We start from the raw sequence: 475,239 nt of genomic DNA, 5'->3' as shown, positions 1-475,239 counted from the left end.
CTTTAAAAATTGAGATAATTGCAGATTCACATGTAGTTGTAGGAAATAATTCAGAGAGATCTCATGTACATTTTACCCACTTTGTCCCAATGGTAACATCTTGCAAAATGTTAATATAATATAATATTACAGGGACTTCCCTGGTGGCACAGTGGATAAGAATCTGCCTGCCAATGCAGGGGACACGGGTTCGATCCCTGGTCCAGGAAGATCCCACGTGCCGCAGAGCAACTAAGCCCGGGCGCCACAACTACTGAGCTTGTGCTCTAGAGCCTACGAGCCACTACTACTGAGCCCACAGGCCACATCTACTGAAGCCCATGTGCCTAGAGCCCATGCTCTGCAGCAAGAGAAGCCACTACAAAGAAGACCCAATGCAGCGAAAAATAAATAGAATTAAATATTTTTTTTAAATTCAATATTAAAACCAGGATTTTTTCCACTTTTTTCAGTGGTAAAATATACATAATATGTATCCTTTTAACCACAATTCTGCAACATTAAGTACATTCACATTATTGTACAACCAACAACCATCACCACCATCTGTTTCTGGAACATTTTTATCATCCCAGACAAAAACTCTGTACCCATTAAATAATAACTCCCCTTCCCCCCCTCATCCCCTGGTCCCTGGTAATTATCATTCTACTTTCTGTCTTTATAAATTTGCCTCATATAAGTGGAATCACACAAAATTTGTCCTTTTGTGACTGCTTATTTCAGTTAGCATAATGTTTTCAAGGTTCATCCATATGATAGCAATATATCAGAATATCGTTTCTTTTTAAGGCTGAATAATATTCCATTGTATGGATATACCACATTCATTTATTCATCTGTTGATGGACATTTGAGTGGTTTCCTCCTTTTGGCTATTGTGAAAAGTGTTGGTCTGAACACAGGTGTACAAGTATCTGTTTGAGTCTCCACTTTCAACACAACCAGGATAGAACTTCCCTGGTGGCTCAGTGATTAAGAATCCACCTGCCAATGCAGGGGACACGGATTCGATCCCCAGACCGGGAAGATCCCACGTGCTGCGGAGCAACTAAGCCCATGCGCCACAACTACTGAGCCTGTGCTCTAGAACCCATAAGCCACAACTACTGAGCCCACATCCTGCGACTACTGAAGCCCGCACGCCTAGAGCCCGTGTTCTGCAACAAGAGAAGCCACCGCAATGAGAAGCCTGTGCACCACAACGAAGAGTAGCCCCTGCTCGCTGCAACTAGAGAAAGCCCACACACAGCAACGAAGACCCAATGCAGCCAAAATTTTTAAAAATTTTAAAAATAAAAAAGAATACAACCAGCATATTGACCTTAACAAAATGCACTGCTCTTTTTCAGATATCCCCAGTTTTACTTGTACTCATGTGTGTGTATTAAGTTCTGTACAGTTTGTCATATGTGTAGGTTTGTGTATCCTCCACCAAGGTCAAGGTACAGAACAGTTCCAATACCACAAGGATCCTTCAAGTTATCTTTTCAGAATCACACCTACATCCCTCTCCACCTCCAACCTCACCCATCTCTACTGGCTGCAATTTAGTAGCAAAAGGAAAAAAGTAGTAAATCTGACCTTCATTTCCAAAATTTTGTCATTGCAAAAATGTTATATAATGTAATAGTAAAACATGTAAACTTTTCAGATTGACTTTTTTCACGTAGCATGATTTCCTGGAGATTCATCCAAGTTACTGTGTGTATCAGTAGTTTGTTCCTTTCACTGCTAAGTAGTAATTCGTGGTTTGTACCGCAGTTTGTCTTACCATTGTCCTGTTGAATGGCATCTAGGCTAATTCTAGTTTTTGGCTATTAGACATAAAGCTGCTATAAACATTCATATACAGGTTTTTGTATGAACACAAGTTTTAATTTCTCTGGGATAAATGTATACCATAGTATATGGTATGAGTACCATAGTATATTCTATGGTATGGATGTCCCGTAGTTTGGTTAACCATTCACCCATTGAAGGATGGTATGGGTTGTTTCCAGTTTGGGCTATCATGAATAAAACTGCTCTAAATATTTGTGTACAGATTTTCGTGTGAACATGAGTCATCATTTCTCGGGGGGAAAAAAAAAGCCCAGGCGTGCAGTTGCTGAATCCTATGGGAGTTGCAGCTTTAATTTTATTTTTTTAAGATTTTTTTGATGTAGACCATTTTTTAAGTCTTTATTGAATTTGTACAATATTGCTTCTGCTTTATGGGGTTTTTTATGTTTGTTTGTTGTTCTGGCCGTGAGGCATGTGAGATCCCAGCTCCCCGACCAGGGATCGAACCCACATCCCCTGCATTGGAAGGCAAAGTCTTAACCACTGGACCGCCAGGGAAGTTCCTGCATCTTTAATTTTTAAAGAAATTTCCAAACTATCTCCAGAGTGGCTGTACCATTTTACATTCCCACCAGCAACATATCAGTGATCAACCTAGTTTCTCCACATCCTCACCAACATTTTGTATTGGGACTATTTTTTTTTTTTTTTTTTTGGGACTATTTTTTATCTTAGCTATTCTGATAGTCGTGTAGTGATATCTTGTTGTGATTTAATTTGCATTTTCCGAATGGCTAATGACACTGAACATCTTTTCATATATTTGTTTGCTATCTGTACATCCTGTTTGGTGAAATGTGTGTTCATGACTTTTGCCCATTTCTTTTTTGTTTGGTGTTTTGTTTTGGATTGGTTTTTTTGACCACGCCGTGAGGCTTGGGGGATCTCAGTTCCCCGACCAGGGATTGAACCCGGGCCACAGCAGTGAAAGCACTGAATCCTAACCACCACACCACCAGGGAACTCCCTGCCCATTTCTAATTGGATTGTTTGGGTTTTCACTCTTGAGTTTTAAGAGATTTCCCTATTTCTGGATACCGGTCTTTTGTCAGATATGTGGTTTGCAAATATTTTCTCTGAACCTTTAGCTTGTCTCTTCATTCTCTTAACAGGGTCCTTCACAGAGCAAAAGTTTTTAATTTTGATGAGGACCAATTCATCATTTTTCCCTTTATAAATCATGCTTTTGTAAGTGTCAAGTCTAACGAATCTTTGTCTGGTTCTAGATCCTGAAGATTTTCTCCAATTTTTTTTTTTTTTTTTTTTTTTTGGCCTCGCCAAGTGGCTGGCAGATCTTCGTTCCCCAACCAGGAATGGAAACCAAGCCACGGCAGTGAAAGCGCTGAGTCCTAACCACTGGACCACCAGGGAATTCCCTCTCCTACTTTTTATCTAAAAGTTTTACAGTTTTAAATTTACATTTAAGTCTGTGATCCATTTTGAGCAGATTGGGTTTCATGTAATTTCACCGTACGCATGCAGGGTTTAGTATTCAGCAACAACTCCAGATCCGAGGGGACTACTGTGCAGATTTCTGGAGCTCTGGCTCATGTAGACACTCTGCCCAGAGACCTCTGCTCTTAACCGTTACACACACTGCCTCTTCTGTAAGGTAGAGGTTGTGGAGGGTGTTGATCAGTCATTAATCAGTTATACTCACCGAGTTCCTAACTATAGGGAAGGCCCCACAAAAGATGCAAAGAGGAAGACAGGATGCTGTCTTAGTCAGGTTTCTCCAGAGAAACAGAACCAATGAAAATATAGATGATAGATATAGATAGATAGATAGATAGATGATAGATAGATAATAAGGAACTGGGTCATGTGAGGATAGAGGCCAAGAATCTCTAGATTTGCAAGCTGGAGAGCCAATGGCATATATAATCCCAGTCCGAGTCTGAAGGCCTGAGAAACAGGTGGGCCGGTGGTGTAAGTTCTAGTCCAACCCAAGTCTGAAGACAGGAGAAGACCAGTGTCCCAGTTCAAAAGCAGTCCTCAGGGAGAGAGAATTCTCCCTTACTCAGCCTTTTGTTCTCTTCGGGTCTTCAACTGGTTGGATGATACACCATTAGGGAGGGAAATCAGACTTACTTAGTCTACTGATTAAAATTTTTTTTTTTTTTTTTCGGTACGCGGGCCTCTCACTGTTGTGGCCCCTCCCGTTGTGGAGCGCAGGCTCCCGACACGCCGGCCCAGCGGCCATGGCTCACGGGCCCAGCCGCTCCGCGGCATGTGGGATCTTCCCGGACCGGGGCACGAACCCGTGTCCCCTGCATCGGCAGGCAGACTCTCAACCACTGCGCCACCAGGGAAGCCCTGATTAAAATATTAATCTCCTCCAAAAACACCCTCACAGACATACCCAGAATGTTTGACCAAATTACTGGGCACCCCATGGCCCAGTCAAACTGACACAAAAAACGAAACCATCACAGCATCCTACCTCAGCCCCACCCCACAGCCACCACCACGTGAGTCCAAGATAGCGACTGCAAACCTGTGTAAACCCTAGAGGTCAAGGATGGTGACCATACCTCGAGCAACCAGACTGCACAGCGAGCGACAAACCCCAGTGCAGTTCCCTCTTCTCTGACACGTCATTCACCCCCCTACCCGCACCCACATCTCTCCTGTTCCTCCAGCCTCCTCAATCAACGAGGAGCCAGGAGATTGGCTGCCTCCCCCTATCCTGGTTTCCTAAGCTTTGGCTCAAGTTTTTAACTCAACGTGGGGATACATCATATCCCAGATCAGGTCTGGATGTGAGAACCTGCCCCAGTTTTCTCTGAGTCCTGAAGTTGCAGACTTTGGAGTTGGAAACCCCATGACAATTTAAGGTCTGAATCTTCTTGGCAGAAAAGAAAGGCTGCAGGGCATGGCAGGGAGAAGACTCTGAAGGAGGTAAGTGGGGGGATAAAGGAGCTAGCAGCTGGCAAGTAGAAGAGACTGGGAGCTGGAACGGTCTAGAGGTAATAGATTGGTCACCCTCAAGTGGAATCCAGCCCATAGAAATGTATGTTTAGATTACAAATATTTTCAAAAAATTTTAGCCTAGTATTCAAAAAGCGTATGTTGCATACATCTTCCAGCATCCTTGACAAGTCAGAGGACATGATGACAGTGGACCCACATTTCCACATGACAGTTGTCTGGAATTCTGTAAGCATTGCCCTCTTCAGACAGAGTTTATGACCTTTGTTTTGCTACAGTCCACCACTCCCTATTACCGTACCCACCCACCCCCAGCTGAGGCTTGGCATCTTTTGTCATTCAGTGCTGAGCTGGTACTATTTTTCACTTTTTTTTTGGCTGCACTTACGGTGACATGCGGAACTTCCCCGACCAGGGATCAAACCCGTGCCCCCTGCAGTGGAAGCACAGAGTCTTAACCACTAAATCACCAGGGAAGTCCAGAGCTGGCACTATTTTTCTCATTCCCAACCTGTCTCATGGTTCATCTTACCTGCCTGGCCTCCTTGGACACCTAAACTTTTAACCACTTAGCTAGTCTGAGCCCTTCCTTTAACAGAAGAAACAAGATCAGAGACAGGACATGATCTGGTGACAATGTCAAATGGATCGGTGGCAGAACAAGGACCAGAATTCCAGTGCCCCTTTCTTCTGAGGATCTCTTTGACCTGAATCTTCAATGCATGTCCCTGTGGCAGTGCCTGGAAGGTCTTTTTCTCTGAGGCACTCAGTGGGAAACTGAGGCCGAGGTAGGCATCAGAACTCCCTTCGTCCCATTAGGTCAACCACTGGCCATGGGACTCAAGAACGAAAAGGACAAGGGTCTGATTGTTTGTGCAGGGTGAGAGAAGGTGGAGGCAGGGGGCAGTCACGTGATCTAGACATGAATGCCCAAGTGGCAGGAAGTGTCTGAAATCAGAGCTAACTTGGGAGGCACAGAACTCGGGGTGTCTGGAAGGGAGTCAGAGGAGTTGTGGGACTCAGGCCAGGAGGGGAGCAAATGGCCATACTGTGGTCACCCAGACCCTTCCACCAGAGGTGGCCACTTCTGCCTTTGGAAAGTGTTTCACAACGCTCAGTGTGTGTGAGGACAGCCCAGCTCAGCTGAGGATGGGTAAGAGGGTGTGGACTCACACACTCACCAGCACCCAGAGAGGAAGCATAGCCAGAAGGGCTGCCCAGCACATCACTTGTGCAGAGTGCCTAAGTCTGCGGTCCTCATGACAGGTGAGTGGCCCCCTCCAGGGACAGAGCCTGAATGGGGGTGGGGGGGGAGTCAGGGGAGCAAGGACACTGGCCTGAGGCTGGGTTCTTCACATCCCCAAGGGCAGAGTGCCCCCTTGCCTCATCTCTGTGGATCTGGAACCCCTGGAGCCTCCTTGGCTGCTGCAGGTGGCAGGGATGAGGCCAAAGGGCACACACGGTGGGGCCAGCTTTCCCTCCTCAGAACCCATGTCCCTCTCCACATCCTCCATGACGAGAGAGACCTGGGTCTGGGAATCTCTGCACTCACATGGAAGGAGGGTAATCATGAAGGCCCCGCTTCTCACACATCTTCTGTAATGTTTGGTCCGGGGTGGAGGCGGTGGGCCCAAGATGGGAGTCAAGGCCTCCTGTTCAGTTGGGCCTTCATTTCTCCACTTTGCCAAGAGGAGGTGTGGGAAGAGGACAGATGGCTTTAATCCTGGGCCACCAGAAACAGGCACGTCACTCACCAAGGCTCATGGGGCCCCTTGCAGGTGACACAGGCCCCCCAAAGCTCAGCAGGACCAGATATGGCTCCATCTCCAGTCCACCCAACCCAGGGTTACAGCAAGAGCCTCCCGGAGGGACCTATCTGAGCAAGAAGATCCCCATCCCAGATGCAGAACCGGTGAGAATGCTGGAAACTTCCTGGGGTCTTTCGGGATGGACAAGACCACATGGGATCTCACAGGGGGAGGGGGGTCCCTTCCAGCTCTGAGCAGCCGTGATGGACAACGCCAACCGCTGTCTCCCTGCTTCTGTCCCCAGTGCTTAGCTGGGGCACTTGATATTTGTCTAAAAGTTATCAAGTGGCTTTCTAGATGCATCTCAGCTTTCCTAGGAAGGGAAAGGGACCTGGGGTGAATTCCAGTTGGAGCCTCAAGGATTTGTTGTAACATTTAAGGAAAGGATGCAGACAAGGGCATCGGGAGACGTGGAGCCTGCCGGCTGGCTTCTGAGAGACTATCACCCTGCATTCCCAGAAGCTTTAGCAGATGCCCAGGCTGCTGGGCAACCCCCGGAATGGGGGTGGGGAGACCCTAGGCTCAGCGGACTCCAGAGAGGAGGCCCTATGGTCTGAGAAGGGACTAGGCAGGGAGGCCTGACCCAGGAAAGCTCCCCTCTGGGCTCTGAGGATCTGCTGACTCAGGGCCTGCCCGAGGCAGGCTGGTCAAGTGTAGACCACAGAAGCTGACCGATCCAGAAAGCTGATCTGCCGTGACTCAGCAAACCCCGAGTTCCTCCCACCCCCGTGCTCCACTACCCCCCACCCCAGGGTGGCAGCTCCAGGAATGGGGAATGGAGGGCAGGGCTGGCCAGCCTGGGCCCATGAGCCCAGAGGGGCTCACCTGGGGGCTGGCCATGGCCCGCGGCCCCCAAGCCTGTGTCCAAGACCCCTCATTCCACTTCCCTCCACAGGGCGCGTTTAGCCTGCGGAAGTTGTGGGCCTTCACGGGGCCCGGTTTCCTTATGAGCATTGCTTTCCTGGACCCAGGAAACATCGAGTCGGATCTTCAGGCTGGGGCTGTGGCTGGATTCAAAGTGATTGAGTTGGGGCATGGTGGGGAGGGGGTGACCAGGCTAAGTGGGTGGAGACCCCCAGCTTGCCACGTTTCCCCAGAGTGGCCTTCATGGCCAGTGTTCCTGGGAACAGGTGTTAAGTTCAAATGGACCACAAAAGGGTCCCCAAAGCAGCCCTGCGGGAGTGCGGGGGTGTCTTCTAGCTCCATCTCCCCAACTCACTCCCCAGAGGGTGTCCTTGGTTAGAGGGTCCCAGCAGCTCAGGGCTTATCAGACTGGTCCCTCTGGCTGACGGCCTCTCCCTGGCTTCTCACAGCTGCTCTGGGTACTGCTGTGGGCCACCGTGTTGGGCTTGCTCTGCCAGCGACTTGCTGCCCGGCTGGGCGTGGTGACAGGCAAGGACTTGGGCGAAGTCTGTCATCTCTACTACCCTAAGGTGAGCTTGGTGCACCTGGACAGGAAGCACCTGAAGAGGTGACTTGCCCGAGGTGAAAAACAGGTGGGCATTGGCTCGGGATAATCATTGGCTGGGGTGGGCACCGGGGACTTGGCCGTCAGTGTCCACGCAGGCCAACAGAAATCACGCCGCTAGATATTTCAAAGGTATCTAATGCAGGGATGCAGTCACAAAGGTGTTGAAAGAGCTGGAGGAGCAAGGGAAGGAGGTGTTACCCAGAGATCAGAAAGCTGCTGGACAGGAGCCCAGGGGCCATCATTCGCACCCAAGCTTCTAGAAACATTGCCACCACTGCTGACTGGAGCCCATGTTGCCTGGTGCCCTTGCTGGTGCCAGCTCCAGAAGGGGGCGGTAAAAATGATGTCTCCCTGCCTTTCCATTTCCTTTAACTATTTCCTACTGTTGACCTAAAACAAATAGACTGCTAGATACTTCTCCAACAAAGATGGGTTTATTCAGGATCAGCAGAGAATCATAACTGGGGAGTCTGAAGCCATGGGGAGCCACGTGCAAGTCTCCGCACAGCAAAGGAAGGAGAACACTTTTATGGAGGGGAAAGGGAATTTGGGAGGCCGATAGTAAACAAAGAGTCCATGGCTTTTCAGTGGCTGAGTCCTTGCCGGGAATGAAGAGGAGTCTTTCTTCTTCCTGTTGGGCTCTGCTATCTTTGCAGGGCGTGGGAGCTTCCCCTTCTCATCTCCCGACTCTATTTAATTGAGGCTTCTGTTGATTAATTTTACACCATGAAAACCTAACTGGAAGCCCGCTGGCAAGGCAGACTTGCAAATGTAGTTTGCAGGCTTCCAGCCCAGGAGTACAGAGCCGGGTACAGAAAGGTCAGTCAGTGTAGGTCTGAGACAACAGACAAATAATTGGTCCAGCCTTAATGACGGGATTACCTCCCCCTAGGTGCCCCGCACCCTTCTCTGGCTGACCATCGAGCTAGCCATCGTGGGCTCAGACATGCAGGAAGTCATCGGCACAGCTATTGCATTCAATCTGCTCTCAGCTGGACGGTACTCTGGAGGGGCCCCAGCTCCTCAGTCCAGGGCTGGGAACAGCGGCTTCTTCCTCCCCAGGCCTTCTATTTCCATGCATCTATTTCATCCTCCAGTCACCTCTGACCCAGAGCTATTGCCCAATTTGCCAGATGGGGAAGTGGAGACCCAGATATGTAAAGTGACTTGTCTCAAATCACACAGATGTCAGTCACCATGCAGCCTTCAGGACTGCAGCCCCAAGCTCCCTACCACGCTGGTCCGCCACACAGCTTGGCCCTTCCTAGCGTGTATGTGCCATTTTCCCGTCTCTAGCACACTCCCACTCCCCTCTCCCTTAGCTGTCTGGGGCCACTTGAGTGCCTGCTCCCAGGAAGCCACATTCTACAGTCTCCAGCCCTGAGGAGGGAGTTCCAGACTCCTGGACCGGGCGGGGCTGACGCAGGCCACTCTGGTTTCAGAATCCCACTCTGGGGTGGTGTCCTCATCACCATCGTGGACACATTCTTCTTCCTCTTCCTCGATAACTACGGTGGGTGTGCTTCTCATCCCATAGGGGACTTGGCGAGGGGGGGCACTGGCAATGAATGTAGGAGCTGACGCTCTGCTGAATCGGGAGAAGTGCTCCTAGCAGCCTCGATCTGACTGTATGGCCTTGAGCAAGTTACTTAGACTTCTGTTTCTTCATCTGTAACACGTGGATAACAGCACAGGGGCCCCAGGGCTGTGGTGAGGCTCCACTGAGCACTATATGTTAAGCGCTTGGCACAGTGCCTGGAACGAATCGCTCAGGATACCAGTCATTAATAATTGTTTATGTTATCATTTTGGTTGTTTGGTTTTTTTGGTTCTGCCCCTTTGTTCTCCCCCTAGGGTTGCGGAAGCTGGAAGCCTTTTTTGGATTTCTTATTACCATTATGGCCTTGACCTTCGGCTATGAGGTGGGAAGCCGTACCAGTACCACGTCCCCACACCAAGGCCACCCCACTCTGCCCCATGCAGAACCTGAGGGGAGCGGGGAGCGGACCTTAGCCATGCTGCCTAGTGGCCAGGGTTGGGGTGGAGGGTGAGAATGGCTGCTCAGGGGTGGGGTGGAGCCTGACCGAGGCTCCTCTCCACAGTACGTGGTGGCACGTCCTGCTCAGGGAGCACTTCTTCGGGACCTGTTCCTGCCTTCGTGCCCTGGCTGCGGCCAGCCCGAGCTGCTGCAGGCCGTGGGCATCATTGGCGCCATCATCATGCCCCACAACATCTACCTGCACTCGGCCCTGGTCAAGGTGAGCAGACTGGAGGGGAGGGAGACATGCTCTCTCCCTAAGGGCCACACCGGCTCCGCCCCCAAGGCTGGAGCCCCGCCCCTTTGGCTCCCAACTCTGTGAATTTAGGAGGGAAGTGAATCACTCTTTATTCAATATGTAATAATAGAGGGTCTACTGTGTGCTGGGAGCTGGAGGTCAGTGATGAAGAGACAGATAAGTCCTCTGCCTTCTTAGAGCATGCATTCTAGCAGGAGAGACAGACCATGGGCAAGTAAACAATAAAGGAAAGAAATGGATTGTGAAAGGTGCTCTGAAGGAAACAAAACAGAGAAGTATGATGGAGAATGACTGAGGAGGGGGCTCCTTTAGAAAAGGAGTCAGCAAAGGCCTTTGAAACATGAAGGATGGGAAGGAAGACCAGGGGAGAAGAGATTCTAAGCAGAGGGACTGGCAAGTGCAAAGGCCCTGAGGCAGAAACAAAGGCCTATTCCAGACGGCCATGTAGGGGGCTTTAGAAAGAACTGGGGTTTGGGGGGAACATAGGTAGAGGTGTGAGGGTAGAGAATGTTGGGATGACTCAGGGACTTCGGTGCTTCCCTCCCTTTGACTTTCATAGTCTCGAGAGATAGACCGGACCCGCAGGGCAGACATCCGAGAAGCCAACATGTACTTCCTGATTGAAGCCGCCATCGCACTGTCTGTCTCCTTCTTCATCAACCTCTTTGTTGTGGCTGTCTTTGGGCAAGCCTTCTACCAGCAAACCAACCAGGCTGCGGTAAGGCACACCCCATACCCACGTGCCCTTCAGGCTTTGCTGGGGACTCCAAAGAGGGCAGCTAAGCCCTTCGAGTCTCTGTCCTGTACTCCAGGCACTGGTAGGGGAGGGAGTCTGCGACCCTGGCCTCTGGCTGGGAGCCCCTTCCCCACCCCACTGGGGAGACACGCCACACGTAGGCTTGCCGTGGTCAGCCCCACGCCAGGGGCTACAAGGCACAGACGTCCAGGGGAGGTGACTGGGGGGAGGAGCTGAGTCTTGGAGGATCCAGCATTCCAGCTGCACCTTGAAGGATGGGCAGGATTTGCCCAGCAAACTGCAGGAAGGGCATTCTGGGAGGGGGCTGCCTGCCTAAGCACAAGCGTGGGGTCAGGAATATGCAGACAGGCAATTTCTTTCCTTGAGTTTCTAGTGATAATCTTCATTATTAGTAGATAAACTGTCATTCATTCAGCAAAGCTTTATTGAGCATTTATGTATCAGCCAGTGTCTTAGGCCCTAGGGATACAGCAGCCAACGATACAGAGACCTTGCCCTCTTGCAGATTAAATTCGGAGGCAGTGAGCAAACAGGAAACAAATCAACCAATCAGTTGATCGATTTCAAAGGAAAATATGAACGATGTTGTGAAGGAAATAAAGGGGGTGATGAAACATAATTGGGGGTGTGGTGAGGGAGGGACTACTACATTAGGCCAGGTGGTCAGGAGAGGCCTCTTGGAGGAGGTGACAGTTGAGCAGGCTCTGAAAGCGAAGGAGCTGGCCAGCTCCTCCCTGGCTCTCTGGGATCTGGGACTCTGCCTGTCTCAGTTTTTGAATGAGTCTCTGTCCCAAGGCTCTAACAACTGCTAGCCAGTGTTGGGCGCTTACTGAACGCTGACGGGGTGGGGTGGGGATGGGACAGACTGGCCAAGCCTCCGGGGACATGGGCACTGCCACTGCCTTGCTGTGTGACCTTGTGAGGTCATAGCCCTCCCTGTGTCTCTGCTCCTTAGCATAAGGAGAGAGGTCTAAATAGGATGGCAAACCATAGTCACACATTGCCTTCGAGACCAGCCGAGTCACAGAGCTGTGGGAAGTGGGTCCCATGTAAGGGAGAAGGGCCTGTGGGGCAGCCTGAGTCCCTGCCGGCCAATTGTCTCTCTGTGGTAATGCCAGCTCTTACAATCCAAGAGCAGCTGGAAACCAGGGTCTCATGTTAAATCTTCTCAATTGTAAATGTCAACCAATTCACACTAAAAGAAAAAAAAATGTGTTAGTCACACAAAATATGTCTGGCTGGATTCAGCCCGCGGGCCACTAGTGTTCAATCCTTGGCCAAGGCTTGGAGGTCTCATTTTCCAACATTGAGTGTGCACTTCACATTTCCTTCCTACTGCCCGGTGCCCGCAGTTCAACGTCTGTGCTAACAGCAGCCTCCACGACTACGCCAAGATCTTCCCCATGAACAACCTTACAGTGGCGGTGGACATTTACCAAGGAGTAAGCGCGAGGCAGGGCGGGTATGGAAGGGCTCGCTCGATCCAGCGGGGCTCCTCGCCACGACCACCTCAGAGGTAGAGTCTGCGTGAGAAGGGGCGGACCCATGGCTCTGACCACAGCCCTCCCTCCAGGGCGTGATCCTGGGCTGCCTCTTTGGCCCCGCAGCCCTCTACATCTGGGCGGTGGGTCTGCTGGCCGCCGGGCAGAGCTCCACCATGACCGGCACCTACGCGGGACAGTTTGTGATGGAGGTGGGGCTGGGGCGGGCCGGGGCGGGCAGGGGACTGAGGGCAAGGCACACTACTCGGGGCTCGGATATCCCCCTCCTTGATCCTTAAGGCAGCCCAACGGGTGCCCTTATAAGCCCCATTTTACAGATGAGAAAACTGAGATTCAGCGAGATGAGGCCCGAAACTGCAAACCCAGAACTAATAGAAGCCTTTTCTCTAACACGGTTTAGTCTTCAGCAATCAGCTGTGGGAGGGGAACACCCCCTAAAGGAGGGGAACCCCCCCTAATATCCCCCCATCTATCCCCTCACCACCAACTATGGACAGAGCTGCCCCCATTTCAAAGATGGAGAAACAGAGTGTTCCTCCAGGCATGAGATGGGCTGAGGGAGGATAGAGGGTCCCTCCCTTGGAACACAGTCCTGCACCCCGACACCAAGGTGCCCACCCCCCCCTGCCAGGGCTTCCTGAAGCTGCGGTGGTCACGCTTCGCCCGAGTCCTGCTCACTCGCTCCTGCGCCATCCTGCCCACCATGCTCGTGGCAGTCTTCAGGGACCTGCGGGACCTGTCAGGCCTCAACGACCTGCTCAACGTGCTACAGAGCCTGCTGGTGAGCCTGCGGGCCCTATCACCTCCTCCCGCTGTGGAGCCAGACAGGAACCACAGCAATCCCCCTACAGAGCCTCCCCTGCGACCCAGGCGCTATTCTAAACACACCTTATCTACAAGCCTCCTGTACTCTCCACAGCCACCCCAGGGGGTAGGAACCACCACTATCCCCATTTTGCAGATGGGAAAACTGATGCATGCAGTTAAGTGACCAGTGGCACAGCTGGGATACAAGCTCAGGCAGCCTGGGGCCAGAGCCCCCAAACACTCTCTCCTGCTTTCGAGCCCCTACAACCTTGGAAGGCATAGAGGTGGAGAAATTGAGGCTCAGAGAGGTTAGGAGACTTTCCCAAGGGTGCACAGTGAGGCAGAGGGTGACTGGAGCCCCGGCCTGCTCCTCCCCTCCTTACTGTCTTCTAAGGGCAGGGTCCCTCAGCCCCTCCTCCTGGTTCTCCGCAGCTTCCCTTCGCTGTGCTGCCCATCCTCACGTTCACCAGCATGCCCACCCTGATGCAGGAGTTTACCAATGGCCTGTGAGTACTCCCCAACCCCAGCACTGGACTTACATTACCACCCTTGACCCTCACAGCCACCAAGAGGTAGGAATTCCCATTATTCCCACTACCCAGATGAGGTCAGAGAGGTTAAGAAACTTGCCGAAGGTCATACAGCTAGCTAGCAAGTGGAGGAGCCAGGACTGGAATCCTGGGCCAGGGGCTGTTTCTAGAGCTTGAGCTCCTCCCCCTCACCTCAGACTCTGCTTTTGCCAAATCCTGCCAGTGTGGTGCCTGGAGGGCCCAGGAGGCAGAAGTTGGCCAGGGGTCTGCTCCAGGGCCCACAGCCCTGGGAAGCTGGCTTTGTGTATCCACCCCCCACCTTAGCTCCAGGCTGGCTGTGGGCACTGGAGGAGATGCAGCCAATCCTGAGCCTCCCTCTCGTCCCCAAGGGTGAGCAAGGCCTTCACTTCTTCCATCATGGTGCTCATCTGTGCCATCAACCTCTACTTTGTGGTCAGCTACTTGCCCAGCCTACCCCACCCTGCCTACTTCAGCCTTGTGGCACTGCTGGCTGCAGTCTACCTGGGCCTCACCACCTACCTGGTACTGTTGGGTCCGCGGGCGCCTTGGGGATGGGGGAGGCAAGGAGAAGAGACAACAGATGGAGGGCTTAGTGGGGGGATGCACTGGGGCTTCCCCAAAGGTCTTGTCCTCTCTCCTACTCATGGTCACCCCTCCTCCAGACCTGGACCTGTCTCATCACCCATGGGGCCACCCTTCTGGCCCACGGTTCCCACCAACACTTTCTGTATGGGCTTCCTGAAGAGGATCAGGAGAAGACCTCTGGATGAGCTCCCACCCAGGGCATGGCCGAGGGTGTAACGAGTGGGGCAGACTGGCCTGCTGGACCAGTGGGGGTCGGGGGCCGTGTGTGGAGGCAGCAAGATGGAGTTCTGGAAGCAGGCCAACCCTGGTTCCCCTGGTTCCGTAGGGACCTGCTGTCTCCTAGTTTGGACAAGTGATTAACCTCCGGATCTCAGTGTTCTCAACTACAAAATGGGGACACCAACCTTGCAGCGGAGGTAAATAAAGCACTTTAACACAGAGCCTGGCACTTGAGACTTAAAAAAAAAAAAATCATTCCTGAAGTATTTACTGAGCACCTATAGGAGTAACCTGACAGACCAACCCAATTGGGGATGGGACACAGGCTCCAAACTGGTACTTTAATAATAGAGTCTGAAAACGATAAATAAATGCTAATTCACTTCTTATCCAAAAGAGCAGGAAAATGGAAACAGGAAAGCACAAAATCCCTGAACCATCAAGAATAGTTCCCCTCCCCGAAGGTCTGCCTCGCTCCCACTCTCCCTGGAGTGGCCTCAGCCTTTCTGTTCCACCTGAAACCCCTTTTCCAGGCAGGAAAACAGAAGCGCGGTTCTCCCCTCTTAGCGCGCCAAGTCCTAAGGAACCCAAGAGTCGGTGCCTCTGAGGCCCAATTCCTTTGCCATCTCCCCAGGGTACCAGGCGGCCGGGACTCCCACGCCGCGCAGTTAACGCTCCCTGGGCGTTGACTCCCAGCTCCCCCTAGGGACAGGGACGATCCCGAGCGCCGGTACTCCCCGCCTCCAAAGAGGAGGAGGCTGTCACTCGGGCTTCGCGCCCGGGGGCCTCGGAATCCGCCCAGGCGGGAAGGTGGGGTGAGCTCTGTGGGCGGGGAACCCCCCTCGGCCGCTGGGAGCGGCCCGGCGCCCTTTCGCCCCTTGAAGGGGCTGCACTTTACAGACGCTCCCTGGGCTGTTTCTAGGCTCCCCCAAGTCCCTCCTGCCTCTTCCCGTCCCTCGGACCCCAGCCCCTGAGCTGTGGCGAGCGTCGGCGATGAGGGGCCGCCAGCCCTTTCCCCTAGATTGAGCTTGAAGTGGGCGCTGTGCCTGGAAGCACCGCCGATTTCCCGGGGATGCGGCGGGGCAGGCAGCTGGGCTCCGCGCTCTGGTTGAGGCGCTTGTTTATGAGAAGAATTTCCTCTTTCTTAAAAGGGCAACGAAACAAGTGGGGCCCTCTAAGAGGGACGGGATGGGACAGGTCTGGCTCACCCGAGCAACGGTGGAGAGGTACGTGGGCTAGTACGCCGCCCAACCTCCTTCTCCCGGCTTGTCCCTGGAGAAGATGGGGCCCCTGCGAACTGAAAGGGAGGATGAATGGGGGCCAGGTAGCGGAGAAACGGGAGACCCCTTTTTTGCTTCCCTGAGGTGCCCCCAGCTGTACCCCCTGCCCACCCCTCTGGTCAATTCTGTAGGCATTAGTTGGGCGCCAGCCCCGTGCTAGACCTGGGGAAGGGAGGCACAGTCTCGAATTAAAGATGTCAGCTCGCTAGGAGCTCACACTGGGTTGGGGGGAACCTAAGTAAATGACAACAAAACACTGACGATCCGAAGTGTGCGTCAGGCACACCTGCAACCGATGAGGCAAGGCCCGCAGAAGATAAACTCCTGGACAATATTTTGAAAGCTGAATAGACATAGGGAGAGCAATCAAGGGAGAGATGAGCATGCCGGGAGTTGGGGTGGGGGGGGGTCAGTGTATGCAAAAGCTAGAGACTTGCAACCTTGTTGGGAGTTCCCCAGAAGAACGGGCAGGCTGGTCATACCAATAGGCAAGTCTGGAGCTTAGAACTTGGGATAAAGGAAGGTGAGGAGGGGAGGGGACCAAAGGGCCAGCTAAGGGTTGCTCTGGGCCTGGGTAAGGCGTTAGCGATGAAGTCAGGCCAAGGTCAGTCATATCCAGACAGGGACGCCTCCAGCCCAAAAGGGCTGCTCCTTCCCCAGTAGCTCTGGTCCTCCCAGCCCCCAGGTTCAGATCTAACTAGATGCTTCTTCAGCCCCTCAGGCTGGGAGTGGCCTAACACCTTTACTCTCCCCAGAAGCTTCCACCCACAACTCCATCCCCACAGACACCCCAGGGCCGGCACTGCACAGGCGTCCTGACTCACTCCGCATCCACCCCGCTCTGTCGGAATGTGCACCACGGTGTGTCTCGGAGCCTGGGAGGAGGGCATCCGGCCTTTCTGCTCGGCATTCCCCCTACCCACTTGCCTGGGTTGGACCCTTACCAACCCTATTTGGCAGAGAAGGAAGCTGAGGTGCTGGATGAACAAGACACTTGTCCGTAATTGCCAGACCGACCCCGGCTGAGTCCTAGTGTTTCTCGACTCACAGTCCCCATGACCTTATCCGTCCTGGGGCGCAAACCTATGAAACAGATAAAAATAAACTATGCGGGTACGGCGACCCCCCCACCTGCTGTAGTAGAGAGGGTAGAGGGAGAGCAGCTGGGTGTGGACTCCCCTCTTTCCTGAGGAAACCCAAAGAACCCGCCCCACCTTACAGAACGCTTCCACTACCAACTCTGTCCCCACAGACCCCAGACCCCCACACTGCACGGGCGTCTGGGCTCACTCCGCATCCACTCCGCCCCGGCGGAAAGTGCACCAATAAGCGTGAGAAGAGGGCAGGTCTCGCTGGGAGGAGACCCGCACCAGCGAAGGCTCGGAGGAGACGATGGAGGGTGAAGGGGGGGGGTCGGAGTAAGAGGTGAAGGGAATAGCGACGGGAGGGGGGCAGCAGTGCTGCCCAGTGCCCTATGCCCAGTGCCCTATCCCCGCGTTAGCTCCCCTGACCCTCAGTGGCACAGTCGGCCAGGTTCCAGCCTTCACAGAGGGAAAGACGAAGGGAGTGGAAAGCGAGCCGCCCTGCTCAGGCCAGGGGCGAGGTCCGGGGTTCACTCAGCCCTCCGCCGCACATTTCCTTTTGGGGTCGGCGCCGGCTGAGCATCCGGAGAGAACGCCGAGGCCCCGCCCCGGGGCCGTACAGAAGGGGAGGGGGCTCGGCGAGGCGACAGGAATCCAACCTCTGCCCCCGCCGGAGGGCGGGTCGAGTCGCTAGCTCGTCGGGACTCAGTTTCTTTATCTGTAAAATGGGTTAAAAAACGGATTGTTCTGAGAAGTAAATGAGATGAGAGGCGCAGCCAAAGCGGGACCCAGACTAAGCGCTCGCCGCAAGTTGGCTATTATCGTGATTAAATACAATGATGGCAGCCGGCCGGCGGCGTAGTAAGATGTTCCGGAAAAACCCGAACGAACTTTTTGGCTAACCCAATAGCAGAAGGGGGGGTCGTGGAGTCCACAGGATTCACAGCCTCCGACCACCTCCTCCCGCCCTGCTGCCCAGCCCCGAAGCTGGCGCGCCTTTGGGCGAGCGCCGCTCCCCTCGCGGGGCCTCCCGCTCCCCGGCTCCCCGCCTCCGCCCGGCCTGGAGGACGTGCGCCGCGTAAGCAGCCTGCGGCCGGACGGGACTGGACGCGCCCGCCCCGCCCCGCCCCGCCCGGCGGGGGAAGGAAATGTTGAGGCGTGTTTGTCAAGGCTTGGCGTTATGAATATTTTTAAAACGTGAACACAAAATAGTAACGGCAAATGGAAGGAACTTCATAAAAAAAACGACTCGCAAACCTCACCGCGCATCACACGGGAGTTTCCCTCGTGAAGAATCTGCGTGGAAACGCGGGCCCCGCGCCCGCCGGTGTGTCTGCACAGACCCAGGTGGAGCGGGTGTTCAAGGTCCTCCAGTTGACGGTGTGGTCCCCACGGTTGGGCATTGAGCCCAAAGGGATGGGGGCCCCACTGTGTGTAGCCGCCGCTTGGTTTTCCCCCCTGCCCAACAGTCACATCGTGGCCGGCGTAGGGAGTAGGGGAGGGGCCTAGAAAAGCCTCTCGGAGGGGGTGTCATTTCTTCGAGGTCGGTGGGATTTGGCTGTGAGAAGTCGAAGGAGGCGCATTCCAGGCCGGGAGAACAGCAGGTACAAAGGCCCTGAGGCGTGGAGGCGCTAGGCTTCTGGCGAGAAAGCCAGGTGGCTGGAGTGGACGTTGCGGGGCGCCAGGTGAGGCGGTTGGGAGAGGTCGGCAGGAGGCATCCCGGGGCAGACAGTTGGAATTTCCACGCCCTACAACTCCGGGTTTAGGGGAAGGGGCCCGAGACTGCGGTAGGTGGTGACAGTCTTGGTCCGGTTAAGAGCCTAATTGTGTGGATGTGCGCAGACGTTTGAAGGTAGCAAAGAGTCTTTGCACGCTCACGACTTCCCTGCGAGATGGCCCCTAGACCGCCGGAGAGACCCATTTTACAGACTAGACGGTGTTACCCTATTTCCCAGATGAGGAAACCGAGAAGCTGACAGCCCCCGACCCTCGGAATGTGCAGAGGTGGAGCCGCGCCGCCCTCGGGGCACTCCCGGGCGTGGGCGCTCCGGGTGGGCCCTGTCCCCTGGCCGCCCAGCGCCGGAGAATGGTGGGCCGAGTGCCGGCCCTGCCACGCAGCCGCAGAGGCTCGGCCCCGCAGGGGGGCGGGCGGCAGGAAGGGAGGCGACGCCCCCTGGAGTGCGGCAGGAACCCGGCCGGGCCCGCCTCCTAGCCCGCCAAGCCGCGCCGGCCCCAGAAGTGATGAAAGCCCCGGCCAAGTCCAGGTCACGCCGAAACCGTTGCCCTTTTAAGGGGGAGCCTTGAAACGGCGCCCGGGTTCCATGTTTGCATCCGCCTCGCGGGGAGGAAACTCCATGTTGTAACAAAGTTTCCTCCGCGCCCCCTCCCTCCCCCTCCCCCTTAGAACCTGGCTCCCCTCCCCTCCGAAGCTCGCGGGGATCCCTCCCTCCCACCCCTCCCCTCCCCCCCGCGCCCCGATTCCGGCCCGAGCCGGGGGGGAGGCCGGGCGCCCGGGCCAGAGTCCGGCCGGAGCGGAGCGCGCCCGGCCCCATGGACAGCTCGGCCGTCATTACTCAGATCAGCAAGGAGGAAGCGCGGAGCCCGCTACGGAGCAAAGGTACTGGGGCGCGCGGAGGGACCCGCAATCCGGGCGCTGCGGGGAGGAGGAGGGGGCCGCGACCCTCCCCAGGGCAGCCGCCGCTGCCGCCCCAGGCTCCCGACTCGGCGGGGCCCGAAGCTTCCAACCGGAGGGGGAGCTGGTTGAGAGTTTGAACTCGCAGAGGCTCAGAGACGCGGGGCGGGGCCTGCCCCCTTTTGAGCGCTCCTGTCTGCTCGAGGTGGGGAAACTGAGGCAGGGGTAGAGAAGGGGCGCCCTCCGGGTTTCCCGGACTGGCTGTGCGCGATGCCCGAGAGTCGCCCCCTCCCCCCCATTGGCGCCAGTGGGGCTGGGAGATGGGGGGGTTGAAGAGGGCGCCTTCAGGCCACCAGCTGAGACTCCGCCCCCTCGGGGCCGCGGTCTGGTCGGGTCGAGGGAGGGGGCGCAGAGGTGACATCGGGCTGGGGAGGGTTGGAAGGATCTCCCGCTACCACACAGCCACGTTCTTCACAAACTTTCGCGTCACTCGTGGAGGCGCCGAGCCTCTCGGAGACGCAGAGAGGGACAACCGCTTTTAAGGATCGCCAGCGCGCCCGCGGGGAGACCCGCGTCGGACCGGGAACTCGGAGCCCCGGCTGCAGGCCGGTGGGCGCCGGGTCTGTGCGCACACGCACCGACTCGAGATGCCGCCGGCCTCGGCCGGGCACCCCGGGGCTTGACGGGTCTGGGCAGGGGGTCTGCCCTTCCTTGTCCCGGTGTTGACTTAAGAGGCTAGGAAGTCCCTCCAGGTCTTCGCACCTGTGGCCTGGGCCTAGCTCAGCCCGGGCCGGGTGGAGGGGATGTTGGAGGGCGGGCCGTCTATCAGCGGGACCTAAGTTGGAGGTCCGGGCGGGGGCGGAGGAGGAGGGGCCAGCAGATGGCGGCAGGACACTGGCCCCAGGCCCCCACCCCCTGTCTCTGGGCCCAGCCTCAGGGAGGACTTTGCACCTCTGGAGGCGGAGAGGATGGAAGGAGGGGAAGGAGAGCAGGAGTGGGCCCCAGGGCCCCAGGCCTCAACCCTCTCTGGCAGGGGCCCTACTGAATAGGGGCTGCTCAGGTACAGGGTGTGTCAGGAGGTGCCCCCAGTGGGCTGATCTCCCAGCAGCGACGGAGGCTGTTAGGAAGAGAAAACACCTTCAGTCCCCGCCTCAAGCCAGCCCACTCCCTAATGTGGGTAACTTTGTACCCACACTAGAAGGACTTGTGGGGAGCGGAGGGGTGGCCTGGAGCCAAGACTGTCTGGATGCCACTTTCGTGTGTGTCCCTCAATGAAGGCAGCACGGCCAGAGCCTCTCAGCCCAGGGGTTCGTGCCTGGGCACACGTGCCCACCTCTGCAGGCCAGTCAGCATGCCTTCCCCCACCTTGGGCCTCCCTGCTTCAGGTGACCAGAAGTCTGCGGCTTCTCAGAAGCCCCGGAGTCGGGGCCTCCTCCACTCACTGTTCTGCTGTGTCTGCCGGGATGATGGGGAGGCCCTGCCTGCCCACAGTGGGGCGCCCCTGCTCGTGGAGGAGAACGGTGCTGTCCCCAAGGTGTGTGATGGCCAGGAGGGCGCTGCAGGGGAACCTGGGCTCAGCCCTCAGGGGGTTTAGGGGGAGGGGGCTCTTCATGACCTGCTCGTAGGCCCTGGAAGGAGGGTGGAGCCCCCCTGTCCCCCCACCAAGCCCTCCACCCTCCCAGGCCTTCCCAGCCCTGAATGCCCCAAGACTGCCTCCCAAGGGAGGGCCCCCCAACCATGGGAATTCTGAATTTCCCCTTCAGAAGTGGAAGCTTTCCTCTGCCTTGGTTTCCCAGGTCAGGAAGTGAAGCCCAGAGAGCCAGGCGGCCTACCCCAGGCTCCAGAGTTGGCAGGGGCAAAGCTGGGAAGGGGTTGGTCTCTCCCACTGTCCTTGTGGCTCGCCAGGTAGAGGGCTGGGGGAGGGAAGACATGTGGAGGAGAAATGACTGGGGCTTGAGAGAGGTGCCCGCAGCCAGCCCCGCCCATCCCCACAGCACACCCCAGTCCAGTACCTGCTCCCCGAGGCCAAGGCCCAGGACTCGGACAAGATCTGCGTAGTCATCGACCTGGACGAGACCCTGGTGCACAGCTCCTTCAAGGTGGGCCCTGCCCAGCAGCCCTCAGCCCCGGGTCTCTAAGGGAGTCTGCCCAGGCCTGGGAGGCGGTCTCGGCGGGCCTCGCCCCAGCTCCAGCAGCTCTTTTTCCCCCTCACAGCCAGTGAACAATGCCGACTTCATCATCCCTGTGGAGATTGATGGGGTGGTCCACCAGGTGAGGGGCTGGGTGTGGGGGGAGGTGGTAGGCTTGGTATCTGTCTTCCAGACCCCAGGCTCTTCCCACCAATCCTGAGAGTCCCAGATGGGACTCTGATAGATGTGGAATGTCAGAGGCCCAGAGAGGGTGTGAGACTTGCCTAAGGTCACACGGACCCTCAGGGACTTGGCCCGACTCCAAGGCCTGCAGGGAGTCGGGGTCCTCTTCGGTGCCCCCTCGCCCCACCCTGCCCGGGACCCAGTTCAAGTAATTCAGGATAGGTTGTGTGCTGTCCAGCCTGTTCTCCATTACTTGGCTCGGGGGCCGGTGCTCTGCAGCTCTGGGGTGAGGGGGTTGCCCCCAGGCCCCTACATCTGGCTGAGGCCACGGTGGAGGAAGGGGCTGGGAATTAGTGATTCCCTTTGAGGCAGGGCCCAAAACCAGGAGTTGGAGGTTCATTTTGATACTCTTCTGGATGGGTGGGTGTCTTCCCCAGTGGTGGTTGCACCGGCTGGCTGAGTGGAGCCCGCAGGCCATGGGACCAGCCTCCCTCCTGTGCCTCCTCCACGCACTCCCTCCCAGCCCCCAGCTGCCCCGCCCCACCCAGGCCTGTGGGCCAGCAGTCCCCTCACTGGCCCACCCCCCAGGTCTATGTGCTGAAGCGGCCCCACGTCGACGAGTTCCTGCAGCGGATGGGTGAGCTCTTCGAATGTGTGCTGTTCACCGCCAGCCTTGCCAAGGTGAGCCCTCCACGCTCCGAAGGCCTCCTGGGGCATCTCTGCTTCCTATCTGCCTCCAGCGCACGACCTCTGGGCAGTGACCTCTGGGTCGCTCTTGGCCCTGGATGACCCACCTCCTGCCCCCCAGTACGCAGACCCAGTAGCTGACCTGCTGGACAAGTGGGGGGCCTTCCGGGCGCGGCTGTTTCGTGAGTCATGCGTCTTCCACCGGGGGAACTACGTGAAGGACCTGAGCCGGCTGGGCCGAGACCTTCGGCGGGTGCTCATCCTGGACAACTCACCCGCCTCCTATGTCTTCCATCCAGATAACGCCGTAAGTGCCGGGCAGGGTGGGGATGGGGGCCCCTGCTGGGATCTGGTGCCCTCCCGTTCCTCCCTCTTTCCTCAGTGACCCATGCCTGCTGCCCACCCGCCTGGTCCACGCACTGCTGCTCCCTGTTCTGTGTTAGTCACTCAGCCCATTCTGCCTGCAGATACAGGGCACCTGCCATGGGCTCGGGTCCCTGCTGGACGCTGGAGCAGTTTCCATTTTTCATACCGCCAGTCGTGAGCTGTTAGTGGAACACGGAAATAATTTAGTGGGTCTTAGTTGGGATTTTAAAAAAAAATGAAATAGAACTGAAAATATCAGAGTGCTTAGCACACGGTAAGGTTAAGTATGGTCCCGTAGAACCTCTGCTCTGACCTGTGTGTAAATGTGACTCACTGGGGCTGCCGTCAGAATGTCTGAAGACTGGGTAAGGGGCTTCCAGGAGGTGCCCGTCGAGCAGTGGGTGCTCAGGACTGATCTGCACATCCTGTGCTCAGGGCCGCCTGCCCCCCTCACCGCCCTACACCCATCTGCTTAGGTACCGGTGGCCTCGTGGTTTGACAACATGAGTGACACAGAGCTCCACGACCTCCTGCCCTTCTTCGAGCAGCTCAGCCGTGTGGATGACGTGTACTCAGTGCTCAGGCAGCCTCGGCCCGGCAGCTAGTGAGGTGCCATGGGGCCAGGACCTGCCCCTGACCGCACCTTCACCCCTCACACGCGGACTCTTCCTAAAGAAAACTCAGCGCCACGGGGAAGTGGGCGTCTCCCCCGCCAGCCCGGCCAGGCTGTGCAGGGGGCGGCAGGCTGCACCGAGGGCGACGAGTCCTGGGTCCCTGTGTCAGTGCCTTAGAACCTCCTCCTTCCTGGGGGGACCTGTGGGGCCCTGCGTGCCGCCTCCCTCCTTTCTCTCTCTCCTTTCTCTCTCTCTCTCTCTTTCTCTCTCTCTCTCTCTCTCTCTCTCTCTCTCTCTCTCTCTCTCTCTCTCTCTTTCTGCATGGCCATGTTTCTCTGCTGCCAAATTGGGTCCCTCGGGCCCTTCCAGTTCTGCCTGGGGGAGGGGCAGAGTTTTGCCCCCAGCCTGGGAACAGTGGACACCAAGTGCCTTGCATAGAGCCCTCTTCTCGGCCCAATTTTCCCAGGGCCACGATCTGGGTCAGCTCTGCCTGGAACAGCCATCAGGTTGCAGCCATCTAGGCTGGTGGCAGAGGACCCAGTCTCCCCACCGCCTACCTTGGGACTGCTATAGCCTCCACCAATCTCTGCCTAGCAGGGCGGGGAGGGTAGAAGGTCTGTTACCACTTGTGAAGGGAGCAGGGTTCTGTCCTTCAAGACCCTAGAATCCAGCTTCTCCGGGCTCATCAGCACCTGAGGGCTGCTTCCCACATGGCCCAGGCTCCAGCCTCTCACCTTGGCCCTGACCACCCCGAGGCCCTGGGGTTCGGTGCCCCAGCTCCAAGTGTGGAGGCATAGGCAGGATCCCTTTGCGGTGCCATATAAATATGTATATGTGTATATAGATTTTTAGGGGAAGGGGAGAGGGAAGGGTTGGGATGGAGACACCCCTCCCTCACCCCTTTCCTGGACCCATAAACTGGGGGGAGGAGGGAAAGGATTTCTACATTTTTTAAACTGCTATTTTCTGAATGAAACGGGCTGGGCCAAAGGGCCCCAGGCCCTGTCCCTTGTCCCTCACACCCTTTTCAGCTCCGTTTATTCATACATTCAAAAAACATTTGTTGAGCACCTTTTCTGTGCCCAGCGCTATGCTAGGCCCACCACGGCGTGTGCGTGTGTGGGTCTCTACACCACCTAAGGGGTGCCTCCCCCACCCACCCCATACTTCACCGGTGCCTTTAGGGGATCTGTAGGAGGTGGGACCCTTCTTGCGGAGTTTGGGGGGCTCCAGGAAGCCTGGCCAAGCTGTCCCCCTCCCCTGTGCCAACCCACCCCTGCAGCCCTCTGCCTCGCGCCCTGCTGGCTGGGGGCAGCTCCCAGGATGTGCTGCCTTCCAGCTCTGAGTCCTTTGTCTGGAACCCCTCCCCCAAATGCTGGGTCTGGAGGTCAAGGCCTTGGGCTCTCCCCAGGGCCTGTCGGTTAAGGGGACCCACATACCAGTGCCAAGGGGGATGTCAGGTGGAGATGTCGTTACCCTTCCGCCCCCCCCCCCCCCCAGAGAGCTGGGGGTGGGAGGGAGGACAAGGTTGGTCTGAATCAGGTGACCTTCCCATCTAAGTGCCTTCTCTGTAACGGAGAGCCCCAAAGTGATGAGAACTAAAGAGAAAGCCAGACCCCCCTATCCTGACTCTGTGGTTATTGCCGGGGGGGGGGGGGGGGGGGGGGGGGGCGTGGATGTGCGGAGAGTCCCTTGAAGCCACACCTCGCTTCAGCAAACCCTTAGGAGCGACTGCAGTAGTAGTGGAGGGAAGGGCTGCCCTAAGCCCCCTGGGGCTTCAATGAAAGTGCGAGCTTTGAATGGATCTGAGTGCATCCGGCTGTGCTATTTAATTCTACCTCTTGGCCTCAGTTATCTAATCTGCAAAATGGAGACAGGCCCTCTACAGAATTGATTAAACGCCTGCACAGGGAGGACTCAGTATTATTAGCTCTAAAGCAAGCTGAAATGCGTCCCTAGGAGAGGCCCCTGGAAGGTATTCGGAGACGGGAGGGGTGTGATCTCCGCTCTGGAGCGGAGGGGAGGGGCTCATGAGGCCCCAGAGTGGGGAGGTGGGGTGCGGGACGAGTTAGGGGGAAGCCAAGTTCAGCTCCAAACGGAAGAACTTAGAACGCGGTTGATCCAGGCCGCGTGCGGGCGACCGAGGCGTCGCGGGCTGAGCCGCGCCGCCAGACGTGCTGGCAGGCTGAGGCGTCTGGGGAGGATGGGTGGGGTCGCGGGCTCGGTCTCGTTCACCTCCGCACCCACTCCGACCGCGGCCTCTCACTACCCGCCGGCCGCACCCTCGCACGAGCCTCTGGCCCACTTCCTGCCTCCGCCCCTCCGGCCCTGGCAGCACTTCCTTTGCAAAACTGGGCAGCCCCAGGCCCTGGCAGGAAGTGCCTTCCCGGCCCGCCCTCTCCTGCTTCCCACGGTGGCCGCTAGAGGCCTCTCTCCTCGCGGACGCCCGGGGTCCCCAGCCCCGGGCCTCAGCTGCTCGCCCTCTGGGCGCACACACCCAGCCCTCTCCCCTACCCCGCCCGTGGCTGGAAAGATGAGGGCGGGCTTCATTCCCCCCTTTCCCGGGAGTGGGTAGCTTCTGGCTCCATCCCGCCCGCCCGAACAAACCCACTGGGGGGAAGGAAGGTCTGCCCCTCCCAAAGGTTGATCCCTGTTCCCGCAGCTCCACCTCCCCTACCCCTCCCACCCCCTCACACCCTTACCTTACCTTGTGGATCCCGCCTCAAGGCTGCCTGCTGGTGGCCCAGATGCTGATCTGCCCCCCAAGTCTCTGAGGGGATCTGCAGTGTGATACTGCCCCCTCCCCGCTGCTTTTCCCTGGCAGGAAAGTGTCACGAAGCATCCACCTGGGAAGAGAAGCCGCAGTACCCTCGCTCAGTGCCATCAGCTCCAGTTCCAGTCTGAGCGGAAGCCCCGGAGCCCTTGGCAGGGTGAATACAGAGTCCTCCCTGCCTCTGCCCTGACCCTGCTTGGGGTCCTGCACTATTTCCTGCTCTTCATGCAAACACTAGTCCCTCCAGATTTGCATCCCACCAGAGAGTCGCCACAGCTCCCAACTTTGAACGAGACCACAGCCAGCTTTCCCCCGTCCCGCACCCCACACACTTCACCCACAGAGTTCAACACAGCTGCGTGTATCAGAGCTTACTTTGTACCAGGCACAGTGCCATCACTAGGCTGTGCCGCCGCTCTCAAGGAACTCACACCTTAGTGTGGAGAAAGACACCTGAACGGCCTGTCCAACACTGAAAGGCTGCAAATGCAGTGCAAGAGATAACACGGAGGGCAGGGGGCACAGGGGACACCTAGCCCCTCTGCGGCGGCCATGGGGGGGACTGGAAATCCTTCCCGCGGGAGTGAGGCTCAGAGGATTTGGGAAGGAGACGAGGTTCGGGTGAAGGTGGTCTGTGCGTGGAGGTACACCAGGAAAGGAAGCCAGAGCTTCAGATGGGCCACAGTAGGGAGCGTGGGAAGTGACAATTTTGGAATTGCACACAGTGGGGGAAGGATAGGAAATGACGCCGCAGAAAGCGGGAGCGAGGTATCGCAGATCTGTAGGCAGACCGAGGGAGTGGCCTTTGCATTGCGGGCAGTGGGTGCCATTGAGGGACACTGGGGGACACTGAACAAGAGAGGGGCCGACTCAAACCTGGCAGCTGCGCGTTGAAAGCTAAATCAGGGGTATGGGGACATAAGACTCTCCCTGAGGGGAGACCACAGCCGTGGTTCTGAAGACAGACGATGAAGACCTGAACTGAAGCTGAGGCAGAATGAAGAGAGAAGGACGAAGCGATGGATGTGACACAGGAGATGAACTTGGCAGGAAGCTGTGGCTTGTTGGCTCTGGGAGCATGGGTGGAGGGGAGGGAAGAAGGCAACCTGACTTCTGGCTTTGGAAACTTCAGCTGTGAGAATGTCTCTCACTGAGCCTGCTGTGGGGCTCAGTTATTCACTATTTGCTTGTTACGCACACAGAGAACAGAAGGAACAGGCAGCATTTTTTGCACTTTTAGGAATTTATGTGGTAGGTAAAATGTATATGCATATAACTTTGTATGCATATGTGTATTAATTTCATCCTTGTTGGTAATAGCAAAGCACTTGAAATAACTTCAGTGTCCAAAAATAAGGGACTAGTTAAATAAATGCCGCTGTATCTATAGCAGAGAATACTATATAGTGATGAAAAACAATGAGGTGAAACTATCCAAGCAGATATAGAATGATCGCCAAGGTAAACCAGTCAATGAAACAAAGCAAGATTCATAGCAATGGTGATGGTGTTTTCCCACTAACGAGAAATATAAAAGTAGACACAAATATACGTGTATAATTTTGTATACTTCCATAGGGTACACAAGAAATGGGAATTGTGGCTAATTGTGGGGAGCAGAGCTGGGGGACTGGGTGGGAGTCATTTAAGATGGGAGGGACACGTTTTATTATATATCTTTATATTTTGAATTATTTTACCAGGTACATTTATTAGTTTTTAAAAATCAAAATCGATTTAAATTAAAAACAGCTTTCTAAATATATTATCAAAGATAGAAATCACAAATTCCATTTCTTTCCTTCAAACAGTCATTGCATGCCTGCTCTGTACCAGGCACTAGGGTACAGCAGTGAGCAAAACAGACACTGTGGGAAAAACAGACATTAACAAAGTAATTACAAAATAATATCACAAAAGGAGAGGTAGAAAGTGGTAAATAATCTGAAACTTTTGTTCTGCCAGTGCCTGGAGATGACTTCTAATTGCCCCAAGATTACCCTAATATGACCTCTAATTGTAAGGAGGAAATGTGCCTTTAAGGTGGCAATATCTGGCAATCACCACCGTAATCAAGGGATCAGACTTCGCCATCACTCATGCTGAGACAACTTGACGTTATATACCTCCTGATGCCAGACAGTGTGAAGTACACAGCAACACTTTTGACCACGCTGCACAAAGTGTGGTCCACCGAATGGAACATCAGCACCATCTGGGAGCTTGATAGTAATGCAGAGTCTCAGGCCCCACTCCAGACCTATAGAATCAGAATCCGCACTTCAAATAGATTCCCCAGTGATTCTTAAGATGTTACAGTTGGAGAAACACTGTCCTTTTTCACATATTCTTGAAAAACTTGTTTAACCAGGACCTACCAAGCCTGTAGAGGTACTTTCAGTTTGTGGGAAATACAGGAGGAAGAGAAACAAATTTAAAAATACACAAAGAGGGGCTTCCCTGATGGCGCAGCGGTTGAGAATCCGCCTGCCAATGCAGGGGACATGGGTTCGAGCCCTGGTCTGGGAAGATCCCACATGCCGCGGAGCAACTAAGCCCGTGCGCCACAACTACTGAGCCCACATGCCACAACTACTGAAGTCTGCGCACCTAGAGCCCATGCTCCGCAACAAGGGAAGCCCGCGCACCGCAATGAAGACCCAACACAGCCAAAAATTAATTAATTAATTAATTAAATAAAATTTTTAAAAAATACACAAAGAAAGACAAATCCCAGTGTGAACACTACAAGACACTGCCCTTGACTCAGGTAAGCCCATGTCATAGAAAAAAGTAGCAGGAATCTTCTAGATTAAAAGATACTGAAGAGACATAACAATCAAAGGAAATGCATGATCTTGATTTGATCAAGAATCAATGAAACCAGGTGTTACAGTCCTCCTGTGGACAACTGGAGAAATCTGATTATGTATTTCATGGAAGATGATATTAGAAATAATTGTTAATGTTCTCAGTTGCAAAAATCGTATTACAATTATGAAGGAGATTGTTCTACTTCTTAAGAGATGTACGACAAATATTTTGAGCTGAAGTATAATAATATCTCCAACTTCCAAATATATCTATATAGCAAATGTTAATTCTTGAGTCCATGGGTGTTTATTATTATACTACCATACTATTATTTCTACTTTTCTATATGTTTGACATTTATCAAAATTAAGAAATTGGAAATAATTTTTAAAAACATATGTTCTCCTGACTTCCCTTGTGGTCCAGTGGTTGAGATTCCATGCCTGCACTGCAGGGAGTGGAGTTCAATCCCCGGTTCAATCCTTGGTCGGGGAACTAAGATCCCGCATGCCAAAAAAAAAAAAGTTCTACCCCAAAATTCTAAGGCTAAGTTAAAAGGCAAGCAATAAATTAGAGAAAACTATACCATAAATTGCAAGCAGGTTACCAACCTTAATACATTAAATATATAAACAACTCCAACAAATCAGTTAAAAATCCACAGAAGACATAACCTGTATATACATATTTAAGCTGTATCACTCGGCCTGCGGGATCTTAGTTCCCTGACCAGGGATTGAACCTGGCCCCAGCAGTGGAATCACCAAGTCCCAACCACTGGACCGCCGGGGAGTTCCCCAATAAATATATTATTTAATGGTCTATCTCACTGGTAATCAAAGAAATATAAATCGACACAAAGACAATTTTCTTTTGGACATTCAAACTGACAGAAATTTTCTTAAAAGCTGGAGTCCAGTACTGGGCAAACAGGCAAATGCCTGTAGTGCTGGTGCGACTATAAATTAATGCGATTTTTCTGGAAGGCAACTCGCCTGTTCACATCTTCAACCCAGCAATCCCACTTTTAGGAGTTTATCCTAAATAAATAATAATGGATACAATCTATTGGCAAAGATTTAGGAATAAGAATACTTATCACAGCATTCTTAGTAGTATCAAGTAATTGGATATAATTCGAAAGTCCAATGATGAGCTATTGCTTACATAAGCTATGCTATCTATCTAATGGGTTATCATGAGACAATTAAAGTGACACTGCCAATTAGCATGTAACATGTCACAGTAAAAAGGATATATATGAAGACCGATAGATGATAGATAGATATTATATACATATAGTACACACACAGCATATGTACTGGGCAATAACTTGAAAGAAATACTCCAAAATAAATTACCCAGACTTATCTCTGTAGTGGAATTATAAATGAGTTTTTCTTTTCCTTTTTGCCTGTCTGTATAATTGAGTGAACATATACTTTTTATTCACGCAAAAATGTGTTTTGTTGTGTTTTTCTGTGGTACAAGGGTCTCTCACTGTTGTGGCCTCTCCCGTTCCGGAGCACAGGCTCCGCTCTGGACGCGCGGAGCACAGGCTCCGGACGCGCAGGCTCAGCCGCCACGGCTCACGGGCCCAGCCGCTCCGCGGCATGTGGGATCTTCTCGGACTGGGGCACGAACCCGTGTCCCCTGCATCGGCAGGCGGACGCTCAACCAGTGCGTCACCAGGGAAGCCCTGTTTTTTAGAAACAAAATAGCACCTGCAGTGTGTTTATTCCTCTTATCAAACTGTGCGTGAGCTCACACACACACCTGCACTGGAAAAGAAAACTAAAGGAGAAAGCAGGGACACGAGGGGAGGGTGAGAAGCAGCATGGGTGGGGGGGGGGTGGCCAGGGCCAGTGAACAGTGTGCACACAAATGTACATTTGGTCTCTAGAACTCTTGGGAAGGTGTGGTCAGAGGAAGCAGCTGCCCTCACCCAGCCCACTTCCACGCACCCTCCTAAGGACCACAGTTCAGAGGTGACAGGAGAACTTCTGCAGCAGTGGAGGTTGGAGGCAGCTGCCCAGGGTGCTGAGTAGGTGGCAACACCGACCTTTGAGTGAGACCTGCTTCCTGAGGGGGCTGCGCTCCTTTCCCCTTCTGAGTGAGAAGCCCCCCAGGATCAGGTTCAGAAATGGAAGCTGTGGCTCCTGGGAGAGAGCAGCAGAGCAGAGTCCAAAGGCAACGGTTTATGGCGGCTCATAAAAACTCCAGGTGGAGCCAGCGCGTCTGAAGAGGGAGGCAAGAAGAGCACTGTGCCCCTCTGAGCGCGCGACCTCTAGGGGAGCCAGTGTCCCATATGTCCTGCAAGGGCCCTAAGTCTGAACACCTGGCCCTGAATCCCTGGGTCCAGGGCTCCTCCACCCCAGGGCCACTCCCCCAGGGAAGGAGGGAGGACGGCAGTGCCGGCTCCTCTGGGTGGAAGGGAGGAAGTGTCCAGGTGCCCCTGTCTTTCCTGGCAGATGCTGTCCACCTGCATCCCATCCTGCCTGGGCCCTGGGCAGAAACGCATCCCATCCCTGGGCACCTGCTCAGGAGCCAAGGGTGGGGCACCTTGGCTCTGGGCGTCAGGCGGTCGCTGGGCTCCTGGCTCCCAGGGACCTGGCGGGCACCTGCCTCCCCACCCCCTCACCCATCCTCTCTCTCTCTCTCTCTCTCTCTCTCTCTCTCTCTCTCTCTCTCTCTCTGTCTTCCCTTATATGGTGAAGGCAGTTCCTGGGGTGTGTGGGGGGGAAGGGACAAAGGTCGCTCTCCTGCAACCAGCCTGCCACAGCTCCCTGAGGTCTCCCAGGTGGCAGCTGCCTCCTCCAGACAGGTAAGGCCACCCTGTGGGGACACACGGGACCACAGGTGGTGGGAGAGGACAGAATGGGGTCCCCTGCTCCTGGCGGGTAGCCTGGGGCCTCCTGCAGCTCCTTGGCGCGGGTGTGAGGGAGGCTTCGTTCCCTGGAGAGTCTGGGAAGGGCAGGGAGCCCAGTGTGGCTTCCGGGGCCTCCAAGGGAAGAATTGTGCAGCTTCACCCCAGACAACTGCTCTTTCCGATCCCCACTTGCCTCCAGTCCCCACCCCACCTCAGGTGTCACCCATCCCCGCCCGACTGCCCTGGACTGAGGAGTATCTGGGGACTTCTAGATGTAAAACCCTCCAGTCCTGGGCAAACCGGGACTAGCTGGTCACCCTGACCTCACGCTCCCCCTAACCCCCGCGCCCACTGTCTCTTTGCTCATTTCTTCCTCATCTGAAACGGTTTCTTTCTCCGTGTCCCCATTCCCTTGACACTCCTGGGCCCTCAGGGCTCTCGTCTCCTGGATACTAGGGTGTGAACAACAGCCATCAGGGATTGAATGGGCAAAGGCAGAGAGGCGGCAGGGGACTGGGGGCAACAGGACCCTGGGCCCTGGTCCAGGCTCAGCCACCCTCGCATGCACCTCTGCCCCATCTCTCCTCCACCAGGACCCGTCCCGTTAGCCTCACCAGGCACTGTGGCTCCATTCAGCTAAAATGGGGTGGGGGGAGGTGGGAGCCAAGTCCAGGTCAGGATCTTGGGATGTACTGACCACCTGCTTCCCAGGAAGCCTGTTCAGGCTCAGGGAGAGGCAGAGTGAGCAGGCTGGGGGCTGGGATATGTCCACTTCCTCTGCTCTCACGGGCCTAACAAAGCAGGAGGGTGTCCTTTGTTTGGGAACTGCCACATCTCTGTCCCGCTGAGAACTGCATGACTAAGAATGAAGATCAGTGACAGCACTCTGGGGCTCTCTGGAGCCCCAACTCTGAGGACAACAAGGCAGCAGTTACTAAAGGAAAGATGGGACCTGGGGGCAGCAGGAGCCCTAACTCCCTCCACGGTCCCAAGAAGGGCCATCCCTTCTATTCTGCGGTTCAGTCTTTCAGCTTCAAGAGTATTTATTGAGCACCTACTATGTGCTAGGATCTGGGGGCTACAGACAAATGTGTCTAGGTCCTTGACCTTGGGGACCTCAGACTTATAAACAGATCCTCTCGTCATCATGTGGTCAGGGGTCCAAGAGAGGCATCCGGCCAGGATGCCTTGGAGTCCCTGAGGAGGGCTCTAGTCTAGCTTGAGGATTCCGGGAAGGTATCTTGGAAGAAATGAGATCTAAATTGAGTCAAGAAGAGCATGTGAGTGTTGGCCAAGTGAAGACAGGTGGCGAGGGCACTGGAAAAGAAAACTAAAGGAGGGACATGAGGGGAGGGTGAGAAGCAGCATGGGTGGGTGGGGGGTGGCCAGGGCCAGTGGACAGTGTGGTGTTACTAGAAGCAGAGAGAGGTGGGGGGGTGTTGAGGGCAGACTGGAGAGGCGTTCAGGTGGACAGAAGGGCCAGAGAGGGAGGGGTCCAGGCTGCTGCACCAATGGATGGCTTTGGGGTCTGGGAGTGTTGGTGCCCTTCCTCGAGGTGGGGACAGAGGAGAGAGGGGACCAGGAGTGAGGGGGGAGCCAGTGAATTCAAGCTGAGAGAGAAGACATCACATATCCAAACCCAGGGCTGTGCTGTCGGCATTGGGGCAGCATGGGACCCATATTCCTCCCAGCAGTTCAGGAGAGACTGGAGGCTGGGGAGGACCAGGGGGGCGGGCCAGAGGCATCTGCCCTGACCAACGTCGACAGGGCAGGAGCAGTTGGCAGGTGCCCTTGGAGCATGAGTCCCCCTCTCGGAGCTGCCCTCCCCAGAATGCCCTTCCTCACCCCTTCCCTACCCCTTCCCTGTTCAAGCTGCTGGAGGTCCCCAGTCCTGATTTTTCTCTAGGGAGGGAGAGCCCCAGCTTTTTCAAGCCCCTGCTTGCCAGAGTCTCCACTGCTTTGACGGACAAGAAGAGCCTCATCTTGTCTACCCTCTATTCCTCTTGCTGTTTCCTCCTAGACTCAGAGCATGTCTCTGTGGGACTTTAAATATTTATTTATTTAGTTGCACCGGGTCTTGGTTGAAGCAGGCGGGCTCCTTAGTTGTGGCTCCCGGGCTCCTTAGTTGTGGCACGTGAACTCTTAGTTGCGGCATGCATGTGGAATCTAGCTCCCTGACCAGGGATCTAACCCAGGCCCCCTGCATTGGGAGCACGGAGTCCTATCCATTGCACCACCAGGGAAGTCCCCCTGGTGGGACTTTAGAGATCACCTAGTTGTCGACCACCCACCTCATAGATGAAGAAACACAGCCATGTCTGTACAGCTAGTGAGGGTCAGTCTGTTTTGGTGAAAATAGGGATGTTGACGAAGGTGGTGATTGAAATAAAACAGAAAACATTTTCCTCCTTTGTACCCAAATTGGTTCAACTGAACCAGGAGTCCTGGGAGCCCTGGGGTCTCTGTGGGTTGAGAAATACCTCATGGAAGAGGCCCTGGCCGACAGGAACATCAGACAGGACCCAGGCACAAGGGCTCCTACATGTGCAGTGCTGGCTGTTGGCAGGTGGCCCTGATCTGTTGGAGGGGGTGCTAATCAAAGGCTGGGCAGGGAGACCTTGCCCCCAGATTCCACAATGCCAAGGAGAGGGGGTCACCCTTCAGGACTTGGAAGAGGGAGTCTACCAGCAGTAAAAGACCAGGTCATTTTTCCAAGGGGTGACTCAGACTCCAGGTGCAAGGAGAGATTAGATAGATTCCAGCTGTCAGTGCACGGAGGTGGGGGCCACATGACCTTTCATTTATATTCACTGATTCAAGAAGCATTCATGGAGGGCAACTCCATGCAGGACTGGGTGGTAGGTTCGGTGGGGAATGGGGTGGCCTCCAGCCTGGGAGGGAGGGGCAGGAAACCAGGGACAAAAATAACCGGGGACAAGTGGCTCTACTCCTTAGCTCATCAGTATCACTGGGGAGTTTTAAAAGCACCTATGCCCCGCCTCCCAAAAGGCAGAAAATAAAGTACCCAAGACTGGGCCCCACCCAGGCCTAATTAAATTAGAATCCCTGGGGATATGGATACATCCTAAGCATCGGAGCATCAGTGTTGTTTAAAATCTCCCTAGGGAGAACGGAGCGAGAAGCGTGCTTCTCAGGGACGAGACTGGCTTGCCAGCGCACTGATTCTTCTGAACTAACTAAGATTTGCAGTGCAGGGGGCGAACGTCCCGGTGTTTTTTGTTGTTGTTGTTTAGGTTCTAATTTGTCCCCTCTCCGGTCCTGATTACTGTACTCAGCAGATTTAGATGGCGTGGACTTGAAATAAAGCACCTTTGTGTTTAAAAAAAAAAAGCTCCCTAGGTGATTCTGATAAGCAGCTGGAGTGGAGAACACAGCTACAGGTCAAAGGAATAGAGCCACAACAGGTACCATAAAAGGAGACTGGGAGAGATTTCTTGCTGCTCAGTGGGTGGTTCACATTGGAAGGATTCACTCATTCATTCATCCATCCATCCACTCAATCACTTTAACCCACACGCCCAACCAACCACCCGACTACCCGCCCATTCATCCGTCTGCCCACGCACCCGCTCGGCAAAGTGTCAGCGGTGCTACATGCTGGTGACACAGTACCGAACAAACAGACACGGTCCCGCCCCATTTCGTGTGGGCTACCGGAACGGTAACTGCGGGGTGTCTGGAGCTAGCAAGAAACAGGAAGCTGCTGCATACACTTTTCTTTTCTTGTGGTAAAATACACAGAACATAAGATTTACCATTTTAACCACTTTAAAACATACAATTCAGTGACATTCAACACATTCACGGTGCTGCGCAACCGCTACCACTATCTAGTTCCGGAATGTTTTCATCATCCCAAATGGAAACTCCACGCCCACTAGGAGTCGCTCCCCATTCCTCCCTTCCTCCCAGCCCCTGACAACCACCAATCGCTCGCTGTCTCTATGGATTTGCCTGTTCTGGACATTTCATATAAATTCAATCATACAGAACCTGGCCTTTTGTGTCTGACTTTTTTCACTGGGCCTAAAGTATTCAAGGTTCATCCACGCTGTAGTGTGTATCATTTTTTTTCAGCTGAATACCATTCCATTGTGTGGATAGACCACCTTTTGTTGATCTGTTCATATGGACATTTGGATTGTTTCCACCTTTTGGCTATTGTGAATAGAGCAGCTGTGAATTTCATGTACAGGTTTTTTTTTGAACACCTGTTTTTTTCAGTTCTTTTGGGTGCGTACTGTTTGGGGCTAGATCAAGAAGGAAGGCCTTGATTGCCAGGCTAAGGAGTGGGGGGAGACTTTTTGCAGCAGGCGACGCGGGCAGGTATTTAAACAAGAATGACAAGATCAGAGCTGGGTGAGAAGGCTGGAGGATGGGCCCCTGGCCAGTCAGGGCCCAGGGTGGGAAACCTCCCCCAGGTCCCTGAGCCCTGGCCTTGGGGCACTGTCGGGCTGGGCTGGAAGAGAGGCACTGAAACCGACGCAAGCCCAGGCCTTCTTTTTTTTTTTTTTAATATTTATTTATTTATTTTTGGCTGCGTTGGATCTTCGTTGTGGTGCGTTGGCTTCTCCTCGCGGTGGCTTCTCTTGTTGCAGAGCACGGGCTCTAGGCACATGGGCTTCAGTAGTTGTGGCTCATGGGCTTAGTTGCTCCGCAGTATGTGGGATCTTCCCAGACCAGAACTTGAACCCGTGTGCCCAGCACTGGCAGGCGAATTCTTAACCACTGCGCCACCAGGGAAGCCCCCATGTCCTCTTCTTACTCTGACACCACTTCTCCCCAGGCTCATCCGCCATGACCAAACTGAGCACCCAGGTCAAAGGCTCCCTCAACGTCACCACGCCCGGGGTGAAGATATGGAGGATAGAGGTGAGGACCTGCCTGGGCACAAAGGGGGCTCTGCAGGACTGGGATGGACCAAGGGAAGGGAGAGCCCTGGGATTACTGACTGTCCTCCATCCTGCCCTGCTGGCATGCGAGCTGCTGGTGCCTGTCCCCATGTGCCATCCCCACCCCCTCCTCAGGCATCCGGCACATCCTCTTGCTCCTTTTCCTCCCCACCCTCCTCACATCCATTCACCTTGTCAGTTTCCTCATGCCCTCTTCCTCCTGGCCTTCCTTTCCTAACTCTCCATTTGGTTAAGGGAGGCAGGGAAGCTGGGGGTCCTCGGTGGTTGACCCTCTGACCTCCCTTCCCTCCCTAGGCCATGCAGATGGTGCCTGTTCCTTCCAGCACCTTCGGCAGCTTCTTCGATGGTGACTGCTACGTAGTCCTGGCTGTGAGTGGGGGATGGGCAGGGGAGGGGGCCGAGCAGAGAGCAAAGCTCACAGTAGCAACACAGAGGAAATTTGAGGCTGGGGGCAATGGGAACTGCCGCCTAACTTCACCCCAGGACAGCGTTCACTGGGTGTTCCCAGCCTAGAGGTAGCTCTGCAGGGTCAGAGATGTAAGAGGCTCTCCCTGCCCTTGGGCTGTGAGCTCCCAGCTGGGGTGACCATCTGTGGATTTACAGTCTTGGGGGATCTTCTGAACTGGTGGGATGTCACCCTACCTTGAGCCCATGTTCCCAAAATCCGTAGTCAACTTCATTTCACCTTCTCGGTTTCTTCCACATCCTGTATTGTTAACGCATTTGTACTTTTCCTTATATTGATTCACTTTTAAAATTTAAATCCATTTATTTAAAAACTTAATATCATTATCATGAATGGAACACAGTGTCCCGTGTCACAAACAGAAAGTAGCTATAAAATATTTCCATAATCAGGGACTTCCCTGTCGGTCCAGTGGTTAAGACTCTGCGCTTTCACTGCAGGGGGCGTGGGTTCGATCCCTGATCTGGGAACTAAGATCCTGCATGCCCGGTGGTGTGGCCAAAAAAAAAAAATTCCATAATCATTTCATATATACATTTCATTGTATACCACGCAATCACCTATCAGACCTCTGATGGCCTGTGCACATCACTTTGGGAAATGCTGTAGTCCAACCAAGTTATTTCCAAGGTGAGATGAGGAAGGCCCGGGTCGGGGAAGCCACTTGCCCCATGTCTCAGAGAGTCTGACAGAACTGGGGCCACGATGCAGGGCTGCTGACCACCAGTCCCATGAACTTCCCCCATGCCAAGCTCCCCTGTGGCCCAGGCCCCAAGAGCTTGTGAAGCAGGGAGGCACGGAGAGGGCTGTGGGAGCCCAGGGCCTCAGGTACACTGGATATGCCCTCTCCCTAGATCCACAAGACAGGCAGCAACCTGTCCTATGACATTCATTACTGGATCGGCCAGGACTCGTCCCAGGATGAGCAAGGGGCAGCTGCCATCTACACCACACAGATGGATGACTTTCTGAAGGGCCGGGCTGTCCAGCACCGCGAGGTCCAGGGCAACGAGAGCGAGACCTTCCGAGGCTACTTCAAGCAGGGCATTGTGTACGGAGGGGCGCGCTACAGGCTTGGGAATGGAATCAGGGCTGGGGAGGGACACCAAGGCTGGGGGGCAGACCTGGGGCTGGAAAGGGAGACTGAGGCTGTGTGGGGAGCCCATGAGAGAAACTTTTGTTCACCTTCCTAATCTTCCACCCCCATTTCTGCTGCTTCCCTGTCCTTGGTCTTCATCTCTCTGAGTGTGTCATTGGCTGCCCCGGAGGCCATTCTGAAATTCTGTAACTCTGCATACCATGAATTTTTGTAAATCAACCCCTATTTGAATGTCCTGGAGAGCTCAGCACTAAAGGAGGCCCTCCAGGGCATCATATCAAGTCTCCCCACTGGCCAATGAGCATATGACTGCTCCTTCTTTCTCTGAAGAATTCTTTCACACTAAAATCCAGATTTCCAGCTTTTCTTGAAAAATCTGAAGTTCTGAACTCCCGGCTTTTCCCATGGAAACACACAGTCAGGAGCCAAGTTGCTACTGACCTGTAGGATAGGCCAGGATTTCTCCAGTTAGCCAGTCCCCACCCTTCCCTTTTGTCTTGCTCTCCTTCTTTCTACACTCACAGCAGCAGTCCACTCCTTTGAGCACTTGAGGTGGTACCTCTCCTGGCTTAAGTCTGCTTGGGCTGCCATAGCAAGATACAAAAAATACAAAAACCAAAAAATAGACTGGGTGGCTTAAACAAAAGAAATTAGTTTTCTCACAGTTCTAGAAGTTGGAAAGTCCAAGATGAAGGTGTCGGCTGATTTGATTGCTGGTGAGGGCTCTCTCCCTGGTTTGCAGATGGCCACCCTCTCACTGTGTCCTCACATGATAGAGTGTGAGCAAGCTCTCTAGTGTCACTTCTTATAAGGGCACTAATCCAATCATGAGGTTCCCACCCTTATGACTTCACCTAGACCTCATCTAATCTATTACATCCCAAAGGCTCTGTCTCCAAATACCGTCACATCGAGGGCTAGGGCTTCAACATACGAGTTGGGAGGGGACACAATTCAGTCCATAGCATCTCCCCTCTTTCCTTCACTTCAGTCCCCTGTCCTTAGAGTCCTATCTGGTCCTTCCACATTACCACATTACCATGCACCCATCTTCGCAGGGCTCTCAACAGGGCAAAGACTAGGGTGAGGTGAGCGAGGCATCTAGGGTACAAACTCCAAAGAGGCACTCACTGCCAGGGTCATGCAAATTGAGGCAATAGACCGATCTTGCATGACCCTGAGAGTGAGTGCCTCCTTGGAGTCTGTGCCCGAGGTGCCTCCTGCACCTCCCTAGTCCCAGCCCCAGCCCTCAAATGTCCCCTGTGGCAACCAGGGACCCAAGATCTGGGAGGACGGAGACTGATCACACCTCCCAGCCCACTCCCTTGGGTCAGTTCACCCCTCTTCACAGGATCCGGAAAGGGGGTGTGGCTTCTGGCATGAAACAAGTGGAGACCAACTCCTATGACATCCAGCGGCTGCTACATGTCAAGGGCAAGAGGAATGTGGTGGCCAGAGAGGTGGGCATCAACCAGGGCCCTGGGCGTGGCCTCCTCCCCCTGCTCCCAGCCTGGGTGGAAAGCAGAGGCTGAGGAGGGGTGAGGGGCAGAGAAGGGGTGGGGAAGAGATGATGGGGGATGGGGGTGATGGATGGGGTCTGAGTGGGGTCTGCACCTGCCCCATGGCTCTCCAGGTGGAGATGTCCTGGAAGAGTTTCAACTGTGGGGATGTTTTCCTCCTGGACCTCGGGAAGCTTATCATCCAGTGGAACGGGCCAGAGAGTAACCGCATGGAGAGACTCAGGGTAACCCTGCTGGTGCACCACCCCTCCCCACAAATCCCACCCTGCCCCGACCTGCTCCTGCACCCAGCACCCAGCCTCCCTCCCAGTCAAACTTGCCAGACCGCTGCCACACCCCAAGCAGCCCCCATTTCCCCAGGCATCTCTCCCCTGACTGTCCAGGTTACTGTGTTTGAAGGTGGATCTGAGTCTTCACGTGTATGGGGAGAGCTATGCATGTTGGAGTTCGCGTGTTTGTACCCTGACTGACCCACTCAGGCCTAATGAGTCCCTGCTGTGTGGCAGACCCTGTGCCAAGCATTGGGCATCTGGTGGTGAATGAAATGGGCAGCACCCTGCCCTGGCTCTGGCCTCCAGCTGGCTGTCCAGTGGAGAAGACAGACATGGGGGGCAATATTGGAGAAGTGAGGGGTGGGGAGTGTGGCGCTGGGGTCTCTGAGAGTTCTAAGAAGGCTTCTAGAGGGAGGCAGGAGAGAAGTGGCTGGCAGGGAACCTCCTAGCTCAGCCAGAGCACAAAATGAGGGCTTTGGGGGGCTTGGAGCAGAGGATGGTTGGGTCTCATAGGACATGTTATGTGGTCAGATGTCTGTGTCAGAGGGTTGAGTTTTGTTCTGAGTGTCCGGAAGGCCGTTGAAGGTCACCCTGACTATTTATTTTTTTGCGGTACACGGGCCTCTCACTGTTGTGGCTTCTCCCGTTGCGGAGCACAGGCTCCGGACGCACAGGCCCAGCGGCCATGGCTCACGGGCTCAGGCGCTCCGCGGCATGTGGGATCCTCCCGGACCGGGGCACGAACCCATGTCCCCTGCATCGGCAGGCAGACTCTCAACCACTGCGCCACCAGAGAAGCCCCACCCTGACTTTTGAGAAGCGAGAGGGGGTGGAGGGTTTGAGGGCACACAGGGAGCCCCTCTGGCTGTCTGGCTGAGGAGCACAGCTGGGAAGGTGGAATCACGGGACTTGCGTGTCAGATTGGGGGTGACGAGAGGGGGCGAGGCAGACGTCAAAGGATGTGCTTTCTGTGGGGATGGATGGAGTCCCACTTCCTGAGATGGGAAGATCAAGAAGCAACAGAGTTGGGGAGAAAATCAAGAGTTCGGTTTGGGACATCTTAAAATGGGGCTATCATGGGAGTTGGAGAAATAGGATGAAAACAGAGGGCTGGGCAGGAGACAGATATGGACCTGAGTGCAGAAGCCTTGGGACTGGGAGAGAGGGCCTGGTGGGGAGTGGAGAGAGAAGGGGACCTGGGTGGAAAGGCCAGTAACTGAGTAGTAGACGTTGGGCAGAGGAGGGTAAGCCAGCCCTGTGTGTGAGTGTGTGTTTGGACATCTGTGTGAACACGTGAGAGACTGCTGTGTGTGTGTGTGTGAGTGTGGATGTTTCGGCATATGTGTGAGTGCATACATGAGCCTGTGTGTGTGTGTGTGTGTGTGTGTGTGTGTGTGCACGGCTTTGGGGCAAAGAGACTGGGACTGTGATCTTCAGGGCTCACCTCTCATGCAAAACTGTGAAGTAAAATCACAAATTTCAAACAATGTCAAAAACGAAGGTCCCAGCAAGTCCCCTCCAGACCCTCTCCTGCCCAAGAGGAAACCTGCTCTTCCTGGGGTTTTTGCCTGGTTTCCTCACATGCACCTAAAAAGCCTGGTCCCCCATCAAAAGGGAAGGGCCGGGCAGGTGCCTCCCCCTTGGGGCTGCTGTAGGGGGCTGGGCTCTCCAGGTGTGGTTTGGGGTGGCAGACACTGCCCTGTCCCCTGCCCCCCGCCAGCCTTCACGGGTCCCGGGGCCTCCCTGCAGGGCATGACCCTGGCCAAGGAGATCCGAGACCAGGAGCGGGGTGGACGCACCTACGTGGGCATAGTGGACGGGGAGGATGAGAAGGCCTCGCCGCAGTTGATGGAGATCATGAACCACGTGCTGGGCCAGCGGAAGGAGCTGAAGGCCGCCATGCCTGACGCGGTGGTGGAGCCGGCACTCAAGGCCGCCCTCAAGTTGTACCAGTGAGTGCCCGGCTGCCTCTGGGCTCCTCTTGACCCTGGGGGACTTCCTTGGGGAGGATTCCCCAGGCGAGGGCCCGGGACCCCCCTTGTCTATGCCGCACTTTTGTCCTGCAGTGTGTCTGACTCAGGGGGAAACGTGGTGGTTAGAGAAGTCGCCACATGGCCGCTCACGCAGGACCTGCTCAGTCACGAGGTGAGAGGGTCTGGAGGCCGCCCCCAGACCCAACTCCCATCACCCCCCTGCCTGCCGCCTGCCCACTCTCCCCCAAGTAGGAGAGGCGCCAGGGGCCTGGGGCGACTGTGGAGGAGGGGGTGGCGTGTGAGGGAAGGTGACCTCGTGTGCCTGCCGCTCCCCCAGCCCAGCACCGAGGGCGCCCTCAGGCTCTCACCCTGCGTCCTTCTCTCCCGCCTCCAGGACTGTTACATCTTGGACCAGGGGGGTCTGAAGGTCTACGTGTGGAAGGGGAAGAATTGCAATGCCCAGCAGAAGAGGGAAGCCATGAGCCAGGCACTGGTGGGCCTGGGCGTCAGGGAGGAGAACTTGGAGGAGAAGGCAGAGAAGCCGACTCCAGCAGGGAGAGGGCAGCGGGGTCAGGGCCATGCACAGCCCCAGGCAGAGGCCAGGGAAGGCTCCGAGCCTGATTTATCTCCAGGGGGTGTGGGTATCTGCTTTGCAGCCATCTTGGCGGGTCTCTGCACGCTGCATAGCCAACCACCCGGCAACCTGGGGGTCTCTGCCGAATGCGGGCTCCCACCTCCAGCTTGGCTGGGACAAGGGAGGGAGAAATGAAGGCTGGCCTTCCTACAGGTGGGGGTTGGGTCAGCATGGGGCTGAGGCCAAGTCAGAGTTTGGGGTCCCTGTAGGAGTTAGAGTCAGTAATTCTAACTGGCTTGGGGTCAGTGCTGGATTGGGGGTGGGGTTCAAGGTTGGAGATGGAGGCTGGGATCAGGTTTGGGTCAGATTTGACCTTGGGGTTGGGGTCAGAAGTGGGTTTTGAGGTTAGTAGTGGATTCAGGGTTGAGGTCAGAGCTAGGTTGGAGGTGGTGCCGAGTTTGGAGTCTGGTTTGGCCTTGGGGTGGGGGTCAGAGCAGGGTTAGGTTTGGGGTCAGCTTGGGACTGTGGTAAGATTCTGGTTTGGGCTTGGGACTGGGGTAGATTAGTGGTTGGGTCTGGTTGGGGTTAGAGCCAGGCTTTGGCTTTCACTAGGGGGTGGGGACTGGGGGAGGGACACAGGCCCAGCCACCTCCTTCTCTTCCCAGAACTTTATCAAAGCGAAGCAGTACCCACCAAGCACGCAGGTGGTGGTGCAGAATGATGGGGCCGAGTCAGCCGTCTTTCAGCAGCTCTTCCAGAAGTGGACAGTGCCCAACCGGGCCTCAGGCCTGGGCAAAACCCATGCCGTGGGATCCGTGGGTGAGGGTTGGCCCGAGGCAGGGTGGGACCAGAAGCCGGGCGCGGGGCCCAGAGAGCACAGACCTGTCTCCTGCCCTCCTTCCTGAACACGCCTCTTGCATGTGCACTTTCACCCTGGCTCTGGACGCCCCAGGCGGGGTGGGGACACAAAGGGACTTGGAGAAACTCAAGGGTTGTCACAAAAAGGGAGCTGAGAACAGCCTGACTTTCATTTGGAGTGGGGTTGGGTCTCCCTGGAACCCAGAAAACTTTAGTCTCCCAGACAATATTTGCTGAGGGCAAGCTCCATGCCAGGCACCTGGGGGAGGAGAAAAGGGTTTTCCTTTCTCTGGCTGCTCTGGGAGGCCCCAGTGAAGCATGAGCCTTACTGGAGGGAGATATGGTTCTGTGTTATAACTCTGCCACTCTCTAGCTGCATGACCTTGGGTCAGCTACTGAATCTCTCTAGCCTCAGTTTCCTCATCTGTAAAATGGGTCTAAGAATTGTAGCTTCTGCTCAGGGCTGTTGTGAGAACCTGGGGGAACTCAGATGGTGACACTGGGTATCGTGATTCCCCCTCACTCCAGCTAGGGTGGATCAGGTGAAGTTTGATGCCACGTCCATGCACGTCCAGCCTCAGGTGGCTGCCCAGCAGAAGATGGTCGACGATGGGAGTGGGGAGGTGCAGGTATGGTGAGGGAGGAGGGTGGCCCGGGATGGGTGGGGTGGGGTTGGCAGAGCCTGTCCTGGACCTCACACTAGCCTGGTACCCGCCCCAGGTATGGCGCATTGAGGACCTAGAGCTGGTGCCTGTGGATTCCAAGTGGCTCGGCCACTTCTATGGGGGCGACTGCTACCTGCTGCTCTACACCTACCTCATTGGCGAGAAGAAGCACTACCTGCTCTACATCTGGCAGGTCAAGCCCCACCCCACCCTGTCCAGAGCATAGCCAGCTCAGCTCCCCCTCCACTATACCCAGGCCAAGTGGCCATTGCGCTTGAATTGAATATCTCTGGTGATGGGGATTTTCACCCCTTTTCTATCTTGGAACTGCTTTGGCTGTGAGATCCCACTGACACTGAGTATCCCCACTCACAACCCTTTCCCCTTTTGATTCTCTGAGTCTCTCTTCCAACTCCTATTCCCTTTATCTGCTCTGACTGTGGGTTTCTATGTCCAGATGTGAGGGAGCAGGGAGAATGCTTGGGTGCTGGGGTTGAGTGGTGTGGTAGCCATAGTGTTTCCCTGAGAAAGGTGCAGTAAGCGGGAGAGGACGTTTGGGGTCAAGGCGGGTCAAGGGTGGACTGGGGCTGGAAAGAGATTAAGTGTGGGGCTGGGATCAGAACTGAGGTCTGGGTCAGGTGGGGATTTCAGCTGTGTCCGGGGTGGGGCTTGGTGGGGAAGACAGTTGGTTTTGGGGCCGGGCAGACTTGGGGATGGAGTTGTGGCTAAGGCTGGGGACGGAGTCAGAATTGGGGGCTGTCCTCATCCTACCCTTTCCATCCTGCTCACCCCCAGGGCAGCCAGGCCAGCCAGGATGAAATCACAGCCTCGGCCTATCAAGCGGTCATTCTGGACCAGCAGTACAACAATGAACCAGTCCAGATCCTGGTCCCGATGGGCAAGGAATCACCTCACCTCATGTCCATCTTCAAAGGACGCATGGTGGTCTACCAGGTGTGGCTGCTGGACCGGGGTGCCTGGCAGTACCGGCAGCTGAGGAGGGGTGGGCCTCCAGGAGATGGGGAAGGGGACGTGTGGTGGGAGCGGGGCTAGGGTGAAGCCCATTCTCCCTAGGAGAGGACTGTTTGAGGCTCCATCATCTATGTGGAATGGTAATAGAAACAGCAATTCAGTATTTTTAAAAATCCGTTTGATAAACACTTAGCACATAACATACAAGTACTGTTTCTCTCTACACCCCTACTCCTTGGGCCCTCTCCATGAAAAAAGAAGTTACTGTGGCTGGATCTGCCTAACGATGGACCCATCTTAAATGCACTGGCGCCTTCTGACATAATGAAATAGCCGTCTCTTGCATTCCTTTAAGCAATAATTTGGTTATTGAGCACTTACTAAGCATACAGCCCTCTGCAAAGCACCAAGGGGGAGAAAAATGCCATGCTAATGCTGTTTACCATCTTGCTGGGCAACCAGTGAACCAACAGGCCAAGGCACTGTGTGCTTAAATGCCAGAAATATGTTGCATTCAAAGGCAAGCACGCATACAGTAATCAGGGAATAAGCATAGAGTCCATGATGGAAAGGGGGTTTGGAGGAGGTCTTGACACTGGGGTCAGAGTTGAAGAGTTCAGCAGAGGTAAGACGAGGGCATGCGATGCAGGGGCACAGCCAGGACAAAGGCCCAGAGGAAGGGCGCCGTGGGGAACAGTGAGAAACTGGCCAAGCTACATGGAGGGTTTGGAGAGAGCTGAGAGTGACTCTGGAAAGGAAGTCTCCACCTTCAACATCAAGGGCTGCGCTGAAAGCTGGGCTGTAGTCTGTAAGCCGGATGAAGGTTTCAGGCAGGGAAGCACCTGTGACCAAAGCAATGTTTTGGAAAGACTATAGTCTGGTGATGGGGTAGAGGACCAGGAGGGGCAGCAGACCCACCCAACCTCTGTCGCCCCTCTAATCCCCCATCACCTTTACTAAGTTACTCCTGCCCCTCTCTCCCTGCAGGGAGGCACCTCTCGGGCTAACAGCGTGGAGCCTGTGCCCTCCACACGGCTGTTCCAGGTCCGGGGGGCCAGCATCAACAATACCAAGGCCTTTGAGGTCCCAGCCCGGGCCGCCTCCCTCAACTCCAATGACGTCTTCATCCTCAAGACCCAGTCTTGCTGCTACCTGTGGTGTGGGAAGGTGTGTGCAGGGTCCAGCGGCCTCCCCCTCCCCGCGTGCGTCTTGGCAGTCCCCCAGCCTCAGAGCAGCCTCCCCGTGTGGGTCAGGGCAGGGGCCTCTTGCCGGGTAGGCCCCGCTCTCAGGTCTCCCTGATGCCTCTAGCCCTGCCTCGCTCCTTCGCGGCGCTGGGTCTGGCCATCCTGATTCTCTGCCTCTGTGTCCGAGTAGGTCTCTCTCATTCCGTTTGTCTCTGGACACCCATGTCTGTCCCCGTGTTGCTCTGTCTTAATGCCTTGGGCTCTTTCACTCTCCCCGTGCCTGTAGCTGCCTCCGCATTTATCTCTGTCAGGAGGACTCAGTCTCTTGGAGACTTCCTCCTGCCCAGTAGGAGTGCAGACTCTCTTGTCTCCTCTGCCATCCTTTGGAGCATCAAGGACAGAGGAGAGGTTGGGAGAACTGCCCCTGCCTGGGCCGTGTGCGTGGGCCCCTGATCCAGGAGAACCTCCCAGACCTGGGAGCTCTGGGCCAGTGAATGTGGTGGGAGGAGGGGGAGGCGTGGCACTGGAGATGGGCTCCCCCAGCACAGCCGACCCCCCCTTTTCCCAGGGCTGTAGTGGGGACGAGCGGGAAATGGCCAAGATGGTTGCTGACACCATCTCCCGGACCGAGAAACAAGTGGTGGTGGAAGGGCAGGAGCCGGCCAACTTCTGGATGGCCCTGGGCGGGAAGGCCCCCTATGCCAGCACCAAGAGGTAACTCCCAGGTCCCTCGACCGCCAGCTCACTTTGCAAGGCTGGAGAGCCTCCCGGCATCTCCACCCGCATGGCCCAGAGCCTGCAGCAGGTACGGATTGAGAACTCTGTGTGCCAGGCTCTCAGGGCTACCAGGTGAGTAAGGGGCAGCCCAGGCCCTTGGAGCCTCTCAGGCACTGGGGCTGTGTCTGTGCTGCTTACCATGGAATGTCGGGGGCCTGGTGGGGGTATTTCCACAGCCATAGGAGGCAGCTCAAAGAGAGGGGCAGGGCTATAGGTGTGCCCTTTGGGAAGAAGATGCCAGGGTCCCAGCAGCTCCTGTCCTTCCATGCTGCCACAGGACCCAGATGCTGAGGAACACAAGCTGTAAACTCTCTTTTTCTAAAGAAGGTCCATGATCCACTATTCCCCAGTTCAAAAGCAAAAGGGCATGTACTACAGTAGCAGCAGGAGGAATAGAGGGAAGATATCAGGAAGAACTTCCTAACAGAACTATAGAAGAGCCACTGAAATGTATGTCCTGGAAGATTGGTGTGAATTTCTCCCTTGGAGAGCTCCTGGACTCTTGGGAGGACGCGGGAACTTTTGTGTGATCAGAAGAAAGAGCCTTTTCCTAGGCGACAGGCTTTCCAACGTGATCTCCTCTCCACCTTGCAGGCTGCAGGAGGAAACCCTGGTCATCACTCCTCGGCTCTTTGAATGTTCCAACAAGACCGGGCGCTTCCTGGCCACAGAGATCCCTGACTTCAATCAGGATGACTTGGAAGAGGATGATGTGTTCCTGCTAGATGTCTGGGACCAGGTAGGTTTGAGGCCTGGGGACCTCCCTTCCCACCACCTCAGTCCCCAGAGCCAAGAAATAGTGGCTTTAGGGATGGGTAAGGTTTGACATTTTCTTGGCTCCCAGATACGTTCTCCCTGGGAGTGGTGTTATGAGCCCAAGAAAGAAGAAGGCAAGTAGAGAGGAACATGCCTAGAGGGACTGCAGGGCAGGATGTATTCTTCTCCCAAAGTCCAGTTCATTTCATGAGGCAAAGGAGTGTTTTTGAGGGTCTTAGGCTCTGGAGAGGCTGGGAGTCACACATCTGCAGAATATCTAAGTAGAGGGCATCTGTCCAACCTCCATTTTCAAGGCCTGATGAGGCCTGCCCAAGGCCAGGGGCCACTTCTGGACATCTGAGCCTGGGGGAGCCGAGGGAGGACAGGAAGGACTGACTCTGGGATGCTCCACAGGTCTTTTTCTGGATTGGAAAGAATGCCAATGAGGCCGAGAAGAAAGCTGCAGCCACCACGGTGCAGGAATACCTCAAGACCCACCCCAGCGGCCGGGACCCGGAGACCCTCATCATTGTGGTGAAGCAAGGACACGAGCCCCCCACATTCACGGGCTGGTTCCTGGCTTGGGATCCCTTCAAGTGGAGTGTGAGTGTCCCCAGCCCACCTGCTCCTTCCAGCCCAGTGCATCCTTCATGGCACATCGAGGGCAGGGTGGACTCCTGGCTTTTCTGTTCATTGTGATGGACGACCTGTGATATATCTGTCAAGGGGTTTGAGGAGACTTAGAATAAACAGTAAGGCTGCAGCAAGACCATTAAGGCCCCTGGTGAGGGAGAAGAAAGGAAATCTATCAAAAACCTAGGCTAATGACAGTGTCTTGCTTGTGCACTGGATTTAGCTGAAAGCTCTTGGACATTATTGGTAAGAGCTGTACTGATTATTTAAATGTAAATTAATTAAAATTTGCATTTAAATTGATTTCTTTAAAATTAAAGAATTGATTTCTCACTAAATTAATGAATTAAAGAATTAAAATTAAGGAACTGACTTCTCACTAGTCACATGTGGCTGGTGGGTACCATATTGGACAGCACAGAAAAAGAACATTTCCATCATCATTGCAGAAACGTCTATGGCACAGCATTGGTGGGTCCTCTGAACATGTCAGTTCTAAAGGAAAGTGTCTAAAGACGGATGTCTCCTGGCACTAAATTCTAAGGAAAATGGGTCCTATACGTGGTCCTTAGCTGAGGGACAGTGAATCAGATTTCCACAGGATTTCCTAAACTGGTCTCAGATAGAAGCAGCGGGCAGCTCCTCAAAACGGAACCCTAGTGAATGTTCTCTGAAGGACGGAGGAAGGCTAAGGTAGAATGAATGTTGGCCTGGTGGCTTTGGGTACTTGAAATTGACACAACAGATGAGATTAGGGAAACAAAGCTTAGATTAATTTCCTCAAATGTGTTTAAACAAATTCAGTGTTTGATGAGCTAAGTTTAGTCTTGATGATGGATTCAAACAAATCCCAAGGCGGCATACCTAGACGCCAGAACTTCTCAAATCCAGGTCAGTGTCCCAAGTCAACTCTGGCAGGTCTTCCCCCACCTCAGGTCTGTGTGGCGTCTCTCTCAGACTCATTCATTCACTCACTCAATCGTTTATTCATTCACTCATTCATTCAGTCAGCAGAACTGGAGCTCATAATGCGCCATGCTTGCTGCCAGGCCCTGGGGATGTGGAGATGGGGTTCCCCATGGAGCCAAGGTCCCCTTTACTCCCTTCACTCCTCCACGGTAGGGTCCCCTCCAGGCTCTGAGAGGAGCCCCTCCGGGGTTCTCCAGGACCCCTCAGTCCCCCAGAGCCTACACAGTGTGGGCAGGGGTCTCAAGACTGTGTGCGGCTGCTTAGACCCCGAGGGTGGGGTCCCCATGTTGGGCCAAGCAGGGCAAATAGCCCCCTGCCCCAGCCTGTTACCCGTCAGCCCTTCGTGCTCATCCTTACCATCCAACCGCCTTTTTCAGGGACGTCCTCCAGCCTCCCCCTGAGCTCCCTCATCTCCTTCTCACCCCCGGGCCCTAGGCCAGTCTTCTTTCAAAGCCTGAAGGAAAATGTTCTTCCGTCTCCTCTGCTGAGACCCAGGTCTAATTTGTTACTTACTTTACATGCAGAACGCCAAATCCTATGAGGCCCTGAAGGCGGAGCTTGGAAACTCTGGGGACTGGGGCCAGATCACTGCTGTGAGTACGGGGCAGTTGGCGGTGGCCATTGACAATGGTCAGACCCGTGAGAGCTGAGAAAGCTCCATGGAAGATGCCAGGGTCCTCTGCTTCCTTTCCATTGTTCCCTCCCACTTCTCCTAGAAGTTCTTCTTGCTGTTTAACTTCAATGGCTCTAGCTGTTTTGTCTCCTCCATTCCCTAGTGAAATGGTTCCCAAATTTTATCATGCTTAAGAGTCTGGGTGATGGGGAACTAGGGGATGGGGGAAGCTTATTAAAATGCAGATTCCAAGGTCCCACTTCCCGAAATTCTGGTTTGTAGAGTTGGGCTGAGACCCAGTAATATGTGTATTTTTCACAAAGGGCCCAGGTAATTCGAGGCAGGTAGTCCGCAGATCACACTTGGGGAAATAGTGATTTCTCTACTGTCATCACCCTGGGGATCCCTTCTCTGGGTAGAATAAACTTTTCCTTCGATGTTTCAGTTAGTTCACGGAAATGTGTTCCGCCAACAGGCCTAGGATGTGGAAATATGAAATCAAAGACGTTCACAGGCCTGTAGGGGAAACAAGACCACGTAGACTCTGCAGAAGTGTGTCCAGAGCATGAGAGCAATTTCCCAAGCACGCTGGGTTATCAGCAGATAACACGTGTGGCCCCTCAGCCTCACCCACAGGCTGGGAACCCTGTGGCACTCAATAAACCCTTCTTGGTTGACGAATAGTGCAGGCGGGAAAGCATAGATAGATAGGTCAAGGCTAAGTGAATTTACGGATGACGGTTTCACAACAGATAAGAGAAAGAGGGTCATAAATGTCCAAGGTAGACCTCGAACATTAGGGTAGCCATGGAGGAGTTCATAAGTCATAGAACAAAACAGTCATCTTACACCAACTGGCTTTGGCTGAATACAATCCGCCAAGCTTTAGCTCATGGGTCCTGTCCAAAGTGCCATGCTTTTATGAGTGTGTGTGTATGCGTGTGGACAGTGGGAGGCACGGGTCATGGAAGCCTTCTTCTTCTTCTTCTTTTTTTTTTTTTTTTTTTTTGGTACGCGGGCCTCTCACTGTTGTGGCCTCTCCCATTGCGGAGCACAGGCTCCGGACACACAGGCTCAGTGGCCATGGCTCACGGGCCCAGCCGGTCCGCGGCATGTGGGATCTTCCCAGACTAGGGCATGAACCCGCGTCCCCTGCATCGGCAGGTGGACTCTCAACCACTGCACCACCAGGGAAGCCCCCATGGAGGGCCTCTTGAAGGAGGTCCCCTAGGGTCAGTGTTAACTTCAGAGAAAAAGGCAGCCTGGGAGGCAGCCACAAACCAGCTGAACTAACAGTGTTCTCCTTTTCTTCCCTAGGAGCTCACAAACCCTAAACTAGACGTGTTCAACGCTAACATCAATATCAGTTCTGGGCCTCTACCCATCTTTCCCCTGGAGCAGCTGGCGAACAAGCCTGTGGAGGAGCTTCCCGAGGGCGTGGATCCCAGCAGGAGGGAGGTGGGTCAGACTCTGAGAAGGAGGACGAATCTGATTTAGTGAGAGATCTCCTCCTGAAAGGTGAACGGGAATTATTCTGGCAGAGTGGCTTACTCTTGGAGAAGGGAACAGTATACACGAAGCCCAGAAGTAGGAAGTAAACACAGCTCGGGCGAAAGGACGAGGCGGCCAGAGCAGTGGGGTGTGTGGAGCTGGGGAGGGGTGGCTGATAGGGGGGCAGGGGACTGGGCAGTGCCTTCTACTCCAGGCTAGGGGTGGGCAGTGTCCATTCTAAAAGTCAAGGGGAACCATTATGGTGAAGCAGGGGAGTGGCAGTCAGGTTTACGCTTTTCAAAGACCACTCTAGTTGCTCAGTGAAGAATGGACTGGAAGGTGGCCAAAGCAGCGGCCACAAGTCAGGCTGAGAGGTAGACGGGGGCCTGGAATAGATGGTGGCAGGTGGAGATGGGGGTGGGTGGAGGGAAGGATAAGGTTTAGGGAAATATTTCGGAGGGTAAGTCAACGACACTTGGTAACGACCGGATAAAGGTTGTGAGAGGGGAAAGTTGTGTCATTTTCTGAGATAAAAATCCTGGGTCAGACCCAGCTTAGAAGGGGACAGTCATGAGTTTAGTGGCAGCCATGTCGTTTGCAGCACCCAGGAGACATCCTGGTTGAAATACATGTTTGGTGGGCTGGCAATTCAGAGGAGCACCGGGGAGGAGACTCATTGGCACAGGGTCCATCAGGTAGCTGCAGCTGCTGTCTGTGTGGACCACTTGTGGGAGAGAGTTTGGCAAGAAGAGCTTGTTTAAAAAACTCATTTCTGGACTTCCCTGGTGGTCCAGTGGTTAAGACTTTGTGCTTCCACTGCACGGGGCACGAGTTTGATCCCTAGTGGGGGAAGTTCCGCATGCCATGCGGTGAGGCCAAAAAGAAGAAAAAAACAAAACCCACATTTCTAGTGTTCATTCCCACTTCATGAAGGTCTAAAATAGACTGCAAATCTAGCCTGAGAGGGTACTGAGAGAAGAGAAAATTTACTGTGTGTAATAAACCATAAAGAAGTCTTAGAGATAAATTAATGAATCTACAGAAGTAAGATGACTATTTTCTCCAGGAACATCTGTTATGGGTTTGGGCCCAATATATGCATAAGTGTATTGTTTCCAGAACATTGCATCCTGCCCGTCACCTTTAGAACCCTTTTATGCATTCTCTCCCACATCCACCCGTGTGTCCTCACTGTAAAATTGGGATGATCCCAATATCGTATAATATTATATTATTCATAATAATGTTACAAATATTATTATTTGCCCAGCCCCTGGCACATAGGAAGTGCTATATACTTGTAGGCTGTTATTATCATTGTTTGTTCTGCACCTGAGAAAACTCCGACCCAGAGCGGGGAAGTGACTTGCCTAATGTGATGTAACTAGTCAGTAGCAAAGTCAGAGCAAGAATCAGGTCTTCTGAGTCCCACTGTTACTGTCATATCATGTAGCACAGAAAAAGTATTTCTAAAGGGAAGGGCAGCCAACATTATTGAACCAGGTGATTAAAAGGGGGCTAAATATTGACAATATATTTTGTTGGTAAGGCTGTGCAGAAACATATATTATTCTGTTGGTGTGAGGGCAGAATGTTACAACCCCTGTAGAGGGGAATTGTGCAATATCTAACAAAGTTAAATATGCATTTACCTATTTTAAAACATGGAAGCTAAGTAGATCACTAATTTTGAATATAACAAACAGAATCAAGACAACCCTGCCATGGTAGAAGCAGTCTAAAAAGTCTTAGATTCTGGGCTTCCCTGGTGGCGCAGTGGTTGAGAGTCTGCCTGCCGATGCGGGGGACACGGGTTCGTGCCCCGGTCCGGGAAGATCCCACATGCCACAGAGTGGCTGGGCCCGTGAGCCATGGCCGCTGAGCCTGCGCGTCCGGAGCCTGTGCTCCACAACGGGAGAGGCCACAACAGTGAGAGGCCCGTGTACCGCAAAAAAAAAAAAAAAAAGTCTTAGATTCTTTTTAAAAAATCAGTTGCTGCCGATTTCTTTTTTAAATTGTGGGAGTAGTGTGGATTCTTGCTGCAGAGCTGTGGGCTCCATGCCAAGTGGGGAGAGTGGACAAGCTCTCTGGCTGCTCCAGACGTAGAGGCAGCAGCCATAGGGTAATCTGTTTGAGTACCAATGAGTAAACCACAGAGAGGCGGATGTGGGCATGGGCGAGGCCAGTAATCAGCTGGTAGGACCGCAGGGTTCAAGAACAGGACCAGTGGAAAGATACGAGTCCACTGGGATGGGCAGTCCCTGCCCTCTAGCCTGGGGGTCAGAGTCCAAAAGTCTCAACCAAGCTGCGGAGCCAGCTTGGGTGGGACAGAGAGAGGGCACCTAAAGCACTTGCAGACCATCGAGACGGCAGCCACAGCTGTGAGGGACCTTCTTCCAAAACAAGGTGCTCCACTGCCCTGCCTGGGGGAGTGGGGAGGGCTCCCAGGAGCCTTGAGCCAAAAATGCCCAGAGGTGGGATGACAGGTTAGAAAACTGGGGCTTCAGATACACCTGAGCTTGAAATCCATCTACAGGTGTTTACCAAGAAGCTGTTCAGTTCAGGGCTCTCTGAGGGAGTCACAAAAGCATTCTCCAGGGCAATCCTACATAGCAGAACAGCCCGGATTGAAAAGAAACCCGTTGCTCTCACCCCGACTCTGTCCCCTTCTGGTGCCTGGGGGAGCAGAGATGGAGGTGGGAGATGTTCTTTTCTAACAATTTGAATTTGGGGTTCTTACTTGAGTATGCCTTGAGGATACTGGCCAGTTCCCAGAAGTTTCACTACTATATCATGTTTGAACTGGGAGCAGAGGTCATTTCAGTCTTATGGCTGAAGAGAACCAAGGTCTAGAAAGGTGACTCCCAGTCATGATTTTCAAACCAAGAGTGAAAAGGTAGAATTTCGCTGTCTAATCTTCTAGATTATCCACAGGACGAGAGAAGCTGGTACATGTCATTTACCCAAATATTTTGTTTTCCACTCAATAGCTAGGCAAAATTTGACTCTAAATTTGTTTTGTGGCTTTCCTAGCTTCTTTTCTTAGCATCTTTCCCCTCACCTCAGTTGTACCCCTGCTGCTACCTGCCACCATCTCTAAGCAAAACCTGTTCCCACAAAATAATGGCTGATGCATTCACGGTGGAATATAGAAGCCTGGTGAGGTTTAACCAGGAACATGTTGCCTTTTAACTAGGAACAAACCTAGAAGCCAAGAGAGATGAAGATAACTATAACGGTAAAATTCAGTCATCTGTGAGCACAGTGTATACTTTGCCGGTCTGGGAGGGAAAGATGACCTTTACAGGATCCCTGAAATCACTCAGGAAAGGGGGTGAGTGTGGTGCAGTGGAGCATGTATTGGGATCAGATGACCTTAACTTTCTTTCCCCCCCCTTTTTTTATTATGGTGAAATATACATAATATAAAATTTACCATCTTAGCCATTTTTAAGTGTACAGCTCAGTGGCATTAATAAACACATTCACATCATTGTGCAACCATCAACCCTGCCCATCTCCAGAACTTTTTCATCTTCCCAAACTGAAACTCTGCAGCCATTAAACAACTCCCCCATCACCACTCCTCGCCCAGCCCCTGGCACCCACCATTCTGCTTTGTCTCTGTGGGTTTGGCTCCTCTAGGAACTGCATGTGAGTGGGCTCACACAGCATGTGTCTTTATGTGATGGGCTTATTTCACTCAGCACAGTATCCTCAAGGTTCACCCATGTTGTAGCAGGTGTCAGAATTTCCTTCTTTTTTAAGGCTGAATAATGTTCTGTTGTATTTATATACCACTTTTTGCTTATCTATTCATCTGTCAATGAACACTTGGGTTACCTCCACATTTTAGCTATTGGGAATAATGCTGCTATGAACATGGGTGTACAAATCTCTCTTCAAGATCCTGCTTTCAATTCCTTTGGGTTTATACAGAGAAGCAGATTGCTGGGTCATATGGTAATTCTTGAGGCATACCATACCGTTTTCCATAGTGGTTCCCAGCAATGCTCAAGGGTTTCAGTTTCTCTACATTCCTGCCAACACTACCGTTTTGTTTTTGTTTTGTAATAGCCATCCTAGTGACCATGAAGTGGTACCTCATTGCAGTTTTGGTTTTTGTTTCCCTAATGATTAGTGATGTTGAGTGTCTTTGCATGTGCTTATTGGCCATCTGTATGTTGTCTTTGGAGAAATGTCTAATTAAGTCCTTGTCCATTTAAAAAAAAATTTATTTTTGGCTGCATCATCAGAAAATAGTTGCAAGTCATCAGATATATGACTTGCAACTATTTTCTTCCATCTGTGTGTAGTCTTTTTTTTTTCCCCAGGCATGTTTGTTTATTTATTTATTTATTTGCTGCACTGTACGCCATGTGGGATCCTGGTTCCCCAACCAGGGATCGAACCCATGCCCCATGCATTGGGAGTGCAGAGTCTTAACCACTGGACCAGCAGGGAAGTCCCTGTGTGTCGTCTTTTGATGCATAAAATTTAATTTTCATGAAGTCCACTTTTTTTTTCTTTTATTGTCTGTGCCTTTGGAGTCACATCTAAGAAATCACTTCCAAATTCAATGTCATGAAGCTTTTTTTTTTTTTAAATAAATTTAGTTACTGGGCTTCCCTGGTGGCGCAGTGGTTGAGAGTCTGCCTGCCGATGCAGGGGACACGGGTCCGTGCCCCGGTCTCGGAAGATCCCACATGCCGCGGAGCAGCTGGGCCCGTGAGCCATGGCCGCTGAGCCTGCGCATCCGGAGCCTGTGCTCCGCAACGGGAGAGGCCACAACAGTGAGAGGCCCGCGTATCGCAAAAACAAAAAAAATTTATTTATTTTGGCTGCGTTGGGTCTTCGTTGCTGCATGCAGGCTTTCTCTAGTTGCGGCCAGTGGGGGCTATTCTTTGTTGGGGTGCGCGAGCTTCCCATTGTGGTGGCCTCTCCTGTTGTGGAGCACAGGCTCTAGGCGCGTGGGCTTCAGTAGTTGTGGCTCTCGGGCTCAGTAGTTGTGGCACATGGGCTTAGTTGCTCCACGGCATGTGGTATCTTCCTGGACCAGGGCTCGAACCCGTGTCCCCTGCACTGGCAGGCAGATTCTCAACCACCAGAGAAGCCCTCTCCCATTTTTATAGAGAGGAAAACTAAGACCTAGAAAGAGAAGCAACATTTTAACCAAGCTAAGTCAAATGTGGTAATTCTTATTTCAGGGTTAGTGTGAACTTGACCCTGGTCAAAAGAAAAGGAGCTCTATCTGCCTCATGTTGTTACCGTCCTTTTTCATTATGTTCCAAATTCAGGGATCAAATTTCTTGGACCTCAAAATGCCACCTCCCCGCTTCCCATCCCTTTCCTGGCTCTCACATTGACTGTTTTTGCTCATTTGATTTCTGTACACACCTATATGACTCAACAAGTCGAACTCTGGCAAGAATGTGACCCTTGCCCTCTGGTTCCTCTCCTCTTCTAGAAGCACCTGTCTGTTGAGGATTTCACCAAGGCCTTGGGGATGACTCCTGCTGCCTTCTCTGCTCTGCCTCGATGGAAACAACAAAACCTCAAGAAAGAAAAAGGACTATTTTGAGAAGCAAGGGTAGCTGTGGTTTAAAGCAGTGCCCTACCCCGCTTGCAGAGCTTCATTTTGTTATTACTGGTATTAGTCCTATATTAATGGAAGTGAAAATTTACAGTTGTACCTGTGAGCAGCAGTCTGTGGCGATGCCAATTCTGTTTAGTAATCTACCTATTCCTCCAGAAAGATGATTCCTCCATAAGGAGCCTGTGGTGCCAATTTCAGCTCTGAAGGTGGTTGCATTTTTTTTTTTTATCCTGGGTGTTGCATTACTTTTAAACCATCCTGTTCCAGAGCTTTCCCTTCTTAGAAGAGCAGCCCAACACTTCATGGAAGAGCCTTCCCTAGGCTTTTATCGTGACTCATTTTTAATTATGGCAGGTGGGCTTAAGCATTTTGCAGTTTTGTATCTTTCCGAGAGCAATGGCTTTTCCTTTTCACATATACTTTTCTTACTGCCTTCCTAAGGGGACCCATTCTTTGAAAGAGTTGAATGGCCCAGGTGATGGCCCTATTTAGGAGGTTTCACAATACTCACTAACCAGTACCCAGTGAGAGCAACATACCCACTAGGCCTAGGCTTGAGGCCTAACAGCAAGTATGAAATGCAAATGCTATCTCACCCCCCTCTCTGGTACTCTTAATAATAAGGCAAAGGGAGAGCACAGTTAAGGCCCATGCTGGGTTTAAAACTGTTATCCAGAACCTCTGCAAAGCTTCACAGGCTCCTCAGATGAAATCCACCGGAGGCTGGTGCTGACTCAGCCATACCTGGTTTCCCATCTCATTCCCTTTAAGGTGTAACAGTGCGCTTGAAAGTCCAAGTCAGAAGGCCAACAGAAGGTGATTTCCACAACTTCAACAACTGGTTAAGTGTCTGCAAGAATATGTCCTTTTCAGAAATAACAGTTGAACCAACACAAGGTTAATAAAGGCTTTAATTTCACACACAAAAAACTCTATGCATAATTTAAAAAGGAAACAAAAACCGTACAGGGTACAGAGGAACAGTTCTGCTAAAACACAGATAAAGTGCCGCTCCATACAAAACAACATAAAGAATCAGAATCAAAAGTCACTCTGAACACAAAGAAAGAAAATCACCTCACAAATAATGTGGCCAAAGCTGCCAACAAACCTAGTAGTGGCTCAACTAGGCAAAGTGTAGGAAGCTTACTTCTGTTCTCCTCTCCGTAGCATAAATAAACAACACTGACAATAGGCCAGAGAAGATGGGGATGGAAGGAAAAGAGAGGAAGGGAAACCTAAAGACGAGAGGTGTGTACAACCACTGTGTCTCACTCTTCCACCCATTCTGTTCTTGAAACAGACCACTTCAGATGACTGCTCTTCTGTTTTGGCATTGGACCTAACGAACTCCAGTCCTGATGCAGACCCTCATCCACTCTATTCTGACACCAGTGGACACGTCTCTACTTCAAACCTCTGCACTTTAAGTCCAAATTACTGAAATCAACTGCTTGTATTCATACTGGCACATTTTTTATTAAAAACTTCAAAACCTCAGACACATAGCACACATGGAAAGGAAAACACTAATTGTGTGTAAATATGATACAACAAAAGAGACTGCCTGAGGTTTAGTAATCAAAGCATGCCATAAAGAAGTCAGTGGTCGTGGTGAGACACCGCAAAAGAAACCTGTCACGAAACTCTCAAGGCCTAACAAACTATAGTTTTCCAATAAAATAAATATATATATATTTTCAGATGTTAATAAGACATTGATAGAGACAAAATTAGAATTTTGAAGTAATGCACTAGAAAGATATTAGAGGGCAGAAATCTGTTTAGTTTTTGTACACACTTAAAGAGCATTACTCGGTGTAAAGCAAGATGGGGAGGAGGAAAAAGATGTTTCTGTTTTGGGGGGGGACACTTTTATGTGACTTGCATCTAGTACTGGGTGTTGATTTTTCTAAAAATCTCCAGGTATACACAAGATCCACATGTACTTGGAGATCCAGCTCTGTTTCCCTGATTTAAAGCAAAAGGGCAAAAATGGTTGGATGACTAAGAGCATCCACTGTAGTCGATTTAGACAGAGAAGAAAGAGGAAAAAGGGTAATATTTTTATTTGTTTTAATATTATCTCTGTTCAGTAGATCACAAATGAGTTTACAAACTACCTTTTTCTCCTGTATGTTTTCAACGCCCATGCTCTCTCTACACTCAGAATGCTCCACTACATATGAGATACTGCCAAGAATCTCTTTAATTTAGGTGTTTCCGACTATTTTTCATTATACAACTAGCTGTACATGTGTAGAGCTATATTTATAGAGTTACATAATGGTAACTGCAATATGGAAGAATAGGTAAATTCATGAATTCACTTGCTGAGGTTTTAATTCTTAAAGTTTCTCTTTTAGAAGAATTTTACACTTGATCAAGGAGAGAAATCAAGAAATGTCTAGTCTAGTATTTGCCTCCCAGAGTTAATAAACTGATCTTTAAGTATCACTGCATACTTCTTAAAATGTAAACACATTTACATTTGTTATTGAGCCATTAAGTTAGGCCTGAAATTAACAGACCATGGCAAGTAAACAAGTAGCTCTTGGAATCAAAATATAAATAGAAGAATAATTCATGGACTTGCTTCTTATTCTATCCTGCTGAAACAGAACTTCTGAGTCTGTACACATAAATATATTCCCTACAAAACAGAATCTATCTCCTTATAGGCCTAAATTATAGTCAGGGCTTCTAAAGTGATAGCAGCACCTGGCACATGCAACTTTCCAATCCTCTGTAATAATATTAGGTGATAATAATCAACAAGTTTTAGTTTAGCTTTCCCTTCCAAAAAATTCCAATTAAGATCAGTTGTGTGTAGAACTAAGAACTGTCAAGTTCCAATTCAAAGTCATTTAAAGTAACATATTTGGTATTTTCAACAGGAATATTAGTTATTGTGCAAGCTGCCTGGAACTGAAGCTCTCTGTCCCTATCCAACTTGTCCCTTTCGGGCACCAACATGCCAAATGCCCCATTCCCCAATTCTGAGCAAACTGCACAAAAAATATTATCTACTTGTAATTTTTAAATATATACAGTCAGCTCAAAAAAACAACAAACTCCATCAACATGGTCCAGCTGAACTCTCCACGTATAGTCATTAATCCTTCACTGAACCAAAATGAGAAATTAACTCTGTAGTGAAAGGGGTAATAGTTGAAGGAGTGAAGGGAGAGAGGAAGGCTGACCAGGCCAAAACAATGGACAGACATCAAGGAAATATCAAGTCCCAAACTTGCAAGTATATGAGCAGTGACATAATTCATCTACTTTTTTCAACTAATAATTCCTGCCTAAGACATGAAGAGCAAATCAAATTAGGTTCAAGCCAAGTGTACTTCTAAACCATACACACACACACAAGCTATGAAAAGCAAGTCAAACGAGGGTACTTCATGGGCAACCTAGGCTTATGGCATTACATCTATTTGTTTAAATGCCCTAAATGCACCCACTCATGTCAAATCATCCCAATCATTTTTAACAGCATCTCTCAAAAGCTCTCAAATACAGACACAGAGAAGTAATAAACAGCTAAAGAATTTGATTATCACTTCACTCACATATGAGAAAACCAGTTATTTCCAAGAAAAAAATAAAATGGCTCCCCAGCGGAAATAAACAAAAACTTAAAAGCTAGTTTTTTAAACAAGTATTTTCCTCTGCTCTATACTACTCCTGCATATCCTACCACCGTACCACTTTGGAAGGTTCACTACCTTAACAGGTAGGTAAATGGTAGGAGACAAAGCTTTTATCAGTAGTTAAGCAAAAGTGCTGGGGCCATTTACAATTCAAAGATTCAATATTTTAGAATAGGTTACTATGTCAGAACACACCCAAGTTTCAAGAGTAGGGCTGGAGCTCTCTTAAGGCAATCTTCCAGAAAAAATGTTATATCTTCTGTGATGTTGGACTTAAAAATGAAAGAAAATGCTGAAGGTTTCATTTTGCTATACTTAACTCTGTGTGATCCTAATGATTCCAGGGCTCACAAAATTATTTTAGGAACAAAATTCTACTCTCAAACTCATTCTTTATATGGTTTCACAAGCTGCTTAACCAAGCTGGTTATGTCAGCTGAGTGACTAACACAGCACTTAATGTTGAGCCCATTTAACCTCAACTCAAAGCACCTAAAAAGTAAGATAATTATGCACCTTTGTTATTTGTTAGTTCTTGGAATTACTTAAACCAATCATATTTTAATTCTCATCCTGTTTTAAGGGCAAAGCCAGACAGCAAATGGTTATATGTTTAAGCTTTATGCTATAGCTCATGTGCTTAATTTCACCCTTGAAGCAGGGCTTTCAGCTTTAGTGGCCCAGAGTTTCAGCTTTAACACAAGAATACTCCTCCTGACCTCTCTATGTATGGGAGACAGATGCTAGCATTCTTCATATTCTCTAGGTAATCTTGCAGGGGAGCCCCAGTTGGGACAGCATCACTTTCCTACCTCTTAAAGTTTTGGCTGCAGTCTGTTAGGGTAGTGCTTGCTCCATGGAAGAATGACACAGAAGAAAAATAAAAGATTCTATCTTCACCATGGTAATAATATAGATGATATACAATGAAAATACTGTGTGAAGGAACCTCTTTAAAGGAAATACAAAGTGTACAATGAATACCAAATGTGGGAACATAACACATTCCAAAGCACCAACAATCCATTTCTTGGGACTGCATGTAAACAGCAAAAGCATTACGAATCCATGAAATAATTTTTTTAAAAAAGCTCCTCAAGTCAGGTGGCAGAAATGTCCCTCCTTTGTCAGGAGGACAAACTGTCATTAGTGTAACATGGAGAGCTGGCTTTCCAGTGAACTTTACCAATAGGAAACACACATGAAAGATTACAGACGTGAGTGAAACTACTCAAGGAACATAAAAGCTAAATACCAAATGATATGTATATCTTCACACATTTTTCAGGTGAATGGACTCTTTGACAACTTCATTTAGTCTCCAAACTGCTGTGCTATTAATTCTGAGCAGGCATACTCTGGTGGGCTATCCTAACTCTTTAAGGCTCCATTCATTCCACATATATGTGTGTGTATGTGTGTGTGTGTATACATATATATATATTTACAACATGTATTCCTAAGACAAAAGGAAGTGCCACTCTCGTAGGAGAAAAAAAGGATAATCAGCTACAGATGTGAGACCAAAGTTTCCATAAAACAATTAATATGGAGCGTTCCGCAGAATTGCAATTTTCGTCTTTTGGTTTGGCCCTGAGCTGTTTGTTGCTCCCGCATCAAGTAGAGTTCTAAATTTTCCTCGGGCAGAGGAAAGAGAAGTGGGTGGCAGTAAGAGAGAATATGCAGTGCACACTGCCAACCCAGGAGTTTGTTCCTCATGAAGCCTGACGAGTGGTCTTTCCCACTTCCATGCTAAGTGCCTGAGAGGTCTTTTCTGTTTCCAGCAGCTCATCAAAGATCTCCCTTAAAATAAAACAAAAAGTTAAATAGGAAATTCAGTGAACAGAGACAGAGGATAGACAGAAAATAAACATTGATAAAGGCTGCATAATCCCATGATGCCTAAATTTTATTAAATAAGCAGCTCATTCATTTTATTACCATCTTAACCCCATGTGCCGATTCTTAAAAATACTTAGGGAGGAATGGCAATAGCTAGCTTTGGTAGAAATGCTATGTAGTTCCTATCCATATAACTCAGATCTTCTAGCTGATACAATGAGAGACCAAAAAGTTTTATGACAGGACAGCTTCCATCATAAAAAGATCTTAAGTTCTATACCTAGATTCTACTGTGTGAGTTAAGAGAAAAAAATATTTTGGAGATATCAAGACATGAGCCCTAAGCAAAGACAATAAATATCATAAATCTCAACCAATTAACTGATGGGAACATTTTATCCTTAAAGAAAATTAAAAAAAAAGAATTCAAGTGATTTTTAGCCCACGGCTTCAGATCAGGCAAAGTTTCTTACTTGTGCATATAAAAGAAGATGTAACCACTTCGATCTCGATCACTCTGCACAGAAGCCTCTTGGATTTTAGATACCTCTAGGTCATTATAAGTAAACCAAGCCTGCTTCTTAATGTCGTACACATCACTAATGTAATGACCTGAAATAAATAAAATCTTAAAATTAAGGTTATTTATTTTTTTAAAACGTATTGAAGGGGCTTCCCTGGTGGTGCAGTAGTTAAGAATCCTCCTGCCAGTGCAGGGGACACGGGTTCAAGCCCTGGTCTGGGAAGATGCCACATGCTGTGGAGCAACTAAGCCCGTGCACCACAACTACTGAGCCTGTGCTCTACCCGCAAGCCACAACTACTGAACCCGTGTGCCACAACTACTGAAGCTCGCGCACCTAGAGCCCACACTCCACAACAAGAGAAGCCACTGCAATGAGAAGCCCGCGCACCGCACCGAAGAGTAGCCCCTGCTCGCTGCATTAGAGAAAGCCCGTGCACAGCAACGGAGACCCAACACAACCAAAACTAAATAAATAAAATAATAAATAAATTAAAAAATATATATATTGACTTTTTCTCAGGGACAGGAAGCTTCAGAAAGAGAAACAGCCAACCCCATTTCACCTTACTATACCAGGACAACTTTTTTGATAAATATGTTTTGTTTAGGGACATTTGGGTCACAGGTGAATAGAGAAATCAAAACAGTTGTACCTATTAACACAATTCACACTTAGTGTGATCAAATAAAAGATTTCAAAGTTTTTCTTGATGCGTTTAACTTACACCTCACAAAGCTAGGCTCAGAGCAACCCAATGAGGAGTAAATGCTGGCTAGTCCATTTATAAAATGCTGAAATCTTAATGTCCATTTACCTGAAGAAGAAGTGCTACCAATGTGACTGACAACACTGATGAGCCGATAGGAGTGAGGAAGATTTCCTGTCTGGAAAACAAAAGTGGGTATGACTTTCAACTCTTCATCTGAATACAAGCAAAACACGAATTTTAAATTTATTATCAAAGCTGACATGGCAAAGTTTCAATGCGTGGGGGGTTAGACTCAATTAAAAAACCCACTGTTAAAAAAAAAAAAAACAAAAAAACCCAGTGGTCGGTATTGTTCATATCCTTTGACCCAAGAATTCTACTCCCCAAGAATTTATCTTAATAATGCAAAAGAAGGAAACAGTATATATGTATATAATTATTCACTGTAGCATTATCCATAATAATGAAAATTTGGAACTAACAATACGCTCAGTAACAGTTAAATGGTTACTGGTATATCAACTCAGTACAGTATCATTCAGTTATTTAAAGAAAAAATATGTGGGTCAGCAACATGTTAACTTGTTTTTCAAACTTACATGAAAACACATAACTATAGCTCTATAAAATAGATATGTTAATGGCTAAGTACTGAAAAACAGAATGGAAAAAATGAAAAGAGTTGCTGTGTTGCTGTAGGGATTATGGATGAACTTTTACATTTTAAATATTTTTTGAAATGCTATTAAAATATTATTAGCAGAAAAGTAAAACAAAACTGAAAAGTGATATTCATGGACTTCAGGCAGCACTATAAGATATAATTTTGGGAAGAAATATAGCTATAGGTAAGCCAGAGCATTAAAATGTTCAAAAACTTTGATGCTGTAATTTATTTCTGGGAATTTCCTTAAAGAAGAAAATCCTAATATAGAAAACACTACAATCATATACAGTTCCTCTATATTTATTATAATGAAAAAAAAACAACTTAAATGCTCAATGTTAACTAAAAATTAAATAAAATAAATAGCATGTTCATTGATGGAATACAGTATAGCCATTAAAAATAAAATGCTTATAGTCTTTAACAAGTAGGATAAAAACTGTACTTATTCTATGACTTTAAAAGCATACTTGGGGTACTTTGGGGTAGGGATGATAAAAGAATATATCAAATGCTAACAGTAGTTGTGTTAGAATAGTGGGATCCTGGGTAATTAAAATTACAAAAAATTTGGAAAATGGGGAAAAAGCAATTATTTAGAGTAAAAACAGATTTCAAGTGCTCTAGTTAATGTCATCAACAGTTTTTATTGAGTAACAATCAACTATTTTTAGTATTTAACCTTAAAGATAAAATAGTTTCGGTAGAACTGAAGGTGATTTAATATACATACGACTTTGAGAACTATTACTAAGTTATTACCTAACATGCACATAAGGTGATCAGGATGTGTGGTTTTGTTTTTTTCATTTTGTTTTGAATCTTCTGTGTAAGAAATGAGGAGCAAAGGCCAAGAGAAAGTGAAGACCATTTGATGGCTGCCAAAGGGGCAGAAGGGGACCTGCAATGGACACTGACAGTGGGGCTTTTGAAGATAAGGAACAACAGGAGTAGTACTGACCTACTTGACCTACAAAGGGAATATAACATCACCCACCTCAGCATTTCTTTTCAGTTCCTCAGCTTCAGCTTCTGTATACTCCATATCTAAAACATCCTCATTTCCAGAGTCCTCATCAGAGCCCACTGAATCCAGAAAAGAGTTGTTAAACTCTGAAGAACACAAAGACAAAGTCTTGTAAAAGTTCTTGGAAGAGACACAAAGAGATACGATTGGGAAGGTACAAAACAGCTTGAAGTACACATTTTATCATTCTAAGAAACATAAAACATATTATTATTAGGGTTCCAATTCACCCAGCTTACTCTAGGGAATAAAAATTCAGGCACCAGTTATCTGTAAAAGAAATGTTCCCTTTTGTTTTAAATATATTTATATGAAAGGGGATAATACTCTTTTAAGAAAGGAATAAAACTGACAAAAAAATTACAGATAATCCAATTTCACTGAATTCTCTATTATATAAACTATATGTTAGATTTGACACACTTGGTGTATACTACAGGTGCCACCAGCAAACATAAATTATCTGACAGAAGAGAGACCATAAGAAGATCAACATCCTTTCATTTTCTTCAACATTAAATCATACTCTGAAATTTAACAAAAATAATGGAAATCCAACCTTAAACTCCTAAGTTTTACCTAGAATACTAAACAAACAAATTCAAGGTCCAATTTTTCTTTTTAATAATGTGTTTCCACTGGAAGAATCCATCTTTACTAATGGCTTCAAATAAAGAATCCCAGGAGCATCTGTGCATAAATGACTCTTTGTTTTATAGAGTTGTTTAAAAGACATGAACACTTAAGAATGGGAAGAACAGGAAGAGACTACAGTATCAAAATTCTGGACTCTGGAATATAGAGGGGTGACTGACTTAGCAGACCTAAGAAAGTCAAACCTAAGCCAGTAATGGAAAAGTTGAGAACCAATCCAATTTATATTACAGAGTCCTCAAAAGACATACAACTTGGAAATAGCAGGTACCTCTAAAACTGGAGGCTAAGAAGAGGATAAAAATAAGGATTAGGTGGGGCTTCCCTGGTGGTGCGGTGGTTAAGAATCCACCTGCCAATGCAGGGGATATGGGTTCATTCCCTGGTCTGGGAAGATCCCACATGCTGTGGAGCAACTAAGCCTGTGCGCCACAACTACTGAGCCTGCGCTCTAGAGCCCGCGAGCCACAGCTACTGAGCCCACGTGCCTAGAGTCCGTGCTCCGCAAACAAGAGAAGCCACTACTATGAGAAGCCCGCACACTGCAACGAAGAGTAGCCCCTGCTCTCTGCGGCTAGAGAAAGCCCTCGCACAGCAATGAAGACCCAACACAGCCAAAATTAAAAATAAATTAATTAATTAAAAAAAAATAAGCATTAGGTGAAAGCTGTTTGAGTTACAGACTCCTAGATCCACTTCCCCTTACTTCATGCTGCTGGGCAATGACAGAAGTCAGCAGCTTTGCTCTCTGGAGAGTTGGTAAAACAGTCTCTGGATTGGAGGATTCCAGGCACAGGGGAGTACCATACTGAAAACAGGGGAGTAGGTGACAGTGTGCATATTGAAAGATGAATATAACTCCCATCCCCACCCCCAGCCCTATGCCTATACTTGGCTTCTAGAACTCTGGCAGCCACATCTTTTACCTGTAGTCAAGGGCAAGAGACTAGAAAACTTTCTTTAGGAATCTTACCAGCCCAAGGGAAGGCCTAAAATATTAACATCATCCCCCAAACAGTAAATCCCTGTAAAACTCAAAGTTGACAAGTCCTAGCTATTCATATACTCAGAGCTTCCAATCATCTTTTTAGTCCCCTACTCTTCTTCTTTTTTTACATCTTTATTGGCGTATAATTGCTTTACAATGGTGTGTTAGTTTCTGCTAGTCCCCTACTCTTAATCATGAGCCGACAGCCAAGGATTACTAGATAACTGAAAAAAGACTCTAACAAGGAATATAAAGACCATAATAAACACACAGGACAGAGCAATCTGGAGAAAAGAGAATCTATTCAGGGAGATGGAAATGTCAAATAAACAAAAAAATGAACGATATTTAATATCCTCAGAGAGTTGAGATGGTATTACTTCTCTGAAAACCCCCACCCCAAAATGTTATAAAAAAGTAACAATCACAAAAACCAGTTCTTGAAAATTAGAAGTATGATAGAAATAAAATACTAAAAAAAAGTTTGGAGTTGGTGATAATGTCAGAGAAACTTCCCAGGCAGTACAGCAAAATAACAAAAAAATGGAAAACAGAAGAGATGAGAAAATTCAGAGGATCAGACTAAGACGTCTGAATAACAGGAGTTTCAAAAAGTGAAAAGAGAGGAAGTAGAATGAAGGACATCAGTGAAAATTTCTTAGAATTGAAGGACAAAAGTTTCTAGATTAAAATAATCCTCTAAGTGCCCAGCAGAAATGGATGAAACAGACACACATCAAGGCACATCACTGTGAAACTTAATCACAATGGAAACAAAGAGAAGATCCTATAAGCTTTCAGGAAAAAAAGATGTCACATCAGAATAAAGAACAGCTTTAGACTTCTCATACAGCAACCCAGCAAACAAGACTTTTGTCATTGCCCAGCAGCATGAAGGTGGGGGGAAACAATGCTTTTACAATGATTGTAAACCCGGAATTCTATATTCAGACCAACTATCAGTCAAATACTGGGGCAGAATGAAACTTTCAAGTCCTCCAAAAAATCTAAGTCACATCCCCTCTTCTTCAAGAAAACTACTGGGGGGGCTTCCCTGGTGGCGCAGTGGTTGAGAATCTGCCTACTAATGCAGGGGACACCGGTTCGAGCCCTGGTTTGGGAAGATCCCACATGCCGCGGAGCAACTACGCCCGTGAGCCACAACTGCTGAGCCTGCGTATCTGGAGCCTGTGCTCCACGTCAAGAGAGGCCGCGCTAGTGAGAGGCCCGCGCACCGCGATGAAGAGTGGCCCCCACTTGCCACAACTAGAGAAAGCCCTCGCACAGAAACGAAGACCCAACACAGCAAAAATAAATAAATTAATTAATAAACTCCTACCCCCAACATCTTCTTAAAAAAAAAATTAAAATTAAAAAAAAAAAAAAGAAAACTACTGGGGATGCTCTCCATCAAAGCATAAGTACACAAAGGATGAGAAAAGAGTCATACAGGAAATGGGAGATTCAAACAAAAGAGCGAATCAGAGGGAATCCCCTGGAGAATGGTTAGGGAGATCTCAGGATATCTGCGCACGGATGTAGAGGGCAACCAGTCCAGACTGGAACAATATGACTTGAGACAGCCATTCATCACCATCATTGTACCATCTTTTAAATCTGAGGACAGAATGCCTAGGTGAGCCTAGCTTGAATTCTTCTTTGTAACTGTCTCAACCATCTGCCAGTGAAACGCTTGCTCTCTCCACCATGCCCTGGTGTCTAGATCAGCCTAGAACACTCATTTTATACCAGCAAAGTGTTTTGCTTTAATCTATTTCTCACAGCCAGAGAAAGACCAGAGTGATCTTAGAAAATACAGTTAGCTCACTTCCCGTGACTACCTGTCCTGGTAGACTTCCAGCACATGGTCCATAAATTAGTTCTGCCAAATCCCCTGACTATGGTGAACCTTACGCTTTTGAATACTCATTCACGACTTTGCTCACTGGCTTCCCCAGAGTGAGCTCTTGTAAATTCACGGGGAAACTGAAGTCACATTATCTTCTCCTAGCAGTCTTAACAGTGGCAGTATTGCTCTGTCATACAGGTGGATTACAGATAGACTGTCCTTGCTATTTCACTTTTCAAAATTAAAAAAATATATTGTTTAGGGCAGCTGTTCAGTTGATGCCACGTGTCCTGAGCTGGTCTTGGAGGTGCTGCCAGGAGTTACTGGACCCTGTGAAGACCATCCCTGGATCTTGGGTTAAAAATCTGTATTCTAATCTGAACTGTGGGAAGAAGGGATGGTTGGTGATATTCCTACTTGAAGGACATCATGTTTTCCAGACTCACACATGTGCAGACTGTTGCTGTCCTTCACCGTGGAATTCATTCTTCAGTGGCTTCTGCTATTGGGTTGGCCAAAAAGTTTGCAAGATGGTACGGAAAAACTCGAATGAACTTTTTGACCAACCCAATAACATCTGCTGCAATTAAAAACACAGTCCAAGGCCCTCCATCCTCTTATTACATTTTTGAATGGGAATCTAAATATGGTGCCCACAACTACCACCCTTTACCTGTAGCCCTGGAGAGAGGAAAAGGTATTTACATATGGGATGTAGAAGGCAGAAAATATTTTGACTTTCTGAGTGCTTACAGTGCTATCAACCAAGGGCACTGTCATCCAAAGACTGAATGCTTCGAAAAGTCAGGTGGATAAAGTGACCTTAACGTCTAGAGCTTTCTACAACAACATGCCTGGTGAATACAAAGAGTATGTTATTAGGGCTTCCCTGGTGGCACAGTGGTTGAGAATCCGTCTGCCAATGCAGGGGGAAATGGGTTTAAGCCCTGTTCCGGGAAGATCCCATATGCCGTGGAGCAACTAAGCCCATGTGCCACAACTACTGAGCCTGCGCTCTAGAGCCCGCGAGCCACAACTACTGAAGCCTACGTGCCACAACTCTGAGGCCCGTACACCTAGAGCCTGTGCTCCACAACAAGAGAAGCCACCGCAATGAGAAGCCCACGCTCTGCAACAGAGTAGTCCCCGCTCGTTGCAACTGAAGAAAGCCCGAGTCCAGCAACAAAGATCCAACGCAGACAAAAAAAAAAAAAAAAAAAAAAGAGTATGTTACTAAACTTTTGAACTACTACGAAGTTCTTCCTATGATTACAGGAGTGGAGGCTGGAGACAGTGCTTGCAAACTTGCTCGGAGATGGGGATATACTACTGAGAAGGGTATCCCAAAGATTGTTTTTTGCAGCCGGAAACTTTTGGGGTAGAACATTGTCTGCAATCTCCAGGTTCCACACACCCAACCAGTTACAATGGTTTTGGACCATTTATGTCAGGTTTTGAAATCACTCCATATAATGATCTGCCTGTTCTTGAGTGTGCACTTCAGGATCCAAATGTTGTGGCGTTCGTGGTGGAACCAACTCAGGGTGAAACAGGCGTTGTTCTGGATCCAGGCTACCTTGTGGGTGTGCAAGAGCTCTAAACCCAGCACCAGGCTCTGTTTATTGCTGATGAAATACAGACAGGATTGGCCAGAACTGGTAGATGGCTGGCTATTGATCATGAAAATGTCAGACCTGATACAGTTCTTCTAGGAAAGGCACTTTCTGGTGGTTTATACCCTGTATCCACAGTGTTGTATAATGATGAAATAATGTTGACCATTAAACCAGGGGAACATGGTTCTATGTACGGTGGCAATCCACTAGGCTGCCGAGTGTCCATCACAGCCCTTGAGGTTTCGGAAGAAGAAAACCTTGCTGAAAAATGCAGACAAATGGGTATCATCTTGAGAAATGAACGCATGAAGCTACCTTCTGATATTGTAACTGCTGTAAGAGGAAAAGGATTATTAAATGCTATTGTTATTAGAGAAACCAAAGACTGTGATGCTTGGAAGGTATGTCTGTGACTTCGAGATAATGGACTTCTGGACAAGCCAACCCATGGTGATATCATCAGGTTTGCACCTCCGCTTGTGATCAAGGAGGAGGAGATTCTGGAGGCCGTGGACATCATTAACAAGAACATCTTGCCTTTCTGAGGGTGGTGACAGTTTTCAGTGGCGCCTGGTAGCCAGCTGGAGACAGGCCGTCAGTTGACATCCTGTAAAAAGCTCTGCGTTTCTGTGCTTAATGCAGGCATATTCCACTCTCTCGTGGCAAGGGCTTTTAAAAAATATATGTTTTCAGTTCATACATAATAGAATGACACTTATAAATGTGCAGTGTGCTGTGTAACATGACTAAAAGAATGTCCTGGCATCTTATATTCTATTAAGTGGTTTTGTGTGTGTGTGTGCTTTCTAAGGTGAGATGCCTCTCTCTCTATAGAAAGCCTTTTAATCAAGCCCCTCAGCATAATTTATATATGTTTTAATAATTTCCTTGCTGGTACAAATGTTTGTATTTGAAAAAGTTATATGAGGGTATTACACAGAAGACTTGCTTAACCTTATAAAGTTGAATCATAATCACCGAATTTTAGGAAGGATTAATGGTTAAGTTTACATAAAATCTACTAGATTTAAGTAAATTCCATATTGGCCAGCACCAGGATGTACTCTATGAATGTCATTATTTTGAATTAAGAATTAATGTTTAACATTTCCAGATTATGATTTAAGTGTTTGATATAATTTGTAAAAAGTGTTTATTTTCAGTGTTTCTTTAACTTTAAAATAAAGCTCATATTTAAAATGTCAAAGAAGTATTGTTTAGGAATATGAATATGCATGGTAACATTATTATTTTTTAAATGTAAGCTAATGATGAATACAAATTTTAGAACGGTGGTTTCCTTTGGGAGGGAGGGAAGGGAAGGCGTATACAGGTAACTTCTAAGGTTCTATATCTTTACCTGGGAGGTGTTCAAATTTGTTACTGTTATTAAAAATAACAAAAACATTTTATATGCTCTTCTGTGTGTGATACATTTCAGCATATTAAAAAAATGTAATTAATCTCCATACCTTGAAGACTTAACTCCGTAGCTCTTTTGAGGTCATCATCTTCTTTCTGTTCCCAAGCCTCCTAAAGGGATAAGAACAAAACTAAGGTATTTAAAGAAGTATTGATTAAACTTATTTAATGAGGATAAAATCCGCTGCTCTGAAAGTATTTGCTAATGTTTTTTATAATCTTATGGATGTTTGGAACATGACCTCTTGAGGGATGTGGAGAAGTTCTTTACTTTTTCCAACACTGTCTTCCTAAAACAAAAACCTGGGGGTTAAAAAGGCTTAAATGCTATCTTTTCTAGTTAGTGATGCTTAGCTTGCCAACCAAAAGCCATTCAATGTGACATTATGATTAATCCCTTTTCTTCTAACATGTATGAGATACCTGGAACATAGCAGATACTTAGTGAATAGCTCTCTTTTCTTCCCCTGATTTACAGGATTTGCCAAGTTCCTTGGTATAAATACTCCTACCATGGCCAATTTTAAGCTACCAGTGTGACTATGAATGCAGATTTGGGAAGTATGTATAGTGGGCTCTCCTAAGCTGACAGGGAGCTGGCTCTAGCACAGACCCTATGCCTATGACATCAAGATAAACAATATTGGGCTTCCCTGGTGGCACAGTGGTTGGGAGTTCGCCTGCCAAAGCAGGGGACACGGATTCGTGCCCCGGTCTGGGAAGATCCTGCATGCCGTGGAGCGGCTGGGCCCGTGAGCCATGGCCGTTGAGCCTGCACGTCCGGAGCCTGTGCTCCACAACGGGAGAGGCCCCGCGTACCGCAAAAAAAAAAAAAAAAAAAAAAAAAAAGATAAACAATATTTCCGCAACATATTATTCACAGATTTCTATTTTTGTTAAAGAAACCATAAACACGTAAAAGAAGCTTGGTAAATACTAAATGAATGCTGCTGACTGTTGCTTTTCTAATACATACGAGGTTTTCTTAGGAAAAAATTGTACCTCTGAAAATGTCTCAACTAGATGACTCATTATAAAAGGAATAGGAAAATGTTTACCACAAAAAAAAATTTCCCTCTCATTTTCAGAGAAAAGATAACTTACAAAGGATGCATGAGTAAAAAAAAAATTGTTTTATCTCAATTCTAGACTTGTTGTTAAAGTTACTTAAATGTATAAGAAGCTTAGAATGAGCTATTCTGCATTATAGTCCTGGGAGCAATAATACTGTGTTCAAGAAAGTTACAGAGGTGATCTCTAAGAGGAAATATGATTACTTAAATTTATCCAAGTATATAAAGTCTATGCTGAAACAAGAAGGTAAAGGACTCTCTTTTAGTAATTAATAGAATGATGCAGGTATACCAAACTAAAGAAACTTCATCTCATGATACTATCCTCATATCTGAGAAAAATAAGATAGTTTTAAATGGGTCAGCTGACAAGAAAAATATGTCTTTTGTCTAAGAAAAGGAGGGTTGCTGAATTTTTTCTTTTTCTGCACTATAAGGAACTATTGTTAAGAAACCAAACCATGGCCTTTTACACTAAGTTTTCTATAACAAATGATTACTATATGTTATTTGTAAGATAGTTTGACATATACACATCTTGATGACAAGGCAACCAGGGAGGTACTTCTTATAAATATCAATAAAAGGATACAGAACAGGTGGCTCTGAAATAGTTTTAAAGCAGGAGTTCTCAACCTTGGCTGCACATTAGAACCACTGGGGGAAGTTTTTTTTTTTTTTAAAAAAACCCTTATTAAAAAAAAAAAAGAAATCTGGATGCCAGACCACACTCCAGATCAATTACATCAGAATTTCTGAGGGGCACAACAACCCAGGCATCCGTATTTTTTTTAAAGCTCCCTAGATAATATTAATGTGCAGTTTAAATTAAGGCCCAATATTCTAGTGACATTAGATTTCTTAATCTGATATTTGCAAACACTAAAATTGTGCATTCATTCTAGGGAGTCTTGGCAAATTTTTATTACTAACATGTATTGTATAGGATTAGATAACCATCAAAATATCACCTTTTAGTCAGATACCTCAGCTGACTGCAACAGTGCAAATCAACCAGCTTTGGCAAATATAAGCATAAAGAACTAAAAATTGAAGAACAGACAACTACATAAAGAAAAGAGCAGAAAAATGTTAGTCTATGACTAAAATCTAAAAATTCAGACAATATTCCTGAGAATTTTATGTTCAAATAATTCATAGGAAAGGATTCATATTGTGAGAAAATGACCAAAACAAACATTTTGCCTTAAAATATTAATGATAAAATCATCATGGTATATCGGCTGTTTCAACTGCTTGCAAAATAAAGTTGGACTAGGGATGATCTCTAACAACTCGTCTTGCTTTAGTGTGCAATAAATTATAGTAATAGGAGGTAACCAACAAGACATTTTGTTGCATTTAGGTTTTTTGAAAAAAAAAGGACCAATGTTTCTGTTTCAAACCCAAGGCAAAAGCCCCAAACAAGTTTACTTTGTTTTGGTGGCTCAGTGGTTCACCGTATGTAAATCACCTGGAATAATGCCTGACACATAGTGCTTAACAAATGTTTTTTACTATTATTATTGTTCTATTTCTTGGAAAAGATAGGTATGGAGAAAGTAGCAATATAAATATCTCTTACTTGCTCTTGAAGGCTCTGAGCCAATGCCTGCTGAAGTTCTTGTTCCTCCCTTTCACGCTCCATATCATACTGCTGGAGCCAATCAACCTCTCCTTGAGATCCTTCTGGAGTTTTGTTTTCTTTATTCTCATCACAGTCTTTAGTTATCTCGGTAAAACTGGCAGGATCTGAGGAAGCAGAACATAACATAACTGGGATATCCTCTTATAAACTGAACTCTCTGCACTAGAGTGGCATGCACTGTTCAAAGAGTAATGTATCCTAACCTTAGACATACCTGCTTGGGACACACAATCTCACCTTACTACATATCTAGATCAGGGTTTCTCAATCTCAGCACTATTGACATTTTGGGTGGGATAATTTTTTGTTTGGTGCGGGGAGAAGGGCTGCCCTGTACGCTGTATAGTGTTCAGCGATATTCCTGACCCCTACCTACTACATGCCAGTAGCAACCCCACACTCCCCAGTTGTGACAACCAAAAGTGACATTGTCATATGTCTCCTGGGGGACAAAACTGCCCTTGGTTGAGAAACACTGACCTACAGCAATGGTTCTGAAACTTAAGCAATCATCAGAAACACTATGGTTAAGGATGGAGAAGAATAAATAGCCATATTCAAAGGTCATGTCACATGACCAAGTACTAGGAATAAAGTATTGTTTAGGGTAAATGAAGTAAGAATTAGGATAGAATACTTAAGCTAAATACTGAGATTTTCCCATTTATTACACTGTATGTCATATGAGCGTTTTTACATTAATTATCAAATGAGCCTTGAACATATTCTAAATCAAAAGAGCTACATAAAATATATAATAAACATCTCATGTACCATACAAGTATATGACAACATATATGTTTAAAACATTCATTCAAGGAGGTAGGAAAAAATATTAACCTTTTATTTCTTTCTGTTCATTCTCAATTTCTAGATTATGGCTAGCTGGAATAATAATATTATTATTATAAATATTATTATTATTATAAATAATATAGGCATAATTTTGTTCTGGTTATCTGAATTTCATTATTTTTAATATAGGTAAGAGTGGGGAGAAGAGGAAGGAACTTCCTTCCCTCCCTCCCTTCTCAAACACTTTACCAAAGCAAAAATTTTCGTCTTAGTAAGTTAAGGAAGTTCTCATAAAAAGAATTCAACTGGTTAACAAGAACTACCTTTACAGATTTATTTCACATGGATTGTTTTAAAATTACTAAGTGCTCTTTACCTGCCCCAATACTGCACTGTAACCATTTAGATGGCAGATGATTTTCCATAGCACAGACAACTCTGAAGCTTACCACATCTTGGTTTTAGACTCTAAGTCAGCAACTAGTCATCATTTTCTTTTTTTTTTTTTTTTTGCGGTACGTGGGTCCCTCACTGCCGTGGCCCCTCTCGCCGCGGAGCACAGGCTCCGGACGTGCAGGTTCAATGGCCATGTCCCGTGGGCCCAGCCGCTCCGCGGCACGCGGGATCCTCCCGGACCGGGGCACGAACCCGCGTCCCCTGCATCGGCAGGCAGACTCCCAACCACCGCGCCACCAGGGAAGCCCTAGTCATCATTTTTTAATTGAACTGATTTGCTGACTGAGTATTTATCATTGAAACTAATTCTGAATGTTCATTAAAAGAGGAAAAGAAACTCAGGATATTATTAAGTGCAAAAAGCAGTACGATTCCAATTAAAAAAAATTATACTCCTCCATTCTTGGAGAATGTAATTTTCCATAGCCTCCAAGGGGCAGCTCTGAGGCGTATAAGGTCCCACCTGTCCCTCTGGCCTTAGCTTACTGGACCAGGAATGAATACCTGAAAGAATCAACCAATCAGACCACTTCTGGAAATTTGGAACCCTGATATTCAAAGTTATTTGATGTTGAGCGTTTCAAGTGGAAGAAAGATTGGGGAGTTGAGGCTGCTATTTTAGGGCATAAGATGAGCATTATTACTTTTATTATCAAAACATACTCATAAAAAGAAGATGACAGAGGCACAATTTTTCTTAACCAATAATTTTCAGCACTCAATGTACCAATGTACCTCACACAATCCTAGAATTACACTAGCAATTAATCCATGTGATAGAAAACAGATGTAAGAAAGTTTACTTTAAGATGCTAAAAATCAATATACATCTGTCTTCAGGACAAGATTATCAGATGGATACAAAAAAAACATTTCAGATCTAGGAACAAATATGACCATGAAATAAAAAACACAGAGGGGAACCATGTGTTAAAACACTAACATTCTTATACTAAATATATCATCTGCTGCTTCTCCCACCCCAAATGAAAGCTGCTCCTTTCCTACATTCTATATTTCAGTCACTGAGATCACTGTCCACCCAGCTTAGTTGTTATTTTTTTTTTTTTGAAGATAGAAACCTGGGAGTCATTTTGACTTCTCATTTATCCCTTCATATTACATAAATCGTTATTTCCTAATTATCTTTCGAATCCATCAACTGTTTTTCTTTCTTTCTTTTTTAAAAATATTTATTTATTTATTTGGCTGCGCTGGGTCTTAGTTGTGGCACATGGGATCTTTTTTTAGTTGCGGCATGCAGGATCTAGTTTCCTGACCAGGGATCGAACCTGGGCCCCCTGCACTAGGAATGCAGAGTCTTAACCACTGGACCACCAGGGAAGTCCCAACTGTTTTTCTTTTCAATGCCAAAACCTTGGCTTAGGGCACCATTAACTTTTGGTCTGGACTACTGCAATAACTGCCTAACAGGTCTCACAAGATACTTAGGTTCTTCTCTAATTTATGTGCTACACTGCAGCCAGAAATGATCTTTTTCAAATATAAATCTTTATCAAATACTTTTTCGCTTAAAATTATCCAGTAACTTCCTAATGCTTTTGAAATAAAAGTCCAAACTCCTAAACATGGTTTTAGGCCATGTAAAAACTGGAGACTGCATAATTCTCTAGTCTCAACTTTTTGCTTTTCCCCCTCAACACTATGTTCCAGCCATGCAGATCATTCTGAACTTCTGTAGGTCCACTAACTTACCATGGCCTTTCTCATGTCTGGGCCTTTGCATACACTCTTCCCCTCCCTTTGACTAACAGTAAAACCTTACTTAACCAGTATTCCTTCCCCTCCTCAGTTGATTCATGAGACAACCAATCTGATGAGCCCCAAATATTTATTGAGAATCTACTATATGCCAGTCACTGCTAAAGAAGATGGGGATATAGTGATAATTAGGGGAAGATGGCCCTTGCCCTGAAGGCGCTTAAGTGCAAAGCTTCTGAGATGAAAATGAGCTTAGCATGAGGGACACAGAGAGAATGCTAGTATGGCTAAAACAGAAGAGTGAAAGAGGGGGAAAGTAAAGATAGACCATGGTGAGAAGCTTGGATTAAGTGTAATAGGAAATCACAAGTTTTAAGCAGAAGGGTGACCATGTGATTTAAGCTTCAGAAAGATTATGTTGGCTGCTTTGTTCATGAAAGAAGGTCTGTAGTGGGGCAAGAGTGACGGAAGAGACATTAGGAATCAACTGTAGTGGACCAGGTGAGAGATGGAAGGCTAGAGTTACAGCTATGAAGATGTTGATAAATGATTAAATTCAGGATATATTTCGGAGGTAGAGCAGACTAGACTTACTGATGGACTGAATGTAAGGTGTGAAGTAAAAAAATCAAGGGAGACATATTTTTTGGCCTGAGTCAAAAAATGGTAGATGGTAGTACCATTTGCTGATATGGGGCAGGGTTATGGGGGGGCGGGGGGCAGTTAAAAATTAGACAGCCAAATGGACATTTCAAGTAGGCATTTACATGTGTAAGTTTAAAGCTCAGGGGAGAGATCCGGGCTAGGGATATGAATTTGATATCTCATCAGTATGTGAGGTTATGGTAATGTCTGAGATCACTCAGGGAGAGAACTATAGGAAAAAAGACAGCTAAGGACAGTGTCCTGGGAATACTCCAACAGTTAGAGGTCTGATGAGGGAAGCAAAAAACAAAACCATAAACCCCGGAATGAACAGTTGGTTTAGTAGGAAGAAAAAACCATGGCAAGAATAGTTTATAGAAAAAAGTTTATAAAGCTTTAAATGTTAAGGAGGGAGTGATGGATTGTATGAAAATTGCTAATGCAAACTTTATAAAGACCATTTCAGTGGAGTGGTGGGGATGAAAGCCCACTTGGAGAGGGTTGACAAGAGAATGGGAGATGGTAAGAAAGTAGAGGGAATGAGTAAAACAACTCTTTCAAAGGATTTTTCTGGGAAGGGAGCAAAGAAAGGGAGCAGTGGCTAGAGGGAAACACAAGGTCATGAGAGTTTTAAAAAGATGGGTGATATTAAGGCACAGCAGGAATAATTTAGAAGAGGGAAGACCTGATGCAGAAGAGAAAGAGTATCATTTCAAGAGGGAAAGTCTTTAGAAGGCACAAGTAGATGAGATCTTGGATATGAATGGAGGGATTGGCCTTAAATAAGAAGAGGGACACTTCCTCCATAACAAAGGTGAAGGCAGAGTTTTCATCTGACTGCATCTATTTTCTTTGAAAGGTATACAGCTAAGTTATGTGCCTAGAGCATGTGTGGAAGGAGAACTACAGATCTGAGAAAGACATGGAGACCAAGAAAAGAAATTTACTAAGGAACTATAACAGAACTGACTAGTAGCATGTAGTGCCCATGTAAGAGCGTAGTCATGATTTTGAGGAAAGTATAGTCAGCACAGTTTGGGGACTTTTCTCCAGCAATCTTCAGCTGCTTGGGTGTAGGCATGGAATAAGAAGCTGGTTGAACTGGGAGATGGGACTTTGTTAGGCGATTGAGAGAAGAAAACAGAGGAAAGAGATAAAAGTACCAAAATACGGCATACAGGCTGTGGAGGGAAGTGGTGACAAGAGGGAGGTGATGAATAGCAAAAAGTAGAAGACAATGGATTGGAAGTCTTAATGAGATCAAGTAATTGCTGAAATAAGAATATGATATTAGGTGAGCTAGGGGGAGAGAAGGGTTAGAGAAGGATATTTGAAATTAAGATTTCAAAGGTGGTACATTTATTGATGATGACAAAGTCTAGGGAAGTGGTTCTCAAACTTCAGCATGCATCAGAATCAACTGGAATCAAAACACAGAATGCTGAGTCCCACATCCAGAGTTTCTCACTCAGCAGGTGTGCAGTGGGGTCAAGAATGGCATTTCCAGCAAGTTCCTACATGATACTGATGGCCTGGGGACACACTTTGAGAACTACTGGTTTAGGGTATGAGTTTTGGCAGTTATCAAGATGGGGTAGAAGAAAAGTTCTTTGGAAATAAGATTAGGAATTGAGAAACCAGGCTGTTGAAATGGTCATTTATGAGGATGCTGAAAGCCCTAAGAATGCTGATGGGCATGGAGTGACTGGACAGTAAAAGACAGCTACAGACAGAAATAATAGGTGGCAAAGTCTGAAGTCACATACCAAAGGAGCTGGGGTTTTTGTAGGATGAAAGAAGACAAGAAGTTGGAAATGGCAATGAGCAACAAGGAAAAAACCATCTCCAGGCTCTGAAGTTTTAGGGTATGGGGAAAAAAAACCCAGCTTATACTTAAAAGAATAGTAGGACAATCCATAATGGGAGTCTTTCAAAGAAAAATTGGCCTGACTAGAGACTAAAGGGACCTAACAACCAAATGCAGGGGGTAAGCTTTGGGTTCTAGATTTTTTAAAAAGTGTAAAAAATATTTTGGAGATAACTGGGTAAATGTGTATGTGGGCTCTATATTAGAACTATATATGGAATTACTGTTAATATTCTTAGGTATGACAATTGTTATATAGGAAAATTTCCGTGTACTTAGGAGAGTCAGGCTGAAGTATTTTAGGGTGAAGTATTATGATACCTGCAACTTCAAACGGTTCCATTAAGAGTGTGTGTGTGTGTGTGCACGCACGCACGCGCAATCTCTAAAGATGGCCTCCAATGAACCATGCCTACAGGTATTCTAACTGTGTGGTCCACCTCACAGTGAATCTGGGCAGGTCCTGTGAGTGCTTTAACGAAATGTGGTGGAACTGATTCTGTCCCAATTTTGAGCCTATACATTAAGGAGGCCTGGCAGCAGCCTCTTTTGTGCTTTTGGGAGCCCTGACCTATCATGTAAGAAGTTTGGCTACCATGCTGAAGAGGCCATACAGGAAGGGAGAGGCCGTGAGATTACATGAAGAGATGAAAAGCTGAGGAGAAGAGGGGAAGGGAGATGGCCAGGGAGAGGGGACCAGAAGAACAGAGAGGATATCTAGCCAGCTCAGCTGACCCTTCTAACCAACACAACCCATGTGCCAAGGTGAGCCATCTTGGATGTTGTAGTGCAGTTAAACCCCAGCCAACATCACATAGAGCAGAAAAAACTAGCAGCTAAGACCAGTCAATCCACAGTAATGAGATATTAAAATTACTGTTGTTGTAAAGCACTAATTTTGGGGTAACTGCTGCACAACTACACATACACACCGGGGCAGTGTGGAAGGGAGAGAAAAAAATGTGACAAAATGTTAATGAACTAGGTGAAGGGTATAAAAGTGTGTATTGTTTTATTCTTCAATTTCTCTCTGGATTTGAAACTTTCACAATAAAACCTTATGGAGGGTTTGATCACATTTCATCGTTCCTTAGAATTATTATTGATTTTTAAAGTATGACAATGATATGGAGGATAGGTTTTTGTAAAAAGAGTTCTTATCTTTTAGTGATACTGAAATCCTTACTGATGAAATGATTTAGTATCTAGGATTCACTTCCAAGGGCAGTGATTATAAGTTTAGTAAGAGAAGGGGACTTCATAAGGGTACTTGCATCAAGAGGTAAAAAAAGGTGTAAAGAAAAAAGAAAAAAAAGGAAACATCTATATACAAAAATCATCAGCTTTTTGTTTCCAGTTAAATTGAGGAAATACTCTTATTTTACTTGCACATAAACTAATTCAAAACTGAGGAGGCCCTAACAACCCCAAGAATACAGAAAATAATTTTGTGATACACTACTATTCTCTTCATCTCCAAAATCCTAGGCTTGATATACGGAAACACGTTAGCTAGCCACCTAGATACAGATACTAAAGATACAGATACTAAAGATATCAGGAGAAAATATTAGACTTGGCCCCAGGAAAAGGAAGTGAAAATTTTCTACTTAAAAAATCTTAAAATACCCATAGTGCAAGGCAAGGAGGCTCAGCTCTGTTGTTTGAAGTGATAGCTTGAGAAATAACAAAATATGAGTAAAAATTACCACAAAAATAATTTTTATCTGTATAGCACTTTACATAATATGTATATACTATCTAACATTCTACCCACAACTATCTGAAGTATGTCCGGTAGATTCCCCATACAGAGGTAAGAAAACTGAGTATCAAAGAGGTTAAATTACCTATTTAGAAATTTATAACTAGTAGGTGGTATAGCTAAGACTAGACACCCTCTTAGTTCAGTGGTCTTGCCACCATTATGAAGGGATGAACCCAAAGAAGAATGGAGAACTTAAATTATCTATACATTAAAACTTGGTATAAGTTCAGATATACAAAAATGAAGAATTACACAAATTTCTGAGAGCAGTGGTGTGAAAAAAGTGACCAAAAACTGACACTTTTTTTTTTTTTTTTTTTGAGGTACGCGGGCCTCTCACTGTTGTGGCCTCTCCCGTTGCGGAGCACAGGCTTCGGACGCACAGGCTCAGTGGCCACGGCTCACGGGCCCAGCAGCAGCCATGGCTCACGGGCCCAGCCACTCTGCGGCATGTGGGATCTTCCTGGACCGGGGCACGAACCCGTGTCCCCTGCATCGGCAGGCGGACTCTCAACCACTGCGCCACCAGGGAAGCCCTGACACAAACATTTTTTAAATGCACAAGAATACTAACTTTTCTTTTGATGTACACCTAAAGGGACATGGCATACTTTACCACTAGCCTCTGGATACTAACTCACAATATTTGCTTCTCATTTTTTTAAACTGTTAGAAAAAAAAAAAAGCACAAAAATATTAGCTCTGTTATTCAGATCCATCTCACCTCCCATTATGTAGAAGTCATTTGTTACTATAAAGCTTTGGAACACAGTTGTGCCTGTTTAACAGATGTTTATTTTCATTAAACCTACCGGGCTCTGTGACTGTTTTTGGCTTCTCAGTTTCCACAGGGTCTGGATTTTCAGGCATTTCTTGAATATCGTCTTCTGCAAATCCGGTATCAGGGCTGCTGGTTGATTTATCATCATCTTCATGACTGAGAGATGGTGAAGCTTCTCTTTTACTTATCTCTAAAACAGCTGCTAGAAGCTCTTCTTCACTCATTCCGTCAAATCCTGAGTTTTCCAATTCAGACTTACCAGGTTCTAGTCTGCAAGATTTTGAATCCTGAAGAATAGAGCTGCTTTTAGAAGAAACTGGAATGTCTACAAATATAGCAATCTTGGAGTTTAAAGTGATAGGGACTCCCCTGGTGGCACAGTGGTTAAGAATCCACCTGCCAACGCAGGGGACACGTGTTCGAGCCCTGGTCCGGGGAGATCCCACATGCTGCAGATCAACTAAGCCTGTGCAACACAAGTACTGAGCCTGCGCTCTAGAGCCCATGCACCACAACTACTGAAGCCCGCGCGCCTAGAGCCCCGTGCTCCGCAACAAGAGAAGCCACCGCAATGAGAAGCCCACGCACCGCAACAAAGAGTAGCCCCTCCTGGCTGAAACTAGAGAAAGCCCGCGCACAGCAACAAGGAAGGAACGGACGGAGGGAGGGAGGGAAGGAAGGAAGGAAGAAAGAAATCTTGCCATTTGTGACATCACTGAAGGACCCTGAGGGAAATAAGTTACACAAAGACAAATAATGTATGATCTCACTTACATGTGGAATCTAAAAAACAAACAAAAAAACTAAGCTCACAGATACAGAGAACACATTGGTTGTTACCAGAGGTGGGGGCTAGGGAGTGAGTGAAATGGGTGAAGGGGCAAAAAGGTATAAACTTCCAGTTATAAAATAAATAAGTCACAGGGATGTAATGTACAGTATGGTGACTACAGTTAATAATATCATACTGCATACTGAAAGGTGCTAAGAGTACATCTGAAAAATCCTCATTCACAAGAAATGATCCATCCTGTGTATTTATTAAGTTTGCTGATGCTGGTTATGAAAGGCATTTGTTTGGACAGTCAGATATTTTGGTGAGAAATTACTTACCTTTTCCAGGTCTTCCTGCTGCTGTTCACTGCCTGACATTTCACAAAGTCTCTGGCTAAGGGCCACAGAGCGTTTAAGCTCATCTTCACTGTCTGAATCAAGGCATAAAGCCAAGGAATTCTTGGATTTGAAGGTGAAATTCCTGTAATTTAAGAAAAACGAACAAACAAAAAAACCCTATGTAAGTCTGACAAATAAACATTTGTCCTTGTTATTTTTTTGAAGTATAAATATCAATTAAAACAAAAAGCTTTTCCATTATGGAGAATGATTTAACAGAGAAAAAAAGATATATGAAAAGAGGTATATTTAAGAATTACCTTTGCCCTACTCCAAAAGAGCCATGCTTTGAAAATCAGACAACTCTTATGCTATTATATATTATCAGTAAACCAATCACTTTGTGCCTTTTTTCTTTTAATGATCAACTCCAAAGAAGTTTGTTACTGGCTTTATAAAGCAAGTACCTTACTGAATGCATGCAGACATAGCAATGAATACATTTTTGACAAGAGAGTGCATGAGGACTAATTTTTGCTCTTTTAAATTATAATCCATGTACTTTGAAATTAACAGTAACATTCCACTTATCCATTTATATGTAGGTCCAACTTCTGGCAACCTCTACCTTGTAGAACACAGGAACTTAAAAGTAAAAAAAACAAAACAAAAAAAACGCCTCTGAGGAAGGCAGCAGTTTCGAAGCCCATGAACTTTACTCTTCGGGCAGGGACCTTATTTCCCCAGGAAATAGTGTATAAAATAATGTAGCAAGTTCATCAAGAAATGAGAGCTAAGAAATGAGAGAGAATAACCACAAAAAGGGCAATAAAGAACTATAAAGTAATTTAAGTTAAAGGTAAACTGTCTTATAAGAATTAAGAGCCTCTGAGGGCATTATCACATTAAAACACAGTGCAATAACTGATATTTACAATGCCGATTTTAAGTAATTACAACATACTTAAATTATCTGCAGCGTATTTTATTTAATATAAGGAATTCTGTAAGCTTACAGAGATATAACCATCTAAAACGGTTAAAACATTTTAAAGATTACAATTAAAAAGGCAATTTTTATAAGGACAAGCTTCAGTTATATAAAAATTCATTTATTTGGAATATCAAATATTATTCTTCAATGATACCAGATAAGTAAGGTGTTACTGTGTTGTCTTCTAAGTGAGCTGAAAATAAACTAAAGGAAAAAGTGGTAAAGGTCAAAAAGCACAAATTTTCTTTGATGAAGGTTAACATAAATTCATATGCTGTACTAAAAAAAAAAAAATGTAAAATGGAAATTGGAAAATGCAATAATCTAAATGTGAAAACTGTAAATAAACATGTAGAATGATGGCACCAAGAAATAAGAGGCCACAATGGAAATCAGGAGGATTGCATAGCAACGTAGATCAAAGAAAAGAGGCAAGTGGTCAGTGATAAACCCAACCATAGTCTTTGGCTGAGAGCAGCCAGGATATCACTGCACTTCAGTCTGAACACTTGAATAGCCTCCCAATATGTGTTCAAAAAGGGTTAATATAACTTAGAAATAGCCAATTAGCCATCTTAATTCTTCATTTCTGATTTCATGCTCACCAAGCAAAACTGAACATATTGATTTATTTATCCATGTAAATACTTTGCTGAAGAAGGGTGACACCTGGCTACTAATATACCAGGGTCAAATGTGACAAAGGACATTATAGAAGAACCAATGGTATTCTGGTTCATAGCTCAGCCTCTTTTAAGTTTGATCGGCATGACAGGTCTTCTAGGGCCTAATCATCCTTTATTGACCAACTCTCAAATTCTCATAGCAGTAAGACCCTGGAGAACAGATTGACCATGCCAAGTATAATGATGCCCAATGAAACCATCTCTTTCTTGAAGCTATAGTGATTTGGTACATAAAGAGTGCATTCCATTAATAGTTACTATATTCACAGAAGGCAGCTTGCCTGTAGTAAGGAAAAATATTCATCCTGTAAATGCATCACTTGCTCACTTTCTAAGCAGCCAAGTGGTATTGCTCATTTGTATCTTGAGAACGGGCAAGAGTATTCATATCGGTACCATTTCAGATTTCTAGTCAGTTAGTCATCTGGTTTTAATTGCACTGAAAAATAATTAACAGGAGGAAAAGAAAATAGCAATTCCCAAATGTCATTTTATGGTTATATAAGCCCCCCAAAAGCCCTTAAACAACAAAAGTGTCTCTTTTCTAAAAGTACTTTGGGACATCAAATTTTTAGAAAAACTAATTTTAAAGACAAATGACAAAGAAGTCATTTAGAAATGTCTAATCAGGAACTGTGGTTCTAGTCAAATCACAGAGGAGGTATATTAAAAAAAAAAAGTATTTGTTTCCTTCTTGGACAAACTTTTGGTCTTAAGCAAAAAACATTTGTAGAATAGCTACATTCTAATGTGTATTTGTTTTCCTGTCCCCTTTCAGAATAGCTCCAGCTCAGTGTCTAAGACAATAAGTCCCACACTGGCTAGCAACAGGTGAAAAGATATTTTGGAATCTCCATGTGTATATTTGAAGAATGGTGCTTTTTATACCAGTAGGGGTTATTTTAACCCTTCAATCCTTAAAATCCCTCATCATTAGTCAATTTCTAGAGTTGTAGGATGAAAATATTACATACAACAGATGATTTAAGAAGTTTTAAAACAAAATTTTGAGAGAACCATCTGAACTTGATTCAGTGTTAAAAACTTGATACTCACTAAATTACAGTTTAAAGCATATTCAGGAAAATTCCAAAGTACAGTAATGCAGAGCAATTATCATGCAAAAAGAGAAACAATAAGAAAAGGGGAAGGGATAATCTTGGAAATCAGGGTAAGCCAAATCCTTAAAAATACAAATTTTGGGTACACAAGAAATATAACTCACTTTGAAGGTGTAGAAGGGCTGGTGATGCAGGAATTCACCATTTGAGAGGCTTTCAATGGTCTAGAACTATCAGAAAATTAGAAAATATATATGTATACAATTACTATTACTAAAAATATATTTAACTTATTAAATGAATTATTCTGTATTATAGTCCCTTATATATCCTCTTGAAAAGCAAACAATTATAATACTTTTAAACTAACAATAGAGGCCAAAAGAGAAAACAAAATACTTTCTCTAGGCTCTTCCTTATCTAATGATCTAAATAAACAACATTGAAAACGAAGTCAAATACAATATAAAGAGAACTTGGGAAATTCTCTTTGTCTCAGTTCTTTTAAGCAATAAAATAACAATAGCTCTCATTTATTGAGGACTTACTAGATGTCAGGCACTGTAGTAAGAACTCTTGTGTATTACCTCATTTAATGTTCACAACTACCCTGTTATTTTCCCTACAGACAGGTCAAGGAATTTGTTCAAAATCTTAAAGCTATCATATCACTGAGTCAGAGAGCCTGGTTTCAGGCCTGTGATCATTAAACAGCCTTGGCTAATGGTTTGAAAGTACTTCCAGAAAGAATACTAGCTCCACCAGTAGAGGGCAGTTTCCATCAAGCAAAAACATCTATTCTAATGAAAGGCCATAAGAGAAAAATCCAGAAACACTGATTCTCTGGGAACATGTTGTTATTGATTTATTGAGGCCTTTAGTGTAAATGTACATGATGTAGAATATATTTCAATTATTAATCCAAGGGGAATAATTTTTACAAAACTTCATTAATTCATGTTAGCAAATGTTCATTTGCTTTCTGTAATGTCTATTATTCCATGTCAATGAAGAGACCTGGCTCTTCCAGTTACTAACTGTATGAGCTTAAGAAAATCACTTAATTTCCTTGGATCTCCTCTGTAAAATTAAGAAAGACAAAAATCTCTAAAATCCCTTTCACCTCTAAAGCTCTAGAACTTTATGATTATACCAAACTAGTGTTCAAGTATAAAAAAGAACTACAATATATGGCTCCAAAGTAATGCAAGTACGCAGAAGAAAGAGCAACATTTAGAGAAGTCTTAAGGTTTTCCTGGCATTCATGATGATGCAAAATAGAATGTAAAAGTTACTTCTTTTCTCAAGGAAAAATTTCGAGGAGCCATTGAAGTTCTTTGCTCAAACTGGTAATAATACATTTATGAAGACACGATCTATTTTGGGGGTCCCAGCATAATATTTAATGTACTGTTTCTCAAGTTTGCATACTCCAGAGTCAGCAGAGGCATTTGTTAAAAAATATTGATTCCCCAGCCCTATATCAGATTTGCTGAAACAGAACTTCTAAGGAACAAACACAGGAATCAGTATTTTTAGCATTCAAGTGACTCTTATGATCATGCAAATTTGGTTTATATTCCCCAAATGTATCAAACTATCTTCTAGTGATCTAAAAGAGTAAGGAGCACTCCCGGAAAAGGTAATTTATTATGAAAGGCAATTAATATATGTTGAAAGTTTTTGTTTAAGCATTTTATTCAATTACTTAAATCAGGTAAAACTTAGCACAAAGTCCCAAAATAAAGCAAAATAAAAATCTCCTTCTTGGTCTGATTTTACCTGGAGTCATGTTATGTAGTTCAGTCATTCTTTTGATCAGATACTAAAAGCCTTTCTACTTCAAAAGGGAAAGAAATTCTCAAGGACTTACATTGCCATTTGTGCACTCCAACCAAGGTTGAAGGGTGGTTTTGTATTTTCAGTGCAATGAGACGAGAGGGTCAGGTATCTTGGAATGATGACTTGCTGCCCAATCTTGTTGTTAAGTGAGAGAGCAACATTGAAGCTATATCGTTTCAAATGAAGAATGAGGATCCTGAAAAACAGGAGATGATAACATTATTAGTTTATACATAATAGAGGTAGCTCTCTTACAGGTAAGAAGAGATCACTGTAACTAACCATGTTAGACAGCTTTTGATTTAAAGACTACATTAGGCTGAACTAAAGATCTGTCAAAGAACATTTACTGAATACTTGCCACGTGCTAGGCATTGTGCTAGGTACTACGAATAAAAATAAAAATAAAACACAGGCATTGGGTAGATATTAATTGGGAGGTCTCAGTAAAATAATGTTCCTAGAAAAAAAATCAAAACACATCAGACAAGAAAACTAATTTTAGAATACTGGTATTGATAATGGATCAAATCCCTAAATTATTTATTTCAATGTTATATAGTTTACCAAAAAATGGATGTTATATAACGACAAATGGTAATTTAAAGTGTTAAACAGGACCTCCCTGGTGGCGCAGTGGTTAAGAATCGCCTGCTAATGCAGGGGACATGGGTTTGAGCCCTGGTTCGGGAAGATCCCACATGCCGCGGAGCAACTAAGCCCATGCGCCACAACTAATAAGCCTGGGCTCTAGAGCCCACGAGCCACAACTACTGAAGCCTGCGCACCTAGAGCCCGTGCTCCGCAACAAGAGAAGCCACGGCAATGAGAAGCCTGCTCACTGCAACTAGAGAAAGCCTGCACACAGCAATGAAGACCCAACACAGTCAAAAATAAATAAATTTATTAAAATAAATAAATCAAGTGTTAAACAGCCCTTATGTTTGATGGTGAAAATTAATTTTTTTAAGATGACTTTTGACAAGAACTATTCTTATTTCAGTAGCACTTTCTCTAGAGAAAGGTAAGAGAGAAATGAAAAGTTTTCTCCACTTATAAAAAAGTTCTATATGGGCTTCCCTGGTGGCACAGTGGTTGAGAGTCCGCCTGCCGATGCAGGGGACAAGGGTTCGTGCTCCAGTCTGGGAGGATCCCACATGCCGCGGAGCGGCTGTGCCCGTGAGCCATGGCCGCTGAGCCTGCGCGTCCGGAGCCTGTGCTCCGCAATGGGAGAGGCCACAACAGTGAGAGGCCCGCGTACCGCAAAAAAAAAAAAAAAAAAAAAAAGTTCTATAAAATGTACATGCACAACAAATTATAATTGAGTGTTACACATTACTGAATTAAAAATTTACTAGTAAGTCCCCATTATTATTCCAAAGTCTCATCAGCCTCGTTCTCTTGTTGCCATCTTCTTGGGACTCTCAGGTTCCTTCTCTTCTTCAACTTTCCAAATCTTCTTCCTTTCTTATACAAGAGAATTGTAGCTTTCCATTCTCTACCCTCTTCATATCTCAGCTTTGCTGACCTTCTTTACCAATCCATCTGATAAGCCTCACTTATTCAGTAATATTTGTAAGTACTTTAAAGAAGAAAAATTGAAGAGCCAATTAATTTTACCTGGGTAGCCTGTTAAATTTGTGCCTGACAAGAGCACATTTCCCACCACACTTCTCACAGGAATACTCAAGTTCTTCTGCCTGTAAAAAGACAAGAGGGAAAAATAAAGTATAAAGTTGAATTAGCACTGCCCCATTAAATACTATTTTCTCTAGTCATACTAGTTCAGTGGAATGACAACTCCGACCAGTTTAAATTTTGTGTCTAGAATCATAAGCCTTACTAAATTAAGACCTAATCCTCAAAATATAGTTATAATATCATGCCCTGTTTCAGAATTCCTAATTTCCTTTTTTTACCAAGGAAACATCTCAATTTATGACAGTAACTAAACTATAGTAGCAGATTCTCAACCTTTTCCCCATGGATACACAAGAACCACTGCCAAGAGTATATCCAGATTTTAACATTTGGCCATAGCAGAGATAAGATCACCTTCAGGTTAGGCGGAGTTCCTGGTCTGTTAGGTGTAACTCTACCCCTTTCTTATAATGGAACTCAATCTTCTGGTGACAGCCCACTAAGAACAACTGCTCTAAAAGGACCAAAGTTTGGGGTGGATATCATTACCTAGAGAAAACTGAAACAAGAAATCCTTAAAAAATGGGGGTAAAGATACACAGGAAAAGCTTCAAATTCTATGATAATAACAGGAATAGTAAGGAATGACTAAAACAAAAAGAAAAGCAGAATATTTATCCTTGGGTGGAGCTGAATATTCATCATTTCAAGAACAGAGGTCTTTTTTTTTTTTTAAATCTTAGGATGACAACCCTGCCCATTTGCTACAACAAAACAAGAACCACTATTATACAGATGGCAAACTGCCATCAATTATAAGGACTGCTACACAACATGTCCAATTATGCCCCAGAAACTTTCTGAATATCTGTAACAGTATAACACAAATGCAAATATTTATCTATAGCTCTGAATAAACATGACTTGTCCTTTCTGTTTCTAACATGGTACATATAACCTAAGGAGAAGCAAAAAGTATTTTTTTTCATTCCTCAGATCTTAGTATACTAACTTAGATAGTGTCTCCAATTTTGACTCACATTACCCAATTTTAGCATATGTCACTTCATATTATTTGTTTACAAACAAATGCTTCTAAGGTTGTCTAAAACACTTGCTGTTGAGTTAGATGTATAATCTACTTGAGCAATTAATTTTCATCTACAATCAGTTAACAACCATATTTACCAAGCTCCTAAAAAATACTATTTATAAATATTTCTCATTTGTTTCCCCTGCAACTATTTTGTCAAAACTCCGCCTTAAATAAACCAACTTCAAATACAATTATCTATGATATATAAAATTTAGTTATGTGGAAATACCAAAAGATATTATTTACCCTAAAGAAAAGATCAAGGGAATCTTGAATTGAACGAGGAGGGAGTGGCTTTTTCCTTCGAGGAAGGTCAATGGAGAGGTCATTAAACTGTTCTCTTTTGGGAATAATCTCTCCACATCTGTAAAAATAAAAGACAAATATAAGAATTTAGAAGCCTAACTGTGCAATACAAAATAAATACAAATATACTTCAGAAACACTGCTCCCCCACTGAACTTATCAGGTACTGAGAGACCATGACTAGGCATGAGAAATAAACATTTAAAACTTTTCTCATGCTTACTTTAACCCTTATTAAATCCATACAGGTAAAACATCAATTGAAAGTGTTTAAGTACTTTCTTAAAATGCTAAATTAAAAATGTTTATACTTTCCAAAAAACCCCCAAACTTTAAAACACTGAAGTATAATATATATATATAGAAAAGTGAACCAGTCAAAGTTGTATAGCTTGATGAATTATCAGTTAACACACACATGTAATCACCACTCAACTCAAGAAATAGAACACTATGAACTCCCTCCCTATAAGCCCCCTCACATGCCTCTTCCCAATCACTATCCCTTTCTTACTTCCAAAAGATAACTATTATCCTGACTTCCAACACAACAGTTGAGTTTTGGTTTTTTATCCAATCTGCCACTCTATGTCTTCTGATTGGAGCATGCAGTCCATTGACATTTAAGGTAATTATTGATAGATATGTATATATTGCCATTTTAAGCCTTATTTTCCAGTTGATTCTGTTTCTTCTTTGTTCCTTTCTTTTTCTTTTTGTGGCTTGATAATTTCCTTTTATTTTATGCTTGTGTTTTCTTCTTTTTGATTTTTGTGAATCTATTGTGTTTTTGATTTGTGGTCACCCTGCTTTTTGAGTATGTTAACCCCTTCCTATATCTACTTGCTTTATTTATTTATTTATTTATTTTAAAAAATTTATTTTGGCTGTGCCCAGTCTTAGTTGCAGCACACTGGATCTTCATTGCAGCATGTCAACTCTTAGTTGCAGCATGCATGTGGGATCTAGTTCCCCAACCAGGGATCGAACCTGGGCCCCCGGCACTGGGAGTGCAGAGTCTTACCCACTGGACCACCAGGGAAGTCCCTCTACTTGCTTTAGACTGATAGTCATACAGGCTCAAACACATTCTAAAAAATGGAACTGTCAGCCATAAAAAAAGAACGAAATAATGCTATTTGCAGCAACACGGATGCAACTAAAGATTATCATACTAAGTGAAGTAAGTCAGAAAGAGAAAGACAAATACCATATGATATCACTTATATGTGGAATCTAAAATATGACACAAATGAACCTATCTATGAAACAGAAACAGAATGACGGACATAGATAACAGACTGGTGGTTGCCAAGGGGGAGGGGGCTGGGGGGAAGGATAGTGTGGGAGGTTGGGGTTAGCAGATGTAAGCTACTATATATAGAATGGATAAACAAGGTCCCACTGTATACAGCACAGGGGACTACAGTCAATATCCTATGATAAACCATAATGAAAAAGAATATAAAAAAACAATGTATGTATGTATAACTGAATCACTTTGCTGTACAGCAGAAATTAACACAACACTGTAAAATAACTATACTTCAGTAAAAAAATATACAAACAGCTCATACAGCTCAATATCAAAAAAACAAACAACCAATCAAAAAATGGGCAGAAGACCTAAAGAGACATTCCTCCAAAGAAGACACAAAGATGGCCAAAAGGCACATGAAAAGATGCTCAACATCGCTAATTATCAGAGAAATGCAAATCAAAACTACAATGAGGTATCACCTCACACTGGTCAGAATGGCCATCATCAAAAAGTCTACGAATAATAAATGCTGCAGGGGGTGTGGAGAAACAGGAACCCTCCTACACTATTTGTGGGAATGTAAACTGCTGCAGCCAGTATGGAGAACAGTATGCAGGTTCCTTAAAAAACTAAAAATAGGGCTATCATGTGATCTTGTGATCCCACTCCTGGCCATATATCCAGAGAAAACCATAATTCGAAAAGATACACGTACCCCAATGTTCACTGCAGCACTATTTACAATACCCAAGACATGGAAGCAACCTAAGTGTCCCCTGGCAGATGAATAAATAAAGATGTTGGGTATCTATACAATGGAATACTACTCAGCCATTAAAAAAAGAAATAACGCCATTTGCAGCAACGTAGATGGACCTAGGTTTAATCATACCAAGTGAAGTAAGCCAGACAAAAACAAATATCATATGATATCACTTATATGTGGAATCTAGAAGAACAAAAAGGATACAGATGAATTTATTTCCAAAACAGAAAGACTCACAGACACAAAAAACAAACTTATGGTTACCAAAGGGGAAAGGGGTGTGGGGGGAGGGATAAATTAGGAGGCTGGGATTAACATATACACACTACTATGTATAAAAAAGATAACCAACAAGGACCTACTATATAGCACAGGGAACTATACCCAATATTATGTAATAATCTATAAGGAAAAAGAATCTGTAAAAGAATATACACATATAACTGAATCACTATGTTATACACCTGAAACTTACATGATACTGATACTGTAAATAACTATACTTCAATAAAAAATTTTTAAAAAAATAGTTGAGTTTTACCTTTTCTGAACCTTACATAAATGGAACCATACAGAATGTTTTCTTTTAACTAGCTTCTTTTGTTCAACATGATTTTAAGATTCAACCATGCTTGTTGCAAATGGCTATAGCCCATTTTTTCATTGTTGCCTAGTATTAAGCTGTATGAGCATGCCACAATTTTTCCATATTGATGGACATCTGGACTATTTCCAGTTTTTGACTAAATGAACAATGTGTCAAATTGAAAATACTATGTGTTCTCAGTAAACATGTGTAGGCAGCTCTGTTTGGTAGCAGAATTGTTTGGTCATTGGATACATTTTATAGAATTTCAGAAAATGGGCTCAGAGATCAAAACATCATATTCAATTTACCTGGAAGCCAACTTATTTCTTTTACTTAGTTTTAGTTGACTGTTTTTCATTTTGTCTGCATTATCAGCATTTTTAGTAATATTCATTTTCCTGCCCCAGTTCTCTATTGCAACAGTTGAACACTAGGGACTGTAAGAATACATCTGTTCTTCATTAGATAAACATTTATTGAGTGCCTCTCTCCTAGGCAGAATTCTAAGATGACCCTTGCCCTTCCTTGTATAATTCTATCCCCTTTGAGTGTGGGAGGACTGTGATTATGATGAGCTATCACTCCCATGATGATGTTACTTTACATGGCAAAAGGGATTTTGTAGATATAATTAATGTTACTAATCTTAACTGTAGAGTTCATCAAAAAGGAGATTATCTGAATGGTTGAGGCCTTATTACATGAACTCTTTAAATCTGGGTCTAGAGGTCTCAAACAGAGGAAGTCACAGATTAGAAGTCAGAGACATGCACTGCTGGCCTAAAGAAAGCAAATAGCACTGTTGTGAACTTCCTATAGAGGCCACAAGGCAAGAAACAATAGGCAACCTTTAGGAAATGAGTTGCCCCAGCCAACAGCTAACAAAAAAATGGGGACCTTAGTACTACAACTGAAAGGAACTAAATTCTGCTCACAACCTTAATGAGCTTAGAAGGGGACTGACTCCAGCCAACACCTTGATTTCAGCTTTCTGATACCTGAGCAAAGAACTCAGCCATACCCTGCCTAGACTTCTGACCTACAGAACTGAGTTAAGTGGATGTTGTTTTAAGCTGCTAAGTTTGGGACAATTTGTTATGCATCACTGAATATGTCTCCTATATGCTGAAACTGTTCTCGGCACTGGGGTTGTAGCAGAGAACAAACCAAGACAAAAATATGTCCCCTCATGAAGCTTTCATTATACTGGAGAAGAGATACAATAAAAATACATACATAAGTAAAATATATAGTATGCTAGGTAAGTGTTAAAGAAGAAAAAGAAAGTATAGAAGAGGGAAGCAAAAGATGAGAGTAGATGGCTGGAATTTTAGATATGGTAGCAAGAAAATGCCTCACTGAGCAAGTGATTTTTACATAAAGATATGGAGAAGGGAGGGCACTAGCTATGTGATAATATGGGAAAAGAGAAACAGTAAGTGAAAAGGCCGTGAGGTACCAGGATCCTGGCATTTTAAATTTTTATTTATTTATTTATTTATTTATTTGCTGTACGCGGGCCTCTCACTGTTGTGGCCTCTCCCATTGTGGAGCACAGGCTCCGGATGTGCAGGCTCAGCGGCCATGGCTCACGGGCCCAGCCGCTCCGCGGCATGTGGGATCTTCCTGGATCGGGGTACGAACCTGCATCCCCTGCATCGGCAGGCGGACTCTTAACCACTGTGCCACCAGGGAAGCCCTGGCATTTTTTTTAAAAAGCAAGAAGGACTTCCCTGGTGGCACAGTTGTTAAGAATCTGTCTGCCAGCACTATTTACAATAGCCAGGACATGGAAGGAACCTAAATGTCCATCGACAGAAGAACAGATAAAGAAGATGTGGCACATATATACAATGGAATATTACTCAGCCATAAAAAAGAATGAAATAATGCCATTTGCAGCAACATGGATGCACCTAGAGACTGTCATATTGAGTGAAATAAGTCAGACAGAAAAAGACAAATATCATATGATATTGCTTATATGTGGAATCTGAAAAATATGGTACAAATGAAGCTATTTACAAAACAGAAATAGAGTCACATATGCAGAAAACAAACTTATGGTAACCAATGGGGAAAAGTCGGGGGGGATAAGTTGGGAGATTGGGATTTACATATACACACTACTATATAAAACAGATAACTAGTAAGAACCTACTATATAGCACAGGGAACTCTACTCAATACTCTGTAATGACCTGTATGGGAATAGAATCAAAAGAGAGTGGATGTATGTATATGTATAACTGATACACTTTGCTGTATGGCAGAAACTAACAAAACACTGTATATCAACTATACTCTAATAAAAGTTAATTTAAAAAAGAAAAAAAAAGGAATCTGTTTGCCAATGCAGGGGACACGGGTTCAACCCCTGGTCTGGGAAGATCCCACGTGCCATGAAGCAACTAAGCCCGTGTGCCACAACTACTGAGGCTGCGCTCTAGAGCCCACGAGCCACAACTACTGAAGCCCGTGTGCCTAGAGCCTGTACTCCACAACAAGAAGCCACCACAATGAGAAGCCCACACACCACAATGAAGTGTAGCCCCCACTCACCACAACTAGAGAAAGCCCATGCGCAGCCACGAAGACCCAATGCAGCCATAAATAAATAAATAAACAAAAAACAAATAAATAAAAAACAAACAAATAAAGCAAGAAAGCTAGTTTGGTTCGAACAGAATGAGCAAGGGGAAACAGTGATAAGAGATGAAGAGAGTTAACTGGGAGAGAGGGGTTGCTGAAAGGCAAATCTTATGGAGTTTTGTAGATCATAGCAAGAATTTCAGCTTTTATTTTAAGGGTTATGAGCAGAGGACCGACATGAACTAATGTCCATTTTAAATGGATCACTTTGGCTAATGTGTTTAAAATAGACTACAGAGAGACAAGGGCAGAAACACAGTGATCAGTCAGAAGGTATTGCAACAATCCAGTCAAGAGATGATGGTGGTTTGGACCACAGCGGTGTCAGTGGAGGTAGTAAAAAGAGGTCAGATTCTGGTTGTATTTTTAAGGAAAAGCTCAAAGGATTTGCTGACATATGGGATGCAGGGGTGCAAGAGAAAGAAAAGAAAACTTAAGAAATACACCACACTGTTGTACTGATAAACTCTAAGTACTGAACTGTCATTACTGAGATAGGGAAGACTGCAGAAGGAGGTTTTATGGGGGATTATTAAGTACTTAGTTTTAGATGTTTTAAGTTCTTTAAATGGAGAATTCATACAAATTCTTCATATTCAAGAATATATTACTAATATATTGAAATGGCTTATAACCATCGAAAACCAGTCAATCTAAACTATAACAGTTTAAAAAAATTAAGTACATTTGGCAAACAGGTCAAACTAACTTACAGCCAGATGGGACAGAGGCTAAACATGGAAAATTACAATTCAGGGATAAGGTGTATAGAATCTTCCTTCAGCCAGAAACTATTTTATCTTTAAAGAGTTGTCTTAAAGAAAATGACTAATAAAGAAACTAAGGCAAGGCCTTCGAGGAGGTAGTTGTACTGCTGCTGCAGCCCCAGAGAACCTTGTTACCTCCTGGACTTGCCAACTCTTGGGTCACTGTTCAGTCTGGATGCCTGGCATTCAGCTTCATGCTTACACACTGTGAGCCAGGTCACTTCATGCACTGGTACACACACCTCAACTGCACACCCAATATTTGGGTGCTGCATAACTGGAATGGCTGACTGATGCTGTTGGCCCAGTGAAGCAGGCATCACTTTGACATAGCTTTCTTTCTTCCTGTGATGCCTGTGGCCATTTCTACCACAGGCAACAGAAATTTTCCTATCAAAAAAAACTTGGTTGACACCCCACAGTTAAACGAAATATTAACAGTGACAAACTGCTTCTCTCTCTGACTTGAACAAATTTTGTTTGGAAAGTGCATTAGAAGAAACGGAGGGATGGCTATCATACTGTGGGCTCTCTAGCCTTTGCAAGACGATAAACTGTATTACTAAGACCCAGACCTTTTCTTTAAAAAATAATTTATCGGGCTTCCCTGGTGGCGCAGTGGTTGAGAGTCCACCTGCCGATGCAGGGGATACGGGTTCGTGCTGCGGTCCGGGAAGATCCCACATGCCGCGGAGCGGCTGGGCCCGTGAGCGCCATGGCCGCTGAGCCTGCACGTCTGGAGCCTGTGCTCCGCAATGGGAGAGGCCACAACAGTGAGAGGCCCGCGTACCGCAAAAAAAAAAAAAAAAAAAATTTATCCACTAGGGGGAAAAAAAAACACTGAAGAAACCATGAAGATAAAAAATGTCACAGATTAATGATGCAAAACTACTGTCTTGTAGTGTCCATGTGAATGTTCAAAATTCTAGTAAAAAATACTAGTGTCATAGCTGGAAGAGACCTCAGTGAACACTATCATTTTGAGCAGCCTAAGAAAAATAAATAAAGGGGACTTCCCTGGTGGTGCAGTGGTTAAGAATCTGCCTGCCGTGCAGGTGACATGGGTTCGATCCCTGGTCCGGGAAGATCCCACATGCCAGGGGCAACTAAGTCTGTGTGCCACAACTACTCAGCCTGTGCTCTAGAGCCCACGAGCCACAACTACTGAGCCCATGTGCCACAACTACTGAAGCTGGTGCACCTAGAGCCCAAGCTCTGCAACAAGAGAAGCCACTGCAATGAGAAGCCCGCACAGTGCAAGGAAGAGTAGCTCCTGCTCACTGCAACTAGAGAAAGCCCGCGCACAGCAATGAAGACCCAATGCAGCCAAAAAATAAATAAAAATTAAAGAAAAAAGAAAAATAAATAAATATGCAAGACAGAGAATGAAGAGCCATCATATGGCTAAATTTCCTAAAGAAAATTCCAGAATAAATGGAAGAGAAGCAGTGTGTAGAGAATAGTTTTTCTGAGCTGAAAAAAAATCCCAAATCTTCAGATGAAAAAGCCCCATCATGTTAAATGCAAAATGCATGAAAAAGGGTCAATACCTAGATATAAATTAGTGAAACTCTGAATTTCAAAAATTAAGAATATCACAGATTTTCAGGAAGGAAAAGATTATCAACAAAATCAGACTTCTTCTAAGTGTCAGAGTGACAGGATATGATGGGACAGTATATGTAGTATGTTGAGGGGGAAGGCTGTGTCTCACTTAATAATTCTGTATTAAGTCATGTGTGAAAGCCACAGAATTAATTCTCATTTATATGTGGACTCTGAAGAATTCCACTCTCTGAAAAAAAATGTATTCAGAGATGTACCACTGATAAATGGAAGATTAATCAAAATAGAACTTTTTAATGTCAAGTACCTGGTAGAGAGTTCTGATAATGAGTATGGAAATTAACTAAATGTAGAAGGTAAATCTCAATAGTTAATGTAAACATGGTTAAAAAGCACTGCAAAAATTAAAAATAATCCACATTTTAATGTATCTTGTAAAAAGAAAAACCAACCCATTTTTTATAAAAACAATTTGGTTCAACAAAATAAGCAACTAATAGGAGGGAGTCTTTTCAGGGGAAAAAAGACGAGGGCTTCCCTGGTGGTGCAGTAGTTAAGAATTTGCCTGCCAATCCTGGGGACATGGGTTCGAGCCCTGACCTGGGAAGATCCCACACACTGCAGAGCAACTAAGCCCATGCGCCACAACTACTGAGCCTGAGCTCTAGAGCCTGTGAGACACAACTACTGAATTCCGCACGCCTAGAGCCCGTGCTCCGCAACAACAGAAGCCACCGCAGTGAGAAACCTGTGCACCACGATGAAGAGCAGTCCCTGCTCGCCGCAACTAGAGAAAGCCCGCGAGCAGCAACAAAGATCCAACTCAACCAAAAATAAATAAATAAATTAATAATAATAAAAAAAAAGATGAACAAGTATTCTCGAAGAGCTTGATTTTCCACACAGTGATTAAAAGGAAAAAAAACCACACACACAGTAACACACACTCAAAAGGCAGAGCAAAATTAACCATTTAGTCAGCACTAAAGCATTTGACAAACTAAGTTCACTTTAGTTCTCACCCCACCAAGCATTCTTATAGATGATAAAGACACTGAACAAAGATATTTATACTCATGTATCCCCATGACACAGGAATGAAGATAAGAATTAAAACCTAGAAGAGTTGTAGTCACTTGCTGTAAAGAATTAAAAGGGAAAAGAGTTCTCTTAGAGCCTACTTACGCTTTACAGATGATGGAGTGCTGAACTTCAAACTCCAAATTACTAATAACAGGGCAAGTGTATACTCTAGTAGCTGAAATATCTGGTGAATTTTCTTCTCCAGGAACAGGTTCAGTCTTCCAGGTTTTATTTAATTTTTCCATATCCTCTTTCAGCTGGTCTAAGCACTGACTTAAAAATTCATGAGCATCCTAAGAAGGCATAATATCCTTAATAAGGTCAAAACATTTCTTGCCACAACAACAGCTTATTAACACTGTGATCTACGCGAGTAAAGCACTTGCAAGTCAAAAACACGTGTGGAAAAAGGCCAGATTTACTCTAATGATTTTGCGGTACATATTTTGTGGAAACAAAACAAAACGACAAACGACATATTTTATATTCCTAAGTTAGATTAGCATAACTAATAAATGAATCACTCCTTCATTTTTTTTTTTAAAATAGAGTGATTTTTCTAAAATAGCCTTTGTAGCTAAAATAGTCCAAGGTCCTACACTGGCAAACCACATCTATATTATTAATATATGATAAAATACACAGAAGAGTCATACTGAACCTTACCAGAAGTCCTCAGGTTTTCCAACCTGTGATGAACACACATACACAAATCTCATTTTAAAATAAAATTGGGTAACACACTAAAATCATTTCAATTTTCCCTATCTCTAAGGTATTTAAAAACAATTAGACCAGCCTCTTAGATAGCTTCATCCACCAGAGAAAAGACAGCAGAAGCAAGAAGAACTACAATCCTGCAGCCTGTGGAACAAAAACCACATTCACAAAAAGATAGACAAGATGAAAAGGCAGAGGGCTATGTACCAGATGAAAGAACAAGATAAAACCCCAGAAAAACAGCTAAATGAAGTGGAGATAGGCAACCTTCCAGAAAAAGAATTCAGAATAATGACAGTGAAGATGATCCAGGACCTCAGAAAAAGAATGGAGGCAAAGATTGAGAAGATGCAAGAAATGTTTAACAAAGATCTAGAAGAATTAAAGAACAAACAAACAGATGAACAATACAATAAGTGAAATGAAAAATACCCTAGAAGGAATCAATAGCAGAATAACTGAGGCAGAAGAACGGATAAGTGACCTGGAAGACAGAATGGTAGAATTCACTGTTGCGGAACAGAATCAAGAAAAAAGAATGAAAAGAAATGAAGACAGCCTAAGAGACCTCTGGGACAACATTAAACACAACAACATTCACATTATAGGGGTCCAAGAAGGAGAAGAGATAGAGAAAGGATGTGAGAAAATATTTGAAGAGATTATGGTCAAAAACTTCCCTAACATGGGAAAGGAAATAGCCACCTAAGTCCAGGAAGTGTAGACAGTCCCATACAGGATAAACCCAAGGAGAAACACACTGAGACACATAGTAATCAAGCTGGCAAAAATTTAAGACAAAGAAAAATTTCTGAGAGCACCAAGGGAAAAATGACAAATAACATACAAGGGAACTCCCATAAGGTTAACAGCTGATTTCTCAGCAGAAACTCTACAAGCCAGAAGGGAGTGGCATGATATACTTAAAGTGATGAAACGAAAGAACCTATAACCAAGATTACTCTACCCAGCCAGGATCTCATTCAGATTTGATGGAGAAATCAAAAGCTTTACAGACAAGCAAAAGCAAATGCTAAGAGAATTCAGCACCACCAAACCAGCTCTACAACAAATGCTAAAGGAACTTCTCTAAGTGGGAAATACAAGAGAGGAAAAGGACCTACAAAAACAAACCCAAAACAATTAAGAAAGTGGTAATAGGAACATACATATCGATAATTATCTTAAACGTGAATGGATTAAATGCTCCAACCAAAAGACACAGGCTTGCTGAATGTATACAAAAACAAGACACACATATATGCTGTCTACACGAGACCCACTTCAGACCTAGGGACACATACAGACTGAAAGTGAGGGGATGGAAAAAGATATTCCATGCAAATGGAAATCAAAAGAAAGCTGGAGTAGCAATACTCATATCAGATAAAATAGACTTTAAAATAAAGAATGTTACAAGAGACAAGGAAGGACACTACATAATGATCAAGGGATCAATCCAAGAAGAAGATATAACAATTATAAATATATATGCACCCAACATAGGAGCACCTCAATACATAAGGCAACTGCTAACAGCTATAAAAGAGGAAATCAGCAGTAACACAATAATAGTGGGGGAGTTTTAACACCTCACTTACACCAATGGACAGATCATCCAAACAGAAAATTAATAAGGGCCACAAGCTTTAAATGACACAATAGACCAGATAGATTTAATTGATATTTATAGGACATTCCATCCAAAAACAGCAGATTACACTTTCTTCTCAAGTGCGCACAGAACATTCTCCAGGATAGATCACATCTTGGGTCACAAATAAAGCCTCAGTAAATTTAAGACAAGTGAAATCATATCAAGCATCTTTTCTGACCACAACGCTATGAGATTAGAAATCAATTACAGGGGAAAAAACACAAACACATGGAGATTAAACAATACATTACTAAATAACCAAGAGATCACTGAAAAAATCAAAGAGGAAATCAAAAAATACCTAGAGACAAATGACAATGTAAACACGACGATCCAAAACCTACAGGATGTGGCAAAAGCAGTTCTAAGAGGGAAGTTTATAGCTATACAAACCTACCTCAAGAAACAAGAAAAATCTCAAATAAACAATCTAACCTTACACCTAAAGGAACTAGAGAAAGAAGAGCAAACAAAACCCAAAGTTAGCAGAAGGAAAGAAATCATAAAGATCAGAGCAGAAATAAATGAAATAGAAACAAAGAAAACAATAGCAAAGATCAATAAAACTAAAAGCTGGTTCTTTGAGAAGATAAACAAAATTGATAAACCATTAGCCAGACTCATCAAGAAAAAGAGGGAGAGGACTCAAATCAATAAAATTAGAAATGAAAAAGGAGAATTTACAACAGACACTGCAGAAATGCAAAGCATCCTAAGAGACTACTACAAGCAACTCTATGCCAATAAAATGGACAACCTGGAAGAAATGGACAAATTCTTAGAAAGGTATAACCTTCCAAGACTGAACCAGGAAGAAATAGAAAATATGAACAGACCAATCACAAGTAATGAAATTGAAACTGTGATTAAAAATCTTCCAACAAATAAAAGTCCAGGACCAGATGGCTTCGCAGGTGAATTCTATCAAACATTTAGAGAAGAGCTAACACCCATCCTTCTCAAACTCTTCTAAAAAACTGCAGAGGAAGGAACACTCCCAAACTCATTCTATAAGCCCACCATCATCCTGATACCAAAACCAGACAAAGATACTACAAAAAAAGAAAACTGCAGACCAATATCACTGATGAATATAGATACAAAAATTCTCAACAAAATACTAGCAAACAGAAGCCAACAGCACATTAAAAGGATTATATACCATGATCAAGTGGGATTTATCTCAGGGATGCGAGGATTCTTCAATATACGCAAATCAATCAATGTGATACACCATATTAACAAACTGAAGAAGAAAAACCATATGATCATCTCAATAGATGCAGAAAAGCTTCTGACAAAATTTAACACCCATTTATGATAAAAACTCTCCAGAAAGTGGGCATAGAGGGAACCTACCTCAACATAATAAAGGCCAAATTATGACAAACCCGCAGCAAATATCATTCTCAATGGTGAAAAACTGAAAGCGTTTCCTCTAAGATCAGGAACAACACAAGGATATCCACTCTCGCCACTATTATTCAACATAGTTTTGGAAGTCCTAGCCACGGCAATCAGAGAAGAAAAAGAAATAAAAGGAATACAAATTGGAAAAGGAGAAGTAAAACGGTCACTCTTTGCAGATGACATGATACTAGACATAGGGAATCCTAAAGATGCCACCAGAAAACTACTAGAGCTAATCAGTGAATTTGGGAAAGTTGCAGGATACAAACTTAATGCACAGAAATCTCCTGCATTCCTATACACTAATGATGAAAAATCTGAAAGAGAAATTAAGGAAACACTCCCATTTACCACTGCAATAAAAAGTATAAAATACCTAAGAATAGGGCTTCCCTGGTGGCGCAGTGGTTGAGAATCTGCCAGCCAATGCAGGGGACACGGGTTCGAGCCCTGGTCCGGGAAGATCCCACATGCGGCAGAGCAACTAAGCCCATGCGCCGCAACTACTGAGCATGTGCTCTAGAGCCTGTGAGCCACAACTACTGAGACCGCATGCTGCAACTACTGAAGCCCACACTCCTAGAGCCCGTGCTCCACAACGAGAGAAGCCACCACAATAAGAAGCCTGCACACTGCAACAAAGACCCAACACAGCCAAAAATAAATAAATTAAATAAATAAATTAAAAAACAAAACAAAACCTAGGAATAAACCTACCTAGGGAGACCAAAGACCTTTATGTAGAAAACTGTAAGACACTGATGAAAGAAATTAAAGTTGATACCAACAGATGGAGAGACATACCATGTTCTTGGATCAGAAGAATCAATATTGTGAAAATGACCATACTACCCAAAGCAATCTACAGATTCAATGCAATCCCTATCAAATTACCAATGGCATTTTTTACAGAGCTAGAACAAAAAATCTTAAAATGTGTATGGAGACAGAAAAGACCCCAAACAGCTAAAGCAGTCTTGAGGGAAAAAAACGGAGCTGGAGGAATCAGACTCCCTGACTTCAGACTATACTACAAAGCTACAGTAATCAAGACAATATAGTACTGGCACAAAAACAGAAATATAGATCAATGGAACAAGATAGAAAGCCCAGAGATAAACCCACACACCTATGGTCAACTAATCTAGGACAAAGGAGGCAAGGATATACAATGGAGAAAAGACAGTCTCTTCAATAAATGGTGCTGGGAAAACTGGACAGCTACATGTAAAAGAATGAAATTAGAACACTCCCTAACACCATACACAAAAGTAAACTCAAAATGGATTAGAGACCTAAATGTAAGACCGGACACTATAAAGCTCTTAGAGGAAAACATAGGAAGAACACTCTTTGCCATAAATCACAGCAACATCTTTTTTGATCCACCTCCTAGAGTAATGGAAATAAAAACAAAAATAAACAAATGGGACCTAATGAAACTTAAAAGCTTTTGCACAGCAAAGGAAACTGTAAACAAGACGAAAAGACAACCCTCAGAATGGGAGAAAATATTTGCCAACGAATCAACGGACAAAGGATTAATCTCCAAAATATATAAACAGCTCATGCAGCTCAATATTAAAAAAACAAACAACCCAATCCAAAAATGGGCAGAAAACCTAAATAGACATTTCTCCAAAGAAGACATAAAGATGGCCAGGAAGCATATGAAAAGCTGCTCAACATCCCTAATTATTAGAGAAATGCAAATCAAAACTACAATGAGGTACCACCTCACACCAGTTAGAATGGGCAGCATCAGAAAATCTACAAACAACAAATGCTGGAGAGGGTGTGAAGAAAAGGCAACCCTCTTGCACTGTTGGTGGGAATGTAAATTGATACAGCCACTATGGAGAACAGTATGGACGTTCCTTAAAAAACTAAAAATAGAATTACCATACGACCCAGCAATCCCACCACTGGGCATATACCCAGAGAAAACCATAATTGAAAAAGACACAAGCACCCCAATGTTCATTGCAGCACTATTTACAATAGCCAGGTCATGGAAGCAACCTAAATGCCCTTCGACAGACAAATGGATAAAGAAGATGGGGTACATATATACAATGGAATATTACTCAGCCATAAAAAGGAATGAAATTGGGTCATTTGTAGAGATGTGGATGGACCTACAGACTGTCATACAGAGTGAAGTCCAAAAGAGAAAAACAAATATCATATATTAACGCATATATGTGGAACCTAGAAAAATGGTACAAATGAACCAGTTTACAGGGCAGAAATTGAGACACAGATGTAGAGAACAAACATGGACACCAAGCAGGGAAAGTGGCAGGGGGTGGTGGTGCGATGAAATGGGAGATTGGGATTGACATGTATACACTGATGTATATAAAATGGATGACTAATAAGAACCTGCTGTATAAAAAAATAAATAAAAATCAAAAAAAAAAAGAAATAGAAAAAAATAAAAACAATTAGTACTCACATTCTGCATATAACCAGAGAATCTCTCTGCTGTAGCTGAAATGGCATTTTTAACCTTCTTGAGTAAATCTTTTTTCGTCTCTGAATTACAGATATCTTTTTTAACAAGCAAGTGTGCAAAGCGCCTGGTAAAAGAGACAAGTTTAGCAGGTTTTACAAAACACTGGATGGTATTATATTTTAAGGACTGCTAACAATGGCACATAAAATTTTAAGTGTCTAATACTCCATTATTCTATAATAAATAAGGTAAAAAGGTTACTCAGTAAGTACATAACAGTTACCTGATGAGTGCGTTGAGTGGAATTTTCTTCCATGGGATACCTTGCTTGAGCAAGTCATTTGCAAATGACTGGAGTGAAAACAGAGACTGTAAAATAGCATTCATATAGCAGGTATTTCCCAAATTGGAGAAGCTGAAAATGAAGGAAATAGTACTTTTGAAGACAACAGTAGTTCCTGAAGTATGTTCATCTGAGCAGGGGTTCTCCACTATAGCATGCATCAGAATCACCTGGAGGGTTTGTTAAAATACATATTGCTGGGCCCCAACTCCAGAGTTTCTGATTCTGTAGGTCTGGACAGGGAAGGTGCAAAAAATGTGCACTTCTAACAGGATCCCAGTTGATACTGATGCAGTATAACATTAATATAACTTAGTTTCATCTCAAGGAAAATTATACATTTTCAAATGAATGCCAAAAAGGACTGGGGACTTACCCAGAATATATATATGCTTAATGAGTACCGCCAAACATTATTCCAAAGTACATATTTAAAAAAAACTTTTGTTTGGAAATATTCTCAAACTTTCAGAAAAGTTGCACAGAATAATATTCTTTACCTAGATTCACCAATTGTTAACCCTTTTGTACTCTGTGCTTTATCATTTAACACCTCTCTCTATACATTTTTCCTGAACCATCTGAGAACAGGCTGCATAGATCATACCCATTTAGTTCTAAACACTTCAGGGTTTATTTCAAAAGAACGAGAACATTCTCTTATATAACCAGAGTACAGTTACAAGCATTATAAAATTTAATGCTAACATAATACTCTTATCTAATATACCTTCTTTAATCCAATTTTGTCAATTGACCCCATGTTTCTTCACAGCATTTTTTTCTCCCTAAGCACAAGATTCAGTCCAGGATAACATAATGCATTTAGTTTTCATGTCTCTTTAGTTTTCTTCAATCTGGAATAATTCTTACATTTGGACTCAACTCTGTCATGTTGTTATAATTTTACTTATCTATTTGGTGTGTTTTAGAAATATTTCTTTTGGTTTTAAGAAAGGCTTTTTTTTAAGTGGTTATATCTGTATTTGTACTTTTCTATAGTGCTCATAACCCTTGTTTTTTAAGCTTTTTTTTTTTTTTTTTACTATCTAGTCTGTCCATTTTAAATAGTACTCTTCCCTGTAACCAGTAAATAGCCCCTTCCCTGTAACCAGTGCTGCAAACAACCAAGATCCAGACCTATATTCAATATCTAGAAACTTAGTATTTGAATTTCTCTTTCTGAGAGTGATTTTTTTCTGTGCTTCATCTAAGTCTTTTACTCCTATATATTCTTTTTTCATGAAATCTCTTAAGCCTCTTGTCCCTGACTCTCAGCACCCACAGGCTTAAAGTGGTGGGAAACAGGAACACTGCTAGAATCTGCTTTGCTTCTCTACCTAGAAAGCAGTTTAAAGGTGATGGTATTCTTTGTCTCCTAGAATGCTAAAGGTTATATGTGTTTTTCTTTGAACTCCTCATACTTTTTATGTTTTGTGGGGGATTTGTGAGGAATACTGGAATTAGGTAGCCTCCATTATCCTCTAGACTTGGCAGTTTTCTACTCGGTATTTTTGTTTATTTGTTTGTTTTTTAAGGAGTCCTTAGTCCTGGGTATTTAGCTTACTTGAAATACTGCACTCAAATTCCTGCAAGGAGTCTGAAAAAAGGAAAGTTGGGTACAGGTAGTATACAGAAATTAAAGAAACACTGGAGGTAGAGAGGGAGCCTGGAGCACCAAGGGTAACTCAAGGATATCAAAGGACTCAGAAGGATATGAATGACAGAGACCAAAAATACACTATAAAATACACAGGAGGAGGCACTAAGAAGATGGGCCAAGTAAGATCAAGGTAGATAGAAATAAGATATGGATGAAAAATGGTCACAAAATAGGACAGACTAATATAAAAACGTTGTCTGGTAAGGAAGAAGCAAGATAATAATTTGAGGCAGAACAATTAGAGTGAAGAAGAAAGGAAATTAAGAATTAAACTGGAAGGTAAACATTTTAGAAGACAAGGCAAAAAAGAAGAGGCTCAGAGAAGAACAGTTAAGTAGAGAAGAAAGTGAAATGTTTTCACTACAAGTTTTATGTTTTTTTCTGCTAAAATATGAGGCAAATAAACTACTATGGATAAACCAAACTGGCAGACACCAGTCACTCAAGTAAAAAGGTAATCCGAAAGCTGGGGAAAAACAGTAATCTGAGTGAGATTAAAAACAAAAAAGCTGGTAGGTTTTGGGAAAGCAATGTGGTAAGAGCAATCAAAAATTTCAAAGTGCCTCTCTTAGTCTTTACAATTCTATTTCCAAGAATTTTTCCTATAGAAAAGTTCTAACAAATATTAAAAACACATGTGTATATAAATGTTCGTTTTAGCCTGGATTATAATTGGAAAAAAGGGGAATCTAAATGCACACTAACATGGTTAAAGGTTATGTACTAGCATAAGAGGATGCCCATAATTAATGTGGGGTAGAAAGAAATCAGGGAACAGAGAAGTAATATAGCATAGTGATTAAGAATGCAAGTGAACATGGTGATCATTTTGAAATGTACAGAAATATTGAATCACTATGTTGTGCACCAGTACTAACATAGTGTTGTAGGTCACTTATAGTTCAAAAACAAATAAATAAACAAACAAACTCACAGAAAAGATCAAATTTGTGGTTACTGGATATGGGGAGTAGGGGAAGGGGGAACTGGATGAATGTGGTGAAAAGGTACAAACTTCCAGTTATCAGATAAATAATTATAGGAATATAATGTACAACATGATTAATATAATTAACACTGCTATATGTTATATAGGAGAGTTGTTAAGAGAGTAAATCCTAAGAGTTCTCAAGGATTCTTGAGAAAGGAAAAAATATTTTTTCTAGGGAACTCTCCTACACTGTTGGTGGGAATGTAAATTGGTGCAGCCACTGTGAAAAACAGCATGGAGGTTCCTCAGAAAACTAAAAATAGAATTACCATATGATCCAGCAATCCCAATCCTGGGCATATATCCAGACAAAACTATAATTCAAAAAGATACATAAACCCCTATGTTCATAGCAGCAACTATTCACAACAGGCAAGACATGGAAACAAACTAAAATGTCCATCGACAGATAAATGGATAAAGAAGATGTGGTATATATACACAATGGAATATTACTTGGCCATAAAAAAGAATGAAATAATGCCATATGCAGCAACATGGATGCAACTAGGTATTACCATACTAACTGAAGTAAGTCAGAAAGAGAAAGACAAATACCATATGATATCACTTATATGAGGAATCTAAAATATGACACAAATGAACCTATCTATGAAACAGAAACAGAACCACAGACATAGATAACAGACTGCTGGTTGCCAAGGGAAAGGGGGCTGGGGGGAGGGAAAGAGTGGGAGACTGGGGTTAGCAGATGTAAGCTATTATATATAGAATGGATAAACAACAAGGTCCTACTGTATAGCACAGATAACTATATTCAAGAGCCTATGATAGTATGATAGGGCTTCCCTGGTGGCACAGTGATTAAGAATCCACCTGCCAATGCAGGGGACATGGGTTTGAGCCCTGGTCTGGCAAGATCCCACATGCCATGGAGCAACTAAGCCCGTGTGCCACAACTACTGAGCCTGCGCTCTAGAGCCTGCAAGCCACAACTACTGAACCCATGTGCCACAACTACTGAAGCCCGCACGCCTAGAGCCCATGCTCCACATCAAGAAAAGCCACTGCAATGAGAAGCCTGCGCACCTCAACGAAGAGTAGCCCCCCGCTCACAACTAGAGAAAGCCCACGTGCAGCAACGAAGACCCAACACAGCCAAAAATAAATAAATTAAATAAATTAAAAAAAAATAGCCTATGATAAACCATCATGGAAAAGATATTAAAAAAAACAATGTATATATATGTATAACTGAATCAGTTTGCTGTATAGCAGAAATTAACACAACATTGTAAATCAACTACACTTCAATTAAAAAAATATTTTTTTCTTTTGTTTTATATCTATATAAGATGATGGATATTCACTAAACTTATTGTGGTAATCATTTCATGATGTATGTAAGTCAAATCATTATGCTGTACAATTTAAACTTACACAGTGCTGTACATCAATTATATCTCAATAAAATTGTAAGGAAAAAAATACAAGTGCAGTCCAACTGCCTAGATTTACTACTGCTGTACTACAACACCTCAAGTAAGTTAATTAACTTCTCTAAGGCTTAGTTACGTCATCTATAAAAACAGATTTTTTAATACGTCTAGCTCAGAGATCTACTGCGATGATTTAAAGAAAAAAATTCATTTAAATGCTTAGCACAGTCTCTGGCACATAACAAACACTTTAGATAAAGCTGCTATTATTATTATAGTTATTATACCATGGTCTCATTTTTGGGTGTTTAATAATATAAGCATGAAGGGGCTGGGAAGGATATAAATAAAATTAATGTTGAAGTATCTCAGGAGATGACGTGTATGGGACTTAAGAATATGCACTTTCTGCTTTATGACAAATGTTTATATATATATGCATATATATTTTTTCAAAGTTTGAAAATTAGAGGCCACATAATGGACTGAATTTTATGGATGTGATAAATCTTTATAATAAGTGAGCAAATATTTGAGAACTAAATTAATATGACTCCTTTAATCATTTTTTTATACCAAGTAAAACATACTTCAGTTGAATCACTTTATAAAAAGAAAGCAAAATAGAAGAATTTACCTACCCCTGCAGTTGCTGCTGCTGGTGAGAGGAAAGGGGCACTCTTGGTTTGTTCCAGCCAGTGTAATCCTGGTTACACCTCAGTTTTTTAACAGAAAGAGGAGCTGGCTGAGGAAGAAATCCCAAACTTCTTTTGGCAGAGGGAGTTTGGCTTGAAATATTAGTCCTATAAAAAAGAAAAAAAGAAGAAGCATAACAATTTTGAATGTTACTTTTTTCCCCTAGTAGATTCAGAGAAGTCAAGGTCTAGGGGAAAAAAATCCTAAATTTGAGGAAATATCAGTAATAATGATCACCTGGGAGAAAATTTCACAAATGTAAATCAGCAAATCTGTTGATAGGGAGCTGAAGGCTCCCTACTGTACCTACATAACCTATAATCAAAATAATCCAAGTTAATGGCTTGAGAAAAGCCATAAGTTTTACTTCTTTATTCACTTTTACCCACTTAATGACTATCATACATTAGTTTACCTAGTCTTGAAAACATTTAGGCAGTGAACTTTTTCCAGTTAGACAACAAATATTCTTACCCAATCTCCTTGAGAACTTACTCTAATTTATATGCTTAGCAGTGAAAATGGTAGGAGTATTTTCATTTAAAGTTTTCCTAGATAGTGACTGTTTTCCAAAAAGGCTGTACTAATTTATATTTCCATCAGTAGTGAATTTCCCTTTCTTTACATGGTCTCCATTACATTATTATCACTCTAATGAGTGAAACATGATCTCATTGTTATTTTGTTTTATATTTTCCTGATTACTACCAAAGTTGAACATATCAATCTTTTCTTTATGGTTTCAATTTCTGTGTCTTAAGAATCACTCGCTAGGGACGTCCCTGGTGGTGCAGTGGATAAGAATCTGCCTTCCAATACAGGGGACATGGGTTCAAGCCCTGGTCTGTGAAGATCCCACAGGCCGCAGAGCAACTAAGCCCGTGCACCACAACTACTGAGCCTGCAAGCCACAACTACTGAGCCCACGTGCCACAACTACTGAAGCCCGCATGCCTAAAGCCCATGCTCCTCAACAAGAGAAGCCATCGCAATGAGAAGCCTGCACCGCAACTAAGAGTAGCCCCCACTCGCCACAACTAGAGAAAGCCTGCACACAGCAACAAAGACCCATTGCAGCCAAAAATAAATGAATAAATTTTTTTAAAAAAGGAATCATTCTGTAATGTAAGGTCAGAGAAATGTTTTCCTATATTTTCTTTTAAAAGTTTAAAATCTTGTTTTCCCTCCTACTCAGGTCTTCAAGCTGTTTGGACATTTACTTTTTGCATCTTGTAAAGCAGGAATTAGGATTTACTTTTTTATAAGGAAAAACCAAGTGCCCCCAAACAACTTATTGTCTGCCTAGGCCATCTGTTAGCCAGTGTCTGGTTTTTTACTCAAGAAAAAAAAATTGTGAAATAGAATACAGAAAAATATATAAAAATCAAATGTGTAACACTGTGGTACAAGATGTTGATACTGAGGGAAGTTTTATGTGTGAGGGAGGATGGGGGGTATTAGGTACACTTTGCACTTTCTGTTCAATTTTGCTGTGAACCTAAAACTGCTCTAGAAAGAAAAGTTTATTAATTAAAAATCAAGCGTGGAGCTTAACAATATTTTTATAAAGCAAATACATGTAAACAACCATTAATGTCAAAAACCTCCAAGTACCCCTTCCCAGTCACAACCCCATGCCTCTACCCTAAAAGTTACCATTAGCTTTCTATCAGTTTTATTTCTTACTATGTACTCCTACATATTGTAGTTTGGACAATGAAAGGTATATCTGTTTTCATCCTTTTGCTTTCAACCTTTCTCCATCTTTATACTGTAGTAGTCTTTTAAACAGCACATGGATTATTATTCTTCCTTTAAAATCCAGTCTTTCTCTTTAACTGAAATATTTAGTGTATTTATATTTAATGTCATTACTGATTTAGGTTAATAACTCAAAATCTTTGCCTACTAATTCTATCATATGTGTCATTTCTGAGTATTTATTAATTTTTCTCTTCTTATGAGTTATATTTTCCTGTTTGTAAGCTTAGTAATATTTTCTTGGATGTCAGACATTGTGAATTTTATCTTATGGGGTGCTGTGTATTTTTTATTTCTATAAACATTCTCAAATTTTGTTCTGGGATGTGCTGAGGTTACCAGGAAACAGTTTGATCTTTTTCGATCTTGCTTTTAAGGTTTGTCATGTGGGAAAAGAGCAGCAATTCGTCTAGGGATAGTTTTTCCTCACTAATGAGGTAAGACCTTTCTTAGGCATTCAAACTGCTGCTATTAGGAACAGGAACTATGCCTGGCTTTATGTATACTCCAAGTATTATTCCCTTACATCCTTTTGGGTGGTTCTTCCCCTGGCCTTGACTAGTTTCCTCACCTGCATATGCTGCTCAGCACTCAAAATGAATACTCAAGGGGACCCTCTGCAGATCTCTGCAGTTCCTTCTCTGCGCAGCTTTCCCCTCTGGTACTCTGCTCAGTGAATTCTAGCTGCCCTTGGCCTCCCTGGACTCCTAGCTCCAGTTCTTCAACTCAGGAAGAGAACAGGGCTGGCTCTGCATGGTTCCCCCTCCTTGTGTAGCAACCTGGAAACTTTGACTAGGAAGCAAGCTGAGGCAGTCATAAGCTTAATTTGTTTCCCATCTCTCAGGGATCACTGTCCTTCACTGACTCATGTCCGATGTCTCAAGATCCATTGTTTCATACAGTTTGCCCAGGTTCTTAGTTGTTTCATGAAGGAGGGTAATCTGGTCCCTGTTATTCCATCTTGGCCAGAAGTGGAAGTCACCTTTAACTTTTTAATATGTCTATGTTAACTGTGGCCTCCTCTCAAACAAAAAATGAACTTAAAATGTTTTAATTTCCCTGTACTTTTCTCCACCCCTTTATTTCTTCTTATTGTATAATATTTTATTAATTTTTTGTTTTTAATTCTATCATCATCATTTTATAAAAACCATCAAAATGTATTTAGATGCATAGAATAAGCCTGGAAGGATATTAGTAACAGTAGTTGCCTCTTGAAAGAAAATGAACAAGCAGGAGTTAGGAGAGATTTATTTTTCACTGTATGCACCCTGAAACTTTTGAAGTTTCTACCATATGCCCTTATTACTTATACAAAAGAATAAATTTTAAAGGTATTTAATTTTTAAATATGCTTAACATTTTTTTTGCTCACTGATTTTTCTTACTTCTACTCCTTTTGTTCAATATTCTCCTTGCTAAATAAATCCTGTCTTTGTATATCTAAAACCAGCAATTTTTTAGAAGTTGTTTTCATCTTTTTTTTTTTTTTTTTTGCGGTACACGGGCCTCTCACTGTTGTGGCCTTTCCCCTTGCGGAGCACAGGCTCCAGATGCACAGGCTCAGCAGCCATGGCTCACGGGCCCAGCCGCTCCGCGGCATGTGAGATCCTCCCGGATCAGGGCACGAACCCGTGTCCCTTGCATCGGCAGGCGGACTCTTAACCACTGCGCCACCAGGGAAGCCCTGTTTTCATCTTTTGAACTTAATAAACATGTCGTTCTTTTTTCTTTTTTTTTGGCTGCACAGTGCAGCATGCGGAACTTCCCTGACCAGTGATCGAAACTGTGCCCCCTGCATTGGAAGCACGGAGTCCTTCTTTTTTTAATTAATTAATTTAATTATTTTATTTTTGGCTGCCTTGAGTCTTTGTTGCTGCGTGCAGGCTTTTTCTAGTTGTGGCGAGCGGGGGCTACTCTTCGTTGTGGTGCACCAGCTTCTCATTGCGGTGGCTTCTCTTGTGTGGAGCATGGGCTCTAGGCATGTGGGCTTCAGTAGTTGGAAGCAAGGAGTCTTAACCACTGGACCACCAGGGAAGTTCTGTCTGCATTCTTTTTTTTTTTTTGCAGTTCACGGGCCTCTCACTGCTGTGGCCTCTCCCGCTGCGGAGCACAGGCTCCGGACACACAGGCTCAGCGGCCATGGCTCACGGGCCCAACCGCTCCGCGGCATGTGGGATCTTCCCGGACCGGGGCATGAACCCATGTCCCCTGCATCTGCAGGCGGGCTCTCAACCACTGCGCCACCAGGGAAGCCCCTGTCTGCATTCTTGAATTAAAATTTAGCTGGATATGGAATTCCTTGATATTATTACTCCAGTGTCTTCTGTTCCTATTGTTGCTAATGTCAGTTTTCCTTTTATAGACAATATTTTTCTTTCTCTTAGCTTTTAAAATTTCTTTACCCATCATCTTCTACAATGTGGATTTTAAAAAAATATATTGGCTGTTTGGCATTTGTTGAGGCATTTCAATGTGGACTTCCATCATTTTCACCCATTCTTTCTTTGACAAATTCCTTGCCTTTATTCTCCAGTCTTTTTCTTTTTTTTCCAAAATGCTATTAAGACATGGAGGGTAGACCAAGGAGCCCAACATAATTCTCTTAATTTCATTTACATTTACCATCTCCTCTCTGTGCTACATCCCATGATCATGCATTTTTGATGTGTTTAGTAGCTGTATCAGTCTGGACCTCTAACCTGCATAGGACTTTATATCAGGGGTTCAGAATTCTTGCCCCTATGCAGGTAACACTACAGCAGATGCCAATCATTGCAATTCCCAGTTTTGGGTTTGCTCTCTGTTTAGGGAGCATCAGGCAAGCAGCATATTTATGGTTCCAAACTCAGGTAGTTACACAGAAGTGTTGCGCCTTGGTTTACTAGCACAGAGAACAGTTTTAGATACCCAGCTTCACGTAGCTTCATATAAGAAATCAAATTCTAGTCTGGGGTCATGTTCAGATCCCAATCTCATGCTGGTTTTGAAGACCCAGCCCTAAATACTTGACTCCAGTCTGTGTTTTGTAAGTGCTTTATGGCTTCAGCCTTTACTCAGTATTAGTTTGCTCACCAATCTGGAAATTTTCACCTTATCCTTGAGTGCAGCTTTGCATTAAAAGAAATTTTTATTTCCTCAATCATTCCTAGGTGCAATGAATATTCTCATTCTATTATTTTGAGAAGAAATTTGTATTGTATTTAATAAATTACTTGAAAACCAAATTTAGTTCTTTTTTTTTTCAACTTAGCTTCCTTTAAGATTCTTCTAATAAGCAGAAATGTCAAGCTTCCTCTGCCTTAAATTCAAAAAACTTATTTACCACTGCAGTCATAAAGTGCTTGACAGATACCACCCAAGGTTAAATATACCTAAATATACAATATCAAATTCTTTATTTCGCCTTAATCATTTAATACAAATAATCCAGATGTCTTTATCACTTTGAATTAAATTCTAGTAAAAAACAAAATATGACTTAATAGGTCATTACACATCGTATCTATTATACACCATTACCCTCACTTTTTATCATTATCATTGCCCCTCTGAGCAGCATTCCATGATCACACCTCTTTGACAAGTGCTTAGCAGCTGCCTTACACATTCATACCCAATAAACCTCGAAAAATTTAATCTATATCTCTAGAATCAGCAATTAAATTTCTGACTAGCCTTTTCCAGTTAAAGATACCTACTAATGTGAAACTTTTGCTTTTTAAAGAAAATGCCTTAACTTTTGGTAGGTAGCTTAACAAATACACAGGCAACAAAGGCAATTTTAAAATGCCCCAAAGGACAGATCATATGTTCATCACTTGGAACAATGGAAAATACACTGGTCTAGTATCTGATCACACTGCCAGTCATAACCTGTGGCCTCAGTACAAATCTTCCTACACATCAGTTTATTCTTGTGTTGAAAAACATAAAAAATAAGAGTTTGAACTAAAACATTTCTAGAGTAGTTTCTAACTAAAATGTCATGAATCTATAATTCTCATCAATTTTGTTATTTTAAATTAGGGTATTCATTTACAGCACAATGCACAGCCCATCCCATCATTTAATATTCTGAAGAAGAAAGCTCTTCAAGTTCTTCACAAGGCATATAACCAATGCATACCTGTCTAGGTTAGTGCTGCCAGGAGAGTAGTCCTTGGATGCAGCTCTGCTACCATAAAAAGATGATGACTGCAAAGGTAAAAGCCCTAAAAAATGAACAGACACAGGAAACGTTTAATTCCTAAATCAACCATTCAAGTTCATTTAATAATAAAATTATGCATTGGGCCTGTTTATATTTAAATTCTTTTATTCCCCTTCTTTTCATCAAAATAATACATATATACACATGTTAAAAGATCAAACACTGTGGAAAACATTATAACAGGTCATAAAAGAATACTCTCCAGCCCTAAAGCTCCACAAATTTTGCTTCCAATTTCTAACCATGTTTTGAAACTTAGTTTTTCTGATTTCCTCCATAACATTAAATAATGTTTCTATAATTTCTTGATTTATTCATTTTTAAACAATATCAGCTGACTCCCTTTTTGAAAAATTAGAAATAATTTCTTACTTACATCACCCCTACTCTTGTTCTCCTCTCTCCAACCAATTACCAGTCGTGTTATTTATTTATTTTTTGGCCGTGCCACGTGGCTTGCAGGATCTTAGTTCCATGACCAGGGATTGAACCTGGGCCCACAGCAGTAAAAGCACCGAGTCCTAACCACTGGACTGCCAGGGAACTCCCCATCAATTCTGTTATTTTAGTTCTACTGATTAACTTTGCAACTTTAACACACTTAAACTTTCTACATTTTATTCCATGAACCTTTTTATCACTTGACCGTTTACTTCCTTCTCTCTCTCCTCTTCTACATCAACTTTTGTAAGACGTACCTTAACTTCAACAGTATTAAGGATCATTACATCTTTAAGTATTCTGTTTTCTAACTATAGGTTGATTGCAAAAACTTAAAACCAATAAGTGGAGTTTACATAATGTATTATTATTTCAGAGATAAGAATTATATTAGAGATACTTCTTTCTGTAGGAGTCCAATGTTACAACTCTGAACCACTAAAAGGAGACCGTTCCTAGAGTCCTGATCAAATGAATTCTCGTAAACTCCTAAATTATCAAAATCATGCCGTATTTTAGCTTGCTTCAATTTAATTTCAAGTTGAACACAGTATTCAAATCAATACCAGATACTTGAGTTTTTAAGGAGTTTAGAGGATCAGAGAGATATGTTAAGTATAGGAAACACTAATAAAAATTCAGGGACAGTCTAACTTTTAGCTTTTGTAAAAACAAGGAACAAATGAACTTAAACAACTGCTTCAGGCAATAATTTCAAGATCTTCTGGAACTTCTAATAAGTAGCAACACTGATGAACTTTAATTTCAACCGCTTTAACTCCTTGGATTCATTCCATGGTTCAGGTACTTTGACAATGAAATAATTTAATTCTAGGTAGTTAAACAGGGGAAAAGGCAAAGCTTAAATTACTTGCAAGCAAAATAAAAATTCCCTTATAGTTCTAATATTTTAAAAAAATATTTTAGCCAAGTACTAGATACAAATTGGTACCTGATAACTAGTACTGAATTACACAGTATTCCTGAATAATGTAGAGAAATATGCCCCAGTTTAGGTTTCTATTTCTAGTCTAATACAATCCATCATACAATAAATGAGTATCTTATAAAAAGACCAAATACTTACCTGATGTCCTATTCTCTTCTGACTGTTTCAAACTCAGCTGCTTCTCTCTACTGCTGGTTAAATACTTTCTTGAGGGATCTGTCATAGCCTTGTTGTTCCTACAGTTAATAATTTAATTCAAATATATATATGTATGAGAATGCAATTCTTAATTTTAAATAGTTGTCATTAAAAATCTACATTTCAATTGCCAAATTCATTGATTTGCTGGAAGTTAGGTTACAAGGTGTCAAAGCCTTAAGCAAATGAGGATCATAAAAATAAGCTTTCATTACCTAATCAGAAGCCAATTTAATCCATAACCCTGGTAATTAGGCAAAAATGAAGGAGTATTTTCTTTATACAAAAGTCAAGGGCTTCCCTGGTGGCGCAGTGGTTGAGGGTCCGCCTGCCGATGCAGGGGACGCGGGTTCGTGCCCTGGTCCGGGAGGATCCCACGTGCCGCGGAGCGGCTGGGCCTGTGGGCCGTGGCCGCTGAGCCTGAGCGTCCGGCGCGTGTGCTCCGCGACGGGAGAGGCCACGGCAGTGAGAGGCCCGCATATCGGGAAAAAAAAAAAAAAAAAAAAGTCAAACCAGAGACAGCAATATTATATAGGTTTTCTTAGCCGAAAGCAAGGCCAGATGAAATGATTCAGCTACTAAGACCAAAAGAATCAAGAACTAAGCTAAAAAAATTAAAATTAAAAAAAATTTTAAATAAATAAAATTTTTTAAAAAGTAAACTATTCAAGCTTGATACTGAATAGGTTTAAAAAGTAAAACAGGGCTTCCCTGGTGGCGCAGTGGTTGAGAATCTGCCTGCCAATGCAGGGGACACGGGTTCGAGCCCTGGTCTGGGAAGATCCCACATGCCGCCGAGCAACTGGGCCCGTGAGCCACAACTACTGAGACTGCGCGTCTGGAGCTTGTGCTCCACAACAAGAAAGGCCGCGACAGTGAGAGGCCCGCGCACTACGATGAGGAGTGGACCCCCGCTTGACGCAACTAGAGAAAGCCCACGCACAGAAACGAAGACCCAACAGAGTCTAAATAAATAATTAAAAAAAAAAAAAAAAAAAAAAAAGTAAAACAGGACTTCCCTGGTGGCACAGTGGTTAGGAATCTGCCTGCCAACACAGGGCACATGGGTTCGATTCCTGGTCCAGGAAGATCCCACATGCCACAGAGCAACTAAGCCCGTGTGCCACAACTACTGAAGCCCACGTGCCTAGAGCCCGTGCACGCAAGGAAGAGTAGCCCCCGCTCAACGCAACTATAGAAAGCCTGCATGCAGCAACGAAGACCCAACGCAGCCAAAACTAAATAAATACATTTATATATATATATATATATATATATAAGAAAAGTAAAACAAAATCCAAAATGTTCTTATAGTTTATGTAATTTGAAATACTATTTACTAAATGTCAACATTTCAATTCACAGTGATTAAACAATTTTAAGTTCATGAACACAAAATTAAAATTTCTTAAGCCCCCTTTCCCCCCTCTATTATTCCCAAATACCTGGACCTATATTAAGTAGAGTGGGTCCATTCAGAAACATGCTCATGCTTTGATTAAAAGTGCTAATTTTAGGAGAACCATCATGAATAAAGCCTGTAAGCAGACAATGTAGACGCTCCACCCAGATTCCCTCTGGCCCCATTTTTGTGTCCTCTCGTCCACACCAATTTAGGTATTTTTTGTTTGTTTTCAATTTTTTTTTATATTGGAGTATAGTTGATTAACAATGGTGCGTTACTTTCAGGTGTACTGCAAAGTGATTCAGTTATACATATATGCATATCTATTCTTTTTCAAGTTCTTCAATTTAGGGTTGTTTTTTTTTAAAATTTTTTGATAGCCTATACCTAGGGTTCTTCTTCACAGGATTGCCCTCAAGCTACTACAGAGACTTTGCCTGCACTCTCAGAGAGTCACAAGTAAGGTTAGGTGCTAAAGTATAGAAGCTCAGCTCCCCTGCCTTGGATTAGAACAGTTTTAAGGTGAAATTTATATAACAGATTTTTCTCTCTGGGATTAGGATGAATCCTAACCTCTGCATTTTTCTGCTCAGAGATCAGATTTCTGTCTGAGATCACACACATTCTTTGTTTCTTGCACTTCAATATCTTGCTTCCCCCACTCCCTTCCTGGGTATCCCCTGGGAATAATTCCTAAATAAATCACTTGCACACTACCCTCTATTTCAGGGTTTGTTTCTGGGGAACTTGATCTACAACAGTTAGTGCTAGAAGTGGGTCTAGGAAGCATACTGTCTAACGACAGGATTCTGGAATTGGATCGATTGTTTGGCAATGGTAACAGAAATTCCATTCCTGGTGGTAAAATTTTTGGTATCCTATAGTGTTACACCACCAAGATTTTTCATATGTAGTGAACAACCTGGATAAAGTAGAAGAGAATATGGCTCATGCAATCTCTCCAGCATTTGAAAAATGTGGTAGAATGCACAATGGATCGTTAGGGTTATAGAAATGTTCTAAAACTGGATTATGCTGATAGTTGCACAACTCAATAAATTTACCAAAAATACAGAATTATACATTTAAGACAGGTGAATTTTATGGTGTGTAAACTGTACCTCAATAAAGCTGTTTAAAAAATGTCCCAAATTATTCCCTTCCTTGTACCCAAGTCCCCTATTAAGAAATGCAATCTATTTCCCCAACCCTTAATGAGGCTGGCCTTGTGATTTCCTTTTCCCAAACGAATGTGACAGACATAACAGCACATAAGTCCTGATGCTAAGGCTAAAGGCACCCTGCAAATTTCCACTCATTCTCTTGGAACCCTACCACTGCTTTGTGAATAATTCCAGGGTAACCTGCCAGGTGACAAAAGAAAACATGGCCAATCTCCCTCATCACCCCAAGCACTAGACAGCCAATGGCCAGTCATACAAGTAATGCCACCTTGGACCAGCCAACCCTTAGCCAACCTACCAACTGACCATGGATGCATGAGAAAATGAGAGAATCCAGCCACAACTGGCCAAGCCAGACCCAGATAAACAGAACCACTCAAGTGACCACTGACCCGTAAGCGATAATAGTTACTATTTTAAGTATCTTGTTATACAACACTAGATACCTGATACAGTGATATGGGGTAAATAATAATCATAAAGACTGTGAGTCATCAAGGGACTATGCAACCAGAGCAAGCCATCATGAGCTGGGTGCTACCATACCCACAAAGCTGTAAGATCAGGAAGTTACAGCAGTAATCCATCATAAAATGTGAGTGGTATATCCAAGCAAATAGGAATAGATAATGAGAACAGCCCTATGAGCATTCTGGTGACCAGCTGGAAGAAGAGGAAAAAACCTGTGCCTGGTTCATGGATGGATCATCTTCGTACATTGGTACAAGCTGAAAATGAACTGTTGCTGCACTGTAGCCCCACTAAGGGACTGCCCCAGAACACAGGAGGTAAGACAAAATCCTACACTGCGCAGTTTGAGAAATGCACCTCATTAACCACTTTGTGTGGAGAGAAAAGTGGGTCAATGGACCCCTGGATGGTGGCAAATGGTTTGGATGGATAGTCAGGGGCCTGGAAGGAATAAGACTGGAAGATCAGGGAGAAATGATTTATGGAAGAGGTTTATGGATAGTCATATAGAAGTATGTACAGGGCTTCCCTCGTGGCGCAGTGGTTGAGAGTCTGCCTGCCGATGCAGGGGACACGGGTTCGTGCCCTGGTCCGGGAAGACCCCACATGCCACGGAGCGGCTGGGCCCGTGAGCCATGGCCACTGGGCCTCTGCGTCCGGAGCCTCTGCTCCGTGGCGGGAGAGGCCACAGCAGTGAGGGGCCCGAGTACTGCAAAAAAAAAAAAAAAGAAGTATGTACAAAGGGTGAAGATCTGTTTCACATGTTAATGCTCACCAGAGAACTCCACTAAAGACACATTAAGTCTCTTAATGTCTCCACTTAAGAAACAATCATGCAGGGTAACTTGTCCAGGAGATGCCATTCAATTTCTGTACTCAGCCATCCAAGTATTTCTACAAAAGGGCCCATGAATAACAGCCATGGTGGCAGAGATAAAAGCTCTGAATGCACCCTACAATAGGGGCTCCCCTTCAATAAGGCTGGTTTAGCTACTGATGCTGCTGAATGTCCAACTGGTCAGCAGCAGAGGCTGATCCCCAGCCCGTGATTGAGTACTATCCTTTAAGGAAATCAACCAGTCATTTGGTGATAAGTTGATTACATTAGACACCTTCCATCCCAGAAAGAGTAGCAATTAATTCTGGTTGGAATTGGCATATATTTTAGGTTTGCTTTTGCCTTTCCTGCCCACAGTGCCTTGGCTGCACTGCTATCTGAGGACTCATAAGAGTATATGATTTATTAACATGAAATCTCACATAACACCATCCTGGAACGAGAAACCCACTTTATACAAAAGAAAAGGAGGTACAATAAGGGCATATGACCAAAGGCTCCATTGGTCCTACCACATACCATATTACCTCAAATCTGATGGCCAACAGCCTTTAAAGGTGCAGCTTACAGATGATCTCATTAGGAACTGGGTGCCCTTCAAGACACAATATATAGCACAAACCAACAAGCCATTACATTTATAGAGAATACATGGGTCTGCAAACCAAGAAGTAGAAGTAGGAATGCCCCCACTAAATATCACTCTTGAGCTTCTTGTCCCCTCAATTTAGATTCTGTGGGTCTAGAGGTCCTGGTTTCCAGAGTGGGGACTTTTTCAACAGGGGGACAGGAAGAGTCCCATTTAATCTAAAGCTATGGCTGCTACCTACTCATTTGGGGCTTCTCATGCTGGCAGATCAACAGGCAAAGAAAGGAGTTACCATACTGTAACTGACTTTGATTATTATAAGGGGCAGGGTTGCTGCTATATAATGAGGGCAGGAAGAATATGTTTGGAATAAAGGAAATTCACCAGGGAATCCTTAGTGCTCTCATGCTCAGTTTTAACTCTGAATGGGCAATTATAGCAATCATAACCTGAGAAGTACACAGTGACCAGGGGCTCAGCCCCCTCAGAGAAGAAGATCTCAGTCATACCACCAGGCAAACCATTAAGACCAGAAGAAGTGTTAGTGGAAAATGCAGTGAATCTAGAATGGATGGTAGAAGTAGATAATAATATCAGTTATAGCCTCAAGGCTATTTGTAGCAATAAGGACAAAAAGAACTGCAGCTCATCCCACTAACCCTCCTTTCTTTAATATTCTCACCCAGAAATTGAAAAGCATCAATGTGAAGAATCTATAATAAGATGGAATGAACTTAATAGTGATGCTCTATCAGAGCCCCCTCAGATCGCTGTTTATACTTCTCACGCATCTAGACTATTATGTCTTCAACTGCCAGCACGTGCAGTTCTTCAGAAGACTGCCTTTGGGCTATTTCAAATATTTTACGCATCTAGGCAGAGCCAAAAGCCCCAAGGCAGCTGTTAACCAAAAACAGTGCAGTATGGAAATATGAAAGCCCATCTTCCTTATTTCTAGTTGAAAGAAGCCCAGACCTCCTGCTGGATCAAGATGAGGCCCACTCTCTGTGGGACTTTTTTTTTTTTTTTCTGTGGGACTTTTATCTAAGGTGACATCCTTAGTTGGCTTCTTCCCCTTCCCAGTCCTGCTTTCCTTACTCTGTTACTGGTCTCGCCTATGAGTACTTCCTTAATAAGGCGCTTGCAGAAGTATGTTCATCTAGAGCCTGCTTCTAGGAAGTCCAAACTTTAAAAAATTTAATTGTGATGGTATAAAAAGTATTATTAGCCCAGAACAAGGATTAGAAATTTAGGGTTCATCAGACAACTCAAAGTGGAACAACTGAGACTTCCCCAAAGTGTGGTGAATAAGGTGGACTGGCATGCAAAGTCCATTACTACCACCTTTCAGTGTACCTCCCTGTTCTACAGAAGCCAGAAAGCTAAAAAACTACATTTCCAAGTTAGTGTTTAAGATTTAAGGTAAATTACATATACTTGTGCAAGATATGGGAAATGGAAATAGGGAGAGGTCATGTGTTCTGCTACTTCTGGTGGTTAACAACAACGTGAGGGTATCTAGTTTTCCTGTAGAGGATTTCCGCATTTGGCAGTGGCAGCACAGTTCTAGAGATAGATAACAGTTTTCATGCCAGCTTCCAATTCAGCTGTTCACTTCATGACAGCCAGGAGCATCTTTGGTGACCTGATCTGGGGCATGGCTCTCAAAATCATTCCTGAAAGCTTAACCTAGAGTCTACATTTTCAGCTTTCCTAATGATTCTGTAAGCCATTTAATGCTCTCTGTATGGAAATACCTTTGTGTGTAAACTAGCTAGAGTGAATTTTGTTCCCTACAACTGGACTCCAAATACACAAATTTTGTTACTAGAAGTGGGATGCTACCATAACAAACCTATAATATGCAGAACTAGCTCAGTAGGAAGGTAGAAGGTAAGAACACAGATATTACAGACTGGAAAGCTGGTGACTATTGTTATAGTTCAGCAAAATATTTACAGAACTGTTGTCTGTAATGTCTTGGGAGGCAGACCTCAAAGGAAAAGGTTGAGACAATTAAGAACACTGGTCTTTCTTACTGCTTTCAGTGAGGTTCTATTCAGGACAGATAAATCTGGGCAAGAACTAGCCAGCTTGCAATCAAGGATGAAAAGGAATACATTTCTCTGTGCCAATGGCCTAGAATTAAAATTGTGTGGTAACTTGAGACCATATGGGACTAAAAAAATCCAACTGCTTCTAATTCTCAAATTGAGGCAATGATAAGAGGTAACTGGAGGTAGTTTTGTGAAAAACTGATGTTAATATTAGGGAAAACTGTGTGAGGGGTATACAGGTACATTTTATACTATCTTTGCAACTTTCCTGTAAATCTAGAATTATTCCAAAATTTAAAACTTTATTAAAAGAACCAAAATAACAACAAAAATATTGGCCCTAATTCTTTCTCAAGCCTATAAAAGCCTGCTTGTTCTACCTTTAAAGAAACTTCTAGACTTCTAAAGCTTACAGATTTCTAACTTCCAGAACTACACCAGCATGACTTAGGCTACAAAAGCTGAATGGCTCCAAAGAACATAGTCTTCAAAACCCCCTTCAGCTATGGCCTTGAAAGATAACAGACAAAAGAAATCAATCAAAGGGCAAAGCCAGGAGTCCTATGGAGTAAAATGAGCAAGTGTTTCTCCCAGAGGATAGCACAGAGACTGCTCCATGGGCTAATGAAGAACTTATTCCACTGCTTTCACTGTCTTCACAATTTCTGCCTAACAAGATTTTATCTCTGCTATAGACCAATGACTCCTCAGTTTCCTATTCTTATCTTTTCTAAACGGTAACTTTTATTGTGGTTATCCTGTGCCTACTCCAGCAATGTATAATGAATGATATGCGTATGGAGATGAAGTGAGGAATGCAGATTAACCTGCCTCTTAGTTTTTACGTGTCAGACCATGAGGCGCATGGTCCAAGGCACACCTGGACCTTATGGAGAGAACTGCACATAACCCAGAGATCCTGGACTCTGAGCTGGATACAATGACTAAATGAGACATGGAGGTTGTCTCCAGCAGGGTGAAGGTATCCTGGACTCTGAGCTGGATACAATGGAGGTTGTCTCCAGCAGGGTGAAGGTATGAGTACTCTATATACGGGAAGAATGATAAACAGAGGTAATTCTGTGGCTAGAAGAGTAAATATGGCAGACTGTTAGTTGTCCCCAAATAACCATTGTAGTCTTCTGCCATAATAGAATTTGGGCTAGGCATTTCCCAGACCTTCTCATAACTTGATATAACCACATGACTAAGTTCCAGCCAATGTGATATGTACAACAGTGGTGTGTACAATTTTCAGCCTACACAAGAGCAGTATGCCCTCCCTTTGCTCCTTTCCTCCTTCCCAATAGGAATACAGACATGAGAGTGGAGGCTGAAGCTATCCTGGTTCATAAAATGGAAGCTACTTATTAAGAATGGCAGTTCAAGAAGATAGAAGGAACTTGAGTCCATGGTCATTGTAGTTTAAGATACCACACCAGTCTTATCACCTACCTAGATTTTTGTATCTGTTACAGCAACAGAACCAAGAACCCAATTACTATGTAAAGTTTCTTTATCTTTTTCACAACTCCTTTCTGGTGACCCTTTGATCTCGAACACCAGTTAACTGAATAGCAACTGATTTCTGTTAAGGTATTACCTGGCAACTGTGTAATAAGTTTTCTCTCCCAAAAGACAGACAGACAGACAAACAAACAAAACCCACAACCCACCCATTATAAGGAAGAGAACTGTGAGCTGGTGACTATCCTATTACAGGTATGCCCTCTTGTTCAATATAAAAAATAGCTCCAAAAGATTGATGCTCCTTGCCTAGAACCTATGCAAGGTTTTATTTTTTTATTTTATTGGAGTATAATTGCTTTACAATGTTGTGTTAGTTTCTGTTGTACAATGAAGTGAATCAGCTATATGTATACCTATATCCCCTCCCTCTTGGACTTCCCTCCCAGCCCCCCATCCCACCCATCTAGGTCATCACAGAGCACCAAGCTGAGCTCCCTGTGCTGTACAGCAGGTTCCCATCAGCTATCTATTTCACACATGGTAGTGTATTTATGTCAAACCTAATCTCCCAATTCGTCCCACTCTCCCGTTCCCCCACTGTGTCCACATGTCTACCTAAGCTAACTTTTCACATGAATAAGGTAAAAAAAATTTTTTACAGGTAAAGGGAAGAGAGAAGGAAGGGGGTCCATGCTAAAAGAGCAGCCAACAAGAAACACTTATCTAGAGTTCTTCAGCTCTATCCTTCTTCTAAGTGCTACAAATAAAAAAAGCTAGGATGGGAAAAGTGCACGGAAATGACCAAAGCAGTACTAATGGCCAAACCCTCTCCCTATTGAGCCCACAACCTACTGTCACCAAAATACTCTAAATCCTGTTCTTCTATCTTTGGGATTCCCATAAACTGAACACCATCCCAATCTTCTCTAGTGGTTGCAATTACAAATATAAGAAACACTGATCTAGTGCCATAAAAGTTCTTAAAGCGACTTACGACGATGAATCATTTTCTTTAGGGTAATCTTCATTCAGCTCTGAGCCAGATGATAGCATTCTTTTCCTCTTTTCAGTCCTATAGAGAACAGAGAAAAAACGTTATTTTTAAAAAGTTGTAATTCATACTATTAAAAAGTATAAACCAACATACTCAAGAACAAGAACCGTGACTACTGCTATCTAATTCTCTACACCACATTTAAATTAATATACTGTGTATCTGCAAGCTCTATACGTGTCACTAACATAAATCACAAGACAAATACTAATTATCTCCAAAAAACACACTTCACACTTTCTTCTTGTAACTGGAAAAATCTTTTTCTCAAATTATTGGTCTTTCTAAAAGGCCTGAAAAACATTTATAAACAGGCAGAGCTAATGACTAAGAAAGAAAAAAAGTCTTTCATACCTATTTTCTAATAACCCTGATCTAAGAGGTGTGGATGTAGATGTCAAAGAGGGAACTGTCCGGGTAGCAGTTACTCCACTTCCTGCTGCGGCCTTAATCGATCCTCTACCTGGATTACCAAGAACTTTTCGAAATGGAATATCATCTTTAGTTTCCAAACTTCCTCTTTTTGAAGAGACCTATAAGAATAAAGTTTAACACAGCCAGTTCTTCAAATTAATTGGCATACTTTTAGACCGGTGATCCTCATATAGGGAACTTTTAAAAAATACCCACAACTGGAGACCCAACTCCAGAGATTCTAGCCTATCTGGTATGGGGGTGAGGCCCATTCATCAGCACTTTTTTTAAAGCACTCTAGGTGATTCTAATTTATGGTCAGTGTCAGAAATTAAGCTTGACGCATATTTTCCTATAGTATTCTTGTAAACTTACAAATTCCACAGCATTCCTGGAAGCAGAAAGGAATTTGTTTCGAATTACTGATTAAAAAAAAAGGACTCACATACACAAGACAAGGTTCTAGTGACCAGCATGAAAACACATCTTTAGGGAAAAAAATCCAATTTTGATAATTTAAAGTGACATAAATGTGAGAAAAAGGAGCAATAATGACATTTGGTTGCCACAATTTAAATGCCAAGTCATATGTACAGCATATGACTTTTGAGGGGGTTCTAGTTTGGAGAAATGAAACAAATATATATAACAATGGGGAGACTGAAAGTGAAATAGAGCCTACTGGCAGAAGATGAATCAAAGAATCTACCCCCAAAACACATTAAAAACATTCAGAGTTAATGCACACTTTACACATATTAGTTGGGAAACAGTGGTTTTGACCAGCATTCTGCCAGTTAAGTTTTATAACTCTACATTAAGAGCTATGTGATTATCTCTATGGAAAATATTGCCAATTACCTTCTACAGAATTACAATCTTAGAAGAAGAAAGAAAAAAATCTCTGAGGTCATCTGGATGAACGATTTAAAAGTTAAATTTATTTTCAAATGGGTAAATCATTCTCAAGATTCAAAAAAAATAAAAATACTATTATAAAAGCCATATACTGAGAAGTCTCATTATCACCCCAATGCCATTCACCCAGTTCTTCCACTTCCCATCCTCCTACACCTTATAAGTATTCTATTGTTTTTTTATGCAAATGAAAATCAATATTTTATTCTTGTTATACAAACAGTAGCATACTATATGCATACTGTTTTGCATATTTTTCAACCTTTTTTGACCATGACCCCATAGCGAGAAATATTTTACATCACAACATATTACACATACACATAAATAAAACCAGAAGTTTCAGAAACCAATACTTTTCCTTACTATGTATAATACCTTCTCTATTGTTTTCTCCTCTATTCCTTTTTTACTTAATGCTAGTCACAATCCACAAAATTGATTTTATAATCTCACTAATGGGAATCATTATTTGTGGAAGTATATTTGCTTCTGCTAGATGTAATGTTAACATCTGCTAGATGTTAACACTTATAGTTTAAATATTCTAACACGTTAAATTTCTACCTGTAAATGGATCAATCTCCAAGTAATTATAATGAGTGAAAAACCCAGACAAAAAAAATTATACACTGATCCCATTTATATAAAACTCTAGAAAATGCAAAGTAATCTAGAGTGACACAGAGCAATTCACTTGTGGCTTAGGGATAGGGGCCAGACAGGGAGCTAGAGAGAAGGATTACAAAGGGGGATGAAGAAGCTTTTAAGGGTTATAGCTATGTTCACTAGGTTATGGTGATGATTTTTGCGGGTATGTACATAAGTCAAAAATGTATCAAATTGCACACTTTAAATATGTGCAATTTACTGCATATCAATCGTATCTCAATTAAAATGTAAAAAAAACAAAAAACCCCCAACTTGTAAAAGGAAATTAACAAAAATGAAATCTTATTCATTGATTGCTTAGTCCAGTAAATGGTTTAAGTAATCAATCTATCTGCACAGCCAAACAGAATTCATGCTTTTACTTACAGGGGAGCTTCAAAGTTTCTTTTCACACCTGGTTTACCTTTGTTAAGACAAATTAAAAGAGACACAGGACTGCTAAGCTGCAATAGTGCACAGTAAGTCTCATGGCTGGCTGAATATTTATGAAAGAAAAACTGTTTAAAAACCAAACAGGGGCTTCCCTGGTGGCGCAGTGGTTGAAAGTCCACCTGCCGACGCAGGGAACACAGGTTCGTGCCCCGGTCTGGGAAGATCCCACATGCCGCGGAGCAGCTAGGCCCGTGAGCCATGGCCGCTGAGCCTGCGCGTCCGGAGCCTGTGCTCCACAACGGGAGAAGCCACAACAGTGAGAGGCCCGTGTACCGCAAAAAAAAAAAAAGCAAACAGAAGACCCAACAACAGTCTGGTATCATATAGTATAGAGGCAAAGTTCATAATGTAGAACAGACCCAAAACGCATCAAATAATAGCAGCAAACATTTATGGGGTTGTTAGTATACGGTATCACGGGCTAAGCACTTTTACAACATGCATTATCTCATAACAACCCTTAAAATATTATTGCTGTCTTAATTTTACAGATGGGTACTATGGCTCAGGGTACCTTAAGGAACTTCTCCAATGACCTACAGCTAGTAAGTGGCAGCACCAAGTCTCAAACCCACATCTAACTTCAAAGCTATGTTCTTAAAAATTACACTGTGGTAAATTTCAGATATGTGGAAAGTACCCTTGAGACAACGCAAGAATTACTAGACATTACAGTCTAAATTCTACTTCCTGCAACTACGTTATAGAATGTCTATCTAAGATTATCTTTTTTTAAAAAAAAGCTAAAACGATTCAAATAAACATACCTGATTGTCTGAGTAAGAGAGCTGCCTGTTGGTTTCCTTCTGTGAGGTCCTGCTGCCCAGAATAGCTCCAAAACTACCAGAACCCTGAGAAGGTTTCATGGCTGGTGGGAAAAAAAAAAATCTCAAATCACTTACTTTAATAAAGAGATATGTCATTATTATTATTTAATCTTGAGGAAACAGAAACAGGAAAAATAAAAAAAATCAAAGTGCTTATCTGACAGAAATTAATTCTGATATATACAGTAACTAAAATTTAGAACTAGGATCAAGCAAAAAATTAAATAACAATGCAAAAATCTGGAAACATGTATTGATAATAGAAGGGTAAGTTTTTAAATGCAAAAAGAAAATGCTAGACATTCTCCTATATAAATATTTGGTAATTAACACTATAGAAAAGTTAGTCACTGTGTATCTATGGCGTGAACATGGACACTGGATGCTAAGGACATGTGTCAGAACCAGTGACTGATATACTTCCAGTAATGTATATGCCAAAACATTCTCTGTAAGTTCAGCAGACTAAATGGCTTCTATTCTAAAGAAATCAATGCTAGTTTAAAGAACATGCAAAGTAATGTATAAATATGAATTTTTATATACTTTAAAAAGTATTTTGGGTTTCCCTGGTGGTGCAGTGGTTGAGAGTCTGCCTGCTGACGCAGGGGACACGGGTTGGTGCCCTGGTCTGGGAAGATCCCACATGCCGCGGAGCGGCTGGGCCCGTGAGCCATGGCTGCTGAGCCTGCACGTCCGGAGCCTGTGCTCCGCAACAGGAGAGGCCACAACAGTGAGAGGCCCGCGTACCGCAAAAAAAAAAAAAAAAAAAGTATTTTAAGGGAATTCCCTGGCAGTCCAGTGGTGGTTAGGACTCTGTGCTTCCACTGCTGGGGGCTAGGGTTCAATCTCTGGTCGGGGAACTAAGATCCCACAAGCTGTGGCGTGGCCCTTCCCCCCTCCAAAAAAGTATTTTATATTTTAATTTTATTAATTTCTCACTGATGATCATTTGGAATGTTTTAATTTAAAAACATTGCAAATAATGCTGAACATCCTTTTACATATCTTCTTGCACTAATGGAACAACTTTCATAGGATAAAACTCTTTAGAAAGAGAATGTTGGTGTAAAGGATGTACAATTTTAAACTAAATTGATACTATCACTATTCCTCAAAAAAAAAAAATCTCGGGACTTCCCTGGTGGCACTGTGGTTGGGAATCCACCTGCCAATGCGGGGGGAAATGGGCTCAAGCCCTGGTCTGGGAAGATCCCACATACTGCAGAGTAGCTGGGCCCATGTGCCACAACTACTGAGTCTGCACTCTAGAGCCTACAGGCCACAACTATTGAGCCCGAGTGCCAGAACTGCTGAAGCCTGTGCACCTGGAGCCCATGCTCCGCAACGGGAGAGGCCACCGCAATGAGAAGCCCGCGCGCAGCAACGGAGAGTGGCCCCTGCTCACCGCTACTAGGGGGAGCCTGCGCGCAACAAAGACCCAAGGCAGCCAAAAATAAATAAATAAATGTATTAAAAAAAAAAAAATCTCTAAGCTCCTACCAAGTATATGAGAGTATCTTGCCTCCCCTCACACTACTGCCAATGTGACAGTAAGAATCTGAATTTAATTACTGGTGAAGTTGAGAATTTTTTCGTGTTTATGGGCCACCTGTTTTTCTTCCTGAATTTCCTATATGTCCATTTCTCTACTGAATTGTCTTTTTTCTTACTGATTTGGAAAGTCAGTATTTATATATTAGCAATATTAACTCTGTCACTGTGGCTAAAGTTTTCTTCGTTTTTTCTTTTTTCCTTGTCACAGAGATCACTTAAATTTTTTACACAGTCCAAGTTATTAATCTTTTCCTTTATTTATTTTAAAATTTTATTTATTTATTTTTATTTTTGGCTGCGTTGGGTCTTCATTGTTGTGTGCGGGCTTCCCTCTAGTGGCAAGCGGGGGCTACTCTTGGTTGCAGTGCACAGGCTTCTCATTGCAGTGGCTTCTCTTGTTGCGGAGCAAGGGCTCTAGGTGCAAGGGCTTGAGTAGTTGTGGCATGTGGGCTCTAGAGCGCAGGCTCAGTAGTTGTGGCGCACGGGCTTAGTTGCTCCGCGGAATATGGGATCTTCCTGGACCAGGGCTTGAACCCGTGTCCCCTGCATTGGCAGGCGGATTCTCAACCACTGCGCCCCCAGGGAAGCCCTCTTTTCCTTTATTGATTCTGGTTTTATGTCATACTCAGAAAGGTTTTTTCCATCCATATATTATGTTAAAATCCATTCTACCCTTCTAATAATACTTGTATCACCTTTTTTTTTACATTCAAATCTTTGATCAATGTAAAATCTATTTAGGTGAAGGAGTAAGATAAGGATCCAGTTTTATTATCTTCTTAAATGGTTAGCTGGTTGTCCTATTTATAGACAACAATGTTCATCTAATATTAGTCTTTTTCCCATTCATTTCAAACAGCACATATTATACTTTAAATGTTTCATACTTTTCAAAGTATTTTTATATTCATTAGCTTACTCTAGTCTGTAAAGTACATATTATCACTTTTGGGCAGCTAAGGCAACTTAAACCTAAAGATAAAAACAACTTGCCTAAGAGTACAGAGTCCACAGCTAGCCACTCTAAAAGCAGTAATGACTTACTGAGTGCCTATCATGTGCCAGTCATGCTTTACATTAATGAGCTCTAATTTTTTATTAAGCACTGAAATTAAGGTGATAAAACATTCATTTTAGAGATGAGGAAACTGAAACTCAGTTATTAAGGGAGCTGCCCAAAACCACACAGGAAATAACAAGTAGAGCTAGGATTCAAACCCAAACCTGTTTAGGTCCAAAGCTCATGTTTTTCCATTATGCCATGTTGTTCAGACTCAAACTTGGGCCCCAGTCTACTGTGCTTTCCACTCTAATGCGTTTATTTATTTATTTATTTTTAAAATTAATTAATTTAAAAATTTTTGGCTACATTGGGTCTTCGTTGCTGTGCGTGGGCTTTCTCTAGTTGTGGCGAGCAGGGACTACTCTTCACTGCAGTGCGCGGGCTTCTCATCGCAGTGGCTTCTCTTGTTGTGGAGCGTGGGCTCTAGGTGTGTGGGCTTCAGTAGTTGTGGCACGCGGGCTCTAGAGCTCAGGCTCAGTACTTGTGTCGCACAGGCTTAGTTGCTCCGCGGCATGTAGGATCTTCCCAGACCAGGGATAGATCCTGTGTACCCTGCATTGGCAGGCGGATTCGTAACCACTGCACCACCAGGGAAGTCCCCTCTAATGCATTTAGAGACATGCTTTCCTTACACTCATCAATTCTTAAAACAGTGATTCAATTAATATGATGGAATAAAACAAATATAGAAATACAGACATAATCCCTGATATATTCTAAACTTTCAAATGGTACTCAATTCCTTGATTCTAAAATTCAATATTTAGAAGACTGACATAGTTCAGATTTGGTAACATGAACACATAATGAATAGAAACCAAATGGCAAACAACCATAAAAAATTTTTTAAACAAGAAAATAGTGTGTGAAATAGAGGTATTAATTAAATCCAAGCAAGGTAGCATTGCTACATCTTCATTTTTTAAATGTTTTTAATGTGTTATATTTAAGTTAAAAAGCTCAAAAGTTTGTCAACTGTAAAATATCAGTAATAACAAACTACTGATGATGATAAAGCTGGAAACTAACAATAATAGTGGAAAACTCATTTTAAGCAACAGATTATTCCTCATTTTAAGCAACAGATTATTCCTAAAAATTATTCCAGATTATTTCTAAAAATTATTCCAGATGCCTATAAATATATATTTTTAAAAAATCAAAACATTTTAAATGAAAGGGGTTGGAGGAGGTAGGGGAATCTTATCATACTGTGTGATTTTCTATAGTACCTTCTGTTTTCATAGCAAGAATAAAACCTCAGAATAAGTTTCATATAAAAAAGTAAGTATATAAGATTTATGTAACAAGGTAAGTTTTCCCAATTGTAATTTAAATCCTACTGCTTTTCTAGACACACTCTTTCGTGGAATCTTTAGGGTGTTCTACATATAAGATCATGTCATCTGAGAACAAAGATAAATTTACTTCTTCCTTTCCAATTTTATTTCTTTTTCTTGCCTAAGTGCTCTGGCTAGGACTTCCAGTACTATGTTGAATAGAATGGGTAACAGAGGGTATCCTTTCCTGTTCCTGATCTCAGCGGAAAACCTTTCAGTTTTCCATCATCGAACTATCTGCTGTTCATATAAGGCATTTATTATGTTGAGGTAAGGTAGTTTCCTTTAATTCCTACTTTGCTGAGTGTTTCTATCATGAAAGAATGTTAAATTTTATCAGACACTTTTTCTGCATCAAGATGATCATGTGGTTTTTGTCCTCCATTCTGCTAATTTGAAAAATCACATTGATAGATTTTTTCATATCTTGAACTATTCTTGTATTTCAGAAATAAATCCCGCTTGGTCATGGTGTATAATTCTTTTAATGTGCTGTTGAATTAGGCCTACTAGTATTCTGTTGAAAATTTTTGCATCAATATTCATGAGGAATACTGGTCTACTACCTAGTAATATTTTTATAACTGCTAATGTCAGACCCTGGGAGGATTAGTGCTCACCTGCATTAAGTCTGTTTTGATGAACTGCATCTAGAAACAACCTCATTTCCTCTGCATCCTTACTTGGTACTTTATCAATAGACAAGAAGCTGTTATCTTGTAGAGTTAACATTAGGCGGCTTTGTTTTGCTCCACTGGGTCGAAGCACCACATTTTTAATGTTATGACTTAGCTGATCAACACAAAAGGAAAAGTATCATTAAAAACGAATTATAATGAAGCAGAAAAAGTTGTATAATGAATACTAAACTTTATACTTTCTAAGTTACACATTTCTTACTTTTTCCCATATTAATTTAGTTGTGTTTTTTTTCCCCCCAACCAAAAAGAGTTTCCATTTTTGACACAATTTAAATCAAAGATTTCACTTCTAGGAGAGGCAAACACATACTATTAAATTTTTACACAGTAATCCTAACACTCTTGATTTTTTTGGTAGGAAACTGCATATTTTCAAGTACAGTTATAAAGTTATAAAAACTAATAAGTTAATTTACAGAGCCTTGATGGTTATACCATCACCAGTTTAGAAAGCCATATTGGATTAGAGGCTTTTTCTTTCTTTTTTTTTTTTTTTAAACAAAAGCTTATAAAATATCTAGCAAGTGGTTTAAGCAGCTGTAATATAAAAGGATATACTAATCCAGACTGTAATCCTCAAAAGAATTCCACTTCTCAAAAACACATCAACATAAACCTTTACCAGCACTAGAACATTCTTTTTTTCTTTTTTAACTGTCTAAGCAAGGTTCATTTAACTTTCAATCACAAAGATCATAAGTACCCTGGAACTCCCTTAGCTTACTTCTCCCACTCCCCAGAACTGGTTCAATAACTTGTCTTATACTCTTCCAGACTCTGGATATGTGCTATTAAGTGGTAACTTTTGTTTTCTCTTGGTTGAAATTTTTCCAAGACTAAACTAATAAATCTTGCACTTTTTTAATATAAATAATTCCTGCCAACCGGGCATCCTTATTCTCTAACACTCCCCCTCAGCAGGCATATTACAGAGGTTTCTAAAGCTGCCTTTTGCTGAAGAGATAGCCTCTGAACAGCATAAAGAAAGAAGTAATAGCTTTTCACAATTTTTTTAAATTAGGGAGAACTGACCTTTGACAATTTTTAGATAAGAATGAAAAATGAGTATTACCAGCCTTAATTTATTTATTTCAAACTTAAATGACATTTTTTAAGCTTCAAAGTTGGTCTTAAATTCATGTCCTTGAGTAGAAATTCTATCATAAAACACAATAACTAGTTTCAGATGCTTTAACTCCAAAATATTTAAATCAGCAGTTTACCGTGCAAAAAGGAAAAGAGACTGCATAAAACCATTATTTCAGTCAATATGAGAATAATCTTGAACTTTATCATTTCAACAACTGAAAAATCCTAGCTAGTCATACAATTTTAGTTACTACCCATATGGTGAGGCCACTCAGCCTTTTCTCTAAGTCCAGATCTCTGCTGGAGCTCCAGTTTTTTTTACCAAATGCCTAGTAGATACCACTATCTGAATGCCTGACACCGCAGAAAACTCATCTCTCCCAATCCTCATGCCCCAATTCTTCCCCTCTGTCCCCTATCAAAGAGAAGATGAAAGGGACTGCCATCCACTCAAACCTAGGAATCTCCCCAGACTCTTTTCTCTCTCACCCCCCAAATCTAATGAATTAAATCTTCTTGAAATCTCTTCAAATCTACCCTTTCCTCCACTTGCTTCTCCCACTGTCTTTTCCTTCGCTCAGGACTCATTTCTCATCTAAACTCTCACAATAACCTCTTACACGTCCTTATTCTCCCACTAGCTCTTGAAACAAAGTCATCCGCCTAGCTGTCAAATAAATTTAAACTTAAGATTCTTGGCTCCTTAGTATCTAAGTTCCCATTAGTATGACAAACAAGATGCTTCAAGATCTGGTTCCTATCTAGCTCTTCAGCCTCTACTTCTGCCATTCACTCCCTACTGTGCATTTATTTTAAAATAATTTTCTGGTTCCCTGAGTGTTGACTCACACTAGCATGTTTGTCCATTACAGAAATCACCTCCACCTTACCTCCACTGTGTCTGGCAAATTCCTATCTATCCTCTAAATCCTCAGAGCACAAAACACTTCCTTCTTTGTGTTACCTCAGTATCTCTGAGATAATTTTACAGCTGAGAATGTATCTGGTTACTCTTAAGTTTGAGAAGAAAAGTGTCTTATTCAGCTCTGTATTCTTAGCCCTTAGCACAGTACCCACCACGGTAATCTGTAGGTGGTTGACAAATGAATGCTGAATGCAAATTCATCTAGAACTGAGATGAAGGTGTAATCACAGGTAGATTCCTCATGCTTCTAAAGATCTATGTTTGTTTAAGTATTTAAATATTTACTCAGTGCTAATTTGGGATGAGGACTGAAAGACTGAACCTCTATTTGAAAAAAATCTTTCTTTCATTGAGATGGGCAATTAGTAGATATATACACGTGGTAGAAACTAGCGTTTCTATTACCCATGTCACCACCTCCAATCTACTTAAGAATATCTTTGATACATAAAATCATAATCAATGTATTTCCATAGTTTAAAAGCAAAGATAAATAGAAATTTTACTTCAGCTCTGGTTCTCAAGCATAAAGTTTTATAAATTGTTCTTCAAAAGAGTACTTTAGAATGAATATTATACTTTTATATAATCTAATTAACAAATATAGCATTTTTAAGTGCAGAAAAATGTAGGTAAGACATTAAATTCAACTCTTATCAACACAAGTAGTTCTTGGCTGCACAAGACAGAAGTGAAAACAACATAACTATCTTTTGCAGTGAAAAAATAATGAGATCCTTCAAAAGTTAACAGTTAGAAGAAAACAGCTGTAAGGATGACCTTGAATAATCATCCTTGAACGGTCTATACCACAACCTTTGGCAGGATTATTTATGAAGAAGTAATTAAGAAGACACTAATGAGTCTTATTAAAAGCTAACACTAAAAAAAAACGAAATTGAGTTATTTGTAGTGAGGTGGATGGACCTAGAGTCTGTCATACAGAGTGAAAGTAAGTCAGAAAGAGAAAAACAAATACCATATGCTAACACATATATATGGAATCTTAAAAAAAAAAAAATGGTACTGATGAACCTAGCTGCAGGGCAGGAATAAAGACGCAGACATAGTAAATGGACTTGAGGACACAGGGTGGGAGGGTGAAGCTGGGGTGAAGTGAGAGTAAGCATCAACATGTATACACTACCGAATGTAAAATAGTTAGCTAGTGGGAAGCAGCAGCATAGCACAGGGAGATCTGCTCGGTGCTTTGCGATGACCTAGAGGGGTGGGATAGGGAGGATGGGAGGGAGGCTCAAGAGGGAGGGCATATGGGGACATGTGTGTGCATATGGCTGATTCGCTTTGTTGTGCAACAGAAACTAACACAGTATTGTGAAGCAATTATACTCCAAAAGAGATCTATTTAAAAAAATAAAAATAAACTCAATATTGCAAGGATACAACAGTCAGGGAAATTTTTTCTTGACCCGGCTGGTCCAGAACATAATCACCAGTGAGACTTTTTGCAGTCAAATACTGTGGTTGTAAATGTGGATTTTTTCCTCACATAAGAATATTATCTAATCCTTTATAAGATGTTATCAAGTGTATTGTCTCACTATTATTTTGTGTTAGTCAGTTACCTGGGTTAATTACATATTACACAAAATTCACTTCTTTATAGCTGCCTTCCATTTTACTACGTAATGGTATACATCATCTCATCTTACAGCAGTATTAGGAATTCATTTGCTAGCTCTTTCTCTCTAATCCAACCTCTGCACAGTGGAATGGTGCTTAGGACCCTCACCAGAAGATGTGCAGCAGCAAAGTTGAGTTTTGTTTTTGTTGGTATAGTCAGTTAGCTAGTTTATCAATGTTTATTGAGGGCCCACTATACACCCACCACTGTGCTAGGTTCTGGAACTAACCAGAAAGATAAAACCTAGACCTTCAAGGTATTCATCTTCTAGGCCAGACATGGAACAGAAGCCATACTGAGCCAGGGCTCTCTTAGGTGGCCGACACTTAACTGACTAATCTGTGGTCTCCATTCCCTCTGCAAATGTAAAGACAAGGTCCACAACATGCTGCGTGATCACAGCCAGTAGTGGCTACTCTAGCAGGCCTGCACCCTGCCACTCTCACCAGTGGAGTTGTCTGCTCACCAAAAGTCAATCTGTTTGTTCCCAAAGCTATTTATGCTAGTTCTTCCTATCATTGTAATTACACAATTTAATTAAAGTTACTTAAAGTAAAGAAATATGAGTGCAAAAGAGATAAGTTGTTTCTATAAGATCCACGTTGAATGTCTGGGAAAGGCACATTAGAGGTGAGTTACTAAAAATGTACTGTCGACTTAGGTGTGGGAGACCCAACTGCAAAACATCATTAAATCTGGAAAAATCTGATTGCCTCACAAAATGTCTTTAAGATCTCACTCCACTTTAAAGAAACTGAGACAAAATGACTGTGAAACCCTTGGACGTGTGGTGTGGCTTATATGAAAAGTAGGATGCAAAGCACTAATGGGAGGCCCTAAACTCAAAAGACAGGACTTGGCCCTAAATCAAAAACTTGAGGGATGTTTTAAGTTAAAGGCTTAAGGAATGATTCAAAAAAAAAAAAAAAAAGCTAACACTAAATGGTGATGAATTTATCATATATGTTGAGGGGGGAAAAATAACTGAAGTTATCCTAATGTGGTTTTAAACATAGCTTAGATAGATAGTATCCAAACTCAGTTCCTTTCAGCTTCCTCCCACCAGTTTTCTTTTCAATAATGGTGACTACTTCCTACTCTTTATTATACACCATCAACCATTTTGCTGAATAATTTATAATATATATACCTAATAGTATTAGTGTCCTGGAAATAAGAAGCAAGAAATAGTAATCTAGGAGGGCTACCATGATACTTAGTATGGCACAGAACAGCTATTCACTAAAGGATGTGATTGAAGATCTATTCCAAATCAAAAGTTGGTAATACCTGAAATATCCTTGGAATTCCTCCAGTATTGTAGTGAACTACTAGGCTGACTTTATTCTCTTTTTCCACAACTTCAAAGGATCCTTCTTTCCATTTTGTAATCCCAGTCTGCATACTTCGAATTCTGATAGGACCATGTATCTTCAGAGGAGACATACTTTCTTTAAAAATAAATTGCTTCTAGCCAAATTAAAAAGAAAAAAATATACCTTCACCTGACAGATTCTAAGGAAGAAAAATAAAATAAAATAATAAGTTACAATTTACTAGTGATTAAAACAAGAGTTTGAAAGAGAACATTTAATGAACCATCTTATGTCCTTTTCTCCATTTCAATAAACTACCTCTTACTAAGTATCCTCAAAGGCTTTGGTTAGCTGGATGGCACAGGTAAGAAAAACAAATGAAGCAGTCACTGACATTCAGTGACTGAATTTACCCACCTTTTATTTTTTCTGCACATGTTCTCTCCTTTGCCGTGTACCCGTGTCCATCAGTGCCTAAATTTTGCATTTTGTACCATTAACAGCCATACTACTGCCACGAAAGGCAAGACAATCAGGAATACTAAAGATTCCATTCTCAGTGAGTGCCCATGGCAATATGAGCAACTTTTACCTTCCTTCATGATGTTAAAGGATCTTGAATTTCAAATATAAGTAAAAAAAATTTTCAGTCAGCTGACTGCATTTGTTAGAATTGAGTTCCTAGCAAAACATCAAATCATATCACCAAATAATTCTTTCTACCAGTTGGTAGTCTATACATATCCATATGTGAATAAATAATAAATAACTGTGAGAATAATGAGTAATTGAGAGGATAATCAAATTAGTTTAAATGAATAAATAATTGTGAGAATAATCAAATTAGTTTAACCTAAAGAATTATATTACTTCAGAAAATCATTTATTCTCTAGGGAAAACAGCCTAACCAAAAAAAAAAAAAACCCTGTTCCTAAGATCCACCTACCATTTATGCTTAATATTACCATCCTTGGAAAGAATATTTACCAATTTTATCTTTGACAAATATTCAAATTTCCCAAGTGAACTTCTGATACTTACAGAAATGATAGAATGTCTAAGACTCTTCAAACCAGCTTACCAGATGTCAGCAAGTAAATACAATTACAGTAACAGCAAAAAATGTTATCAAATAGTGCGTGTGTTACACACATACACATATATGCAATCATCTAAAATTAAAACAAAACTTATACTGTAGCCTTCAAATCTCTAAAAACATTGCCTTTAATACAGATTCTTGCTTATAATTTAATAAATTAAAAATCATTAAACTTTGCCTCTGCCTAAACAGCTCAACTAGAAAAGCTAAAAGTAGTAGTATAAGTACAAAGGAAAAGCATACTAGATCTAGATATCAAGAGCCAGCTCTGTCACTTACTAATTTGTAACTTACCTTTCCTAACAACTAGTTTTCTCAACTGTAAAACAGGAATATGAAAATGCTATAGTGTTGCAATATTAAATGAAATGACACACATTAAGCACTCAACAGGCAGCAGCTTCAATATGAATGGAATTACTGTCCACTTTCTGAATTTATTCCTTGTCTGCAACACCTCTTTATCCAAAGATCCCAGACAAATAACTTGTTAACAAGGGTCACCAACTCACTGCCTATAGAGGCCAGGTAGGTGACACAAATGATTTAGGCAGGCAGAATATGAAAACTGCTACTCAAATCTAGCCGGTTTTGCCATGTAGAAAGTGAACCTAGCATTGCCAGATCATCTAATTCTTCAAGAAAATGACATCCAAATTTTCTGTCAACTGCCCATTTTAAATTGTGGGCAATGAATTCAAACTTATTTTTTAAAGCCACAAATCAAACAAAACCCACCTGTAGGTAGAATACAGCCTGGAATCCTAGTTCGAGGCCTCTAGGTGCTGTACATCAAACAGCTAAGAATAACTTTAAAGAGAGATAGGAAAACACTTTGAATAGTTAAAGGTATTATGCGTTGTAAGTCCTCTACTATATTACTCACTCATCTCATCAAATTTTTTGAGTGCCTAATTGTGGCCAGATTCAGATAGTATAATTGGCTGGGTGTATGAATCCATCAAAGTAATAGAGGCCACTACTGTTTACAGACCTGTTAATGTGGCATTTTGCTCAAACTAGTAACTACAAAATCTGGGCCAGCAATGTGTTTGTAATGCTTTTTTTTTTACAATTAATAATTTGGTGCTTCATCATTTAGATACAGCCTTGAGATTTTTTCCACTCTGTCTCTCAGCACTGTCAAGAATATGTGGCCCCTCTCCTACTCCAGTTGCCCATGCCAGAAACATGAGTTATCTTTGACTTCTCTCTTGATGATTATTGGTATTGGACTGGAAATGGAAGGTAAGGTTGTCATTTCTACTTCCATATACCTTCCAGAGATCTTTATAGTGAACTTCAGGTCAAATCACATCACTCTCTTCAATATCATTCAACAGCTCCCCAATGCCCTCACAATTAAATCTAGATTCATTAACATGGCATAAACACTCTTCATGATCCAGGCCCTGCTTACCTCTCTATCCCCAACAAACCCTCCAAATCCAGCCATCTGAACTACCTACAATTTCCCTAAAAAAGGCATATGTTCTCAAGCCACTGTACCTTTGCACACACTGCGGTCTACCTCTGCAGGATTTTTACCTACTCTCTCCATCCCCCACCACCCCCCTTTTTTTCTTCTCCTGGCTATAAAATCAAAACTCAATTTAGAAATTATTTTCTCTAAGAAGGCTTTCCTAGCTATCTTTCACTTTTTCTCTCACCCCATAACCACACTGACAGCATTGAATGCTTTTCTCTTCTGTTGTACCCTGTGCTTACCTCTAGTAGAGCATTTACCATATTGTATTATAAACTGTCTATTTACCTCTGTCTCTCTCTAGCTAGACTTTGCTGTTTGAAGACAGGGAATATGTTCTTTAATCTTTGCATCCCCACTAGGACAGTGTCTGGCACACAAGAAACAAACTCATTATTCAAGAATAATGAACAAATCAGCACTATCAACTTTATTCGATTTACTGTTAAAATATACAGCAGCAGATACCAGAACCATAAATCCCTTTTATATGGCTGATATAGGATTATGTTTACTAAGCTCTCTACAAGAGTATCACTCTGCACTGTATACCTCCTCTTCTGAATACTACATATAGGCTTTTTCTATGTGCAACTGTATACCTCCTCTTCTGAATACTACATATAGGCTTTTTCTATGTGCATCTGAATTTCTCCTAAATGCAAAGCTGTCCACATATCTTGTAAAGATTCAATGAGAGAAAAATCATTTATGAAAAACAAGAATATGCAGTTACAGAATGCTAAAACAAAAAACATTAGTAAACTTGCCTAAACTGGGATTCATATAATTTATTGTTCAATGAAGAAACTCCACTTAAAGAAAGAGGTTTATCAAATTACCTCATCTTTCCTTATGTCAGGGTGCCAAATTAAAAGCGAATAACATAAAACCCAATTATCTTAGTGCTTTCCTTAAAGACCAAAACACAAGTAAGGACATTGACCTTGAATTCCTCCAACAAAAACATATTTTTAAAAATTAGATTATTTTTTTTTTTTTTTTTTTGCGGTACGCGGGCCTCTCCCGTTGCGGAGCACAGGCTCCGGACGCGCAGGCCCAGTGGCCATGGCTCACGGGCCCAGCCGCTCCGTGGAATGTGGGATCTTCCCAGACCGGGGCACGAACCCATGTCCCCTGCATCGGCAGGCAGACTCTCAACCACTGCGCCACCAGGGAAGCCCTAAAAATTAGATTATTTAACAAGATTTGGAGGTGAAGATATGAAAGTTCAATAAAAAAACTTTATTGATTACTTCTGTTTCCCTCTATATAATTCTCTCTATATGTAATACATGATTTCTCTAGATATAATTCTCAAACATTTTGATGCAGAGTTTTGGTTTGTATAAAATTTTACATCAGATGTTGAACATTTTCTTAACCATTTCTACTAGCAATCTCTGTTCTACGAGAAAAAATCTAAAAGGTACAGGACATAAAATTGGCAGAATCAATGAGATTTTTTCTTAATGCCTCAAGCTAGTCCATTATCTGCTCTTGCACTAAATGAATTAACTATATTTACTTTTGTACACTGATCATATTATCAGGGTTTGCCCTACCTGGTTAAGAGAAAGAACACTAAGTTTCCTTTATGGTATCTAGCTTGATCCAGTAACAGTTAAACTTTCTATGAACCTAGGACAAAGACAAGGTTTCACTGAACTCTGTAATGCTAATTCACTATCAAAGCAATATTAGGAAAACAAAGTACAAGGAAAACCAATTATTCTTTAAGTACATCCAAAGAGATTCCCCATTCCCTAAATTTCTTCACTATTGTTAAAATTACTGTTCAATTTTGAGCAGTCTATGAAAGCTCAATCAACCACACTGGCAAAAATGTTTCTATACCCTCTACAGTTATTTAAATGCTCATATTTTAGGTACTTCTTTGAAAACATTCTTATCCGGAGGGTATTCTGTGGTTTATGAAAGCATGCTAAAGCACAAAACTCTTACTACAAAATAGAAGAAAACTGTCAATTCTTGCCAGTTTGCATACTCTTGGAAACATATAACCAAAATAAAAACATTACTTACTTTTCAGTGACTTTTACTGAAAAACCCTATGTAATAACAATTCACCTTTATTCTGATCCTTGTGCCAAAGGCAATGCGCTCTTCTTGGGGAACTACTCATATTCTGCAGCTATGCCAGTTCTCCGGGAGCCATCAACTCAGCTAAAGAAAATGTAAGTGTGCCTTTTTTTAAAAAAATTCATTTACAAAATTAAAATTTTTATACAATTTTATACTACAAAATTTTGTTACAAAATTTTATACAACAAAAATTAACCCTTTGACTACTTAAAAACCACAAATTACTTTATAGAAAACATTTAATGCTCAAGATACACATATACACACATACACATAATCAACAGAACTCTAGGGATATATCTGCTGTGGAAAACGAGGGACTCCAGGAGCACGCACCTTCATCAATTTGTGTCTTGTTTAATTTACTCCTGCTACATTTTGAAACTAAGAAGGCAATGAAAAAAAGAATATATCCTTTGTTGACTTTATAAACATTGTTACATAACTGGATGTCTTAAATCTTAAAATACCACTTCCATGATGTGTTGATACAAATTTCAAAAGGTGGGTAAACTTGGCTTTTACTTTTCTTTCAAAACTATCTTCATGGGCTTGTTTCCCAAATTTAGGCCTCTCAAAGCCTCAACTTTCCCTGAAGCTCTACCCAAACATTTCTCACTGCCTTCTTGAATACTGTAACGTCAACTTTAAACTCCTTTGTTCACTTGGTAAAAAAATCATTTATTGAGCTACTCCAATCTGTTGGCACTGTGTTAGGGATACACATGTGAACATGACACAGTCCACGCCCTCTTTAAGAGACTCCCCAGACTTCCCTGCATTTGTCCTTCCACTGTCATTCAGACAAAAAGATCTTAGCATCAGCTTTAACCTCATTCTCATTTATCTAAAACAGTCTTTCCATCACTACTACCCTAATTCAGAAATGCATCACTTTGCCATTCTTCCCACCTAATATTTATTATGCAACATTTACTAAGCACAGTACTAAGCACCATACATGCAATATCTCATAATCATCACAATAATCCTAAAGGATGGGGATTATTAGTATCTCTATTTTACAAATGAGGAAGCTGAGGCTTAGAGAGATCAGGTAATTTATGCATGGTTACAGAGTCAGTAAGAGACAAAACTAAGTCTAGCACCAGAAGCCATGTTTTTAACCACTACCTTATTGCATCCCCAATGATCTGTAGCAACCACTTTCCAGTCTCCATTCTCTCAAGATTTTTCTATCCAATAAATCCTTTACCCTATAATACCCTTTCTAAAGGACTATTCTTTTTTATCTCTTACCAACTAAAGTGTGTCTCCTTAACTTTCTCTCTAAAGGGGGCAGGGGGAGGGTGGAGGGGCCCTGTCTTATTTTCTTTTGTACTCCCAACAAAATAACAGGCACTTAGTAAATGCGAAAATATGTGCTACTGATGCTAATTCCCCTCCCAAACATTAAAAAAAATTTTTTTTATTTTACTGTGGTAAGAATACTTAACATGAGATCTACCCTCTTAACAAACGTTTAAGTGTACAATACAGTATTGTTAACTATAGATACAATGTTGTACAGCTTATCTCTAGAATTTATTCATCTTGCTTAACTGAAACTTTCTCCCAAACATTTTTAACAGCTCATCACTATCTACAAAATAAATCCAAATGCTTCTGTGTTTGGCACTCCTACTTTTAATTTTCAATTTCTCAACATAAATCCCGTTCTACACACACAAATTATTAAACTTTAGTATTTTCTTCCATAACTACCACCAACCACTTACTTAAACATGGAATTTTCCTTTATATATTTTTGGAAACCTCATCTTCACTGGTCTCATAGTTTAACCTGTTGTTAAAATATATAAACACTGCTCTGATTTCTAAGGGCTTTCTTTCCTAAAAAGATCCATAAAACAAATGCACAAAGAGATAAAATTAGTGTGGTCGCTGAAAGTAAAGAGAGAAGTTGACCTAGATAAAGTTTATCTCCAATTCAAAGAGTCTAAAATCTGAATGATTCTATGACATAAGAATGGGTAAAATCATCCAAAGCTGGAAAACCCTTTGGTCTTTTGTGTCCTTTAATTTGTCTGCAGAGTGAAAAAAGATGTTTGTCATCAGATGACAAGAATATCAATAAGCTGGTATTTCCCAAAGACATGATGCTTCTTATAGCAAGCTCCAATTTATTTATTCATTTAACAAATTCTTGAGAAATAGAAATGAAATAGTTCCTAACCCATATTCTAGTAGAAGACACATTTTAAATAATCACACAAGTAAATATATAATTAAAAGTTCTGAAAAATGGTATAAAGTTCGGGCATGATGAAAGATTATAATAGGGTACCTGATTTAAGGACCGGGGTGGGTTTTTAAGCAGAGAAATGATGTGTTACTGCTGAATGGAAAAGTGATGTGGTTTGTTTGGGTCTGGGGAAGAGAGTGAAAGGAGCAAGAATGAAAGAAATTAGGACAACCAGACAGGAGAGTATTGAAGTGATTCGGCTTATAACGACAATTACAACAACAATGAATGCTCACTGGCTATTTACTCTACATCAGGTGCTTACCATGGTTATTTAATTTAATCCTCATAGCAATCCAATAAGGTGATTATTATTGCCACTTTACAGATGAGAATATAGGAAACATTAAGTCCAGGTGAGAGAGGACTGTGGCTTGAACTAGAAAAGTGCTAATGAAAATGTACAGAAATATATTCAAGACCTATAATGAAAGTAAGAATAAACAGAACCTGAAGAGGGTATAGATACATGGGATGAGGGCTTTCAAGTTTCTACACTATGTAAATGGATAAATGGATACACCACTTAATGAAACAGGATACCGGAAGAGAAAGCATTTGCGTATGGAGAGAATTAAGACTGGTTTCAGACATGTTACATTTGAAATTCCTAAGAAAAAAAATCAAGTTGAGATGTCAAGCAGACAGTTAGCTATTTAGATCTTGAGCTGAAAACAAAAGGAACACGCTGGAAATAAAACTTCTCATCAATATACAGGTAGAATTTAAAGCACAGGGTGGAAGGGAAGAGTAAAAGGAGAACAACCTAGGACTGAACACAGATAACCATTTTACTCCATCAAACATCTCTCCCTATGATCATCAATTACTTTGATGTCAACAGGCCTTTCAGTCTTCATTCAACTTTACCTTTCAGCAGAATTCAACATTATTGATAACTTCCTTTACCTTTTCTACAAGACTTGTACTCCTCTATCCGATTACTAAACACCAAGAATCCCTCAGGTGCTCCATCCTAGGTCTTTCTTTTCTAGCACTGTACTCTCTTTAGGTAATTTCATCCACATCCATAGCTTCAATTACTATCAACATGACAAATGACATCTACATATTATATACGTTTACCTATATATCCAGCTCAGAGCTCTCCTCTGAGCTCCAACCCAGTATCCCAACTGCCTACTTGACATCCTCTGATAGCTTTTCCTGTTAGAGACTTGTCAGACACTGCCACCCCAAAAAAGGTATTTACACAGAGCCTAAATTTTGAAAGGATTACAAAACCACTACAGGTCAACTCTTCAGACAGAATTTTGTCGTCAATTATCATTTCCTTTCACGGATCATGACCTAAAACAGGTAAACCTGACAACCAGATCTGATGGCTAGAGATGGGGACCAACCAAAGGCACTAAAAAATATAAATCATGCCTTTTAGTGAGAAAAGGTTAGGAAAGAGAAGGTGAAGAACAGCCAAGAGAGTGAAACAGTATCATATCCCAAGGCCTGATGGACGTGCGGCAACGGAAGTCACCTGAAGAGATAGCAGGCCTCTCTAAGGGACGAGTGGCGGACGACAACAGCCCCTAGCAAAGAGGGGTCAGGTTCGGGTCGCGGAGGGAGCGAGTGACGGTAAAGACCAGGTCAAAGGAGAGGAAAAGCCTGGGGAAAGACCTAAGTGGAGTACCTGTGAGGCCAGAGGGGGCGTCGCGAGGATGGGGTCGGGCTGAGCAGCAGCCGGGCGAACTCCAGAAGAGTGAACGCCAAGTGGGCGGACCGCACGGGGTGGTTGGGCCGGGGGAGCTAGGGGAGCCAGGGTTGGGGCGCCAGGGTAAAAAGGCTCAGTTGAGACGCTCGCCGGGCCCACCTTACCTGTGCCTGCGAGTCCGGAGCCTCGGACAGGCCTGCCGGAAGCACGAAGTCCTCAAGGAGGGGGAGGAGCCGGGGGTTAGGAAGGAAGGGACACCGGGCACGAAAGAGAGGGGCCGCTCGCTCCCCCAGTCAGGGAGAGCGGCTGATGGCGGGAACTGTGACCACACGCAAACACGCACGCACGCACGCACACCCGACGCGAGCAGATGAAGCGCGTGCGCGCCAGTCTGAAAGCTCCGCCCCTTCTACTCCCTCGCCCCGCCCCAGTGCCGAGCGAAGTCTCGCCCCAGCCCTGACCGTAGTACGCATGCGCACTTTCCACTACATTCACTTTCGCCCTCCCACCGTTTCCCTCCTACTCAGCCCAGTTGGGCATGCGCACTACTTGTCCTCCCGGGACTGCCCGGCTTTTCCCGCCCTTCACTGGCCTCCGGAGAAGGGTCAGAGTTCACGCCCTTCTCTGGAGATACCTGCTCCAAGCCGGGGACGCGGGGACTAGTAGGTGGCGGATGTCCTTCCTGTCCTGAAACTTAAGGGACAAAGGACAAACTCTAGAACTGTTAGCTCCAAGAGCTGGGAGGCGGGAAGAGGTTGTGTGGGCGGGGTCAGGGGTGAAAGGTCAGAGGGGCTGCGAAGGGGCGGAGCCAGCCGGAGGCGGATGGCGGCTGTGGCGGCTTATCTGCTTCAGCGTCAGAGGCGCTGAAGCTGGGACGCGGGTCGGGCGTGTCCGGCGGTGGGAGGAGAGCGGCGGCCGCTCCCAACATGCACAGTCTGGCAACGACTGCGGTAAGTGACTGGGCCGCCCAGCCTGGGCCCAGAACGCCTCCTCAGCCCCGCGTTTCGGCCTTCTTTCCTAGCTCCCTGTGTCGGGCTGGGAGTCCTGCTCCTCCTGCCCTCAACCCGCGAAGCCCCGGCCCCCTTCCTCGCCGCGTTTGGCTGTGGCGGAGCCGGCCCCCACTTTCCTCGCCGGCCAGCTCCCGCGGCCTCTGACGCCGCGTAGCGCGTTCTTTTCTGGCCCCGGGGCCTGGTCCCGCGGCTGGAGCGCCTCCCTCGCGGCCCAGACGGGCCATTCATTGATTCATTTCGCTGACCAACAGTTTCAGGGCGCCAGTTCCGTGCTTGGCGTTGGCGGGGGCGAGGGGACTTCCGCAGTCCGCCTGACACTGCCCGTGCTCTTGGAGCTCCCTGCTTAGGCACATCGCGGCGGGGAGGAAATGGCTTCTAGCTCAAACCACTTGCTTCACAGATGCAAAATCCGAGACCTGGAGAAGCAAATAGTTACCATGTCCGACTGACGGTTCTCTGCGCTTAAAACCTTTTTTCACACATCTCATTTTACCAGCGAGATCTTTTACCAAGAAAAACAGATAGTGTAAATTAACCTATGTGAAGTAATCCTGTGGTCTCCCATTGCATTGAGAGAAAATCCAGACTCTTTGCCTTGGCCTACAAGGCCCTCTGAACGTTATGTACCTTACCCAGGTTTTCAGTCTCTTCTGTCACTTGCTCCGCAGGCTCCAGCTACACTGGCCGCCGTTACATCTCTTCTACTTAACGCTTTTCCACTCCAGGTTGCATCTCTTACACACACACACACACACACACACACACACACCCATGTGGGTGTCCGGCTCCTTTTCCCTCAGGTCTCTGTCTAAATCTCCCTAGAGTTGCCGTCCCTGACCGCCCTATTTAAAGTAGTTCTGTAACCCCCCAACTTTTCTCTGTTAGAGTACCCTTCAAAGAATTGATCCCAATTTGTAATTCTTGTATTAATTTACTTGTTTGTTATTTGTCCCCCTTTTGAGGTCAGGGACAGGGATCATGTGGGTCCTGTTTATATGGTTACTCCAGTGCCAAGTCAGTTCCTGGCACCAAGTAAGGGCTGAAATATTTTGCTGAATGACGCCGTATAGATGAGGGAGGTGACTACTGAGAGCAAATAGCCGTAATGAGCAGACAGGATCTTGTGATTCGAGCATATTCTTCTGAATGCCCATCCAACTTTTTCAGTTTAACCAAGGTGAAGTGACTTAAGGAGAGAGTAATATACTTAAGTTGCATTACCAGGCAAAATAACATAAATCCTAAATAGAGGACAAAAGTTGCCTCAACTTTGAAGTCAGAAAGTGAGCTGAGTGTGACTAGGCTATAGACAGCATTGTCATTTCCAGGGCAAGTGGCATCTCTGCCTCCTGGCACCAAGTTTCTAAAGTGTTTGTAACTTTTCACAGAGAGAGGTACCTTTTATATATCTCTTAACTAGGTGACTGCAATTTCCCCAGCTTTTTTGTTTCTTCCAGATTTTACATGTAATATGGGAAGAAGCTAGTCAGAAAATGAGGTTGTTGCTGGTAGGAGGGGGGCAGGTTAAACAAAGGATTCTGCTAAGGTTGGCTTATTCATCTCTCAAAATCTGATTGTCTTCTCTAGGCTTTGATACCAAGCTGCTCTTTCCCCTGTGCCTCCCCAGACTCTACCTATTCAGTTCCTTTTCAGTTGCTCCCTAATACATCTTTTGAACAGATATTAGAGCTGTGGTTCATTACTTAAAAACTCAGTACGTGTTTCTTCAAGTAAATTTATAGTGCCTTACATTTATTTAGAAATTGAGCTTTTGATACTTTTTTTTTTTTTTTTTTTTTTTTTTGGGTACGCGGGCCTCTCACTGTTGTGGCCTCTCCCGCTGCGGAGCACAGGCTCCGGACGCACAGGCCCAGCGGCCATGGCTCACGGGTCCAGCCGCTCCGCGGCATGTGGGATCTTCCCGGACCGCGGCACGAACCCGCGTCCCCTGCATCGGCAGGCGGACTCCCAACCACTGCGCCACCAGGGAAGCCCAAGCTTTTGATACTTTTTAACCTGTTATGCTGTTTGGACTACACAAAAGCTCTGACAAGTTCATTTGTACCACTCATTCACTGGAATATTTGGTTAGTGAATCTGAAGCAAAAAAAAGTTGAGCCACCTCTTTCCCAACCCTTAATGCCTTCCATTAGGCTAAACTGCCTGTGTTATTCTGATCTGGGTAAAGGGACACTAATGGTATATATCCCTCACTAGAAATTGAGGAGTTAATAATACATGCAGCAGTGCCTGCAGTAATCTAAACAGCTTGAGAAGATGCTTACTTTTTGTCTAATGATGAAAATTTGTGTGTATCTTTATTTCTTTTTTTAAATAACAAGTAAATCACTTCAGCTAGGGAGATAGTACTATCAAAGGAGAATGTGATCACATACGAATGCAGGATGTTATTCACTAGATGGAAGAATTGAGATCATTTGGGATGTGTCTTAAATTTTGACTCTTTTCTTTAGTATTTTATTATGCCAGCAATTTGTAGTATAGTGGACTCTTCTCATTCTTTGCAGAATACATCTTAACATCTTCATTATTGCCATCACAGAATGTAATTTCTTTCTCACATCTGCTAAATAGAAACAGAAATACCCCACAGGATTGTTTTAAATAAGAATAAGAGAGTGCTCAGTGGTTGGCTAGGTTCATTCATTGGTTAAAAGACTTGCTGCCAGACTTTAGCCTTGGGACTCTAATTCCTGCCTCAGCAAAGTAACAAATCACCTGTTATGGACCTTGAAGACTGCTTCAGCTTAATAGTACCACAGATCTTCACATACAATGGGTCTTTTGTAATGAATGTTATACTAGTGATCTAAAACAGCCAAACGTAAACCTTTAGGAGGTGCATTGGGTATGCTTCGTTTTTTGTTTTTTTTCCCCACTAATTTCCAGTGGCAATTCTGACATCCTTAAACCCTTGCTTTTTCCTCACTTTCCATGTAACCAGCAGCTGCATTAGTCATTTTATATCTCTTCGCTGAAGCAGTGCTAGACCCCTCCTCTTTGGCAAGTAGAAAGAACATTAAGCACTCTGAAGGATCTAATTCAGACAGCTGTCTCCTATTGAAGATTTAAGCAAATTAACCAACTTTTCTTTGTTTATTCACTTCTATTTTTAAAAAGTTATTTTGAAGAACATTCTGGCCCATATTTTATAAAGATATGAGGATAGTTAAGCTAATTTAGTGTTTCCCTGTGGCACTATTAAGAAAGGTGTTTTCTTGTTATATCATCATTATGTAGACACCCAAAGCCACGTGTTGAGTCATCTCCAGACCAGAAATAATCTCTATTTCAATCTAATTCCATTTTTTATTCACTATCATGTATTCATTGATAAGAAAACCAACAGCTGTTTTGGTCCTCGAACATGAAATTTTATTGATAGATTTGGCCATTTTCTGTTTAAGAGAGCCATCAACAGCAATTTTTTAGTTTACTCAAGGGGGGATCATATTTCTTTCCCATTTATGGGTAAATGTGGATCTTTTCTAAGTTCTAAATATCTTCTTTTCACATTCTGTTAAGATTTTTCAGAAGTGGAAGACCAACTATCAGTACCCTTTGTTAGTGACACTTGGAGTTAACCATTGGTGACTCACTTTGATAAATGTCTTAAGCTTCACTGAAAGAAAAATGTTACTTGAAATACATTTTCCACATACAAACCAATAAACAGGAAGGAGGAGAATGAGTCCCTCCTAGTTGATAGTACAGACATTTTTTAACACATCTGTTGAAAGGACCACTGACTCTAAGTAGGTTATAGCTAAAAGTATATAGTTACATGTAATTGATCTTGTTTTTGACGTTGGAAGTGTTGAGGGTGATAACTAATAGTCCAAATCAGACTTCTCATAAATGACTTTACCTCTGGGTATGTTAATTGAACCCACTATTTACTCAAATCCAACTGTAACAGAATATCAAACTTAAACTTCTGTATTGGGTTCTTAAATAATTTCTTCAACTTGGAGGAATATTTGTGATTTCAGTCCTATAGACAAAGTAGGACTCACTGATTCTAGAGAGTAGACTAGAGTTTAAATGTAATTCTGCCATATACTTGCTTGTGTAAACTTCAGTATATTAAACCTCCCTGAACCTGTTTCCTCTTAGAATTTTGAGAATAATTTGAGGTAATCCACAGTGACTGGCACATAGTATTTCAGTAAACATTGTCTCCTATTAAAAGTTCTTAGAAAAAATCAAACCTAGTCCATAGTAGAGGGCTGTGTGTGGGGTTTTCTGAAAGGAGTATAGAGAATTTGGGGGGGATAATGGAATGTCCAGTAATGTATCTTGATTGTGGTGGTGGTTACTTGGGTATATAGGTTTCTCAAAATTCATTGAAATGTACACTTAAATGGGTGCACTTAAAAGTTGTATGCAAATTGTACCTCAGTAAAATTGATTTTTTTTTTTTTTGCGGTACGCGGGCCTCTCACTGTTGAGGCCTCTCCCGTTGCGGAGCACAGGCTCCCGGACGCGCAGGCTTAGCAGCCGTGGCTCACGGGCCCAGCCGCTCTGCGGCATGTGGGATCTTCCCGGACCGGGGCACGAACCCGCGTCCCCTGCATCGGCAGGCAGACTCTCAACCACTGCGCCACCAGGGAAGCCCAAATTGATTTTTTTGTAGCCAGTTAGATTAGTCTCTCACTTGTAACTAAAGAAAGAAATTTTTGAGATTTTAGAGCTGAGACTTTGATAATTAATTTAGTTCCCTCATATAACCAATGATAAAATGGAGGCTTAGAAAAGTAAATGATTTATTCTAGGTCACACAATGGTAAAAATGGCAAAACTTGTTTTGAAGCCACTTCTAGCTCCCAATCCAGTGTGCATTCCAGTTATGTACTTGTGTAGTTACTTGCAAATCAAGGTCTTTCTTCCTTTTTTTTTTTTGCAGTACGCGGGCCTCTCACCGCTGTGGCCTCTCCCCTTGCGGAGCACAGGCTCCGGACGCGCAGGCTCAACTCTCAAGCACTGCGCCACCAGGGAAGCCCTTTCTTATTATTTTTAATTCTTTTTTGGCTGCACCACACACGGCCTGCAGGATTTTAGTTCCCCGATCCCTGGATCAAACCCGGGCCCCCTGCAGTGGAAGGTCAGAGTCCTAAACACTGGATCACCAAGGAATTCCCAAGGTCTTTCTTATTCTTAAACTTGACAACATGTTCTTAATTTTAGGTCTGTAAAAGGGGTACAGGCAGGATCTATGAGTTCCCTGAAATTATGTATAAATTTTAGGTAAAAATAAGTTATGTGCAAAACAGTTTGAAATTGTGTATTTTTCTAAGGAAAAGATCCAGAGATTTCAATTCAAGAAATGCTACCCTCTGCTTTTGTGGTAGTATCCTGCCGTTATTGTTAATGTGTTTAAGTTAGGTAGTTTCCAAAAGGGAAATCAGATAAATTTGCTTCTCTGCCACTGGACGGTGTGTGCTGGTAGATTGTATCAGCCACAGCCTCAGAAATGTATTAGTAAATTATAAATTTAAAGAATTATAGCAATTGAACTAGGAATCTTTAGAGGTAATCTTTAAATAGAGAATTGGAGGAGGAGGAAGTCTGCCCACCGTTTACTCATAGTTCCATCAGTTGTAAAATGAGGATTATAACCACGGTGCTGTGATCATTCAATGAAACCATGCTTTTTAAAAGTACAATACAGGGACTTCCCTGGTGGCACAGTGGTTAAGAATCCGCCTGCCAGTGCAGAGAATGCAGAGAACACAGGTTTGATCCCTGGTCTGGGAAGATCCCACATGCCGCGGAGCAACTAAGCCCCTGTGCCACAAGTACTGACCCTGCGCTCTGGAGCCGAGCCTGCGTGCCACAACTACTGAAGCCCTTGCACCTAGAGCCCGTGCTCCGCAACGAGAGAAGCCACCACAATGAGAAGCCTGCGCACCACAACAAAGAGTAGCCCCGGCTCGCCGCAACTAGAGAAAGCCTGAGTGCAGCAACAAGCACCAAACACAGCCAATAAATTAATTAATTAATTTTTAAAAATAAATAAATAGGGCTTCCCTGGTGGCACAGTGGTTGAGAGTCCACCTGCTGATGCAGGGGACACAGGTTCGTTCGCCGGTCAGGGAAGATCCCACATGCCGCGGAGCGGCTGGGTCCGTGAGCCATGGCCGCTGAGCCTGCGCGTCTGGAGCCTGTGCTCCGCAACGGGAGAGGCCACAACAGTGAGAGGCCCGCGTACCGCCAAAAAAAAAAATAATAATAATAATAATAAATAAATAAATAAAAGTACAATACAGTTCCCTCTCTTTCCTCATCTACCCCACCCCCTCTTTTACTTCCCACTCCCTTTTAGGAAGGCATCAATTTTCAGATTCTAACATTTTTGGGACAGGTGTGCCTAAATGATCTTTGGGATTCAGAAGGAGAGTCAGATGCATTTGGGGTTTTTATTACCATCAAGATCTAGTAAGATGCTGGAGTTGTGCTTTGGGGCTTTATTCAGGGATGAAGTCCAAAGTATTTTATCAGTCGTCTGGTAATATAAGTTAATATAGAAATCAGTGCGTAATTCAAAATGTAAAAATATGGGAATTCCCTGGCAGTCCAGTGGTTAGGACTCGGCTCTTTCACTGCTGGGGCCCGGGTTCCAAGATCCTTCAAGGCAAGCAGCACGGCCAAAAAAAAAAAGAGCAAAAATACTTCCTTTTTATTCTCCAAAATAACTAACTTTCCTTGTGTGTTATAAAATTACTTGTTGATGTAGGTAGGGAAGGTGTGTGTGTGTGTGTGTGTGTGTGTGTGTGTGTGTGTGTGTGTGTGTGTCTGTTGGTGGTTATCACTAGCTGAATTATGCCCATCTGAGCCATGATTTGACATAGGGAACTATGTCAAACTATTTCACTGACTTTTCCCATTAAAATGATGGTTATTAAGTACCTCATAATCTCAATAAGTAGAGAATTTCTCTTAGTATCAATGATATTGTTCATGGGTGTTGATTGTTTTTCAGATTCTGCTGAACTAACAGCAGTAACATTTTAATTTTTGTCTGAGATTTTTTTTTTTTTTTTGTCTGAGATTTTTATATATTTCCTATCTCTTTTGTCTAGGTCACAGGAAATAGTTTTTTGGAACGTTGTGTTTAGATCAGACCTAATCTTTCAGGCAAGTGAGAAGCAGCATTAGCAAGGCAGTTAAGAGTATGGAATCTGCTGCCAGACTACCTGAATTCAAATCCTAGGCTTTGCCACTTAACTTTTAAATAACTTCTCAGTTTTCTCATCTATGAAATGAGGGTGGTAATGACAAGTATTTATTTAAGACAGTGCCTGACAGAGTAAGCACTATGTATGTGAGCTCTCACTTTTATTTTAAGAAATAATTGTATTCATCCGGTAACGAATAGGTATTCAGTGGGTTTAAACTAACTCCTCCTATTAAATTTGGGGCAAAATTCACCAGGGGTGATGAAAAGGAGGGTCCCTACCTCAGACATTTCCTGGTACCAAACTGCCCTAACTGCCTTCTGGTTGTTAGAGTGGCTGCAGAACTCATCTCTAAGCTTATATCTGAGGGCCACATTACCACCTACCTGACGTCCATAGCTCTCTTAGAACTAAAGTCCAATGGAGGCTGCAGAAGTTGTAGTATTACTGGCAGCAGGTGGTCATGGCCTTAGGGACCCAAGTAGGCACCAGATATTGACCCTCCAGAGTGCCAGCACCGCTCCAGGGGCACGATCTCCTCTGCTGTAGTCAAGCCAGCTCTGGAAACGTCATATGTGGAGATAGGACCTGGTGTTCAGAAGCCACAACATGCTGACTGGTGTCTACCAGTGCAGCCTGGCGTTGTTCACCTAGGGTTCCCCAGGACAGGATAGGGTACAGGGTGCTGGGTACAAGTCACACATTGGCTTTAGAGAGGGTGATGGAGTTTACTGATGGTGGTGTCTGGATGACAGGCCTCTAGGAATGAGTAATGACTAATCAGGATAGACACTATATTGCTGGAGCATTATCTGTGGGGCCCTCTTTAGGATTGTGGGTCATCCAAGAGACTGTGGGCAGGAAACCCAAAGCTAAAATTTTAGCCCTTGTTTCTACTGAGCTTTTAAGGTGATGTAATACTCTAAATGTAAACATATCCTATCTTCTGGTGGGAATTACATTTCCAAAAATAATTTTTAAAGTCAAGGGCCTATCTGTGGCAACATAGAAAAGTCAAGTGCTTGGACCATACTGTTTTTGCTGTTGGGAGCGGAGGGCAGGAAAACTATTCCTTCTGCATCATTTAGGAGCCTATGTTTTCTTGAGGAGCATCACTGATGGGAATTACAAAGCAACTTTTAGCAGATTACTCTGAGGCACTTAAAGAGGACTTAAATTACATGGTATTTTAGTCTGTTTAGCAGAACACCTTATGGTTCATTCTAGCAAGCAAGAGAAATGATAAACGTTAAACTAAAAGCTTCTAATCAAGCTTCCATTTATAGAAGGCAATTGTTCAGCTTGAGTAAACGTGACTACTCCTCAAAGTCCATCTTAGACTTCATTCTGTTCTTCAGCAAACACAGTTTTCCTTTTTGTTCCTCATTTTTATATCTGTGCGATGGGTAGGTCATCATTCTATCACACTAAGGTGTAGTGGGAACATGTGCATAGATTGAGAAGCTGGTGTAATATGGTTCAAGAAAGATTGGAATATGCAACTTTTGTACTTGGGTGAATTGAGCCAGTTAATTCCTCTGAGCATTAGTAGTTTCATCTGTAAGTGTAGATCCCTTTTTTCTGTCTGCCTACCCTATAATTCCTCATGGTTTGGGGGGAAATTAAGTGAGAAAATATTGGGCTAGGGATGGAAATCACCATGAATTTGTTAGGACTTTAGAGCCAGAAATAGCAATGGTTATCATTTTTCTGGTTTCCCATCTTATCTTCCAGATAAGAATAGTTAAGGGACTTAACCAAGGTACAAGCCTGTTTGACAAATGTGAAGAATTATAGAAGTGCTCAAATTTTTTGGAATATTGAGATTCTTTAGCACAATAAAGAAAGCATGTTCTGTTTATATAGTCCCTACACGAGTAAGGAATGAATGAATCTCTGAGGGGTGGAGGTACAATATGTATAAGAATCATTAGAGGGGGGAGTTTTTCCAAATTACGTAGATTTTCTGCTTCATGGAGGGGGATGCTGGAATTACTGGGGAAGGAAGAGCAATGTGGGGGAGGGCTTTTTCTTTCAAAAACCATCATAGGCACATGGTTAAAAAAAAGAGTTTAAACTACATGCAGAAGATTTTATTGTATACAATGACAAGTAGGTCTCCCATATAGATTCCAACCTTAGAGGTAACTACTGTTAACAGTTTCTTATGTGTACTTCTAGAAATGTTTTACATAAATATATAAGAATATATGTGTGTGTTAATGGAAGCGTATATGCTGTTCTGCACCCTTTTTGGGTTTTTTTTTTTCCTTATTTAGTATCAGCACAGTATAGAGCTAACTCTTTTTTAAGGGGCTATGTAGTATTCCATATAAAAATGTACCCCTGTATATTTAACCAGTTCCTTATTGATAGATGTTGATAGACTTCAAGTTTTCTGCTTTTAAAATAGTGCAGCAGTAAATATTCTGGTATATCTTCAGTACAGCCCAAGTAGACCTGTAGGATAAATTTCTAAACATGAAATTATTAAAGAGTGTGTGCCTTTTAGATTTTGATAGATTTAATTCATTTACATCAAGTATATGTATTTAGAAAAGCTCCCCTAGTATTTACAAAAAATATGTTCCCTCCAAAGGCTACTGCAGAGTAAGACTTGATTTGACTCTAATGAAACTCACGTTTACTTTCTTGTTTTCACTTGAAGCCTGTGCCTACTGCACTGGCTCAGGTGGATAGAGAAAAGATCTATCAGTGGATCAATGAGCTGTCCAGTCCTGAGACAAGGGAAAATGCTTTGCTGGAGTTAAGTAAAAAGAGAGAATCTGTTCCTGACCTTGCACCCATGCTGTGGCATTCATTTGGTACTATTGCAGCACTTTTACAGGTGGGTATATATCCATGAGTTGCATGTCATTCCTGTTTATCGCACTTGTATCTCTCTGTCTTTGCCCAAATGATTATGAAAACTTTGGTAGGATGGTTTTTTCTTTTTATTATTTTTTTAAACTTTATTTATTTTTTAATATAAATTTATTTTTGGCTGCGTTGGGTCTTCATTGCTGCGCGGGGGCTTTCTCTAGTTGCGGTGAGCGGGGGCTACTCTTCATTGAAGTGCACAGGCTTCTTACTGCGGTGGCTTCTCGTTGCAGAGCACGGGCTCTAGGCGTGCAGGCTTCAGTAGTTGTGGCATGCAGCCTCAGTAGTTGTGGTGCACGGGCTTAGTTGCTCCGTGGCATGTGGGGTCTTACTGGACCAGGGATCGAACCCATGTCCCCTGCACTGGGCAGGCGGATTCTTAACCACTGCGCCATCAGGGAAGTCCTAAACTTTATTTTTTTAATTAGTTTATTTATTTATTTTGACTGCACTGGGTCTTCATTGCAGCACGTGGGCTTTTTGTTGTGGCATGCGTGCTCTTCTACTCGCGGTGCATGGGCTCTAGAGCATGCAGGCTCAGTAGCTGCAGTGCGCGGGCTTAGTTGCAGTATGTGGGATCTTAGTTCCCCGACCAGGGATCGTACCCGGGCCCCCTGCATTGGGAGCACGGAGCCTTAACCAGTAGACCACCAGGGAAGTCCCAGAATGTATATATATTTTTTAATGTTAGCATTTGTAAGAATCTGTTTTAGAAAAGTCTAAGGTACTTGTTAAAATGCAGATTCTTGGATCCTACCCAAGAGATTTGATATATTTAGTCTAAGATGAAAAATCTATTTTTAACAGGCAGCTCCCCCACACCTAGGTGATTCCAATGTACATGGTGTAAGAGCTACACTTTGAGAAACACAACTTTAGGAGTGCTACAAAATAATATTTACTACATGGTGGGGGGGATGGAAAGGAAGGTATAAGAACTGAAAGGTATATTCTGGGGAAAGAAAATGTTAAGATAAAGGTATAACAGCTGTAGGATTAAAGGTGGGTATTCTTGTACATTGAAGAATAAATAGCTGAAATTTGGTTCTGACCAGAACGGTCATTTGTGGGGAATAAATTGATACGGTATAGTCCTATGAACCAAGATAGAATGATCATCCTTTAAAGTATTGTCCATAATTCCCAATAATTAGATCAATTTTTTTAATCTGTTAAGTAAATTCATATTCTGTCCCTACAACACGTACCCAAGAAACTAATCTTTCTTATAAGAACATTTTCTGTGTAAAAGTTTTACAATTAAGATAAATGGAATTGTGTTCAGCAAATCATTGCCTTTCGGCGGAGAATACATATATTCCCTGCTGTTTGTACATATCCCCACACATATACCCATGTTCTTATCTCCCCCTTTTTGCAGTTGCTACCTGACCAAACAGAGACTTTTTTGTGAGTCACTGTGGTTGATTTACTAACACTTTCTGGCTAGCTATCTCATCACTGCAACTAAAAGTAAGGTGTTGACAAAAGGGGGGATTATAAATATGAGTCCCTCAAGTGAAAGCCTCAACAGGTGATGCAGGATATAGGAGGAAGTATGGTTGACCACAGTTGCCTCCATAGAGATCTTCCTAGAGATATATGTAGAAATGTCTCAGATAGTCTCAGTCAGGTATATTTCTGATGAAAGGATAGGAGTATTGTTTATTTCTTCCCTCTCTTTTAATGGTTCGCTTCTTATAGGATACGTGGAATTAAAGTTGTTTGCTTTCATACCATGGGAATTAAAGTTGTTCCTTGTTCATCTGGTGCTGATTTCCATTTTTAGGAAATTGTAAATATTTATCCATCTATCAACCCACCCACCTTGACAGCACACCAGTCTAACAGAGTTTGCAACGCTCTGGCATTATTGCAATGTGTAGCATCACACCCAGAAACCAGGTAAATACTTTGAATGAGTGTGTGGGTAGAGGTTTGTGTTGAATGTGGTCCTAACTTCTGAATGATGAGAGGAGGGTCATGCAAGTAGGGTGCATGTGTGTGGGTGTGGATCTTTGGGACTCTTCTTTTACTTTTTTTTTTCCTCAAGAATTTCTGGTCTCTAATTCACCAGATTTTAGTGTAGTAACAATATGGTATTGTTTAACATGTTCTTTTATAATTAATTTTTTGCCTTTTCAAATTATGGTAAAATATAAATAATGTAAAATTTATCGTTTGAACCATTTTAAAGTATACAGTTCAGTAGTATTAAATACATTCATAATGTGCCATCATCACCACCATCCATTTCCATAATTCTGTTCATCCTGTAAAACTTAAACTCTATACCCATTAAACAATAACTCCCCATTCCCCTGCCCCCCAGCTCCTGGCAACTACCATTCTACTTTCCGTCTATGATTTTGACTATTCTGAGTACCTCGTTATAAATGGAATCTTATAGTATTTGTCTTTTTGTGATTGGCTTATTTTACTCACCATAATATCCTCAAGGTTCATCCATATTATGGCATATGTCAGAATTTCCTTCCTTTTTAAGTCTGAATAGTATTCCATTGTCTTATTTACTTTTTACCCATTGGTAGCAAGGAACTTTAAAGGATTGGTGGTCACCTCTCAGGAAAGGTCAGGCATACAGCTACTTCTCCCTCCTGAATCCATGGTAGGTGTCACTGTGCCACGCATGAGGCACAGTGCATGGCATTTAGTAGGAGTTCAGTTAGTATTTGGACTCAGTACTTTTTTCTCACATAGTAAGCCAGATTTGGCTTCAGAATCTTTTTTAACACAGGATTTTAGGCAACCTCTGTAATAAATGAGAATTGGCATTCAAATTGAGACACTTTTGCCTTCCTGCTATATCTGACAAATTAAGAAAGGGGAGATTCTGTTCAGGAATCTGCTTTGTGACTTTTATGGCCTTAAAGCACTTAATAGTTATTTTATTAAAGCCTTTCCTCTCTTTGTCAAGTTTTCCTTATAAAATCTGAGTGCTAGGTTGGCACTGACCTTTCGGAACTTTAGAAACATTGCTAAGAAAATTACTTTTAAGTACTTAAAAATGCAAGAGTACTTTCTTAAAATTTTTGGGTGTTGGCTCTCCTGTAAGGTATAATTATAAATTATATAAAGTAATAGACTGATTCCATATTAGTTGCTGAACATATTAGCTGCAGATTGAAATGTTTTTAGGATACTTAGTGTATCTGAAAGCTCTAACCAAAAGAGTATTTAAGCATAACAGATAAACCTTGATAATGGCTGCCTTATTTTGTTGTCTTGGTTTATAAGTTTTTGTCAGCTCCTACCTGTGAATATTACTGTTGACCCATAAACTAGATGAGGTAGGGCATCTAGGAGAATCTCTTGGGCCCTTAAGTGCATTTTATGACCTATTTTTTAAAACTTGCAGTTGGATATTTTATCAGTTTTTAAAGTACTTGGTACTGAATACAGGGAAAATTGTGTGTTCTCTTAACCATTGGTCTAGGCTAGGGTTTTTCAGCCTTGACACTATTGACATTTTGGGCTGGATTAAGTCTTTGCGGTGGGAGGAGGGGGATAAGAGGGGACTGTCCTGTGCATTGTAGGATTAGCAGCATCCTGGCCTCTGCCCAGTGGATGTCAATCCCTTCAGTATGACAACCAAAAATATATCCAGACATTGCCCCTGAGGGGGCAAAATCACCCCAACTGAGAACCACTGGTCTAGACTAATGACCAGTAACAGTCTTTCCTAGAGATGCCTTGGTCAAGCAGTGTTATAGGCCTTACAGAATTAACCACCTGGGAATGTTCAGAATCCTTAGAAATTAACTCTGGGCTCTGAATGTGATTATTTTTTTCTTTTAGGTCAGCATTTCTTGCAGCACACATCCCACTTTTTTTGTACCCCTTTTTGCACACTGTCAGCAAAACGCGTCCCTTTGAGTATCTTCGGCTAACCAGTCTTGGAGTTATTGGTAAGTTATTAGGATCGTTTCGCAAGCCTGGAATCATCATCATTCATAATAGTGGTCTTAGGTGTTTTGTCTGTTCTTTTATAGCTTTTGTTCACCAGTTATTCATTTTTGTCTTCGGGGTTGAGTCTAATAAATTGTTTTTACTAATAAATGAATATCAGAACATTATTGCTCTTACCAAGTACCATTCTGAGTATTGTTAGTAAGGCTATAAGACCCAACATTTGGGATTAAATTCAGTGTGTATGTAGAAATGTTTAATAATTGTAGGGAAAGTAAAGAACAAGAGTGTTAACAAAAAAAGATTATTATTACAGGAGTAAGAATTTGAGTTTGTTTCTTGGTTTGATTTTTCATCTTTGTCACTTCTGAGCTGTTCTCCCATAATTCCAGGGATTTACCTTCTGTTTTAGCTCGTTGAATTTTTGCATGCTCAAATTAATGTTTCCATGTACATTTATTATGGGAGATGTGTCTAAAACGCTATATCAGCTATTTCAGATCTTAGACTCCAGGGTAGGAAAATCTTTAGATTTGTGAAATGTAAATACATTCAAGAAGATTTCTTTCCTAAATTGCCCTTCCGTTTTTCAGTGTCTTTTTCTCATAGTTTTTGCTCGACATACTAACCAAATAATAAGAACATCAGTTATACAAACTTTGTTTTGTTTGGTTATTATTTTTATGTTCAACCTGTGTTCACATCCTTATGTCTATAAACCATGAATCAAGAAGTATAATTTAAAAGTTTGGTATTTCTCAGGAACATTTTATTCTACTTTTAAGAAGTAACTGTTATCTCATACTCCAAATGAATGTTATTGTTTTTTACATCTTCTCCCAAGTGGTACTGTAATTAGAAACTTTTTTCCCAGTATATTCTTTCCAGCTTGTAAGATATAAAAACGTCTCGTGTAGGATTTAAAACATCAACATGATTCCAGCCAAAAGAAAACACTTGTATTCATTATTCTAATTCAAATCATCCTACTTCTGCTGTTTTTTTTACTACTGTGGTTGGATGATGCACTTATGTGGTGTTAGGGTAAATGTTGACTGTGGTGGGGGGTGGAAACAGTACTTGGATAGTATTAAGCCAGTTGTCTACCCTTGCATGTATTTTTAGAAACTCAGTTTCTCCCAAGTCATTGAGAGTACAAGCAGAAGGTGAATGTTTGGGCCTAGACTTTTTCCTGCAGTTTAAGGGTTATCAGACAAGTTTGAATATAAATGAATTGATACATAACATAGATTAGAAAATACTTGAAACTGAGTAAAAGTAAAAATACAACATATCAAAATTTATAGGATGCAGCTTAAAGTAGGGCTTAGAGGGAAATTTGTAGCATTAAATGCTTATACTAGAAAGAAAGAGAGGTCTTCAATCAGTGAGCTAAGCTTTTCTTTAAGAAACTAGAAAAAGGAGCAAATTAAACCAGAGCAAACAGAAGGAAGGAAATAATAAAGACTAGATATCAATGAAAATATGAAAAGAAAATCAATACATAAAATCAGTGAAACCAAAAGCAGGGTTTTTTTGTTTGGTTTTTTGAGATATAATTGACATATAACATTGTATTCGTTTTTGGTATACAACATGATTTGGTATATGTATATATTGCAAAATGATCAGTACAGTAAGTTTAGTTAACATCCATCATCACACCTAGGCAGCATTGTTTTTCCTTGTGATGAGAACTTTTTACGATCTCTCTTTTTAAGATTTCTCTTAGAAGCTTTCAAACATACAATACTGTATTGTTACTGTGGTCACCATGCTGTACATTATACCCCTGGGACTTATTTATCTTATAAATGGACGTTTATACCTTTTAACCACCTTCACCCATTTCATCCACCCCAATTTTTTATTGAAAAAAATTCAATAAAATTAATAAACCTCTATCCAGACAGACTGATAAAAAAAAGAGAAGACACAAGTTACAAATACCATAAATGAAAGGGGGTGCATTATAAAAGACTCTACAGACAATTAAAAAGATAATAAGATAATACTGCTAATAACTCTTTGTCCATGAATTTGACAACCTAGGTGAAATGCACAAATTCTTTGAAAAATATGGTCTGGCAGAGTGCACTCAAAAAAAAAAAGAGATAAGCTGAATAGTTTTTGTAGTTAAAAACCTTCCAACATAGAAAACTCTAGGCCCAGATGGTTTCAACTGGTTAATTCTACCAAAAACTTAAAGAAGAAATAACACAAATTCTGTTAAAAACTTTTCCATAACGTGGAGAGGAGGCTTCTCAACTCTTGGTGAGGGCAGCATTACTCTGATAATAAAAACAGAAAAAGAAGTAAAAAGACTATAGACCAGTATCCCTCATGAACACAGGTGCAGAAATTCTCAACAAAATGGTAACAAATCAAATCCAGCAACATGTAAAAAGGATCATAATGACCATGTGGGTTTTATCCCAGGAAATCATTCTGGTTCAGCTTTCAAAAATCAGCCATTATGATTGACCGTATCCACAGACTAGAGATGAAAAATCATGTGATCTTCTCTGTAGTTTATAAAAACAGCCTTTGACAGAATTCAGTGTCCATTCGTGATAAAAACTCCAGCAAAGCAGGAATAGAGGGGAACTTTCTCAACCTGATAAAGTACAAAAACAAAAACAAAACCCTTCAGTTAAGATCATAGTTAATGTGAAGAACTGAATGTTGTCCCCCTAAGATTGAAAACAAGGCAAGGATGTTCATTCTCACCAGTCTTATTCATTCTCATCCTGGATATCCTTACCGGTGCAATAAGGCAAGAGAAAAAAAATAAAGGACATACAAATTAGAAAGGAAAAAATAAAATATTGGCTACATTTTATAGCTATAAATGGAGTATAATCTTTAAAAATTGTGAATCACTATATTGTATACCTGTAACTTACACAGTATTGTACAGAAACTATACTTCAATAAAAATTTTTTTTAAAAAAAGGAAAAAGAAAACTGTGTTCACATACAACATGATTAACTGCATTGAAAAGTCTTGAAGAATCTACAGAAAAAAGCTACTAGAACTAGTGAGTTTAACAAGGTTGTAAGTTATAGAGTTATTATACAAAAATCAATTACATTTTTGTGTGCTTGCACTAAACAGAGATTGAAATTTCACCAAAACGAGAAAAACTTGGGTGTAAGTCTTACAAAATATGTGCTTAGTCTATAGCTAAAAACTATAAAACAAGGAAAAAAGAAATCAAAACCTAAATAAATGCAGAGATACACCATACTCATCAATTGGTTTATCATTAAGATGTGGTTAAGATGTCATTCTCCCCCAGATGATATATAGATTTAGAGCAATTCTAACAAAATCCCAGTAGGATTTTTTTTATAGAAATTGACAAGGTGATCCTAAAATTTTATCTGGAAAGACAAATGAAATAGAATATGCATCTTTTAAAAAGAAGGATAAAGTTGGAAGACATATACTACCCGATTTCCAGACCTACTGGAAAACTACAGAGTCAAGACAGTGTGGTATTGGAGAAAAGATAGACTTGTAGAGCAGAATGGAGAGTACAGAGATAGACCCACACAATTATGGTCAATTGGATTTTTGACAAAGCTGCAAAGAGAATTTAGTGAAGAAAGGATAGTCTTTTTCAGTAAATTGTGCTGGACAATTGGATATCCATATGCAAAGCAATGAACCATGACCTATACCTTGTACTCTATACAAAATTAACAAAATGGATTTTAGACCTATATGTAAAAAATCTAAATGAGATAATAATCTGCCATCTGCAGCAGGCCATGTTAGTAAATTATGGTATGTGCTGTTTAGAGATGTAGCATTTGTAGATTGTCAGTTCTGGTTAAAGTAAATGATATTACTCTCTCCTGAAGTGATTGACTTTAGTTATTACAGGTCCAGTTAACTAAGGCCTTTCATATAAAAGCTAGTGATGCGTTGGGCAGCTCAGGGAACAGTCATTTGTTTAATGGGACTCTGCCTCCCTATATGCAGAATGGAGAGGATATCAGTGAACTGTGTCTGACACCCGGTCAGTGGTGTAAGTTTAGAAACCAACAGAATAATAGAATTGGGATGAATTTTAGAAGTCATTGGTCCAACTCTTATAAAGAAACAGAGGCTTGCAAAGGGAAGGTAACTTTGTCAAACTTAGGTAAACTAGTTGTGGAACCAGAATTGGAATCCAGGTGTGTGTGTTTCTTGTTTAGGTATGCCCTACAGTGTTTGTGCTCTTTGGGAAAAGAGGGGCAATTGAATAACCAGGAAGTAATGTTTGTTTATACCTGTTGTGACTTAAGTAGGATTCAGACTGACATCGTTTCTTTGCTACCTGGGAATGTGCTTTAGTACTGATGTAGAATTCTTTTCTCTTACCTAAGGTATATGGAGAAGAGATGGTGATATTATTGTATGAATGCCTACCAAGAGTGATAGAAAAATTATTTAGATAGCTAAACAGATGCTAACTATATGACAGACCAAACTTGGTACCTGATCTTTTAGTGTTGACTGATAACAGTCAACCTGTGCTTTTCTTCCTTTTTTTTTGTTTTAATAAACCACAGTTTGTGTTGTATGTTAAGTTCCACAACTAGCTGGATGAACAATTTTAGTTGGAAACCCTGACTGTGAAATAATTTTGTTTGTCCATATTTTCTTTAGGGGCCCTGGTGAAAACAGATGAGCAGGAAGTAATCAACTTTTTACTGACAACAGAAATTATCCCTTTGTGTTTGCGCATTATGGAATCTGGAAGTGAACTTTCTAAAACGGTGTGTGTTTTTCTCTTAATTAGATTCTATATTGTTGACTCTTGGGCTCCTTCTTCATGGTTATCATTTTCTGCCTCTCTTCAGGTTTTTTGAAACTTTCATGAATGTTTTTTCTCTTTTAAATAAAAATTGTTATATAATGATGATTTTAAAACCCAGACCCGTCAGAAGAATATCATGTTAAAACACTAAATTTCTCCCTTTCATCTGAACCCACTTCTCACTACACAGGTGTATTATTCCAGACATTTTTTTATGCATAATCAAGTGTATATATACTTGAGCTTCTCCCTACTTTGCACTTTAACCGTGGATGATAATGTGACTGGTATAAATTCTTAACCTCTATTTTCCCTCTCAGAACTCCATTGCCATAGCCCTGTTGTCTTCTGGTATTGAATGTTGTAGTGAAATCTTGGGTCAGCCTAATATTTTCCTTTCATTGGTGAACTTGCTTTTTCTGTGTGGTATCTATAAGCTTCTTTTATAATTTTTAAGTTCGTTTGATAATTTTTTTTTTCTTTTGGCTGCGCTGGGTCTTCGTTGCTGTGTGCAGGCTTTCTCTAGTTGTGGCGAGCAGGGGCTATTCTTCGTTGCAGTGTGTGGGCTTCTCATTGTGGTGGCTTCTCGTTGTGGAGCACGGGCTCTAGGTGTGTGGGCTTCAGTAGTTATGGCACGTGGACTCAGTAATTGTGGCTCATGGGCTCTAGAGCACAGGCTCAGTAGTTGTGGCACACAGGCTTAGTTACCCCACAGCATGTGGGATCTTCCCAGACCAGGAATTGAACCTATGTCCCCTGCCTTGGCAGGCGGATTCTTAACCACTGGACCACCAGGGAAGTCCATCATTTGATAATCTTATATCAGATTTTTTTTCTGGAAGAGCCTACTCTTTGTGTCTCTTTTTTGGTTAATTTTATAGTTTTCCCTTTGATTTGTTTTGGCCTCTTGCTTCAGCAACATCAGTTATGCTATATTGTCTATTTTTCAAATATATATTTTTTCCCTCTCTACTTTCTATCTTTAATTTCATATCGTGATTTTTCTCAGGCTACTTTTCCATGTTGCTGACTATTTTTAGCAATATCTTACTTCTGCTTCCAAAGTGTATCTAGTCACATTGACTAGACTAGTCACTCTAATTTTTAATTTGGTAAGTACTTATTGCTGAGTTGGATGTAAGTAGATGTAATGATTTAAATTATTTTTGTTTTGAATACACAATACAAATAAAGTAAAAATTCAAATGCTACTACAAATGGCTATACAAACAAATGGAAGTCTCCTACCATAGCCTCTCAGTTCTTCTCTCCAGTAGTAACCAGTATTACTACTTTCTTGTAGAATCCTTCCAGAAATATTCTGTGTATACATGTAGCAGTTTAATTTTGTATTAATTATTTTCCTCTAGTCTCTGCCTCTCACTTCTCATGTCCTTTCAGCTCTTCTTTGAATTTTTTATGTTCTTTGAATTTTTTAAAATGTTCTTTAAAGTCCACATTCTCTTCAATTTCCTTGAAAATGCAGATAAGTATTACTTGTTACCCCTGTGTAGGGTATGTCTCAATAGAAGTTTCCCTGTGGGCGTCTTTTTATCCAAGATTGCCATTTGTTTAAAAATAATGGATGGAAAGAGAGATGTTATGAGCTGAAGTTGGCAGCTTTTAAGTCAAGTATTTTACCTCTGAATACTTTTCCACCCAGCCTGCCATCTAAGGTGTGTGTGTTAGGGAGGATTTAAACCTCTGTCTTCAATTTTCTACTAACACACAAAGAATAAGTGACATGTGATCTATGTTCATGCTTTTCTTTCTTTCTTTGTTTTTTAAATAAATAAATTTATTTATTTATCTATTTATTTATTTATTTATGGCTGCATTGAGTCTTCATTGCTGTGCACAGGCTTTCTCTAGTTGCGGTGAGCAGGGGCTACCCTTCGTTGCAGTGCACGGGCTTCTCATTGCAGTGGCTCCTCTTGCTGTGGAGTACGGGATCTAGGTGCACAGGCTTCAGTAGTTGTGGCTCATAGGCTCTAGAGCACAGGCTCAGTAGTTGCGTCTCCCGGACTTAGTTGCTCCGCAGCATGTGGGATCTTCCCGGACCAGGGCTCGAACCCGTGTCCCCTGCATTGGCAGGCAGATTCTTAACCACTGCGTCACCAGGGAAGTCCCTATTCATGCTTTTCTTCTCTCATTTGTCCCTTAATTTTATTCCTTTTGTTAATTTCAGTGGCTTTCCGGGACCGGATTGGAATGGTTACAACTGTATTCTGTCATTTTTTATTCACAGTTGCCTATGAATAGGGTTTTTTCAAGTTGGCTTCTTATGGCTGGGACAGAAAAAGATTCATTTCTTCTTTAGTGACATTTCTTCCAGGAGCCCCCATCCTAATGATCCCTCCCCTATTTACATTCCTTGCCCATTACTAGAATTAATTCATCCTTGATGTGTAGATGTTCCCATTGACCTTTACGCTTCAAGTAGAATACTTCTCCTATCCTACGTTTTATGGTTTTATGGTTTGTAGTCACTTCCTGGCAAGTCTTTCTTCTTTTGCTCCATGCAAGCAGACACCTCGTTGTGTTCACTTTTTATGTACGATGCTTAGTCAAACGTCTTGCCATAGTAGACACCCAGTAAAGCAGAGGTTCTCAGTCAGAGCTGTGTGGCATGATCACCTGTGAAGTGTTTTTGTTTCTTTGGGGTTTTTTCTTTTTTTTTTTTTGGCTGTGTTGGGCCTTAGTTGCGGCACACAGACTCTTTCGTTGCAGCGAACGGGCTTTTCTCTAGTTGTGGCACGTGGGCTCAGTAGTGGCAGCACCTGGGGTTAGTTGCCCCGCGGCATGTGGGATCTTAGTTCCCCAACCAGGGATCGAACCCACATCCCCTGCATTGGAAGGTTGATTCTTAACCACTGGACCACCAGAGAAGTCCCTGTGAAGTGTTTTTAAAACATCAAGGTCCAGGTCCCATATCTGACCTACTGAATCGTTCTGCAGGTTGATAAAGTATGGACATTTGTGTTTTTTTTTAAATCCCCCTGGGTGAGTGTATAGTATAAGTTATTTTGGAAAGCTGTTATTTTGGAAAGCTGTTTGGCAGTATCCACTATAAGCATAAACCTACCCTATCACCCAAAGAAAAATGAGCTCTCGGGAATTCCCTGGCGGGCCAGTGGTTAGGACTCCACGCTTTCACTGCCAAGGGCCCAGGTTTGATCTCTGGGCAGAGAACTAAGATCCCACAAGCCACACAGCATGGCAAAAAAAAAAAAAAAGCTCTCATGGGCATCAAAACATATATAGGAGTATTTATAGCATTTTTACTCATGAAGGATAAATTGTAGTATAGTTACAAAATAAACTACACAATAGTTAAGAAGCATGAACTGCTGATACATGCAATGTGGCTGATATTATGTCAAGTGAAAGAAGCCAGCTATATATGAGTTCATACCATATGACTCATATATGTATGTGAAATTCAAGAACGGGCAAGTACAGTCAGTGAGAATAAATCAGAATAGTGATTACCTCTCAGGGAAGGATATTGACTGGGAAAAGGCACAAGGGAATCTTCTGGGGTGCTGGAAATGTTCTGTATTTTATTTTATTTAAAATTTTTATTTTATTTCATTTTTATTGAAATATAGTTGATTTACAATGTTGTGTTAGTTTCGGGTGTACCGCAAAGTGATTCATATATATTTTTTTCTTTTTTTACATTCTCTTCCATTATAGGTTATTACAAGATATTGAGTATAGTTCCCTGTGCTATACAGTTGGTCCTTGTTGGTTATCTATTTTATATTTAATATTGTGTATGTGTTAATCCCAACCTCCTAATGTTCTGTATTTTAATCTGGTTGTGGTTCACAGATGTGTAGGATGTAAAAATTAAGATACACTTAAGATTAGTGCACTTTACATATTTTACTGTGTATATGTTTGTATTAGTTTCTTATTGCTGCTATAACAGATTGCCACAAGCTTGGTGGCTCAAAACACCACAAATTTATTCTCTTACAGTTCTGGAAGCCAGCAACCGTAAATCAGTTTAACCAAGCTAAAGTCAGGGTGCCAGTAAGGGCAACATTCCCTCTGGAAGCTCTAGGAGAGAGTCCCTTTCCTTGACTTTTCCAGCTTTTAGAATTGCATTTCTTGGCTCACTGCCCCCTCTTCCATTTTCAAAGCCAGCAGCGTAGCATGTTCAAATCTCTCTCTGCTTCTGTCACATCACCTTCTCCTCTATTGCCAAATCTCCCTCCACTTTCCTCTTTAAGGACACTTGTGATGATTATATTTAGGGCCCACCTGGATAATCCAAGATGATTAATCTTCCCCTAAGATTCTTAACTTAATCACATCTGTAAAGTCCCTTTTGCCATATAAAGTAGCATCCCCAGGGTTTGGTGATTAGGACCTAGATATCTTTGGGGGCCATTATTTAGCCAACCACAATGTTATACCCCAGTAAAATAGTAAAATAAAACAGTTCGCACAGTTGTTTCTGAAGAGCAGCTGAGGAAGAGAATCATTATAATAATCATTTGACTTGAATTAAACTAGTATTTTTTTAATCCCATCTATGTAAGAATTAATGAGCTTAAAGTGAGTATATTCTTTATTACTGTTGGAACAATTTTCGAAGGGAGGCTTAAAAGTCTTATTTTCTTTAAGATCTTTTAAGAATAAGAAAAGATTTACCTAACTCATTCGGAAGAGATGAGGCATAGCTGAATTGCTAAAATCATCTTGGCCCGTGGAAAAGGGAAGAGGCTCTGTGTTTAACTAGGTTTGATCTCAACTCTGAGTTAGTAGCTTTGTCACTTGGGACCTTAACCTGGCAAGTTATTGATCAACAGTTACACCTGGCACATAGTAGGTGTTCAGTAACAGACAGTCTCTCTGTTTTTAAGACTCTGATAATTACCTACCTTTTATGTAAAATGAGAATAACAATGGTACCTACCTCATAGGTTTATTGTGAAAATAAGATAAGGCATGTTATGGCTTAAGGAAAAATTCCAGCACATACTAAATGTTCGATATGGCAATATTTATTAATTTTTTTGTACTATGCGTGTCTTGTCAAGTAAGTTATATAGAATGCAAGGGTATTTGCTTAGTTTTCTGCTTATGGTTATTCCTGGGAGAAAAGCAGACAGTTGGAAGACAAGTCTGAGCAACGTTTTGGACTCCTTAATTTTGTTTTACTCCAGGTTGCCACATTTATCCTCCAGAAGATCCTCTTAGATGACACTGGTTTGGCTTATATATGTCAGACGTATGAGCGTTTCTCCCATGTTGCCATGATCTTGGTGAGTTCTTTGATTTGCCTTCTTTGTAACTGCTTCTGATCACACAGCTTAGTCGCTTTGCAGTCGACACTGAGCTGCTTCAGTCTCCCAACTAGAAATAACAACTGTGGAATCTTGTATAACTGTTCTTGCAATATCTGCTCTCTGATATCAACTAGGATTATTTTGTGTTTTGTGTGTTTTTTTCCTATCCCACCTTGTTTTGGGGGAAACAGGGTAAGATGGTCCTGCAGCTATCCAAAGAGCCTTCCGCCCGTTTGCTGAAGCATGTAGTAAGATGTTACCTTCGACTCTCAGATAATCCCAGGTAAACATTTATAGGATTTATAGGACTTAAATACTCTGGTGAGTATTTCAGGGGAAATACTCTAGTGAGCAGTTGCCCCATCTCGTGGGGTAGCTCCTATGTCTTTAGGACAGGGAAGGGATAAAACTATATTTAGCTTGTCTGAGACAGACCTTGATTTATTCCTTTTAAAATCTGAAGTGCTGAATTTAAAACTCCATCAGAGTTTTATCTCCGCCCTGGAACTCCGTACCCTACTCTAAAATTCCAGAGAGTTCAGACAGTGAATCTTCTGATACATTACTCCTGTGGTTTGAGCTTTCTGTTGCTACTCCAGGTGGTCAGAAAGAAAAGTATACTTTCAAAGGTCTCTTAAGAAAGGAACAGGCCCAGAGGGCTCTTGAATTATATTTCCAGTTCTCTTCCTGTAAAGTCCTTGAGCTAATTGTTTTATCTCCCTATGTTCGTAATCTTTCTGCCAGAAATCATACATTGTAGATACAAGGCGTTTTAGAAATATTTGACCTTTTGCTTTGTAAATCCATAATTCATGCTGAAAGCCACTTGCTCAGATTCTCCTAAACCACATAATGGGTTGATTTCTGTGTTCTAAGGAATGAGGATAACTTGATTTAATGTGAACTCAGCCTCCTGCCACTGAGGTTATTTAAGCCCTAACTATTTCTTTGACCATTTTGTCTTGTTCTTTAGTGGTTCCTGTTTTCACCAAAGTTTGAAAATATGTTTATTTAAAACTCTCCTTGCACAAAGAAACTAGGCTGAGTACAAAAGCTATAACTTTTTTTAAAAAGCAGCCTTATAAATAGTTAACATTTACCTTTTTGAGTTTTCAGATTCGACTTTTACTGGTCATATTTTAAAGTAAATGAAACATTTAAAAGTTCATCTGATAATAATGTTACCATAGATTTGTTTTTACTGCTCATCTCTTATTAAGGGTTTTAACTATAAAACTGAAGCTGTTTTTGGAAAGACAAATTTATATCAGTTTAAAATTCATTAATTTATCATACTATGAGTGAGGTCATATCCCCTGTTAATGTACTGATTTTGGAATATTTCATTTACTGTATAATCCATATATTTCCAACATGAGTATTATGACAATGTTTACTGTAATAAATCAGAAAGCAGTTTGAATTGAAGTAAATTATTGCACCATTTTATTCCATTTGCTTTGTCACAAAATTCTATATTGGGGCATCATTCTGAAAATGTTTGCAGACAACAGATCCTGGAGCAATCTGAGCCTATGCCTAACATAAGCTTTAAAGAATTTTAATGGCTTCTTAAAGTACCTTGACAGAACCATAGATTCCCAGGATTCTATGTATTTATATCTAAGAAAAGGGCTCTTCCCTGTCCCCCAGATATGGGTTTATTTGTTTGGTCTCCCTGGTCGGTTTGTTTATTTCTGATGTAGGGCACGTGAAGCACTGAGGCAGTGCCTCCCTGACCAGCTGAAGGACACGACCTTCGCCCAGGTGCTAAAAGATGACACCACCACTAAACGCTGGCTTGCACAACTCGTGAAGAACCTGCAAGAGGGCCAGGTCACCGATCCCCGGGGTATCCCCCTGCCCCCTCAGTGATCCTCCCCCGTCCCCTCCCACTACTCCCCCAAGTTGGGGAAGGGAGGGGGAACCTGCGAGGAATACAGCTCAGGTTTTATCGCTGACTGGTAATAGACGACCTCAATGCTGAACTGCACTGGAGAAAAGAGGCACAGTACCCCTGCTGAGGTGTATAAGCTGCCATCAGGCTGCCTTGAGGACCTGGGATCCTTCTGCTACTCCCAGGAAACAGGCTCCTGACACAGTGTTCTGCCACCACAGCCAAGGAGGGTGTCAACACCAGCAAATGCTGTATTTGCAGCATGCCCAAGATGACCGTTCTCCCTCACCTCTACCCAGCCACTGGCAGGGAGGGGAGACAGTGGTGACAGCAGCAGCACTCTAGGCATGGTGAACACCTGGGACCAAGCCATGTGGCGTTTTCTTATTTTGCCTTCCTGGAAGACTCAAGATATGTCTCTTCATCCTCTCTCAGTATTTGTTTACTTTGGTTTTTTGTTTTTAATCTCAGAGAGAGGTGTATTTAGTGGACACAAGCTGTAATATTCAGCAAAACTTTGTCAGTTGGTACTGTTTACAAGTCTGTTAGATGTGTAAGCTCAATAAAAAGTTGGTCTGGGCATTACATCCCCTCTAGCAGGCCAGTAGCTGCATGAGCTGTTGGGAGGAATGGGAGGCAGGGGAAGGATATAAAGCCAAAGGACAGCAGGAACCCACCACCTGTTTCCCTTCCCTTTCCCATTCTTTTACCCCTAGTTCTGGATGCCATAAGGACCTTAACCTTGCTTTTGGCTTTAGCTGCTAGCATTTCCAAATCTCCGTGCTTTTCCCTTCTTCACTTCCCTCCTATTAAACTTAAAACAGACGTCTTAATTCATCAGGCTGTCCTGGAAGGGTATTGTATTGGGGGAGGAGAGGAGATGGTGGACGTCACCTTCAGTTCAAGTCCTCAAAGTTATTTTCTAGATGACTTTTAAAAGGGAGGTGTCTGTGCTTAAGATGATAGGCTACTTGATCCTATTCTTTGCCCTAGTGTGAATCTACAGTTCCATCTGTCTTCATGATTGTACTTGAAGCAGTATTAGCTGAATGAGTTAATTTTATTCAGATTTAAGATAGAGGGCTGGACTCTGCTTCCTCACTTATTCTGTCTTTTTTTTTTTTTTTTTTGACACATTCCCCTTTGGTCTATGGGAATTACAGGGTTGCCACTAAAATATTTTACACTTTTTCATATTGTGTCAGAGAATCCCCCTTCCTGCTCTGGAGCTTTAGGTGACTCTATTCACAATCCAGAGGCTTGAATCTGCAGTGTAAACTGCCATGCTTTCCCCCAGTCCTTCCCCCTGCCATCGCCTGCTTTCTCTGTCTCTAATCCCCATCTGCAGTCAAAGATGGGATTATTAGCCCAACTAGAGAGAGACCAAGTATTTTTGGCCCATATCTCACACGATTGAAGGTGTCCCTGAATACATTTGGGGAGGGTTTATAAGGGGCAGGCTCAGAGAAACCTTGGCAGAGGCAGTTTGCCAACCCAAGGGCTCTTTCAAGCCGACTTTCACAAAGGGAGCCGGCTTGTTAGTTGGCTTCTGTCTCTTTAGAGCCAAGAAAGTAGTAATTAAGTAGCCTAGATGTAGAAAGGGTCGGATAAGCACTTATTCCCCTGCTTTCCAAAATGAAGAGGAGAACCAGGCCAGCTCTCACTAATCTCAAGCCTGAAGAGAAGAGGTCTTGGAGAAATCAGAGAACAGCATGGACTGGATAAATGTCTTGACTCCCTTCAGCCCGTAGTTTTGACCTGGAGAGTCCAGCTAGGGTAATCCTGATTTTTGCCAACCACCTTCCTTCTGAGCCAAAGTTTTCTCATTCCCCCTTCTCTGGGGAAGCAGCTGAGGGCCAGGCCTTGCTCCCTGAAAAATTCTCTTCTGCATCTTTCGGTGCATTGGCCATTGTACTGTGCCAATAGTATCTTAATTCTTGTACCATCTATTCTCAGCTGGCCTTGGACCCCATGTAGGAGTTGCGGGGAGGGGTGGAAATGGGTGTTGTTCCTTGTAGTTGATCCTGATGTCCTGTGTGTATAAAGAGGACCTCTCCCCCGCCCCACATTTTCTGTGTTCCATCCTCACTCCCTCAACAGGATTGAAATAAAACATGCTTCTGTTTTTGTAACAATAATTTTTCTTTTAAACTGGAGATTTTATTTTGTCAATATCGAGGTATCTAGGCACTGTGGTCAGATGATCCTCATCAACCTTGCCTCTACCTCTGTTGAACTACACACACACACTGCCAAGAGGGCAGTGATGGTTCCTTTCTAGATAGGTCCTTTGGGAGAAGATTACTGATGTATAAAAGCTGTTTGCAAGGCTGAGATGGTGCCCTTTTTCGGACAAAGTATCTCTTGCTGGGACAGAACCTCACTCCTGGCTGTAGTAGCTAGAACAGTACTAGTGTGGGAGAGACTTCTATAAATGAAGAGGTAAAGCTTGAAACATTTTATCAAAGACTTTAATATTCATTTCTTTCCAGGGTTCAAGACTTAGAGCACATCTCCAGAGTTGTTTCCATTCCTGTTCCTGGCTCTTAATGGGAGAGAGCCAACCTCTGCTTCCAGCTTCTTTTTTCCAAGGGTTGAGGGCCTTCATTTCAGTGATGGAACAGGGCAAGGAGAGGCATTGGTAGCCTTCAGAGCTTCCTTACTAGCTATATGTATGATTCCCTTGCTCACTATTCCTGCTGCTCAAAGGCTGGGAAAGTATGAGGGGGAGAGGGGGAATACACAAAGTTAATTGCTATCAAAAGTCCAAGGGGGCTTCCCTGGTGGCGCAGTGGTTGAGAGTCCGCCTGCCGATGCAGGGGACACGGGTTTGTGTCCCCGTCTGGGAAGATCCCACATGCCGCGGAGCAGCTGGGCCTGTGAGCCATGGCCGCTGAGCCTGCAGGTCCGGAGCCAGTGTTCCGCAACGGGAGAGGCCACAACAGTGAGAGGCCTGTGTAACGCAAAAAAAAAAAAAAGAAAAAAAAAAAAAAAAAAAAAAAGTCCAAGGAAGGGCTTCCCTAGTGGTGCAGTGGTTGAGAATCTGCCTGCCAATGCAGGAGACACGGGTTCGAGCCCTGGTCTGGGAAGATCCCACATGCCGCGGAGCGACTGGGCCCGTGAGCCACAACTACTGAGCCTGCATGTCTGGAGCCTGTGCTCCGCAATTAGAGAGGCCGCAATAGTGAGAGGCCCGCACACTGCGATGAAGAGTAGCCCCTGCTTGCCACAACTAGAGAAGGCCCTCGCACAGAAATGAAGACCCAACACAGCGCAAAATAAATAAATAAATAAATACTTACTAAAAAAAAAAAAAAAAAAAAAAAACTCTTAAAAAAAAAAAAAGAGTCCAAGGAAAACATTTAAAATAGGAAACCATAGAATGAAATGAGATTTTTCTTTCCAGAATGTTGTGGAATTTAAATTTTTTTAATAATACATTTATTTAAAAACCAGATATAATAGGTAAGTTGAACAACACAATTAAACCTAGCTTAACTGACATAAATAGAACATTGTCACTGAACCAACAGTATACATATTTTTAATAGCACCAAAAGCTTTTACCAAAATTGATCATAGCTGGACCATCAAGTAAGCCTCAGGAAATTTCAAAAATAATTTAAAATAATACAGTGTTCTCTGAACACAGTGGGATTAAGCTAGGGAAAAAACAACAACAACAACAACTGGAAAGTCCCTGTTTATAAAACAGGCAGTAGAGTTCTAAATAACCCACTGGTCACAGAAAAAAAAGCACAACGGAAATAAAAAAAATTAACTGGTAATAAAGATATGCCATATCAAAACCTGTAGTATACAGGTAAAGCACTAAAATATATAACTTTAAACTCACACATTACAAAAGAAAGGCTGAAGTCAGTGATCTAAGTTTTCACATCAAGAAACTGGGAAAGAATAGCAAATTCAAAAGGTAGAAGGAAGAATGCAGAAAAAAAAAAAAGTGAAATAGAAAACATGTACAAGAAGGAAAATCAGTGAAGCCAAAAGTCATTCCCTCAAAAACAGTAAAACTGATAAACCCATAGACTGATCAGGAAAAAAACCTCAACATTAGAAATGAAAAAAGAGGGACTTCCCTGGTGGTCCAGTGGTTAAGAATCTGCCTTCCAATGCAGGGACGCAGGTTCGATCCCTGGTTGGGGAACTAAGATCCCTCATGCTACGGGGCAACTAAGCCCGCATGCCACAACTAGAGAGCCTGCATGCTCTGAAGCCCGTGTGCCACAACTAAGACCTGATGCAGCCAAAAATAAATAAAATCTTTTTTTAATGGAAAAAGGGACATCATTCATATCTTAGAGTCACCAGTATCAGAAACTATAGAAAAGGGGAACAGATCTCAATTCACTTTTTAAAAATATATATATTTATTTATTTGGCTGCACCAGGTCTTAGTTGTGGCACACGGGATCTTTAGTTGGGGCATGCAGGCTCTTAGTTGTGGCATGCGGGATCTAGTTCTCTGGCCAGGGATCAAACCCGGGCCCCCTGCATTGAGAGCATGGAGTCTTAACCACTGGACCACCAGGGAAGTCCCTCAATTCACTTTTGAAGCAGTATAACCCAGCCACCAAAACTATCAAAGATATCACCAGAAAGGAAAAACAGGCGCTAATCTCTCCCGGGAATGTTAATGTAAAACTGCCAGACAAAATAAGCAAGTCAAATCTAGCGATATATAAAAATGATAATAGGTCATATCTAATTTGGGTTTACTGCAAAAATACAAGATTGATTCAACACTTGAAAACTAATGGATTCAATTCACACAATCAACGTATAAGGAGAAAAATCAATCTAGACAGATGCAGGAAAGAACACTATTCAACAGCTATCCATGATTTTTAAAAACTTTGAAAACGAGAAATAGAAGGGTATATCCTTAATCTCATAAAAATCTTACATATGTATGTAGGTAGGTTAATTGATTACACACAAATATATATATGTGTGTGTGTGTAATTACTTTGACCCAAAATAAAATTTAATTATAATTTAAAGTTAAAAGTTTCATATTCATGAAAACAAAAAAAATTTTTTAATAAAATAAAAATCTTAATAAAAACCCTACAGTAAACCTCTCAGTGATAAAATATTGAAATCATTCTCCATGAGATGAGGAATAAGATAAGGATGTCCACTATCACAACTCCGTATACCATTATACTGGTCCCAGCCAGTGTGATTAGTCAAGAAAATAAAAGAAGGGACTTCCCTGGTGGTCCAGTGGTTAAGACTGTGCTCCCAATGCAGGGGGCCTGGGTTCAAACCCTGGTCAGGGCTCTAGCCCGCATGCTGCAACTAAAGATCCCGCATGCCATAACTAAAGATCCCTCATGGTGCAACTAAAGATCCCACATTGCTGCAACTAAAGACCCTGCATGCTGCAACTAAAGATCCCACATGCCATAACTAAAGATCCCTCATGCTGCAACTAAAGATCCCACATTGCTGCAACTAAAGACCCTGCATGCTGCAACTAAAGATCCCGCATGCCATAACTAAAGATCCCTCATGCTGCAACTAAAGATCCCATATTGCTGCAACTAAGAATCCCGCATGCTGCAACTAAAGATCCCGCATGCTGCAACTAAGACCCAGCACAGCCAAATAAATATTTTTTAATTAAAAAAATTTTTTAATTAATAAAAGATTTTTTAAAAATAAGATTATAGATACAATAAATAGAGAATGAAATTTCAAAAATATGTTGTTTATAATAGGATAACAAATAGCTAGAAATATCAATAGATTTATCAAAAGATATGCAGAATCTTTATATTGAAAACAATGAAACATTCTTGAAAGAAAGACTGACAGGTGTGTGGTCAAATCATGTATAGTCAATTCACCAAATATTTTTCTTCCTTGTTATAGGTTAGCTTCTGTCTGTTGGAAGCAAAGGGGAAACTTGCCTATGTTCTCAGCTATTTGGAAATCTCACTGTGAAAGTTGCACAATAACTTAGTTTTATTTCTTGAAATTGTATATAAGATAACATTAGATTTGAGAAGCATTTTTAACCCTGATGAAATTTCAGGGATGACTTTACGATCTGACAATAACATAAATGAATACATTTTGAAAATAAAAAAAATTGAAATGCCTTAAATGTAAAAAAAAAAAAAAAAGACAAAGATTAAGACATATATCGACTCCATGGATTGGAAAATAATATTGTAAGGATGACAGTTCTCTCAAATTGATCTGCTGGTGAAACTCAATTCTAAGTAAAATCCCAACAGGTTTATTTTTGTGAAAATTGACAAGCTGATTCTAAAATTTGCATGGAAATGCAAAGTGCCGAAACAGTCAAGGCAATCTTGAATAAAAATGAAATTGGAGTCCTTCCACACCCAGATATCCTCCTTTAACTTTCAACATTTTAGTACCACCTTTCTGAGATATGGCTTAAAAATAGCATACACTTGTATTTTGTGAATTTTCTGAAAGTTTTACCTCTTACACCCTTTGCATTTACACCCTTTGCATTTTTAGTTCTCACTTCTATCATCTTGTTCTCTGGTTTATTTTATACCTCCTTGTTCCCACTCCCCTTGGTGGTTTTGGTGTTTTTTTGTTTTTGTTTTGGGGTTTTTTGTTTTGTTTTTTTTTTTTTGCTGGAATGGAAGAGTGGCTACATATTCTGTGGTCTTTCGAAGTTATATATCTTGGCTTTTAATTCAGCAGGTGGTCTCATATTGATGATTTTTTAGATGGAATTTAATATTTTGAGTTGCCTTTTTGACCAACAAGAAGGGGGCTTTATTTCAGAAGTTTGAGTAGTTTGGTTGGATGGTCTGGGAAAGAGGTCTCTGAAACCCCAACCTGACTCCTGAGAAGCAGAGAAGTTTAGGGCATCTCCCCTGGGTGTCAGGAGGAGAGTTTAGGCTTGCCTACGCAGCAGTAAGAGAGTATACTGTTTAGATCTCCCTCTTTGCCAGCTGCCCCTTCATTTCAATTTAGGGCTTCTAGGCCTTTCCTGGGCATGGTTCCCAGAAAGTCCCTCTGCTGCTGCTACCCTGATCAGGTTTCTGGATCTGTTAATAATAGACAACAGTGGGGGAAGGGCCAGGATCATTATGGAAATAGGAGCAACTAAACCAGATGGACAGTTCCTATGCACAGGGCCCTGTCTGTCTGCTCCTGTCCTGTGTCTGAGGAGCATTCTGCAGTGAGCATGTCTTCTAAGCCATTCTTTGGAGCCACATTAACCTTGTGAAGGTCTCCAAGTGCCTTTCCCCAAAATCAGAACACATGATCTGGGGTGCTTATGAGAACACTGAAACAGAATGTTTGAGATTCAAACTCTACCAGAAAACCCTGGAGGGGTGATAATACCCCTCACAGAACACCCAGAAGGGAAGGAGGTTGGGCCGCAATTAGGTGAGGCAAATAGTGACTCAGAGAGGCAAACTGTATGTAATCCTGGAATCCAGAAGGGGAGTGGGGAAGGTGAAGGGGAAGTATGGAAAAATAAGGACATGATGATGTTGGAGAAGTGGAAATGGGAGAGTAAGACGAGCATGTGACACAGGACCATTATTAAGTAAAATATGAAATCAGCACAGTTTAAATCTTGATGCCTCCTAATCTTCCTGTTCTCCATGAATGGACTTCCGTCTTCTGCCTCTACTCCCTGCATACTCCTTTTCCTTTACCAAAACCTGCTCGTAGTACAGTAAACTCAACTTAGGTCACGACTCCTCCCTCCTCCCCAAAGTAACCACTATCCTGACATTTATGGTAATCACTCAGGATTTTATTTTAATGGGACTAATGATTTAGCTATAAATAATCACTGATGGTAGACTATTAGGCAGTTGAGGGATGTTTGGAGGAGCCACAAGAGGCAGCTAGATCTCAGCACACTCAAAAATCACACCACGTCGTACAGTTAGTTCCCTCTGTGCCTATGATTAAGAAACACCTCACCAGAAGACGATCCCACAGAACTCCAAGTACAGTGCTGTGCCCTATGCCCGCAGCTCCATACTGTCATCCACTGATCCAGAAAGAACCATACCCTACATTCCTCCCAAGGCAGAGCAAAAGTAGGTCCCAGCTCACAGTACTTGGGCGAGTGTAAGGGACTGGCAGTCTCTGCTGCTGACATGTGAGGCTAGGACATGGCCTAAACTTCCCTGGGCCTTAGTTTCTCACTGTGAAGTATGGGGCCATGATAAAGCCCTTTACAATCCCCTATTCCTCACCTAACTTGGTGCCCTTTCCTCAATCTTGGTTTCTGTTTCTGCTGCCTATTTATACACGCTGTAAGAAGCTCATTACCTTCCTTTCCCAGTTGGGTGTCTTTCCAGCCTTGTGCTCCTCTTTTTGCCCTTGATCCTCAGACACCATGATTCTGCTTCATTTCTACATGTACCATTATAAAAACACATATACGTCCTTGCATATTAGAGGTGCTGAACAAATGGTTGTAGAATGAATGAATATATGAAACAAATTGTTTTCTACATTCACGTATGCATTCCTTCAATATTTAGCAAGTACCTAATATATACGTAGATACCAAGCTATCCCTCTACACAAATCATTCCTCTCCTCCTTTTCTCATCTTCCCCCTTTCCCATTCTATCTTTTTTCCTTTCCCTGAGCCATAGAGTTAGACTGAGTGCCCGGCAAGGCAGGATGCAGAGACACTTCTGCCAGTGGAAACAGACACCATGGAAAGGAGCCAGATGAAATAAGGGCAAAGACAGCTGTACAACACGCAGAGAGAAACCAACCAGAATGGAAAGCAGTGATTCATGGAGCACTGCAACTCGGATACTCCTTGGGTTTCACTCTGAGAGCTACTGCAGGACTGAGGTCAGTGAGGACTGGCATCAAGATGAAGGACAGACAGGCTCCTCCTCCCTGGAGATGTGATGCCCGTCAATCCCTCCCCTTAATCCTCTTCTGCGCACCCCACCCCCACTCCTCCCTCACACTGACCAGTGTCCTGGGCCTTTAAGAGTTGGATGGGCTGGACTGAGGAGAGCGCTCACACCTCTCCCCACCCTACTCTTTCTATCTGACTGTACGTCTGCCAGTGACAGCAGCAAACTGCAGCAGAAGAGGGGAGGAAGCCAGAGAGTGCAAGAGAAGCAAAGGAGAAAAGGAGCCCTCCTGGGTTTCCTCGGCCCACAGCAGAAAGCGTCGCAGATCTCAGACACAGGACTTCTCTCCTGCCCACGGTAAGGGCCTGGAGGCTCAGACCAGCCTCTGCTCCAAGCTCTGGCCTGTCTGAGTCCCTAACTCTGCCCTCCACATGCTTACCCACCCTGACTAAATCATACCCTAGACTCTTTTGCCTGAACAGGCCTACAGGGCTCTGACCTCCTGGTTTTCTCTAGCTTAACCTCTTTGACTTACAGTTTTCCTGCTGGTTGTATCAGTCACCTCTTTATATGAGGACCTCTTAGCTACCCAGGCTACCACTCAGAGGTGAGCCCCACCCTAGTAAGGGAAGAGAGAGAATTGGAGCAGCCATTCTTTAGCACAAATTCAATTACAGATTGTTGAGGATTACCAAATGAGGGCTGGCCAAGACCCATGGGGAGTACAGAAACCCCTGGTAATAGGGAGAGTTGTGAGACTTCCTTGGAAAGAGCCAGGGTTTGAGTTCTATGCCTGGTTCTTAGCCTGCTCAATGACCCAGGGCAGTTTGTTGGTGTGCCAGAGTGCTGTGCTGGGAAGAGCACTTGCTTCTAGTCCTGACTCTGATGTTAACTAGCTCTGTGACTTTGGACCACAACTTCCTGATCTATGATCAGAGGGAGTGGAGGCTTCCCCAGATTTGCTTGTGTATCAGGAGTGCTTGCTAAAGATAAATATTCCTGGACCCCATCCTTGGAAATCTGGATCTGGTAGATTTGAGGTGGAGCTAAGGAATCTCTATTTTAAGACACTTTCCAGGAGATATTGATATAGCCAGGAACTGCTGGATTGATGTGTTATAAAAGAGGAGTCTTCAAGCTCTAACATTCTGAGGGCTATGACCCATTCTGTCCTCTTTATGTGAACCAGGTCTGTCATAATCCTGCTCCAAAGCAAGAGAGTAGACTGATTCTCTTCCTTCCTACCCTCAGAGAGACCATACACACCTTGAATTCCACTATTAGCCATTGGCGCCATTGGCAACTCTGCCAAAGTCCATATCTAGGTGACATGAAGCCACCTGGCAGTTGAGGACCAAATCTTGCTCGGCAGTCCTTGGCTACTTCCCACTTTATTTTGTGTCTCTATTTTCTCATCTGTGTTATAGAGGTAATTATCCATATCCTCAAGGATCTCCACATATGTGCCTAGGAGTAAACAGTTAAGACCCAATCTCTCTTACTCTCAGTCATTATCCCCTGCTCCTTGCCTTTTGCTCTTGCTCCCACTTCCAAATCCTTTTTCCCTCTTCTCCTAACTGCACCTACATCAGTTGTGACCGTACTTCCCATCCTACCTTCAGGCACCAAAGGAAACACCAAGACCTAGAACACCTGGGTTCTAAGTCTCATTCTCTGGGCAGTTTGTTTACTCAATCTCCTAGGATACAGGGGAAAATGAGGCCGAGCAGAGGGATGTGCTACTCAGTATCCGAACCCAAGTGTCCCCCTTCCAGGCTCTCAAACTCCTCACAGTGGAAGAGAACCTGAGCTATTGAGAATTAGAAGAGAAACAAAAGAGGAAGGAGTAATGAAGAGAAGGTATAAGGAGAAGGATGAGAAGAGGAGAGCAAAGAGAGGCTGACTTAAGTGAGCAAACAGGGAGGCAGAGAGAGGTTGAGAAGAGTGAGCTGGGGAGAAAGGAAAAGGAAGGGGTCAAGCAGAGAATGGGGAAAGGAAAGAAAGAAAAGAAGGGCTATTAAGTGTAATACGGTGGGAACAGAAAATGATGGGGAGGAGAGACAAAACACTGATGTCCCTCATTCAGTCTTATCTCTGCTTTAATCTGCTTCCTAGAGAAAGCCCTTTCTAAGGGCAGAGTCTCAGTGAGACCTCTGAGGTGGTCATATAGAGACCTCAGTTCTAGTCCCAGCTCTGCCACTTAATTCATTAGGCGACTGGCAGTTCAGCTAGTCCTCTGTCCCCTTCTCTATAAAATGCAGTCCAGCTCTGACATTCTGTGGCTCCCTGAGTTGAAATTGGCCCTCTAATGGCCACATGTCACCTAGATACAGGTTTAAAATAGTGATTCAGGAGTGGGAGCGGATTGGAAGAGCATGCCGAGCTCTGGGATTGGAAGAGTTTGACAAGAGAGGTTAAAATAATTTTCTAAGGCTGGTTTGAGAGGAGGAGGAGGTAGGGGTGTCCCAGCAAAATAGGGGTGTCCCAGCACTTGGGCTCTGTTCTCAGGCTTCCCATGTTTCAGGACATCATGGTGAGGCTCCCAGACACAGGCATAAGGGAAGGTAATTCTGTCTTCTTCCAGGGCCAAGGCCCACCCATCCCAGAAGTTTAGAAGAGAGATGAGGCAGGATGTTGGCAAGGAGGATTAGGCTTCAGCCCGGGTTACCTCAACCTCCCTTAGAGTCTGAGGACCTAAGACATTTAAGAAAGACCTGTTACTTTTCAGTCTTCATACAGCTTTTGTAAACCTCAGATTCCAAACTGTGCATCCCCACCCAGCAAAGCAGAGATGCTTTTCTGTCTTCTTTTCTTCCTTCTTCAATCAGAGGTTTCTTCTGGTCTCACCCAAGCTTACACATTTGGCATCAGCCAGCAAAACCTTTCCCTGACAGTTGGAACTGTCTCAGGGTTCTTGCTCTCCTGAGAGCTGCCTTGAGATATTTCTTCTGCTTAGGCTCAAACTGATTCTCTGCACATTTCTACTCCTTTGGAAAGCTTTCTCTAGGTCCTGCAGTCAGGAAAGCTGTATTCTCAGTGATCTCCACATTATTCCTGAAGACTTAGTCACCCTGGGTGACTTTATAGTCTCTTCCTACTTAAGGGAGATAGGGCACTAATATGCTGTGTGACCTCAGACAAGTCACATCATATTTCTGGACTTCTGCTCTTTCATTTGTAAAACGTAGGGAGTTGAACTGCATGATGTGTCAATGGAGTACTAACTGAATGATTGGTTTAAGGATTCTTTCAGTTTTTTAGATGTTCACCACTGTCAAAATGTTAAACTTATTAATTAAAAACCACAACATTTTTATTCAAGTGTAGATCCTTTGCTTATACAAGAGCATAGAGCTTTATGTTTCATGGGCTTGGCCAGTTTCAGCATGATTTGGTTAAGAGTTGAGTATATTTCTTCTTGAGGCAGAGCTAGAATCAAAGTGGCCACAAATCAAATCTTCTAGTTCTTTTCAAGGCAAGTTTGTTGTTAGCTATTAGGACAACCTAACCAGTCCTAAATTAGACAGCACATATTTAAAGGTAGGAACTCTTTTTTAGTAGGTAGAGAAAACTTGAAAATGCAGTTCTGAGACTATGTAACTTATCTGGTCCATTAAAACTGTGAGAATTACTTTTATGAAAAGGAGTATAAAATATACTTTATCATGTGAAGGTAGAAGTGGCTTATTTAAGTAGGTGCAGCACCAAGCGTTGTAGAAGAGACAAAAGAAATACTCTGGGGCTTCCCTGGTGGCGCAGTGGTTGAGAGTCCGCCTGCCGATGCGGGGGACACGGGTTCGTGCCCCGGTCCGGGAAGATCCCACATGTCGCAGAGCAGCTGGGCCCATGAGCCATGGCCACTGAGCCTGCGCGTCCGGAGCCTGTGCTCCGCAACGCGAGAGGCCACAACAGTGAGAGGCCCGCGTACCGCAAAAAAAAAAAAAAAAGAAATACTCTGGCTTAGCCCTTCTGGAGCTGGATGACCTACTTGGGAGCATGGGGAGGGCTTCCGGAGGAGGGAGCTGGGACGATTCCACTTGGAGAAGGGAAGGCTAGGATGCAGAGAGAGTCTCGTTTCTGAAAGGGGACAGGCAGCAAGTTAGTGATTCCTAATAATGGGGAACTGAGACGTGTGGTCAGCATTACCTCGTGGATAGCAGGATATTGGGAAGGAAGGGGTATTTGGCAGAAAGCCCTGGTGTGGCCCTGTCGGAGATGGCTGCGGGAAACAGCATAGGCTCTGGAATCAGATATATTTGGGTTTAAATTCCGAGTCCCTGTGAGACTGAGGCAAGTTTCTTAGCCTCTCTAAGCCTCAGAATCACCAAACTCAAATCAGAAGTAAAAAGAGCTACAAACTATGTAGATGAAGTAGCTGACATACAGCGTACAATCAAGAAACACTAGCTTCCTTCTCTTCCTCCGCTGATCTGTTATTCTAAGACCCCGAGATTAACCTAAAGCCTCTTGCTGCTGCTCCTTGCTCCTTTAGGTGACTCTGGCATCAGCTGGTGAAGCAGTGGGTGATGGCATCCCTGCTGCAAGGCCGTGAGTACCCCTGCAGGAGAAGAGGGCTTGGGGAGACAGCCCAGGGACAGGGAGGAGGCTGGACCCCTGTTCAAGAGCTCCTCCTGGGCCCTCCACCCTCCCCGCCGGCTACCCAGTCCCTGCTTCTCCTGGCTCAGGGCTGCCTGTTAATCAAGACCTGCTGCTGATGCAGAAAGGCACGCTGATGCGCAAGGTGAGGTCCAAAAGCTGGAAGAAGCTAAGATACTTCAGACTTCAGGACGATGGCATGACAGTCTGGCATGCCCGGCAGGCCCGAGGCAGGGCCAAGCCCAGCTGTGAGTGATGTGGATAGCTAGGGGCGGGCACATGGGTGGATAGAACCCTGAGGACCCAGCAGCCTGAGAGCAGGGGGAGGGACCAGTGTCCTATGACGTGCCCTTGTGCTGTCCCTTTTGTGTCTGTGTCTGAGCCTGTAAAATGGAAATTATAACAGTACTTGCCTCTTAAGTGTGTTATGAGGATCAAATTGGTTATCGCATGCAAAGACCTTTGAAGAGTCCTGGCACATAATAAAGCTCAGTAAATCATAGATTATATATTATTATACTATTATTATTATTATTATTATTATTATTATTATTATTATTATTAGAGCTTGATCTCAGGCATCAGAATGTTTGGATTAAAGCCCTGGCTCTCCCAATTTCTAGCTGACTGGCTTTGGACAAGTTACTTAACTTAAACTAATATCAGTTTCCTCATCTATAAAATGGGGATTAAACAGTACCTGTCCAGTATGTTACAGAGGCTTAAGAAGTTAATGTATAAATCACCTAGCATGAGGTCTGAAAGCAGGATGCATTTAATAAATGTTAGTCATTATAATGAATACTTCTAAATATCATAAATGTGTCATAATAATGTGCATCCTATTGGCCAAACACTTTATGATCCCTGTAAAAATTTGATCACAGGACACATCTAAGAGAATCTACTTTAGAGACATAACCAAAGCTCACGATCCACACCAGCTCCAGCTGAAGAAGTGGGGGGAAGGATTTCTCTGGCTCCCTCCCAGACATCTGGAAAGAGGAAGCCCTCAAACCTGGACTGGGAGAATTGAATTTGGGCACATCATGCTTTGGTGTAACTGCTTCTACCCTGCAAGTGTGTTTCCACTTGTCAGCCCCGCCAGTCCTCCTGTGATCACCATGTAAACTGGCCATGGAGGGGACCATCCCTTATTTAAGATGAGGGCACTGAGGGGTTATGTCATTTTGGCCCATGTCACGCCGCCAGCTGGTGGCTGGAAGCCAGGTCTTGCCACTCCCAGAACAGGACCCTTGCCATGCTGCCTATGAAAACAGCAATGACTTGTGGCATCCTGAATTCCAAGGGTCTGCATCTCCCTGTACTAAGGCTTTGGGGGTTCCAACCTGTGGAGGCTGGGGTCCCTCCTCCTGTGGCTTCAGAGAAAAGAGGGGAGTACTGGTTCTTGACCCTCGGCTGCTGCAATTTGGCAGACCCTCTTCCTCAGTGCCCGCACTTGCCTCTTCTCCGGCAGTCTCAATATCCGACGTGGACACAGTGCGTGAGGGCCACGAGTCTGAGTTGCTGCGAAACCTGGCAGAGGAGTTCCCCCTGGAGCAGGGCTTCACCATCGTCTTCCATGGCCGCCGCTCCAACTTGGACCTGGTGGCCAACAGTGTTGAGGAGGCCCAGATCTGGATGCAGGGGCTCCAGCTGTTGGTGGACTTTGTCACCAGCATGGACCAACAGGAGCGGCTGGACCAGTATCAGCAGGATGGAGTCAGAGTGGGCTCCACGGGTCACTGAAGGAGCCAGATGCTGAAGGGCTAGGGACCGGTGGGAGGGGGCACAGGGCTAGGTAAGCCCGAGGGTCCAGATGGGGTGGGTAAGGACTGCTCAGCCGAAGTGAGGCTGAGATACTGAGGGAGGAATGGAGGCTTGCGATGGCACAGGCATAGCCAGGCAGAGTTTGGGCAGGAATCAGGGCCCCCAGGATTGGGGGAAGGGACAGTGAGAGGCAAAGGACCAAACTAGGTGCTGATCCTGAGAGCTGAACAGAAGATCCCAGTGACATTAACTACAATAGGGATGGGAAGCAACTCCTTAGAGGGCTTAGTGGGGTCAACTCACTTCAACTTTCCTAGATTGTATTCACCTTCTATGCCAGTTCATTCATTCATTCACCATCTATTAAGCAGAATGTAAGAGGCACTATGCCAGGCTTTAGGAATACAAAGATTAATGAGAATCAGATACTGTTTTTGTCGGTAAAGAAAATAGAATTGTATAAATAATTTAAGTACCTTAGCAGTGTTATGGTACTCTGGATGATATGTGGGTGTCCAAAGGAAGGAGAAATATTTATTTCTAGCTGAGATGGTTCTGAGAAAGCTTCAGGGAGGAAGTAGTATTTGAGCTGAGCCTTGAAAATGAATAGAATTTGAACATGAAGAGAGGCGGAGGGAAAGGTACTCCTGCCTGAGGGAACAGCATGAGTAAAGGCCCAGAGGTGGGAAACTGAAGAGCAGGAGAGAGAGTGGGACATCAGCAAGCAGGGGAGTTGCTGAGTCTGGCTGAGGTACGGGGAGGTCAGTGATGTGTTGAGAAGATGAGGTTGGGGCCAGATCATGGGGGTGAAGGAGGTCTTAACTTCTGTGTTAAGGAATTTGGGCTTCTTTCTGCAGGCAACAGGGAGGTCCCCGCAGGCACCTGAGCCATGCAGGGACAAGGTAGATCGGTGCTCTGGGGAGATTATTCCAGAAACTAATGTGGAAAATGAATTGGCATTGGGGAGAGACTGGTGACAAAGACAGGGGCGCAGATGTCAATGGATGAACGTGCACACACAAACACACACTCAGTGCTTTTGCCTTGACTCAGACCTGGATGGCTGAGTGATTGGTTCCAGCACGGAGACAAAAACCAGGATGGTCGGATGAGTTTCGGAGAAGTCCAGCGGTTACTGCACCTGATGAACGTGGAAATGGACCAAGACCATGCCTTCCAGCTTTTCCAGGTGAGTCTTCTGGGGAAGGAATAGCAGAAGCCAGCCAAGGCCACATTCTCACTTGGCCGGAAGTCCTCTGACCCTCTCAAGGAACACTCATCTGGTTGAATCTCTCCTGTGCACCCTAGCACTATGCCAGGCTCAATGGGAAGTGTGGGCAGGACATGGTTCTTAACCTTCAGTCTTGTTGGAAAGATGACTCATAAACTTATGAAAGGTAAATAACAACATGTTATTACATCAGACCTCAGGGATCTCTCTGCTCTTGGCCAGAATTTCACAAGTGCCTAGTACAGTGGAAAACTCCAACTGGTAGGTGAGTAAATAGGAGGAGGGATCTTCTGATCTTTTAGGGACATGTTGGGGTATTTAACTCCTCTGGTTGAAAATTATCTCCAGTAGCAAATGGTATGGCTGAAATTTTGCTTTTTACTTACTGAAGTGGCTTCTTCTATGAACACTGAATGTCAGGAATTCTGTGGAAGCACGTTTGGCTCCACCAGTAATATTGCCTTTACAGGGCAAGTCAAAGCCAAAAATCTGCTGTTAATAGGGTCTGTCCACTCTCCTCTAAACCCTCTTTTGCAGAGAGCAGATGCATCCCAGTCTGGGACTCTGGAGGGAGAAGAATTTGTAGAGTTTTATAAGTCATTGACTCAGCGTCCTGAGGTGCAGGAACTGTTTGAAAAGTTTTCATCTGATGGGCAGAAGCTGACACTGCTGGAATTTGTGGATTTTCTCCAAGAGGAGCAGAAAGAGGGAGAACGGGCTTCTGACCTTGCTCTAGAACTCATCGACTGCTATGAGCCTTCAGATAGCGGTAAGAGGACAAGGGTGGAGAGGAACCAGACGTGGGGGCCGGATGGGGGACTGTGCTTAGAAAGGTGCAGAGACAAGCAGCCTTCTGCTTAACTAAGGGAAGGCTGAGTCCACCCCTATCCAGGCCCCCTGCCCAATCAGCTTCATCTCATTCAACCACTCTTTCGGAAGGAGAGAGCCATTTCCTGCCCACATAAGACAGGAGTCTCCTCTGTAGTGCTGGATTTCTCAGGAGGAAGAACATTCCATAAGTCCCCTTTCCTCCACCATGCTCATGTTTCTCATCCTTCACTTTCAGGAAGTTCTTCCTGATATCAACATTTGTCCTCAGTGGAAACGGAAAATCCTTGGTCCTCTTGCTATTTTTTTAAAAAATAATTTATTTATTTATTGGCTGCGTTGGGTCCTCGTTGCTGTGCACGGACTTTCTCTAGTTGTGGTGAGTAGGGGCTACTCTTTGTTGTGGTGCGCAGGCTTCTCATTGCAGTGGCTTCTCTTGCTGCGGAGCACAGGCTCTAGGCGCGCGGGCTTCAGTAGTTGTAGCACGCAGGCTCAGTAGTTGTGGCTCGTCGGCTGTAGAGCGCAGGCTCAGTAGTTGTGGCGTGCGCACAGGCTTAGTTGCTCCGCGGCATGTGGGATCTTCCTGGACCAGGGCTCGAACCCATGTCCCCTGCATTGGCAGGCGGATTCTTAACCACTGCACCGTCAGGGTAGCCCGGTCCTCTTGCTTTTGGCCTCTTCTCTAGTGCATGTGATTCCTTTTCCTCCAGCTCCCTTCATGGTTCCTGTTGGCTGTCTCTTTAAATGCTGGCTCTCTATCCTTTCCTGGGCTTTCTCCAAATTCTCCAAGTGGTTCTTGAGTCCTGAGCCCCTGAGCAGGGAAACTAGTCAGTCCCTGGCTGAGGGGGATGATGAGGTGGCCAATCATTTAGCTCTTTACAAGCACAGCTAAAATATGCCCTGTCTGCCCTCAAACCTTTCTCTTTGCCCCTTTACTAGACACCTTCCTACCCTCCATTCCCTGCAGAAAGTGAAGAATTTACATTACTAATATTAAGTGACTTACAAGGCATTTTACATCTCTTACTTCTTTTAGTCCTCACTATATCCTTGTAAATCAAACCCAATAATCTTTATTGGGCCTTTGCTAAGTATCCCATAATGTGCTAATATCTCTACATGTTTTTCCCTTCAAATCCTTCCAACAACCTGAGGAAGTGGGATCTATTATTGTCAGTTGTACAAAAGAGGAAAACTGAGGTTAAGAAAAGTTAAATGACTTGCTCAGAGTCAACAGCTAATGAAAGGAGGAACTGGGATTCAAACGCAGGTCATCTGACTCTTACCTGGTGCCTCTCTTGAGAACAAGGATTAGAGATGGGAGGAATGTGAGCTGGACAGGTGACCCAGGTTTCCTAGGTCTCAACTCCCACTCCCTTTCATTCATTCATTCACTCACTACTTCAGCAAATGCTCACTGAGTACTTGTAACGTGCCAGGACCTATGGTAGGCACCAGAGATACAGTAGTAGGTCAGACAAGTACAGTGCCCTCATGAAACGCAGAGTCAAACAGAGAGCGTTGGAATCGCTGATTCCAGATTCATGTGGGTGCTCAGAGAAGGAAGGGGCTGTAAAGCAATCATTTCAGGAAACTAAATAGAAGAGGAAGTTGGTGGGTTAAGAAATAGGATCCTCTATTTTCGGTTCAGGATCCGGTATACATCATTACATTTATTCTACCTCCCACCACTTTTGGTGTTCCTTCCCCTTGCACTTGACTATCAGATACTACACTCTGGCTGCAGAGTGTGGTATCAGTCAGGAGACGGGGGCTGAAGTCCCCACTATGCTTCTTAGTAACTGAGTAACTCTGGGCAAGAGTCACTTAACCTATTGGAGACTCAGTTTTCTCATTTGTAAAATAATTGGTGATCAAATGAAATAATGTACATGGGGACTTCCCTGGTGGTGTAGTGGCTGGGAATCCATCTGCCAATGCGGGGGACGGGGGTTCGACCCCTGGTCTGGGAGGATCCCACGTGCCGCAGAGCAGCTAGGCCAGTGCGGCACTACTGAGCCTGCACTCTAGAGCCCGTGCTCTGTAGCAAGAGAGGCTACCGCAATGAGAGGCCTGCACACCGCAGCGAGGAGTGGCCCCAGCTCGCCGCAACTGGAGAAAGCCCATGCGCAGCAACAAAGACCCAACGCAGCCAAAAATAAATAAATTTATTTAAAAAAAATAATGTACTGAAAACTACCTAGTAACTATGGACTTACCCTAGCGATTTGAGTTATTACAGTCAAGAATGAAACTTTGTGCCCAACTTCTTGTCGTTTTCCACCATCCTCAGGCCTTGTCAAACCTGGAGTGAGGAAGCTGGGCATGAGAGTCAAGCTGTTCTGTCTCCCCTGCAACAACGTTACCCTCAGTGACACTGTACAATCCAGTGGTATAGAGCGTGGCTCTGACATCTGGCTGCCTGGGTTCAAATCCCAGCTCCTTCACTTATTAGTTATTAGTTATGTGACCCTGGGATAAGTTACCTAACCTCTCAGGGCAGATGATGTTACATCCACCTGCTCGTGTTGGTGAGAGCATTAAGAGAGATGCTGCATGTAACGTCCTTGGCACAGAGCAAGTGCTCAAGAACTGTTAGCCATCATTGTTGTTATTATATGAAGCCCGTGCTGAGGGGGTGAGGGCTCTGGAAGGAGCAACAGGGCCCTGCCCTCAGAGTGTAGTCCAAGGGGATGTTGGACAAACACTCCTCAAAGCACCATATGGGGAATGACGATAGGAAGAAACCCTCAGGCCATACTTGGCAGCAGCTACACAGCCCAGGGAATAAAATACAGGTATCTTGGTCTTGTCACTAACAAGTCTTTGACTTTGATCCTCTCTGAGCCTCAGTTTCCCCATCTATGAAATTAGCCCTTTGGACTGAATACTTTGCTGTCCATTATGGTAACCATGAGCTCCATGTGACTATTTAATTTGCAGTTGGCCCTCTGTATCCACAGATTCCACATTCGTGGATACGGAGGGTCGACTGCACCATGCCATTTTATGTAAGGCACTTGAGCATCCACGGATTTTGGTATCTGCTGTGGGGAAGGGGGAGGTCTTGCAGCCAATCCCCTGTGAATACTGAGGGATGACTGTAACTAAAATCAAAATTTTAACTCAGTTCCTCAGTCGCACAGCTACATTTCAAATACTCAGTAGCTTTATGTATTTAGAGGCTATCATATCGGGCCGTGCAGAATAGAACATTTCCGTCATCGTAGAAAGTTCTATTGGACAGCACTGGACTAGAATGATCTTAATGATTCCCCTTGTAGATTTAATGTTCTCTGAGGGTGGGGGTGATTGAAATGACAGACACTGGATGGGGCAAGTTTGGGATCTGGAGGCTGGAAGTGGACACCATTGGAAAGGCCAGGCCCTGTAGGTGTGCTGGGTGCTGTCACCAGAACTTCTCACTCTAGCTACTCCACACCCTAGGCAAACTGCGGCATGTGCTGAGCATGGATGGCTTCCTCAGCTACCTCTACTCAAAGGACGGAGACATCTTCAATCCGACCTGCCTCCCCATCTACCAGGATATGACTCAGCCCCTGAACCAGTACTACATCAGCAGTTCCCACAACACCTACCTAGTGGGAGACCAGCTTTGTGGCCAGAGCAGCGTAGAGGGATACATACGGTGCAGTGGGGCCGAGGGGTGAAAGGGTCCAGCTCATGAGAAAGGAACATCTGTGGGAAGTTGGGGCTTGCTGTCAGGCGATAACAGGGATTGAAAAGTTGTTGTGGGGGGCTTTGGGGCTGAGGATCCCTGGATACCTGAGAGACATGGAGGAGCTACTGAAGACTGGCGGGAGAGTGGTATGGAAACCCTGTGGGTAAATGGAGCTTCTCTCTCTCTCATAGGCTATGAAACTCTCTTGGAACTCAGAGGTCCTGACAGATTTATTGTGAACAAATAAATAAACTAAATGTTAAATGGGAGGCAGTAGAGAAGAGGAGTTAAAAACATAGGTTCTGGAGTCAGACGATTTGAGATCAAATACTAGCTCCCTCACTTGGGACTATAGGGCTAAATATTTAACCTCTCTATGCCTTAGTTTCCCTATCTGAGAAACAGAGATGATTACAATGCCTATTCTGTCTGGGTTGTTGTGAAGATTAAATGAGGTAATCCATGTGTCAATAGCTAATAAATGGTATCTGCTTTTAATCGTGGATTAGAGCAAATAGTCAAGATATCCTTGTAGTGCCAGCAACTGAACTAGTAGCTTCAAGGGATACATGATGAGTGGAACTTCCCCAGGAAGTCTAGTAGAGAAAATAACTGTAAATTTACCGAGAGTTTGAATAACTCGGGTGTTGTATAACGATTTACAGGCAGAACACCCCAAGGCAGGATGTGATGGCTCGCTAAGGGAGGATTGTGAGTTGGGCTGGGTGGGGGTGGGTGGAGATCAGTGTGAGCTGCAGCCCTGTCCCAGTAGACAGAGAAGGGTCTGTGGAGATGTAGCTTGGTGGAGTCTTGATGGGTAAGTGCCGGTAAGCACTCTTCTCTTCAGGGTGGGGAGAGAGGGTCCCTAGGTGGAAGATCAGACCTTGACCCCTCCTGTCCCTGGGGGGTGGGGTTCTTGCAGGGCCCTGAAGCGAGGATGCCGCTGCGTGGAGGTGGATATATGGGATGGACCTAGCGGGGAACCTATTGTTTACCACGGACACACACTGACCTCTCGCATCCCATTCAAAGATGTTGTGGCCGCCATTGGACAGTATGCCTTCCAGGTAGGAGCCTCAGGATGGAAATACTGATGAGGCAAGAGGATCTGAAGGAAGAGGCTCTGGGTCTGGGGAGGGCGGAGGGATGCAGGGGAGGTTACGTCAAATGGCGTATGTGTAAAAGAGATTTTAACTGTGAAGCATCAGGCAAATATTAAGGGATTATTATGAATAAGTGTTAGATGTGTTACTAGTAGTCATAGAGCTAATTGCTAGAGATTAGTAATTATTACCTCTAACAACTTCTGTCACCCATCTGGGAGAGGGTGGATGAGGAAACAGAGAAAGTAGTGGGTAGAGCTGGGAGACAATAGCAATCTGGAGATGAAAGCCTGAGAGTGTAACATGAACAAATAACTGGGGGAATGGCCTGGCTTTCCCACTCTGAGCCTGAAAACGCAAAGGTCCCAGAGGGACCTGGGTCAGACCTGGCACAGATCTGAGATTTGGGGTCCCAAGAGTGACTTTTAGATGTGGGGTGCCCAGACCCAGGAAGATCTCCTTGAGGCCTGGCATGGGGTTGGAGGACCTTGGCAATCAGGGTGCTCAGTTGAGTTAGTAACTCGGGGGGCCTGAAGAAGCAAGGAGGTTATAGGCCTCAGAACTCTGGCTCCAGCGTGCCCTCCCCTCCCCATCAGACATCAGACTATCCAGTCATCTTGTCCCTGGAGAACCACTGCAGCTGGGAACAGCAGGAGATCATAGCACACCATCTGACAGAGATCCTGGGAAATCAGCTACTGAGCACCACCTTGGATGGGCAGCTTCCCACTCAGCTGCCCTCCCCTGAGGTAGGACCATGCTCCCCCAGCCCAGGCTCTGCCATGGCTCCCCTATTGCCCCACCTTGGCTCCTTCTTCCATGCCCATCTTGTTCCCTTCTTCTCACCCTCAGATGGACCATCTTACTCTTTAATATCCCTGGAGAGAACTTCAATTTTTAAAAAATCTGATTTAGGGAATTCCCTGGTGGCCTAGTGGTTAGGATTCCGGGCTTTCACTGCCGTGGTCCGGGTTTAGTCCCTGGATGGGGAACTGAGATCCTACAAGCCGTGTGGTGCAACCAAAAAAAAAAAAAAAAATTTAATTTAACAGAATTCTAGGTAAAGTTCTCTAAATTTAAAGGCATTTATTTACTTTATTTTTTTAATGGAAAATCTTTTTTTCCTGATAGTTCATAATTATAGCCTAGCCCCCCCACCATAATCTCAGCCTCTCCCATAACAGCTGCCAAAAGATTTTCTAAATGCTTATATAGACATATATGTGTATATATGGTCACATTTTTAAAAACGTGAATGGGATCATCCTTTCCACCCCTTTTATATCTCACATATAATATCAATATATATCATGAATGTCTTTTCATATATATATATTTTCTTTTTTTTTTTTTTTTTGCCGTACGCAGGCCTCTCACTGTTGTGGCCTCTCCCGTTGCGGAGCACAGGCTCCGGACGCGCAGGCTCAGCGGCCATGGCTCACGGGCCCAACCGCTCCGTGGCATGTGGGATCTTCCCAGACCGGGGCACAAACCCGCGTCCCCTGCATCAGCAGGCGGACTCTCAACCACTGTGCCACCAGGGAAGCCCAGGGTTTATAATTTTTATTGATATATAACAAATTTTTAAATGTTAAAGATAATGTTTTGGAAAAATTTTTTTTTTTTGCAGTCTATTTTCCTTTTGTTTTTTGGCCGCGCTGCACGGCTTGCAGGATCTTAGTTCCCAGACCAGGGAATGAACCCCAGCCACAGCAGTGAAATTGCGGAGTCCTAACCAATGGAGCACCAGGGAACTGCCCCTGCAGTCTACTTTTTCTTTTTGTCATTATAACATCTTCAGAGATTTTTCATCTTTATGTAGTCAAATCTGCCAATTATTTTTATGTCTTGTGAGTTTTCATCGCATGTTTTTATTTATTTATTTGCGGGGGGTATGCAGGCCTCTCACTGTTGTGGCCTCTCCCGTTGCGGAGCACAGGCTCCGGACGCGCAGGCTCAGCAGCCACAGCTCACGGGCCCAGCCGCTCCGCGGCATGTGGGATCTTCCCGACCGGGGCACGAACATCGGCAGGCGGACTCTCAACCACTGCGCCACCAAGGAAGCCCCATCTCATGTTTTTAAAGGCTTTACCACCTTAAGGTTATTCAGAAAGATTCTGTATTTTCTTCTAATACTCTTATGTTCTTTATATTTACATGTAAATCTTTAATCTGTGAGGAATCTTCATGTGTCAAATGTGAGGTAGGGGTCTGCATGTATTTTTTTCCTTATGGATAGGGATGTTACAGGTTCGCTTAATAGGAAATCCCTGTTGTATGTATCAAGAAGCCTTCCTGTGGGAACTTCTGACCACTCACTCACTTCCTGTGCCTTTGAGAGCAGCGGGACCTGCATGACCCCCAGGAGGGTTCCAGACGAGATAGGTAGACAGGCCCCCTCATTTTTGTCCCCTAGGAGCTTCGGAGGAAGATCCTTGTGAAGGGAAAGAAGTTAAAAACGCTTGAGGAGGATCTTGAGGAAGAGGAGGAGGAGCCAGAGTCTGAACTGGAGGAGGCTGAGCTGCAGCTGGAGGCCCAGATGGAGTCTGAGCCCCAGGAGTTGAGCCCTCGCAGTAAGGACAAAAAGAAGGTAGGCCAGGAGAGTGGTCTTTCTGCTCTGGCATTTGATCAGGTGGTACCACTAGCTGAGAGCCCGCATGTGAAGAGACTGGAGACAGACAGGGTGGAGGGCCAAGGAGCAAAATGCTCCTTGCCTCCAATGAAAGAGGCATAAGAATGCGTACATAGCATCACTATATAGATTGCCATATATAGGTACATTGCAGTGGCTTTCCAACTTCTTTGGGCTGTGAAATCTTTTTTTTTTAATGAAATCTTATATGGAAGCTCAGTGTACAAAATAGATAAATGCAGAGCCCTCCTGGTTGAAGCACCCCTGTGGCTCTCTCCTGGGTCTCCCAGGTGACTTCTGAGACATCTTTGTACTACTTCCCAGTCTCCTTGAAGGCTAGTTCGAAAACCACTGATGGGTACATGCGTGCATGCGTGCGTGTGTGTGTTATATTGGGTAAGTAGGGCTTACTAGAGTGACTGCTGTGACCTCAACTAAAGTGGGCTTAGTTAGAGAAAGCTTCTTGGAAAAGGTGAGTCTGAAGAGGGATCAGAAATAGCCAGAGGAGGAGCAGGAAGAGGTGGGGAAGGGGCACCACTGGTGGGACCACCGAGATCCTGTGGGGAAGGGGCACCACTTGTGGGACCACCGAGATCCTGCTCTGAAGTCCGCATTTCTCTCTTCTGTGCATTTGCTTGGCTCAGATGACTTCTAGCTTATCCTGTTCTCTCTGGAGCTGTGTTGTCTAACCTGCTCCCATGCCCAGGGATGGAAATGGGAATTCAGGAGAAAAATCTATAGATATTACTCTAGGACTCTCACATCCTTCCAGGTGTGATTTCCATGACCATCTGCATACCTTGACGTATCTGTCTGGGCTCATGTGCATTTTTTTTTTTTTTTCTTTTTTTGCGGTACGCGGGCCTCTCACTGTCGTGACCTCTCCCGTTGCGGAGCACAGGCTACGGACGTGCAGGCTCAGCGGCCATGGCTCACAGGCCCAGCCACTCCGCGGCATGTGGGATCTTCCTGGACTGGGCCACAAACCTGCGTCCCCTGCATCAGCAGGTGGACTCTCAACCACTACGCCACCAGGGAAGCCCTCATGTGCGTTTTGATAAAAAATTACTTATTTGTTTTAAAAGATGAGAGGTAGGGAGTATGACATCTGTTTAATAATAATAATAATAAATTAAAAACCTGTTACTTACAAAGTAATCCTTCAAGCCCAGAGGCTGAAACTGATCCCATCAGTATACATAGACTGCCTTTATTGCCATTCCCATCCTCAGGTTGTGATGTGCCCACTGTTGTGTCCGCCTATGTGTTGTCAGATTATGTCCCAGGCTCCTATTTCCAAGCCTGGGTTCCTTCTCTTTCCAAAGCAGGTGAGGCAGGAGGGAGAATACAATGGGGAGGCAGTGGGCAGAGCCTTAGGTTGGGTGGAGAAGTTCAGATCTTGGCCAGTGGCTTCTTCCCTCTCAGATTGCTAATGGTTCAATTCCATCTTCCTCTCTACTTTCTCCTTTTCCAGAAATCCAAGCCCATCTTATGTCCATCCCTCTCTGCCCTGGTTGTCTACTTGAAGGCTGTCACATTCTACAGCTTCACTCATTCGAGGGAGCACTACCGCTTCTATGAGACATCATCTTTCTCTGAAGCCAAGGCCAAGAGCCTCATCAAGGAGGCTGGTCAGGACCAAGAGGGAGGGACGTGGAAGGAACTGGGATGGGTTAGGGTCAGGTCTGATGGGCAGGCAGATGAGTCCCAAGAGGATGAGGGAGCGAAGGAGGGATGGTGGAGCCAAGGAACTCCTCAGACCGGGTACGGGGATGGGAGTATTAACAGTGGGCTCAAGGCTCTAAGAGTAAGACAGGTGTGGGAGATGGTCTGCATGGAGGAGAGATAGGCACAGCCTTAGGAGATGCTGCAAAGAATGAAGTGGGTGGGCAGGGTCCTTGAGACCAGGGAAGTGGGAGGATCCACCCCACCCACTACCATCTCCCCACCCACACCCTCTTTGCAGGCAATGAGTTTGTGCTGCACAATACCTGGCAGTTAAGCCGCGTATATCCCAGCGGCCTGAGGACAGATTCATCCAACTACAACCCCCAGGAGTTCTGGAATGCAGGCTGCCAGATGGGTGAGGGGGCAGTAGGGACAGGGAAGAGCGAGTGGAAGAGCTACGGGTGGGAAGTCAGTCCCTGGGTGGCAACGGGGCCAGGGAGTGCTCCGAGAGGAGGGCTAGGCTGAGGATGCTCTCCATCGTGTTCTCTGCAGCCCTTTTACACCCAATATGTCTGTCTAGCTCCATGCAAGATGGGCTGGATGGCCCCCACGGTGAATCTTTCCTTTTCTCCCCGGGCCCTCAGTGGCTCTGAATATGCAGACTGCGGGGCTTGAGATGGACCTGTGTGATGGGCTCTTCCGTCAGAATGCTGGCTCCGGCTACGTGCTGAAGCCAGACTTCCTGCGTGACGCCCAGAGTTCCTTCCACCCTGAGAGGCCCATCAGTCCGTTCAAAGCCCAGACCCTCCTAATCCAGGTATAATGGAAAGAGAAACCATTGGGAGAAACTGGGATCACTGGGATAGAAGCCAGGGGGGGTGGTGGGTGGAAGGGGTGAGGGGTGGGTGGCTAGGACTGACAGGAGTGTAATGGGGGAAAAGTTCCTCATGAGGCAGCATGGACTTTGGAGCCAGTTGCCTAGGTTCAAACCCATTTACTAGTTGTGTAACGTTAGGCAAACTCCTTTAACCTTAGTCTCCTCACCTGCAAAACTGGGGTAACAATACTGCCTACCTCTCAGGGCTGTTGTGATTAGTTAATCTGAAGTGCTTACAACAGTGCCTAGGGCATAGTAAGTGCTATAGAAGGGCTGCTGTCATAAAATACCTACTTTCAAACCTTGCTAAATTTCTACTTGGATGCATTTTAAATAGCAGGTGAGGTACTAGAATATATTACCCATGAGAATTAGCTTTGCAAACCCCAAAGCTATAGTGCAAGGTCCTGTGTCTCCCCCGCAAGGGTGTGAGAGCTGGACGGGGGCTGGGCTGAGCAGGAACTAGTGAGGTTCCAGAGCTCTGGTTGCAGGTAATCAGTGGGCAGCAACTACCCAAAGTGGACAAGACCAAGGAGGAGTCCATTGTGGATCCACTGGTAAGAGTGGAGATCTTTGGCATCCGCCAGGACACAACCCGGCAAGAGACCAGCTACGTGGAGAACAATGGTGAGACTGGGCAGTGCTCGGGGAAAGTGGGAGGAGCATGGCTGTTGTTTTCCTACCATCCAGCCCTCCATTAAGCACAGTCCATCACCCCTCCCGCCACCTTCATGGGAGGCAGTGTGGAACCGGACAAAGAATAAGGACTTGGGACATCTTGGGTCTGAAGCCAGGCCTCTCACAAGCTCCAGTGACTAAGCAAACTGCTTACCCACTCAATCTCCTCACTTGTAAAATGCTATGAAAATTAAGCGAGAGAACATGGGGAAAGCAACCCAACATGGTCAACAATGTCTGTTCCTTCATTTCTTCCCTCACTTACCCTCCCCCACTCAGGTTTTAATCCATACTGGGGGCAGACACTGTGCTTCCGGGTCCTGGTACCTGAACTGGCCCTGCTGCGTTTTGTGGTAAAAGACTATGACTGGAAATCCCGAAACGATTTCATTGGTCAGTACACCCTGCCTTGGAACTGCATGCAACAAGGTGAGCCAGTCCTCCCACCCCTGGCCCGCACCCCAGCTCTGGGCTGCCTTCCTAATACTGTCCCCCGCCCCCCTTTCCAGGTTACCGCCATATACACTTGCTCTCCAAGGATGGCATCAGCCTCCATCCAGCCTCCATCTTCGTGCACATCTGCACCCGGGAAGGGCTAGAGGGGGTTGAATCTTAAGGTGGGCACTTCACGGGAAGAGTGGGTACATCGGCTTTAGACGGTAAGAAAGGCCTGGAAGGATGCTCCAGAAAGCAAACAGAGGTGGTGAAAACCAAGCTTTGGACTGTGCATTCCTAGGCACAAAATTACTTCATCCTTCCTGACAAGCAAATCTAGGACCTGATTTTTCACTTTCTTTCTTTTCCCTTTCTTCGTTTTCACCAGCCTTTGGTATCATTCCTGTCCTTACCCTCTGCACACTCTACACTGGAATTCCTTCCTTCCTTCCTCTTGCTATAGGTTCAATACCATACCCAGATCTAGGACTACACTTTCACACCAACTCTGGCTCAAAGGCAGATTGCAACTAGAAATCCAGAGAAGGGCTTGGGGCAGACAAACCCTCAGAGGCACTATCTCCTCCACCTCTAACTTCCTCAAAGTCCAGAGCCAAGGGAATGACAAATCAAGCCCCAAGGGTCCCCAGGCAAAGGCTGGGGAAGGAGATCTGACCCCAAGGCTGTATGACGACTGTCGAGAGAACACTACGCAGCCCTCAGAGTCTCCACTGGACTGCTGCTCCCTAGCCCCTCTGGTATAAATAGAGCTTCTCTCTCAATTTGGCTTGAGTACAGTCTCTCATTGTTGGGCAAGAAGGGGAGATATGAGGGTTGGGGGACATTTGGGATAGGGAAAAGGTGGAAAAATAGGGTTTCCAGGGCCCCCCCTGCACTTACTACAAGTATGGCTTCTAAGGGACAGGGCAAAACGAGGAGACAAAGAGTTATGTGATCCCAGCCCTCCTAAAGAGTATGCCCGGAATAGTCCGGGTTTATGTCTGGTGTCAGCATAATTATTAATAGTACCCTCTTCAATTTTCCCAGTGTGTCCCAGTTTAGATGATTAATTATACAGTCACTGTGAGGCACTGACAGAATCCTGGGTTAGAGATTTACCTTCCCAGTTGTCTGTCTTTCACCCTATCCTTGTGCTTTAACTCTAGTGCAGCAGCTAAGCCAGTCAGGACAGTGCCGAATTAAAGCTGCTTCCACGAGGAGGCTTAGTGGGTGGCAATCCTCCCTCTACAGGTAGACAAAGGGACTCAGAAATAGGGAGCAGGGCAAGGGCTGATTCAGGCTTGAGAACAGAGAGAAGGCAGACCTGGGCGTTTCAGAATCAATCGCTCAGTGAAGATGGAAGGAGACAAAGGAGAGACAGAGGCCTGAGAGGGGGCAGGGCAGACTAAGATGACAGCCTGGCAGTGTTAAGTCAGGGACTTGGACGAGTCTATATAAGCTACTAATCATTTAACCATGCTTTATAGAGCAGTGGGCACAACAGCACATGCGGTTAGATACAACTGTTCTGAGGATGCTGAAAGAAAATAGGACTTGACGTAGTAAGAAGGAAAGAGAAGATGAAATGGGTAAACCACGATCTTATAGCCAGGGATCTGGTGGAGTGATGGTGAAGAGATTAGGAACTCACGGGTTAAAAACACAATGTGCCTCAACAGAAGTCAATCTGTGGTCCAGGTCTCTCTTATATCAACTTCCAAGTACTACAGCCAGAGTCCCAGGAGGGTTCCAGCCTCTCTGACACCCTGAAGCCAAGCCTTTCCTCTGGCCCTGAGCTCCTCAGGCTAGCTCTGGGTCCAGTCTGCACACCTGGGCCCACACCCTCTTCTTGTTGGGAGGTGGGGGAGGCCCTCAGCCCTCAGGTCCAGTGGGGGGAGCAGCAGGAGCAGGGGGGCCGGGATCCTCCAACTGCACGTCATGTAGGTGCACCGTGGGCGTGGTGGGGTCCTTGCCCACGCCTTGGTTTGGGTCAGCCTGGTCAGGGTGGTGCCTGCGCACGTGCTTGACCACCTGAAATTTCTGCTTGGCCTTGTAGCTGCAGAGGCGGCAGAAGAAAGGGTGGCGGTCGGTGTGGGTGAGGGCGTGATGGCGCAGGCCAGCGGCCCAGCGGAAAGCACGGTGGCACACGTTGCACACGTAGGGCTTGGCCTCGCTGTGCTTGCGGAGGTGGGTGCGCAGCAGGAAGCGTGTCTTGAAGGCCTTGCCGCACTGCTCACACATGAAGGCTCGTGCTTCCCGGTGCCGCGTCTCCTGGTGCACGCGCAGTGCGTCGGCCCTGTTCGTGCAGTACTCACACTCGGGACACTGGTATGGCTTCAGTCCTGTAGGACAGGGCAAGGACAGGGAACACATCACCACTGAAGGAGGTGGAACAAGGATCAGTGGACCAGAGGAGTCACTGTGATCCTGGGACATAAGGAACACAAGCAGCAACCTAAGGACCATGTCTTTGGAATGTTCCAATCCTGTCTGACATTGGTGTGTCCTATTCCCAACATAGCCCCTTGTATACAGCGGGTGCTCGATGGATGCCGGTAACTAACTGGACCCCTAAGTAGCCAACTGACAGCAATAAATACTCAAATATGACAGGGTTTCTACATGGGGAACTCCCACCCCTTTTTGGTCATGGAATACTCATGGAACTGGGAATCCATTGAAATGGATCCCTTGTTCAACACAAGAAGTAAAAGAAAATGCTTAAGGGGGAAGTGGGAGAGGCAAAAGAAGGGGTAGAGGCAGAGGGCCTTGAAATGCATCTGGTTAATTCCTTTACTTGGGGGGGGCCATATACAACAATCACAGGCACACCATCATTAACCCTTCTCTGAGAACCTGTGGTTCATGGACTGTACCCAGGAGAAAAAAAAAAAAGACAAGTTAAAACAGGTGAGGGGGGAATCCCTGGTGGCGCAGTGGTTGAGAATCTGCCTGCTAATGCAGGGGACACGGGTTCGAGCCCTGGTCTGGAAGGATCCCACATGCCGCGGAGCAACTAGGCCCGTGAGTCACAACTACTGAGCCTGCACATCTGGAACCTGTGCTCCACAACAAGAGAGGCCACGACAGTAAGAGGCCCGCACACCACAATGAAGAGTGGCCCCCGCTTGCCACAACTAGAGAAAGCCCTTGCACAGAAACGAAGACCCAACACAGCAAAAATAAATACATTAATTAATAAACTCCTACCCCCAACAACTTCTTAAAAAAAAAAAAAAAAAAGCCCACAGTCATCTTGATAATACTGTATGGGGCCTCTGATTCTTTAAAAAAAAACAAAACAAAAAAAAATAGGTGAGGGACTTCCCTGGTGGCACAGTGGTTAAAAATCCCCCTGCCAATGCAGGGGACACAGGTTCAAGCCCTGGTCTGGGAAGATCCCACATGCCGTGGAGCAACTAAGCCCATGCGCCACAACTACTGAGCCTGCGCTCTGGAACCCATAAGCCACAACTTCTGAGCCCACGCCTAGAGCCTGTGCTCCGCAAGACGAGAAGCTACCACAATGAGAAGCCCTCGCACCGCAACGAAGAGTAGCCGCTGCTCGCTGCAACTAGAGAAAGCCTGTGCGCAGCAATAAAGACCCAAATCAGCCAAAATAAATAAATAAATAAACAAACAAACAAACAAATAACAGCTGAACCCTCTACTTTCTCCTCCTCACTCATGATAGTTCCATCCTGTCTCTGTAGGGACCAGGCAGACCTGCTCAGTCACTCATGTTTGAGTTGGAGGTCCTCAACCGGAGGTGGGTGACCTTGTGCCATAAAACCCCACGAAGCTTTCGCAAAGTACACATGTCCAGACTCTCAGGTTCACCTCTGTCCTGATTCTGATAGGCTTTCAGTGGGTTGGGAAGCTATTCTGGCTTTTCAGTCTACCTACTACCCTTGATGTGAATACAGCTGTGCACCCCGAATCTGAGTAAGGACATACACCACCTCAGGGAGGCTGGGTGTGCTAGGGCACAGGGGAACCCCTCAGGCCTGTCAAAACCATGCAGACTCACCTGTGTGCTTGGTCATGTGGTACTTGAGCTGGTTGACCCACTTGCACTTGTAGCCACAGTCAGGGCACAGATACTTCCGCTCCTCCTTGTGAATCCGCATATGGTACTGGAGGAGGGAAGAGCAAAGAGTACACCCAGAAAATGTGTACCCTTTGGTACTCACTGGATGTGGAAATAGAGCAAGCAGGCAGAGAAACTGTTGGCAGATAATCCTGTTCCCTGCACCGATCCTACCCATTCTCCCCCACTGCCAGTCAGGTCTCCAAGGCCAGTCACTCTGACGCAACCCTAACCCATTCGGCCGACCCCAGGTCTGCCCTATCTCACCTCTGCCACTTATCAGCTGTGTCTTTGGGCAACCTTACCCCTAATTCTCAGTTTATTAATCTGGAAAATGGGAAACAGTAAAAGTATATCTCATATTTTTGAAAGGATTAAAATTAGTGTCCGACATACAGTGTAAGTACTCAGTAAATGTCAGCTGTTATCATCTAGGTTATCTACAACCTATTATACGCCTTTATCACATGACAAGCATGTATTGTGGAATTTTATCTCTGTAGCAACCCTATGAAGTATTATCCCCTCTTCACAGATGAGGATCTGAGGTTTGGAGAAGTTAAGGGACTTGACCAAAGTCACAGAGCTAATTTTCAGAAGAGTCAGGATTAAAGAACCCAGGTAGTTTAACTCCGCAGCCTGCATTCCTTCCATTCCCAGACCCCCTAGCCTCTGACCTTACCTTGAGGCGAGAGGGGTCAGCACAGGCATAGGGACAGAGGTGACAGCGGTAGGGCTTTTCCCCAGTGTGGACGCGGCTGTGCCAGGTGATCTTTTGCCGGTTCTTGGTGCTGTAAGCACAGTCAGTGCACTTGTAGAGCCGGGTGCCCCCGTGCCCTTTCACGTGGTGATCTAGCACCAGCTGATGGCGGCACGCAAAGTCACAAAAAGGGCAGCGCAGAGGGGGCTGGCCAGCATCCCCAGCTGAGGACGCCGCTGCTGAAGTCTCCTCGTGCTGTTCCAAGTAGTGCTTCACCAGGCCCACCCGTTCCCGGGCAGCAAAGTCACAGAGCTGGCAGCGGTGGCTGAAATGCTGCTGCCTTCGGTGCTCGTCCAATGCCGGCCGGCTGGGGAAGGCCTCCTGACAGGCCCCACATTCGAGCCGTGGGTGCTGTTTCCGGGTGTGCCCTCGCAGGCTGGCAGGGCTGGGGCACAGCAGCCCACAGCGGGAGCAGTGCAGTGGGCCCTCAGTGGCCTCTGCGGGCGAGCCAGGGACAGGGGGCGTAGGCTCGGGATGCCGGCGCAGAGCATGCTGCTTGAGTGCTGTCTCAGAGCTGAACTGGGCCTCACACTGGGGGCAGGCAAAGGCTGGGGTGCCCTGGTGGCAACTGTTAACGTGGCGAGTGATGTCATGGCGAAGGTAGCCACTATAGTCACAGAGTGGACAGAAGTGGGTGGGTGTTTTGTCGTGTACCCTCAACCGGTGCAAGCGCAGTTTTGAGTTGGTACCAAATGTCTGGGGACAGGAGCTGCAGGGGATGCGGCCAACACCTGTGTGTCGGGACTGGTGAGCCTCTAACCGGTACCGTCTGGTGGTGGAAAAGTCACAGAAAGGACACTGATGTGGCTTCACCCCCTCATGCTTCAGCCGCCGGTGCTGCTGTAGGCACCGGCTCTGTTTACAGGTGAAGCTGCAGTCCCCACACTGAAGAGGGGGCCGGGGGCCATGGGCTGCGGCGGGGTGCCTCCGCTTCTGGTGGAGCCTCAGGGCAGCAGCAGCAGGAGCGGTGAATGGGCAGAGGCCACAGCGCAGCTCTCCAGACTGCTCAAGGGGGCAGCCCCGGGCCTGGTGAGTCCTCAGGGCCCGTTCCTGCTGGCAGCTAAAGGGACACGTCGGGCAGGAGAAGCGAGCCCCCTTCTGCTTTGGAACCAGAGCTGCATCCCCATCACCAGGGCTGCGCTCTGCACTCCCACTGCTCAGGGGAGCAGAGTCCCTGCTGCTCAGCAGGGACACAATAGGCTGGGTCTGGGAGGCGCCTCGCTTTCCTCTCCCGCCACGTCCGCCACGTCCGCCCCGGCAGCCTTCAGCCACGTGAGAGGTAATGGAGGAAAGCCGAGAGCAAAGGAACATGCATGAGTTGCAGTGAAACTTGCCCTGCTCAAAGTGGAACTTCTCAGGGGCCTCTGTGGGCGAGGAGTCTTCTGCAGGAGGGACTGTGGAGCCAGAGAGTGTGGCAACAGGCTCCTCTATGTTTTCTGGCTCCCCAGGAAGCTTGGAAGGAGCATCTTTTGGGAGTGTGATCTCTACTTCTAATGGTGCAGGTGGGGGCTTCCTACCTGCTGCATCCTCTGAGGCCGGCGTGCCCGGGGGCTGAGGATGCAGAGGGATGGGTGAATCTGGTCTGGGCAAGCCCTTGTTCTTTCTGAGGAGAACAGGGCACTTCTTCAGCAGATGGGTGCTAAGGCCACGCTGTTGCTTGAAGCTGGCTCCACACTCAGGGCAGAGGAGGGGCTCTCGGTGGCCCTGGCACCCAGTCCTGGAGTGCAGATTCAGGGCCTTCTCCCGGCGGGTGATGAAAGGGCAGTGTGGGCAGCGGAAAGCCCGCCCCTCTCCCTGTATCACTACCATCTGAACCCGCCCCTCCAGCACCAGCGCCTCTGCCTGTTCTTTGTCCTGCCTCCTTAGGGCCTTGAGTAATGACTCTGATTCAGGGAACTGGGGCAGGGGTGCTGTCTCAGTGGGTGGATTTGCCTTGAAGGTTCCCACCCAGCTGTTAGGGGGCTCCTCTGAGGAAGGGGGATTTATAGGGGGCTCAGAGACTGGCTTTTCCAGAATGGACTCTTCAGCACCTTCAAAGGTAGACAGCTCTGTCAAAGTTCCATCTGGCCCTTCCAGTCTCAGAGGCCCTGAGGGATCCAGGGCCCTGAACTCCACAGGAGCTGTTTCGGTGATCTCCTCAAGGGGCGGGTTGCCCACAGGCTCCAGCTCCACTCCCAGCGCCTCTAGGTGTAGCGTGCAGCCTCCCTCATCTACCTCCGCCGGACTGGGGCTGCCAACTAGGTCATGCCCCTGGGGAACCTCACCGCCGTCCTGTTTCCCAGCACTGTCCTCCTCACTGGTCTCTGGCGGGGCCTGATCCAAGCCGGGGTCCACCACCGTCCCTGGGTCATGGTCCGGCCCCTCAGGCTGGGCAGACAGCTGACTTGAGGGCTCTGAGTCTGGTGGGGGTGTTGGGCACTGCCCGGCTCCCTCTGGCTCCTGGATGGCATGGCGAAGCTGCCAGACCTGGTCCCCGGGCACGTAGCCGTGGGCTTTGCGCTTGTGGAAGAAGAGGGCAGTGTTGCTGAAGGTGCGATAGTCGCAGAGGGCACAGTGGAACTCTCGGAGGCGGGTGTGCTTGCAGTTCTCATGGCTCAGCAGGGCCTGCTTGTGGCGGCTCTGGTAGCTGCAATAGCGGCAGGGGTAGAGTGGGGCGGCCGTGCCGGGGTGGTGCTGGGAAGCCATGTGCTTCTGCAGCTCGTACTTCCGCTTGCAAGCGAAGGCGCACACCTCGCACATCAGGGACTTGCCCTGGTGCCGCAGCTTGTGGCTGCTCAGCTGATCAGCCCGGTGGCAGCGATAGGAGCACTGGTTGCACTGGTATCTGGTGAGGAGGGAAAAATCACCATCATAAATTAATCACAGCAACTACCAGAAACTGTATAAATACCTACTGTGGGCCAAGCTCTGCACTCAGCGTTGTGCGTGCATCATCGAATTTAATCGTCTTAGTGAGGAGACTAAGGTACAGAGGTTAGTAACCTGCCTCGAGTTACAAAGGAAGCGAAGGGCAGATGGTCTAGCTTCAGGGCTTGTGTTCTACCTCCTACTCTACATTGCTTCCTAAAGGGAGGGTATCATGAATCAGTCAACCTCTGTGGACTTCTGAGGAGCTGACATGGCTACAGCCCCACGGGGCAGGTTTCTGTGCCTAGATCCCACTCCCCCACGGAGACGTGAAAGCCACGGAGAAACCCCCTAGCCAGCTGTGCCCACAGGTCAGAGGGGAACTTGCCTGGATTTGGACGTGGCCAGGATTGGAGCCACAGGCGTAGCCCATCTAATTCACCAGGACTGGACTCAGAACTCAAATGACACCTTAGTCTCTGGGCCTCTACTCTGGGTCTACACCCCCTTCCCTGAGCCCAGAGAGCTCACACAGTGCACACTAGGCCACAGGCAGAGGTCAGCTAGAGGCAGCGGAGCCGAGATGACAGGAGCAGAGGGCCGTGCGGAGGAGTCTCTCTGGGGCCAGAAGAGAGATGGGGCCAGAAGCTGACTTTGAGAGGCGGCTAGCTTAGCTCCAGGTCATTGGGTTAGGGAGGGAGGCACGCATGTGCTCATACCTGAGGTCGCCCGCGTGTTTCCGCATGTGCACGCTGAGGTAGTGCTTCCACTTGGTGACGTAGCCGCATTCGGTGCACATGTAATCCTTGGTGTTAGAGTGGGTCAGCATGTGCTTGGACAGGTAGCTCACGTCTCGACACGTGAAGTCACACAGCTCACACTTGTGTGGCTTCTCGCCTGTGGGGATGGGGGTGAGCGGGGAGGGAACACAAGTCAGACACGGACCGAGGGAGCGACAGACCGTCCTCCCCAGCAGGCTCGCCCTGATGCCCAGCAGGAGTGGAAGCTGAGGTGCTATTCGCAAAAGTCAATGCTGCCTCACAGCCCTCTGGGACGACTACTCTTCCACCCTGACACCAAGGAAGGTAGGGGGAAAGTGAAGACCTAGCTTTTCAAAAGTAGCTTCAAAGTCCACTCTGGATTTGTAATACAGCTTATTGGCACTAGTGGCCAACTGCTCCACTTAGCCCAATTCGTTCCAGTTTTGTGGAAGAGGAGGAGAAAAAATTAGGCAATACAACACAGTGGTTAACAACTCTGACTCCGGAGTCCAACACAGTACTAAATATATTAATAGCCGACATTTATACTGTGCTCACTACATGCCAGGCACCTTTCTGAGCACTTTATAAAAATGCCTTCTCTTACTGAATCCTCACAACTGCCCTTTATTACCCCATTTTACTGAGGAAGAAGCTGAGGCACAGAGAAACCATAGAGCTATTAGGCAGTGGTTCAAATCCCAGTTTACTACTGTGTGTCCTCGGGCAGGTCACTTAACCCCTCTAAGTCTCAGTTTCCTGGTCTCCAAAAAGGGGGCAACAAAAATACTGACCTCACATGGCTGATCTGAAGATTAAAGGGCTCAATGACAAGCTGTCCCTGTACGTTGGTCGAGACCTAGCGCTAAGAGGTGAGGCTGGGGCCATGTTCTTTCAGGACCATTCCCTGTTATCCCTGCCCACCCACTCAGCCCCTCTCCTTATGGTGAAAGGCAAGCAACGTGGTGTTCTGGCTCTGCTTCTGATACCAGCTGTGTGATCCTGAAACAAGCCATTTAAATGTTCAGCGTTTCTCATCTTTACCTGCCTTTCTTACAAGATCGTTATTATGGATTAAATGAGATAATATATATGAAAAAACTATAAAGCACTACACAAGCATACCTCAGAGAGATGGTGGGTTCAGTTCCAGACCACCACAATAAAGCAACTATCGCAAGAAAGCGAGTCCCACAAATTTTTTGGTTTCCTAGTACACGTAAAAGTTATATTCACACGTTGCACGGTAGTCTATTAAGTGTGCAATAACATTCTAACAAAACAGTGTACATACCTTAATTAAAAAAATACTTTATTGCTAAAAAATGTTAACTATCACCTGACAATGCAGGGTTGCCACAAACCTTCGACTTAGAATAAAACACAGTATCTGCTAAGAACAATAAAGTGTAATAAAAAAAAGTATGCCTGTATAGATGTGAGGTTTTAGGAAGCCTCAGAAAAATGAGATTTTGTGACTAAAGCCTGTATAGAAATGAACTGTTTAATGGAAACAACAATGGCTTTGCCACAAGCTGCCTAAAAACTGTCCTCCCAAACTAAAGAATCTTTGATGAGATTTTTTAATGTCTTGTCAATCCACCAATGCTTACATAGAGATCACAAATGGGAAGATGCTATAGCAGGAAGCCTGGTTTCGTTTTTACTCAAAGCATCAGTAATGCTGGTAACCAATTAAGAGCCTGAGTTGAAAACCCTGCAACTTTCAGGTCACCAGACGTGATCATGTTTCAGTGTCACGGCTTTCAAGGCTATAATATATATGGATGGCTCAGTTCCCTCACCGGCTATCTCTCACAGCACATCACAAAACTTGAACTGCAAAGGAAGGTATCTGTCCTGGTCTGGGTTTCTTTGCTTTAACAGGCTGGGTGTTGACCCACCCATGCCTGATTAGGGGTGGGCAGAACCTGACAGGGCTTTAAAGGTGAGGCACGGGACTCCCCTGGTGGTCCAGTTAAGACTCTGCACTCCCTGCAGGGGGCCTGGATTCCATCCCTGGTCAGGGAACTAGATCCCGCATCCAGCAACTAAAAGATCTCATATGCCTCAACTAAAAAGATCCCACATGCCGCAAATCCTAGCCCGACCACTTTACTAGCTGAGTGACACTCAAGGCTTATTTGTAAACTGCAAATACTAGATTTATCTGTAGGAACACTAGGTCAGATGAGTCCTACGCAAGGTACGCAAAGCCCTCCGGGTGTCTGGCACACAGTGAACGCTCCCGTTTGCCATCAGCACCACTATTACACGGTTGGAAGGGTGGAAGCCACCTCACCAGTATGCAGCAGCATGTGGCGGATCAGCACCCTCTTGTGGGCGGTAGCAAAGCTGCACTCAGGGCACTGATGGATCTTCTCGTGAGCATGCATCTTGCCCACATGGTCCTGGTAGGCCACCGGGTTGAAGGTGGCAAAGGGGCAGAAGGTGCAGCGCAGCTCTTCACTGCCAGGGTGGCCCTGCTTCTTATGTTTACGGAACAGGTGCTTGTTGGAGCAGGCGAAGTCACAGTGGGGGCAGTGGAAGGCATAGTGGCTTTTGTGGTGGGCCTCCATGGCTTCTGCTGTGGCGAAGAGCATGGGACACGAGTGATGGCGGCACTCCACGGCCCGCACGCCGTGGGTCTCCTTCAGATGCTTTACGAAGGCCTTGCGGTCGGGTGCCGTGTGGCTACAGCCCTCCTGAAAGCAGCGAAGGGGCAGCGGCTCGGCCGCAGCTGCTGCGGTGTGGCTCTTGAGGTGCTCCTTAAGGGCCTGGCTGAGGCGGAACTCCTCCCGGCAGACAGGACAGGCATAGGTATCTGAGTAGAAGTTGGAAATGTCCTCATGCATGCTGGCCATGTGGCGGTTGAGGGCATTCCTCTCCACTGCACTATAGTGGCACAGTGGGCAGCGGTGGGCCTTTTGGCCCAGCTCCCGCAGCAGGTGGGTCTTGAGCTTGCTCTTACTGGTGAAGAACTTTTGGCAGTTGGGGCACTGGAGACTGGGGTCTGGGAAGTGGAGGTGTAGGTGCTCCACCAGATGGGTCCGCTTCTTGAAGCAGCGCTTGCATTCTGGACACATGTGGGTCTTGAAGAGGGACTCGGTGCCAGAAGCCACAGCTCCTGGGAGAGGGAAAGGCAGGGAGGGTTAAGAGTGAGATTCTTCGATAGGTCAGGGGCTGGCCAGTTAATGGGAGAACCACAATTTGCCCAGACAAATTATGCATGCATGCATGGCCTTGTTCCTTTCTTTCTAAGAAACCAAACAATAGCATCTCAAACTTTGTAGCCTCAAAGAAGAGAGAAGTCCTTCAAGTATTTAGAGAAACAAAATCACAAGGACTTCTCTGACCTTGCTGTGACCTTTAAGAAGTGCTTCACCCCGCCACCCACTATTCTTGAGCTTTTATTTAGAAAGGCTCAAAAGAAGAATCTTGATGGAGCATTCTTGTTCTTCCTGTCCTTGACCCGGAGGGGAGGCGGGGTTGGAGGGCTGGCTGGAAGGAAAAGAACCCCAAAGGGAGTGAGCAGAGGGAAGAGAAGGTAAAGTACTCCTACTTCTGAACCCTGGGGGAATAGAGAGTTGATAATACATATAATCAGATCCTTCCTGGTCACCTGACGGGTAAATATGCTCCCTGTGGGATGGGTTTCAAATGCTGTTCTCCTCAGATGGTAAACTGGGAAGCAAGGATTCAGAAAAACAACCTTAGGGGGCTCCATGTCAGACAAGACAGGCCGCCAGTCAAAAACCCCTGGCATCTTCATACTATGAATATCACCCTCCCCCTCCTCACAAAAGAGCTTTCTGCCTGGGGAAAACCAGCCCCGAGAGCAAACTATTTACTCTTACCCTGTGTCACCAGGGTCTGTGCCCATTTATCACTTTCCCACTAGACATGTCAAAGTGGAATGTTAGGAACGGAAGGATCTGAACCAAAACTCAGAAAACCAAACCCCAGAGCCTCAATACCACGCCCCCCACAGTCCGTTCCTCCCCACCACCAAGAGGTTCAAGCCCCATCACATCATTACCCTCCAACTGCTGAGCCCCCTGGCCTTTCTCCAGGGCTTTCTGTGAGTTCTGGCTGCCACTGTCCTCTTCTTCCTCTACGTCCTCCTCTTCAGCTGACTCCTGCCCAGGCAAGGGTGCTCCTACTTCCTCTGAAGGCTCTCCCTCTCCTGGGGACACTCTGAGAGCTGAAGATGCAAAGAGCTTGATGACTAGAGGAGCCAATGCAGGGCTGAGTGCCTGTACTTCTCACCTCCCACCATTTAGCATAAGGGAATCCGGGGTTCTAAGTATATTAATTTACTCCCACACAAGACAGGGATAGGAAGACCAGGAGCTAAGCTGTCAGTGATGCTCCAGTCTGAAGTAAATCAAACCTCAGATAACACCAACCTCGACCCCTTGAAGGCAAGATCTTTGAGGTCACTGCAGTGGGGGGAGGGGGCAGAGAGGTAGAGAATGGGCAGACTAGACTGTACTTCCCTGGCTCAGGTCCCCAGGGTTAATGGCTGGTGGCTCAGTGTGGGCAAACATCCCTGACCTCTAAACTTCTACTGAGAAACCCAACTCAGCAATTCAGGATCACATCCTGTGCTCTCAAATCCATTCCTTCTCTCCCTCAGTTAGAGGCAGCTGCCTCAGTAAGGCAAAGATGTATGACTTTTTCCCAGGAAAGAGGAATCTTCTCTTTGTACCAGAGCACAAATCAGTCTTAGCGAGCCAAATTCTCTCATCAGAACCCTGGCCTCTCCTGGCCTGGTTTCTCTATTTCCTCCTGCTCCTCTGCTCACCCCACACTCTTTCTGAGACCAAGAGGAATAAGAATCATTGAAGCACCACCTCCCTTGAGGGTTTCTTTTTAAAATAACCCCAGCTTCTCCTGCCCAATCCCACTTGCTCTAACAGGGAGTCTACAGGCATTCTACCAATGGCTACAGCCACTGACGGGCAGTTTAGCTTTTGCCCTCAGAAAGTTCTGAAATGGTTCAGAAGAGACATTGGTTAAGTAACTTCAAGGCCACAGTGTAGCTCAAGCCAAACTTCATTCATTGTCATGGACAAAGACTTCCTCTTTGTCCCATATTTTCTGCCTGGTCCGGGGTGTCTAGATGCCTTCCCACGTCAGCCAATAATCCCGTCCTCCTGAGCCACTAACTCCAGATTCTCTTCAATTCAGGCTTACATTCATGGCATTAGTAACAACTGCCTCTGCTACAGACCAATTGCAGCTGCAATCCAGGCAGGATACTGCTGGGTCCTTGGCCTCATACCTGGCAGCAGCTCCTGAGATGGAAGACCCTGAACAGCAGACAGTTCTCCCTGTGTCCCGGCCCCGTGACTCCGCTGATGCTGCCGGAAGAGTTTGATGTTGGAGCCCACGAAGCTGCAGTGGTTGCAGTGGAAAGGGTAATGGGCCTGCCGGTGCAGCTCCATGCCCTGCTGGCTCCCGAAGAGCAGGGGGCAGCCCCGGAAAGAACAGGGCACGGGAAGCGCTCTGTGGGTCTGCCTCAGGTGGTGCTGTAGACCCTTGCGATCTTGAGCAGAGAACACACAGCCAGACTCTGGGCAGGAGAAGGCATCTGGAGTGCCCCGGTGAATCTTGAAGTGGCTCTTCAGGGCCTGGGGCTGGGCAAACTCCTGTCTACACACAGGGCATGGCAGGGGGCTATCTGGTGGGCTCTGGCGCTGCAGAGGGCCAGGGAGAGTGAGGTTGCTGGGGGGCAGCTCTACAGAGCAGGGGGGGCTAGCGAGGCCCTGCACAGGCTGTATAACGGTCTCAGTGCACTGGTGCAGGGACAGCAGAGTGGGCTCTGCGAAGCTCTGCTCACAGCGCTCACAGAAGTACACCTCCACCACCTTTACCAGGACACCTGCAGGCAGAGGACCGACAGAGAAAGGCACAGAATCAGACGGAACAAGACTCAGAGGAGTTACTTACCAGTAGAAAATGTAGGTGAATCTTTTAACATTCATGGAATGGAGGTGGACTTAAGTCTGATTCTACACCTTAAGTCTGATTTTTAAAGCCCCCTAAGGTCAAAGATGGTCTATCTTGCACGTGTGTTTGGATTCCCAGTATCTTGCACAATACTTGGCACAAAGTAGGTACTTCATAAATACTTGTGAAGTGAATATAACACGTATTAACCAAATCCAGAAAGCATTAAGAAAAGGTGATATGTTTTGCCCAAATAAAAACTTAGAAACTTCCAAAAGAAGAAAACGACAATCTGAGGAAAATATCTGCAATATACATGACAAAGCGTTATTTTATATTCTGTGAAGAGATTTTCAAAGGCACAGTAATTCATAAAATGGAGGACATCCTTTCTGAGATGAGCCAGATCACATTCACAAGAATTGCTGCCATTTCTTTTTTTTTTTGATAATTTTTATTTTTTAAATCAATTTATTTATTTATTTTTGCCTGCATTGGGTCTTCGTTGCTGCGCTCGGGCTTTCTCTAGTTGCAGCAAGCGGGGGCCACTCTTTGTTGTGGTATGTGGGCTTCTCATTGTGGTGGCTTCTCTTGTTGCGGAACACAGGCTCCAGGCGCGTGGGCCTCAGTAGTTGTGGCTTGCGGGCTCTACAGCGCAGGCTCAGGAATTGTGGCACATGGGTCTAGTTGCTCCACTTGCTGCCATTTCTTAAGCAACTGGCAGGACCTTGACAAAGAAAGGCTTAGGAAACACTTTTGCTTGGTCCTCCAACTGCCCTATGAGAAGAGGGACCTGGGATGCTGCAAGGTTAAGGCCACCATGCCTGTTAATGGTGGAGCCCAGGTTTGCCCTACATTTATTCTGGTGTTTCTTTTTCTCTTTATTATTTTTTGTTTAAATAAAAATTCAGTGCAACAACAGAACTATATAAAGAATAACCACCTCCCACCCTCACACACATAGTTTGGTCTATATCCTTTCAGACCTTTTGGGGTCATTTTTTGGCAATTTGCTTTTTTTTTTAAGTTTATTTACTTATTTATTTTTGGCTTTGGGTCTTTGTTGCTGTGCGTGGGCTTTCTCTAGTTGCGGTGGGCGGGCTTCTTATTGCAGTGGCTTCTCTTGTTGCAGAGCATGGGTTCTAGGTGCACAGGCTTCAGTAGTTGTGGCTCCCGGACTCTAGAGCGCAGGCTCAGTAGTTGTGGCACACGGGCTTAGTTGCTCCGCAGCACATGGGATCTTCCCAGACCAGGGCTCGAACCTGTGTCCCCTGCAATGGCAGGCGGATTCGTAACCACTGTGCTACCAGGGAAGCCCCGGATATTTGCATTTAAAAAAATTATTTTCACTTGCTATATATCAAGGATATTTTTATCTATGAGTAGGACATTTAGATCTACCTAATTTTTTTGGTCCAGTTCATGGTACTTCAGAGCACGGGTAAATCAAAATGAAATTTTGCTCTTACTAATAGATATCTGGGTTGTTTCCAACCATTACAAATAAAGCTGCCCTACACATCCTTATTCCTGCATCCTTGTGCATGTGTGTGACTCTTTCTATAGGACAGATCCCTAGAAGTGGAACTACTAGGTCAGAGTACATGTCTTTTAAAATTTGTTTCATGGATAAATTGACTTTCAAAAACTTATGCTAATTTATACTCTATAAACTATAAGATAGTGTCTGTTTCCCCCATAGCCTCACCAACACTAGTTTTATAAAAATTGCTTAATTTCTGCCAAAGTTGAGAAACAATAATGGCATCTTATAGTTAAACTGGAATTTGTGTGTTAGTGAGATTAATATACTTACGGTTATTAACTATTTTCATTTCTTCTTTGGTAAATTGCACATAGATTTCTTTTCTCCCTTTCTAAAAAAATACTGTTTCTTTTTCTTATTGTGGAGCTCTTTGAATTTTAAAGATATTAACTCTTTCTTATATATTGCAAATGTTTTTCCAGGTTCCTTTTTAATTTATTTATTATTTCTTTCACCACATCAAAGTTTAGAAATATTATACAATCAAACTAGCTAATCTTTCCCAGTATTCTTTGTACACTACCAAGGAAAAATGGTACAACTGTAGCTGGAAGACGACAGTTACAAAACAGGGAAGTTACCTAAAAATAAGAAGTTGAGATGTAGGAAGATTAAAGGGAGGACTCTTTCTTCTAACGTAAATATAAATTATTCAACTCCCACTCTTAATGGCATGCCTTGGGTGATTTAAGTATGTTATCCGCAAGAAACTAGAGCAGGGAAATACTGCTAGGAAGCCCTGCCAAGCCCTGGGTGGTGGAGAGAGGCTGGGCCTTTTGCCTAATCCCTGGCTACAGTTCCTGGGTGGGAGGGTCAACATGGAGAAAAGAATCCTTGAGGACTATAGGAGTAAGGACTGGGCAGAGGTGTCAGAAAGGTCTTCCCTTCTGGATTACCGCCTAGCAGACGTGAAGCCCTCGCAGGGATAGACTGCCAAGAGCTTGGTACAAGTTGTGCACCACCTCGCCAGACTTCAATCAACATTCACCAACTGCAAATCAAATTACAACATCTCTAAGTATAAAAATAGGATGCTACCTTGTGTCTTCATCATATTTATATACAACGATCAAACACAGCACAGACAAAAACTCAGGGTTGCTTGTCTCACTGGCCTGCTAGCAACTGTGTTGGTACCTGGGGCCTCTCCAGGAGCACCTGGGGACAGGTTTCCAGCTACTGCTTCCACAATGATCTCCATGTTCTCTGTGTCCTCTTCAGTTGCTGTGGTTTCTACCAGCAGGCAGCCTGGGTCAGCAGGCAAAGGTGGAGGGTTCCCAGAAGGACAGGGGCTCTGGACAGGCTCTAGGAGTCCACGGTTAGAGAGAGGTCGGGGGATCAGCAATAGCTCAGGGCACAGTCCATCCATCTCCCCAGTGCTGTTGGCTGGCTGTGAGTCCAACACAGGGTCTGTCATCACCACCAACTTGTGTGCTATGTCCTCTTACGTGCTGATAACCAACCAGAAGAAAAACCAAACAACATATAATTAGATCTCTCACTTTCTTCCCACTTGGTGTGGGTGCACAGCCCAGTGCCTGCCCAATTAGGCATTTACGTGCATGGCAGCATGCCATACGTAATTAATCTAGAAATTTTCTTTTTATGACAATGTTTAGAACAAAAAGCATAAACATGTTAATAGGGATCAAAGTAGGAAAGAGACAAGAAGTTGTAGCCAATATATTAAAGACTGTTTCTTGGAGCTAAGTGATGTTGGACAAATTACTAAGCAATCTGGGTCTCAGTTCTCTTACCTGCAATAAAATTGGGTGGGACCAAGGGATCTCAGAGGTCCCCTCCCCTCTTAACATTTTATGAGCTCACTATTCCTTAGCTCAAAGCCCTTCCTTCATGATCCGGCCCCTGCTGACCTCTCCAGATTCACCTTCTACCTCTCTCCGCAAAAGAGCTCTGATGATTCAACTTGTCATTGATTTGCCATTCCCCAGACTCACCACATTCTCTTCTGCTTCCATAACCTTACACATCCCTCTCTCGGCCTGATGGGCCTTCTCCCCTTTGCCATCTCTCTTGTCTGGCTAACCAACTCCTAACTATCCTTTAAGAATCTACACAAATGTCACTTCCACTAGGATGGCTTCCGGACACCTTTCATCTAAGTTTCTCTCTCTGAGGTCCTAATGGCACATTGTACATAGCTCTGTCAGAAACTGTGTCACACTGCACTGTCATTTACCTATCAGTCTCCCTCCCTAGACTTGGAGCTTTCTGAGTGGAGTTTATTGATGTTATCACTTCACTGAACCACAACAGTCTATACAAGTCAGACAAATAAGGGAATTCTAGTGAAGAACTCCAGACACGGAAATGCATCAAAGCAAATTTAGGCTTCTACTAAGATATCAAATCAGTGATGCCTTACAAGTTAACACACCTGGAGAAATTTCTAACAAATTGACTATGGCCTCACATTGAACACTGGAACACAACTGAGAGATGAATATCAAGTAAATTGCATATCTTGTTATACACGGCTAAAATTAGTCTAAGCTAAATAACTAAGAATTAATAAGAATGACAGTAATCATTTCATGAAATTGAGTCATGGAGGTCGAGTAATGGCCTAGGGCCATTTCCTAGGGCTAGGAAATCAGGTTGCAGCTGAGAATTCGGCAACTCAAAGCCTCAGATCACGGAAATTCGGAAGGTGGCAGGGCAGGGCATTTCCGCCCTCAGAGGATTCTCTGGAAACCACAGCCTCCACTTATCATCGCTGCTCTCGGGAGTCTTCCAGCTCGGGCAGTATACTTGCCTTAGGGGGGAGCCAAGGAGGACGCGGTGTCGTCTAGATTGAGCCGCTGGAAGGCGGAGTGAGGTGGGACATAGGTGGGCACAAGAGAAGAAATGAACTTATCCTCGGGGCACGGGTACTGAGAAAGAGAAAGGACAAATTAAGGCAGAGAGAAGGCCTGGGAAAAGGATGAGATCCAGCCTGGGGACCAAGGCACCCGGTTTCCACTTTCCTGTGGGCTCTGACTCACCGCGTGGCCTTGGACAGATACAGTCCCCTCGCTTCTCGGGGCCTCAGCTTTTCTATCTGTAAAGTGGAGGCGATGACAGACAGCGTCCACATCGTTGGGCGGGAGAGGGAATCACAAGTGCCAGCAAATGAGAAAGCCGTTTTGTAACCTGCAAGGCTTAGGATGGAGCATCGTCATGTTTATGGTCCTAAGGAGAGGCAGCGGGTAACCGGGCGCGGTCTAGGGCAGTGACGCGACCGAGGCACCGGGGCGGCTGATGTGATGCGCCGGGGCCTCGCTCGTCGCCGTGCTCCCTCCAGCACTTATCCCGAGCGCTCCCACCGCCCAGACCCACCCCTCACCCTGGTGCTCGAGAAACTTTTGCCTCCGGCCTGCTCCACCCGCACTCCCTACTAATTCCCGCCCCGCTGCCGCTCGCTTACCTCCCGGCCCTGCGCGGGCGGGAGCCTCACCTCTATGGCCGACCAGCGGCTAGAGTCGCCTCCCGTGACTCCTTTTGTGCGACCGCCTCCGGCCCAGCCGCCTCTAGCACCCGGGCATTTGGAGGCCGCTCTCTCTTCCTCTGTGAGGCTGGCGGAGTACTCTATGGTTCTGTCGATCGTTCCTCACCCCCACACCCCCTCCTGGCCTTGAGGCCCAAAGAGTACCATCGAGAGTTGTGGAGCAGAGTGGCATAGCCTTCTTGGAGGGTGTGGCGGGAAGTAGATGAAACAACTCGGGGGCCGGGCGAAGCGGCGCTTCACTGAAGAGCGAAGGGGTGAAACCATCGAGAGGGAGGGCCAGAGAGTCATGGCGGTAAGGGGCGGGGGAGTGACCGATTATTCCAAACCCTGCTGCTGGAGGCGCGCGCTGGGGTGTAGAGGGCGTTCGGGAGGGGGCTTCTGGGCGACCGACAGGGACCGGGAGGGGGAAGGGCTTTGTCTGTAACCTTCCACGCATACGAATTTTGGAATTCTGGATCCTCTTCTGAGCTTCAGCGGAGGTCACTGCTGTCAGTTCACCAAACTGCGTGCCAGGCGTAGAGCAAAGTGGCAGGGGGGCGGGCGAGGTGTGCTAGAAAACATTTGACCTCCTACCCTTCGGGATCTTACAGTCTAGAATCAGGCCCTGTCACATTTTATTGGGGGTGGAATTCGAGGAAATCTCTTTGGAGAAAGTAGCAGATGGGCGGGGCTTCAACTGGAGAGAATGGAGGAAATAAATTAAAATGGGCATTCCGAGCCAAGAGAACTGCTTGAGCAAGGAAGAAGGAGGTTTGTATATTTGTTCAACAGAGAGTATTAGGAGCTAAGCCATTAAAGGTAGGTGGGCCCCGTATTGTGGAGGCAGAGAAGTTTCTACCTAATTCAGGGACCTGTTGAGAGCCAGTCATTGGAGGTGTTGGAGTAGGGAAAGTAGTGGGATTCAAGCAGATCCTTATGAAGAAAGATCTGGACCCCTGTGTAGCAGTTTGGTGAAGCAGGACGTGGAGACCCATTAAGATGCCACTTCAAGAACTAAAATTAATTTTTTTTTTCTTTGCGGGCCACTATTGTGGCCTCTCTCGCCGCGGAGCACAGGCTCCGGACGCGCAGGCTCAGCGGCCATGGTTCACGGGCCCAGCCGCTCCGCGGCATGTGGGATCTTCCCGGACCGGGGCATGAACCCGTGTCCCCTGCATCGGCAGGCGGACTCTCAACCGCTGCTCCACCAGGGAAGCCCCTAAAATTAATTTTGAAGAGACAATTTAGGTGGGAGGTAATAAAAAGCTAAACAGGACATTAGCATGTAAAGGAGAGGAGAGGATATTTGAAGTACATGACTCATAATAGCAAGGCATGAGGTTACTGACAGGTTGACAGAAGACAGTAGCTTCTTCATCCCCTCCTAACTCTGGCCAGTGGGCCCCTTTCTAACTCAGCTGGTTCCAGGGACCACGAAAATTCTGTCCATCCATTATCCTGATGTGAAGCCGGTTATATGGTTCTCTCAGGTTTAAGGAATCTCCAGACATAGTCGTCTGGCAAGAAACAGGTATGAACAGGATAATGAAAGGCAAAATGGGGCAACTGGCCCAGAGTCCCATCCCTTGCATTCCAACACCAACCCCACCCCACAGAGGGAGGATATTGAAGCACACAGTAATGCTGACCTGTCCTTCCTGCTCCCAGCTTCTGCAGGGGGGGAGGGGTGGGTTGAGGAGGAATTTCAGAGTCCATTTTCTAAACTAATCTTGTGCTTTGTCCCATCTCCACTGCTCCCCACCCCCAGGTCTTGAAAATGCCTTGGGGCCAGTAAGATTCAGTGTTTTCCTTTCAAGATGCCCCTCTCAGACTTTGTTCTGGCCCTGAAGGACAATCCCTACTTTGGGGCTGGATTTGGGCTGGTGGGTGTGGGCACAGCCCTGGCCCTGGCCCGGAAGGGTGCCCAACTGGGTCTGGTGGCATTCCGGCGCCATTACATGATCACACTGGAAGTCCCTGCTCGAGACAGGAGCTATGCCTGGTTGCTTAGCTGGCTCACTCGCCACAGTACCCGAACTCAGCACCTCAGTGTCGAGACTTCGTACCTTCAGCACGAGAGTGGCCGCATCTCCACTAAATTTGAATTTGTCCCCAGCCCTGGAAACCACTTTATCTGGTAAGGTTGGGAACCAGAGAGGGCTCTGAGAGTAGAAAAGGAGAATGAGGGGAGGTGGGTTTGACCCATTCGTTCACCTCATTTTGACCATTCTTATTCAGGTATCAAGGGAAATGGATCCGGGTGCAACGGAGCCGAGAGATGCAGATGATAGACCTGCAGACGGGGACCCCCTGGGAATCTGTCACCTTCACGGCTCTGGGCACTGACCGAAAGGTCTTCTTCAACATCCTGGAGGAAGGTGTGGGATGGCACAGACAGGCTTTATGGGGGCAGGGGGTGGTAGTTGCAGGGATGGGGTCTTCGACATCAAAGGAAGAGAAGCTTGGAGAGGAGGAACAGGAGTCTCTGAGACCATGGGAGCACTGGTGGCTAGGGAAACTGTTTTGGTATATTCTTTTTTTTTTTTTTTTTTTGCTGTACGCGGGCCTCTCACTGTTGTGGCCTCTCCCGTTGCAGAGCACAGGCTCTGGACGCACAGGCCCAGCGGCCATGGCTCACGGGCCCAGCCGCTCTGCGGCATATGGGATCTTCCCGGACCAGGGCACGAACCCGTGTCCCCTGCATCAGCAGGCGGACTCTCAACCACTGCGCCACCAGGGAAGCCCGAGGGAAACTGTTTTGGCAGAGCTCTGCCTAGTAGCATGGCAAAGAGAAATTATTGGCTTTGTCTCATCTCTCCCCTCCCAGCTCGAGAGCTAGCCTTGCAGCAGGAGGAAGGGAAGACAGTGATGTACACAGCCGTGGGCTCTGAATGGCGCCCCTTTGGCTATCCACGCCGCCGCCGGCCACTGAATTCTGTGGTTCTAGAACAGGGTCTGGCTGACCGAATTGTCAGAGACATCCGGGAATTCATCGATAACCCCAAGTGGTACACTGACAGAGGTGAGAAGCAGCTGGGGTCTTCGCTAGGTTGTTTTTGATGTGGTATAAGAACAGGAGGGAACAGGCTGGTCTTTGTGGCCAGATATAAAGCTGTGGGCTAGCGCTTTATATTTGTGGGCAAATATAAAGCTCTAGCCTAATTCCCATAGACAAAGCGGAGAGAAAAGTTGTCTACGGGAATGATTTCTTCCAATGCCAAAGTCATCAGGCCTCCAAGGAGCAGAGTTGGGCATGAATGTGGACATCTGGGGCAGAGTACATGATTCATTTTAGGTCTTGACAATCATCCCGGCTGTATTCTTAGGCATTCCCTACAGACGTGGCTACCTGCTTTATGGGCCCCCTGGTTGTGGAAAGAGCAGTTTTATGTGAGTAGAGTCAAACTTCCCTTAACCCTCAAACTGGAGAGAAACTGGACTGGTGGGGTTGGAAAGGGAAATGAATGTGGGGAACAGGAACCGGGATAAACATGAGACATGTGGAACACTAGCGGGGTATGGTGAAAGGTTTAGGCCTCCGAGACAAAACTAGTACAGTGAGGAACAAGCAGCTGGGCCCAAGGACCAGTTCCCAGGTTGCCCATTACCTGTCATCCCTCCTCCATAGCACAGCCCTGGCTGGGGAACTGCAGCACAGCATCTGCCTGCTGAGCCTCACAGACTCCAGCCTCTCTGATGACCGGCTCAACCACCTGCTGAGCGTGGCACCGCAGCAGAGCCTGGTGCTCCTGGAGGATGTGGATGCTGCCTTTCTCAGTCGAGACCTGGCTGTGGAGAGTAAGTGAGGGAAGTTGACGGAAGGGGGAGTGTTTCTAAATGAGGAACAGTGGAAGAAAGGAGAAATCCAGGGAGCTGATGGGTTAGCAATGAGAGGCCACAAGACGCATTGATAAGTAGGGGGACATGGTAAGTAAGGAGTAGAAGGGGATGCTAATTTTAAGTAGGACTATGATCACTCATGCTTTATCTCTGCCTTCTTCCAGACCCAGTGAAGTACCAAGGTCTAGGTCGTCTCACTTTCAGCGGCCTGCTCAACGCCTTGGATGGCGTGGCTTCCACGGAGGCACGCATCGTGTTCATGACCACCAACTATGTTGACAGGTGAGGAGTGAGGTACTCAAGACTGTGAGGCAAGATTCCACCCCCTCACTATCTTAGGAGGATTAGGAGGTTCAGCGGGACCTTTTTTTTTTTGCGGTATGCGGGCCTCTCACTGCTGTGGCCCCTCCCGCTGCGGAGTACAGGCTCCGGACGTGCAGGCTCAGCGGCCATGGCTCACGGGCTCAGCCGCTCCGCAGCATGTGGGATCTTCCCGGACCGGGGCACGAACCCGCGTCCCCCGCATCGGCAGGCGGACTCCCAACCACTGCGCCACCAGGGAAGCCCTAGTAGGACCATTTTTGGGGGTGCTGGTGGCACTGCTGCTCATGACTCTGCTTTTGCTGCCTTCTTCTCTTAGGCTCGACCCTGCCCTGATACGCCCTGGGCGAGTAGACATGAAGGAGTATGTGGGCCACTGCTCACGCTGGCAGCTGACCCAGATGTTCCAGAGGTTCTATCCAGGGCAAGCAGCTTCCCTGGCCGAGACCTTTGCAGACCATGTCCTTCAAGCTACAACTCAGATCAGCCCTGCCGAGGTGCAGGGCTACTTCATGCTTTATAAAAGTGACCCTGCAGGGGCAATTCACAATGCGGAGTCTCTGAGGAGGTGACAACTGGGCTGTGCCCAGCCCTCTCCTCCTCTAGGAGATCAATAAACACCTGTCATGCTACTGCGTTCTCTGACCTCCCTCCTACCTTCTGGTGTTGGCACTTGAGGAAAAAGCAGGGGCTATAAACACAGATGCCTTCAGGGGCCATCAGGTGTCCACATATGCAAATGCTGGGGGCACAGCCTGCCTTAGACAAAGGGGGCAGAAGAGAGACTGTAGTAAACAGGAAAGTACCATCCTCCACCTCAAGATATTCAAGTATAGACAGATAGATAGATGTGGGTGTATGCACAGTGGGTTGTGGGTCCTGCATATTCTTTTTTTTTTTTTTTTTGCGGTACACGGGCCTCTCACTGCTGTGGCCTCTCCCGTTGGGGAGCACAGGCTCCAGACGCGCAGGCTCAGCGGCCACGGGTCACGGGCCCAGCCGCTCCGCGGCATGTGGGATCCTCCCAGACTGGGGCACGAACCTGTGTCCCCTGCATCAGCAGGCGGACTCTCAACCACTGTGCCACCAGGGAAGCCCATGCGTATTCTTCTTAAATGTTGGCCTCCACTAGTTTTCCTTGGAATCCACTATACTAGCTGAGATGTCAGACTCCTCTTTATCCAGACCCCGATTTCTTGGGAGAACAGACTTCAGAGCAATGTTGTGGCTACTGTGCCATGCTCGTCTTGCTGGGAATTTAGAAAGAGATCCATACTTCACAGGCTAGGCACTACTAAGTAAGGAAAGCCAAACAAGGCCAATCTCTTTATTGTCCCCCCCCACCCCCCACAGTACTGCTAGGAACCATCCTCCGGTTCGAGGCTCACGGTCTCCCTTTGAGGACCAGGCCGGTAGGCTCCCCGACCCCGAGGCAGGTGGTGGTAGGAAGAAGCCGGTGTCCGACCCTTGGAGCGCTCCCAGCGGGCACAGTCGCGAGTCCTGCGGGGCGGGGGACCCTGCCAGTTGCCATGCCCCTTTTCTTGGGGAGGACCTTCAACCCCTTGGTTACGGGACTCTGGCTTTAGGTCCATAGGCTCCTTGAGGGGCCCCTCAGGAGGTGGCAGTTCCTGGGTGTCACTGGTACCTTTGAGGGCATTGCACTCCCCTCCTTTTAGGTGCCTCCGTTCGGCTTGTCTCCAGGGACCTCGACTGGCCCGGGGAGGATCTAGCATAGCTTTCTGGGTCTCGCCCAGCTTTTGCTGATTTGGCCCAGCCCCTGGAATCTCACATGTGTACTGGGAGGCCACAGGCAGAGGAGCTGACAGGGTGGTCTGAGCAGTTGATGAGGTGGACTGTTCTGTGGCAAGGGTACTGGGTGGGTGGGATCCTCCAGAGGCATCTACAGCTGACTCGGGTTCCAAAGGGGCAGGAGGCTAGAAGGAAGTGAGCAGATGCAGTGAAGGGGATGCAGTTCCTCAAAGCAGGGAACCGCAGGCCCCTCACCTAGAATCTGAGCCGACCGCCATCAGCCCTCCCCGGGTAGAACAAAGCTCACCCGAGGGCCACGGCAGAGGGGTGTTGGTAGGAAGGTTGGTGTCATCAGGGGAGGAGTGGGAAACCCTTCCCTCACCTGCTGGAGGCTGATGAAGTACCGGTTACGCTCAGCCTCAAGGTCAATGATGCCCCCCCTCTCCTGCTGTCTCTGGTAGAGCCTCTTGCGCTCTTCTTGCTGGCGCAAGCTCTCTGCATCGGGCTGGTACAGCTCCTGGAGGGAAAGGAGCAGAATGGCACAGAGAGAAGAATCAACAGGAGAAGGCAGACTCGAAACCCCGGCTCTTCTAGGACTGCCTCAGGAGATCTGCTCAAGGTTCTTGGTTTTATCCCTCAGATTGGGCTCCCGAACAGAGTTTTGGACTTCTGCTGGGGGCCATGGCTTCACAGAGAGGGCCCAGGCAGCTTGAGGCCAATTCCAGAGACCACATTCAAAGCAGACAATATTTCATTATTCTTGGCTCAGATCAGCAGCGAGTTGTCTTACCACGGGCTGCTGGGGTTCAGGGGCTGCTTTCAGCGAGGCAAGATCGTACACGAGTGGCTCTCTGCACACCGGGCACTGCACACCAACGGCCTTCTGAAAAGAGAGGTGAAATCGCACCCCTGCTTCCCAGCCTAGGGTGCTTGCCAGCTGCCCAGCCTCATCTGTAGAGGGCTGGGACGGAGGGGCATAGGAATACCTGTTCAGCAGTGAGGGGGAGCAAAGCAGGGGCTGCCTAACTAGAGGTCTGGGAACCCTCTGAAACCGTGTGCAATATGCTTACGTGTATGTATAAGGATGCCCCTTTTTCCCTGGACAAAGGTGAGCTTTCGTTAATCTCAGAGGTACCTATGACCCTGAAAAGGCTAAGGCGGCCCTGGAGCGGAGGGATAGAAGAGGGCATGAGGTCAAGCGAGCAGGGCCAGCAGGTCAACCTGTTTGGTTGTGGCGTGCTGCCATTCCCGTTCCTGCTCCCGCCCCTGGGCCTGCAGCTCCTGCTCCATGTGCTGGATGTACCGAGCCAGGCAGTGGCAGTGGAAGTAGTGGTAACAGGTGGTTTTGGTAAAGGCCTCCTTCTCCTGGAGGGTAAGGCACTGTGTCAGAGCTCGCCCCAAGCCCTCCACTGTCTGTCACAGCCGACCCCCAGGTCCCAAGAGAGTAACCCACCTGGAAACCATAGAGGCAGATGACGCACTGGCCATGGGGGATGTTGTTATCTGTGAGAATTTCCTTCCCTTTCTGAGAGGAGAGAAGATACTGTTCAAATAGGGAGGCAGGAGCCAGAACTGTGAGTGAAGCTTGTTGACTACTCCCAGGAGTGACTGGCGGGCCGTCTCCCACCAAGCCAGTTTGCCTTGTGTCCATGCATTTCTGTCTTGGTGATGCTCCCTCTGCTTGGAATCAATCCTCCTCCCTGCCCACACCCCTCCCCCCAAATCTACCCAGCTTCAAAATCCAATTTAATTGTTTTTCCACTCATTAAGTCACTTTTAACACATCTTGGGGATGAAAATAAAACACCTTTGAGAGAAAAAAAATGTTCAATTAAAACTCACATCTTCTGGGAGGCCTTTCCTGGTTATTCCCCTTTGAATATCACTCCCTCAATGAGCCTGTTCTGGAGTCAGCTTTCAGAAAGAAAGTGAAGGCATGGACACCCCAAACGGACAGAGAATTCAAAAGGCATCAGGTTGAGCTATGAAATGCGCATCTGCACTGTTGTTTAAAGCTAATACTCTGGAATTCCACGAAGTTCAAAGCTGCACCGTGGAGGCCTGACTTAGGAGTGCTACAGTGGTCTATGCCCGGTCTGACTCCAGGCCACCCACCTTCATTCTTTTCTGAACATTTTTCTTAAAAACTCAAAGTAGAGGAGAACAAGACTGTATTTGTGTTTTTGATCTCAAACAACAAAAGTTAGCTGTGTATATTAACTTGTAGCTCTAGGCATAGTTTCATGTGGGTCGTTTCCTTTACTAGGGTAGAAACTCTTTGAGGAAAAGAACCATGACTTTTTCTAGTCAGCTCCAATGACACACTAGCCTTCAAATGTTCATTTATGGCTAGACCCTCCAGGCAAGATCTCTTGCCATTTTCAGTTGCCAATGCCAAGAGAACTTGCATTGGCAATTGAAATGCACTGATAATGAAGCAAGAAAAATTCAAGTTAAAGAGGAAAAAAATTTTTCTGTCACGATGCTGGAATAGGCAACTTGGAGAAGCTATGGAACTGTCTTTGGGGAGATTTTTTGAAACAGAAGAGAGTCTCACCTTTCTGGAGCAGTTTAGGCTTACCTAAACAAGAACTAAATGAATGTCTCTAGACATATTTAAGATTCGAGGCCCATGGCCTCCCTTGAAAGAAACTGCTCTAGCTGGAAGGTAAGGACATTTCCCCAGACTAGCACACCTCTCACCTCGATGAGTTCATAGAGCATGGCAGTACCCAGCCCAGCCTCAGCCATGTGGCTCAGCGCCTGTGAGATCCTGTGGGGAGAGGGCAAAGCAAACATTAGGCCTGCCCCCTTCCCTCACCGGACTGAGCTGTATCCCAAATTTTCCCTGCTCTGACCAGCCCGACTTACTTGTGGATCTGTTCATCTGAGAGTCCTCGGGGGTTACGGATAGAGATCTGTGGCACCTCGTGGGGATACTAGAGAGAGAAAATACCACGCTACTGCTAATGCACTCCACCCCAAGGCCTCTCCCCTTCCTCCCTTTGCTGCCATAAAGTAGAGGCCTCACCTGTGCTGGGACCCGAAGCACCAGAGTGAAGCAGACATACTGTGAATCCTGGTCTTCTGCAGTGGCGGGGTGCAGGGTGATGCAGATCTCCCATGATGATGATCTGCAGGTGGATGAAGTGGAGACCTGGGATGTGACTGGGCAGGGACTTGAGAGCTGGGGAGGATGGGGGTGAGAGAGTAAAGCGGGCAGAGGAAGTGAGCATCAGGCTCTTTCTTTGGGGTGATTAAAGGAATAGACTATCTACATGACAGAAATATTCTCTCAAATCAAGGCCCACAGATACTGCATGGAATCCTCTTACTACCAAGGGGACTCCTGCCCACCTCTAGTTGAATACGTACCTGCCATTTCCTTTGACCACCTGTAGTTCATCCAGATAGATAGACTCTAACACTTCAACTTCAGAGGGAAGGACCCTAGAGAGACAGCGGAGATTGACTTACCATTACAACTCTCCCTATTAAAGCCTACTAAGGCGCATGAAGCCTGGCTTTGTAGAAAAATGGCAATCTGCATGCGTGCATTCTCTTGCTAACCTCCATAAAAATGGGGGAAACGTTTCCTTAATTTGTCAAGTGGCCAGGTAGAAAGCACAGGAATCAGTTTTACAGATCATTTCTGCCAATAGATGAGGAAACAGATTCCCAAGAAGGTGAAAAGACTAGCCCAAATCTCAAGGCTTGAGGCAGGACTGAGACGCAAGCTAGGTTTCCTGACTCCCTGTTTAAGTTTCATTGTACTGTTAGTTGTTCCTTAGTGGCCATCTCTCTGACCCAGAAATATGACATCTATTGATTAGCATTCAGGTTACCAATACCACTCCTGGCTTTCCCTACACCGTTCATGGATCCCAGTGTCTACACACACTGCCAATACCAGTCACTGTAAACCTCCTCAAAGGAGATACCAACCTGAACAGAACAGATCTACATGCTGTAAAGGCTGTGCTGTAGTGGAAGAGCCATCAGCCTTGGAATGAGTAACAGGTACCAATCACTTACCAGCTATGTGATCTGAGTAGTTACTTATATCTGTAAGCCTGAATTACCCTGTCCACCACATATAGATATTACCACCCACTCTCCACAGTTATCATGAGGATGACAGGTGATTTGTTTATGTCAAGTGCCTAATAGTATCTTGGCCATAGTAGCTAGTCTGTGTTCTTTTTTTTTCCTATTTGTATTAACCTTCTCCCTTAAAAGGAAAGAGAGAAGGTTGTAGTTAATATTCAATGTATTTATGATCCCTGCTGTCTGACTGATCTAGATCAACTTGTGCAGGTCAGGATCCAGTGGCCCCTCCACCCACCCGCTCCCCAGTCCAGAACTCTCTTAGGAAGAGATGTCAGTGTCTCTGCCATCCCTCAGAGGACACACATGTTTAGTCACAGAAAGAGCAGTTGTAATGCCACTGAAGATGAGTTATTGGCTTGAGGCCACAGCTTTACCCAGATAATACATGGAAAGATACATATTTGGTTTGCTTTCTTATAGTTATATTGCCCCTTCTTCACCAAGAGCAGGGCTGCCGTAGTGTGACATACATGTGTGTGTGTGTGTGCGTGTGTGTGTATACATGTGTATGTCTATATATAGAGAGTGATTCTCAAAAATTTTTAAAGTCTTTTTAAGTCTTAGGCAGACACCTGAAAATATAAAATAGATAATGTAGGTAACAGTTGGGTACTTCTGGTTGACATGCGCGTTGGAGTCTTAGAGCACTGCAGGCTGGCTGTACAATCATTACGGCCCTCACCAAGGCACAACGTGTCCCCTCAGAATCTTAAATTCCCCTGAATAGGTTGAAAACAGCAAGCCTGCATGGTCTCAAAAAAGGCCAGCACTGGCTGGGCTCCCTGAACCAATGAAACACTGAGGTGGAGCCTCCATCAAGAAGCCCTTCAATACTTCACCCACCCTACCTGTGACTTGGGCCCTGGATGTGAGATATGGAATGGGATGGTGGTAAGATGGTGACAATAAAAAGGGGAGGGCTTCCCTGGTGGCGCAGTGGTTGAGAGTCCGCCTGCCGATGCAGGGGACGCGGGTTCGTGCCCCGGTCCGGGAAGATCCCACATGTCACGAAGCGGCTGGGCCCGTGAGCCATGGCCGCTGAGCCTGCGCGTCCGGAGCCTGTGCTCCGCAACGGGAGAGGCCACAACGGTGAGAGAGGCCCGAGAACCGCAAAGAAAAAAAAGGGGGAGGTGGAACTGTACAATGTCCTAGAACTAAGAACCTAAGGTTTGGAGTCTGACAACCTGGATTCCTAGTCATAACTATGTACCTTTTGGCAGCTCATTTTACCTCTTCAGGCCTCATTTAGTCTCCTCAGGTGCCTACACCTCAGAGTTATTAATGAAAAGGAGGCTTAGGTATGTTACAAATCCATCTTGATCCTCTCAGATCCTTCTCTGAGGTGGATGCCACACCCACTTTTTTTTTTTTACAGCTAAGGACACTGATTCATAGAAGCTAGGTGCCTGGTCAGCATTACACAGCTAACAAAATATGATGTGAACCCACATTTATCTATTTCCAAATCCCAGAGTCCTTCCATGTTCTGGTCCCTTGTGACGAATGCTTGAGAGAAGGACTAGGAGCGCTTTCCGTGAGGTGTAAAGCTTTATTCAGACAACAGCCTCATTAGTGCTGTCGGGAAGGGAGAAGGTTGAGAAAAGCCTCGGAGGAAATAGTCTGATCCGAGGGGAAAGGGGGACGGGAATTGGAGGACATTGGTTCTGGGAAGTAAGAGGGACGGGGAGGGGGGCGAAGATCTGATAAACAGGAATCCCCCGGGACCCTGAGCAAATCCACTTCAGAAGGCGAGAATGGGACGGGGTGAAGCCGGAGGATCGAACCTGATAAGGCGCGGCCCGAACCAGCCAGGTCGGCGCTGATGCGGTCTCCTCCGGGTCAGACCAGTGCCCCTCCACCCACCCGCTCCCCAGTCCAGGACTCTCTTAGGAAGAGATGTAAGCGTCTCTGCCATCCCTCATCCCTCGCCCCGCCCCACGCGCCCGCCGTACGGACCGTCTGCGGCTGCCGCTAGTCCCCCGGACCGGATCCAGGCGGTCCTCCAAAGCCCATGACCCCAAAGTTACCAGTCCTCCTCCCCTGCAGCTGCCGACGCAGACGCCGCCATGTCTTCTGCGGCCCGCAACCGGAACCGGAAACAGCCTCCGGGCAGTCGGAGGCGGAAAGTAAAGCAGGGGAGGGAGAGTAGCTCGCGGCCGTTTCTAGGCAACTTCAGACTCCCGGTCCTTAGATGGTCCTGAGGGCCAAGGGATGGCTGGGAAATGCCCTAGGAAGTGCCTATGGGCGGCCCACCGTCTCTCCCACACCCCTGAACGCCTGTTCCTCCGAACCTCTGACCAGTTCTAGCGAGTAAAATTGGTAACAATGTGAGTCTAAAGAGACCGGCAGTGTGGGGGGGGGGGGTGGGACGATACGTCCCACGATAAGAACGATAAGTCAGGCAAAATACGAAGGCACCCAGAAGGGGCGGGGCTGAAGGCCAGGGCCGGCGTACCTCGGCCTAAAGAGCTTGAAGCTCCTAGGCTTGGGGTAAGAGAGGCGCTCCTGTCCGCTAGGCCGGCGGGCTGAGGGTGTGGGCGGGGGTGCTGAGAAGGTTGTCAGTGGCAGGAACTTTGGGGTGGCTGGAAGGGGCGGGGTCGGTGGGCGAGGCTGGATGGAGGGGGGTGGGGTCGGGTGGGTGAGGCTGGGTGGAGAGGGTGGGGTGAGGGGGAGAGGCTGGGTGAAGGGGGCAGTGGTCGGGTGGGCAAGGCTGGGTGGAGGGGGAAGGGGGACACGGGGTCAGGTGGGAACAAGGTTGGGTTGGGAGACAGGAAGAGAAAAGGAGGGAGGACTACGGAAGGCACTCTGCTCCAAGATCTCATATTTTCATTCTCTACCCTACGTTATTTATGAGGCCTGGATTGTTATGAAAAAAAAGGAAAAGGCAAGGCGGCTAACGTTAACCTTTCTTCCATGCCCGAACCAGGCCTCCCAGATGTGTGGAACTGTCCCTGGAGCTGTAGCCCTTCACCACCATCTCTATCTCCTTCCTTCTGAGGGATCCTGAAATCTCTGTCATGGAAAAGTACCACGTGTTGGAGATGATTGGAGAAGGCTCTTTCGGGAGGGTGTACAAGGGTCGAAGAAAATACAGTGCTCAGGTGGTGAACAAAGAGGGATATCTCTTGGGTGGTATCTGGCCCCAGTGGAGAATGGGGCCAGAATACTGACCTGTATTCGTAGGACACTGATTCCTTCATACTTATGGAATATGAGCTCTGAAATTGGATTACTTGGGTTCAAATCGCAGCTCCACCACTTTCTAGCCTTAGAACTATAGACAAGTTACTCAACCTCTCTATGTCTCAGTTTTCTCATCTATAGAATGAAAATAGAACAGCGTCTTATTGGGGTATGAGGATTAAGTGTGATGTCACACTGAATCACTTAGAGCAGTGCTTGGCACCTAGTAAATAGCAATTATAATTAATATTATTATCTATCATACCATGAAGGAAGGGCTAAACCACCTGAACTCTATCCTTCCCTCTTCATTTTTTCTTCCTTCCCTTTCCCCTAAATCCCTTAAATCTTGAGTTCTTTATCCAGTTCTTTTCCCAGAATCCACCAAAGGGATCTATCTGGCAGAGGCTCTTTCCTCCTAGGGTGAGAGCAGGGGAAACCTGGGTAAGGCCAGGGTACCATGGGGAAAGTCGAGTGGGAGACTAGCAAGTATAGTGAGAATTGCTCAAACAATCTGAAGTCTGAGTTCTGGAGCTTTGAGGCTAATGTTTCAATAGTGTGGTTAGGCCTTGACTCTTGACCTTACCGCTGACAGGTGGTGGCCCTGAAGTTTATTCCAAAATTGGGACGCTCAGAGAAAGAGCTGAGGAATCTGCAACGAGAGATTGAAATCATGCGGGGTCTGCAGCATCCCAATATTGTGCATATGCTTGACAGCTTTGAGACTGACAAAGAGGTGCGCTTTGGTTTGGGGTCACCTCTCGCCAAGAAGAAGGGTCCCAGGAATTTCCCATCTTCAAAATGCATACATGTGGAGCCATTAGTAGCATTGCCTTCTCCCTGCAGGTGGTGGTGGTGACAGACTATGCTGAGGGAGAGCTTTTTCAGATCCTAGAAGATGACGGAAAACTTCCCGAAGAGCAGGTATTCCTGGCTCAAACTTCTTCTACCCATGACCTCTTCTCAGTTTAAGGACTGGTAGCGAGAGCTGAGGGCATTGAGAGTCTCCAGTTTGAAAACTCCCAAGTAAAATATAAGAGTCTAGGTATATGTAGAGGCAGTGTGGTGTGACAGTAAAGTATGTGAACGCTGGAACCCAAATCTCTGAGTACAAAGGTTGGGTCTTCCACTTTGTAGCCGGATCTTCTTGGGCAAGTTACTTTAACTTCTCTTTGTTCGCTTTCCTCATTTTTTTTTTTTTTTATTTCCATTACTCTAGGAGGTGGATCAGAAAAGATCTTAAGGGCTTCCCTGGTGGTGCAGTGGTTGAGAGTCCGCCTGCCGATGCAGGGGACACGGGTTTGTGCCCCAGTCTGGGAGGGTTCCCCCATGCCGCGGAGCGGCTGGGCCCGTGAGCCATGGCCGCTGAGCCTGCACGTCCGGAGCCTGTGCTCCGCAACGGGAGAGGCCACAACAGTGAGAGGCCCATGTACCGCAAAAAAGAGTGTGCTTCCTATGTTTTCCTCTAAGAGTTTTATAGTGTCCAGTCTTACATTTAGTTCTTTTTTTTTTCTTTTTTTCTGTGGTACATGGGCCTCTTACTGTTGTGGCCTCTCCCGTTGCAGAGCAACGGGGTCTTCTGTGTCTCCATACAAATTTTAAGCTTTTTGTTCTAGTTCTGTAAAAAAATGCCATTGGTAACTTGATAGGGATTGCATTGAATCTGTAGATTGCTTTGGGTAGTATAGTCATTTTCACAATATCGATTCTTCCAATCCAAGAACATGGTATATCTCTCCATCTGTTGGTATCATCTTTAATTTCTTTCAACAGTGTCTTATAGTTTTCTGCATACAGGTCTTTGGTCTCCCTAGGTAGGTTTATTCCTAGGTATTTTATTCTTTTTGTTGCAGTGGTAAATGGGAGTGTTTCCTTAATTTCTCTTTCAGATTTTTCATCATTAGTGTATAGGAATGAAAGAGATTTCTGTGCATTAATTTTGTATCCTGCAACTTTACCAAATTCATTGATTAGCTCTAGTAGTTTTCTGGTGACATCTTTAGGATTCTCTATGTATAGTATCATGTCATCTGCAAAGAGTGACAGTTTTACTTCTTCTTTTCCAATTTGTATTCCTTTTATTTCTTTTTCTTCTCTGATTGCCGTGGCTAGGACTTCCAAAACTATGTTGAATAATAGTGGTGAGAGTGGACATCCTTGTCTTGTTCCTGATCTTAGAGGAAATGCTTTCAGTTTTCCACCATTGAGAATGATGTTTGCTGTGGGTTTGTCGTATATGGCCTTTATTATATTGAGGTAGGTTCCCTCTATGCCCACTTTCTGGAGAGTTTTTATCATAAATGGGTGTTAAATTTTGTCATAAGCTTTTCTGCATCTATTGAGATGATCATATGGTTTTTCTTTTTCAGTTTGTTAATATGGTGTATCACATTGATTGATTTGCGTATATTGAAGAATCCTTGCATCCCTGGGATAAATCCCATTTGATCATGGTATATGATCCTTTTAATGTGCTGTTGGATTCTGTTTGCTAGTATTTTGTTGAGGATTTTTGCATCTGTATTCATCAGTGATATTGGTCTGCAATTTTCTTTTTGGAGTATCTTTGTCTGGTTTTGGTATCAGGGTGATGGTGGGCTCATAGAATGTGTTTGGGAGTGTTCCTTCCTCTGCAATTTTTTAGAAGAGTTTGAGAAGGATGGGTGTTAGCTCTTCTCTAAATGTTTGATAGAATTCACCTGTGAAGCCATCTAGTCCTGGACTTTTATTTGTTGGAAGATTTTTAATCACAGTTTCAATTTCATTACTTGTGATTGGTCTGTTCATATTTTTTTATTTCTTCCTGGTTCAGTCTTGGAAGGTTATACCTTTCTAAGAATGTGTCCGTTTCTTCCAGGTTGTCCATTTTATTGGCATAGAGTTGCTTGTAGTAGTCTCTTAGGATGCTTTGTATTTCTGTGGTGTCTGTTGTAACTTCTTTTTCATTTCTAATTTTATTGATTTGAGTCCTCTCCCTCTTTTTCTTGATGAGTCTGGCTAATGGTTTATCAATTTTGCTTATCTTCTCAAGAACCAGCTTTTAGTTTTATTGATCTGTGCTGTTGTTTTCTTTGTTTCTATTTCATTTATTTCTGCTCTGATCTTTATAATTTTTTTCCTTCTGCTAACTTTGCATTTTGTTTGCTCTTCTTTCTCTAGTTCCTTTAGGTGTAAGGTTAGATTGTTTATTTGAGATTTTTCTTGTTTTTGGAGGTAGGCTTGTATTGCTATAAACATCCCTCTTAGAACTGCTTTTGCTGCATCCCATAGGTTTTGGATCGTCATGTTTTCATTATCATTTGTCTCTAGGTATTTTTTGATTTCCTCTTTGATTTTTTCAGTGATCTCTTGGTTATTTAGTAGCGTATTGTTTAGCCTCCATGCGTTTGTGTTTTTTATGGTTTTTTCCCTGTAATTGATTTCTAATCTCATAACGTTGTGGTCTTGATATTATTTCAGTTTTCTTAAATTTACTGAGGCTTGATTTGTGACCCAAGATGTGACTTATCCTGGAGAATGTTCCGTGCACACTTGAGAAGAAAGTGTAATCTGCTATTTTTGGATGGAATGTCCTATAAATATCAATTAAATTTATCTGATCTATTGTGTTATTTAAAACTTGTGTTTCCTTATTAATTTTCTGTTTGGATGATCTGTCCATTGGTTTAAGTGAGGTGTTAAAGTCCCCCACTATTATTGTGTTACTGTCGATTTCCTCTTGTATAGCTGTTAGCAGTTGCCTTATGTATTGAGGTGCTCCTATGTTGGGTGCATATATATTTATAATTGTTATATCTTCTTGGATTGATCCCTTGATCATTACATAGTGTCCTTCCTTGTCTCTTGTAACATTCTTTATTTTAAAGTCTATTTTATCTGGTATGAGTATTGCTACTCCATCTTTCTTTTGATTTCCATTTGCATGGAATATCTTTTTCCATCCCCTCACTTTCAGTCTGTATGTGTCCCTAGGTCTGAAGTGGGTCTCATGTAGACAGCATATATATGCGTCTTGTTTTTGTATCCATTCAGCAAGCCTGTGTCTTTTGGTTGTAGCGTTTATTCCTTTCACGTTTAAAGTAATTATCGATATGTATGTTCCTATGACCATTTTCTTAATTGTTTTGGGTTTGTTTTTGTAGGTCCTTTTCTTCTCTTGTGTTTCCCACTTAGAGAAGTTCCTTTAGCATTTGTTGTAGAGCTGGTTTGGTGGTGCTGAATTCTCTTAGCTTTTGCTTGTCTGTAAAGCTTTTGATTTCTCCATCAAATCTGAATGAGATCCTTGCCGGGTAGAGTAATGTTGGTTGTTGTTCTTCCCTTTCAACACTTTAAGTATACCATGCCACTCCCTTCTGGCTTGTAGAGTTTCTGCTGAGAAATCAACTGTTAACCTTATGGGAGTTCCCTTGTATGTTATTTGTCGTTTTTCCCTTAGTGCCTTCAATAATTTTTCTTTGTCTTTAATATTTACCTATTTGATTACTATGTGTCTCGGCATGTTTCTCCTTGGGTTTATCATGTATGGGACTCTCTGCACTTCCTGGACTTGGGTGGCTATTTCCTTTCCTTTCCCACATTAGGGAAGTTTTCAACTATTATCTCTTCAAATATTTTCTTGGGTCCTTTCTCTCTCTCTTCTCCTTCTTGGACCCCTATAATGTGAATGTTGTTGCATTTAATGTTGTCCCAGAGGTCTCTGAGGCTGTCTTCATTTCTTTTCATTCTTTTTTCTTTATTCTGTTCTGCAGCAGTGAATTCCAGCATTCTGTCTTTCAGGTCACTTATCCGTTCTTCTGCCTCAGTTATTCTGCTATTGATTCCTTCTAGTGTATTTTTCATTTGATTTATTGTGTTGTTCATCTCTTTTGTTTGTTCTTTAATTCTTCTAGATCTTTGTTAAACATTCCTTGCATCTTCTTGATCTTTGCCTCCATTACTTTTCCAAGTTCCTGGATCATCTTCACTATCATTATTCTGAAATCTTTTTCTGAAAAGTTTCCTATCTCCACTTCATTTAGTTGTTTTTCTGGCGTTTTATCTTGTTCCTTCATCTGGTGCATAGCCCTCTGCCTTTTCATCTTGTCTGTCTTTCTGTGAATGTGGTTTTTGTTCCACAGGCTGCAGGATTGTAGTTCTTCTTGCTTCTGCTGTCTGCCCTCACTTTCCTCATTTTAAAATGGAAATAATAATAATGTCTACCTCATAAGGCTATTGTGAAGATTAATGAGTTAATTGCTGTAAAGTGTTTGAAAGTGTGCCTGGCACAAGTGTTCAATATATCTAGCTATTTTTAATGCTGTTGTTATTGTTAGGCACCTCTAGGTAAGAAGGCCCAGTGTGGTGGTACCAGAGAGGCAGGAAGGGATAAGCGTTGTGGTTAAGGCAGGATTCACCACCAAGGCACAGTGGTTAGCCGTAGGGTTTGGTTGAAGACATTCTCCAGCCATATTCATTCTAGGGATTTCTCTGTACTCTAGCAAGTAGGCCCCCTTCAGGACTTCCTGTCACAGCATTCTGTTTCCTTCCAAGCATTCATCATTATTTGTGAGCCATCATCTTATTTGTTTTGTCAGTCTTGTTTGTTTGTCTGGCTACTTCTCTTGAGAGAAGGGACTTTGTCTTATTTAATAACAGCTAATATATATTGAATGCTAAGTGCCAGGCACCATTCTGAGCAATACGTTACTTTACATGCTTTAACTCATTTAAATCCTCACAATGATCCTATGAAATAAGTAGTATCATTATTGTCACCTTATGGGTAGATGATGAATCTGAGAGCCATAAGATAATTTGCATGTGGTCATGCAGTTAGTGAGACTCAATAAATTTTCCTTGAACGAATGAATGAACAAATGAAAGAATGAATGAATAGGGGAGCAAGAACTAAGGAAGGTATCTTGTGAAGCTCTGGAAGAAAGGGAGGGAAGAGAAGATCACATCAGTAGTAGTATTAGGGTGGAGTCTTTGGGCTCATCAGCAGACTCCTTCCGCTGACTTCTCCTTTATTCCTCTCACCTGTTTGACCCCTAGGTTCAGGCCATCGCTGCCCAGTTGGTGTCAGCCCTGTACTATCTGCATTCCCACCGCATCCTCCACCGAGACATGAAGCCTCAGAACATCCTCCTTGCCAAGGGTGGTGGCATAAAGCTCTGTGACTTTGGGTGAGGTGCCTGACCTTCTGTCTCTGTTTCCAGTTCTGCAAGGAGCCTTAGATCATATGCTTGACTTCCTTGGGCCTCATTTTAGAACCTGAGCTGGAGACTGGGATTCCTGCTGGGTCTTGGAAGATGGTCTGTTTGTTCAGGTTGGGGATATCTCACACAGTGACAGGTAGCAGTGACCAGCTCTAGAGTTTATTATTTCTCTATTTCTCTATCTGTCTATCTATCTCACACAGTGACCAGCTCTAGTGTTTATTATTTATTCATTTATCTATCTAATTTTTGGCCCTGCCCCACTGCATGCTGGATCTGAGTTCCCCGACCAGGGATCGAACCTGCGCCCCCTGCAGTGTAAGCACAGAATCTTAACCACTGGACCGCCAGGGAAGTCTCTCTTGTTTTTATTGAATATCTTCTTTTTCCATTTTGATTCCATCATCTACTGCAGATTTGCCCGGGCTATGAGCACCAACACGATGGTGCTGACATCCATTAAAGGCACACCACTCTACATGTCTCCAGAGCTGGTGGAGGAACGACCATACGACCACACCACGGACCTCTGGTCTGTGGGCTGCATACTGTATGAGCTGGCAGTGGGCACTCCTCCTTTCTATACCACGAGCATCTTTCAGCTGGTCAGCCGCATTCTCAAGGACCCTGTGCGCTGGCCCCCCACCATTAGTCCTTGCTTCAAGGTGATGAATACTGAAAGACTGCTTTTGCATCAGAAACCTGTCTCCCTCTGCCCTGTTCCCTTTTCCACAATTTTTTTCCAGAGCTGGGGCTGCACTTTGCAGTTACTTAATTGATGCAGGAGCTGGGGCAAGCTGCCTTGCTTTTGTACTGCAGAGCCTTATTCTGGGAGGGTGATCTAAGGTGTGCCCAACTTGGGAGTAGCAGCCCCTCCTTGGGTCAGGCTGTCCTTTATCAAAATGGAGAGGTAATTTCAAGACACCAGAAACAGATATTGGTCCCTTTACACACTCTCTATTCTACTAATTTCCTATCAGATGCAATGGCCGAATGATTTCCAGATTTGCCAACACAGCTGTCCTCTTCCTGAAAGAATCTTTAGATATCCAAATGGCCATAGCTGATGGGGCTAGCTCACTGATTAGGGGCAGAGGATAGAGATGGTGCCTGTCTTTTGCAGTTAAATCTCAGCAGGCCCGGGTGGGGGTCGGGGGAGGGAGGAAAAGGAATTGACCTTTTTTATTTTTCATCTAGGGCAAGATTTGAGCCTTCAATAAAATTTAAATGCAGCCTTCTCCCAGGGTAAAACCTCATGATAACTTTCCTTTGTTTTATCTAAGATGAAAAGAGACAAGTTTCTCCCCAACCTATTTAGCTGGGGGTGGCCCAAATAATTATCAAAAAGAACCTAAACAAAGGAAGCATAATTGGGTGATATACATAAGATATACATTCTCCCTTAGGGCAGACCTGCATGTATCTCCAGCAAGAGCCAAGGTGTAATAATCACCTTGTTTTAGAACAAGGGTTATAATCTACTAGTACCTTCTATTCCTATTTCAGGCCCAATTGAGGATTTCCCCAAGGATACCTTATAACAGATGTACCCTTTTCAGACAGCCTCCCTGCCCCTCCACCATCTGAAGACTTGCTGAAAGATTTGTTTTTGAGTGCTCCCAAACACATCTTTACACAATGACTTATGCGTGTGAGTGTGCTTTTAACTGTAAGTGCCTTTGTTCCTACCCAGCACAAACCAACCACAGTCAAAGGGAGGGCAAAGTGAGCAGTTTGGGAGCCCCTTGAATGTTCGCTTTCTGAAGATGATTGTGAAGGTGACATCCCTCTCTTTCTCTTCGTTTTTTTTCACTTCTTCACAAAGCTGTTGACATTGAGATTTCTGGTTTTACTTTTGGTGTTCCAAAATGTCCGTGGACAGGAATTGGGGCTCCCCAGAAGGTGAGGCAGTGAGGTTTGTTCATGATTTCAGCCAGGGAAATGAGACCTAAGGATAGGATTAGAGAGCGCGTGATTAAGACCAGCCAGCCTGTTGTAAGAATGCACTCAGGAGTCTTGGTTGACCGATTCTGATGAGTTTGAGAGAGCCTGTGGAGAAGTGAAGGCTGATGGGGTATCCTTTATCTCCACAGAACTTCCTTCAGGGACTGCTCACCAAGGACCCCCGGCAGCGTCTGTCCTGGCCAGACCTGTTACATCACCCCTTTATTGCTGGTCGTGTCACCAGTGAGTCCTTAGGGTTCCCAGGGCTCTTGCACTTCCCTAGTACTCTACCCAATGCAACCCCTGACCCCAACGTCTGGATCCAACATATATTCTATTCCCCACCAGCTTGAATTTTCTCCCTAGCCCTTTGCATGACCCTTGCCACTTCCCTTGTAACCCTAGTCCCTCTTTGCCATTTTGTCAAAAGGGTCTCCTTCCACAGAAGCCTGGAGATGCTGAAGTTGTCTCCGGCCAAATGGAAACAGTGGCGCAGCTCCAGTGTGATCACCTGTCCCCCTCTTCTCTCCTTGCAGTATTAACTGAGTCAGCAGGCCCAGATTTGGGTACCCCATTCACCAGTCGCTTACCCCCAGAACTTCAGGTCCTAAAGGACCAACAGGCGCATCGTCTGGCCCCCAAGGGCAACCGATCTCGCATCTTGCGGCAAGCCTATAAGCACATGGCTGAGGAGGCCAAGCAGAAGGTGTGTGGGGCAGAAGGGCATGTATGACATAGCCAGGCTAGTGACTGGGGGAGTTGGAGAAGGAGGGTGACTTTCTAGGGTTGGGAAAGGGCCACGAATAGGATTCATAGTGCCTTATGACAACTAAGTAGTTCTGACTCAGTGTCTCATTTCCCGCAGAAACACCAGAACACAGGACCTGCCCTCGAGCAAGAGGACAGGACCAGCAAGGTGGCTTCTGGCACAGCCTCTCTGCCCAGACTAAAGGCCACTCCTCAGGAACCAAGCCTCTTGACTGGGGTCTTAGGCTCAGAAATGAAGAGCAGCTGGGCTGAGTGGAGGGCTGGAGAAGCTCCCCCTGCACCTTGGTGAGGAGGGTAGAACCAGGGATTTATAGGATGAGGTCGCTTGCAGATCTTTGGCTCCAGTCAAAGCAAATACAGCATGGTCCCTGTCACTCACTACTGCCTAAATGTAGACAGGGCCCTGGGAGTCTTGAGTCCTGGGTGCCTGAACCCTAATTCCAGGTATTGATACTTTCCTGATTCATCAGGAAATGTGGAAACTTTCCTGTCTCTATGTCTCAGTTGTATTGATTCATTAACTGAAAAGGAAAGAATCATCTCCACGCAAAATTGAAGATTATTTGAGTTGAGACCTACGGGTGAAAACCGCCAAGGTAGCTTTGAGAAGAAGATCCAAAGTGGGAGGGCAGTCAAGGATATGCGTGTAGTGGACCTATCCTGTCCTGGCCAGATCCTAGAAGGAGGTCTCCTCTAGCCAATCCTATATGGCTTATTTTTCATTCCTATCCTGGATGTAGAGGGAGGGACAAGTTCATGAACTCTAAGCCTCACAGGTCTGGAACTCATCTTACTCCCTGCTTCCTCTAGCAGGGAAAACTGGATCACCCAGGATTGTGAGCAAGCATTCCCAGAGCTGAGGCCAGAGGTGGTGGGCCAGCAGAGCCTTGATGCAGTGGACCTAGAAAATGAGGTGAGACCTAGGAGCTCCTCCTGGCCTTATCCCTGCCATGGGATGTTGGGTCTTGGTAGATGTTTTCTAGAACAGTGATTCCCAACCCTCCAAGGAATAGCTCCCTTTGTGTTAAAAATTGCTTTCATATTATTTATAGATTTTAATTGCATAGTATCTGAACATTTAATTATCAAAAATTGGAGTACATAAGTAAAAAGGAAAGTCCCTCTTGAGCCTTATTTCAGTCCCAGAGGTGTCTGTCTCCTTCCTTTTTGTGCTTTTACATATGTTTATATATATGTCCACATAGAATATATAGTTTGGCTGTTTTTACATTACTGAGTTCATACCATATGTATCGTTTTGCCTCATGCATCTCTTACATGATCTGTTCTAGAGATCTTTCTACATCTACTTCAATCTTTTGTTTTTTTAAGGTTTTAACTTTTTATTTTGAAAACATTTCAAACTTAAAGAATAATTGTGAAAATAGAACCAAGAATTCTTAGATACCGTTTCACCTAGATTCACCAATTGTTAAAATTCTGCCACATTTGCTTTATGGTTCTCTTTCTCTATATATGGACACATCATCTTTCTGAATCATTTTAGGGTAAGTGCAGACATGCGCCTTTACTGCCAAATATACTTTAGTGCGCGTTTGCTAGGATCAGGGTGATGCGCTTGCACCACCTCAGTGCAATGGTAGAAGTCAGGAATTTGGCACTTAATCTACAGTTACTTAATCTACAGTCCATATTTAGATTTTGCCAATTGCTCTGGTAATGTTCTTTATAGCAAAAACATGTTTTTCCCCCGTCCACAATCCAATCCAGTGTTAAGCATTGCATTTAGTTGTTATGCTTCATTAGTCTTCTTTAATCTGAAACCGTTCCTACTCTTTCTTTGTCTTTCATGCTTGATAGTTTTTAGGTGCACAGGTCAGTTATTTTGTAGAATGTTCCTCAAATTGATACTTTTGCATAATTAGATTTGAGTCATGCATTTTTGGTGGGCACACTACATAAGTGATGCATTGTCAGTACTACAGTCTTTTTAACAACTTCTTAGTATGTCCTAATATGTATATGCCATGGTTGATTATTCCCTTACTGACTGGCTCTATGATGTTTCCAATTTTTTGTATTATAAACCATGCAGTGGGTATCTTTCTAGGTGTCTCTTTATGCACACCTGCCAGTGTTCTCCAAGAGACTTTTCAAGACCCCTCATTTACTGCCAACTCTACCTTTTTAAACGGGTGGCTGAAAAAAATACATCTGTGCCAAAGGAGTCACTGGCCTTTTGCAGTTACTTCATGATTCCCCAGGTTGGGAGCTACTACCCTTGAACCTGACACACTCCTCCTGACCTCCTTCACTCCCTGATGCCTCAGGAGCCAGACAACGATGATGCTGAGTGGCGGCACCTGCTAGAGACCACTGAGCCTGTGCCCGTCCAACTGAAGGCCCCTCTCACCCTGCTGTGCAATCCCGACTTCTGCCAGCGCATCCAGAGTCAGCTGCATGAGGCTGGAGGGCAGGTAACCAGCAGAAGCATACCATGGATGAAACTGGAGACTGTTTTCACAGATGAGGCATTAAAAAACGTTGATTGACATAAGGAGAAAGAAAGTTTGTCCCTTTCCTATTCTCTTTCACTCCGTCTGTTTAATTCAAGGAGATTTGCCAGCCTCCTTTAGTAATACAGAAAGAGCAGACCTTGGGTTTTTCTTTCTGAAGGGAAAAGTATTCCTCTAGAGCAGGGATCAGCAAACTTTCTGGTGGAACTTTTTTAGGCACTGTTGTCCAAGAGGAAAAAATGAAGGATATCATGTAACTACTTCTTTAATGAGAGAAAACACATTTCCACAAAATTTTTGACAAAATAAAAAATATGTAACAATTTAAGTGTGTAATATTTTCTAATGCAGGTATACTAATGAGAAGAATGAGATTCTTTTTTAGGGGATAACATCTTGCTTAATTGGTGTTCATAATTAGTATTCTCTCCTACAAAGCCTTTCCTTGTGTCTCTGAAATGGTCATCTTCTTTCCTGGGAACTCACCGAAGTATGTTGCGTGCATCTCTCTCTCTTTTCTTTAAAGTTTTTTAAATTTTATTTTATTTATTTATTTAGGCTGCGTCAGGTCTTAGTTGTGTCATGTGGGATCTTTCGTTGCGGCCAGCGAGCTTCTCTCTAGTTGTGGCGTGTGGGCTCCAGGGCGCATGAGCTCTGTAGTTTGCAGCACGTGGGCTCTCTCGTTGAGGCGCACGAACTCAGAAGTTGTGGCACGTGGGCTTAGTTGCCCCGCGGCATGTGGAATCTTTGTTCCCCGACCAGAGATCGCACCCGCATCCCCTGCATTGGAAGGCAGATTCTTTACCACTGGAAAGAAGTCCCTTTTCTTTAAAGTTTTAAAAAATAATTTTTAGTAAATTTACCAAGTTGTGAAATCATCACCATAATTCAGTTTTAGAATATTTTCATCACCCCAATAAGATGATTCTTAACTATTTACAGTTAATTATCATTCCCACTCCTAGTAACAGGAGACTACTTTCTGTCTATTATATTTGTGTTTTCTGAACATTTCATATAAATATGATCATACAATGTATAGTCTTTGTGTCTGACTCCTTTCTCTTAGCATAATTTTTTTTTTTTTTTTTGCGGTACGCGGGCCTCTCACTGTTGTGGCCTCTCCCATTGCGGGACGCACAGGCTCAGCGGCCATGGCCATGCGCCCAGTCGCTCCACGGCATGTGGGATCTTCCCAGACTGGGGCATGAGCCCGTGTCCCCTGCATCGGCAGGCGGACTCTCAACCACTGCGCCACCAGGGAAGTCCTTAGCATAATGTTTTTGAGGTTCATTCATGTTGTAGCGTGTATCGATACTTAATTCCTTTTCATTGCTGATTAATATTCTGCTGTACAGATATATCACATTTTGTTTATCCATTCCACTAATTGATTGAGATTTGGATTGTTTCCAGTTTTTGGCTTTTATGAATAATGCTGCTTTGAACATCCATGAGGAAGCCTTTGTGTGGACATATGTTTTCATTTCTCTTGGGTGTATGCATAGGAGTGGAATTGCTGGGGCATATAGTAAATTTATGTTTAAGATTTTAAGAAACTGCTGGACTATTTATTTTCCAAAGTGGCTGCACCATTTTACATTCTCACCGGCAATGTATGAGGGTCCTCATTTCTCCACCTCCTTGCCAACATGTATTACTGTCTGTCTGTCTGAGTGTAGTCATTTTAGAGAGTGTGAAATAGTATCTCATTGCCATTTTAATTCACATTTTGCTAATGACTAATGTGAGCATCTTCTCATGTGCTTATCAGACATTTGTATTAATATTTCTTCTTTGGTGAAATATCTAATCATTTTTTTGGCTCATTTTTAAGTTGGGTTGTTTTCTACTTGAGTTGTAAGAGTTCTCTGTATCTTCTGGATACAAGACCTTTATCAGATGTATGATTTGCAAATATTTTCTCTCAGTCTCTAATATGTCTTTTTATTCTCATAAGAATGTCTTTTGAAGCACAAAGGTTTTAAATTTTGAAGTCCAGTTACCATTTTTTTCCTTTGTGGATTATGCTTCTGGTGTTGTATCTGAGAAATCTTTTTTAAACCCAAAGTCTTGAAGATTTTCTCCTATGTTTTTTCTAAAAGCTTTCTAGGGCTTCCCTGGTGGCGCAGTGGTTGAGATTCTGCCTGCCGATGCAGGGGATACGGGTTTGTGCCCCGGTCTGGGAAGATCCCACATGCCACGGAGCGGCTGGGCCTGTGAGCCATGGCCGCTGAGCCTGCGCATCCGGAGCCTGTGCTCCGCAACAGGAGAGGCCACAACAGTGAGAGGCCCGTGTAAAAAAAAGGCTTTCTAGACTTTTAGCTCTGACATTTAGGTCTCTGACCCATTATGAGTTGATTGTATATATTGTGAGGTAGGGATATAAGTTCATCTTTTCGCATGTGGTTATGTAATCATCCCAGCACCATTTGTTGAAAAGACTCTCCTTTCGCTCTTGAATTACCTTGGCACCCTGAACCTCTCTTTTGGCCCTTATCTGTCCTCCTTGTGTTGGATAATTTTTCAGTGGGGAAAGAGGTTAACAACTCTGCCTCCAGGGTAAAACTTTCTGAGTTAGAATTCCAGCCAAACTACTGTGTGTGATTATTGACTACTTACTTAACCTATCTAGAAGCTTCAGTCTCCTCGTCTATAAAATGGGTAATTGTATTTACTTTACAATCACTAGGGTTATTGTAAAGATTAAGTGAGTCAATAAGTGAACAGATTCAGAACAGTGAGTAGCATATTGTAAAGCACTTGATGTAAACGTTAGTCTTCTTTTGAAGAATAACCTTTTAAAGAATAACCATTGGGTGGGGGGAGTCATCCAATAAAAGAGCACCTATTAAAAAAAAAAAAAAGAATAACCATTTAAAAATATAATACTGTCCTGTATAAAAATAAGTGGTGGGTAGGATCTGGCCTGCAGGTCATATTTTGTCAACCCCTGATCTAGAGTTGAATAATATTGTTTTGTCTATCTGGAGTTGAGCAACATTGTTTTGTGCCCATTGTTTCTAATTTTCAGAAATGTGTGTGTGTGGTTTCATTTTGTTTTAAGGTGAAGGGCTGGAGAAGGGAGGGAGCAGATAGGAATGTCACTGGGTCTGTGACTGACTGAGGGGAGGTGTTCCCCCCTCCTCCCGGTTTGGTCACCTCTAAGTCAGGTGACCTGGCCATCTATATTCCCCTTTCCTGGTACACTTTCCCTGTTTCTCTGTTCTCCTTTTCTGGGTTTTAGATTCCCAAAGAAAGGAATGAGAACATTTGGTCTGCTTTGTCAACATCTTGGGGACACTTGGTATCTGTGACTCTCCTTCCTTTACCTCTCATAATATCGATTACTGTCTCTTTCCCTTGTGTCACCCAGATCCTGAAAGGCGTGGTGGAGGGCGCTTCCCATATCCTTCCTGTGCTCCGGGTCCTGAGCAGTCTTCTGTCCAGCGGCGGTGGTGACTCTGTTTCCTTGTACTCCTTCTGCCGTGGGGCAGGGCTCCCCCGGCTGCTGCTCAGCCTCCTCCGACACAGCCAGGAGAGCAGCAGTATCCAGCAGGTAAGCGCTGCGCCAGGAGCCTCTCAAGACTTAGCAGAATTTCTTCTCTTTGGATTTCTTTTCTTTGAATTGCCATCTCTATTTGGCCCAACTGCCTTTTCTTTTCTTCTCCTCCTCTCTAGTTAGTAGATCATGAATTGCAAATTCTCATGCCTTCCGAGGCCAGGCAGATAATGTCATCAGTGAAGTAGACTGTGTGTGACTATATGAATCAGTGGGAATGTGAGAAACTGAGATCTCGTGCTCAGTCGGAACAGGGCATCCTCTCCTCAGCGCCACCTCACTGTTGTTAGGGGGGAATATGGGCTCAGTGGTGCCAGATCCTGCAGTTTTCCAAGAAAAGCTAGAAATCCAGATTTTTATGTGCAATTTCCCAATATTTAAAGCACTGTGTTTTTGTTTGTTTGTTTGTTTGCTTTTGCGGTACGCGGGCCTCTCACTGTTGTGGCCTCTCCCGTTGTGGAGCACAGGCTCGGGACGCGCAGGCTCAACAGCCATGGCTCACGGGCCCAGCCGCTCCGTGGCATGTGGGATCTTCCTGGACAGGGGCACGAACCCGTGTCCCCTGCATCGGCAGGCAGACTCTCAACCACTGCGCCACCAGGGAAGCCCAGAGCACTGTGTTTTGAAAGGTAAAATCCTAGGCTTTACAGGCCTGATTTTATAGAGCAGAGTACTGAAATTCAGAGATTAACTAACTCACACACGGGCACTGCCTTGTCAGTGGTCATGGAGATGATAAGCGGGAGAGCTAGGAGTGAGTCTCAGTGTCCACGTCCCTGTGCTGTGTCCCGACGCAGCTGAGCTGGAAGGCCGGAATGCAGAAATGTTTAACGTGGCCAAGGCTCGGTGGCCGGAAGCTGCACTCTGCTGATGAGTGTTAGTCTTGAGAGTTTTTAAGGAATTTAGAAAAGAATTTGAGCTATTTTGAAAAATAGAACCTCCTAAACTCCAAAATGCTGTTCAGGCCCAAACAAGACACATTTTCTGGCTGTTTACAGCCCGTCGGCCGCCACTTTGTTACCTCTGGATCTCCTCTCTCTGTCCAAACACTCTCTTCCCTCTGTCCCTTTCTGTTTGCTCAGGCTGACTGGATATCTGACACACTTTTCCCTTAGTCTTTGTTTCCATCCCCTACATTGCCCTAACTCTCTGTCCTCTTCCCTGGCAGCAACGTTGGTATGGGACCTTCTTACGGGACCTGATGGCTGTGATTCAGGCCTACTTTGCCTGCACCTTCAATCTGGAGAGGAGCCAGACAGGTGACAGGTGGGATGAGAGGCATTTTGCTCTGTTGCTCAGTTTGGCTTCAGTTTCTACCCCCATTTCTTCCCATCCCCTTTAGGAAGAGGCTAAGTAAGGAGAAGCCATGATTTGTGCCAGGTTTAGGGGTCAGCTGAGTGACCTCTTAGAGTCCACCTAGTCCTCTTAAGGACCCCGAGACACCTCCAGGTTTGCGCACGGAATTTCAGGTTCTCAGCGTTAGCAGTCGCACTAAATAGAAGGCTCAGGGTGTGAATAAGCTAGAGAAAATGACAAAGAGGCCTGGAGGTGTGTGCGTGCAACTGTGTGTGTGTGAGGGGAGAGGAGAGAGAGCACTCTGGTGTGTTCCTTTGCAGAGATTCTCCTACCTGCCCTGAACGGACCCATTCACAACATGTGGGCTTTTAGTAGAGAGATGAGAAGAAACCACGGACTCATTTTTTCCTAGCCTACAGGTATTTCAGGAAGCTGCCGACCTCTTTCTGGAGCTCTCGGGGAAACTACTGGCCCAACCAGATGACTCTGAGCAGACTTTGCGGAGGGACAGCCTTATGGTAATCTGCTCCCCCTTCCAGATTTCTGTCTGTGGTTTTCCCTGTGTTTCTCCCATCCTCTTTCTTACAGCTCTGTAGGGTTAGATCGAGGTAATACAACAAATGTTTGTTGAATGCCAGCTGTGTGTCATATGCCATCTGAGTAAGAGAAAGTCCCCATCTTCAAGGGATCAGGGCTAGTCTAATAGGAGAGATGTGATCAAGGACAACAGTGTGAAAAGTGCATTAGAACTTCATGTAAAATGTAGAAGCACCACTGAAGAAGACCAACGCTACTTGGAGGGTCATAGAAGAAATCTTTTTTTTTTTTTGGACCCACCACGCAGTATGTGGGATCTTAGTTCCCTGACCAGGGATTGAACCCGCGCCCCCTGCAGTGGAAGCACGGAGTCTTAACCACTGGACCACCAGGAAAGTCCCTAAGAGTCATAGAAGAAACCTTGAAGGAGGAAATCATCTCTGCTAGGATTTGAAGAATGAATAGAAGTTTGCCAGGTGGATGAGGCAGGAAAGTAGGGAGGACATTCCGGGTAGAAAGAGCAACCTATATTAAAGCCCAGAGGCATTAAGCAGTGTGGCCTATTTTAGGGAACCACAAATAGAAGTATTTCTTCTTGAGTAGACTTACAGATCAGCTAGTATTCCCAACCTTGTTTGTCCTACAGACTAGTAACCTATGTGGGTTCTCTCTCCTGGACTCTGGAGGTGAGGGATGGGAAGGGAGGCTTGAAAGAGAAAATAGTTGAGTTCTGACTGATCTCAGAGGAGACAGAGAGGAACATGTTCAAGGAGGGAAACAATTGCCTGGTCATTGTTCAGACTGGAAACTGGGAGCACAGATTTGGGCTACATTCCTACTTCCAGCTAGCAGCCAGCAGTCCATTCAGTCTCTTCTTTTTTTTTTTTAAAAAAAAAAAAAGAAATTTATTTATTTTTGGCTGCATTGGGTCTTCATTGCTGCGCACGGGCTTTCTCTAGTTGCGGCGAGCGGGGGCTACTCTTCGCTGTGGTACGCAGGCTTCTCATTGCAGTGGCTTCTCTTGTTGTGGAGCACGGGCTCTAGAGCACAGGCTCAGTAGTTGTGGTGCTTGGGCTTAGTTGCTCCCCAGCACGTGGGATCTTCCCGGACCAGGGCTCGAACCCGTGTCCCCTGCATTGGCAGGCAGATTCTTAACCACTGCGCCACCAGGGAAGCCCAGTCTCTTCTCTTCTGACAGCCCATTTTAACATCCCTCACCCTTTACAGTAAGGAAGCTTTTAACATCTAACGTACATTTTGGCCAGTAGTGACTCACATTATTGGTCAGCACTTCTCATATGTCACTGTGCACTGAGTAGCATGGGGAGTTTGGAATAAATTCCCCACCTCTCGAAATTCTGAATCAATAAGACTGGGTTGGGAAGGACCCATGAATCCCCAGGAATTCTTATACTCAGGGTCCACAGATAATACTTTGAGAAACATCATCTAGGGAGCAGCTGATCAGAATAAAAGGATTGACACCTAAAATTGCTGTCCTTGAAATGTGAAGGCAGATATATTGCACTTTCTGTGTGAGGAATCCTTAAGAGTCCATCAGCTGGTCCCCCTGGGTTTCTCTCCTTTCTCAGGTTCTCCGGGCACTCCTGCTCCTTATGCTAAGTCCAGTCAGTTTTCTGATGTGCCTGCTGTTAACCCTGCCTTGTCTCCCTTAGTGCTTTACTGTTCTGTGTGAAGCCATGGATAGAAACAGCTGGACCATCTCCAGAGCTTTCTACTCCAGCCTGATGACCACACAGCGGGCTGTGTTGGATGGGCTCCTTCATGGCTTGACAGTTCCACAGCTCCCTTTCCACAGCCCCCCAGGTAACTGGAATGGGAAGGTAAGGTTCTCTCGACCTATTTGTTGAGTAGGTCCAGCTCTTTCTCCTGCCTACTTGTTGAGTAGGTCCAGCTCTTTCTCCTGCCATTACCTAGAATAGGCCTGGCATTTAGTGAGTGTTAAATAACTACGAACTGAGAGAAAGAATGGGGAATCTTAAACAACCAACGTCTTCCTGCGTTCTTTGCCTTTCTCGCAGGAGCCCCCGAGGTGAGCCAGCCGCTTCGGGAGCAGAGTGAGGATCTGCCTGGAGCCCTCTCCTCGGCACTGGCAGCCTTATGCACTGCTCCTGTGGGGCTACCTGGCTGCTGGGAAGCCAAGGAGCAGGTCTGAGCTACAATTTTTTTGTTCCTGTCCTCCCTGTTGCCAGAGTAGGGGAGGGTGGCCCAGCTTTTCAGAAAGGCAGAAAAACAAGCTTTTATGCCTCCCCTTACTCAGTACTTCCAGAAACAGATGCTCCCACTAGGTTTGAGCCACTTGTAGAACATGATGTAGCCAAAATCCCAGAGCCCTTGGCCAGCTGATTAGAGAGCTCAGTGACAAACTGCCCGTGTGGTGGGGTAGCTGATCTGAAGCCACCAGTGATGCTTCCTCAAGGGTTCAAGATTCAAATTTCCTGCTCCCTTTTGGCTAGCAACACTTTCCTCTGTACCTGCCTGCAGTGGGACTTACCTAGGCCTTGCCTTTTGGTTCTCCACTGGCCATGAAGACTGGGAATGGAATGGGGGCTGAGGTTCCTGGTGAATCTGGGGAAGAGTGGCTAGCAGGGGGTTGAGAGTCCTGATTAGTTGGAGATATGAGAGGAATGGGATTGGAATAATGGGAATGGGATTGAGTCTTCAGGTATGTCTCTACAGATCTCTCGGCATTTGGCAAACCAGCTCACTGAAGACAGCAACCAGCTGAGGTCATGCCTCATCTCTGGCCTACAGCATCCCATCCTGTGCCTACACCTTCTCAAGGTACTGCCTGCCCATTAACTCTTGGCCTTTCAGACTTCTTTTTCACCCCAAGGACTAAGAGAGAGAGAAAGAGACACTGAGAGAAATGAGAGACTCCCCCCTTGGAGGACCCCTTTCTGCTTTTAAAATTGTTCAGCTGAGATGACCCTACTGTCAGCCAGTCCTCAGCAGAACCGAGAAGTGTCCATATCTCACAGTCTTTCAGCAAGAGGCACAAGTGGCCTGAATTTCTCTAATATCCCTAGTTGTGGATACTAGATCTGTCGAGAGGCTAGCCTGCTTTCAGCTGAGCCTTTCAATCTAGGAGCCCAGGGGCTGCTCTGCCTCCCTGACAGACTCCTTCCGACTCCCTTTAGGTTCTCTACTCCTGCTGCCACGTCAGTGAGCCCCTGTGCCGTCTTCTAGGGCAAGAACCCCTGGCCTTGGAGTCACTGTGGAAGTTGGTCCAGGGCAAGGTAGGCCAGCAGCACGAGTGGGCATCTCTTGGGGGCCCCACCATCTCAATCAGAGGAGCCTCTGGTATCTCGGGTTTCCTTTGTAGGTAAAGGTAGTGGATTGGGAAGAGTCTGCTGAAGTGACACTGTACCTCCTCTCCCTTCTCGTCCTTCACCTCCAAGATCTGCCTTCTGGGTGAGTCATAAAGCAGGGTCTCTCCACTGAAATCTTCCACCCACATAGCTCACCCAGACATGGATTGTGGGGAGTGACACCCTACAGCCTGTCCTTAGGAGGGATTGGGACAGAGGGTGTGAGGGTTTCTGTACAAAAGAGACCTAGATTCCCACTGACTTTGTGCCTTGGAGGTGGACATGCAGCCTAGGTGGAGAGTGCCATCCAAGGGAGAGGGCAGGCCACGCAGCAGCCTTGATGTATCTCTTTATTCCAGAATGGAGAAGCTAGGCAGTGAGGTTGCTACTGTCTTTACCCATTCACACGTCGTCTCTCTTGTGGTGAGTTTTCAACCTTCATCTTCCTTCACTTTTCACCCTATCATCCCACCCTTCTGCAAGCAGGAGAGTCATTTCCTAATTTGCAGCTGTTTGTGAGGCATTCTTCTGGACCAGGACAGAGAAATAAATCCTCTCTGCCTGTCCCGAGTACCATTCAGATGCGGACATTCCTCCACCTTGTCTAACTCTCCACAGAGCTCGGCAGCCTGTCTGTTGGGACAGCTTGGTCAGCAAGGGGTGACTTTTGACCTCCAGCCTGTGGAGTGGATTGCAGCTGCCACACATGCCCTGTCTGCCCCTGCGGAGGTGAGCTCTACCAGGGAATGCAGACACGCATTTTTTCGGAGTCAAATAAGATCTGTGTTCAGGGAGAAAGACTGAAATGCCAGCAAGCCTAGAGTAAACTAAGGAGTGCGAGAGAATCAGGGCGTCTTTCCTGTCCTATCCTTCTGCCCTCAGATCCCTCTGAGTCCAGACTGTCAGGGCTTTAGGTTTGTTGTTAACTTGCAGGACCTCTGAAGGGGGAGGGGGAGGCAGCATGTGTGTGTCTGTGTGTCTGTGTGTGTGTGTGTGTGTGTGTGTGTGTGTGTGTGTGTCTCTCTCTCTCTCTCACACTTGCCTCCTGAAGGATCTCCCCTCCAGCCTCTCTCCTCTCCAGTCCATTTTCTTCACTGCCACCAAAGTGAGCTTTCTTAAAGGAAAACCTGCCCATTTGTTCAACCGGTAATTATTTCACACATAAATATAATAGTGAGTACCAGGCACTATTCTCGGCTTCGAGAATACAGCAGTGAAAGGAGAGACACAAAAATCTCACCCATGTGGAGCTTGTGTAAGTCCTCAGTGGCTTCCCACGGTTTCTGGGTTAATGTCCAAATTGGTTAGCAGGCTACTCAAAGCTCATCTGTTCCCTCTGGGCTCTCTAATCCTGCTCCACCAAAGAATTAACATTTCCAAAGTTCACTGTGGTCTCTCACGACCTGCCTTTATGGAAGCTTTGACCTCTCCCTTCCTCATCTCCCTTTTATTTATTTTTTTTTAATTTAATTTATTTATTTAACATCTTTATTGGAGTATAATTGCTTTACAATGGTGTGTTAGTTTCTGCTTTATATCAAAGTGAATCAGTTGTACACATATACATATGTCCCCATATTTCTTCCTTCTTGCATCTCCCTCCCTCCCCCTCATCTCCCTTTTAAACTTTTAATCCCATCAGTTTCCTACCTCCAGGAGGCAGAGTTAGCACTCTCAGCTGTGTCCCGTTCCCTCTCCACAGCCCTCACTCACAGCCTCTCGTGTAGCAAAAGCATCTTCCTAAACCCTAATGGTTTGTCTGCCTGCTCACCCTACTGACTGTGTGTCTTTAGGACAGAGTTAGTCATTGAACGAATAGGCAGGAGCCAAGACTCCTAAGTCCAAAAGAACTCTCCCCACTACACCAGGCTGAAGAAGAACTCCTTCTGCCTGACTTGGAGTTGGGAGCACAGGCCTGTGTGGTCACCTCACCCCTCTCAGATCTGCTCTCTTCCCACCTCTCTCCGACAGGTCCGGCTGACTCCACCGGGTGGCTGTGGATTCTATGATGGCCTCCTCATGCTTCTGCTGCAGCTGCTCACCCAGGTACAGCTGCATCCTAGGACGGATGGGAAGTAAGGAGAGCTGCTTTGGGGAGCCACTGGCCAATAGGAAGGAAGAAGCAACACAGTCACCTCTCCTCTCACACCGCCTGTGATGGCCTTAAATTGGACCCATCTGCTGTCAGTACGGACCCTTTAAGGGGAACCATTCAGCTACATCCCTTGGGATTCAGTGGGAAGAAAGTTGTAATTCCCTGGTTTCCAGTAGACATACACATGGGTTGAGAGGTCAGGGGTTAAGATGTGATAAGCGAGGGAACTGGGACAACAGGGAAATCCTAGGTGGGAAAACAGAAGGAATTATTTCTGGGACTCCTCTTCCTCGTAGGTCAGGGACAAGAGTGAAAAAAGGCGTTTTGACTCCTGTCTTGGACCTCCTCGTTTACCCTCATTCAATTTTGTCTCTAGCAGGGGAAGGGTAATCCAATAAGGGTCATGGCTAGCTCAGAAATGTGGACCGTTCTGTGGCACCGCTTCTCCATGGTGCTGAGGCTCCCTGAGGAGGCATCTGTACAGGAAGAGGAGCTGTCACTGTCCAGTCCACAAAGCCCAGAGCCAGACTGGACGCTGATCTCACCCCAAGGTATCTTTCCAACAGCACGGCCCCTTTTGTCGGGCCAGTGTGTTGATTCCTCTTCAAGAGGAAACAGCCTAGAACTGGGTTAGCCCATGGAGGTGGCTACTGCTGCTGCCGCCTGGGGAGAGGGTGGCAGAGTCTGTGCTGGAGCTGCTCAAGGACAGGGAAGGGACTGAACTGAGGGTAGCCCTGAGAGCCTTGGGGACGCAGGGGCATCCTGACCTCTTGCCTGCTCCACTGGGTCTCCATTCTTGGTGTTTCCAGGCATGGCAGCCCTGCTGAGCCTGGCCATGGCCACCTTTACCCAGGAACCCCAGTTATGCCTGAGCCACCTGTCTCAGCGTGGAAGTATCCTCATGTCCACCCTGAAGCATCTGCTTTCGCCCAGCTTCCTGCATCACCTGACCCAGACGTGAGTTGGAGCTAGAGGAGGGAGACCAGAAAATTCAATGTTGGCTATTGGGGGTAGGAGGAGGGGAAGGCAGGAGAGAAAGAGCTGACAGCTTGAGCTATGAGGCAAGAAATGGGATTACTGAGGTTGGGGAAGGAGAGCTGGACTAGGGAATTTGAGAAGAGTCGGGGGAAGAAAGCTAAAGGTTGGGTGCACCAGACTGAGTATATCCTTCCACTCTCCTCTCCTTAGGCCTCAGGGGCCTGAGTTTCTCCCCGTTGTGGTGCTCTCTGTCTGCCAGCTCCTCTGCTTCCCCTTCGCCCTGGATGTGGATGCTGACCTCCTTGAAGGTGTCTTGGCTGACCTCACAGACTCAGAAGTCACAGCCCACCTGCTGCAGGTACTGGGGAAGCTACCCAGGCAGGAAGGTGGGAGAGGAAGGTGGCCCAACCCTGTGTACTCAAATTCACTTCCCGACAGCTCTCGCAGGCCCCTGCAGGAGTGCAGCACCTGGCTTGGTCTAAGAGTTGAGTGGAGAAAGCATTCGGGCCTGAACAGGGGCATGTGGTTGGAGCTGGGCTGGTGCCTCTTCTCTTCATCAGTCCGATATCTGGATTCACTTGGAACCCAGTGGGGTGGATATCTTAGTCTAGGCCCTGGAGACTCAGCTCCTCAGCTGGGAATCACTTCCTTGGAAATTGTTGGCATTAAGCAGTGAGCGGGTCTCTGAAGCAGAGAGACTAAGTCCTTGCAGAGCAAGGCATGGACTTGGGAAGGACCTGTTCCCCTGGGCTCCACGTTGTGTCTCACGTGCGGTGCTGTGGCTCAGGTCTTCCGGCTTTCTGTGGTATTCTCACCAGAGTTTGGCTTTTCTCTCTCCCAGATTGTGGGCTCCGTCTCAGTATCTTGCTGCAGTGTATTCTCCCTCTCCCTGAGCTCTTTTGCCTGCACCCCTCCCCTTCTCCAGGTCTGCTGCCACCATCTTCCACTGACACAAGCCGAGCTGCCCATCAGTCTGCTCACACACCTGGCTCTCTCTGAGCCCCCCTCTCTCAACCAGTTTGTGAGCACAGTAGCCGCCTGCCCTACAACCACCATCTCATTCCTCTCAGCTGCCCTCCTGGGTGACCAGCCGCTGCTGACCTCTGACCTTCTCTCCCTCCTGGCCCACACTGCTCGGGTACTGTCTCCCAGCCATTTGTCCTTTATCCAGGAACTCCTGGCTGGCCCCGATGAATCCTATCGGCCCCTGCGCAGCCTCCTGGGCCACCCAGAGAATTCTGTGCGGGCCCGTACTTACGGGCTTCTGGGACACTTGCTCCAGCACAGCAGAGCCCTGCGCGGGGCCCTGCAGAGCCAGCTAGGACTGCTCAACCTTTTGCTGCTGGGGCTTGGAGACAAAGACCCTGCTGTGCGGCGTGGTGCCAGCTTTGCTGTGGGCAATGCAGCCTACCAAGCTGGTCCCCTGGGGCCTGCCCTGGCAGCTGCGGTGCCCAGTATGACCCAGCTGCTTGGAGATCCTCAGGCTGGTATCCGGCGCAATGCCGCATCAGCTCTGGGCAACTTGGGGCCTGAGGGTTTGGGGGACGAGCTGTTACGGTGCCAAGTACCCCAGCGGCTCCTAGAGGTGGCGTGTGGAGACCCCCAGCCAAATGTGAAGGAGGCCGCCCTTGTTGCCCTCCGGAGCCTCCAACAGGAGCCCTGCATCCATCAGGTACACCTGAGGGACTTCGGAATCACCATGATGGGGCTGGTTTTCACAACATTTTTCTGAGATAGTCTTTAAGGAATTGGGACATCTAGAAACCCAAGCTGTATCCTTCTCTGGGAGCAGGAAACCCAGAGGCCGTGACTTGGTCATGAGTTTTTCATCTAACATTTCACACCTGGAGAAGGGAGGGGACCTGGAAGAAGGCTCCATTGGGCTAGGAGATGACTGGGATCTCAAGGACCAGTGTTTCTTTCTTCTGGAGGCTGTGCAGGAGGGAGGTGAGGGAAGACTAGACGTTGAGGTATAGAGTGCTTTCATTCTGAGGGCCACGAAGGTGCTAACTATCTTTTTTAGCACTTACCATGTGAAAAGTACCATGCTTAGTATTTTACCTTTATTATCTGGTTTAAGCTTTACTTCTCATTTTGCAGGCAATGAAACTGAGGCACAAAGAATTTAATAACTTGTCCAAGTTACAAAGCTAATATGCAGGATTGGACTTTTGAACTCAAGAGTCTAAGTCCAGAGCCCATGCTCTTTTTTTTTTTCCTTTGGCCGTGCCACACGGCATGTGGGATCTTAGTTTCCTGACCAGGGATTGAACCTGTGGCCCCTGCAGTGAAAGCATGGAGTCTTAACCATTGGACCACCAGGGAAGTTCCTAGAGCCCATGTTTTTAACCTGCTTTACTCTGTTTTTTCTTCTTTCTGTTCAATTTTCAGTATATAAACAGCCCAATGGAAAAATCATACGTCTACCTGTGATAAAGCTAAACCTCCAAATTATAATAGTTCAATGTGGCAGCATCGGGTGGTTCATGCAGAAGAGAGGTTCTGACAGGATGGTTATGATATAAGAGTTTTTTGGCAGTCCGTGTGGGGAAATAATAAAAGGGATTCTTGGTGGTAAGGAGGTCCAGACCCACTGGTCTAGATCCACAGCTGGGAGTCTCACCTTTTGGCTTAGTTTTACTGCTGCATTTATTACCTCTTCCTGGGGACAAGTGCATAGGTCCTTTGGTGCCTTGGTTTCATGGTCTGTAACCAAAGAGAATGGAAATAGACCTCTGGTCCTGGTGATTCCTGTCCCCAAGGTCTGTCTTCTCCCACACAACCTATTTTGAGTCCCCAAGAGCTCATTTTCTTTTTCTTCCTTTTCTAGAGTGGGAATTGCTGGGCCAAATCACAGTCCTCTGCATGTCATGTTCTGTCATCTCTCTCTATCCCACAGGTGCTGGTGTCCCTGGGTGCCCGTGAGAAATTAGCCTTGCTCTCTCTGGGGAATCAGTTACTGCCATGTAGCAGTCGCAGGCTGGCCTCTGCCAAACACTGCAGGAAACTCATTCACCTCTTGAGGCCAACCCACAATACATGACCCCAGATTCCTGGGGTCCAGCCTCCAATGTTCATTGCCCTACTGTTGCCAACCCTTCCTTTTTCTGCTCTACAAGCCACCAACTCAACCAAGAGCTAAAGAGACTGAAAGAGATAAGCTGCCAATCAACCGATTTGGGAACGAGAACCTAGAAGAGACTTATGTATAAAACTCCTTCTTTCCCCCAGATTCAGGATGATTTCAGCCAGTAAACTTCATTGTTGTGGTGCCAGAGGAGATTCCTTTCTTCTCTACATCAGGGGGTCTTTTCTCCAATAATGTGCCTTTAAACCCAAGGGACATGCCTCCTGGACCTTAGGGAGACACCTTCTACCTGAGAGGTCTCTTCCTTTCTGGAGCTCCTGAAATCTTCCCAGCAGGTTCTTGTTTTAGATGCAATGGTCCCAGACAGTGATGAAGACAGAGCCTGCCTCTAGGGGATAGCCTGCTGTGGGGCTAAATGCCATCAGTCCCTGTTATGGAGGGCTCCCCAGCCTGTAGCCCCCATTCCCATCCATTGGTGGGGGTGGGAGTGTACCTTTTCTTTCTTCCTTCCTCCCTCCCTCTTTCCTTCCTTCCTCCCATCCTTCCCTTCCCTTTCCTCCCTTCCTTCCTTCCTTCCTTCCCTCCCTCCCTCTCTCCTTCCTTTTTTCTTTTTTTTTTTTTTAACCCTACTTGGAGCTGCTAGGGTAAAAAGTTGAGAGGTTCAGCTCTTTTAGCTGATGTGTGATGCTGGAAGCACTGGTTTTCTGTTCACAGAAGATCCTGGTTTGGAAGCTTATTTGTATCTTTTCCTGCCTTCCAGCTTCCTCCATCTCAGATGAGCTGCATGTGATCACCTACTTCCAAGCCAGGGCCAGTGGAGCTGAAATAGGAAAGGATAGGTTTAAACAGAGGGGTAAATTGGATTGCTTTCTGATCTCAGGCTTAATGACTAGTTTTAATATTTGGTGGAGTTTCAATGTATAGGGAAGCCCAGCTGCTTTAGAAGGATGGAGATTGTACAGTTTACCAGAAAGGGATGTTTGGCAGGCCCGTTGGTTAGAATCATAATCCATACTGGAAAGCTTAAACCTTCACTCACTGGATAGCTTGCAACCAGCTTCCCAGAGCCCTAATTTCTCCATCTGTAACATAGGGAGACTACTTTTTGTCCTTCCTTAAATTCCACTTGTTTTAGAAATGAAAGATGAGTAAGGTGCCTTTATTTTTATAAAGAATTCATTTAGACCTCATTTTCATTGCCCACTGTCTGTGTTTATATTTTGGCAAAAATAACATTTTTTTCTAGAGACCACCATAATTTCTTCCTATCCAGATTATTTCAGTTCAGTTCAATATATATTTATTTATTTGTTTGTTTTTTAAAGTTGTTTATTGAAGTATAGTTGAATTACAATGTGTTAATTACTGCTGTACAGCAGTGACTCAGTTATACATACATATATACATTCTTTTTCATATTCTTTTCTATCATGGTTTGTCACAGGATATTGAATATAGTTCCCTGTGCTATACAGTAGGACCTTGTTGTTTATCCATTCTATATATATCAGTTTGCATCTACTAATCCCAAATTCCCAATCCAACCCTCTCCCAGGCCCCTCCCCCTTGGCAACCACCAGTCTATTTTCTATAACGTATATTTATTGAGTCCTTTCTATACGCCAGATACTATTCTAGGCACTGGAGGTAAAGCAATGCCTTTTGGTCATAGAGTTTCCATTCTGGTTGGGGAGACAGTGGGCTTATTAAAATGAGTGAATTGCGGACTCCCCTGGTGGCGCAGTGGTTAAGAATCCACCTGCCAATGCAGGGGACATGGATTCGAGCCCTGGTCGGGGAAGATCCCGCATGCTTTGGAGCAACTAAGCCCGTGCGCCACAACTACTGAAGCCTGCACGCCTAGATCCCGTGCTCCACAACAAGAGAAGCCACCGCAATGAGAAGCCCGTGCACCGCAACGAAGAAGTAGCCCCTGCTCGCCGCAACTAGAGAAAGCCTGCGCGCAGCAACGAAGACCCAACCCAGCCAAAAATAAATAAATAAAATATTAAATTACTTAAAGAAAACTTAAAAAAAATAAATTTTTTAGTATGTAGGAATGTGATAAAAGCTCCAGAGAAATACAAAGCAGGAAGGGGGGTGATGAGGAGTGCTGAGCTGGATAGCCAGGGTAGACCTCACTTAGAAGATGACATTTGAACAAAGCAGTGCAGCTCTCTGAGGGAAGACTATGCAGGGAGAATGGTCTTCAAAGGCCATTGGAGTATGGCCATATGGAAGTATGCCTGGAGTGCTTGAGGAGCTATGAGGAGGCCAGTTTGGATGGAAAAAAGAAGGGGGAGAACAGTAGGAAATGAGGACAGGAAGGTAATAGGGACCAGATGTAGGCCTTAAAGACCTTACATTTTACATAGAGTAGGGATCTATTGGAAGTTGGATCAGAGGAGTTCTGAGATCTACCTTATGTTCTAAAAGATTGCTCTTCATTCTTGTATTATGATGGACAGTGAGGAATGGGGGAGGAGGGGAAGTAGTGTGGGCAATTAGGAGGCTATTGTAATAATCCACATGAGAGATAATGGTGTCCTGGACTGGAGTGGTGAAAAGTAGTCAGATTTTGAATGTATTTTGAAGATGGAACAAATAAGTTTTCTTGACTGATTGGATGTGAGAGTGTAACAAAGGAAAGCAGTCAAGGATGACTCCATGGTTTTTGGCCCGAGCAATTGGAAGGATGGAATTGCCATTAACTGAAGTGAGGAAGGCTGTTAGTGGAGTGGTACTGGGTGGGAAAACTCTAGTTCAGTTTTGAACATTAAGTCTATTAGCTGGAAATTTTCAAACATACAAAAAAGTAGAGAGATTAGTTCAGTGAACCCCATCACCACTTCGATAGCTACCATATACTCTTTTTTTTTTTGCGGTACGCGGGCCTCTCACTGTTGTGGCCTCTCCCGTTGCGGAGCACAGGCTCTGGACGCGCAGGCTCAGCAGCCATGGCTCACGGGCTCAGCCGCTCCGCGGCATGTGGGATCTTCCCGGACCGGGGCACGAGCCCATGTCCCCTGCAACGGCAGGCGGACTCTCAACCACTGTGCCACCAGGGAAGCCCTATTCTTTTTTTACTTAAGTATTTTGAAACAAATCCTGGGCAGCATATGTTATCCATGAGTACATCGGAATGTATCTCTGACAAATCAGAAATTTTGTTTTTGTTTTTCACAAAACCACAGTACTTCACTAAGACCTGTCTGATTAACACAAATATGTATACAGTATTGTGTTTTTAAATCCGGATTTTATTTTTCCTAGAAGGTAAACTAGGGGGAATTACCTTGTAAAGGAATTATTTGCCTTTTCCAAATAATTTGTTAAACACTAGCTTGAAATATTTTGCTTATCTGGTATGTAAACAATTTAATGTAGAGAAATTAAATTTACATCCAAACTTTTTAGGCTATTGCATCAAGCAATAATTAATTTTTTTTTTTTTGCGGTACGCGGCCTCTCACTGTTGTGGCCTCTCCTGTTGCGGAGCACAGGCTGCAGACGCACAGGCTCAGTGGCCATGGCTCACGGGCCCAGCCGCTCCGCGGCATGTGGGATCTTCCCGGACCGGGGCACGAACCCGTGTCCCCTGCATCGGCAGGCGGACTCTCAACCACTGCGCCACCAGGGAAGCCCTAAAACCTGTATTTTATTCATATTTCCTTAATTCTTACCTAATTTCCTTTTTCTGTTCCAAGATCTCATTACACGTCATTTAGCTGTCCTTGGGCTCCTCTGGCTCTAACAGTTTCTTAGAAGTTTCTTGTTTTTGATGACCTTGACAATTTTTTTTAACATCTTTATTGGAGTATAATTGCTTTACAGTGTTGTGTTAGTTTCTGCTGTATAACAAAGTGAATCAGCTATATGCATACATATATCCCCTCCCTCTTGCATCTCCCTCCCACCCTCCCTATCCCACCACTCTAGGTAGTCACAAAGCGCCGAGCTGATCTCCCTGTGCTATGCGGCTGCTTCCCGCTAGCTATCTATTTTACATTTGGTAGTGTATATATGTCCATGCCACTCTCTCACTTTGTCCCAGCTTACCCTTCCCCCTCCCCGTGTCCTCAAGTCCATTCTCTACGTCTGCGTCTTTATTCCTGTCCTGCCCCTAGGTTCATCAGAACCTTTTTTTTTGTTTAGATTCCATATATATGTGTTAGCATACGGTATTTGTTTTTCTCTTCTGGCTTACTTCACTCTGTATGACAGACTCTAGGTCCATCCACCTCACTACAGATAACTCAATTTCATTTCTTTTATGGCTGAGTAATATCCCATTGTATATATGTGCCACATCTTCATCCATTCATCTGTTGATGGACACTTAGGTTGCTTCCATGTCCTGGCTATTGTAAATAGTGCTGCAATGAACATTGTGACCTTGACAATTTTGAGAGGTACTGGTCAGGTATTTTGTAGGATGCTCCTCTACTGGAATTTGCCTGGTGTTTCTCATGCCTATACTGGAATTATGGGTTTGGGGGAGGAAGATCACAAAAGTAAAATGCCATTTTCATCATATATCAAGGGCATATACTATCTACATGACCTAGGACTTGGTGTTGACCTTGATCACCTGGCAGAAGTGATGTTTGTCAGATTTTTCTACTGTTACTACTATTGCCCTACTCCGCCTCCCTTTCCATACTGTACTCATTGGAAAGAAGTCGCTCTGCACAGCCCAAACTTGAGGAATGGGGGTTATACTCCCCCTCCTTTAGGGCTGAGTATCTAAATAATTTGGGGGGAATTTTTCTGCATAGAAGATTTGTCTTTTTATCACATTTGTGAATATATTCAACCATTTATTTATATCAGGGACTCATGGATATTTTATACTTTGGGTCATAAACCACTGTTTATTTGATTTTATTGCTCAAATTGTTCGAGCTTTGGTCCTTGGGAGTTCTTTCAGTTAGCTCCTGTGACATACACCCACCAATCTGTTTTTTGTTTGTTTTAGGAACACTTTCTTTCTGGCACTACCAGATGCTTCGGGCTCATTTTGTATATTTCCTGTTCCGGTCTGAGAATCAGCCATTTCTCTAGGGAGCCCTGGTTCCTTGTAATGTAGTGGTATTAGAAACTAAGACCTGGATGCTACCTGTGCTCGTTGCTACTAGGGTGTTTGCTGTCGTATTTTAAAGCAAAAGCAACCCCCTAGCACCATGTTGTTTAATACCTTATAGTGTCTGTAAAAAATAAGGATATCTTCTTAAAAGATGTCAAAATGTCCTGTGGCTGCCAGAAAAAATCACCACAAATTTAGTGACTTAAAACAACAGAAATTCTCTCACAGTTCTGGAAGCCAGAATTCTGAAATCAGGCTGTCTGAAGAACCCCATTCCCTCAGAATGTTCTAAGGAAGAATCCATTCTTGCCTCTTCTACCTTCTGGTAGCCCCAGGCATTCCTCTTCACTCTGATCTGTACCTCCTTGGTCACACTGCCTCTTCCTTTTTTCTGTGTATTCTCTGTGTCTGTCCCAGCTCCCTCTGCCTCACTAGGGACACTTGTTACTGGGTTTAGGGCCCACCCAGATAATCCAGGAAAATTCCTTAATCCTTTCAAGATCATCCTCTCAAAATCCTCACTCACATATTTTGTCATATAAAGTAATATTTACAGGTTCCTGGAATTAACACAAGGATATATTGGGGGGGTCACCATTCAGTAAACTACAATAACTAAAAATATTAATAATGATTTCTTAACATTATCTATGTTCTTAATATTCCCCCATCCATGTTCAGATTTCTCTATTGTCTCAAAAGTATCTTTTTTGTTTTGTTTTGTTTTTTGCAGTAGGCAGGCCTCTCACTATTGTGGCCTTTCCCGTTGCGGAGCACAGGCTCTGGACGTGCAGGCTCAGCGGCCATGGCTCACGGGCCCAGCCGCTCCGCGGCATGTGGGATCTTCCCGGACCGGGGGGGGGGGGGCGGGGGCACAAACTCGCGTCCCCTGCATTGGCAGGCGGACTCTCAACCACTGTGCCACCAGGGAAGCCCAAAAGTATCTTTTTTGCAGTTGGCTGATTTGCATCAGGATCTAAACAAGGTCCACTCATTGATGTAATTATGTCTCTTAAGTCTCTTATGATATAGAACACCTCACTCTTTTTTTATACTCTGAAATTGTCGGAGAAATTAGGTCATTCCTCGATACGTTGGCCTACATTCTGGATTGGTCAAATGGCTTTCTTGTGACGACGTTTCTCTTTATTTCCTGAAAACTGGAAGTTGGAGCCAAGAGTTTGATTAAGATTCAGATTCAAATGATTTTTAGACAAAAATACACTACTTCCTAAGTATTACTGTGTAGTTCAAATTGCATATCATGAGATAATTTATAGCTGCCCCACATTTCATGATCTAAGAGTGATTAAAATATACAAGTGATAGCAAATGTCCTTTCAGTGTAAAAATCCCCCATCAACCCTCTAATGATTTTAGCATTTATCAATGACTGTTGCCTAAATCAAATATTTATTAAGCATCTTTGTTCTGGTCCCGATTATTTTCCTTAGGTTAGTTTCATCTTTTATTGTCCCCTTTATTTCTGTAGCAGACTATTTAGAAAAGTTTTCACCCTCCATCTCTCTTGAGATCTCCAAATCCATTAGGTCTAGGGACATCTGAGACTGAGGGGGTACAATCTGTCTTGCCTGGCGAGATAATTAACTGAGTCAGTGTTTCCTAAAGTTCACACTTGGAGCCCCGGAAGCAGGTGGTTGTAATTGGAGCCTGTTGGGTGGGTGGGGTTAGGGGAAGGTGGGTAGACGGAAGCATGGCGGATCTGGCGATCTATCCTTTCCTGGGGTCAAACTCAAAGGCTTACTGGAAGGAACTACAAGAAAATCCTTTAATAAAGCCTGAGCTCTTTGATTTTAGAGGAGCGAATTAAGGCACGGCCGAAGAAAGAGTCCATAGGGGTTAGGTAGAATCAAGGTATAGCGCCGCCAGGACTTAGCCTTTAACGGATTTAACATTGAGACTACATCTCCCAGAATTCCACTCGACGAGTCCCACCCCTGTTGAAGCGTTGCGTGTGCGCGAGCCGTGTGACCGCCTGCCCTCCCAAACTCCACAATCCCCGAGATTCCGCGCGCCTGCCTCCCTCCCGCTGGGATCGCCCCTTCAGGCCCTCCGTCCGTCCGCTGGGGGCGCGCGCAGTGCGTGGCTGGTGGCAGCGGCGCCGGCGGCTGATAGCGCGGGCCGTGTGGCCGTGCTGGTTGCTAGGGGCGCCTGAGGCCGCCCGCTAGCCCGGAAGGCCAAGGGAGGAAGCAGCCCGGAGCCGGCGCCCAGCCGGGGCGAAGCTGAGTCCGCTGGGTGAGTGTGGCCATGGAGCCAGGAAAACGACCCTCCGCCGCCCCGACTCTCCCGCCCCTCCCTCTGCCCGAGTCCTTTCACGCGGCCCCCAGCCCTCTGGCCGCTCCTGTCCCAGCCCTGCTTCCTGCCCGCCACCTCTCCATCCCCTGGGAGGAGAGGGGGCCGCGTCCTCCCACCCTGCCAGGACTTCGCGCCTCTTCGGAACCCTTCTCCACCCTCCCCCCTCCGCCCCCTTCCCCGCCACGCCCAGTGAACTTAGTCGCCCCGCCTCTGGGTGCCCCGAACCCTGCAGCATCCTCTCACCCTGGGCCTCCGTGCCTCGTCTTTCCCGCTCCGCTGCAGTTTAAATTCTCCCTGCTTGGGTGTAAGCCCAAGCTCCTCTCAGGCCTCACGGCTGAATTTTACATGGATACCCACTTTTTAACTTCCCCATCTTCACTATCTGTAGAGAACTACTTTCTTAAACTAGAGATTCAGACAGCATCCGAGGTGCTGTGGAATTAAATTCTTCATGTATCCATACATCCATTACTTCATTTAATCATTCAACGATTTTTAATAAACATCGACAAATATTTAGTGAGCCAGGGCACTGTGGAAGGCCCGGCGGGGGGGCGGATACAGTGGTGAGCATGGCAGGCGTGTTTTCACAGAGCTTATAGTCTAGGGGAGATTTTAATCAGGTAAACAGCATTTGCCGTATGTGTGGTGTGTGTTCTGATAGAACATTAGAAGGATATTTAACCCAAATTTACTTGGAAAACTATATTATCCCCATTCCCTGGTCTTCACATTCCCAATCTGGATCTAGGAAATGTTTTAATCCTTCCTTCCTTAGGGAGTTATCCCTGCTCTCTCAGTTACTCCAGATCCCATCTTCCTTAACGTCATTACCTGTTGATTTAGCCAGTCAACGAGTAGCTGGGAGACCCTTGGGACAGTGTTCTATCCCATCCTTAATTTCTTGCAATAAATACTGAGGCATTGTTTGCATAAAAACCACTCACTTGGTGCCCGTAAAGTTACCAGCTGCTTATTAATTGGGCTGAATGGAGCATTGAAAAATTATCAAGTGTTTTCTGGGAATAAAGAGGTGAGAGGACATTCCAGATACAAAGTAGCTTTAGTAAAGATACTAAAGTAGCTTTAGTAAAGGCCTGAAAAGAGAACTGGAAACAGTCGGATAGACCTGAGCTGTGTTTGGAGGGAACCAGCCCGGGACAAATAGGAATAGGGAAATTAATAGGGGTTAGATCACAAAGGGCTTTGGATGTTTTGCTGAGGAGTTAGAACTGCATCCTCCAGAGCAGTGGTTTTCAAGCAGGATATTCAGGGGCCTGAGACTTCCAAGGGAAAGACATGCACATATAGTTTTAGAAGAATCAGTTCCCAGATCCTCAGCTTCCAAATGAACGCTTCTAAAACTGACCTTACAAAAAAGGGGTGGAGAGTGTCATATCTCTCACGCTCTCAAATTTTACTATAGCATATTTTTCTGAGTATAAAAACCTCAGGTTGGCAAACGGAATATTTTGGAAATATTAATTTCAGAGGGGCCTTCTTTGGTGTTTGATTAAGTTACCTCAGAAACCTAGAAGGGCTCCAGCGGCCGGCGCTGGGGGATAGCACGCATGCGTCTTCTCTTTGAATGGGTGGCACCCTTATCCTCGCGGCGGCGGCAGGAGCCGTGGCCGTGCTGCTGGCAGTGCGGCTATGGGTAGTGCTGCGTCCCCGCGCCGCTGTGCCCCAGCGGTCTCTCAGCCTCTTGGTGCTGGCTGGGTCCGGTGGGCATACCACTGAGATCCTGAGGCTGCTCGAGAACTTGTCCGATGCCTACTCTCCTAGACATTATATCATTGCTGACACTGATGAAATGAGTGCCCGTAAAATAAATTCTTTTGAAGTAAATCGAGCTGATAGAAACTCCAGTGCTACGTTTCCCGAATACTATATTCACCGCATTCCCAGAAGCCGGGAGGTCCAGCAGTCCTGGCTGTCCACGGTACTCACCACCTTGTACTCTGTGTGGCTCTCCCTTCCCCCTGACTCACCGAGTGAAGCCAGATTTGGTAAGAAAACTGAGCCATATGGGAAAAAATTGACTTGCCCAAAGTCTGAGGGCCACTAAGTGGATCCAAACCCGGAAAGCCTGAGACTGCAGCATCTATACTCTAATCATTGTACTATTCTACCCTTCTGTTCGGGACATAACTATTGAATTCATGAATAAATTTCCTAATAGGATCATACAGATGAGACCACCCAGAAAAAAACAAACAAACAAACAAACAAAAAAACCCTAGAAGTCTTCCTGTCTTCCCATGTGTAATACACACTGCTGTTAGAGTGAAGCTTGTTCCTTGTTGGGATATTCTGAATTCAGAAGAACACAACAGTTGGAGACTTCCCTGGTGGTCCAGTGGTTAAGACTGCACCCTCCCAATGCAGGGGGCCCAAGTTCGATCCCTGGTCAGGGAACTAGATCCTGCATGCTGCAACTAAAAGATCCTGCATGCAGCGATGAAGATCCTGCATGCTGCATCCAAGACCCGGTGCAGTGAAATGAATAAATAAATATTAAAAAAAAAAAGAACACAACAGTTAAATGTGTCTAAAATGTTTTTTGGGACCACAGATTTTTCAAGCTGTATTGGATAGAAGTTGCATAAATTTTTTTAAAAGAGATTTCTTTTAGTTTAGATGTGTTAATCAGATAGTTAAAACTCATTTTATTAAATTGTCATGAAATGTTTATTTCAGTTACAGTTAATCCTTACCTTAGTTCTTTCTATAAAATATTTAGTATTTTCTACCTCCTCTTAACAAAAGGATAAACTTGTTTAAACTTGTGATGAAAAATTTTAGAGTTCAACTTTAAGATGTGCAAGGAATACATGGGTTTAATTTTTTTTTTTTTTTTTGGCTCTACCGCATGGCTTGCAGGATCTCAGTTCCCCAACCAGGGATTGAACCTGGACCATGGCAGTGAAAGTCTGGAATCCTAACCACTAGGCCACCAGGAACTCCCCGCGGAATACATGGTTTTAAAAATTCCTAGGGGAATACATGAGTAAAATCATCAGAAGAGTATATTGCAGGAAGACCACGGAAAGGTAATTAGCGGGAAGGTAACATCAGATTTGTGCTTGAGATTACTACTGTAGTGTCAGTGTGCAGTTTGAATAAGTAAGATTTTAGACTGAAGGCAGGGAGCCAATGAGAAAACTAGAGACCAGACTAGAGAGGATGAGGGCTTTATAGTGGTTGCAGTGAGAGAGAGGGTTTAGAGAGAGATTAACAGTGGTAGAGTGGACAAAACCTGGTGGCAAAGTAGATGTAGGGAGTGGGACAAAGAGCAGTCTGGAATGATTCTTGTTTTCTGACTTCAGTGATTAAGTGGGTGGTGATGCAGGAGGAACTATTAGGAGGAGGGCTTTGAGGAGAAAGATAAAGGAGTTTGGGCATGCTGAATTGAGGTTCCTGCAGCACATCAAGGTAGAAAGGCCTGGGAGGTTGTTCTGTAGGTCTGAGTGATGAAAGAAAGTTGAGAATGTAGGAGATGGTTGAGGCCATGGGATAAAAGAGGTTGCTTTGGGAGAGTTTGTGTTAATAGTTGCAACTGCCATTTATTGAGCACTTACTATGTGCCAGGCCAAATGAGAAGACTGAGCACAGAGGAGCACCAACTTTGAGAGAGTAGGTAGGGGAAAAGGGACGGAAGAAGGGAGACAGAATATTTATAACCAAATCCAAAAATGAATATGTAAATGAAAAATCCCTTGCTGAAAAACTATTTTTTTCTCTGTTTTCTACTATTTTTATTTATTTAAAAATTTTATTCTATTTATTTATTTTTTATACTGCAGGTTCTCAGTAGTTATCCATTTTGTACATATTAGTATATATATGTCAATCCCAATCTCCCAGTTCATCCCACCACCACCGCCCCACTCCCATACCCTGCTTTTCCCCCCTTGGTGTCCACTTTTGTTCTCTACATCTGTGTCTCTATTTCTCCCTTGCAGACTGGTTCATCTGTACCATTTTTCCAGATTGCACATATATGCGTTAATATACGATATTTGTTTTTCTCTTTCTGACTTACTTCACTCTGTATGACAGCCTCTAGGTCCATCCACGTTTCTACAAATGACCCAATTTCATTCCTTTTCATGGCTGAGTAATATTCCATCGTATATATGTATCACATCTTTATCCATTCATCTGTCGATGGGCATTTAGGTTGCTTCCATGACCTGGATATTGTAAATAATGCTGCAGTGAACATTGGGGTGCATGTGTCTTTTTGAATTATGGTTTTCTCTGGGTATATGCCCAGTGGTGGGATTGCTGGGTCGTATGGTAATTCTATTTTTAGTTTTTTAAGGAACGTCCATACTGTTCTCCATAGTGGCTGTATCAATTTACATTCCCACCATCAGTGCAAGAGGGTTCCCTTTTCTCCACACCCTCTCCAGCATTTATTGTTTGTAGATTTTCTGATGGTGCCCATTCTAACTGGTGTGAGGTGATACCTCACTGTAGTTTTGATTTGCATTTCTCTAATAATTAGTGATGTTGAGCATCTTTTCATGTGTTTGTTGGCCATCTGTATGTCTTCTTTGGAGAAATGTCTATGTAGGTCTTCTGCCCATTTTTGGATTGGGTTGTTTGTTTTCTTGAGATTGAGCTGCATGAGCTGCTTGTAAATTTTGGAGATTAATCCTTTGTCAGTTGCTTCATTTGCAAATACTTTCTCCCATTCTGAGGGTTGTCTTTTCATCTTGTTTATGGTTTCCTTTGCTGTGCAAAAGTTTTTGAGCTTCATTAGGTCCCATTTGTTTATTTTTGTTTTTATTTCCATTACTCTAGGAGGTAGATCAAAAAAGATCTTGCTGTGATTTATGTCTAAGAGTGTTCTTCTGAAGTTTTCCTCTAAGAGTTTTATAGTGTCTAGTCTTACATTTAGTTCTTTAATCCATTTTGAGTTTATTTTTGTGTGTGGTGTTATGGAGTGTTCTAATTTCTTTCTTTTACATGTAGTTGTCCAGTTTTCCCAGCACCATTTATTGAAGAGACTGTTTTTTCTCCATTGTATATCCTTGCCTCCTTTGTCATAGATTAGTTGACCATAGGTGTGTGGGTTTATCTCTGGGCTTTCTATACTGTTCTGTTGACCTATATTTCTTTTTTTTGTGCCAGTACCATATTGTCTTGATTACTGTAGCTTTGCAGTATAGTCTGAAGTCAAGGAGTTAGATTCCTCTAGCTCCATTTAAAAAAAATTAATTAATTAATTAATTTTTGGCTGTGTTGGGTCTTCGTTTCTGTGTGAGGGCTTTCTTTAGTTGTGGCAAGTGGGGGCCACTCTTCATCGCGGTGCGTGGGCCTCTCACTATCGCGGCCTCTCTTGTTGCGGAGTACAGGCTCCAGACGCGCAGGCTCAGTGGTTGTGGCTCACGGGCCTAGTTGCTCTGTGGCATGTGGGATCCTCCCAGCCCAGGGCTCGAACCTGTGTCCCGTGCATTAGCAGGCAGATTCTCAACCACTGCACTACCAGGGAAACCCCCTAGCTCCGTTTTTTTCCCTCAAGATTGCTTTGGCTATTTGGGGTCCATACAAATTTAAGATTTTTTGTTATAGTTCTGCAAAAAATGCTGTTGGTAATTTGATAGGGATTGCATTGAATCTGTAGATTGCTTTGGGAAGTACAGTCATTTTCACAATATTGATTCTTCTAATCCAAGAACATAGTATATCTCTCCATCTGTTTGTGTCATCTTTGATTTCTTTCATCAGTGTCTTATAGGTTTCTGCGTACAGGTCTTTTACGTCCTTAGGTAGGTTTATTCCTAGGTTTTTATTCTTTTGTTGCAATGGTGAATGGGATTGTTTCTTTAATTTCTCTTTCTGATCTTTTGTTGTTAGTATATAGGAATGCAAGAGATTTCTGTGCGTAATTTTGTATCCTGCAACTTTACCAAATTCATTGATTAGCTCTAGTAGTTTTTCTAGTGGCATGTTTAGGATTCTCTATGTATAGTATGTCATCTGCAAACAGTGGCAGTTTTACTTCTTTTCCAATTTGTATTTCTTTTATTTCTTTTTCCCTCTCTGATTGCCAAGGCTAGGACTTGCAAAACTATGTTGAATAGTAGTGGTGAGAGTGGACGTCCTTGTCTTGTTCCTGATCTTAGAGGAAATGCTTTCAGTTTTTCACCATTGAGAATGATGTTTGCTGTGGGTTTGTCATATATGGCCTTTATTATGTTGAGGTAGGTTCCCTCTATGCCCACTTTCTGGAGAGTTTTTATCATAAATGGGTGTTGAATTTTGTCAAAAGCTTTTTCTGCATCTATTGAGATGATCATATGGTATTTCTTCTTCAGTTTGTTTATATGCTGTATCCCATTGATTGATTTGCGTATATTGAAGAATCCTTGCATCCCTGGGATAAATCCCATTTGATCATCGTGTATGATCCTTTTAATGTGTTGTTGGATTCTGTTTGCTAGTATTTTGTTGAGGATTTTTGCATCTATGTTCATCAGTGATATTGGTCTGTAGTTTTCTCTTTTTGTGACATCTTTGTCTGGTTTTGGTATCAGGGTGATGGTGGCCTCGTAGAATGAGTTTGGGAGTTTTCCTCCCTCTGCTATATTTTGGAAGAGTTTGAGGACAGGTGTTAGCTCTTCTCTAAGTGTTTGATAGCATTCGCCTGTGAACCCATCTGGTCCTGGCTTTTGTTGGTTGGAAATTTTTTTTTTTTTTTTGTGGTACGCGGGCCTCTCACTGTTGTGGCCTCTCCCGTTGCGGAGCACAGGCTCCGGATGCACAGGCTCAGTGGCCATGGCTCACGGGCTCAGCCGCTCCGCGGCATGCGGGATCTTCCCAGACCGGGGCACGAACCCATGTCCCCTGCATCAGCAGGTGGACTCCCAACCACTGTGCCACCAGGGAAGCCCCTGTTGGAAAATTTTTAATCACAGTTTCAATTTCAGTGCTTGTGATTGGTCTGTTTATATTTTCTACTTCTTCCTGGTTCAGTCTTGGAAGATTGTGCTTTTCTAAGAATTTGTCCGTTTCTTCCACGTTGTCCGTTTTATTTGCATAGAGTTGCTTGTAGTAATCTCTCATGATTCTTTGTGTTTCTGCACTCAGTTGTTACCTCTCCTTTTTCATTTCTAATTCTGTTGATTTGAGTCTTCTCCCTTTTTTTTCTCAATGACTCTGGCTAATGGTTTATCAATTTTGTTTATCTTCTCAAAGAACTAGCTTTTAGTTTTATTGATTTTGGCTATTATTTCCTTCATTTCTTTTTCATTTATTTCTGATCTGATGTTTATGATTTCTTTCCTTCTGCTAACTTTGAGGGTTTTTTGTTCTTTCTCGAATTGCTTTCGGTGTACGGTTAGGTTGTTTATTTGAGATGTTTCTTGAGGTAGGATTGTATTGCTATAAAATTCCCTTTTAGAATTGCTTTTGCTGCATCCCATAGGTTTTGGGTCGTCATGTTTTCATTGTCATTTGTTTCTAGGTTTTTTTTGATTTCCTCTTTGATTTTTTCAGTGATCTCTTGGTTATTTAGTAGTGTATTGCTTAACTTCCACGTGTTTGTATTTTTTACAGGTATTTCCCTGTAATTGTTATCTAGTCTCATAGTGTTGTGATTGGAAAAGATATTTGATACGATTTCAGTTTTCTTAAATTTACCAAGGCTTGATTTGTGACCCAAGATATGATCTATCTTGGAGAATGTTCCATGAGCACTTGAGAAGAAAGTGTACTCTGTTGTTTTTGGATGCAATGTCTTATAAATATCAATTAAGTCCATTTTGTTTATTGTGTCATTTAAAGCTTGTGTTTCCTTATTTATTTTCATTTTGGATGATCTGTCCATTGGTGAAAGTGGGGTGTTAAAGTCCCCACTTGTGTTACTGTCAATTTCCCCTTTTATGGCTGTTAGCATTTGCCTTATGTTTTGAGGTGCTCCTATGCTGGGTGCAAAAATATTTACAATAGTTATGTCTTCTTCTTTGATTGATCCTTTGATCATTATGTAGTGTCCTTCTTTGTCTCTTGTAGTAGTCTTTATTTTAAAGTCTATTTTGTCTGATATTAGAATTGCTACTCCAGCTTTCTTTTGGTTTCCATTTGCATGGAGTATCTTTTTCTATCCCCTCACTTTCAGTCTGTATGTGTCCCTAGGCCTGAAGTGGGTCTCTTGTAGAAAGCATATATACGGGTCTTGTTTTTGTATCCATTCAGCCAGTCTGTGTCTTTTGGTTGGAGCATTTAATCCATTTACATTTAAGGTAATTGTCAATATGTATGCTCCTAATACCATTTTCTTAATTGTTTTATGTTTGTTATCATAGGTCTTTTCCTTCTCTTGTGTTTCCTGCCTAGAGAAGTTCCTTTAGCATTTGTTGTAAAGCTGGTTTGGTGGTGCTGGATTCTCTTAACTTTTGTTTGTCTGTAAAGGTTTTAATTTCTCCATGGAATCTTAATGAGATCCTTGCTGGGTAGAGTAATCTTGTTTGTAGTTTTTTCCCCTTCATCACTTTAAATATGTTCTGCTACTCCCTTCTAGCTTGCAGAGTTTCCGCTGAAAGATCAGCTGTTAACCTTATGGGGATTCCCTTGTATGTTATTTGTTGCTTTTCCCTTGCTGCTTTAATATCTTTTCTTTGTTTTAATTTTTGGTAGTTTGATTAACATGTGTCTTGGCGTGTTTCTCCTTGGATTTATCCTGTATGGGACTCTCTGCACTTCCTGGACTTGATTGAATATTTCCTTTCCCATGTTAGGGAAGTTTTCAACTATAATCTCTTCAGATATTTTCTCAGAGCCTTTTTTTTTCTCTTCTTCTTCTGGTACCCCCATAATTTGAATGTTGGTGCCTTTAATGTTGGCCCAGAGGTCTCTGAGGCTGTCCTCAATTCTTTTCATTCTTTTTTCTTTATTCTGCTCTGTGGTAGTTATTTCCACTTTTTATCTCCAGGTCACTTATCTGTTCTTCTGTCACTAATCTGCCTCAGTTATTCTGCTACTGATTGCTTCTAGAGAATTTTTAATTTCACTTATTGTGTTGTTCATCAGTTTGTTTGCTCTGTAGTTCTGCTAGGCTCTTGTTAAATGTTTCTTGTATTTTCTCCATTCTGTTTTCAAGATTTTGGATCATTTTTACTATCATTACTCTGAATTCTTTTTCAGGTAGACTGCCTATTTCCTCTTCATTTGTTTGGTCTGGTGGGTTTTTTTTTTTTGGTTTTTTTGTTTGTTTGTTTTGTTTCTTTTTGCGGGTACGCGAGCCTCTCACTGTTGTGGCCTCTCCCGTTGCGGAGCACAGGCTCTGGATGCGCAGGCTCAGCAGCCATGGCTCAGGCCTAGCCACTCCACGGCATGTGGGATCTTCCCGGACCGGGGCACGAACCTGTGTCCCCTGCATCGGCAGGCGGACTCTCAACCACTGCGCCACCAGCGAAGGCTGGTCTGGTGGGTTTTTACCTTGCTCCTTCATCAGCTGCATATTTCTCTGTCTTCTCATTTTGCTGAATACACTGTGTTTTTGCAGGCTGCAGGTTTGTAGTTCCCATTGTTTTTGGTGTCTGCCCCCAGTGGGTAAGGTTGGTTTAGCGGCTTGTGTAGGCTTCCTGGTGGAGGGGACTGGTGCCTGTGTTCTGGTGGGTGGGGCTGGATCTTGTCTTTCTGGTGGGTGGGGCTGCATCCAGTGGTGTGTATTGGTGTGTCTGTGAACTTAGTATGATTTTAGGCAGCCTCTGCTAATGGGTGGGGTTGTGTTCCTGTCTTGCTAGTTGTTTGGCATGGAGCATCCAGCACTGGAGCTTGCTGGCCATTGGGTGGAGCTGGGTCTTAGTGTTGAGACAGAGATCTCTGGGAGAGCTCTCGCTGACTGATACTACGTGTGGCTGGGAGGTCTCTGGTGGTCCAATGTCCTGAACTCGGCTCTCCCACCTCAGAGGCTCAGGCCTGACATCAGGCCAGAGCACCAAGACCCTGTCAGCCACACGGCTCGGGAGGAAAAAAAAAGAAAGAAAGAAAAATAAATAAATAAATAAAAATAAAAATAAAATAAAATAAAAATATTTTAAAAATTATTACAATAGGGCTTCCCTGGTGGCGCAGTGGTTGAGAGTCTGCCTGCCGATGCAGGGGACACGGGTTCGTGCCCCGGTCCGGGAAGATCCCACATGCCGCTGAGCGGCTGGACCTGTGAGCCATGGCCACTGAGCCTGTGCATCTGGAGCCTGTGCTCCACAACGGGAGAGGCCACAACAGTGAGAGGCCTGCGTACCACAAAAAGAAAAAAAAAAAATTATTACAATAAAAACGTAATTTAAAAAAAAAGATAGAGCAACCAAACCAATAAACAAATCCACTAAGTGATACAAGTGCTAAAAACTATACTAAGGTAGACATAAAAATCAGAAACAAGTTGATGGCAGATGGCAAACCACAAGTCTCCAGTTGCTCCCAAAGTCCACTGCCTCAATTTTGGGTTGATTCGTTGTCTATTCAGGTATTCCACAGATGCAGGGCACCTCAAGTTGATTGTGAGGATTTAATCCACTGCTTCTGAGGCTGCTGGGAGAAATTTCCCTTTCTCATCTTTGTTTGCACAGCTCTTGGGGTTCAGCTTTGGATTTGGCCCTGCCTCTGTATGTATGTCACCCTCAGGCTTCTGTTCCTACCCAGACAGCACAGAGTTAAAGCAGTGACTGATTAGGGGGCTCTGGCTCACTCATGCTGGGGGGAGGGAGGGGTACGGTAGTTATAATTGGAATGCCGGGTGAGCCTGCAGCGGCAGAGGCCAGCATGATATTGCAGGGGCCTGGCGTGCTGTGTGTTCTCCTGGGAAGTTGTCACTGGATCACGGGACCCTGGCAGTGGTGGGCTGCACAGGCTCCTGGGGGGTTGGGGGTGTGTGTGGATAGTGACGTGTGCTTGCACACAGGATTCTTGGTGGCTGTAGCAGCAGCATTAGCGTTTCATGCCCACCTCTGGTGTCCGAGCTGATGGCCGCGGCTTGTACCCTTCTCTTGAGCTTGTTTAGGTGGTGCTCTGCCTTCTGTGGGCAGACAGGGAAGGAATCCCCTCTCCTTGTGCACCCTGAAACAATGGTCTCTTGCCTCTTAGGCAGGTCCAGACTTTTTCCCGGACTCCCTCCCGGCTAGCCATGGCGCACTAACCCCCTGCAGGCTGTGTTCGCGCAGCCAACCCCAGTTCTCTCCCTGGGGTCTGACCTCCGAAGCCCGAGCCTCAGCTCCCAGGCCTTACCCACCCCGGCGGGTGAGCAGACAAGCGTCTCAGGCTGGTGAGTGCTGGTCGGCACCGGTCCTCTGTGTGGGAATCTCTCCACTTTGCTCTGTGCACCCCTGTTGCTGCGCTCTCCTCCGTGACTCCGAAGCTTCCCCCCCTGCCCACCCCCTGTCTCCACCAGTGAAGGGGCTTCCTAGTGTGTGGAAACTTTTCCTCCTTCACAGCTCCCTCCCAGAGGTGCAGGTCCCATCCCTATTCTTTTGTCTCTGTTTTTCCTTTTGCCCTACCCAGGTACATGAGGATTTTCTTGCCTTTTGGGAAGTCTGAGGTCTTCTGCCAGCATTCAGTAGGTGTTCTGTAGGAGTTGCTCCTCATGTAGATGTATTTTTCATGTATTTGTAGGGATGAAGGTGATCTCCACATCTCACTCCTCCGCCATCTTGAAGGTCCCTCCTAGGTGTTTGTTCTTTAATTCTTCTAGGTCTTTGTTAAACATTTCTTGCATTTTCTCTGTCTTAGCCTCCGTTCTTTTTCCACGGTCCTGGATCATCCTCACTATCATTATTCTGAATTCTTTTTCTGGAAGGTTGCCTATCTCAGCTTCATTTAGTTGTTTTTCTGGAGTTTTATCTTGTTCCTTCATCTGGTACATAGTCCTCTGCCTTTTCATTTTGTCTGTCTTTCTGTGAATGTGGTTTCGTTCCACAGCCTGCAGAATTGTTGTTCTTCCTGCTTCTGCTGTCTGCCCTTTGGTGGATGAAGCTATCTAAGAGGAGGGACTGGTGGTGGGTAGAGCTGACTGTTGCTGTGGTGGGCAGAGCTCAGTAAAACTTTAATCTGCTTCTGTGCTGATGGGTGGGTCCTGATGCACACACTACTTTGTGTGTGCCCTCCAAGAGTGGAGTCTCTGTTTCCCCAAGTCCTGTCAAAGTCCTGCAATCAAATCCCGCTAGCCTTCAAAGTCTGATTCTCTGGAAATTCCTCCTCCCGTTGCCGGACCTCCAGGTTGGGAAGACTGATGTGGGGCTCAGAACCTTCACTCCAGTAGGTGGACTTCTGTGGTATAAGTGTTCTCCAGTTTGTGAGTCACCCACCCAGCAGTTACGGGATTTGATTTTATTGTGATTGCGCCCCTCCTACCGTCTCACTGCAGCTTCTCCTTCGTCTTTGGATGTGGGGTCTTTTTTGCTGAGTCCCAGTGTCTTCCTGTTGATGATTGTTCAGCAGTTAGTTGTGATTCTGGTGCTCTGCGAGAGGGAGTGAGTGCACGTCCTTCTGCTCCACCATCTTGAACCAATCCTGTTTTCTACTGTTTTTAATTCTTCACCCAGCTCTCACCTGCAAAACTTAGATGAACCTTTAACTTCAGGATCTGGTACTCATGATGTGGAGTTGAGTGTAGCTTTCCTGCTAGATTCCTTCTATGACCTTGGAATTGTCTGGTCATAGGCTTCCTGTATTTTAGCATGCAATCAGATGCTTTGATCTGTTAGTGAAATGCAGAGAAAACTTTTCTTTAATGCCCAGAACTTCTCATCCTCTCTTCTGGCAGAACTGGGAAGCCAGACCTGGTATTTTTGGAACAAATACTGAGAGTGCTAATTTCTGTTAGTCCCTGAAATACAAAGGACCTTGCCTTGGGAGCCTCTTGGACATCCTGGACAGGCAGTGCTATTCTAGACCAGAGGTTCTCATTATTTGCAGTTTTTTTAAAAATTAATTTATTTATTTTTGGCTGCTTCAGGTCTTACTTGCAGCCCGCGGGATCTTCACTGAGGCATGCGGGATCTTTCATTGTGGTGCGTGGCGTGTGGGTTTTCTCTTCTCTAGTTGTGGCACGTGGGCTCCAGGGTGTGTGGGCTCTGTAGTTTGCGGCATGTGGGCTCTCTTGTTGAGGTGCGGGAGCTCAGTAGTTGTAGTGTGTGGGTTTAGTTGCCCCACGGCATATGGGATCTTAGTTCCCCGACCAGGGATCGAACCCACGTCCCCTGCATTGGAAGGAGGATTCTTTACCACTGGACCACCAGGAAAGTCCCTCTTATCTGCACTTTTAAAGCTCTTTGGGGTCTTCAGTGTGTTTTTTAATGTGGGATATATATCTACTCCATACTAGAAATTGAAGTATTTATTTATTAATTCATTTAGAAATTATAATAAACCCATTACAAGTAAACATATGTAGCATTTTTAAAAATGGAAAATGTGGTTGTTTCAGAAATATTAGTGAGAAGAGTGGCATTGTTTTTGAGAATCTGGTTGTCTGGCTTAATAGAAGACAGCTGGATTCTCATATTTGTTTCTGCATTCAGTTGGTTCGATATGTTGTTGTGATTGAATGATGAGGAAAATCCAGCCTCACATAGATAATTAGTTGGAAAAGGGAGGGATATTTCTGTGGCCTTTTCAGACAATAGTGGATATTCTTCTTTGGTACTACACAGAAGTTAACAAGGGGTGGTTTTATGCAGTTTAGCTGCAATGGAATCTGAAATGTAATCAGTGAGCTTTTCATACTTTGTTTCATTAGAATCCATTGGTCTGTCTCTGACTTTGACCGGACCTTTTACCCGTGCCTGATTCTTTGACATTGTGTGATAGATATTTAGAAAATACTGGTTCATTGAGTTATGTTGATCTTACAAATGTTGCCACATTTTATTTTACAGTATCAAAAAACAATATCACCACACTCATCAGAAAGATGCTTAAGTATTGGGAAGCTGTCAAGCTCATGGTGGCAGATACAATTTTGCCAAAATTATAATTTTCTCTTGGAAGCTCAAATTTTATCATTGGCAACAAACACTGTCAGCTGTTTTCCCTGAAGCGACAGGCTTACTCTGTTTCATTTCCTAGAGAATGCCTGCCAAGTATCAACGTCTGAATAACCATCACTTTTGTGTCCTTCATTCTTTCAAGTAAACATGATGTTCCACAGAGGAATTTTGCAATTCAAACAAGTGCTTTATTTAGAGACAACCATCATCTTCTATTTTATATGTCCTTCTCATTTTGTAACACAGAATATTAAAAAGATGTACTTGAGGATTGAGATTTCATTTTTATTGCATCATCAAGGACATTCTTAAGTAAAGCTGGCATTTCTTCTTTCACTGTGCAGTGAAGGAGTGTGTGGTGGTGAAGAATCTCGCTTGGTGCCATTGTCTCGACTCCTACTCAGGAACCAGCAGTTTGACCTATTATTGCTCTTGCACCATCAGTGGAAAGGCTGGCACAGTAAAAAAAAGGCAAATCACATCTTAGTTTTGTTATGAAAATAGTTTCAGCTAGTGGAACCCCTGAAAGAGTCTTAGGGTTCCCTCAGGGTCTGGGACCACACTTCGAGGACCACTGCTTTAGAGAGCTCACCTGAGGTTTCTTTCAGAAGCTGCTGAAGGTCAAGGCTTCAGGAGAGCTAGTCACTTAATTATGTTAAGCCTTCAGCTGTTTTCACTTTTTAGTAATTTGCAGATGGCTCTCCCTCAGCTCTAGCTGCTGTAAGCTGTACTTTTTCCTGAGGTTTACTAACTACTCTGACATAACTGTGTTCTACAAGAGCTGCCCTTCTCAACTTGTGCTAGTGACCCTTCCTTCTCATTAGGGTTGGGGTATTGGCCTTCCTTTCTTAACAGGACTTTAAATAAGTTCCATGCTCCTCCAGCTTTCTTTAGGGAGACATAGTTTATGATTTATCTCATAAGAGAAAATGGGTCTGATTCCTATACTCATTCTGTTTGATTTCAGACAAGTCAGTTCTACCTTCTTACATAACTGTTGAGCAACTAAAGTAATTTCATCAGAGATCTTATGACTGTAGACTCTGAACTGTTTCCGATGTCCTGAGTTCCCCTGTGACTGAGGGAAACACTTAGATGGAGGAGGAAGAGGAAACTTCAGATCCCAAGAGCCACATACACTCCTGTAATGTAGGAGAGTGATACAGTCAGTGTGTAATGAATAATTGCTTTCTGTAGAAATAGATACTTTGTCCAAGTTGTTCTGGGCCTGGCCCCTGGTGACTTGATGGTTTGAGACAACAGTCATAGATTTTCTAGCATAGACTGCTCGTCATTCACTCTCACTTAAGGAGGAAACTTGAGGCAAAATGACCCCACAGAGAGTGGAAGGCAGAATGAGATAGACAGCTTCTGAATGCTGTCTAAAGCTGGCCAAGCAGGATGTTGAGATTCCTGAGACTGGATGCTTTAGAAGGAGAGAGGCTGGATCCAGGGATGTCAGGCAGGATGCTACTGCAACAGCCCTGCACTTGGTGAGGGGGGTGAAGGACTAGGAATTGGACTGAGCGGGTCATGCAAATAGAAAGAAAAGGATGTTTGAGGCCATTTTGTTTATCTTCAGAATGTTCAGCAGTTCTTTACCTTCCTTTCTTATCCCTTTAAGGGAAAAAAAAATTGTTTCTTTTTTAACAGCTTTGTGGAGGTATAACTGACATTGAAAATATTCATCACCCTCAAGTCAATTAATTTTTAAACTTTGTTCTAGGGAGCCTTAATATCTCATGACGTTTTGCGGGGAGGCTTGGGTAGCATTGCTGAGGAGGAGGCCAGACTAGGGCAGTGATCTTCCTCCTTCTACTCACATAGCTGTGCATTTATCTGTTACAGAAACACAAGATTTTCCTGTAAAAACCATCATGGAGCTTATGAGGCATATTCATATGAGAAGAGAACAGCGGTAAAAGATAGCCTTTACAAAGTATCCAATTAGAGGAATAAATTACACAACAGATATTCATGGGTAGGATGGAGCTTGAGCTGGACCTGGAAAAGGTAAATAAAATATGATAAGGATTCGGAAGGAAGAGGCTGAGTGGAGTAAGGGCCTGCAGACCGGTTTGAAAGGATTAGTACAAGACCAGAACAGGTCATATAACAGAGTTAAAGGTGGAAGGAAATGGAAATACACCTTAAAAAAAGACTGAAGCCAGACTCAGGCTAAGAAGTCTGGAATTTATTTATTGACTTACATGAGAATCATCTAGAAGCCTTGTTTAAAATACAGATCCCTGGCCCTACCTCAGACCCACTGAATCCTCTCTGAAAGTGGGGCTCAGTAATCTGTACCCCAGGTTATTCTGATGCAGGTCGTTGGTGGGCTACTGGGATATTAGAGAAGGACTCATGGAAAATTTTTGGAAAGGTAACTGATCAAGTAATATTTAAGCAAAGTTAACCTGGAGGTTGCCTGCAGAATGGAATTAGGAAGGGCAGACCCTGGAGACACAAACTTCAGTGTGGAAGCTGTTGCGGCAGTCCAGATCTGGGATGGCAGTTGAAATGAAAGGAGGAGGCATGCTATGAAGAAAGAATCTCTTAAGTTTTGTGACTGGTTTGGCTTTGGAGATTAAGAGAAAGGAAGAAATCAGAAGTGACTTAAGTTTTCCTCTTAGGTGACTGAGAGAAAGAAGTTTCCACTGAAAGAAATTGGAACGTCAAGAGTGCAGAGCTAGGGAATTCCCTGGAGGTCCAGTTTCACTGCCGGGGTCTGGGTTCAGTTCCTGGTTGGGGAACTGAGATGCTGTAAGCCGTAAGGCGCGGCCAAAAAAAAGAGTGCAGAGCTGGTCTGACAAACTGGGCTGAAGTGGTTGGACTTGCCTGTGGAAAAGGTGGAGAAGACAGTTGGCGATGAGGACACAGAGCTTGAGAGAAGTCGGGTCTGAAAAGTGACTCGTCTCCTGCAGGTAATAGTTGAAGTGGTGAGAGCAGGTTGGTTTGATGTGGGAGAGAGGATAAAAGAGAGGAGCTGTGGAGGATTTTGGAGCGGACCTCTGGAGGAAAAGGCACTGTTGAAGCAGTTGGGTGTGGCTGTAGCAGAGTTCCTACACTGAGTAAAGGAGCAGCAACAAGGAGATGCTGGTAGCACCCCAGTGTTCACTGCAGCACTATTTACGATAGCCAAGTTATGGAAGCAACCCAAGTGTCCAGTGATAGATGAATGGACACAGAAGATGTGGTACATATATACAGTGGAATATTACTTGGCCATAAAAAGAGAAATCTTGCCACTTGCAAAAACATGGGTGGGGGACTTCCCTGGTGGTCCAGTGGGTAAGACTCCATGCTCCCAATGCAGGGGGCCCGGGTTCAATCCCTGGTTGGGGAACTAGATCCCACATGCATGCTGCAACTAAGAAGCCCACATGCTGCAACGAAGATCCCGCTGCCACAACTAACACCCAGGGCAGCCTAAATAAATAAATATTTAAAAAAAAAAAACCAGAAAAACCATGGGTAGATCTAGAGGGTATTATGCTAAGTAAGACAAGGAAAAACAAATGCCCTGTGGGAAATGGCCATTGCAGACACATACAAGATCTAGAATCCTGTTAAGTCACAGAGAAGAGAATCCACTTTACTCTGGCACTAGCCCAGCAGGCCACCCACAGCTTCTGAAGAGGGTGGGAGTATATCCTTCGCCATCCTCTTCCTCATTTGGATTAAAAGTGAAGCCAGCTAGATGCCGGTCCACTTGCGTCCAGTGTTCCTATTACCGAGGATTCGTGTGGAGGGATGCAGAGAGGCAGACATTGAGCAGTGTGTGCAGAGAGGAGGGTTCTCTTCACCCAGCCCCGAGTGGGTACCCATGTCTGTGAGGGAAAGTGGGCTTGCCCGCGGTGCAGGTGAGGATGCAATGGTGTGCTCTTGGGCACTTCACCCGCAAAGGGGGCTCAGTATAAACAGTGGAGGAGTGTTTCCAACCTGCCTTTTGTCTTGTACCTGAAGGTTAGGGATAAGTGAGGGAACAGGGCCTAGGTGTGTGTTTCATTTCTATTTAAGAGGCAGCATGGAGTCAAACTCAGGTTTTAATCTAGCCACTCCTTGTTGGTTGTTTAATTATAGAAAAGTTACTTAGCTTTACTGAGTCTTGGATTCATCATCAGCAAATTGAACATAGGGTGTTTGTGAGGATTCAGTGAGCATAGTACCTGGTATTTATTAGGTACCCAAACTAGCATTCATCAGTTCTAGTGTATTTCCCCTTTATTTACTGTGATTTTTTTTCAGTTTATTTATTCAACAGAATATTGAGCACTTATTGTGGGTGAGACCCTATATTGGGGACATCGGGGAGGGACAACATGCTCCTTGCTCCTAGTCAGATGAGTAGTCCATTATTAAAGCTCAGTGTAATACAGACAGTGATGGTGGCGAGCACAGAGATGAGGCATCCTATTTGAACTGGGGAGTCCAGAAAGGCTGCCTGGTGAAAGTGATATTTGAGCTGTTTATTTTTTGCCTGGTGGAAGAGAAGGAAAGCCTTCTAGGGAGCGATACTTGTAGAGACATGAAGGTCTGAGATAGGATGCACGTGACGAGCCACAAGTTGGGTGATATTCAGGGAGCACCAGCCTGAAATCTTGTTTCCTTAGCCCTTTTTGCCATCACTTTGGTGAATCTGTTGTGCTGCGTGAGTGGGGAAAGATGTAGATTCCTGAAAGATGACTACGTGAATTGGGACGCGAATCTGTTGAGTGTACGTGACACACACTCAGGTGTGTGGTCTTAAAAATCACCAGCAGGATTTGACCCTTCCCTTTGTGTGTGCTTCTCTACCATAAGTGCACAGAGTATAACTGTCCCCCGCACAGTATTTCCATAGTTTGGACTTGGTGGAGGTCCATTTTCTCTTACCTTAATTTGCGGTTACTGGCATCATATCTGGTTTTAGCCCTTATGCTGTCTTTTGCCCACTATCATTTTGAATATTGGCAGTGATTTTTTGGTACTCTCCTTGAGAAAGAATCCACATAGGTCAGCCTTTTCAGGAAAAGAGGGTGACATCATGTGGTTTCTGCAGGCTTTTTGTTGGTAGACAACACCAACAGTTCCTGTAGCTGTAGACAGGAATTCTCCTATCAAAATACAAAGTCCTCTTCCCATTGACTGTGTCTCAAATGAAACTTGAGCAAAAAAATTCTCTGCTAATTCCTTCCCTCTAGCCACTCTGAAAACACTTGATGAAGATGCCAGGATTTCATTCAGCATTATCCCAGATGAATGACTTCTTGTAAAAGGGTCTTGTATTATTTTTCCCCTGGATGCTGTCGTGAAAGCAGACCCACCTTTCCCTGCAGGTGTGAAAACTGCAGAATATTTTGTGAATTTGGTTTAGAAAGCAAGAGACCATACTAAACTGACTGTTGGGAACCCAGAACTACAGGCTGGTTCAGAGGTTTTGCTTTAGAGGAAAGATTCAATGAGGAAATGTAAGAGACACGCTCTCCTTCCCCCAAATCAGCTCAAACTGAAGGCTGGGATTTGGAATAAAGAAAGTTTCTCTCCTCTTCTCGCCTCTGTATTCTACTCCCTGACCTTTCCTGTCCCATTGTGGCTGCTGGAAATAAAGTCACCTTAAATATAAAGAATGTTGGTGTCTAGTTCCATCTTGTTTCTTCTCTTTCCCACCAACACGTTGGTTGGAATTTAAGCCTATATAGTTGACAAGACGCTTGAAGAGACGAAATTACTGTCTCAGCTCCAGAATGCACTCCAGAGGTCAGCAGGAGAAATCTCTGCTCTTACCTGAACTTGTCACATTTAACTGTGAAAAGCAGACCACATCAGGGGCAGCTGAGAATTGGTGAGGGAGCAGCAGATGTAAAATATGCTTCTCAAATGATCTTTGACCATTCAGAATTGGTTGATGAGGAGGAAGGTATTAGCTGGTTTCTCTGCCACACCCAGACTTGCCTCATTCCTAGGCACACTCGTGTCAGGTGAGGGAAGGAAGCCACTTGTGTAAAGTTGTGGATGATGAGACAGAAAGGTGATTTTTTTCTTTGGAGAGAGAGGAAGGAGCTCTCTGAGTGAGAGGGTGGGAACATGTGAACAGACTTACACTGGTGGCTCCTTAGTGTCCCAGTCCTTGATGGAGCCAGCTTTGGTTGCATGAGGGCAGCAGGAAGTCCACGGAAAACACCCTAAGGATCTAGTGTTCTTCTCCCAGGGCCCCAATTGATGATCAAGACTGGTTGCCCAAGAAGTGCTGAGGTGGGGCTCTTCCTTGACTGGGCACCACTGTAGCATTGTGTCTGTCCTTCTAGGACTGTAACATTCCCAGTTGTCTCTCTGCCCTTCAGGCTGACGGACCTCAAGGATGCGGCTGCTACTGCTGGAGGTACGAGGCACCTTACCTGAGCTGGGCCATGAGGCCACGTGGCCGTGATGTGGGCTCCTCATGGCCTCAGCAAGAACAGAGCACTACACTATTGGCCGGGGAAACAGCTTTAAGCCGAGTGGGCCCTCAGGCACAGTGCCTACCCCGCCACCTGAGAAACCCTCTGAGGGCAAAGTCTGGGCTCAGGGTCATCAGCAGGTGAAGCCAATCTGGAAGGTGGAGAAGAAGCACGTGGGAACACTTTCAGCAGGGTTGGGCCCAGGCCTCTTGGGTGTCCCACCGCAGCCCGCATACTTCTTTTGCCCCAGCACTTTATGTAGCTCCGGGAGCACGGCTGTCATTGCAGGCCACAGCAACTCCTGTTACCTGCACTCCCTCCCGGACCTGTTCAGCAGCACCCTGCTCTACCGCCACTCCAACTACGGCCACAGACCATACCAGCAGCTGGAGTCTTTCTGCTTGCGTTCAAGCCCGTCAGAAAAAAGACCTTTTTCTCTCCCTCAGAAGAGACTCCCTATCAGACTCACTGCCAATAAGGCCACTTCTTCCAAGGTCTCCCCCATGGCATCCTCATCCACAGAACCATACCTCTCACGGGGAGCGGCTGGGGAAAATCCTTCAGGGAAGAGCCTGGCCTCTGCCATCTCAGGGAAGACCCCGTCTCCACTCTCCTCTTCTTCCTCTTCCTACAAGCCCATGCTAAATAACAACTCCTTCATGCGGCCAAATAGCACTAAAGTGCCTTTATTGCAGGCCACAGAAGGCCTGAAGCCAGTATCCTCACCGAAGGTCCAGCTTGTCTCCTGGCATCATTCAGGGGGCACTGGAGACTGTGCACTCCAGCCTGTTGAGCACAACGTGCCCAAGAGCAGTGGCACTGTCCTAGATGATGACCCTTCCCACAGCACCCTGTCTACCCCCAGTTCCTTAGACGCTTCCACCACCAGTGCTGCCTCTCCCCACTACAACTGGAGTAACTTAGCCATGGGGGCAGAGCCACATCCCTGTGGCCTGGATGGGGACTCTGTTTCCCAGAATCTGACTAGGGAGGTTCGGTTCACTGAGGCTGTGAGGAAGTTGACTGCAAGAGGCTTTGAGAAGAAGCCAAGGCAAGGCTACCATTTTGAACAGTCTTATTTCATGAACCCCAGCTTGCAGTGGGATGTCCTCAACAGGAACAGGTGGTGGAAACCAGCTGTGGTAGGCCAGCAGCTCCCTCCGGAGAATGCTGGAGCAGACAGTAGGGTCCTCCCTGGAGCCTCAGACACCATGGAGCTGGACAGTACAGTCTTCTGTACCAAACACATCAGTATTCACCTCCTTGCCTCACACGCCAGTGGGCTCAGCTGCAGCCCTGCCTGTGGATCTGCGATCGACTCCCCACCTCTTGGAGAAGACAAAACTCCAGCTCTGCCTTCTCCCCCTCAGCCCCTTGGCGTGGCCGAGGTGGCCACCCGCCTCTCTTCCATCCATCTGGGCAAGCTTGGGAGGGAGGAGCCTAAGGAAGCCAGGAAGCTGGACTCATCTGCTAGGGATATTGGGTAAGTCGGAGAAAGTTTTTGGTTCATTTAAAGCAGTAGAATGTATACATGTTTGGTGACACTGACCGTCTGTCTCTGGAGGTTGGTTTTGTTTCTTAACTGCCATAGAAGTTTGGTTTTCACTTTAGAGCAGAGGTCAGCAAGCTACACTTTGCAGGCCAAATCCCACCTTCTGCCTGCTTTTATAAATAAGGTTTTATTGAAATGCAGTCTTACTCCTTCATTTACTACTGTCTGTGGCTGCTTTTTTGTTATAACCGTAGGGTTGAGTAGTTGCGACAGACTGAATGGCCCACAAAACTGAAAATATTTACTGTCTTGTCCTTTAGAAGAAGAGTTTGCTAAGCCTTGCTTTAGGTTATAACCAGGGAAAAATAAGAATTCCAAACATCATGTGTTGTGAACTGTGATTTCTCTACTTAATTCCAAACCAAATCAGGTTCTGAGTCAGTCCTGGTATGACAGCCGTTTCAGAGTTAGGGCATACACATACTTGGCCTCTTCTCTTGTGCCTTGTTACTTCTCTGGAACCGTGGTCCACCAAGGCCTTGTTCTGAGTTCCCAGAGAGAAGTCTAGGGACCTTTGATGTCTATTACCACGCATTGATTGATGGTGTTTTGTATTCAGAATTTTGTTTTTATATGCCATGAGGGACGTCAAAGAAGATGGAAGACATAGTGCCTCTCTGCAGAATAGGGGATGTAGGGTTGAGGAACTATGGCTAGACCTAAGCTCTGAGGACAAGAGGAGTAGTTGTAAGGCCCAGGCAAGGGCCAGCAGATTGGTGACTGGGGAAGAGACAAACATTGGGAGATGATGAAGGAATGAGAATCCAACTGTGACTGCTCTTATGGAGTTGGCTGGGCCGGGGGCATGATTCTTTCTTATAGTTCAGCTACTGACCTCCAGCTAGACCAGGTTGAAGCTGAAGATCTGGAAGAAGAGCTAATAGATGGTTTGGAAGACTGCTGCAATCATGATGAGAATGAAGAGGAGGAGGGTGAGTAGGGGACCCTCTCACCTCCAACTATACATGGGTCACCACCGCTAAGGAAGGGGACTAACAATTGTGTACCAGATCCTTAACTCACTTTGTCACCTACATTCATCATTCGCCTTGGGGGGTCTAAGGGTAGTAGTGGCTTTTGGGGGACTTGCTCTCTAGTCCCCCATCCCCCGAGTCTTGCCTTCTCCCTGCTGCTGTCCAGCTTCGGGGGGGCCATGCAAGGCAGCGGCGGGTGCTTGTGGCTCTGTAAGAAGGCTGAGCCAAGATGTCCAGGGAAGAGCTGCCTGGGCTTGGTGACTTTGTGTGGCAGCCTCTCCTAGCTGGGACTTCTCTGCTTTTCACCCCCAGGAGACTCAGAGTGCTCCTCATGCAGTGCTGTTTCCCCCAGCGAGTCAGTAGCAGTGATCTCTCGGTGAGTGCTGGCTGTGTAGATTGTTGGTAGAGGCCCATTTTCCGTCTCCTTAAGATTATAAAGAGATTAATCACCTAAGGCATTAATTAATGGCCCTGTTAACCGTAACTCATTTTTACCAAATTTTTACATTAGGACTTTCGTTTTTAAACAGGAAACAGTGGAAGGGAACAGAAGCATATTTTATCAGTGGGGCTTAAAGACAGTACCAAGTTTCTTAGGCTGCAGTTTGGTCTTTAGGCTTCAAGAAATTGTTCAGGTAAAAAGCAAATAATTTCAAGAAGTATTTAGAAAATTAATAACTAATGAAGACCCATATTGTTTGAGGTAGATTCTTAGTTAGGCTACCCACTTGAGGGTAATTGCCACCTTGCATTATGAATGTGTCCCACAGGCAGAAACAGTTCTGAGACAGATATACTGCTAATTGGAGCTTTTTGCAATGCTCTTCTGCTCCCTTCAGAGGCTAGTTTTATAAGACTGATGTTGACCTTAGTAATAAGAAATTGAATTTAAAATTCGCTAGCTTTAATCTAGATTATTTTGTTGGCTGCCCTTTGTGGAATCTGAGTGATACCCATCTCTAACTAGGGAACCAAGAAGTCAGTCTCTTAATGTAGACCCTTCTTTTGTAAAACAGATAGTTGTAGAGTGCTGTATAACTGAGATGGGGAGTCTAGGGAGAGGAAGGAATGCAGGACTAAGAGGAAATTACTGTAAATGAGGACATGTCATTGTGCTAAAGAGTTTTAGAACTTGCTTAAGGATCATATAGATCAACTTTCTGGGTAGAAAGTTAACATTCTTCAATATAATCTTCCTTGTTTCCCTCATCATTTCCAACCTTGTCTCAATATGAAGCTCTGTCTTCATTAATTATTATTAGATATTAAAAAGAACCCTCATGGGCTTCCCTGGTGGCACAGTGGTTAAGAGTCCGCCTGCCAGTGCAGAGGACGCGGATTCGAGCCCTGGTCCAGGAAGATCCCACATGCCACAGAGCAAGTAGGCCACAACTACTGAGCCCACGTGCTGCAACTACTGAAGCCCGTGCGCCCTAGAGCCCGTGCTCTGCAACAAGAGAAGCCACAACAATGAGAAGGCCATGCGCCTCAATGAAGAGTAGCCCCCGCTCTCCACAACTAGAGAAAGCCCACGTGCAGCAATGAAGACCCAATGCAGCCAAAAATAAATAAATAAAATAAATTTTTAAAAAAAGAAAAGAAAAAGAACCCTCACAAAGTACTAAACATTAAAGTTTTTTTCTTTTAAAAAATAATTTCTACTGAAAATGTAAAAAAAGCAAAATTTCTATTCTAATTTTAATTAAAATCTGGCCATATGTGTTGAGGCTTGCCTAGCATGTGGAGCACCCAGATTCTGGTTGCTTTCCTTTGTGTCAGTTGTGCCTTAGATGAAGCTGAGAGGAAAAGTTAGCCTCACCTAAGGTTAGTATGGGCGAGGCAGGCTGCATGTCTGCATGTGATGGTGCACATTCACATGGTGCCGCGGCCGTGCTAGCTTTAGAGCCCCAAACTAACAAGGCGGAGAGGGTTGTTCGGAAAGCGGAGAGACAGAATTGGGACTTGCTGTGACGATTAGTAGAAATCCTGTCATAGGTATCCTGAATCTGGTGCATAAATTCTGTTACTTTAAGCCTAACCCATTGTTCTTTCAGAAAAGCAGAACTTCTCCTGGTCATATATACTGGATGTTGACTAAGCACCTCCACTCTCCAGAAGAGAAATATATTTAACATTTAATTGACTTGGAACCCCTTTTCCACACTTAAGGGCGATCTAGGTTTGTCTTCAGGCCTACTTCAAGGCAGCTGAACAGCCCTTTATTTAACCTTTCTGATTTATAAGATAAAATTCACAAAAGGTGTTTGTTAATTATTTGCCCATTAATTAATTTAACTTCTACAAATTATACAGTCTATATGAAGCTTAAAACATGAGTTCAAGCAAATGGAGGTTGATGAATTCTAAACTACTTTGCATTTTGACTAAAATCAGAAATATTTTTGGATTGCAAAATCTTATTTTCTCCCAATTATGAAAGATTTATATATTTATTATAGAAAGTTTTGCAGTCACAGAAAGATCATTGAAAACACTACCTCTGCTTCTCTATTCAGCAGTAGTTTATTACATTTCCTGTTCCATATTTTTTTTCTAAGAATTGTGTAAATTTAGAGATGGTAATCATCAAGTCCAGCCTCTCTTTTTCAGACATGAAAATTGAGGAGAGAAGTTAAGTAACTATTTGCAAGGTCAAGGTTTCTAGCACTGCTAAACCAGAAGCCAGACCCATTGAGGTTAAGTTCAGTACTCTTGAGAGGCAGCTAACAAAGATATTTATTTTTTTAATGAAACTTTTGACACATTTGTAGATTTCTATGCAGTTTTAAGAAATAATACAGAGATTTCCTGAATTCTTTACTCAGTTTCCCCCTGTGGTAACATCCTTTTTTTTATTTTGGCTGCATTGGGTCTTCATTGCTGCCCACGGACTTTCTCTAGTTGCGGTGAGCCGGGCTACTCTTTGTTGAGGTGCATGGGCTTCTCATTGCGGTGGCTTCCCTCGTTGCAGAGCCTGGGCTGTAGGTGCATGGGCTTCAGTAGTTGGGGTGCACAAGCTCAGTAGTTGTGGCTTGCGGGCTCTAGAGCACAGCCTCAGTAGCTGTGGCGCAGGGGCTTAGTTGCTCCGTGGCATGTGGATCTTCCCAGACCAGGGCTCGAACCCGTGTCCCCTGCATTGGCAGGTGGATTCTTAACCACTGTGCCACCAGGGAAGTCCCTCCTGTGTAACATCTTGTAAACTGTAGTACAATTTAGTACAATCAAGACATTAACATTAGTGAAAATGTAAACATTTCCATCACTGCAAGAATCCCTCCTGTTGTCCTGAGAGCACACTTCCTTCCTTCCTCTTCCCATCCCCTTCTTAACCCCTAGCAACTGATAGTTTTGTTATTTCAAGAATGTTATACAAATGGAATGATAGCCATATATAGCCTTTTGAGATTAGCTTTTTTTACTCAGCATATTCTCTGCAAATCCATCCAGGTTGTTGCATGTATCCATAGTTCATTCCTTTATATTGCTGAGTAGTGTTCCATGGTATCAATGGACCACAGTTTGATTAACCAGCCACCTGCTGAAGGATATTTTGTTTGTTTCCAGTTTTTGACTGTTACGAGTAAAGCTGCTCTAAACAACTGTGTACATATTTTTGAGTGAACATAAGTCTTCACGTCTCTGAGATAAATGCCCAGAAGTGTAATTGCTGGGTTCTATGGTAATTGCATGTTTAGTTTCTTTTGTTTGATTTTTTTCTCTTTTGGCCGTGCCACACAGCATGTGGGATCTTAGTACCCTGACCGGGGATTGAACCTGAGCCCCCTGCAGTGGGAGCACAGAGTCTTAACCACTGGACCGCCAGGGAAATCCTGCATGTTTAGTTTTTTAGGAAACTGCCAGAACTGTTTTCCAGAGTGGCTGCACCATTTTGCATTCCTGTCTTGTCTTTGTTTTTAAACATTAACTCATTCTCCTTGATTTTCAACAATCTTAAATTCTGATACTCAGTAAATGAAAAGCCTTTAAAGTAAAATATTTTGGAAATGAGGAATAGAGTTGAATTAATTGGATTTATTTAATTAGGAATTAATATTTAACTTGACCCAATAAAATGCACTAAAAATCTCTAAGGTTTGAAACACTGAAGTGTTTTACATACAGTACCTATTTCTGTCGTGCTGCAAAATAACAAGTAGAGGGCTTCCCTGGTGGCGCAGTGGTTGAGAGTCCGCCTGCTGATGCAGGGGACACGGGTTCGTGCCCCGGTCCGGGAAGATCCCACATGCCATGGAGCGGCTGGGCCCGTGAGCCATGGCCGCTGAGCCTGCGTGTCCGGAGCCTGTGCTCTGCAATGGGAGAGGCCACAACAGTGAGAGGCCCGCATTAAAAAAAAAAAAAAAAAAACAAGTAGAGTGGCTCTTTATAAGCTAAAAATTAATCTTAAAAAATATTTGTGGATCATATAGCTCAGTATAGAGAGTAATAACTACTCTCTCCACTTTCAATGCTGTTTGAAGAAATGGTCTGGGTCTGTCAATAGATAGTTGAGGTTTTCACTATTTTGAGACTCCTTGAGCTAGCCTTGGCCAAGACATTGTTGGAATAACAGTAGGGACCCCATGGCCCACTGCCGCAGATTCCCAGACATGTGTTACTACATTGTTATGTAAAAATCTGATGTTAACGAATCATTTTCAAAACAGAGAAGAGCATTAATCAACCATATATTTTCAGATAAATGTAAAATGAGTTAGGAGTAGCACTACTTCTTTTCTTTCTGTTGCCTTTTCCCCCCTTTTCTTTTTAAAAATCTCTATATCTCTTCTTAGTTCTTTTCTACCTTTTCTGCTTTTCCTCCTTTTTAGTTACCCATATCATTCTTTTTCTCTCCTTGTTATTTCTCTTAGTCTTAGTGTAGTATATTCCTCTACTGTTATCCACTCAAACTCATTACCTGCTCTCTGAGAACCACTCTTTTCAGGAACCTCCTCAGCCTGTGGCTTGTCACAGGAAATTTTGGAGTTGTCTCATAGAATGAAGTATTGGAAAACTTTGTCTTTAGGTGATTTTTAATGGTGTGACTGTGTATAGGTTAGCTGTAGCACCTTATGGATTAATATTTGCAAAATAATTATTGAGCACTTGTTTTTGTAGAATCAAAGTGTAAAAGATAGCGCCCTGGAAGAAATATGTAATAGTAACAGCACTCAGGGCTGTGGCTTTCCCTTTCTCTACCACATTTCTGTTTTTCATCTTAGGAACTGTATGGAGATTCTGACCAAACCCCTTTCCAAAGAGAAAGTTGTCCGACCAGCCCTCATCTACAGTCTCTTTCCCAACGTGCCCCCTACCATCTATTTTGGCACTCCGGATGAGAGAGGTAAACCTGGCCAAGTGTCAGCCCAGAAGAACCCCCAGGAGAAGGATGCTAGCGAAGTTGGGAGGGGGTGGCAATAGGGTGGAAGGGGCTTTCCAGAAAGGCTGTATTGGTGCTTGGTTCCCCGCCTGGCTCACCAGTCTGGTGGGGGATCTTTATCTTGTCCATCCTTTGGCTGACCCTCTCAGCCCCATAATTTCATGATCATTCTTGCCCTCTAACCTTGTGTCTTTCCCCTTTCAACCGCCTCTCCTCTCTGTTTTCCTCATTCCTGTGCCACCTCCTTTCTTCCCCAAAGTGTGCTCCTTTCAAACTCTGATATGGGACAATACTTAGTGACTTGCCTACTCGGGGAAGGCTGAGCGACAGTGCCATCTTTTACCTCTTCTCACCATGACTTTCCTGCTCTTCTCCACACTCTCCCCCCACCTCCCCGCTTTCCCCCAGTGGAGAAACTTCCCTGGGAGCAGAGGAAGCTGCTCCGGTGGAAGATGAGCACAGTGACCCCCAACCTTGTCAAGCAGACCATTGGACGGTCCCACTTCAAAATCAGCAAGAGTGAGTCACTTGCCTTACTTTGAGCCTGTCCTCTGCCCCAACAGATGGGCTTTGGGCAGGAACGGAGCCCTAGATACCTCCTGTTATGTGGGGACCCTGTCCTGAAGTTTCCAACTTCATAGGAGGACATAGGTCTGAAATCCCTCTGGGCTGGAGTCTGTTCCTCAAAATTGCAAGACAGAGGCCCATTGTTCTAGTCCTGACCCCAGGGCCTCATGTAGGACAGCTCCATGGCAACTCTTAGAAAACCGGGGCTGGGAGCTATGCCCAGGCCCAGTGGTATTTCTGGGGCCTCTGAGCCTCTGTCTGTCCCAGGGACTGAGCTGCCAGCAGGACTGACTTCCTGATGTGCCTTCTGTAGGGAATGATGACTGGCTGGGCTGCTGGGGTCACCACATGAAGTCTCCTAGTTTCCGATCCATTCAGGAGCATCAGAAGGTAGGGGCCCTTTCTGAGCCATGCTTCCCCTGGACTCTGGATTGGGCAGGAGGAGGCTGGTATTGGAAGTGGGGGAAGAGGAGGATGACCATGGAGAAGTCAGGAGGGTTCATAGGGGAGTGGAGGAAGTGTAGGAGGCAGGTGCGGGGTGAGCCCCCAGCAGATCACACATGTCTAGTAGTAGTTCAGCTGCGGTGTCTTAGATAGTTGCAGCCTCTAAAAGACACTTTTTCCTCTAGTGTCTTGAGATGCAGTGTCAGTTTTCAGTTTATTATGTTTCTCCTGTAACCGCTGCGCATTGCCTCCATTCCTCCAAGCTGAATATGTGTAAAGAGGACTTTGGTCTCATGCTGGAATGAATAGTCCCTTTTCCCCAGGAAAGCCAGGTAGTTTCCTGTCTTTGTCCTACAGGCATGGAAAAAGACTTAACAGCTTTTTCTTTGCTCTTAAGGTGAATATTATGTCTGTCTTAGGTACTATTTTATGTCGTGAACTGTTGACTCCTAAAGGGCACTCCGTTTTGTTGTGTTTGTGTTTGAATCATTTTTTGGTGAACGCTCGGCAGCTGAATACTTAAGGACCTTTAGACGGTGATAATCAGATGGAACAGGAGCTTTGAATGTTGAAATGGTGTAGTGAATCTTGCTGTCTTCCTTGTGGCCTCACCTGGACTCTCTCTCTCCCTACTCTCACCCTTTGTCCCTTCTGTAGCTAAACCACTTCCCAGGTTCATTCCAGATTGGGCGAAAGGACCGACTGTGGCGGAACCTGTCCCGCATGCAGAGCCGGTTTGGCAAGAAGGAGTTCAGTTTCTTCCCCCAGTCCTTCATCCTGCCCCAGGATGCCAAGCTTCTGCGCAAAGCCTGGGAGAGCAGCAGCCGCCAAAAGTGGATTGTTAAACCAGTGAGTGAATCACGGCAGGTGGCAGGCCGGGGCCTGAGAGTGGGAACAGCAGAGTGTCTGGCCAGGTAAACAGCTCCTCTCCTCTCCCCTTGACCTCTAGCCGGCATCTGCTCGAGGCATTGGCATCCAGGTCATTCACAAGTGGAGTCAGCTCCCCAAGCGAAGACCCCTTCTGGTACAGAGGTGAGCCGGTCTCCAGCTCAGATCCTGCTCCCCGTTGCCCATCTTCTCAGCCTGGAGGTTCCCTTTTCATGATGTTCTTTTGTCCTTTGTCCTCCCAGCCAAAAAACTTCCTCAGCCAGCTGTTTAAAGGTCTTTGTCCTGGAGACCGTTAGCTGGCTTTTGCCATGGCTCAGTTACCTACCAAGCCCTATCTCATCTGTCCTGTACCTGAAGCTGGCCTTTCCCTGTGTAGGTATCTCCACAAACCCTACCTCATCAGCGGCAGCAAGTTCGACCTGCGAATCTATGTTTACGTCACCTCCTATGATCCTCTACGGATTTACCTCTTTTCAGATGGACTCGTCCGCTTTGCCAGTTGCAAGTATGTGGTAGTGGTGAGGCCTCATGCTGACAGCCTTGGGGATTTGCTTTCCCTCCAGGGAGGGAAGCCAGAGGACACCAAACAGGAAAATAACCAATATTTTGGTAGGTTTTGTTAGCAAAGGAGAAGGTAGGGTGCCTTTGGGAAAACCTAGTCTTCCTTTTCTCCTGTGTGTCTCCTGTACTTTTACATCAAACACTTCACTTCTGACACTTCTGGTCCCCAAATGTGTGGGTTTTTTCCCCCACACGAAGCAGTTCTACACAACACCAGGTGAGTGTCCTACAATTGAACTCAATTCTGACACTGTCTACCTGGAGATAGCATCAGATCCCACAGGTTAAGGACTCAGTCTCATCAGGCTGCTCCTCTCTACACCACCTCAGATGCCAGTTGCAAGTTCAGGGTGCCGCATGTGTTTCTGACCAGTTGGTATAAATCAGAGGTTCCCATGACCCCCTCCTTGGGGCTGGGGCTGAGGGGTATCAATTTGATTAATTGGCTAGAGCAGCTCACTCAACTCAGGAAAACAGTTTACTTATGTTTACTGATTTATGAAAGATGGATGTGATAAAGGGTACAGAAGAACAGCCAGATGGAAGAGATGCACAGGGCAGGGTATGTAGGAAGAGGCACGGAGCTTCTATGCCCTCTCTGGGCTGGCTGCTCTTGCAGCACCTCCAGAGGTTTACCCACCCGGAAGCTCTCTGAACCTCATATTTTGGGGACTTTTTTGGAGGCTTCATCACTTAGGCATGATTGATCATTAACTCCATTTTCAGCCCTTCTCCCTTTTTAAGAGAATGGGAGTTGAGTGGGGGGAGTTGAAACTTGCAACTGTCTCATCATGGCTTGGTCTTTCCAGTGACTGTCCCTCATCCAGAAGCCACCCAAGAGCTTACCCAGTGTCGCCTCATTAGAACAGAAGACGCTCCTATCACCCGGGAAATTATAAGAGTTTCAGGAGCTCTGTGTCGGGAACTGGGATCAAAGACCAAATCTGAGAACAAAGATGCTCCTTGTACTCTTACCACTTAGGAATTTACAAAGGTTTTATGAGCTCTGTGCCAGGGGCTGGGGGCAGAGACCAATATGTATATTTGTTATTATAAATCACAGTTATATGTGGAAGGGGCAATAAGGAGGTCCTCTGCTTCACTGAATAGGGACGGTCTTCCTGCAGGACTGAGGTGGGATAAATTGGGAGATGAGTTTATCTGTGGTGTTTGGGAAATCTTACCAGTAGGTGTACTTCTCAGACCCTTGTGCATCTGAAAAGATCTGTCCACTTGTCCTTTGCCTCCTCAGGATGTGGGGAAATGTTTGGACCGTTATCCATCTGCCATCTCACCTCTGCCTTTCCTCTCACTTCCAGGTATTCCCCTTCCATGAAGAGCCTTGGCAACAAGTTCATGCACCTGACCAACTACAGTGTCAATAAAAAGAATGCCGAGTACCAGGCCAATGAAGATGAAACGGCCTGCCAGGGCCACAAATGGTACCCAGACAGTGTCCCCATCAAGTGGAGGTCTAGAGGAGCACAGGGTTCTGGGGTTTGGGGAGGTTTCGGGGGGGTGGTGAGTGGAGGATTAATATAAGACCCAGAGATTATATAAACACTTGGCAATTTAGAATTGGTCTGTTTGCATCCAACTCATTTCTGTCTTAATTCAAAACATCAAAAGAAGATATATGAAGAAGGTACCTTTGGGCCTCTCATTCCTTTTTCTTTCTCTTTTCTTCGTTGCTCATTCATAAACTACAACCCTAAATTCACCCTCCTCCTCTCCTGCCTTACAGGGCACTGAAGGCTTTATGGAGCTACCTGAGCCAGAAGGGAGTCAACAGTGATGCCATCTGGGAGAAGATAAAGGACGTTGTTGTCAAAACGATCATCTCGTGAGTCACACTGCTACCCTGGGTGTGGGGCCTGCCACTGAACCCCCCCTTTTCTTATGGGCCTCCACCCTGCTGTGCTCCAGACTTTTGACCATGCTGTCAAAAGTTCCATTTCTGAGGACAGGGTTTAGGAAGGAATGGATAGACTTAAATTCTGCTCTTCTACTGAACTTCATCCCCAGAAGCTGGCTCCAGATCACAAACATCTCTTGAGAGCTTCTTTTCCTGGGTTGCTTCTGTCCTCCTGTCTCCGAGCCACTCCATTGGCAGGGCAGCTCTAGGTGGAGCCTCTGGGAGGAGCTGAGCTGAGTACTTTCTCCGTCCTGTGACTAGGTCGGAACCCTATGTGACCAGCCTGCTGAAGATGTATGTGCGGCGGCCCTACAGCTGCCACGAGCTCTTCGGTTTCGACATCATGCTCGATGAGAACCTCAAGCCCTGGGTCCTGGAAGTCAACATCTCCCCAAGGTAGGTATTCTCAGGGCACTCACAGTAGAAGCCTTTCTGTGTCCTCAAGATCCTGTTTCTGCTCCAGTCTTGCTGACTTTGGGAAAACCTTTCCTTCACTAGAATATGTGTTTTCCCTTCATGGTCTGTTTACGCATTCCCTTATTCTTTGCCGTTATCTCAGGGTTCTCTGACATTGGAGACAGATTGTTAAAAGTTACTCTTTTAAACTTGATGCCTACTGCATGTTTTTCCCTAGCAAGGTCATGGGTAGGAACCACCCTGTGTGAGGTTATTCACTATCCGTGATGGTGCTCATGAGTTGGGTGTACATGGGGCTGGCACTGACTGGGACTTGGGACTGGAAACAGTTTTGGCATCTGCTTTTACCACTCTTTGCATCCTTTCCCTGAAGCCTCCACTCCAGCTCTCCACTGGACATCAGCATCAAAGGCCAGATGATCCGTGACCTTCTGAACCTGGCGGGCTTTGTTCTGCCCAGCGCAGAGGATATCGCTTCCAGCTCCAGCAGCTCCAGCAGCTCCACCACCAGGTCGGCCTGTGCTTGTCTGCAGCTCGGCTGGCAGCATGAGCAGCCCCATAGGGACTCTGGGAAGGGGTGGTGTCTGGGTGTTCCCTCCTGCTTGGTCTCCCTTACTGCTCGGTCTGCCCCTGCAATCTACTCACACACCACTGCCATGTCAGTGCCCCTAAAAGTATGTTTGATTAATTGCTCCCCTGCCCAGGAATCCCCACAGAGCCTGGGGGATCAGCTTTAAATTCCTCAAGCAGGGGATTCCCTGGCAGTCTAGTGGTTAAGACTCCACGCTTTCACTGCTGAGGGCCTGGGTTCAGTCCCTGGTCGGGGAACTACAATCCCACCAGCCGCGCGGCACAGCCAAAAACAAAAACTTCCTCAAGCAGACATTCAAGGCCCCAGCCTCTTTTTCCCAGGCGCCCCTCCCTTAATTCCTCTTCCCAGCTCCTGTGCTCTGACAAACTGGATCGCTCATAGAACCTCAAGGCTGGAAGAATCCTTAAGGATCAGTTAGTCTAGTCTCCTCTCTGAAATGTTCACTGCTTCTCATTGTTCCCCTGTGGTGTCCCCTCCTCTGCTCATGGGGTTTCTTCCTCCTTCCACTCAGCAAGACCTCCCTGTTTCAACCTCACCCATCCATCAAAGCCTAGCTGAAGGCAGCATCTTCATGAAACCAGCTCAATGTGGGCTCTCTCCTCCACACCCCACAAAGCACTCAGAACCACTCTTGAGGAAAGGGAGCTCAAGTTTTTGGTAACAAAACTTGCTTTCCCCACTGTACCTTGTAGACTTATATTTGGCTCTGTGCTATAGTTATTTGTCATTTGACACATGCCATCCTGTGAGCTTCTTGGAGGCCATCTTTGTGTCTCTCTCAGCAGTAATTGTTGTAATGTGGGTGATGAAACTGAGGTGCAGGGAGGTCAGGGAATTTGTCCAGGATCACATAGCCAGTAGGGCCAAGCTGGACATTTATTATAGTAAGTGTTCACTAAATTAAGCTAAACTGAAATATATACAGTGATTGTTCCATGGTCCTCCTTTTTTTATCATTTAAATACAACTTAAAGAGGGTGCTTTGTACTCTTTTAGTTCTTACATGGTACTTCATCTTTGAGTCTCAGGCTACCGGAATGCAGTGCATTGCAGTCTGATTTACTCAGACAGAAGTAACGAACTTCTGTCCATCCTTCTTTGTCTTCTCTTGAGAAGGGTGTCTTCCTGGGCTGGACCCTCTCTCTACATGTCCTCAGGATGTGAAGCTGCTGACCTTACCCTTTGCCCCCTTTCCACCCTCTGCCTTAGCCTGCCCAGCTCCCCCAGGGACAGATGTCGAATGGCCCCAGAGTACTTCACTGCACAGAAGATGAAGAAAGCCTATTACCTGACCCAGAAAATTCCTGATCAGGTAGGAAATTGCCTTCACCCCAGTGCTAGTAGAAAGCTTCCCTGGTCAAACCTGTGGAGCCCCAAGGCAAGCAGTTTTTCTTCCCTCTAGGGCAGGGTTTCCTACATCCCCTGATGTGCAGGGATTTGTTGGAATGTATGTCATTCCGGAGAGAGTTGATGGCCCTTATCACATGTTCAACAACCACTCCTCTTAATAAAGTGCTGTACCAGCCCACCCTTCTTGTAGAGCTGTAGACCCTTGGGTTTCTTTCCCTGAGGGGCACTGAGCTCCTGGAAGGCTTGACTTTCTCCGAGCAGATGAGGGAGTCAGATGGAAGTGTGGCAGACACAAGGCTGTGGCCAAATCTGGATTCTGATCTTGACTGCATCCAACAAATCGCTTAACCTCTGTGCCCCCTGTCTCCCCTCACCCCAGCCAAGAGTCTCTTCATCCCCCGAATAAGCTCAGCAGACTTGGGAATAGATGAGGCCCAGAGTGGGCCCACCAGACTGCCTCGGTGGTCCTTTGGTCCTGGAGCCTTAGGACCCCAGAGCTGTACTCCCCATCCCCCAGCTTTTTGATTCTCTGCCTCTGGCTTACACTCTTTGTCATACCCTTCTCCCCGCTGTTCCTTGGGCCACAGGACTTCTATTCATCTGTGCTGGATGTCCTGACGCCAGATGATGTTCGGATTCTGGTTGAGATGGAGGATGAGTTTTCTCGCCGTGGTCAATTTGAACGAATTTTTCCTTCTCGAATCTCTTCTCGCTATCTCCGCTTTTTTGAGCAGCCGCGATATTTCAACATTCTCACCACCCAGTGGGAACAGAAGTACCATGGCAACAAGCTCAAAGGTGATGTGTCCTCCCTGCCCACATGCCATGTTTAATGAGAGATTAAATCCCAATAGACCAAGAAGTGGGCCTCTGTGGCAAGAAGAATAGGCCAGTTGGTTCCACCCTCTTAAGTCCCACCCTTGTTAATCTTGTCCTAGGAGTAGATCTGCTTCGGAGTTGGTGCTACAAAGGGTTCCACACAGGAGCCATCTCTGATTCTGCTCCAGTGGTGAGTAGTGCCGTTGGGGTGAAGGGGGACAGTCCTACCTCAGGCCCCTCCCTCTTCCACCTTAAGAGCGCAGCATGAGTTGGGTGTAGGTCCAGACCCTCTCACTTCTTCCCAAGGTTCTGCAGGTCTCTGTGTCTCAGGACCATTCCCTTTCAAGGGAATAATTGCCTCCAGGATTCCCGGGATGCCTTTCTTTCAAGGATCAGATGCTTTGTAGCCTCAGCTTCTTATCTGAATCAAGAGAGGACCAAGACTTCTCCCCATATGGGCCCATTTCTGCAGGGTAGGGAAGGGAAGAGCCCTTTGATCACTCAGAGGTAGAGCTGGGAAAGAGTCCTAAGACCCAGACACTCTCCCCTGACCTCTACCTCACCCTTTGGCCTCATTGCTTCCTTTGCTTTTAGTGGACTCTCCCGACATCAATTCTGACTGTCCCAAAGGATGATGTGACGCTCAATGATTTCTCCAAATCGGAGACTGGCAAGCTGGGGTGAGTGCCGCCTGGGCAAGGGAAGAGTGTTGAGTGTGAATTCGGGGAGTTTTCCTACTCCCTCTCTTCCCAGAGTATGATGAGATCAGCGTCCTCCAGTTGGGGGTTGGTGGGAATATCAGAATATGCAGCCACAGTATCTTCTTCTGGTGGCTCTTGGTTTGCCCAGTAAGCTGAGCTGGAGCACAGACTCATCCGCAAAAGCAGCCACTTGCAGCCATACTGAAATGAATACGGTGAATGCCTGCTCTAGACTCTGAAGGTAGCAGGTCGTGGGTTAAAGTCTCAGCTACACAATGTCTCAGTCATTTCTTCCTCCCTCTGTTCCCTTCAGAAAACATGGCTCCTCCAAGGGAAGCATACCACTCTCTGGAGATGGGACCATGCCCAAGCCCACGAAGACCCAAGCTGGCCTTTCCCCTTTCCCCAGGAAACCCAGTTCCTCAAAGGACAGTGAGGACACCAGCAAAGAGCCCAGCCTCTCCACCCAGACGTTACCCTTGATCAAGTACTCTGGGCAGACTTCGAGGCTTTCTGCCTCCTCCACCTCCCAGTCAGCTGGTGACTCCCTCCTGGCTGCTGTGAGCCTGTGACGGGCCTGCCTCCACCAGCCCCTGCCCAGGCGCACCAGCCTTAGCTACCTCATGGGAACCGGCTGGCCGGCCAGCCTGAGCTCCCACCCCTCCACCTCGCCCCTCCTCAGAGTATTTTTTGAAGTGGTTGAGTTGTAGAGGGGGGTGTCTGGCGGACTGGAGGGGTGGTGGGGAGGGGAACAAGGTGAGGAAGGTTCACTGGCTGGCACCTCATATCTCAGTGGAGAAGCCAATGATGGCCACTCAGCCTTATAAAGCAGGGTTTGGTTTCTACTTTTAGAGAGCCATGTGTGGTTTGTTTTAGGCCTTGGTGCAGTGACTGAGTTATGGCTCAAGAGGAGAAAACAAACTGAACATATTCGGGCCTGAAGTCCCTTGCTCTCTATATAATTGAGGAGGTTCCTCTGAGGGTCCTTATTTCCTCAGGTCTCACCCTCCTGCCTCCCCAACCCCCTGTCCTGAGGAGTCACTTTCAGAAGCCTTCAGACCTCCTCAGTAGATAAGCAGGCAGAGGCCATGACACGCTGAACCCATTTCCCATCGTCCTAGTCTTGGGGGCATCCCCACCTCCAGACCATTTCTCCTTTCGTATACCCACCCAGCCAGTAGCCCTAGGTCTTCCTATTCTGACCTCACATCACTACTTGTTCAACCTTCTAGACTTCTCTCTCATGGATGTTACCCCTTCAGCTCTGGTCTCCCTGTGAGGTGAGAGGCTTTATGAACTTTGTGAATTTCCCATGGCTGCAGTAAAGGAGCCCAGATAATCCCACTTGCTGTTGCCTGTCTGGGTCCATATATCAAAGGACGCAATCCAAGGGGAGGGTGGAAGGAGCTGTGGTTCCCCCTTCACACTCTCTGGTGTTCGGGGTCTGGCTCACAGGTCGCTAGGGCATGCAGACTCTGGTGGCCTGGAGGGCGGGTTTCAGGAGCAGCCACCATTGTAGGATGGGCTTCCAGTCAGGCTCCTGACTAAACCTTGTACTCTGAACTGGATCTACCTCCCCAAGACTCAGTAAACAGTGAGTGTTCAATAAATGTTGACCACGTGAACTGTACGTACGGAGGTCTCACAGGACACAAACACCTAAGCCAGAAGCTCTGCCTCTCTCTCTCCTGGGCCCAGGGGGAAGCCAAGGTGAGAGGGTTTGGATCAGAAAGGTGGTTTTCACTTGAACGATGCTCCTCCTTAACCTGGCACTTCCTGGTTGCTGCTCGCCCCCTCCCCAGCCCTACAATCCCTTTACTTCATTTCATTTTTCTGTCAGCAGGGCCCAACAAGAAGCCAACTGGCTCCTTGACTCAGTTACCCAGGTTTTCCCTTTGGCGCATCAGGCAGGATGCTCTGCTCACGGTCTGACCCCAGGCTTTCTCTGCCTTCATTCTTGAGCTTGGGAGAGATATCCTGCTTTGTGGCTCCAGGAGTTCTGTGGTGAGTTGGGAGGGAGCCCTGGAAAAATCACTGAGAGGCCTGACCGCGTTCAAGGCCACACAGTTGATGTGTGAAGGCCATGTTGACAGTTGTGAAGAAAGCTTGATGGCAAAGTCCTGGGTCACTTCTGTGCAGTGGTAAGGACTTCAAAGTCAGGTCCGTAGGAGAGGTCCTTGACAGTCCTGTTACATCTCTTCTGCTAGACTTGAAGCCAACTCCCTCTTGTTCTGCAAGAGTGGGTGCAGTATTCTAGTGCAAATGTCAAACCTTGTGACGAGGGCAGGAAGCAGCATTCCTAGGAAAATTAGCCACCTGCTTAAGCAGTTTTGTTGTGGCTCATCCTCTGGTGCAGAGGCTTAGGTGTGGAGGCCTGACTGAGCTGTGCCACTCCCTGGGAACCAGCTTCAATACTTTGCCTTCTGAGAATCCCCAGATGGACGGCACAACCATTCCCATCCCCGTAACTGGAGAAGGGACCGCAGCATGATGGGAAGCAGGGGAGTGGGCTGTGGGGAAATTAAATGAGTGATGGAAGTAGAGTGTTCTTAGTAGCTTAAAACATGTTTATACATTTAAAGTTTTCATCACCTTTGAGTATCTGGTATGTGTGTGTGTGTGTGTGTTGCTGGGTTGGAGAAAGGAATGAGGCTAATGTGTCATACTTCCCTTTCAGCCTTGAAAGAAAATGAAATCTTGCTTATTAAGAATACAGCATACATACTTAACAATGCATAGCCACAGTATGAGGTATTCAGCTAAATAAGGAATTTGGGGGAAGTAATGAGATTTTTGGGAAAGTTTAAATTTGAGGGTATAGTAGAGTAGATGTTTGTCAGAACATGTCAGTTTTTCCCTAACTTGATAACGTACCCAGTCCCTGTTTGGAAGAAAGGGGAGCAAGTGCTCCTGAGTCGAGGAATGCAGTGTACAGGGGTATTTCTGAAGCACTGGAGTAAGGATTTGGGGGTGGGGGCCGGGGTGGGGAGCGGAAGGAGGGTGGCTACCATTTCTGTTTACTTGAAATTCACTCAAGCTTGATCAGACGCTAAGGAACTTAGAATGAATACTTAATGGAGAGGTGGCATGGGGATAAGAAAAGAGCGTGAACCTTGGAGTCTGACCTAGGGCTCAAATCAAAGTTCGTTTGTGTAGCCTTGGGCATGTCATCTAACTTTTTAAAGTTTTTAAATAATATGAATGTAATACCTACATTGTAAGGTTGTGAAAATTAAGTAAAACATAGTAAAAGCACTTAGAACATAGGACTTAATGCATGGTTACTCCTTTCTCCATTTGCTATCCAAGCCCTGTTCCTTGATTAGGGAAAGGCAGGCAATAAATGTAAAACCCTTTCCACTAAGGAATGAGGCAGCTATAGAGACATTTTAGAAGTGAAGAAGGCCAGAACAGGGTTTGGCCTGGGTGATAGCTCATCACCCCTACCTTCACTGTATCACCATTATTCATTCTACTGTTTCACACTTTGTTGGGGATTTATTTCTTTAGTTAAATATTTCACAGACAGAATGCAAATTAAAAGTATGTGAATTGGGCTTACTCAGTCCTATTCAGAGAGAAGCTTTGATAAGAAAGGGAGCATAAGGGAGCAGTGGATGCCTGGGGGCTGGAGAGGGGAGGAGCAGGGCACAGAAAATAGAGACCTTGAACTGGAGCCAAAGAACATGCACCAACGTAACAGCTGTGCCGAGGGGACGCTTGTCGTTACAGGCACATTCTTATGATTTGAGGCTATTTAGTTGAGGGTGATTGTGCCTCCTGTGACCCTATCGAAAGGACACACCTTATTGCCCTCTGGGACCATCCAACAGTGGGCCAGTGCAGGAGGTTGATAATCCAGGTGCACAGTCTGCTCCGCTTCCCTCCACAGCTGAATTAGTTACCCAAATAAGGTAGTCACCAAAGGCAGCCGGGGGACCTCCTCTCCTGGCTTCCTCTGGATTTGTCCTAAGACTAAGCTCTGTTTACAGTATGGATTCCCCAACTGCTTTGAAACAGTGATGGTTTTCAGAGGTGTGTAGTTGAAGGAGCTCCATTTCATGCTACTTGAGACTCTAATCCAGCCTCTCGAACAACACTCGGTCATTTAGATCTCCCTGTAGCAGTTTGCGTCCTTGTTAATGTCAGGCTCATTTGACCTGACTGTTCATCAGCTTTGGAGCATTGAGAGCTGCAAGCAGCCTTTATGTTGCTCTTGGCAGATTTCTCATAGGTGAAAGAATATGAGAAGGATCAATAGCAAGGTGGGTGTTTTCTAAAACCCATTTGTGCCTTATTATAATGGACTGAGACACATGGAATGCTACGGACTGTCATGGGGAAATCCAACACAATTTTTAAAAGATAATAATCTCAACTAGTAAAATGAAGAGACCAGAGCTTACCTTGTAGGGTAGTTATGAGGGTTAAGGGGGCGGGGGGGCAGAATATACATAAAGCACCTAGTAAAGTGCCTGATATATAATGCAGACTAAAAAAATAAAAAACAGTTAACACCACCAAAACCATTTTCATAAAGTAACAGTAACACCGTGTAACACAGCATGTTACTATTATAATGGTACTATGATACTATTATAGTAGCATGTTGCTCTTACAAAACTGTGATAAACATGGAACGGCAAACTGGTGATTTAATAAAAGATAATTCATTTAGAAAAATTGAAGCCCTTAACATTAGTTGTCAGAGAAGTGCGGTTAAAACTATAATGAGGGCTTCCCTGGTGGCGCAGTGGTTCAGAGTCCGCCTGCCGATGCAGGGGACACGGGTTTGTGCCCCGGTCTGGGAAGATCCCATATGCCGCGGAGCGGCTGGGCCCGTGAGCCATGGCCGCTGAGCCTGCACGTCTGGAGCCTGTGCTCCCCAAAGGGAGAGGCCACAACAGTGAGAGGCCCGCGTACCGGAAAAAAAAAAAAAAACAACAAAACTATAATGATACAGGCTGAGGAGCCAACGGGGAAAAGCTACCAACTGTGGGATTATGACTGAACCTCTGAATAAGAATCCCAGCAAGACAGAACCACAGGGCAGTCATGGCTAAGCCTCCTTGGCTGGTCCCGCAGTCCCTACTGCAGGCAGGCGGCCAAGTGCTTCCCTCTCTCCCCCGTGAGGCCCATAGCACACGCAGGGCAGGGGCCTGAGCCAAGAGCCTCTAGTTCACAGAAAGGGGGGCTGCCTCCTTGCATGTCACGCAAGGCACATTCCTGGGGAATCTGGTGTTAAACCATTCGTAGACAACCTGCTTCTGGGTCAGGGTTGTGTGCAGCTGAGCAGCTCCCTCACTGCAATCTGTTGAAAGTCAGCCCTCAACATAAGCATTTGGAGAAAAAGAAAAAGAAAAACTACAAGGAGACACCACTTACACAGCAGAATGGCTCAAATGAAAAAGGCTGAAACTGCGAAGTGTCTGCAAACATGGAGCAACTGGAACACATACATTGCTGGTGGGAATGCAAAATGGTACATTGGAAAATAGCTTAGTAGGTTCTTATGAAGTGACATACACTCAACATATGACCCAGCAATTCACTCCTGCTTGCAATTGTTCACAGCAGTTTTATTCATAATAGCAAAACCCTGGAAACAACCCAAATATCCAACAACTAGTGAATGAATAAACAAATTGTGATATATCTGTTCAATACTACTTAGAGGAGGCCAAAAAGAGGAATAAACTGACGCGTGCAACAACATGGATGAATCTCAAGAGCGTTATGCTGAGTGAAAGAAGCCAGAAACAAAAGACTACGTACTTTATGATTCCATTTATATAACATTCTAGAAAAGGCAAACTAGGGACAGAAAGCTTATCAGTGGTTGCTAAGGATTATAGATGACAGAGGGGAGGGACAGTTGAGGGGCAGGTTGGAAATATCCTATACCTTGATCGTGATGGTGGCTATATGACTATGTTTGTTGAAACTCATCAAATTATACACTTAAGATGGATGAATTTTCTTATAAGTAAATAAAGCTGACTTTAAAAAGGCCAAGGAGAGGGCTTCCCCGGTGGCGCAGTGGTTGAGAGTCCGCCTGCCGATGCAGGGGACATGGGTTCGTGCCCCGGTCCAGGAGGATCCCACATGCCGCGGAGCGGCTGGGCCCGTGAGCCATGGCTGCTGAGCCTGCGCGTCCAGAGCCTGTGCTCCGCAACGGGAGAGGCCACAACAGTGAGAGGCCCGCGTACCGCAAAAAAAAATAAGGCCAAGGAGATAACCATTTCATGATGCATATGTATATTAAATGAAAGTACGGTGAGATGACACTAGAATAGTTAACATTTATGTATTTTTTAAAAATATTTATTTGGCTGCGTGAGGTCTTAATTGCAGCAGGCGTGCTCCTTAGTTGCAGCTTGCAGGCTCCTTAGTTGCAGCACATGGGCTTCTTAGTTGTGGCTCCAGGGCTCCTTAGTTTTGGCATGCAAACTTAGTTGTGGCAGGCATGTGGGACCAGGGATAGAACCCGAGCCCTCTGCATTGGGAGCACAGAGTCTTATTCACTGCACCACCAGGGAAGTCCCTAGAATAGTTAAAATTTAAAAGGCAGTCAAGATTTAAGAATCCGCCTGCCGATGCAGGGGACATGGGTTCGAGCCCTGGTCCAGGAAGATCCCACATGCCACGGAGCAACTAAGCCTGTGAGCTTAGTTGCTACTACTGAGCCCGTGAGGCACAACTACTGAAGCCCGTGTGTGTAGAGCCCATGCTCCTCAACAAGAAAAGCTACCGCAGTGAGAAGCCCGCGCACTGCAACAAAACAGTAGCCCCCGCTCACCGCAACTAGAGAAACCCCGGGTGCAGCAACAAAGACCCAACACAGCCAAAAGAAAAGAAAAAGAAATTGTTGCAGCTACCTTTGGAAAAAACAGTGTCCCACATTAGCCATCAGGAAAATGCAAATTCTAAATATACCATATATATCATAATTATTGCAGAGAGCTGCATACTAAGACTGACAATGTCATTATCACAGTATTATCAGTAGCTCATCTGACCTGGGAACACCACTCCTAGGAATATGCTAGTGATGGGGTGAATTGTGTGCCCCCAAATACGTAGGCTGAAGTACTGATCATATTGTGACCGTATTAGGCAATGACATTGCAGATATAACTACTTAAGATGAGGTCATACTGGAGTAGAGTGGGCCTCTATTCCAATATGACTGATATCCTGATGAAAAGGGGAAATTTGGACACAGATATGCACACAGGGAATATGCCATGTGAACATGAGGGCAGAGATTAGGGTGATGCAACGAAGAGTAGCCCCCACTAGCGGCAACTAGAGAAAGCCCATGTGCAGCAACGAAGACCCAATGCAGCCAAAAATAAATAAATACAATAAATTTATATTAAAAAATTAAATTATTATTAAATTTGGTGTGTATATTTCCAATTGTGTGTGTGAGAAAGAGAACCAACTGTTGAAAGGGTTTTGTAATTTGTTTTTGTTTCTTAATGAAATATTATGAGCATTTTAATAAAACTCATGCTCTTTTCACTGAATCATTCTGCCTCTTGTTTCCATAAATTCTTTTGTTTCAGGATAGAGAGCTCATTCAAGTGTCAGATTATAGCAACAACCCCAGCTGCTCCCTTGTAATCGAGTGGCCCTCCCACATTAAGGAAGCAGTGGTTGGAGCATTTCATCTCATTCCCTTTAGGGAAAGACTGACACAGCAGAGAACAAAATAGTTATTTGCTTTGCGAAAGTTGAACTTCAGACAAATGCTGAAATATTTAAAACAAAATATTTGATTACTGAGAGCCAGGATTTTCTGCTCTGAGAGCAGAAGTGTTACCTTAGCTGGTAGAAGGGAAGGCAGCGATGCTGAGGTCTATGGAAAAGAAGGCAGTACAGATCATTCATAATCACTGGGACCCCAGTTCCTGAATTCTGGCTCTGACTTTACTAGCTGTATGACTTGAGAAAATTATTTTAAATCTCTGCCCCACTGTTTTGTAAAATATTAGGATAATAGCATTATTAACTCTCAGAGTTGATGCAGGAATCAAATGAATTAATATTAGAAAAGTGGTCAGAACAGTGCCTGATACATAGCTAGTCCTCAAATGTTAATTCTTCTTCCTTCTCCATTCCCCTTCTTCTCTTCCTCCTCCTCCTCCTCCTTCTAGGCTGATGTGTGTCCCTGATATAGGGGCCTGTGTCCTGCACTTCTCCTCTGCCAATGACTGAGAATCTGAGAACAAAAAAGACCTATATACCTGCTTCCTGGAAGGGAAGTCCCAGACGTTTCCTCATGCCAAGTATGAGGACATCTGAGATATGTAGGCAGATAGGCCTGAGATGACCTCAAAGTTCTCATGAAGCCAGGTAGAAATGAAGATGTTTCAGTTAATGGCAGCATAGGCTAATAGTAGCTGAGGACCAGTTTGGGGCCCTCACATGTGTTAGGCACAATGTAATCCCTCAAAATTAGAACCAACCACAAGGAAAGGAAAGGGCAAGTGCAATACTGCAATTCTGACACTAAACCTGGAGTTAGTGGAGACTACAGTTTAAAGGCATAGTCCCCAACTAGACTGCCCTCACTTCAGATGCCAGCCACAAGTCTGGAGGTCCCCAGGCTACCTGTAGTTTTCACCAACTGACCACAAATTCACATGTTCCTGCAACCCCCTGAGGTTTGATAATTCACTAGAATGATTCACAGAACTCAGGAAAGCTCTATACTTAGAATTACAGTTTTATTATTATGCTTATGAATCAGGACCAGCCAAAAGAAGAGACCTATACCCTAAGTAATAGCCAGGATATAAAGAACAGACAACCAGGAGAAAATACTTGTAATATATGTAACAGAGGTTAATCTGTTAATCTAAGTAGAAAAAGAACTCCAACAAACTAATAAGAAAAGACAGAAAATCCAATAAAAAAGATCAAAGGATATGACTAAGGACTTCATAGGAGAAATAGAAAGGGTCAATTGGCATATTTTTTAAAAAACAGCCCTAAGGGGCTTCCCTGGTGGCGCAGTGGTTGAGAGTCCGCCTGCCGATGCAGGGGACACAGGTTCGTGCCCCGGTCTGGGAAGATCCCACATGCTGCGGAGCGGCTGGGCCCGTGAGCCATGGCCGCTGAGCCTGCGCGTCCGGAGCCTGTGCTCCGCAAAAAAAAAAAAAAAAAAAAAAAACAGCCCTAAGCCTTTATAATATTTAAGGGAATTCACATTAAAATTTCAACATGCTTTTTTCAACTACAGGTGAAAAAAAGTTTATGTAAATATAGAACAAGGTCTGGAAGATTATGCACTAAATTATGAACAGTACTTCACTTGGAAGGAATATAATTGGGGAAGCAAAGCAGAGGTCTTTTAATTTGTTCCCTTATATAAGTGGTGGGATTATGGGTGATTTTTACTTTGGGGTTGTTTTGCTGTATAATTTAATTCCTTGGAAAGCAATGTAAACATAAATTCTCTGTGTTCAGGAGGCTTAGAAGGTTTTTATTTGTTTATTTTAATTTTCAAAATCACAAAAATGTATGAGTTAATTAAACGAAAGAATCAGACCAGTTTTTTAACCTACTCTGAAATCTCAAACCAATTTGTTTATACACACTGTTTGTCCTTGTACTTAATTCATGGGTATCTTCAAATATACATTTTCCCCAACATACTTCTTTCTAGATACCTCCCTCCCCTGAAATAGAAAAGAAAGGGGAAAAAAGAAAAGAAAGAAAAAATAAGGTACTATATGTATGTACAGGTTTAATTGTTTTAATACATTATTATTGCTTTTACTAAATTTTTTGGCCCTGGTAAGGTCCCAAGTGACCAAGTTACTTGATAGCCAGACATCACTTTGAGACACAAGTTTCCAGAAATGTCAAAAGAAGATGTTTTGCTATGTGACTTTTGAATAAGCCACTTAAAAAAACCCTGACATATTGCAAGTACATACTACACAATTCTAAGAGCCAAGAGAGCATGCTGTGAAGTTGTGTCCCTGTCACCTTTGTCCCTGAGGCCACTACAATTACAAGGTTCTTGTGTCTCCTTCCAGAGATATTCTATGCATGTGCAAACACTGGCATAATTTTGTCGTAGCCTACCATACCACTGCTTTGCATATTGCCTTTTTTATTTTATATCTTGGAAATGGTTGTATATCAGTACACATAGAGCTGTATCATTGTCTTTTTAAAGCTGCAAATGATTCCAATGCATGAATTTACTATAATTTATCTCATTAATCCTCTACTGATGGGTTCAGGTTGTTTCCAATATTTTCTTTATCTGTACAAACAATGCTGTAATAAATATCTTTGTATATTTGTGATTTTACGAATGTGCAAGTATATTCGCAGAAAAAAAAATCCCTACAAGTAGAACTGCTGGCTCAAAAGTAAGTGCACTTTAAATTTTGAAAACTCTGCAGCAATTTGTACTTCCTTAAACCATGACTGAGAGTTTGTTTCCCTATACCCTCAAATACATAGTGGTATCAAACTTTTAATCTTTTTCAATCTTATAGGTGAAAAATGGTTTCTGATGTAGTTCTGATTTGTCTTTCATTGCAAGTAAAGTTGAGCATTTTTGCATGGGCTAAAGAGCCATTTATAGTTCCTCTTCCATGAATTATCATTCATTATGGTTTTTTTTAAAAAATTATTTATTTTTGGCTGCTCTGGGTCTTCGCTGCTGCGCACGGGCCCCCTCTAGCTGCAGCGAGTGGGGGCCACTCCTTGCCGCTGTGTGCGGGCTTCTCACTGCAGCGGCCTCTCCTGTGCAGCACTGGCTCTAGGACTTCAGCAGTTGTGGCTCGCGGGCTCTATAGCGCAGGCTCAGCAGTTGTGGCGCACAGGCCTAGCTGCTCCCCTGCATGTGGGATCTTTCCAGATCAGGGATCGAACCCGTGTCCCCTGCATTGGCAGGCGGATTCCCAACCACTGTGCCACCAGGGAAGTCCCACCATTCATTATGTTTAAATTTTTTATTTCATTTCATTTATTTATTTTTAAACTTTCATTCAAGTTATAAAAATAATTTTTGCTATTTAAAGATTCTCTTGTTAGGTAAGAAAAAAATCCAGCTACACGGTATTTATGAGAGATACTTCTAAATCAAAATAATCTAAAATGACTGAAAAATAAGAGGGATGAATAAAAGATGTATCAAACAAATTCATAGGAATAACAATAGTAGGAGTAACAATATTAAAGTCAAACAAACTAAATCCAAAGCAATTTAATATTCTAATATTTCAAATTTATAAAAGGTGCTATATACGAATATATAATAGTCAAGAATATATAGTATATAATAGTCATGAACCTTTATGAACCTAACAGCAGATCTTCAAAATATAAAACCAAAGCTGTTGAAAAGACACAAAAAAATTGACAGATCCACAAATCCGTAATATTTGGGGGATACTTGAACATGGGTCTCTCAGATATTAACAAATCAAGTAGACAAAAATAAGTAAGGCTACAGAGGGTTTAAATAACAAAATTAATAAGTTAATAAACAAAATACATATTTTTCAAAAATACACATGGAATATTCACAAAAATAAACAAGTACTAGACCATCAAAAATGTTTTAGTAATTCTAAAAAGCAGATCATTAAGACTCTGACCACAATGTAATAGCATTATAAATTAATAGCAAAAGAATAGTCCCTTTCAAAACAAAAAACAAAACTACAACTATTTAAATAAAAACACTTTCCTGCATGACTTAGATTAAAAAGAAAATCAAAATGGAAATTACAAACTATTGGCAAATGAGTGACAGTGAAAGAAATTGCGTATTTAATCTTATTGGATATGGCCAAATTAGTATGATGTGAAAATGTGTAGCATTAAGTCCATTCATTAGGAAATAAAATTTCACTAAGCAGTCATTAAAAAAAAAAAGTTAAAAATATAATATATAAAGAAAATGAACCCAGAGGGGGGAAAAAAGCATTAATAAAGGTAAAAGCATAAATTGGATTTCCACTTCTCTTAATACCTGACTCAGTCCTCTCTCAAAGGATAACTTGAAAAGCTGAAGAAAATATGACCAGCATTTACTTGAAGGAATCAGCATAGAGAACAAACAAGGTAATAAAGATCTATCAGACAAGAACCAAGAGAAGACAGAACTCCAGAGGTAAGTTAGGCATTAGGTACCACTTTCCTATTAGTAGCATTTCCCATTTTCAGAAGAGGAAGCTGAGAAGTTGAGTGGTTTAGCCTCACAGGGCTGTGTGAAGAATAGCTGGAGTCCATAATCTCTTATACCCAAACTTTGGGTTGGGACCCAAAAAGATTAAGGACTGGAAATGGACTAGCCTTCTAAAGAACTGCAGTTCAGCTTCAAAGCATCTCATTCCCTGAAACTGAATTATGGTGATTTTGGATTGTGGGTGCCTTTAGGCAACTGTCAGAAATAAAAGTAAATCTTCCACGGGGAAAATGAAATCATTCTAAACTTCAAATTAGTTCCACTAGAAACTTAATGAATACATTTTCTGGTACACAATCAAAAGAAACAAGGCCCAGGAAGAAACATGGCAATATGCACAAAACAACCAGAAATAATGGACAATAGAAATCGTCCCACATAGATTCCATGTATTGGAGTTATTGGTCATAATCCTTAAAACAACTATGCTTACAAAAGTAAAGGGTATAATAAAAAATAACATTGGGCTTCCCTGGTGGAGCAGTGGTTAAAAATCCGGCTGCCAATGCAGGGGACACAGGTTCAAGCCCTGGTCCAGGAAGATCCCACATGCCAGTGGAGCAACTAAGCCCGTGTGCCACAACTACTGAGCCTGAAGCTCTAGAGCCCGTGAGCCACAACTACTGAGCCCATGTGCTGCAACTACTGAAGCCCATGTGCCTAGAGCCAGTGCTCCACAACAAGAGGAGCCACTGCGATGAGAAGCCCGTGCACCACAACGAAGAGTAGCCTCCGCTCGCCGCAAGTAGAGAAAGCCTGTGCACAACAACGAAGACCCAACACAGACAAAAAATAAATTATTTTTTTAAAAAGTTAAGAATTTTGGCATAAAACTAGAAATATTTTAAAAAGGACAGATTTGAAAAAAACTAAAGTTGAAAAACTGAGAAATACAATAATAGAAATTTAAAATTCAGTGGATAGATTTAACATCAGACACAGCTGAATAGAGAATGAGTTAGAAGAGACAAAATGATAGAACAATACAGAAGAGAGGGTAAGAGACAGGGAGGATACAGTCAGAAAGTCTAACATATATATATATAATTTGAAGTCCTAGGAGAGAAGAAAAATAAATGGGGTAAAAGGAATGTTTGAATATCTGAAAACTTCCAAAACTGATGCAAGATATGCAGTCACAGAGTCAAGAAACTCTCTGACCCCTAAGGGGATAAATAAAAAGAAATCCACACCTAGCTACATCAGCTGTCAGTCTAATTGTTGCCCCTTGAACTTAACATGCCTTTTCTGCCTCTGGCTGCCTGTAAATAACCAATTCTTCAAATGGTCTTAGAAAAAGCTTTATCATTCTGCTGGTTCTACCTCTAATGGGTTGAATAAGCTTTGCGCTCGTGTATGAGTCATGTTTTTAACTTTTTGAAACTTGTACTTTGAATATACATATATGAAACAAAGAATTCATGAAATAATACTTTTCCTTCTTGCAAAATTTTCTGTACTATTTTTTTCTTTTCCATCTTATTAAAAGATAGTTTTGGTCACATTCACTAAATCTGGTCTCAACCTGCAGTTTGAGAAATCCTGCCTCAGCAGACCAGGGAGTATGTGGGTGGTGGGGAGGGAGAGGGGTAGAACTGCATTTTTTAAAAACCCTAATATTTAAATTTGTTTGTTTGGCTTCCTCCCTCCAGGAATCAGATGACCCTGGAGACAGGGTCGGGTTTTTTGCTCTTTGCTTTTCTGCACAGGGGGATTTTTTGCTCTTTCCTCGCTCAGCCCTCAGACTCCGGGATCAACACTGGAGGCTATCAGGAAAAGACAGCGGCCGGTTTAATCTCAACAGCCGGTTCCTGGTCCCTCCGGGAAGTGAGGACAGCTGAGACGCTGGCGCTCTGGGATGGCGAACCGGCCTCCCCGTCTTGGAAGGCTCCCGGGCTGCCGAGAACTTTGCCGCACTCCTGCCGGGAATTGAGACCAAGCGAGCTTCAAGTTCTCCTCGAGAGTTCGCGGAAGTGCGAGGTGGGGGAGTCGCGGAAGAGGCGGCCATCGTCAGCGCTCTATGGGTCTCCCGTAAGTCCCCCGTGCATATTCTGCTTTGGCGTTGTCCGGCCCCTCCCCGAGCCTGGAGGCTTACAGTTGGAAAGGGTGACTTCTGCGAGTCCCTTAGGTCCTATTTGGAGGGACTGAAGACCGCAAGGAAAAGTGAGCAGTAAGGGGCCTGGTCAACCTTCGTCCGGCCCGCCCTGCGCTCCCGGTACCCTTGAACCCGCCCCTGCTGTTTTGTCTCTGGGCAAGTTCCAGGCGCTCTGCATTCGCGATCCAAAGGCGTGGCGGCGCGAGCCATGAATCGTATGGGTACGCTGGGCTGCGCCAGGCTGCGGTGGGCGCTGCTGGGGACGCGGGTGGCTCTCCCTGGCCTCGGCTCCCACGGGGCCAGAGCCAAGGCCGCGATCCCCAGCGCCCTCCCTGCGGCCCAGGCAGCCGGGGCTCCCGGAACCGGGCCTGGCGATCGGAGGCTGCGGAGCCTAGAGGAGCTTTCAGGGCCAGGGCGGCTGCGTCTCTTATTCCAGCTGTTGGTGCAAGGCTACGTTCTGCACTTGCACCAGCTCCAGGTAACCGAGCTGGGGGCCTCGCGACCAGGGGATGTGGTGCGCACCCGGACAGAGAAGTTGGGGATGGGGAGACGTTGGACAAAAAGTGAAGGACACGTTTAGCTCGGGACCGAGTGGGGCTGTGGTCATACCTTGGGAATCTGTAGGGGCTATGAACTGAAATGAACAGGTCAAGGGGTGGTATGAAGCAGGAGGGCACTGGACTAGAGGTGATTTGGGAGGCTAGGTTTAAAGTGGACAGAGGTTGAGATTCAGTCTCATCTCCTTGACTCCTCTTTTCACACTGGGTACTCCACCCATTCTAGACTTCTTCCAATTCCTTAAGTCTAGAAAGTCCTTCCCCCACCTTAGGGTCTAGGAGGTTCCCTCTGCCTGAACTGTTGTCTTCACCCTTCTACTTAAACACTTGTTTTTGTCTCTGTGATTTCCCTGGGCTGGGTTAGACACCTGTTAAAGTGCTCCTGTAAAGCACCATCTTCTTTCTCTGTCACTTCCTCTGTGTTATATGTTTTTTAAATTTTATTAATTTTTAATTTATTTATTTTTGGCTGCTCTGGGTCTTCGTTGTTGTACGCAGGCTTTCTGTGGTTGCGGCGAGTGGGGGCTACTCTTCTTTGCGGTGTGCGGGCTTCTCATTGCGGTGGCTTCTCTTGTTGCGGAGCACGGGCTCTAGGCGCGCAGGCTTCAGTAGTTGTGGCTCGTGGGCTTTAGAGCGCAGGCTCAGCAGTTGTGACGCACGGGCTTAGTTGCTCCACGGCACGTGGGAATCTTCCCGAACCAGGGCTCGAACCCCTGTCCCCTGCATTGGCAGGCAGATTCTCAACCACTGTGCCACCAGGGAAGCCCCTGTGTTATATGTTTATAAGTAATATAAACATTTCTTTAATATTGCCCTCTTGCAGGAATGTAAGCCCTGTGAGAGCAGGGGTCCTCCTGTTTGGCCTGTATCTCCAAGCCTGGCACTTGTAGATGTTCAAATATTTGTTGAATCAAAGAAAAGTCCATATATATATATATATATATTTTTTTTTTCGGTACGCGGGCCTCTCACTGTTGTGGCCTCTCCCGTTGCAGAGCACAGGTTCCGGACGTGCAGGCTCAGTGGCCATGGCTCACAGGCCCAGCCGCTCCGCGGCATGTGGGATCTTCCTGGACCGGGGCACGAACCCGTGTCCCCTGCATCGGCAGGAGGACTCTCAACCACTGCGCCACCAGGGAAGCCCGAAAAGTCCATATTTTAATTGTATCCTCAGGCCACATCATTTAAAAATGAAGTGATTGATTATATGATCTAATACAACTATCAAATGCTTTCTTAATAAAATTAATATTTCAAACATTAAAAAAAATAAAGTGGACAGAGGTTGGGAGAGAAGGGAGCTGTCTTGGTAATAGAATAGCACATGCAAGTGTATAAGCTGCCAGATGTTATAGAACCGCTATTTATCTGTGGTGATATCTATGGTGATATCGGCTACCACAGACTTCTTCCAGAGGAAATGGCTTCTGGAGGATTACAGAGGTTTGGCGATTTGCAGGGTAAATTTCCCCTTAATGGAGAAAAAGATGTCATTGCTCAGAGAGTGAAAGCAAAATCATAGACATTAAGGAAAAAGTACATTTTTGTTATTAAGAAATCAATGTCCAGTAAGAAGGTTTTATCCAGTGGAACACTGATATGAGGCAGGGATGGATGGATCGCCCACTGTCAATGGACAGAGACTGGAAAATCCAATGTTGGTTAAGTTGGAGAGGTTTTAGGAAGTGAACCGAAGAGATTCACGTGGAATTTGTCTTTCTGATGACTGTTAACAAATATTAACGCACCCACTCTGCCCTAGGCATTTTTCCAAGAGCTGAGCTTCAGTGAGATGTGGCCAATACCCTCATGGGGCTTAAATGCTTCTTTGGGGAAGAGGGGTAACAAGGGAGTAAACAAATCAGCAAACAGCTAATTTCAGAAAGAAAGCTGAGTGCCCTGGGAGGAGAAGCCAGTCCAGGGCTGGGGAGGGAGTGGGACCTTTGATTCAAGCATGCCATCCAGGCACATGTGTGGTTGTCAGTGATTGACAGGAGTAGACAGGCCTTGGGCTGGGCTGATGAACAGACTGGTCACCAGGTGGCTGTGCTGGGCAGGAGCTGTGGGGACTTGGGATACAACAGGCCTTTGAGGAGGATACTGAAGGCCAGACTAAGGGCCCTGGTTCTTCTGAGGAGCCATGGTGAGCTATTGAGCAGGCATGGGGTGAAGATGGCCTCCAAGGGAGTCTGTCCAGGTTATGGTGTGTACAGTAGGATGGATTGGACAGGAGAGGCAGAGAGGGCCTCGGGTGACAAAGGGTATGGCATTATCTGAGCCACCCCCCAGGGAAAGTTGGGCTGGGAGTTAATGATGAGGGAGAAAATGACTGTGAGGGTTTGAAGGTCCAGACTGAACACAGTTTCTCTGCACCTGCCTGGGCTGCTGCCATCTCCCCTAGGGTCTTCTCTGTTGGGTTCATGTTTCTGAGGCATGGTGGGCAGGTCACTAGGCACTCGGAGATGGTTAAAAAAAAATTATTCCCTGTGTGCTTAGCTCCAAGAAACCAAGTAAGCCAAGAAACCAGAGTCCTGAAAGCTTCCCCTTCTTGATTTAACCTCTAGAAATGTGAGCAGCCCAGCGCCCCAAGGGTGGGGACTAAGGATTTCTCACCATTTTCCAGGGAAAGTTTATTGGGAAGTTTTGCTCAGGACTATGTCTGCAGTGGTAACTACCAAGAAATTCTCGACTGCCCTAGGAAGTGGAGGAGGAAGCAGGAGAAAGCCAGGAGTGTGTGTCCATTTATTTATTTTTCATTTTTAAAAAATATTTATTTATTTATTTGGCTGTGCTGGGTCTTAGCTGCAGCACACAGGATCATGGGATCTTCGTGGGGATCTTCATTGCGGAGTACAGGATCTTTTTAGTTGCGGCATGTGGGCTCTTTTAGTTGTGGCATGTGAGATCTAGTTCCCTGACTAGGGATGGAACCCGGGCCCCCTGCATTGGGAGCACGGAGTCCTAACCATTGGACTACCAGGGAAGTCCCTGTTTGGCCTTTTATTTATTTATTTTTAATTAATTTATTTTTGGCTGCACTGGGTCTTCGTTGCTGCGCTCTGGCTTTCTCTAGTTGTGGCGAGCGGGGGCTACTCTTCGTTGCGGTGTGCGGGCTTCTCATTGTGGTGTCTTTTGTTGTGGAGCACGGGCTCTAGGCCTGTGGGCTTCAGTAGTTGTAGCATGTGGGCTCAGTAGTTGTGGCACATGGGCTTAGTTGCTCTGCGGCACGTGGGATCTTCCCGAACCAGGGCTCGAACCCGTGTCTCCTGCACTGGCAGGAGGATTTTTAACCACTTCGCCTCCAGGGAAGTCCCCCTGTGTGGACTTTTAAAGGAGAGGCCAGACTAGAATTTTGCAGAGCCTCCTGGCTCCAGCCTTTGTATCCCAGAGATCTGGAATCACATGAACCTGGGCTGCTCCATGGGAAATATATTAGCCCTTCCCACTACATGTGGCTGGTGTGAGTTAGTAAACAGCAGAGTGCTGCACATCTATAAAAGCCAGTTAATACCCCTATTGAGAAAGAGGATGCTTCCAGTGACCCACTTTGTATCAGTTCAAATCCATTTGGTTGCCACTCTCACCAGCTTAAACTATAAAGCAGCTTTATTGGTTCCTATAATGGAAAAGTCTAATAGTTGTGTGCCCTTCAGGTATAGTTTGCTCTAGTGATTCACGAGACCATCAAAGCCACAGTTCTGTTCTGCAGTTCTCTTGGCTCTGCTGTCTCACAGAACTTAGTTAACTGGCTTGGATTAATTGCCCATTCCTGAATCCATCATAGTGGCCATAGGTGTACTCTAGCTTAGACTCATGCAGGCTTACTCCTAAAGCTGGGGTTGGGGGCCCTGCCACCTAAACAGGCGCCTGCTGCACAAGGAAGAGGACAGGAAATGATATAAGGGCAGCTGACCATAATGTCTCCTGCACTCTCAGTTGTCCAAAACGGCGTATCACACATAAAATTAATAAAATCAGCTTAGGGAAGCATTGTAGGACTTCAAGGGGTTGGAGTGGGAATTGGGACATGTGAAAGCCTTGCTAGTCCATAAATGCCAGTTCCTTTCTCTTTTCTAACTAAAATAATGACAAGAGTGCTGAGAAAGTGAAATGTGAACATATGTTAAATTTATATGTAAATTTATGTAACAAACTGATATCTTTCAAAGATGTTGACCCTGAGAATGATGAGATCAGCTGTCTATTCTGTAGCTCTCATTGTGGACTACCTGGGTTGGTGACCCCTCCTGTGTCTCCCTAATGCTTCCTGTACATATTTGTCATTTCATGTTTCTTTTTTTTATATATAGTTGCAAAATTTTTTTTCTTGTGATGAGAACTTTTAAGATTTACTCTTCTAGTAACTTCCAAATATACAATACAGTGTTGTTATAGTCACCATGCTGTGCATCACATCCCAGGATGTAATCTTGTAACGCCCACTTATTTATTTTATAACTGGAAGTTTGTACTTTTTGACCACCTTCATGTATTTTGCCCTCCTTTCATGCCCACCTCTGGCAACCACCAATCAGTTCATATGTATGAGTTTTGTTTTGGTTTAATTTTTAGATTCCACATACACATGAGATCATTCAGTATTTGTTTTTCTCTGTCTGACTTATTTCACTTAGCATAATTCCCTCAGGGTCCATCCATGTTGTTGTAAATGGCAGGATTTCCTTCCTTTTTGTAGCTGAATAATATTTCTGGGTGTGTGCGTGCGCGCGTCGCATTTTCTTTATACATTCATCCATTGATGGACGCTTAGGTTGCTTCCATGCTTCCATGCTTCCATGTCTTGGCTATTGTAAATTCTGCTGCAGTGAGCATGGGGGTCCATTTATCTTTTTGAGTTTAGTGTTTTCATTTTCTTTGGATAAATACTCAGAAGTGGGACTGTGGGATCATATGGTAGTGCTATTTTTAATTGTTTAAGAAACCGCCATACTGTTTTCCATAGTAGCTGCACCAATTTACATTCCCACCAACAGTGCGTGAGGGTTCCCTTTTCTCTACATCCTTGCCAACTCTTATTTTTTTGTCTTTTAGCCATTCTAACGGTGCAAGGTGATATCTCATTGCAGTTTTGATTTGCATTTCCCTGGTGACTAGTGATGTTGAGTACCTTTTCATTTACCTGTTGGCCACCTGTATGTTGTCTCTGGAAAAATGTCACATCAGATCCTCTGCCTGTATTTTAATTGGATTTTGTTTGTTTTGCTATTGAGTTATATGAGTTCTTCATATATTTTGGATATTAACCCTTATCAGATATATGACTTACAAATATTTACTCCCATTTGGTAGGTTATCTTTTCATTTTGTTGATGGCCTCCTTTGCTGTGCAGAAGCTATTTAGTTTAATGTAGTCCTGCTTGTTTATTTTTGCTTTTGTTACCTTTGCTTTTGGTGTCAAATTCAAAAAATCATCATCAAGACTGCTGTCAAGGAGCTTACCACCTATGTTTTCTTTTGGGGTTTTTATGGTTTCAGGTCTTAAGTTCAAGTCTAATCCATTTTGAGTTAATTTTTGTGTATGTTGTAAGATAGTAATCCAATTTCATTCTTTTGCATGTGGCTATTCAGTTTTCCCAACACCATTTATTGAAGAGGCTGTCCTTTCTCCATTATATATTCTTTGCTCCCTTGTCATAAATTAATTTACCATGTATGTGTGGGTTTATTTCTGAGCTTTCTATTCTGTTCCACTGATCTATATGTGTGTGTTTATGCCAATAACATATTGTTTAGATTACTATAACTTTGTAGTATAGATTGAAATCAGGAAACATGATGCCTCCAGCTTTGTTCTCCTTCCTCAGGATTGCTTTGGCTATTCAGAGTCATTTGCAGTTCCATACAAATTTTAGGATTGTTTATTTATTTCTGTGAAAAATGCCATTGGAATTTTAGTAGGAATTGCATTGAATCTGTAGATTGCTTTGGGTAGTATGGACATTTTAACAATAGTAATTCTTCCCATCCATGAGCATGGAGTACCTTCCCATTTATTTGTGTCTTTAATTTCTTTCTTCAATGTCATGGTTTTCAGTGTACAGGTCTTTTACCTCTTTGGTTAAATTTATTCCTGGGCATTTTATTCTTTTTGATACAGTCATAAATGGGAGTGTTTTCTTAATTTCTCTTTCTGATAGTTTGTTATTAGTGAATAGAAATAAACTGATTTTTTGATTTTGTATCCTGCAAGTTTACTGAATTCATTTATTAGTTCTAACAGTTGTTTTGGTGGAGTCTTTAGGGTTTTTGATATATAGTATCATGTCATCTGCAGGTAGTGATAGTTTTACCTCTTCTTTTCTGATTTGGATGCTTTTTTTTTTTTTTCCTGGCCTAATTGCTCTGTCTAGGACTTCCGATACTATGTTGAATAAAAGTGGCAAGTGTGGCCATCCTTGTCTTTTTCCTGATCTTACAGGAAAAGCCTTCAGCTTTTCAGCATTGACTATGATGTTAGCTATGGGCTTGTCATATATGTCATATATGGTTCATTCTCTCTATAACCAGTTTTTTTTTAATTAATTAATTAATTTATGGCTGCATTGGGTCTTTGTTGCTGCACACGGGCTTTCTCTAGTTGCAGTGAGCAGGGGCTACTCTTTGTTGCAGTGTGCAGGCTTCTCATTGTGGTGGCTTCTCTTGTTGCGGAGCATGGGCTCTAGGTTCGTGGGCTTCAGTAGTTGTGGCTTGTGGGCTCTAGAGCGCAGGCTCAGTAGTTGTGGCACATGGGCTTAGTTGCTCCACGGCATGTGGGACCTTCCTGGACCAGGGCTCGAACCCATGACCCTTGCATTAGCAGGTGGATTCTTAACCACTGCACCACCAGGGAAGCCCCTATACCCAGTTTTTTTTTTTTTTTTTTTTTTTTTAAATTTATTTATTTTATTTATTTATTTTTGGCTCCGTTGGGTCTTCGTTGCTTGCACACGGCCTTTCTCTAGTTGCGGCAAGCAGGCTTCTTATTACGGTGGCTTCTCTTGTTGCAGAGCACGCGCTCTAGGTGTGTGGCCTTCAGCAGTTGTGGCATGCGGGCTCAGCAGTTGTGGCTCGCAGCTCTAGAGCACAGGCTCAGTAGTTGTGGCGCATGGGCCCAGTTGCTCCACGGCATGTGGGATCTTCCCGGACCAGGGCACGAACCCGTGTCCCCCGCATTGGCAGGCGGACTCTCAACCACTGCGCCACCAGGGAAGCCCTATACCCAGTTTTATGAGAGTTTTTTATCATAAATCGATGTGGAATTTTGTCAAATGCTTCTTCTGCATCTATTGAGATGATCTTATGATTTTTATCCTTCATTTTGTTATATGTTGTATTACATTGATTGATTTGCGGTTGTTGAACCATCCTTTCATCCCTGGAATGAATCCCTCTTGATCATGATGAATGTTTTTTTTGTTTGTTTGTTGTTTTTTATGTATTGTTGAATTTGGTTTGCTAATATTTTATTGAAGAGTTTTTTCATTTATGTTCATCAGGGATATGGGCCTGTATTTTCTTTTCTTGTACTTGTCCTTGTCTGGTTTTAGTATTAGGGAAATTCCAGCCTCATAAAATGGGTTTGGAATTGTCCCCTCCCCTTCTTTTTTTTTTTTTTTTGGAAGAGTTTGAGAAAGTTTAGTATTAATTCTTCTTTAAAATATTTGGTAGAATTCACCAGTGAAGCCATCTGGTCTTTGACTTTTGTTTGTTAGGAGGTTTTGGTGACTGATTCAGTCTTTATACTAATAATTGATCTGCTCAGATTTTCTGTTTCTTCATGCTTCAGTCTTGATACAATGTATGTTTCTAGGGATTTATCCATTTCTTCTAGGTTGTTCAATTTGTTGGCATATAATTGTTCACAATAGTCTCTTGTGATCCTTTGTGTTTCTGTGGTATCAGTTGTAATGTCTCTTCTTTCATTTCCGATTTTATTTACCTGAGTCCTCTTTTTTTCTTGGTGAGTCTAGCTAAAGGTTTGTTTAGCTTTTTAAAAAGCCATCTCTTAGTTTCAGTGATCTTTTCTATTGTCTTTTTAGTCTCTGATTTATTTCTGCTCAGATCTTTTTATTTCCTTCCTTCTACTAACTTTTTAAATTAATTTTTATTGGAGTATAGTTGTTTTACAATGCTGTGTTAGTTTCTGCTGTACAGCAAAGTGAATCAGCTATACATATACATATATCCCCTCCTTTTTGGATTTCCTTCCCATTTAGGTCACCACACAGCACTGAGTAGAGTTCCCTGTGCTAAACAGTATGTTCTCACTAGTTATCTATTTTATACATAGTATCAATAGTGTATATTTGTCAATCCCAATCTCCTAATTCATCCCCCAGCCCTTTCCCCCTTGGTATCCATACTTTTGTTCTCTACCTCTGTGTCCATCTTTCTGCTTTGCAAATAAAATTATCTATACTATTTTTCTAGAGTCCACATATATGCATTAATATACGATATTTGTTTTTCTCTTTCTGACTTACTCCACTCTGTATGACAGACTCTAGGTCCATCCACGTCTCTGCAAATGACCCAATTTCATTCCTTTTTGTGGCTGAGTAATATTCCATTGTATATATGTACCATATCTTCTTTATCCATTCCTCTGTTGATGGGCATTTAGGTTGCTTCCATGTCCTGGCTATTGTAAATAGTGCTGCAATGAACATTGAGGTGCATGTGTCAATTTGAATTATGGTTTTCTCTGGATATATGCCCAGTAGTAGGATTACTGGGTCATATGGTAGTTCTATTTTTAGTTTTTTAAGGAAGCTCCATACTGTTCTCCATAGTGGCTGTATGAATTTACATTCCCACCAACAGTGTAAGAGGGTTCCCTTTTCTCCATACCCTCTCCAGCATTTGTTATTGGTAGATTTTTTGATGATGGCCATTCTGACCAGTGTGAGGCGATACCTCATTGTAGTTTTGATTTGCATTTCTCTAATAATTAGTGATGTTGAGCATCTTTTCATGCTTTTGTTGCCCACCTGTATGTCTTTGGAGAAATGTCTGTTTAGGTCTTCCAGCCATTTTTTTTTTTTTTTTTTTTTGTGGTACGCGGGCCTCTCACTGTTGTGGCCTCTCCCGTTGCAGAGCACAGGCTCCGGACGCGCAGGCTCAGCGGCCACGGCTCACGGGCCCAGCCGCTCCGCGGCATGTGGGATCTTCCCGGACCGGGGCACGAACCCGCGTCCCCTGCAATGGCAGGCGGACTCTCAACCACTGTGCCACCAGGGAAGCCCCCAGCCATTTTTTGATTGAGGTGTTTGTTTTTTTGATATTGAGCTGCATGAGCTGCTTGTTTATTTGGGAGATTAATCCTTTGTCAGTTGCTTCATTTGCAAATATTTTCTCCCATTCTGAGGGTTCTTTTTTTGTCTTATTTATGGTTCCTTCTACTAACTTTGAGGTTAATTTGTCCTCCTTTTTCTAGTTCCTTGAGGTGTAAAGTTAGGTTATTTGAGATCTTTCTCTCTCTCTCTTTCTTTATTTTTTTTAATCTTTCTTATTTCTTAATGTAGGCATTTATTGCTGTGAACTTCCTTCTTGGAACTACTTTTGCTGCTTCCCATAAGTTTTGGCTTTTGCCATTCTTTGCATCCTTTCCCTGAAGCCTCCATTCCCACCCTCCACTGGACATCAGCATCAAAGGCCAGATGATCCGTGACCTTCTGAACCTGGTGGGCTTTGTTCTGCCCAGCACAGAGGATATCGCTTCCAGCTCTAGCAGCTCCAGCAGCTCCACCACCAGGTCAGCCTCCTTGCTTGTCTGCAGCTCAGCTGGCAGCATGAGCAGCCCCATAGGGACTCTGGGAAGGGGTGGTGTCTGGGTGTTCCCTCCTGCTTGGTCTCCCTTACTGCTCGGTCTGCCCTGACAATCTATCCATGCACACTGCCATGTCAGTGCCCCTAAAAGTATGTTTGATTAATTGCTCCCCTGCCCAGGAATCCCCACAGAGCCTGGGGGATCAGCTTTAAATTCCTCAAGCAGATGTTCGAGGCCCCAGCCTCCTTTCCCAGGCACCCCTCACTTTAAGTTTTGCTATGTTGTGTTTTCCATTTTCATTCATCTTTAGTATTTTTTAAAATTTCTCTTTTGACCTAGTGGTTGTTCATTTCCAAGATGGCTTCTTCAATTGCATGTTGGATGCCTGGGCTGGTTTGGCCAGAATGGCTATTTCTTTCACCACATGGCTAACCTGGGCTTCCTCACAGCATGGGGGAATCTTATACCCCATCACATGTTGTTTAATCTCCACATATCTGTGAATTTTCCAGATTTCTTCTTGCAGTTTATTTCTCTTTTTTAAAATTAATTAATTAATTAATTAAATTATTTCTGGCTGCATTGGATCTCTGTTGCTGTGCACGGGCTTTCTCTGGTTGCAGCAAGCAGGGGCTACTCTTCATTGCAGTGCACGGGCTTCTCATTACGGTGGCTTCTCTTGTTGCAGAGCACGGGCTCTAGGTGCACGGGCTTCAGTAGTTGTGGCACGCGGGCTCAGTAGTTGTGGCTCGTGGGCTCTAGAGCGCAGGCTCAGTAGTTGTGGTGCACAGGCTTAGTTGCTCCATGGCATGTGGGATCTTCCCGGACCAGGGCTCAAACCTGTGTCCCCTGCATTGGCGGGTGGATTCTTAACCACTGCGCCACCAGGGAAGTCCTTGCAGTTGATTTCTAGTTTCCTACAATTGTGTGGGAAAAGATGCCTGATTGGATTTCAGTCTTCTTAAATTTATTAAGTTTTGTTTTGTGGCCTAACATTTGATGTATCCTGGAGAATGTTCCATGTGTGCTTGAAAAGAATGTATTCTGTTGCTTTTGGGTACAATATTCTGTATATGTCTGTTAGGTTCATCTGGTTTAATGTGTTATTTAAGGCCAATGTTTCTGTATTGATTTTCTGTGTGGATGATGAAGTGGGGTATTAAAGTCTCCTACTATTATTATATTGTTATCTATTTCTCCCTTTAAGTCTGTCACATATTTAAGGGCACATGTTTCTTACCATTACCTGTTAATATAACTTAGAGATTGGGCTGTGAACCTCTGAGGGCCTATGCTTTTTCCAGCTCTATGTCCCCCAGCACCAGGCACAGTTCTGGGTACAGGGGAGGTTCTTGATAATGTTTGATGAATGAATACATTTCATGTACCAATCAAAGGGCTATGAGTGGTACTGAGCAGTAGCTACATCTAGTGGTAAACTTCTTTGTGAGATTCTTCTCAGCTCCCTGATCTGAGTTGTTTGACATAAGATAGAGTGAAAAAGAGACAGTGAGGGAGGTGGGCAGATTGATCAAGTTGGCCCATCAGGTCTTAGCTTTCTAGGTTCAGAAACTAAATTCTGTCAGTTCATTCAGCATGGGTAGACTATTGGGAACTGACCCATATTGGCCAAACACACAGAAACAAATTGTGGATTGGAGTATTTATTTACAAAAGTTAGCCCTCCCAGGGATCTTATACCCCATCACATAGAAGCCCCCTATTCTAGTTATTCCTGCCTAACAAATTATCCCAAAACATAATGGCTTAAAACAACATTTTGTTATACTCATGATTTTGTGAGTCAGGAATTTGTGCGGTGCACATCAAAAATGGCTTATCTCTGCTTCACAGTGGAGTGGGGCTTTAGTTTGAGTGGCTGAAGATGGCTGGGATGGCTCAAGTGGGGCCATATGTTTAGGCCTCAGGTCTGGTTTTTGGCTGGCTTCCTTAGCTTTTCTCCATGTCACATCTCCTGGGGCTGGAATTTCCAAGATGGCTTCTTCAATTTCATGTTGGATGCCTGGGCTGGTTTGGCCAGAATGGCTATTTCTTTCACCACATGGCTAACCTGAGCTTCCTCACAGCATGGGAGTCTCTGCATAGTCAGACTTCTTACAGGGTCCTGGTTTCCCCCAGAGTGAATATTCCAAGAGACAGAAAGTGGAAGTTGCCAGTTTCTTAAAGCCTGGTTCTGGAAACTGGCATAGCATCATTCCTGCTGTATTCTACACATCAAAACAGTTACAGAGCCCACGCAGATTCTAGAGAAGAAGATGTAGACCTGACCTATTAATGGGAGAGATGTCAAAAAATATGTGGCCTTCTTTAATACACCTAACTTCTTCCTAGAATCCACATACCTAGGGAGAGAAATTAGTAACTACATTAGTGGACCGCTTGGTGTGCAGGGACCCCAGAACTAAAGCAGTAGAATTGTATGGAAAAAAAATTTCATCTAGGCCTTGGAGAAAGAAACCTGGTTGAATGTGCTTCTCTGGTGCCTGTCCATTAGATTAAGTATCTCTCTCTCTTCAGAGATAAATGCTGCCTATTTTTGCTCTTTGGTCCTTCTTCTGGGTTTTGTAATGGCCACTCCCATCCTGTTAACACATTCTTTCTTCAGTTTGGCTAATACCATTGATCAGATGGATTTTCTTTCCCAGTACTTATGTTACCATCAAGCCTTCCAGAGATTATCCTCCAGTTACCTTGACTTGCTTGAGTGTTTTTCAGTCTCATCTGGCAGATGTTCATAGACTGTCCTTGAGACTCTGGTGGAATCTAATGTAGCGCTTTAAAGCCTCAGGGATGGGAAATTTGAAACTAGGTATTAAGGTATAAAGTGTGAGTCATACCAACTTAGCAAATGCACTGCCAGAATTTTTATCTTACAGATAAAATTTGTGGTCCAAGAAATATTACACACTTTTCAAGATAGCAATATTTCTGATTGGGAAACGTTAGAATGACTTACATATCCCAGTAGGGAACTAATTAAATAAATTACAGTACATGCATACAGTGGAATTTTACAAAACCATTAAAAATAAAAGGGGCAGGGCTTCCCTGGTGGCACAGTGGTTGGGAGTCCGCCTGCCGATGCAGGGGACACGGGTTCGTGCCCCGGTCCGGGAGGATCCCACATGCCGCGGAGCGGCTGGGCCCGTGGGCCATGGCTGCTGAGCCTGTGCTTCCGGAGCCTGTGCTCCACAGCGGGAGAGGCCACAGCAGTGAGAGGCCTGCATACCACAAAAAAAAATAATAATAATGATAAATAAATAAAAGGGGCAGATCTATGTGTATTAATATGAATTGCTTGGTAAGAGATGGGAGGAAAGTAAGGTGCAAAACTATATAATATGCCATCATTTGTGGATAAAAAGTATGAGGGGTATATTCGTATATATATATTTGTATGTGCATAAAATATCCCTGGGAGGACACACAAGAAATTGGTAATGATGATTGCCTCTCTGTAGGGATCTATGAGTCTGGAGATGAGAGTTAGGAGGAAGACTTACTTTTTTTTTTTAATACATTTATTTATTTATTTATTTATTTATTTATGGCTGCTTTGGGTCTTCATTGCAGCATGCAGGCTTTCTCTAGTTGTGGTGAGCAGGGTCTACTCTTCGTTGCGGTGCACAGGCTTCTCATTGCGGTGGCTTCTCTTGTTGCAGAGCACGGGCTCTAGCCACGTGGGCTTCAGCAGTTGTGGCTCGCAGGCTCTAGAATGCAGGCTCAGTAGTTGTGGCACATGGGCTTAGTTGCTCTGCGGCATGTGGGATCTTCCTGGACCAGAGCTCAAACCCCTTCATTGGCAGGTGTCCCCTTCATTGGCAGGTGGATTCTTAACCACTGTGCCACCAGGGATATCCCAAGACTTACTTTATATTGAAAGACTGCTATGGACCTCCACCAGAGTTTCCTCTGGCTTCATCCTGCCCAGGCATAGTTCACCATCTTTTGGGTCTTTTTGTATCCTTTGCATTTTAACAGTGTACATATATATTGCATTTTACAATTTTAAAAACAACAACAAAAGAATGGAGAGCAAGAGATAAAGCATGGCTGACCTAGTGCTTCCTGGTCCAGCATAATATTTTGAGATCTTCTGATGGCCTTTCCTCTTATACCCCTGTTTGGCTCTGGGTCCTTACTTTTGATGTCCACTTCTGCATCTGCATCCTCTTTTTAGCTCTGCGTCCATTGCTGGTCATCTCCTCCTTGTTCTTGAATACTCTCATTGTTCCAGTCCAGACCATCCCAGCTTGCAGGCAAAGGTGCACAGCTTACTGAGGTTTGCCTCTGGGTGTGTGAGGAGTGCAGGTTGGGGGTGCTGCTTCTGTTTTCCTAACAGCCTCTCTGAGGGCGTCCCAGGCAAGGCCTTTTCTTGGATTACCCTTAGATCTACCTCTACCCTCAGCCCATTGTTTCTCTCTGGTACAAAATCAGAGGAAAATTCCTACTGTCCACCTATCTGGTACATATCTTTGTAACTTTATGACAGTGCTTCTGTCTTGCATAAAAGCAGACATTTTTATAAATGTTGAAGTAATGGCTGCACACATGCACAAAACAATTTTTTGCAGCTTTGTTTATAAAACCAAAAATTCAGAAACATGTTAAATGCCCATCAGCAGGATAAATAGATTGTGACATATTCATACAATGGAACACTATGCAGTAGTCATAATGAACGCACAAACTTTTTATATCTCAGTATAGAACTTGGCAGGGGGAGGGATAAATTAGAAGTTTGGGATTAACAGATATGCACTACTATATATAAAATGGGTAAACAGCAAGGACCTACTGTGTAGCACAGGGAACTATATTCAGTATCCTGTGATAACCTATATGAGAAAAGAATCTGAGTTATAATACTGAATCACTTTGCTGTACACCAGAAACTAACAGAACAGTGTAAATCAACTATACTTCAATAAAAAAATTAGAACTCAGAACCAAAGTTGAGTATAGAATTATATGTACTGTAGAATACTATTTCCATAAATTAACAACCACATGAAAATAATATGGGCTATCATTGTGATGCAGTAAAATTATATAAATATTGACAGAAAGAGCACATTTCAAATTCAAGATAGTGGTTGCTCTGGGGAGGGAGGGCAAAGGGAAAGATAAGAAGAGGACTTTGAATCTGAAATGTTTTCTTTTCTTTCCTTTTTTTTTTTGTTGATGTATTTTTTTTTAACATCTTTATTGGAGTATAATTGATTTACAATGATGTATTAATTTCTGCATTATAACAAAGTGAATCAGCTATACATATACATATATCCCCATATCCCCTCCCTCTTGCATCTCCCGCCCACCCTCCTTATCCCACCCCTCTAGGTGGTCACAAAGCACTGAGCTGATCCCCCTGTGCTATGCGGCTGCTTCCCACTAGCTATCTATTTTATGAAATGTTTTCATTTTTTAAAAAGATTTGAATCAAATATGACAAATATTAACAGTTCTTAATTCTGGAGGGAGGGTACATAAGTGTACACATTCTGGAGGGAGGGTACACATAAGTGTACATGAGTGTTTATAATGTTATTTTCTTTAATTATCCACATTAAAATCTTCATAATAAAAATACAAGTAATTCTGCTCATCATGAGTTCAAATGGTGCCTCTGGCTTGGTCTGATCTTAGAGAAAAGTATTCAAGACAAGGTTCAGAGCAAGCAGAACTTGGGAATGCTGTTAGTTATTTAGCACCCTCTGTCACTTGGAAATATGAATTCCACTTGTTGAGGGGGTTGGGGCTAAACTCCTCTTGACACTTGGACAGCACTGAGTCATGGCTGTGCCAGCTGGATTCCTCATCACCTTTGACCCTGAATGATGCCTTCTTTCTGGCATTCGTCAGTGTAGGCAAAAGAGAGGCCTGTGCTTGAAGTTACATCTCGCCTTCTGTTTATCCACCTGATGGCTGCCAGCTTTTCGTGCCAGGTTTGTTGACACTGGCAAAACAGTACTTGGTATTTGTGAGTTCACTTTTGTCCTCAGGACTATTTACTTGCTGTTTTAGTGTTGTTTTTCTGTGCTGAGAGCCTTCTTAAGGAACTCACTATCAGTAAACCAAACAACCCTCTAAGTAGGAGAATAAAACATCGCAATGCAGTATCAATTTTTTTGAGGGGAGATTTTAGATGATTATAATGTTTTTTTTTCTTGTAACAACTTTATTGAGATATAATCACATGCCATACAGCTCACCCATTGAACAATTAAGTGGCTTTTAGTATATTCACAGAGTTGTGCAACCATCACCACATCAATTTTAGAATATTTTAATCACCCCAGAAAGAAACCTCATACTCTTTGGCAGGAGCTCCCTGCTCCCCATTCCCTCATCAGTCCCTGGCAATCACTAATCTACTTTCTGTCTCTATGGATTTGCCTGTTATGGACATTTCATATAAATGGACTCATTCAATATGTAATCTATTGTGAAAGGCTTCTTTTATTAGCATGATGCTTTCAAGGTTCATCCATGTTGTACATATGTCAGTACTTTATTCCTTTTTAATGGATGAATAATATTGCATCATAAGGATATACCCCACTTTGTTCATCCATCCATCTGCTGATGATATTTGCATTGTTTCCACTTTTTGGCTCAGTGTTATATTTTGAGTTCTTAAGGTCCACACAACTGTCAAAGATAAGCACAGTTGGGCATTAAAGTGGTGAAAACCGATTCAGGAACTACTGACAGTAGGGGAAAGAGATTATTGCCTTTCCAATTTGTGCAGAGGTGACTGGCGTTTTAAAGGGAGAGTGAGGGAGTGGGGTGTGGGATGGCAGGGGCCTGAAAAGAGTCAGGAAAGTGAAAAATGACAAAAAGCAGGAATTGGGGTGGGGGTTGGTCCATGTGAAACTCATTTGGGTTTGCTAACTGGTGCTTATCTTATCGATAAGCACCCTTCCATGGAGACTGGGAGACAGGGGCTCTATCTTCAGACGATGGCTGGAACAAACAGGACACTCCTTGGCAGCCTTGAGTTTTCTCAAGTAGGCACTTTAAGGAGGGTTTCATCCTAGGGATGAAGGTCACTCTAGGGTTGTGACTTTGAGCTGTTAGAAACTATGTTAGTGTGTTCAAGTCTTTAAAGGCCAATGTTGGTGCAACAAAAAGAATAAAATACCTAGGAATAAACCTACCTAAGGAGACAAAAGACCTGTATGCAGAAAACTATAAGACACTGATGAAAGAAATTAAAGATGATACAAACAGATGGAGAGATATACCATGTTCTTGGATTGGAAGAATCAACATTGTGAAAATGACTCTACTACCCAAAGCAATCTACAGATTCAATGCAATCCCTATCAAACTATCAATGGCATTTTTCACAGAACTAGAACAAAAAATCTCACAATTTGTATGGAAACACAAAAGACCCCAAATAGCCAAAGCAATCTTGAGAAGGAAAAACGGAGCTGGAGGAATCAGGCTCCTGGACTTCAGACTATACTACAAAGCTACAGTAATCAAGACACTATGGTACTGGCACAAAAACAGAAATACAGATCAATGGAACAAGATAGAAAGCCCAGAGATAAACCCATGCACATATGGTCACCTTATTTTTGATAAAGGAGGCAAGGATATACAATGGAGAAAAGACAGTCTCTTCAATAAGTGGTGCTGGGAAAACTGGACAGCTACATGTAAAAGAATGAAATTAGATTACTCCCTAACACCATACACAAAAATAAACTCAAAATGGATTAAAGACCTAAGTGTAAGGCCAACGACACTATAAAAACTCTTAGAGGAAAACGTAGGCAGAACACTCTATGACATAAATCACAGCAAGATCCTTTTTGACCCACCTTCTAGAGAAATGGAAATAAAAACAAACAAATGGGACCTAATGAACTTAAAAGCTTTTGCACGGCAAAGGAAAGCCATAAACAAGACGCAAAAGACAACCCTCAGAATGGGAGAAAATATTTGCAAATGAAGCAACTGACAAAGTATTAATCCCCAAGATTTACAAGCTCAATATCCAAACAACAAACAGCCCAATCCAAAAATGGGCAGAAAACCTAAATAGACATTTCTCCAAAGAAGATATACAGATTGCCAACAAAATACATGAAAGGATGCTCAACATCACTAATCATTAGAGAAATGCAAATCAAAACTACAGTGAGGTATCACTTCGCACCAGTCAGAGTGACCATCATCAAAAAATCTACAAACGGGCTTCCATGGTGGCGCCAGTGGTTGACAGTCCGCCTGCCGATGCAGGGGACGCGGGTTCGTGCCCCGGTCCCGGGAAGATCCCACATGCCGCGGAAGCAGCTGGGCCCGTGAGCCATGGCTGCTGAGCCTGCGCGGCCCGGAGCCTGTGCTCTGCCAACGCGGAGAGGCCACAACAGTGAGAGGCCCACATACCGCAAATAAATAAATAAATAAAAATTAAAAAAAAAAAAAAAAATCTACAAACCATAAATGCTGGAGAGGGTGTGGAGAAAAGGGAACCTCTTGCACTGTTGGTGGGAATGTAAATTGATACAGCCACTATGGAGAACAGTATGGAGGTTCCTTAAAAAACTAAAAATAGAACTACCATATGACCCAGCAATCCCACTACTGGGCACATACCCTGAGAAAACCATAATTCAAAAAGAGTCATGTACCACAATGTTCATTGCAGCTCTATTTACAATAACCAGGACATGGAAGCAACCTAAGTGTCCATCGACAGATGAATGGATAAAGAAGATGTGGCACATATATACAATGGAATATTACTCAGCCATAAAAAGAAACGAAATTGAGTTATTTGTAGTGAGGTTGGATGGACCTAGAGTCTGTCATACAGAGTGAAGTAAGTCAGAAGAGAAAAACAAATACCATATGCTAACACAATATATATGGAATCTAAAAAAAAAAAAAACATTGTTTCTGAAGAACCTCGAGGCAGGAGAGGAATTAAAGACACCAGACGTAGAGAATGGACTTGAAGACACTGGGAGGGGGAAGGGTAAGCTGGGATGAAGTGAGAGAGTGGCATGGACATATATACACTACCAAATGTAAAATAGATAGCTAGTGGGAAGCAGCCGCATAGCAAAGAGAGATCAGCTCGGTGCTTTATGACCAACTAGAGGGATGGGATAGGGAGGGTGGGAGGGAGATGCAAGAGGGAGGAGATTATGGGGATATATGGTATATTTATAGCTGATTCACTTTGTTATAAAGCAGAAACTACACACCATTGTAAAGCAATTATACTCCAATAAAAGATGTTAAAAAAAAAACATGTTCTGAAACTAAGTACAGGACTATAAAACAACAAACAAAAAAATGGCCAATGTTGGGGCTTCGTTGAGAAGACTGCTGAGGAGCCTGACTAGAATTTGGTAAAGGAGAAAAATCTTTATCATAACCTACAGCTGTGTTTCCTAAATTTGTTTAGGTCCCCCACCCTTTGAAAATCTGAAAGCTATGGCACTTCTCTGCAGCAGAAATTTGTGTATATGCACAGCATATTGCATAGGATTTCAGCTCTCCATCCCCTCCACGCCCCAGCCTGTCTGCACACCCAGGTTACCACACCTTGCCCTGGAGGTGGATTAGTGTGTTCTAGGCACTATACCTAGAATTTGGGTAATGGTTGCCCGGAGCTGCTTTGTGTTATCTACCTTAACATTATAGGCTAGCCATCAGAGCACCTCTGGAATCAATTATTAGTAATAATTCCCTTGTTTAACTGATGAGAAGATGTCGAGCTCACACGTACAAGACGAGGCAAGGCTAAGGCCTGACTGATTCAATCAGTAAAGCTATAACAGCCATTTTTAGATTTAGACATTTTATTGCTCCACATAGTGAAAGGATGAGAGAGGCAAAAGGCGCCAGCTCCCTGTGATGCTGTGCCACACCCTCGAAGGACAACCCCGAAACTCTTTCAATCAGTTGACTGTGCTGCGAGTTGCAGGGTACCCTGTTGCTGAGGAGACCCTTCTAGACTGTAGCTAAGGAGTTTTATATTCTGCAGCTCATTTCTGTGTGGGCTTTCTGCCCACCCCTCTGCAAAACCCGGGCAGTGATAAGAAACTGTCTCCTGACAGCCTCCCAGATGAGCTAGGGAGGTGAGTGGGAGGTGGCCTCAGAGCAGCCCCTTCTAGGTTGCAGTGAGGAGGTTTTATATTCTGCAACTCTTTTATAAGGAGGACGGACAGAACGGCCACATGGGTCAGAACCCAGAGGCGAGGGGAAACTGTCCTCAGGGACACAGGGACTTATGCCTATCAGGGGACATAGGAAACATAGGGAGGGAGGTAGCCCCGTGGCAGCTCTGTGTAGACCTCCATTCCTGTGCCGAGAGGATCGAAGGGCATTCAGCCCTGAAGACTCAGGGAAGGCTGGTGTGGACGAAAAATGTCTCCTGCCGTATCAGTTGACACAGGGTGTTGTGGTCATCAAGCCATCGGCCAATGGGGCTGCCCCCAGCGGCCCGCTGTGAGGGAATTCAGGATGGTAAAGAACAGGATACTGGCCCTAGATAGCTAAGGTGCATATCAGAGGAATTATTTCACTGAGCCCAGATTCTTGCATACCTAGGAAAGCACTAAATACATTAACTTGAGATGTCCGGTTCTCTTTAATAACAGTAAGCTTTTGATGTTCCGACTACCTGGTTTTTGTTGCAGACTGCTACGTATCCTGGCTCCTCCCTCACCTCTTTGGAGCTGTCCCTCAGAGGTAGCTGAGAGTCTGCCTCCTGGGCTTAAGTCCTCAGAAAGTTTGCCGAATAAAGCATAATTCTCAGCTTTTAGGTTGTGCATTTTTTTCAGTTGATATCGGGTTTCAAGCCTTGTGTCTGTGGATACATGCAAGGTCAGGAGCATGCCACCACCCAGCTATTACCAACAAAGTGACAGAGCCCGTTTGTGCTGGGTCTGGAACTGGGGACAAAATCTCCTGCCAGGCAGTCCCTGAGTCTCTCAACTGAAACCGCCAGATGTGGATGACTGACTTGAGATAAAAACCCGTGACAACGAGACAGGCACTTTTTTTCCTATAAAAATGACTCTTGTTCTAAAAAAAAAAAAAAAATCACATAAATACGAGTTGCGTGCTAATTATTTGTGATTACATAACACATTTAAGAGAACGTCATTTCAACCTAGTTGAAATAATTTGCAGAAGTAATACGTGTTTACTGGAGAGAAATCAGAAAGACACAAAAAGAAGAAAATCCAAATCTTCCACAATCCCAACACTCTGTACATGTTACAGTGCCTCGCACACATAGCTGTTACTAAGCATTTGTGAAATGAATACATAAATACACACATGCTCTTGGGGGTAGGTAAGCATTGTCCCTGCTTGCTTGTCCTTGGTGAATAGGCTTCCATACTTCCCCCATGTGTCATCCAACATACATATTTTTTAAATGAAGCATATCATATACTCTCTTTTATAACCTGCCTTTTACTAAAAGATAAATATGAACATCTTTCTACAATAGTCACTTCGTTAACAATTTTTAATGTCTGAATAGTGTTCCACTATGGCTATACTAGAATATACTGAAGCTTATTGTTACATATTCAGATTTTTGTATGTATAAAGATTTGATAAATACATCTATCACTAAATATCATGCGCATCCTGAATTAGTTCCCTAAAATAAATCTCTTAAAATGGAATTGTTGTGGTAAATGATTTCGCTCAGGCCTTTGATATGTATCGGCTGCCAAACTGTCCTCCAGAAAAGTTACAAGGGCAACAGTTTTGTGCAATGGAGGGCATTCCCATTTCTAAAAAAAGAGAGACTCTGCCAGTGTGTTCTTCCCAGAGCAAATGAACAAATGAGTAAACACCCCTTAAAGCTTGATCTCTAATCCTGGGTTAGGAGCTGGCAAGGCAAAGGAAAGGTTGGTCTGGTCCTCTTCTTGATCTACAAGAGAGGAAGCATGGAACCACAGAAGAACCAGCTCAGGGGAACCTCCCTCACTCCCTTTCTGTTCTCTCTTTTCTTAGGGGGCCCATCTTTTGTTCACAGCAGGCTTCTTGCTGAGGCTCTGGAGGCTTTAAATATCACAGACTTCTTCTAGGCCTTTTTTTAGGGGAAATTCACAAACTATAATACAATGAACCATTTTATTTAATTTATTTGGCCGCACCTTGTGGCATGCGGGATCTTAGTTCCCTGACCAGGGATCGAACCTGTGCCCCCTACAGTGGAAGCGTGGAGGCCTAACCACTGGACCACCAGGGAGTTCCCTCAGTGAAGCATTTTAAAGTGCACAATTCAGCAGCACTTAGTGTATTATTAATGTTATAAAACTACTACTTCTCTCTAGTTTCAAAACTTTTTCAATACCCCAGAAAAACACCCTGTCATTAGTTACTCCTCATTCCCCTCTCCTGTCACCCCTTGGTAATCATTAATCTGCTTTCCATCTTTATGGATCTGCCTATTCAATATATCATATAAATGGAATCATACAATATATGACCTTTTGTGTCTGGCTTCTTTCACTTACTGTATGTTTTCAAGGTTCATCCAAGTTTTAGTGTGTATCACACTTTGTTCTTTTTATGGCTGAATACTATTCCATTGTATGCATATACCACAATTTGCTTATCCATTTATCAGTTGATGCCATTTGGGTTCTTTCCACCTTTTGACAACTGTGAGTAATGCTGCTCTAAACATTCCTGTGCAAGTCTCTGTGTGGCATATGTTTTCATTTCTTTTGGGTATATACCTAGGAGTGGAATTGCTGGATCATATGGTAATTCTGTGTTTAACTTTTTGGGAACTTGACAAATGGTTTTCCACAACAGCTGCAACATTTCTGCTTTCCCATCAGCAATGCCCAAGGGTTTCAATTTCTTCACACAGGTTGTTTCTCGCCAACAAGTTGTTATTTTCAGTTTTTTGGATTTAAGTCATCCTAGTGGGTGTGAAATGCTATCTTATTGTACTTTTGATTTTCATTCCTTAGTGACCAATGATGTTGAGCATCTTTTCATGCCCATACTGGCTATTTATATATCTTCTTTGGAGAAATGTCAAATCATTTGATCATTTGAAAATTGGATTGTCTTCTTGTTGAGTTTTTAAAGAGTTCTTTATATACTCTGGATATTAAACCCTCATCAGATGTATGATTTGCTAATATTTTCTTTCATTGTGTAGATTGTCTATTCACATTCTTTTTTTTTAACATCTTTATTGGAGTATAATTGCTTTACAATGGTGTGTTAGTTTCTGCTTTATAACAAAGTGAATCAGTTATACATATACCTATATTCCCATATCTCTTCCCTCTTGCATCTCCCTCCCTCCCACCCTCCCTATCCCACCCCTCTAGGTGGTCACAAACCACCTAGCTGATCTCCCTGTGCTATGTGGCTGCTTCCCACTAGCTATCTATTTTACGTTTGGTAGTGTATATATGTCCATGCCACTCTCTCACTTTGTCACAGCTTACCCTTCCCCCTCCCCATAACCTCAAGTCCATGCTCTAGTAGGTCTGTGTCTTTATTCCTGTCTTACCCCTAGGTACTTCATGACCTTTTTTTTTTCTTAGATTCCATATATATGTGTTAGCATATGGTACTTGTTTTTCTCTTTCTGACTTACTTCACTCTGTATGACAGACTCTAGGTCCATCCACCTCACTACAAATAACTCAATTTTGTTTCTTTTTATGGCTGAGTAATATTCCATTGTGTATATGTACCACGTCTTCTTTATCCATTCATCTGTTGATGGACACTTAGGTTGCTTCCATGTCCTGGCTATTGTAAATAGAGCTGCAATGAACATTGTGGTACATGACTCTTTTTGAATTATGGTTTTCTCAGGGTATATGCCCAGTAGTGGGATTGCTGGGTCGTATATGGTAGTTCTATTTGTAGTTTTTTAAGGAACCTCCATACTGTTCTCCATAGTGGCTGTATCAGTTTACATTCCCACCAACAGTGCAAGAGGGTTCCCTTTTCTCCACACCTTCTCCAGCATTTATTGTTTCTAGATTTTTTGATGATGGCCATTCTGACCTGTGTGAGATGATATCTCATTGTAGTTTTGATTTGCATTTCTCTAATGATTAATGATGTTGAGCATCATTTCATGTGTTTGTTGGCAATCTGTATATCTTCTTTGGAGAAATGTCTATTTAGGTCTTTATTCACATTCTTGATAATGTCCTTTGATGTGCAAAAGTTTTAAATTTTTATGAAGTCCAATTTTTCTTTTATTGCTCACACATTACTGTTCAAATCTAAGAATCCCATTGCCAAATCCAAGGTCATGAAGATTTACCCCTATGTATATTTTTAAATTTTTTATTTTTTAAATAAATTTATGTATTTTATTTATTTATTTTTAGCTGCGTTGGGTCTCGGTTGCTGTGTGCAGGCTTTCTCTAGTTGCCGCGAGTGGGGGCTACTCTTTGTTGCGGTGCATGGGCTTCTCATTGCAGTGGCTTCTCTTGTTGCAGAGCACGGGCTCTAGGCACATGGGCTTCAGTAGTTGTGGTATGTGAGCTCAGTAGTTGTGGCTCGCAGGCTCTAGAGCACAGGCTCGGTAGTTGTAGCACATGGGCCCAGCCGCTCCGCGGCATGTGGGATCCTCCCGGACTGGGGCACGAACCCGTGTCCCCTGCATTGGCAGGCGGACTCTCAACCACTGCGCCACCAGGGAAGCCCAGTATTTTATTCTTTTGGTTGCTATGTATTAGTCTACTCTGGCTGCCATAACAAAATGCCATAAACTGGGTGTCTTAAACAGTAAAAATTTACTTTCTTGCAGTTCTGGAAGCTGGAAGTTCAAGATAAGGGTGTCAGCATGGTTGGTTTCTGGTGAGAGCCCTTTTGTAATAGGGGTAGAGTGAGCACACGCTCATTAGTGTGAGACCCTTAGCATGGGGGTTAGAAGTCAAGCTCCACCAACAGGAAGCCTTGCAGTGGTCCTCGTAGCAGTGATTGCAGTGAGAGGCAGATTGTGGCCTTCTCCCCAGGGCCCTCCAGGCCCTCCAGCCTCAGGGCTGGTGGGTGAGCTGAGGGTCCTGGAGACAGGCTGAGGCCTATGTCCTGCAGAGCCAGAGCCAACAGCCACCCACTGGCTGGGCCCAGGCCTTGAAGCAGCAGTGAACCTCTCCACCATCCCCACCTCTGTGACCTAATGGCAGTGGCAGTCTCCATGGGTCGCAGTCCGTGGAGGCCTCGCAACTGGAGTATATGGACACTGCCATTAAGGTAACAGCTTCAACCAGCTTCAGTTTCTCCGTTCAAGTTTCAAAAATTGGTAGAGCTTAGATCAGTTGTCTACCCCTAGGAGGTGGCCAGATGTCAGGGTTAAGTTGCAATGACATGGCACATCATTATTTCCAGTCCACCTCTGTGGTTGGGGCTATTCTCAAAGAAGGGCAACTGTTGTGAGCTGGGAACTAACCTAACTGGTATTTGTTGCAACATGTATTCTTATTGATCCTATACAAATGAATCTTTCCAGTTTAAATGAAAAGCCTGAGGGCCGGCTGGGTCCTGGGCACCTGGCTCCCTCAGTGACGATGGCTGGGCAGGGTCTGGGGACCTGGCTCTGAGGGTGCTGCCAGTTGAGATCTGCCTCTTTATTTGGGCCTGGGCACTAGCGGGAGGACCCAGACTGGGTTCTGGACAAACATTCCCAGGTAGGGTAACTGGCCTGCGCAGGGGCCCCCTCCCCTTAGCCAGGGCCTGGACCTCAGAGGGTGAAAGTTGAGCCTTGGGACCTTGCACTTTCTTGTCAGAACAGAGAATAATATTTGTTTCAGTGGAGGTTTACAGGAACATTGTGACTTGACCTCAAGAACAGAGGATCTGACACCAAGAAGTCTGCAACAATTAACTATGCCCCTTCCTCACCTTTCCTATAAAAGGGCTTCACTAAAAGCTTTCAGGGAGTTTGGGATTTTTAGGGCATGAGCCACCCATCTCCTTGCGTGACCCTGCAATAAACATTCCTCTGCTCCAAACTCCAATGTTTTGGTATTGTTTGGCCTCACTGTGAATTGGGCACACAAACTTGGGTTTGGTAGCAATTTTCCTGGCTTGCAGACAGCCACCTTAAATGGTCTTTCCTTGTGTGTGTATGCTTGTGTGTGCACACACATGCACACACACACAGAGAACTCTCTAATATCTCTTTATGAGGATACTAATCCTATTGGATCAGGGCCCCACTCTTTTTTTTTGAATTTTATTTATTTTTTTATACAGCAGGTTCTTATTAGTTATCCATTTTATACATACTAGTGTATATATGTCAATTCCAATCTCCCAGTTCATCACACCACCGCCCCCACCACCACCACTTTCCACCATTGGTGTCCATACATTTGTTCTCTACATCTGTTTCACTATTTCTGCCCTGCAAACTGGTTCATCTGTACCACTTTTCTAGGTTCCACATATATGCGTTAATATACGACATTTGTTTTTCTCTTTCTGACTTACTTCACTCTGTATGACAGTTTCTAGATCAATCCACGTCTCTACAAATAACCCAAATGCATTCCTTTTTATGGCTGAGTAATATTCCATTGTATATATGTACCACATCTTCTTTATCCATTCGTCTGTGGATGGGCATTTAGGTTGCTTCCATGGCCTGGCTATTGTAAATAGTGCTGCAATGTGTCTTTTTGAATTATGGTTTTCTCTGGATATATGACCAGTAGTGGGATTGCTGGGTCATATGGTAATTCTATTTTAGTTTTTTAAGGTACCTCCATACTGTTCTCTATAGTGGCTGTATCAATTTACATTCCCATCAACAGTGCAAGATGCTTCCCTTTTCTCCACACCCTCTCTAGCATTTGTTGTTTGTAGAGTTTCTGATGATGCCATTCTAACTGGTGTGATGTGATACCTCATTGTAGTTTTGATTTGCATTTCTCTAACAATTAGTGATGTTGAGCAGCTTTTCATGTGCTTCTTGGCCATCTGTATATCTTCTTTGGAGAAATATCTCTTGAGGTCTTCTTCCCATTTTTGATTGGGTTCTTTGTTTTTTTAATATTGAGCTGCATGAGCTGTTTATATATTTTGGAGATTAATCCTTTGTCCGTTGATTCATTTGCAAATATTTTCTCCCATTCTGAGGGTTGTCTTTTCGTCTTGTTTGTAGTTTCCTTTGCTTTGCAAAAGCTTTAAAGTTCCATTAGGTCCCATTTGATTATTTTTGTTTTTATTTCCATTACTCTAGGAGGTGGATCAAAAAAGATCTTGCTGTGATTTACGTCAAAGAGTGTTCTTCCTATGTTTTCCTCTAAGAGTTTTATAGTATTCAGTCTTAAATTTAGGTCTCTAATCCACTTTTTTTCTTTTTAATAAATTTATTTATTTATTTATTTGTGGCTGTGTTCCGTCTTCGTTGCTGTGCATGAGCTTTCTTTAGTTGTGGTGAGCGGGGGCTACTCTTCGTTGTGGTGCACGGGCTTCTCATTGTCGTGGCTTCCCTTGTTGCGGAGCACGAGCTCTAGGTATGCGGGCTTCAGTAGTTGTGGCACATGGGCTCAGTAGTTGTGGCTTGCGGGCTCTAGAGCTCAGGCTCAGTAATTGTGGCGCACGGGCTTAGTTGCTCCACGGCATGTGGGATCTTCCTGGACCAGGGCTCGAACCCGTGTCCCCTGCATTGGCAGGTGGATTCTTAACCACTGCACCACCAGGGAAGCTCTCTAATCCATTTTGAGTATATTTTTGTGTATGGTGTTAGGGAGTGTTCTAATTTCATTCTTTTACATGTAGCTGTCCAGTTTTCCCAGCACCACTTATTGAAGAGACTGTCTTTTCTCCATTGTATATCCTTGCCTCCTTTGTTATAGATTAGTTGCCCATAGGTACGTGGGTTTATCTCTGGACTTTCTATCCTGTTCCATTGATCTATATTTCTGTTTTTGTGCCAGTACCATATTGTCTTGATTACTGTAGCTTTGTAGTATAGTCTGAAGTCAGGGAGTCTGATTCCTCCAGCTCCGTTTTTTTTTCCCTCAAGACTGCTTTGGCTATTTGGGGTCTTTTGTGTCTCCATATAAATTTTAAGATTTTTGTTCTAGTTCTGTAAAAAATGCTATTGGTAATTTGATAGGGATTGTATTGAATCTGTAGATTGCTTTGGGTAGTATAGTCATTTTCACAATATTGATTCTTCCAATACAAGAACAGGTTATATCTCTCCATCTGTTGGTATCATCTTTAATTTCTTTCAACAGTGTCTTATAGTTTTCTGCATACAGGTCTTTGGTCTCCCTAGGTAGGTTTATTCCTAGGTTTTTTATTCTTTTTGTTGCAGTGGTAAATGGGAGTGTTTACTTAATTTCTCCTTCAGATTTTTCATCATTAGTGTATAGGAATGAAAGAGATTTCTGTGCATTAATTTTGTATCCTGCAACTTTACCAAATTCATTGATTAGCTCCAGTAGTTTTCTGGTGGCATATTTAGGATTCTCTATGTCTAGTATCATGTCATCTGCAAAGAGTGACAGTTTTACTTCTTCTTTTCCAATTTGTATTCCTTTTATTTCTTTTTCTTCTCTGATTGCCATGGCTAGGACTTCCAAAACTATGTTGAATAATAGTGGTGAGAGTGGACATCCCTGTCTTGTTCCTGATCTTAGAGGAAATGCTTTCAGTTTTTCACCATTGAGAATGATGTTTGCTGTGGGTTTGTCATATATGGCCTTTATTATGTTGAGGTAGGTTCCCTCTATGCCCACTTTCTGGAGAGTTTTTATCATAAATGGGTGTTGAATTTGTCAAAAACTTTTTCTGCATCTATTGAGCTGATCATATGGTTTTTCTTCTTCAATTTGTTAAAATGGTGTATCACATTGATTGATTTGCGTATATTGAGGAATCCTTGCATCCCTGGGATAAATCCCACTTGGTCATGATGTATGATCCTTTTAATGTGTTGTTGGATTTTGTTTGCTAGTATTTTGTTGAGGATTTTTGCATCAATATTCATCAGTGATATTGGTCTGTAATTTTCTTTTTTTGTAGAATCTTTGTCTGGTTTTGGTATCAGAGTGATGGTGGCCTTATAGAATGTGTTTGGGAGTGTTCCTTCCTCTGCAATTTTTTGGAAGAGTTTGAGAAGGATGGGTGTTAGCTCTTCTCTAAATGTTTGATAGAATTCACCTGTGAAGGTATCTGGTCCTGGACTTTCGTTTGTTGCAAGATTTTTAATCACAGTTTCAATTTCATTACTTGTGATTGATCTGTTCATATTTTCTATTTCTTCCTGGTTCAGTCTTGGAAGGTTATGCTTTTCTAAGAATTTGTCCATTTCTTCCAGGTTGTCCATTTTATTTGCATAGAGTTGCTTGTAGTAATCTCTCATGGTTCTTTGTGTTTCTGTACTGTCAGTTGTTACTTCTCCTTCTTCATTTCTAATTCTGTTGATTTGAGTCTTCTCCCTTTTTTACTTAATGAGTCTGGGTAGTGCTTTATCAATTTTGTTTATCTTCTCAAAGAACCATCTTTTAGTTTTATTGATCTTTGCTATTGTTTCTTTCATTTCTTTTTCATTTATTTCTGCTCTGATATTTATGATTTCTTTCCTTCTACTAACTTTGGGTTTTGTTTGTTCTTCTTTCTCTAGTTCCCTTAGATGTAAGGTTAGATTGTTTATTTGAGATTTTTCTTGTTTTTGTGGTAGACTTGTATTGCTATAAACTTCCTTCTTAGAACTGCTTTTGCTGCATACCATAGGTTTTGGATCATCGTGTTTTCATTGTCATTTGTCTCTAGGTATTTTTTGATTTCCTCTTTGATTTCTTCAGTGATCTCTTGGTTATTTAGTAACATGTTGTTTAGCCTCCATGTGTTTGTGTTGTTTATGGTTTTTTTCCCTGTAATTGATTTCTAATGTCATAGTGTTGTGGTCAGAAAAGATGCTTGATATGATTTCAATTTTCTTAAATTTGCTGTGGCTTGATTTGTGATCCAAGATGTGATCTATCCTGCAGAATATTCTGTTTGCACCTGAGAAGAAAGTGTAATCTGCTGTTTTTGGATGGAATGTCCTATAAATATCAATTAAATCTATCTGGTCTATTGTGTCATTTAAAGCTTGTGTTTCCTTATTAATTTTCTGTATGGATGATCTGGCCATTGGTGAATGTGAGGTGTTAAATTCCCCCACTATTATTGTGTTACTGTTGATTCCCTCTTGTATAGCTGTTAGCAGTTGCCTTATGTATTGAGGTGCTCCTATGTTGGGTGCATATATATTTATAATTGTTATATCTTCTTCTTGGATTGATCCCTTGATCATTATGTAGTGTCCTTCCTTGTCTCTTGTAACATTTTTTATTTTAAAGTCTATTTTATCTGATATGAGTGTTCCTACTCCAACTTTATTTTGATTTCCATTTGCATGGAATATCTTTTTCCATCCCCTCACTTTCAGTCTGTATGTGTCCCTAGGTCTGAAGTGGGTGTCTTGTAGACAGCATATATATGGGTATTGTTTCTGTAACCATTCAGTGAGCCTGTGTCTTTTGGTTGGAGCATTTAATCCATTCAAGTTTAAGGTAATTATCGATACGGTAATTACTATTACCATTTTCTTAATTGTTATGGGTTTGTTTTTGTAGGTCCTTTTCTTCTTTTGTGTTTCCCACTTAGAGAAGTTCCTTTAGCATTTGTTGTAGAGCTGGTTTGGTGGTGCGGAATTCTCTTAGCTTTTGCTTGTCTGTAAAGCTTTTGATTTCTCCGTTGAATCTGAATGAGATCCTTGCCGGGTACAGTAATCTTGGTTTTAGGTTCTTCCCTTTCATCACTTGAAATATATCATGCCAGTCCCTTCTGGCTTGTAGAGTTTCTGCTGAGAAATCAGCTGTTAACCTTATGGAAGTTCCCTTGTATGTTATTTGTAGTTTTTCCCTTGTTGCTTTCAGTAATTTTTCTTTGTCTTTAATTTTTGTCAATTTTTGATTACTATGTGTCTCGGCATGTTTCTCTTCGGGTTTATCCTGCCAGGGACTGTCTGCACTTCCTGGTCTTGGGTGGCTATTTCCTTTCCCATGTTAGGGAAGTTTTCGACTATAATCTCTTCAAATATTTTCTTGGGGCCTTTCTCTCTCTCTTCTCCTCCTGTGACCCCTATAATGCAAATGTTGTTGCATTTAATGTTGTCCCAGGGGTCTCTTAGGCTGTCTTTATTTCTTCTCATTCTTTTTTCTTTATTCTGTTCTGCAGCAGTGAATTCTACCATTCTGTCTTCCAGGTCACTTATCCGTTCTTCTGCCTCAGTTATTCTGCTATTGATTCCTTCTAGTGTATTTTTCATTTCAGTTATTGTATTGTTCATCTCTGTTTGTTTGTTCTTTAATTCTTGTAGGTCTTTGTTAAACATTTCTTGCATCTTCTTGATCTTTGCCTCCATTCTTTTTCTGAGGTCCTGTATCATCTTCACTATTATTATTCTGAATTCTTTTTCTGGAAGGTTGCCTATCTCCACTTCATTTAGCTGTTTTTCTGGGGTTTTGTTTTGTTTCTTCATCTGGTACATAGCCCTCTGCCTTTTCATCTTGTCTGTCTCTCTGTGAATGTGCTTTTTGTTCCACAGGCTGCAGGATTGTTGTTCTTCTTGCTTCTGCTGTCTGCCCTCTGGTGGATGAGGCTGTCTAAGAGGCTTGTGCAAGTTTCCTGATGGGAGGGGCTGGTGGTGGGTAGAGCTGGGTGTGGCTCTGGTGGGCAGAGCTCAGTAAAACTTTAATCTGCTTGTGTGCTGATGGGTGGGACTGTGTTCCTTCCCTGTTGGTTGTTTGGCCTGAGGCGACCCAGCACTGGAGCCTACATGCTCTTTGGTGGGGCGAATGGTGGACTCCGGGAGGGCCCACTCCAAGGAGTCCTTCCCAGAACTTCTGCTGCCAGTGTCCTTGTCCTCAGGGTGAGCCACAGCCACCCACCCCCACCCCCCACCTCTGGAGGAGACCCTCCAACCCTAGCAGGTAGGTATGGTTCAGTTTCCTATGGGGCCACTGCTCCTTCCCGTGGGTGTCAATGCACACACTACTTTGTGTGTGCCCTCCAAGAGTGGAGTCTCTGTTTCCCCAAGTCCTGTCAAAGTCCTGCAATCAAATCCCGCTAGCCTTCAAAGTCTGATTCTCTGGAAATTCCTCCTCCCGTTGCCGGACCTCCAGGTTGGGAAGACTGACGTGGGGCTCAGAACCTTCACTCCAGTGGGTGGACTTCTGTGGTATAAGTGTTCTCCAGTTTGTGAGTCACCCACCCAGCAGTTACGGGATTTGATTTTATTGTGATTGCGCCCCTCCTACCGTCTCACTGTGGCTTCTTCTTTGTCTTTGGATGTGGGGTCTTTTTTGCTGAGTTCCAGTGTCTTCCTGTTGATGATTGTTCAGCAGTTAGTTGTGATACTGGTGCTCTCGCAAGAGGGAGTGAGTGCACGTCCTTCTGCTCCACCATCTTGAACCAATCTCCCCAGGGCCCCACTCTTATTTAATCTTAATTACTTTCTTAGATGCTTCCTCTCTAAATACAGCCACACTGAAGGTTAGGGCTTCAACACATGAATTTGGGGGAGATGCAACATTCAGGCCATAAAAGATGCTATTGTAATTGTATATTAGAACTATTCTCTTAATTTCCTTTTGAGATTTTCCTTCAGCCTTTTAAAATTAATGCCTACCCCAGTGGAGCCACTGTTACCAGTTTCCTATGTATCCTCTTCCCTGCTTCTTTTCTGTCTCTGTCTCATAATCTTTGTATTATCTGCAACTTGTTTTTCTTCCACTTGATTCACTGGCAATTGCTAAATATTTATTGAGTGTCTCTAATGTGTTTAGCAGTGTGTTAAGCAGTATGGGAAGTATAAAGAAGTACGACAAGGTTCCTGCCCTTAAAGATTTTCAATCTAGTTGAAGAGACAAGATATGTACAAAATAATTAGGGAATAGTTTATAAGCATATGTAATCAAGTTCTCGGCTGTGTGGCTTATGCCCTAGGATGTAAATAAACTGTCTAAGTGTAGGTCACAGCAGTATCCCCAGCCCCAAGATCAGTATAGGAGGAATAGAATATGAGCTCAATAAATGCATGTTGGATGAATTTAACACTGTCGGTCTTTGGAATCTCACCTGGCAGAGGCTAGCCCTCCCATTCATCTTGGAAGATGATCCCTAGGGAACTCTGTTCTGCAAAGGGGCACTTAGCACCTATCTGAAAACCTTGGGGCTCTCTAACTGGTTCAGGTTACAGCCTAGTGGTAGGCTCACAGACATAAAACACATTTCTCAGCAAGTGCTCTGGTGTCTTTCTAAAATAAGTTCTTACATAAATAGATCCTTGTTAAGTTCCACCAAGTAAACTGAGGAGTATGAAGGAAGAGGGAAGAAAGCATGGCCTAGGCATGGGGGGAAATGTCCCAGAAACTTCCAAACTGACAGCCAGGAAGTGGTGCCAGAGGCTTTGGGTTCCAGGCAAGAAGCTGGTGCCCAAGGAAAGGTTATGGATCTAGTCCTTTAAAACGTGTTTCTTTTCCCCGATTCCAAGATCAAGGTAGAAAACTTGAAAAACAAATCACAGTGTAAAGAAGAAAGTAAACTCTCTGTAAACCATGACTCAGAGATAACCATTGTTTGCATCATTATAAATACATTGCATGTAATTTTACATGAGCTTAACAGAAGGAAAAGAAACCAAACTTAAGATAAATATTTCTTCAAAGTGAGATATTATTTCTTAAAAGGAGTCTTCTAAGATTAAAGAATTCAGAGACATTTTAAGAAGTTGGGGTTATTACAGAAGTTCTCAAGCTGGGGTGATTTTGCCCCCATCCCCCAGGACATTTTGGCAATGTCTAGAGACGTTTTTGGTTGTCACAGCTTGGTGTGGGGTTGCTGCTGGGGTACAGTCTAGGGGTGCTGCTAAACATTCTACAAAACACAGGACAGTCTGCCACAGCAAAGAATCATCCAGCCCCAGATGTCAGCAGTGCCATGAGAAACCCTGGGTTACAGCAGTGTTGTGCTGGGTTTAAGCAGCACATTTAAAAAAAATATTTATTTGTTTATTATTTATTTATTTTGGCTGCATCGGGTCTTAGTTGCGGCATGCGGACTTCTTAGTTGTGGCATGAGAACTCTTAGTTGCAGCATGCATGCGGGATCTAGTTCCCTGACTTAGGGATCAAACCCCAGGCCCCCTGCATTGGGAGCGCAGAGTCTTACCCACTGGACCGCCAGGGAAGTCCCTTAAGCAGTACATATTTTTAAAGAGCCTAAGTTTGTTTTCAGTTAGTAAGGGATAGTCAGCTTTCTCGGGGATCAGTGGAGTAAGCAGTTGTGAGCATGGCCTCCAGCCAGGTGGTCTGAGTTTGAACTCTGACTCTGCCACTTACTGGCAAAGTGACCTCGGGCAACCTCTTTGGGCCTCAGTTTCCTCATCTGCAAAACTGTGGTAATGTTACACCTACCTCATGCAGCTGTAGTGAGGGCTGAATGAGCTAGTATAAGCAAAGTGCTTGGAACAGTGTCTAGTTTATGCTAAGCTCCACAGAAATATTATTATTATTATATTAATATCTTAAACCAAACTAGAAACACAACTTAAGCTTACTTTTAGGTTAATTCGCCTAAGGAATTTAGTAGAGAAAAATAGACACATAAGTATTATTTTCTAATGGAACCCTTAAGAAAAATAAACAAAATGAGTGCAGTGAGGGGTCACTTATAAATCTAAGTACATGAATTCAGAGGTTCAGCAAGTCTTTCCTGCTTTCTGGAATTACTTGATCAATGCTAGGTGACTTATTGCTTCAGAAAACACTTTTTTCCCCCTTTAGATTAAAAAGTTTGAATACATTCTCATAGTTCAAAACTCAAAACAATATACCAATAAAATGTCACACAGTCTCACTCTCACTGCTGTCCTCCCCACTCTCCCATAGGTAACCACTTTAATTCATTTCTGGTGTATCAGTCCAGTGTTTCTCTACGAAAGCAAATGCAAATGCTATGTATTCTTATTTAGCTCCCCACGTTTTTCCATTCAACAGTCTATCTTGGCTATCTAGCAATCTTTCCATATTACAATCTTTCCTTCCATTTTAGCACACAAGGAGCTGCTTCATCCTCTTTTAAGGTGATGCAGTATTCCATTATGAAGATGACCCACACTTTGCTTATAAATGTTTTGTAATTATTAATAAATATTAACAAATTGTCCTCCATGTAGGGTTGTGTCATGTTAGACTCCCACTGGCAATGTCTGAATACGCTTATTTTCCTCCAGGTATCACAGTCGTTTTCAGACAATTAACCATTCAAAATTGTACCACACTGGCAGGTATTACTGGGAGGTAGAAGTGGGAAACAAGGCTAAATGGACGTTGGGGGTTTGTCAAGGCTGTCTTCCTGGGAACAAGGAGAATCAGCCATTAGTTCAGGGTGGATTCTGGGCAATTGGGTAATATACGAAGGGCAATCAGGTTGCACTGGTCCTGGGAGAACCCTGTATTTAATGCTGACAGTAAGACCCAGTAAAATTGTTGTTTTTATGGACTATCAGTTCTATAATTTGAATAATAGATCTCTTCTCCATCATTTTTTTTTTTTCTCCATCATTTTAATGTTTCTTTTATAGAAGACTTTTGGCCTAATTTCGATACTGAAACAGATCTAATCCTCTTAACACTTATTCAGTAAAAAGATTAAGTACTTGGGCTTCCCTGGTGGCGCAGTGGTTGAGAGTCCGCCTGCTGATGCAGGGGACACGGTTTCGTGCCCCGGTCCGAGAGGATCCCACATGCCGCGGAGCGGCTGGGCCCGTGAGCCATGGCCGCTGAGCCTGCACGTCCGGAGCCTGTGCTCCGCAACGGGAGAGGCCACAACAGTGAGAGGCCCGCGTACCGCACAAAAAAAAAAAAAAGATGAAGTACTTGGGAGACCACTATGCTTCATTTTCTTTCAGTTTGTAGGTATAACTTAGCCAGTAAATTTAATCTTAGTATTTCTGGATTCTTTTTAAGTTTTACCCCCACCAAAACCCAAAATACATTATTTTCTCCCTTATTTTCAACAACTATAAAAACATCATTGCAATGTCAATTTCATAGATGCTATGGGTCTCAACTGTCAAGTGCTGTAGAAATTCTAAGATAAAATATTTGAGAATTGCATTCCTTAACATAGCTAATAAAAATTTTTTATTAAAAAAATTCATACCACATAGTTTACTTCATATTTACATCTTGACTTTCTCATTCAGCTTCTGTTTTTCCTGGAGTTTCTAATTGTGTTTCTTTTTTCTTGTTGGTTACACGAGATATTTATCTTTGTCTCCTTGACAGCAAGCTGCAGGAGATTTAAATGCTTCTATGAAGGAGTCGTAGACATTCTACTATACCTCATTAAAGGGCTCAGTTTCCCTAAAACCCTGGACCCCAAATATCTATACCTCAACATACCCCAGTTTGCCAGGTATCCCATTTTTCCAAAATTTCGTTCCTCCAAGACCTCAGTTCTGCCAGTTCCACCAGTTCCACCAGATACTCATTGCTCTCAATATTCTAACTTCTGTGTAACCTTTTTTTTTTTCCAGTGTTCTCCTTTCGAGACTACAGGCCATCCCAGCACCTACCTCCTACACAATGTGCTTTTGCCCAGCTCACTTGCTCTGGTGTGGCCATAAGACACTCCCTTATCCTGCTTCCTCTCCAGGAAGTGCCTGCCTAGCTAGGCCATGGTTATTCAGCTTTGGTTGAACTCCACAGGTGCTGAACAAGGCCAAGTATGGTCCGATATGGATAAACCGCTTAGGGCCTCAGATCCATGTGAACCTGGCCAGTGCCCCACTCCTGGAGCAAGTGATGCGCCAAGAGGGCAAGTACCCAGTACGGAACGACATGGAACTATGGAGGGAGCACCGGGACCAGCAGGGCCTGACCTATGGGCCCTTCACCACGTGAGCTGGGGCCTGGGGGACTGGAACAGGCCCCCAGGGGGGCCAGGCCCAAGGACAGTGGCACTGGGCAGCCAGTGGATAATGGGCAGGGTAGTATCTTCCTGTGTCCTCTGAGCCTGAAACTCGTCTAGAAAGTGGTGGTTGGGTTGGGCTGAAGCCCATGGACCATTCATTGGCTTTTCCACTAATGTATCGTATGACTGTGAACAAATGAATAATTTCCCCTTCCTTGGGCTTATGTTTCTCATGTGTAAAATGGGAAGCTTGGATTAGAGTATCTCCAAGATATCTCTAAGAACTTTCAAGCTCCGTTATTCTATATTATGGTTGAAAACATACCAACTCAAATCATAATGGGACATATTTACTTGTAGTTGAAAAAAACATTATCACCATACTAGTTGGGAGGGCCCAATTTAATTAAAAATATTTTCCAAGTTATGTATTATATGCTTGTTGTTGGTTATAACTTTCATGGATGCTTTCCACTCACAGAGATAGATGTAGGTTTTAGCCTTAAAGTTATACCTAGAAAAGTTAAGATTATTCTGGCAGTGACAAACTGAAAGATGGGCTGAGTGTATTATATATGCATATATCAATTAAGGTAAAAAATTGAGAATCATTGGTGATTCTCAGTGCCACGGCTTGTAATTGGATATATTACAGGCTTCTTTTTACTATAGTGTGTTAAAAGAGCTCCAAAAACAATGAATGGCTTTTGATTTTCCCTAGTTGCTTGATATCCATGTTTTTTAAAGTCATTTTTTAAGGGATTAAAGTTGATCCTGGTGGTGGAAGTAGTAGCAGTAACACTGATGATAACTAAGTATGTGTTTATAACATGCCAGGCATCAGGCTAGTCTCTTTACATTTATTATTTCATCTTATCTTCACAACAAACTCATGAAGTAGATAGTATTATTATCCCCATTTTATAGATGAAGAAACTGAGGCCTAGAAGGGTTTTTGCACCACTTGCCAGAAGTGACACAACTAGTGAGTAGTGGAATAGATCTCTCTGATTCTGGAATGCAAGGACCTACTGCCATGACATGTTTGGGAAGGAAACGGACTGGTTGGAAGGTTCATTTTATCTGTCTTTGATGCTTATACATTCATTCTGTCATTGCATGTCTTTCTTTCTTTATTCCTGGTTCCTTCACAGGTGGGTGGTTTCAGAGCTTAATTTCTGGGCCCTTTTTTCAAGGTTCTGGGAAGAGAATAGAGAATGTTCTTCAAGAACTCTTTAACCTGATGTCTGACCCTGAGGGCAAGATTTGTGTCTCAGGTATGCTCTACAGTATTTGAGACCCAAATCTTGCCAAGGGAGTAAATCCTGGAAGTTAATTTTTTATGGTGACGGATGGTAACTAGTCTTATTGTGGTGATCATCTCGCAATGTATACAGATATAATGTTATATGTCAATTATACCTCAATAATAATAATAAAAAACATTTGGGTCTCACAGGTTTTCACAGGTCAGGCCATCATTGGACTTGATTGTTCAGATTTAGAACTGGGGCTAAACATGATATATACCCCTTTGTGATCTATTTATAACTGTTTACCCTAAAGCCAGTTTCCTAAATATGTTATACCATATATGTCTTTAAAAGCTATTTTGCTAACCTGTGATAACCTTTTTTGTTTTAACATATATACTTTTTAAATCTCATTTTTTGAGTGACTGTCGTTTCCCCAAGAAATATTTTAACAACCACAGAAAGTTTCAGATTTAAGTCCTGCAAATCCTACTGTTGGGAGAGTTTTACTCTTGGAGAAGCACCTAAAACCTGAAGTTCCAATAAATAGGTCTATTCTGGTTTTTATTTCCTTTCCAACAACACTTTTAGTCTATCTTTTTTTTTCATAAATTTATTTTATTTTATTTATTTTTGGCTGCGTTGAGTCTTTGTTGCTGCGTGCGGGCTTTCTCTAGTTGCAGCGAGCGGGGGCTACCCTTTGTTGCGGTGCGCAGGCTTCTCATTGTGGTGGCTTCTCTTGTCGTGGAGCACGGGCTCTAGGCTCGCGGGCTCAGTAGTTGTGGCACTCGGGCTTAGCTGCTCCACGGCATGTGGGATCTTCCCAGACCAGAGATCTAACCCGTGTCCCCTGCATTGGCAGGTGGATTCTTAACCAGTGCGCCACCGGGGAAGTCCCTAGTTTATCTTTTTGCAGGTTTTCCCCAACATAATAAAGAAAACTCCTGGGGTTTGAGGTTCATTTATTTATTTATTTAGCTTGTTTTTTGAGGTTCATTTAAATAAAAATATATTTTAAAAATTTATTGAAGTGCAGTTGACTTATACTTCAAAATAAAAAACCTGAATATTGCCTTCAGACTTTTTAAACGTTTTCCTTTTTAAAATACCTTATTGGTTTTTAAAATTCAAAAGTAATACTTATTGGAAAAATTCCATCCCATCCTCCTAAGTAATTCTCATCAGTAATTTGGTGTGTATTCTTCTTCCCTCCTTTGTGCTGAAACATGCAGATATGCATGTGGATATGTAGGATTTCCTCTCTTCCTCTTAAAATTGTACCATATTATACTTATTACTCTGCAGCTGGCTTTTTAAAAATTGACCCATACCCAGCTTGCTTAGGAAAGGTAACAGGTTTGGGGGACAGCTGAGGGTGGCAGCAGCCCCTGAATATTAAGCTCCTGTTTGGGAAGCATGTTTCCACCCACACGAACATCCCTGCCTAACCGGGGTGAGACCCAGCCACCTACTGGATGGCTATGGCAAGAGAGCCTGGAGATCAGCTTGGTAGCTCTCTCTGTCCCCTTGGCCTACGGAGCTAAGGTCCAGAATCTGAGCACCCCAAGAACCCTCATTTGCTCCTCCTTTATTCCTCATCCTCCACACAGAGGGACTGGAACCACCGTAGCTCCATAGCTCATTTCACATACAGAAGATTCTGGAGTTGTATCATCCTAAGATAATCACAGTAAACATTCATTAAGCATTCACCATTTGCCAGGCACTGATCTAAGCACGTTAATTATCCTGCTAAGATAGGCACTCTTATTATTCCCATTTTACAGAAGGGGAAACCGAGGCACAGAGGATTTAAGTCACCTGCCTAAGGTCACTCAGCCAGTCATCATCCGACCTGTGATTTGACCCTAGACAGACTGATTCCAGATGCCCACCGTAACTACTTCCTTTATGCTGTTAGTGAGATTCTGAAGTTTTGTGATTCAAAGATTCTGTTATCTGAAAGTTTGTGATTCTTTAATTCTAGGTCTAGGAGTCTGAGATTTTCCTCGAGTCCATAGGGGTCTCAGGGTGGGAAGATACCATCTAATCCAATCCCCACCAGATACTTACCTTGGTGTCTCTCCTCCATTCTCTACAGGCAAGGACAGCAGTGGTACCGGCTCCGCCAGGCTCTGAACCAGCGGTTGCTGAAGCCGGCTGAGGCTGCGCTCTACACAGATGCTCTGAATGAGGTGATTGAGGACTTCATGACTCGACTGAACCAGCAGCGGGCAGAGAGCGCCTCGGGGGACCATGTGCCCGACATCGCTCACAATTTCTACTTCTTTGCCCTGGAAGGTACCCTTGTGGGGAGAGGGGCTGGGTGGGCGTGTGTCGGGTAGGTTGTGCTCTCCTTCTCGAAGCCCCCTGGACTCTGTGTGCCGTGGCCCTGCCTCCTGTGACGGCCCCTGTGCACCGCCAGCTGTTTGCTACGTCCTGTTTGAGAAACGTATTGGCTGCCTGGAGCGCTCCATCCCCCAGGACACCAAGACCTTCGTCAGATCTGTCGGGCTCATGTTCCAGAACTCGCTGTACGCCACCTTCCTCCCCAAGTGGACTCGTTCCCTGCTGCCCTTCTGGAGGCGGTATCTGGATGGCTGGAACACCATCTTCTCTTTTGGTGAGGAGTCCAGGGAGAGAAGTTGGGGCGTGGGTCCCAGGGCCTGTGCGGTAACAGCCCCCTCAGGACCCTCTCCCGGGATCTTCTCTCTTGGTCGTTGGGAGAGCATGACTTTTGACCTCATCCTCCCCTGTTCTCCGTTGTCCCCACAGGGAAGAAGCTGATTGATCAGAAATTAGAGGAGATAGAGGCCCAACTTCAGACAGGGGGCCCAGAGAAGGCCCAGATATCTGGTTACCTGCACTTCCTGCTGACCAGTGGACAGCTCAGTCCTCGTGACGCTGAGGGCAGCCTGCCCGAGCTGCTCATGGCTGGAGTAGACACGGTGCGTGAGAGGGGCAGGCGAGGAGACCAGGGCCTCCCAGCTCCCATCCTGAGCCAATTCCCTACTCTACCCCACCTGAGCCTGACCTCCATCAGATACCCGCTTCTCTCTCCGTAACGTGGATGTAGAGCTGGAAGGAAAACAGGGTGGTCATTCAGCCTGGTGGAGGCGGGCAGGGAGTGGTCCTTGTGTAAAAGGGATCCCCTCACGCCCTGGAGCCTCTGTCAGACAGCTGGGAAGTTTCATGTCACATCTAACCCACTCCCTCGTGCTGTCAGCTAAGCCCAGAGTTGAAGAGCTTGCCCGCAGCACCTTCTTAGTGGGACCTCTTTCCTGTCCTTTCGTCACGTTGGATTTCTCTGTCACAGTCTTCTCTGCTGTTACAGAGCAGTTCTCCATCACATTGGTCCTTAGCCCACTGTGAAGTCACGTGGAGCGTGGAGGGAGAGCCCCATGAATCCCTGAGTCTAAGCCTGCCACACTCGTGGCAACTTAATTTTTCTCCCACATTTTGCACGCATGCACTCACACACCCTCCCACCACCTTAACTGGCCTCTTTCTTAGAGATCTTTCCTCACTTCATCTCTTACTCTACCTCCCAGACGTCCAACACGCTGACGTGGGCCCTGTACCATCTTTCAAAGAACCCAGAGATCCAGGCAGCCCTGCATGAAGAAGTGGTGGGCATGGTACCCGCCGGGCAGGTGCCCCAGTACAAGGACTTTGCCCACATGCCCCTGCTCAAAGCTGTGCTTAAGGAGACGCTGCGGTAGGATGCTGTCCCCGGGAGCAAGGACTCAGAGACAGGACTGGGGGTGGGGGCTGGTAGGCTGTGGCCTGGGCCAGGGATGAGATGGGAAGAGGGTCCCGGGGGACCAGAGGGGTGTGGCCGGGGGGGTGGGCACTCTGCCCCTCCTTGGATCCAGAGGCAGATCTGCACGTTCTTTTACCTGCAGTCTCTATCCTGTGGTCCCCGTGAACTCCCGGGTCATCGTGGACAAGGAAATTGAAGTTGGTGGCTTCCTCTTCCCCAAGAACGTGAGTAGGGCTGGAGAGCCAGGGTTCCCAGGGGGACCCTGCAGCCCTCTGCTGATGTGCCACCCATTCTTTGTCTGCAGACCCAGTTTGTGTTCTGCCACTACGTGGTGTCCCGGGACCCTCGCATCTTCCCTGAGCCGGACAGCTTCGAGCCCCAACGTTGGCTGAGGAAGAGCCAGCCTGATGCCCTCAGGGCCCAACACCCATTCGGCTCTGTGCCCTTTGGTTACGGGGTCCGGGCCTGCCTGGGCCGCAGGATTGCAGAGCTGGAGATGCAGCTGCTGCTGACAAGGGTGAACGGGGAGAGACAGGAGGGCCGCGCGGGCCACGGGTGCTGAAGGAGGCGGGAGGCACGGGGTGGGAGCGTGCGGAGGAGGGCGGTGGATGGAGGCCACAGACTCTAATCGCCCGTGCGCCTTTTACTTCCCAGCTGATCCAGCAGTACGAGGTGGCCCTGGCCCCTGAGACGGGGGAGGTGACCAGTGTGGCTCGAATCGTGCTCGTTCCCAATAAGAAGGTGGGCCTGCGCTTCCTGCAGAGACAGAGCTGAGCCTCCTTCCCACACTCCCTGGCACATGAAGAAGGAGAGGAAGGGGCTGCCAGGTGCCAGAGGTTGGAGAAACTCAGTGTAGTTCCTGTAGGACCCTGAGCTTTTGCCACTTTCATCATTTTGAGCATCTCCCTCTCAGATAAAAAGCCGCCTCCGTGGCACGTCGCTAACCTCGGGGAAAATATAGAATAAAGGGGCTTTTATTCATAATTGGAGACCTTTGTGATTCTTTCTGACCACCCAGCATCTGAACCTCTTTCTGTGTTTGGGGAACACCCTCTCCCCACTTAGCAAACCTGGTGGGAGGCAGAACCACCTCCCTTCGTGGAAGCTGAGAACGCCGTATGCTTTCCCAGACCTCACAGAGAAGCCTTAGCTTCACCTGGCATTGGCTGAGGCCCTGCCCAGGTAGAAGCTGCAGAGCCATTCCCCAGGCACCGAGAGGACACCCTCTTTTGAATAGAAAGTGCTTAGATACAGTCAGTGACATGCTATAAAAATGGTCGGAAGAATTCTAGGCCAGGCCTACAGGAATGACTCTAGGGACACCACTGGGGGGCTGATCAGTCTGGAAAGCCCCGTGTTGGTCACACTCAGGAGAATGAGAGTTGGGAAGCTGTCACTACAACTGTTGGCCCCAGAGCTACTCCATGTCTCCCAGGTCTATGCTGACTAAAGAAAAAAAGAAAAGATGCCCCCTCCTCCCAACTACCCCTGACAACAGGAAGAACAGGAGCAGCAGAGGGTGGTCTCTGTCTCACGACCACCTTCCAAACCTCTCACGTACAACTGAGAGGTGGAGCCTAAATCCCACCTGGAACTTCAAGAGAGTCTGGGGATTGTAGTTTCTAACTTTCCAGCCTCTTCAGTACAGGAAGCCAACAAGAAGGAAAGTGGGTTGGCATCGAGATCCAGTGTACCACAACACAAGCCTGAAAAGTCAACAAATCCCAGCCTCAAGGAGGCCCAGCCCTAGTGGGAAATTTCTGCTGAGTCATAGAAAACTAAAGCAGAATTTCTTCTGTCTGTGGAGATTTGAGTTTGAGCCTATTAAAAAACTCACGTCATTGCCCTGATTAAAATCCTTCCATGGCTCCCCTCAGTCCTGAGGCAAAGTTCTAAGTGGCTTAGAAGACTCAGTGTTCTGGCACCCTGGCCTCCACACTCCCCTATCCCCCCTCCACCCTTCTACAGCTGAGCCCAAATTCCTTGTATTTCCCTGAGCACATTATGCTCTTTCCGGCCTCGATACTTTGTACTTAATGTCTGCTGTCCTTGGAACACCCTCTTCACCAACTGGCCTGTCGTCTCACAGAACTTGCTCTTCCTCTAGACTCAGCTCAAATGTCGCCGCCTCTGCAAAGCCTTCCCTGACCTCTCAGGGTAAGCCTGAGCACTTCCTCTTGTGCTCTCCCCCGTCCATCCCCTAGAACCGAGCGCTCAGCCCGGTCACCGTGTGGTAGGCCCGACTGTCTCCCCAGCCACCTGGGAGCCCCATGGAGGGCATAATCCCAATGTCGAACTCTGTGTCTAGCACAGAGTTAATAAAGGTAATGCATACATGTTTGTTGAATGCGACTGGAATAGGAGGAAGGGAAGGGAAGGAGAGGGGGAAGATACAGAGCTTTCCATATTGAGAAGAGAAACCTGGAGAGAATTGGGCAGGATGCCTGATTATAAGGCCACAGCTCTTGAACCCACCTGTGCAGGGGTTCGCTGTAAGAGCTCTTTATAAAATGTAGAGGATGGGGGCTGGGCGCCAAGGGTGCTAGGATCTCTGTCGCAAAGTCAACCAGGGCAGACTGCTGCCTTTCCCAGTGTGCTGCTCCTCGGACCACCAAGGGTCAGCTGCCCAAGCCATGTGAACGCCTCAGTGCTGGCACGCTGGGTGACGGGAAGTCTGTGTGATGTGGCTTGGGATTGAGGTTTTGTAGAGCTGTCCAAGAGTGTCAGTGTCCACGTCTGCAGCTCAGTTTATGAATTTATAGGCTAATCTCACATCAAAATCTGTGAAGATCTTGTATATCCATAGGCTAGAATATTATTGAGCCATAAGAAACGAATGAAGTACTGAGTCATGCTACGTCATGGATGAACCTTGAAAACATTATATTAATGAGGGAAACCAGACACAAAAGACCACATCTTGTGTGATTCCACTGACATGAAATGTCTGGAATAAGCAAATCCATAGAGACAGAAAGTAAGTTAGTGGTTGCCGGGAGAATGGGGAGTGATTTTCAATGGATACGGAGTTTCTTTGGGATGACAAGTGTGTTCTGGAATTAGTGGTGATGGTTGCCCAACTTCGTGAATATACTAAGTACCACTGAATTATACACGCTGCAAGAGTGAACTTTATGGTGTGTGAGTTATATCTCAATTAAAAAATCTGTGAAGATCAGTTTGGTAAGGTTATTGTAGAAATAGCTGCCGATGAAAGCCATACCTCCAGAGGCGCCACAGGAAATTGTGAAGCAGCAGTGCCCTGCTGTGCATCCTCAGGGCCTAAAATCCAGTCTCTAATCAGAAATCAGCAATGCAGAACCGAAACGAGAGCTCAGAGGACTGGTGAAGTAATGATGTCCTTGTGAGGATTAATCAAAGAGCAGGCTATACCCCCTTACATTTTGATGAGGTGTAGCCACAACCTCAGAGGCTCCCCACCAAAAGTGACAAGCGACAAGTTGTGTTCTAAAAGATACAAAAGCTGAAGAGCTATTAACGCAGCTATGAAACCTTGCCCAGAGGTTGCTACTGGAAAGCCCACAGACACAGCTCTGGGAAGAAAAGAGTCAAAGACTCCTACTCAAAACAGAGAAAAGGGACTTCCCTGGTGGCGCATTGAATGAGAATCCGCCTGCCAACGCAGGGGACACAGGATTGAGCCCTGGCTCGGGAGGATCCCACATGCCGCGGAGCAACTAAGCCCGTGCGCCGCAACTATTGAGCCTGTGCTCTAGAGCCCGCGAGCCACAACTACTGAAGCCCGCGCACCTAGAGCCTGTGCGCCTAGAGCCCGTGCTCCTCAACAGAAGCCACCGCAATGAGAAGCCCGCGCACCGCAACGAAGAGTAGCTCCCGCTCGCCGCAACTAGAGAAAGCCCGCGCACAGCAACGAAGAGTCAACACAGCCAAAAATAAAATAAATTAATTTTTTTAAAAAAACAGACAAAAACAAAATACAGCATGGTCAAAGAGGTTTTCTCTTTATACCTGAGGTTCTTTTAAAAAAAATTTAAGATATCTATTGAAATATACCTACAGAAAAACGAATATGCCATAAGTGTACATGAAGTTCCTCTGCTTATATTGGGAGTTGAAAATGGCCTCTGTCTATTTTCCATCACATTGCCTGGACAAGACATTTAATGTAAATGGAAAAAATTACTTTCTTTGGCAATGATTCATTCAAATACATATAATAGCTATAGGATACAATATTGTAAATCAACTATGCTTTAATTTAAAAAAAAATCCAAGGTTTAGAAAACACACACACAGATAGCTGCAGGATGGATGTGATGTAATACGTGGGCTCTTTCCCTTGCAACCTTCTCTCTGGAGAGTGAACGCATCAGCCCTGGTGTGAGGGTTGGCCCAAAGGCCATCAGTGGCCAGTGATGGGGTGCATTTCCAGGGTCTGGGGGCTCAGGAACTCTGGACTGCCCCCATAAGTCACAGTGCAGGGATGACACAGTGAGGCTCCCTAATAACCCACCTGACTGTATAAGGAAAGAAGAATAGGATTTAGGATAATCACTGAAGAGTAGACATTAATTCAGCACAGCAGCTACATCTTTGACTGAAAAGAATGTGCACATCTCGTTACTCCTAATTCCAGCTAATTTGAATTTGTTGGCCAAATTAGGATCCATGTTTCTGGGTACGACTTTGAGAAAACAGCTTGCCTTCTTAAACACTATGCAGCGCTCCTGGGAATAAAAAGAGAGAATCCAGTGTTTTCTGGCTATCCACATACTCGTGTTTTATAGTTTTAGCCCTGAATGTATTTTGGCTTGGTAATATCGGTTTATTTTCAGGTCATTATTTATGACTCCACTTTTTTTCCCCAAAGTTAATCACTAGTTTTATTTATGTTTTTCATTGTTTGGTTTTCTTTTTTTGTTTTCTTTACACCTTTATTGGAGTATAATTGCTTTACAATGGTGTGTTAGTTTCTGCTGTATAACAAAGTGAATCCCCTATACGTATACATATAACCTCATATCCTCTCCCTCTTGCGTGTCCCTCCCACCCTCCCTATCCCACCCCTCTAGGTGGTCACAAAGCACTGAGCTGATCTCCCTATGCTATGCGACTGCTTCCCACCAGCTATCTATTTTACATTTGGTAGGGTATATATGTCAGTGCAACTCTCTCACTTCATCCCGTCTTACCCTTCCCCCTCCCCGTGTCCTCAAGTCCATTCTCTACATCTGTGTCTTTATTCCTGTCCTGCCCCTAGGTTCATCAGAACCTTTTTTTTTTTTTTTCAGATTCCATATATTTGTGTTAGCATATGGTATTTGTTTTTCTCTTTCTGACTTACTTCACTCTGTATGACAGACTCTACATCCAACCACCTCACTACAAATAACTCAATTTCAATTCTTTTTTTTTTTTTTTTTTTTTGCGGTACGCAGGCTTCTCACTGTTGTGGCCTCTCCCGTTGCGGAGCACAGGCTCCGGACGCGCAGGCTCAGCGGCCATGGCTCACGGGCCTAGCCGCTCCGCGGCATGTGGGATCTTCCCAGACTGGGGCACGAACCCGTGTCCCCTGCATCGGCAGGCGGACTCTCAACCACTGCGCCACCAGGGAAGCCCCAATTTCATTTCTTTTTATGGCTAATGTTCCATTGTATATACGTGCCACATCTTCTCTATCCATTCATCTGTCGATGGACACTTAGGTTGCTTCCATGTCCTGGCTATTGTAAATAGAGCTGCAATGAACATTGTGGTACATGACTCTTTTTGAATTATGGTTTTCTCAGGGTATATGCCCAGTAGTGGGATTGCTGGATCATATGGTAGCTCTATTTTTAGTTTTTTAAGGAACCTCCATACTGTTCACCATAGTGGCTGTATCAGTTTACATTCCCACCAACAGTGCAAGAGGATTCCCTTTTCTCCACACCCTCTCCAGCATTTATTGTTTGTAGATTTTTTTTTTTTTTTTTTTTTTTTTTTTATGCGTTACGCGGGCCTCTCACTGTTGTGGCCTCTCCCGTTGCGGAGGACAGGCTCCGGACGCGCAGGCTCAGCGGCCATGGCTCACGGGCCCAGCCGCTCCGCGGCATGTGGGATCCTCCCAGACCGGGGCACGAACCCGTGTCCCCTGCATCGGCAGGCGGACTCTCAACCACTGCGCCACCAGGGAAGCCCTGTTTGTAGATTTTTTGATGATGGTCATTCTGACTGGTGTGAGGTGATACCTCATTGTGGGTTTGATTTGCATTTCTCTAATGATTAGTGATGTTGAGCATCATTTCATGTGTTTGTTGACAATCTGTATATCTTCTTTTGGAGAAATGTCTATTTAGGTCTTCTGCCCATTTTTGGATTGGGTTGTTTGTTTTTTTGGTATTAAGCTGCATGAGCTGCTTGTATATTTTGGAGATTAATCCTTTGTCAGTTGCTTCATTTGCAAATATTTTGTCCCATTCTGATGGTTGTATGACTCCACTTTTAATATGCATGTCCAATAAAAACTAGCTCAACTGTCTTCATGGAATGGACTGTACATGACATTGTACTGAATTCTTCTGCATTTAAGGATGCTTGAAAGAACAGTAGTGAGAATACTAACAAATCATATATCTTTTATGTTGTGCCATTACTCTTAGCCAGTGCTTCTTGTAGATCTTAGTCATAACAAATTATAGATAGACCCAATAATGTGACAAATGGTTTTACGAATCATGAGAAGGAGGCATCCTTATTTCTCAGCATGCTGTCATGCTCCAAGTGTTAGTAATCGTAAATCTCTAGTTTCTACAGAAAATAAATACAATTGCCCAGGTTCCATGCCCAAGTCAGGAAACTAGTATTTCCAGGAATGGAGGCCCTGGAATTTGCATTTTATAAAGCTTCCCAGGTGATCCTGTTGCACATCCAGGGTTGAGAACTACTGAGAGGGTAGGGAGAGGAGAGACGGGTGATGCTAAGGAGGCTATGGGAATCTAGCCCGAAGGCCACAGAACCTCCGGGGGGCCTCGGAGGCCAGGGGAGGAGTGGGACAAATGATGCCGGGAGAACTTGATCAGAACAGGTTCTAGCGCGTGAGCAGACAGGACAGCAGGGCAGGGTTCCACTCTTTCATTCTGCGCTTGGGTGGGAGTGGTTGCAGTTCCCAAGGCAACTCTTGGCCTCTCTTCCAGCAGCCATGGCGGGAGGGCTGGGCAAGAGCTGAGGGCTGGGCTGTGGTCAGAGCAGGGCTTCTGAGGCAGAAGGGTAGTACAGTCCCTCACAGAAGGGCCTGAGGGGGCAAACTGCTGGGTCCTCTGGATGGGGGGGTGTCCAGGAGGGTGGAAACTTACCTGTTTTCAACGGGAGCAGAAGGGGAAAGAGTGCTTTCCTCAGGCTGCCCTTTCCACCCACAGCCTGTGCTGTGACAGCTGAACTACTGTTCACACAAAGAGCCACCCGGGACAGCGCCTCGAAGACACCCTGCTGCACTTCGCTTAGAGCCGGTGGAGACAGCCCACCCCGGGCTCCCCAAGGACACTATCACCTGAGACAGCCCTGAGGGCACCCCCATCCCATCCTCCCCCTTGAACCCAGGACCTTCCCAGGTAGGGCCAGAGCAGAGCCAGCACTGACCTATTGGTTACGGCACGACTGGAAACAGAAGTTGAGTGTCTATGAGAAAATGCCTTCACTTACTGCCTGACTCATCAGGCACAGATGGCCCCACTCTGTTGGTCTGTGAGGTAAACGGGGTAGATCATATTTTAGAAATATTAACCTACCCTCTCTCCCTTGGACAGCAGATCTGCAGTGTCATTATCACGGGGTGGGGGGGCGGTGACACAGCAGAAGCCCAGTCTTGGCTTTGGAATTTCAAACACCTGACTCAACAGGGTAGGTAGCAAGAACTCAAGACACGTACAATGGATTTGGAAGACTATATGATGGGCTAGAGAAAAAGGCCCCCTCTTTCCCTACTGCGTAAAAATTCCACAGGCTGCTGGGTATTGGGGAAGCAAAGAGACTGTAGACATTTGGGGGGGCCCTGAGAAAAGGGCCCTGACAAGGGAGCTGTGTCTGAAGTGAGAGGGGAGTATGACAAATACCCTAGAAAGGTTTGGAGATGATAAGGGTAGAAGAGCCCTGGGCCCCATGTTTCCTGTGTAGAGACTGGGAAAACAGCAAAACACAGGGTAGACCAGGCCACTTGCTGTCTGTCTCAGCAGATGGGCTTGGGATAGCCCCACAGAGCTTCCTAAAGTCCAGAGGGGTACAGGGCCAGGAGCTAGAATGTCCCTATGCCCCAGGAGCAGGCAGGCCCAAAGAGGCTTCGTGGTAGGGAGTGAGGGAGCACCTAGCAGGGGCCATGCCCACCGGTGACCAACCAAGTGACGACTACATGGGAATGGGGATGTTTCAGCAGGTGCTGGCATGGGCGGATGATGATGGCTGAGGAAAAAAGTCTTGCACCACTTAAAGCCTCCCCCCATCACTGAACTTAACCCCAAGAATAGGTGGGAGAGGAACCCCAAGTTGGCTGAGACTAATTTCTACAACCTGGTAAAATGGAGTTTGTAATAGAAATTACATTTAGTGTTAGAAAAATTAAGTTACGTTTCTTGCATATTAGAGTTTGTGGACTGAGTTGTACCCACTATGGAAGTAACTAACATTTTCTTTAGAGTTTTGCTGTAAATAAAAGATGAAAAGAAATTTCGGTGGAATAACACTCCACAAGCAAAGGAAACGCCACTTGCAGTGTTTGTCAATTACAGATTTTCCTTCGGGTGTCATTGAATTCAGAAAGGACAGGGATCTTGCCGCAGGTTCAGATCAAATGACCATAGCATTTTCTGAGTGAAAGTTATAAAATCTAAGTTCACAGGCTGTTCTTTTTCTTTTTGTTTTCTCGATGGTTCATCCTCAGTGATCCAAACACAGGCCCTCCCTGGCGACTGAGAACACTGCTTGCTGGTGAGAGCTAAGGATGAGAAAGGAGGGGGGACCTCTCCAACAGGCAGCTCTACAAAACTGCTGCTCTGTGGGGACCCATAGGCAGCCCTGAAAGGCAATGCTGGGGGAGCAGGAGGGCAGTGGCAAAGTTGTGAGGAACCGCTAGGGCAGTTTCCATGGGGGAAGCACACCTGGGACCCCCAGGAGCTGGGGGCACGGGTGCCGGGTAGTCCAGAAGCTGAGGAATCCAGAACCCCTTCCTGAACCCATGGACTGAGGGCTCCCCACCCCACCGGGGCCAGGTAGGGGGAGAGCAGTGTGGGTGGTACAAATCAGTCAGCCCTGGGGTAATCCTAGTGCCTCTGGTTCAGAGAGCTCCAGGCTTGACTCAGCTGTTCTTAATTTCATCATTCCATGGTGGACCAGGCATTCCTGAGGGCTTCTGGGAGCACAGGCAGGGCAGGGCAATTGGGGAGGGCTGTAGAAGCCTGTGAGGGAAAGAGAAAGGAAGATTAAATGGGGAGGGGAGGTTGCCTTTCCAATAGGGGAACCTCAGTCTTGCCATCCTTGCTAAGCAGGTGGAATCTGCACCTTCACCCTCTGCAAACCCCTAGCAAACGTGCTACCAGGAAAGAGCCTGAGACCATGTCAAACTGACTGCGATGAGTACTTAGAGAGAAGCTCTATCCTTTCAGCCTTAGTTCTTATCGAGTGTGGAAATTCCACTCAGCCCAGGTTTGGTAACTGGCTTCCTTCCAGTGGAAGTCCAAGCAGGCGGGAATTGACTTGTGAAAGGGCAGGTCGATCTCCTGGGAGACCCTGAAGTCACATCACTGCCTCCAGCCCCTGTCCACCCCTCTTATGAGGGCCTCCATCACCTCAGCTGAGAATGGGACAAAGCAGTGGCCCCGCAGTGAGTCCTGACACCTGTAGCTTTCACGAGGCTGCTCAGCTCTAAACTGGGCCACTCCTATCCTCAGGGGGGCCCCAATCTGAGATCTGGGTGCCCAGGGAGACTGAGGGGCTGGAGCTGAGGTCAATGGCCCAGGGCAGAGCCTACCTGAACAAGAGCCGAACCAGCAAATGGGGGGTGGGGGGAGGTGAAGGCCAAGTCCCCGGCTCCCTTCGCTGGCTTCCGGGTGTGGAAGGTGGCCTAAGAGTGAAGACTCTGATGCTCTCATGCCCCGAGGGCGTCGATGCCAGCAGGGCTCAGCACCAGAGCCTGAAGGATGTCGGAGAGGGACACCACACCCAGGAGGTGCTGGGTCTCATCCACGAGCACCAGCCGGTGCACCTGTGGGTCCACAGAGGCTCAGTGAGGGGGCAGCGCCATGTGGCTACAGCAGCCAACGAGGCTGACACTGAGAATTAGGGGCAAACAATTTAACGTAACTGTGGGGGCAAGAGAGTGCCTCCTAGAAACCAGTTAGCGGTGGCTCTGCCTGCCCTAGGGTGGTCAGCTGGCTGCGGCCCTTGGCCCGAGGGCCCCAACGACAGGACCAGTCGCCGGCCAGTGTGCACACCAAGAGCTCGGCCATGAGATGGGAGGACAGGGCAGGTGCCCAATGGATAGGGCTAGCTGAAACTGCTCATGAGAAGGACTGGGCCCCATGTGTTGGGAGCATGTACGAAGGGGTGTGGGTACCTGCTCCTGGACAATCCGGTCGATGACTTCCCCCAAGGTCTCGTGGGGCTGGCAGGAAACGACTTTCTCCAGACACAGTGTCCTCTGCCTCAGTGCTTCTCCCACACTCACATCCAGGTGGTTGTATGTTTGTTGGGCTGCCAGGTGCTGGGCAGGAAGGAGAACCGCTCTTAATCAGCCCTCGGCCAGGCTCCAGCCCCACAGGTATCTCCCTCTATACACTTGTAAAGGCCCCCCTGGTCCACAGATACCCACCCACACCGATCCCCCCACATTAGCCTCCCTGTGGCATCCCCAGCTCCCCTCTATTCCCCCAGACACTTACAATCACATCAAAGCGGGAGTAGAGGCCCACGACCTGTCCTGCAGGGGTTGGGGGCCGGGGAGGAAGGTGAGAGAAAGGGGAGAGGTTCAGGTCAGAACCAGGATGCTGTGTAGGGGCCCGGGGCGGGCTTGCTGAGTGCACCCCTCAACATCCTCCCCACCCCCAGGCTACTGGCTTTATAATGAGGCATCAGGCTGCCACCACCCTGAACCCACAGATCAAACAGTATCTCAGAGACACCCGACATCATGCCTCCTGATGTGACAAAATATGAGTACAGGGCATCACCTCTGAAATATTCTAGCCTCAGTGTATAGCCTGGGGACTTCCCGGGTGGTGCAGTGGTTAAGAATCCGCCTGCCAATGCAGAGGACACGGGTTCAAGCCCTGGTCCGGGAAGATCCCACGTGCCACGGAGCAACTGAGCCCGTGCCCCGCAACTACTGAGCCGTGTGCCACAACTACTGAAGCCCGCGCGCCTAGAGCCCATGCTCTGCAACAAGAGAAGCCACCACAATAAGAAGCCCGCACACCGCAACGAAGAGTAGCCCCCACTCGCTACAACTAGAGAAAGCCCGTGCCCAGCAACGAAGACCCAACACGGCCAAAAATAAATTAAAAAAAAAAAAAGTATAGCCTGAACCTGATCGAGACTTTAGAACTAATTTCCAGTTTACAGGAAACACAGGAAGAGAGGAACAATGTACAGGCCAACTGCAGAAAACAGAAAAATCTCTGGAAGTGGGACGTTCTACAGGACAATAGACCCAGGCTTCTCATCATCAACGTCATGAAAATTAAGTGGGGAGGGAACTGTTCTAGGTTAAAAGAGACTTAAGGGGCAAAAGAAGCAAATTCAAAGCATAGACCTTAATTGGATCTTGATTTGAACAAATCAACTATAAAAAAAAGATATTCTTGGGGAAATGGAATTAGGATTGAATATTAGATACCATTAATAAATTATTCATAATTTTGTTAGGTGATGTAGGAAACATCCTTATTTTAAGAGATTCAGATGAAGTGTTAAGGGGTGAAATGACATGATTCTATAATATAATTTACTTTAAATTACTTCAGTGAAAAAAAAAAGAACTGGTTAATGGCAATGTGTTAACAGTAGTTAATCCGGGTGGATAGGTGGGGTTTGTTACAGAGTTTTTTCTACCATTTTCACACATTTGAAATTTTTCATAATCAAAAAATAGATTAAAACACTTCTTGATATTCAGCTTCATTATGGTGATTTTTAACTTTGAAGCAGTTTACAGCCATGGCTCCTTTAACTCTTTTTCAGAGCAAGAAATTGACATCTGGCTCAGAGAGGCTAAGTAACTGATCCAAGGCTCAAAGCAGGCAGAGACTTGTAGCCCTGACTCCATCCTGGGCCGCGAGCTGATGTCACATAGACCCTTGCTACCCCCAGTCCCACCCCAGCCAGAGCCCCCATCTTGGGTGTAGGTACCAGCTTCGTTGACCACAGGCAGTGCAGACACGCGCCGGTCCACAAAGATGTCCAGTGCGGTCAGGATGGGTGCCGTTTCTAGCACCATGGCCAAGTCTCGGAATGTGCCGATGCCCACATCTTGGATGGTGCAGGAGAGGAAGGAGGGCCTGGGCAGCAGGGTGCCCTGCTTGGGTTGGGGCCAGGTAGGGATAAGGGTGGAGTAGTCCCCAGAAGGCTCCCAGCTGCTCCCTCCCCAATCCCTAGGGCTGAAGACTTCTCTGCCCCTCGGGTCTCCCCCTGAGGCTGTGCCCAGGCTCACAAAGATGTGCAGGAACTTGAGCAGCCGCTTGTGTGTGAGGATGTGGAGCACAGCGCCTGAGACTGGGTCCAGGACCGGCAGGCGGTGGATCCGGTTCTTGATGAGGGTATAGACGGCTTCGAACAGGCTGCAGAAGTGGGAGCAGTGAGGCTGGGGCAGCCTGGGGAGAGATGCCCTTCATCCCAGCCCCCAGAAAGGAGGACAGGGTGCCAAGGCTGCCTTGTCCGCAGTTTGCCGACGGTGAGCCCGTGAGTTCAGAACTGAGGAGCTGGGGAAGGGGTCTGTGCAGGGCAAGGAGGCCCAAGTGGGTGGCTGGGGACGCTTACCTGTCACTGGGAGAGATGGAGACCAGAGGCTTGAAGGAGCCTTGAAGGTAGATCTCTGCAGGAAAAACTGGAGTCAGGGCAAGGGAACTGGCCACCCTGCCTCACCCAGCAGCCCCCAGCCCCTCGGGCCCCCTGGGCTCCCTATTGCCTTCTCCCTGCTCCCCCCAGGAGATCCCCACCGCCCATCCTCTGCCTGAGGTCCTTAGCCCTACCCTCACCCTCACACCCTCGGCCCCTTTGCCCACTCACCCCTCCAGGTCTCAACCTTATGTTCTTCAATCTCATAGATCTGGACCTAGAACATCAACAGAACTCCTGAAGTCAGACTTGGGCCCCCTGAACTCCCTCCACCCCAGCACAGATGGGTGCCGCCGGAACCCCCAGCCCACTCCTCACCAGGGGGGACCTGTAATAGCGGTGCAGCACCAAGATGAAGTCTGTGATGGTCAGCATCCCTGCGGGGTGGGGGTGGGGGAACGGGGGTCAGCCTGGGACTTGGGGTGGAAGGCAGGCTGAGGGCTCAGCACCCCTGCCCCACCTGGCCAGTGTCCTTGGACTGAGACAAAAGTGGGGTTTCGGAAGGAGGAGGGTAGGGCAGCTCTTCCCTGAGAAATGGGGTTCTCCCTTTTATGCTTCCCCTGTAATTTCTCTCCTTTCCTCCCCACTTTTTCTTTTCTCCACATTTCTTCCTCTTCCTTTTCTCTTTTCCTACTTAGCACCTATGACATGGGACCACGGGGTAGTAGAGCTGGAGGGGTCAGCTGGTCACAGCTATCCCACAGATGGGGTCTCCCAGCTCGCACATTTCCCCCACGCCAGGCCCCTGCTCAGCTCAAGCCCGTGGTGTGTCAGAGCTCAGCCCCAGAAGCGCCCCACAAGTTCCCCCCTTTCCCTTCCCCGCCACCTCTGCCTCCCCAGCCCCTTCTCACCCACAAAGCTCTGCTTCTTGCTGTCCCACAGAGGTGCCGCCCGGACGCCATTGGCCACCAGGGCGAAGAAGGCCTTCTTGATCTGAGCACCGGGGAGAACAGTCGAGGGTGAGTTGCTCACTGCCCCTCAGAGTCCCCTGTCCCAACCGGGGTCCTTCCACAGGGCCTTCTCCCGGGCCCTCCACTCCACGAGGCGGCCTGCCACTCGACATGACCCTTGTCGGCACATTTGCTACAGAGGTAAGGCTGCTGGTGGCCAGAGGCACTGAGGTGACCCCTCACCAGGCACACCAGGGTGCAGGAAACTAACTTAGTGTTTCTACACCAAAGTCATATGTGTACATATACACACAGGATAGTTTTGGCTAATCTAAGTACTAGAGGTGTAATTATTTATATGTTATGTACGAGATATTTTTTTCTAAATAAATTTTACATTGACTCATTTTGGCTTCATCCTAAACAATATTATCTATACAGGCTGGTTGTATTTTTCTAATACATATCAAAATAAATACAAAACTACTAAATTAAATATATTTGTCTATCTACTGCTAGAGTCAAATAGTGAACTGTGGATCATACATATACCCTGCTTCTTCTCTACACTACACACTGCTCTCCTATACGCGGTGAGAAGAAAGGGATCAAGTGTTTCGTAGCCTAGCCTACTGGAAGAGTGGGGACCAGAGCTCATCCTACTTTTCTCTTTTCAAGAGTTCCCCGCTCTTTGTCCTAAGCCACCCTGCAATGTTTTCCATACAATTTGGGGTGTGCAAAATGCTCCCTCTCATCCTGGGTTGGCCCAGGACTCCTCTGAAACTTGTAGGGTAAAGCAGGCCTTCCTATCCCCATTTTAGAGATGAGCGAAGCACAAAGACCTACTCCAAACCCTATAGATACTGAGTTGCAGAGCTGGGATGACAATTAGGGGGTGTACACAGAGAGAAAAAGCCCTCCTCCGCTGGTCTCCATGGTGCTAAGAAGGAATTCTGGAAGGGGCTTGTAGCGGGGCAGGGCCGGCAGGGCATCCTGGGGGCTGTGAGGATGGAGGTGGGGCAGAGCTGTGGCCTCACCTGCAGCATGGTGTCGAAGATGACTATCTTGGAGCTGGTTGCCATGGCATCGTAGCAGGTGTGCTCCTGCATGAAGTGCATGTAGACCTGGGCCCCTGGCTTCTGCAGCTCATCGTCCCAGCCCAGCCTGGGTAACAGTGCCTGCGGGGACGGGCATGGGCCTGGCCTCTCTTCCACCAGGCCGAGCTCATCGCCCCAGGCTGCTGTGGCTGAGAACTCGATGCCCACATCCAGATCGTCTGTGCTGGAGTCGGAGGCTGAGGCTGCACAGTCAGGGGGGAGGATGTCCCGCTCTGCTGTTGGGGAGCCCACCCCAGCCAAGGGAGCAGCTTGGGTCCAGGGTGTGGCCTTGGGGAATGTGGCCTCCAGCCCGGTGGACTCAGCAGCTGGCCTGGACTGGAGACCTGTTCGGGGGGAGAGGACAGTAACTCCATCTTCCAAAGCACTTTCTCATCTGCTGTCTCCGTTCACCTTCACAGCAGCCTCGGGAAGCCTGGATGATGAGGCCCCCATTTTGCAGGTGAGAGAGCTGAGTCTCAGAGAGTCACACAGGATGGTGGCTCTGTCCTGAGTTGGCCGTGCTGGGCCCCTGGGTCAGCAATGCGGTTGTCCTCTCCCGTGTGGGGAGACTGAGGCCACACGATGTCATGTGTCTGTGTTATGGGGAGATCCAGGGCAGAGCCTGGCCCCAGGATCGGGGACCTCCCACTGCCCCCAGTCTCTTCTCGCCAGAACTGGCCTTGGCCTCACCTTCCCCCAGGCCTGGTGGCTCCCCTTCCTCTACATCCTCCTGCCTTGTCCATCTTGAAGCCTTGGTCCCCCGTTCCCCATGGCTTCTTTCTGAGCTGGTGGTCATGGCTGGTGACGGCCATGAAGTGCTATCTCCTTGCTCTAGGAAGCTCATCTCTGGAAGGGGGGATGGGGCCTGTTTGGTTACTGGGGAGTAACACAATAAAATCAATTAAAATGTTATGAGCGATAATATTTAATATTTGCAAGCCTCCAAAGGGCTTTTCCACCGACATGTTTCTCATTCAAACCTCATAGCAATCTTATAAGGGAGGCATTATCATCCCTATTTCACTAACAAGGGACTGAGATCAGAGAGGTTAGCAATTTGCCACATATCACACAGCTAGTAAGTGATAAAGTCAGGAGGGTCCAAGTCTTCAGACTCTAGATCCCCCCTTTCTTCTTCTGAAAGAGGAAGGAGGAGGTGAGGTAAAAGGCGGAAGAAGAAACAAAGAGGAGCAAAGAAGGAAAAGGCGAGGAAGACAAAAGCCAGACTAGTAGAGTGGGGGAGATTGGGGGCCTAGAGACACGGGAGAAAAGGAAGTGGGAGAAGAGGCTGGGCCCAGGAGGAGGGCCAGCCGCACCTACCTTGGTGCTCAGGTCCCAGGAGGCTGCTCCAGGAGGGGGTATGCAGGGAGAAGAATGTCTGAAGGGGTGGGGAAAATGCCCTACACTCTGAACCAAAGGGAGCTCCCCTTCCCACCACACACACACACCACAAACACACACACACAAACACCCGCCTCACAAACACACATAAACACACACAGCCTACCCAAACACTTATACGCACTCAGAAAGCCACATATTCAACACTTCCCAGACACACACAGGGCCACATAGACTCACACAAAGAATATACACATGCAGACACTCTCATGCTCACATACAGAGAAAATCCTGGTCAAACACACCCACACGCACGCACACGCGCACACATCCACGCGGTGGTGCGCTCCCGGCCCTCCGGCTTCAGCGGCTCCAGCTCCCGCCACCCCACCCCCGCCCGAGACCCCGGTACCCTGCGCAACGCGTGCTCCGGCTTCCGGCGGGCTCCAGGAGCGAGTGCGCAACACTGTATCTGGGCAGCACTATTCTGGGCCCGGCCCCTGGCACCCTGCCCTCCCGTATCGGGTTCTCTCTGATTGGGTGTCGGGCAGTGGGAAGGAAGGGGTCCAGCCGCTCAGCTGCTTCAGCTCGGCAACCTGCGGGCCGGCGGGAAGGGGTGGGGCGCATGTGGAATCTCGATGCCTGCTCATGGACTGCCTCCTGGGTTTCCGAGGACAGGGGAGAAGGACCCCGCTGTGAGGGCACTGGGGTGGGAGGAGGTGGAGTGTCAGAGTCCTGGGTTTCTTCTCTGAGGGCCTCTGTCATCTTTGTCAGGCGCCAAAGGAGGGAAAACAGAGGCGCGCTGAGCTGAACTCTCTTCCTTTTACAGCTTCGGTCGTGGGTGGTGCTAGAGTTAGAAAGGGCAAGTTGCAGCTGGGAGGCTGGGGATAAGAGGTTTGTGGGTGGTCCCGGGAGAGTGGCCAATGTGTGTCCAGATGTCTCCATTTGAGTCCCAGGGGCCCGTCCCTCTCTTTGGTGGAGGAGTTGGAACTGGATGGTTAGGGCAGATGGGGAGTTGTGAGAATCGCCTTGAAGGAGTGAGGTGGGCTTGCGCTTGTCTACAGTGTGAGAGGCACCTATTCTTTTCTTTTCTTTTCTTTTCTTTTTGCTTTTTTATCCAACCATTTATTCTTCAAACAATTAAGTACCCACAGAAGCTAGGCTCTTCCTTTTGGGAAGCTCCCAGTCCCAAAGTTCAGAGGAATTTAATACAGGAAGAGACCCTAGGGATCATCAGGTCCAGTGTCCTCAATGCAAGAATCCCTTCAGAGACAGCTATTTCTACCTGTGGAGGTACATCCAGGTGTGCAGAAGCCCCAGTCCCCCCATCCCGCTGTGTGTGCTGTCCCTACATCTCCTGGTGCCAACAGGATCCCAGCCAGCTCTGGTGGCTGCCCACCCCCCTTCCTTGGCATTCCTGGGGCCTGAGTCAATATCCAAGTCGGGAATGCTGACCCAGCTGCTCCAGCTCCCCTCTCTGCCCCTCCCTTCCCCTCCTCCTTCCAGCCTCTTCCATCCCAGTCTTGCCGTGGAGTGGACAGACAGTAATGTGTTATTGGATTGCTCGCTGATTCAGTGAACGTATTTCCCGTCATCCCTCAAAGCCCCTGTACTGCTTATGGGGACGGACGAGGAGAGCAGAGCAGGGAAGGGGCTTGCCTTCCATGTGTCTTGGGTAGTACTGGGGGCAGGTGCAGCTCTCCTTCTGCAGGGTCCCTGTGGCCTGTTACTGTCTGGTCCCAGATGATGGAATATCAAAGGCACAGCTAGTGGGGCACTTCAAATGGGGGAAAGATCACATGGACCATCCCTGGAGATATGCGGTGCCTCAGACCCGAAAAGCCCCACCCCCTTGTGCTCTGGACCACCTTCACAGTCAAGCCAGATACAGAACAGGTCCAGCTCACGTCACTGCCTTCTCCTGCAATACCCCATTCTCCCCTCCATCTCAGATATGTTCCACCTACAGGACCAATAACAGGGGCTCCTCTTTAAACAAAGTCTCCCTTGATTGCATCACCCTCATTGCACTGATCTCCTTATAGCCACGTTCTGTGTGCATATCTCACTGTACACTGGGCTGACACTCACATTTACATTCACATGTAAATGCCTTCTATTTCTTCGTGAACAGTGGGCACCTTGATGACCAAACTATGTTGGCTGGATGTGATGGAAAATCTGTTTTGGGGTCAGATGGACCTGATTAAAATTCATGCTCTGCCATTTGACCTTGGAAAGCATTGCTTGTTTTTTCTGCGCCTGTTTCCACGAATCTAAAATGAGGCTAAAAACAGTCTGTGTCAGAGACCGCCAGTTGCCTCCCAATATCTATTTCTCTCTTCTTCCTTTAGTAATAGAATCACTTGAATTTTAGCTGGAATAGCTGCCTAAATTCCCAACCCTTGCAGTTAAATATAGCCTTGTGACTTAATTTGGCCAATGTGAGTGGTAGCGATGGAAGCAACTTCCAGGTCATGCCTTAAAAGAAAGAGGCATGAGTTCCCCTCTTCCTTTTCCCCTTCTGATGGCTGGAATGCTAATGTGATGGCAGGAGCTAGAGGAGGTATGTCATAGCCAAGATGGAAAATGCTTGTTAAAGTTTTTAGAGTCAGCCTACCAGGTTTAGATTGTCTATAGACTGTTCCATGAGAGAAATAAACTTCCTTGTTTAAGTCATTCTTAAATTGAGTCTTTGTTACAGCAATCAAACATGTATCCTAACTAATGCACAAGTTGGCATCTGGAAGTGGCACTGCTTTAAAAGCCTAAAACAAGTGGCATTGGTTTGGAAATTGGACTGCGGGTAGCAAAGAAAACTATTGTACACTGGTAATCTGGTGACCATTGCCATGATACGGCAAAACGTATGGCATACCTGTCATCTATGATGCCTTGAAATGTCATCATATGCTAACAGAGCCTGTAACTCACGGAAACTAGCGTGTATTGGATTCTGCTTGCTGCTACTAGTAAAGTCCCACAAGAGAAATGCACTCAGGCAGTGAGCTGTAAACGGTGGTTTGAAAGAGGCAACCTTAGCAAGGGCTGTACCTGTGGTCTCAAACATTTCTCAAGCACACACTGTTTTGTAGACAGTGAAAGCCAGCCCAGTGGGCAGAAGAGGGAAGTTCTCTTCACAGCCAATCATATTTTTTCGGACGACCTCAAGGTAGCCACCAGCAGTTTGAGAGAAAACAGGAAGAACACCAAGTCCAGAGTATTCAAGCATAAAGATGGTGAGACTGTTGGCTGTGGTTACACAAATATGAAAATAAATCAGAAGCCTTGGGAGATTTTGAGGGTATTACATTGGCAAAGAAACTACAAACCTGGTCAGCAAAGACTGGTTTGACCCCCCAGTTGTCCCTAGCCCCCCAAATCTGCACCAGCAGAAGGAGGACTGTGAAAGTTGTAACATCTGCAAGGACAGCGTAGTCTCAAGTGCAGCCACAGGGGATGTCGGGTGAGAAATAACTTCCCAGGAGGCAATGCCAGAGGCCACGAAGGAGAGTAGACAGTTTCCCAGAGCTTGGGATGAGCTGCCGCAGAACTTACTCCACTGCGGGGAAGCAGCATTGCAATTCCTGTCCAACTAGATTCAGTGACTGTTAAAGATCAGGTAACTGCCATGTGTTTGCCTTTCTTTCCCGTTCTGAAATTTATCCTGTTCCTCCTGCACTGTTATCTCAGGGAGCGGGAGGGCCAGATTACCTGCCTTTTGGTTCACAGGGCTCTAGACTCTGAGGACCCATCCACACCCAGGCCCTCAGAGATCCTGGGCTCTCAGCTGGAGCTGTGTCCAGATGGAACTCTGCCTTGCCTCCCTTTGAAGGGTGCTAAATGTGCTCTTTGTGAGGGGTGGCCAGGCGGTGGGCTCTGGCAGAGCAGCATCTATTCTCCCCTTCTTCTTCCTCTGCTAGTAATTCCTCACAATTTTAATGAAGTGCAGGATTATATTTCCCAGTTTCCTCTGCAGATAGCATGGCCACGTGACTAAGCGTGGCCAATGGGATCTGCCCAGCAATGTTATATGCAACCTTTTAGGGTGCCCTTAGGAGGAAAGGGCAGATTTTCCTCCTCCTACTGACTGGAATTATGATATGGTGGTGGGAGCTGGATCAGCCATTTGAACCCAATGGTGGAAGAGGCAGGTTGAAAATAATAGAATCTCCTCCATTCCCCATTCCCCATCTCTGGACTGTCATGTGATAGAGAGAAATAAACTTCTGTCTTATTTAAGCCACTGACCCATCGACTAATGCATCTGCTAATGCCATCTTACTAATGCATTTACATCCTGGGATCGGGGTAGCATTAGAAATTACAAGTGTATATAATGCAGCTTCACGTTTATGCCGCGCTGAACATCTACTAGACGCTGCGAAACACAGTGTGTGCAGGATCCCATGTAATCCCTCACAACCCTATGTGGTAAGTTCTTTTATTATGATGATGCCACAGGTCAGAAGATCAAGGCACAAAGGGATAAAGTAACTTGATCAAAATCTCAAAGCTAGTGAGAGGAAGTCCAGGGTCAAACCCAGTGTTTCTAGACTAGCACCACACTCTCTCAGCCACTAAGCTTAATGTCAATGAAGCACAGGCCTGGCACGTAATATGTGCTCAGTAAGTGTTTACCATAATTATTACCTCGCCACCTGGTCCCAGTCTCCCTAGCCCTCCAGCTACAAGGTTCTGAAAGCAGGCAGGCTGGCGGGTGGGGTGGGAGCTCGGAGTCTCCAGTAGTCATCTCATGGTGGCATCAAGCTTGGGATGGAGGAGGGCTCAGCTGGGGCAGACACCAAGCTGCACAGCACTAAAATCGTCATGATTTTCCAGTTGTAAAAAAGGAGCTCCTACACCTGCTCTTGTGGCCAGCCCAGCCGCACCCATCCTCTTCAGCAGGGTGAATCAGCAGAAGGTGCTGGCTTTTATCGGGAAATAAATACTCTTCGGGTGTTAGAGTTTTGTCTCCGGTCATGGTGTAATATTTCTTGAAACCCTACATATCGGCTCGCTCTCAAAACTGGGTATAATAAGGACACTGCCCTCTGACCCTAGGGTGAATTTAGCTGCCATCTCTGGATAGCTGATTCGTCTAGGACATGGGGCCGGGATCCTGTTTAAGTGTTATTTTTATATCAGTAGGAGTTCAGCAGCTTGAGGAAGCCAAGAGAGTAGCCTGGATGAGAACATTACTGATAAATCGCAAATCGGGTCCCCTGTGCCAGAGTGGTTGGCAGGCTGTGAGAGCAGCCTTCATGCCAGTCACCCAGTCTCCAGCTCCTGTCCTGTCTGTGTGGCTAAAACCTAGCAGCATCTATGCCAGTGTCCTAAGGACCTGGACAGAACCAGCACCTTGTTTCTGCAGTTTGGTCTGCCCCACAGGCCCCATTACTGAACCTTTTTCTGTCAGCTGTTGGAGATTGAAGTGGACAGATGATGCTTTTGTCTACCCAGGATCCATTTCACCCCTCTTTTGGCAATCCCCCCAAGTTTTCTTTCAGGGAACCACATTTCCTCCAATGTCAGAGCACCTGATTTTCAGAGGAGCTTAACCATGGATTCCAGGAAGTATACATCTGACTCAGACTTAGCCAATGAGCACATCAAATTCCCCTGGTCACAATGAGGAAGGTACTGACCGAATTAGCCCAATAGGGGTGAACCCTGGGACTTTGGCTGCCGATAATGGGAACTCTTTTCCACTGGATTTGGAGCTGTGAGGATGTAAGTGTGGAGATTCTGCTACCATGCAGAGTGGAGCTGCTTGAGAATGAAGATAAAACAGAGGGCAAAAGAACCACAGTATGGTGAGAAAGACAAGGTCCTCCTGACATTCATTGAACCCCTGGATCAAACTGTACCTGAAGACCTTACACTAGGTTTTTTCTGTTACATTAACCAATAGAATCCTTTTTTGTTTAATGCTGTTTTTTTATAGTTCCGTTTAAAATTTTTTATTTATTTATTTGTTTATTTAAGCTGCACTGGATCTTCACTCTGGCGCACGGGCTTCTCTAGTTGCGGCGCACGGGCTTTAGAGCGCAAGGGCTCAGTAGTTGCAGTGCACGGGCTTAGTTGCGGTATGTGGGATCTTGGTTCCCTGACCAAGGGTCGAGGCCCTGCATTGGGAGCGTGGAGTCTTAACCACTGGACCACCAGGGAAGTCCCTGTTTAATGCAGTTTGAATTGAACTCTTCTCAATTTTCTCCTACAGTTGAAAGAGCTCCCATACCAGAGTTAACAAAGAAACAAGACCAAGACACTTGCAGAAGCTTCTGGGCATGACGTTCATTCATTGCATCTTCCCAAGAAAAAGTGCACATTTGAAAATGCAATCAGGGTAATCAACAGCGTGTTGGGGGACAGGAGATAAAAGGATACTTTGATACAATACAGTAAAAGAAGAATTGGAATGGGACAAAGTCAGTGAAGGAAGGCCTCCTAAAGAAGGGGAGTTTGGATATGGAAGTAATAATCATGACAACAGCAACTATTTACTGAACCCTAACTACGTACTAGGCACCAGGTTGAGCAGTTTACATATGTGGTCGTATAATATTTTGAAATAATCCAAATTGAGGGGTACTTCTTTCTACCCTCTAGCCCTTTTCTCATTCAAGTTAGAGTTTCCTTGTTTATGGTCTCAAGAAAGAAATGATACAAAGAAGAGCTCTTCTGTCTTTTGAGTTTCAAAAGTGAGGTCTTTGGGGAGGGAAAGTAATACCTTTGGCTTAAAGAAAAGATTTGAGAGCTTTGGCAGGCTAGGTTATTCAGAAAACATATTCCACTAGAAACAATTTTTTTTTTTTTTTTTTTGTGGTACACGGGCCTCTCACTGTTGTGGCCTCTCCCATTGAGGAGCACAGGCTCTGGACGCGAAGGCTCAGCGGCCATGGCTCACGGCATGTGGGATCTTCCCGGAGCAGGGCACGAACCCGCATCCCCTGCATCGGCAGGCGGACTCTCAACCACTGCGCCACCAGGGAAGCCCCACACTAGAAACAATTTAAAATGGTGAATAAGATATAAAGAAAATCTTCTGAAAAGCACTGAAAAGACAAGACAGTAAAGACTAGGCCCGAGGGGCTTCCCTGGTGGCGCAGTGGTTGGGAATCTGCCTGCCAATATAGGAGACACCGGTTCGAGCCCTGGTCTGGGGAGATCCCACATGCCTCTGAGCGACTGGGCCCGTGAGCCACGGCTACTGAGCCTGCGCGTCTGGAGCCCGTGCTCCGCGACGGGAGAGGCCGCGACAGTGAGAGGCCCGCGCACCGCGATGAAGAGTGGCCCCCGGTCTCCGCAACGGGAGAAAGCCCTCGCACAGAAACGAAGACCCGACGCAGCCATAAATAAATAAATTAAAAAAAAAAAAAAAAGACTAGGCCCGAGTGAAAGGAAAATAGGCACACAGTGAAGTTAGTGAGAAAAAGAAGTGGCTTTGCTCTAGGGCATCTGCCGATTCCAGCAAGAGCCATATGGGGTTATGCAGGCCAAGGACCCATACAAGTTGGGAGTACGATAGGAGATCCCATCTATAAAAAACTGGTATCTCAAGGACCACATCCTCGGAGTAAACATAATCCAGGAGCACACTAGCTCTTACATAGACGCACAGTCAATGCTTTCCTCATCTGAATGGTTCAGAGAGTGTCAAAGTTTGAACTTGGTTTAAGGTGGTAAGGTCAGTAATCACCCCAGGGCCTGGCAGAAACAAACAACAAACGTTCCCTGGAAAAATGTTATCTCTTCCAAAGCCACAAATTATTCCAACAACATCCAGCACATAGTTGAAAATAATTAGATACACAAGGAAACTAGGAACTGTGAACAAGAGCCAGCAGAAAATACACGTAGCAGGAATAAACCCATAAGAATTTCAGAAACTGGAATTATCAGACACTTTATTTATAACAAATGCTTCTTATGTTTAATGAAATAGGAGATGAGTTTGAAAAGGCATGGAGCAAATGGGAAACTATAAAGAGCAGCAGAACACATTTTTTAAAAAAGCAAATAGAACTTCTAGAAATGAATGAAAAATGCAGAAGTGAAAGGAAAAACTTAATAAATGAATTTAACAACAGATGAAACACAGCTGAAGAGAAAACTGAATGTTAGGTTAGAAGTTACCAAGAGTGTAATACAGAAAGTTTAAAAGTATGCAAAAATAAGTATGAAAGAGAATGAGAGATGTGGAGGTTAAGTAGAAAAGCCTAAAACAGGGCTTCCCTGGTGGCGCAGTGGTTGAGAGTCCGCGCCGATGCAGGGGACACGGGTTCGTGCCCCGGTCCGGGAATATCCCACGTGCCGCGGAGCGGCTGGGCCCGTGAGCCATGGCCGCTGGGCCTGCGCGTCCGGAGCCTGTACTCCGCAACGGGAGAGGCCACCAACAGTGAGAGGCCCGCGTACCGCAAAAAATAAATAAATAAAAATAAAAAAGAAAAGCCTAAAACATATTTAAATAGAGTCTCAGAAGGAGAGTAGAGAGAGAATGGGGTAGAAGTGCTATCTGAAGAGATTAGTTGATATTTTCTGGACCTGATAAACAATAACAATCCCTAGATTCCAAAAGCCTATGAATCCCCAGGAGGGTAAATGAAAGAAACCCACACATAGAAACATCATAGTGAACTGCAGAAAACCAAAGAGAAAAAAATGGAAAGTAACAGAAAAAGAGATCACTTTCAAAGAAATGACAGTCTAATAGCTGACTTCTCAGTAGATAATGGAAACCCAGAACTTAGTAGAGCATCTTCAGAGTGCTGAAAGAAAGTAACTTCCAACTTATAATTTTACACACAGAGAAAATTTATAAGGAAGATAAAAAGTTTTATTTTATGACAAACAAAAACAGAGTTCACCTCAGTAAAGGAAATTTTCTAAAGAATATGCTTCAGAAAGAAAGTGATTCTACAAGTTAGATCTGAGAACTAAAAGGAATAAACAGCAAGGAAAGTGGTAAAAATGTAGATGAATCTACATGAATCATAACTGCAAAAAAAAAAACACCTTAAGAATTATAATGTCCTGTGAGGTTAGAATTAAAATGCTGCCAACCATAACATACAAACCAGGGGTGGTGAAAATGGAGTATTTAAAGTATTTGAAAATCCTTATGTTATCTGGGAAGATTTTGATTAATTTTAGATTTTGATATTTTAATCATGCATGCTTCAATGTCTAGAAAAAAATCCTAACAGAATAGAAACACAGTTAGTAAATAAAAGAAGGAAGAAATGAGAGAGAAAGAAACAACAGAACAGATGGGACAAATAGAAAGCACAAGAGATTTCAGAGAATAAATATGAAATAGCGTGAGACTTCTTGAGCCCCAAGAGGATATGAAGATCTCTTGGATTGGCAGGAAGAGAAGAGTTAGATGGGAAGCAAGAGTGAGCAGATGTGAGTCCCTGAGGAGGGGGAGTCTGCCCCTGCCTCCTCCCCCTGGCTGGTTTGTTTGGTATCTGAGAGGAGAGGTGGCCTCTGCCTCAATACTTGGGTAAAATCCAAAGTAAAAAGTGTTATGTGGGGTGTGTGTGGAGATAGGCCCTTAGATCACTTTACAGAGTTTCCCCAAACCCAGCATGGTAAGGGAGCAGCATCCCTTGGATCCTAGCATCCAAGAGAATGCAGGAGGAGACCAAGCCTTTGAAAGTCCCATGACGTTTTGTGCGCCCAAGAGTGGAACAGAAGTGGAGAGAGAAAGAGGGGATGAGAATCAGGAATAGCAACCTGTATGGCCCAATACAACCTGTATGGCCCATCAACTAAGGACCAGATGGTGTGATGAATGCCTCAGTGGATGCCAGGTTGGACAGATGATGACTGAGAACCAAATACCTACTCTCACGCCCCAACCTCAGCCTTGCACAAGTACTCAGGAACTGGGACACGACCCCAGGGGAGTTGAGGAGACCCTGAATTCACTGAGATTAGATTCCTCAGAAGGCAGGCTGTAACAGTATCAGGCACAAGTAACAGAAAACTCAATTTGAATTGGTTTAAACAGGATGGAGATTTATTGGTTCACCTAACAGGGTGTCCAGGGGCAGGCTGGTCTTCCAGAGCCACTTTGATCCAGTGGCTCTGATATACTTTCCCTTGATTGTCTTAGCTCTGCTTTCCCCTCCAGTGCCAGCTTCAAGTTCTGAGGTGGCAGCAGCAGTTCTGGACTCCTTATCGATGCCCAGCAACATACAGAGGAAGAGACAAGCTTTTCCTGTACTTTCTTTTAAGAGAAGGAAACACCTTCCTAAAGCCCTCGGCAAACTTCTCTTTGTATCTCATTAGCCCAAAATCAACCACGTCCTCATTCCAGAACCGATCCCTGTCACCAGGAAAGCACGTTTAAGACGAATCAGGGTTCATCCTTGACTGAGGTCAATTCTCCCAGTGGCATGGCTGCTACAAAATAAAGAGGAATGGAATGGGTATCGCAGAACGACCACAACTACAGCCCTCCCCTTTGGTTGCCCAATGTTCACACACACCCTCTGTGCTACGTTACACACAAATTCAAAAATGTCCATGCCTAACAAAATGCACTCATGCCCTTCTAAGAAAGATACCACCCAAACTTCATGCCATTATGTATCCAGGTGCAAACCCAGCATCTCTGGGGGATGTGCGGGCCTCTCCATCAAGTCAGTTATGTGCACCTGGATTTAAAGGAAACCGGGTGGGGGAATGAGGTGATAGCTTCTTGCTATGTGCGTTTGGAAAACTCTGAGCTTCCGTGTCTTGGGGTATTCAATGAGAATAATAATGGCTGCTATGCAGGCTGTGATACTGATTTAAACTAAATAATGACAAAAATAAACCAATATGAGTTGTGTGTATTCATTTCTCCCCTGCTGATCATAATAAATGTGCTGCCTTTGCAGGTGATATGCCAAAATCGCGGAGCTCAAAGTGACGCACTTTGATTAGCAATAGACCTGGTATTTTCCCCTGGGATTAACCCCTACCCCACCCCACCCACAACTCCTTCTTGGAGTCTGTTCCATACACAGTCAGCTCTTTCGTGCTGGACTACAGTCCCACTGCCCTGCTGTCCTTTGCAGTTGCCACCCTCTCCATTGGCTGAGGCCCCCCCTCCACTGTCCACCCCACTGCCTGTGCCATTTCCTTACTCCTCTGACCACAGATCTCTGTGGCTTCTGTCTCTCTCTTTGGCCAACAGAAATTTTCCATCTACTTCAGATCAGCTATTTCAAAATGGGTTCCCATAGTCGAAATTCTGGCCCCTAGTAATACCCTTCATTCCCTTGTATCAGAGCCATCTCCTTCCCAGAGTTTCAGGATATGGAATGCGGACTGAATTCTGGTCAGGTACAGCCTCACTTCCCACCTGGGTTCACAGCATCCGCCAGCATCCCAGCCCTGCTGCCCAGTACAGCCTCCTCTACCAGATTTCTTTCACACACAGTGACTGCCTCCAGGCTCATTAGCTCGCTTGCTCTCCCCTATACCTCCTTCCCAGTCTACCTTCTTCAGGAAGTCCCAGCCCACCAGCTGCACATTTATTTTTTTTATTTTTTAAAATTAAAAAAATAATTTATTATTTCTTTGGCTGCGGTGGCTCTTAGTTGCGGCACACAGGATCTTCATTGTGGCATGTAGGATCTTTCGTTGTGGCACATGGGCTCAGTAGCTGCGGTGCGCAGGCTTCTCTCTATTTGTGGTGTGCGGTCTCCAGAGAGCGCGGGCTCAGTAGTTGTGGTGCACGGACTTAGTTGCCCTGCGGCATGTGGGATCTTAGTCCCCTGCATTGGAAGGAGGATTCTTAACCACTGGACCACCAGGGAAAAGGTCAACTTTTCTCCTGCAGAGCCCCTTGGTAACATGCAAACTCCAGTGGACATCTGTCCTAAGCAGTCCTAGTTTACCTAGAGGCACAGAGGACATTTAAGGAGAGTCTGGGCCTCAACAGAATTTCTGCTCTGCCCAGCCAACAGTGTCACACCTCCTGTGTAATTTTCAGCAAATCACTTACGTTCTTTGAGCCTTGATTTCTACATCCCTAAGGTGGCTAAAGCAGTGCTGAGAGGGAAATTTATAATGCTAAATACTTAAAAAGTGGGGAGGGGGAAGAGAGGAAAGATATTTTTAGCGATACAGAAAGATATTCAGGACACCTTGTTAAATGGAAAAAGCAAGATGCAGATGGTGTACATCGTATGCTAACTGCCTTTTATATAAGGAAGGGGACTGGAATATACATTTTTATTTCTTGATTCTGCACAAAGAAATACTGGTAGGATACATGAAAAAATAAAAGTGGTTGTCCGTGGGATTTGACAAGAGATGGGCTGGGGAAAGGGGAGGTAAGAAAGTGGGGTACATGGGAACTAGGTGGGAGGAAGATTTCCATGCGTATTTTGTAGTATTGTCCTGATTTTCTGAACCTTATAATGTGCTATCCATTCAAAAGAACAGAACAGTTTTGTTTTTTAAAATGTAAAGCATAAAGATAAAAACAAACAAAATCATAATCTCCCCACCAGATAATCCCTGTTGACTTTTAAAAAATAATAATATACAGACATTGTTAGAAAATTCCAAAGAAGTGTACAGAGGTATAAAATTGAAAAGTAAATCTCCATTTCCCATTGCCCCAAAGGTAGTGCCTGTTAAGAGTTTCTTGTGTTTCCTTCCAGAAATTTACCCGTTTATAGGATTTATCCTGTGTTCTTTCTTTTTCTTTTTTGGCTGCTCACATGGCTTACTGGGATCTTAGTTGCCCCACCAAGGACTGGGCCCACCCGCCCCTCCCTGCCGCACCCCGCAGCCCTGTCAGTGGAAGCATGGGGTCCTAACCACTGGACCGCCAGGGAATTCCCAGTTCTTATTTTCTTCAGGAGCAGTATGTCTTGACCGCAACAGTACATGCAGAGATCTTATATTTTATGGTAGTATTTGCTGTAATATAAGTAATTATTTCCCCATTAAAATTTAGATTGTTTATAGCTTTTTTAAAAAACCCATTACCAGTGATATACTAGTGAGCTGTCTTATTTAAACATCTTAAAATTTTAATTTTTATAATTTGAACTTAGATGAGGTAAAAATGATGCATTTGAGTCTTCTGTAGAACACGATAGTTTTCCATGATGCTACATTTCTTTTCCTCAAGTATTTAAAAATATTTGGATGGGGGGACCGGTGGAGAGAGAGAGAGAGAGAGACAGAGAGAGACTAATTGTCAACACCCACCCATTAATGAAGGCTCCTAAGGGAAAGCAGTGCTGGAATGCAATGCTGCTTTCGAATACAGAACAACCGGTTGGTCTCTAATTGCTATTAGCCCAGAGAGATAAAGTGCCCTGCCCAGAGCCAGGCTGGGACACCGCTCGCCCTGCACCCACACAGTGATCTTTCTCCTGAGCAGCCTGTCCCTCCAGTCAGTCCCTTGGTTACCCCATCTCTGTTGGCAGCTGTCACTCTTCCTGTCCCACTGTGACTCTCTCCGCCCTTTACTGGGTGGTCTGGAGGTTGCCTCGAATCTGCTCCTTAGGGTCTGGGGACCTCTGCTGGCATTGAGGATTCACCATAATCGTTAAAGCACCGCCCGACCTGTACTGAATTTAGAGCTCGTTCATTTCCACACCCAAAGTCATATGGGGAAACTGAGGCAGCAAGTGGGGAAGTGACTTGATCAAGAACACGAGGCAAATAAGCTCCTCGGACCGGAACTTGGGGCTTCTGACCCTTCTTCCAGCACTATTTCCAGCACACCATCGTTGGAAGGAATGAAGGAGATGCAGGAGATGGCAGACTGGACCCCCAGGCTGGGAAAGTCCAGCTTCCACACATAACATCAGGAGCTCCCTGTCAGGCAGGGGAGCTCTGGATTGGAAGGATTGAATGTTGAGCTGGAATTTTCCACTGCGGTACTCTAAGGCAGTGACCCTACTGCCCTTTCTGGGATGCCTCATTTCTCCCATCAGAGTGTGGATGGGTTTAATAATGCCCTAGGCATGGGCTGTGCTTCCCCAAACACCATCATTTGCGGCTTTCCTTCACAGATTTTGCCATATCCATGCACCACTCAGACTATAATTTGCTTAATACTTTTCTTTAAATTGTCTCATTTTAAACTTAAAAGTCTGAACGAATGCATCACCTTCCCCTGGGGAATGACCCATAGATACACCTGGTGCCCTAGGAATTGTCTTTTAGTCCTTGTTGTGTTCATTTAGGGCAGGAAGACTTGATCCTCACCCTGAATTCTTCACTTAAAAAAACAACCATTACTAGGGAATGAGAATCTGGTATCTGTCAGATACTGACCTTGCTCTGAGTCTTCACTATGTTATTTAATCCTCATTACAGCTCTGTGGGAGTACCTGTTATCCTCATGAGAGATCAAGGCATAGACAGGCTAGGTATTTGCCCAGGGTCTCACAGCTGGGAAATAGTTGAGCTGAATTGGATTACACTCTACTTCCAAAACCAATTGATGTAAACTTGCTTGTCTTTTGAAATTAAAAGTAAAATGATACAAAGTTAAGAGCTGATGACCAGGGCAGCGTCTGTGCTATGGAGGGACTCACTGTGCAGGAGGAAGGCATATGACAGACAGCAGACATACGAGTACAGTAGGGTAGGCCGTGTGTAATAGAGGCATGGGCAAAGTGCAACATCCCAGCATGTAGGAGTATAGGAAGATCAGACAAGGTGCGGGCTATAAGTCCCGGGGGTGGCGGCAGAGCGGGGAGATGGAGCGGGTAAGAGAAGCATTCCAGGCCCTGCTTTTCTGATGCCATGGCAAATGTCATTGACACTACTGGGTACTCTGTGGCCCCTTCTGATCACTTACAGTTCGTCCAGTAACATCTATCCATGGGAGACCTTCTTGATGGGGTGGCTCTGCCTGGGGCCTTCTCCTGGTGTGGCGCTGGGTCACTATGTGGTAGGCAATCAGGGTGGGAGTAAAGGTTCCTTCAGAAACACAAGCTGGACTCATAGTTCTACCGCTTCGTGACTATGACCTTGGCCCCAGTTTCCTCATCTGCCAAATGTCCCATGGTTAACACAGAGATGTACTGTGTTTCCTCTTCCTGGAACAGCTTGCCGCCCATCTATGGGGAATGGGCAGCCTCCCATCTATGGGCATCTATGGGCAGCCTCCAGGTGCCAGCTCCTTGAGGGTCAGCGGCAGAGAAACCAATTTCCCCTTCTAGGGGCTGCCCACCCGTCTGACGACTGAGTGAAGTAGGGGTGGAGTGGCCCAGCCATTTTAACCCAATGAGGGACGCTCTGGTGGGCAAAACTCCCTCCAGAGCCCAAGGCTCCAGTATCGATGGAGGCTTTGTGGAGACGGCATCGCAGTTCCACTTCTGCCTTTGCCGAGTGCTGCCTGCATCCCCTCTCTTTCACAGGGGCTGATCCCAGATAAACCCTTTGCACCCCAGACTCCATCTCAGCATCTGTTTCTGGAGAATCCAATCTGTGCCATAGCCATTTTACACACCCAGGACAAAGGAGGCACGCCGACAGTTTTGATGAAACGAGGCTGGTTGTGAATCCAAATGTGAGACTTGTCCAGCTCATCAGGACCTACCTTCCGGCCAGTCCAAGAGTCATTTTTGGAGGAGGCACTGAAGGCAGCAGGAAGGTCAGGCAGCAGGGTTCGGTTTTAGCCTCGCTGTGTGATCTGGCCCACACAGAACCAGGGCAAATCATCTGAAGACACAGGGCTGAGGGGCAATTGAAGGAGGCTTCTTGAGAGAGAATGGTGCTGAGGAAGATGGTCGGTATTTCTGGCACTGCATCACCTTAGTTAGTAGCTCCACAGATATGTATTGAACACATATCACATGTGAGAGCTTGTGCTAGGAAGTGAAAAGTTTTGGACAAAAGCCTTGGGGAATTTCTATGACTCTGACCGTCCCCAAGAGCTATTCCCCAGCCCCATGAGCTCTGGACGTTTTCCTAATCAGTTCTCTCCTTATTTGATTTCTTTTCACTCAATAGCTGAAGACTCTATAATAAGAATGAGCTTCAGCCAAAGAGTAAATAACTAAGCAAAAAACTCAAAATGCTTCTTCACCATTGAATATCATCAACTACTTATAAGATTTAAAATCCTCTTCTGATCCTTTCTGCTGCACCCACTGTTTCTACTGCATAGTCTGTATTACGAAAATAGCGTTTGGGGTGCTCTTTTTGTCACCTGACATTATTTTATAGAGACTGTTCTTTGTTTCAATACAATGAACGTATCTGTCATTTTAATGCCCGCATAATACCTATTGTATGATCAGATCATGCTTGGTTTAACTACACCCCATTGCTAGCTAAGTATTGCATAAGCTTCTAGATCGTCACTGACATAGAAAAATGTATAATTACATTTGCATGCATAGCGTATGTTCTTCTTTTCCTCTTAGGTAACTTACACTGGGTATCACCCCAGAGGTAAAATCATGCAAGGTATATGATCATTTTGTCAGCATGCCCTCTGGAAAGCATGGTCAAATTTATAGTGCCACCAGCAATACACAAGTGTTTTCTCTACACCTCTGCCAGTTTTGAGTTTTACACCTTCTAAAATTTTGTTGTTAATGTAACAGGTTGATGTTCTTCTTGGTTCTAAGTTTTATTTTTTTCATAATTCTTTTTTTTGTATTGGAGTATATTTGCTTTACGATGTTGTGTTAGTTTCTTCTGTACAACAAAGTGAATCAGCTGTATATATACATATATCACCTCCCTCTTGGACCACCCTTCCCCCGATCCCACCCATCTAGGTCATCACAGAGCACCGAGTTGAGCTCCCTGTGCTATACAGCAGGTTCCCACTAGCTATCTATTTTAGACATGGTAGTGTACGTATGTCAATCCTAATTTTTAATTTGCATCTCTCTTATGGAGACCTTTCAGAAAGTATTTTTTTCTTAAGGAACAGTGTCCCATCTTGCCAGGAGATGGCGCTGTGACTCTGTGCTTAGGCTTCTTGAGACAGCCCGTGCTGTTAGTGATGGGCTGTGTGGATGCACCAGGAGAGGGGATGTTAAGAAATCCTCTGGTCCCCCCTGGACCCCCAGTTTCCCACCTGAGTTCAGAAGACCTGGTTTTGTTGAGGAGATGACACCCCACCTGCTGAGTCTGCCTTGCCCCACCCCACAGAGTATCTATCACCCTCTTGAAGTTCAACAGAATCCAAGATTATGAAGTGTCCACTGCAGGCCAGACATGGATCACACCCTCCCCCAAACTCACAAGCAAGTGGAGGACAACTCTAAATGCTGTACTTCCTATAAAATAGCTGCAAAGTGCTCTGAGTGATTGGGAATTGGAAAGACTGCCTCCAACTACAGGTATTTGGGGCCTTGGAGGACATGGGCACTGAGCTGGGCCAGCTGGGGCAGGAGGCAGCTGAGCAGAGTGTGGATGGGTGGGAGTGGGGGCCAGGGATTGGGGGTCTGATCAAGAGCCACTGTGAGCCTGGAGCTCTGGTGGAGACCACCAGGAAGATGAGGCTGTGGAGACCCCCAAAGAGCTGAACTATGGCGGGCCCTGAATGCCACGTCAAGAAGCATGGAGTTGGTTTTGTAAGAGGTGTGCTTGTGGAAGTGTCACAGCAAGAAGGTGGCGGGGTCGTCCTCGCGCTTTGGCAAAAGTAGCCTGAGGTCTAGATGATTCGGTGGTTTTCCTCATGTGTTCTGCGGACACATCCTCCTCTCATCTGACTGATTCTCAGAAGTGGTTGATATGATCGCCCACTGCCCGTGCTCTCTTTCCTTGGCTTCTGTGAAAGCACAGCGCTCCTTTCCCCCTCCTGCCTCTGTGGCTCCTCCTCAGTCTGCTTTGCAGCTTCTTCCCCTTCATCCAGCCATGAAACATGACTTCAAGAAGGCTGCTCTCACTCTGCACTCTCCCCTGGGCGATCTCGGCCTGCTCTCGGCTTAATTACACCCTATCCCAGGATGACTCAGCCCCGGCCTCCCCTCTGAGCTCCAGACCCATACATCCAACTGCCTCCTCGACAGTTCCTTATGAATGTTTGGAAAGCATCTTTAATTCACGTCCCGAATTTCCCCACTGAACCTTGCCTAATGCTGGTCCTCTTCCGGCATTCCTTGACTGAGTGGACGCACCACCATTCATCCTGTTGGGCCAGTTAAAATCCCAGAGGCTTCTTTGCCACCTCCCTCTTCCTCACCCCATTTCCAACCTCTCCACAAGTCCATTGACCCTACTTCCTCCACAGTGGTCAGTGCTGTCTGCTTCTTTCCTCGCCTCTGCCATTGACGCAGGTGGAAGCTACAGAGGCTTTTCTGGGCCACTTAGAGCCACTGCAGAGTCTCCTAACCAATCTTCCTCCTTCCACTCTGGCCCCTCTCCTACCTCCTCTTCACACTGTGGCCAGAGTCATCTTTTCGAAATGTAGAAGCGACCATGTCACTCACTGTCCCAGTGAAATCTCCACTGCTTCCTATTGCTTTAAAAAAAAACATTTTATTAAGATAACATAGGAAAGAACATAGAACAAATGTACAATTGAACACTCTTGAAAGCAACTACCGTGAAAGGAGGCAGCACCTTGCCAGCCATCCCACTCCATGTGCCCTCAAAAGAGAACAGCCCCCTTCCCCCACCCTCCTGCCTTCTCCAGATCCCTGCAGGGCTTTCACAAGGCTGTTCCCTCTGCTAGAAATGCTCTTCCTTCCCTGTATCTCCCAGTTAACCCCAACTTATTTTTGTATCTCACTTGGAGGGTTCCCTCTTCAGAGGGGCCTTCTCCACCTTCCCGGATTTGATCAACCCTCCTGCTTGAGCCTCTCGCTGTGCGCTCCCTTCTCCTCTGCAGCACAGGTCAAGGTTGTGATTTTTCCACTTGTCTGTGACGTGATATGATTAATGACCATCAGCCCGACGAGGGTGAGGGTTATGTTTGCTTTTGCTCACCGTTGTCTCTCTGCTGTCTAGCCAGGTGCCTGGCACATAGTATGTGTTTGATTAAAAAATTGTTGACTGCTGTCCAGGGAGAGATAGGCAGCAGACACCACAATTAGGAAAGGGTCTGGGTCTGGAGACCTGGACGGAGGAGGCCTGATTCCCTGAGAGGTGAGGGCTGAAACAGTGGGGATAGGTGGTGTGACCTGGAGAAGAATGACGCAGTGAGAAGAGGACGGGGACTTGTCTCCAGAACCCCCGAGGCCATGCCAGGGTTCTTCCAATGCAGGAGCCAGGCCTGGATGGGGATGGCTGGAGAGGCTCCTGGGCCCAACCACTCCCGCTCGGGGCCACTGGGGCTGAGCTAAGTGGAAACAAATGTTCCCTGGCTTCCCCCCAGCCCAGTTCTGGTGGGCGAGCAGCAGCCCCTCCTTCTCAGCCCCTGCTCCCCACTCCCCCTCTTTCCAGCTCCCCTGGGTTCCTTTTCCCTTTGACTGATGGGGTGATGGGAAGGCTGGGTGCGTGGATAGGGCTGAGAGATGTGGAAGATGTGAGGCCGGTGGGCTCTGTGGGGAACCAGGTCCTGGGGTGGGGGGGGTCCCTTGGATAAAGACCCAGAGGGAATCTCAGGGAAACCTGACCTGCAAGACAGGGAAAGACTGGTTAAAGCTGGGAACCAGGCATTTGAGTTCCCACTCTGGGCTGGAAAGGCACATTCTCATGATTTCAGGTGGGCTGCGAAAAGCTGGAGTAGAGCATCTGGGATTCAGAAGGGTGAGGAAAGTGATTCTCTCTTTTTTCTATCTTTTTTCTTCCCTCTGTCTCTCTAGAGGACTGGCCTTTCCTCTCTCTGTTCTCCTGGGACCCAGAGACCTAGTGCCCTGAGGAATTCTCAAGTCCAGTCACCACCCTGAAGGAATGAGAGCTAGGTCCCATTGCTGGGGAAGGAGGGAGGGAGGGATGATGGTGGGAGGGACAGAGAGAGGGAGGTGATTGGGAGGGGAAGGGTCACAGGCCCAAATTCCTGGGCTCCTGCAGCTTCAGTCATTCTGAGAAACAAAGAAACAGAGAAAGTGATTTAGAGACAGACACAAATAGAGACCGAATTATGGAGATGGGAGAGACGTGAAAAGACACACAGAAAGACAGTGAGAGAGAGAATCCGACAGACAGAGGGCTCTGCTTTCCCCTGCAGCGATTCTGATGTTATCTGTCTCCAGCTGCCTCTCTCCCTCTCCACAGTCCCCACCTCTGCCCCTCCTTCCTCTCCAACCCCGCAGCCAGACACCCCTGTCTCTCCTTCCCCACCTCTCTTTTGCGACAAGGCCTAGACCTAAGGCAGAGAGATGGGGGAAGAGGTGGAGGGGGCCCAGAGGACAGAGAGAGAGGGATCAGAGTGGCACCATCCCATTCATGCTGCAGAGGTGATGTGTGTGTGCGTTTGTGTGTGCATGTGATCTCCAGGGAAGCAGGCATGTGTCTCAGCCTGAGCCAGCCCACCTGTGTGTCCATCCAAACCTGTGGGTGAAAGTTACCCAGCATTGTCTAGGAGAGGTGAGGGAGTCCTGTGGTTTCTGTGGGGTATCTGGCAGTCTGTGCCCAGCTGTGGGTGTGTACGAGTGGGCATGCGTATGCATGCATCTTGATCTGTCTTTGTATGTCTCTGGCTCCATCTCCTAGTTTCCCAGCCCTGCTCTGTGGAGGGTCTTCTAAAGTGACAGTGATGGACTGAAGCCTCAGGAACATCTGAACTCATCTCTCTGAAGGTTTGAGGGCTTAAGGGCAGAAGTCATTGCTCTAGCTCTGACCATAGGCCAGCCAACCCCTCGATGGGGCGCAGAGAAGGCAGAAGGCAGTGGGCAGAGGCAAGGTTGCCCTTGGGACAGGGGCCCTGGGAACTGGGGCTTCGGGAGGCCTGCCCATCACTGACTGCAGCCCACCCCTCCCCTGCCTCAGTGCTTCTGCAGGCACTACTGGGCCGGCTGACTCTGGAATGGGATTCAGGGGTGCATTGGTGGGGGGAGCACGAGGGCTTGGGGAGTCCAGATATGGCCAAATATGCTACAAGGTCTGGCCAGAGAGAGTACTGCCGGAGGGGTGGGGCCTTCTGCGTCTGTTTGTAGGAAAGGTGGGGGGTGGGGGCAGAAAGGCTGCCTGCGGGGGAGAAGGCTTCTTGGCAAACGCCCCAGTTTCCTGAGCTGATCCCTGCTCCCTGCCACTGCTCCCAATTCTGTTGTTTCAATAACATCATTTTTATCCACCCCACAGAGAGACCATGTCTTAGGAGGGGGAGGGGAGGGACAGGGCTAGGGCATGAGGGGGTGGTAATGGAGAGAGGCCGGGGTCTGGAGGCAGCAGGGACTGGATTTGGGGCGATCCCTCCTCAGGCAGAGGCAGGGCGGTCCCAGAGCCCTGGTCCCCTGATGACAAAGACAAATACATTAAAATTCTTGCCTCGGAGAAGAATGCAGGATAGGGAGAGCATTTCATAATCTACAATAACAGTAGCAGGGTGGGGGCGGGGGACCGGGAGGGGGGCAGGGGGCTCAGAACCCAGGCAGTGGTCCCCAGGGGGTTGGTCGTTGGCCACCTGCATCCTCCAGGGACCCCCAGAGCCCTCCAGCCGCCTGTTCAGCACCATCTGGCCTGAGTGTGTGCCCAACCTGGGCATGTCATTGAGGGTGCAGGGTCTGGAGTTGGCACTGCCCTGCAGCAACAGCAACTGTGTATAAAATTAAGAGGTGCAGGGGCTGTGTATGGCGTCTGGATGCTCTTAAGGGCTAAAATGGGAGGGGCTGCACTTGGGCCATGCCCGCCTGGCTATCTCCCTCAGCCACTAGCCCCCTTCTCTAGAACGCTCCAGCACCCTGACCAGAACTCTCAGTACCCAGTACAAGGAATTAGACTGACTCAACCTGGACACCAGGGCCCTGGGGTGGGGCTCCCAGCAAACCCAGGGGCTTCCCTATGTGCCTGGGCCAATGTTTCTCCATTTCCTTTCTCTTCTCCACTTGCTCATCCTTCCTTTCCCAGATCTGCCTCCTCCCCTGGGATAGGCATCTGTGGTCTTTTATTGCAACCCCAGCCCATCGTGATCCACTTGTGCCCACACTCGGAACCTTGCCTTCTCTCTGCTCACCAGGGTGTTCCTCTTATTTCCTTGGGCAGTGGCCTCATTCCCCAAGTTCAGGTGCTCCCCGCCCCTTCCATTCCAGAAGACCAGGAGCTTTCCTCTAGGTGCCTGAAGTTTCTGCCACACGGGCTTGAGGTCGTCTGTCTGTCCTCTCCTCCCAGGAGCACCCTTACAGCTTGATGGCTGCTCTGGGTAGCGGTGGTAGGGAGACTGGCCTTTGCTGTGGAATGTCCTGCACCACCTGTCCCTCGGCACCCCTGGGGCACACGGGGCCAGAAGGAGGAGCAGGGACTACAGCTCCCTGCCAGCCCGCTTGGTGTGATGAATGGAGCTGTCCTTTCCTCCCCACGGGGCCTTTGATCTCCCCCCCGTGGGGAGGGGACCAGGGGCATCAAAGACATTTTTGTGGCATTAGAGAATCAGATAAACGCCATCTCACCTGCAGCTGGCCCTCCCACCCCCTCTGGCCCCGGCCAAGTTGGGGGGAGCAGCCTGAGGCAGGGACCCACGGACCCACGAGGCCCGGTTGCAGCGAGTTCTGACCCTTCACTCTCTTGGAAGTCTGCAAGCTCCACTCTGTCGCTCGCCTACACGTGCGAGCGCTGGATCGCAGGCCATAAAGAGGTTCTTCTTGCTGTGTCCTCTCCCCTCCGCACCTCCTCCCCTGAACTCGGGCCTGATGAGGCGGGGGCTGGGGAGGAGAGTGGAGGCCTAGCGCTTCCTCCCGTGCTCAGGGAAAGGCTGAAAGAGGGGCGTGCGGCGCGGAAGCCGGGTCCGGTAAGAGGTGACCCCTCCGGAGTGTGCCCATCGCGCCTTCGAGTTCGACACCCCTAGCCGGAGCACCCAGCGCCCGGGGCCAACTTCCTCTCCTGGCCCCCGCTCCAGCATCCCACTCCGCACCGCCCCCCAACCCAAACTCCCTCATTCCTGGGAAGTTTTCTCTCTTTACAGTCAACAAACCTGTCAAACGTCTCTCTTCCAGCCCGTCCCCCATTCCTCAGCTCCTTTTCCTTCCCCCGCTAACCCTTCTCCACCCTACTTCCCCGCCCCTCCTTGCCCCCGACTCCGGGCGGCGGCCGGGGGCTCCCAGGCGGTGAGAGGCGAGGTGAGGGGGCGAGGCGGGCGGGTCCCCCAGACACGAGCGCGCTCGGGCCCCGCCCCGGGACCTCGCTCCCACCCTCCGCTGAGCTCCGCGCCCGCCACCCCGGGGCGCTCGGCTCCCTCCCGAGAGTCCCGTCGCCTGACTGTCGCAACTGCCACCCCCACGGCCCCCCTGCCCCCCGCCCCCGCCCCGGCCCCGCTCCCCTCCCACCCCCACCCCCGGCTCTGATTTCTTCTCCCGAGCGAGCTCGGCAGGAGACACAGGCGCTGGCTGCCCCGTCCGCTCTCCGCCTCCGCCGCGCCCTCCTCGCCCGGCATGGGCCCCCCCGCCGCCGCCGCCGCCGCCGCCGCCGCCGCCGCCGGAGCCATCGCCTCCCGGCCGCCGCCGCCGTCGCCGCGCTCGCCCTGAAGCCCGGGCCCCCGCGCGCACCGGCTGGCCCCGCAGCCTCGTCCCCTGGCCGCCCCGGCCCGCGGTAGAGCTGTCACGATGCAGCCGCCCGCGCCCTCCCGCCTGAGGCTGCTGTTCCTGCTGCTCCTGTGTCCGGCGCACGTCGGCGGACTGTGGTGGTGAGTACTGCGTCTGACTGTCCCCGCGGGGCTCCTGGAGCTCGAAGGTGGGGACCTCGGGACCGATAGTGGGGCTCTGAATTGCGCTCCTGCCGCCTCCGGGCTCTACCTGTGCGCAGAGCCCAGCCGCCGGGCAGCTGGAGAAGTGAGGGGGAGGTGCGTGCCGCTCCTGCCAGCCTCCTCCAGGGGCACTTCTGAACTGCCACTTAGATATGCCCACACACCCCCGCTCCCCCCTTACATTCTACTGTGTTTCCTTCTCCTGTGTCCCACCCCAGGTTATGCGCCCAACCCAGGTCACCAAGGAATTGGCAGATGGGTAGGAAAGACATCGGGGAGACGGGCAAGATCTGTAGTCTGAGATCCGAATAAAAGAGTCTGCGAGGAGGGCTTTGGATTTAGGGGAGGAGGGCTGGATTTGGGGAAAAGAGGGGAGCCAGGTGGGAAGCCACAGGCAGGAAGACTCAAACAGCTGCCTCTTCCCCGCCCTGCTTTGCCCACAAACCCACCAGCTTCTGTCTGGGCTCCTCCAGAGTGGGCGGTAGGGGCGGGAAAAGGAGTGTAAAGGGGAAACCGAGTCAGAACCTTAGCTTTCTCTACTTCCTCCTCCCCGACCAAAGAGGAGGAAAGGCAGGAAGGGACCCAAGCCTATGCCCTTCCATATGTAGGGGTCATGGGTGAAAAAATGTGCAGCTCGGGACGTACTGGGAACCGTGGAGGGTCCTGGAGGAAGGGAGGGAGGCCTGGCCAGCCAAGGGTTGGGGACGTCTTCCCAGACCTAGCCTCTCGACTTGGCCCTAGCTAGAGCAGACGCCTAGGCAGCTAAGGTTGAGGGAACTTTGAGTCTTGGGAGGTGGACAGAGGCTGGGGAGGTGGGTGCCCGGCCGGGACCGCTCAGAGATCCGGATCCCGTAGACTTTTTTTTCCTTCTCAGTCTCAGGAGCAGCAAAGACCCGCCCGGAATAGTTGTGTTTAGAGAGGAGGGACTTGGACAATACCGCTGGTGCATCAGCCAATCGTAAGAAGGCAAGGTCTTGTCTATTTGCATATCACAATGTCACTGGCTGGATTCTCTACCCTCCACTCCTCTCCCACCCCGGGATTTGGAAGAAGGGGTGGGGCAGGCAGATCCTTCTCTTCTAGGAAGATAGCTGGATGCCCACACAGGGAGCTGCTGGCCACCATCCCACTTTCATGATGTGGGAGAGAAGTCCCTCAGGGTGTCGCTGAGGGGACAAACTGAGGACGACCGAGGTCCTGCCTAGGGAACATGCGTCCTTTGATCCTCACTTAGAATAATGCAGTAGCAGCTTTGAAATAGAGGGACCTGAGATCTAACCTCCCCCATTTGTTAAGCCTGTGACTTTGGGCAAGCCACTTCTCCCTGCTCCCAGATGTCTCAACTGTAGAACAGGGAGTCAGTCCCCCTAGCTGGCAGGTTCCATGGGAGGATTATGTGGGATGACCTACAACATAATTGGACATTAGGAGGTGCTGCTAAATGTAAGTCTCCTCCTCGACACCCCAGGTTCTGTCCAGAGTCCCCATGGGTGAAAAGGGGGATTAATTTAAATGTAAAATCCAGGGTCCCCAGCAAAATTTTGTAAAGGGATCTCTATCTCTTGTTCCCCATGCACACCTTTCCTAACTTTGCCCTTCCTCAAGGTATGGGGACAGGGGTCTCTCCCTGATGGCTGTTGCCTTCCCTTCCCCCTGCCCCATTTGTCCCAATTTTCTCATCCTTCCAGTTAAAAATACCACTTCCTCCATGAAGCTGTCTCTCTGTCTTCCCTCCCTTGCCTTCTCTGTGCTCCCACTGCACTCCATGCATTGGGCAACTATGCCAGTTATGCATTTTACTGACAACCATCTCCTCTTGGGTCTCTTTTCCCTGCTCCTGGAAGGCCAAGCGTTTGTCTTTAGGGCCCTGAAGACTGAAGGTGCTGGGGACAGTTTTATGGAGTGTTGCTGAGTTCATCTTTCTGGGGTTTGTATCCATGGGGGTTCCTTTGTTTAGGAAGGGCTGTTGGGTGGGAGCCACACCAGAGGGAGAGAGACTTGGTCCCTTGGAGACTGACCCTGAAGCTGGAAAGCAGGGAGTGGGGGAGGAGGTGAGGAAGGCAGGTGTGGGAGAACACAGAGGCCTTCATGGCCACAGCTGCAGGGAGAGCTGGGTGAAGAGTGAGGGCTTGGGATGATAAGGTGTCTGGCGAATGCCTCACTCAGATGCTTCTGAGAGGCTCCTGTCATTCCTTGCCCCCCACCCTGGAGGCTTCACCATAAGTAAGAGCTTCTTCAGGCCAGGAGATTCTAGGCTGCTCCCTGATGTCTAGGACTGGTTTGCTGGACCTCTTCTCTCTGCTTCTCAGAGAAGCCAGGCCAGAGCTCTAGTGGTGGACAGGAAAGCAGCTGGCCTCGCAGCAGCCCACTGAAGTCCAGGCTGACATTCTAGCAGCAGCCAGGCTGGGAGGAGACAGGACCCCAGGAACTCTGAGCGACTGGACTGTCCTGGTCAGGAAAGGAGGGTTCTGGAGGAGAGCGGCCCAGGCCCTAGAATAGGCTCAGGGACCTGGCTCCAGGTCCCAGAGAAGTTTCCCTTCCACTTTCTTTCCCCCTCCCCCATCTTCTCCGATGCAATGCATGCTTTCTAAACTCTGCCTCTGGCCTCTGTCTGTCTCTCTCCCATCTGTAACCATATCTTTGTGAATTGCAGAATCCCAGATTCCAGGACACTGGCCAGGCTCTCTTGAGGTCATCTTGTCCAGCTTACTGCCTCCAGGCCATCCAGCCTATGCTCTGGCCCTGACAGATCCCGTTCTGGTCATCAGCTCCCATCTCTCCTATCCTGCTCCCTGCCCCCCTTCCATCCTCCCCCGGGAAGTTCTTCTCAATGTCCGACCCATCTTTATTTATACCTCCAATCAGTGGATGTAGAAAATAGCTCACTCTCACAGAATACCCAGATCAATCTCCCTTCTTCTCCCTTCCTCTTTCCTCTTTCTGTTTTATAGTTTCTATGAAAGAAACTAACCCTCCCCTTGTTCCACTAGGAAAAGCACCACTCAGTCTCACTCCCTTCCCCCATCTCATCTTGCCTCCCTTCCCTATGGAAACAGGAACAGACGCCTAGGACAGCCTCACCTCTGGTCCCTCAGGGAAGCAGGGAAAGGACCCAGGCTTCTTCCCGACACCCCAGATTTCCAGTTGTGACCCCCCTCACCCTTTCCCATCCCCTCTTCCTCTGGGGCCCCGACCCTTCATAGGCACTTCTGTGGCTGGCCCCCACAGACTCAGGATGGTGCGGGGGTGGGGTGGCCATCCAGCACCCCCTCCAGGCCTCCCGCCTTGGCAGCTTCCCCTGGAGGGAGACAATGGGGCTGTGAGCAGAAAAGGGCAGGGGCAAAAGGAGGCTGGCTCGGTCCAGGCCAGAGCATGCCCTGAGCCCACCAGAGTCCTGGCACTGTGACATTTCCTGCGGGGTGCAGCCCCCTCCTGCCCCGTTCTCATCAGAAGCCAGGAGTTGGTGGGGGGAGGTCAGCGGGAGGCTTGATCACCAGGGCCCAGTGAGGGGGATTCCAGAGTGTGTACTTTGATGGAGAAATCCAGCTGTGGAGGGGATGAGGCGAGGGTGGGGCGGGCAGCCAGGCCTCGGTCAGGCTGGCAGTAGGGCACCCAGCCAGCCAGAGCAGGAGGCGCTGGGGAACGCAGAAGCCGGCCCCTGGGGGCTGGAGAGGGTGCCCTCTAGCCTGAGCCTTCCTTCCTGCGGGGGGCAGGCGGGGGGTGGGGGGGGTGAGATCTTGGGTGCTTCCCCTGGACTGCCTGAGGAGGAGCTCGGGGAGGGAAAGGTCGCTGGGAGGGTTCTTCACCCACTTTCCACCTGGCCTCTTGGGCTGGTTTCTCCAGCTCGGAGCCCTCTGTTTAATCCAGAAATTAGATCTAGAAAGGACTTAGAGATCATCTGGTCCAATCTTCTCACTTACAGTGAGAACTCTAGCCAAAGCTCAGGGACAGGAGGTGACTTGCCCAAGGCCCCCCAGAATGCAAGTTGCTGAGGGCTGGGACCGGGAGCCCACCTCCTGCTGAGTACCGCACCCTTGTGTGCTGTGGGGCTCAGGAAAGGGGTACAGGGCCTTCCACGGGCCCCTTCTGCTCCCCCATCCCCACCCTCACACAGTGCTCCCCACCTCAGCGTGGGAGAGCAGAAGGCACATGACGGATGCTCACCCGCATATCCAGCGGATGGTCACTGTGTCCATGCCTTTGCCTCCCACAGCCCTGACCAATGGGAAGCCCTCTTCTGCAGTGAAGTCATTCAGGGCAGGAAAAGCCCCTGCCTCTTTCAAGAGCAATGAGGAGGAGAGAAGTGTGAGGAGGTGGGAAGGGCAGCACCCAGCACAGGGCAGAGAGAACCAGATTGGGCTGGGGTGGTGGGGGGCCGTGGGGAGGCAGGGGTTAATGGAGCTGGGGCATCACTGGCTTTGATGTGGTGGTCGGGGAGTGGGGAGGGACGGGGGGAGGGGAGCAGTAATTACCGAGTTAGACAGAGCAGGACAGGACAGGCGGGCCGGGCACAGGCCCGGGCCCAGCTGCCTCAGCCGTCAGGCAACATTTTTCTGCCCCTTCTCCCCCACCCACCTCCCCCACCCCTGTGCAGCCCCCGCCCACGGCCCCAGGGCTCAGGGCTCCCTCTGCTGGCTCTTGGGAGTGAGGGTCAGACTAAGGAGCGTGGGGAACTAGTTGGGGGCTGGCTGTGAGACCAGAGGAGCAGGCATCAGAAGGATCTGTGGTCCTCTCGGCCTCAAGAATCCACCGACCAAGGAGCGCTCCATGGGGAAGGGAGGGGTCCTGGAGGGCGCTCCTGGTCCACGGGCTGGGCTGACAGGGGAGGAGGAGACACTGGGATCCAGGCTAAGTAAGGGCAGAGAGTCGGAGAAAAGCATGTTCTCAGGAATTCACAAACGCTCCTGATTGCCCGTGCGCTGTGCAGGCCCAGGAGGTGATTAAGGGTGTGAATGGGAAGACAAAACACTTGTGGAAGTCCACTCTCTGGACAGGCTCTTTTCACAGGTAACCTGGGAAGTAGGCAGGTATTATTTATTTCCATTTTACAGTTGACGACACTGAGGCTCAGAAGGTTAAGTTTCATCATCCATTCCACCAATGATAAGTGCCAGCTTCCCTTGCTCGGGACTTGCTGACATCATAGAACCAGCAAATGGCAGAGCCCAGATACACACCCAAGTCCGATGGATCTTCAAACCCCTGAGTGTGTTCTGCTGATGACGTTTACTTCTTCCTGAGGGCCTTGTCTCGAGTGAGTTCATATCTAATTGGAGAGAAAGGACAAGAAAACATGACAAAATAATTATGCCCCTCGCAGCATAACAACCCCCCCCCCAAATGAGTGCCACTTGGAGCGATGCAAGTCGGGAAGGTCAGTGAGGGCTGGGGCCCAGGGGAGGCTCCTTAGAGCAGGTGGGATCTGAGGCGAGTTTGGAGAGATGCTGGGTGAGATTTTGATGACTTAGGGGTGGCGAGGGGCGGCTCTGAGTTAGCCAACCCTGCTCAGAGTAAGGGCTATGTGGAGGATGGCATGCGAGGCCACACGGGGTATCCGAAGACCACAGGTGGCCGCTTCCTCCAGTCCCTTTGGTTTTTAAAATATTCACCTAAATTTCTCACAGCGGGGATCCCTCCACTGAGTGGCCAGGGTCAGTCACCTCTCTTCTCACCGTGCTCACCTGTACAATAAGTGTGACGTGGGTGGAGCTGGACTAGAGTATCTCTGACATTCTCTTCCGCCCTCTGAATCCAGGGATGGAAAGGTAAGTTAGGCCAGAAACCCAGGCCTCCAAGGCTTAGATCTACAGATGTTGTCAGTAGGAACTGGCTGCCCCCTGACCAAGGTCCCTGGGAGGGAGATCTTGGCACAGGCCGTGCCAGCTAGAATGGCCAAACCCAGGCTTGTCCCATCTTGTCTACATACTGATTTCTTTTAGGGCTAGTCTTGTTTTTTCTATGCTGGAGTGACTATTTGTTTAGGATCTCAGATCCTACATGTTATATATTATATATTTCCTACCACCACTGTGCTCCCGTCACCGCCCCCACTCCAAACACGCAGATGCTCCCAAACGGGCACATCCTCTCTGGGCTGATCTCAGACGGATGCTAACTCAGAGGCCCCGACAGCAGAGTTCATTCCCTAAGGAAGCAGAAGGGAAGGAAGGAGGGTAAAGGAAGAAGGGAGATGGGGGAGTTCTTTCTTGATGCTCTTAAAGATGGTGTTAAAGTTAGACGGGATATTCAAGCCTCTCTCGCCAACTCCTCATTTTTCTGAAGCCCAGAGAGGGAACTGATTTGCCCAGAGTGGCTCAGCTCACCCAGAGCTGACAGAGACCAGGGTACAAAAGCGAGGCCTGTTGTTTTGCCCAGTGCTCCTCTGCCATCCCCTTCAGAGTTTCCTTTCCTGTGATTGAAGATGGGAGTGAGGACAGGAGGGCAGGGGACAAGCTAGTCCCTTGGGGTTCTAGCCGCTACTATTGCCCATCCCTCCTCCTGACTGGCTTGTAAACAAGCCTAGTTCCCAGGCAGCCAGCCAGCCTGGGGAGCCAGACCCGGACCAGAAACCGACTCTGGGGCAGCCCCTCAACGCTGTGAAGGGCCAGCCAGCCCCACCTCCTGGAGGGCCCTGCCTCTCATGCTCCTCTCGCTTCCTCTCCTATCTCAAGCTCCTGGGAAAAAGACAAGGTCAAGAGGTGTTTCCCTCTCTTGCCTGTGTACCCACACCGTCTCCTGCTTTCCTAGTGCAGGAGGAGGGAGAGGAGACAGATAGGGTAGAGTAACCTTGGGAAGATAAGGCCGGTCAGCCTTGGGAAAGCAGGGAGTTAGCAGAGGGCAGGATTGGGGAGGGGAGAGTGGGGAACTTAGCGGCATGGGGGTGGGGCGGGGAAGATGGGTTTGCAGGGCCCCAGACTCCCAGGTGGAGTTCTGGACATGCAGGTGGCAGAAGAGGAGCTGGACAGCTGTGGGCAGGCCCGCTTCCCTGCCTCTGAATGCGGCGGGGGAAAAAGAAAATGTCTGAGGAAGCTAATTAGGAGTCATGAAACCACATGTGGACAGGGGCCTGGGCTCAAGTGAGGACCTTCTCCTTAGATGGCTCATTCATTCATTCAAAAACATGTATTAAATGGTATTCATTGTAGTATTATAGTAATTGCTCATAATGTTCAAATTTTCATTAAAAAATGGGAGGGGGGAATACAAATTAAGTAGCCAAAAATCTGCTGTGGGAGACAAAAGAAAATGACAGTCCTAACTCTCAACGTGCTTGCTCCATAGTCTTATCTGCCGACCTTGTACAACCATGCTGGAAGCTGCCCCCCAATCCTTTTTGTAATGAAGTGGGATAAGTAGGTGGAAGGGGGAAGGAGAGAGAGAGAGAGAGAGAGAGAGAGAGAGAGAGAGAGAGAGAGAGACAGGTAAGGACAGGGTTGGGGCTGGACCTTCCCAGGCTACAGTTGGAACGCAGTGATGGGCAGGTCCTAAGCATGGAGGAAGAAAGGTCTGGACTATAAGTCTGTCCACTGAGGAGAGAACCTTGGCTCCTGGACTACTTGGGTAGGGGTGATGACAATAACCTGATAGGGTGGTGGTGTGTGTGTGTCACAGGGGGTGGTAGGAGATCTTAAAGGACTGAGCTTACACATCTTCCTGCAGCCACACCTTCAAACATCTCACTCCTCCGTGTTGAGAAGTTCCAGCTTAAGACCTAAATTCCTCCTGCTGCTACTTAAGCCCATTACATCTCCTTGCTCTGGGGCCAGAACGTGCCTAGTCAGCACGTACCTACAGAGCAAATGGGGACAGTGGGGCGGATGCACACGAAGGCTAAACTGAAAGTAGGCCATCTTGACCTTTGGCACCTATCCACCAGCATTTTCCTCATCATTTTCCATCTCTTGGTGCTGCTTCTCCCCACCCAAAATTTTATTCTGCCTTCCGCTAAAGGATTTTTGAGTGGCTTCAAATTACCCTCAGCCCCCAAATGCTCAAATAAGAGCAATCCAATTAAAGTGGTTCCACCTGGGTGTCAGTACCTAGCCAGTATAACCTTCAGGGGTATGGTGTATGGCAACCAAAAGCTTGTCTTGCTGCCATCCTGCTCTGAAAAGGTCACAGACCCTGGAGCAGGAGAAGGGTCAGTGTCACTTACTTTACAACAATGCTTCAGAGACTCAGTCCCCAGTTCCTTCCTCCTGCTCTCCTGTTCAGGGAAACAGGGGATATCAGGGCGGGAGGGCCCACTTTAGAGATCAAAGCTTCACCTTCCTATTTGACAGAAAGAGAAATCTGGGCTAGAGAGAAGGTACGACTTTCCTCAGAGGCTCCATTCCCTAGCCACTCTAACATCCTGTGTCTTTCTATATCTCTGGGATTGCCACTACTTTTCTAGCATCAGAGCTGATCAGCTGACACATTTCCAGCTTGTGGTCCACTAAGACCAGATCCTTCTCTGTCACTGTCTACTTTTCTTTGGTATCTCTTTATGATATATACTTTCTTTTCTTTGACAGCCTTCTTGATCTTTCTTCGGTTAATTTCCTCCTTGTCTCCCTTTTGGGCTAGGCCTGTTGAATTTTAACTGTGGCCTACCTGGTGCCAGGTGCCTTCACTTTGAGTCAAATTCCTATAAGGATTTATTCATGAAGATGTACACAGAGGGTTAATACTGAATCCTTGCTCTATAGCAATTTCAGTCTAGAACCTAATTAAGAGGGGACACACAAATGGAATAGTAAGAGAACCAGACAGGATAATCTGAATTTCAGTTGTGGGGAGCTGGTGGGTGAAGAGGCATGTCGCAGCTCCTGGCTGTGGGCTGGGCAGGGCTGGTCTCCCTCCCCCTCACCCAAGCTCTTTGAGTTACACCCCTGATCTGCTGTTCTTTGCTTCCCAGGGCCGTGGGCAGCCCCTTGGTCATGGACCCTACCAGCATCTGCAGGAAGGCACGGCGGCTAGCAGGGCGGCAGGCTGAGTTGTGCCAGGCCGAGCCAGAAGTTGTAGCCGAGCTAGCGCGGGGCGCCCGGCTAGGGGTTCGAGAATGCCAGTTCCAGTTCCGCTTCCGCCGCTGGAACTGCTCCAGCCACAGCAAGGCCTTCGGGCGCATCCTGCAGCAGGGTCAGTGTGGGGAGGAGACCAGGAGGGGGCTGCTTTCTCTTCGCTGGGGGGTCAGAGGAGAGGGTGGAGGTTTGGGTAGGCTGCCTGAGCCCCACTTCTCCCACGGTTCAAAGGGCACCCTGCCCTGATCCTGTCTCCCGACCCCTCATCACACTGCCTGGCCCACCGCATTCCCCCAGTACCCAGCTTTGGTCCTGCTGTCTGACTGCCCCTCCCCGCCCCCGCAGACATCCGGGAGACAGCCTTCGTGTTTGCCATAACGGCCGCGGGCGCCAGCCACGCCGTCACGCAGGCCTGCTCCATGGGCGAGCTGCTGCAGTGTGGCTGCCAGGCGCCCCGCGGCCGGGCCCCGCCCCGTCCCCCCGGCCTGCCAGGTACCCCTGGGCCCCCGGGCCCCGCGGGCTCCCCCGACGGCAGCGCCGCCTGGGAGTGGGGAGGCTGCGGCGACGACGTGGACTTCGGGGATGAGAAGTCGAGGCTCTTTATGGACGCGCAGCACAAGCGGGGACGCGGAGACATCCGTGCGTTGGTGCAACTTCACAACAACGAGGCGGGCCGGCTGGTGAGTCTGGGCAGGATGTGTAAGGCTGTGTGTGTGTGGAAATGCGTGTGGAAATGTGTGAATGTGGGCAGCTTTGAAAGGATGTGGGAGAGTGTGGTATGTGCGGAGGACTGAGTTTGCGGAAGGGTGTGGGGAAGTGAGGGTGTGAGTGAGGGTATGCAGTGTAGGAGTTCGTTAATGTGTGCAGGGGAGCCAGCATGGCCATGGGGACCACTTGGGAAGATTGGCTGGGGGCCTGGATGGGCATGTGGGAGGGGAAGTGGCCAGCCTAGAAGAGGGAGTTACTTGGGGGGCCTGGGAGGGCCTGGGGCTGATGGCCCAGTGGGCAGGGTAGGGAGGAGACACCCAGGGAAGAGGACCCAGGGCCTTTAGGGACCTAAGGTAGGGAGGACATAGCTCTGAGACAGGACATGTGGGGCAAAGTTTGGGGTAGGTAGGGAGCTGGCTGCCAGGGCAGGGGCAGAGGAGGGAGACAAAGGCTGGGGATGAAAGAAAGGATAGAGGCGAGGTAAAGGTATGGGGTCTGGAGGTAGGGGAGCCGGGAGAAGTGGGGGAGGCCTGGAAATGGACTAAACAGGTCCAAGGGAAAATGGGCTTGGAAAGGAGAGAAGAACGAGAAGTAGATCCTGATGGTAGAAGGGGGTCAGGCAGAAGCCGGAAAGCTGTGACTGAATCTGGGCACTTAACTGGCTGCCCAGCAATCCCAGACCTGCCCCTGTCCAGAGCCCTGGCAGCCTCTCCCCTTCCCTCTATGATGATGAGGGTCCCATGAGCTCCTGTTTAGGGACTAGAAGCAGTCTGAGTCAGATGTTTACAGGAGGCGATGGGGGGAAAGAGAAGGGGCCTGGGAGCCGGAGGGAGATGTACAGGTCTGTAGATCAGGTTGGCCCCTGGACTCTGAGCTTCTGGAAATGATCTTCCTGGGGCGTCTGACCCCTTAAATCCCTAGTGGGGTTGTGAGTCTTCGACCCCAGCTTCAGACATAAATAGTAAATAAAGGGCAGGACTCCTGGGTTCCAGTTCTCAGTAGTGCATCCACAGTGGGCCCTCCTGTACCGTATGCCTCAGTTCTAGGTTGTGCTAGGGACCCCCCCCACACACACACATCCTATGTCTTCTAGGGTTCCGGCCTGAGGCACTGGGCAGGGGGGTGAGAGGGGGACCAGAGAGGAATGTCCAGACAGGCCCACATACCTGTCGGAGAGGGTTGGGGAGGGGTGCCGGAGACAGAGCCCAGGCGGCCTGCTCTGCCTGGGGCCCTGAGGAGCAGGAATGAGGGGGTTGCCCTGGCAGGAGGAATAGGGTGCGAAGCTGCCACCTTCCCCACCCGCCTCCCTCCAGGGAGAATCTCTCCCCTGCTGTCCATTATGCTTTCTCCCCCATTCCCTGGCTTTGGATCCTGGAACCTCTACACTGCATAGTGACCCCCACTCCCCACTTCTCCTACTTCTCCATCATTCTTCCTCCTCCTCTCCGGGCTGTGGGGCCCTTGATTTCCTCCTCCCCACTTTGCGCTCTCCTGTTTTGTTTGTTTGTTTTTGGTCTCTGCTCTTTTCTTTCTTTCATCCACCACCCTCCCCATCTTATTTTCTGTCGGTCTTCTGGGCCTCGCCGCGTCCCGCCTTCCGGATCTGTCTCCATCCGCCCGCGCCTCTGCTCCCCGCAGGCCGTGCGGAGCCACACGCGGACAGAATGCAAGTGCCATGGCCTGTCGGGCTCATGCGCGCTGCGCACCTGCTGGCAGAAGTTGCCCCCGTTCCGCGAGGTGGGCGCGCGGCTGCTCGAGCGCTTCCACGGCGCCTCGCGTGTCATGGGCACCAACGACGGCAAGGCTCTGCTGCCCGCCGTCCGCACGCTCAAGCCGCCTGGCCGCGCTGACCTACTATACGCCGCCGACTCGCCCGACTTCTGCGCCCCCAACCGGCGCACCGGTTCGCCGGGCACGCGCGGCCGCGCCTGCAACAGCAGTGCCCCGGACCTCAGTGGCTGCGACCTGCTGTGCTGCGGCCGCGGCCACCGCCAGGAGAGCGTGCAGCTCGAGGAGAACTGTCTGTGCCGCTTCCACTGGTGCTGCGTGGTGCAGTGCCACCGCTGCCGCGTGCGCAAGGAACTCAGCCTCTGCCTCTGACCCATCGCCCGGCTCCCCAGACTGCGCGCAGAGCCGCCTCTCGGCACCTGCGGGACCTCTGGGCGCCAGCAGGGGGCGTTGCCAACTTTCCCCTGGGAAAGTCCATCTCCCAGGCCTCTCTGGAAACTGTGAGGCGCTGGGGCTTGAGATATACGCCCGCTCATCAAGGCCCAGGGCACCGGAGAAGCCTCCAAGGGGCGCTCCCGGGGGCTTCTGGGGGAGACCTTCTCTCTCCTTGGCCCCCAGATAGAAACCAAAGAGCCAGTTGCTAGGCCTCGGGATGCGGGGCTCCACAGAACTGCTGGCCATGGGGTGAGTGGGTGCATTTAGTATCAATAAAAATATTTAAATCAATAGGACTGGGCCCATAGTTTGGAGGAGGGCTGCCATGGGGACAGGCTCTGAAAGGAGTGAGTAAAGGGAGATGGTTGTGATAGAACTAGCCTCTCAGGGGTCATCACCCTGGTTCCCTATCTTCCCCCTACCGAACTGGGCTCTTCTGGCAACGAAGATTACCAAAGCTCTCCCTTGGCATTCTTCTTGTTCTCTCTAGTACACATCTAGGGCTTGAATCTGCAGGCTGGGGGAGAACTAGGATGCCTCTTTAAAGGAGCAGACTGAGAGGGTCTAGAGAAAGAGGACCAGAACCTCCGGTGGTGTACTCAGTTCTCACCACAGCCCTTGTCCTAATTTTGGGGCGGGGGTGTGGGGACACCTTTATCTTTCTGTTTCTGTGGCCCCTGGGGAATTCGAGGGTAGACTTTTAGGGCCACCCAAACTCATAGGATTAAAGCACTTTATAAACTGTAGAATGTGATGAAAATGTTATTAGCAACATCAGATTTTGTTACCATCAAAACTAACTTCACCCCCATTCACATTGAAAAGACTGCCCAGAATGGCATTTCCAATCACGCTTAGAGGGAGATGAAGCGAAGTGGTCCCAAAGTTTCTCTTGGCATCCAATCACATTTCCTTCTTTCTGATTCCTCTCAGAAAGCTGATGGTGAGGGTAAAGGGACAGAAGAAAGATTTGGGGTTCTGGGTTCGCCAGAACTGGGCCTCAGGCCTCCATCTAACTCCAGAGAGAATGAGAGAGGGTGTAGCCCAATGGCTGGGATTCAGAGCCCCCAATTTTCCCACAGTACAAATACTGCAGTGGGGAACGACTCTCCCATCAAGGTATGCAGGGCGAAGCATGAGCGTTAGATTCAGACACTCTGGGTTGGAAACTAGCGCTGCTGCTTACGAGTCTACAGTATAGGCCATGTTAGCCTCGGTTTCTTTACCTATGCAATGGGAATATCATTCTGTTTCAGTTATCCCTTGCTGCATAACAAACAACCCCAAAGTAACTACTTCCCATGATCCTTTAGGTCAGGAATTTGTCAGGACTCAGCTGCATGGTTCTGCTCCTTATGAGAGAACTATTGGCTCTGGTCATTCACTTGGCTAATTCTGCTGGTGGTTCGGCTGGAATGGACAGTCCCAGATGCTTCACTCACATACCTCTAGTGCCCCAGAGCTTCTCCAGTGGCCTCCTCTCCATGTAACTAGCTTGGGCTTCCTTATGACATGGTGGCCTCAGTGTAGTCAGACTTCTTACATAAGGCTGGCATTCAAAATAGACTGTACCAAACTTGAAGGCAGAAACTGAAAGTCTCTTCTTAAAGTCCAGGCTTAGAAGTTACCCAGCATCACTGTCACTCCTTTTTGGTTGACACAAGTCACAGAACCAGCCGAAAGTCAAGGGAAGGGGAAACACACTCCACCTCTCAAAGGGACAGAGGCAAAGAATTTATAACCATCATAATCTATCCACATCCTCATAGAATTGTGGGAAGGATTTTTTTGAGATATGCAAAGCACTTAGCATTTGACAATAACTTATGACAAATTTGTGTTTAATAAATGGTAGTTACTGTGAGAAAGGGGATAGAGAGCTGGTGCTTTTGCAGGCGTTGGGCAGGCCCTGATTGCAAATGAAGATACCCAACTCAAACTAGCTTAGGCCAAAGGGGATTAATTAATGGATCTTATACCTGGGAAGGGGATTAATTAATGGATCTTATACCTGGGAAGGGGATTAATTAATGGATCTTATACCTGGGAAGGGGATTAATTAATGGATCTTATACCTGGGAAGGGGATTAATTAATGGATCTTATACCTGGGAAGGGGATTAATTAATGGATCTTATACCTGGGAAGGGGATTAATTAATGGATCTTATACCTGGGAAGGGGATTAATTAATGGATCTTATACCTGGGAAGGGGATTAATTAATGGATCTTATACCTGGGAAGGGGATTAATTAATGGATCTTATACCTGGGAAGGGGATTAATTAATGGATCTTATACCTGGGAAGTCCAGGGGTAAGTCTGAATTTAGGCACCGCTGAACCCAGGGGCCCAAATGATTGATGTCATTGAACACTCTCTCTTTCTCTCTCCCTCCCTCTCTCTCTCTCCCCCCCTTTCCCTCTCTCTCTCTCCCCCATCTTCTTCCCTAAACCCCCACCCCCATGTCTATTGTTTCCGATTGTCTCTGTCTCTCTTTTCACACTGTCCTTATGCTCTCCTGCTGCAGAGAGACTTCCTTTATATGGTAGCCGTATGTCTACATTCTTAGTGCTGCTAATCCAAAAAGTAATGGCTTTCCCAACAGAAGTCCTAAGGAAGCTGGGATCAGGTCAGCTTGGGTCACTTGCCTATCCCTGAACCAATAACAATGTTGAGGAAAATGTACCACCATGACTGGGATTGGCAGCCCCCCTAGGACCACAGGGAATGGGGGCACAGGGAGGGCACATTACTTCAAATGAAACAGAGGGAAGGGGAACTCATCCTGGAAGTGACAGACCCTAACCATGGCTTCCAGTGCATCTTCCCTGCCCTGACAATGGCCCCGGATCCACCTGTATGACCTAGCCTGGTTCAGCCCTCAAAGATCACATTGGGGCTCCAGAGTGAAGCCTGTATGGAGAAGGGGTATAAGGCTTCAGTGAGAAGGAATGGGCATCTGGGTTTTCTTCCTTCCTTCCTCCTTCCCTTCCTCCCTTCCTCCCCCTTCCTCCCTTCCTTCCCCTTCCTCACTTCCTCCCCCTCCTCCCTTCCTCCCTTCCTCCCCTTCCTTCCTTCCTCCCTCCCCCTCCTCCCTTCCGCCCCTTCCTTCCTTCCTCCCTTCCTCCCCTTCCTTCCTTCCTTCCTTCCTCCCTTCCTCCCTTCCTTCCTATCTTCCTTCCCCTTCCTCCCTTCCTTCCCTTTCCTCCCTTCCTCCCCCTCCTCCCTTCCCCCCTTCCTCCCTTCCTTCCTTCCTCCCTTCCTCCCTTCCTTCCCCTTCCTCCCTTCCTCGCCCTCCTCCCTTCCCCCTTCCTTCCTTCCTCCCTTCCTTCTCCCTCCTCCCTTCCCCCCTTCCTCCCTTCCTCCCTTCCTTCCTTCCTATCTACCTTCCCCTTCCTCCCTTCCTTCCTTCCTATCTACCTTCCCCTTCCTCCCTTCCTTCCCTTTCCTCCCTTCCTTCCCCTTCCTCCCTTCCTCCCCCTCCTCCCTTCCCTCCCTTCCTCCCTTCCTTCCTCCCTCCCTCCCTTCCTCCCCTTCCTTCCTTCCTTCCTCCCTTCCTTCCTATCTTCCTTCCCTTTCCTCCCTTCCTCCTCCTTCCCTTCCTCCCCCTCTTCCCTTCCCCCTTCCTTCCTTCCTCCCTTCCTTCTCCCTCCTCCCTTCCTCCCTTCCTCCCTTCCTTCCTTCCTATCTACCTTCCCCTTCCTCCCTTCCTTCCCTTTCTTCCCTTCCTCCCCCTTCCTCCCTTCCTTCCTTCCTCCCCTTCCTCCCTTCCTTCCCCTTCCTTCCTTCCTCCCTTCCTCCCCTTCCTTCCTTCCTTCCTTCCTCCCTTCCTCCCTTCCTTCCTATCTTCCTTCCCCTTCCTCCCTTCCTTCCCTTTCCTCCCTTCCTCCCCCTCCTCCCTTCCCCCCTTCCTCCCTTCCTTCCTTCCTCCCTTCCTCCCTTCCTTCCCCTTCCTCCCTTCCTCGCCCTCCTCCCTTCCCCCTTCCTTCCTTCCTCCCTTCCTTCTCCCTCCTCCCTTCCCCCCTTCCTCCCTTCCCCCCTTCCTTCCTTCCTATCTACCTTCCCCTTCCTCCCTTCCTTCCTTCCTATCTACCTTCCCCTTCCTCCCTTCCTTCCCTTTCCTCCCTTCCTTCCCCTTCCTCCCTTCCTCCCCCTCCTCCCTTCCCTCCCTTTCTCCCTTCCTTCCTCCCTCCCTCCCTTCCTCCCCTTCCTTCCTTCCTTCCTCCCTTCCTTCCTATCTTCCTTCCCTTTCCTCCCTTCCTCCTCCTTCCCTTCCTCCCCCTCTTCCCTTCCCCCTTCCTTCCTTCCTCCCTTCCTTCTCCCTCCTCCCTTCCTCCCTTCCTCCCTTCCTTCCTTCCTATCTACCTTCCCCTTCCTCCCTTCCTTCCCTTTCTTCCCTTCCTCCCCCTTCCTCCCTTCCTTCCTTCCTCCCTTCCTTCCCCTTCCTCCCTTCCTCCCTTCCTTCCCCTTCCTCCCTTCCTTCCTTCCTCCCCTTCCTCCCTTCCTTCCTTCCTCCCCTTCCTCCCTTCCTTCCCCTTCCTTCCTTCCTCCCTTCTTCCCTTCCTATCTTCCTTCCCCTTCCTCCCTTCCTTCCCTTTCCTCCCTTCCTCCCCTCCTCCCCTCCTCCCTTCCCCCTTCCTCCCTTCCCCCTCCCTTCCTTCCTCCCTTCCTTCCCCTTCCTCCCTTCATTCCTTCCTCCCCTTCCTCCCTTCCTTCCCCTTCCTTCCTTCCTCCCTTCCTCCCTTCCTTCCTGTCTTCCTTCCCCTTCCTCCCTTCCTTCCCTTTCCTCCCTTCCTCCCCCTCCTCCCTTCCCCCTTCCTCCCTTCCCCCCTCCCTTCCTTCCTACCTTCCTTCCCCTTCCTCCCGTCCTCCCCCTCCTCCCCTCTTCCCCCTCCTCCCTTCCTTCCTTCCTTCCTTCTTCCTCCTGGGCTCCCTCTAGTCAAATACCTGGGCTTCAGGGAATTGTCATGGAGAATTTGTACTCAGAGTCTCTTGGACCTTGGCTGACTTACCAAGGCGGGGGAGTGGAGTCAGTACTGTGGCCACATGGTGGGAAAATAAAGCTCTGTAAGGATAGGGTTTTTATTCAAAGCTCTGCCTTCGCCTGCGCTCCCTGGCCGTGTACAATACTTACTGTTTTTTAAAAGTCTGCTGCACTTTTCTCCGTGGCCACCAGAGGGCGCACAGAGCCCAGCTTCCCTAATAACAGGGTTCACAGATAGGACCTGCAGGACATCTGGGGGAACTCAGAGAGCCGTGGGCAGAAGAGGGTAGGATGGAAAGGAAGTAAGGAGGCCCACGGAGAGCTCGGGTCAAGCTGCTAGAGTTCCAGACTGTCTGAGACCTCTGGGCTGACCCAGATTTAGGGCTGGGATGCCTGCCTCTGTCTCTACTGCCAGGTTCCGTGGCAGGGGGTGGGGGGGGTAGTGGTGGCGGTGATATGGGGTGTGTGATGCTGGATATCTTCCTCCATTATGCTAGAGAGGGAAACTGAGGCAGTGGCAGAGACTGACACCATCCCAAGCAGGTTAAAAGGAATTCAGTGGAAGTAGCATGATACAGTGAAAAAAAGCCTAGTTTGCTAGCTTGACCTGGGTCAAGTCAGTTAACCTCTCTGAGCCTCAGTTTCCCCAGAATGAAATGAGGTTCCTGATAGCACATTGTGAGAGTGCTTGCAGTCGTTAAACTGGCACTCACGTGTTAGCGTCCATCTTCTGTGACCAGTAGAGACTGGGAACTCCAGCAAGAGTCTGGGAACTGCCTTCTATGAAAGGTGAGAGTGATGGCCCAGGAGGCACCATTTTAACAATTATCCTGGTCCTCTTTAAGCTCAGAGATGGCTCTGCACTTTTGCACTGCTGCCTGGGAGGGGGGCTGGAAGCAGAGCTCAGAAATGCCCCATCACCTCAACCCCCCTTGCTCACCCAGCTGCTCAGCCCCAGGCACAGTCTGAGACATCGAGGTCCCCCGCTGGCTGAGTGGTGGGGGAATGTGGAACTGGGGAGATGGGGGAAGAGCACAGAGGCACTCCAGATGTGTGCATGACCACATCAGGAACAGCTGGAACACAGGCAGATGGGTGGGGAGGCCGGCAGGAAGGCCCAGGATCAGCCTGAGGCCGAGGGCTCAGGAAGCATTTCCGCTTCCTTTCAATGACCTAACATACAGGAGTTTGGGAGACTGGAGCCGCCCTTACCTTGCTGAGGGACCATGGTCCCTGAGGCCTGGACAATAGGACAAAGAGCTCCCTTATCAGTCTGGGGCTCCGCTGGGGCAGTGAGGGTCCCACCTGTTCTCACCCTGGAGCCTCCCTAGCCCTCCCTTCCCTGCAACCTCCTACAGAGCCACCACAGCTGGAACCATTCTCCGTGCTGCCTTTCATCCCTGGTGCTCCCCCCAACCAGTGGCCCCTGTAATTGTTGTCTCAGGCGGTGGCTCCAGGGGCTGGGGATCCTGCTGCAGACACTCTGGGCTTCATCTTCACACATGCCAAGGCCATGTGCCTACATATGCCCTCACCTCCCTGGGCTGAGGTGAAGCACTCCAGACGGGCACTCCCGGACCCTCAAGACATCAGGCCCGTACCATGCCTGAGTGCAAGCAAGGCTTGGGTATTGTTTACTTCCTGGAGTTTTCAAAGAAAGGGTCTTCTCCTTCTCCCTTGCACTTCTGTATTTCATGAACAGCAGAGGGTAGGGGAGCAAAAAACCATCCTCAGCCGATGAAGGCCAGAGGAAAAAAAAAATCAGCCACTCAGCCAGGTCAGTAGCATTTCCCAGGTGTGGTCCTCAAGAAAATCACTTGGGTCATTGGTTAGAAATGCAGACCCCTGGGTCTTACCCCTGGAAAGGCTGAGTCAGCTGCACGGGCCCAGAATCAGAATTTGCCTCAATGGCCTACCCTAGGGGATATTTACATCCGATGCATCACGTGTGGGAAATGCAGAGCAGTAGATGCAGATTAAGGAGGCCTGCAACCTGAATTATGAACTCATTCCCTTATCACATGGGGCCTGTTCCTAATCCTTTCTGGGCCTCAGTTTCCCCAACAGCCAATGGGAATTTGACTCCCAAGCCTGGCTTGTCCCTGCTGGTGCCCTCTGCCACTCTGGGCTCATGCCTGCTTCCCGGGTTGAAAGTGGTCCTGCCCTGCCCCTCCCCATACCCTTCCCAAACTCTAGATCCAAGCCGTCCCTGTCGCTGCAGCATGGTGGCGGAGAGTGGGGAGGGGAGGGGGTGGCTGGGGTCAAACAAGGCTCTGGCTGACGCAGACTGCTTCCTGCCCCCACCCCGGGCTGTTTTCCTGCTGTCCAGCCAGACTGCTCCCCCCACTGCCCCACCCTCACCCCCAGCAGCCTCAAGCCCTTAATTCCCGACAGCTGCAGTGGCTGCCAGCAGAGATGGGGGAAAGGAGGGGGAGTGTGCCGTCAGCCTGCTGTTGCTCAGGCCGCCCCCATCACCTGACAGTCTGGGGACAAGGAAGGCCCCACCCCTCTCCTTCAACTGCCCAGGGATGGGCAATCCCAGGAATGGGCCCCTTTTGTCTCAGAGCCCAGAGGCTCTGGTAGTTTATCCTTAAACCAGGAGGGGCTCTCTTCAGAGAGAGGGGGCAGTGAGGTTGGGAGGGAGGTGTATGTGTAGAGTGGGAGGTTTGTGCCCATTTTACAGAGGAGGATGTCAAGGCCACAGTGGGAGTAGGTTTCACTATCAGGGCCCAGGTTAGAACCAGAAACAGAAGCTGGAGCCTCTGTCCCCAACCCTCTGGCTCTCAGACCCTTACCTGAGTCTAGTACACTCATCCCATATTGAGGTGAGCCCAGTGTTCAGCTGGGGTGTGAGGGCAGAAAGGGATCCCAGAGAGGAGTGGGCCTGAGCCAGGAGGCTGGTGTTGGGGAGCTCTCAGAGGACCAAGTACAGCTGGCAGGGCCAAGGTAAGACCTGGAGCATCCGTAGGCAGGGCCCAGGCGAGCAGTACGTAATGCTGGGGCCGCTGCTGCTGTGCTCTCGCTGGGTTTGGTTCCAGCTCTTCCACTAACTTGCTGTGAGAACTTGAGTAAGTCATGACCCTCTCTGAGCTTCAGTATTTTCTTGTGAAATAAAAGGGGACATAATAAGATGACCTTGAAACACAATTTTAGGATTAAAAGGCTCTCTAATCCCTCCTCCTAGGGTGTGCCACCCCGGGGTGCTCTGCTCCCAGACAAGCATTCACTGGTGTCCCAGTAATTTTACCTTCATTGGCTCACTGACTAGATGAGGTTGGGCCTCATTAACCTCATTTCACAGAGGCAGCGGGTGGCTCAGGGTCCAGGAGGCACCTGTTGTAGGTCACACAGCGAACAAGAGCAAGATCTAGAGGCTGCCAACCCCCTTTGCAGGATCCCACACCTGCCTCGTTAGCCAGGCCTGGGAAGTCCCTCCTGAGGTGGGGGAGGCGAGCAGAGGGCCAGCCCCTCCCCCCCAGCCCCTGCAGGTGTGTATACTGGGGGGGAATGGCTCCCCAGCACCTGCGGCTCAGCCAGGCGCACACACCTCGCAGTAACACGCACCTTCCCACACAAACCAGCGAGCCGGCTCACTGGCACCGCCCCGTGCCTGATCGCACAGACCCCAATACCTCTCCTCGCCCCCACGTCCCCACCGCCGCTCCCGCCCCGAATCCTGAGCCGACACAGTGGCCTCGGGACGAGTACACGCCTCTACCCGCCCCCCCTCGCCCCGTCGTCATGACGTCACGTGGGGTAGAGCCCTGAGACACACTGCAGGGGGGCGGGGAGGGGAGGCGGCGGAGCTCCCCGAGCCGGGACAGTCACTCACTCACTGGGCGGTGGGGCCGGGCACAGACAGCGCCGCCCCCCCACCCCCGCCCGCCTCGCACGCCCTCGGAAGCGCAGGCTCACCGCGCTGTGCTGGGGGGGCTTCCCGGCACCCCAGCCTCTCGTCCCTCGCCCGCAGCACCTCCGGGCCCCCCTTACCCTCGAGAGGCACCGGGAGTTGTTTCAGGGGGCCCTCGGGAAATTCCCTGAACCCCTGTGCCAGGAGGTGCCCGGTGAGCCCGCCCGCCCCCACCCCCCCGAGGGCGGTGCCCGGGGGCGCTGCCCCATGGAGCAGGGAGGCGGGCACCGTCTGCTCCCGGAGCCGTGACCCGAGTTGGAGCTGTGTGTCGCAGCTGCCCCGACCCCCGCGGATCATGCGCCGTCGCCCCTGGCTCGCCGGTCCCACCGGGCTGTGAGCCCCCCATTCCTGGCCCATCACGGCCCGCGCGCGATGGGCAGCACCCACCCTTGCCCCTGGCTGCGGCTCCGACCTCGGCCCCAGCCGCGGCCCGCGCTCTGCGCGCTCCTCTTCTTCCTACTGCTGCTGGCTGCCGCCTTGCCCAGGTGAGCCCTCACCTTACGCCCCGCCCTCCTGGAGAGCTGGGACCCTCAGCCACAGGGGCGTCTGAGCTCCTGCTGGGGCAGGGGACCCTGGAAGGAGGGAGGGACGGTGTCGCGGGAAAGTGCTGGTGACCAATGAAAGAGTACTCTCACAGGAGAGGGTTGAACTGGTGACAGAATAAGGGCAGTCCAGGGAGACAGGGCAGTGCCCAGGAGAGTGATGGCTGCTAGAAGGGGAGGTGTGTGTTTAGGGGGAAGCAAGTGCCAACCTGGAGTCCCTGCCGTGCTGGGGGAAGGCACCCCCACCCCAGGAGTAAAACTCAAACCGCCCTGCTCCACCTTGCAGACCGCCCCCAAGTGGGGACAGGGGTTGGGGGCCAAATGAGGGTAGCCCGGGTGGGGTCAGTGAGAGATTGCAGCTAGAAGGGTTCTCAGTATGTGTGTGTGTGTGTGTGTGTGTGTACGTGTGTCTGTTCGTCCGTCTGTGATCGAGTGAGCCCAGCAAGCTGTGTTGTAAACAGCAGTCTGTGTGTGCACATGTGTGTGAATGCGAGGGCTCATGGATCAATGTATGTTAAGATGAACGTGTGTGTACTTGTGAGTGTCTGTGTCTATGTGTATAACTATGTCTGATGAAGTGTGCATGTGGGTAAGTGTTCCTGCGTCTGTGTGTCCACCTCATTGTGTGCAGAAGTGTGCCTGCACGAATGTGACTGTCTGAAACATGCTGTTTGGGAGTGGTCTCCCGGAGAACACTGCCTGTGAGAGCATCTATGCCTGGGGATGTACTTATGAAATACTGTGTGCGCAGGCATACCGGACGTGTGTGCATTTGCACGTAATCTGTGTGGGTGTGCAGCTAGGTGGGTTGTGTTGGAGGGGATGTTGGTGAGAAGGTCGAGGAAAGGAGAATGTTTAGGGGTATACTGATGGGCTCAACCTTCAAAAGCAGGGGTGGGAACAGAGGAATTATGGCCTTTGGGACAGAGTGTGTATAGTTAGGTGGGGCCCTCCCAGCCCCCGAAAACACTCACCCACCCCCACCCCACATGCCTGCAGGTCTTCACCCAATGATATTCTGGGCCTCCGCCTCCCCCAGGAGCCCGTGCTCAACGCTAACACAGTGTGCCTGACATTGCCAGGCCTAAGCAAGCGGCAGATGGAGGTGTGTGTGCGCCACCCTGACGTGGCCGCCTCGGCCATCCAGGGCATCCAGATCGCCATCCATGAGTGCCAGCACCAGTTCCGGGACCAGCGCTGGAACTGCTCTAGTCTTGAGACTCGAAACAAGATCCCCTATGAGAGTCCCATCTTCAGCAGAGGTAGCTGCCCTTCACCCTTGACCTTGTGCCCACCCCACTCAGCACTTCCACTCCAGAACCTATCTGCCAGCCGTCCCCTAACCCACTCCCTCAAGCCGGCAACCTCCCCAGGTACTCATCTGCCAGCTGTGCTGCTCTCCTGCCTCTTTCTGCTCTGGGAAAGTCCATGAGGGTCAGACTAATGGTGTAGATGTGGCTCCCAGGCTGGGCTGTGTGGGATGAGGGCAGCAGGTTTCATGCCTGAGAATTGAACTCCTGGGTTATCTGCCCTGAGACTGACGCTGCATATCTCAGGCCCAGGAAATATCCGTATCTGTTGCCTGCCTCAGTTTACCCTCTACCTAGTAAACACCATGTAGAATGGAAGCCTGTGATAAAGTACCCAGAATCAACGTGAAGAGGGGTCAGGGACTTTGCTAAATGGTGTAGTTGAGGGAAGCCTGGGCAGGTAAAACTGTACTTCTGCAGAAGCTCTTCCCAGTGGGGTTACGCCACCAGCCTCTGTGTCATCCTTGCCACCCCTGAAAATCCTCTCTAAATCAGAGGCACTGGGTGTGTGCCTGCCTCCTGCCCAGCAGGCCTGACGGCCCTGCTAATTCCTCTTCCCCTCACAGCTCAGAGAAGCTGCAGCCCACTATCTGTCCCCCTCCCTGGACTTCTGGGTGACCCAGGGTCTACCCTCACAATCCCTTGAGTGGCTTGGGCTGGAGGTGACAGAAGGTTTTGTCACTCATTTCCACTCACACCCACCTCCTGCCCTGGTATCTTAGACTTTGACTCAGGTCTTTTGGGAAAGATGGGGGTCCTGTCTCCTGGATGGGCCTAGCTGGGTATCTCTCTCTCCCCTCAGCTGCTTGAGTGGGACAGTGTGGGGACCTGGCTCCTTGCGACTTGTACAATTCTCAGGTGACAGTAGAGGAGGAGGGGTACCCCTGTACCCTGTGGCCTTGGGGCCCAGAGGCTTCTGGGAGAGTCAGACTCTAATGTACCCAAACTTCAGAAAGAAATCAGAGTCAGGGGCCTTTCCCTTTCCACCAGGACCCCTCCTTGCATCCCCGGAGCCCCCAAGTCAGGGGCCACGCCAGCCTCCCCCAGCCCAGCCCAGCCCCGCCCCCGGCCGCCCGCCCCGCCCCCGCGCGCTTTCCCTCCTCCCGCCCCCGCGCGCCCAGGGCGCTGTTTCTCCCCGGCCGAGCCCAGACCGACGCGTGTGGCGGCATGCAGCCGCGAACTAATCCCCGCGGGCATCGGCAGACGGCTCCCGGCCCCAGCCGCGCGCCTCTCAAAAAGGGCGCCCCCCTCCCCAGGCCGGCGCTCCCGACCCTGAGCCCCTGAGTCCCTGAGCCCCTCCAGCCGTCTGCCCAGAGAGGCTCCCCGCGACCCTCGCCGGTCGGCCGGCCCAACTCAGGTCCGGCGCCCCGCCCCGGCCGCCCCCGCTGCCCTCGCGCTCGCGGACACGAAGTGACAGGCCACGGCATCTCTCCTGACCCGGCCGGGCTGGGCAGCGCTCGCCGCCGCCGCCGCCGCGCGCCCGAGCCCACTCGCTCCCCGAAGTCCGGTTCTCTTTCCAGCGCTCGGGCCCCGAGCTTGTTCCAGGTTCTGCTCACTGGGGGCTCGGGCAGGCATTGAGGTTCTCACCCCTGCCACTTCGGGTGAGGCGAGGCTAGCTCTTCATCCCTCTTCCCGGCCTCGGTGTCCCCTCTTTCCCCTCTGGTCCTCCTGTCCCCTCTAGACTCTCAGGAGTCCCTATTGCTTCGCCCGGGTGAGGTTTGTTCGGGCTGGTGGAGGACACGGGAGGCTTTGAAGCTTCAGGGCGAGTTCGGAGCGGTGGAACCCCGCGGGGTTGGCGCGGTGCCAGATGCTCCCGGGTTCACCTGCAGTTTAATAAGCGGGAGGTGAGCTGGGGGGACGGGTGTGGGGAGAGGTGAGGTGTGGATGCGGGAGACTTGCCACGGCTAGCCGGCGCGGGGCGGCGCCCAGCGCCGGGAGGGGATGGGACAGTGGCTCCTGGGCTCCCGCAGGGAGGCTGGCCTCCTTCCTTTGGCCTCGGAACACCGTCCTACCTCTGTGGTTTCTGCCCCCCGCCCCCCACATTGCAACACCTCATTTCTACCTCTCATTCCTCGGAGGGGACTCTGGGCTTCTGGAAAGAAATTTCCGCTCCCTCCACCTCCCACCTCCAGGGGCCACCATTGCCGTGTCTCCCTCACTCAACACTCGTGGGATCATTTTTTTGGTCCATCTTGGCCCATCACCTCAAGGACTAGCTAAATTTGAATCCCATGGGGCCCGTCTTGGTGGTAACCAGCCCCTGGACTGGATCGTTCCCCCAGTATCCCTTATTTTCAAGCCACAGATTGTCCATCATGGGGTCAGGTGACCCCAGTTTCCCCCACGTGGACTATCAGGATGCCCACCCCCCTTCTGACCCAAGCTGCCAGTGGGGTTCTCTTAAAGGTGCACTCTGCCATGTTTAAAATTCAGAGACTGCTAGAAGGAGGTGGTCCCCCAGGTCTCCCATCTGAATGCTGTTACTGTCATCTAATTGTCCTGACACCTTCCCTGAGATGGGCTGGGCTGAAGGGATGGAGTTCTGACGTAAGAGGGAGACGGAAGGGTTTTTGAGCACCTAGAGTGGGTGCTTGGGAAGCAGGACATACAATAGGGCTTTACCCAACCAAGGAGAGGGATGTGAGGGTGTTGGGCCCTGGGAGTTGGGGCACAGAGAGAGGGGCCTCTAGCGGGGCTAGAAACAGTCCTAAATAAGCTGTGAGAGGACCCCCCAGCCCAGGTGCAGCTATGACCTAAGTGCTGAGGGCAGTGGTATCCCTAGCTTTCTGTTCTGAGGATCCACAGGGTTGGTGCCTCGATGGGTGAGATGCTGGGCAAACAACAGCTACAGGGGAGCTCTTCATTGTGAGGACTAGAGAACCCCTCCATCTCTTACTCAGGATGTGGGGACCAGAGGGACATTTGAGGAAGGGGCTACTTTGGGCTGGGCTTGGGCACTGGAGTGAGAGGGGATGAGAGGACAGGGAGAGGCTTGGTGGAGGGGAGTGAGTAGATTCACACAGCGGGTACTGGAGCAATCATGAAGTTTGGGTACTGCCCTCTCTCAGGCCCAGGCCCATTGAGAATGGATGGAAAGAGGGGGCTTGCGGCACTGCAGTAAGCCAGGCTCCCAGCCCAGGGGAACCCAACAATTTGAGTCCATCCTCTGCTCTCCAAGGCCCTGGCTCTTTCATCTCCCACCTCCCTTTTACATTTATCCTCGTGGAGTCTGTTTTATGCCTAGGTCTCCAGGCTCGGGGTATGTGGTGGTACTCAGATGGGGAGACTGAGGCACAGGCAATTGTATCCTAGGATTACTTAAGGTCCTATTATTCTAGTGGCACCCAATAAATTAGCCAAAACATATTAAGTACTCGCTGTGTGCTTGGCACTGTTCTAAAGCACTTTATCTGTACTTTAGTATCCTCAAACAATCCCCATGCAGTAGGTCCTATCATTATCTTCATTTCCAAATGAAGCTAAGAGAGGTTGGGTAACTTGCCATTAGTCACACAGCTTGTATGTGAGCTGTAGAGCCAGGACTCAAATGCAGGCCAGCTGTCTTTAGAGAATGCCCTCAACCCCCTGCATACTGCCTCCCAAGCTACAAGGCCACCATGATTTCCTACCGTGTGCCCAGAGGTGAACTGGTGCAATGGAGGAGTAATCCAAGAAATGGAACTGATATGCACGCACACACACACACAAACACCTACCCGTGTTTGTGCAAACGTGGCTACATTCAGTGTCACCCCTAAGTGTTCCCACGTGCACACAACCCTCTCTCTCTCCGCAGCCCAGGCACATGAGCGTGCACAGATTATTTGCACGGAGGGAATGGAGACCAGACCTCTCCCCTCTCCTCCCTCTTTGACTTGAATGGGCAGGGCTCAAGCTTCTCTATCCCCTCCTAGCTCCCACTGGCTTGGGAATCCTCTCTCTTCCACACTTCCCTGCCCTCCAAACCTCCTCCCCCAGCCCCTTCCTGGCTGTTGGCTTCTTCCTGTAGCAGCAGCTGACTCCACTTAGATGCTGGCAGTCCCTGTCCCAGATCAAAGGCAGGGCGGCTAATTGTGCGTCTTAAGGAGCCCCCCACCCCCAGTGCTCTGGGCAGCCCAGCTGGCCAAGGCCCCTCCCCTCTCCCTCTCCAGCTGGCCAGATGGCACAGTGCCTGCATCTGCCCCAGACAGTCGGGGCCAGGACCGAAACTGGGGCCCTGAATAAGAGCTGGGGGCAGACCCAATGGGCTGGACTTCTCTGAGGCCTGAATGCTTGGATCAGAGGATGACCACACAAGCCCTGCCCAGTCACTCCTTCAGTGGCTGTAACAGCTGCCAGAGGCCATTAGGATGGTGTCTTTAGCTGCCTGGGGTAGGTAGGGGTGTTCTCTGTAGGCTGTGGGCTTTCTCCAGATTCCTCTAGGCCTGGCCTTGAATGTAACAGAGCCTGGAAAATGGTGTTTGGGTTGGCCCAGCACATTCCCCTGGACCAGCATCTTGCTCTTTCCTGGTGCCATGCATAGACAGGGCCATAGGACTGGGAAATGGGCTACCTGGGTTTCTTACTCAGCAGCTTGTCTTCCCCAGAGCCAATGTCCTTCAGCAGAAGGTGGCCAGGCCTGCTGGGAGAGCTGGGGCTGCGTCCAGCTCCATAACTCCTGCGACCTCGGGCATCTCTCCTGGTTGGCTCTCTGGGATCAGTGAGGCCTCCAAGTCCTCCCGGTCTTTGGAACTGATGTAGAAGGACCCAATTTTGTTTTGTTTTGTTTTTCTGAATCTCTGGCCTCTACCAAACCATCAGCCTCCAGATGGGTTCTGGGCTTCCCCCACAGGTGTCTATGGCACAGGTGGGTTCTTCTCCTAGTGTGGGAGCTGTTATTACCCTTAGTTTCTCCCACTGCTTGAACTCTCTCAGGTTCACAGGCTGGTCAGTGACCGGTACCAGAACCTGCCCCTCGCCAGTCCTTTCTCAGATGCAGAATAAGGAAGAAGCAGCTTGCAGGTCCCAGAGCCCGACCCTTCTCCGCAAGTAGGCCTCCCCCTGCCACAGGCCCGGAGGATGGCTCAGGCTTGGGAACACCAAGGAGGAAAGCAGTGTAGACAAGTCCTGGACTCCTGAGAGTGGCTCATCAGGGAGTCTTTGCGCCCCTAAGTGTCTCAGGAAGGCATCTACCTTAGCTAACCGTTCCTTCTCGGTGTTCAACACCACTATGTGCTTAACCCTGAGCAGGCGGTGGGCTCACCTCCAGCATCCTTCAACCAACCTCTTCAGCTGACCTCGACCGACCACAAGCTGGTCGGTGGCTGGTGGCTGGGCGATGCCCTTTTCTGAGGAGACCTTCTGGGATGTCCAGACAGGCAAAGGGGAAATTCTGCTGGCTCTTTTGTTTGCCTCTCACATGTGGCCATCAGATAGTGTTCTTTGATGGGCCTAAGGGGGTGGCTGCAGGCAGGAAATCTTGGGGCCGGGAACTTTAGGACACCTTCTCCCCTTACTTACCCTTCTGCCCATTAACATGTCCTGGGGCCCTGAATTCCATCACTGGTAATATTTTTTAGGTTAAAATTTGCCTTCTTTCTGCAGGCTTATCTTAAAATTGCAGATATCACATGAGAGGTAGTAGCTTAAGTCCCTGATGATTAAAAAAAGTTAATGTTTACTAGATACTTTCTGTCCAGCAGGAGAGATATAGTCACAATTCTGAAGTTGCTAAGGGTGAAGCAAGGGAAAGGAGTTCAAAACGGAGGGCTGTGGGAGAGACCTCTCCCATTCCATTGTGTGCAGAACTTCCAGTGTGATTTCTGCCCCTCTTTGAATCTATGCCCTTGTACCAGATTCTCCCCCAACACTGGGCCTCTACTTCCTCTCAGTATGGTGAGAAGGTTGGGCAGGGAGGGCAGAGGGATGGGATGTGGAGGCTCCTCAAAGGCTGTTTCCTGTGTCTCTCTGCGCAGGTTTCCGAGAGAGTGCCTTCGCCTACGCCATCTCGGCAGCTGGCGTGGTGCACGCAGTATCCAACGCCTGCGCCCTGGGCAAGCTGAGGGCCTGTGGCTGCGACGCGTCCCGACGCGGGGACGAGGAGGCCTTCCGTCGGAAGTTGCACCGCCTGCAGCTGGAAGCGCTGCAGCGCGGTAAGGGCCTGAGCCACGGAGTTCCCGAGCACCCTTCCCTGCCTCCTGCCAGCTCAGGCCTGCAGGACTCCTGGGAGTGGGGCGGCTGCAGCCCCGACGTGGGTTTCGGAGAGCGCTTCTCTAAAGACTTTCTGGACTCCCGGGAGCCTCACAGAGACATCCATGCGCGCATGAGGCTCCACAACAACCGAGTGGGGAGGCAGGTGAGAACCCCATCCCTCTGGGCCTGCTCCAGACCCCTCTGCCTAGGGCCCCTCCCCTCCCCCAGGCGTATGTCTCCTCTGGGGACCACACCACTCTCCCTAATTCAGCAACGTTCTCATTGCCCCCTCCTAATTCAGTCATCAGATGTGTTTTGGATAACTACTGTGTGCTAGGCGCTGGACTAGGCCTGGTGATATGGGGATAAAACAACCCCTGCCCTGGGGCAGCTCCCCTTCCACGGAGCAGCCTGCTTCTCCCGTCTCCTGCTGTGAGTAGTGGGGAGAGCTCTGGGCTGCAGTCAGGACCTCAGAGTCTAGGCCCAGCTTTGCAAGTCTGTCTCTCCCCCTGTAAAATGAGAAGGTTGGACTGCATCATCCATAAGGCTCCCCAGCACAAATGTTCCATGATTCGGTGCTTTCCTATGCCAGGACCCCCCTCGTCTCCCAGGCTTTCTGTGCAGAAAGAGGGATTCCTGCAAAGGGAGATCCCTAGGGGCCACTGTGGTACTGTGTTATGTTGTCATCCTCCTTTCTCCCCCCCACCCCCCAATGTTCATACTACCTCAAAGGTCATTTATTTAAGAGAGAGAGAAAAGAAGAAGGAGAGGGAGAGGGAGGGGAAGAAGAAGAGGAGGAGGAGAGGAAGGAAGGAAGGAAGGGAGGGAGGGAGGAAAGAAAGAAAGGGGAAGTAATAATATCCTGCATTTAATTTATTGAGTGCTTACTCTGTGTTAGGCACTGCCTGGAGCATTTTACTACATCCTATTTCACCCTTACACCTACCCATGAGGGTTCTATTATTAGCCTCATGTTCAGATACGGAAAGTGAGGCACAGATAGACTAAGAAGCTTGAGGAAGGTGATGCAACAAGTGAGAAAGTGGCAGAGGCAGGATTCATCCCCAGGCAGTTGAGCCCTGAGCCCCTTTGTTCTATAGTGTAGTCTACACTAAGTTGCCTCTCTGGCCCTCATGGTGACTCAGCACCCTCTTTCCCTGGCTATTCCACCCCGTCCCTTCTCTTGGCCCTGCCCAGCCTGCTCAGGCCTTGTCTCTGGCTTCCCCTCACTCTAGCTGGTACTTTCTCCATCTCACTCCCCTTTCTCCTGGCTTCTCAGCCCAGGCCAGTTCACCTTCTTCTTCCACAAAGACTGGAGTTGATTCAGCTCTTCCATCATGACCGAGACGTGATGTAAACTGAGGCATACCCACCCTCAGGTCACGTCCAGCTCCCACCCAGTCCTGTCCGGTCCGTGAAGCTCTTTTCCCAAGCTTTGATACTATCCTAGCCCATACCAGCAGTGCCTCCTCCTCCTTGTTAAACTGGTTAATTAATGGCTGCTGCCTGTGGGAAGCAGATGTTCTGGAGCTGTTGGCCAGGGGAGGCACTGGGCTGCTTTCCACGTGGTGCTGACACCACAGGCTGCACATACAAGCTGCAGAGCCCTTTAAGACTTGGAGGAATGGGGTCCCTCTCTTATGGCCCTACTGCCCAGGTTTGGGGGACCCAGATCATTTATTGGAGTGGGGGGGTTAGCGGGGGGAGGAGGATGTGGCCAATTTCCTCTGGGGTCTCTGGTGAGGATAATGTGAAGGCGCTTTTTGGGAGGAGGCTCAGGAGAGCAGTCTGAGAGCTGGGCAGGGGCTGGGTAGGTTGTATTCCTGTAACTAGCTCCCTTGGAGGCCTGGGAAACTCTCTCCGCTTTCATTGCCCTGGGGGTCTGGCTCTTTGGGTTCCCTTTGGTTCTGTACTCAGGTAGGGCCGTTGGTCCCTGTTGGTGCTCACTGTTTCCCAGGAGGAATGGTGGCACTCAGCACTGGGCAGAGTAAGTGCCAGCCAGTAGAATGGGAGAATGGGAGGGGGCGGGGGGGGGAGGGGGAGGAGGGGGTGTCTCCCCAGCCCCTGGCCCCTCTCCTTAGGCTCCCTGAAAAGTGCTGCAGGGCCCAGAGGAGTTAAGATGCTTTTTCAGCCTCCCCACAGCCTCCGCTCACTGCCTGGAGTGAGGCCAGAGGCTTTGGGGCTGGGATGTAGTGGGGCCAGCACACCCCGGCTCCTGGTCCTGAGGGTTGGAAGGAGAGGGAATTTCCCTGAGGATCTGGGGTCCCCCCTCAGGAAGCAAGAGCCTAGAGCCCCAAGGGCCCCCCTGCAGCTGCTGGGATAGGCGGGGGGTGGGGGGAGAGGAGGGGAAGCAGGAAGGAGGGAATTCCCCCAGGGTCTGGCCGGGTGGGAGGTGGATGCGAGAGCAGCAGAAAGGTAGGCAGAACTCTTCTCCTGGCCGCCTGGTTTAGGAGCTGTGCCACCCACCCACCCACTTGGGGCCTCAGCTTTTGCCTCCGTTCAATGGGGGTTGGTTTCCAGAGCCTCTGAGAGTCTCGAGGGCCGGTGTCTGCGACGGGAGGAGGCCAGTGGGGCTGGCCGCGGGCGTCACCCCTCCCCGTGCCTCCCTCTGCAGGCGGTGATGGAGAATATGCGGCGGAAGTGCAAGTGCCACGGCACGTCAGGCAGCTGCCAGCTCAAGACGTGCTGGCAGGTGACGCCGGAGTTCCGCGCTGTAGGGGCACTGCTACGTAGCCGCTTCCACCACGCCACGCTCATCCGGCTGCACAACCGCAACGGCGGCCAGCTGGAGCCGGGCCCCGCGGGGCCACCCTCGCCAGCCCCGGACATTCCGGGGCCTCGGCGCCGCGCCGGCACCGCCGACCTGGTCTACTTCGAGAAGTCGCCCGACTTCTGCGAGCGCGAGCCGCGCCTGGACTCGGCGGGCACCGTGGGCCGCCTGTGCAACAAGAGCAGCGCGGGCCCGGACGGCTGCGGCAGCATGTGCTGCGGCCGCGGCCACAACATCCTACGCCAGACGCGCAGCGAGCGCTGTCACTGCCGCTTCCACTGGTGCTGCTTCGTGGTCTGCGAGGAGTGCCGCATCACCGAGTGGGTCAGCGTGTGCAAGTGAGCGGACGGCTCGCCTCCCTGTGCCTGGTCCTCTGCGGCTTGCGATGTTGGCCGGGCAGCGTCGCCTTGGCTCCTGGGAGTGGAGGATGGACCACAAAATCTTACAGGAACCTCCCAGCTCTGAGGTCGTCAAGACTGCAATCACGGGACAGTTCAGGCCCGCTCAGACCCCCTGCTCACTTCTGTGGCCTCCAGGATCGGTTTGCCTCCCGGGTCTCTGACCCAAGCTCAGACAGTTCCGTTGGGCTGGCGGTTGCCCCACACTCTAGGGCAGTGTCAGCCAGGCATCCTCTGGGCCTGCCTCCTTTCATCTCTTCACCCCTACCCCTGGAGGGGGAGGGAATGAATGGAAGCTGCTGGGGAGGGGGAGGAGGATTAAAAAGAAGAAATGGACATCACTGAGCTGAAGTGATTCTGCGGAGGCCTCAGACACCCTCCCCCACTGGCCTCTGTCCCTCATCATTTAACAAATATTTATTTTTGCACTCTTTGTGGCCTGGCACTCTGTGGGGGATGAGAGGTGCTGGGGATACAGATGTGAATGCGAGATACAAGACCTGCTCTCTTGGAGTTTACATTCAGGCTGGGGAAGATGAACAATAAACAAGAAAACACACAAACAAGGTCATTTCAGACAATGCTAAGTGCTGTGAAGAAAATAAAGCAAAGTGCTGGATGTAGAGTGATTTGTGGGGAGTGGGGCCCCTCTAGATAAAGCTACTGGTTGGGGAAGACCTCATGCTGAGACTGCATGAGGAGGAGAGCCATGCACAAATTGAGGGTAAGGGCTTTTCAGGCAGAGGCCATGTGAATGCAAAAGCTCTGAGGACAGAAAGATCTCAGGAGGAGCAGCAAAGAGGCCAGTGTGATTGGAGTGAAGAAATCAAGGGACAGATTAACAGCAGAGGAGCTGCTGGAGGGGGGTGGGGGATGGGGAATGGTCACATTATGCATCCTTCCAGGCCAAGGTAAGGGATTTTATGTAAGAGGAATGGGAACCTTCAGAGGGTCTTAGGCAGGCAAATGTCATGGTCTGATTCCCACACTGCTTGCTGTCTGGGGAACTGAAAGGCAGGGGACAAGTTGACAGCAGGCAGCCAGTTAGGAGACTACAGCCATCTTCCAAACCAGAGATGAGGCCTGGGCTAGATGGAGGCAGTGGGGAAGTTGGCAAGGAGCTGGATCAGGAGCCCTGGTTGCCAGAGCTCTAGCTGTCCACCTTGTGCCTGAGCCCTCTGCCACAAGCCAGGACGAGTGTCGGCCAGTAGCACCCGTCGGCAGAGACAGGAGGTACTCTGAGAGGAGTAATCCTGGGCAAGACCCAGCTCAACCCAGCCAGCCCAGCGCCCCAGGGAGCAGGTGGGGCTAGGAGGTGCGGCCTGGAGAAGGGTGGCAGGGGAGGGCCAGGAGACTCGCTGTCTGGATTCTGGTCTCTCTGAGTCCAGGCAGGGGAGGTGGGGTATGTAAGTAAGGCTGGGGGTGGGGGGATATCCTTCCTGGGTCTCTTGTGCCCCCAGATCCTCAGCTCAGGATGTCCCTTGGCAGGTCGGCCAGCCCCCCCTCCACACCCCCATAAGAACGCTGCTAAGCTGGCAGCCTGGGTCCAGCATTGCGCTCTCCTTGGCTCTCAGATCTGATGTTTTTCTGGAACAGACCCTCAAGGAGGAGGCAGTGGAGAGGGAGGTGGGGTCAAGTTCTCGGGGGGAAAGAACACTTCACCAACTTCATCCAGGCCTCCTGCTGCTCACAGTGGAGAGTCCTGTGCCTGCCTCAGTTCACCCCAGAGTGGCACCCTTCTCGATGAACCAACCAAGGATGAAGTCTTATTCCTTTTCCCAGTTGCCAGCCTACCTGCATCTCCATACTTCCCTGGCCCTGACCCACGTTTCCCTACCCCTGGGTAGGGCTGAGAAGGAAAGGAGGCTCTCATGGTGATGCATGCCTGCAGGCCCACCACCTGGGAGACTTGCCCTCACGCGCTTGCCCGAAGCTTCCTTCCCTCCAACTCCTGCATCCCAGCAGCTCTCAGACATGACTAAGGCAGCAGGACATTTCACATGCTCAGTTCTGCTGCCTCTGTAGAGGACAGGGTTTCTCTCCCCATCCCCCTAAAGACAGTACCACAGGCAGGCGGGTGAGAGTCCCCCAGGAGGAGGGGTGGGCAGGAGCAGCCAGACACACCTGCTTCATTCCTTTCCTCTTGTTCACCCAGGAGAAAGCTTTGGGGGCTGGGTTCGCTGCCTCCTCCCTCCCTCCCATTCTGGGTAGGAGGGAAGGGAGGGGCAATGAAGGCCTGGGGGGGTACTCCCACCCCCTGCCCAGCCCCCAGCAGTGTCGCTACAGCGTTAGCTGTGGCTTCAGCCTCCTCTGCCTTCCAGGCTTTAAGAGGACAGAGTTGGGGGAGGAGAGACTGAAGATGAGAGACACCGGATGAGGGCTGGGATAAGGAGGTAGGAGCTGTAACACTGCAGAGCAGCTGCCTCTAGAGGGAGGGGTGGGCCATGGGGTGGGACAGGGGACTGGACACCAGGCTGTGGGGGACATATCCCAGTCAAGTCCAATCATGGTGATCTGATACATGCTAGCTTTACCTGTAAAGGGAGAGAGGAAAAGTTGGAGAAGGAACAAATAGGGTGTTGCCCACCCCCATCCTTTCTCTGGGCCTTAAGCTGACTAGAGTCTGGACCAAAGCTGAACCCCACATTTGAAAAGGGGTGTATGGGATTTGGTTGACCCTAAAGGGAGATATGGAGGTGATAAGGGGTGGGAAAATGGGGCCCAAGAGGCCCCGGGTTTATGCACTCTGGCTACGAGTGAGGCAGAAATCAATGTGCTGGTTGGAAATAGGGGAAATGGGCTGAAATAAAGGGGGACGGTGGAAGTAAACAGGAGGAACTTGCCAAGAGCTAGGAGAGGACCAAGGTTCAGATTTGGAAATAAGAATAGAGGGTGGACCACACTTCACTCAGAGGGGGAGGAAGCCATCCCCACCCCCAACACCTTTCACCTTGATGGACATTGGGCCAACTCCTTGCAGGAGGAAAAAATAGCATGGAGCCTGGATGGTCCCAAAGGGAAGAAGGGAGGGAAGTAAGAGAGAATGAGGTGGTGGATAGATCAGCAGGCAGTGGTGGGTTAAAGGTCAGGGAGAGGCAGCCAGACTGGGGTGGGGATCAGAACCCAGGCAGCCTGCTTTTTTGTCGCCCAAGGTCCCAGGGTCAGAAAAAAGAGGAAGGGAGAGGCAAAGGTAGAGGCCTCGGCAGCTGTAGGAGGGCCAGGTGGGTGAGAAACGAGGTCAGGGGCATCCCGGCCCTCCCTCGCCTTCCTCCGAATTAATGCGCCCCCAGCTAGCCCCCGGCAGGGGGCCTTCCACGTTGGAGCTTGGCCAGGCCCTAGTCGCGGCCTCCCTCTACCCCTCCCACCCCACCTTCTCATGTGGTTGCCGGCAGCTGCCTGCGGTCGCCCCAACTCCTGCGCTCAAGGCACGGGGACTTTCCAACAGGGGAAAAAATGACTTAATGAGAGTGGGAGCTGGGGCGGGAGGGACAGGTCCCTGTAATCACCGCTCTGCTGTGGGGCCTGCGCGCCTCTGGGCCCTTCCCTGGCTTCCTGCTGTCAGCGCCCCCCTCGGGCTCTGTGGGGGGAGGGGGACGGGCTGGCGCAGGGGATCCCTTTTCAAGTTCCAGGCTCTTTGGGGCCCTCCGGCTGCCTTTGTTCCCTAGGCTTGCCCTGCGTGGAAACTGAGACGCCCCGTGATCCCTCTCTGGACTTTGTCCTTGAAGTTGGGGGGTGGCATTCCTTCCCAGGAGCCACGGTCCTCTGCTGGTGGATTAGAGGGGTGCGGGATCGTGGAGAGCCCTTTGCCACTTCGCGGCTGCGCACTCCCAAACGCCTCCGGTTGCTGTGGCAACCAGGGCAGTTGAGGTGTGTCCGCAGGGCTGGGAGGCGCCCACCCCACCCCTCTTTTCTCGCAGCCCTCCGGGCCAGGCCGGGCCGCTGCGGTGCGCGGGGGTGGGGGGTGTGCCGTTACCATGGCAAGGGTGCGCTAGGAGGGCACATTCTTCCCCAGGGTGGGAGCGCCCCGGGGATACGAGAAGGGGGGGGTGATGGGGGCGGTATAAAGGGGAGGCGAGAGGGTCAGAACGAGGGAGGAGTCTCGGACAAGACGCTCCAGGGCTTCTGGGGTTGGGATGGGGAGTTTGGAATCTGCCCCCGCGACCCCCAGATCTCCGGAGATGTCCCGGTCCTCCCCCCTCACTCTCGCTGGGGTTCAAGCCCCTAAACCCCGTTTCTGGGGAAGGGATCCGAACTACCGACCCCGAAGGTCTTTTGGCTTCCTCCGAGGTCTGGTTCGCCGAGCTCAGTGTCCATCCCCTCCCCCCGCAAGCGGAGCTGCATCCCAGACTGCGACCCGAAGCCCTGCAATTAAGCCCCTCGCCCTCCCCTGCGCCGCCCGCGGGTCCTCTGCCTGGCAGGGCCTGCACCGCCAATTACAGCATGCGCACAGCAGCTGATTACTCCGGAGTCCAGGAAGCGGCCGGGGTGGGGACCTCAGCAGGTCCAGGCGGCGGGGTCCCTGGGGTAGTCCCCGGCCAGGGGTCCTTCACTGGAGCTTCGGGCTGCGGCCCTCTAGCCCAGAGTCTCCGCTCCAGACAATACGGGGAGGAGGGTCTACTCGGTGCTCAGTCCTGCGCTGCCTCAGTTCCTCCCTCCTCGAATGCACACTGCACTCAGGGCAGAAAGAGCGCAGGGAGGGTGTGTGTGTGTGTGTGTGTGTGTGTGTGTGTGTGTGTACGCAAGAGTTCAAAGCCCTCAAGGCCAGGTCTCTTTCCCGCCGCAGACGATCGCGTGGGTCTCTCCTGGCCCAATGTCCCGCCCGGTGGACCCGGCTCTGTTGTGCTGAGCTAGCCCCAGGGCGGCTGACAGCCGGTATCGCACTTTTCTGGGAATCGGAAAACGGCGCCCCCGCTGGGCAAGAGGCTCCCGCACTTCTACCCCACAATGCAAGGCAGTCCGGGAGCCTGCGGGGTAGCGACGTCGGGTATTCTGCCACCACCTTTGCCCCCTGACATCCATTCTTCCCTCTCCCCTCGCCCACCGGTCTGCAGTGGCTAGGGTAGAGCTCAAGTCTACCGTGGTCCAGCTTCCCACATCTGGCCGGCAGCTGGGACCCGCCCACTTCGAACTGCTGTGGACCCAGCGCCCTCTGTTGGTGCGGAGCTGCGGATCCAGCTTTCCGGCCTGGATCTCCAGCTGCCGCCGCTGGTCTGGGGTATCGCTCCAGTTCCAAGGATTGGGGTTCCACCCATTTGGCGCCCCTTGCCGTTGGTTACACCCCACCCTCTGCCTCACGTCGCTCCCAAATCCGACTTTTTGGGCCCTTTGCTCTTTGCCGGCCGCGGCCTCTCTGACTCTCTTTCCTCGGTCTTTGCGTGCTCAAAACCTTGTCCGGCGACCTAACTGTCCCCCAACCTCCCATCCTCTCTAGTCGTCCAGGCTACGAGGGCAAGTACTGAGGTGCGATCTCTTGGAGCCCAATGTGAAAGTCCGCAAATAGGAACATGATTACATAAATCGCCGCCCATCTGTTCAATGGGATTCCTCGCAGTGCCCTTAAAAATGAGGTAGTTTGGGGGCTTCCCTGGTGGCGCAGTGGTTGAGAGTCTGCCTGCCGATGCAGGGGACACGGGTTCGTGCCCCGGTCTGGGAGGATCCCACATGCCGCGGAGCGGCTGGGCCCGTGAGCCATGGCCGCTGGGCCTGCGCGTCCGGAGCCTGTCCTCCGCAACGGGAGGGGCCACAGCAGTGAGAGGCCCGCGTAACGCATAAAAAAAAAAAAAAAAAAAAAAAAAAAAAAATGAGGTAGTTTGAAGTATATTTAGGGACTGAGACTGAGTGTTTGCTCTTTATGGGGGGGGGCGTGTGTGTGCAAGGTACAAAATAGCACAGGGAAGGATCCCTCCTTTATCGCAACAAAAATTATAGATGTCATTTGCATTTTTAAAGTCTAAAGTAAGCAGTAAAATGCTAACAGAAATCATTTTTTGGATGATGGAATTATAGGTGATTTAAAATTTGTCTCTACTTTATCTACATTTTTCGTTTATCTATAATGAACATGTAATACTTCGGCACAATAAAAATTCCATATCCAGAATATTTTTGCCCAAAACGTGAGAATCGAATTACATCATTAGAATACATTAAATTTTAAAAAGAACCCGTTAAAAGTAGGAATTAGGGAGACCTCCTGACAAGAGCTAATATGGTTATGTCATTGGGATTTTCTTTTTAAAATCATAAAACTTTGTAGGGAAAGCAGGCTTCCAACCTCTGAACTTCAGGGCCTAGGGAACTGAGAAGTTGTTAGAGGGTCCTCAAACCCACATGCATATCCAGTATTGTTGCGAATGGAACCGCTGATTTATTGTACTGCGTGTGTATAAAGATGTTGTCATGATTAACAACATAGAAAATAATTTTAATACCTTTTTCTCAGTCTTGATCCTCTTTGGTCTCTTTGCAGCACTACACTTCATTAAATGTCCTCCCCTTAGACATATTCAATCCTTTAGTCCACGTGTTTGATGTTGCCCTGCCTAGTTCTCTCATTCTCCACTGCCTCAGGGATTCCATTCACTCTTTCCTTCTCTTTTTTCTTTTTATTTGGTGTAACAGAAAAGTTACAACAATAGTACAAAGAACTTTCCCCTTCCCTGAACTTGAGAATAAATTGCCTACACAATGCCTCATCACCCCTAATACTTTAATGTATATACTTTAGTGTATATTCTCCTACATAACCTAATACAATGCTCACAATCAGGAAATTAACATTGATACATTAATACTGTCTAACTCCCAGACCTTACTGAACTTTCATCAATTGGCCTAACGATGCAAAGATCCAGTCCAGAATTATTCATTGCATTTAGTTGTCATGTCTTTCCAGTCTCCTTCAGTCTGAGACAGTTCCTAAGATTTCCTTTACTTTTATGACCAGGATGATTTAGAAGGCTACAGACCTATTACATTGTAGAATGTCCCTCAACTTGGGTTTATCTGTTGTTTCCTCATGATTAGATTCAGGCTATATGGCTTCATGCAGCAATATCACAGATGTGAGTGTTTCACTCATTGCTTCATTATTTATTCTGATGCTTAGAATTTCCCAGACTCGGCCAGCTGCCAGGCTGGCTTCTGTCACCACAGTTCTTTGAGTGCTTCCTTACTTCCTGGCACAAGAAGACGTTCAGGGCTCATCTTGTACTTTCTCTGCTCAAGTCCTGTAATCAGCCATTTCTCCAAGGGACTTTGTTTCTTTTAGTAGAGAATGGTATTTAGAAATCAAGATCTGGGTGCCAGGTGTGCTCATTGTTCTTGGGATATCACTGCTTCCGGGCCTTTTATGGAGAGTGCTAGGAAATTTGTGTATGATTAAACACACATTATCTATCTATCTATCATTTATCAAAGTATGTAGAAAACCATGTGTTCACACAATGCCTTCAATTCCCATCCAACACTCTAGGATTTATTCTAATTTTCTCCCTTTTTATTTGTGTAACTTCCTTCTCCCTTCTTGTTGGAGTAATCCCTTTGTAAGTAACATGTTCCTGACTGCTGCTGCTGCCCCCTCCACTCCCCTTGCAGACATCCTCTTCTTGCATCTTGGCCTTGATAACCTATGACAGCCTAATGTCCACTCTGCCCCCACATGGATGCTTCCCTTTGTTAGCCCCACATCATGGCTTTTCAGCCAGAAAAACTAGTTCAGAAAGGCGGGCAGGCAGGAAGGCTGGAAACAATTTTACTCTCTTGAGGCTTAGGAATAATTCTCAATCTTTCCTATTCGGTAAATGCCAAAGGATCTTCCTGTTGAAAACTCTGGAGGCACTGGACTCCTTTATTTCTCTGACGCCTCACATCCAACCCATCAGCAGATCTTGCCGGTTCTCCTTCAGTTTATATCTAGAGTTTGGTCACATGTCATCTCCTCCGTCATTGCCATCATGGTGCAAGAGACCATGGTCTCTTGCCTTGAATGACTGCAATTATCTCTTAGTTGATCTCCCTGCTTCTGCCCTTACAAACTACCAGTATACTCTATACACAGCAACCAGAGTGATCCTTTTGAAGTATTAATCATGGAGTGCACCTCCTCTGCTCAAAATTGTCCAAACTCTTCCTATTTCACTCAGAACAAGAGCCAAAGTACTTATAACGACAGGGCCTTACAAGATCTGCTCCCTACCACCTGCACCTCTACTTCTGCCCTCCTTCTACTCTGCCCTCATCCATTTTGCTTTAGCCACACTGACCTCCTAGAAGTTCTTTGAACAAAACAAATTGTCCAACCTCAGTATCTTTGCACTCATTATTCTCTCTGCCTGAAATATGTTTCCTCTAGAAAACTACATGGATGTTGCCCCCCTGCATTCAGGACTTGACTCAAACATTTTTTTCCAAGAAGGGCCTTGGGCTTCCCTGGTGGCGCAGTGGTTGAGAGTCCACCTGCCGATGCAGGGGACACGGGTTCGTGCCCCGGTCCAGGAAGATCCCACATGCCGCGGAGCGGCTGGGCCCATGAGCCATGGCCGCTGAGCCTGCGCGTCCGGAGCCTGTTCTCTGCAACGGGAGAGGCCACAACAGTGAGAGGCCCGCGTACCGCAAAAAAAGAAAAACAAAAACCAAGAGGGGCCTTTACAGAGCATCCTATCTAAAAGAGCAGAACTTCTCTTACCTTTACCTTCCTTTATTCTTCTTCAGAGTATACATCACATATTTGATGTATTTGTGTATTTGTTTACTGTCTGCCTCTATGCTCTATAATGGAAATTCTGTGAGAGCTGAGACTCTTTCTCTCTCCCCCCTCCACTCGCTTTCTATGGCAAGAATGGTACTGAGTACATAGTAGGTACTCAATAGATGTAAGTGAATGAATGAATGAAATGTCTTTGAGAATGACTACCAATCTGTCTTTAGGCCCAGTCTTCCTTTGTAGGATCTTTTCTGAAGTTCCGGCTGCCAGCTAAACACGTTTTGCCATGTGTCTGTGGCACCACAAACTAAAGCTTTATCAAGGCAGTTTCATGATCTCATGTACGTATTTGTTAATATAAGGAATGAAATTTTGTTTTGTTCACTGATGTCTTCTTAACGCCTAGAACAGTGCCTGACATAGAGGAGGCACTCTGTGTTTGTTAAATGAATGAATGAATGATTTCCCCCTCAAACTAGTTCTCCCTGGCTTGCTTCTTCTCTTTGTAACATCATCATTTTCCTAGTTACTAAGGCTCAAATCTCCTGTCAACTTGGACTTTTCCCTCTCCTTTCTTTTCCATATTCCACGAGTGGCCAAAACCTGCCCATTCACTCACTTCATCGGTGCTGTCAATATCATAGCTCATCACACACTCAAATGTCACAACGGCCTCCCAACTGGCCTCCTCAGTCCGCCTCTGTCAGATTTTTCCATTTTTCTCTCCCCTAAAGTGCTCTGATCATGTCATGTCCTCTGGCTGAAGCTTTCAATGGGTCTTTGTACCAAATAGGGCTCTTAACTGCAAACAGTAGAAATGGACTCTGGTTCACTTAGGCAGAAGAGGAATGTACTGGAATGATATCAGGCAGCTCACAGAATTGACAGGAAGCCTCAAGAATCAGGCTCAGGAAATAGGCAGGAATCAAGAGAAGCTAGGCCGCCAGAACCTTATTCAGCTCTTGCTCAGGAGCAGCCTGATTAGGGGGCTGCTTCCTCTGGGCTCTGGGCTGTCTCTCACAAGGCCACCACCACCCTGAGACCTGACTGGTGCTGCCTCGAATCATAAACAGTCATCTGCTTCCTGGGGTCACTTGCCGAAGATTCAGAGTCCTGAGTGGGATCATCAATTTGGCACACCGCTGAGGTCATAGTTCTGTGACATTCCTGCCAGGGGTCAAGGGATGTCTCATTAAGACATCCACTAAGGACGATACTCCAACACAGGAAGGAGGCTCAGATGCTGGGCAGCCTAAGAACCCAGTGTGTACCCATATATGGGTTCCTGAGCATGTCATTGAAGCTCTCCACCATCTGCCACAAAGCATCACCTCTAGTTTTTTCTCCGTTGCACAACGTGTTCCACTGAAGCAGGATTATATGCAGTCCCCTGAGCTGATCCTTCCTGCCTCAGCCCCTTGTAGCAACTGATCTCCAAAGATGGTTCCTATTGAACCACTCTTCCTGATAGTCACACCTAAGTATTGTCTCCTGCCCTTGAATCTGGGATGGCCTGTGATTCATCTTCATGGACAGCATGCTGTGGAAGTGACACTGCATGACTCCCAAAGACAGGGCATAAGAAGTCTTGCAGAGGTTTCCCTGGTGGTGCAGTGGTTAAGAATCCTCCTGCCAGTGCAAGGGACACGGGTTCGAGCCCTGGTCCGGGAAGACCCCACATGCCACGGAGCAACTAAGCCCGTGCACCACAACTACTGAGCCTGTGCTCTACAGCCCGCGAGCCACAACTACTGAGACCACGTGCTGCAACTACTGAAGCCCGTGCACTCTAGAGCCCATGCTCTGCAACAAGAGAAGCCACCGCAATGAGAAGCCCGTGCACTGCAACGAAGAATAGCCCCCGCTCGCCACAACTAGAGAAAGTCTGCGTGCAGCAACGAAGACCCAACGCAGCCAAAAAAAAAAAAAAAAAGAAGCCTTGCAGCTTCTGCCTCAGCCTCTTGGAATATTTACTCTAGGGGAAGCCAGTCACCATGTATGAGGTCCATTTACTCTGAGACAACCATGCTATGAGGAAATCTAAGCAAACACATGCAAAGGCTGTGTGGCGAGAGAAATTCCTGGTTAGTCCCCATCTGTTTCAGCTAATTCAGATGAGATACCAGACACGTGATTTTAAAAAGCCACTTTGGCTTTTTATCCAGCACAGTTGAGCCTTCAGATGACTCCAGCCCCAACCTCCACCTGACTGCAGTTGCATAAGAGACCCCAAGCGAGAACTGCCCAGCTGAGTGTCCCATAGGACTGTGAAGCTAATAATAAATTGTTACTTTAAGCCACTAAAATTGGGGGTGGTTTGTTCCACAATAATAGAGAATCAAAACAGCCCTTTGTGGTACATGCTTTGCTCTCTCTGGAATGTCCCCCCACTCTCCTATCCCATGTACCACTCATATCTGCTTTTGTCAAAAACCTTCTGCTTAGTGTGGTTCAGGGGGTTGAGAGGGGTTGAATCTTAATTTAGTCTCACTATCCCTGTGACCTTGGACAAAATAATTTCTCTGGATCTCAATTTCTGCATCTGCCATATGGAAATAAAAACACATGTCTCCTGGAATTCTTCTGAGTACTAGGTAGAAAATATGTAAAATATCTATGCAACTTGTCCATTTCAGTCTCATTGAATAGAGGTCTTCAGGAGATACCCAGCCTTCTAGACCTGCATCAAATGGCATTCCCAAAGTCTAATTCTTGTCACTTGCAAACTATACAGTTTTGGACAAATCCTTTAAACTTCTTTAAGCCTTACCCTCCTCATTTGTAACACGGGTTTGATGATAATATCTGTGTAATGGGGTTTCTTGCCTGGGCTAGGGACTGGGCTGTCTCATGGTATTAGGCAACACTGCCCCCTTTAGACAGAACACCCAGAACCCTTAAGCCAGGTCCCTTAACCTATATGACATTTGGAAGAGAACGAAACCATGCCCACAATTTGGGTTTGGGGATGAACAGACATGTCTAGTGGGCCAGGGACTGTGGTGGACCCCATACCACAGGGAAGAACAGCAGAATCTCCGAGAGTGCATCACCCTGAGTGAGAAAGGGGTTTCAGTAGAGGGGGGGAAAGGGTGCATCGAACAGAGAAGAGGGAAGACAGTTATTTGGAATGGTGTGAGGCTGGATACGACCATCTCGTGGCTCAGTGCATCCCCATCTCCCACTCTCCCAGGGTCTTCCTTGTGAAGGAAAGATCTGGGGTATAATGGCAAAGACAGGGACTACCAGGGGTACACATATCTCTACCACTGGAACCCTTTTGAGAAGAAGCAGCAGCAGAATATCGTTTTCTACCTCAGAGAGGGAGAGGCATGCCAGGAGGTCATGGGCACAGGGGTCCACTATATGATTTCAGTTGCATCCTGTGCAAAAACAGGGAAAACTAATTTCTGCTGGAAGGCAGAATAGTGGTTACCCCTGCAGGGGAAGTAGTGACTAGAAGGAAACATGAGGGGGATTCTGAGAGCTGGTAATGTTGTGCTTCTTCGTCAAGGGGCTGGTTACACCAGCATGCTCATTTTATAAAAACTTGAGTGCGGGCTTCCCTGGTGGTGCAGTGGTTGAGAGTCTGCCTGCCGATGCAGGGGACCCGGGTTCGTGCCCCAGTCCGGGAAGATCCCATATGCTGCGGAGCGGCTGGGCCCGTGAGCCATGGCCACTGAGCCTGCACGTCTGGAGCCTGTGCTCCGTAATGGGAGAGGCCACAACAGTGAGAGGCCCGTGTACCGCAAAAAACAAAAAAACAGAAAAGAAAACTTGAGTGCACTTAAGATTTGTGTGCTTTTCTGTATCTTACTTCAATAACAAGTTAAAACACACGCACACACGCACACCTGTGTGGAAGATAAGCAGTCATTTCCCACTTCAAGCCCTTTGAAGTGCAGCCACATCAGCTAAGGGGGTAAGAGATTAGTGAGCTGGAGGCAAGGACCACCTGGTACCTGGCCAGACTTATTTCATTTCTCCCTCCACTCATTCACTCTTTCACTTATGGTTTATTTATTAGCTCCTAAGCATTGAACACTGTACAACATGTAAGGGGATAAAAAGAATTATTAATAGCAGTAGCTTCCACCTATTGAGTGCTTACTTTGGAGTAGGCTCTGAACATACAGACCACTCACAATAATCCCATGAAGTCTCATTACCCGCATCTATCAGTGAAAGAGCCTCAGAAAGATTAACCAAGTTGCTCAAGGTCACATAGCAAGGAAGTGTCTAGATTTTCGTATGAACCTGAGTCTGTGTGAACCCAAAGCTGGGACACTTTTCACTGAGCTACGCTCTCCTCTAGGAATCTAGGGGGAGGAATGATCTGTTCACAAATCGTTCTGCCACGAGGCTTTAGAGCTGGAGTCAGACTGGGTTCAAATTTTGGTCGCATCCTTTTCTGTGACCCTCGGCCGGTTCCTTCACTTTTAAGCCTCAGTTTCCCCATCTGTATAATGAGGGTAAAAATCACATTCTAGTGACCGCCTAGAACAGGCAGTCATTAATATTTTTGCAAAACTCGACCAGAGCCACAGTCAGGCATGGGCACGGGGTGGAAGGCGAATCCCTGACGCCCGTTATCTGAACCATTAGGGCCCGGTGGACTTAAATGAGCCGGTGGGCCTTTATAGACCCGTTCGTGCTGGTAGAAAACGGGCCGGGCGAAGAGCCTGCATCCCAAAGGACATCCAAAAAGGGTCACCGCCTGCAGACCTACGAGGTCGGCTATCCGGGTCGGCTCGGACGGCGAGAAGAAGCAATATCGCGAGACCTGGCGGGACTAACAGGTTTCCAGGCCGGAAGTGAGGAGGCGGGCTCGAGGGAGTGCGCTCCTTTTGAAACCTGCGGGAGGGGAGAGTGGGTTGGAGGTCGCTGTCCCTTCTGGGAATCGGTCGAGCGCCGCAGGAGCGGGACGTTAGGTCAGCGGAGACGTCGGCGTGGGATTAGGCCGGGAGTGGCCACAGCTTCGTTCATTGGGCAGCTACCCGGGGCCGGCCACGCTCCGTGAGCCACTGTGACGAAGCCCCTTCTTGTCTCCCCAGAGCTCAGCCCGGGCCGCTGCACCTCCCTCCAAATGTGGATAAAGTTCCCACCCTTTGGCTCAGCCTTTTAAGGAGCCTTTGTGACAGCAGAGGTGGTTTGCTCTGACACTAACCAACCTTCACTTTCTGGACGCCCACTTACCCAGGCCCAGTCTATGGCCATGGAAGGGATCTTAGCAACGTGTTTACAAGATAATGTTTTTATAAAATCAGCAAAACTAAGATATTTTAACCCACATCTGTTAAGACAGCTGCCTCCTTCCACTGGGACTTTCCTATCTGGGAGCACTGAAGTAGCTAGGGCAGCTTGGGGCATTTTTAGGTAGGGTCTTCCCGTGAGTAGGGCTTGAGTGTGTCTACTTGGCCTGCTTTTGGGTTCTGGGTTGTGCAGAATTCAGAGGAGTTATCTTTACTGAGAGGCCCAGTAAAGATAAAAGGGAAAAAGTTGTGTTTCTGAAGTGTCTCCAAATCTCCAGTGGTGGCAGCCCTCATCCACCCCTGCCAGCGATGAAAGAAGGCCAGGATCTGGTGAGAGAGAACCATCAGAAGAACTGCAGCCATGGGTCCTCCCTCTGTGTCAGGGTAAGTTTGGAATTCTTGAACAGAAACAGAATCAGCTGGTGAACCGGCTGTGAGTGAATATGCATGCAAACATGTCTTTTGTTGTTTCTCAAGCCAAGTATATTTTTGGTCTGTTTCCCTGGAGACTGGAATAGGGAGAGGCTTTACCAAGTGTAGTATAATTTTGCCAACTCCACTTCCCTTCCAATTCCCCAAATTAGTCATCCTGTCTCTTCACCTGGATTGATTTTGTCCAAGGTCACTAACTTCTTTGTTGCTAGATCTAACTTTTCAGTCTTAATCTTAATTGACTCTCCTTTGCTACCAGTGCTCTTTTCAAATGTAAGTCCTATCCACCTCTACTTAAAATCTTTCAGTGGCTCCCCTTTGCTTTTAGGATAAGACCCAAATCTCCAACCTGCATGGTCAGACCCAGTCCTCTCCAGTGTCGTCCCAGTCACACACACTGATCTTTCATTTCTCCAATGAGCCATGCTCTTTTCCCGATACAAAACTTTTGCACGTGTTCCTTCACCCATTTTATATGTGCCTCAGTTTATCTGTTAACACCTCAAAAACTGTGGGACAGTAAATTTCTGTTACTTAAACCACTCAATTTATGGTACTTTGGTATGGCAGCATACTCACCAACACTTGTTATTTTCCATTTTAAAAATTACTATCGTAACCATCCTTTTGGGTGTGAAGTGCTATCTCATTATGGTTTGGGTTTGCATTTCCTTAATGCAAGTGATTTTGAACTTAACTTTCACATGCTTATTAGCCATTTGTATATCTTCTTTGGATAAGTGTCTATTCATATCTTCTCTTCACTTTTCAGTTGCATTATTTGTCTTTTTGTTATTGAGTTTTAGGAGTTCTATATCTAGAAGGAAGTCCTTTATACGTTTTGCCAGCATTTTCTCCTCTGCTCAGGTGGTCTTTTCACTTTCTTGTTGGTGTTCTTTGAAGCACAAAAGTTTTTAATGTTGATGAAGTCCAATTTATCTATTTTTTCTTTTGTTGCTGTGCTTTTGGTATTTTATCTTCCATCTTGACCTAGCTCAAATGTTTCTTCCACAGGGAAGATAGCATTCCTCTGATGTATGCTCTCAAAAAACCATCTTTGTAATTACAAATTTATTGGAGAGATATATTTGATTGTCTTTTCCTCTAGACTGTAAACTCCAGGAGAGTAGGGTCTGAGTCTGCTTTCTGTCTTCCCATTTTGACCCCAGCAGAGTGCCTGCTATGTAGCAGGTGCTCAGAGTTGTTGAATGAATAAAATGTAGACTTGACTCTATGGACCATTCCCTGAAATGGAATGAAGAGTGAAACACTCTTCATGTGGTCTTGATAACATCCACTCTCCTGTTTCTCCTACTTCTTGGCTGCTCCTAGGGCTATTCTGCTGGTTCCTCTTCCTTTACCCATTCTGTGGTCACAGGCCCTCCTCTCTTCTCACCCTCCACACTCTCTTTGCCTCTGCTCCCAAGATTTTAATTACAAATTGAAAGCTAATAATGGCTCTCAAGTCTGTTTCCTACCTAGATGGTTCTTCTCAGTTCTTCTCAGCTGCAAACCTGCGTGTCCCACTGAAAAGTGTATGCTTTTTGTTGAGTGGAGTGTTCTATAAATGTCAATTAGGTCTAGTTTGTTGATAGTGCTCTTCATATCTTCTATATCCTTATGAATTTCTGTTAACTTGTTCTGTAAATTATTGGCAAAAGGATATTGAAATCTGAGTATAATTGTGGATTACTCCTTACAGTTCTATCAGTTTTTGCATTGTGAATCTCGGAGCTCTGTTTTTAGGTGCATAAACACTTAGGATTGTTATGTTCTTTTGATGACTTGACCCTTTTATCATTATAAATTACCTTCTTTATTCTTGGTTATGTTTTTTCTCTGAAATCTACTTTGATATTATTATAGCCACTCTGGCTTTCTTTTAGTACCAGCACGGTATGTCTTTTTCTATACTCTTAACTTTTACCTATTCACGTCTTTATATTTAAAGTGTATTTATTTTAGGGGGCACATAGTTGGGTCTTTTTCTTTTGTAATCCAAACTGACAATCTCTCTCATTTAATTAATTCAGTTACATTTAATGTGATTTTTAATATGGTTAGGTTGGTTATCACCTTGCTTGCTGTTGTTTTCTGTTTGTCCTCTCCGTTCTTTGTTCCCTTTTCCTCCTTTTCTGCCATCTTTTGGATTGAGTACTTTTTTTATTCCACTTTATTTGCTTCATTGGTTTTTTAGCTATAATTCTTTGTTTTTTTAGTGGCTGTGTAGGGTTCATAGTATACATCTTAAACTTACCACAGTCTGTGTCTACAAGTTCACTAATCTTTTCTTCCGCAGTCTAATCTGTCACTAATTCCTTTCAGTGTATTATTCATCTCACACATTGTACTTTCATGTCTAGATGATTGATTTAGTTCTTTTAAAAACTATCTTCCATGTGTCTACTCTATTTCTGAACATATGGAGTTATAGGTATAATACCTGTTTTGATGTCCTTGTCTGCTGATCCTAACATCTGTCTCAGTTGTAGGTTGGTTCAATTGATTGATTTTTCTCCTCCTTACAGGTGGTATTTTTCTGATTCTTTGTAAGTCAGCTAATCTTTGATGGGGTGCCAAACATTGTGAATTTTATTTTGTTGGGTACTGTCTTATTTTCTATTCATTTGTGTTTGAACTTTGTTCTGGGATACAGTTAAGTTACTTGGAAACAATTTGATTCTTTTAATTCTTGTTTTAAGTTGGGCCATAAAGGAAATCTCAGCATATTTTACAGGATTGAAATCTCTGCAAATTAGGCTAGAAGTCCATAATAAAAAATAACGACTTCCAGTTTCTGGGCTTAGAAGTCACTACTCTGTCCGAACAACAAATAAAAAGCTGAAAAAAACTGAAAAGTCAACAACTCTTCTTAGATCTGTAAGAGAAGTGAGGTCACAGGGCAAAGCACTGTCACCCAAATTGGAAGGACCAATGCAGAGAATCACAGCTTACTGTAGCAGAAGACCACAAGCTGAAATTTCTGCAGGAACCAGTGCTGGGGAAGGAAACCTGAACTGTAGTTGATGAATTGCTGGAGGCTCAGTATAGACAATTCTGAGAGTTAAAAACTCCGAGGGGACTCATTCATTGAGAGGCCTCCACCTTTTTTAGGAGTATTACCTACTGTAGTTCTACCAGGTTCTCAAGTGAATCATGAGAAAAATCCCCCTGTGCTTCTGGCAGGGGAGGGGGAAAAGGAGCCACTTTGAAATATACCAGAACATTCTGTTCTTTTTAACAAGGTCTGTCCTCAGGAGAAACTATTTAACCAGAGCTCAGAGCTAACCTGCTGGGGTTTTATCAGAGCCTAACTGACCTGAGGGAAGGCTGGCTCTAGCCTTCCAATTGTGAGAAAGGAAATACTGAACTCCAGCCCCCGTCTAGCCATTCTGTCCCACCTAAGAGGGTAAAGGAGAATGAGAAGCATGTGTGAAGATCACAGTCCAGAATCACAGACTCACTAAAGGACTGAGACCTAATCATAGGACTATAAAATGCTTTCCCTCCCCCTATACCTTACACCATATTACTAAAGCCTATTTACAACAGTTTCTCTTACCCAGTACATCATGCCTGACAACCAAGAAAAAAATCAAAAGTCATATTAAAGGACAAAACACACAGTTTGAAGACACAGAGCAAGCATCAGAACTAGACTCTCATATGGCAGGGATGCTGGAATTATCAGGCTGGGAATTAAAAACAGCTATGATTAGTACGCTAGGAGCGCAGAGAGAGAAGGAAAATGACATAGCGGCAACTTGGATATACATAAAGAAAGGAAGAGCACTGGAGAAGGAATAAGGATAGGTAAAATAAAAACTTTCATTTTTAAAATTTTCAGTTGATCTATCAGATAACAGTTTGTTTAAAATAATAATAGCAACAATTACTTGACTATATATATATTCTTATGCATGCTTATAAAAAAAGTGAAATGAATGTCAGCAATGATAAAGGGATCAGAGGGGGGAATTAGGATGATTTTGTTACTATACAGTATTCACACTACCTGTGAAGTGATGTAATGTTATTTGATAGTGGTCTTGGATTAGCTGTAAATGTATATTACAAACTCTAGGGCAACCACTGAAAAAAAAGTTTTATAAAAAGTATAGTTGATATACTAATAAAGGAGAGAAAATGGAATCATAAAATGCTCAAAACCACAAAAGGCAGAAAAATAGTGGAAGACAAAAAGTAGGGACAAAGAATAAGGCTGACAAATAGAAAACAGTAGCATATATCATAAATTTTAACCCAACTATATCAACAGTAATCATTTTGGACATCAAAGCTCTAAATGCACCAATTAAAAAACAGATTGTCAGGGTAGATAAAAAAACAAGAGCCAACTATATGTTGTCTACAAGATACACACTTTAAATACAGACACATATAAATTAAAAGTAAATGGATGGAGAAAGATGTACCATGCTAACAAGAAGCGAAAGAAAGTAGGGGGACTTCCCTGGTGGCACAGTGGTTAAGAATCAGCTTGCCATTGCAGGGGACATGGGTTCGAGCCCTGGTCTGGGAAGATCCCACATGCCACAGAGCAGCTAAGCCTGTTGTGCGTCACAACTACTGAGCCTGCGTTCTAGAGCCCGTTAGCCACAACAACGGAAGCCCCTGTGCCTAGAGCCCATGCTCCACAGCAAGAGAAGCCACTGCAATGAGAAACCTGTGCACTGCAAGGAAGAGTAGCCCCCGCTCGCCACAACTAGAGAAAGCCTGTGCACAGCAACAAAGACCCAACACAGCCAAAAATAAATAAATAAAAAATAAATAAATTCATAAAAAAAAAACAAACCAAAATGAAACAGCTTGAGCACTAGTTGCTTAAAAAAATAAAACCTAAAAAAAAAAAAAAAAAGAAAGAAAGTAGGAATAGCTACATTAATTTCAGATAGAGCAGACTTCAGAGCAGAGAAGGTTATCAGGGATAAAGAGGGGTATTACATAATGATAAAGGAGTGAGTTCTCTAAGAAGACATAATAATCCTTAATGTGTATGCACCTAACAACAGAGTGTCAAAATACATGAGGCAAAAACTGATAGAACTGCAAGGAAAAGAAGATGAATCCACTATTATGGTTAGAGACTTCTACCCCTCTATTGGAAATGGATTGATCAAGCAGGCAGAAAAATCAGTAAGGATACAGTTGAACTCAACACCATCAAATAACTGGATATAATGGACATCTCATTGACTTCTTCATCCTACAACAGCACAAGGCACATTCTTCTCAAGCTCACATGGAACATTCACTAAGGTAGACCACATTCTGGGCCATAAAATACACCTTAACGAATTTAAAAGAATAGAAATCATACAATGGAATTAAACTAGAAATCAATAACAGAAAGATAGTTGGAAAATCCCCAAATACTTGAAGATTAAACAACACACTTTTAAATAACACACGGGTCAAAAAAGAAATCTCAGAATAGCCAATACAATCTTGAAGAAGAGTGTGAAGTTGGAGGACTGACACTATCCAGCTTCAAGACCTACTATAAAGCTACAGCAATCAAGACAATGTGGTAGCAGTGATAGGACAGACAAATAGATCAATGGAACAGAATGGACAGAGCTGATATAGACCCACGTCAATGCAGTCAACTGATCTTTGACAAAAGAGCAAGAGCAATACGATGGAGAAAAGACAGTCTTTCAGCAAATGGTGCTGGAACAACTGGACAGTCCACGTGCTAAAAAAAATGAGTCTAGACAAAGACCTTCCACCTTCACAAAAGTTAACTCAAAATGGGTCACAGACTGCTTTTTGTTTCTTTTTATCTTTTTCTTGCCTTCTTTTGTATTGATCAGTATTTTTTTTTTTTTTTGAGGTACGCGGGCCTCTCACTGCTGTGGCCTCTCCCGTTGCGGAGCACAGGCTCCGGACCCGCAGGCTCAGCGGCCATGGCTCACGGGCCCAGCCGCTCCGCGGCATGTGGGATCTTCCCGGACCGGGGCACGAGCCCGTGTCCCCTGCATCGGCAGGCGAACTCTCAACCACTGTGCCACCAGGGAAGCCCCTGATCAGTACTTTTTTATTATTCTGTTTCCTTCCTCTATAACTTGTTAGTTACACATTTACTGTTATTATTATTATTTTGTTACCCTAGATATTACAGCATACATCCTTAACTTAACAAAGTCTCCTTTAGATTAGTACTTTTACCTTTCTCTAGACAATTCAAGGACCTTACAACACTTTAATTCTGTTTAGCACCCTCCTGGCTTTCATACTATTGTTTATTCTAATATATTGTAAACCTCACAATAGATGACATTTATTGTTCTGAACAGTCATTATTCAATGAAATTTACCTACAAATTTACCCTTTTTTCTGCTTTTCATTCTTTCTACATTTCCCTTCTCTCTGGTAACTTGGTTCTCGAGGTCCTGGTTGCCTTGGTTGTTCTTTGATATCATCAAACAGCTATGGTTTGTGTTTTATCTAGCTTTAATATTTGTTTTCAGTGAGAGAGTTATTCTGGTACTAGCTACTTCATCATAGCCTGAAACAGAGTTTCTTTCCTGGGTTCTTAATCTCTCCCTCAATTCTAGCTCTTTCTGCTTAGTATAAAAAATCATGTATTCACAATTCCCTAAACACAACCAGCCATTTCAGATCTCTGTGCCTTTGTTTAGGCTGTTCCTTCTGCCTCTCCTCAGCATCCTCCTTGTTTTTGTGGCTAAAAGTCCCTTTAAGTCTCAGCTCATATTGACAAGTGTTCTGGGACCCTACCTCCACCCTTGCATCTTGGGTGAACCTCTGTTGTATCAGTTATGACATTGTGCTGTAACTGTTATGTGTCCTCCAGACTTAGAGAGGATGCTTTAGGATACTTGTACTGTAGTACAAGACATTTTTTGAATGAATGAATGACAAGCATATCCTTCAGATGATCCTTCTCAAATCTTGTGCTAGTTAGGCTCCTCTGATTGCAAGGGATGGAGACACCCTCCCCACTATAGATTTATTCTGATGATATCACTTTATTCTGATATCATCATCTACATCATCTACATGTGGCAAGAAGTTCAATAAATATTTTATAAGAAACCAAGAACAGTTCATCCTTATGTAGCCTGGGGCATGATTTGAGAACTAGAAGGTGATTCAGAACCTTAAGTAAACTTGTGACTGGGTCACAGGGTTATCATGACCACAACATCATAAGTGCTTCAGTTCCCTGCCATCAGGGGGACTCGGCTTGTTTCTTTCTTTGATCCTCCTACTCTTCCTGCTGGCGGCCAACCCCTCAACCTCTTCTCTGAATATCATTTGCTTGTTCATTGATTTTGCTTACTCATAGCTTCTGCTTCTTTGTGGCCTCAAAACCTCTGCACTTGCCCCCTCTTTTTGTGTTCACTCAGTTTCTCAACCTGTCGTCAGCTTCCGACTTCTGCATCTCAGTTTCAGCCCCACAAGAGAGTGAGCTGATTGGTTCGTTTAGACAGCGTCAATCCTCTTGGCAAAGCTCTTATGCCAGGTCACATCATGGCCACCATTCTTTCATTTATTTGCCTATTTAACAAATATGCACAGGCCACTGGCTCACTTCTAGCTAAGCTGTCATAAGGTAGGTGCCCAATCCTGGGCTAATAGCTGTGGTTGGGGTAGAGTGGAGGACAAGGTCATAAAGTGGTAACAGTGTGGAGATCTGTATTTAAGAAACTGTCTTAGGAAGGGGCTGTGGCCACACCATGCATTCTAAGCCTTGGCCAGTTCAGGAAACAAATTCCAGCAAGGCTTTTGAAAATAATTCAAAATTGAGAACCCTGGTGCTGAGCGAACTGTATCTTATGTTCTGGAAAGTAAGAGTGTCTTTTGTTTGAGATATGAGTACTGCAGGTGACAGAGTTAGTTTGGGGGATGGGAAACAGAGTTCATTTTAAGATGAAAACTAAAGAGTTGATTTGTATTGTGGCCTGGTGAGTGGTTGTCCCACCTTTGCTGCAGGAACACCTATAAAGTCAAGATTCCCTAAGAAATTCTGTCCCCTAAAACCATGATATACGTCTTGGTCTGGAAGATGTTCTGAGGAAAGAAGCTTAGAATGTTTGATTTTGGATTAAATGCACAGTCCAAAAATTTTTAAAAACGGATCCACAGATTCACTGTTGAAATGATCCTCCTGGATGCTGAATAGTATCAGCCAAAAATGGGGATTGGATATTGACATGTTCTTTCCTATGAACAGATCCAGCTTACTTCCTCCCACCTTTCTTCCCTCCCTTCCTTCCTCCCTCCTTTCCTTCCTTCCTTCCTCTTTCAAATATTTTCCTTTTTTCAAAAAATCAAGAAATACATCACATACACTTAAATGTATTTATTACATGAATATATGTCATTTAAAGGTTAATCATCCAATGAACATTCATGTACCCACTATTTAGGTTAAGAAACAGAACATTCTGAGGGTTCCATATGCTCCCTGTGGACCCTTCCACAGTTACATCCCCCTTCCTCCTCCACAGAGACAACCTCTGCCTGTCTTCTGTGTTAGTTCTATCTTCTAGTCTCTATAATTATCCTTATAATTTCTAATACCTTGGTATTCCTCTACCATATATTGTTTTGTTTCATAAAACAGTAACATGCACAAAGCTGGATTAGTAAGGACAGTGTATCGTTGCCTCTTTAGATGAAGGTCCTCAGGAGAAGGTGAAACGATGACCTCTGGGTCAGAGGTGACCTCATGTTCACTGAAAGTTTACAGGGCAAAGTCACAAGTGAGTCTGTGGGAAATAGGACTCATCAAAATTGGCCTACATGGCAGGGTGAAGTGTCAGACAAATACTGGACATCAGGCAGGATATGGTCAGGAAGAGTGGGCGGCTCTGTATTCTGTGATTTGAAGTTCCTATGGCCTACTTGCAGCTCTCAGGAATGGGTCAGAGCAAAACATTTTTGTGAGAGTGAAATAAATATCTTCAAACAATGCAGGCAGGAGGGCATCAAGGGAAGAGCAGGGACTTCATCCACACATGGTCAAGACAAGCCTCCTGGTGATGCTGCAAACGCCAGAACCAGCTAGAGGTTTATAGTCAACCAGAAGGGCTGTGGGAATGAGCCCCTCAAAAAGAAGAGATGGAAAGCCTTCAGCATCTGTGATGCTGCTGCTGCTGCTGGTGGTGACGATGGTAGCTGAGTGCTCACTCTGAGCCCTGCACGGTGCTAAGCAGTGTCCATTTTTGTCTCATTTAATCTTCATAACAATCCACAGAGATAGATATTAATATAATGCTTGTTGTCCAAATGAAGAGATTGAGCATCTGAGAGTTTCTTAATTAAGAAACTGTCCCAGCATCACATAGCTGGTAAATTGCTTCAGATGTTTTCCAGGGATCAAGGCCACATTATCTGCTGGGAGAGAGATGAAGAGACTAGCACAGGTGGTGAACTGATGGGAGCACGCTTAAGTTAGTGGCGGTAATAACAAAAATAAGGGCATTCCCTGGTGGTCCAGTCGTTAGAACTCAGTGCTTTCATTGCCAAGGGCCCAGGTTCAGTCCCTGGTCAGGGAACTAAAATCCCACAAGCTGTGTGGCCAAAAAAAAAGCATTTACTGGATGTGCACTAAGTACCTGACATAGTGCTAAGCACTTTTACATGCATTAATTTGAGGTGAAATAATACCCAGATACACAGAACTGGCACATGAGGCACCAAGCTTGAGGCTTTTGGAAAACTTAGAAATACCCTCTGGCCACATCAAACAGGTAAAAAATCCTAGCTGTACTGTAGATGTTTCTTCTGATCAGAGGTATCCATTTATTCAAAATTTATTTATGAAATGCCTCTTGTCTCCCAGGTACTGTTTTAGGCACTGAGGACATAGCAGAGAACGGAACAGGCTCAAGGAGAAGAGGAAAGTTCAGAAACATAAAAGGAAATAAAGAAATATTCAGAAGCATCTGAATTTTTGACCCTCTGATCAACACCACCAGAAAAGGAAAAAGAGAAGTACTATTACATTTGCTACTGGTACTACAAAACTGTGCCCTTACCTAATTTCATTTCAGCAAAAGCCTTCACTGTGAACTATTAATGTGCCAGGCACCACGTGCGGAGGCGCTGGCCCAAAGATGAAGAAGATGAGGTTTCTGTCCTTGGGAAGCGCAGTGTGGGAGACAGACGGGTAGGCGGATAATTATATTACAGATGATTTGTGCTATGATTGAGGTGTGAACAAAATTCTGTAGGAGCAGAGAAGAGTGAATAATTCTGCCTGGGGGTGTCAGATAACGTTTAATGGAGGAGAAGACATCTTACCTGGGTCTAAGGGAGGCTAGGAGATGGCCAGGTGGAGATGGAGAGAAAAGACATCTAGGGAGGAGTCATTTGTGGATAGAATGATGAAGTTACAGTGCTAAGTTCTGAAATATGGACTGCACATGGACGGCCTGGATCCCTCAGACAATGGTGGGGTGGGGTAGTCCACAGGGTTAATGATTTATTGAAAAGGAGGATTGAGGCTTGTGTTGCTACCAGTTAAAATAACTGAGTTGATAAGCAACCCACTGACTGTTTCTCTGTGCAGAAACCGTTCAGGCGTCCACCATACTTTTCCCACTCTATGTTTAAGCTAAAGTGTCAAAAAGACTTAAAGCACTGCTGTACATATTTGGGGAGGGCAGTGTAAGTTGGTACAGCCCACATGAAAAGCAGATTGTCAATATCTATAAAATTACAAATGCTGCATATATCTTGTGACCAAGCGGTTTCACTTCTAGGAATTTATCTTCAGATGCACTCACTGGCACGTGAAATAACTTATGCACGAGTATCCATCGCATCTTGTTTGTTATAGCAAAAGACTGAATACAAATTAAATGTTCATCAAGAGGGGACTGGTTAAATAAATTATGGTATCTCTTTAAAATGGGATACTATTCAGTTTAAAAAGAAAACAAAGAATAAGGTAGCTCTTTATAATCCTGTTTGGAATGATACATTGTCAAATAAAAAAAAGCAAGGGGCAGACCACTTATATAAAATGGGAATGGAGAGAATTCAGGTCTTCCATGGAGTGTTCCAGCGGTTGAATTAAAGAACCCTGGGCTGCCCTGCCTCCAGACTCCTTGTGACAGATGACAAGAAAGGTCAGCTGAGAAGGAGTCTTCTGTGACTTGTAGCCAAAAGCATACAGACACAAACCTGAGGTCTGCAGAGGTCTTTGTGTTTGGACCAGGAATAATGCAGAAGAGGGAGTTAAATCTTTGACTTGCAGAAATTCTCCAGTTGACTCCATTTTAACTCCAGTTGGCATCCCCAAGTGCTTCTTCCCTCTGGGTATCCTGAGCTCTGTATCTCAGAGCAGCCAGTCATTCACATGATGCAGCTGTGGGGATGTCTGTGCAGAGACGCAATCTGGCAGAATTCAACTTGCCTTCTTTTAAAATACAACCTGATCAAAGCAAGAGCGCTAAAAGCCTGATAGAATCTATTTGTAGTCAGGGGCAGGAGGGCAATACACTGGATGCTAGAATCAAACCTGGCCATTCTCCGCCCACAGGAGGACCCAGATAATCCTGACCTGCCATAGTGACTATAGAGCTGAGAAGTCTCTGGATCAAGCTTCATGTGGTCTGAGAACTTGTCCACACAGCTGAAACTGTCCTGTCAGTATCTTCCAGACAATTTTGAGGACTCACTGTCACTCACTTATCTTTTCTTTCAAGAAAGTTATTTGTCCCTGGCACTCTGCTAGGTACTAGAGATACAACAGTGAGCAAAACTGAAATGGCCTTGCCTTTATTGACTTACAGTCTAGAGGAGGAGATGGGAATTAGTTGAATAATTATCAAATAGGTGTACAATTACAACTGGGCTAAGTATTGTAAAGGAAGTGTTCATGGTGGATAAGAGTGGTTAAGAAAGATACCTATATTAGAATGGGATCAGAGAAGGCCTACCTGAGGAAATGACACGAGCTGACATCTGAAGAATTAGTGAGAGTTAATTAGGTGATGTCGGAGAAAAGCATTCCAGCAGAAGGAATAGTTCCTGCAAAGGCTCTGGGGTTGGGGGTAGCATAGAACACTCGAGGAATTGGAAGAAGGCCAGTGTGGTTAGAGGGCAGAGAGTGAGGGGGTGTGCTGGGAGGTGAGGCTGAAGCCTGGAAAGGCAAAACCAAGAGACATGTAAAGTATTTTTGTAAGAGCGATGGAAAGCCATTTGTAGTACAGAGTATTGGTTGTTCCCGAATATCCGTTTTCCCCTCTGTTCCTTTAGTATTCAAGTCCCAGAGTTTTGGCTCAGTACATTCAAATCCCAGAGTTTTGGTTACCCAGTTAAAGACTGTTTTCCAGACTCGTTTGCATATAGATTTGCCCATGTGACCAAGTTCTGACCAGTGGGTTGTGAGCAGAAGGACAGGCTTCCATTTGCTCCTATTTTCTTCTCACTGGCTGGTGTACAGACATGATGGTCCGGGCTGAAGGAGTCATCCTAGACCATGAGGTGGGAGCCATATGCTGAGGATGGCAAAGCAACAAGATAGAGGAAACTGGCTCCCCATCACCACGGAGCAGCCCTAGCAGCCCCAGACTGTTAAACTCAGACTATATATGACAAGGTAATAAATTTCTAACCTTTGTAAACTACATTTTTTGGTCTTTATCATAGAAGTTACGCCTATAGTCTTAGTGACTGTTACAGACTGAATGTTTGTGCCCCCTCAAAGTTCGTATGGTGAAATCCTAACCCCCAGTGGTATTAGGAGGCGGGACCTTTGGGAGGCGATTAGGTCATGAGGGTGGAGGTCTCATGAATGGGATTAGTGTCTTTATAAAAGAGTCTCCAGAGACCTCTCTTGCCCCTTCTACCATGTGAGGACACAGAGAGAAGACGGTCATCTGTGATCTAGGAAGGGGGCTTGCAGCAGACCCTGAATCTGCCAGCACCTTGATTTTGGACTTCCCAGCCTCCAGAACTGTGAGAAATAAATGTTTGTTATTTAAGCCACCAGTCTATGGTATTTTTGTTATGGCAGCCTGAAAGGACTAAGACAATGGTACACCACTGAAGTATTCTAGGTGACAGAATCAGATTTCCCTCTTGAAATGGCCACTCTGGCTGCTGTGTGGAAGGTAAAAGCAGTGAGAACAGTCAGAAGCTATCGCAGCCCCCATCAAGGAGGCTGGTATCTTGGACCTGCAAAGTAGCTACGAAGATTGGACCAGACTCCATTAGAACACCTTTTGCCTGGTGTAGTGGAAAGAGCATGGACTCTGGCCTCAGGGAAAGCTAAGTTCTGCTCCTGGATCCACTACTCTGTAGCTGTGACCTTGGGCAAGTTACTTAGCATCTTTGAGTCTCATGTATAAATTCAAATTGAGGTTCTTTTTAGGGGCTGTGTGGTTAGGTTGAAGATGGCCTTCAGAACTGAACTGCAGCATCAGCTCTTCCCTGGGTCTCCAGCTTGCCAACCTACCCCCAGAGACTTTGGACTTGCCAGTCTCCATAATCGCTCTTTCCTTAAGATAAATGAGCCAATTCCTTAAGATAAATCCCCCCTCCCAACTATCTACCTATCTACACATCCTATTAGTTTTGTTTCTCTGGAGAACCCTAATACAGGAATAAACTTTCTATTGGTTTATAATGTACATACAGCAGAGTGCACAAATATGAAGGGCACAGCTCAATGAATTTGTACCAAGTTAACACAATCAACCACTAACCACAAGATATAAAACACTGGAATTCCAAGATATAAAACATTGGAATTCTGTGAAACATTGTGGCATATTGTTTTAGATAGCAAAACAAAAAACCCATGGATAATGTTTACAACAAAATTAGGTGGTAAGGTATCCCCACGAAGCCCAAAATACAAGTGGGTGAGGACAAGGCAGCAAGACGGAATTGGCAACTGTGCAGAAGAAAGCAGAGGGAAGTAGTGGGCTTCTTATGAAACAGAACAGGAGGGACATAAAAATAACTGGTAGGTGTTCATGCATTAATTTGAGAAAGCAGAAACTGGGCGGGGTTTTACCTAATTCAATCATGGGTGAGTGCAAGCAGCCTACCGGAAGGTCTGAAATAAATGGAGCTCTCTAGCCCTTGTGAACTCCCAAGACGGCCATCAGTCAGGGCTCTCTGCCAGGACAGGAGCCCATGCTGAGAAGAAAGTACTTGGAGAAGAATCGAAATTGGGCAGGATAGGTACAACAAAGATAAAGACAAGACAAGGCCCAGACAAGAATGGGGAAGGGAGTAGAGCCAGGAAATCTGAGAAAGCATGCTGCCACATTTTTTATTACTACATGAAAATAGCAGAAAAAGGAACTCTGTGAAGTTAGAAGACTCACTCTGACCCATGTTTCCCTCTAAAGATTCAGGATAGGGCTTCCCTGGTGGCGCAGTGGTTGAGAGTCCGCCTGCCGATGCAGGGGACACAGGTTCATGCCCCGGTCCGGGAGGATCCCACATGCCGCAGAGCGGCTGGGCCCGTGAGCCATGGCCGCTGGGCCTGTGCGTCCGGAGCCTGTGCTCCGCAACGGGAGAGGCCACAGCAGTGAGAGGCCCACGTACCGAAAAAAAAAATAAAATAAAATAAAGATTCAGGATAATTAATTTCATGTAAAAATAACAGAAAAGTAGTGAGTCCAAATCAATTACAAAGTTATAAGAAAATAAGCAGAACCTACAGGCAAAGAAAGCATGTCAGAAAGACATGCCCACAGGGCAGATAAAAACTGTGACCTTAACTATTTAGAAAGAAGATAAAAGATGTTTAAAATAATACAAGACATAAAAGGACAAGATAAATCAAGTTAGAGATGGTCTGAAATGAGATGACAGAACTCAGAAAAGAATTAAAAATGAACGAAAAGTAATTTCAGAAGGAAAGGCTAAATTGTAAAAACACTAGAGTGAAGTAACACAGCAGATAATGCCTTAAGAGAAATAGAAGGTGAAAAGGAAGAAGACATTAGAAATGGACATGAAATTTTAAAAGAGATGAAAAGGACTCAAAGAAAAAGAAAATTCCAAATATTGAAAATAGGTGAGTGAGACTTAACACACAGTAAATAGAAATCTCTGAGGAAGAAAATCTAGGCAAGGAAACAGAATGGATACCATGGGAAGGCCAGCCCTCAGGAAGGAACTGAGGCCTTCTGCCAACAGCCACTTGAATGAGCTTGGGTGTGGGTCTTCCAGCCCCAGTCAGTGACTGCAGTCCCCTCTTTGTAATCTTCATTATAACTTCATGAGAGACCCTGAACCAGAATGACCCAGCTAAGCCACTCCTAAATTCTTGATCTCAGAAGCTGGGAGATAATGTGTCATTGCAAGCCACTACATTTCGTAGTGATTTTTTTTTCTTTTTTTAATGCAGCAATGGATAACTAATGGAATGGGCATTAGGATAGCTTCCAGTTGGGGCTATTTCAGTGTCCCTGCTAAGCACATCCTAGTATATGCCTTATGGTGAATATATATGCATTTCTGTAGGTTATAAACCTAGGAGTGAAAATGCTGGGTCACAGGATATACATATGTAAAGCTGTAGTAGATACTGCAAAAGTGTTTTCCACAGTGCTCGTATCAATTTACACTCTCACCAGCAGTGTATAAGAGTCCCTGTTGCTCATATTCTTACCAACACTTGCTATTTTCTGTCTGTTTCATTTTAGTCATTTTGATGGATTGTACTGGAATCTCACTGTGGTTTTAATTTACATTTTTCCTAGTGTCTGATGAGGTTTAGTACCTTTTCAAAAGCTTAGTGGCCATTTAGACTTTCCATTTATAAAACACCTGTTCAAGTCTTCTACCCATTTAAAAAATTGAGTTGTCGGGCTTCCCTCGTGGTGCAGTGGTTGAGAGTCCGCCTGCCGATGCAGGGGACACGGGTTCGTGCCCCGGACCGGGAAGATCCCACATGCCGCGGAGTGGCTGGGCCCGTGAGCCATGGCCGCTGAGCCTGCGCGTCTGGAGCCTGTGCTCCGCAACGGGAGAGGCCACAACAGTGAGAGGCCCGCATACTGCAAAGAAAAATAAAATAAAATTTAAAAAAACTGAGTTGTCTGTCTTTTCCTGATTGATTTATTCTTTTTATAGTTCTGAGATACATTTTATATTCTGTAACCAGTCCTTTGGCAGATGTATAATATTTCTTTTCCCACTCTCTGGGTTTCCTTTTCACTCTCTCAATGACTTTTTTTTCCTTTTTTTAAAAAAATAAATTTATTTATTTTTGGCTGCGTTGGGTCTTCGTTGCTGCACGCAGGCGGTGTGTGGTCTTCTCATTGCAGTGGCTTCTCATTGCAGAGCACAGGCTCTAGGCGCGGGGGCTTCAGTAGTTGCGGCACACAGGCTCAGTAGTTGTGGCACACGGGCTTAGTTGCTCCACGGCATGTGGGATCTTCGCGGACCAGGGCTGGAACCTGTGTCCCCTGCATTGGCAGGCAGATTCTTAACCACTGCGCCACCAGAGAAGTCCCTCAATGATGACTTTCGATAAACAGAAGTTCTTTTTTTTTTAATTAATTAATTAATTTATTTATTTTTGGCTGCCTCGGGTCTTCATTGCTGCGTGCGAGCTTTCTTTAGTTGCGGCGAGCGGTGGCTACTGTTTGTTGCGGTGTGCAGGCTTCTCATTGCAGTGGCTTCTTTTGTTGCAGAGCACGGGCTCTAGGCACACGGGCTTCAGTAGTTATGGCTTGCAGGCTCTAGAGCGCAGGTCAGTAGTTGTGGCGCATGGGCTTAGTTGCTCCGTGGCATGTGGGATCTTCCTGGACCAGGGCTCGAACCCATGTCCCGTGGCTCGAACCCATGTCCCCTGCATTGGCAGGTGGATTCTTAACCACTGTGCCACCAGGGAAGCCCCTAAACAGAAGCTCTTAATTTTAGTGTAGTCCAGTTTATCAATCACTTTTCATATGGTTAGTTATTTTAAATTTTATGTTCTATTTACAAAATATTTGCCTACTCTAAGTCATGAAAACATTTTCTTAAGTTATCATCAAGAAGCTCTATTCAGTCTATGATCCATTTAGAATTGATTTTTGTGTATGGTGTGAGGTAAAGATTAAGATTTACAATTGCTCCAGCACCATTTATTGAAAATAAAATCATTTCCCCAGGGTATTAGAACTTTATCATAAATCAGGTGACCGTACATTTAGGGATCTGTTCATGGAGTTTGCTCCATTTGTCTATCCTTGCCCCAATACCATGCTGTTTTAGTTATTATAGATTTATAATAAGTTTTGATATCTGGTTACCTGGTAGATAAGCTTTCCAACTTCTTTTTCTTCAATATTGTCTTTGCTGTTTTGGCTATTTGATTTCCATATAAATTTTAGAGTCAGCCTGTCAAATTTCCATTGAAACATCTACTGGGATTTTGATTGGGATTGCATTCAATCTCTTGATAAATTTGGGGAAAATGAATACACTATTGAGTCTTACAATCCATTAGTTTGCTTTTTCTCTGTTTGTTTAGGTTTTCTTTAATTTTTCTCACTAATGTTTCCTAGTTTTGCATGTAGAATCTTGAATGTTTTTCATTAGATTTATTCCTAGGTGTTTGATGCTTTTTGATGCTGTGTTAAATGACATCATTTTAAAAATTTCAATTCTAATTATTATTGCTTATATGTAGAAATACACTTGATTTTTAAATATTGACCCTTATATCTAGTGACCTTGATAAATTCTTCTGTTAGTTTTGTACATTCTTCTTTTTACTTTCTTCACACACAGTCTTGTAGTCTCTAAATAAGAAAGTTTTCTATCCATCTTTATACCTTTTATTTCTTTTCAGCTCAGATCTCCGGTATAATGTTGAATAGAAGTAATGACATTCTTGTCTTGGTCTTAATATCAGGAGGAAATCTTACAGTATTTCACTAGTAATTATAATACCTGATGTGGTGGTGGCCGTGCACAGTGTCGGATCTGATCCTGTGAGAAGTAGGAGCCTGAATGGGGTGACAAGGACATCCCAGCAGAAGGGTGGTACAGTACAGGGTGTCAGAGCCTAGCAAGACTAAGGAGGGCATGTTAGGCAGCCTGGTGTGGTGTGTTGGTGCCGCAACAGAGGGAGGAAGACGTCCATGCATGGTAAAAGGTATTAGACCCCAGGAGGGGTAAGGAGAGCTTTTACATAAGGAATGGCCTGGCACGGGGTATCAGAACCCAAGTGGAGTTAGAAGGACATTTATGGAAGATTTGCAGAGAAGGGAAAGTGGAGGTGACGGGAGATTGGTAACATACAAAGGGATGGATACAGTTGGGAAATATATTGAGGAGAATGGGAACCAGGTTTCTTACTGTTAGAGAAAGAGGTTATAAATATGAAAAGAGGTACAACTACAATGAATGCTGGAAGGTGAGATTAGAATTGGAGGTATTAGTGTGAATTTAAAGTTTTCAACATACACAGATTGATATAGGGGTGTGTGTGTGTGTGTGTGTGTGTGTGTGTGTGTGTACACATGCATATATTTCTTAGCTCTGTCCATTAAGAAGATCTAGGAGTAGCCCCACCCTAATAGCGATGAGCATATCTAGCATCCAGATCTTGGTTTCTAAATGCCTCTCTTTGCTAAAAGGAACCAGAGCTCCTTGGAGAAATGGTTGATTCCAGTCCTGAGGCAGGAAAAGTACAAGATAAGCCTAGAATTTCTTGTTGTGCCAGAAAATAAAGAAGTGCTCAAATGATAATATCCATTCTGTCAAAGGAACATAGAAACTAGCTTGAAGGGGCTCCCACTGGCCAAATCTGGGACAGTTTGGACATGGAAATAAATGACAGTTGTAACACACTGAATGAAATAGGAATCCATGGATCCATATGATATAAATAAATGAATTCAGAATTTCAGGACGAGTGGGATATTTATGTAGTCTCAAAGTACGTTGCCAAGGGAAGAAGAGTAACTTCTGCCAGCAGAGATGCTGGTGGATATACTATCTTAATCAAAGGATCAAGATTAAAATAACAGTAAAGAGACATAACAATTAAAAGCAATGTGGGATCCTGGGTTAGTTTCTGAAACTGAGAAAGGACCTTAGTGGGACAGTTGGTTGAGATTTGAGTAAAATGTATAGATTAGATTATTTGGTAGTAATCCATCCATCCTTGTTAATACTGATTTTGATGGTTGCATTGTGGCTAGGAAATGTACACGAAAATATTCGTGGGTGATGAGGCATTGTGTTACTCTCAAACAGGAGAAGAAAAAACACTCTTTGCCCTGTATAAAGAAAAAAGGGAACTACAGTTATTCTGGACTTGGGAGAGTGTTTATCTGGAGTCCTGATACATGAAGTAGGGAAGGCAACACCACTTCCAGGAGGAGTAAAATCTTACCCAGAATGGGTGCTTTTATTGTAATTTGTGCAGGTTCCAACTGTGAATTCCTTGAGGGTGGGGCCTATATCTTACTTAAAGGGGCAAGGGTAGATATTGTGGGGCCTGAAGGTTGTATAATCTCAGAGCCCTTCTTAAGAAAAAGATTATAAAATTATGAGTATAACATTAGGCAGAAAAGTGAATATTTATTTAGAATGAGAATTAAATCATAACAAATTATAAATTCTAAAAACTGACAAATACCACTGATATCACAAAATCCAGAAAAATATAATTTTTTTTCTTAGTTAACTGCTTGATAGATCCCTCTATAATACTTTTATGCCACATTTCTTGGCTGCATACGCTGTGATCACATCTTAATATGACAACAGTTTTATAGTATCAGTGTCTAAGAGAGAATGGAAAGATAATTTAGTCTTTCCTCTAGCATGGGTGATCATATAATTAAAAAATATTATTCATAGGGCTTCCCTGGTGGCGCAGTGGTTGAGAGTCCGCCTGCCGATGCAGGGGACACAGGTTCGTGCCCCGGTCCAGGAAGATCCCACATGCCGCAGAGCGGCTGGGCCCGTGAGCCATGGCCGCTGAGCCTGTGCTTCCGGAGCCTGTGCTCCGCAACGGGAGAGGCCACAACAGTGAGAGGCCCGCGTACTGCAAAAAAAAAAAAAATTTTTTTTCATAGCTTTAAAAAGTTCATTTTGGCTTCAAAACTCATTGATAATGTCATGTCAGTTTTTTGGGTTTTTAAAAATTTTATATTTATTTATTTATTTGGTTGCGCTGGGTCTTCGTTCCTGCACACAGGCTTTCTCTAGTTGCATTGAGCGGGGGCTACTGTTTGTTGCTGTGCGCAGGCTTCTCATTGCAGTGGTTTCTCTTGTTGTGAAGCTCGGGCTTTAGGCACACCGGTTTCAGTAGTTGTGGCACATGGGCTCAGTAGTTGTGGCTCGCGGGCCCTAGAGCGCAGGCTCAGTAGCTGTGGTGCATGGGCTTAGTTGCTCTGCGGCATGTGGGATCTTCCCGGACCAGAGATCGAACCAATGTCCCCTGCATTGACAGGCAGATTCTTAGCCACTGTGCCACCGGGGAAGTCCCTGCATGTCAGTTTTTAAGATTGTTATCAAATTTGGAAAAACTGCTACTAAGCTTCTTTCATATATGAGTTGTACGATTTCAGGGCATAACCAAATATATTCCTAACAAGAGAGAACTTCCATTTTTGTCTCTGTGAGGACTGAATTCTCCATGTACAATTTTCCACACCTGATAATTGGAAGAATCTTCCACAGATAAGCCTCTGGCTCCCCACATTTCAAACCTTATCTTCCTTACTCATTCACTTCTGGTGCTAGGCGCTGTAGGACATGTCCATTCCGCAGTATAACCTCTGACCTCACATTGCATCATGATGCCAGGTCCACTGGCATAGTGAGTGGGCACTAGTCATAGTTCTGGAAGACACTCTTACACCAGGATGTGAGATAGTTAATAGTTAGCTATACAGAGAAACGCCTGCAGATACACAACTACAGCCCACTATATGGGTTGAATGGCTCTCCCTTCCCCTGCCCTGCCACCCAAAGATAGATCCATACCCTAACCTGTAGAACGTGCAAATGTGACCTTATTTGGTAATAGGGCCTTGTGAATATAATTAAGTTAAGGATCTCAAGATGAAGTCATCTTGGATTTTGAGTGGGCCCTAAATCCAATGGCAGGTGTCCTTCTAAGAGAAAGGCAGAGGGAGACTTAAGAGACACAGAGGAGAAGGTGATGTGAAGATAGAGGCGGAGATTGGAGTGATGTTTCTACAAGCCAAGGAACGCCAATGATCGACACAGTCATCAGAAGCTAGGAGAGAGGCATGGAATGGATTCTCCCTCAGAGCCTTTGGAAGGAACCCAACCTGCCAACACCTGGGTTCTGGACTATGAGAGAGAAGTTTCTATTGCTTTAAGCCACCAAGTTTGTGGTGTTTTGTTACAGCAGCCCCAGGAAACTAACACAGCCACTAAATCCAAATTAAGTATTGTCCCAGTTTTAGCTTGATTCCAGAAACTTTCATAGCAGTTCAACACCCTCTGCATAAGGGAGCAGGTAACAGAGGGGAAGTTGGAATGGTAACAGCAGTTTTAACCAATTTTGGTTAAAATATCAGTTTTTCAGATTTTACAAAGATCGTATAACTCTCTGAATACATTAATAGGGCCCCTCCCAGGACGTTCGAAGGGGTCTGGCCAACTGAGAGTCCCTGAAGCTTAGAAATAATAAATTTCACAGAATGGCTACCTCTGTGTAGGAGGCGGTGTAGTGTTATAAAGACAAGCACTGGAGCCAGATGGCCTGGGTTCAAATCCCCTTTTCACAACTATCTGGCTGTTGACTTCTGACACGTTACTTAAACTTTCTGTGCCCCAATTTCTTCCTCTGTAAAATATGAATGATAAAAGCAATATCTACTTTATAGGGTTATTGACCGGGTCAAGTGATATAATGCATATAAAGTGCATGGTACATGTAACACACATAGAACAGTACATACTCCTTGGTAAGTACTCAATACACATTAGCCATTTTATGATTTACTAGGCAAGCCATTGTACTAGGCATTGGGGTGTAAAGACAAATAAGAAATGGTCCTTGGTTTCAAGAAGCTCACCATCTGTAGGGGAAATAGGTTATAAAATGGTTATAATACATGCTTTAAGTGCAATGAAGTGGATGCTATGTCCCAGATGTATGGGAGCAAAGAGGGGGATCCTCTGTTCGCAGATCGGGGTCATTCCAGGAAGGTTTCCTGGAGAGGGTGACATCTGAGTTGAATCTGTCCATATGTTTGTATGACAAGATGATTTATTGAGCTATTAATTTTTATATTGTTTTTCCTGAATTCATTCATTGATTCAAATACTTATTGAACACCTACTATTTGCCAGGCACTTTTATAGGCACTGGAAATACTGTAATGAAAAAACATGTCAAAAAGCCCTGAACTGGGACTTCCCTGGCAGTCCAGCGGTTAAGACTCCGTGCTTCCACTGCAGGGGACGTAGGTGTGATCACTGTTCTGGGAACTAAGATTCCACATGCCACGCGGTGCAGCCAAAAATTATATTAAAAAAAAAAAGCCCTGAACTTACTTATTTTGAAATGTATTAAAAAATAAGTTGGGGCTTCCCTGGTGGCGCAGTGGTTGAGAGTCCGCCTGCCGATGCAGGGGACACGGGTTCGTGCCCCGGTCTGGGAGGATCCCACATGCCGTGGAGCGGCTGGGCCCGTGAGCCATGGCCGCTGAGCCTGCGCGTCCGGAGCCTGTGCTCCGCAACGGGAGAGGCCACAACAGTGAGAGGCCCGCGTACCGCAAAAAAAAAAAAAAAAAAAAAAAAAGTTGGATAGAGGAATAATATGTGATACAGCAAATATAATAATAGGTTAATTATAGACTCTGTGGCAAATATATGGGTCTTCACTGTACATTTCTTTCAACTTTTCTGTATATTAGAAAAGTTTCATAATGAAATGTTGGTTTAAAAAATGAATATCTGTATAGTCAGACACTATACATCCATTAAAAATGTTTTGGTAAAATATTTATTCCAACAGAAAAACAAATATTATTTATTTTAAACTGAAAAAAAGTAGGGTTCAAAACCATAATTGTAGTTCCATCCAGCTTTCTTTATGTCTATATGAAGAATGTACACTAGGAACAGCACATACAAAGGTCCTAGGCAGAAGCTTTACTGGAGCGTTTGAGGAACTGCAAAGAAGCAGCTAGGATTAGAGAGGAGGAAGGGAGCAAGGTAGTAGATAAGCTGATAGAGATAATGGGAGGGGCAAGGTTCGTTAAGCTGTTCTGGGAATTTATTTCTGCATAAGAGTTTATCTCAAATTTAGTGACTTGAAGCAACAACCATCTTTTCATTGCTCACAACTTGTAGGTCAAGAATTTGGACAGGGGACTTTCCTGGTGGCACAGTGGTTGAGAATCCACCTGCCAATGCAGGGGACATGGGTTCGAGCCCTGGTCCGGGAGGAGCCCACATGCTGCGGAGCAACTAAGCCTGTGTGCCACAGCTACTGAGCCTGTGCTCTAGAGCCCGTGATCCACAACTACTGAACCCATGTGCCACAACTACTGAAGCCTGCACACCTGGAGCCTGTGCTCTGCAATGGGAGAGGCCACCGCAATGAGAAGCCCGTGCACCGCAGGGAACAGTAGCCCCCGCTCGCCGCAAC

At 46.0% G+C, this 475,239-nt stretch overlaps 16 protein-coding genes, 1 non-coding gene and 2 pseudogenes across 46 annotated transcripts; 14 read left to right on the top strand and 5 right to left on the bottom strand.

Moving 5' to 3' along the window:
- Positions 1-5,777: 5,777 nt before the first annotated feature.
- SLC11A1 (solute carrier family 11 member 1) lies at positions 5,778-14,994 on the top strand. Of its 6 annotated transcripts, none has more exons than XR_004350677.1 (15): positions 5,778-6,042; positions 6,555-6,688; positions 7,480-7,602; positions 7,898-8,017; positions 8,948-9,054; positions 9,378-9,568; positions 9,910-9,977; positions 10,158-10,313; positions 10,912-11,070; positions 12,462-12,551; positions 12,683-12,802; positions 13,243-13,392; positions 13,531-13,726; positions 13,851-13,924; positions 14,338-14,405. XR_004350677.1 is itself a non-coding variant. In XM_032637083.1 (15 exons), exons 1-15 carry the CDS (start codon positions 6,036-6,038, stop codon positions 14,737-14,739), a joined length of 1,761 nt encoding a protein of 586 aa, XP_032492974.1. In that variant the 5' UTR covers positions 5,784-6,035; the 3' UTR covers positions 14,740-14,994. The 6 variants fall into 6 exon arrangements, 4 of the variants coding, with proteins under 4 accessions (XP_032492976.1, XP_032492974.1, XP_032492977.1 ...); XR_004350678.1 differs by having other exon boundaries at positions 5,780-6,042; positions 13,573-13,726; XM_032637083.1 differs by lacking the exon at positions 13,531-13,726 and adding an exon at positions 14,632-14,994 and having other exon boundaries at positions 5,784-6,042; positions 14,338-14,491.
- A 3,675-nt stretch (positions 14,995-18,669) lies between these two features.
- Positions 18,670-25,369, top strand: CTDSP1 (CTD small phosphatase 1). The gene is made up of 8 exons (XM_032637088.1): positions 18,670-18,820; positions 19,091-19,752; positions 21,153-21,301; positions 21,762-21,866; positions 21,982-22,038; positions 22,668-22,760; positions 22,888-23,073; positions 23,609-25,369. Exons 2-8 carry the CDS (start codon positions 19,686-19,688, stop codon positions 23,735-23,737), a joined length of 786 nt encoding a protein of 261 aa, XP_032492979.1. The 5' UTR covers positions 18,670-18,820; positions 19,091-19,685; the 3' UTR covers positions 23,738-25,369.
- A 6,679-nt stretch (positions 25,370-32,048) lies between these two features.
- On the top strand, positions 32,049-58,484 carry VIL1 (villin 1). The gene is made up of 20 exons (XM_032637254.1): positions 32,049-32,157; positions 37,010-37,095; positions 37,431-37,505; positions 38,457-38,653; positions 40,053-40,161; positions 40,335-40,445; positions 42,243-42,445; positions 42,560-42,638; positions 42,861-42,959; positions 43,706-43,859; positions 44,427-44,527; positions 44,619-44,756; positions 45,359-45,517; positions 46,523-46,702; positions 47,288-47,433; positions 48,091-48,235; positions 48,667-48,855; positions 50,379-50,447; positions 51,785-51,925; positions 57,426-58,484. The coding sequence occupies exons 2-20, from the start codon at positions 37,021-37,023 to the stop codon at positions 57,537-57,539; spliced, it is 2,484 nt and encodes an 827-aa protein (XP_032493145.1). The 5' UTR covers positions 32,049-32,157; positions 37,010-37,020; the 3' UTR covers positions 57,540-58,484.
- On the bottom strand, positions 58,448-150,509 carry USP37 (ubiquitin specific peptidase 37). Of its 7 annotated transcripts, XM_032637251.1 has the most exons (26): positions 150,354-150,509; positions 146,240-146,335; positions 143,401-143,472; positions 141,534-141,758; positions 136,504-136,675; positions 131,864-131,964; positions 129,015-129,193; positions 128,601-128,678; positions 119,533-119,630; positions 117,921-118,005; positions 111,976-112,137; positions 107,221-107,352; positions 106,938-107,061; positions 100,795-100,985; positions 91,949-92,066; positions 90,586-90,665; positions 88,997-89,161; positions 87,288-87,353; positions 84,383-84,524; positions 83,301-83,556; positions 75,173-75,339; positions 72,565-72,625; positions 65,956-66,071; positions 64,397-64,466; positions 63,529-63,667; positions 58,448-63,016 (listed from the first exon to the last, which is right to left on the bottom strand). In XM_032637251.1, exons 4-26 carry the CDS (start codon positions 141,687-141,689, stop codon positions 62,929-62,931), a joined length of 2,946 nt encoding a protein of 981 aa, XP_032493142.1. In that variant the 5' UTR covers positions 141,690-141,758; positions 143,401-143,472; positions 146,240-146,335; positions 150,354-150,509; the 3' UTR covers positions 58,448-62,928. The 7 variants fall into 7 exon arrangements, with proteins under 7 accessions (XP_032493142.1, XP_032493139.1, XP_032493138.1 ...); XM_032637248.1 differs by lacking the exon at positions 63,529-63,667 and having other exon boundaries at positions 146,195-146,335; XM_032637247.1 differs by lacking the exon at positions 63,529-63,667.
- LOC116756587 lies at positions 70,684-72,527 on the top strand (annotated as a pseudogene).
- Positions 77,758-77,830, bottom strand: TRNAR-CCU. The gene has a single exon. It is a non-coding gene; the product is annotated as a tRNA-Arg (tRNA).
- Positions 150,510-150,748: 239 nt separating the features above from the next.
- Positions 150,749-179,357, top strand: CNOT9 (CCR4-NOT transcription complex subunit 9). Of its 2 annotated transcripts, XM_032638056.1 has the most exons (8): positions 150,749-151,139; positions 161,067-161,246; positions 163,068-163,183; positions 165,098-165,207; positions 169,869-169,978; positions 175,200-175,298; positions 175,514-175,605; positions 177,029-179,357. In XM_032638056.1, the coding sequence occupies exons 1-8, from the start codon at positions 151,116-151,118 to the stop codon at positions 177,195-177,197; spliced, it is 900 nt and encodes a 299-aa protein (XP_032493947.1). In that variant the 5' UTR covers positions 150,749-151,115; the 3' UTR covers positions 177,198-179,357. The 2 variants fall into 2 exon arrangements, with proteins under 2 accessions (XP_032493947.1, XP_032493949.1); XM_032638058.1 differs by lacking the exon at positions 161,067-161,246 and having other exon boundaries at positions 150,997-151,139.
- Positions 179,358-188,598: 9,241 nt separating this feature from the next.
- LOC116756328 (1-phosphatidylinositol 4,5-bisphosphate phosphodiesterase delta-4-like) lies at positions 188,599-192,428 on the top strand. The gene is made up of 3 exons (XM_032636612.1): positions 188,599-188,616; positions 190,648-190,927; positions 192,157-192,428. The coding sequence occupies exons 1-3, from the start codon at positions 188,599-188,601 to the stop codon at positions 192,426-192,428; spliced, it is 570 nt and encodes a 189-aa protein (XP_032492503.1).
- A 969-nt stretch (positions 192,429-193,397) lies between these two features.
- Positions 193,398-205,785, top strand: PLCD4 (phospholipase C delta 4). Its single transcript, XM_032636818.1, has 11 exons — positions 193,398-193,638; positions 194,218-194,449; positions 197,956-198,157; positions 199,113-199,257; positions 199,890-200,042; positions 201,710-201,883; positions 203,400-203,556; positions 203,892-204,008; positions 204,238-204,410; positions 204,962-205,097; positions 205,428-205,785. The coding sequence occupies exons 1-11, from the start codon at positions 193,558-193,560 to the stop codon at positions 205,745-205,747; spliced, it is 1,890 nt and encodes a 629-aa protein (XP_032492709.1). The 5' UTR covers positions 193,398-193,557; the 3' UTR covers positions 205,748-205,785.
- Positions 203,019-222,990, bottom strand: ZNF142 (zinc finger protein 142). 2 transcript variants are annotated; one of them, XM_032636815.1, is made up of 8 exons: positions 222,680-222,990; positions 219,329-219,928; positions 218,081-218,245; positions 216,344-217,168; positions 214,000-214,177; positions 210,356-213,257; positions 209,614-209,719; positions 203,019-207,925 (listed from the first exon to the last, which is right to left on the bottom strand). In XM_032636815.1, exons 1-8 carry the CDS (start codon positions 222,957-222,959, stop codon positions 207,456-207,458), a joined length of 5,526 nt encoding a protein of 1,841 aa, XP_032492706.1. In that variant the 5' UTR covers positions 222,960-222,990; the 3' UTR covers positions 203,019-207,455. The 2 variants fall into 2 exon arrangements, with proteins under 2 accessions (XP_032492706.1, XP_032492707.1); XM_032636816.1 differs by lacking the exon at positions 219,329-219,928.
- A 2,093-nt stretch (positions 222,991-225,083) lies between these two features.
- LOC116756455 (mitochondrial chaperone BCS1) lies at positions 225,084-229,822 on the top strand. Of its 2 annotated transcripts, none has more exons than XM_032636819.1 (8): positions 225,084-225,342; positions 226,798-227,166; positions 227,268-227,407; positions 227,857-228,051; positions 228,356-228,419; positions 228,658-228,827; positions 229,034-229,151; positions 229,510-229,822. In XM_032636819.1, exons 2-8 carry the CDS (start codon positions 226,847-226,849, stop codon positions 229,760-229,762), a joined length of 1,260 nt encoding a protein of 419 aa, XP_032492710.1. In that variant the 5' UTR covers positions 225,084-225,342; positions 226,798-226,846; the 3' UTR covers positions 229,763-229,822. The 2 variants fall into 2 exon arrangements, with proteins under 2 accessions (XP_032492710.1, XP_032492711.1); XM_032636820.1 differs by lacking the exon at positions 225,084-225,342 and adding an exon at positions 225,398-226,560.
- Positions 229,823-230,489: 667 nt separating this feature from the next.
- On the bottom strand, positions 230,490-237,578 carry RNF25 (ring finger protein 25). Of its 4 annotated transcripts, XM_032637292.1 has the most exons (11): positions 237,077-237,130; positions 236,499-236,624; positions 234,315-234,389; positions 233,971-234,073; positions 233,811-233,878; positions 233,643-233,712; positions 232,393-232,464; positions 232,161-232,304; positions 231,730-231,822; positions 231,322-231,456; positions 230,494-231,124 (listed from the first exon to the last, which is right to left on the bottom strand). In XM_032637292.1, coding segments are annotated over exons 2-11 (1,338 nt in total). In that variant the 5' UTR covers positions 236,501-236,624; positions 237,077-237,130; the 3' UTR covers positions 230,494-230,548. The 4 variants fall into 4 exon arrangements, with proteins under 4 accessions (XP_032493181.1, XP_032493183.1, XP_032493184.1 ...); XM_032637290.1 differs by lacking the exon at positions 236,499-236,624 and having other exon boundaries at positions 230,490-231,124; positions 237,077-237,148; XM_032637291.1 differs by lacking the exon at positions 236,499-236,624 and having other exon boundaries at positions 230,504-231,124; positions 231,730-231,819; positions 237,077-237,578.
- Positions 237,260-265,696, top strand: STK36 (serine/threonine kinase 36). Of its 10 annotated transcripts, none has more exons than XM_032637282.1 (27): positions 237,260-237,376; positions 237,976-238,150; positions 238,828-238,968; positions 239,079-239,156; positions 244,266-244,396; positions 244,845-245,094; positions 246,523-246,616; positions 246,910-247,079; positions 247,239-247,426; positions 247,955-248,054; positions 249,433-249,579; positions 252,995-253,177; positions 254,349-254,446; positions 254,889-254,994; positions 256,690-256,840; positions 257,056-257,183; positions 257,714-257,818; positions 258,175-258,273; positions 258,360-258,448; positions 258,705-258,768; positions 258,964-259,074; positions 260,317-260,391; positions 260,817-260,991; positions 261,250-261,397; positions 261,629-261,776; positions 262,344-263,090; positions 264,318-265,696. In XM_032637282.1, the coding sequence occupies exons 2-27, from the start codon at positions 238,067-238,069 to the stop codon at positions 264,459-264,461; spliced, it is 3,954 nt and encodes a 1,317-aa protein (XP_032493173.1). In that variant the 5' UTR covers positions 237,260-237,376; positions 237,976-238,066; the 3' UTR covers positions 264,462-265,696. The 10 variants fall into 10 exon arrangements, with proteins under 10 accessions (XP_032493173.1, XP_032493174.1, XP_032493170.1 ...); XM_032637283.1 differs by having other exon boundaries at positions 247,952-248,054; positions 260,820-260,991; XM_032637279.1 differs by having other exon boundaries at positions 247,952-248,054.
- Positions 265,697-271,565: 5,869 nt separating this feature from the next.
- TTLL4 (tubulin tyrosine ligase like 4) lies at positions 271,566-309,828 on the top strand. The gene is made up of 19 exons (XM_032637881.1): positions 271,566-271,848; positions 292,232-293,810; positions 294,702-294,811; positions 295,166-295,229; positions 300,073-300,194; positions 300,639-300,749; positions 301,111-301,187; positions 301,899-302,090; positions 302,191-302,273; positions 302,506-302,634; positions 304,010-304,132; positions 304,435-304,533; positions 304,867-305,001; positions 305,396-305,533; positions 306,824-306,926; positions 307,552-307,762; positions 307,903-307,973; positions 308,378-308,463; positions 308,798-309,828. Exons 2-19 carry the CDS (start codon positions 292,330-292,332, stop codon positions 309,054-309,056), a joined length of 3,594 nt encoding a protein of 1,197 aa, XP_032493772.1. The 5' UTR covers positions 271,566-271,848; positions 292,232-292,329; the 3' UTR covers positions 309,057-309,828.
- LOC116756327 lies at positions 273,497-273,976 on the top strand (annotated as a pseudogene).
- Positions 309,829-322,251: 12,423 nt separating the features above from the next.
- Positions 322,252-366,121, top strand: LOC116756897 (sterol 26-hydroxylase, mitochondrial). 2 transcript variants are annotated; one of them, XM_032637971.1, is made up of 9 exons: positions 322,252-322,738; positions 359,912-360,102; positions 363,471-363,670; positions 363,795-363,992; positions 364,145-364,317; positions 364,921-365,087; positions 365,275-365,356; positions 365,437-365,649; positions 365,787-366,121. In XM_032637971.1, the coding sequence occupies exons 1-9, from the start codon at positions 322,367-322,369 to the stop codon at positions 365,904-365,906; spliced, it is 1,716 nt and encodes a 571-aa protein (XP_032493862.1). In that variant the 5' UTR covers positions 322,252-322,366; the 3' UTR covers positions 365,907-366,121. The 2 variants fall into 2 exon arrangements, with proteins under 2 accessions (XP_032493862.1, XP_032493863.1); XM_032637972.1 differs by having other exon boundaries at positions 322,576-323,280.
- A 7,752-nt stretch (positions 366,122-373,873) lies between these two features.
- Positions 373,874-381,660, bottom strand: PRKAG3 (protein kinase AMP-activated non-catalytic subunit gamma 3). Of its 3 annotated transcripts, XM_032637299.1 has the most exons (13): positions 381,499-381,660; positions 380,869-381,054; positions 380,119-380,522; positions 379,043-379,124; positions 378,510-378,568; positions 378,363-378,408; positions 378,114-378,168; positions 377,788-377,914; positions 377,487-377,652; positions 376,022-376,059; positions 375,697-375,843; positions 375,112-375,345; positions 373,874-374,539 (listed from the first exon to the last, which is right to left on the bottom strand). In XM_032637299.1, the coding sequence occupies exons 2-12, from the start codon at positions 381,020-381,022 to the stop codon at positions 375,229-375,231; spliced, it is 1,395 nt and encodes a 464-aa protein (XP_032493190.1). In that variant the 5' UTR covers positions 381,023-381,054; positions 381,499-381,660; the 3' UTR covers positions 373,874-374,539; positions 375,112-375,228. The 3 variants fall into 3 exon arrangements, with proteins under 3 accessions (XP_032493190.1, XP_032493191.1, XP_032493189.1); XM_032637300.1 differs by lacking the exon at positions 380,869-381,054; XM_032637298.1 differs by lacking the exon at positions 381,499-381,660 and having other exon boundaries at positions 380,869-381,130.
- A 23,398-nt stretch (positions 381,661-405,058) lies between these two features.
- On the top strand, positions 405,059-417,456 carry WNT6 (Wnt family member 6). The gene is made up of 4 exons (XM_032637922.1): positions 405,059-405,232; positions 414,192-414,412; positions 414,640-414,974; positions 416,641-417,456. Exons 1-4 carry the CDS (start codon positions 405,153-405,155, stop codon positions 417,100-417,102), a joined length of 1,098 nt encoding a protein of 365 aa, XP_032493813.1. The 5' UTR covers positions 405,059-405,152; the 3' UTR covers positions 417,103-417,456.
- Positions 417,457-426,432: 8,976 nt separating this feature from the next.
- On the top strand, positions 426,433-437,559 carry WNT10A (Wnt family member 10A). Its single transcript, XM_032637893.1, has 4 exons — positions 426,433-426,545; positions 427,602-427,864; positions 433,867-434,246; positions 436,698-437,559. The coding sequence occupies exons 1-4, from the start codon at positions 426,433-426,435 to the stop codon at positions 437,193-437,195; spliced, it is 1,254 nt and encodes a 417-aa protein (XP_032493784.1). The 3' UTR covers positions 437,196-437,559.
- Positions 437,560-475,239: the final 37,680 nt, after the last annotated feature.

The sequence above is a fragment of the Phocoena sinus genome, chromosome 7 (genome assembly GCF_008692025.1).
Source record: "Phocoena sinus isolate mPhoSin1 chromosome 7, mPhoSin1.pri, whole genome shotgun sequence".
In the NCBI taxonomy this organism is placed as follows: domain Eukaryota; kingdom Metazoa; phylum Chordata; class Mammalia; order Artiodactyla; family Phocoenidae; genus Phocoena; species Phocoena sinus.
Note: the sequence above shows the minus strand (reverse complement) of the source record. Positions and strands in the feature narration are given on the sequence as shown.

What these genes read in the sequence shown, in the direction of transcription:
- CTDSP1 (XM_032637088.1), top strand. Translation starts at nt 19,686, where the DNA reads ATGGACAGCTCGGCCGTCATTACTCAGATCAGCAAGGAGGAAGCGCGG. An exon ending in GAGCCCGCTACGGAGCAAAG is followed by an intron (nt 19,753 to 21,152) that starts GTACTGGGGCGC and finishes TCCCTGCTTCAG; the next exon opens with GTGACCAGAAGTCTGCGGCT. An exon ending in TGGTGCACAGCTCCTTCAAG is followed by an intron (nt 21,867 to 21,981) that starts GTGGGCCCTGCC and finishes TCCCCCTCACAG; the next exon opens with CCAGTGAACAATGCCGACTT.
- STK36 (XM_032637279.1), top strand. Translation starts at nt 238,067, where the DNA reads ATGGAAAAGTACCACGTGTTGGAGATGATTGGAGAAGGCTCTTTCGGG. An exon ending in GAAGAAAATACAGTGCTCAG is followed by an intron (nt 238,151 to 238,827) that starts GTGGTGAACAAA and finishes TACCGCTGACAG; the next exon opens with GTGGTGGCCCTGAAGTTTAT. An exon ending in CCCTTTCCACAGCCCCCCAG is followed by an intron (nt 256,841 to 257,055) that starts GTAACTGGAATG and finishes CCTTTCTCGCAG; the next exon opens with GAGCCCCCGAGGTGAGCCAG.
- PLCD4 (XM_032636818.1), top strand. Translation starts at nt 193,558, where the DNA reads ATGAGTTTCGGAGAAGTCCAGCGGTTACTGCACCTGATGAACGTGGAA. An exon ending in CTCAGCTGCCCTCCCCTGAG is followed by an intron (nt 200,043 to 201,709) that starts GTAGGACCATGC and finishes TTTGTCCCCTAG; the next exon opens with GAGCTTCGGAGGAAGATCCT. An exon ending in GAATGCAGGCTGCCAGATGG is followed by an intron (nt 204,009 to 204,237) that starts GTGAGGGGGCAG and finishes CCGGGCCCTCAG; the next exon opens with TGGCTCTGAATATGCAGACT.
- CNOT9 (XM_032638056.1), top strand. Translation starts at nt 151,116, where the DNA reads ATGCACAGTCTGGCAACGACTGCG. An exon ending in CTATTGCAGCACTTTTACAG is followed by an intron (nt 161,247 to 163,067) that starts GTGGGTATATAT and finishes TTCCATTTTTAG; the next exon opens with GAAATTGTAAATATTTATCC. An exon ending in AACCAGTCTTGGAGTTATTG is followed by an intron (nt 165,208 to 169,868) that starts GTAAGTTATTAG and finishes TATTTTCTTTAG; the next exon opens with GGGCCCTGGTGAAAACAGAT.
- WNT6 (XM_032637922.1), top strand. Translation starts at nt 405,153, where the DNA reads ATGCAGCCGCCCGCGCCCTCCCGCCTGAGGCTGCTGTTCCTGCTGCTC. An exon ending in CACGTCGGCGGACTGTGGTG is followed by an intron (nt 405,233 to 414,191) that starts GTGAGTACTGCG and finishes TTTGCTTCCCAG; the next exon opens with GGCCGTGGGCAGCCCCTTGG. An exon ending in CGGGCGCATCCTGCAGCAGG is followed by an intron (nt 414,413 to 414,639) that starts GTCAGTGTGGGG and finishes CCGCCCCCGCAG; the next exon opens with ACATCCGGGAGACAGCCTTC.
- WNT10A (XM_032637893.1), top strand. Translation starts at nt 426,433, where the DNA reads ATGGGCAGCACCCACCCTTGCCCCTGGCTGCGGCTCCGACCTCGGCCC. An exon ending in GAGTCCCATCTTCAGCAGAG is followed by an intron (nt 427,865 to 433,866) that starts GTAGCTGCCCTT and finishes CTCTCTGCGCAG; the next exon opens with GTTTCCGAGAGAGTGCCTTC. An exon ending in ACAACCGAGTGGGGAGGCAG is followed by an intron (nt 434,247 to 436,697) that starts GTGAGAACCCCA and finishes CTCCCTCTGCAG; the next exon opens with GCGGTGATGGAGAATATGCG.
- TTLL4 (XM_032637881.1), top strand. Translation starts at nt 292,330, where the DNA reads ATGGCCTCAGCAAGAACAGAGCACTACACTATTGGCCGGGGAAACAGC. An exon ending in TGAGAATGAAGAGGAGGAGG is followed by an intron (nt 294,812 to 295,165) that starts GTGAGTAGGGGA and finishes TTTCACCCCCAG; the next exon opens with GAGACTCAGAGTGCTCCTCA. An exon ending in TCTCTGATTCTGCTCCAGTG is followed by an intron (nt 307,974 to 308,377) that starts GTGAGTAGTGCC and finishes CTTTGCTTTTAG; the next exon opens with TGGACTCTCCCGACATCAAT.
- LOC116756328 (XM_032636612.1), top strand. An exon ending in AGGCAGGGCCAAGCCCAGCT is followed by an intron (nt 190,928 to 192,156) that starts GTGAGTGATGTG and finishes CTTCTCCGGCAG; the next exon opens with TCTCAATATCCGACGTGGAC.
- LOC116756455 (XM_032636819.1), top strand. Translation starts at nt 226,847, where the DNA reads ATGCCCCTCTCAGACTTTGTTCTGGCCCTGAAGGACAATCCCTACTTT. An exon ending in CTTCAACATCCTGGAGGAAG is followed by an intron (nt 227,408 to 227,856) that starts GTGTGGGATGGC and finishes CTCCCCTCCCAG; the next exon opens with CTCGAGAGCTAGCCTTGCAG. An exon ending in TCGAGACCTGGCTGTGGAGA is followed by an intron (nt 228,828 to 229,033) that starts GTAAGTGAGGGA and finishes GCCTTCTTCCAG; the next exon opens with ACCCAGTGAAGTACCAAGGT.
- LOC116756897 (XM_032637971.1), top strand. Translation starts at nt 322,367, where the DNA reads ATGACCCTGGAGACAGGGTCGGGTTTTTTGCTCTTTGCTTTTCTGCAC. An exon ending in GAACACCATCTTCTCTTTTG is followed by an intron (nt 363,993 to 364,144) that starts GTGAGGAGTCCA and finishes TTGTCCCCACAG; the next exon opens with GGAAGAAGCTGATTGATCAG. An exon ending in TGCAGCTGCTGCTGACAAGG is followed by an intron (nt 365,650 to 365,786) that starts GTGAACGGGGAG and finishes TTTACTTCCCAG; the next exon opens with CTGATCCAGCAGTACGAGGT.
- ZNF142 (XM_032636815.1), bottom strand. Translation starts at nt 222,959, where the DNA reads ATGACAGACCCTGTGTTGGACTCACAGCCAGCCAACAGCACTGGGGAG. An exon ending in ATCTCAGGAGCTGCTGCCAG is followed by an intron (nt 218,246 to 219,328) that starts GTATGAGGCCAA and finishes TTGCATCTTCAG; the next exon opens with CTCTCAGAGTGTCCCCAGGA. An exon ending in CCACATGACCAAGCACACAG is followed by an intron (nt 207,926 to 209,613) that starts GTGAGTCTGCAT and finishes CCTGTCCTACAG; the next exon opens with GACTGAAGCCATACCAGTGT.
- RNF25 (XM_032637290.1), bottom strand. Translation starts at nt 237,117, where the DNA reads ATGGCGGCGTCTGCGTCGGCAGCTGCAGGGGAGGAGGACTG. An exon ending in TGCTTCGGGTCCCAGCACAG is followed by an intron (nt 233,879 to 233,970) that starts GTGAGGCCTCTA and finishes TTCTCTCTCTAG; the next exon opens with TATCCCCACGAGGTGCCACA. An exon ending in ACTTCATCAGCCTCCAGCAG is followed by an intron (nt 231,125 to 231,321) that starts GTGAGGGAAGGG and finishes ACTTCCTTCTAG; the next exon opens with CCTCCTGCCCCTTTGGAACC.
- VIL1 (XM_032637254.1), top strand. Translation starts at nt 37,021, where the DNA reads ATGACCAAACTGAGCACCCAGGTCAAAGGCTCCCTCAACGTCACCACG. An exon ending in ACCGCATGGAGAGACTCAGG is followed by an intron (nt 40,446 to 42,242) that starts GTAACCCTGCTG and finishes GCCTCCCTGCAG; the next exon opens with GGCATGACCCTGGCCAAGGA. An exon ending in GCCGCCCTCAAGTTGTACCA is followed by an intron (nt 42,446 to 42,559) that starts GTGAGTGCCCGG and finishes TTTGTCCTGCAG; the next exon opens with TGTGTCTGACTCAGGGGGAA.
- PRKAG3 (XM_032637299.1), bottom strand. Translation starts at nt 381,022, where the DNA reads ATGAGCTTCCTAGAGCAAGGAGATAGCACTTCATGGCCGTCACCAGCC. An exon ending in CAAGAAGCAGAGCTTTGTGG is followed by an intron (nt 378,569 to 379,042) that starts GTGAGAAGGGGC and finishes CCCACCCCGCAG; the next exon opens with GGATGCTGACCATCACAGAC. An exon ending in ACTCCCGCTTTGATGTGATT is followed by an intron (nt 375,844 to 376,021) that starts GTAAGTGTCTGG and finishes CTTCCTGCCCAG; the next exon opens with CACCTGGCAGCCCAACAAAC.
- USP37 (XM_032637248.1), bottom strand. Translation starts at nt 141,689, where the DNA reads ATGTCTCCTCTGAAGATACATGGTCCTATCAGAATTCGAAGTATGCAG. An exon ending in CAGCAGCAGCAACTGCAGGG is followed by an intron (nt 107,353 to 111,975) that starts GTAGGTAAATTC and finishes CTTCATTTTCAG; the next exon opens with CTTCTCCAATTTGGGAAATA. An exon ending in CCCTTGATCTTTTCTTTAGG is followed by an intron (nt 90,666 to 91,948) that starts GTAAATAATATC and finishes GTCTTTTTACAG; the next exon opens with GCAGAAGAACTTGAGTATTC.
- SLC11A1 (XM_032637083.1), top strand. An exon ending in AGCAAACCAACCAGGCTGCG is followed by an intron (nt 11,071 to 12,461) that starts GTAAGGCACACC and finishes CGGTGCCCGCAG; the next exon opens with TTCAACGTCTGTGCTAACAG. An exon ending in ACGTGCTACAGAGCCTGCTG is followed by an intron (nt 13,393 to 13,850) that starts GTGAGCCTGCGG and finishes GGTTCTCCGCAG; the next exon opens with CTTCCCTTCGCTGTGCTGCC.